The 492,500-nt window shown below is 42.9% G+C and overlaps 18 protein-coding genes, 2 long non-coding RNA genes and 3 pseudogenes across 24 annotated transcripts in view; 11 read left to right on the top strand and 12 right to left on the bottom strand.

The window, feature by feature from the left end:
* The window catches only part of LOC310987601 (cytosolic 5'-nucleotidase 1A-like), a 44,525-nt gene extending 41,442 nt beyond the window's left edge, over positions 1 to 3,083 (top strand). The window contains exons 4-6 of the mRNA XM_083973930.1: positions 99 to 221; positions 1,262 to 1,392; positions 2,390 to 3,083. Coding sequence (XP_083830056.1) covers positions 99 to 221; positions 1,262 to 1,392; positions 2,390 to 2,629 — 494 coding nt within the window. The 3' untranslated portion in view covers positions 2,630 to 3,083. The remainder of the gene's footprint in view (positions 1 to 98; positions 222 to 1,261; positions 1,393 to 2,389) is intronic.
* LOC310987928 overlaps positions 1 to 19,690 on the bottom strand; it is a 198,261-nt pseudogene extending 178,571 nt beyond the window's left edge. Inside the window, exons 1-4 of the transcript in view lie at positions 19,636 to 19,690; positions 17,399 to 19,483; positions 17,136 to 17,309; positions 16,877 to 17,050 (exon numbers count right to left, since the gene is read on the bottom strand). The product of the transcript in view is annotated as an uncharacterized misc_RNA (transcript). The remainder of the gene's footprint in view (positions 1 to 16,876; positions 17,051 to 17,135; positions 17,310 to 17,398; positions 19,484 to 19,635) is intronic.
* Positions 19,691 to 40,508: 20,818 nt separating this feature from the next.
* LOC310987927 (protein NLRC3-like) lies at positions 40,509 to 354,336 on the top strand (the record flags this gene model as incomplete). Its single annotated transcript, XM_083974396.1, has 12 exons — positions 40,509 to 40,546; positions 40,859 to 40,937; positions 41,072 to 41,297; positions 41,451 to 43,257; positions 43,365 to 43,538; positions 43,630 to 43,803; positions 106,436 to 106,609; positions 106,701 to 106,874; positions 331,514 to 331,687; positions 353,802 to 353,975; positions 354,067 to 354,240; positions 354,333 to 354,336. 12 exons carry the CDS (start codon positions 40,509 to 40,511, stop codon positions 354,334 to 354,336), a joined length of 3,372 nt encoding a protein of 1,123 aa, XP_083830522.1.
* LOC310987597 (cytosolic 5'-nucleotidase 1A-like) lies at positions 55,266 to 64,111 on the top strand. Its single transcript, XM_083973926.1, has 6 exons — positions 55,266 to 55,392; positions 56,517 to 56,627; positions 60,918 to 61,056; positions 61,169 to 61,291; positions 62,332 to 62,462; positions 63,144 to 64,111. The coding sequence occupies exons 1-6, from the start codon at positions 55,357 to 55,359 to the stop codon at positions 63,381 to 63,383; spliced, it is 780 nt and encodes a 259-aa protein (XP_083830052.1). The 5' UTR covers positions 55,266 to 55,356; the 3' UTR covers positions 63,384 to 64,111.
* On the bottom strand, positions 73,480 to 83,240 carry LOC310987215 (NACHT, LRR and PYD domains-containing protein 4C-like; annotated as a pseudogene). Its single transcript has 5 exons — positions 82,985 to 83,240; positions 80,685 to 82,831; positions 80,420 to 80,593; positions 74,808 to 74,860; positions 73,480 to 74,097 (listed from the first exon to the last, which is right to left on the bottom strand). The product of its transcript is annotated as an NACHT, LRR and PYD domains-containing protein 4C-like (transcript).
* LOC310987214 (cytosolic 5'-nucleotidase 1A-like) lies at positions 118,467 to 130,369 on the top strand (the record flags this gene model as incomplete). Its single annotated transcript, XM_083973405.1, has 6 exons — positions 118,467 to 118,502; positions 119,642 to 119,752; positions 127,082 to 127,217; positions 127,333 to 127,455; positions 128,944 to 129,074; positions 130,361 to 130,369. The coding sequence occupies 6 exons, from the start codon at positions 118,467 to 118,469 to the stop codon at positions 130,367 to 130,369; spliced, it is 546 nt and encodes a 181-aa protein (XP_083829531.1).
* LOC310987213 (NLR family CARD domain-containing protein 3-like) lies at positions 131,407 to 150,320 on the bottom strand (the record flags this gene model as incomplete). Its single annotated transcript, XM_083973404.1, is given in 11 exon segments — positions 131,407 to 131,604; positions 131,641 to 132,002; positions 132,714 to 132,760; positions 145,618 to 145,791; positions 145,883 to 146,056; positions 146,167 to 146,637; positions 146,639 to 147,956; positions 148,110 to 148,335; positions 148,470 to 148,541; positions 148,739 to 148,847; positions 150,173 to 150,320. Coding segments are annotated over 11 exon segments (3,240 nt in total). The 5' UTR covers positions 150,262 to 150,320.
* On the top strand, positions 167,103 to 170,148 carry LOC310987212 (protein NLRC3-like; the record flags this gene model as incomplete). Its single annotated transcript, XM_083973403.1, has 3 exons — positions 167,103 to 167,121; positions 168,058 to 169,864; positions 169,971 to 170,148. The coding sequence occupies 3 exons, from the start codon at positions 167,103 to 167,105 to the stop codon at positions 170,146 to 170,148; spliced, it is 2,004 nt and encodes a 667-aa protein (XP_083829529.1).
* On the top strand, positions 179,413 to 183,233 carry LOC310987621 (uncharacterized protein). Its single transcript, XM_083973957.1, has 5 exons — positions 179,413 to 179,502; positions 179,759 to 179,839; positions 179,952 to 180,067; positions 181,064 to 181,146; positions 182,983 to 183,233. The coding sequence occupies exons 2-5, from the start codon at positions 179,778 to 179,780 to the stop codon at positions 183,103 to 183,105; spliced, it is 384 nt and encodes a 127-aa protein (XP_083830083.1). The 5' UTR covers positions 179,413 to 179,502; positions 179,759 to 179,777; the 3' UTR covers positions 183,106 to 183,233.
* LOC310987637 lies at positions 190,689 to 191,344 on the bottom strand. The gene is made up of 3 exons (XR_014595457.1): positions 191,255 to 191,344; positions 190,918 to 190,998; positions 190,689 to 190,805 (listed from the first exon to the last, which is right to left on the bottom strand). It is a non-coding gene; the product is annotated as an uncharacterized lncRNA (long non-coding RNA).
* On the bottom strand, positions 235,802 to 256,850 carry LOC310987211 (protein NLRC3-like; the record flags this gene model as incomplete). Its single annotated transcript, XM_083973402.1, has 8 exons — positions 235,802 to 236,451; positions 236,590 to 236,642; positions 246,459 to 246,632; positions 246,721 to 246,894; positions 247,008 to 248,796; positions 248,950 to 248,998; positions 250,245 to 250,434; positions 256,702 to 256,850. 8 exons carry the CDS (start codon positions 256,848 to 256,850, stop codon positions 235,853 to 235,855), a joined length of 3,177 nt encoding a protein of 1,058 aa, XP_083829528.1. The 3' UTR covers positions 235,802 to 235,852.
* On the top strand, positions 284,272 to 310,477 carry LOC310987210 (protein NLRC3-like; the record flags this gene model as incomplete). The annotated part of the gene is made up of 7 exons (XM_083973401.1): positions 284,272 to 284,279; positions 284,619 to 284,701; positions 286,289 to 288,080; positions 288,195 to 288,368; positions 288,460 to 288,633; positions 309,748 to 309,794; positions 309,933 to 310,477. The coding sequence occupies 7 exons, from the start codon at positions 284,272 to 284,274 to the stop codon at positions 310,466 to 310,468; spliced, it is 2,814 nt and encodes a 937-aa protein (XP_083829527.1). The 3' UTR covers positions 310,469 to 310,477.
* Positions 335,762 to 336,655, bottom strand: LOC310987209 (uncharacterized protein; the record flags this gene model as incomplete). Its single annotated transcript, XM_083973400.1, has 1 exon — positions 335,762 to 336,655. One exon carries the CDS (start codon positions 336,653 to 336,655, stop codon positions 335,762 to 335,764), a length of 894 nt encoding a protein of 297 aa, XP_083829526.1.
* Positions 354,337 to 363,977: 9,641 nt separating the features above from the next.
* LOC310987926 (cytosolic 5'-nucleotidase 1A-like) lies at positions 363,978 to 371,490 on the top strand (the record flags this gene model as incomplete). The annotated part of the gene is made up of 6 exons (XM_083974395.1): positions 363,978 to 364,120; positions 365,754 to 365,864; positions 368,618 to 368,753; positions 368,863 to 368,985; positions 370,029 to 370,159; positions 371,251 to 371,490. Exons 1-6 carry the CDS (start codon positions 364,085 to 364,087, stop codon positions 371,488 to 371,490), a joined length of 777 nt encoding a protein of 258 aa, XP_083830521.1. The 5' UTR covers positions 363,978 to 364,084.
* Positions 371,491 to 373,323: 1,833 nt separating this feature from the next.
* Positions 373,324 to 389,991, bottom strand: LOC310987558 (protein NLRC3-like; the record flags this gene model as incomplete). The annotated part of the gene is made up of 8 exons (XM_083973874.1): positions 373,324 to 373,934; positions 374,646 to 374,692; positions 383,370 to 383,543; positions 386,844 to 387,017; positions 387,131 to 388,928; positions 389,081 to 389,306; positions 389,441 to 389,519; positions 389,903 to 389,991. The coding sequence occupies 8 exons, from the start codon at positions 389,989 to 389,991 to the stop codon at positions 373,396 to 373,398; spliced, it is 3,126 nt and encodes a 1,041-aa protein (XP_083830000.1). The 3' UTR covers positions 373,324 to 373,395.
* Positions 389,992 to 395,455: 5,464 nt separating this feature from the next.
* Positions 395,456 to 398,655, top strand: LOC310987925 (cytosolic 5'-nucleotidase 1A-like; the record flags this gene model as incomplete). The annotated part of the gene is made up of 3 exons (XM_083974394.1): positions 395,456 to 395,465; positions 397,064 to 397,194; positions 398,358 to 398,655. The coding sequence occupies 3 exons, from the start codon at positions 395,456 to 395,458 to the stop codon at positions 398,595 to 398,597; spliced, it is 381 nt and encodes a 126-aa protein (XP_083830520.1). The 3' UTR covers positions 398,598 to 398,655.
* A 22,504-nt stretch (positions 398,656 to 421,159) lies between these two features.
* Positions 421,160 to 433,871, bottom strand: LOC310987924 (protein NLRC3-like; the record flags this gene model as incomplete). Its single annotated transcript, XM_083974393.1, has 5 exons — positions 421,160 to 421,193; positions 423,787 to 423,960; positions 424,052 to 424,194; positions 426,870 to 428,644; positions 433,817 to 433,871. 5 exons carry the CDS (start codon positions 433,869 to 433,871, stop codon positions 421,160 to 421,162), a joined length of 2,181 nt encoding a protein of 726 aa, XP_083830519.1.
* Positions 433,872 to 441,979: 8,108 nt separating this feature from the next.
* Positions 441,980 to 492,500, bottom strand: part of LOC310987545 (uncharacterized protein) — a gene marked incomplete at both ends in the record, with an annotated part of 181,470 nt that continues 130,949 nt past the window's right edge. The window contains 3 exons of the mRNA XM_083973855.1: positions 441,980 to 442,536; positions 443,137 to 443,183; positions 450,724 to 450,897. Of these exons, the coding sequence (XP_083829981.1) occupies positions 441,980 to 442,536; positions 443,137 to 443,183; positions 450,724 to 450,897 (778 nt within the window). The remainder of the gene's footprint in view (positions 442,537 to 443,136; positions 443,184 to 450,723; positions 450,898 to 492,500) is intronic.
* LOC310987208 (protein NLRC3-like) lies at positions 456,265 to 460,653 on the bottom strand (annotated as a pseudogene). The gene is made up of 7 exons: positions 460,607 to 460,653; positions 459,827 to 459,905; positions 459,467 to 459,692; positions 457,516 to 459,314; positions 457,228 to 457,401; positions 456,984 to 457,136; positions 456,265 to 456,343 (listed from the first exon to the last, which is right to left on the bottom strand). The product of its transcript is annotated as a protein NLRC3-like (transcript).
* Positions 460,978 to 462,444, bottom strand: LOC310987634. The gene is made up of 3 exons (XR_014595454.1): positions 462,357 to 462,444; positions 461,188 to 461,325; positions 460,978 to 461,075 (listed from the first exon to the last, which is right to left on the bottom strand). It is a non-coding gene; the product is annotated as an uncharacterized lncRNA (long non-coding RNA).
* LOC310987618 (GRAM domain-containing protein 4-like) overlaps positions 465,022 to 492,500 on the bottom strand; it is a 54,668-nt gene continuing 27,189 nt past the window's right edge. Inside the window, exons 3-4 of one of the 2 annotated variants that reach the window (XM_083973953.1) lie at positions 466,024 to 466,145; positions 465,022 to 465,224 (exon numbers count right to left, since the gene is read on the bottom strand). In XM_083973953.1, the coding sequence (XP_083830079.1) occupies positions 465,137 to 465,224; positions 466,024 to 466,145 (210 nt within the window). In that variant the 3' untranslated portion in view covers positions 465,022 to 465,136. The remainder of the gene's footprint in view (positions 465,225 to 466,023; positions 466,146 to 492,500) is intronic. The other variant, XM_083973954.1, reaches the window with a different exon arrangement.
* LOC310987207 (protein NLRC3-like) lies at positions 473,513 to 488,632 on the top strand. The gene is made up of 10 exons (XM_083973399.1): positions 473,513 to 473,569; positions 476,081 to 476,218; positions 478,170 to 478,179; positions 478,320 to 478,391; positions 478,526 to 478,751; positions 478,904 to 480,701; positions 480,816 to 480,989; positions 481,081 to 481,254; positions 486,875 to 486,927; positions 487,641 to 488,632. The coding sequence occupies exons 2-10, from the start codon at positions 476,130 to 476,132 to the stop codon at positions 488,222 to 488,224; spliced, it is 3,180 nt and encodes a 1,059-aa protein (XP_083829525.1). The 5' UTR covers positions 473,513 to 473,569; positions 476,081 to 476,129; the 3' UTR covers positions 488,225 to 488,632.
* Positions 490,403 to 492,500, top strand: part of LOC310987206 (cytosolic 5'-nucleotidase 1A-like) — a gene marked incomplete at its 3' end in the record, with an annotated part of 11,256 nt that continues 9,158 nt past the window's right edge. The window contains exons 1-2 of the mRNA XM_083973398.1: positions 490,403 to 490,541; positions 491,666 to 491,776. Of these exons, the coding sequence (XP_083829524.1) occupies positions 490,506 to 490,541; positions 491,666 to 491,776 (147 nt within the window). The 5' untranslated portion in view covers positions 490,403 to 490,505. The remainder of the gene's footprint in view (positions 490,542 to 491,665; positions 491,777 to 492,500) is intronic.

Below are 492,500 nucleotides of genomic sequence, written 5' to 3'. Positions count from 1 at the left end.
ACTTTTTAAGAGTTTATCCGATCAGTGACGGGTCAGTGTTCACTTCCTGTTGTGACATCATCGTCATCATCGTCATGGTCACCGTCGCTCTGCTGCAGGTCTGGACGTCGGCAGCTTCTGTTTCTCGGCTGAGGAGGATTTCACCGACTGTTTGCTGGACAACAACGTGCAGCTGTTCCTGACGACGGACAGAGACGAGGCGTCGCAGGCGTCGCAGAAAGGTGAGGAGGCTTCGTCTCTTCTTCACCACCACCACCACGTCACCACGACGACGCCACGTTTTCACAGCAGGATGATTAAAACTTAAAATATGATGAAGTTCCCCTCCATTGCTAACATATTGGTAATGGATTGATCGTGTATAGGGCTGCAACTCATGATTATTTTTGTCATCGATTAATCTGTTGATTATTTAAACGATTAATCGATTAGTTGTTTGGTCAATAAAATGTTAAAAAATGCCAAATCAGTGTTTCCCAAACCACAAGACGACGTCCTCAAATGTCTTGTTTTCTTCACAAACCAAAGAGAGACTCAGTTTATTGTTTGTTATTGTCATAAAGGAACAAATACACCAGAAATATTCACATTTAAGAAGCTGAAATCAAAGAATTTGGACTTTTTTTTCTCTTAAAGGGACAGTTCAACATTTTGGCAAATTGGCCCATTGCCATAATCCCTTATTAGCAGTAGGTTTGTTACCTTTAATTGTCAGTGCAGAGTTGTTTTCGAGGCAAATGCAAAACCGCGGATGCACGTTGCCTTCAGGGACAGTTTTTCATCAAGCAGTCTCTGAATTTCCCTCTAAAACAACTCTGTCTGGTAACGTTCTGTTATTATCTCATAGCGTGGTGAATGTGCAGGTCACAACTTGTCCACCAGAGCGTTTTGGAGTTGTTGGATTGTGTATTTGATGAGTTTGATGAGGGAAACCAAGAAATCCCATGAGCCTCCGTAGCGTAGCTCTGAGCAGCTCACGGCTCTGCTCCGCTGTTCTAAAAATACCTTGCACCGACAATTAAAGGTAACGAACCTACTGCTATGACTATAGGGATTATGGCAATGGGCCAATTTGCCAAAATGTTTAACTATCCCTTTAAAAAAACTACCCATCTGATTATTCGATTATCAAAATAGTTGATTAATTGAATAATCAATTATTGTTTGATTAGTTGATTCATTGTTGCAGCTCTAATCATGTATTGATGGTGTATTGGTGAGTGTGGTGTCAGAAGGTGAATCCTCCTTGTCCTCGGTCCAGGCGTCCTCTCGGCGCTGTTGGACCAGCAGACGGCTTCCTGTTCGTCTGAGCAGCTCAGAGTTTTATTCTGTGGCGACGCGGTCGTCCAGCCCGACGTCAGCCCGGCGTCGGCGTGTCAACGGGCCGCTCAGGTAGCTACTAGCCGCCGCCGCCGCCAGCTGCCTCTTTCATCAGCTCTTGTTAACCTTTCTCATATTCCATGTTATAAACTGTTTGTATACAGTATAAACTTGTCTGTATACGACATCTACTGCCTGTCCTGGGGGAGGGATCCCTCCTCTGTTGCTCACTCTGAGGTTTCTCCAGTTTTTCACTTTTAAAGGACAATTCCAGGTGAATTTGGTGAAGATTTGCAGTTTAATTGCTCCTGTTTTGTGGTAGTTAGTTAGTTTTGACTTGCTTCAAAGTCGGTTCAGGTGCAGTCGTTTTGTGTCATAAACACAGGAATATCAACTCTAAAAAAAACTTATCAGCACATGTTTGAGTCGCCACCTGATGCTGTCTGTGGAAAAAAATGTACACTTGAAGCAAGTCAAGAGTTGATATTCCTGTGTTTATGACACAAACGGTAGCTTTCCCACTGCACCTGAACACACCGAGCGGCAACTGGGTCTCGCGCGAGACTCCCAGAGACTTTGAATTAGATCTAGTTTTACAAACATGTCGGCTTGCTTGAAGTAAATAAACTTCTCGGTGCATGTTTGAGTCGCCATCTGACGCTGTCTGTGGAAAAAAAATTGCGGCTTTGAGGGATGTAAACAGCCTAAACAGCGGAACTTGCATCCGCTCCCATTCATTGCTGCCGTGGCGATGCGGGGACAGACACAACTACCGCAAAACAGGAACAATTAAACTGCAAATCTTCAGATTCCTTCTTTTGGACCTAAAATGTTAGGAACATACACCCCCGAGTTGAATTCACCTGGAATTGTCCTTTAAAAGGGTTTTCCATGGAGTTTTTCCTCAGTGGATGTGAGGGTCAAAGGGCAGAGGATGTTGTTATGATGGGATGTGAAGCCCTTTGAGACAAACTGTTTGTAAAAACGGGCGATACAAATAAAACGGCCTTGTCTGGTCGTCCTCTGCTCTGACCTGGAGGTTGCGTTCACTGTCTCTCTCCTTTTGCAGAGTTTGTCGACTCGGCTCGGTGAGATGCGGCGGAGGTTCGGCATGGTCGACAGCCCGCTCAGCTTCGTCATGGTGACGGCGCGCGGCGGCAGAGAGAGCTGCTGCGCCGCGCTGAGGACGCTGCGGTCTCGGGGCGTCGGGCCGGACGAGGCGTACTGTCTGGCCGGGGCCCCGAGGGGCCCCATGCTGTCGCTGGTCAGACCTCATTTCCTGCTCAGCGACGGCAGCCTGGAGGAGTGATGACATCACAACGTCGCATGACCTCACAAAGAAACGTTCACTGTGTCTTTAAGAGAAAGTTCAGATCGTCAGTCTGACTGAAGGTCAAAGGTTCAACCTCAGAGTTTCTGTTTATTGTTCATGATGAGGTCACTGATCGATGACCTCACGTCTGAACTCAATGCTGTTTGACTCTGATTCACTTTCACTGTTCGTCTATTGATTGGTGATTGGGCTATTGATGAGTTCAGGTCTGATCAGGTTATGATCGGTGTTTGGTTTAAGAGAGAATTAACTCTGAACTCAGAAGATTTTAGGTTAAAGGGATAGTATCATTTTTTAAAGTGTGGTTGTATGATCTACAAATAGCCCCTAAGTACTTTAATTGCAGTAGAAGACTCTCTGCACTCCTCCCGTTAGCAACGCCAGCCCATAGCCCTGCCCAGAGATTTACAACATACAAGAAACGGCCTATTTTCGCGGCCTAAAAGAGGTTTTACCTGGAAAAAAAATACACAGTTCCATTGTTCACTATAATATAATTTTTTCCAGCCCCTCAAAGTTCAGGAAAAACACAGTTTTTATTTGGACCTAACCAACTGCTGATCGGTGGACGCTAACCCTGGGCGGAGGGATACGTGAGTTGGTTAGGTCCAAATAAAAACTGTGTTTTTCCTGCATTTTGAAGGGCTGGAAAAAATTATATTATAGCTAACGATGTAACTGTGTATTTTTTTTTTCAGGTAAAACCTCTTTTAGGCCGTGAAAATAGGCCGTTTCTTTGGGTCTGTTCACAACACTGTATGTTGTAAATCTCTGGGCAGGGCTATTATGGGCTGGCGTTGCTAACGGGAGGAGTGCAGAGAGTCTGCTACTGCAATTTAAGTACTTAGGGGCTATTTGTAGATCATACAACCCCACTTTTAAAAAATGCTACCATCCCTTTAAAACTTTAGGAAAATAAAATAATTGATTATTATTTTCGATGTTTTAGTGTGAAGGTCGTCACACACAGATGGTTAAACCCAACCTGTTACATTCGTTTCTGTCGTTTGTTGCAGAGAGATTAGAGATTATGTATTTTATACATGAATAAAATATTAAAAACAGCTTTTGTGTCTGTTGGTGTGGTGTCTTGTTTTGACCAGCGGGGGGCATCATAGGCAAGGATGTTACAGTAAACATTGGGGGGGTTAAGATCCACATGAGGATTTTTTTTTACATGTCACTTTGTATCAATGACAAGGGGTGGAATGATATGTTCATGCAGCCTATGTGGGAATGCCAAAATAAAGAGGTAGATGAACCTTTTCCTTTTATCAATGTAAAGACCAAATGTGCCTGAGATCAGTTTTCAGATCAGATAAATCCTACCAGCACATTTATTTTGTGGCGTCCTCCTCTAGTTTTACCTCCTACCAGCAAACTAGCAACCAGCCACAAAGAATCAGATTATTAAAAATAGAGGAGGAAAAGACGACATGCAGAGCTAACTTGGAGCTAACGTCCTGAGAGATGGGGCTATTTTTTTCACAGTGGGGCTGTTTGATTAGATAATATTTCTGGTTGAATAAAAACTACATGAAATTGATTACGTATTCCTCTTTCATATTGTCTTTATTGGTAACCGTTTTATAAAAGCAAGATATAAGCAATATAGCAATATATATTTCTTAATTGTTTCACATCAAATTATTTACAGGACAGAGATTAATACAGTTTAATAATGAACTCAGCGGCATACAGAAAAATCATTAGCTGGTAGGATTAGCTGATGGTTTTACATCAGCAGGAAATGCAGTAATGATTCAGTAAAACCACAAAGAAAAAGAAATCACATGTAATTCATTATATTCAGCGTCTCTACAACATTATGTTTGTTTCCAGTTGTGTTTATTGTTGTGTCTGTTTACCTGTGACCAGCTCACAAACAGCCTGTAAAGTTGATCATGAATCAACCATCTTTAAAGGAAGAGGAAGAAGTTTACAAGAATCATTGAGAAAATATTTTTAAAAAATCAACTGATTTAATCCATGAATGTGAAAACGTGAGTGAGAGACAGAGACAGACATGTAGAGACTGAACTGTCTGTTCAACAGTGAGAAGGTTTCTGTGACAGGAGGAGACTCTGATTCACTCAACACAGAGACACTGAGGAACCAGACCAGAGTGTAAACCCAGGATACAGAGGTTGAGTGAAGGTGGTGTTGAAGGTGTAGAGGTGGATCAGTGAGTCAGAGGAGACTCTGTAGAAGGACAGAGAGCCAGCAGGACAGTCCACATACACTGCTACTCTGCTAGAGACAGAGGAGGAGGTGACAGGTGTCTCTCTGTCATTGTGCCAGACGGAGTAACGACCATCAGAGCAGTCAAGACTCCAGGACTGATCGTTCCATCCAAACCTACAGTCTACACTGACTCCTTTCCTGCTGATTCCTCTGTAACTCAGTGATATTTCAACCTTTCCTCTCCACTCGACCTCCCAGTAGCAGCGACCAGTCAGACCAGTTGAACACAGCAGCTGATGATACTGGTCAAATCTGTCTGGATGTTTAGGATATGACTGATGCTCCTTCACATGTGTCGCCTTCCTGTTGTTGTCAGACAGTTTGATGTTTGTGTTCACTGTGTTTGTGTCGATTGTGAGTCGACAGGAATCTGATGGAGAGAACAAGACACAGCTGCAGTTATTGATCATGTGATCAGTTATTGACAGTTTGATGAAGACTCATGACGTCAGTGATGTGACAGTGTGAAGATGGTTGAATGTGCTGCTCAAAATAAAAACACACTTACACTTGCACTTCCTCAGACCTGGTGTCAAGAATCGGCCTCCAGCAGGCTGCACCCTGAAAGGAGGAGGGGGGTCAGAGCAGCACGTTCTCTGTCAGCATGCACACATGGACATTACATGGCTCTCACACACACACACACTGTTTTATCACTGTGTTCACATGGAGGCTGGTATGTATGGATGAACACTGAGCACAGAGAAGAAGGAGCTGGAGTCTTTATCTAGTGATGATACAGAGCAGGAGGAGACGAGGAGGAAACACTTCATCATGTGTTTTCTCCATGTGATGTCACTTCAGTGTGAGACACACACTTTCACTCTCTGACTCTCAAGCTGCAAAACACACGTCACAGCAAATAAGATGAAGACACAACAGGAGGAGGAAGAAGAAGAGTGGTGGTTTCAGTGTTTGATGAGGAAGGAAACACACTCAACACGTTTGTTAGAGCTCAGTGAAACAGTGAGTTTAGTGAGAAACACTGAGTGTGAACACAACTTGTGTTAGTTTGAAGAAAACTCCACAGGAAGCTGAAGAATGAGGCTGTGAGCAGGTTTCCACAGGAGCCACAGCAGCAGTGAGTGGATGAAGGAGCTCTAATAGAAACCATCTGATCACAGTGACAGGACGGATCAGGATCTCATGATCAATGACTCTGTTCTTCTCTGCTCTTCACACAGATCAGCTGCAACACACTGACTCACTGAGATCAGTCACATCATGTGGAACAAAGCAGCCGTCCTCAGGACCAGTCCTGAGCTCCATCAAACCTGTCCACACATTTTTACTGGACTTGAAGTCAGAGTCCAGAGGAAGCAGAGAAACTGTAGAGCCGAGAGAACCAGGCTCAGCTCAGAGCACATGGACTCAGACAGGAAGTGAAGCTCCAGCTGCTGGAGACTTTCATTAAGGAGCCACTTTGTGTCTTCATCTGATCTGGAGTCAGACGTGTTTGAGCAGCACACACAGTCTGAAAACAGCTGTTTGATCACACACACATTCAGCCACAAACACTGATTATTACACTGTTCACTACACTCTCTCTCTTCTGATTGACAGCTCCAGGCCTCTGGACAGTGATGACATCTGGATGTCACACTTGTGATTTACTGTCTCCTCAACACAACAACAGATCTCATCAGGACAAGATCAGGATCTCAGAGAGACTGAGCTGATTATTGATCATCAATATCTGACCAGACAGAGACCTGATGGTTCCACCTGATTTCTGTCTCTTATTTCCTCCTTGGTTGGAGACGCTGGGAGACGAATGTCTCTGAGTAGTGGACATGGTTTGATTGTTGTTGTTGTGTTGTTATTAGTGTGTCCACACTCAGGTGTCTACAGTCTCTGGGACTGTTCAGGTCAAACACTCTGTTGGTTCAGGAGCAGTTAGAGTTAGTGTTGGAGATTTTGGAAAAATCGTTCTATCAGGCCACATTTTGAAAATACACAAGTCAAAGGTCCCAGCCCCTTTCCTCAGACTTCTCTCTGAAACCAAGCCTCCACCTTTACGCAGATGTGGGTGAAGACTCTGATCGCACATGTGAGAGGAGGGAGAGAGATGGCAGCTTGATTGGGCGTAGGCAGAACTAGACATGAAGGAATCTGATTGGATTTTCCTTTTCGGAGCAAAAAACATGGATTGGTCAGAGTTTTGTCAGTCCTCCAGCTGCCATAGAGTCTGATTATGTTTGTTCCTTTTTCTGAATACATAATGTATTGACTACTCTCGGGATAGAAGGACGATTTCACCCTGTATAACAAAAAGTGTTTCTGAACATGATTACCAACCATACCTTTAAACCAGCTGCAGCTGAAATGTGTCCTGAATACACTCACACAAATAAAGTCTGATCAAAATATCTGGAGAGACTCAGAGCTCTTCTCCTGAATATGACACAGTGGCTGTGTCGCAATTCAGGGGCTGCAGCCTTCGGAGGCTGCATTTGAAGGCCGATTATTACGTCACAGCGCTGCGCTGCATTTCAATTTAAACCAGCTGTAGCTGTTTCAGTTGTAAACATAGCCTACACAGCATTTGTCAAGTTTTCAGAATTTGTCTATTTTTGTCTATGTGCATGTTTTCTGAGGGGCCACTGAAACAACTAAACTGGGTAGGTTTAGTAAAAAAGATCTCTTTGGTGTTTTTTATTGTTACTTTTCCTTTACTTAAATCGGTAACCACTTTGTTAAAGCTTTCATTTTGTTAAGTCTTTGCACTATTACGGACCTTTTATTTTGAAGTTTTCCGGTAGACGTCTCTTTGTCGGCAGTTTGATTTTCCCGGGCTTCATACAAAGGACAGTGATCAGATCTGACTCCACAGTAAAGATACCATAACCATAACTTTAAACCAGCTGCAGCTGAAATGTTTCCGGAATACACTCACACAAATAAAGTCTGATCAAATATCTGGAGAGACTTATTGTTGTCTCACGTGTTTTTTATTCAGAACAGGAAAACACTTACAAAAGCCGTCAGTAGGGGGCAGTATAACATCTCAACACTGTGTCAAATTATTTTTTTCTACAACACTCCCACTTAATTTTACACTGGCATTTAAGCACTTAAGCAATTTCCATAACTAAGATCAGTGCTCACAAATAATGTCAAAATAATAAATAATTTCAAACTTACATAAGTTTATTTTTCTTATTATTTTTTCCTCTTATTCTCTGTTACCTTGTGTACTGTTTTCACAACATATAACATATTGAACAATGACAGTACAGTAAGCATATTACACAGATTTAAACAGGGTAAAGCCCGATCTCTTTTCTAAGGTACTCAAACCTTTGTCTTGTAAGTGGCTTGGTCAAGGTATCTGCCTTCATATCAACTGTTGGACAATACTGTACTTGTATTTGCCCATTCTGCACACATTCACGAATGTAATGGTAGCGAATGTCTATGTGTTTAGTTCTTGAATGATTGACTGGATTCTTTGCGATTGCGATGGCTCCTTGATTGTCCTCCAGGATCACTGTAGGCGAATCACTCATTCCAAGTTCAGTCAGTAATCGCTTCAGCCAGGTACCTTCTTGAGCTCCTTGGCTGAGTGCAATATACTCGGCTTCTGCTGTTGACAGTGCAACTGTTGCTTGTTTCTTGCTGAACCAACACACTGCTCCTCCACTCAGGAAAAACATATTTCCAGTTGTTGAGCGACGGTCATCCTGATCTCCGGCCCAATCAGCATCTGAGAAACCAATCAAAGTTCCTGACTCTGACTGCTCATACTTGAGGGAAAGATTCACTGTTCCCTTCAAGTATCGAAGAATTCTTTTCACAGCCGTCAGATGTGCAGTGTTTGGATTTGCATTGAACTTTGACACAACACTCACTGCTTGTGCTATGTCTGGTCGTGTGGCCATTGCTGCATACAACAAACTACCTACCATGGACTGATAAGTACTTGGGTTCACTGGTTTACTGACACCATCATCTTTTCTTAACTTTACATTTGCATCTGCAGGGGTTGCAATGGGATTAGCATTGTTCATTCCATACTTCAGGAGAATGGTTTCAATGTAATGCTTCTGATGCAGAAATACACACTTCTTTGCTCTGTCTTGAACAACAGATATGCCCAGGATATACTGTAAGACAGTTCCCCCACGTCCTTCATCTTGTAGCGTCTTTTGAGAGCTTGTTTCAGCTCATCCATGCTTTCTGTTGATTCTGTAATCAAAATCAGATCATCAACATACACAGCCAGAATCTCTAGCTCCTGTTGAGCTCTCACAAACACACATGGGTCTGATGTGCTCTGTTTAAAGTCAATGTCTTTCATGAACTCTGTGAAAGCCTTTACTCCAACAGCGAGGAGACTGTTTCAGTCCATATATTGACTTCTTCAGTTTGCACACAAGATATTCCTGTCCTGGTTTGATGTATCCCTCTGGTTGCTCCATGTAGATTTCTCCCTCTAGATGTCCATTTAGGAATGCAGTTACTACGTCCATCTGGTGTACATGTAGATTGTTCTGGACAGCAAAAGACAGTAATGTACGAATCGAGCTCAATCGTACCACAGGTGAAAATGTTTCATCATAGTCAGCACCATACATCTGTGAGTAGCCTTTAGCAACGAGTCTGCACTTGTGTCTCTCCACTCGTCCGTCACTGTGATGCTTGACTTTGAACACCCACCTCGATCCTATTGCCTTGCGATCCTTTGGTAAATCCACTAAGTCCCATGTCTCATTTTCTAGCAGTGACTCATATTCCAGGTCAGCCGCTTCCTGCCATTCCTTTGCATTAGGACTCATCAATGCCTCTTTTAGTGTGCTTGGCTCTGTAACACAACACACATTAGCAATATGATCAACAGTTACTTTGTCAGCAAACTCATCATATCCATATCTCTTTGGAGGCTTCCTGATTCTGCTGCTTTCTCTAGCAGATTCACTGACAGTGGTCTCGTCAGATGGTGTTTCCCGTTCATCAGTATTGATGGATATTTCCTTCTCTGAACTGGATACTTCCACTTCTTGTTTCCAACCGAAGTCAGATTCATTGAAGATGACGTCTCGACGAATGAGAATCCTCCTTTTTTCTTAATCTAAGAGACGGTAGCCTTTTGCATTGTTCATGTATCCCATGAATCGAGGTTTCACAGCTTTCTTGTCCAGTTTTCTTCTTTCTGTGTCTGGAACATGTGCATAAGCAACACAACCAAAAACTCTCATGTGACTCATGTCCGGCTTTTTGCCACTCCATCTCTGGTATGGTGTCACTTTCTTCAGAATAGATGTGGGCAACCTGTTCTGTATATATGCTGCAGTTGCTACAGCCTCTTCCCAGTACATTTTTTGCAACTTAGCATGAGACAGCATACTTCTGGCTGCTTCAATCAGTGTTCTGTTTTTCCTTTCAGCAACACCATTTTGCTGAGGTGTATGAGGTACAGTCATCTCATGGTGGATACCTTGAGCTTTCAAGTATTCTTGAAATTCACTGGATGTGTATTCTCCACCATTGTCTGTTCTCAGCCTTGTGACTTTCTGTCCACACTCATTTGAATTTGCTAAGAACTTCACTTTTTTGTTTCAGGAAGTAGACTTTGCAACATCTGGAATAGTCATCAATAAAAGTCACAAAGTACTTTGCTCCACCTATTGACTCAGTCTGCATGGGACCGTCACCACAGACATCACTATGAATCAACTGCAACTTACGTTTGGAGCGAATCTCTCCCACTGGCTTGTGTGGTTTTCTAGACAGCTTGCCCTCCACACAGGCTTCACAGAAGGTAGCTTCTTTCTCTGCAGTAAAATCCACTCCATTTACCAGATGTTTGAGTTCCTTTAATTTGCTGGTGTGACCCAGGCGCTGATGCCACAGGCCGGCTGTTACTGATGCACTTGATGCACCATGACACACAGGCAAACGTCCCTCAACGTCCAGCTGATATAGTCCATCAGATCTTTGTGTTCCCATCCCATGGAGAGTTCCATCTTTCCCATGTATGTAGCAGCGAGACTTCTTGAACTGCACTGTATTTCCTTTTCTTGTAGCAGCTCCCACTGAGAAAAGATTTCCGGATAACTTGGGAACATACAGCACATCATACATTGTGACATTTTTTACATCACTGACTTTGAATGTCATTCTGAGTTTGATGTTACCAAGTCTGAGTGCATCCACCACTCTACCATCACCAAGTTTTACAGACTGTGGTTCTGAAAACTGTTGGTAGTCTTGAAGACATTCTTTATAGCAAGTCATGTGCTTTGATGCTCCAGAGTCAATCAACCACTGAGCCTGTTGTGACATCTCATCCTGATTAGTCTCTTTAACTACAAAAGCACTCTTAGATGACTCTTCCTCACACATCATGCTTTTGGCCTTGTGGAATTTCTTTTTCTTTATTCCCTTTGGACGCTTTATATGACCTTCTTTTCCACATTTATAACATCTCCATGAGCTGGATCTGTCAGGTCCGACTGCCTTAGAATTAGGCTGCATATCTCCACGAACTTGCGTTGACATGGTTGATGCACCACCCGATGCAGCTCCATTATCATCTGCTTGCACTTTCTTTTGTTCTTCATTTATTAATGCTTGCTGAACAAACTGCAGTGTCAAATTGTCCATCTTTGTTTCTAATGCAGTGACAATTGTAGTGTGGCAAGGTGAAGAGGGCCCCCACACCTCCCGGGTAAGAGTCATGCGCGCTTGCCACTTGGCCAAAGGGACATCCCCTTGGCCAAGTAGCTAGGGCACATGATCAATTGGGGGCATAGTGACAGGAACCTCAACTGTCACAGTAGCATAGCTTGATGGCAAACTACAATTATAGCACCTATTGCTCCAAGCTTGTCAGTCAGTTCGGTCCGTGTACGTTTCGTTAGTTTGATTTTTCCTTTAAACCGAACTGTCAGAAAACGAAAGTAAGCTGGTAATTTGGTTTTCCGTTTCAAACCAAAATCCAAAAAACCACAATTCAGGCTGGTTTTTTCGTTTTTTGATTTTTGGTTTTAAAACGAAAAAACGAGGAAACCAAAATCAAATTACGGTAAAATTTTGATTGTCTTTTTGTTTTTGATCTTAAACAACACATTAACGCCGATGACAGACCGGAAGTGTCGGAACTTCAAAATAAAAGCCCAGTGAATTGCGTGATAGCCACAGACTGTAGATGAATGGCCTATAAAATCTTTTTTTTTCTTTGTAAATGTTGTGTTTTGAGCACATGGATACATTTTCACAGCTGTGCTTATTTTTACACATAGCGAAGCTGATCGTTAACTCATCTTCCTCATGTACTGTTCCCCTCGCTGCGCTGGGTCTCTGTCTCCATTGCGCATGCTGTAGCGCTTCGCTTCCACTCAGTCAGATCATTTTCACAGCGGACTTCTGTGACGGCTCCACCATGTCATGAGACAAACATGCAAGAAGTAGCGCAGTTTATTGTGTTTCACCGGCAAGGAGCTGTCATTACGCGCGACCATTACGCACGGCGATTCCCCTCATCTAAGCTGCCAATAGTGCCCCGTGCCGGGAAGGGAGCCTGTAATATAGCTATATTCCTCAAATAACAAAACAATCAGCCGGTATTCAATTAATAGCCGGGTCTCATATAATGGCGTTCAAGCCATGAAAAAAAAAAAAAAAAGTAAAACTATCTGCCGCCGCCTGGGACAAACTGAGGAGGAAATGTTCAGAAACTCTTAGTGGACTGTCTGTGAAGACTGACTGGAGTGGCACGATGAGCTTGGCCGCTAATGTGTAAAAAATAAACACAGTTGTGAAAATGTTTCCATATGCTCAAAACACAACATTTACAAAGAAAAAAAAAAGATTTCATAGGCTATTTATAGGTTACAGTACAGTCTATGGCTATAACTCAATTCACTGGGCTTTTATTTTGAAGTTCAGACACTTCCAGGCTGTCATCGGCGTTAATGCAGGACTGAAGCTAACCTCACCCTCTGCTATAGAGAGGGACAGCCTGTCCCGAGCCGGGTTGGGACCGGAGACGGGCCCAGCCCAGAACACGTTGTGAAAATGATCTGACTGAATGGAAGCAAAGCGAAGCGCTACAGCGCAGCGGAGACAGAGACCCAGCGCAGCGAGGAGAACAGTAGCTAAGGAAGATGAACTATTTAACGATCAGCTTGTCGCTCATGTGTAAAAATAAGTACAGCTGTGAAAATGTATCCATGTGCTCAAAACACAACATTTACAAAGAAAAAAAAAGATTTTATAGGCCATTCATCTACAGTCTGTGGCTATAACGCAATTCACTGGGCTTTTATTTTGAAGTTCTGACACTTCCGGTCTGTCATCGGCGTTAATGTGTTGTTTAAGATCAAAAACAAAAAGACAATCAAAATTTTACCGTAATTTGATTTTGGTTTCCTCGTTTTTTCGTTTTAAAAACAAAAAAACAAAAAACAAAAAACCAGCCTGAATTGTGGTTTTTTGGTTTTTGGTTTGAAACGGAAAACCAAATTACCAGCTTACTTTCGTTTTCTGACAGTTCGGTTTAAAGGAAAAATCAAACTAACGAAACGTACACGGACCCAGTTCCTTCATTCGTTTTAAATGTTCAGTTAAAGCAGCACTAAGTAACTTTTCAACCTTCATAAAATATTTTCATAACTTTTGTGATGATACATCGACTTACAACAAGTTGAATGACACCTCTGTCGTGGCCTAAGGGGGTCTGTATCTCTTTCTCTGACACTAAGCAGCTTTGAGAAGCATGGTAGGAACCCGGCTCTCACTTTACTTTCACTTTCACTTTTGCGAGTCACAACAAGGAGGGAACAGGCAAAACGGCACTTTAGCAATGGATTATGTTTGTGTTTTCACTTTGAAATGATCCACTGGAAACAGAAACTTAGTTTTGATGTCTACTGTTAATTTTAATGCAGGATATTTACAGGGCTTCACGCTAGTGTTAATGGGAAATGGAGTCTTCCTTCAGGCAAAACACTACCGCTTTGGTCCACAGGCGCCGCCAAACTCAACCAAAACTGAAAGTTCTTTAGTACTGCTTTAAACTTTCTCCTTCCTTCATTTCACATCTGAAGTATTTTTTCTTTAAGAACAGTTTATTTGCAAGAGTGTCTCTCTCAAAATGTCCTCTGAGCGTATCCCACGCTTCTTTTGGGTCCATGGCACTGGTCCGACCTCCCATTAGTCCGACCTCCCATTAGTTCGACCTCCCATTGGTTCGAACTCCCATTGGTCCGACAATCGGAGTAATGAGAGTTCGAACTAATGGGAGGTCCTCATTAGTTCGAACTGGACTAGTTATTAGTCAAACTCTCCATTTTCACTATGCATTTATATCATTATTCATATAGGCTCCACCTGTCAATAAGACACACGTGGAAGAAGAGGTGCAGTTTATTGTGTTTCACCAAGGAGGAGCTGTCATTACGCACGACTTTTACGCACTGTGAGTGTTTGGACTGAAACACGGGTCTCTCAGTCCCTCTGCTCTGCTCTGAGCCGAAGAGAAAACATTTATCGTATCCTACAGTTTTTATCCAATGAGGAGAGAGAACGGCATGCAGGGCTGTGTGTGCAGCCAAGGAACGCCGTGAATGTGGTGACGTAGCGACGAGGACTGTTATGGTGCGTTCAAGGAAACTCGTATTTTTCCGACCGTGAAGTGGTACCAGTTCGATCTGGTACGAGTTCACCGGTCGGAAGTTACGAGTGGCCGTTATAGTGACTTTCACCGGTAAAACAGGTCGGAAAAACACGAGTGGGTTGCCTGGAACGCTACAAAGTCGTAAGTTGTGACTTGAAGCTGTAATTTACGATTTCAAAAACCTGCCTGGAACGCAGCATTAGCGAAAACGACCGGATCACTCACTTCTGCTTTAAACCTTGACACTCATCAAATCAAACTTACATTACAGACAGGTATACAGACAGGTGGATTGGGTTCTCTGTCTCTCTCTCCCACTCCGAACAGACAGACGGACGCAATCAGAAAGGAAACAGAGGCTGCGCATTGATCCTTTTTTCCTTTCTGGGATCAAACGGATCATGTGCATAATTAACTGCAAAACAAGCACTTCATATTAATAACATATAACGCTCATTATGCTTCCAGCCTGTCTAGCCTCTACCTGGTGTTTTTACTAAACTTAACCAACTCCTTTCTTCATTGCCTGAACCTAACCAAAGCGAAATTTACTTTTTTTTCTCTCTCTCTGTCTGCTGTCAGCAGCAGCAGCGGCTGCAGCAGGCTCGCGCCCGTGAAGTGAGCTCAAGCCGGCCAAGTTCAGCCACGCTCGAGCGGAAGGGGGGAGAGAAAAAAAAGTGTATTTCTTTTACTCTGTTCTCCGGGAGCGGGGCTTTGATTATCAGTTTACACATCTTGATCAGCATTTATGATGGTTGTGCGCGATCTGACATGATCTGGCTCTCTGACTGAATATGGTGATATTCTGGGCCGCGCGTGTATGTGTATGATGTGCGTAGAGAGAGAGAGAGAGAGAGAGAGAGAGAGAGAGCTGCATGCTCCTATCAATGGAGGAGCTTGTCACAAAGTAGCGATGACAGTTCGAACTAACGGGACCACCCATTGGTTCGACCTCCTATTGGTCCGACTTGTGGTTGATTTTGTCGGAGTAACGGGAGGTCGAACCAATGGGAGGTCGGACCAGTGGGTATTTTTTCGGATTAACGGGAGGTCGAACCAATGGGAGGTCGGACCAATGGGCAGTTCCCCTTCTTTTGGAGTCTGACAGCTTGTTATCAGGTACAGCTGGGGTGTACTTACATTTAGCACCAAAACGGAGAATGCCTTTTCTTTCCATCATTGAAACTCAGCTTGTGTAGTAGCATTAGCTCCTGCTGCTAGCACATCTGTTTCCATTACCATGCCCCACAGTCCTTTTGCCTTCAGCAAGTGCTCCATCTGAAATTTCCATGTTGCAACCTATTGTTGTCTCACGTGTTTTTTATTCAGAACAGGAAAACACTTACAAAAGCCGTCAGTAGGGGGCAGTATAACATCTCAACACTGTGTCAAATTACTTTTTTCTACAACAAGACTCTTCTCCTGAATATGACACAGTGGCTGTGTCGCAATTCAGGGGCTGCAGCCTTCGGAGGCTGCATTTGAAGGCCGATTACATACAGCGCTGCACGAAGGCTGTCCCATTTCAATTTAATTCGAAGGGTCATCCAAATGCGGCCGACGAATGCAGCCTTCCTTTGCCTGTTCTAGGAGGACGCACTGCACCTATCCTTCGTGGCCTCCCATATCCCAAGATTCTTTGCGCACTGTTGTTATTAGCAACGTAGCATTCTATCGAACGTTAGCGGCTCTCCGCCATATCCCCGCTCTGCGGCCGGCTTGGAGGTGTGTCGCCTGCTGAGCCGGGCTCTGCTGGCCGCACAGGTTAGGAGCGGAGGAATGGAAGAGCCGTTGCAAGCGCCACTTTCAAATGTTTGATGTTAGGATATTTTTAGGATGTTGTTTACATTTGGACGCAATCAGGAAAGACCGTTTCATTTACCGACACTTGACCGACCGTTGACGCAGCCTCCGGAGGAGCCTCCGAAACCGTTGCCTCCGGAGACCGTGTAGGCTGGGTCCTCCGAAGGCTGCAGCCGCTGAATTGAGACACAGCTATTGAGTCATGAAGAGACACTGAAGTCATGAGGAGAAACTCCTGATCCCAGTAGTTCATCACTGTGACTGATGGAAGCTGCACAGCTCATGTTTGAAACACTCAAAGATTTTCGCTTCAGTATAAACTGTGTTGGGATGAGTCAGATTGTGACAGAGGACGTCAGTGGAGTGGGCGGAGCTTCACCGTGGCCTACACCACCTCTGGATATGGTCTCAGTGATCAGATCTGATATCATCAATGCATCAATCACCTGAGACAGATGTTAATACCAGGTGTGATCAGGTGTGAACGGGGCCATAGAAAATGTTCCAGCTCCTCCTCCTCTATTAGACAGTGTGTGTGGCTACAGCAGCCTCGATACCTGAGAGAGTCCAGCCTCCAGTCTGGATCCTCCAGTCCAGCAGACAGCATCTTCACTCCTGAGGCTCCTGGATGATTGTAGCTCAGGTCCAGCTCTCTCAGATGGGAGGGGTTGGAGCTCAGAGCTGAGGCCAGAAAAGCACAGCCTTCCTCTGTGACCAGACATCCTGACAGACTGAACACACACAACAACCCGTTCACTGTCAACACCTACTGCTGTGTTCAAGTGTCATCAGATAAACAGCTTTATGGATCCTCACCTGAGAGTCTCCAGTCTACAGTGTGGACTCTCCAGTCCACCAGACAGCAGCTTCACTCCTGAGTCCTGTAGGTCATTGTTACTCAGGTCCAACTCTCTCAGATGGGAGGGGTTGGAGCTCAGAGCTGAGACCAGAGAAGCACAGCCTCCCTCTGTGACCAGACATCCTGAAAGACTGAACACACACAACAACACAGGAAACCACTGTCAACACCTGCTGCTGTGTTCAAGTGTCATCAGATAAACAGCTTGATGTATCCTCACCTGAGAGTCTCCAGTCTACAGTGTGGACTCTCCAGTCCACCAGACAGGAGCTTCACTCCTGAGTCCTTCAGGTTGTTGTTACTCAGGTCCAGGTGTCTCAGACTAGAGGACTGGGAGCTGAGGACTGAGGACAGAGCTTCACAGCTTCTCTCTGAGAGGTTACAGCCGGTCAGTCTGAGGAGATAATCAGATGAATTAAAGAAGAAAGGAATTTATTTTCTGTCCTGTTGAAAACACAAACCTGTCATTATATAATGATGAATAAATCCAACTATCTCTACACTTACAGAGCTTTGTTAGAGGCTTTGACCACTGGCAGCAGCCTCAGAAGAGCCTTCTCTGAAGCAGAGTATTTCTTCAGATCAAACTCGTCCAGATCTTCTCCTGATGACAGTAAGATGAAGACCAGAGCCGACCACTGAGCAGGAGACAGTGTATCTGTGGAGAGACGTCCTGATCTCAGGGACTGTTGGATCTCCTCCACTAGAGAACGATCATTCAGTTCATTCAGACAGTGGAACAGGTTGATGCTCTTCTCAGCAGAGGGAGTCTCTTCAATCTTCTTCTTGATGTACTGAACTGTTTCCTGATTGGACCGTGAGTTACTTCCTGTCTTTGTCATCAGACCTCGTAGGAGAGTCTGATTGGTCTTCAGTGAAAGACCCAGGAGGAAGCGGAGGAACAAGTCCAGGTGTCCATTTGGACTCTGTAAGGCCTCGTCCACAGCGCTCTGGTAGAAAGGTGTAAAGGTGTCTCTAAACACTTGAGACCACAGAGATGTCATTTGTTGTTGTGACATCAGGTTGAGTCCAGAGTTGATGAAGGTCAGATGGACATGAAGAGCAGCCAGAAACTCCTGAACACTCAGATGGACGAAGCAGAACACCTTGTCCTGGTACAGGCCGCTCTCCTCTTTAAAGATCTGTGTGAACACTCCTGAGTACACTGAGGCTGCTCTGATATCGATGCCACACTCTGTCAGGTCTGATTCATAGAAGATCAGGTTTCCTTTCTGTAGCTGCTCAAAAGCCAGTTTTCCCAGAGACTTAATCATCTCCCTGCTCTCTGGACTCCAGTGTGGATCTGTCTCAGCTCCTCCATCATACTTGACCTTCTTCAGTTTTAGATAAACCACCAGGAAGTGGATGTACATCTCAGTCAGGGTCTTGGGCAGCTCTCCTCCCTCTCTGGTCTTCAACAGCTTCTCCAGAACTGTAGCAGTGATCCAGCAGAAGACTGGGATGTGGCACATGATGTGGAGGCTTCGTGATGTCTTGATGTGGGAGATGATCTCTCTTGCCTGCTCCTCATCTCTGAACCTCTTCCTGAAGTACTCCTCCTTCTGTGGGTCAGTGAACCCTCTGACCTCTGTCACCATGTCAACGCACTGAGGAGGGATCTGATTGGCTGCTGCAGGTCGTGTGGTTATCCAGAGGCGAGCAGAGGGAAGCAGTTTCCCCCTGATGAGGTTGGTCAGCAGCACGTTGACTGAGGTGGACTCTGTCACATCAGTCAGGATCTCAGTGTTGTGGAAGTCCAGAGGAAGTCGACACTCGTCCAGACCGTCAAAGATGAAGACGACCTGGAACTGATCAAACCTGCAGATTCCTGCTTCTTTGGTTTCAAAGAAGAAGTGATGAACAAGTTCCACCAAGCTGAACCTTTTCTCTTTCAGCACATTCAGCTCTCTGAAGGTGAAGGGAAATGTGAAGTGTATGTCCTGGTTGGTTATGTCTTCAGCCCAGTCCAGAGTGAACTTCTGTGTTAAGACTGTTTTCCCAATGCCAGCCACTCCCTTTGTCATCACTGTTCTGATTGGTCGGTCTCTTCCAGGTGGGGCTTTAAAGATGTCTTCTTGCCTGATGGTTGTTTCTGGTCTGTCTGGTTTCCTTGAAGCTGTTTCAATCTGTCTGACCTCATGTTCATCATTGACCTCTCCAGCCCCTCCCTCTGTGATGTAGAGCTCTGTGTATATCTGGTTCAGAAGGATTTGGTTTCCTGCTTTAGAGATCCCCTCAAACACACACTGGAACTTCTTCTTCAAGTCAGATTTGAGTTTGCATCGACAAACTGGAGCAAAATGTTCTGAATAAAAACACAGGATATCAGACCAATTATAGATTTAACATGATAATTGCTCTATATAACAACTATATGAACATGCTTCCCTCCATATGTTGATGTCAGTGAACATCTTATTTGTCCATCATGTTGAATCTTTACAGAAATCCTCTTACTGCCTTGCAGACGTTCAGCCAGCTCCTCCTGCTTCCTGCTCCTCAGGAGCTTCATTGTGATCTTCACTAATGCATCTCTGATGCTCCTCTGCTCTTCATCCTCACCATCCATCACCTCCTCATCCTCCCTCTGACTCCCTGAGCATTCTTGGTAATCTGGACTCACAAACTTGTGGATCTTCTTCAGCTCGTTCACCACAAAAGTCACCATGTTGTCCTCCAGCAGCTGGAACAGAAACTCTGAGTGACAGCATCAAACTAAAACCTGACAGACTGACAATCCACTGGTGTCAAAGTGCAGCATGGAGATGATTGTGAACACAACAGATGTAACAGCAGCTGTTGGACATGTACCCACCATAAACATGGAGTCCAGGTGTGTTTGATGCTGCTGGGCAGACTGACCACTGGGAACCTCTGAGCTCTCCTGCTCCACTCTGTGGAGGAATCAGTGTCAAGTGAACATCAGTACAGAGAGATAATACAAGATAGACTTTATATGTCCCTTGAGAACGTTCACAACAGACAGAGACACTTTGATTTCAGACCTGGTCCAACAACACGTCGTACAGACTGGTTCATTTCTACAATAACCTGAATCTGACTGTCAGTTACAGCTTACATCTGATCAGCTGATCCACGTCCTCCTTTAAAGTTAATGTACCGGCCCTTTGACCGGTCGCTCTTTAAAGACAGACAGCTGGGTTCAGGAGAGTCTGGTCTCTGCTGCTGGATCCTGAAACAACAACACAACTGATAAATGTGCATGTTGGAGAGAAACTGATGAAAAATATCTTCAATCTTTTAATAAACTCAACAACTGACTTTTAAAGAGAAAAGTCTGACAGTTTTTTAGGGGTGTGACTTTGTACACGTGTAAACGTTTACACGGAATGAAACTGTAAACGTTTAGTAAAATATCCCTAAACGATACACGCAATGTTTTTTTATTTGTTTATTTATTTATTTTACATAGCGTACATTTTGGGGGGCTGGGTGAAAAATAGTCCCTCACACTGTCTTAATTTAGAGAAAACTATGATTTAATAAAAAATGATGCTGTGACGCGCTTCCCTCCTTCAGACAAAATGTGCGTGAGTGCGTTTTTTTTTCCTTTTTTCCTTGTCTTTTTTTTTTTTTTTTTTGCGAGCGAGTGTGATGGCGCCGCCACCGAGTAAACGCCCATCCGAAATAAACGCCGGGTCAAACATTGCTTTTCTGGTTGCCAAAAAATATTCTATGCAAATATAGTCTCCCTAAACACAAACAAATAACCTTAAACGGATTGAAAGGGGTGTCTAGAGACACTGAAGACGGCCGAGGACTGACGAGACGTCTCTGGGCTGGTTGCTCCTGCCCGGTCTGTCCACTCCTCTCATCCGCACTTCAGCACCTGTCCTGGGCTGCACAGTGTCGGCTCGGCTCGGCTCGGCTCGCGCCTCGTTTTAAATGACTTTACTCCTTATAAAAGTAGCGTAAACAATTTACTGTTCTGATCACTCATATGCGTGTATAGTTAGGCAATACGTTGCATTATTATTAGTTATACTTCAAAAATAAAGGACGGTGGAGCGAGCCAAGCTGTAGCCGCGGACAGGTGCTGAAGTGTGGGAGAGGAGGGAGAGACTGGGCTCCGTGGGGCTCTTGCAACTTGCGGCGGATCAGGAAGGGTGGAGGACCGGAAGGTCAGCGAGACCGGGGGTGGTACGGTGGTCGACTCTGAACGCTCACTGGGCGGATCTTAGATTAGATTAGATTATATATTTATTTCAAACCAAAAAAAAATCATATCTCACATACAACACAAAAACATCCACAGCCACGGGACACCATATAACCAAATATCGAACAGGACAAACAACAACAACAATAACAACAACAACAACAACAACAGACACTAACAACAACTAACACTGTTTGAAATGGGGATGGAAGAAGCAGAGCTTATCAGTTTCCATCCCCAGACAACACACATACAACACAACCAAAACACAAAGTCACTCTCCAAAGTCCCTCCCCCCCACAGTCATCACATTAGTTTACATCATTTATCACTTTTATCTCTCCTCCTCTCTGCTATACATTTCAAACACTCCTTTTCTAAACTTACTTTTGAATTGATGAACACTTTTGCTGAGTTTAATCTCTACATCCAAGCTATTCCATAGAATAACTCCTCAGACAGAAATACACATACTTTTAAGAGTCGATCTTACACTTTGCTGTTGCAGTTTGAGTTCTCCTCTTAAATCATATCTTTTACAACCTTCCCTCTCATGAAATTATTTTTGGATTATACAAGGAAGAAGATTATTTTTTGCTTTATACATGATTAATGCAGTTTTAAATTTTACCAAGTCAAAAAATGTTAATGCAGATGCCTTCAAAAAAAGTGGCCGGCACGGTGGCTGCAGTGTCAGTGCTTCCACCGGTTGCGCATATCAGACTAAACAAAAATAAGGCTATAGCAACCTATAGCGGTCCTGAAGCGTGTACATGTGTACACGAAAAAAAATACACAGTGTACATGTGTACATATTTTCGTACACATTCACACCCCTAGTTTTAATTCTGACCTTTGACCTCTGGTCTGGCCCTGATGTTCCCCACACAGAGTGGTTTTAGAGGGAGGGGCTCCCTCCTCTCTGTCCTCACACTGATCCATGCTGCTGAGGTCACATCCACATCAGCTCACACACACTTTGTAGCTTCACCTGCAGAGGAAACACACATCATTCATGTGCACAGCAGCTCACATGTCCATCATGTCTCCAGCTGCTCCTCCACTGATTGGCTCTTCTTCTCTGCTTCATATCAGTGTCAGCTGAATGCAGTCACACAGCAGTGAGGAAGAGGAAGCTGCCATCAGCTGCTGTACTTCTACTATCAGTCCACTAGATGGCGTCATGAAGCTGCAGTGAAGTGAAGAGCAGCCCAGCAACATGATCCATGGACGACTGTTTCCATCCACTGACACACACAAGGACTGAGATCCACTGAGTTGATGTGACACAGTCTCTGTGTGGACAGCGTCCCTGTAGAAAACCACTGGATCAAACAAGCTACAGCTGATTGTTACACACACAACAACTGGGCCTCAACCTATTTCACCTCACAGCTCCACTATCACAACATTCAGTCAATTCACTCACACTGGAAATTCAAGGAGAGAAAAACACTCTATAGCTGCCACTGACACTTATTATCTCTGTCAATCCATTTATCGTCTTCTCCATCAAATGGCAGAAAATACAGACAAATGATGCGTTCAAGTTCCTCTCAGTCTGAGGCCACGTCTTCAAATGTCTTGTTTTGTCACAGCAACAATCAAAGAGACAAAAATATTCAGTTTACAGTCAAATAAAAGAAAACAAGGAAAGTGTTTGAGCCTGAAAAATGAAGATTTCTGCTTTAAAAATGTAAAACTGTTGCAGCTCTAAAAGATTCTTACAATATTGATGATTTGTGTCCAATAATCAATAACCCAGAGTGTTTGCTGTGTGTAATCACAGACATGAATGGTGGGGACACAGAGACAGTGTCAGTGGTACTGATGATAGGCAGTAACAGTATTGATCAATAGACTGTAGTAGCTGTTGAAGCAGGAGCCTCTGTGGTGTTCACTGTCTTTCTGAACATCATATTAAAAACCCTGTGAGCCGCTCAGCCCGCTACACTGAGTCCACATCAGTCCTGTAGTGTAAATCTATGACAGACCACTCACCACAGACAAAGTCACAGATGTACACAAAGTCTCCAGCTGCACACAAACAACCTATATTATGCTCTGTGCTTCTGCTCTTACCGACAACATCCACTCAACATGGCGGATGTCACGGTTCTGTCGGTCCAGACTTTACAGTTACAGCTCTGACTCAGCTACAGTAACATAATCACAACAATGAGAAGTTTAAAAGCAGAGAACTCAGGTAACAACAGGTGTTAACGAGGAAAACATTCAAACCGTTCACCTTACCTTCACACGAGAAAATAAACTGCGACATAAACGTTGGTCAAAAGTGAAACTATGAAAGTTGCCTCACCTGTTTGACGTGACGGCGTGCTCTTACCTGTACTAACCTGCTCTACTGCTCTTTGCTCCATTTCTGTCAGTTGATAAACAAGTGTGTAACTGCTCTATGAGCGTGTTGTGGGTAAAAAAAAAAAAAAAGACACTGATGCAACAGTGAGACCGTTAATTCACAGCAAAACGTACATGCAGGGAAGACCTTTACCCGTAACACAAGGGCAGGCGGGACCAAAGTCATCCAGTAAAGACACAAAAGTTATCCAAACATTTCAAGGAGTGCACCAAAACATCCATACAAATAAAATACTGCAAATGATTATATTAGGCTACAAACTAAGTTAAATTCATAACTGTAACAAAATCGCACAAAATACAAAAGCAGTATTAGCACTATAAAATAATATAGCCTCATACAATCAATTGTATGGTAACAACAATAAAATGCGATGCGCATGTTTTCTAAGGAGCCACTGAAACAACTAAACTGGAGTAGGCTACGTTTAGTAAAAAGATCTCTTTGGTGTTTTTCATTGTTACTTTTCCTTTACTTAAATCGGTAACCACTTCGTTAAAGCTTTTATTTTGTTAAGTCTTTGCACTATTACGGACCTTTTATTTTGAAGTTTTCCGGTAGTTTGTCGGCAGTTTGAGTTTCCCGGGCTTCAGACAAAGGACAGTGATCAGATCTGACTCCACAGTATAAAGATCTTCGTCATAATTAAGCTCCTCACTGACAGGAACAAGGTATTGTGTGATTTGAGTTTTAAGTAGTAAAATGTGATTTGGTCGATTTGATATTAACAAAGTGTTTTAATCTGTTGGTTGGCAATGGTGCTAATGTTAGCCTGCTAGCTAAATGTACTGATATTCCTCATGTCTCAATGACTCTCTAGCTGCTCATGCTCCTCTTAAATGTCACACATCAGTGTATTTTAATGTGTCTGGTTAATGTGGAATACAGTTTATATTTGGCTGTTTGTTAGAACTCATTCATTTTTGTCACAATTACAGTATTGGTTAGCGTTTACAGTGTTTTAAAAAAAAGTTCATTTTAAAATCAGGAGGTTAGCTTCTGGAAACATCAGTGTGCTTCACCGTGGTCTGACTGGAGTTTTCTTCAGTAACAGCTTCTCCTTAATCGATGCTGGCGATAACCATAAACAGAGAGTCATCACAGCTGCTGCTGCTTCATCACATGCTGTCCACGTGGATTCATCACCCAGCACATCTTCCCACGTGTCACAGCTGATCTACAGTGATTCAGGCAGTGTTCACACTCAACACAAAGGTCAGAGACAGTCACATCCACCAGCACTGAAACACAACTGTGAGTATTGATCTATTAATATTAAGTGTATTAAGTTTATTAACTTATAAGATGGTAGACTACACAGTTGATGGGTTTCTGAAACTGAAATGGTCTGGGCATCATCAGATAATCAATAATAAGTACACACTGTGGGGCGTCAGTGGCTCGCTTGTCCAATAACCAAAGGGTTGGAGGTTGAAATCTTGTGCTTATGGTATCGGGTAACAATAGAAATGCGCTAAATATAATCCATTATTATTATTATCACACTATTAAGCATTAGTTAAAGGTTGAATATGGAGAATCTCTATTAAAAGCCAAAATTTTTCAAAAATAATACACACATGGGGCATTTAGAGGGGTAAAGAATAAAGGTATTGTTTTTCCATTTAAAAAAAAAATTGTTTGAATTAATTACTTTGAAAATTGTGACAGGTTCGACAATTACTTCCTGTTTAAATCGTACTAGCCAGTAGCCGCCATTGTGGCTCTCTTCTCCACAAAATGAAAATGGTAAAAACCTTTTGGCATCAGAATATAAAACAAAATCTTTCAAAATAGTGCATCTTTTGTGTTTGACAGTTTCTTTTATTTGGCCTTTATTTAGATTTTTTTACTCTTGATATCCTCTTCCTGTCTGTGCCCTGAGCTACTGTCTCTGTCAAATGAGAATGCAAAGGAGACACCATGTCTCAGTGAGAGTATCTGTTTAAATAACGGTTAAATTGGAAAAAAAAAAAATGAAAGGGGAAAAATTTGAAAAACGCTGAATTTGAACGTTTAAAAAAAAAAAAAAAAATTATTTCTTTCTGTTAAGAAACAAAAACCAAATTGACCAAATCATTTTGTTTCTAGTCTTTGGTTTAGAATTAAAAATCAGATATGGTTTTTGGTTTTAAGATAAATAATGTTAAAAACAAAAATAAAACAAAACAAAACAAAACAAAGAGGGCCCATTTTCAATTGAATTGCACTTCTTGATTGTGACACCAAAAACCTAGCCAGGCTAGCGCCGCCTACTGGTTCCGGCAAATTTAATTTGCCTCAACCATGTAGTCAGGAAACTAGCAATGCGTTTCGGTTTGCTCCGTCCGCCAGAGCGGACGGACCAATCAGCGAACAGACGGGTAAGTGAAGGCGATGACGTTGAACTCAAGCGCTCAAGATTAACCTATGAGCTTAACCGGTGTATAGCACACGTGACCACCAAGCAGCAGCGATTAGTTGAAGCAAATGTAAGCAACCGCCTCCCGGAAGCAAACGAATCCCTATGGCTCGTGTTCAGACGCTATATGAAATGTAATGAAATAAGCGGCTGATGCATCAGGCTACCAAAAACCTCCTATTCTCTTTTGATTTAAAATAAATCACAGACTGATGTTTTTAAATAATGATAAATGATTGATTATCTGATGAGACTCAGACCTGAAAGAGTGAACATTTAACACTCAGCTGTTCATATTACATCATTAACAATGTAACGTAGTGCCACCTAACAACCACAAGGGGTCAGGGCATGAACATGAATGAACACTCATATGAAAGATGTGTTCAGGTAGAAGGTCACATGACCAGGCTGGACTGCAGGCTCACGTCACTGTGTTTCAGAGTTCAGTGATTTCTGGCTCTAGTCTGAGCAACACGACTGGGAACACAGTCAGTCCACTGTTAATAACCATAATAACTGTAACCTACAAACTACATGAGTATAGTAGTTAGAGGAGAACCTTATGTGTCAATGTAGGAGTCAGCCAATCATCTTCAATCAAAAACTTCATATGACAGCTAGTATCATATATCGCCGTTTGAGTGAGATTGTAAGTGAGATTGTCACACGGATGCAACAAAGGATGTAAGGAGCCAACAGAGCAGCAGAGAGAGGTGAGTTCACTATTCACTACTATTAATGATGCACAGTAGAGTCTGTTGAAGAGCAGCAACCCTGTCAGAGATTATAAGAGTTTTTATTATAACAACTATCAGAGCTGCTCGCCTGTTGCATAAACTGACAAAGCTGCTGACTTTCGGGGTGACCTCCGTGTTATGTGGCCCACTGAATATATATCAGTAGTGTAACTCCCATCATGCCACTGGGCTGAGCGAATGGCATTCTGGATTTGATGCTACGTTTTAATGAATGCTATGCTAGTGGATTAAATGGATGAGTAATAAGACTTTAACGGGAACCACATGGGGCTTTGGACCATGGATTTTCATAAATTACAACACTGACAAACAACAAAGATAATGTTCAGTAAAGTAAGACGTGTTAAAATACAGTCACTGATATTGTGTTTTGTTTGTTTTAATCAGGAATCAGTGTTTAGTTGAAACTGTTTCCTTTTTTTCTAACACGTGAATATTGTATGTAACGGACTACAACTCGTCAGATGAAATTAGTACGAGAGCCTTACTTTCTGACCTTTTTATGTGGATGCATATAGACACACAGTATGTCTGCTTGCAGTTCTATATTTCCTGTAACATTGTGTAGACTTCAGTCTATTTTTCACTGTTCTCCACAGTTATATGCTACAGTCAGGATTGGTGGTAAGTATTATAAACTCTTTCATATTTATTCAGTCATTGTCATTGTATATCGTTAAAGTAGAATTAGTGTAATAAAAAAAAAGCCAGATTTCTGCTAAACTCAGCCACATGTCGTCTGTAACAGCCAAACTAATGAGCTGCTCCTGTAACATGTATTTAAAGTGTATGTGGACTAGGGGCTCACTCTCTCTTTTGACTATCCTATCAATAAAAGGCAATAAAAGCCCCAAATATATACTTAAAAAAGTGTATGTGGACTGAAGGACACTTGAATTTTTCCACAGAGACAGTTTAAGACATTAAATAATGTGTAATGTAATGTGTTTGTTGTGGACTGATGAACAGGTGGTGAACTTCAGTCAGGATGAGAAACTACAGTATCACATACAAGTACAAAATGCTGACATGTGTCCGAACTGAAGTATCAAAGAATTTCTGTTTATCACACACACAATATACAATATACAGGCATATAGTCAAAGTAACATAAGGAGGGTAAGCTACAGTAACAACAATCAACATGTTCCCAGGTGAACTGAACCATATACTATGACAATCATCTATCACTGACATAAAACACTCAGTGGATAACTTAAAAGGAATCAGTTGATAATTATTATTATAAACAGTTATTGGTAGTCTAACAGCTATGATAGTGCTGTGATGTCACTTATTGTCCAGCAGGGGGTTTAATACAAGTAGATACATCAGGAGAAGACCACTGGAGTGAAATAACCAAGTCTAACTGATCTCCAAGTTTCAGAGAGATGTGCTCTGGTCACCATGGAGACGATGTGTGTACTCAAAGGGTGAAAAGGTCGAGATGAAGGAGAATGTGTGAGCAATGGAAACTCCACATACACACAGCAAGAGATGAAGTGAAGACATAAACCACAGAGTCAGATCTGAGCTCTCATAGAAGAACCTCAGAGAGGTAAGGAAGAATTAATCCACATTTATTTTGAAATGTGAAACTTCCTGTCACCTTCCAGTGACACAAGAAGACGAGTCGACGTGTGAATCAGTGAGCACAGAAATCATCAGTGTTGCCCACAGCAGAGCGATCAATGACCAATGAGAGACAGGGAGGGCACCACCTCCATCAGCTGCTCCACCACCACTGGGTAAAGTCCATCTATGGATCTGCTGCCTCCCTGATGAGCTACAGCCAGTCCACCGACTCCATGACTCCATCTGCAGCAGCCAAACCAACAGTGAAGGAAGCTCATTATGAGACGCTGCTGGAGGAGGAAAGGCTAAATAAATCCCAATGAGAGTGAGTGACGCTGAGAACACACTTCCTGTGTTGTGTGTGTGTGTGCATGGTGGCTGCTTCACTGACCTGCAGCACTTCTGTCTCTACACAGTTTACAGGTGAGTGCAGTGTTTGGTCTCTTTTCAGGACAAATTCATTTCTGATTTATTGTGGACAGAAAACGTCACTCAACGACTCCACATTCAGCAGCTAAAACAAATATTTATATTCTGTTCATTATGAGACATTTTCACATTCAGCTGAGACACTAACAACTAATGAAAGGTGTCAGTTTAATGTTGGTGTGATGTCACTGTGACATCACAAGGTGTTTTCCTATTAGTTTGTAGTTTTGTAATTCATGCAAAACTGCTGATACACAGGGACAGTTTTTCATCAAGCAGTCTCTGCATTTCCCTCTAAAACAACTCTGTCTGGTAACGTTCTGTTATTATCTCATAGCGTGGTGAATGTGCAGGTCACAACTTGTCCACCAGAGCGTTGTGGAGTTGTTGGATTGTGTATTTGATGAGTTTGATGAGGGAAACCAAGAAATCCCACTAGCCTCCGTAGCGTAGCTCTGAGCAGCTCACGGCTCTGCTCCACCGTTCTAAAAATAGCTTGCACCGACAATTAAAGGTAACAAACCTACTGCTATGACTATAGGGATTATGGCAATGGGCCAATTTGCCAAAATGTTGAACTGTCCCTTTAAAAAAAACTACCCATCCGATTATTCAATTATCAAAATAGTTGATGATTAATTTAATAATCAATTATTGTTTGATTAGTTGATTCATTGTTGCAGCTCTAATCATGTATTGACGGTGTATTGGTGAGTGTGGTGTCAGAAGGTGAATCCTCCTTGTCCTCGGTCCAGGCGTCCTCTCGGCGCTGTTGGACCAGCAGACGGCTTCCTGTTCGTCTGAGCAGCTCAGAGTTTTATTCTGTGGCGACGCCGTCGTCCAGCCCGACGTCAGCCCGGCGTCGGCGTGTCAACGGGCCGCTCAGGTAGCTACTCGCCGCCGCCGCCGCCAGCTGCCTCTTTCATCAGCTCTTGTTAACCTTTCCCATATTCCATGTTATAAACTGTTTGTATACAGTATAAACTTGTCTGTATACGACATCTACTGCCTGTCCTGGGGGAGGGATCCCTCCTCTGTTGCTCACTCGGAGGTTTCTCCAGTTTTTCCCTTTTAAAGGACAATTCCAGGTGAATTCAACTCGGGGGTGTATGTTCCTATCATTTTAGGTCTAAAAGAAAGAATGTGAAGATTTGCAGTTTAATTGCTCCTGTTTTGTGGTAGTTGTGTCTGTCCCCGCATCGCCACGGCAGCGATGAATGGGAGCAGATGCAAGTTCCGCTGCTTAGACTGTTTACAGCCCTCAAAGCCACAATTTTTTTCCACAGAAAGTCAGATGGCGACTCAAACATGCACCGAGAAGTTTATTTACTTCAAGCAAGCCGACATGTTTGTAAAACTAGACCTAATTCAAAGTCTCCCGGAGTCTCGCGCCAGACCCAAGTTGCCGTGCTCGGTGTGTTCAGGTGCAGTGGGAAAGCTCCCGTTTGTGTCATAAACACAGGAATATCAACTCTTGACTTGCTTCAAGTAAAAAAAAATTGGCAGCGCATGTTTGAGTCGCCACCTGACGCTGTCTGTGGAAAAAAATATACACTTGAAGCAAGTCAAGAGTTGATATTCCTGTGTTTATGACACAAACGGGAGCTTTCCCACTGCACCTGAACACACCGAGTGCATCAACTTGGGTCTCGCGCGAGTTTTACAAACATGTCGGCTTGCTTGAAGTAAATAAACTTCTCGTGCATGTTTGAGTCGCCATCTGACGCTGTCTGTGGAAAAAAATTGCGGCTTTGAGGGATGTAAACAGCCTAAACAGCGGAACTTACATCCGCTCCCATTCATCGTTGCCGTGGCGATGCGGGGACAGACACAACTACCACAAAACAGGAGCAACTAAACTGAAAATCTTCAGATTCCTTCTTTTAGACCTAAAATGTTAGGAAAATACACCCCCGAGTTGAATTCACCTGGAATTGTCCTTTAAAAGTGTTTTCCATGGAGTTTTTCCTCAGTGGATGTGAGGGTCAAAGGGCAGAGGATGTTGTTATGATGGGATGTGAAGCCCTTTGAGACAAACTGTTTGTAAAAACGGGCGATACAAATAAAACGGCCTTGTCTGGTCGTCCTCTGCTCTGACCTGGAGGTTGCGTTCACTGTCTCTCTCCTTTTGCAGAGTTTGTCGGCTCGGCTCGGTGAGATGCGGCGGAGGTTCGGCATGGTCGACAGCCCGCTCAGCTTCGTCATGGTGACGGCGCGCGGCGGCAGAGAGAGCTGCTGCGCCGCGCTGAGGACGCTGCGGTCTCGGGGCGTCGGGCCGGACGAGGCGTACTGTCTGGCCGGGGCCCCGAGGGGCCCCATGCTGTCGCTGGTCAGACCTCATTTCCTGCTCAGCGACGGCAGCCTGGAGGAGTGATGACATCACAACGTCGCATGACCTCACAAAGAAACGTTCACTGTGTCTTTAAGAGAAAGTTCAGATCGTCAGTCTGACTGAAGGTCAAAGGTTCAACCTCAGAGTTTCTGTTTATTGTTCATGATGAGGTCACTGATCGATGACCTCACGTCTGAACTCAATGCTGTTTGACTCTGATTCACTTTCACTGTTCGTCTATTGATTGCTGATTGGGCTATTGATGAGTTCAGGTCTGATCAGGTTATGATCGGTGTTTGGTTTAAGAGAGAATTAACTCTGAACTCAGAAGATTTTAGGTTAAAGCTTTAGGAAAATCAAATAATTGATTATTATTATTATTATTATTATTATCTACGTTTGGTCACGCACAAATGGTTAAACCCAAACTGTTACATTTGTTTCTGTCATTTGTGTTGTAGCGTTATAACTATCGTCAAGACGAAGGAGGCAGGAGCACATCAGAGACACACCAGCTGTTAGGTCCAGGAAACGTTGGTCTCCTTTATTGTCACCATGACAACTATAACATTCTAAAGTCACTAGCAGGACTTATCTCTACATCTCCCTTTTCCAGTTAGTTTCCAAGAGAGACCTTATTTTAAAGCGTCTGACTAGACATGAGGAAACTATCCAATAAACACAACTTTTCTAGTTGTAACAATTAACCAATAGTCATATATACATTCATAACTTAAAGTTCATATTTAAATTCAAGCAAACTCTAAAATCTTTTCATTTAGGTTATTCAAACAATTCTTCTCTAATATTAAACAATTATTATTATTATCACTATTTTACACATTATACGATCACAGTCACTTTTTTCTTTTCTTTCTTTCTTTTTTTTTTTTTTTTTTTTTAAACACACAATATATACATTTCTGTCTCAAGAGCCCAGGCTCTTCCACTGAGTGAGGGAATTATTGTTACCCAGCATTCACTCAGGGTAGGTGTTCACATCTTCTCATAGTTCAAGCGAACTGGAGCTGTCCTGATTCTGGCTGGATAGCGTCTCTCGTTCACTGAAGTGTGTCTGTGACTTAAGTCACACCTCTCAGGGGTGACGGATGTGTCAGTAGATCTAGCAGGATCTGTCGCTGGAGTGTTGTTTTCCGATGACAGGTCAGGGATCTCGGTGGGTGTGGCAGGCGCCACTGGAGTCTGCGAGAGATGGAATCTGTTCCTCCGCAGGCTGCCTCTTGAAGTCTCCACGATGTAGGATCTGGGTGTTCCTGCAGTGGACACCACGGTGCCTCTCTGTTGCGTGTCCTTGACCCACACATGGTCGCCGGGTTGCAGGTCTGGCATGTCACGTGCTGCGTGGCGACGGTTGTAGTTCTGCTGCTGTTTTTGTCTGTAGCTTTGCTCCTTTCTTTTCAAGTCCTCCATATCTGTACGTGAGGGGTTGAGCTGGGAGGGAAGGACAGGAACTGTTGTGCGGATCTTCCTCCCCATGAGTAGCTCTGTGGGACTGTATCCATTGGCCAGAGGAGCAGAACGATAGGCCATCAGGGCCAGATAGGGGTCACTGGATTTCTTGAGGAGATTTTTAATCGTCCTCACAGCCCGCTCTGCCTCTCCATTGCTTTGTGGGAAGTGTGGACTGGAGGTGACGTGGCTGAAGCTCCAATCCTGTGCAAACTTCTGAAAAGTCTCTGATGCAAACTGTGGGCCATTGTCTGTGCGCACCACTTCTGGTATGCCATGACGAGCAAAGATAGACTTGACATGTTCAATCACAGCCTCTGATGTTGTGAAAGTTAACTTTGCTACTTCAAAGAAGCGAGAATAATAATCCACAATGATTAAATACTGTTTGTTTTTCATTTGAAACAGGTCTGCTCCTACTGTAGACCACGGCCTTTGCGGGAACTCAGTGGGCAACATTGTTTCTCTCAGGGTTGTTCTCTCTCTGGCGCATGTATCACAACTCTCTATCAGTTTTGTCAGTTCTTTGTTGAGTCCAGGCCACCACACCGAACTCTTGGCTCTCTCCCTGCATTTGGTTATGCCGAGATGACCCTCGTGCAGCTTGGCTAGAATATCTGCTCTGAGCGATGGTGGGATGACGAGTCTGCTGCCGTAGAGAAGCAAGCCACTTTGAACTGTCATTTCTCCTTGAAATGGCAGATATGGCTGGAGCACCTGGCCTATTGAAAACTTGTCTGGCCATCCTTCTGCACAATACTGTTTTATCTGTCTCAGTATGTCGTCATTGTCCTGTTGTGTCTGTATTTCTTTTAGCCTTTTCTCTGTTGCTGGTAGGCTAGCAATGATGGAGTCGGCGTACAAGTCGGTCTCCTCTTCTGACAGCCCTGCAGGTGTGCTGTTTTCAGGTGCTCTAGACAGCACGTCTGCAGTCGCTATCTCTTTTCCTGGCACATGAGATATTGTGTAGGAAAATCTCATGAGCCGCATGCGTAGACGCTGGATGCGTGGTGGCAACTCATCAAGGCTTTTTGAGCCCAGCAGTGGGACAAGAGGTTTGTGGTCTGTCTCTATGTGAAAGGTTTTCCCGATGAGGAACTCTGCAAACCTCTCACAGGCCCATGTGGAAGCAAGAGCCTCCTTCTCAATCTGAGCATACCTCTGTTCAGTGCTGCTGAGTGCCCTTGATGCATATGCCACTGGTTTCCACTTTGCTGTGCTGTCTTGCCGCTGGAGGAGAACAGCACCCATGCCATATGATGAGGCATCTGCTGAGACAAGCGTGTCAATGTTTGGGTTATACAGAGCTAGACCTGGAGGAGTAGTCAGGTCCTCTTTTATGCTGTCAAAAGCCTGCTGCTGTTGCGGCCCCCAAATCCACATATTTGATTTTTTGATCAGTTCTCTGAGTGGGTGAGTTTTCTCAGCTAGGTGAGGCATGAATTTACCAAGGTGATTAGTCATCCCCAGGAAGCGTCTCACCTCACTGACATTTCTGGGCTCCTTCATGGATTTTACAGCGCTCACCTTGTCTGGGTCTGGACTGACCCCTGCTGACTCGATGATCTGCCCCAGAAACTTTATCTTGCTTTTTGAAAACTCACATTTGTCGTTCAGTGTCACTCCTGCACTCTGCAGCCGTGAGAGTGTCTTCCGCAGCCTCTCATCGTGTTCTGCCTGACTGGCTCCCCAGATGAGCACGTCATCCATGTGGCACACAGTACCATCTATGCCCTCTAGGATCTGCTGCATGCGTTTCTGAAAATGTTCTGGTGCTGATGAGATGCCAAAACATAGACGATTGTAGCAGTACCGTCCGAACGGAGTGATGAACGTGGTCAGCAGAGAAGATTCCTTGGAAAGTGGAATTTGCCAGAATCCTGAGTTGGCATCCAGCTTTGAGAAGACTTTGGCCCCGGTGAGCTGTCCAAGAGTGTTCTCCACCGAGGGAAGTTGATGTCTCTCTCTCTCTACTGACTTATTCAGCTGTGTGAGGTCAGTGCAGATCCTCACAGCTTCTCGTGCGCGTTTAGGAACGACCACCATGGGCGCACACCATGCTGTGGGCTGCTCCACTTTTGTGATGACACCTTGCTGCTCCATGCGATTTAGCTCAATTTTGACTTTGGGAAGGAGGGGAAGTGAGACTCGTCTAGGTGTTGAGACTGCAAAAGGCTTTGCATCTTCCTTGAGAACGATGGTGTACTCACCCCCCATTTTTCCGAGTCCAGAGAAGAGCTTTGGGAATTCTTGCTTCACCACCTCGCTTGTATCCAGGCTGACGTTGTCCAGCCTGACGACCAGCTGCAGCTCTGTGGCGGCTGCTCGGCTTAGCAGCGGTGTCCTCAGCCCATCCACAACATATACAGTCTCTTTCTTTGTTTTATTTCTCTTTTTGAGAGTGGCTTTGAACTTGCCTGTTACTTTCAGAGGGTTTCCTCCTGGCCCTTTCAGAACCATTGTAGCTTTTGATAGCTGACCGTACTGGCCCTCGTCGTACAGTTTTTTGGGTATGGCTGTCACATCTGCGCCAGTGTCAATTTTAAACACTGCTTTGTGGTCATCCATTTTTACCTCAGTCATCCAGGGACCAGCACTGTCCTCTGTCTCTGTTGACATTGAGCCCAGGAAAGAAACTCCATATTCTTCATCACTATCTGTGTGTGACATTGTGGCCATATTCACCTCATGTAACTTTTTTGACCTGCAGACTCGAGCATAATGTCCTTTTTTTCTGCACTGGTTGCATGTTGCATCTTTTGCTGGACATTGGTCTTGGCTGTGTCCTCTTGTGTCCCCACACCTTTTGCATGGTCTGTTCTGGGATTTACTGAACACTGGTTTGGACCGTGGCTGAGCCTGTTTTGTTTTTGCACCACCGCGCTGCTGTGCGTGCATGCTGTCCAGCTGTGTGTTCATCATGTCTCCTTTGCAGTTAGCTTTTAGCAGTTCGTTTTGCTTTTTCACCTGTTCACTCTGTTTAACTAGAGTGACAGCTTTCTGTAGTGTCAGTTCAGGATCCAGCTGTAATCTCTCTGATAGACGTTTGTCTCTCAGACCCACGACCAGTCTGTCTCTCACCATCTCGTCATGTAACGCGCCGTATCCGCAGTGCTCCGCCAGGCAATGTAACGCAGTGATGAACGAGTCAGCTGACTCGCCCGACTCTTGCTGCCGTTGATTAAACATCGCCCGTTCATATATGACGTTCCTGCGAGCGACGAAGTGAGCGTCCAACTTCTCTTTGACTGTGTGGTACTCACTCGCTTCATCAGCCGTTAGGTGCAAGGACGTTAGAATGTCTTCCGCCTCCTCGCCCATTGTGTAGATCAAAGCATTGACTTGATTTTCCTCCGCTTGGGTTTCCAAACCAGAAGCGATACGAAATCGGTCGAATCGTTTGATCCACTTCGGCCATTCCTCTGTTTTGAACGAGAATTTCTCCGGTGGAGCAACTTGAAACTGGTTCATGATCCGCTGTCAATCCGTTGCCTGGTAACGATGCTGTTCAGCTACAAAGTTACTAACGGTTTCCTTCCGCGCAGCGGTTGGCAACACTAACACTAAAAAGACACTTTTTTTTACGAAAAAATAACAAACCGCCAGCTGACGTTTCACTTGGCTACTAAATAACTTCTGAATAATTAACTTCTGACACCATGTTGTAGCGTTATAACTATCGTCAAGACGAAGGAGGCAGGAGCACATCAGAGACACACCAGCTGTTAGGTCCAGGAAACGTTGGTCTCCTTTATTGTCACCATGACAACTATAACATTCTAAAGTCACTAGCAGGACTTATCTCTACAATTTGTTGCACAGAGATTAAAGATGATGTATTAAACGTTATTTATGGAGACTTACGATGAATATAAGGACTGTACAAGAAGAAAAGGAAACACTGCTCTAGATGGATTGTCTGTTAAAACAATGATTAAACTATTAAAATGACTCTGTATAGTAAAAGCTGTAGCTACTGACACCCTGAGGGAGGTCATGATTGCAGTAACGCATGGGGTAATGTTACACAGCTGCTTGTTAGTCGTGCCCCCAGTATCCCTATCTTGGGGTACCTACTACTATACAAAAGAAAAATCAGAGAAATGTCCAACTCTCTTGCATCACAGAGGAGGTCTAGAACAATACGACTGACAGGATCAATGCACAAGTGGCACAAAGTTCCTTCTATTTCAGCCTCATATGAATCCTTACTCTAGGTGTGTCTTATAGCTCAGTGGGTAAAACAAATAGTTTAAAACATTTTACTCCACGCTGCAGCGAGTCTGGGAACGTTGATGGAACTGAACTCTCACTAAAATAAGCGAGACTCGGCCGTTGAAGTCAGACTTTGAGCTAAGCGAGCTTGATGGAGGAACCCCCCCCAGGTGTTTGTCACTGTGAACTGTTTATTGTCACAGTTACACAACAAACAAACACATGACTCAAGTGTCACATTAAGGTTGTATTAAATTACTGTGTGTGTGTGGTGTGTTTCTCAGATACTTCAGGTGACGTCTGCAACAACTTCTCACTCACCTGTGACCTCACCTGCGAACTCATGTGGTCATTCATTGTGACATAATTTTTAGGAATATTAACAAAGGAAAGCACTCGGGTCTGACATACAACTTAGGGTTTAGGCAGACACAGAGGTTCAAATTACGACAATTACTCATCAAAATGTTAAAATCTGCTAAAAACAGGGCAAAGGGAAACCAGTCAGGGCTGAGGTGAAGCTCTCTCCAAGGCCAAACAGCAGTGATTGGGACAGTGCAGCCACCACAGCCCTGCTATTGACCAATACAACAGTGCTGTGCTGCATTGTTATAGAGGTAGACCAGGAGACTGTATGTATTATTTTCATGTGTTTTCACGACCTCTGTAGTGAATAAACCCAGGAAAACAATCACATCTGAGTCATCTTTGTTCCTGAGCTGCACTTATTACACCTACTATAAGTTATCAGGAATCTTATCAGCAGATGGACTTTGGCCTTGTGGTGGTGGAGCAGTGGATGAAGCTGGTGCCTTTCCTGTTACTCATTAATTGTTTATTGCTTTATAATTCCCATAGTACATTGTTTAGTTCACCTGGGTACATGTCATTTTCTGTTACTGTAGCTTAATGAAGCTTAGCAAAAGTTCGGTCAGGGAGACTATCTCTCCAAGCATGCTCACTGAGTCTATTTCATCTCTCCCGCTTCCCTCTTATTTGTCTTCTAAGCTGATCTGCTCCCTGGGGCCTAAGCACCAAAATATTATTTGTTCACAATAATTGTCTTTCTGCTTCACATCCCGTCTATTCCATTCTTAATAGTCTGTCCTGATTGAACTTCCCTCATGTAACTTTGGTCTGTAATATTATGTGTGATAAAGGTTCTTTGTACACTGGGTATTTTATTTCATGGAGCAAAGTGCAGCGGAGCAGATTCATTTATCCAGATAAGATTACAGTATCATATCCAACAGGTGAGTCACAGTTCATAGTTTAACACCAACAGTTGTGTTGCAGTTTATTGTCTCCTGTGGCAGTTACGTGAAGAGAGTGGTTATTTGTGTGCAGCTGGAGGCAGCTTTACCGCCTGAATCAGCCTGTGGAGGAGGCGGAGATGAGCCGCTGCTCTCCCGCTGTCTGAGACACTGATCGTGGCCTGAGCTCGTCTGGACAGCCGCTGGAGAACAGCTGTGACTTTGTCTGTGGTGAGTGGTCTGTCATTAGATTTACACTACAGGACTGATGTGGACTCAGTGTGGCGGGCTGAGCGGCTCACAGGGTTTTTAATATGATGTTCAGAAAGACAGTGAACACCACAGAGACTCCTGCTTCAACAGCTACTACAGTCTATTGATCAGTACTGTTACTGCCTATCATCAGTACAGTTGTCAGGTACTTGTACTTTCCTTGAGTATTTCCTTGTTGTGCTACTTCCTGCTTGTACTGCAGCTGAGTTGAGGCCCAGTTGTTGTGTGTGTAACAATCAGCTGTAGCTTGTTTGATCCAGTGGTTTTCTACAGGGACGCTGTCCACACAGAGACTGTGTCACATCAACTCAGTGGATCTCAGTCCTTGTGTGTGTCAGTGGATGGAAACAGTCGTCCATGGATCATGTTGCTGGGCTGCTCTTCACTTCACTGCAGCTTCATGACGCCATCTAGTGGACTGATAGTAGAAGTACAGCAGCTGATGGCAGCTTCCTCTTCCTCACTGCTGTGTGACTGCATTCAGCTGACACTGATATGAAGCAGAGAAGAAGAGCCAATCAGTGGAGGAGCAGCTGGAGACATGATGGACATGTGAGCTGCTGTGCACATGAATGATGTGTGTTTCCTCTGCAGGTGAAGCTACAAAGTGTGTGTGAGCTGATGTGGATGTGACCTCAGCAGCATGGATCAGTGTGAGGACAGAGAGGAGGGAGCCCCTCCCTCTAAAACCACTCTGTGTGGGGGACATCAGGGCCAGACCAGAGGTCAAAGGTCAGAATTAAAACTGTCTAAAAGTCAGTTGTTGTGTTTATTAAAAGATTGAAGATGATTTTCATCAGTTTTTCTCCAACATGCAGATTTATCAGTGTGTTGTTTCAGGATCCAGCAGCAGAGACCAGACTCTCCTGAACCCAGCTGTCTGTCTTTAAAGAGTGACCGGTCAATAGGAAAGCTCGTTGAATTTAAAGGAGGATGTGGATCAGCTGATCAGATGTAAGACTAAACTAAATTTCAAAGCTTTTGAGTCTCTGTTGAACGTTATTCCTGTGGAGTCAAATTTCAATGATTGTAATTCTGAGTTAAAACTCAGACATTGTCCAGCTGCAGTAAAGAGTCCCTGTCTGAACATCCACATGTTAAAGGACACGTGCCATTTTTAACAACCTGGACCTTATTTCTGGCATAAAATAAGGTTGTTTGCTCACCCATGTGACTTTGGTGTCATTAGGAGTCCTTTGGACAATATTTAGGTTTATTCGAGAGTTGCTTATAGCCATATAGTGGGAGTGATCGGGGCACAGAAAATACAGACTCTAAATTACACATTATCTGTCGCGAAACTCGTTCTGTTATCGTCATCCAGGGTCTGTAGAAATCTGACAAATATTCAGCCAGGTTGCATAAAACTGCAAAACTTTTCTGTATTCATGTTCCATCTACCTAAAATATTTAACATCAGTTGTGTTGTTGTTTCAGGATCCAGCAGCAGAGACCCAGCTGTCTGTCTTTAAGGAGTGACTCGTCAAATCACCGGCTCATTAACTTTAAAGGAGGACGTGGATCAGCTGATCAGATGTAAGCTGTAACTGACAGATTCAGGTTATTGTAGAAATGATAAGAACTTTAAAAAATCCTACAGGAACACTGCATACAGTATTTTGTTTGACATAGTGTAGAGTGATGGAGAGGGGAGTTGAGGGGTCATGTGTTGTGTAAGTGTAAACAGTGAGTTACTTTTATCTAGGAGCACACGTCTTAATTGTGAAGAGTTTTTCAATTGAGCTTCACTGACTGCAGTGTGCAGATTTGTTTCATTTTTATTTTATTTGGCAGGGACACAGTATATTTTGTACCAGATAATGGCTAGAGAGGTGTAGTTATTTTCATACGTAGTCCCTGGGTGTGCCATTCACAATAACACACCACCTGTACAGTGAGAAACAATTGTTGCCTGATGTGCGATTAAAAAAGATGATTAATTGGGACTATGAGCATGATTTGTGACACCACAGTTTAGAAGCCCATCCTGGTCCAAAATTGAATGTTCAGAAGTGTGATGTGTATACCTGAAGTGTACAATACAAATGCCTACGATTGACTATGGTGAAGTACACTAGGATACATCTTGTGTCCGGCAGGTAAACTTAAGTGAATTATTCAAACAATAACATTGATGAAATGGATTCAAGATAAATTATCGTGTGGTTATTAGCTTTGCAGTGAATCATGCAATAGAAATACTTTTTACATTTCATAATACTTTTGAGTACATTTCAGAGCCTGTACTTTTTACTTTTACTTGAGTATAGATAATTGGATCAGTACTTTCACTTTTACTCAAGTCATTTTTTACACAGGTACTTTTACTTCTACTCAAGTAAAGAATCTAGGTGCTTTTGCCATCTCTGTCTCTCTGTACTGATGTTCACTTGACACTGATTCCTCCACAGAGTGGACCAGGAGAGCTCAGAGGTTCCCAGTGGTCAGTCTGCCCAGCAGCATCAAACACACCTGGACTCCATGTTTATGGTGGGTACATGTCCAACAGCTGCTGTTACATCTGTTGTGTTCACAATCATCTCCATGCTGCACTTTGACACCAGTGGATTGTCAGTCTGTCAGGTTTTAGTTTGATGCTGTCACTCATAGAGTTTCTGTTCCAGCTGCTGGAGGAGAACATGGTCACTTTTGTGAAGAACGAGCTGAAGAAGATCCACAAGCTTCTGAGTCCAGATTACCCAGAATGCTCAGAGAGTCAGAGGAAGGATGAGGAGGTGGTGGACGGTGAGGATGAAGAGCAGAGGAGCATCAGAGAGGCGTTAGTGAAGATCACAGTGAAGCTCCTGAGGAGCAGGAAGCAGGAGGAGCTGGCTGAGCGTCTGCAGAGCAGTAAGAGGATTTCTGTAAAGATTCAACATGATGGACAAATGAGACGTTCACTGACATCAACACATGGAGGGAAACATGTTCATATAGTTGTTATTTAGAAGAATTATCATGTTATATTTTCTTATCGGCCTGATTTCTTGTGTTTTCATTCAGAACATGTTGCTGCAGTTTGTCGATGTAAACTCAAATCTGACCTGAAGAAGAAGTTCCAGTGTGTGTTTGAGGGGATCTCTAAAGCAGGAAACCAAACCCTTCTGAACCAGATCTACACAGAGCTCTACATCACAGAGGGAGGGGCTGGAGAGGTCAATGATGAACATGAGGTCAGACAGATTGAAACAGCTTCAAGGAAACCAGACAGACCAGAAACAACCATCAGACAAGAAGACATCTTTAAAGCCCCACCTGGAAGAGACCGACCAATCAGAACAGTGATGACAAAGGGAGTGGCTGGCATTGGGAAAACAGTCTTAACACAGAAGTTCACTCTGGACTGGGCTGAAGACAAAGACAACCAGGACATACACTTCACATTTCCCTTCACCTTCAGAGAGCTGAATGTGCTGAAGGAGAAAAAGTTCAGCTTGGTGGAACTTGTTCATCACTTCTTCTCTGAAACCAAAGAAGCAGGAATCTGCAGGTTTGATCAGTTCCAGGTCGTCTTCATCTTTGACGGTCTGGACGAGTGTCGACTTCCTCTGGACTTCCACAACACTGAGATCCTGACTGATGTGACAGAGTCCACCTCAGTCAACGTGCTGCTGACCAACCTCATCAGGGGGAAACTGCTTCCCTCTGCTCGCCTCTGGATAACCACACGACCTGCAGCAGCCAATCAGATCCCTCCTGAGTGTGTTGACATGGTGACAGAGGTCAGAGGGTTCACTGACCCACAGAAGGAGGAGTACTTCAGGAAGAGGTTCAGAGATGAGGAGCAGGCCAGAAAGATCATCTCCCACATCAAGACATCACGAAGCCTCCACATCATGTGCCACATCCCAGTCTTCTGCTGGATCATTGCTACAGTTCTGGAGGAGCTGTTGAAGACCAGAAGGAGAGGAGAGCTGCCCAAGACCCTGACTGAGATGTACATCCACTTCCTGGTGGTTTATCTAAAACTGAAGAAGGTCAAGTATGATGGAGGAGCTGAGACAGATCCACACTGGAGTAAAAAGAACAGGAAGATGATTAAGTCTCTGGTAAAACTGGCTTTTGAGCAGCTGCAGAAAGGAAACCTGATCTTCTATGAATCAGACCTGACAGAGTGTGGCATCGATATCAGAGCAGCCTCAGTGTACTCAGGAGTGTTCACACAGATCTTTAAAGAGGAGAGTGGCCTGTACCAGGACAAGGTGTTCTGCTTCGTCCATCTGAGTGTTCAGGAGTTTCTGGCTGCTCTTCATGTCCATCTGACCTTCATCAACTCTGGACTCAACCTGATGTCACAACAACAACAAACAACATCTCTGTGGTCTCAAGTGTTTAGAGAAAAACCTGAACTAAATTCTTTCTACCAGAGCGCTGTGGACGAGGCCTTACAGAGTCCAAATGGACACCTGGACTTGTTCCTCCGCTTCCTCCTGGGTCTGTCACTGGAGACCAATCAGACTCTCCTACGAGGTCTGATGACTCAGACAGGAAGTGACTCACGGTCCAATCAGAAAACAGTCCAGTACATCAAGAAGAAGATTGAAGAGACAACCTCTGCAGAGAAAAGCATCAACCTGTTCCACTGTCTGAATGAACTGAACGATCGTTCTCTAGTGGAGGAGATCCAACAATCCCTGAGATCAGGACGTCTCTACACAGATAAACTGTCTCCTGCTCAATGGTCGGCTCTGGTCTTCATCTTACTGTCATCAGGAGAAGATCTGGATGAGTTTGACCTGAGGAAATACTCTGCTTCAGAGGAGGCTCTTCTGAGGCTGCTGCCAGTGGTCAAAGCATCTAACAAAGCTCTGTAAGTGTAGAGATAGTTTGATTTATTCATCAAAAACACTTCTGTCTTTTCAACAGGACAGAAAATAAATTCCTTTCTTCTTTAATTCCTCATGATCATCTCTTCAGACTGAGCAGCTGTACCCTCTCAGAGAGAAGCTGTGAAGCTCTGTCCTCAGTCCTCAGCTCCCAGTCCTCTAGTCTGAGACAACTGGACCTGAGTACCAACGACCTGCAGGACTCAGGAGTGAAGCTGCTGTCTGGTGGACTGGATAGTCCACACTGTAGACTGGAGACTCTCAGGTGAGGATCCATCAAGCTGTTTATCTGATTACACTTGAACACACCTCCAGGTGTTGACAGTGGTTTCCTGTGTGTTGTTGTGTGTGTTCAGTCTGTCAGGATGTCTGGTCACAAAGGAAGGCTGTGCTTCTCTGGCCTCAGCTCTGAGCTCCAACCCCTCCCATCTGAGAGAGCTGGACCTGAGTAACAACGACCTGCATGACTCAGGAGTGAAGTTGCTGTCTGGTGGACTGGAGAGTCCACACTGTGGACTGGAGACTCTCAGGTGAGGATCCATCCAGCTGTTTATCTGATGACACTTGAACACACCTCCAGGTGTTGACAGTGGTTTCCTGTGTGTTGTTGTGTGTGTTCAGTCTGTCAGGATGTCTGGTCACAGAGGAAGGCTGTGCTTCTCTGGCCTCAGCTCTGAGCTCCAACCCCTCCCATCTGAGAGAGCTGGACCTGAGCTACAATCATCCAGGAGCCTCAGGAGTGAAGCTGCTGTCTGCTGGACTGGAGGATCCAGACTGGAGACTGGACTCTCTCAGGTATGGAGAGGCTGCTGCAGCCACACACACTGTCTGATAGAGGAGGAAGAGCTGGAATATTTTCTATGGCCCCGTTCACACCTGGTCACACCTGGGCTGTATTCGAAACCGCATACTATACTGCTAGTACGTACTGATTTGGCCAAAATGTAGTATGTAGTATGCAGTATGCGAACAAAAGCAAAATCTGCAGTATGCGAAAAGTTCCCGGATGTCGTACTGATTCGGAAAATATCTCCAGTATGCATCTGACCAGTCTACATCGCGTACTGTATCCCACAATGCAATGCTCCCCTGACGTCCTAACCTATGGTCCTAACCGTAACCAGAGCGTAACCAAAGACGGTAGTGTAGCCGTGTACCGTAACTATAGTTTAATAAAATAAAACTTAATGCAGACTGATCGGTTCATTGTAAAATATTTATTTATTTTTTGTAAATGTGGTGATTTCTGTACGTAACGTTAGGCTCCAGAGCCCCGAGGCAGCGCTGCTTACACACAAGAAGCTTCACTTTACATTCAAACAAACTAATGCTACTGCCACAATTGAGATTTCATCAATGAGACCAACATTTATCTCCTTAAAATAATTTAACCAGCCGGTGGTAAACCTTTAAAAACCTGCGGGTAAGTTAATTAGCGACCCTTTTTCTCCTCCGGAATGACGTCGTAGTGCTGGCCGGCCGAGCACGTCAGGAGCCGGGCTGCTGCCTCTGTGATGTCCCGGTCGCTGCGGAGCTTCACTTCTCCGAAAAACATCTGAGCAAACTTTTAAACAGCCGTCATTTGGATAAACTGGCCGTATATTTGGGGTCTTAACAGTTACTTTCTCGCATGAAAAAATATTAAAACTTAATAAAGTTACATAATTACAGCGCTAGAGCGAGAAATAAAACAGCTTTTAGCCTGTTTTACAGCTACTGCTACCGGTTGCCGTGAAATGCATTCTGGGAAACTCGTATACTGCATACTGCGATGATAACGGCGTCGGTCTGCTCAAGTAGCATACTGAATCCCACATTCAGTATTCAGTATACAGTACATATAACGCAGTATGTAGTAGGCAGTACGGTAGTATGCGGTTTCGAAAACAGCCCTGGTATTAACATCTGTCTCAGGTGATTGATGCATTGATAACATCAGATCTGATCACTGAGACCATATACAGAGGTGGTGTAGGCCACAGTGAAGCTCCGCCCACTCCACTGACGTCCTCTGTCACAGTCTGACTCGTCCCAACACAGTTTATACTGAAGCCAAAATCTCTGAGTGTTTCAAACATGAGCTGTGCAGCTTTCATCGGTCACAGTGACAAACTACTGGGATCAGGAGTTTCTCCTCATGACTTCAGTGTCTCATCATAGCTCACTGTTTCATATTCAGTAGAAGAGATCTCAATTACGAAACCAGATGTTGGCAGCTGTGCTCTGAATCTCTCAAGATTTTATTTCAGAGTTGATGAGGAAACATTTCAGCTGCTGCTGGTTTAAAGTTATGGTTGGTAATCATGTTCAGAAACACTTTTTGTTATACTGGGTGAAATGGTCCTTCTATCCTGAGAGTAGTCAATACATTATCTATTCAGAAAAAGGAACTGACTGAAGTTGGTTTTCATCAAAAAGCAAAATTTTCAGACATGAATAGGAATCTTAACACAATCAAAAACTACATGCTTTAACAATATTCTGAATTTAAATTGGCAACAAAAGTAATGAGAGCAAAGTGCTCCGCGTTATTTCAGCACCACGACCACGGACAAGCAAAGGACGAGACATGCGGACAGACAGACGTCTACAGGTGCTGATCCTGCCGGTGCTGCGGTGCTGGAGCAGCAGACAGACAGCTGTCTCCTCCATTATTAAAATCTGTAAATAAGCTGCGAATAATATCACATTTTAGTTGTGCTCTCTCTGTGTTTTACTTCTCTGTTAAGTTAGGACGTACTCATAGATCGCCTGTTTGGAGGCATTTTAACCCGAGAAAAAAAAGAAAAGAGGAGGGAAGTGATTGACAGACATCAATCATCAGGTTACGCAACTGGGCGCACGTCAGGAGGAAAGCAGGAAAAACAAAAGGACATTAGAAACGCTAAGAGAAAAGGAATAATACTGGGAGAAGGAAAACGAGGGTCTATTGATAGTTTGCGGGCCGTTTTCAAAGGTAAGCCTACGTTGTTATTGATATTTCCTGCCGTATTATTAACTCATTGAGTGCCAACCACGTAATTTCTCATTTTTTGTTCCCATGCGTTGAGTGCCAAAAGCAAGATTTTACGATTTTTGCTTTTTTTTAAATTATGAAAATAGACACTTTAACACACCTGATATGTAAATTTGGGGACTCTACGACGAGCAGAACTGAAATAGATGACGATCAAAAACTCATGACAGCTCATGATCTGGAAGTTTTTATCATAACTCAGCTTTTGCAAACGGAGTTCTGCATGTGGATGCAGCGCTGCTCCAGCTGCTCCAGCTGCTCGGAGCAGAAACAGGAAGCTCTCAGCCGACAGTCCCGGTCTTCATCTGGAGCAACACCGTGTCCTCCCCAAGGTCCTCCCGCGGTAAAATCTGATGGTCTCTGGGCCAAAGCAGACCGGCATCACCGACCCGGACCACAGAAGGACCGCGACCACCGGTGGGACCGGTGTTCCCGACCTGCTGTGGCCGAGAGACCATCACATTCCGCGGCGAGAGGCTGTGACACGGCACGGTGCGTCTACACGAGCCCTTTGATCCAGAAATGCAAGTGTCAGAACAAGAGTGACAGACAAAAACAGAGCACCTTTCATAAAAGACGCTGTATCTCCTTTCCTAGAAAAAAAAGCAGGGATTTTGGTGAAACCCAGCCATGTTTAGCTTGACTTTTCTCAGGAACGGAGGCACGTAGAAACAAACGGTTTGTGGCCATTTGAAGCATAAAGTTTCACCTTTCAAATGGGCCACAGTATGTGTTGGTGGCAATAATATAGAATACACTATGGCTCTACAAAAATCGTCAAAAATGGTCTAAATTGTCGGTACACTTGACTAAAACTTTGGAAAGGAGCGCGGCACTCAATGAGTTAATTAGGAGCGATTAGTACCGTCGCGGTGTGGCATGATGCAGTGGTTGTAGAGCAGATCAGGGGTCGAGTGTGTGACCGCACGGTGGACAGAGCTGTTTGAGTGTGTGGTGGATGTAGGCCTGTGTGTGTGTGTATGTTAAGGTGAAACCGATCAGAGTCTTCACCCAGGTCTGCGTAAAGGTGAAGGCGTGGCTTCAGAGAGAAGTCTGAGGAAAGGGGCTGGGACTTTTGACTTTGTATTTTCAAAATGTGGCCAGATAGAACTGTTTTTCCAGAGTCTCCAACCCTCTCTGTCTGGTCAGATATTGATGATCAATAATCAGCTCAGTCTCTCTGAGATCCTGATCTTGTCCTGATGAGATCTGTTGGTGTGTTGAGGAGACAGTAAATCACAAGTGTGACATCCAGATGTCATCACTGTCCAGAGGCCTGGAGCTGTCAATCAGAAGAGAGTGAGTGTAGTGAACAGTGTAATAATCAGTGTTTGTGGCTGAATGTGTGTGTGTGTGATCAAACAGCTGTTTTCAGACTGTGTGTGCTGCTCAAACACGTCTGACTCCAGATCAGATGAAGCCACAAAGTGGCTCCTTAATGAAAGTCTCCAGCAGCTGGAGCTTCACTTCCTGTCTGAGTCCATGTGCTCTGAGCTGAGCCTGGTTCTCTCTGCTCTACAGTTTCTCTGCTTCCTCTGGACTCTGACTTCAAGTCCAGTAAAAATGTGTGGACAGGTTTGATGGAGCTCAGGACTGGTCCTGAGGACGGCTGCTTTGTTCCACATGATGTGACTGATCTCAGTGAGTCAGTGTGTTGCAGCTGATCTGTGTGAAGAGCAGAGAAGAACAGAGTCATTGATCCTGAGATCCTGATCCGTCCTGTCACTGTGATCAGATGGTTTCTATTAGAGCTCCTTCATCCCCTCACTGCTGCTGTGGCTCCTGTGGAAACCTGCTCACAGCCTCATTCTTCAGCTTCCTGGGGAGTTTTCTTCAAACAAACACAAGTTGTGTTCACACTCAGTGTTTCTCACTAAACTCACTGTTTCACTGAGCTCTAACAGACATGTCTTCTCCTGTGCCTTTCTTGGTGCATTGTGGGATATCTGGGCTGGTGAGCTCCACCTGTTGTGTCTTCATCTTATTTACTGTGACGTGTGTTTGTGCAGCTTGAGAGTCAGAGAGTGAAAGTGTGTGTCTGACACTGAAGTGACATCACATGGAGAAAACACATGATGAAGTGTTTCCTCCTCGTCTCCTCCTGCTCTGTATCATCACTAGATAAAGACTCCAGCTCCTTCTTCTCTGTGCTCAGTGTTCATCCATACATACCAGCCTCCATGTGAACACAGTGATGAAACAGTGTGTGTGTGAGAGCCATGTAATGTCCATGTGTGCATGCTGACAGAGAACGTGCTGCTCTGACCCCCCTCCTCCTTTCAGGGTGCAGCCTGCTGGAGCCCAATTCGGTCCGGGGAAGTGTAAGTGTGTTTTTACTTTGAGCAGCACATTCAACCATCTTCACACTGTCACATCACTGACGTCATGAGTCTTCATCAAACTGTCAATAACTGATCACATGATCAATAACTGCAGCTGTGTCTTGTTCTCTCCATCAGATTCCTGTCGACTCACAATCGACACAAACACAGTGAACACACTGATCAAACTGTCTGACAACAACAGGAAGGCGACACATGTGTGGGAGCTTCAGTCATATCCTTATCATCCAGACAGATTTGACCTTCATCCTCAGCTGCTGTGTTCAACTGGTCTGACTGGTCGCTGCTACTGGGAGGTCGAGTGGAGAGGAGTGGTTTATATATCAGTGAGTTACAGAGGAATCAGCAGGAAAGGAGACAGTGGAGACTCTTTGTTTGGATGTAACGATCAGTCCTGGAGTCTGAGCTGCTCTGATGGTCGTTACCACGTCTGGCACAATGGCAGACGGACAGACATCACCTCCTCCTCCTCCTCCTCCTCCTCCTCCTCCTCCTCCTCCTCTGTCTCTAACAGAGTAGCAGTGTATGTGGACTGTCCTGCTGGCTCTCTGTCCTTCTACAGAGTCTCCTCTGACTCACTGATCCACCTCTACACCTTCAACACCACCTTCGCTCAACCTCTGTATCCTGGGTTTAGTCTCTGGTTGCCTGGTTGCTCAGTGTCTCTGTGTTGAGTGAATCAGAGTCTCCTCCTGTCACAGAAACCTTCTCACTGTTGAACAGACAGTTCAGTCTCTACATGTCTGTCTCTGTCTCTCACTCACGTTTTCACATTCATGGATTAAATCAGTTGATTTTTTAAACTCTTCTCAATGATTCTTGTAAACTTCTTCCTCTTCCTTTAAAGATGGAAGCGTCGATTATTACAGGACAAAAACCACGGTGACTTTTACTCAGCTGCTGATGAAGGACGAGGCCTAATATCACCAAGCTAAAAGTCTCTGAGCCGCCAGCGTCACTGAGGAGAAAAACACATTTTAAACAAATTCACTGTTCATGTTCAACTTTACAGGCTGTTTGTGAGCTGGTCACAGGTAAACAGACACAACAATAAACACAACTGGAAACAAACATAATGTTGTAGAGACGCTGAATATAATGAATTACATGTGATTTATTTGTCTTTGTGGTTTTACTGAATCAACTAAAACAATTTGAATCAGTTTTATATGTAATGTGCATTTCCTGCTGATGTGGAGCAGCACAAAAACCATCAGCTACTAATCCAACCAGCTAATGATTTTTTCTGTTAACATGACGCTGAATTCATGACGTTTGTAGATTAAAATTTATCTTGACTTTGAGACTGATTGTTTTTTATTATATATTTCTATAATTAATACCTAACTGCTGTTTCTTGGAAACTGGAGCCAATTAACACTCATGACTTCATTTTCGTTTATTAGTGATCATTGATTGGTTCATGGATTGTTTGGGATTTGATTGGCCGTGCACATTCCTGTTTGACGACACAACACGGTTGTATGGTTTCAAGCTGACACAATAAAATATAAAATAAACATGAACTCATGTTGAAGACCATGTTTTTTATTTGGCACGTCTGACTGTAGCAGGTGACAGCGGGTACGAGTTGTTTTGGCTGCTGGGCGGAGTGATTTCAAAAGCACAAGTAGTTCCAAGTATTTGCTTCATGTGTCGTAATGTTACATAATTATCAGTCAGGATCAACAGACAAGGAGGCCAACGAGGGCTGGCCTACACAGGCACCTTATCCCCCAAGGATTCTAGGATGAGTTTACCACAAGTAGTGTGTCTACTTGTTCTGTTATTGGTCAGTGTAGCCTAAACATTAACTTTATATTTTCAATATTTAAACTGTTTCACAATAAAATGTGAATTTAAAACATTATAGTTTCTGCATTCATGCAGTATTTATTAGTGAAAATTAGAGGAAATGTGAAAATTTACTTTGCAAGTCGATTTCGGTGTGCACCCCTAAATTTTCTGTTGCGCTCCTAAAATTTTAAGTTAGGGGCCACTGTGCTCCTAGTCAAAAAAGTTAGTCTGGAGCCCTGTTCAGTGTGTACAATAGTCTATAAACAGTATAAACTTTGTGTTTTTGCATGTAGCCACTCACCTCAGATAGCCTAACTGTGGAACATCCTGGAAAGACATTACAATCCAATCGCAGAGCGCCTAGCTCTCCCCGCCACACAAACAAACACTTTTTTTCTTGTTGTGATGATTCTCTAATGTCCAAAATATCTCCAACTGTTTATTTTTGTAAAGAAGACAACTGATTCTCGGAGAAAACGGGCTAGATTTTTTTTTTCCCTCCGACTTTTCCCGAGTGGATGGATGAAGCTCCGACATGAGGTGGCGTGGTGGCGTTCAATTTCACGTTTTCAAGTAGGAGGTCGGGGAAGAGTTCCCAGTTCTAGTGCAGCAGATTAGTGAGACAATCGTTCATTTTGGTATAAAAGCATGAAATTTGGCACAGATACTCTCTAAGGGTCACTTTTTGGGAAAAAGATGTTGGCCACGCAAAAATTCAAAATGGCGGCCATTTTTTCAAGATGTTCTGTATTTAGTCTAGTAGGAAGAGGGGGGTATCATGTATCCCCTGGAAATATATTCTAAACAGTGTTTCTAGATTGGAAAAAATGTGTAGAAAATGATGAGCTATGTTAAAAAGTTGTCAGAATGTCCCATGTATCATTTTTATGCAAATTAGTGCCGCCATTATCGAAAAAACCTAATTTCACTATATCTCAGCCAATATTGCAGATATCTGAACAAATAAGGTGTCTACACCCTTGTTTTGAGGGTCAGAGATCATAATAAAACTATTCATAAAGTGATCACATGTTGGTGCCATGCTAGTAAGCAAACCTAACCCTTTTACCTTTTACGAGAGGCCAATATTGGAGATACCAAATAAGGTGTCTAGACAGAGGTTGTTTTGTGTTTAACCAAGGTTTATTTGGATCAAACATCACAATAGAACTCTTGTTGATGTGACCACTCTTCTCTTTCCCATGCCAGATAAACAGTCAAGTAAATGGTTCTCCACTATGTGTGACCGGGTGAGTCATCTCCCTCCTGGTCACTGCATGGTGCTGTTGTCAGTCTGGCGCAGGTTAATGGGGGGACGGCACTGTTAGGTGATTAAAACAGCTGTGTTGGTCGACATTTTCCCTCTCTGCTTCTGCTGTGCGGTGCGTCCGGTGAACTGGCCGGCGTGCTTGTTTGTGTCCTCCCGTCGTATGATTAAGGTAGGAATTCTGCATATTTGCTGGTTTGTGTTTGCTGTTATTGAGCCTGAGGCCTCATCCTTTCGCTCCGTTGCAGTGTTGGAGCAACGGCGAGCTGGTGGAGCGACGCTGTGTGTGTGATTGGGACAGGTGTGTTTGGTCGCTGTTCTCCCTCTCTGCCTCTGCTGTGCGGCGCGTTCGGTGAGCGGGCTGGCGTGCATGCCCGAGTCTCCCCGTCATATCACTAAGGTAAGCATGCCGTGTTAGTTATTGTTTGGTGTTTTACTTTTATTGGCCCTGGGGCTTCATCCTCCCGCTCCGTTGCAGTGCTCGGAGCGGCGGTGAGCCGGAGGGAGCGAGCGGTTCTGGTGGGCGCGTGTTGGGTGCAGTAGAGCTCAGAGGTAGGCTGCTCTAATTGTCTGCTGTTGCAGTTTTACATCATTGCGCTAGTTGTGACACTGTCTCTCTCTTGCTTTACAGCGGGGCGCTGTAACCAGCGGCCCCCACTCTCCTAGTTCTGCACACTATCCTGCGTCCTGGTGTGTTCCGGTCATCGGCCACCACGATGTTTGCTGCTGTTTTGTTTGGCTCAATTACATGGTTTTGATTAAATGATTGTTGTTGCCGACGATAGTGACCTCGGAGACATTTAACAATTTATTTATTTTCTTTCTTGTTTTCCTTTTTCTTTTGTGGGGGGGCGGGTTTGATAATTGTTTAATTGTTCTCTAATTTGTATTTGAATATTTTAAGAAGACTTCATTATGTTGGTTTTGTATTATAAATAATATCTAATTGTTCTTGGTGTGTGTGAGGAGGTCAGCTAGACTGCGGCCATCTTAATTTTTCCCTCTCTCCTTGTGGACAGGTGCTGTAGTCCAGCGCGGCGGCCCAATCCCTGGTGGTGGCTTCTTCACTTCTCCATTGCGTGTGTATGCAGTGTCACGGGTGATATTATTTTTCTTGGTTTGTTTCTCCTTCCCCTTGGTTTGGTTTAAGGTCGCCGTGGCTGGCCCAGCCCTGTCCATTCCCCTTTCTTTGGCCCAGTCTTTTGTGAATTTGAAATATTTTGGCAACTATTGAAGTTTTATAGAAACAATATTGTGACAATAAATTATTATTCTTTTTATACCTGAACTCTCCCCTGTGGTGATTCGAGCCTGCGTGACCTTTTTCATTTTTATAAAAAAAAAACAGTAACTATTTCCTGGGGCGAAACTCCCCAGGTGGCGTTGTTGGCAATCACTCATCACCACTACTCACCACTCCACCTCGCCACATATGCATCACTCATCATCGTTTTCACTGAAATCTTCAAAGTTAAACTCTTCCTCTCCTTCCTCTTTCTCCTCCTCTTCCTGTTCATGCTCCCCAGTGTCATGGGGATCAACCAGTGAAGTTGGTAGGATAGGACCACAGGACCACACCGGTTTCAACACTCCTTCATCAGTCTTCATCCATCCCTGCCCCTCATAATAGGGTTTTGATTTTTCCAGAATAGGTTCATCAGCTCGCTAGTACAAGGCGACACGGTAGTTCACACGTCGGACATGTGGCTTCAGAGCAGAGTGGCATGGAGGAAGGCGAGCCAGGTCAGCCTTAGACTTGGAAGTGAGTTTCTTGTCCTCCCCCACCATGTTGCGTAGCAACTTGGCACGGACAACATCCACTGAAGACTCAGAACTCTGTCCAGACATCAGACAGGTGAATTGCTCCAACTGCCTCAGCATCTCAGGCTTGACACTCCAGCAGTCACTGAGTTGACTGAATACGTGAAACCTGGGATTCTTCTTCAAGGGCCCCACCTTCCTTCTCCCTTTGATGGCACTGGTACAGTCTTCTCCACTAAACCCAAGAAGAGTGGTGCGGTGGTCTTCTCCCAGGGATTCTGCAATACTACTACTGCCCGGCTTCTGGTGCATCTGTCCCCACTGATGTTGAGATGGACGTGTTACAGTACGAGCAGAAGCTGTGGGCAAGGCTGCTAAAGCTGACTTCATCAGACCCCTACAGTGTGAAGATCCAGGAAGCTTCTTTAACCCAACACCAACAACTTCTCAACATCTCTGAGCTTGCAGAATCCCTGGGAGTATACCGCACCACTCTTCTTGGGTTCTTTGTGTTCAGTGGAGAAGACTGTACCAGTGCCATCAAAGGGAGAAGGAAGGTGGGGCCCTTGAAGAAGAATCCCAGGTTTCACGTATTCAGTCAACTCAGTGACTGCTAGAGTGTCAAGCCTGAGGTGCTGAGGCAGTTGGAGCAATTCACCTGTCTGACGCCTGGACAGAGTTGTGAGTCTTCAGTGGATGTTGTCCGTGCCAAGTTGCTACGCAACATGGTGGGGGAGGACAAGAAACTCACTTCCAAGTCTAAGGTTGACCTGGCTCGCCTTCCTCCACGCCACTCTGCTCTGAAGCCACATGTCCGACGTGTGAACTACTGTGCCTTGTACAAGCGAGCTGATGAACCTATTCTGGAAAAACCAAAACCCTATGATGATGGTCCTGTGGTCCTATCCTACCAACTTCACTGGTTGATCCCCATGACACTGGGGAGCATGAACAGGAAGAGGAGGAGAAAGAGGAAGAGGAAGGAGAGGATGAGTTTAACTCTGATGATTTCAGTGAAAACGATGATGAGTGATGCATAGTGGAGAACCATTTACTTGACTGTTTATCTGGCATGGGAAAGAGAAGAGTGGTCACATCAAGAAGAGTTCTATTGTGATGTTTGATCCAAATAAACCTTGGTTAAACACAAAACAACCTCTGTCTAGACACCTTATTTGGTATCTCCAATATTGGCCTCTCGTAAAAGGTAAAAGGGTTAGGTTTGCTTACTAGCATGGCACCAACATGTGATCACTTTATGAATAGTTTTATTATGATCTCTGACCCTCAAAACAAGGGTGTAGACACCTTATTTGTTCAGATATCTGCAATATTGGCTGAGATATAGTGAAATTAGGTTTTTTCGATAATGGCGGCACTAATTTGCATAAAAATGATACATGGGACATTCTGACAACTTTTTAACATAGCTCATCATTTTCTACACATTTTTTCCAATCTAGAAACACTGTTTAGAATATATTTCCAGGGGATACATGATACCCCCCTCTTCCTACTAGACTAAATACAGAACATCTTGAAAAATTTTTGAATTTTTGCGTGGCCAACATCTTTTTCCCAAAAAGTGACCCTTAGAGAGTATCTGTGCCAAATTTCATGCTTTTATACCAAAGTGAACGATTCTCTTGAAATATGCAATTAATCTGCTGCACTATTCCGAGTTGTCCTGAACGCAGCATTAAAGCGGTAGGCTACGTCACACACACGTCAGAAAAGCGGAAGTGAACTAAAGAGTTGAGTGTTTCTGGGGGAACTTTGACAGACAGTTGCTGCTGCTGTTGTTGTTGTTGTTGCTGTGGTGACGGGGTCGTTGTGTCCGTGAACAGGTAAAGATAAAGAAACTTTAACCTGTCGAGGCCGTGAAGGCGCCGCAGCTGACATGGTTTCCACGGTGCAGAACACGGACGTGAAGCAGGTAAGTTAAGAGAGACTCACCTGGGGCCGAGGCAGGTTATTATGGGCTGTCTCACACACCCACAAACACAACTAGAGATCTGAATTTCACACATCTGCAGAAGAACTCCGACAGAAACCAGAGGAGTGAGGCTGTTTATCAGAGTTGTGCACCAGACTCCGTTTAAATAATCATTATTTTAAGTATAATAATGTTTCTTTTTGAAGCAAACATCAATTAAAGCTCATAGTTTGAGACGTGAGTGACTTATGTTCAATTCGGCACAGAAATAAAATCCATGCAGCCACACGTTGCACTAAAATCCAAACTGATTCATCTTGCACACGTTCCATCAGAGCGGGAGAGATTAGAAAGTGATTAAAATATTAAAATATAAATGCATAGATTATATAATGTACGCCGATTTGACGAGCGGGACCTAATTATTTCTAAACACCCATAATCATTTATTTACCTGTGATACTTCTGTCGCAGATTAGTGACGTAAATGTGAACTTGCACGTTTTCTAGTGGAGATCCGGATCGATGAATAAGAGGCTGAAATTCAGGTCAGTTTCTGCAAAGACTGAGAGAAAACGAAGCAGAATTATATTTTAAGATCTTTATGATTTAGAAAACAGAAGTTAAAATGTTTTATAATGATGTCTAAAAGGTCCGTTTGCTTTTCTGCCCCCTTTCATTCAGAAGTTGCATTATTTTTTTTGTGTCAAACCAAATAGAAGGTCTCTGGTTAAACTCTTTATTTTATTTCTTCAATGAATGAAACAAATAAATAAACAAAAAAATCCATGTCCATGCTAGTTCTGTATTTCCAATTTCTGGTACTTTATACTCTACTACAATTAAACCTAAAAGTCTTGACTTCACCACATTTATCTGATAATATAAAACAAAAATATTATCAGCACATAAGAAACTTGTTTTTATCGACACACAATAATAAAAAAAAACATATAAACATATTTGATGTGTTTTTGTAGGTCAAGACAAGATGAAACTGTACTGATGCTCATTTCACCTTCACTGTCACATTATGGAATGACTCAATAATCAATATCCAATAATATGATTCACATTTCCTATCACTATACGTATATAACTCATGTCCTGTGTTTCTTCTGCAGAAAGATGCTGATCGTGCGGTGGTCGTTGCCGTGACGTCTCGGTCGGTGTTGGAAGGTGGAGCCGATGGTGAAGAGGCGTACGAAGAGGGCGTGGCCTTCCCGCTGCTGCAGGTGTGTGGAGGAGTTAATGTGTTTATTTCATCATCGATCTCACTGCTGTTCAACTATTTAATACAACAGCATCTATGAACTGTCAGATTTTCACTCAGCTGTAGTGAAACTGAACTCGTTGCACAATGAAAACTGTCTCTTTTTTCAGCAATATGATTAGGCGGGTACATATATGAAAAAAAACCACCTAACCCTAAAAAAATTCTAACAAAAGGTTTCTCAGCTGTTTTTTATAGTATTAGATGTCCTTAATAACATACTAAAAGTTTACCAAAATTTGACCACTAGAAAGGTGTTATTTTCAAGATGGCGTCCAAGATGGATAGGAAGCCTGAGGAGACACCACAGGTGAATAGGGTAAAATTTTTAACTAACAGATATCACCATGAAACTTCCCAAGTTTATCACTTACATTAAGACAAATATTTTTTGTATTACAAGTTTTGTCAAATCGTATGTTTAAATATGTAAATTAGGCAATATCTCATTAAATATGTGCTAATTTGCATATCCGAAATCTGAACAATGGATAAAAGCCACTTTCAAAATTCTTGTTTTATTTTGTTGACATACTAGAGTCAGAAGTTTTTACAGAGGGGATTTTGGATATCTCTCTTTATCACTCTGTAAATGAGAAAATACTATAGCCCTAAAATCTATCCCTCTAGCCCTCTATCTATCTATCTATCTATCTATCTATCTATCTATCTATCTATCTATCTATCTATCTATCTATCTATCTATCTATCTATCGTTCTATCTATCGTTCTATCTATCGTTCTATCTATCTATCTATCTATCGTTCTATCTATCTATCTATCTATCTATCTATCTATCTATCTATCTATCTATCTATCTATCGTTCTATCTATCTATTGTTCTATCTATCTATCTATCTATCTATCTATCTATCTATCTATCTATCTATCTATCGTTCTATCTATCTATCTATCTATCTATCTATCTATCGTTCTATCTATCTATCTATCTATTGTTCTATCTATCTATCGTTCTGTCTATCTATCTATCTATCGTTCTATCTATCTATCTATCTATCTATCTATCTATCTATCTATCTATCTATCTATCGTTCTATCAATCATTCTATCTATCTATCTGTCTATCTATCTATCTATCGTTCTATCGTTCTATCGTCCTATCGTTCTATCTATCTGTCTATCTATCTATCTATCTGTCTATCTATCTATCTATCTATCTATCTATCTATCTATCTATCTATCTATCTATCTATCTATCGTTCTATCGTTCTATCTGTGTGTGTGTGTGTGTGTGTGTGTGTGTGTGTGTGTGTGTGTGTGTGTGTGTGTGTGTGTGTGTGTGTGTGTGTGTGTGTGTGTGTGTGTGTGTGTGTTCACATGAAGCTGGCTCTAGAATCTGTGTGTGTGTGTGTGACTGACTTGTCACATAGGTAGTTAGTAGCTGCATCCTGTGTCAGTCTGATTTAGCTGTGTCTGTGTTTATAAACATTTAAACGAGCGCCAGGTGGATTGTTTATGAAGTTAACGAGCTCTGGCCTGAGGATCAAAGAGGTTACCACGGCGATAGGGGCCCCCGCAGGCTGAGACAGACAGAAACGTGGAGAAAAAGAGCCATTTTCTGCATCTAAACTGGTCTCACAATTAGGCTTAGCATGACAAAACGGTAACTCCTATCAGAGCAAAACACAGATCAACGTTGCTCTAAGGACTTACTGAAAATTTGCCCGGGCACTGGTCCCAATAACCAAGTAGCCTCCACTTCTCTTTCTATACAGATAAGAGAGAGTTTTCACTAGAGACGGAGAAACTGCAGCGTCATACAGACCGTGTACTGGTGACGCCTCAGTTTGTCCATAATGATGAATATTATTATTGGTTTGTGAGCTGTGGTATCAAGATATGAACTTTGTTGACAAGAATAGATGATCAATTTTATCTCCAGAATATTTGTATCCACTAATTTTATTCTAGAAATGTTACAACTATAAATATTACAATTTTTTTTCCCCTAAAAAAAGTATTTCAATAAAAGAAAAAAACTCTTTAAAATACACAGTACAACACCTTATTCCTGAAACACTACGACTTTGTCCTTGAATTACAGCCGCGTTATTTCTGTAATTCTGTGATTTTATTCATTCATTTCTTTTGTTTATCCTTTAATTATGAATTTATTCTTGTGACTTTATTCAGGAAATGTTACGAGTCCAGAAATACAACTTTATTCCTCAGATATTTTAACTTCCTCCTTTTAAATTGTATTTTTTCAGCATAAAATGCTACGACTTTATTCTCAAAGTACAACTACATTATCTCAAAATATTAAAGTTATTCTGGGAATGTTACAGTTTTATTAATGAAATACCACAGTATTTATTACACATGATGTATTTTAACCCTCCTGTTGTCTTTCTGCTTTCAAACTGAACCAATCTGTTCCCTCCCTCCATCTTTCTTTCCTTCCTTCTTTCCACAATCCTTTTTCCTTTCCTTTTTTCCGTCCTTCCTTCCTTCCTTCCTTCTTTCCCTTCATCCATCCATCTCCTCCCTTCTTTGACCTAATCTGTTCCCTCCCTCCATCTTTCTTTCCTTCCTTTTCCCCTTCCCTTTTCCTTCCCTCCTTCCTTCTTTCCCTTCGTCCTCATTTCTTCCTTCCTTTTTGACCCAATCTGTTCCCTCCCTCCATCTTTTTTACCTTCCCTTTTCCTTCCCTCCTTCCTTCCTTCCTTCCTTCCTTCCCTTCGTCCTTACTTCTTCCTTCCTTTTTGACCCAATTGACCCAATCTGTTCCCTTCCTCCATCTATCTTTCTTTAATTTTTCCATCCTTCCTTCCTCCCTTCTTTCCCTTCATCCATCCATCTCCTCCCTTCTTTGACCTAATCTGTTCCCTCCCTCCATCTTTTTTTCCTTCCTTCCTTTTTCCCTTCCCTTTTCCTTCCTTCCTTCCTTCCTTCCTTCCTTCCTTCCTTCCTTCCTTCCTTCCTTCCTTCCTTCCTTCCTTCCTTCCTTCCTTCCTTCTTTCCCTTCGTCCTCATTTCTTCCTTCCTTTTTGACCCAATTGACCTAATCTGTTCCCTTCCTCCATCTATCTTTCTTTCATTTTTCCGTCCTTCCTTCCTCCCTTCTTTCCCTTCATCCATCCATCTCCTCCCTTCTTTGACCTAATCTGTTCCCTCCCTCCATCTTTTTTCCTTCCTTCCCTTTTCCTTCCCTCCTTCCTTCCTTCTTTCCCTTCGTCCTCATTTCTTCCTTCCTTTTTGACCCAATTGACCCAATCTGTTCCCGTCCTCCATCTATCTTTCTTTCATTTTTCCTTTCCTTTTTTCCATCCTTCCTTCCTCCCTTCTTTCCCTTCACCCATCTATCTCCTCCCTTCTTTGACCTAATCTGTTCCCTCCCTCCATCTTTTTTCCTTCGTTCCTTTTTCCCTTCCCTTTTCCTTCCCTCCTTCCTTCCTTCCTTCTTTCCCTTCGTCCTCATTTCTTCCTTTCTTTTTGACCCAATTGACCCAATCTGTTCCCTTCTTCCATCTATCTTTCTTTCATTTTTCCCTTCCTTCTTTCCTCCCTTCTTTCCCTTCATCCATCCATCTCCTCCCTTCTTTGATCTAATCTGTTCCCTCCCTCCATCTTTTTTTCCTTCCTTCCTTTTTCCTTCCTTCCTTCCTTCCTTCCTTCCTTCCTTCCTTCCTTCCCTTCGTCCTCATTTCTTCTTTCCTTTTTGACCCAATTGACCCAATCTGTTCCCTCCCTCCATCTTTTTTTCCTTCCTTCCTTTTCCCTTCCTCCTCATTTCTTCCTTCCTTTTTCCCTTCCCTTTTCCTTCCTTCCTTCCTTCCTTCCTTCCTTCCTTCCTTCCTTCCTTCCTTCCTTCCTTCCTTCCTTCCTTCCTTCCCTTCGTCCTTACTTCTTCTTTCCTTTTTGACCCAATTGACCTAATCTGTTCCCTCCCTCCATCTTTCTTTCCTTCCTTTTCCCCTTCCTTCTCTCTTCCCTTCCTTCTTTCCTCCCATCTTTCCCTTCGTCCTTCCTTCCTTGACCCAGTAGGACAACAGGAGGTTATAAGCACCACCACATTGTAACAATCACAGTTGAATAAATAACGAGTCAATAAATAGATAAATAACCAAAATTCCTCAGTATCTGAAGTTGATCTCACCGAATCTCACCTAAATTTCACCAAATGTGAATTAATCCGCCACAGAAAATAGTCCCCGACAACAGAGGGAACAATGTGTGAGCTGTTGTTTTGAAGACGACACATGAAGGGCTGGACTTTGTTTCCCATCAGGCTCTGCAGAGAGTGAATCAGCGTCTGCTGGAGGCGAATCCCACGGAGACGCTGCTGTTTGACGTCGTCATGGTGACCACTGATGCGCAGCAGCAGCAGCAGCAGAGCTCCCGCATCATCAGCAGCACCAGACGCTACGGTAATTTATCTTTTTAAGAGTTTATCCGATCAGTGACGGGTCAGTGTTCACTTCCTGTTGTGACATCATCATCGTCGTCGTCATCGTCATGGTCACCGTCGCTCTGCTGCAGGTCTGGACGTCGGCAGCTTCTGTTTCTCGGCTGAGGAGGATTTCACCGACTGTTTGCTGGACAACAACGTGCAGCTGTTCCTGACGACGGACAGAGACGAGGCGTCGCAGGCGTCGCAGAAAGGTGAGGAGGCTTCGTCTCTTCTTCACCACCACCACGACGTCACCACGACGACGCCACGTTTTCACAGCAGGATGATTAAAACTTAAAATATGATGAAGTTCCCCTCCATTGCTAACATATTGGTAATGGATTGATCGTGTATAGGGCTGCAACTCATGATTATTTTTGTCATTGATTAATCTGTTGATTCTTTTAAACGATTAATCGATTAGTTGTTTGGTCAATAAAATGTTAAAAAATGCCAAATCAGTGTTTCCCAAACCACAAGACGACGTCCTCAAATGTCTTGTTTTCTTCACAAACCGAAGAGAGACTCAGTTTATTGTTTGTTATTGTCATAAAGGAACAAATGAACCAGAAATATTCAATTTAAGAAGCTGAAATCAAAGAATTTGGACTTTTTTTTCTCTTAAAGGAACAGTTCAACATTTTGGCAAATTGGCCCATTGCCATAATCCCCTATTAGCAGTAGGTTTTTTTTTACCTTTAATTGTCAGTGCGGAGTTGTTTTCGAGGCAAATGCAAAACCGTGGATGCACGTTGCCTTCAGGGACAGTTTTTCATCAAGCAGTCTCTGCATTTACCTCTAACAACTCTGTCTCATAACGTCTGTTATTATCTCATAGCGTGGTGAATGTGCAGGTCACAACTTGTCCACCAGAGCGTTGTGGAGTTGTTGGATTGTGTATTTGATGAGTTTGATGAGGGAAACCAAGAAATCCCATGAGCCTCCGTAGCGTAGCTCTGAGCAGCTCGCGGCTCTGCTCCGCTGTTCTAAAAAATAGCTTGCACCGATAATTAAAGGTAACGAACCTACTATGACTATAGGGATTATGGCAATAGGCCAATTTGCCAAAATGTTTAACTATCCCTTTAAAAAAATTACCCATCCGATTATTCGACATCAAAATAGTTGATGATTAATTTAATAATAAATTATTGTTTAATTAGTTGATTCATTGTTGCAGCTCTAATCATGTATTGATGGTGTATTGGTGAGTGTGGTGTCAGAAGGTGAATCCTCCTTGTCCTCGGTCCAGGCGTCCTCTCGGCGCTGTTGGACCAGCAGACGGCTTCCTGTTCGTCTGAGCAGCTCAGAGTTTTATTCTGTGGCGACGCCGTCGTCCAGCCCGACGTCAGCCCGGCGTCGGCGTGTCAACGGGCCGCTCAGGTAGCTACTCGCCGCCGCCGCCACCAGCTGCCTCTTTCATCAGCACCGACATGTTTGTAAAACTCAAGTAAATATAAATTCTCAGCGCATGTTTGAGTAGCCACCTGATGCTGTCTGTGGAAAGAAATGTACACTTGAAGCAAGTCAAGAGTTGATATTCCTGTGTTTATGACACAAACGGTAGCTTTCCCACTGCACCTGAACACACCGAGCGCATCAACTTGGGTCTCGCGCGAGACTCCGGGAGACTTTGAATTAGATCTAGTTTTACAAACATGTCGGCTTGCTTGAAGTAAATAAACTTCTCGGTGCATGTTTGAGTCGCCATCTGACGCTGTCTGTGGAAAAAAAATTGCGGCTTTGAGGGATGTAAACAGCCTAAACAGCAGAACTTGCATCCGCAAAACTGCAAATCTTCACATTCCTTCTTTTAGACCTAAAACGTTAGGAACATACACCCCCGAGTTGAATTCACCTGGAATTGTCCTTTAAAAGGGTTTTCCATGGAGTTTTTCCTCAGTGGATGTGAGGGTCAAAGGGCAGAGGATGTTGTTATGATGGGATGTGAAGCCCTTTGAGACAAATTGTTTGTAAAAACGGGCGATACAAATAAAACGGCCTTGTCTGGTCGTCCTCTGCTCTGACCTGGAGGTTGCGTTCACTGTCTCTCTCCTTTTGCAGAGTTTGTCGGCTCGGCTCGGTGAGATGCGGCGGAGGTTCGGCATGGTCGACAGCCCGCTCAGCTTCGTCATGGTGACGGCGCGCGGCGGCAGAGAGAGCTGCTGCGCCGCGCTGAGGACGCTGCGGTCTCGGGGCGTCGGGCCGGACGAGGCGTACTGTCTGGCCGGGGCCCCGAGGGGCCCCATGCTGTCGCTGGTCAGACCTCATTTCCTGCTCAGCGACGGCAGCCTGGAGGAGTGATGACATCACAACGTCGCATGACCTCACAAAGAAACGTTCACTGTGTCTTTAAGAGAAAGTTCAGATCGTCAGTCTGACTGAAGGTCAAAGGTTCAACCTCAGAGTTTCTGTTTATTGTTCATGATGAGGTCACTGATCGATGACCTCACGTCTGAACTCAATGCTGTTTGACTCTGATTCACTTTCACTGTTCGTCTATTGATTGGTGATTGGGCTATTGATGAGTTCAGGTCTGATCAGGTTATGATCGGTGTTTGGTTTAAGAGAGAATTAACTCTGAACTCAGAAGATTTTAGGTTAAAGGAATAGTATCATTTTTTAAAGTGGGGTTGTATGATCTACAAATAGCCCCTAAGTACTTTAATTGCAGTAGAAGACTCTCTGCACTCCTCCCGTTAGCAACGCCAGCCCATAGCCCTGCCCAGAGATTTACAACATACAAGAAACGGCATATTTTCGCGGCCTAAAAGAGGTTTTACCTGAAAAAAAAATACACAGTTGCGTTGTTCGCTATAATATTTTTTTCCAGCCCCTCAAAGTGCAGGAAAAACACAGTTTTTATTTGGACCTAACCAACTGCTGATCGGCGGGCTCTAACCCTGGGCGGAGAGGGATATGTGAGTTGGTTAGGTCCAAATAAGAACTGTGTTTTTCCTGCATTTTGAAGGGCTGGAAAAAATTATATTATAGCTAACGATGAAACTGTGTATTTTTTTTCAGGGAAAACCTCTTTTAGGCCGCGAAAATAGGCCGTTTCTTTGTGTCTGTTCACAACACTGTATGTTGTAAATCTCTGGGCAGGGCTATTATGGGCTGGCGTTGCTAACGGGAGGAGTGTAGAGAGTCTTCTACTACAATTAAAGTACTTAGGGGCTATTTGTAGATCATACAACCCCACTTTTAAAAAATACTACTATCCCTTTAAAACTTTAGGAAAATAAAACAATTGATTATTATCATCAACGTTTTAGTGTGAAGGTCCTCACACACAGTTGGTTAAACCCAAACTGTTTCATTTGTTTCTGTTGTTTGTTGCAGAGAGATTAGAGATTATGTATTTTATACATGAATAAAATATTAAAAACAGCATTTATGTCTGTTGGTGTGGTGTCTTGTTTTGACCAGCGGGGGGCATCATAGGCGTAATTTTGGATTAAACATTGAGGGGGTTAAGATCTCTGCCTATTCCATGATGAGAAAAACTGTACCGTTCAAAGTTATTAATTTTCTCACTTTGTTTTACAGTGATGCATTTTATGTGATGAAGTTGATGATACAATATATAATTATGTTTCTACACAGGTGAGGTTTTTGAGATGCCATGAAAATGGTACCTGACGAGGGAGATGGCACGCCACCCATGACCCTGATCTCTGCTTTGGCCCAAGGAGCTGGATCAAGATCAAGATCACCTTTTATGGAAGAGCCCATCCATTCTCCATTACTGAGTGTCACACTCCGGTGTGATGGTAGTATCACAACGATCTTTTCAACTTGACTCTTCTAACTTAGAAAGTACATTTTGTCAGATGAAACTGACTTGACTGACTATTTTAGACTTAGAAGGACCAGACAGATGGATCAAAACTAAATTAAACAGTTTATAACAGAAGGAACAAAACTGAACTTTAATGTAAATAACAAAAGCCAGTAGAAATCTGTTATTTTATGATGTCAGGGTCGGGGACACTTCAGTTAGTTTTGTCTTTGTATTACTGTACTTTCAGATGATGTTATCTCGTGAAACAAACTGTGTTCTTACTTACTGGTTCTACTTAGACAGTAGTTACAGCTGTAGTAGAAGGTACTGGGTACCTCCAGGACAACTAGAGTGTAGTTGCAGGACAATTACAGTGTATTTGCACACTAAGGAGGGAATAACAAAGAACACTTTATAATACAGCCCGCTATCTTGTAGTTACTGGGTAACTACGGGACAACTAGAGTGTATTTGTACACTAAGGAGGGAATAACAAAGAATACTTTATAATACAGCCCGCTATCTTGTAGTTACTGGGTAACTACGGGACAACTAGAGTGTATTTGTACACTAAGGAGGGAATAACAAAGAATACTTTATAATACAGCCCGCTATCTTGTAGTTACTGGGTAACTCCAGGACAACTAGAGTGTAGTTGCAGGACAATTACAGTGTATTTGCACACTAAGGAGGGAATAACAAAGAATACTTTATAATACAGCCCGCTATCTTTAGTTACTGGGTAACTACGGGACAACTAGAGTGTAGTTGCAGGACAATTACAGTGTATTTGCACACTAAGGAGGGAATAACAGTGCTCATTTACAGGGAAATTAAGATCTACTTGCATTAAAGTTTATGAATGATCATGGATGTGGATGTGTCATGTGTTTTCTGTTTAATAAATAATAAAAACATTTTCTATCTCTGAATGATTCATTATTGTGGATGTATTACTGTAGGCTATAGTTTGTGTTTTGCCCTTGGATGACAGAACTAGACTTTCATAGATGTGCATTTTAGAGAGGTAAGTTTGCTACCAGCGAGCCTGTTATTGACCAATTTCCATGCTCTATACCAATTTCTCAGTATTCCAAACCATACAATTAATTAATAATAAATCTCTGGAATAGAGGTGACATTTTCCTGCTGACAATAAAAAAAATGGATTGTAACAATTGTGCTCATTGTAGTAGACTTTTTAATTTCTAATATTGGTTAAAATCATTGGTGGGAAATGACCAGGAGTTACACTGTAAGTCCGGGCAAAGTAGCACGTAATTGTACGGGAGTTACGCTCTAAGACACAGCCTAGTTATACTGTAAAATGCAGGGAAATAGTGGCGGGGTGAGCGAGAGTTACTGTGTAATTTGGTGTAAAGTAGGACAGGAGTTACGTGCTAAGACGCAGCCTAGTTATACTGTAAAACCGTGAGGGAAGTGAGCGAGAGTTACTCTTTACTTGTGTGGAAGTTGGTGTAAAGCAGAATGTAAGTTAACCGGAGTTACGCGCTAAGACGCAGCCTAGTTACACTGTAAATGCACGGGGGAAACAAGGGGGGAAGTAAGCCACAGTTACTCAGTACTTGTGTGAAATAAGGGGCAACCTATGCGGAAAGAGAGCGGTAGGTACGCTCTAAGTCGCGGGCTGTATTATGTAGTGTTACCAAAAAAACTTATCAGTGCATGTTTGAGTCGCCACCTGATGCTGTCTGTGGAAAAAAATTGAGTTGATATTCCTGTGTTTATGACACAAACGGTAGCTTTCCCACTGCACCTGAACACACCGAGCGCGGCAACTCGGGTCTCGCGCGAGACTCCGGGAGACTTTGAATTAGATCTAGTTTTACAAACATGTCGGCTTGCTTGAAGTAATAAACTTCCCGGTGCATGTTTGAGTAGCCATCTGACGCTGTCTGTGGAAAAAAATTGCGGCTTTGAGGGATGTAAACAGCCTAAGCAGCAGAACTTGCATCCGCTCCCATTCATCGCTGCCGTGGCGATGCGGGCACAGACACAACTACCACAAAACAGGAGCAATTAAACTGCAAATCTTCACATTCCTTCTTTTAGACCTAAAATGATAGGAACATACACCCACGAGTTGAATTTACCTGGAATTGTCCTTTAAAAGGGGTTTCCATGGAGTTTTTCCTCAGTGGATGTGAGCAGGGCTTAATTTGTGCCGGATCCTGCCGGAACAAGATCCGGCACCTCGCCGAGTGGATCCGGGACCTCCTCTGTCAATCAAATAGGCCTACGTGCAGTGGCGGCCTTAGACATCTGGGGGCCCGTTTCAATATTTCATATGAGGCCCTACCCTGTTAAACAAAATTATTTGCCAGCTATGTGCCCATGTGTCGCTGATGCTTTAAACCCTGAAAGGACGCAGTAACGCACTATCCATGCATCCCAGGTACGCACAACACATTAAGTGTTAAAATCACTATCAGGGCAAGAAACCAGGACTTCGCAGAAAAAACGAGGACTGAAGTTGGTTTTCATCAAAAAGCAAAATCATTATGTAGCCTACATTTTCAGACAAACTACAGGCTTTAACAATATTCTGAATTTAAATTGGCAACAAAAGTAATGAGAGCAAAGTGCTCCGCGTTATTTCAGCACCACGGACAAGGAAAGGACGAGACATGCGGACAGACAGACGTCTACAGGTGCTGATCCTGCCGGTGCTGGAGCAGCAGACAGACAGCTGTCTCCTCCATTAGTAAAATCTGTAAATAAGCTGCCAATAATATCACATTTTAGTTGTGCTCTCGCTGTGTTTTATTTCTCTGTTAAGTTAGGACGTACTCATAGATCGCCTGTTTGGAGGCATTTTAACCCGAGGAAAAAAAGGAAAGAGGAGGAAAGTGATTGACAGACGTCAATCATCAGGTTACGCAACTGGGCGCACGTCAGGAGAAAAGCAGGAAAAACAAACACTAAGAGAAAAGGAATAATACTGGGAGAAGGAAAACGAGGGTCTATTGATAGTTTGCGGGCCGTTTTCAAAGGTAAGCCTACGTTGTTATTGATATTTCCTGCCGTATTATTAATTAGGAGCGATTAGTGTGCAAAGAGAGAGGCCACTTTGGCATTTCTTATTACAAGTGTAACAAGGACCTGTCAGACTTAACTTCTGCAATTACTTCTTCCAAGTCAGCCACATGTCTGCTGGATCCAGTCCCGACAAGACTACTTAAGGATGTCTTTCCCTTAATTAACATTTCTTTTCTGAACCAAATCAATCTTTCCTTAGCCACAGGCTACGTGCCACAGGCCTTCAAGGTGGCTGTCATTAACCCTTTACTTAAAAAACCTTCTCTTGACCCAGATGTCCTCGCCAACTATCGGCCTATATCCAACCTTCCTTACATCTCTAAGATCCTTGAGAAGATCGTCCTGGAGCAGCTACATGAACATCTGCACAGCAACGAGCTCTTTGAAGCTTTCCAATCTGGATTCAGAGAACACCATAGCACTGAAACAGCACTTGTCAAAGTCTCTAATGATCTTCTTATAGCTTCAGACAGAGGTCTCGTCTCTGTTCTTGTACTTTTGGACCTCAGTGCTGCATTCGACACCATCGACCACAGCATCCTGCTGCAGAGACTAGATCATGAAATAGGGATTAAAGGGCCCGCCCTGAAATGGTTTAAGTCATACTTATCTGACAGGTTTCAATTTGTTAATGTTAATAACGACCATTCAGAGTATAGCAGAGTTACGCATGGTGTACCGCAGGGTTCAGTCTTAGGGCCAATCCTCTTCATTCTTTACATGCTCCCATTAGGTGGCATCATCCGGAAGCATTCAATCAATTTTCACTGTTATGCGGATGATACGCAACTCTACTTGTCCATGGAGCCAGATGACAGAAGCCGGCTCATCAATCTGCAAGACTGTCTGAAAGACATTAGATCCTGGATGTCCTCTAACTTCTTGCTACTGAATTCAGATAAAACTGAGGTCATTGTGTTTGGACCTAAACATCTCAGGGACACTTTCTCTGATCAGATCGCTACTCTAGATGGCATCACCCTGACCCCGAGTACAACCGCGCGGAACCTTGGAGTCATTTTTGACCAGGACCTTTCCTTCAGCTCCCACATAAAACATGTGACTAGGACCGCCTTCTTCCATCTGCGCAGTATCACTAAGATTAGGAATATTCTCTCCCAGAGTGATGCTGAGAAACTAGTGCATGCATTTATCACTTCTAGGCTAGACTACTGCAACTCTCTCCTGTCAGGATGTCCGAAAAACTCTCTAAAGAGTCTCCAGCTAGTCCAGAATGCCGCAGCGAGAGTTTTGACAGGAGTTAGGAAGAGAGAGCACATCTCTCCCACCTTAGCTTCTCTCCACTGGCTTCCTGTAGGATTTAGAATAGACTTCAAAATCCTTCTGCTGACTTATAAGGCTCTTAATGATAAAGCTCCAACCTATCTGAAAGAACTAATCATTCCTTACTGTCCTACCAGAGCACTCCGCTCCCAGAACGCAGGTCTGTTAGTGACTCCCAGTATCTCTAAAAACAGACTGGGAGGTAGAGCCTTCAGTTACCGGGCTCCTTTACTGTGGAACCAGCTCTCTCCATGGGTCAAAGAGGCAGACACTCTAACTACATTTAAGTCTAGACTTAAGACCTTCCTCTATGACAGGGCTTTTAGTTAGGGCTGGTTCAGGTAGCTCTGAACCATTTTATAGCTACGCTGCTATAGGCTTAGACTGCTGGGGACACATCTGGTTACACAGAGCCCTCTCCTTTCCTCTCCTCTCCCCTCCTCTCCTCTCCTCTCCTCAGTATATTTTTAAACTGTCATTTTCTGTTGTCATTTTCTGTTGCACTTTGTAGTTTGGCCTTGGTGTCTCGCACTCTCTCTCTGTGTTTCCGCAGATCCACCGGAGCTCCATCTCTCTGCACCAGCCGCCGCCTACATCGCCCCCCTCCCACCCCTTCCCCTGCCGTTAGACCGGCCTCCCCTCCCTTCCCATGGACCAGTCTGCCACCCAGTCCTCCCATCGAGCTGACCGGCTCTCCCTGCCCCCCCCCCTCCCCTCACTAGAGACTGCTCTCATCAACCCCTGCTAACATTTCCATATTCCGCACATTCTGTGACAAACTGTAAACTGTTTTCTTGTCTGTAACAACATCTATTGCACGTCTGTCCGTCCTGGGTGAGGGATCCCTCCTCTGTTGCTCACCCTGAGGTTTCTCCTGTTTTTCCCTGTTAAAAGGGTTTCCATGGAGTTTTTCCTCAGTCGATGTGAGGGTCTAAGGACAGAGGATGTTGTTACGATGCCATGTAAAGCCCTTTGAGACAAACTGTTTGTAAAAACGGGCTATACAAATAAAATTGCCTTGCCTTGCCTTGCCTTGCCTAAGTACACCAAAATAAACTATGTATTTACAATGTAAGTACATGTTATTACATAGCCTACGGTTACATAGGTAATAATTAATTAGGTAGATACACAGGAACAAGGACCCCTTAAAATAAAGTGTTACCTTGCATTTTTATAATCTTTGTTCAAGTCTTTATTTTATATACCAAAGGTTTATTGCATTTTTATAATCTTTGTTCACGTCTTTATTCTATATAAGCAACAGTTTATTGCATTTTTATAATCTTTGTTCAATGTAGGTCAGAAGGAGGGTCTATTGCCTTTTGTCTTTATATAAGCACAGTATTGCCTTTTTAGTCTATTGTCTTTTTGTTTTATTCAATAGTTCACACTGAAGATTAAATGCATTTTAACAAAAACATGGTTGCTCATTTCAACTTCTTCAAAAAATAAGTTATTTTTCCTTAAATAGCCTAATAGCCGGTATTCAGTTATCTATACGAACAATTAAAAGCCGGCCGGGTCAAAACAAACAAACAAACAAACAAACAAAACTCTTCCAACTTTGTGGACTGTCTGTGAAGACTGACGGGAGTGAAGCCGACCTCATCTTCTGCCTGCCGGTGGGACAAATTGCACTGTCGGATCTGGGTCTCCGTGTCCGGAACCCGTTCGGGATGACTTGAATGGTGCTGAAGCGCTATGGCGCAACGGACACAGAGACCCAGGTCGGACAGCGCAGCCAGGGGAACAGCACATGAGGAAGATGATGAACTCCGATAAAAGCCATAGCGACGTGAGCTCTTATACCTCTGAATTTCACCGCATCGGGGTCATTTTTCAGGTGTGTTAAAAGTAATTTAAGCGCCGTTACGCACGCCGCACGTGTCGCCTCCTGTGCGCTCCTCCCCTCTGTCCCCCCCCCCCCCCCCCCCCCCTCCGGAACAGCACCCTCTCAGTGTTCCGGGACCTACACATGGACAAATTAAGCACTGGATGTGAGGGTCAAAGGGCAGAGGATGTTGTTATGATGGGATGTGAAGCCCTTTGAGACAAACTGTTTGTAAAAACGGGCGATACAAATAAAACGGCCTTGTCTGGTCGTCCTCTGCTCTGACCTGGAGGTTGCGTTCACTGTCTCTCTCCTTTTGCAGAGTTTGTCGGCTCGGCTCGGTGAGATGCGGCGGAGGTTCGGCATGGTCGACAGCCCGCTCAGCTTCGTCATGGTGACGGCGCGCGGCGGCAGAGAGAGCTGCTGCGCCGCGCTGAGGACGCTGCGGTCTCGGGGCGTCGGGCCGGACGAGGCGTACTGTCTGGCCGGGGCCCCGAGGGGCCCCATGCTGTCGCTGGTCAGACCTCATTTCCTGCTCAGCGACGGCAGCCTGGAGGAGTGATGACATCACAACGTCGCATGACCTCACAAAGAAACGTTCACTGTGTCTTTAAGAGAAAGTTCAGATCGTCAGTCTGACTGAAGGTCAAAGGTTCAACCTCAGAGTTTCTGTTTATTGTTCATGATGAGGTCACTGATCGATGACCTCACGTCTGAACTCAATGCTGTTTGACTCTGATTCACTTTCACTGTTCGTCTATTGATTGGTGATTGGGCTATTGATGAGTTCAGGTCTGATCAGGTTATAAATCGGTGTTTGGTTTAAGAGAGAATTAACTCTGAACTCAGAAGATTTAAGGTTAAAGGGATAGTATCATTTTTTAAAGTGGGGTTGTATGATCTACAAATAGCCCCTAAGTACTTTAACTGCAATAGAAGACTCTCTGCACTCCTCCCGTTAGCAACGCCAGCCCATATAATAGCCCTGCCCAGAGATTTACAACATACAAGAAACGGCCTATTTTCGCGGCCTAAAAGAGGTTTTACCTGAAGAAAAAAAAATACACAGTTCCATTGTACGCTATAATATTTTTCTCCAGCCCTTCAAACTGCAGGAAAAACACAGTTTTTATTTGGACCTTACCAACTGCTGATCGGCGGGCGCTAACCCTGGGCGGAGGGATACGTGAGTTGGTTAGGTCCAAATAAGAACTGTGTTTTTCCTGCATTTTGAAGGGCTGGAAAAAATTATATAATAGCTAACGATGAAACTGTGTATTTTTTTTCAGGGAAAACCTCTTTTAGGCCGTGAAAATAGGCCGTTTCTTTGGGTCTGTTCACAACACTGTATGTTGTAAATCTCTGGGCAGGGCTATGGGCTGGCGTTGCTAACGGGAGGAGTGCAGAGAGTCTTCTACTGCAATTAAAGTACTTAGGGGCTATTTGTAGATCATACAACCCCACTTTAAAAAAAAAGCTACTGTCCCTTTAAAACTTTAGGTAAATAAAACAATTGATTATTATTATCGATGTTTTAGTGTGAAGGTCGTCACACACAGATGGTTAAACCCAAACTGTTACATTTGTTTCTGTCATTTGTTGCAGAGAGATTAGAGATTATGTATTTTATACATAAATAAAATATTAAAAACAGCGTTTGTGTCTGTTGGTGTGGTGTCTCATAGGCGTAACTTTGGGTTAAACATTGAGGGGGTTAAGATCTCTGCCCACATGACCCACCAAATGTGCTTGATATCAGTTTTCAGATCAGATAAATCCTACTAGCACAGTGGCGTCCTCCTCTAGCTTTACCTCCTACCAGCAAACTAGCCACACATCGTCAGATTATTAAAAATAGAGGAGGAAAAGACGACATGCAGCACTAACTTGGAGCTAACGTCCGGAGAGATGGGGCTATTTTTTTCACAGTGGGGCTGTTTGATTAGATAATATTTCTGGTTGAATAAAAACTACATGAAATTGATTGCGTATTCCTCTTTCATATTGTCTTTATTGGTAACCGTTTTATAAAAGCAATACAGTATATCAATATATATTGCTTAATTATTTCACATCAGATTATTTACAGGACAGAGATGAATACAGTTTAATAATGATCTCAGTGGCATGTTAACAGAAAAATAATTAGCTGGTAGGATTAGTAGTTCATCAGCAGGAAATGCAGTAATTATTCAGTAAAACCACAAAGAAAAAGAAATCACATGTAATTCATTATATTCAGCATCTCTACAACATTATGTTTGTTTCCAGTTGTGTTTATTGTTGTGTCTGTTTACCTGTGACCAGCTCACAAACAGCCTGTAAAGTTGATCATGAATCATCCATCTTTAAAGGAAGAGGAAGAAGTTTAGAAAATCAACTGATTTAATCCATGAATGTGAAAACGTGAGTGAGAGACAGAGACAGACATGTAGAGACTGAACTGTCTGTTCAACAGTGAGAAGGTTTCTGTGACAGGAGGAGACTCTGATTCACTCAACACAGAGACACTGAGGAACCAGAACAAAGTCCAAACCCAGGATACAGAGGTTGAGTGAAGGTGGTGTTGAAGGTGTAGAGGTGGATCAGTGAGTCAGAGGAGACTCTGTAGAAGGACAGAGAGCCAGCAGGACAGTCCACATACACTGCTACTCTGTTAGAGACAGAGGAGGAGGAGGAGGAGGAGGAGGAGGAGGAGGAGGAGGAGGAGGAGTTGATGTCTGTCTCTCTGCCATTGTGCCAGACGTAGTAACGACCATCAGAGCAGACCAGACTCCAGGACTGATCGTTCCATCCAAACCTACAGTCTAAACTGTCTCCTTTCCTGCTGATTCCTCTGTAACTCACTGATATTTCAACGTTTCCTCTCCTCTCGACCTCCCAGTAGCAGCGACCAGTCAGACCAGTTGAACACAGCAGCTGAGGCCACGGGTCAAATCTGTCTGGATGATCAGGATATGACTGATGCTCCTCCACACGTGTCGCCTTCCTGTTGTTGTCAGACAGTTTGATCTCTGTGTGCACTGTGTTTGTGTCGATTGTGAGTCGACAGGAATCTGATGGAGAGAACAAGACACAGCTGCAGTTATTGATCATGTGATCAGTTATTGACAGTTTGATGAAGACTCATGACGTCAGTGATGTGACAGTGTGAAGATGGTTGAATGTGCTGCTCAAAGTTTAGTTAGTTTAGTTTAGTTTATTTATTTATTTCATTCATTTATCGAGCATAAAAACAAAAAATAAAATAAACAATGACAATACTGTAACTCTTGAATGAAAGGGGGCAGAAAGAAGCAAACTTATATTGTCTAGCCCTTGTTACAAAGAATTAATTCACAAATTAGATAGTACCTACATCCAAGCAAAGAAGAAATGGAAGAAGAAGAAGAAAAACATCAACAAACAACATTTACAACAAAAGTGACATAAAATAAATTGAGCGGCTGCAGCCCAGCTACTCATCATCTTAATACATTTCTATTAAGTGTTGACATGCTACATGCAGTATAGACACATATATACATTTACTATCACATGCGCACATTTACACATAAATACATAAACACCAATATCTGTATATAAATCCATACAAACAAAAATGTTCACACATACATGTACACACGCAGACACCTATGCACATGTGTGTGTATACACCTTTACGTGTGGTTTTATTACATTTACACCAGGTCATATTTCTGAATCATGTTATTTTTAACAGTTTTTTTTAAATAAGTAAGTAAAAATAAAGTAAAAACACACTTACACTTGCTCTTCCTCAGACCTGGTGACAAACACTGGACTCCAGCAGGCTGCACCCTGAAAGGAGGAGGGGGGTCAGAGCAGCACGTTCTCTGTCAGCATGCACACATGGACATTACATGGCTCTCACACACACACTGTTTTATCACTGTGTTCACATGGAGGCTGGTATGTATGGATGAACACTGAGCACAGAGAAGAAGGAGCTGGAGTCTTTATCTAGTGATGATACAGAGCAGGAGGAGACGAGGAGGAAACACTTCATCATGTGTTTTCTCCATGTGATGTCACTTCAGAGTGAGACACACACTTTCACTCTCTGACTCTCAAACTGCACAAACACACGTCACAGCAAATAAGATGAAGACACAACAGGTGAAGAAGAAGAAGAAGAAGAGGAGTGCAGCTGTGAACAGTGGATGGTTTCAGTGTTTGATGAGGAAGGAAACACACTCAACACGTTTGTTAGAGCTCAGTGAAACAGTGAGTTTAGTGAGAAACACTGAGTGTGAACACAACTTGTGTTAGTTTGAAGAAAACTCCCCAGGAAGCTGAAGAATGAGGCTGTGAGCAGGTTTCCACAGGAGCCACAGCAGCAGTGAGTGGATGAAGGAGCTCTAATAGAAACCATCTGATCACAGTGACAGGACGGATCAGGATCTCATGATCAATAACTCTGTTCTTCTCTGCTCTTCACACAGATCAGCTGCAACACACTGACTCACTGAGATCAGTCACATCATGTGGAACAAAGCAGCCGTCCTCAGGACCAGTCCTGAGCTCCATCAAACCTGTCCACACATTTTTACTGGACTTGAAGTCAGAGTCCAGAGGAAGCAGAGAAACTGTAGAGCAGAGAGAACCAGGCTCAGCTCAGAGCACATGGACTCAGACAGGAAGTGAAGCTCCAGCTGCTGCAGACTTTCATTAAGGAGCCACTTTGTGGCTTCATCTGATCTGGAGTCAGACGTGTTTGAGCAGCACACACACAGTCTGAAAACAGCTGTTTGATCACACACACATTCAGCCACAAACACTGATTATTACTAGAGATGGTGCCAATCGATTGGCAACTGATCGGATCGGGCCGATATGATAAAGAAACAAAAAACGATTTTTATTTGAAGTATCGTGATCCGATCGCATTATACATACAGCAGGGTTTCCCTGCTGCATCCACGCATGCAGACAGTAAAATAAGGCTGCCTGTATCACAATTGTGTATAATAGCCTAATTGATCATGTAGCATAAACGAGAGGGAGCGAGTGTCTCTCTCCCTCTTTCTCTCTCTCTGCGTGTGTGTGACTGGCAGCATACACAGCTGCATCACGATGAAGCCCAATAGCGGCATTTGCTGGGATTAAAGTTCCGTCGCAACAACGGATTCCGACTAGTATGTGTGTGTGTGTGTGTGTGTGTGTGTGTGTGAGACTCTCCCGGATAGACCACGGACCAAATCCCACGGCTGGATTCCAAAATTAAACAAAATAAGCTACTCCTTACGTTGTCAAAACAGGCTCGTTAGGCTACTTGTTTCAACCAACCAAGCGATAGAAAACTATTTTTTTCCCCCATAGGTGTGTGACTCAGTGTCACTCCCAGTAAGATGCTGTACTTAGTGTCTGCTCATCAAAATCCTCTACTGAAGGAAAGTCCAACAATGTGCACACAGAGCAGGAATATGAAGACTCCTGACTGTAAAAAACGTTATGGGTAGCAGGGCTGGTCCTAGAGTCTGGGGGGGGGGCAGAGCAAAGAAGCCCCCTTTTACATTTAAGTTCATTTCAGAGCCTGTACCTTCTTAGGGGAGAGTGGGGTAAGGTGAGACACCCCCTGTATCTAGAAAACGGAACACATTTATGGTCATCTGACCATTATGTTTTCAAGCCCCTTCCTTTTCCCCATGGCCATGAAGGAGAGGACCTCATGATGTTGTGGAAAGCATGTTTTTTTCACAAAAATGTTATTTTTGCATGTAAAAGTAAATTTTATTGCTGTCAACTTAATCAACTGTTGTGCCAAAGCAAATTGATTCAGGTAGAAAAACGTATATGATACATGATGATGAACTACCAACACATAAAACCATGTGATGATGCTGGCTGAAAATTAGCCTGAATTTCTAAGAGAGGTCGTTTTTTTAAAATGGGGGTGTTGGGGTAAAGTGAGACAAATGCTGCGGGGTAAAGTGAGACCATGGATGTATTATAATAAATCCAAGAGTGAGACACTGTGAGCACACCACACAAAGATTTACACTAGAATCTCGTCCCCCAACCCAGAAATCTCGCGTGATCAAACATGATCTGTAGCCACACTGCTTTGTTATGCTATGTGCTCTCAGTCAGCTCACTTCTTTGGTTGGTTGGTTAATAAACTCAATTTTAGTCACATTCAGCAACAGCAACAGTGACTCCGGCCATGTTGGGTCCGAGATTCAACAACAAGCCGGTCGGGTTTCACCGTTATTACCGGCAGAATGCCCGTTTATCACCAATAAACACAGTAGATGAGGAGGGTAACTGAGCTCAGGCTGTGTGACGGGGGTGCGGGGGTGGGGGTCCGCGGCGTGGAGCGGTGCGGGCATAGACACATGTCTATGGGTGCGGGTCTCTGACTGCAGCGGGGACCATCATGCCATGGATCCGCTCCGTGACACTGAGACTGGCCGCCGGTGAGCGCTGTGAGACGGGACCGGGGCTCAGACAGCACCCGCTAATGGTGACAGCGGTGATACGAGAGAGACTGCCGTGCTACCAGTGCTTGGTCGACTATTTGGGGGCAGCCCTACTGCGCAGTATCACTAAGATTAGGAATATCCTCTCCCAGAGTGATGCTGAGAAACTAGTGCATGCATTTATCACTTCTAGGCTAGACTACTGCAACTCTCTCCTGTCAGGATGTCCGAAAAACTCTCTAAAGAGTCTCCAGCTAGTCCAGAATGCCGCAGCGAGAGTTTTGACAGGAGTTAGGAAGAGAGAGCACATCTCTCCCACCTTAGCTTCTCTCCACTGGCTTCCTGTAGGATCTAGAATTGACTTCAAAATCCTTCTGCTGACTTATAAGGCTCTTAATGATAAAGCTCCAACCTATCTGAAAGAACTAATCATTCCTTACTGTCCTACCAGAGCACTCCGCTCCCAGAACGCAGGTCTGTTAGGGACTCCCAGTATCTCTAAAAACAGACTGGGAGGTAGAGCCTTCAGTTACCGGGCTCCTTTACTGTGGAACCAGCTCTCTCCATGGGTCAAAGAGGCAGACACTCTAACTACATTTAAGTCTAGACTTAAGACCTTCCTTTATGACAGGGCTTTTAGTTAGGGCTGGTTCAGGTAGCTCTGAACCATTTTATAGCTACGCTGCTATAGGCTTAGACTGCTGGGGACACATCTGGTCACACAGAGCCCTCTCCTCTCCTCTCCTCTCCTCTCCTCTCCTCTCCTCTCCTCTCCTCTCCTCTCCTCTCCTCTCCTCTCCTTTCCTCTCCTCTCCTCTCCTCCCCTCCTCTCCCCTCCCCTCCCCTCCCCTCTCCTCTCCTCTCCTCTCCTCTCCTCTCCTCAGTATATTTTTGAACTGTCATTTTCTGTTGTACCCTGTAGTTTGGCCTTGGTGTCTCGCACTCTCTCTGTGTTTCCACAGATCCACCGGAGCTCCATCTCTCTGCACCAGCCGCCGCCTCCATCGCCCCCCCCCTTCCCACCCTTTCCCCTGCTGTTAGACCGGCCTCCCCTCCCTCCCCATGGACCAGTCTACCACCCAGTCCTCCCATTGAGCTGACCGGCTCTCCCTGTTATTTAGGTAGGCAGGTAACAGGTTCCGCTCTCTCTGTTCCTCTGCCGGGTCATTGCTACTGAACACACTAACGCGGCAAACGTGAGGGGACGCCAGGCTTTGCTCAGTAGCCGCTGAATTTAAAAAATCAGGTATACAAACTTATATTGACAAATGTAGTTAATAATTAATCACTGTTTATGCGCATGCCGTACGGCAGGGTAATTGTCTGTTTACTGTGTTGATTCCTTCAGAATCTGGACAATTGTGGCTCAAACCCAGGGACACGGGTCCTCAAAAGTACAGAGTTGTATGTGAGTCTTATACAATGTTGTATGAGGGTTTATGCAAATTCATTCATGAACGTAGAGTGTAATATGTTTTTTCTTGTAATTAGTTTCGGCCAGTCGGCGGACGTGCTGCTCATTGGGCATCGTCTCACTGATTTAAAGGTACAGAATATATACATGTATAAATAATTTTAGGAGCGTGCCTTTTGTTTATGAGTGTAAATAAGAAATGTGTTTTATGCTTACAGGAATTGTTCATTAGACAGGACTGTCGCTGTTTTTCTCCCCACATGAGTTTGTTAGGGCGGGCCTTTGTTTCTGTGATTTATTGATTTCCTAGTGGGTTTATGTTTCTTTATTTGTTTTCTATTTTTTGCTTTATTTAAGAAACAAGGGCATATTCCACCCTTTTATTGGGTGCTGAGTAACCTATTCCTCAGTAAGCAGCTGCTTCAGACCAGACACATAGGCCTGTTTGGGGCACCTTTTTGCTGTGATTCTAAGTGTCTAAGCACCTTATTCTTGTGTAATTTGAGCATGTGTGTGATGTGCATTTGGTACCATATTTTAGTAACCTTATAGAAGTGTGGTGTTTTGGTCCCTAAATACCTTGTCCTGTAATCTGGTCTGGTTGCTTGAAGTTACTGGGTCCACCATTACCAGCCCCAAATGAAATCATTCTATATTGCCCTGATACTCTTTTTACTCTGTGTCTTAGATCATTGTTAATAAAAATTGTAACTTATTTATCGACACATCTCTCTGTCGTCCTGTTTATTCCGGACACTTACCTGAGTAAAGTAAATTAGGAGAGTTGAACATATTAGTATACTTTTCCATACTACATCTGTAACAACATCTACTGTTGCTCACCCTGAGGTTCTCCAATTTTTCCCTGTTACTGTAAAAGGGGATCTATGGAGTTTATCCTCAGTCAGTGTGAGGGTCTAAGGGCAGAGGATGTTGTTATGATGCCATGTAAAGCCCTTTGAGAAAAACTGTTTTTTAAATTTTTAATTTCAATTTATTTATTTGCTATGGAGGACAATGTACAACATTCAGCACTCCCTCCAAGGGGGTGCGGCTGTACCCAATTGCAGCCTTAGGCTGATTTACATTGCTAGTCCCCCTGCCGGATGTTATTAGGCACGGTCCTTAAGGGAAGATCAAACAATAATAACAATAATACATTCAAGTAAATGAAAATCAAAACAATAATAATAATAGTACATTCAAGTAAGTGCAAGTGTGTGGACAGCAATCTGTCATAGAGAACTAAGTAATACAGCATGATACAATTATAACATTATACAGTGTAGTGCAAATCAGACAAGTATAAAAAATAGAGTTTAAAAGGGGCTATAAATAAAACGGTACAGTAGTGCTCGACATTAGTGTTTTTAAATATGTGATAATGATGTCATCAATGCATTAATCACCTGAGACAGATGTTAATACCAGGTGTGATCAGGTGTGAATGGGGTCATAGAAAATGTTCCAGCTCCTCCTCCTCTATCAGACAGTGTGTGTGTGGCTGCAGCAGCCTCTCCATACCTGAGAGTCTCCAGTCTCCAGTCTGGATCCTCCAGTCCAGCAGACAGCAGCTTCACTCCTGAGGCTCCTGGATGATTGTAGCTCAGGTCCAGCTCTCTCAGATGGGAGGGGTTGGAGCTCAGAGCTGAGACCAGAGAAGCACAGCCTTCCTCTGTGACCAGACATCCTGACAGACTGAACACACACAACAACACACAGGAAACCACTGTCAACACCTGGTGATGTGTTCAAGTGTCATCACATAAACAGCTGGATGGATCCTCACCTGAGAGTCTCCAGTCTACAGTGTGGACTCTCCAGTCCACCAGACAGCAGCTTCACTCCTGAGTCCTGCAGGTTGTTGTTACTCAGGTCCAGGTGTCTCAGACTAGAGGACTGGGAGCTGAGGACTGAGGACAGAGCTCCACAGCTTCTCTCTGAGAGGTTACAGCTGCTCAGTCTGAGGAGATGATCATGATGAATTAAAGAAGAAAGGGATTTATTTTCTGTCCTGTTATTATGATGAATACATGTATTATTTTTATTTTACCAGGCAAATTGCTTGAGATAAAAAAAATCTCTTTTACAAGCATTGCCTGGCCAAGAAAGTAAATAAATCCAACTATCTCTACACTTACAGAGCTTTGTTGGAGGCTTTGACCACTGGCAGCAGCCTCAGAAGAGCCTCCTCTGAAGCAGAGTATTTATTCAGGTAAAACACGTCCAGATCTTTTCCTGATGACAGTAAGATGAAGACCAGAGCCGACCACTGAGCAGGAGACAGTTTATCTGTGGAGAGACGTCCTGATCTCAGGGACTGTTGGATCTCCTCCACTAGAGAACGATCATTTAGTTCATTCAGACAGTGGAACAGGTTGATGCTTTTCTCTGCAGAGGGAGTCTCTTTAATCTTCTTCTTGATGTACTGAACTGCTTTCTTACAGGGCCGTGAGTCACTTCCTGTCTGAGTCATCAGACCTCCTAGGAGAGTCTGATTGGTCTTCAGTGAAAGACCCAGGAGGAAGCGGAGGAACAAGTCCAGATGTCCATTTGGACTCTGTAAGGCCTCGTCCACAGCGCTCTGGTAGAAAGATGTAGATGTGTCTCTAAACACTTCAGACCACCGAGATGTTGTTTGTTGTTGTGACATCAGGTTGAGTCCAGAGTTGATGAAGGTCAGATGGACATGAAGAGCAGCCAGAAACTCCTGAACACTCAGATGGACGAAGCAGAACACCTTGTCCTGGTACAGGCCTCTCTCCTCTTTAAAGATCTGTGTGAACACTCCTGAGTACACTGAGGCTGCTCTGATATCGATGCCACACTCTGTCACGTCTGATTCATAGAAGATCAGGTTTCCCTTCTGCAGCTGCTCAAAAGCCAGTTTTCCCAGAGACTCAATCATCTTCCTGCTCTCTGGACTCCAATGTGGATCTGTCTCAGCTCCTCCATCATACTTGACCTTCTTCAGTTTTAGATAAACCACCAGGAAGTGAATGTACATCTCAGTCAGGGTCTTTGGCAGCTCTCCTCCCTCTCTGGTCTTCAACAGCTCCTCCAGAACTGTAGCAGTGATCCAGCAGAAGACTGGGATGTGGCACATGATGTGGAGGCTTCGTGAGGTCTTGATGTGGGAGATGATCTCTCCGGCCTGCTTCTTACCTCTGAACCTCTTCCTGAAGTACTCCTCCTTCTGTGGGTCAGTGAACCCTCTGACCTCTGTCACCATGTCAACACAATCATCAGGGATCTGATTGGCTGCTGCAGGTCGTGTGGTTATCCAGAGGCGAGCAGAGGGAAGCAGTTTCCCCCTGATGAGGTTGGTCAGCAGCACGTCCACTGAGGTGGACTCTGTCACATCAGTCAGGATCTCAGTGTTGTAGAAGTCCAGAGGAAGTCGACACTCGTCCAGACCGTCAAAGATGAAGACGACCTGGAACTGATCAAAGCTGCAGATTCCTTGTTTGGTTTCAGAGAAGAAGTGATGGACAAGTTCCACCAAGCTGAACTTTTTCTCTTTCAGCACATTCAGCTCTCTGAAGGTGAAGGGAAATGTGAAGTGTATGTCCTGGTTGGTTTTGTCTTCAGCCCAGTCCAGAGTGAACTTCTGTGTTAAGACTGTTTTCCCAATGCCAGCCACTCCCTTTGTCATCACTGTTCTGATTGGTCGGTCTCTTCCGGGTGGGGCTTTAAAGATGTCTTCTTGTCTGATGGTTGTTTCTGGTCTGTCTGGTTTCCTTGAAGCTGTTTCAATCTGTCTGACCTCATGTTCATCATTGACCCCTCCAGCCCCTCCCTCAGTGATGTAGAGCTCTGTGTAGATCTGGTTCAGAAGGGTTTGGTTTCCTGCTTTAGAGATCCCCTCAAACACACACTGGAACTTCTTCTTCAGGGCAGATTTGAGTTTACGTCGACAAACTGGAGCAAAATGTTCTGAATAAAAACACAAGAAATCAGACCAATAAGAAAATATAACATGTTAAATCTTCTAAATAACGACTATATTAACATGTTTCCCTCCATATGTTGATATCAGTGAACGTCTCATTTGTTCATCATGTTGAATCTTTACAGAAATCCTCTTACTGCTCTGCAGACGCTCAGCCAGCTCCTCCTGCTTCCTGCTCCTCAGGAGCTTCACTGTGATCTTCACTAACGCCTCTCTGATGCTCATCTGCTCTTCATCCTCACCATCCACCACCTCCTCATCCTCCCTCTGACTCCCTGAGCATTCTGGGTAATCTGGACTCAGAAGCTTGTGGATCTTCTTCAGCTCGTTCTTCACAAAAGTGACCATGTTCTCCTCCAGCAGCTGGAACAGAAACTCTATGAGTGACAGCATCAAACTAAAACCTGACAGACTGACAATCCACTGGTGTCAAAGTGCAGCATGGAGAAGATTGTGAACACAACAGATGTAACAGCAGCTGTTGGACATGTACCCACCATAAACATGGAGTCCAGGTGTGTTTGATGCTGCTGGGCAGACTGACCACTGGGAACCTCTGAGCTCTCCTGGTCCACTCTGTGGAGGAATCAGTGTCAAGTGAACATCAGTACAGAGAGATAATACAAGATGGACTTCATATGTCCCCTGAGGACGTTCACAACAGAGACACTTTGATTTCAGACCTGGTCCAACAACACGTCGTACAAACTGGTTCATTTCTACAATAACCTGAATGACTGTTAGTTACAGCTTACATCTGATCAGCTGATCCACGTCCTCCTTTAAAGTTAATGTACCGGTCATGTGACGTGTCGCTCTTTAGAGACAGACAGCTGGGTTCAGGAGAGTCTGGTCTCTGCTGCTGGATCCTGAAACAACAACACAACTGATGTTAAATAGTTTTAGATTTTCAAAAACAAAAAAGAACACAACAAAAACATGAACCCTAAAAAACACGTAAACAACGATCATGATTTATTCACCTCAGAAAATGTCATTTATCTCTTTGTTTTGTTCTGTAGATCAATGTTTCTCAAAGTGTGGTTATTGAGTGGGTCGCCAGCTTTTCCTTAAAATGTTTTCTTTTTTCTAGAATTTGCAATCTTGTTTTCTGAGAAATTAGAGAAACTAATTTGAGAAAATGTATTTTTTTAAGAAGTTTTTTTTAAACTATGTATTTCTCTATTCTTTTTTAATCTCAAGCCATTTGCCCCAATTTTAACATACATTGAATAAAAACCTAAGGTTCTTCAGTCTCAGAACAAACATTTGTGTATTTCTGGTGTTTGCTTCATAATTTTGTCCATTGGAGGACCGTGGTCTAATTTGTGTTAGGGGTTTAGAGAACCACTGTTGTAGATGAGTTGAAGTTTCTATCTTTACCTGAGTTTTGCTCGTTCTCTCTCTCAGTATTTATGGACGTTTGTTCGTCTGCTCCTGTAAAAAGCAGCTGCTGAGATTCTGCGTCAGCTCCTGTAACTGATCTGATCCTCTGTCTCTGCTCTCTGTGTCTGACGTCACTCTGAACTCACTAGAAACCACTGATCGGCCCCTCGCCCTGTTGCACACCTCAAAGCTGCCACCAGGAGGCGACTTCATGCAGCCAACATCACCATGTTCCTTCTACCAGGTGGAAACAAGACCATCAACATTTAGAGCAAATGAAAAGATGATTTTAACCCAGTGGTTACTTCCTGTTTTAAGTCGAAGGTGCTGACACATTTCCTGTTGCTACTGGGCTGCACTGTGAGAATCACTGAATATTAACATGTGGATGTTCAGGCAGGGACTCTTTACTGCAGCTGGACAATGTGTGTCTGAGTCTTTTTGACTCCACCGGAAGAACATTCAACAGAAACTCAAAAGCTTTGAAATTTAGTTTTGTCTTACATCTGATGAGCTGATCCACGTCCTCCTTTGAAGTTAATGAACTTTCCCATTGACCGGTCGCTCTTTAAAGACAGACAGCTGGGTTCATGAGAGTCTGGTCTCTGCTGCTGGATCCTGAAACAACAACACAAATGATAAATCAATCAATCAATCAATCAATCAATCAACTTTATTTATATAGCACATTTAAAAAACCACAGGGGAAGCCAAAGTGCTTTACATTAGGACATAAAAGATTAAGATAAAAGACATAAGCACATAAACACAGAATCACTTTAAAAAACAAACAAATGGACCAGCTCACTGCAGGTGCTTTTATAGGGAGTGACAAGTAAAAATTAAAATTAAGATGAGTTAAAAGCACGGGAGTAAAAGTGTGTTTTTAAAAGAGATTTAAAAACAGGAAGCGAGGAGGCCTGTCTAACATTCAGGGGTAGCTCATTCCAGAGCTTGGGTGCAGCAGCGGCAAATGCTCTGTCACCTCTGAGCTTCAGCCTTGTTTTGGGGACTGTCAGCAACAGCTGGTCGGCTGATCTTAGTGATCGGGGTGGGCGGTAAGGCTGAAGCAAATTGGTTAGATAGGGTGGAGCAAGGTTGTTTATGCTTTTAAAAACAAATAACAAAAGCTTAAAATTGATTCTGTAATACACAGGGAGCCAGTGTAGGGACGCCAGGATGGGAGTGATGTGCTCACGCCTGCGCGTCTGGGTTAGCAGGCGTGCAGCAGAGCAGGGGCGGAGTGGCCATCGGGAGGACCGGGAGATTTCCCGGTCGGCCGGCGGCCAATAAACTCAAGTGAGCCGGCCCGCAAGCTGCCCTGCGTGGCCGTGTGGTGCTCACGAGTTCAAAGTAACATTTATTGCACGCTCCCATGATCAGCTCCAAACTCTACCTCTATGTGTAATAGGCAAGTCCACCCATTATTTGTACCCCTTCATGTCTCTCTCCATCTCACTCATGGTTGCGATAGTCAATCAGACTCTCATCAATCCAGCCTACTAAATGATTTTTGTTTAGCCTCCTATCTTTATCTAATTATTTCTGTTCGATGTTACAGAACTTTCATGACCACAAAATATAAAATAACCAGCAATTTAATGTGTTTGTTTGTTCTTAAACTAATGTAGAATGGTGCAAAGCCTCATGGGAAACGGTAAGCGTTACAGCCTATCACTGTGAAAGTTATCATTAAACTAGCGGCTACGGCTAAAAACAGATCGACTCACGGAAGCCAACCAGCAAACCTTATCAGTCCTGCCCGTGTGTTACGTTTTCTACAAGTTATATGTAGTCTGTCAGTAAAATCAATTTGCAGAGTAGAGTAGTTGAGAGGGGGAAATAAAGGAGTAAACATGACTGGATGTAATGTTATGGTCAGCAGTGTTAAGTAGGCTAAATCTGCTTGGGAGGCACTAATTGCAGCTCTTTCACTCTTTTTTTTTTTTAGCTATAGATAAAAGTAACAATGTGTTAAAATGCACCAGAATATGGGAAATTGTGTAGCCTTTATAAAAAAAATGATGGGGGAAGACCCCCAGACCCCCAATTAAGTTGTGTCACCCGCATTTTTTTTTTTCTTTTGCTTCTGGCACTCATATATTTTGCCAAATGGAATGACACATAGCTCTGTTGAGCAGTGAGCGGTACATAAATATGTAAATGGTGTGTGTGTGTGGGGGGGGGGGGGGGGGGGGGGGGGGTTGGTCCGATGGTGGGCCGGTGCGGTCAGAATTTTCCCGGTAGATTTTGGTGTCCCACTCCGCCCCTGCAGCAGAGTTCTGCACAAGCTGCAGACGGGCGAGAGACGCCTGGCTGATCCCTATGTACAGAGAGTTGCAGTAGTCAAGACGAGTTGTAATAAAAGCATGGATTAATTTTTCCAAGTCAGGTCTTGATAAAATAGGTTTCACCTTCGCTATTTGACGTAATTGATAAAAACTTTTCTGTACTACACCACTGATCTGTTTCTCAAATTTAAAATCAGAGTCAAACTTGACCCCCAGATTAGTGACGCAGTCTTTGAAATACAGTGACAGAGGGCCGAGGTCAACTTTGGGGGGGGAATAACAGCTTGGTCCAAACATCATTATTTCAGTTTTATTCTCATTGAGACTCAAAAATTTAAGTGAGCGCCAGGCTTTGATGTCGTTAAGGCAGTCAATGAGTGGTTGGACAGTGTGAGCATCGCTTTGTGCCAGTGGAACATAGATCTGGCAATCGTCAGCATAAAAATGGAATAAAATACTATGTTTTCTAAAAACAGAACCAAGGGGGAGTAAATAAAGAGCAAATAAAAGAGGGCCGAGGATTGAGCCCTGGGGGACCCCATGTGGAAGAGGAGCTGTTGAAGACACAAAGTTGTCAATTTTTACACAAAAGCTTCTGTCCGTTAAGTAAGACCGGAACCAGTCAAGAGCGACACCCTTAATGCCCACGCAATGCTCGAGGCGAGAGATTAAAATGCTGTGGTCAACAGTGTCAAATGCAGCAGACAAATCTAAAAGCACTAGGACAACAGACTTTCCTGAGTCTGTTGACAAAAGTATATCATTTGACACCTTCAAAAGTGCTGACTCTGTACTATGGAGGGCTTTGAATCCTGACTGGAATAGCTCAGTGATGCCATTATCTTCTAAGAATGGTAATAACTGGTTGTAGACAACCTTCTCTAAAATTTTGGAAACGTATGAAAGATTGGAGATAGGCCTGAAGTTGGAGCTGAGGGAGGGGTCAAGGCCTGTTTTTTTAAGTAGAGGGCGTACTACTGCATGTTTAAAAACCCCAGGTACTGTACCAGAGGAGAGACTTTCATTAATAATCTCAAGAATGCTTGGTCCTATTGTCGTAAGTACCTCTTTAAACAGACGAGGGGGGATGGCATCTGCAGGGGAACCAGAGGGCTTCATATGACTAACTGTGTCCTTTAAAATGGAGAGGGACACCGGCTCAAACTGAGAAAATACAGATGAGCAGAGCAAAGGAATCGAAGGATCATAGGGGGGCTGAGAGATACAAGCTCTTGTAGACACAATTTTATCAGTGAAGAAGTGGAGGAATCTTTCACAGATTTCAGTGGAGGCATCAAAACCAATAAACTTGGGAGTATCTAAGACAGTATTTATGGTTTTGAACAGAGCACTGGGATTGTTACAATTAGAAGCAATTATTTCTGAGAGATATTTATTTTTCTCAGCTTTTACGGTCCTTTGATAGCACAGCAGGCTCTCTTTAAAAATACCATAGAAAACATGCAGCATGTCCTTTTTCCACCTGCGCTCCGCTCTCCTGCACTCTTGTCTGGCAGCGCGAGTGACGTCATTCAGCCAGGGCTCGGGCGCAGATTTGATGCGCCGGCTCTTCAAAGGAGCAATCATGTCCAGTGTTTGTAAACAAGTAGAATGAAAACTCGTTGCCAGCTCCTCAGTGTTCGAGCACACGGAGGCTTTGGAGTTATCCTCTAGCTCACGGAGACCAGTGAATGTTGAGGAGAACAGCGCTGGAGTGGAGGAGTTGAACATGCGACAGCGTCGGGGGGGGAGCGATGGTTTAACCGGACACTGAAAGGGGATGTCAAATAAAATCGGCATGTGATCCGAGAAAACAGCGTCACAAATGTCCAAGTTGGAAACACCCAGGCCGTGCGAGAGCACTAAGTCAAGTGTGTGCCCGAGTTCATGGGTAGGACCACACACAGACTGCACTAAATTAAAAGAGTCAATGACATTTAAAAAGTTCCTGGAGATCGGCTCATCTGGGCAGCAGGTGTGAATATTAAAATCACCAATGATAAGAACGCGATCATATTTAGGTAGGATGTCAGCCAGGAATTCAGAAAAGTCACTTATAAAGTCCTTGTTGTACTTGGGCGGTCGATAAATGACAGCACACAATACGACATGAGAGCGGCCCAGTTCAAATAGGCAAAGTTCAAAACTTTTGAAGGAGGACTGCAGGCAGATGTGCCGGCATTTAAAGTCACTTTTAAAAACAACTGCTATTCCTCCTCCTTTCCGACCCGACGACCGCGGGGAATTAAAATAACAGCAATCCGGTGGTGAGAGTTCAACAAGAGAGGTAGACTCACCAGGACTCAGCCATGTCTCCGTTACACAGAGTAAATCCAATCCACGGGACATAAAGAAATCCCTTAGAATAAAAGTTTTATTTGCCGCGGACAGTCGCATCCGAGGCATCGGCTGTTGGTGGGGCTCGACACAGGGTCCGTAGGTGGCGGGGATTCACTCCACGCCAGCGGGGGTGAGGAGCACAGGGGCCGCGGGGGCGGATTTCCTCATCCGAACCGACGACCGGTACCAGCCAGGTGCCGACAGGATCCAGCGATCGCGTGTGGAAAAAGAGACCAGGTACCGCTCCGTTTCTCCTCCGGGAAGCCACGGAAATTTGTGCCGAGAGAGCCTTCAGCTTTACCAGCTGGCCGCTGCGTTTCCCCCGGCGGCGTCGGCGTTTGCGCCGAGGGAGTGGAGCGAGGGAGTGCCTCAGGGGAGTGGTAGGCATCCTGCTGGGGAAGTGAGCCGGCGGAAACGTCATATGACCATCGTGGTCAACTTTCACCAAGTCCTTGGCAGAGGGGCGAAGTTCCAACAGTGTTTGGCGGTCGTACACAAGCAGTGAGCTGACATTAGAGATAACGATCGACACAAACAGCACACACACAAACAGCGTTGCCAGCGAGAGACGGCAGGCCACACACACCGGCGCCATCTTGCTCTGTCTTAAATAAATGTGCATGTTGGAGAAAAACTGATAAAGAACATCTTCATTTTTTTTAAATAAACACAGCAACTGACTTTTAGAGAGAAAAGTCTGACAGTTTTAATTCTGACCTTTGACCTCTGGTCTGGCCCTGATGTCCCCCACACAGAGTGGTTTTAGAGGGAGGGGCTCCCTCCTCTCTGTCCTCACACTGATCCATGCTGCTGAGGTCACATCCACATCAGCTCACACACACTTTGTAGCTTCACCTGCAGAGGAAACACACATCATTCATGTGCACAGCAGCTCACATGTCCATCATGTCTCCAGCTGCTCCTCCACTGATTGGCTCTTCTTCTCTGCTTCATATCAGTGTCAGCTGAATGCAGTCACACAGCAGTGAGGAAGAGGAAGCTGCCATCAGCTGCTGTACTTCTACTATCAGTCCACTAGATGGCGTCAGGAAGCTGCAGTGAAGTGAAGAGCAGCCCAGCAACATGATCCATGGACGACTGTTTCCATCCACTGACACACACAAGGACTGAGATCCACTGAGTTGATGTGACACAGTCTCTGTGTGGACAGCGTCCCTGTAGAAAACCACTGGATCAAACAAGCTACAGCTGATTGTTACACACACAACAACTGGGCCTCAACTCAGCTGCAGTACAAGCAGGAAGTAGCACAACAAGGAAATACTCAAGGAAAGTACAAGTACCTGACAACTGTACTGATGATAGGCAGTAACAGTACTGATCAATAGACTGTAGTAGCTGTTGAAGCAGGAGTCTCTGTGGTGTTCACTGTCTTTCTGAACATCATATTAAAAACCCTGTGAGCCGCTCAGCCCGCCACACTGAGTCCACATCAGTCCTGTAGTGTAAATCTAATGACAGACCACTCACCACAGACAAAGTCACAGCTGTTCTCCAGCGGCTGTCCGGACGAGCTCAGGCCGCGATTAGTGGCTCAGACAGCGGGAGAGCAGCGGCTCATCTCCGCCTCCTCCACAGGCTGATTCAGGTGGTAAAGCTGCCTCCAGCTGCACACAAATAACCACTCTCTTCATGTAACTGCCACAGGAGACAATAAACTGCAACACAACTGTTGGTGTTAAACTATGAACTGTGACTCAGCTGTTGGATGATACTGTAATCTTATCTGGATAAATGAATCTGCTCCGCTGCACTTTGCTCCATGAAATAAAATACCCAGTGAACAAAGAACGTTTATCACACACAATATTACAGACCAAAGTTACATGAGGAAAGTTCAATCAGGACAGACTATTAAGAATGGAATAGACGGCATGTGAAGCAGAAAGACAATTATTGTGAACAAATAATATTTTGGTGCTTAGGCCCCAGGGAGCAGATCAGCTCAGAAGACAGATTGATGAATGTGAAGCTTCTATCTGAAGAGGACTTCCCCCGGGCCCAGACACTGGTGGTGGTAGGGATGATGCCTGCTGAGTTTTTTGCGGGCTGGTTGAAACATGACAGATGAAAGTTGATTGGAGGAGGAGAGAAGGTGGCGGATTGTGATTGGATGAGGACACGTGCTGAGGGGTGGATTTAAGAGGGAAGTGGGAGAGATGAAATAGACTCAGTGAGCATGCTTGGAGAGATTGTCTCCCTGACCGAACTTTTGCTAATAGCTACAGTAACAGAAAACGACATGTACCCAGGTGAACTAAACAATGTACTATGGAAATTATAAAGCAATAAACAATTAATGAGTAACAGGAAAGGCACCAGCTTCATCAACTGCTCCACCACCACAAGGCCAAAGTCCATCTGCTGATAAGATTCCTGATAACTTATAGTAGGTGTAATAAGTGCGGCTCAGGAACAAAGATGACTCAGATATGATTGTGTTCCTGGGTTTATTCACTACAGAGGTGGTGAAAACACATGAAAATAATACATACAGTCTCCTTGGTCTACCTCTATAACAATGCAGCACAGCACTGTTGCATTGGTCAGTAGCAGGGCTGTGGTGGCTGCACTGTCCCAATCACTGCTGTTTGGCCTTGGAGAGAGCTTCACCTCAGCCCTGACTGGTTTCCCTTTGCCCTGTTTTTAGCAGATTTTAACATTTTGATGAGTAATTGTTGTAATTTGAACCTCTGTCTCTGCCTACCAGCTGTATGTCAGACCCGAGTGCTTTCCTTTGTTAATATTCCTAAAAATTCTGTCACAATGAATGACCACATGAGTTTGCAGGTGAGTGAACAGGTGAGTGAGAAGTTGTTGCAGACGTCACCTGAAGTATCTGAGAAACACACCACACACAGTAATTTAATACAACCTTAATGTGACACTTGAGTCATGTGTTTGTGTTTGTTTGTTGTGTAATTGTGACAATAAACAGTTCACAGTGACAAACACCTGGGGGGTTCCTCCATCAAGCTCGCTCAGCTCAAAATCTGACTTCAACGGCTGAGTCTCGCTTATTTTAGTGAGAGTTCAGTTCCATCAACGTTCCCAGACTCGCTGCAGCGTGGAGTAAAATGTTTAAAACTATTTGTTTTACCCACTGAGCTATAAGACACACCTAGAGTAAGGATTCATATGAGGCTGAAATAGAAGGAACTTTGTGCCACTTGTGCATTGATCCTGTCAGTCGTATTGTTCTAGACCTCCTCTGTGATGCAAGAGAGTTGGACATTTCTCTGATTTTTCTTTTGTATAGTAGTAGGTACCCCAAGATAGAGATACTGGGGGCACGACTAACAAGCAGCTGTGTAACGTTACCCCATGCGTTACCCACACCATTCATGACCTCACTCAGGGTGTCAGTAGCTACAGCTTTTACTATACAGAGTCATTTTAATAGTTTAATCATTGTTTTAACAGACAATCCATCTAGAGCAGTGTTTCCTTTTCTTCTTGTACAGTCCTTATATTCATCGTAAGTCTCCATAAATAACGTTTAGTCGGCTGTGGAGAAGCTTCGGTGCATTCGGTCCCTTTGCTTTAGGCCATTTTATGATATTTTAGGCACTCGACCGGTGTGGGCTTGGACCAGGTGAGGCTTGAATTAGCGTGACGTCACTCTGCTGCTCTCCATCGTCCCTCAGCTCCTCCGACGGCTCTCTGATGGACATACGATGTTTCACCGTGGCCGCCGCCGCCGCCGCCGCCGCCACCGCCCCCTCGTCGGCGCCCTCGGTGTCCGACGTGTTGGGCGACTCGGCCAGATCCAGGAACTCGTCCCGCCTCTGGCCCCGGAACCGGATCTTGTCCAGACGCTTCAGCATCGTAGTGGTGGTGGGCGTCGCCGAGAGACCGGGCTCTACCGGGACATGGCCGCCGACCAATCAGCTGCAGAGACTGAGCAGAGGGGGCGGAGCCACAGGAAGCACTGATCAATGAAGGAGCCACAAATATCACTAAATAATCAATTAAGACCTGCAGCTTTATTCAAACGTAACTTTATTCTATGTGAACAAAAAAAGAATCAACTCCAATAAAAACATGTTCAGAAACTGTTCAATCAATCAATCAATCAATCAATCAATCAATCAATCAATCAATCAATCAATCAATCAATCAATCAATCAATCAATCAATCAATCAATCAATCAATCAATCAAAGCCGAAATGAATCAGCTCAAACAGATACAAGTGTCCAAGATTCAAATGAATCCAGATGTTGAGACTAAACAGCTGCAGAGGATTCCTGCAGCTGCAACATGTTTTAACCTCTGAACGTCTCCAGGGCTTTTATTTTGAAACTCACTGAACTTTATTGTGAATTCTAGTGGAGGATTGATTCACAGAAAGGTCAGATAATTGATCACAAGTATTTGCAAATTAATTAATTAAATACAATATTATTAAATACTGAACATATTCGCTTTATCAAATGAAACAACAGATATTTTCCTGAAATCCTCAAAAAACAATGACAGATTTTCAGAAACCCTCTGAAGGCCTTTTAATCGAACTGAACCTGAACTAACCATGAGTCCAACCTGAGATAATTGAGCAGTTTAACATGGAGGGTTTTGTTTGTTCAGGAGTCGACCAGGTGTCGTCTCTGTTTGTTCAGGGAGGAAAAACACATTTCATCTGAGTGACGTCTAAACCTGGACTAAAGCTGGACCTTTCTTTGTATTAAAAAACTAACTTATAATTGTCTGATGTGATCATAAACTGTGTTTTAGGGTTATTAAGGTTATTAATAAGTGTCACTTTTCAATATTTTAGGGAAAACAATTAATAAACAAACAGATTTCTCCAGATTAATTAACAAATAATGAGTTGCACCAGATGACGATGATACAGCTTTTGTTTTTCCTTGTTATTTATCGTTATTTAGTCATTTAATTGATTAGTCAGGATCAATATGCTGGAATCTGCCTCCATGATGTGTGTTACATTTGTGTTAAATCCTGACGAAGAGTTAAAAATAAAAAATCAGCACAATACGTGATATAAATGTCTGGATTAACAAACTTTTACATTTCACTGTACATGTGGAAAGTGGCGGTGTGGTGGTGCAGTGGATCAGTGGGTAGTGAGCTGTCACCTCGCAGGTTTGATCTCCGCCTTCCTCCTCCCACAGTCCAAACACTTTATGTTGACAAAACATATTATAGGTGTGAACTTGTGTGTGTGTGTGTGTGTGTGTGTGTGTGTGTGTGTGTGTGTGTGTGTGTGTGTGTGTGTGTGTGTGTGTGTGTCTTACAATCAAATCTGGAGCTGCACAATGACTGAAGTCATAATAAATCAAAGTGCAATATGTGAATCACACTCGTCAGCATCATTAATGTTGTGTTGCTATGGAGACGCCCTGGACAACAAACCATCAAGGGTCAAAGTTTGTTCAGGTCCAAGACTCAACAAACATCATCATCATCATCATCATCATCATCATCATCATCATCATCATCATCATCATCATCATCATCATCATCATCATCATCATCATTCCTGAGTGGGAATTAAACTCAAAGTCCAGAGGATTGGACCTCTGACCGACTCTCAGATGTCACCGGTCGTTTCCACGGTCGTCAGCGGCGACAGCGTGACAGCTGAAGGTGTGTTCAGGTGTTCAGACAGAGCGTCGGTCACCGAGTCGTCTGACTGGTCCGACCGCTTCACATGGAAACTGACTCTGTATCTAATCGTTAACACTGTCTGTCTGGAAAACAACCATACAACAACAACAAGACTGTGACTGTGTAGTTATCTGGTTCTGCAAATATGCAAGAAGAAGGGGAACAAATCATAATTCAATTATATATATATCATAATTAGGGATGTCACGATTACTTGTTTTCACAATTAACTGCAGTATTAAACACCATAATTAATTAATCGTTATGATTCCTAAAAACCGTCACTTTACAAAAAAGATTATGTCGGAACTATATTGGCAAATAAGCGCCAAAATAAAGGTAAATGCACAGATACTGGTTTAAATTAAATTAATTTTCCTAATGTAACATTGAATTGGTATATGTTAGCGTGTCATTTGTAATAAAAAAAATTAAAATAAACTTTTTGGTATAGATGACAATTATTAACTATATTATTTTGTGGAAATAATTAGTAATGCAACCTATAGTTTGACTATATTTGATTTTACACTTTCATAGTGTTGTGAAATTAACTAATGTACAATAATCGTGATAATCATAATACCGTGATTATTTCTCCGACAATAATCGTACCAACAAAATGTATAATCGTGACATCCCTAATCATAATAATGATATTTATAGATGCCTTTAAAAACAGCCAGGGTCACTTTACAAGTCAGAGCTTGAGCGAATTCCACTTCCTATCTTAACCTGCAATCTCAAAAATGTGCGCTCCAGTTTAAGAGCTGAATCGCCTCAATACTGAGATTCTCCGACCGACACCCTTGGGAGCAAGGGCTACCCAGAATGCAGTATTTTCTTTGTTATATCTATAAATATCACGAAAAACATTGTATTATCTTAGTTTAGGCCCATTTTATGGATTGTTGTGGATCATTGTTGCATAACATTAAGCCTTATCTTTTATGGTACAATCTTTTATCAGTAGCCGGCTGGTGCGGACAAGCCGTGTTGCTGTGGTTTAGTTACAAAATGGTCATTTTTCTCAGTGGTAATTAAGTTGTTAAGTTGTTTAATCAAGATACAGCCTATGACAGGGCTGATGTCATCTCCCGTAGCCGCAGAGTTATCTAGAGATAGTTACAGCTGGTGTTTACCTTTCAATAAGCCGTGGTATGCAGTGACTTTCAGCTGAATATGTCCGTGGTTTATTATGGTATTTATACAGATTATTTGTTTGAATATCAACTTATAACTAACTCAACTAACTAACAAAAAACTAATACCCAAAGTAATAACTGACAGATAGTCCACAGTCTGAATATGTATCTGCATTTAAGGGGTGTCCCATTACTAAGTCACAAAACAGCCCTTAACACTTGATTTTGAGGGTTAAGATAGGAAATCAATATGACATATAAGAGCAGATATTGTGGACATAATATATTATAATATAATATCAACATTAATAAATAATTCATTTATTTTATACATAGCTTTTCAGGGGCCCAAATAATAACAACACTAAAGCTGTTAAATGGTATTTTTTAGGAGCAGACTGAACTCCAGTTGTGTACAGACAGAGATCTGTCCATGTTTTATTAAAGTTAGTGAGTGAATAATTTACAGTCTCATCTTATTTAAAAAAAATATTCATAATGAAAAATTAAATAATCACCTCAGTACGTTTGATTTATATCTAATCAATACTTTAAGTGTACGAGCTGATGATGATGATGTTCTGTATCTATATGTGTCTATTTTTACATTGTTGTATTATTGTTATGAGTGTGACGACAGACTGGTCCGACCGCCTCTAATGGTTATTGTTATTCTTTACCTGCACAGGTGAGACAGGTGACTGTTACCATGACTACCAGGTGACAGGTGGCAGGTGGCAGACTGACTGAGTGACTGAGTGAGTATAAAGTCATCAGCACCTGCACCTGTAGAGTCCTGACGTCACCATGATGAGGTCGGTGTCGGACCGACATTAAGACATAAGAGGAATTCTCTACCGACCGAAATAAAACTAACCCGAGACATCAGAACTTTTAATACAAAGGTTAAAATCTGGATGAAACAAAATCAGAATTGTATGTATTTTTAACGTGTCATGACTTGGTATGATTTTAGAAGTATTGTAGGCTACAATTTATAATGTTGTTATGTATCTTTGATGTCTTTCTTCTTACCTTTTACATTTTTTTTCTACTAAAAGCCTAACTAGGGACGGGAGTTGGAAACTAGCTTTAGCTATAATCTCTGTATGCAGAACATCAGTCACATTGACTTGTTTGTAATGAGTGGAAGGCCCAATTCCGATTCTATTTTTCATCCCTACCCCTACCCCTAGCCCTACCCCTAGCCCTTACCCTTGCCCTTGAAACGGAGCTACAAGGAGTAGGGTTGAAAGTCAGCCCCTACGAATTGGGACACCACTTCAACAATCACATGCGTCATCAGTCGTCTCTGCTGGCTTTCACATAAGCAGACGTGACGAGCTTTTGCCACAAATCCTCTATTCAGAACCACGTTAACTTAATAAAATAAAATAAAATTTAATGAAGAATGATCGGTTCATTGTAAAACATTTATTTATTGATGTAAATGTGGTGATTTCTGTATAGGCTACAGAGCCCCCAGGCAGTGCTGCTTCTGTGTCAAAAACACATGAAGCTTCACTTTTAATTCAAACTAATTAATGCGACAATTGTTACATTTCATCAATGAGACCAGCATTTATCTCCTACAAAGAATGTAACTACGCGGCGGTAAACATTTAAAACCCTGCGGGTAAGTTAATTAGCGGTCGTCTTTTCTACCGGGACGAGGTCGGGAGGTTGGCCGGCTGACGAGCTCTCCGGACGGGGTGGTGTCTCCGTGACGAGCCGCTGATCTGCTCCACAGGTGGAGGCTCCACCGTGGAGCTTCACTTCTCCGAAAAACATCGGAGCAAACGTCTAAACAGCCTCATGTGGATAAACCGACCCAACATTGGGGATCTAAACAGCTACTTTCTCGCATGAAAAAATATTAAAACTTAACAAAATGACGTAATAACAGCGCTACAGTGAGAAATAAATCAGCTGCCGGTTGCCGCAAGATGCATTCTGGGAAACTTGCCATAGCCCTCGGTCCGTAGTGTGCCCCTGAAAAATCTCCGTTTCGAGGGCGAGATAGCCCTACCCCTTCCCCCTAACCCTCGTCTGAACCAGAATTGGGACACCCCTACCACTTCACGTGAACGCGCAAAACGAAGGGTTAGGGCCAAGGGCTAGGGCTAAGGGGAGAATCGGAATTCGGCCGAAGTGTCACTATGTTAAGCTGCATTGTCCCTATCCCTTGGCTGCACACACAGCCCTTCATGCCGTTCTCTCTCCTCATTGGATAACACTTGTAGGATACAAGGAAGTATACAAGACGTTTTCTCCTCAGCTTACAGCAGAGCAGAGTGACTGACAGACCCGTGTTTCGGACCAAACACTCTATGTAAGTGATTGCCGTCGGAAGATATAACTATTTAAAGGGACAACGAGGAGTTTTGGAAAAGCGAAGCGTTTTCACACTACATTTATGAGCCTTCGCACCGTGAAATTCTTTGACCGGCGCAAGACAGACTCATGTTTTCATTCACCAAGAATTAAAGTCAGAGGTTGGAAGACGATCACATACCGTCGTAATTCCGACCATAAACGGTGATTCGACGGCGTTATTCTCATGACTCGCCACTAAACCGAAAGTAAAGAAACGCTGGTCAGCTCGATCAGCATTTCCGCCACCACTAATAATAACAAAATAACGATAGAGACAAAACGGTATATTATTTATTGAGAATGGGCCCAATAACAAGTGTAGGTAGCGTAGATTCATCCACATTAACGTGAGACTTTTTTATAACCAAATAGAAACTCCTCGTTGTCCCTTTAAGACTAATTATATTAACACAAATATTCCGCTTACTTCTGCTAATTAAATTAAACCTGTCAATCACCTGGAGGACTGTGGACAGGTGGAGCTACAGGGCTGCTGCCCGGGATAATAATAATAACAACAACAACAATAATAATAATAATAATAATAATAATAATAATAATAATAATAATAATAATAATAATAACTAGAAAATTTCCTCTCGGGAAATTTTGAATGGGCCACGGGAGCTACTGCGGGTTTTGCCATCTCTGTCAACATGGGAATCAAACCCACGATCTTAAGGTCAAGACAGAGCTGATCAGACAGACACATGATCATCTTTCTATAAGCACTGATATGGAGGAGCTGTAACCACATTAGGTTACCTGTGTGTGTGTGTGTGTGTGTGTGTGTGTGTGTGTGTGTGTGTGTGTGTGTGTGTGTGTGTGACTGTAATCACATGAAGCTGGCTCTAGAGTCTGTGTGTGTGTGTGTGTGTGACTGACTTGACACATAGTTAGTTAGTAGCTGCATCCTGTGTCAGTCTGATTTAGCTGTGTCTCTGTTTATAAACATTTAAACGAGCGCCAGGTGGATTGTTTATGAAGTTAACGAGCTCTGGCCTGAGGATCAAAGAGGTTACCACGGCGATAGGGGCCCCCGCAGGCTGAGACAGACAGAAACGTGGAGAAAAAGAGCCATTTTCTGCCTCTGTACCGGTCTCACAATTAGGCTTAGCATGACAAAACGGTAACTCCTATCAGAACAAAACACAGATCAACGTTGCTCTAAGGACTTACTGAAAATGTTGGTACGATTTGGTGTTTCTACAGTAAATATTTTGGCGACGCTGGCAGTTTTAAAACATCAGGCCGTTCTGCTTCTCTCAGAAAATATTTGTATTGGACTCAATGAGGAGCAGAGACAGACGTGGCCGCACTTAGAGGCTTCGAGTTTAAATTCTGTAAGTCTCTCTGATATTTTGAGCAGATGATAAGAGAGATAACAAGTTTGTCTTACAAATTCTGAAATAATATGTGTGTAGAGTGTAAATTGTGGCCGGGCCGAGTTTGGAAAGAGAAAAAATCTGGAGTTTTTCTGGCATCTCTCCCACTCTAACCGATGATGTCACGCACTCTGACACGAACATTCCGTCCAATACACACCCATTATAATCTCATAATTTCTCCAAAAATGATCATGGTCATTGAACAGGGATTGATCAAAAACTATATGACCTATCAAAACGTGGAGTAATACGCCAATACACAAGACTTGTGTCTACTGTTTAAAGTTTAAATGGAGTCTCTAGGTGAAAGTATGCCTGAGCAGTAGACGTTTGTTAAACTCCAATGATTGGTCTTTTTTGCTCTTTTTTTTTCGCCCGTCCCATTGACTTCAAGGCAAAATTTTGCGCAGTTTTTCGCGACTTACGTCGCGAAAAATTCGTAAACTGTTGAGAAAAGTAATAGCACACCGATCCCGATCAAGACGCACGTTTTGATATATAATTTGGCCTGCAACTCTTCGAGTTGCAGGACTAGTAGCGAATCGAAATCTGGCCGGAAGAGGACGAATAATAAGAAAAAATCCACACAATAACAGTAGTTCGCCCGGGCACTGGTCCCTGCAGCTATTTCATAGCTGTTGGGACCAGTGCCCGGTGCGATTGCCCGTGGCCCTAATAATACATGTAGCCACGTCATCATGGAGCTAATTAATAAACAACAACACTTCCTTCAGTGTGCTGCAGCTGATCTCAGGCCTGTAGAGCCGCTGCCACCTGGACCGGTCACCTGCCGGTTAACTGCGGGGCTCGTGGGGGGGTCGAACCGGGACCTGTCTGGCCCGGTTGGACCCCCCCTCCTCCCCCCTAGAGGAGGCCGAGGTCCCGAGGGAAGGAAGCGAGGAAGCGAGGGGACAGAGTAGGTGTGTCTCGTCTCACCGTGAACCGACGCCGCCGCCGGACCAAACTTTGCTGCTTCCCGTCTCTCTCTCTCCGAGCCGAACCCGCTCCAAACCGGTTCAAACCCGCCCCGAACCGGTCCGGGTTCCTCCCAGACCCGCTCCGCTGCGACCTCCCGCCTCCTCCCCGGTGATTAGTCCGGGTTTTCGGGGCCGTTTCTGGGGCGAAACAACAGAGAGAGACCGTGTTTCACTACCTGACACCACACACACACAATAATCACCCGCGGTGGGCGGGGACAGCGACGCACGGCACGTAGCCCCGAACGAGGATGTGACGCAATGACGTCGCGTTCTCATGCTGCGTTCGAGACGACTCGGAATTCAGAAAGTCCCGGTTGAAAACTCCGATTTCCGACTTCAAAGCGTTCAAAGAGACGCACCACGCCAGAATAACAAAAATAAAAAGACGTTAAAGTAGGCTACATTAAATAAAAATAAATAATTATAATAATAAAAGAATAAATAACCAAAAACATTTACTACCTACACCGGGACAAACTTTCAAATTCATATTCAAATTGCTTCACGCAGCTAAGATGCCTCACCTGTGAACACCTGCAGTCCCTCCTCTCCACTCTTTTTCGTGTTTTCCCCGTGGATGGTTTAATAGGAACTTTTTTTAATGCAATGAAAATGATTTTATTTTGCCCACAACATGCTTTCAGACAAAAACAGTGCACAAAAAACAGCAATGACCTTGTACAGTATCCTATATGAGGCAGCTCATTAGTGGGTTAGGGTTAGGGTACTCGCCTGTATACAATGCAGCTGTCTGGTACAACGTAGAACATTGAGTCTGTACTTCACAGTTCTTCTACTGTGTAATATTTTAAAGTGGGAGAAATAAACAGCGGTAAAAACACCAGTCTCTCCACTCAGATCACGTGACCCCCTCCCCTCCCCCACGTCCTGTTTAAAGTTTACTTTCACTTTTGAACCAGCGTTTTTCGTTGCGGTTCTTTTTCACCTGTTAAGGTAAGGTAAAAGTTAAAATGTTTGATCGCTGATCAATATGGGCTGTTTTCTCGAGAACTTCCAGTGTTTTAAAATTCTTGTGTGAATGCGTGGGTATGTGAATGTAGTGCGTGTCTCCCAATATGTGTCCCCTGTGTTCCTTGTTTTTATCATGTAAAGCACTTTGAGCTGTCGTGGGCATGAAAAGTGCTATACAAATAAAGCCTGATTGATTGATTGATTTCATTTCATTTTCATTTATTTAGATCAGGTTCTTCACAGTAACTGAGTACATTTAGTGCAGTGCAGTTGTGAGGTACTTGTACTTTCCTTGAGTATTTCCTTGTTGAGCTACTTCCTGCAGTACTGCAGCTCATGTACCTGACAGGTGAAGCTACTGGTCACTTTCCAGCTGCAGGTTGTAGATTAAAAACACTGTCTCTGTGTCCCCACCATTCATGTCTGTGGTTACACACAGCAAACACTCTGGGGTATTGATTATTGGACACAAATCATTAATATTGTTCTGAATAACCTTTTAGAGCTGCAACAGTTCAACATTTTTCAAGCAGAAATATTCAGTTTTCAGCCTCAAACACTGAAGATTTCCTTGTTTTCTTTTGTAAACTGAATATTTTTGTCTCTTTGATTATTGCCATAAATAAAACGAGACATTTGAAGACGTGGCCTCAGACTGACACGAACTTGGAGGCATCTGTGTTTTCTGACATTTGATGGAACAGACGATGAAGAGTCTTTTTCTCTCTTTGATTTTCCAGTGAGTGAAATGACTGAATGTTGTGATAATGAAGCTATAAGTTTACTACCTACACCGGGACAAACTTTGCATTCAAAGTGCTTCACGTAGCTTAAGGTGCCTAACGTGTGAACACCTGCAGCCCCTCACTCTTTTTCATGTTTCCCCCGTGGATGGTTTAATAGGAACTCTTTTTTAAAAATGCAATGAAAAGGATTTTATTTTGCCCACAACATGCTGTCAGACAAAAACAGGGCACAAAAAAACAGCAGTGACCTTGTACAATATAATCATACCAAAAACACGAGGCAGGTGCTGCTTATCCTAATGCAGCCGTCTGGTACAACATAGAAACATGAGTCACAGTTCTTCTACTGTGTAATATTTTAAACCTTTATGGTTCAGTGGGAGAAATAAACTGCAGTAAAAACACCAGTCTCTCCACTCAGATCTGCAGCTTCATGACGCCATCTAGTGGACTGATAGTAGAAGTACAGCAGCTGATGGCAGCTTCCTCTTCCTCACTGCTGTGTGACTGCATTCAGCTGACACTGATATGAAGCAGAGAAGAAGAGCCAATCAGTGGAGGAGCAGCTGGAGACATGATGGACATGTGAGCTGCTGTGCACATGAATGATGTGTGTTTCCTCTGCAGGTGAAGCTACAAAGTGTGTGTGAGCTGATGTGGATGTGACCTCAGCAGCATGGATCAGTGTGAGGACAGAGAGGAGGGAGCCCCTCCCTCTAAAACCACTCTGTGTGGGGAACATCAGGGCCAGACCAGAGGTCAAAGGTCAGAACTAAAACTGTCAGACTTTTCTCTCTAAAAGTCAGTTGTTGTGTTTATTAAAAAATTGAAGATATTTTTCATCAGTTTTTCTCCAACCTGCACATTTATCAGTTGTGTTGTTGTTTCAGGATCCAGCAGCAGAAACCAGACTCTCCTGAACCCAGCTGTCTGTCTTTAAAGAGCAACATGTCTAAGGACGGGTTAATTGACTTTAAAGGAGGACGTGGATCAGCTGATCAGATGTAAGACAAAACTAAATTTCAAAGCTATCGAGTCTCTGTTGAGCGTTCTTCCTGTGGAGTCAAATTTCAATGATTCTCCATAAAATCAGAGTTATAACTCAGATACACATTGTCCCTACCTGAACATCCACATGTTAAAGGACAAGTGATGTCTTTTACAACCTGGACCTTATTTCTGGCATAAAATAAGGTCATTTACTCACCCATGTAACTTTGGTGTCACTTTGGACAATATTTAGGTCCATTCAAGAGTTGCTTATAGCCATATATTGGGAGTGATTGGGGCACTGAAATGCAAATAATAATAATAATAATAATGCCGCAAAACTCATACTGTTATCGTCATCCAGGATCTGTAAAAAGCTGACAAATATTCAGCCAGGTTGCATAAAACTGCAAAACCTTTCTGTATTCATGTTCCATGTATGTATTTATTTATTTATATATAAACAAATAAATACATAAATCTAAACTATTTAACATCAGTTGTGTTGTTGTTTCAGGATCCAGCAGCAGAGACCAGACTCTCCTGAACCCAGCTGTCTGTCTTTAAAGAGTGACAACTCAAAGTACTTGCCCATTAACTTTAAAGGAGGACGAGGATCAGCTGATCAGATGTAAGCTGTAACTGACAGTCAGATTCAGGTTATTGTAGAAATTAACCAGTTTGTACGACATGTTGTTGGACCAGGTCTGAAATCAAAGTGTCTCTGTTGTGAACGTCCTCAGGGGACATATAAAGTCCATCTTGTCTTATCTCTCTGTACTGATGTTCACTTGACACTGATTCCTCCACAGAGTGGACCAGGAGAGCTCAGAGGTTCCCAGTGGTCAGTCTGCCCAGCAGCATCAAACACACCTGGACTCCATGTTTATGGTGGGTACATGTCCAACAGCTGCTGTTACATCTGTTGTGTTCACCATCATCTCCATGCTGCACTTTGACACCAGTGGATTGTCAGTCTGTCAGGTTTTAGTTTGATGCTGTCACTCATAGAGTTTCTGTTCCAGCTGCTGGAGGAGAACATGGTCACTTTTGTGAAGAACGAGCTGAAGAAGATCCACAAGCTTCTGAGTCCAGATTACCCAGAATGCTCAGGGAGTCACAGGGAGGATGAGGAGGTGATGGACGGTGAGGATGAAGAGCAGAGGAGCATCAGAGAGGCGTTAGTGAAGATCACAGTGAAGCTCCTGAGGAGCAGGAAGCAGGAGGAGCTGGCTGAGCGTCTGCAGAGCAGTAAGAGGATTTCTGTAAAGATTCAACATGATGGACAAATGGGACGTTCACTGATATCAACATATGGAGGGAAACATGTTCATATTGTCGTTATTTAGAGGAATTAACATGTTAAATTTATTATTGATCTGATTTCTTGTGTTTTCATTCAGATCATGTTGCTGCAGTTTGTCGTCGTAAACTCAAATCTGCCCTGAAGAAGAAGTTCCGGTGTGTGTTTGAGGGGATCTCTAAAGCAGGAAACCAAACCCTTCTGAACCAGATCTACACAGAGCTCTACATCACAGAGGGAGGGGCTGGAGGGGTCAATGATGAACATGAGGTCAGACAGATTGAAACAGCTTCAAGGAAACCAGACAGACCAGAAACAACCATCAGACAAGTAGACATCTTTAAAGCCCCAGCTGGAAGAGACCGACCAATCAGAACAGTGATGACAAAGGGAGTGGCTGGCATTGGGAAAACAGTCTTAACACAGAAGTTCACTCTGGACTGGGCTGAAGACAAAACCAACCAGGACATACACTTCACATTTCCCTTCACCTTTAGAGAGCTGAATGTGCTGAAAGAGAAAAAGTTCAGCTTGGTGGAACTTGTTCATCACTTCTTCTCTGAAACCAAAGAAGCAGGAATCTGCAGCTTTGATCAGTTCCAGGTCGTCTTCATCTTTGACGGTCTGGACGAGTGTCGACTTCCTCTGGACTTCCACAACACTGAGATCCTGACTGATGTGACAGAGTCTACCTCAGTGGATGCGCTGCTGACCAACCTCATCAGGGGGAAACTGCTTCCCTCTGCTCGCCTCTGGATAACCACACGGCCTGCAGCAGCCAATCAGATCCCTCCTGAGTGTGTTGACATGGTGACAGAGGTCAGAGGGTTCACTGACCCACAGAAGGAGGAGTACTTCAGGAAGAGATTCAAAGATGAGGAGCAGGCCAGAGAGATCATCTCCCACATCAAGACATCACGAAGCCTCCACATCATGTGCCACATCCCAGTCTTCTGCTGGATCACTGCTACAGTTCTGGAGGAGCTGTTGAAGACCAGAGAGGGAGGAGAGCTGCCCAAGACCCTGACTGAGATGTACATCCACTTCCTGGTGGTTTATCTAAAACTGAAGAAAGTCAAGTATGATGGAGGAGCTGAGACAGATCCACACTGGAGTCGAAAGAGCAGGACGATGATTGAGTCTCTGGGTAAACTGGCTTTTGAGCAGCTGCAGAAAGGAAACCTGATCTTCTATAAATCAGACCTGACAGAGTGTGGCATCGATATCAGAGCAGCCTCAGTGTACTCAGGAGTGTTCACACAGATCTTTAAAGAGGAGAGAGGCCTGTACCAGGACACGGTGTTCTGCTTCGTCCATCTGAGTGTTCAGGAGTTTCTGGCTGCTCTTCATGTCCATCTGACCTTCATCAACTCTGGACTCAACCTGATGACACAACAACAAACAACATCTTGGTGGTCTCAAGTGTTTAGAGAAAAACCTGAACCAAATTTTCTCTACCAGAGCGCTGTGGACGAGGCCTTACAGAGTCCAAATGGACACCTGGACTTGTTCCTCCGCTTCCTCCTGGGTCTTTCACTGAAGACCAATCAGACTCTCCTACGAGGTCTGATGACTCAGACAGGAAGTGACTCACGGTCCTGTAAGAAAGCAGTTCAGTACATCAAGAAGAAGATTGAAGAGACTCCCTCTGCAGAGAAAAGCATCAACCTGTTCCACTGTCTGAATGAACTGAACGATCGTTCTCTAGTGGAGGAGATCCAACAGTCCCTGAGATCAGGACGTCTCTCCACAGATAAACTGTCTCCTGCTCAATGGTCGGCTCTGGTCTTCATCTTATTGTCATCAGGAGAATATCTGGATGAGTTTGATCTGAAGAAATACTCTGCTTCAGAGGAGGCTCTTCTGAGGCTGCTGCCAGTGGTCAAAGCCTCTAACAAAGCTCTGTAAGTGTAGAGATAGTTGGATTTATTCATCATTATATAAAACACTTCTGTCTTTTCAACAGGACAGAAAATAAATCCCTTTCTTCTTTGATTCCTCATGTTCATCTCTTCAGACTGAGCAGCTGTAACCTCTCAGAGAGAAGCTGTGAAGCTCTGTCCTCAGTCCTCAGCTCCCAGTCCTCTAGTCTGAGACACCTGGACCTGAGTAACAACGACCTGCAGGACTCAGGAGTGAAGCTGCTGTCTGGTGGACTGGAGAGTCCACACTGTGGACTGGAGACTCTCAGGTGAGGATCCATCCAGCTGTTTATCTGATGCCACTTGAACACAGCAGCAGGTGTTGACAGAGGGTTCCTGTGTGTTGTTGTGTGTGTTCAGTCTGTCAGGATGTCTGGTCACAGAGGAAGGCTGTGCTTCTCTGGTCTCAGCTCTGAGCTCCAACCCCTCCCATCTGAGAGAGCTGGACCTGAGCTCCAACCATCCAGGAGCCTCAGGAGTGAAGCTGCTGTCTGCTGGACTGGAGGATCCAGACTGGAGACTGGAGACTCTCAGGTATGGAGAGGCTGCTGCAGCCACACACACTGTCTGATAGAGGAGGAGGAGCTGGAACATTTTCTATGGCCCTGCTCACACCTGGTATTAACATTTGTCTCAGGTGATTGATGCATTGATAACATCAGATCTGATCACTCAGAGGTGTAGGCCACAGTGAAGCTCCGCCCACTCCACTGACGTCCTCTGTCTCAGTCTGACTCGTCCCAACACAGTTTATACTGAAGCCAAAATCTTTGATTGTTTCAAACATGAGCTGTGCAGCTTCCATCAGTCACAGTGATGAACTACTGGGATCAGGAGTTTCTCCTCATGACTTCTGTGTCTCATCATGACTCACTGTGTCATATTCAGTAGAAGAGATCTCAATGATGAAACCAGATGTTGGCAGCTGTTTTGATCAGACTTTATTTCAGAATTGATGAGGAAACATTTCAGCTGCTGCTGGTTTAAAGTTATGGTTGGTAATCATGTTCAGAAACACTTTTTGTTATACTGGGTGAAATGGTCCTTCTATCCTGAGAGTAGTCAATACATAATCTATTCAGAAAAAGTAACAAAAATAATTAGACCTCTGTGGCAGCTGCAGGATTGACAAAACTCTGACCAATCCATGTTTTTTGCTCCGAAAAGGAATATCCGATCAGATGCCTTCATGTGTAGTTCTGCCTACGCCCAATCAAACTGCCATCTCTCTCACTCAGTGGCGGCCTTAGACATCTGGGGGCCTGTTTCAATATTTCATATGAGGCCCTACCCTGTTAAACATAAAATTATTTGTCATATGTGCCCATGTGTCGCTGATGCTTTAAACCCTGAAAGGACGCAGTAAACGCATTATCCATACATCCCAGGTACGCACAGTGTTAAAATCACTATCAGGGAAAGAAACCAGGAGTTAGCAGAAAAACTGAGGACTGAAGTTGGTTTTCATCAAAAAGCAAAATTTTCAGACATGAATAGGAATCTTAACACAATCAAAAACTACATGCTTTAACAATATTCTGAATTTAAATTGGCAACAAAAGTAATGAGAGCAAATAGTGCTCCGCGTTATTTCAGCACCACGACCACGGACAATCAAAGGACGAGACATGCGGACAGACAGACGTCTACAGGTGCTGATCCTGCCGGTGCTGCGGTGCTGGAGCAGCAGACAGACAGCTGTCTCCTCCTTTATTAAAATCTGTAAATAAGCTGCAAATAATAACACATTTTAGTTGTGCTCTCTCTGTGTTTTACTTCTCTGTTAAGTTAGGACGTACTCATAGATCGCCTGTTTGGAGGCATTTTAACCCGAGGAAAAAAAGAAAAGAGGAGGGAAGTGATTGAAAGACATCAATCATCACGTTACGCAACTGGGCGCACGTCAGGAGGAAAGCAGGAAAAACAAAAGGACATTAGAAACGCTAAGAGAAAAGGAATAATACTGGGAGAAGGAAAACGAGGGTCTATTGATAGTTTGCGGGCCGTTTTCAAAGATAAGCCTACGTTGTTATTGATATTTCCTGCCGTATCATTGAGTGCCAACCACGTAATTTCTCATTTTTCGTTCCCATGCGTTGAGTGCCAAAAACGAGATTTTACGTTTTTTTGCTTCTTTTTTTTATTATGAAAATAGACACTTTAACACACCTGATGTGTAAATTTGGGGACTCTACGACGAGCAGAACTGAAATAGATGACGATCAAAGTCTCATGACAGCTCATGATCTGGAAGTTTTTATCATAACTCAGCTTTTGCAAACGGAGTTCTGCATGTGGATGCAGCAGCTGCTCTGCTCTCACCCGCGAGGCTGCAGCAGCTCGGAGCACCTTTCATAAAAGACGCTCTATCTCCTTTTCGGTTACACCCCGCCTTTCCGACAATAGACTTCCCCCTTGGACGCACTGCACGCGGAAGCTGGGCGCGCGCACTGCGCGCGGCTTCTCGGGCGCTTGGGTGGTCGCACTAGGAGCGTACTTCTCCTCCTCTCTCCGCGCCGGTCAGACATCGACTGCAGTCGTTCATACTCGTATTCACTCGGTTTTCCACACACACGTCATTTTAAACATGTGTCTGTGTGTCTCATGTGCAGACGCAACGGTCAAATATGTATAGATGGACAAGCAACAACTTAATTAATCATCATTTAATTATTTTATTTTGAAAATTGACCGGATTCTCTCGCCTTTTCTGTGCCCAACTTCCTGTCTGGTACGACCACGTCTGTCCAGCTTGACAGACGGCGCTCTCGGCGCGCGCGGCTCGCGCGAAAAATAGAAATGAACCGAACTGAAGCGCTCCAGGCGCGCGCACTGCGCTCCACAGCGCGAGATGTGCGGCCAGGCAGACCTGTTAACATGTGCGCCGAACTGAAACTCCCTCCGCTCCAGGGCGCTGCGCTTCGGTTCCGCGTCTAGTGCGTCCAAGCTGTTCCATTCATCGTAATAGCGGGGTTTTCTATTTTTTAATAAGACCCCGCTACTCCGAAAAGGCTATTGGGGGAAACCCCCAGTGCACAGTGCGCATTGATCCTTTTTGGGGTCAAACGGATCATGTGCATAATTAACTGCAAAACAGGCAAATACTTAATATTAATGACATATAATGTTCATTATGCTTCTAGCCTGTCTGGCCTCTACCTGGTCTTTTTACTAAACTTAACCAACTCCTTTCTTCATTGCCTAAACCCAACCAAAGCATCTTCCTCAGTCAGCTGTCAGCACGAGCGGCGGCTGCAGCAGCCTCGCGCCCGTGTGGGCTCAAGCCGGTTTCAGCCGCGCTCGAGCGGAGCAGGGGGGAGAAAAAAAGTATATTTCTACCGTGTGGGAGATCTCCAACAACGAAGTCGGGGAGAAAGCAAGTGGGACAGATCTGCCCAGTCCCTGAGCAGCGCACGTTTCACAGACAAGCCGCAAAGCAGAATGTAAACAACGTCACGCAGTTCAGCACCTTGGACAGCTGCAGGGGGGAGGGTGTCGGAGTAGCGGTGTTTCGAAGTGGGGGTATTTCGGAACAGCGGGGTGTCGAAGTGGAGGTGTGTCGGAATGGAGAGCTGTCCCCCTCCTTTTCTAGAAAAAAAAGCATGGATTTTGGTGAAACCCAGCCATGTTTAGCTTGACTTTTCTCAGGAATGGAGGCACGTAGAAACAAACGATTTGTGGCCATTTGAACCTTTCAAATGAGCCACAGTATGTGTTCGTGGCAATAATATAGAATACACTGTGGCTCTACAAAAATCGTCAGAAATGGTCTACACTTGACTAAAACTTTGGAAAGGAGCGTGGCACTCAATGAGTTAATTAGGAGCGATTAGTACCGTCGCGGTGTGGCCAAGCCCGGATCCTGCACCGGGCCGTCTGGGCCGTGGCCCGGGGGCCTCGAGCTCCCAGGGGCCTCGTCACTTTGTGTTTTTTTTTTTTTTTTTTAGTTTTGCACTTGTGGTTTTTGATACAAGTGGTGGCACAACTGAACTTTTATTTAATCTATTTTGTACTCACTATTGGATGCTATTGATTTTGTTACTTGAAAAAAAAGATAGCCTATTAATTTGCGATAAAAACGATCTCCAGTCGGGATTGCGATGGGAGGGAGGGAGGAAATGTGGTGAAATGGAGCCGATGGTAAATAAAGTGATCAGCTCGCCTGTCTCCGGTCGCCATGTGTTTGAAGCCTCGCACAGAGACGTTTTTTTTTTTTATTAGTGTCGGAGGCGGAGGATTCAGTGTCCAGTAGAGCGACAGGTCAGTGTAGAGACAGAGGAGGCACCAGCAGCATCATGTCTGCTGCTGTGAGGAGCAGAGTGGAGTCAGAGCGACCTGATAACAGACGGTCAGTAAGTGGACGAGAAAACTCCGACCCTGAAAACACTGAGCTGCTCGTGTCGTTTATTCTGCGGTAACACGTCTCATATGTTGGTTCATCATCTACGCCGTGAAGAACATGCGCTAACGCTCCTGTAGATGTGTGCGTCTGTCAGCGCTGCGCGCACGCACACACACACAGCATCAGAACGGTGAAGTGAAACAATAACCTGCAGATGACGTGAGTTGACGTGAACTGTGACCCAGAGCAATAAGACTTTAAAGGACAATTCCAGTCAAATTCAACCTGGGGCTCTATAGTTTCCTAGTATTTCAGCTCTAACAGAATGAATGTTTAGATTTTATTTTTAATGTCTCCTGGTCTGCAGTAGTTCTGTTTGTCACTACATCACCACAGCAGCGTAGAATGGGAGAACCAACATGTGGTGAAGGTCTTGTGATTAATTTATCTATATGACAATATGTGATCTTTTCCTATAATATGCTGTAGCCAGTCAGTGTGATTACTGTACAGGAGTTTCAAACAACTACTAGGCCCACACATGGTGCACTAGTAAACTAGTCTGTTGTATTGGTGCACGTACAAATATGTGTGCTCCATGGATGATCATGTGCGTGTGCACGTGTGTGCACGCGTGCGCGCGCATGCGTGAGGGCCTCCTAGAGTCTAGCCCATGGGCCTCTGAATTCTTAATCCAGCCTTGGGTGTGGCATGATGCAGTGGTTGTAGAGCGGATCAGGGGTCGAGTGTGTAACCGCACGGTGGACAGAGCTGTTTGAGTGTGTGGTGGATGTAGGCCTGTGTGTGTGTGTATGTTAAGGTGAAACCTAGGTGATGAATTATTGTACTGGTGGCTGGCAGCTGGGGGCCCCCCTGGTGGCTGGGGCCCATTTCAATTGAAACGGTTGAAACACAGGTAAGGCTGCCTATGCTCTCACTCTCTCGCGTGCGCGATCAGAGTCTTCACCCACGTCTGCGTAAAGGTGACTTTGTATTTTCAAAATGTGGCCCACTAGAACTGTTTTTCCAGAGTCTCCAACCCTCTCTGTCTGGTCAGATATTGATGATCAATAATCAGCTCAGTCTCTCTGAGATCCTGATCTTGTCCTGATGAGATCTGTTGTTGTGTTGAGGAGACAGTAAATCACAAGTGTGACATCCAGATGTCCTCACTGTCCAGAGGCCTGGAGCTGTCGATCAGAAGAGAGTGAGTGTAGTGAACAGTGTAATAATCAGTGTTTGTGGCTGAATGTGTGTGTGATCAAACAGCTGTTTTCAGACTGTGTGTGTGCTGCTCAAACACGTCTGACTCCAGATCAGATGAAGACACAAAGTTTTGATGGAGCTCAGGACTGGTCCTGAGGACGGCTGCTTTGTTCCACATGATGTGACTGATCTCAGTGAGTCAGTGTGTTGCAGCTGATCTGTGTGAAGAGCAGAGAAGAACAGAGTCATTGATCATGAGATCCTGATCCGTCCTGTCACTGTGATCAGATGGTTTCTATTAGAGCTCCTTCATCCACTCACTGCTGCTGTGGCTCCTGTGGAAACCTGCTCACAGCCTCATTCTTCAGCTTCCTGGGGAGTTTTCTTCAAACTAACACAAGTTGTGTTCACACTCAGTGTTTCTCACTAAACTCACTGTTTCACTGAGCTCTAACAAACATGTTGAGTGTGTTTCCTTCCTCATCAAACACTGAAACCATCCACTGTTCACAGCTGCACTCCTCCTCCTCTTCTTCTTCTGTGTCTCTTCATCACTATGCAGTTTGAGAGTCAGCTGAGAGGAGCTGTTCAGACTGAAACACATCTGGATTTCATGTGATTTGTGACTGTTCAGACTTCAAAAGAGCCATCCGGTTCCAATCTGGATGGGCTAAAAATCGGATTTTGAACACAGCCAGAGAGTGAAAGTGTGTGTCTCACACTGAAGTGACATCACATGGAGAAAACACATGATGAAGTGTTTCCTCCTCGTCTCCTCCTGCTCTGTATCATCACTAGATAAAGACTCCAGCTCCTTCTTCTCTGTGCTCAGTGTTCATCCATACATACCAGCCTCCATGTGAACACAGTGATAAAACGGTGTGTGTTTGAGAGCCATGTAATGTCCATGTGTGCATGCTGACAGAGAACGTGCTGCTCTGACCCCCCTCCTCCTTTCAGGGTGCAGCCTGCTGGAGTCCGATGGTTGACACCAGGTCCGAGGAAGTGTAAGTGTGTTTTTACTTTGAGCAGCACATTCAACCATCTTCACAGTGTCACATCACTGACGTCATGAGTCTTCATCAAACTGTCAATAACTGATCACATGATCAATAACTGCAGCTGTGTCTTGTTCTCTCCATCAGATTCCTGTCGACTCACAATCGACACAAACACAGTGAACACAAAGATCAAACTGTCTGACAACAACAGGAAGGCGACACGTGTGAAGGAGCATCAGTCATATCCTGATCATCCAGACAGATTTGACCTTCGACCTCAGCTGCTGTGTTCAACTGGTCTGACTGGTCGCTGCTACTGGGAGGTCGAGTGGAGAGGAAAGGTTCAAATATCAGTGAGTTACAGAGGAATCAGCAGGAAAGGAGACGGTGAAGACTGTGTGTTTGGAAGGAACGATCAGTCCTGGAGTCTGGTCTGCTCTGATGGTCGTTACTACGTCAGGCACAATGACAGACAGACAGACATCACCTCCTCCTCCTCCTCCTCCTCCTCCTCCTCTTCTGTCTCTGACAGAGTAGCAGTGTATGTGGACTGTCCTGCTGGCTCTCTGTCCTTCTACAGAGTCTCCTCTGACTCACTGATCCACCTCTACACCTTCAACACCACCTTCACTCAACCTCTGTATCCTGGGTTTAGACTCTGGTCGTTTGGTTCCTCAGTGTCTCTGTGTTGAGTGAATCAGAGTCTCCTCCTGTCACAGAAACCTTCTCACTGTTGAACAGACAGTTCAGTATCTACATGTCTGTCTCTGTCTCTCACTCACGTTTTCACATTCATGGATTAAATCAGTTGATTTTCTAAACTCTTCTCAATGATTCTTGTAAACTTCTTCCTCTTCCTTTAAAGATGGAAGTGTCGATTATTACAGGACAAAAACCACGGTGACTTTTACTCAGCTGCTGATGAAGGACGAGGCCTAATATCACCAAGCTAAAAGTCTCTGAGCCGCCAGCGTCACTGAGGAGAAAAACACATTTTAAACAAATTCACTGTTCATGTTCAACTTTACAGGCTGTTTGTGAGCTGGTCACAGGTAAACAGACACAACAATAAACACAACTGGAAACAAACATAATGTTGTAGAGACGCTGAATATAATGAATTACATGTGATTTATTTTTCTTTGTGGTTTTACTGAATCAAATAAAACGAATGAATCAGTTTTATATGTAATGTGCATTTCCTGCTGATGTAGAGCAGCACAAAAACCATCAGCTACTAATACTACCAGCTAATGATTTTTCTGTTACCATGACGCTGAGTTCATGACGTTTGTAGATTAAAATGTATCTTCACTTTGAGACTGATTGTTTTTTATTATATATTTCTATAATTATTACTGTCAACTGCTGTTTATTGGAAACTGGAGCCAAGTAACACTCAGGACTTCATTTTCGTTTATTAGTGACCATTGATTGGTTCATGGATTGTTTGGGATTTGATTGGCCGTGCACATTCCTGTTCTACTACACTACATGGTTGTATGGTTTCAAGCTGACACAATAAAATATAAAATAAACATGAACTCATGTTGAAGACCATGTTTCTTATTTGGCAAGTCTGACTGTAGCAGGTGACAGCAGGTACGAGTCGTTTTGGCTGCTGGGTGGAGGGATTTCAAAAGCACAAGTAGTTCCAAGTATTTGCTTCATGTGTCGTAATGTTACATAATTATACATGATTGTTTTAGAGCGTGGTGAATGTGCAGGTCACAACAAGTCCACCTCCATTGTGTTCACTGAGCAGCTCACGTCTCTGCCCCGCTGATCTCAAAACAACATGCACGGATAATTAAAAGTGATGAACCTACTGCTATGACTATAGGGAATACGGCAATAGGAGAATTTGCCAAGATGTTGAACTATCCCTTTAACACATCATCACCCAGTACTGCTAACATGAAACTGTGGTCATTAGATGTTAAACCGTATTTATCCCAGTAAATGTCTGAGACAAGCTACGGATAGCATGGCTAACACGGAGCTAACCGTGTTAGCAAAGTGAATCGGTTTTTCACATTAACTTTATATTAACTTGGACGTTGACAGTCTCGTGTTCTTCGATCAAAACACACAGGTGGGCACAAGGGGGGGTAATCAGTGCTCTTGTGGAATATAGGCTACAACAAATTAAATAAGATTTAGACATATTCAGAAAAAAAAAAACTTACCGAATCGTGATATCAGCTCCCTCTGGTCTGTTAGCACCGTCGGACGAGTCATAGACAAGGTGAAATGAAAACTGACTGAAATTAATTAACTGCCAACTGTACCTGGGCTATCTATCATCCACATGTATTAAAGGTGTACAGAAATGGCCGTTTGTCCTGTTTGTCGCGCCGAGTTGTCACGAGCTGCAACACGAGTTTACCCGAGTGAGGAAAACAAATTTGATTGGTCGTTATCGAGCGGGCGGGATATTCAAAGCTTGGGGCGAGACCGAGCTCCGTGTGTGTGTGCGTGTCTGAGACGTTTGAATGACATCCGTGCGCCTGCATTATCCAATGCGGAAAAAAAAAACACACTTTCATCCCGGATTTACTCAAAAATAGAATTTAGCACAAAGTTTGACCTCCATCGTCTGATAGATGAGTTATTATCACATTAATTTTATGATCCAGAGTGGGCTCAAATTCAGTTTTCTTTTCTGTACACCTTTAACAAAACTGACTTAAAGGTGAATGCCAGCCATTTTTGACCCCTAAATCGTTTTCCTGTTGGTCACGCAGTGTTGGGGGGAGCAAAAAACGCGACTACAATTGATGCAGGCAGGGCTCCAGCGTGCGACCTATTAGGTCGCATATGCGACTTAATTTCTTACGGTGCGAGTTAAAATTTAATGTGGTCGCTCCGGTGCTACTACTTGCAGGAGGACGAGTGAAAAAAAATGTTAGTTTTTAATTTATTTTAAATAGCTTCCGTTACAAAGTAAAAAAAATAAATAGATGAACTTGCACTGCGTCTGCATGGGTTGTCAGTCAAAAATACGCCGCCGCCGCCGCCTCTCTCTCTCACTCTCCCTCTCCCTTCACACACGCACACAGCAGCAGGCAGGTACACACCCCTCTCCCCCTCACCGCTACGTGTGCACAGGGCTAGTCGCTACAATGTTGTAGTCTTATTATTATTAACCATTATCCGCAGCTAGCTGACGTTAACTTTATCAGGCATGTCCATCTATTAGGCTACGTTTACGGTGACCAAACGTCCTGTTTGCCCAGACATGTCCACATTTCACGTCCTGTCCGAGGCGTCCGGGTTTTTTTTTTTTTTCCTAAATGAAATCATCGGCGGTGTTCATTGTTTTTAACGGGACCGCGGACCAGCGCGGCCCGACTTCATTCTCGGTACCGGCCCGTTGAGTTAAATGTAGGAGCCCATTGTTGATCCATGGTCATCTAGGACAGTGGTTCCCAACCTGGGGGGCGGGACCCCCCAAGGGGGGCGCCAAAGATCCAGGGGGGGTCGCGAAGCCCTCTTGATTTTAAGGGGTTCAATAATTTTAATGTAATTAAAATGTTAAATAAATGAGTAGGCTAAGCACTTAATTCATATATGTGACAAAATCAACTAAATTCAAGGGCCACTTTAACATTTATTTGTGTATTTAAACAAATAAATTATAGGCCTATCAATAGATGATTGAATATCAACAGTTTTAAAACATTAAATACAGCAGGGCAATATCAGTCACAATGAATTTGAAAAACAGCATGGAACAATGAGAAAAAACCTGTGTAAAATTACAACATATTCTTCAGAACTTGTACTTTTAAAAACACAATTATGTTTTTAAAAGTACAAGTTCTGAAGAAATATGTTGTAATCATACACAGGTTCTCCTGATTGTTTGTTCCATGCTGTTATTAAATTACTGAATTATAATAAAGTATTTCCTATAAAAGAAGTTATGATGATCCTTATTTTATTTTACATCCAAAGTTTTCAATAGTAAAAATATGGGTCCCTTAAGAAAAAGGTTGGGAACCACTGATCTAGGAGCTCAGAGGAACAGACAAGAGCGCACTGCTTCAGAGCAGTTACAGTAAAGACGCAGGTGTGTGTGTGTGTGTGTGTGTGTGTGTGTGTGTGTGAGAGAGAGAGAGAGAAAGAGAGAGAGAGAGAGAGAGAGAGAGAGAGAGAGAGAGACTACAGTAAAATACCCCCCCCTCCTTGAGAGCAGACAGGAAAGACGGTGTGTGTGAGTGAGGGAGGGAGAGAGATTTTTATTATTATTATATTTTTTTTTATCCCTGTGGTATCGAAAATGGTATTGAATATTTTCCCGAATATCGATATTGAGTTGAAATCCTGACCATGATCGTGAAAACCTTAGTGCCAGTAACTGTCCATCTGATTATCTGGACAACTGCAGTGTCAGAAGGTCAGAATAGAGAAGTTGGTGCCACGAGCTAAAAGATGATGGAGATGAGTGTATCGATAGAGAAGGGACGGATTTGGAACACAGAGACATGCACGCAGAATGTGAGGCCAATCCCTGGCCACTATACCCCCTCACCCAAAAGAAGTAACTAAGTAACTTTTACTCTGAGTACATTTTAAATGAGTTTACTTTTACTTGAGTAGATTTTTATACCAGTAGGCCTACTTTTACTTGTACTTGAGTACAATTTCATCAAGGTAACAGTACTTTTACTTGAGTAGATCTTTTACTCTTTCCATCACTGTGGTCTATAGTTGATTATTTTAGCATTCTTACCTCATCAACAGCCCACTCTATTGCAGCCTCTTTAAACATGCCACTCTGTGTATTAGGTCACGTATTAATAACACGCTATACAAAGAAAAATATGGTGCTACCTAATTTGTTTTGGTGCTACTAAATGAAAAGCTAGGTGGCACCAGTGCTACCTGTGAAAAAGTTAGTCTGGAGCCCTGGATGCAGGCAAACTGGAATTACACCATGGCTACCTGGCGCTAGGGATAACGTTAGCAACAATGCTAACCCATGGGGGCAATTCTTTCAACCACAACAAACACTCAAAAAACAATCCAATCTCTATGGCACATGACTGGAATCCTTAAAAGACACCACTGAACTCATATTCAGTGTGTACAATAGGCTATAAACAGTATAAACTTTGTGTTTTTGCATGTAGTCACTCACCTCAGACAGCCTAACTGTGGAACATCCTGGAAAGACATGTCAAAATATCTCCAACTGTTTATTTTTGTCAGGAAGATAACTGATTCTCAGAGAAAACGGACTAGATTTTTTTCCCCGAGTGGATGGATGAAGCTCCGACATGAGGTGGCGTCCAATTTCACGTTTTCAAGTAGGAGGTCAGGAAAGAGTTCCCAGTTCCGAGTTGTCTTGAACGCAGCATTAAAGCGGTAGGCTACGTCACACACGTCAGAAGCGGAAGTGAACTAAAGAGTTGAGTGTTTCTGGGGGAACTTTGACAGACAGTTGCTGCTGCTGCTGCTGCTGCTGCTATTGTTGTTGTTGTTGCTGTGGTGACGGTGTCGTTGTGTCCGTGAACAGGTAAAGATAAAGAAACTTTAACCTGTCGAGGCCGTGAAGGCGCCGCAGCTGACATGGTTTCCACGGTGCAGAACACGGAGGTGAAGCAGGTAAGTTAAGAGAGACTCACCTGGGGCTGAGGCAGGTTATTATGGGCTGTCTCACACCCACAAACACAACGAGAGATCTGAATTTCACACATCTGCAGAAGAACTCCGACAGAAACCAGAGGAGTGAGGCTGTTTATCAGAGTTGTGCACCAGACTCCGTTTAAATAATCATTATTTTAAGTATAATAATGTTCCTTTTTGAAGCAAACATCAATTAAATCTCATAGTTTGAGACGTGAGTGACTTATGTTCAATTCGGCACGGAAATAAAATCCATGCAGCCACACGTTGCACTAAAATCCAAACTGATTCATCTTGCACAAGTTCCATCAGACCGGGAGAGATTAGAAAGTGATTAAAATATTAAAATATAAATGCATAGATTATATAATGTACGCCGATTTGAGGAGCGGGACCTAATTATTTCTAAACAACCATAATCATTTATTTACCTGTGACACTTCTGTCGCAGATTAGTGACGTAAATGTGAACTTGCCAGTCTATGGAACTTGCACGTTTTCTAGTGGAGATCCGGATCGATGAATAAGAGGCTGAAATTCAGGTCAGTTTCTGCAAAGACTGAGAGAAAACGAGGCAGAATTATATTTTAAGATCTTTATGATTTAGAAAACATAAGTTAAAATGTTTTATAATGATGTCTAAAAGGTCAGTTTGCTTTTCTGCCCCCTTTCATTCAGAAGTTGCATTATTTTTTTGTGTGAAACCAAATAGAAGGTCTCTGGTTAAACTCTTTTTATTTTCTTTTTTCAATGAATGAATTAAATAAATAAATACAAAATTCATGTCCATCTTAGTTCTGTATTTCCAATTCCTGGTACTTTATACTCTACTACAGTTAAACCTAAAAGTCTTGACTTCACCACATTTATCTGATAATATAAAACAAAAATATTATCAGCACATAAGAAACTTGTTTTTATTACACACAATAATAATAAAAAAACATATCAACATATTTGATGTGTTTTTGTAGGTCAAGACAAGATGAAACTGTACTGATGCTCATTTCACCTTCACTGTCACATTATGGAATGACTCACTAATCAATATCCAATAATATGATTTACATTTCCTATCACTATACGTATATAACTCATGTCCTGTGTTTCTTCTGCAGAAAGATGCTGATCGTGCGGTGGTCGTTGCCGTGACGTCTCGGTCGGTGTTCGAAGGTGGAGCCGATGGTGAAGAGGCGTACGAAGAGGGCGTGGCCTTCCCGCTGCTGCAGGTGTGTGGAGGAGTTAATGTGTTTATTTCATCATCGATCTGATGATTCGGCCATTCTAGTCTCTCATAAAGAGAAATCAGAGGTGGAAAGGCTGCTTAGTATTGAACTTTCCAAACTCAGTGAATGGCTGGTGGATAATAAGCTGTCTCTTCATCTTGGCAAAACAGAATCAATTATTTTCGGGTCCAGTTACAAATTAAGAAAGTCACAAGATTTTAGGGTCACACTAGGTAATTTTATAATCACAGCCAGGGAAATGGTCACCTACCTAGGCTGTATCTTAGACAACAAATTAACAGGGGAGTTTATGGCCCGAAGAGTCATCTCAAAGGTGAGCCAAAGGACTAAGTTCCTGGCAAGAATTTCTAGCCTATTGGATAGCTACACCCTAAAAACCTTAGCTGATGCCCTTGTACAATGCCACTTTGACTATGCCTGTACATCTTGGTACACTGGCACCTCTAAAGGCCTCAAAGTAAAGCTACAGACATGCCAAAACAAATTGATTAGAGTAGTACATAAACTTCATCCCAGAACACACCTCCATCCCAGATAGCAAAAACCTTTTGGCATCCTTTTGGCCCAAATCTGGCTGGTCATTTTGGCAAGATTATGGCCAGGCTTCCGGGCCCTAAATGGCCCAAAATAGGCAAGCCAAAAACAACCAAAAGGAGGCCAAAACTCACCCAAAACTAATTGTGGCCTTCCAAAATACAGCCATAGCTGCCCCAAAAGAGCCCCAAATCCCCAAAATCCAACCAAAATCCAGCCAAAAAGTAGCCAAAGCCGACCCAAAGAGAGCCCAAAAAGTAGCCAAAAGTGACCCAAAGAGAGGCCAAAACTCACCCAAAACTAATTGTGGCCTTCCAAAATATAGCCATAACTGCCCCAAAAGACCCCCAAATCCAGCCAAAAAGTAGCCAAAACTGACCCAACGAGAGGCCAAAACTCACCCAAAACTAATTGTGGCCTTCCAAAATATAGCCATAACTGTCCCAAAAGTCCCAAATCCTGCCACCCAAAGCTGATCCAAAATGAAGCCATAATGCCAAATGATTGCTCCCCTTAATACACTTTAAATGTACCTTGCTATGTGTCTATGTGTATTGGAAAAAAACAACAACAATAGGAAGATTAATATTATTTCATCATCTTTTTATTTTTGAATTTACTGTTGACTGACTCCAGGCTGACAGGTTGCAGGTCCCCAGCCCAGTAAAACCATCACTGGTCTGTGCTATGCTTGCATCTGTGGTGGTAGAGCAGATGGGGTTTCTTCGTGTGGCATCTAAAGTGATACAGACAAAGAGAAAACAAACTTAACTTATTACTTCTACTGTAGCCTAAGAATGCTTTATTAAAGGCTTTATTACAGTTATAAAACTCACCCACTTTAAGTTGTAACTTTTCCATTCATCCCTCGTCAGGTGTCCTTTTCTGTCTGGTCCTTTGGCTTTAAAATGCCCCATACCGTAACCTTCAAAGTGGCAGGCCCAGAAGGTCCAAGAGAGATGACCTGAAAATATTGAGATCATTACCTACATTGATTTTCAAATCAACTAGCCAACCATTACATTACCCTACTCTAATAAAATCAAAGGCAGCTCACCAAATCCTTTTTATATTTAAGGAAGAGGCTGGGTCTTCTTCCAGGGCCATCATTTGCTCAGTGATCTGCAGAGGAAAATAGGATATGTAAAATATTATAAGTATGCATATGATATTTTGCTTATAACTGAAAAGCAACGAAGCAATTAAATCACAGATAAATAGATTTCTCCCTAGAAGCACATATGGCAGAGAATAAAGTGGGTTTAATATAACAAAAGGTTTCACAGCAGTAGGCCTTTTCAGTCCAAATTGGTGGCAGCACTATCACAACACCACCTAGTGGCAGTTAGAGCTTCTTGCTATACTCTTTGGCTTAAGTTTGGAGTTTTCTTTGTGTTTTCCTGCCTGGCAGCTAAAATTATTTATTAATTATTGCTAAAAACACATGAGCAATGCCTTTTTTGGTGGATATACTTTCAACGCTAAATGGTAGGCTATGCTGCTTTCAGCAGATATTCACTGTAGGCTGAAGGAATGACTGATTGTTGCTAGCTAAGTTAGCTACTATCTGTGCAAAGGTAAGTCAGCTACCAATTATATTAATTACATTAAACTATCTCATATACTCACTGCCAGTGTATATACTGTATCTATTAAGTTATCTGTGCATATCATTGATGTAATTAAATTGAATGAGCTGGCTGTGCCTATTTGCTACGAGTTAGCTCATAGCTCACAGCAGTTTTGTTCCCATCGAAATAGGAAAAATTAACATAACTGTGCAGAAAACGTAAACCTTATTGGGTATTTAAACAAGGCAATGATAGAAAATCTGATTTTACTCAATTTAAATGTCTATAATATCATGTACATACCTCCGTGTTGATCAGCTTGAGAAAATGAAGTAGGAGGGCTGTCGTCGGTTGAAACTGTGTAGAAATTCCCGCCGTTTGCTTGGTCTTTTGGCTATCCTTTGGCTATACAAACACATGCCAAAACAAACCATCGGACGTTGCCGCCCTTTGTCCAATCTTCTGGCTTGCCATAAACATGCCATACCACCCCCTCTACTTGATCCCGCCTTTTGCCTCATCTTCTGGCTTGCCATAAACATGCCATACCACCCCCTCTACTTGATCCCGCCTTTTGCCTCATCTTTTGGCTTGCCATAAACGTGCCATACCACCCTTCTATTTTATCCCGCTCTTTGCCCAATGTCTTGGTTAACCAGATATATGCCATAACTCAGCCATATATTGCTGGCACCAATTTTGTCTATTATGGCTAACCAAAACCATACCACATTTGAGCCAAAGGGCTTTCACAAAGCCAAAAGAAAGCCAAAAATGCCAAAAGGATGCCAGAATACAGCCAAAACATTTGCTATCTGGGATTCTGACCACTTCTCCAGCCTCAGGTGGCTCAAAGTGGAGGAGAGAGTTTCTCAACTCAAGCTGTGTTTGGTGTATAAAATAAAAAACGACCTGGCACCAAAGTATTTAGTAAACTACTTCTCCAAAGTCAGTGACACCCACAATTACTCCACCAGGGGGAGCTCCACTGACTACAGGCTCTGCCGTTTTAAGAGCTGTATGGGAAAGTTTTCCTTTCTTTACTCAGCAGCTGTCTTGTGGAATGGCCTTCCTTTAAATCTTAAAACTGTTACCTCCTCCTACTCTCTTTTTAAGTCCTCAATAAAAAAATGGTTAGCCAATCGATAAATTAAATCAAAAGAGCAGTGAAGCACTAGATTATGTAGGCTATTGTTTGTTTGTATGTCTGTCAAATGTTTTGTTGTTTTTGTTTGTGACCTAATTCCCTTGTCTTATCTATTTCGTCTTGTTCTTTTTCTTCAATGTGGTAGTCTATGTGTCCTAGTGTCATTCCATGTGCTGTGTGTTGTCTTCCTTGTTTTAATTCTATGTTGTCTACCATCTCACAGGACCACAATGGAAACAAGCCTTTCGGCTTTATTGTGTTTTAATCCTTTTGAACACTTTTTAACGTTGTTCAATAAAGTTTTCAATTCAATTCAATTCAAAATCTCACTGCTGTTCAACTATTTAATACAACAGCATCTATGAACTGTCAGATTTTCACTCAGCTGTAGTGAAACTGAACTCGTTGCACAATGAAAACTGTCTCTTTTTTCAGCAACATGATGATTAAACACTTTGCATTCATAGAAAAACATAAAATAAATACAACTCTCCAACTCTAAACTCACACTCTGAGTCAAGCAGCTTCTCAGACAGAACTAAATCCAGATGATCGAGAAGAAATAAGATTTTAAGAGACGTTCCCAGATGTTTCCTCACTCCTCTTCCTACTTCCTGTCTGTTTTAAACTTTAGACGTTTCACAAGAGCCTCAACACTATCTATCTATCTATCTATCTATCTATCTATCTATCTATCTATCTATCTATCTATCTATCTATCTATCTATCTATCTATCTATCGTTCTATCTATCGTTCTATCTATCTATCTATCTATCTATCTATCTATCGTTCTATCTATCTATCTATCTATCTATCTATCTATCTATCTATCTATCTATCTATCTATCTGTTGTTCTATCTATCTATCTATCTATCTATCTATCTATCTATCTATCTATCTATCTATCTATCTATCGTTCTATCTATCTATCTATCTATCTGTTGTTCTATCTATCTATCTATCTATCTATCTATCTATCTATCTATCTATCTATCTATCTATCTACCTACCTACCTACCTATCTATCTATCTATCTATCTATCTATCTATCTATCTATCTATCTATCTATCTATCTATCTATCTATCTATCTATCTATCTATCTATCTATCGTTCTATCTATCGTTCTATCTATCGTTCTATCTATCTATCTATCTATCTATCTATCTATCTATCTATCTATCTATCTATCTATCTATCTATCTATCTACCTACCTACCTACCTATCTATCTATCTATCTATCTATCTATCTATCTATCTATCTATCTATCTATCTATCTATCTATCTATCTATCTATCTATCTATCTATCTATCTATCTATCGTTCTATCTATCGTTCTATCTATCGTTCTATCTATCGTTCTATCTATCTATCTATCTATCTATCTATCTATCTATCTATCTATCTATCTATCTATCTATCTATCTATCTATCTATCTATCTATCTATCTATCTATCTATCTATCTATCTATCTATCTCTACCTTCTTCACCTCCTCCTTCAGGTTGAACTATGATATAAACTCAGTGACACGTCGATGTGAACGTGAGGCGTCAGCTGCTTCTCCGAGGAGCAGGAGGTGAACGATTTAAACCTTCACTGAGTCGTCTGAGGTTTCTCATTACAGACGACAAGCGCAGAAAAATAGACAAGACCTGGAAAACACTGAGCAGCACATGTAATAACCAAGTAGCCTCCACTTCTCTTTATATACAGATAAGAGAGAGTTTTCACTAGAGACGGAGAAACTGCAGCGTCATACAGACCGTGTACTGGTGACGCCTCAGTTTGTCCATAAATGATGAATATTATTATTGGTTTGTGAGCTGTGGTATCAAGATATGAACTTTGTTGACAAGAATAAATAATCGATTTTATCTCCAGAATATTTGTATCCACTAATTTTATTCTAGAAATGTTACAACTATGAATATTACAATTTTTTTCACTAAAAAATATATTTTAATTAAAAGAAAAACTCTTTAAAATACAAAGTACAACTACATTATTCCTGAAACACTACGACTTTGTCCTTGAATTACAGCCACATTATTTCTGAAATTCTGGGATTTTATTCCTTCATTTCTTTTGTTTATCCTTTAATTATGAATTTATTCTTGTGACTTTGTTCAGGAAATGTTACGACACCAGAAATACAACTTTATTCCTCAGATATTTTAACTTCCTCCTTTTAAATTGTATTTTTTTCAGCATAAAATGCTACGACTTTATTCTCAAAGTACAACTACATAATCTCAAAATATTAAAGTTATTCTGGGATGTTACAGTTTTATTATTGAAATACCACAGTATTTATTATACATGATGTATTTTAACCCTCCTGTTGTCTTTCTGGTTTCAAATTGAACCAATCTGTTCCCTCCCTCCATCTTTCTTTCCTTCCTTCTTTCCACAATCCTTTTTCCTTTCCTTTTTTCCGTCCTTCCTTCCTCCCTTCTTTCCCTTCATCCATCCATCTCCTCCCTTCTTTGACCTAATCTGTTCCCTCTCTCCATCTTTTTTTCCTTCCTTCCTTTTTCCCTTCCCTCCTTCCTTCCCTCCTTCCTTCCTTCCTTCCTTCCTTCTTTCCCTTCATCCTCATTTCTTCCTTCCTTTTTGACCCAATTGAATCTGTTCCCTTCCTCCATCTATCTTTCTTTCATTTTTCTGTCCTTCCTTCCTCCCTTCTTTCCCTTCATCCATCCATCTCCTCCCTTCTTTGACCTAATCTGTTCCCTCTCTCCATCTTTTTTTCCTTCCTTCCTTTTTCCCTTCCCTCCTTCCTTCCTTCCTTCTTTCCCTTCATCCTCATTTCTTCCTTCCTTTTTGACCCAATTGACCCAATCTGTTCCCTTCCTCCATCTATCTTTCTTTCATTTTTCCTTTCCTTTTTTCCGTCCTTCCTTCCTCCCTTCTTTCCCTTCATCCATCCATCTCCTCTCTTCTTTGACCTAATCTGTTCCCTCCCTATCTTTTTTCCTTCCTTCCTTTTCCCATCCTTTTTCCTTCCTTCCCTCCTTCCTTCCTTCCTTCCTTCCTTCCTTCCTTCCTTCCTTCCTTCCTTCCTTCCTTCCTTCCTTCCTTCCTTCCTTCCTTCCTTCCTTCCTTCCCTTCGTCCTTACTTCTTCTTTCCTTTTTGACCCAATTGACCCAATCTGTTCCCTCCCTCCATCTATCTTTCTTTCATTTCTCCGTCCTTCCTTCCTCCCTTCTTTCCCTTCATCCATCCATCTCCTCCCATCTTTGACCTAATCTGTTCCCTCCCTCCATCTTTTTTTCCTTCCTTCCTTCTTTCTCTTCGTCCTCATTTCTTCCTTCCTTTTTGACCCAATTGACCCAATCTGTTCCCTCCCTCCATCTATCTTTCTTTCATTTCTCCGTCCTTCCTTCCTCCCTTCTTTCCCTTCATCCATCCATCTCCTCCCTTCTTTGACCTAATCTGTTCCCTCCCTCCATCTTTTTTTCCTTCCTTCCTTTTTCCCTTCCTTCCTTCCTTCCTTCCTTCCTTCCTTCCTTCCTTCCTTCCTTCCTTCCTTCCTTCCTTCCTTCCTTCCTTCCTTCCCTTCGTCCTTACTTCTTCTTTCCTTTTTGACCCAATTGACCTAATCTGTTCCCTCCCTCCATCTTTCTTTCCTTCCTTTTCCTTCCTTCCTTCCTTCTTCCCTTCCTTCTTTCCCTTCGTCCTCATTTCTTCCTTCCTTTTTGACCCAATTGACCCAATCTGTTCCCTTCCTCCATCTATCTTTCTTTCATTTTTCCCTTCCTTCTTTCCTCCCATCTTTCCCTTCGTCCTTCCTTCCTTGACCCAGTAGGACAACAGGAGGGTTATAAGCACCACCACATTGTAACAATCACAGTCGAATAAATAACGAGTCAATAAATAGATAAACAACCAAAATTCCTCAGTTTCTGAAGTTGATCTCACCGAATCTCACCTAAATTTCACCAAAGTGAATTCATCCGCCACAGAAAATAGTCCCCGACAACAGAGGGAACAATGTGTGAGCTGTTGTTTTGAAGACGACACATGAAGGGCTGGACTTTGTTTTCCATCAGGCTCTGCAGAGAGTGAATCAGCGTCTGCTGGAGGCGAATCCCACGGAGACGCTGCTGTTGGACGTCGTCATGGTGACCACTGATGCGCAGCAGCAGCAGCAGAGCTCCCGCATCATCAGCAGCACCAGACGCTACGGTAATTTAACTTTTTAAGAGTTTATCCGGTCAGTGACGGGTCAGTGTTCACTTCCTGTTGTGACATCATCGTCATCATCATCGTCATCGTCATGGTCACCGTCGCTCTGCTGCAGGTCTGGACGTCGGCAGCTTCTGTTTCTCGGCTGAGGAGGATTTCACCGACTGTTTGCTGGACAACAACGTGCAGCTGTTCCTGACGACGGACAGAGACGAGGCGTCGCAGGCGTCGCAGAAAGGTGAGGAGGCTTCGTCTCTTCTTCACCACCACCACGTCACCACCACGACGCCACGTTTTCACAGCAGGATGATTAAAACTTAAAATATGATGAAGTTCCCCTCCATTGCTAACATATTGGTAATGGATTGATCGTGTATAGGGCTGCAACTGATGATTATTTTTGTCATCGATTAATCTGTTGATTATTTAAACGATTAATCGATTAGTTGTTTGGTCAATAAAATGTTAAAAAATGCCAAATCAGTGTTTCCCAAACCACAAGACGACGTCCTCAAATGTCTTGTTTTCTTCACAAACCAAAGAGAGACTCAGTTTATTGTTTGTTATTGTCATAAAGGAACAAATAAACCAGAAATATTCACATTTAAGAAGCTGAAATCAAAGAATTTGGACTTTTTTTTCTCTTAAAGGGACAGTTCAACATTTTGGCAAATTGGCCCATTGCCATAATCCCTTATTAGCAGTAGGTTTGTTACCTTTAATTGTCAGTGCAGAGTTGTTTTCGAGGCAAATGCAAAACCGCGGATGCACGTTGCCTTCAGGGACAGTTTTTCATCAAGCAGTCTCTGAATTTACCTCTAAAACAACTCTGTCTGGTAACGTTGTGTTATTATCTCATAGCGTGGTGAATGTGCAGCTCACAACTTGTCCACCAGAGCGTTTGGAGTTGTTGGATTGTGTATTTGATGAGTTTGATGAGGGAAACCAAGAAATCCCATGAGCCTCCGTAGCGTAGCTCTGAGCAGCTCACCGCTCTGCACCGACAATTAAAGGTAACGAACCTACTGCTATGACTATAGGGATTATGGCGATGGGCCAGTTTGCCAAAATGTTTAACTCCGCGTCAGGCACGTATGACTGGTATGAATGGAAGTTGTTTTGGAACGGACTGTTGCCGTCCGTAGCAAAAGACAGCTGATGTTTTTACGATGTTAAAAAATGGACTAAAGTAGTTGAATTCACATGTTTAAGGTGAACTTTCACCTCCGGGGTGGAGAGTTAACAACGGTAGAGGGGACTGAGCAGTGACTTTCACCTGAAAAAAAGCGGAGGAAAAGACGAGCTGCAGAGCTACTTGGAGCTAACGTCTGGAGAGAGACTATTTTTTCACAGTGAGGCTATTTTATTGGATAATATGTATTTCTGGTTGAATAAAACTACACGAAATTGATTGCGTATCCCTCTTTTATATTGCCTTTATTCGTAACCGTTTCGCGTCGGGCCGAACAACGCCCCTTAGCCGTGGTATAATGAGCATATACCACGGCCTGTCGGATTATGGCAATGGGCCAATTTGCCAAAATGTTGAACTATCCATTTAAAAAAACTACCCATCTGATTATTCAATTATCAAAATAGTTGATGATTAATTTAATAATCAATTATTGTTTGATTAGTTGATTAATTGTTGCAGCTCTAATCATGTATTGACGGTGTATTGGTGAGTGTGGTGTCAGAAGGTGAATCCTCCTTGTCCTCGGTCCAGGCGTCCTCTCGGCGCTGTTGGACCAGCAGACGGCTTCCTGTTCGTCTGAGCAGCTCAGAGTTTTATTCTGTGGCGACGCCGTCGTCCAGCCCGACGTCAGCCCGGCGTCGGCGTGTCAACGGGCCGCTCAGGTAGCTACTCGCCGCCGCCGCCAGCTGCCTCTTTCATCAGCTCTTGTTAACCTTTCCCATATTCCATGTTATAAACTGTTTGTATACAGTATAAACTTGTCTGTATACGACATCTACTGCCTGTCCTGGGGGAGGGATCCCTCCTCTGTTGCTCACTCTGAGGTTTCTCCAGTTTTTCCCTTTTAAAGGACAATTCCAGGTGAATTCAACTCGGGGGTGTATGTTCCTATCATTTTAGGTCTAAAAGAAGGAATCTGAAGATTTGCAGTTTAATTGCTCCTGTTTTGCGGTAGTTGTGTCTGTCCCCGCATCGCCACGGCAGCAATGAATGGGGGCAGATGCAAGTTCCGCTGCTCAGGCTGTTTACATCCCTCAAAGCTGTAATGTTTTTCCACGGACAGCGTCAGATGGCGACTCAAACATGCACCGAGAAGTTTATTTACTTCAAGCAAGCCGACATGTTTGTAAAACTCGATCTAATTCAAAGTCTCCCGGAGTCTCGCGCGAGACCCAAGTTGATGCGCTCGGTGTGTTCAGGTGCAGTGGGAAAGCTACCGTTTGTGTCATAAACACAGGAATATCAACTCTTGACTTGCTTCAAGTAAAAAAAACTTATCGGCGCATGTTTGAGTAGCCACCTGACGCTGTCTGTGGAAATAAATGTACACTTGAAGCAAGTCAAGAGTTGATATTCCTTTGTTTATCACACAAACAATAGCTCCAACTGCACCTGAACACACCGAGCGCATTAACTTGGGTCTCGCACGAGATCTAGTTTTACAAACATGTCGACAGCCCCGAGGGGCCCCATGCTGTCGCTGGTCAGACCTCATTTCCTGCTCAGCGACGGCAGCCTGGAGGAGTGATGACATCACAACGTCGCATGACCTCACAAAGAAACGTTCACTGTGTCTTTAAGAGAAAGTTCAGATCGTCAGTCTGACTGAAGGTCAAAGGTTCAACCTCAGAGTTTCTGTTTATTGTTCATGATGAGGTCACTGATCGATGACCTCACGTCTGAACTCAATGCTGTTTGACTCTGATTCACTTTCACTGTTCGTCTATTGATTGGTGATTGGGCTATTGATGAGTTCAGGTCTGATCAGGTTATGATCGGTGTTTGGTTTAAGAGAGAATTAACTCTGAACTCAGAAGATTTTAGGTTAAAGCTTTAGGAAAATCAAATAGCCTAATTGATTATTATTTTCGATGTTTTAGTGTGAAGGTCGTCACACACAGATGGTTAAACCCAAAACTGTTACATTTGTTTCTGTCGTTTGTTGCAGAGAGATTAGAGATTATGTATTTTATACATGAATAAAATATTAAAAACAGCGTTTGTGTCTGTTGCTGTGGTGTCTCGTTTTGACCAGTGGGGGGCATCATAGGCGTAACTTTAAAAAGGATTTTTTTACATGTCACTTTGTATTAATGACAAGAGGTGGTGTGATATGTTCATACAGCCTATGTGGGAATGCCAAAATAAAGAGGTAGATTAACCTTTTCCTATTATCAATGTAAAGACCAAATGTGCCTGAGATCAGTTTTCAGATCAGATAAATCCTACCAGCACATTTATTTTGTGGCGTCCTCCTCTAGCTTTACCTCCTACCAGCAAACTAGCAACCAGCCACACATCGTCAGATTATTAAAAATAGAGGAGGAAAAGACGACATGCAGAGCTAACTTGGAGCTAACGTCCGGAGAGATGGGACTGTTTTTTTTCACAGTGGGGCTGTTTGATTAGATGATATTTCTGGTTGAATAAAAACTACATGAAATTGATTGCGTATTCCTCTTTCATATTGTCTTTATTGGTAACCGTTTTATAAAACCAACATATAAGCAATATATCAATATACTGTATATTGCTTAATTATTTCACATCAGATTATTTACAGGACAGATGAATACAGTTTAATAATTATCTCAGTAACATGTTAACAGAAAAATCATTAGCTGGTAGGATTAGTAGCTCATCAACAGGAAATGCAGTAATGACTCAGTAAAACCACAAAGAAAAAGAAATCACAGGTAATTCATTATATTCAGCGTCTCTACAACATTGTGTTTGTTTCCAGTTGTGTTTATTGTTGTGTCTGTTTACCTGTGACCAGCTCACAAACAGCCTGTAAAGTTCAACATGAATCATCCATCTTTAAAGGAAGAGGAAGAAGTTTACAAGAATCATTGAGAAATTTCTTTTTTTTAATCAACTGATTTAATCCATGAATGTGAAAACGTGAGTGAGAGAGAGAGACAGACATGTAGAGACTGAACTGTCTGTTCAACAGTGAGAAGGTTTCTGTGACAGGAGGAGACTCTGGTTCACTCAACACAGAGACACTGAGGAACCAGGGAAACAGAGTCCAAACCCAGGATACAGAGGTTGAGTGGAGGTGGTGTTGAAGGTGTAGATGTGGATCAGTGAGTCAGAGGAGACTCTGTAGAAGGACAGAGAGCCAGCAGGACAGTCCACATACACTGCTACTCTGTTAGAGACGGAGGAGGAGGAGGAGGAGGAGGAGGAGGAGGAGGAGGAGGAGGAGGAGGAGGAGGAGGAGGAGGAGGAGGAGGAGGAGGAGGTGATGTCTGTCCGTCTGCTATTGTGCCTGACGTAGTAACGACCATCAGAGCAGTTCAGACTCCAGGACTGATCGTTCCCTCCAAACCAACAGTCTCTACTGACTCCTTTCCTTCTGATTCCTCTGTAACTCACTGATATTTCAACGTCTCCTCTCCACTCGACCTCCCAGTAGCAGCGACCAGTCAGACCAGTTGAACACAGCAGCTGATCCCACCGGTCAAATCTGTCTGGATGATCAGGATATGACTGATCCTCCTTCACCCATGTCGCCTTCCTGTTGTTGTCAGACAGTTTGATGTTTGTGTTCACTGTGTTTGTGTCGATTGTGAGTCGACAGGAATCTGATGGAGAGAACAAGACACAGCTGCAGTTATTGATCATGTGATCAGTTATTGACAGTTTGATGAAGACTCATGACGTCAGTGATGTGACAGTGTGAAGATGGTTGAATGTGCTGCTCAAAGTTTAGTTAGTTTAGTTTAGTTTATTTATTTATTTCATTCATTTATCGAGCATAAAAACAAAAAATTAAATAAACAATGACAATACTGTAACTCTTGAATGAAAGGGGGCAGAAAGAAGCAAACTTATATTGTCTACCCCTTGTTACAAAGAATTAATTCACAAATTAGATAGTACCTACATCCAAGCAAAGAAGAAATGGAAGAAGAAGAAGAAAAACATCAACAAACAATGTTTACAACAAAAGTGACATAAAATAAATTGAGCGGCTGCAGCCCAGCTACTCATCATCTTAATACATTTCTATTAAGTGTTGACATGCTACATGCAGTATAGACACATATATAAATTTACTATCACATGCGCACATATACACATAAATACATAAACACCACCACATCTGTATATAAATCCATACAAACAAAAATGTTCACACATACATGTACACACGCAGACACTTATGCACATGTGTGTGTATACACCTTTACGTGTGGTTTTATTGCATTTACACCAGGTCATATTTCTGAATCATGTTATTTTTAACAGTTTTTTTAAATAAGTAAGTAAAAATAAAGTAAAAACACACTTACACTTCCTCGGACCTGGTGTCAAACACTGGACTCCAGCAGGCTGCACCCTAAAAGGAGGAGGGGGGTCAGAGCAGCACGTTCTCTGTCAGCATGCACACATGGACATTACATGGCTCTCACACACACACTGTTTTATCACTGTGTTCACATGGAGGCTGGTATGTATGGATGAACACTGAGCACAGAGAAGAAGGAGCTGGAGTCTTTATCTAGTGATGATACAGAGCAGGAGGAGACGAGGAGGAAACACTTCATCATGTGTTTTCTCCATGTGATGTCACTTCAGTGTCAGACACACACTTTCACTCTCTGACTCTCAAGCTGCAAAACACACGTCACAGCAAATAAGATGAAGACACAACAGGTGAAGAAGAAGAAGAGTGCAGCTGTGAACAGTGGATGGTTTCAGTGTTTGATGAGGAAGGAAACACACTCAACATGTTTGTTAGAGCTCAGTGAAACAGTGAGTTTAGTGAGAAACACTGAGTGTGAACACAACTTGTGTTTGTTTGAAGAAAACTCCCCAGGAAGCTGAAGAATGAGGCTGTGAGCAGGTTTCCACAGGAGCCACAGCAGCAGTGAGTGGATGAAGGAGCTCTAATAGAAACCATCTGATCACAGTGACAGGACGGATCAGGATCTCATGATCAATGACTCTGTTCTTCTCTGCTCTTCACACAGATCAGCTGCAACACACTGACTCACTGAGATCAGTCACATCATGTGGAACAAAGCAGCCGTCCTCAGGACCAGTCCTGAGCTCCATCAAACCTGTCCACACATTTTTACTGGACTTGAAGTCAGAGTCCAGAGGAAGCAGAGAAACTGTAGAGCAGAGAGAACCAGGCTCAGCTCAGAGCACATGGACTCAGACAGGAAGTGAAGCTCCAGCAGCTGGAGACTTTCATTAAGGAGCCACTTTGTGGCTTCATCTGATCTGGAGTCAGACGTGTTTGAGCAGCACACACACAGTCTGAAAACAGCTGTTTGATCACACACACATTCAGCCACAAACATTGATTATTACTAGAGATGGTGCCAATCGATTGGCAACTGATCGGATCGGGCCGATATGATAAAAAAAACAAAAAACTATTTTTATTTGAACTATCGTGACCCGATCGCATTATACATACAGCAGGGTTTCCCTGCTGCATCCACGCATGCAGACAGTAAAATAAGGCTGCCTGTATCACAATTGTGTATAATAGCCTAATTGATCATGTAAAGCATAAACGAGAGGGAGCGAGCGTCTCTCTCCCTCTTTCTCTCTCTCTGCGTGTGTGTGACTGGCAGCATAGACAGCTGCATCACGATGAAGCCCAATAGCGGCATCTGCTGGGATTAAAGTTCCGTCGCAACAACGGATTTCGACTAGTGTGTGTGTGTGTGTGTGTGTGTGTGTGTGTGTGTGTGTGTGTGTGTGTGTGTGTGTGTGTGTGTGTGTGTGTGTGTGTGTGTGTGTGTGTGTGTGTGTGTGTGTGTGTGTGTGTGTGTGTGAGACTCTCCCGGATAGACCACAGGCCGAATCCCACGGCTGGATTCCAAAATTAAACAAAATAAGCTACTCCTTACGTTGTCAAAACAGGCTCGTTAGGCTACTTGTTTCAACCAACCAAGCGATAGAAAACGATATATTTCCCCCTTAGGTGTGTGACTCAGTGTCACTCCCAGTAAGATGCTGTAGTGTCTGCTCATCAAAATCCTCTACTGAAGGAAAGTCCAACAAAGTGCAGACAGAGCAGGAATATGAAGACTCCTGACTGAAAAAAAACCATTATGGGTAGCAGGGCTGGTCCTAGAGTCTGGGGGGGCCAGAGCAAAGAAGCCCCCTTTTACATTTAAGTTCATTTCAGAGCCTGTACCTTCTTAGGGGAGAGTGGGGTAATGTGAGACACCTCCTGTATCTAGAAAACAGAACACATTTATGGTCATCTGACCATTATGTTTTCAAGCCCCTTCCTTTTCCCCATGGTCATGAAGGAGAGGACCTCATGATGTTGTGGAAAGCATGTTTTTTTCACAAAAATGTTATTTTTGCATGTAAAAGTAAATTTTCTTGCTGTCAACTTAATGAACTGTTGTGCCAAAGCAAATTGATTCAGGTAGAAAAACATATATGATACATGATGATGAACTACCAACACATAAAACCATGTGATGATGCTGGCTGAAAATTAGCCTGAATTTCTAATACCCCTTTCCCACTGGCCAAAAAACCCGTTTAAACCCGCTAACAATCGGCTTTTGGTGGCAGTGGGAAAGGCGCACCGAGCCGCGTCGACGTCAAACGACTCGGCAAGCGACGCGGGTTAAAATCGCCTTTAATCGGCTCGGCTCTGCTCGGCTTGCAGTGGGAACGCCAGACCCGCGTCAACCCGCTAATTTACGTGATGACACTGAACGTTACGTGACGCTACGTCATCGCGCCGGTCGCGTCTCATATCACGTACCAAAACAAAGCTCTGCTCCGCTCTGCTCTCATCCGAGACTGGGATCAAAACATCAGAGAACACTGACCAAAAACGATAGAAAAAAAGAAAAGAAAAGAAGCGACAGTCTGTTTAACTGACGTGTTGTGCCGCGGACGTCCGTCATCCGGCCGCAGCAGACTCTCTGTCCTCCACGGTCCTGGTGCTCCAGGTCAGCCAGCCAGAGAGTCTGCCTCGGCGGACGGACACTCCGCGGCGGGCGGCTGTGGCATGACTGTGTGTGTCTCTTGCACCGCGGATAAGAGCGGGGCGACTGGTTTATGCTCTGTCTGATCCCCCAGCGGGGGGCAGACTGGGCTCATTTTGGTCAATGGGAAAGGGGCCAAATGCCGATTGTTAGCGGGTCGACCCGCGTTTAAAAAACCCGCGTCGACCCGCTAATTTTAGTGGGAAAACGGCTTAAGAGAGGTCGTTTTTTCTAAAATGGGGGTGTTGGGGTAAAGTGAGACAAATGCTGCGGGGTAAAGTGAGACCATGGATGTAGGCTATTATAATAAATCCAAGAGTGAGACACTGTGAGCACACCACACACAAAGATTTACACTAGAATCTCGTCCCCCAAACCAGAAATCTCACATGATCAAACATGATCTGTAGCCACACTGCTTTGTTATGCTATGTGTTCTCAGTCAGCTCACTTCTTTGGTTGGTTGGTTAATAAACTCAATTTTAGTCACATTCCACTTTGTTGGCTCCCCCCCACACACAAGAGGACTTTTGATCAAAATGGTCACGATTGTCAGGGCCTACAACCTGACCCCCAGACTGCATTCTAATCTAACTGGTTCTATCTGTCATTTGAATGTTAATTAAAACATTTTGTGTTGTATTTGATTTTGTTCTTGAGTCACTTTGTGTTTAGAAAAAAAAGTGCTTAATTGACCAATCCCCATGATTCTGTTACTAGTCCGACATTAGTTCTGGAAAGTATGGTTGTCAAGCTAGCTGTCAGGACTCTAACTGTGACAACATGTGTTGTTATGGTAGTAGAGTGGAAAAAGTAAGTTGACCCCCTTGATTTCTCTAGTCTGTCTCAGTTTACCCCTGAGCTGGGGTAAAGTGAGACACAAGACCACTTTTTTAAAAAAACAATCATATTTTCACTGCCTTTCATTCTAAATACATTCTGATAATTTCCATTGCTAGGAAACATCCTGAATTAATGGGAAATGTGTACATTTTTACTGATAAATCATTTTAGGAGCAAATGTAAAAAATGTCTCACTTTACCCCACTCTCCCCTACTACTTGAGTAAAGGAGTTGAATCAGTACTTCTACTTTTACCAGAGTATTTTTTACACAGGTATATCCATTTAAGTCATATTCATCAGCCAGTGTTGAATATGACAGACCCACAATCGAGGCAAAATATCTCTATTACTGGTGGTTGACTGTGGAAAAGGTGACAGGAGCTTTCACTTTTTAATAAAATTAAAATATCTAAACAATAAACATCAAACAATAATGTTTTAGGCCAAAATGTGATTTTTTTATTGAATTTTATTTGAATCCCCCCACCCTCAACAGTGGACAGTATGCAGCAACACCGCCTCCCCCCACCACCACCATCTTGACTAACTGATTTTCTGCGGGAAACTCTGCAAAGTTAACATAAAAAAAACTAGGCCTATGCATGAGTGGGTGAATTAATGGGGAAAAAAAGAGTAAAAAAAAAAAAAGAAGAAGAATATCGTCCCACGTGATCGATCGGTTCTGATCGGTAATCGGATCGGTGAGGCTTTAGGTGATCTGTGATCGGTATCGGTCCCAAAAAACCTGATCGGACCATCTCTAATTATTACACTGTTCACTACACTCACTCTCTTCTGATTGACAGCTCCAGGCCTCTGGACAGTGATGACATCTGGATGTCACACTTGTGATTTACTGTCTCCTCAACACAACAACAGATCTCATCAGGACAAGATCAGGATCTCAGAGAGACTGAGCTGATTATTGATCATCAATATCTGACCAGACAGAGACCTGATGGTGCCGCCTGGTTTCTGTCTCTAATTTCTTTCTTGGTTGGAGACGCTGGGAGACAAATTATGTCTCTGAGCAGTGGACATGGTTTGATTCTTGTTGTTGTGTTGTTATTAGTGTGTCCACACTCAACGGTGAGGGGACGCCAGGCTTTGCTCAGTAGCCGCTGAATTTAAAAAATCAGGTATACAAACTTTTATTGACAAATGTAGTTAATAATTAATCACTGTTTATGCGCATGCCATACGGCAGGGTAATTGTCTGTTTACTGTGTTGATTCCTTCAGAATCCGGACAATTGTGGCTCAAACCCAGGGACACGAGTCCTCAAAAGTACAGAGTTATATGTGAGTCTTATACAATGTTGTATGAGGGTTTATGCAAATTCATTCATGAACGTAGAGTGTAATATGTTTTTTCTTGTAATTAGTTTCGGCCAGTCGGCGGACGGGGACGCGCTGCTCATTGGGCACGTCTCACTGATTTAAAGGTACAGAATATATACATGTATAAAAGTGCCTTTTGTTTATGAGTGTAAATAAGAAATGTGTTTTATGCTTACAGGAATTGTTCATTAGACAGGACTGTGGCTGTTTTTCTCCCCACATGAGTTTGTTAGGGCGGGCCTTTGTTTCTGTGATTTATTGATTTCCTAGTGGGTTTATGTTTCTTTATTTGTTTTCTATTTTTTGCTTTATTTAAGAAACAAGGGCATATTCCACCCTTTTATTGGGTGCTGAGTAACCTATTCCTCAGTAAGCAGCTGCTTCAGACCAGACACATAGGCCTTTTTGGGGCACCTTATGATTCTAAGTGTCTAGTTAGTTAGTTAGTTAGTTAGTTTTATTTGTCCACGATGTGGAAATTAAGCACCTTATTCTTGTGTAATTTGAGCATGTGTGTGATGTGTATTTGGTACCATATTTTAGTAACCTTATAGAAGTGTGGTGTTTTGGTCCCTAAATACCTTGTCCTGTAATCTGGTCTGGTTGCTTGAAGTTACTGGGTCCACCATTACCAGCCCCAAATGAAATCATTCTATATTGCCCTGATACTCTTTTTACTCTGTGTCTCATCATCATTTATCATTGTTAATAAAAATTGTAACTTATTTATCGACACATCTCTCTGTCGTCCTGTTTATTCCGGTCACTTACCTGAGTAAAGTAAATTAGGAGAGTTGAACATATTAGTATACTTTTCCATACTACATCTGTAACAACATCTACTGCACGTCTGCCTGTCCTGAGGGATCCCTCCTCTGTTGCTCACCCTGAGGTTTCTCCAATTTTTCCCTGTTGGGGGGGATCTATGGAGTTTATCCTCAGTCAGTGTGAGGGTCTAAGGGCAGAGGATGTTGTTGTGATGCCATGTAAAGCCCTTTGAAAAAAACAGTTTTTTTAAATTTTAATTTCAATTTATTTATTTGCTATGGAGGACAATGTACAACATTCAGCACTCTCTCCAAGGGGGTGCGGCTGTACCCAATTGCAGCCTTAGGCTGATTTACATTGATTAGTCCCCCTGCCGGATGTTATTAGGCACGGTCCTTAAGGGAAGATCAAACAATAATAACAACTAGAAAATTTCCTCTCGGGAAATTTTGAATGGGCCACGGCTACTGCCGATTTTGCCATCTCTGTCAACATGGGAATCAAACCCACGATCTTAAGGTCAAGACAGAGCTGATCAGACAGACACATGATCATCTTTCTATAAGCACTGATATGAAGGAGCTGTAATCACATTAGGTTAACTGTGTGTGTGTGTGTGTGTGTGTGTGTGTCTTGTGTAATAGGGCCAGGACTCAATTAAAACAATTAATCTAATTAATTAGAGGCTTTGTAATTAATTAATCGTAATTAATTGCATTTTAATCGCATATAAATATTTGACCTGAGAACAGTGAGAAGCATTTTTTTCACATGGATTTTAGTATACCATTGAATGACTGAATAGCTTAAGCAACAAAACATTGTTTTTTTTTTCAAGGTGGTACTTAAAGCAGAAGTAAGTGGTCCGGTCGTTTTCGCTGAAGCTGCGTTCCAGGCAGGCTTTTGAAATCATAAATTACAGCTTCAAGTCACAACTTACGACTTTGTAGCGTTCCAGGCAACCCACTCGTGTTTTTCCGACCTGTTTTACCTGTCAAAGTCACTATAACGGCCACTCGTAACTTCCGACCAGTGAACTCGTACCAGATCGAACTGGTACGAGTTCACCGGTCGGAAAAATACGAGTTTCCTTGAATGCACCATAACAGTCCTCGTCCCTACGTCGCCACATTCACGGCGTCCCTTGGCTGCACACACAGCCCTGCATGCCGTTCTCTCTCCTCATTGGATAAAAACTGTAGGATACGATAAATGTTTTCTCCTCGGCTCAGAGCAGAGCAGAGTGACTGACAGACCCGTGTTTCAGTCCAAACACTCTATGTAAGTGATTGCTGTCGGAAGATATAACTATTTAAGACTTATATTAACACAAATATATCACTTACTTCTGCTTTAACCAAGACCAACATGCAAATTATCGATCAATTCATTAATCGATATTTGATACATACAGATTTAAATGGTCTTTCCTGCCAATACACTATGATGATTACTGTAGTATTTAACTAGGCTACATAAATCACAGTAGCATAAACTGATTTGTTGAACGGACCAGGTGATGGGCTGACTGGTCCTGTCTAACTTCTGTGTACTGGGTGCCATTGTGCAGGGTGTTAAGGCAGCCTTCCTCCACTGCAGTCCCTATGGTCCTGGACCCTCTGGCTGGTGGGGTGGGCTGCTTTCAGCTGGGGGGGACTCTATCAGCTGCTCCCACGAGAGGCATTTGACGCATTTGACACCAACAAGGTTTAACTTTAAAACCAGATTAAATCATGGTTTAAGTTTAAATTCTGTTGCACGTTAACTGTGTTTTAATCACATGAAGGTGTGTGTGTGTTTGTGTGTGTGTGTGTGACTGTAATCACATGAAGCTGGCTCTAGAGTCTGTGCAGGGCCGGTTCTAGAAAATGATGACTAGGGGTGCATCTCAGATCAGAGGGGGTGCACATGCCTGGCATGTTATACAACACTAAATTATGCATTGTCCCATCATTTCAAGCGGAATGATACTAGCAAAACAAGGATGTTTAAAGTGTCTTTCAAATGCTTTATTGCAGCAATATTGTAGCAGAACAACGAAAATGCTACATTTAGTCTTGGCTACCTCACCCATCAGATGATCGAGCAACAGATATTTCTTATCTTGGAAATAAAACATAGAAATTCTAACTAATTTTATCCATACAGTTCAAAACCACCACTAAATATAACAGTTTTTTTAAGTGGAATGATACCAGTCAAACATTTAAAGTGCATTTTTGCAGCAATATTCCTGCAGAACAAAGAAAATGCTTTAGTCTGGGCTACCTCGCCCATCAGACAATATTTCTTAGCCTGAAAATGAAACATAGAAAAATAAATAACAAAAATAAATATAACCTGTGATGTCCATTTAATCTGGCAGAAACCGCCATACCACAGCATAAGGTGCAGGTTTTATGGGAGTGGAGACAGTCTTCTGTGTAGGCACTTCCAGAATAGTTGCACACTGACACCACCAGGGGGCACATGACCTTTATTGGACAAAGAGAGATGACAAAGGTTAAACTAAGCTCATAAAAATAACATAGGACACAGTAAAACAGAATTCTATTTAAAATATAGTCCCACCTAGAGGAACAGCATACCTTTACTTAGTAGAGCTGCAGCCTCCTTGAAGATGTGTTGAATCTTCTCAGCAGTTTCTCTCTCCATTCTCCAGTGAACTTTTGGGTAAGGTCCTTCTCAACAGCAATCTGAATCAGATGAGCTTTTCTTTTGTGCAACATGCTCCTTCTGTGTTCACTGAACACATTCTTCAACATTGAGAATGAATTTTCACATGTTGCAGTTGATGCGCCAAAGGTTAAGCTGAGCTTCAGTGTTTCTATGACAGTTGGCATAGCTGCCAGAGACATGCTGTATGTTTTCAAAATGTCCTGCGCTGTCCAGCTTTTGTGTTTGTCAGATTTGGCCATTTCATCTTTCAGAAAGCGTTTTGCCACAGTAAACTCAGCTTCTTTAGCATCTATCCCTGTCAAGTCCAACAGAGGCTTAACTTTGTTGACATCCATGAAATGTTCACTCTCTGGGTGTACGGCACACAGCGCCTGTACTAGTTGGCTATTTCTTTCATTAAATCTAGCAGTCATTTCTCCCACTACTGCATCCAGAGTACTGAAATACAATCTTTTGCACTCTGTCTTCTCTCCCACTCCTTTGTGACGGTGACCAAGTGGTGTTTCCACCACAAAGTCTTTCAAGTGACTGGTCATCTTTTCTCTTCGTCGTTTGGATTGTGAGGGCGTGGCAGTGGAAGGTTCTGTCATCTCTCTCTCTTTTGTGCATTTCTCCCAAAGTGCATCAAACTGACTGTCACTCCTAAGTTCTTCCACACATTCAAGTGCACTTTGGACAAGACGGACACCAGTGTAGAGGTCAGTGGATTTTGCTTGGAGTGCAGTATTGGGGGGATCCAGCAAAGCCAATATCTGATGTGTCATACAGGCAATGAATGGAAAACTGGGTTCGGTAATGGCCTTCAAAAGCCCCGTGGCTTCAATTCGCACATCTGCTCCAATGGTCAGGATGCCTTCAATTTCCTGTAGAAGGTGGACAATGTCGTCAGAGCTGTTCATGATCACTTTCACTGTGGCCAGATGGCCAGTCCACCGTTGCTCAAGCAGCCGCTTCAACTTCTCTCCTGTGTTGACTGCAGCTACTGTAGGTTTCCTTAAGAACTTGTAGAGAGAGTTACATACACCAAAGAAGTTCTCCAATGCATTATCAGATGACATGGCATTCACTACCACTAGGTGAAGCTGGTGATTAAAACAGTGCACATAAGGCACCTCCCTCTGTAGTTCTTCTTGTATGAGTTTCTGCATTCCTCCATGTACACCTGACATGACGCTTGCCCCATCATAGCACTGGCTTAGCATCTTCCCTGTATTTAATCCAATATCTTCCAACTGTGACAAAACGAGTTGAGTTAGAGACTTAGCATCACAGTGTTTACTGGTTGGCATTGAAATAAGTCTCTCTTTCACACTGTTGTCAGTTTTATCCACAAAGCGAAGCACTATTGAGATATTTTCACATCCCGTGGGGTCTTTGGTGCCGTCCACTTTTAATGTGTACCACACATCTCCAATGTCATTCACAATTTCCTCAGTTATGATTTTGCTCATTAGTTCAATTATTTCATTTTGTATATGATTTGATGTGTATGTAGCATTGGCAGGGATGGTATCAAAAATCTTCTTAAAGTCCTTGTCCTTTTTTAGTGTGTAATCCATCATGGCTAAAAAAAGACCACCACTTGTCTCACCTCTTGTATCCAAAGCCTCAACAGAGCCACGGAAAGGGAGCTGGTTTATAGCCAGGAATTGAATGATGTCCACAATCGATGTCACATAAATGCGGTTTCTCTCAAGCTGGTCTTCATTCACAAGCGTAGACACCTCAGTTTTAGTCCCTTCTCTTCTGATCCTCTCCTGCCACAACGCCACTGATGTCATGTGTTCTCTGCTTGCTTCATGCCTTGCCAGTCCCTTATCGCGCACAAGAGCATGGCGCCAGTTGTTGTAGCCACTAGTGGTAAAGGCATCTCTTTTACTATGGCCAAATCCAAACTTCCTACACGCGTAGCAAAATACCGCATCATTTTTGCAGGAATATTCTAGCCATTCTCTGTTATCAAACCATGAGCTGCAAAAGGAGCGCTTTACCCCTCCAAAAAATGATGACGGATATTTCTGTAAACGCACTTGAAGTGGTTCCTCCATACCTAGGTCGTCGGGTGGGCCGGGCACCTGCTCATGGGGTGAAGGGAGGGGGGACGGCGGCGGCAGCGGCTCGGGCAGGAGTGAGCAGCCCGACGAAGCTGCAGCAGCAGCTTCATGAATTTCAAGTTGAGATCGAGTCTCTGTCTCATCATGACCACCGTTGTCCGACCTGCTGGCGTGGTTCTGCTTGAACCACTTCCGAATATCCATTGTTTACGTTATGTTAACGGTGCTGCAGAGAGCAGCGTTTTGCTGGTGCAGGTAACTGCGCGCTGGACGCAGATGAGTGACGTGCACTGACGCGCGTGCACTTTTTTCCCCTCTTTTCAACGGAGCATGCAAACACATAAACTGAGGGTGCAATGCATGCTTATGCACCCTCGTAGAACCGGGCCTGAGTCTGTGTGTGTGTGTGTGACTGACTTGACACATAGTTAGTTAGTAGCTGCATCCTGTGTCAGTCTGATTTAGCTGTGTCGGTGTTTATAAACATTTAAACGAGCGCCAGGTGGATTGTTTATGAAGTTAACGAGCTCTGGCCTGAGGATCAAAGAGGTTACCACGGCGATAGGGGCCCCCGCAGGCTGAGACAGACAGAAACGTGGAGAAAAAGAGCCATTTTCTGCCTCTGCACCGGTCTCACATTTAGGCTTAGGGTGAGAAAACGGTAACTCCTATCAGAACAAAACACAGATCACATTGCTCTAAGGACTTACTGAAAATTTTGGTACGATTTGGTGTTTCTGCAGTAAATATTTTGGCGACGCTGGCAGTTTTAAAACATCAGGCCGTTCTGCTTCTCTCAGAAAATATTTGTATTGGACTCAATGAGGAGCAGAGACAGACGTGGCCGCACTTAGAGGCTCAGAGTTTAAATTCTGTAAGTCTCTCTGATATTTTGAGCAGATTAAGAGATCAAGGATGAGCTCGTCTACAACCGTGGCCGAAATTATGTGTGTAGAGTGAAAATTGTGGCCGTTTGGAGTTTGGATAGAGAAAAAATCTGGAGTTTTTCTGGCATCTCTCCCACTCTAACTGATGATGTCACGTGCTCTGACACGAACATTCCGTGCAATACACACCCATTATAATCTCATAATTTCTCCAAAAATGATCATGGTCATTGATCAGGGATTGATCAAAAACTATATGACCTATCAAAACGTGGAGTAATACGCCAATACACAAGACTTGTGTCTACTGTTTAAAGTTTAAATGGAGTCTCTAGGTGAAAGTATGCCTGAGCAGTAGACGTTTGTTAAACTCCAATGATTGGTCTTTTTCGGTCTTTTTTTCCCGCCCGTCTCATTGACTTACATGCAAAAATTTTGCGCAGTTTTTCGCGACTTATGTCACGAAAAATTCGTAAACTGTTGAGAAAAGTAATAGCACACCGATCCCGATCAAGCCGCACATTTTGATATATAATAGTAGCGAATCGAAAAAGCGTCCGGAAGAGGACGGAGAATAATAATGAGAAAAAATCCACACAATAACAGTAGTGCTGGTCCCTGCAGCTATTTCATAGCTGTTGGGACCAGTGCCCGGTGCGATTGCCCGTGGCCCTAATAATACATTCAAGATAATGAAAATCAAAACAATAATAATAATAGTACATTCAAGTAAATGCAAGTGTGTGGACAGCAATCTGTCATAGAAAACTAAATAATACAGCATGATACAATTATAACATTATACAGTGTAGTGCAAATCAGACAAGTATAAAAAATAGTTTAAAAGGGGCTATAAATAAAACGGTACAGTAGTGCTCGACATTAGTGTTTTTTAATATGTGATAATAATAGTAACAATACTGGTCATAATAATTTTGGGAGAAATTGCACATGCCGACTGGCCTCAAGTTTATAATAAATAAGTTGGTAAATGGGGGGGGGGGGGGTGGGGCTGTGTGGGGTGTGTGGATGATATGGAGGCCTGTAGCAATACAGAATCCAGTGCATAGTTCTTGTAGTCGGTGCGTTTAAAAACCAGCTATACAAATAAAATTGCCTTGCCTTGCCCACAGTCTCTGGGACTGTTCAGGTCAAACACTCTTTTGGTTCAGGAGCAGTTAAACCAGCTGCAGCTGAATTTTTTCCTGATCAATTCTGAAATAATGTCTGATCAAAACATCAGGAGAGACTCAGAGCACAGCTACCAACAACTGGTTTCATCAATGACATCTCTTCTCCTGAATATGACACAGTGAGTCATGATGAGACACAAACTCCTGATCCCAGTAGTTCATCACTGTGACTGATGGAAGCTGCACAGCTCATGTTTGAAACACTCAAGAGATTTTGGCTTCAGTATAAACTGTGTTACGACGAGTCAGACTGTGACAGAGGACGTCAGTGGAGTGGGCGGAGCTTCACTGTGGCCTACACCACCTCTGGATATGGTCTGAGTGATCAGATCTGATGTCATCAATGCATTAATCACCTGAGACAGACGTTAATTCCAGGTGTGAACGAGGCCATAGAAAATGTTCCAGCTCCTCCTCCTCTATCAGACAGTGTGTGTGGCTGCAGCAGCCTCTCCTTACCTGAGAGAGTCCAGTCTCCAGTCTGGATCCTCCAGTCCAGCAGACAGCAGCTTCACTCCTGAGGCTCCTGGATGATTGTAGCTCAGGTCCAGCTCTCTCAGATGGGAGGGGTTGGAGCTCAGAGCTGAGGCCAGAGAAGCACAGCCTTCCTCTGTGACCAGACATCCTGACAGACTGAACACACACAACAACACACAGGAAACCACTGTCAACACCTGGAGGTGTGTTCAAGTGTCATCAGATAAACAGCTTGATGGATCCTCACCTGAGAGTCTCCAGTCTACAGTGTGGACTCTCCAGTCCACCAGACAGCAGCTTCACTCCTGAGTCCTTCAGTTCGTTGTTACTCAGGTCCAGGTGTCTCAGACTAGAGGACTGGGAGCTGAGGACTGAGGACAGAGCTTCACAGCTTCTCTCTGAGAGGTTACAGCTGCTCAGTCTGCAGAGATGATCATGATGAATACAAGAAAGGAATTTATTTTCTATCCTGTTGAAATGACATAAATGTTTTATATAATGATGAATAAATCCAACTATCTCTGCACTTACAGAGCTTTGTTGGAGGCTTTGACCACTGGCAGCAGCCTCAGAAGAGCCTCCTCTGAAGCAGAGTATTTCCTCAGATCAAACTTATGCAAATCTTCTTCTGATGACAGTAAGATGAAGCCCAGAGCCGACCACTGAGCAGGAGACAGTTTATCTGTGGAGAGACGTCCTGATCTCAGGGACTGTTGGATCTCCTCCACTAGAGAACGATCATTCAGTTCATTCAGACAGTGGAACAGGTTGATGCTTTTCTCTGCAGAGGGAGTCTCTTTAACCTTCTTCTTGATGTACTGAACTGTTTTCTGATTGGACCGTGAGTCACTTCCTGTCTGAGTCATCAGACCTCGTAGGAGAGTCTGATTGGTCTTCAGTGAAAGACCCAGGAGGAAGCGGAGGAACAAGTCCAGGTGTCCATTTGGACTCTGTAAGGCCTCGTCCACAGCGCTCTGGTAGAAGTTTGTCAGATGTGTCTCTAAACCAACGAGCTGTTGTTTGTTGTTGTGACATCAGGTTGAGTCCAGAGTTGATGAAGGTCAGATGGACATGAAGAGCAGCCAGAAACTCCTGAACACTCAGATGGACGAAGCAGAACACCTTGTCCTGGTACAGGCCTCTCTCCTCTTTAAAGATCTGTGTGAACACTCCTGAGTACACTGAGGCTGCTCTGATATCGATGCCACACTCTGTCAGGTCTGATTCATAGAAGATCAGGTTTCCTTTCTGCAGCTGCTCAAAAGCCAGTTTTCCCAGAGACTCAATCATCTTCCTGCTCTCTGGACTCCAGTGTGGATCTGTCTCAGCTCCTCCATCATACTTGACCTTCTTCAGTTTTAGATAAACCACCAGGAAGTGGATGTACATCTCAGTCAGGGTCTTGGGCAGCTCTCCTCCCTCTCTGGTCTTCAACAGCTCCTCCAGAACTGTAGCAGTGATCCAGCAGAAGACTGGGATGTGGCACATGATGTGGAGGCTTCGTGATGTCTTGATGTGGGAGATGATCTCTCTGGCCTGCTCCTCATCTCTGAACCTCTTCCTGAAGTACTCCTCCTTCTGTTGGTCGGTGAACCCTCTGACCTCTGTCACCATGTCAAAACACTCAGGAGGGATCTGATTGGCTGCTGCAGGCCGTGTGGTAATCCAGAGGCGAGCAGAGGGAAGCAGTTTCCCCCTGATGAGGTTGGTCAGCAGCACGTCCACTGAGGTGGACTCTGTCACATCAGTCAGGATCTCAGTGTTGTGGAAGTCCAGAGGAAGTCGACACTCGTCCAGACCGTCAAAGATGAAGACGACCTGGAACTGATCAAACCCACAGATTCCTGGTTCTTTGGTTTCAGAGAAGAAGTGATAAACAAGTTCCACCAAGCTGAACTTTTTCTCTTTCAGTACATTCAGCTCTCTGAAGGTGAAGGGAAATGTGAAGTGTATGTCCTGGTTGGTTTTGTCTTCAGCCCAGTCCAGAGTGAACTTCTGTGTTAAGACTGTTTTCCCAATGCCAGCCACTCCCTTTGTCATCACTGTTCTGATTGGTCGGTCTCTTCCAGGTGGGGCTTTAAAGATGTCTTCTTGTCTGATGGTTGTTTCTGGTCTGTCTGGTTTCCTTGAAGCTGTTTCAATCTGTCTGATCTCATGTTCATCATTGACCTCTCCAGCCCCTCCCTCAGTGATGTAAAGCTCTGTGTAGATCTGGTTCAGAAGGGTTTGGTTTCCTGCTTTAGAGATCCCCTCAAACACACACTGGAACTTCTTCTTCAGGGCAGATTTGAGTTTACGTCGACAAACTGGAGCAAAATGTTCTGAATAAAAACACAAGAAATCAGACCAATAAGAAAATATAACATGTTAATTCCTCTAAATAACGACTATATGAACATGTTTCCCTCCATATGTTGATACCAGTGAACGTCTCATTTGTCCATCATGTTGAATCTTTACAGAAATCCTCTTACTGCTCTGCAGACGCTCAGCCAGCTCCTCCTGCTTCCTGCTCCTCAGGAGCTTCACTGTGATCTTCTCTAACGCCTCTCTGATGCTCCTCTGCTCTTCATCCTCACCGTCCACCACCTCCTCATCCTCCCTCTGACTCCCTGAGCATTCTGGGTAATCTGGACTCAGAAGCTTGTGGATCTTCTTCAGCTCGTTCTTCACAAAAGTGACCATGTTCTCCTCCAGCAGCTGGAACAGAAACTCTATGAGTGACAGCATCAAACTAAAACCTGAGAGACTGACAATTCACTGGTGTCAAAGTGCAGCATGGAGATGATTGTGAACACAACAGATGTAACAGCAGCTGTTGGACATGTACCCACCATAAACATGGAGTCCAGATGTGTTTGATGCTGCTGGGCAGACTGACCACTGGGAACCTCTGAGCTCTCCTGGTCCACTCTGTGGAGGAATCAGTGTCAAGTGAACATCAGTACAGAGAGATAATACAAGATGGACTTTATATGTCCCCTGAGGACGTTCACAACAGACAGAGACACTTTGATTTCAGACCTGGTCCAACAACACGTCGTACAAACTGGTTCATTTCTACAATAACCTGAATCTGACTGTCAGTTACAGCTTACATCTGATCAGCTGATCCTCGTCCTCCTTTAAAGTCAGCACCTATGCCCTTTGATATGTTGCTCTTTAAAGACAGACAGCTGGGTTCAGGAGAGTCTGGTCTCTGCTGCTGGATCCTGAAACAACAACACAACTGATGTTAAATAGTTTTAGATTAAAAAAGAAAAAAGAACACAAGTCCTAAAAACACAAAGTTTGATTTGTTTCCTTATTCCTGTAAATAAAAGCTGTAAACAATGTTGATGAGGGATTTTTTCACCTCAGAAAATGTCATTTGTCTCTTTGTTTTGTTCTGTAGAGCAATGTTTCTCAAAGTGGAGTCCCCCACCCCCAGGAGTCCTTGAGTGGGTCTCCAAATTTTACCACTTTTTCTAGAATTTGCAACCTTTTTTTAAAAGATAAATTAAATTATTTTACCAACTTTTTTTGAGAAAATTTATTTTTTCAAGACGTTTTTTCTTTACTTTTTATTTCTCTATAATCTCATGTCATTGGCCCTAATTTGAACATATATTGACTAAAAAAGTAAGGTTCTTTAGTCTCAGAACAAATATTTGTGTATTTCTGGTGTTTGCTTCAAAATTTTGTCCAATGGGGGTCCGTGGTCTAATTTGTGTCAATTTAGGGGTCCTTGATGTAATAAAGTTTGAGAACCAGTGCTGTAGATGAGTTGACGTTTCTATCTTTACCTGAGTTTTGCTCATTCTCTCTCTCAGTATTTATGGACATTTGTTCGTCTGTCCTGTAAAAAACAGCTGCTGAGATTCTGCTTCAGCTCCTGTAACTGATCTGATCCTCTGTCTCTGCTCTCTGTGTCTGACGTCACTCTGAACTCACTAGAAATCACTGATCGGCCCCTTGCCCTGTTGCACACCTCAAAGCTGCCACCAGGAGGCGACTTGATGCAGCCAACATCACCATGTTCCTTCTACCAGGTGGAAACAAGACCATCAACATTTAGAGCAAATGAAAAGATGATTTTAACCCAGTGGTTACTTCCTGTTTTAAGTAGAAGGTGCTGACACATTCCCTGTTGCTACTGGGCTGCACTGTGAGAATTACTGAATATTAACATGTGGATGTTCAGGCAGGGACTCTTTACTGCAGCTGGACAATGTGTGTCTGAGTTGTAACTCTTTTTGACTCCACAGGAAGAACGTTCAACACAAAGTCAAAGGCTTTGAAATTTAGTTTTGTCTTACATCTGATCAGCTGATCCACGTCCTCCTTTGAAGTCAGCACCTATGCCCTTTGACCGGTCGCTCCTTAAAGACAGACAGCTGGGTTCAGGAGAGTCTGGTCTCTGCTGCTGGATCCTGAAACAACAACACAACTGATAAATGTGCAGGTTGGAGAAAAACTGATGAAAAATATCTTCAATTTTTTAATAAACACAGCAACTGACTTTTAGAGAGAAAAGTCTGACAGTATTAATTCTGACCTTTGACCTCTGGTCTGGCCCTGATGTCCCCCACACAGAGTGGTTTTAGAGGGAGGGGCTCCCTCCTCTCTGTCCTCACACTGATCCATGCTGCTGAGGTCACATCCACATCAGCTCACACACACTTTGTAGCTTCACCTGCAGAGGAAACACACATCATTCATGTGCACAGCAGCTCACATGTCCATCATGTCTCCAGCTGCTCCTCCACTGATTGGCTCTTCTTCTCTGCTTCATATCAGTGTCAGCTGAATGCAGTCACACAGCAGTGAGGAAGAGGAAGCTGCCATCAGCTGCTGTACTTCTACTATCAGTCCACTAGATGGCGTCATGAAGCTGCAGTGAAGTGAAGAGCAGCCCAGCAACATGATCCATGGACGACTGTTTCCATCCACTGACACACACAAGGACTGAGGTCGCTTTCACACTAGCCTCGTTTGGTCCGGACTTTAGGACTTTTCAGTTTGGTCCGAACCAAAATTTCAGGTGTGAACACTCCCCCGGACCACAGTCCGGACTTTTCTCGGACCAAACAAGCGGACCATGGTCCCCCAAAAAAGTCAGGACTCGGTCCGGTTTGAAGTGAAACATGGTTCGGTTCGCTTCAGGTGAGAACGTAATCGGACTTTTAATAGGACCAAATACAGGAAGCAAACCAAAACAGCAGTGTCTCCCATAATAAATGGGAGACACTGCTGAGAGAGAGCGAGAGAGAGAGAGAGAGAGAGAGAGAGAGAGAGAGAGAGAGAGAGAGAGAGAGAGAGAGAGAGAGAGCGTGCATGCAGGACAGCAGGGCGCGGTGAAAGCCTGCCACAGTTTCCTTGCAAAGCAGAATTGTCAAAGCTGCTGCTCCCTGCTGTTGATGAATAGGAAAAAAATTACAGAAAGTGATTTTCCCTCACAAATTTGCTGACCAATAGCTGAACGACCTGTAGACCACGTGTCATTTGTTTACAAAAAAGGTGCGTTTTGACAAGGGACAGTGTGAACACAGACCGGACCAAAACTTAATTGCAACAATGTATCATTTCTTCCCTCTGGTCCGGACCGTGGGCCGCACTTTCAGGTGTGAAAGCAACCTGAGATCCACTGAGTTGATGTGACACAGTCTCTGTGTGGACAGCATCCCTGTAGAAAACCACTGGATCAAACAAGCTACAGCTGATTGTTACACACACAACAACTGGGCCTCAACTCATTTCACCTCACAGCTCCACTATCACAACATTCAGTCATTTCACTCACACTGGAAATTCAAGGAGAGAAAAACACTCTCCAGATGCCACTGACACTTAAAATCTCTGTCAATCCATTCATCGTCTGCTCCATCATACAAATATAATACAGACAAATGATGCGTTCAAGTTCGTCTCAGTCTGAGGCCACGTCTTCAAATGTCTCGCTTTGTCACAGCAACAATCAAAGAGACAAAAATATTCAGTCTACCGTCAAATCAAACAGAGAAAACAAAGAAATATTATATATATATATATATATGTTTGAGCCTGAAAAATGAAGATTTCTGCTTGATAAATGTAAAACTGTTGCAGCTCTAAAAGAGTCTTTACAGCCATATTGATGATTTCTGTCCAATAATCAATAACCCAGAGTGTTTGCTGTGTGTAATCACAGACTGGTGGGGACACAGAGACAGTGTCAGTGGTACTGATGATAGGCACTAACAGTGCTGATCAATAGACTCAGTGGCGTGCACAGGGGGGGGGGGCAGGGGGGGCGGTCGCCCCCCCTCGTGGCCCAATTGTTGAAAAACGCGTGCTAAAGTGCCCCCTGGGAGCCAAAACGCGCGTTAAAGTGCCCTCTTGGGAGCCAAAACGTGTGCTAAAGTGTCCTCATGGGGGCCAAAACGTGTGCTAAAGTGCCCTCTAGGAGCTAAAACGTGTGCTCAAGTGCCCTCATGGGGGCCAAAACGTGTGCTAAAGTGCCCTCATGGGGGCCAAAACGTGTGCTAAAGTGCCCTCTAGGAGCCAAAACGTGTGCTTAAGTGCCCTCATGGGGGCCAAAACGTGTGCTAAAGTGCCCTCTAGGAGCCAAAACGTGTGCTAAAGTGCCCTCTAGGAGCCACAACATGTGCTAAAGTGCCCTCTAGGAGCTGAAACGCGTGCTTAAGTGCCCTCTTGGGAGCCAAAACGCGTGCTTAAGTGCCCTCTAGGAGCCAAAACGTGTGCTAAAGTGCCCTCATGGTAGCCAAAACGTGTACTAAAGTGCCCTCTAGGAGCCAAAACACATGTTAAAGTGCCCTCTTGGAAGCCAAAACACATGTTAAAGTGCCCTCTTGGAAGCCAAAACACATGTTAAAGTGCCCTCTTGGGAGCCAAAACACGTGTTAAAACAGGCCACATCGACGTTTTTTAGTCTTAAGGTATTCATATCATAAAACAGGCCAAATCAACGCTAAAAAAGGCCGCTACAGTCTCACTCTTGTCATTTTCTGAAACTTGGCAGCCCTGAAAGTGCCCTCTAGGAGCCACATCTAGGAGCCAAAACATGTGCTAAAGTGGCCTCTTAGGAGCTAAAACACGTGTTAAAGTGCCCTCAGGGAAGCCAAGACGCGTGCTAAAGTGCCCTCTTCAGTGGCGAGGACGCGCTATTATGTGCCCTTTTTTTTCCTTTTCGCCCCTGCCCTTCAAAAAGTCTGTGCACGCCACTGAATAGACTGTAGTAATTGTTGAAGCAGGAGCGTCTGCAGTGTTCACTGTCTTTCTGAACATCATATTAAAAACCCTGTGAGCCGCTCAGCCCGCCACACTGAGTCCACATCAGTCCTGTAGTGTAAATCTATGACAGACCACTCACCACAGACAAAGTCACAGCTGTACACAAAGTCACAGCTGCACACAAACAACCACTATTATGCTCTGTGCTTCTGCTCTTAACGACAACATCCACTCAACATGGCGGAGACGGCTGTCGGTCCAGACTTTACATTTACAGCTCTGACTCAGCTACAGTAACATTATAGTAACACAACGAGAAGTCAAAGTGCAGAGAACTCAGGTAACAACAGGTGTTAACGAGGAAAACATTCAAAATGTTCACCTTACCTTCACACGAGAAAATAAACTGCGACACAAACGTTGGTCAAAAGAAACAATGAAAGTTGCCTCGCCTGTTTGACGTGAGGGCGTGCTCTTACCTGTAGACTAACCTGCTCTACTGCTGTTTGCTCCATTTCTGTCAGTTGATAAACAAGTGTGTAACTCTGCTCTATGAGCATGTTGGGGGTTAAAAAAAAAAGACACTGATGCAACAGTGAGACCGTTAATTCACAGCAAAATGTAGGCCTATGCTGGGAAGACCTTTACCTGTCCCCCGTAACACAAGGGCAGGCGGAACCAAAGTCATCCAGTAAAGGAACAAAAGTTATAACCAAACATTTCAAAGAGTGCACCAAAACATCCGTACAAATAAAATACTGCAAATTATTACATTAGACTACAAACTAAGTTAAATTCATAACTGTAACAATATCGCACAAAATACAAAAGGCCTACAACTATAAAATAATATAATACAATCAATTGTATGGTAACAACATACAACCCCTGATCAAAAATAAAATAAGCATGAACACAGGGTTACACATTCCATCCAGCAAATCCAGCTGCAACCTTGAAATTACAGTTGTAAACACAGCGTCGTTGAAATTTTCAGCATTTGTCTATTTTTGTCTATGTGCATGTTTTCTGAGGGGCCACTGAAACAACTTAACTGGATAGGTTTAGTAAAAAAAAAAAAGATCTCTTCGGTGTTTTTCATTGTTACTTTTCCTTTACTTAAATCGGTAACCACTTTGTTAAAGCTTTTATTTTGTTAAGTCTTTGCACTATTACAGACCTTTTATTTTGAAGTTTTCCGGTAGACGTCTCTTTGTCGGCAGTTTGAGTTTCCCGGGCTTCAGACAAAGGACAGTGATCAGATCTGACTCCACAGTATAAAGATCTTCGTCATAATTAAGCTCCTTGCTGTGACAGGAACAAGGTATTGTGTGATTTGAGTTTTAAGTAGTAAAATGTGATTTGGTCGATTTGATATTAACAAAGTGTTTTAATCTATGTTGGTTGGCAATGATGCTAATGTTAGCCTGCTAGCTAAATGTTGATATTCCTCATGTCCCAATGACTCTTTAGCTGCTCATGCTCCTCTTAAATGTCACACAAAAGTGTATTTTAATGTGTCTGGTTAACGTGGAATACATATTATATTTGACTGTTTGTTAGAACTCTTCTTTTTTTTAATCTCAATTACAATATTGGTTAGCTTTTACAGTGTTTTAAAAAAGTTTATTTTAAAATCAGGAGGTCAGCTTCTGGAAACATCAGTGTGCTTCACCGTGGTCTGACTGGAGTTTTCTTCAGTAACAGCTTCTCCTTCATCGATGCTGGTGATAACCTCCATGAAGGGTCGTGATGACAGAGATTCATCACAGCTGCTGCTGCTTCATCACATGCTGTCCCCGTGGATTCATCACCCAGCACATCTTCCCACGTGTCACAGCTGATCTACAGTGATTCAGGCAGTGTTCACACTCAACACAAAGGTCAGAGACAGTCACATCCACCAACACTGAAACACAACTGTGAGTATTGATCTATTAATATTTATTGAGTTTATTAACTTATCAAGACGGTAGACTACACAGTTGATGTGTTTCTGAAACTGAAATGGTCTGGGCATAATCAGATAATCAATAATTCAACAGGTAACGATGGAAATGCGCTACATGTAATCCATTATTATTATTATCACATTATTAAGCATTAGTTAAAGGTTGAATATGGAGAATCTCTATTAAAAGCCATCATTTTTCAAAACATAATACCCCCATGGGGCATTTAGAGGAATAAAGAATAAAAGTATTGCTTTTGGCATCAGAATATAAAACAAAATCTTTCAAAATAGTGCATCTTTTGTGTTTGACAGTTTCTTTTATTTGGCTTTTATTTAGATTTTTTTACTCTTGATATCCTCTTCCTGTCTGTGCCCTGAGCTACTGTCTCTGTCAAATGAGAATGCAAAGGAGACACCATGTCTCAGTGAGAGTACCTGTATAAATAACGGTTAAATTGGAAAAAAAAAAAAAAATGAAAGGGGAAAAATTAGAAAAACGCTGAATTTGAATGTTAAATTTTTTTTTTTCTTTTCTTTCTTTCTGTTAAGAAACAAAAACCAAATTGACCAAATCATTTTGTTTCTAGTCTTTGGTTTAGAATTAAAAATCAGATATCCACATGAATTTTTTTTTTTTTTTTAATAAATAATGTTAAAAACAAAAATAAAACAAAACAAAGAGGGCCCATTTTCAGTTGAATTGCATTTCTTGATTGTGACACCAAAAAACTCCTATTCTCTTTTGATTTAAAATAAATCACAGACTGATGTTTTTAAATGATGATAAATGATTGATTATCTGATGAGACTCAGACCTGAAACAGTCAACATTTAACACTCACCTGTTCATATTACATCATTATCAATGTAACGTAGTGCCATCTAACAACCACAAGGGGTCAGGGCATGAACATGAATGAACACTCATATGAAAGTGCTGTGTTCAGGTAGAAGGTCACATGACCAGGCTGGACTGCAGGCTCACGTCACTGTGTTTCAGAGTTCAGTGATTTCTGGCTTCTCTATTTTCATAAATGACAACACTGACAAACAACAAAGATAATGTTCAGTAAAGTAAGACGTGTTAAATCTACAGTCACTGATATTGTGGTTCGTTTGTTTTCAGGGCTCTCAAGTTTTGAAGTGAGTTCAGAGTGAGATTTTACCAGCGGCAGCGGGGATTTGGTTGAAGTGGGGATGGATGTCTGACAAATGACGCATAAATTCATTCAAACAAAAATATTTATGATTTATGACTGGAATAAGTTAACCACGGGCGTCATGCAACCCAAAAATTGGAGGGGGCACAGTGAATGCAAATGTGCTATTGCGCACAGAGCGCGCACAAAATTTTGGGGAGGATGCCCTCAAGTCACTTATTTTGGGCACTTATACAGGACTCTACACTAGTATTTGTTAGTTTATTTTTAGAGCACAGCACAATGAAAAATGTTTAAAGGGACAGTATGTGAGATTTACCCCCATCTAGCGGTGCGGTTGCATGTCGGCACGTATTCTTGCTGTTGCGTTTACGTAAACTCGGGCAGAAGTCAGAAAAACAACACACGCTGCATGTATCAGGATAAACAAGCCTCTATGTAAACAAACGGTCCGCCAGCACGAGGCAAAACAATACAGGCGTGACAATATGTTGTCATGGTGATGTCGTATTGTTTACCTGACCCACGTTTTACCGGCTTTCTCTCGTCGAGTAAAATAACATCCAGTTGGTTTGCCGACGGCGTCACTCACGGCGTCATTCAGGTGTCTGACTGCACCTGAAGGCAACACCAGTGCCTCCGTCCTTCCTCACACTAGCTACACGGTGGTGACAGTTTTAACAGGCGCTGTCTGGAAAACTTTCTCCCCGAGCCGAGAAGCTCCGGCGGCCCGAGTTGGAGGTTACTTACAGCCACGGTGACACTGAACGTAAAACATGGCGATTCAACATGGCAGAGAAGGTTCGGTGAACCCCCCCCTGTATGTTTGTAACAACTTGTAACATCTCATTCTAAGGTACGAGAAAGCGCTCGTTTGTATGCGGGCGCGATTCCACTTCAGTGAAATACGTATTTATGAAAGCGATATTAGATTTTTGTCAATAAAAAGCCAATAAAGTCCCATACTGTCCCTTTAAGTAACACATTATTTAACCTTAAAATAATGTTGAGGGTCCAATGTGACCCATTTTTACATTTAGGAACAGTGAAAACACCCTAAACATTTTTCCTCAAGTTGAACTTGTTCAACACAATATTTGATACAGATGCAATGGTCTTTCCTGCCACTAGCCTATATGATTACTGTATAAATCACAGTAGCATTGACTGATTAGTTGAACGCAGCCTGATTTTAACATTAAAACTCAGTAACCAATCACACAGGCAGCTCCATGTTGTCCCTGTGTGATGTTCAGGGACGGTCAGGACAGTCTGAGGTTGAAGTCTATAATAATGAGATGAGATGAGAGACACCTGTGACTGTGACAGCTTCGTCTTGACCACATGTCAGCTGATCAGCTGCAGCAGAGGAAACTCCGCTGTTGTCCGCTCCACCGCGATGAGCCCTTTTTTTTTTTTTAAATTAAGCTCCTACTGTAAACTGGCGCGGATCCGGTGTGTTTATCAAAGCTTGGTCGCCGTGCTGAGGCACCAGTGGTCGGTTTGAGCTGCGTCCATGAAGTTAAGAGGCTGCTTTCAAACTCCTCAGGCAGTGATCAGTGTCGGCGGCTTTTTGACTCGTTACTCACTGGTCGTGGGTGTTTTAGCGATGGTACAGGCTGAGGCCAGTAGGCTACAACAGGTAACAGTGTTGTTGTCTCTTCACCTCTCTCGTGTGATCAGTGCGCCCTCAAATCTGTTCCACTGTTAAAGCGACTGGTGGACGTCACCGTGGTAATTTAAATGCGTGAGAAATACAATGTGTGGCGTGTGAGCGTGTGAACGGGTGGGAATGCGTGTGACACACGCCAAATGCGTGAGACTTGAGAGCCCTGTGTTTTAATCAGGAATCAGTATTTAGTTGAAACTGTTTCCTTTTTTTCTAACACATATTGTATGTAACGGACTACAACTCGTCAGATGAAATTAGTGCGAGAGCCTTACTTTCTGACCTTTTTATGCTGACACATTCACATAGCACATCTGCTTGCAGTTCTATATATTTCCTGTAACATCGTGTAGACTTCAGTCTATTTTTCACTGTTCTCCACATTTATCTGCTACAGTCAGGATTGGTGGTAAGTATCATAAACTCTTTCATATTTATTCAGTCATTGTCATTGTATATCGTTAAAGTAGAATTAGTGTTAAAAAGAAAAAGTCTGATTTCTGTTAAACTCAGCCACATGTAGTCTGTAACAGCCAAACGAGCTGCTCCTGTAACATGTATTTAAAGTGTATGTGGACTAGAGGTGGCGTTTAGCTCACTCTCTCTCTCTCTCGACTATCCTATCAATTAAAGGCAATAAAAGCCCAAAATATATACTTAAAAAAAGTGTATGTGGACTGAAGGAAACTTGAATTTTACCACGGAGACAGTTTAAGACATTAAATAATGTGTAATGTAATGTGTTTGTTGTGGACTGATGAACAGGTGGTTAACTTCAGTCAGGATGAGAAACTATGACATACAAGTACAAAATACTGACATGTGTCCGAACTGAAGTATCAAAGAATTTCCTGTTCATCACACACAATATTACAGGCATATGGTCAAAGTAACATAAGGAAGGTAAGCTACAGTAACAACAACCAACATGTTCCCAGGTGAACTGAACCATATACTACAGTATGACAATCATCTATCACTGACATAAAACACTCAGTGCATAACTTTGAATGAATCAGATTATAATTATTATTATTATAAACAGTTATTGGTTGTCTAACAGCTATAATAGTGCTGTGATGTCACTTATTGTCCAGCAGGGGGTTTAATACAAGTAGATACTGTACATCAGGAGGAAACCACTGGAGTGATATAACCAAGTCTAACTGATCTCCAAGTTTCAGAGAGATGCACTCTGGTCACCATGGAGACGATGTGTGCACTCAAAAGGTGAAAAGGTCAAGATGAAGGAGAATGTGTGAGCAATGGAAACTCCACATACACAAAGCAAGAGATGAAGTGAAGACATAAACCACAGACTCAGATCTGAGCTCTCATAGAAGAAGCTCAGAGAGGTAAGGAAGAAATAATCCACATTTATTTTTGAAATGTGAAACTTCCTGTGACCTTCCAGTGACACAAGAAGACGAGTCGACGTGTGAATCAGTGAGCACAGAAATCATCAGTGTTGCCCACAGCAGAGCGATCACTGACCAATGAGAGACAGGGAGGGCACCACCTTCATCAGCTGCTCCACCACCACCACCACCACCACCAGGTAAAGTCCATCTATGGATCTGCTGCCTCCCTGATGAGTTACAGCCAGTCCACCGACTCCATGACTCCATCTGCAGCAGCCAAACCAACAGTGAAGGAAGCTCATTATGAGACGCTGCTGGAGGAGGAAAGACTAAATAAATCCCAATGAGAGTGACACTGAGAACGCACTTCCTGTGTTGTGTGTGTGTGTGTGTGTGTGCGTGGTGTCTGCTTCACTGACCTGCAGCACTTCTGTCTCTACACACAGTTTACAGGTGAGTGCAGTGTTTGGTCTCTTTTCAGGACAAATTAATTTCGACTCCACATTCAGCAGCAAAAACAAATAATTTATATTCTCTCCATTTTGTGACATTTTCACATTCAGCTGAGACACTAACAACTAATGAAAGGTGTCAGTTTAAGGTGTTTTCCTATTTGTTTGTAGTTTTGTGATTCATGCAAAACTGCTGATGCACAGGGACAGTTTTTCATCAACAGTCTCTGCATTTCCCTCTAAAACAACTCTGTCTGGTAACGTTCTGTTATTATCTCATAGCGTGGTGAATGTGCAGGTCACAACTTGTCCACCAGAGCGTTGTGGAGTTGTTGGATTGTGTATTTGATGAGTTTGATGAGGGAAACCAAGAAATCCCATGAGCCTCCGTAGCGTAGCTCTGAGCAGCTCGCGGCTCTGCTCCGCCGTTCTAAAAATAGCTTGCACCGACAATTAAAGGTAACAAACCTACTGCTATGACTATAGGGGTTATGGCAATGGGCCAATTTGCCAAAATGTTGAACTATCCCTTTAAAAAAACTACCCATCCGATTATTCGATTATCAAAATAGTTGATGATTAATTTAATAATCAATTATTGTTTGATTAGTTGATTCATTGTTGCAGCTCTAATCATGTATTGACGGTGTATTGGTGAGTGTGGTGTCAGAAGGTGAATCCTCCTTGTCCTCGGTCCAGGCGTCCTCTCGGCGCTGTTGGACCAGCACACGGCTTCCTGTTCGTCTGAGCAGCTCAGAGTTTTATTCTGAGGCGACGCGGTCGTCCAGCCCGACGTCAGCCCGGCGTCGGCGTGTCAACGGGCCGCTCAGGTAGCTACTCGCCGCCGCCGCCGCCAGCTGCCTCTTTCATCAGCTCTTGTTAACCTTTCCCATATTCCATGTTATAAACTGTTTGTATACAGTATAAACTTGTCTGTATACGACATCTACTGCCTGTCCTGGGGGAGGGATCCCTCCTCTGTTGCTCACTCTGAGGTTTCTCCAGTTTTTCCCTCTTAAAGGACAATTCCAGGTGAATTCAACTCGGGGGTGTATGTTCCTATCATTTTAGGTCTAAAAGAAAGAATGTGAAGATTTGCAGTTTAATTGCTCCTGTTTTGTGGTAGTTGTGTCTGTCCCCGCATCGCCACGGCAGCAATGAATGGGAGCGGATGTAAGTTCCGCTGTTTAGGCTGTTTACATCCCTCAAAGCCGCAATTTTCTTCCACAGACAGCGTCAGATGGCGACTCAAACATGCACCGAGAAGTTTATTTACATCAAGCAAGCCGACATGTTTGTAAAACTCAAGTAAAAATAACTTATCAGCGCAGCCACCTGACGCTGTCTGTGGAAAGAAATTTACACTTGAAGCAAGTCAAGAGTTGATATTCCTGTGTTTATGACACAAACGGGAGCTTTCCAACTGCACCTGAACACACCGAGCGGCAACTTGGGTCTCGCGCGAGACTCCGGGAGACTTTGAATTAGATCTAGTTTTACAAAGATGTCGGCTTGCTTGAAGTAAATAAACTTCTCGGTGCATGTTTCAGTCGCCATCTAACGCTGTCTGTGGAAAAAAATTGCGGCTTTGAGGGATGTAAACAGCCTAAGCAGCAGAACTTGCATCTGCTCCCATTCATTGCTGCCGTGGCGATGCGGGGACAGACACAACTACCGCAAAACAGGAGCAACTAAACTGAAAATCTTCACATTCCTTCTTTTAGACCTAAAATGATAGGAACATACACCCCCGAGTTGAATTTGCCTGGAATTGTCCTTTAAAAGGGTTTTCCATGGAGTTTTTCCTCAGTGGATGTGAGGGTCAAAGGGCAGAGGATGTTGTAATGATGGGATGTGAAGCCCTTTGAGACAAACTGTTTGTAAAAACGGGCGATATAAATAAAACGGCCTTGTCTGGTCGTCCTCTGCTCTGACCTGGAGGTTGCGTTCACTGTCTCTCTCCTTTTGCAGAGTTTGTCGGCTCGGCTCGGTGAGATGCGGCGGAGGTTCGGCATGGTCGACAGCCCGCTCAGCTTCGTCATGGTGACGGCGCGCGGCGGCAGAGAGAGCTGCTGCGCCGCGCTGAGGACGCTGCGGTCTCGGGGCGTCGGGCCGGACGAGGCGTACTGTCTGGCCGGGGCCCCGAGGGGCCCCATGCTGTCGCTGGTCAGACCTCATTTCCTGCTCAGCGACGGCAGCCTGGAGGAGTGATGACATCACAACGTCGCATGACCTCACAAAGAAACGTTCACTGTGTCTTTAAGAGAAAGTTCAGATCGTCAGTCTGACTGAAGGTCAAAGGTTCAACCTCAGAGTTTCTGTTTATTGTTCATGATGAGGTCACTGATCGATGACCTCACGTCTGAACTCAATGCTGTTTGACTCTGATTCACTTTCACTGTTCGGCTATTGATTGGTGATTGGGCTATTGATGAGTTCAGGTCTGATCAGGTTATGATCGGTGTTTGGTTTAAGAGAGAATTAACTCTGAACTCAGAAGATTTTAGGTTAAAGCTTTAGGAAAATCAAATTATTGATTATTATTATTATTATTATTATTATTATTATTGACGTTTGCTCACGCACAAATGGTTAAACCCAAACTGTTACATTTGTTTCTGTCATTTGTTGCACAGAGATTAAAGATTATGTATTGAACGTTATTTATGGAGACTTACGATGAATATAAGGACTGTACAAGAAGAAAAGGAAACACTGCTCTAGGTGGATTGTCTGTTAAAACAATGATTAAACTATTAAAATGACTCTGTATAGTAAAAGCTGTAGCTACTGACACCCTGAGTGAGGTCATGAATGGTGTGGGTAACGCATGGGGTAACGTTACACAGCTGCTTGTTAGTCGTGCCCCCAGTATCCCTATCTTGGGGTACTTACTACTATACAAAAGAAAAATCAGAGAAATGTCCAACTCTCTTGCATCACAGAGGAGGTCTAGAACAATACGACTGACACGATCAATGCACAAGTGGCACAAAGTTCCTTCTATTTCAGCCTCATATGAATCCTTATTCTAGGTGTGTCTTATAGCTCAGTGGGTAAAACAAATAGTTTTAAACATTTTAGTCCTCGCTGCAGCGAGTCTGGGAACGTTGATGGAACTGAACTCTCACTAAAATAAGCGAGACTCGGCCATTGAAGCCAGACTTTGAGCTAAGCGAGCTTGATGGAGGAGCCCCCCAGGTGTTTGTCACTGTGAACTGTTTATTGTCACAGTTACACAACAAACAAACACGGACACATGACTCAAGTGTCACATTAAGGTTGTATTAAATTACTGTGTGTGGTGTGTTTCTCAGATACTTCAACAACTTCTCACTCACCTGTTCACTCACCTGCGAACTCACGTGGTCATTCATTGTGACAGAATTTTTAGGAATATTAACAAAGGAAAGCACTCAGGTCTGACATACAGCTTAGGGTTTAGGCAGAGACAGAGGTTCAAATTACGACAATTACTCATCAAAATGTTAAAATCTGCTAAAAACGGGGCAAAGGGAAACCAGTCAGGGCTGAGGTGAAGCTCTCTCCAAGGCCAAACAGCAGTGATTGGGACAGTGCAGCCACCACAGCCCTGCTATTGACCAATGCAACAGTGATGTGCTGCATTGTTATAGAGGTAGACCAAGGAGACTGTATGTATTATTTTCATGTGTTTTCACCACCTCTGTAGTGAATAAAACCAGGAAAACAATCACATCTGAGTCATCTTTGTTCCTGAGCTGCACTTATTACACCTACTATAAGTTATCAGGAATCTTATCAGCAGATGGACTTTGGCCTTGTGGTGGTGGAGCAGTTGATGAAGCTGGTGCCTTTCCTGTTACTCATTAATTGTTTATTGCTTTATAATTTCCATAATACATTGTTTAGTTCACCTGGGTACATGTCATTTTCTGTCACTGTAGCTTAATGAAGCTTAGCGAAAGTTCAGTCAGGAAGACTATCTCTCCAAGCATGCTCACTGAGTCTATTTCATCTCTCCCGCTTCCCTCTTAAATCCACCCTCAGCACTTGTCCTCATCCAATCACAATCCGCCACCTTCTCTCCTCCTCCAATTAACTTTCATCTGTCATGTTTAAAAGTGTCTCTCTCTACTCTCATTCAGCTGTCAAACAGCCCGCAAAAAACTCAGCAGGCATCATCCCTACCACCACCAGTGTCTGGGCCCGGGGGAAGTCCTCTTCAGAAAGAAGCTTCACATTCATCAATCTGTCTTCTAAGCTGATCTGCTCCCTGGGGCCTAAGCACCAAAATATTATTTGTTCACAATAATTGTCTTTCTGCTTCACATCCCGTCTATTCCATTCTTAATAGTCTGTCCTGACTGAACTTCCCTCATGTAACTTTGGTCTGTAATATTGTGTGTGATATTCGTTCTTTGTACACTGGGTATTTTATTTCATGGAGCAAAGTGCAGCGGAGCAGATTCATTTATCCAGATAAGATTACAGTATCATATCCAACAGGTGAGTCACAGTTCATAGTTTAACACCAACAGTTGTGTCGCAGTTTATTGTCTCCTGTGGCAGTTACATGAAGAGAGTGGTTATTTGTGTGCAGCTGGAGGCAGCTTTACCGCCTGAATCAGCCTGTGGAGGAGGCGGAGATGAGTCGCTGCTCTCCCGCTGTCTGAGCCACTGATCGCGGCCTGAGCTCGTCCGGACAGCCGCTGGAGAACAGCTGTGACTTTGTCTGTGGTGAGTGGTCTGTCATTAGATTTACACTACAGGACTGATGTGGACTCAGTGTGGCGGGCTGAGCGGCTCACAGGGTTTTTAATATGATGTTCAGAAAGACAGTGAACACCACAGAGGCTCCTGCTTCAACAGCTACTACAGTCTATTGATCAGTACTGTTACTGCCTATCATCAGTACAGTGTCAGGTACTTGTACTTTCCTTGAGTATTTCCTTGTTGTGCTACTTCCTGCTTGTACTGCAGCTGAGTTGAGGCCCAGTTGTTGTGTGTGTAACAATCAGCTGTAGCTTGTTTGATCCAGTGGTTTTCTACAGGGACGCTGTCCACACAGAGACTGTGTCTCATCAACTCAGTGGATCTCAGTCCTTGTGTGTGTCAGTGGATGGAAACAGTCGTCCATGGATCATGTTGCTGGGCTGCTCTTCACTTCACTGCAGCTTCATGACGCCATCTAGTGGACTGATAGTAGAAGTACAGCAGCTGATGGCAGCTTCCTCTTCCTCACTGCTGTGTGACTGCATTCAGCTGACACTGATATGAAGCAGAGAAGAAGAGCCAATCAGTGGAGGAGCAGCTGGAGACATGATGGACATGTGAGCTGCTGTGCACATGAATGATGTGTGTTTCCTCTGCAGGTGAAGCTACAAAGTGTGTGTGAGCTGATGTGGATGTGACCTCAGCAGCATGGATCAGTGTGAGGACAGAGAGGAGGGAGCCCCTCCCTCTAAAACCACTCTGTGTGGGGGACATCAGGTCCAGACCAGAGGTCAAAGGTCAGAATTAAAACTGTCAGACTTTTCTCTCTAAAAGTCAGTTGTTGTGTTTATTAAAAAATTGAAGATGATTGAAGATTTTCATCAGCTTTTCTCCAACATGCAGACATGTCTGTCTTTAAAGAGCAACATGTCTAACACACTGTTCATTAACTTTAAAGGAGGACGTGGATCAGCTGATCAGATGTAAGACAAAACTAAATTTGAAAGCTTTTGAGTCTCTGTTAAATGTTCTTCCTGTGGAGTCAAAAAGAGTTAAAACTCAGACACACATTGACATTGTCCAGCTGCAGTAAAGAGTCCCTGCCGGAACATCCACTTGTTAAAGGACAAGTGCCATTTTTTACAGCCTGGACCTTATTTCTGGCATAAAATAAGGTCATTTACTCACCCATGTAACTTTGGTGTCACTTTGGACAATATTTAGGTCCATTCAAGAGTTGCTTATAGCCATATAGTGGGAGTGATTGGGGCACTGAAATGCAAATAACACATTATCTGCCATGAAACTCATTCTGTTATCGTCATCCAGGGTCTGTAGAAATCTGACAAATATTCAACCAGGTTGCATAAAACTGCAAAACTTTTCTGTATTCATGTTCCATGTATGTATTTATTTATTTATTTATATATAAACAAATAAATGAATAAATCTAAACTATTTAACATCAGTTGTGTTGTTGTTTCAGGATCCAGCAGCAGAGACCAGACTCTCCTGAACCCAGCTGTCTGTCTTTCAAGAGTGACCGGTCAAAGGGAAGGCCCATTGACTTTAAAGGAGGATGTGGATCAGAGATGTAAGACAAAACAAAATTTCAAAGCTTCTCTCTGTTGAACGTTCTTCCTGTGGAGTAAAATCAGTCGAATCATTGAAATTTGAACAATTTCAATGATTCTCCATAAAATCAGAGTTGTAACTCAGACACACATTGTCTCTACCTGAACAACCACGTGTTAAAGGACAAGTACCATTTTTTACAACCTGGACCTTATTTCTGGCATAAAATAAGGTAATTTACTCACCCATGTAACTTTGGTGTCATGAGGAGTCCTTTGGACAATATTTAGGTTCATTCGAGAGTTGCTTATAGCCATATAGTGGGAGTGATCGGGGCACAGAAAATGCAGACTCTAAATTACACATTATCTGCCGCGAAACTCATTCTGTTATCGTCATCCGGGGTCTGTAGAAATCTGACAAATATTCAGCCAGGTTGCATAAAACTGCAAAACTTTTCTGTATTCATGTTCCATCGACCTAAAATATTTAACATCAGTTGTGTTGTTGTTTCAGGATCCAGCAGCAGAGACCAGACTCTCCTGAACCCAGCTGTCTGTCTTTCAAGAGTGACCGGTCAAAGGGAAGGCCCATTGACTTTAAAGGAGGATGTGGATCAGCTGATCAGATGTAAGACAAAACTAAATTTCAAAGCGTTTGAGTCTCTGTTGAACGTTCTTCCTGTGGGGTCAAATTTCAAGGATTCTCCATAAAATCAGAGTTATAACTGAGACACACATTGTCTCTACCGGAACAACCACGTGTTAAAGAACAAGTACCATTTTTTACAACCTGGACCTTATTTCTGGCATAAAATAAGGTTGTTTGCTCACCCATGTAACTTTGGTGTCATGAGGAGTCCTTTGGACAATATTTAGGTTCATTCGAGAGTCGCTTATATCCATATAGTGTGAGTGATCACAGAAAATGCAGACTCTAAATTACACATTATCTGACGCGAAACTCGTTCTGTTTTCGTCATCAAAACTTTTCTGTATTCATGTTCCATCTACCTAAAAAAGTGTAAACAGTGAGTTACTTTTATCTAGGAGCACACGTCTTAATTGTGAAGGGTTTTTCAATTGAGCTTCACTGACTGCAGTGTGCAGATTTGTTTCATTTTTATTTTATTTGGCAGGGACACAGTATATTTTGTACCAGATAATGGCTAGAGAAGTGTAGTTATTTTCATACGTAGTCCCTGGGTGTGCCATTCACAATAACACACCACCTGTACAGTGAGAAACAATTGTTGCCTGATGTGCGATTAAAAAAGATGATTAATTGGGACTATGAGCATGATTTGTGACACCACAGTTTAGAAGCCAATCCTGGTCCAAAATTGAATGTTCAGAAGTGTGATGTGTATACCTGAAGTGTACAATACAAATGCCTACGATTGACTATGGTGAAGTACACTAGGATACATCTTGTGTTCGGCAGGCAAACTTAAGTGAATTATTCAAACAATAACATTGATGAAATGGATTCAAGATAAATTATCGTGTGGTTATTAGCTTTGCAGTGAATCGTGCAATAGAAATACTTTTTACTTTTCATAATACTTTTGAGTACATTTCAGAGCCTGTACTTTTTACTTTTACTTGAGTATAGATAATTGGATCAGTACTTTCACTTTTACTCAAGTCATTTTTTACACAGGTACTTTTACTTCTACTCAAGTAAAGAATCTAGGTACTTTTGCCATCTCTGTCTCTCTGTACTGATGTTCACTTATCGATTCCTCCACAGAGTGGACCAGGAGAGCTCAGAGGTTCCCAGTGGTCAGTCTGCCCAGCAGCATCAAACACACCTGGACTCCATGTTTATGGTGGGTACATGTCCAACAGCTGCTGTTACATCTGTTGTGTTCGCAATCATCTCCATGCTGCACTTTGACACCAGTGGATTGTCAGTCTGTCAGGTTTTAGTTTGATGCTGTCACTCATAGAGTTTCTGTTCCAGCTGCTGGAGGAGAACATGGTCACTTTTGTGAAGAACGAGCTGAAGAAGATCCACAAGCTTCTGAGTCCAGATTATCCAGAATGCTCAGGGAGTCAGAGGGAGGATGAGAAGGTGGTGGACGGTGAGGATGAAGAGCAGAGGAGCATCAGAGAGGCGTTAGTGAAGATCACAGTGAAGCTCCTGAGGAGCAGGAAGCAGGAGGAGCTGGCTGAGCGTCTGCAGAGCAGTAAGAGGATTTCTGTAAAGATTCAACATGATGGACAAATGAGACGTTCACTGACCTCAACACATGGAGGGAAACATGTTCATATAGTCGTTATTTAGAAGAATTATCATGTTATATTTTCTTATCGGCCTGATTTCTTGTGTTTTCATTCAGAACATGTTGCTGCAGTTTGTCGATGTAAACTCAAATCTGACCTGAAGAAGAAGTTCCAGTGTGTGTTTGAGGGGATCTCTAAAGCAGGAAACCAAACCCTTCTGAACCAGATCTACACAGAGCTCTACATCACAGAGGGAGGGGCTGGAGGGGTCAATGATGAACATGAGGTCAGACAGATTGAAACAGCTTCAAGGAAACCAGACAGACCAGAAACAACCATCAGACAAGAAGACATCTTTAAAGCCCCACCTGGAAGAGACCGACCAATCAGAACAGTGATGACAAAGGGAGTGGCTGGCATTGGGAAAACAGTCTTAACACAGAAGTTCACTCTGGACTGGGCTGAAGACAAAGACAACCAGGACATACACTTCACATTTCCCTTCACCTTCAGAGAGCTGAATGTGCTGAAAGAGAAAAAGTTCAGCTTGGTGGAACTTGTTCATCACTTCTTCTCTGAAACCAAAGAAGCAGGAATCTGCAGGTTTGATCAGTTCCAGGTCGTCTTCATCTTTGACGGTCTGGACGAGTGTCGACTTCCTCTGGACTTCCACAACACTGAGATCCTGACTGATGTGACAGAGTCCACCTCAGTGGACGTGCTGCTGACCAACCTCATCAGGGGGAAACTGCTTCCCTCTGCTCGCCTCTGGATAACCACACGACCTGCAGCAGCCAATCAGATCCCTCCTGATAGTGTTGACATGGTGACAGAGGTCAGAGGGTTCACTGACCCACAGAAGGAGGAGTACTTCAGGAAGAGGTTCAGAGATGAGGAGCAGGCCAGAAAGATCATCTCCCACATCAAGACATCACGAAGCCTCCACATCATGTGCCACATCCCAGTCTTCTGCTGGATTACTGCTACAGTTCTGGAGGAGCTGTTGAAGACCAGAAGGAGAGGAGAGCTGCCCAAGACCCTGACTGAGATGTACATCCACTTCCTGGTGGTTTATCTAAAACTGAAGAAGGTCAAGTATGATGGAGGAGCTGAGACAGATCCACACTGGAGTAAAAAGAACAGGAAGATGATTAAGTATCTGGTAAAACTGGCTTTTGAGCAGCTGCAGAAAGGAAACCTGATCTTCTATAAATCAGACCTGACAGAGTGTGGCATCGATATCAGAGCAGCCTCATTGTACTCAGGAGTGTTCACACAGATCTTTAAAGAGGAGAGAGGTCTGTACCAGGACAAGGTGTTCTGCTTCGTCCATCTGAGTGTTCAGGAGTTTCTGGCTGCTCTTCATGTCCATCTGACCTTCATCAACTCTGGACACAACCTGATGTCACAACAACAACAAACAACATCTCTGTGGTCTCAAGTGTTTAGAGAAAAACCTGAACTAAATTCTTTCTACCAGAGCGCTGTGGACGAGGCCTTAAGGAGTCCAAATGGACACCTGGACTTGTTCCTCCGCTTCCTCCTGGGTCTTTCACTGGAGACCAATCAGACTCTCCTACGAGGTCTGATGACTCAGACAGGAAGTGACTCACGGTCCAATCAGAAAACAGTCCAGTACATCAAGAAGAAGATTGAAGAGACTCCCTCTGCAGAGAAAAGCATCAACCTGTTCCACTGTCTGAATGAACTGAATGATCGTTCTCTAGTGGAGGAGATCCAACAGTCCCTGAGAACAGGAAGTCTCTCCACAGATAAACTGTCTCCTGCTCAGTGGTCGGCTCTGGTCTTCATCTTACTGTCAGCAGGAGAAGATCTGGATGAGTTTGACCTGAAGAAATACTCTACTTCAGAGGAGGCTCTTCTGAGGCTGCTGCCAGTGGTCAAAGCATCTAACAAAGCTCTGTAAGTGTAGAGATAGTTTGATTTATTCATCAAAAACACTTCTGTCTTTTCAACAGGACAGAAAATAAATTCCTTTCTTCTTAATTCCTCATGATCATCTCTTCAGACTGAGCAGCTGTAACCTCTCAGAGAGAAGCTGTGAAGCTCTGTCCTCAGTCCTCAGCTCCCAGTCCTCTAGTCTGAGACACCTGGACCTGAGTACCAACGACCTGCAGGACTCAGGAGTGAAGCTGCTGTCTGGTGGACTGGAGAGTCCACACTGTAGACTGGAGACTCTCAGGTGAGAATCCATCAAGCTGTTTATCTGATGACACTTGAACACACCTCCAGGTGTTGACAGTGGTTTCCTGTGTGTTGTTGTGTGTGTTCAGTCTGTCAGGATGTCTGGTCACAAAGAAAGGCTGTGCTTCTCTGGCCTCAGCTCTGAGCTCCAACCCCTCCCATCTGAGAGGGCTGGACCTGAGTAACAACGACCTGCATGACTCAGGAGTGAAGTTGCTGTCTGGTGGACTGGAGAGTCCACACTGTGGACTGGAGACTCTCAGGTAAGGATCCATCCAGCTGTTCATCTGATGACACTTGAACACACCTCCGGTGTTGACAGTTGTTTCCTGTGTGTTGTTGTGTGTGTTCAGTCTGTCAGGATGTCTGGTCACAGAGGAAGGCTGTGCTTCTCTGGCCTCAGCTCTGAGCTCCAACCCCTCCCATCTGAGAGAGCTGGACCTAAGCTCCAATCATCCAGGAGCCTCAGGAGTGAAGCTGCTGTCTGCTGGACTGGAGGATCCAGACTGGAGACTGGAGACTCTCAGGTATGGAGAGGCTGCTGCAGCCACACACACTGTCTGATAGAGGAGGAGGAGCTGGAACATTTTCTATGGCCCCGTTCACACCTGATCACACCTGGTATTAACATCTGTCTCAGGTGATTAATGCATTGATGACATCAGATCTGATCACTGAGACCATATACAGAGGTGGTGTGGGCCACAGTGAAGCTCCGCCCACTCCACTGACGTCCTCTATCACAGTCTGACTCGTCCCAACACAGTTTATACTGAAGCCAAAATCTCTGAGTGTTTCAAACATGAGCTGTGCAGCTTTCATCGGTCACAGTGACAAACTACTGGGATCAGGAGTTTCTCCTCATGACTTCAGTGTCTCATCATAACTCACTGTGTCATATTCAGTAGAAGAGATCTCAATGACGAAACCAGATGTTGGCAGCTGTGCTCTGAATCTCTCAAGATGTTTTGATCAGACTTTATTTCAGAGTCGATGAGGAAACATTTCAGCTGCTGCTGGTTTAAAGTTATGGTTGGTAATCATGTTCAGAAACACTTTTTGTTATACTGGGTGAAATGGTCCTTCTATCCTGAGAGTAGTCAACACATTATCTATTCAGAAAAAGGAACTGACTGAAGTTGGTTTTCATCAAAAAGCATCAAAAAGCAAGACATGAATAGGAATCTTAACACAATCAAAAACTACATGCTTTAACAATATTCTGAATTTAAATTGGCAACAAAAGTAATGAGAGCAAAGTGCTCCGCGTTATTTCAGCACCACGACCACGGACAAGCAAAGGACGAGACATGCGGACAGACAGACGTCTACAGGTGCTGATCCTGCCGGTGCTGCGGTGCTGGAGCAGCAGACAGACAGCTGTCTCCTCCATTATTAAAATCTGTAAATAAGCTGCGAATAATATCACATTTTAGTTGTGCTCTCTCTCTGGCATTTTAACCCGAGGAAAAAAAGAAAAGAGTAGGGAAGTGATTGACAGACATCAATCATCAGGTTACGCAACTGGGCGCACGTCAGGAGGAAAGCAGGAAAAACAAAAGGACATTAGAAACGCTAAGAGAAAAGGAATAATACTGGGAGAAGGAAAACGAGGGTCTATTGATAGTTTGCGGGCCGTTTTCAAAGGTAAGCCTACGTTGTTATTGATATTTCCTGCCGTATTATTAACTCATTGAGTGCCAACCACGTAATTTCTCATTTTTTGTTCCCATGCGTTGAGTGCCAAAAGCAAGATTTTACGTTTTTTGCTTTTTTTAAAATTATGAAAATAGACACTTTAACACACCTGATATGTAAATTTGCGGACTCTACGACGAGCAGAACTGAAATAGATGACGATCAAAAACTCATGACAGCTCATGATCTGGAAGTTTTTATCATAACTCAGCTTTTGCAAACGGAGTTCTGCATGTGGATGCAGCAGCTGCTCTGCTCTCACCTGCGAGGCTCCAGCAGCTCGGAGCTGAACAGGAAGCTCTCAGCCGACAGTCCCGCCCGGTCTTCATCTCGAGCAACACCGTGTCCTCCCCAAGGTCCTCCCGCGGTAAAATCTGATGGTCTCTGGGCCAAAGCAGACCGGCATCATCGACCCGTACCACAGAAGGACCGCGACCGGTGTTCCCGACCTGCTGTGGCCGAGAGACCATCACATTCCGCGGCGAGAGGCTGTGACACAGCACGGTGCGTCTACACGAGCCCTTTGATCCAGAAATGCAAGTGTCAGAAGTAGGGATGGGTATCGAAAACCGGTTCCTCTTCGGAACCGGTTCCAACTTGGATCAATTCTTGGAATCGTGTGCGTGTCTGCTTTAACGATTCCCTTATCTATTCCGTATGGTTCAGAAAGTCGCGCATGAATTGATTAATTACGTGACGTTACGTTAAAACCAATCATCATTATAAATGGGGGTGCTTAGTGTTTATATCCACATGTCACCGTTTGTTCTCACAAAATAAAGTTAGTGGCGTGTCTGCGTGGAGCAGCTGCTGACAGATGCAGCTGACAGTGACGTTTCCTCATCACTAAACCTGTGAGCCACCCTCCGGTCCTCCCTCCCTCACGTCGTGAGGACAGGACAACGTCTCCTGAACAGGCTACATGTCTATTCTTTGTGTTTTTCTCTCTTTATTATAACCACATCCTTTCAGGTTTCGTCGTAGCCACGTGAAACGCTGCGCCCTGTGTCTTTTCTCTGGCGCGCTCTCTCTCTCTTTCGCTCGCTCACTCCGCATAAAAACGAACGTTATGAAAACAATAACTAGTGAGAAGAATACAGATGCATAAAAACCATGTAATGGAAACATTGTTAAATTCCTCCTGTGAGCACAGCTGGCCCACAGCCACAGTGGTCTATAGTGTTAACCTGTCCAGGCAGGTCGGTCCTGTCAACTTTTTTAATGTTAGAGCCATTAATGTAGTGTTTTCAACCTTGGGGTTGGGAGCCCATGTGGGGTCGCCTGGAATTCAAATGGGATTGCCTTAAATGTCTAGTAATTGATGAAAAAATTTTTTTTAAATAAACTAATTATTTTTCACAATCTTAAACAACTATATTCTTTATACATTCCACTTTCTTGAATATAAATCAAGATCAAATAAAATGCAGCATATACAAATATCTGAGCTTGCTCATCTTGAATGAGGGTCACCAGAAATTTGTGATGTCAAAAGGGGTCATGAGCCAAAAAAGGTTGGGAACCACTGCATTAATGCAAACAAACCCATCCATCCATCCATCCATTTTCATCCGCTTGATCCGGAGTCGGGTCGCGGGGGCAGCAGTCGGAGCAGGGATCCCCAGACTTCCCTCTCCCCGGACACTTCCTCCAGCTCTTCCGGGGGGACCCCAAGGCGTTCCCAGGCCAGCCGAGTGACGTAGTCACTCCAGCGTGTCCTGGGTCTTCCGCGGGGCCTCCTCCCGGTGGGACATGCCCGGAACACCTCACGAGGGAGGCGTCCAGGGGGCATCCTATACTGGTGCCCGAGCCACCTCAGCTGGCTCCTCTCGATGTGGAGGAGCAGCGGCTCTACTCCGAGCTCCTCCCGGGTGACAGAGCTCCTCACCCTATCTCTAAGGGAGCGCCCCGCCACCCTGCGGAGGAAACTCATTTCGGCCGCTTGTATCCGGGATCCCGTTCTTTCGGTCATGACCCAGAGTTCATGACCATAGGTGAGGGTGGGAACGTAGATCGACCGGTAAATCGAGAGCTTTGCCCTTCGGATCAGCTCCTTCTTCACCACGACGGACCGATACAATGACCGCATTACTGCGGCCGCCGCACCGATCCGCCTGTCGATCTCGCGCTCCGTTCTCCCCTCACTCGTGAACAGGACCCCAAGATACTTAAACTCCTCCACCTGAGGCAGGAACTCTCCCCCGACCTGGAGGGTGCAAGCCACCTTTTTCCGGTCGAGAACCATGGCCTTGGACTTAGAAGTGCTGATTCTCATCCCAGCTGCTTCACACTCGGCTGCAAACCGCCCCAGTGCATGCTGAAGGTCCTGGCTCGAGGGAGCCAACAAGACCACATCATCTGCAAAAAGCAGAGATGAAATCAAGTGGCTCCCGAACCGTACCCCCTCCGGCACTTGGCTGCGCCTAGAAATTCTGTCCATATAAATAATGAACAGAACCGGTGACAAAGGGCAGCCCTGCCGGAGTCCAACACGCACCGGGAACAGGTCTGACTTACTGCCGGCAATGCGAACCAGGCTCCTGCTCCGGTCATACAGGGACCGTACAGCCCTCAGCAGAGGGCCTCCGACCCCATACTCTCGGAGCACCTCCCACAGGATGCCACGTGGGACACGGTCGAAAGCCTTCTCCAAGTCCACAAAACACATGTGGACTGGTTGGGCAAACTCCCATGCACCCTCGAGCACCCTGCGGAGGGTGTAGAGCTGGTCCAGCGTTCCACGGCCAGGACGAAAACCGCATTGTTCCTCCTGAATCCGAGGTTCGACTATCGGCCGAATTCTCCTCTCCAGCACCCTGGAATAGACTTTCCCCGGGAGGCTGAGGAGTGTGATCCCCCGGTAGCTGGGACACACCCTCCGGTCCCCCTTTTTGAAGAGAGGGACCACCACCCCGGTCTGCCAGTCCAGAGGCACTGTCCCCGACTGCCACGCGATGCTGCAGAGGCGTGTCAGCCACGACAGCCCCGCAACATCCAGAGACTTGAGGTACTCAGGGCGGATCTCATCCACCCCCGGTGCCTTGCCACTGAGGAGCTTCCGGACTACCTCAGTGACTTCAGCTTGGGTGATGAATGCATCAGCCTCTGAATCCTCAGCCTCTGCTTCCTCGACGGAAGGCGTGTCAGTGGGATTGAGGAGATCCTCGAAGTATTCCTTCCACCGTCCGACGATATCCCCAGTCGAGGTCAACAGCTCCCCTCCTCCACTGTAAACAGTGTTGGCGGAGCACTGCTTCCCCCTCCTGAGGTGTCGGATGGTTTGCCAGAATTTCCTCGAGGCCGACCGGTAGTCCTCCTCCATGGCCTCCCCGAACTTTTCCCAGACCCGAGTTTTTGCTTCCGTGACCGCCCGGGCTGCCGTCCGCTTGGCCTGCCGGTACCCGTCAGCTGCCTCGGGAGTCCCCCGAGCTAGCCAGGCTCGGTAGGACTCCTTCTTCAGCTTGACGGCATCCCTTACTTCTGGTGTCCACCACCGGGTTCGGGGATTACCGCCGCGACAAGCACCGGAGACCTTACGGCCACAGCTCCGGATGGCCGCGTCAACAATGGAAGTGGAGAACATGGTCCATTCAGACTCAATGTCTCCGGCCTCCCTCGGAATCCGGTCAAAGCTCTCCCGGAGGTGGGAGTTGAAGACCTCCCTGACAGGGGATTCTGCCAGACGTTCCCAGCAGACCCTCACGATACGCTTGGGTCTGCCAAGTCTGACCAGCTTCCTCCCCTGCCAGCGGATCCAACTCACCACCAGGTGGTGATCAGCTGACAGCTCAGCCCCTCTCTTCACCCGAGTGTCCAAGACATACGGCCGGAGATCAGATGACACGACTACAAAGTCGATCATTGACCTCCGGCCTAGAGTGTCCTGGTGCCACGTGCACTGATGGACACCCTTATGCCTGAACATGGTGTTCGTTATGGACAAACTGTGGCTAGCACAGAAGTCCAATAACAAAACACCGCTCGGGTTCAGATCGGGGAGGCCGTTCCTCCCAATCACACCTCTCCAGGTAACACTGTCGCTGCCCACGTGGGCATTGAAGTCCCCCAGCAGAACGATGGAGTCCCCAGTTGGAGCGCTTTCCAGCACCCCTCCCAGGGCCTCCAGGAAGGCCGGGTACTCTGCACTGCCGTTCGGCCCGTAGGCCGAGACAACAGTGAGAGACCTATCCCCGACCCGAAGGCGCAGGGAAACGACCCACTCGTTCAGTGGGGAGAACTCCAACACATGGCGGCTGAGCTGGGGGGCTATGAGCAAGCCCACACCAGCTCGCCGCCTCTCACCATGGGCAACTCCAGAGTGGAAGAGAGTCCAGCCTCTCTCAAGGAGTTGGGTTCCAGAGCCCAGGCTGTGCGTGGAGGTGAGCCCGACTATCTCTAGTCGATACCTCTCAGCCTCCCGCACGAGCTCAGGCTCTTTCCCCCCCAGCGAGGTGACATTCCATGTCCCTAAAGCCAGAGTCGTTGTCCGGGGATTGGGTCGCCGGGGCCCCCGCCCACGGCTGCCACCCAAAACACACGGCACCGGCCCCTCATGGTCCTTCCTGCGGGTGGTGGGCCTACTGGAAGGCGGGCCCACGTCGCTCCTTCGGGCTGGGCCCGGCCGGGTCCCGTGGGCGGAGACCCGGCCACCAGGCGCTCGCCTGCGAGCCCCAACCCCAGGCCTGGCTCCAGGGTGGGGCCCCGGTGACGCCGATCCGGGCGACGTGAACGTCCTCGATATTGTTCCACTCATGAGGGGTTTACAAACCCATTTCTCTTTTATTCCCCCAATGAGAATCGATAAGAGAATTGATAAGGAATCGAATCGATAAGCAATATCGATAATGGAATCGGAATTGCTAAATTCTTATCAATACCCATCCCTAGTCAGAAGAGTGACAGACACAAACAGAGCACCTTTCATAAAAGACGCTGTATCTCCTTTCCTAGAAAAAAAAGCAGGGATTTTGGTGAAACCCAGCCATGTTTAGCTTGAGTTTTCTCAGGAACGGAGGCACGTAGAAACAAACGGTTTGTGGCCATTTGAAGCATAAAGTTAAACCTTTCAATTGGGCCACAGTATGTGTTGGTGGCAATAATATAGAATACACTATGGCCAGTGGCGGCTGGTGGTCAAATTAGTTGGGTGGGCTAATAAATAAATTATACCCATTAAATGGTTAACACAGCTTAAAGTTAGGGTTATCCCATCTCACAAAAGCAGGCCTATAGCAACTAACTAGGCCTACATACTGCATTAAGTAGAAGGGTCTAGTCCAAAAAAAAAAAAAAAAAAAAAGCTTCACCTGGTTATCTCACACATACACACACAGTCTCTCTCTCTCTCTATCTCTCTCTCACGCACGCACGCACACGCACACAAACACCTACACACACACACTCACACGTACGCACGCACGCACGCACGCACACACACACAAACACCTACACACACACACACACACACACACGTACGCACGCACACACACCCGACGATACTGCTCAATTAAAAAGACGATATATGCAGCTCATATCGACGGCCTTTCTGGTCTGTTATCGCCATGTCATGGTGCTCCTGGTGAGTTTAGAAACTAGATTCTCCACTTCGTTCATGTTAGCAAAGACAGTTTAGAGCAGTAAAGTATTGCTAATGCTACCTGTGATGCCAGCGCCTAGCGCCGCTGTTTCTGTCTTCTCCCTCCCACAACAACACAACTTTTCCTCCAGTCATTGGTCTGAAAACAGCAGTGTTGGGCTAAATGAAATTAGCCCCAATGACAAGTGAATCAAAGGGGCGGGACATGACGCCTGTCAATCACTGACCCTGCGTCAGCCTGCTGCTGATTGGTCAGAACCGCTCGGCCGGTGGGCTGAATGAAATTAGCCCCAACAGTCGGTCAATGGCGAGGGCGGGACATGGCACCTGTCAATCATCCACAGTCGGAAAATGAATGAGAGCAGACTCGGTGAGCTGGGGCTGATTAAAATTAGCCCATTTAGAGATATCCTGTGTTTTTCTCGAAACTATTTAATATTGTTGCCAGTTCCGATTTTACTAAGACTTAGAATAATCTTTTGTATGTTATTTAGAGAATATAATATAGGATAATATTTTTTCCTCATCTTTTGTTGTGTAATGCAGGGAGGGCTTAGCCCCACTAGCCCACTGATACCAGCCGTCACTGACTATGGCTCTACAAAAATCGTCAAAAATGGTCTAAATTGCCGGTACACTTGACTAAAACTTTGGAAAGGAGCGCGGCACTCAATGAGTTAATTAGGAGCGATTAGTACCGTCGCGGTGTGGCATGATGCAGTGGTTGTAGAGCGGATCAGGGGTCGAGTGTGTGACCGCACGGTGGACAGAGCTGTTTGAGTGTGTGGTGGATGTAGGCCTGTGTGTGTGTGTATGTTAAGGTGAAACCGATCAGAGTCTTCACCCAGGTCTGCGTAAAGGTGAAGGCGTGGCTTCAGAGAGAAGTCTGAGGAAAGGGGCTGGGACTTTTGACTTTGTATTTTCAAAATGTGGCCAGATACAACCGTTTTTCCAGAGTCTCCAACCCTCTCTGTCTGGTCAGATATTGATGATCAATAATCAGCTCAGTCTCTCTGAGATCCTGATCTTGTCCTGATGAGATCTGTTGTTGTGTTGAGGAGACAGTAAATCACAGTGTGACATCCAGATGTCATCACTGTCCAGAGGCCTGGAGCTGTCAATCAGAAGAGAGTGAGTGTAGTGAACAGTGTAATAATCAGTGTTTGTGGCTGAATGTGTGTGTGATCAAACCAACCCAGTCGCCAGAAAGAAACGTTCACTATGGACTATTCTGCAAACTCCAGAAAAGTCCAGGATCAACGTTTCCGAGCGAAAATACGTTATACGCCAACATTACGTTGCCCATTCATTTAACGTGAGCCAATTGCTGCGTTCATTATCAACGTTTTACATGTGGCTGTACAACGTTATTTTTTCGCTGGAAAAACAACATTTTAGGATATATTTGGCATGGTTTTGATTACTTTTTTAGCGAGAAATGTGTGTTTTAGTTTCCAAATGTATGTTGAATTAATGCAAATAAGCTTGTGTTTGTAACATATTCTGCGAATTTGAAAATTGAAAACGTATATATTCAACATTAGGCTATTCATTAAGCTTTCTGGCGGATAAAATGTGATTATTTGGCACTATTTGAGGACATTTCTAGCGAGAAATGTGTCTTTTACTTTACAAATATGTTGAATGAATGAAAATTAAGTTTTATTTGTAGCCTACTCCAGCGATATTTTATCCGACTGATTGGACTCTCCCACTATGCTGTGGGCACTGAATTATGATTATGACAACCTGATACTTTTTTCGTTTTGACAAAGATTTTTTCAGCTTGTAGTTGCTGTCGTGGTTGTTTTAAACGCTATTTTATGAATGTAATTTTTTTTTTTCATTATTGTGGTAGGCCAACGTTTGGTGCATTATTTTAATCATAAACGTTATATTTATTCAGTTATGTGTATTTCGTTTGTTAGTTATTACGAAGATTGCTCAGATTTCCATCGTTGCTATGGTTACAGTGAACGATCAGCTGATTTCATTGTGACTGACGTAGCTTCCGGCAAGTCCGTCATCGTCTCACCGACAGGCAGCCCCAGCCCCCGTTCAGGTAACGTAAACAAACAATATGGAAAATTGTGATAAAATAATTAACAGTTAAAGCTATTTTACCTCCAAAAACCAGCCAGTGTCGTCAACCACAAACAAAGTTTGACAGATGTGGTTGATCAAAGTTGTTAAACTGGCTGACTTTACTAGCTGCACTGTTTGATGTAGATTTTAATGATTAGGCTAACGTTAACATAGCTAGGCTAACATTAATGCTACATGCCAGCCCTCACTGTACTTTTCTCACTGTTTTACAGGTAACAGATAATACCTACAATGGCTACAGCTGAAGCTGAGTTCAATGAGATGCTCAGTAAAACGAAGAGCCTGACACAAAGGTAATTTAAATATCTTATTCCATGCATGGGGATCAGATATTATGATGCATTTGTGCAGGAAGTCTGTGTGGTTAACTGCATTACTTTGATTATATTGTGTTGTTTTTTTTAGGTCAAAAAAGAGGACAAAGGCATCAGACCTGCCACGATGGAGAAAACGTGATGATCATCTCTGTGTCCTTGAGGAGACCGGTGTGGAGATGCTTGATGAACAAGAGCCAGGATTTGGTATGTGATCGTGATAATTTGTGCATCATTATTCTTATTTTGGGAGAAAAACATCATGTTAGGATTTCTATGCGGATGTACCAGTCCAAGAAGCTTTCTGAAGTCTGTAGTAGTTGTAGTCGTAGGCCTGCACACCTCAACATCACCATAATACTTCATTTAGAATGTGATTTTCACAGGGCCTGATTTAAGCCACAGTACCACCTTAAATTAGCTCAGTGCAGCATCACACCGGTGCTCTTACCAATCATATTTCCAACACACGCAACATAACACCACCTGAGAACTCTCTCCTAAACTTCATATGGATGCTGGCAGAAAATGGAGTATGCCAGGGTGGGCTGGCTTATGCAATATTTACAGTTGCCACCTTTTAATTCTACATATAAGTGTATTTTCAATTATTCTGTCAACAGACTGGCAAAGTGTGTTTGAACACCGTTTTACCAGAGTTTTATGGAGTGGGTGATAAGCTCTTTCAAGGTGGACAAGCTGTGCGCAGAAAGAGGATGACACTTGTTGGAAATTCCCACGGGTCACGTGATTCCCGCGGGATGGGAGTCAAAGTTTTATTAATCCTGTGATTGGGACGGGACGGGAATAAAAATCAACGGGAGCGGGCAGGAGCGGAAACTCCATTAATAGATGATGATTTTCAGCCGTGTTAAACTACCAAAAGGACAGGCGCAGGAGACACACAATAACAACAAAATGCAACATTTTTGCAACATGTTTGGGTTCATTCAACTGAGATGGACATAAATGGATATGGTGTGACCAATGTACTGTTTTTATTTTTTATTTTCTCCAGCTCTGAGGAAGGGGGCTACTTTGACGGGTGCTTCTCTGCAATGATGATGACATCCAAATGAGGGCCAAGCATGTACAGTAAGTGTTTTTGTGTATTTTCCACATAGATTCTCATTGAACTTCTTGTACTACTTGAAAGTATTTTTTAAAATAACATTAGAAACTTTTTGTCTTTGTATGCACCAGGAAAGGGCATCTGTGGTCGGTCTCAGCTGAATGCAGCAAAGGCGAGGACAACGAGGAGGAGTAGCTCCAGCCTTGATGAGCAGGTGTGTATCATATAAGAGTTATGCCATCATGGCATTATTCTTTGTGCTCTAAATATGTATGTATATCCACACATCAGCTGACCCACACTATAGGCCCAGTTCCAATCCGCCCCATAAGACTCAGGCCCTGAACCCTCACTGACTAAAGTGACGTCAGATCTAAGACAGAGTGTGAGAGACTGTGAGGGTCCAGATGCTGTAAACATGACTGGAACAGCACTTACCCACTCTCACGATACGTTACCTTGACAACAAAATGTTGTTGACTCCGGTCATGAAATGATAATTTACTGTAATTTCAACACGCACAAAGTGTGTGAGGGGGACGGACTCAAAACAAAATGTTCCTGGATCAGATCTGATCAAATCATCATCAATACTCTGCAGTACTACTACCGTCAGTATTAACGTGTGCAAACTGCACATGTTAATACTGACGGTAAACTTCTTTTTTTATTTTTTTGTTGCCCCTGTCCATTAACAATAAAGAGAGCGGCAGAGCTCTCTCTGACTACGTTTGTTTATTTGCTTTTTGCTTTTTTTTTGAACACTTGCGTTCCAACGGCATCACCATGCATCAGTGCTAACTTACGGTAAGGGGGCAGTAAGGGCTCATTCACTGACTCACTGACTTGATGATCTGACAACGGAACAGCCCTCACACACTCACGGAATTCCCGTGAATGCGCCTCTAAGGACACACTCACACTAGGGCCAGTTGATCCGTACCGTGCTGAAGCCCGAATGCCCCCCCTCCCCTGTCCCCCGCTGGCCCGCACTCACACTACCTCGAACCCAAGCGTGCTGAAGCACGGTTGCCTCCGACACATACGTCATCGCGTTGATATACCAATACATCCATGATGCGCTCTGACTGCAGAAAGAACAGCGCTTTTTAATTGTTTGACCGGTTGTCATGGTAACATCTTGAAGTTTAATCAAAGCGATGTCAACTAGCTATGTTTATGGCGCGACGCAATCGTGACTGTTGTTTACACGCGGTTGCAGACACGAGGTGGAGAACGAGCCCGCGACGCATTACTGTACGCATTCCTGGCCAAGCGTACCGTGCACACCTCACCAACCGTGCCGGGCCAGGGAAGTGTACCGTGCTCAGGCACGGTACACTTGCACTCACACTGGCAATAGAATCAGGACTTTAGTCTAGTGTGCCTAGTGTGAGTGCACCCTAAGTCAGTGTGTCCGTAAGGGCTCGGATTGGAATTGGGCCATACTCTTCTCTCCAAGTTATTTTGCACTTCATCTATTCACAACTGTACTACACTTGAATGAAAATCTGTCTAACTTTCAGAGACTAACACAAACCCAGTTGAATGAATTTATCTATTGGGCTCTTTTTTTGAAATTACAATATTAGCTTCATCTTTTTTGTGTGACTGTTAATATGTTTGCCATCAGTACAACAACAATTACTGCTATTAAGGGTGTACGCAACTATAATAAGTGAAGCCTGCCCAGAATGCAGCCACCTGACTGCCATGAAGTCCTTGTTGCCTGTGCTTTATCCCAAGGCATATGGCATCAAGTGCAATATCATTTTATTTATTATTCGTTTCATATCCAATTACAGTGATATTTAACAGTTCTTATTAGCTATAATTTGATGATGTTTACATAATTGTATTGAATTCTACAACCCATAAGACACAAGGTAATACATGGTTTATCATTATTAAAGGTGAAACTCAGCATGATAATGCTGACAGTCATTGGAAAGTTTCAAATCCAGTGAGCGTGCTGGATTACAACGCTCAAGCAAACTGATGAATGTTCCACAGACTCAGACTAATGATGTGCACTGTTCTTTAATTACAGATAAAGTGGGGAGCAGACAACCAGGATGGAGCTGGATCTACGTTGGTGGAGGAAATGGGCAACTCTTTCCTCTCCAGGACTGCCATTATCACTAAGCTCATGAGTAAGGGAGGTTTGTTTTAGGCTGTTACACATTGTTATAGAGTTATGATTTACATTTCACTACATTTTAGCATTACATGACTATTGTATTTCAGGTATTTTAGTGGAATAGTCCGACTACATTGTTGTTAGTTACAGTAAGTGAGCACAACATGATACTAAAACAGTTAAAACCCAACTCAAAAAGTGACCAACAGGGGCTCATGAAAGTCTTTAGCTTCTCTTTGCACCAGACACACCAGCATCTCCACAGGCAAAGGCAAAGCCCAGAGACCCACAAGGAGGAGATAAATTAATACATTCTTGTGAAACAGATCAGGCCAGGTGTATAGGGCTTTGTTTATTTCGTGACCATTTTTCATCACCACAGTACTGTGGGTTGTAGTCAACGACAAAGTAGATTAAACGTTTTTCCTCAAAACTGTAAAGGTTAGTACTTCCTATTGCTTGTTGTGAACTGTTTTCTTCTCTGTATACTATATGTCCTGTATACTCTATGTCCAACATCTATGTCCCGTCTGGCCGTCCTGGGTGTGGGATCCCTCTGCTGCTCATCCTGAAGTTTCTCCTGTTTTTTTCTCTCTGAAGTTTTTCCCCAGTGGATGTGAGGGTCTAAGGGCAGAGGATGTTGTTGCTATGTAATGACCTTGGAGACAAAGTGTTTGTAAAAACAGGCTATACAGATAAACTTGCAATGCCGTAAGTGGTTAGATTTTCCACCACTAAATGTGTATGTGTGTATAAATATGTGTAGATGGTCTTACTTAACCATGTTTTATTCTAGTTGTAATGATCTGTGTATGTATTCTTTATCTGTAGTATGAAAATGACTCTTTAAGTTTTGTTTTTACCACCCTGTGTTATAAAATGACAATTAAATGAATTCAAATCAAATGACCTTGATTCCTTCACTTCTTGACCCTGCAAATGTACAGAAACGTTAGTATTTAAAACACAATTTTCTTTCTATCACCATATTCCAATATATATAATAATTTCATTTCAATAGGCTACACTGAAATCTGCAATCTTTTGAGTTTTTCACCATATTGCATTGGATAGATGTAGCCATCTTTTATTGATAAAATTGATATAGTAAAACTCCTCTCTCACAACTTCTTGTAACCTCTCTGTTGTGAGCCTTGGACACCTTGGGCTGCGTTCAATAGCTCAATGCTCTAATGTAAGCTAAACTGGCTATTAACCCATCTGGTTGCATATTTTTTAAGCCACATTTTATGAACACAGTCTTCAAACAACACTCTCACTTTATAGCAACAAAAATGTGTCGAGGAATGATGCTTGGGTGTTCCGTTTTGAAACGTTGCCTAATCCTATTGCCTTTGAACGCATCCCGTTCAGACCGCGAAACAGCGTGGCAGAAATCACGTCTAAACTAGCACTAATACATTACTATTTTTATATTTTATAACATACAATCTCTTACGATATAAACATATATGTCATGGTTATGCGTTTTTTGTTAAAGAATGAGCGAATAGACGCTTTTTGAACCCTAGTGTGACAACCCCAACCCCAACCCAGGAGAACGACACAAGAACTACATGTTGCCATAGTGACACGTTGACTGTATGTGCGCTCCGCCATGTTGGTTGTAGTTCTAATGTGTTTTCCCTATTATGTTTGTCTAAGACCAGGAACATTGTAATCTTTTTATAGGTTTTCTGGGGTGCCGAGCACATGTGTTTGGTCAGATTTGATGTGTGTTCCTGTTAAAAGGGAGAAAATGTGTTTTGTGCCATATTTGACCCTATTCTTGACCCCTTCCTGCTGGTTTGTCATTGGACCTGATAGTAGAGGTCAAGAGCTTTCCAAAAATGTGTATAACTTGTCTGTAGCACATTTTGTTGCTGCTCTAGAAGCCTTTAAAAGTGTGTCAGGATCAAGGTTCAAAGGTCACTTGTGGGGAGCAAGAGCTGACCTCAGTTTTCATACTGACACATGTTACTCCCTAGGTCAAGACCTTTCCAACGATGTCTTCATTGTTGTCCTACGACAAAGTTTAATTTTCATCTTGCTTGAAAACTATGGCCCTTTGAGATATACGTTCCTAGCCCTATCTATGAGCCTAACTGGATGAAATCAGTCAAACATGTTTTCAGGGGTAGTGAGTGGCCAAAAATTGTTCAAGATGTTGGTGTCTGACTTATACACTGTTAGACTTTAAAATTTTGACCAGTTTAGACTAATTTTCCTCATAATCTACATCTACACAAAGGTCAGACAAGGAAGACCAGCTGTCCTCTCTCTAATTAGGATGCCCTGACTCTGAGAAAGGAGGTCAGCAGCAGAGAACAAAACTTTAAATAGCCTAACCAATCATTCTATACAATTTTCCCACTTGCCCTGATAAAAATCTATCTATAAATCTAAATTTCTCTTATAAATCTACACCAAATTGATACTGCAGTTTTGATTTGTGTTAGCCCCTCCCCCAAATTTAGGATATGTTACAGTCTTACAATCACAAGTGCACTGTATGTTGGATGGGATACCCCTCCTCCCCAAGTATATAAAAAATTATTACATAACTCTGTTATAAATCTGTTATAACACCTTATTCTATAATGGCTGAAAGCCATATGGTCTCCTCACCTTCCTTTTCTCCAAGGCATTAGTGAAAGGTATTAGTGATTGCTGTTTCATTTGTACAAAACACACACACACACACACACACACACACACACACACACACACACACACACACACACACACACACACACACACACACACACACACACACAGAAACCATTGTTTTTGTCTATAGTTATTGTCAGTATTGCAGTGGCTGTGTTTGGGAAGTTGGATCACTGTTGAAATATCCTCTAGCCATGAAGCAGTCAATCGTGTTGGTTGAGTGAGATCAGCCCTTTCTTCTTGGTCTTCTCTTCTTCCACTGATGGACTTGTCAAGATGGGCTTATATGCAAATGCTCATAAAAACGAAATCTGAAAGATGACAGTCTAAGGCAACCTTTATTTAACACATACTACAAGGTAAACTGTACTCTGGAGAACATAGTGTTTCAAATGTACTACATTTCTTCAATTAACAGGCATGCATATTTTCCATTCGGGTTGATGAATGCAGATACTTTTATTTTGTTATCTGTGGGAAGAGATTTTCAAACATGAATACAGTATACAACTGATGAACTCATGGACTACCGTTTAAAAAATGATTAAAAGGACAAAAACACACAAAAACTGTACAATTGGATAAGCATAACTAACCAATCTATCAACTGATCCACCACTCAATCATTCATAACAATGTAACTATAATCATTAACCACATAATTGTACATTGTTTTAAGCTGTTTGTGTGGCACCCAGGAATCTCTCCATCATGTTGCTACGAGAAAGAAGAAATGGAAAAAAGAGAAATTCTTTTTAGTAACAGTTGCTTTAGTATCAATGAATCATGAATTAAACATGATGTTGAACATGACGTACACACTTCTTTTAGAAATACTGTATGGTGTTACTTGCATTCAATGTTGATTGGTAACTACAGTGTTCTGAACTATATCTGTTACTCCAGCATGAATGTTCACCCTGTAACCCAGAAGCCTCTCATACAGCTACGCTTCATGGCAAAGTTGTGCACAGAATTTGAGATGTTGCATTTGTGGTAATGCATCTATGATGACACAACATACATACTGTACCTCTTTGAGCAGGGCAGCCATTTCACCTTCACCTCCCTTAAACCCCTGAAAAACAAGCAATAACCAAAATGACTGAAAATTAATACAAAAAATAAGCAGAAATAATAATCTATAATAATATCTATTATAACATTAGCCTAGAAATCTAGACGCACCCTAGCGGCAGCAAAAATATTGTGTTGACCAATCACAGCGCTCTATCTGTTTAGAGAGTCGTTGGGCGGCTTAACGCCATGACGACATACATTTTAATTGGCTTGTCAGGCTAACGTCATCCTGCTCTTTGCTCTGATTAGTCGTAGCGCTCAAGCACTACCCCATTACGTGCAGAGGCAGTTTGAAAGACAGCCTTCATCCCGCCCCCTGGATTGAGCCGAGGTCTACCGGTCGTTGCCAGACTAGACATTTTAATGATATAGTCTGGCTTGTCAGGCTATTATAACATAAGATCTTAACTTTAAACTGTGTGTGGTGAAATGGTGATTATAGAAAGTTTGCAGTAAATCTGTAGGGGAGACTGTGGTACGCAGCATAGGGCAAGCTGAGCCACCCCTTGTTGCTAGGGAACCATTAAGAAAAATAGAGCATGTGACCAAATATTTAGGAGGACCGAGGAAGGCATCATTTCATGGAATTTGTGACGTAAGAACCACATGGGTTAAACGGTTAGACATCTATGTCCGAAAAAACATTTTAACTCTCGAAAATGAATTTTTGTCAATCACAAGTTTCATGAGAATTGTGTTTAGACCAAAAGAGATTATTATAAATGTGTAGTATGCATCAGTTGAAACTTTTTAGCTGTGGGAAGTATTAAAGTCAATATGGTAACTGTGGGGTACGTTGTGCCACCTGCCACATACACTACATGAATGTATTTTTATATTTTTCCTTTTTTTTAGTTCAGTTGAGAGAGACAGGAAATGGGGAGAGAGAGAGAGAGAGAGAGAGAGAGAGAGAGAGAGAGAGAGAGAGAGAGAGGGGGAATGACATGCAGGAAAGGACTGCCCGATGCGGGATTCGAACCGGGGCCGCCTGCAGTGAGGACTGTCATCTGGTCACTTGACGCTCCTAAATGAATGTATTTTGTCTTTACTTGTCCCGATTACTAAATCAGGATTCTGGATGTTTATGATTACAGTAAGTACGCTGCTGAAAACAAGCTGCTGTTCATGGTGAGCCATGTATTACTTTAAAAGAGAAAGATGAAGGATTCTTCCCAAGATGCAATGTAATCACAAAACTCCCCAAAGCTCAGTGAGTTGGTGGCTCAGCAGCAGGTCACTGCAGTTTGTGTTCACCTGCCACCTGGACAGGTGGAATATGAAGTAAAGGGGGAGGTGGGAGCTGGTGGGGGTCGGGGGGGGGACTCAACTTAGATGCTCCTATGCTCAACTTGCCCAATTCTCCTCTGCATGGTGAATGTGTATATTAAATGGTTCATGTAGCCTACATAAAACCCTGAAAAGATGAGAAGTGTTGGTAGAAGCCCTTGTAATATCTGCACACTAGTAAACAGTATTCAACTAAAAACAACAGAAACAACAACCACCACAAGGACAACTTACTTTGGTAATCCTTTGCCCCACAATCTTGGAATAAGGGAAGCTCTACAGGTTTATGTGGACGTCACAGTCTGGAAATGAGTGAAAGTTTGTAAGTTTAGCATAAAAGCACAAAAAACTAAATTACTGAAATGACTAAAACACTTGTTTTGATAGAGACATCCATGAATGACATGAATACAAATATTAATACTTAGAAAATAATTTGAGCAATTCTTAATGTTAGTGATGCTATCTACATAATGGATGTGTGTGAATGCATATACACCTGCCTGTACATGTGCATCCCTGTATACAAGATCTTGACCCTTGATCAACACTGATTTTCATTCAAGTGTAGTACAGTTGTTAACAGATAAAGTACTAAATAACTTGGAGAGAAGAGTATAGTGTCAGTCAGCTGTGCTGAAACAGTTACAGTTACCTCTCACTTGATGCCATATGCCTTGGCATAAAGCACAGACAACAAGGACGTCATGGTGGTCAGGTGGCTGTATTCAGGCTGTATTAGGACCAGTACTTGCCAACTACGTCCATACAGAAGACTGGAGGACTTGAGAACATGGGATATGCGAAGATCTCTCCCCTGTAGGATTGCATACAGCATTAATAGCAGTAATTGTTGTACTGATGGTGAAAATATATTAACAGTCACACAAAAAGTAGTAAGTAAAATTGCAATTAAACTCTTATTGTCTTCTTTCAAAAAACAAACAAACAAAACAAAACCAAAAGAGCCCAATAGATAGATTCATTCAACTGCTGGGTTTTTGTTAGTCTGTGAAAGTGAGTTAGTGAAACCTTAATCAATTATTCAAGTGTAGTACGGTTGTGAATAGATGAAGTGCAAAATGACTTGTAGAGAAGAGTATAGTGTGTCAGCTTAAACAGTGAAACATGTTGGTTGCATAGATTTAGGAGAATATAGTTGAGGACTATATCAACAAGAATAAGAATGTTATTATACGGTACTTGCCTGTACATATTTAGAGCACAAAGAATAATGCCATGATGGCATAACTCTTGTATGATACACACCTGCTCATCAAGGCAAATTGAATTATCATTTCATGACCGGAGTCAACAACATTTTGTTGTCAAGGTAACGTGTCGTGAGAGTGGGTAAGTGCTGTTCCAGTCATGTTTACAGCATCTGGACCCTCACAGTCTCTCACACTCTGTCTTAGATCTGACGTCACTTTAGTCAGTGAGGGTTCAGGGCCTGAGTCTTATGGGGCGGATTGGAACTGGGCCTATAGTGTGGGTCAGCTGATGTGTGGATATACATACATATTTAGAGCACAAAGAATAATGCCATGATGGCATAACTCTTATATGATACACACCTGCTCATCAAGGCTGGAGCTACTCCTCCTCGTTGTCCTCGCCTTTGCTGCATTCAGCTGAGACCGACCACAGATGCCCTTTCCTGGTGCATACAAAGACAAAAAGTTTCTAATGTTATTTTAAAAATAAACTTTCAAGTAGTACAAGAAGTTCAATGAGAATCTATGTGGAAAATACACAAATGAACCCCAAACATGTTGCAAAAATGTTGCATTTTGTTGTTATTGTGTGTCTCCTGCGCCCACTCCCCATTTAACTAACTAACGCAAGCCAAAATAGTTTTGGCTCACTGAAAGATGACGGCAAAAATGGACGCATCTGTCCTTTTGGTAGTTTAACACGGCTGAAAATCATCATCTATTAATGGAGTTTCCGCTCCTGCCCGCTCCCGTTGATTTTTATTCCCGTCCCGTCCCAATCACAGGATTAATAAAACTTTGACTCCCATCCCGCGGGAATCACGTGACCCGTGGGAATTTCCAACAAGTGTCATCCTCTTTCTGCGCACAGCTTGTCCACCTTGAAAGAGCTTATCACCCACTCCATAAAACTCTGGTAAAACGGTGTTCAAACACACTTTGCCAGTCTGTTGACAGAATAATTGAAAATACACTTATATGTAGAATTAAAAGGTGGCAACTGTAAATATTGCATAAGCCAGCCCACCCTGGCATACTCCATTTTCTGCCAGCATCCATATGAAGTTTAGGAGAGAGTTCTCAGGTGGTGTTATGTTGCGTGTGTTGGAAATATGATTGGTAAGAGCACCGGTGTGATGCTGCACTGAGCTAATTTAAGGTGGTACTGTGGCTTAAATCAGGCCCTGTGAAAATCACATTCTAAATGAAGTATTATGGTGATGTTGAGGTGTGCAGGCCTACGACTACAACTACTACAGACTTCAGAAAGCTTCTTGGACTGGTACATCCGCATAGAAATCCTAACATGATGTTTTTCTCCCAAAATAAGAATAATGATGCACAAATTATCACGATCACATACCAAATCCTGGCTCTTGTTCATCAAGCATCTCCACACCGGTCTCCTCAAGGACACAGAGATGATCATCACGTTTTCTCCATCGTGGCAGGTCTGATGCCTTTGTCCTCTTTTTTGACCTAAAAAAAACAACACAATATAATCAAAGTAATGCAGTTAACCACACAGACTTCCTGCACAAATGCATCATAATATCTGATCCCCATGCATGGAATAAGATATTTAAATTACCTTTGTGTCAGGCTCTTCGTTTTACTGAGCATCTCATTGAACTCAGCTTCAGCTGTAGCCATTGTAGGTATTATCTGTTACCTGTAAAACAGTGAGAAAAGTACAGTGAGGGCTGGCATGTAGCATTAATGTTAGCCTAGCTATGTTAACGTTAGCCTAATCATTAAAATCTACATCAAACAGTGCAGCTAGTAAAGTCAGCCAGTTTAACAACTTTGATCAACCACATCTGTCAAACTTTGTTTGTGGTTGACGACACTGGCTGGTTTTTGGAGGTAAAATAGCTTTAACTGTTAATTATTTTATCACAATTTTCCATATTGTTTGTTTACGTTACCTGAACGGGGGCTGGGGCTGCCTGTCGGTGAGACGATGACGGACTTGCCGGAAGCTACGTCAGTCACAATGAAATCAGCTGATCGTTCACTGTAACCATAGCAACGATGGAAATCTGAGCAATCTTCGTAATAACTAACAAACGAAATACACATAACTGAATAAATATAACGTTTATGATTAAAATAATGCACCAAACGTTGGCCTACCACAATAATGAAAAAAAAAAATTACATTCATAAAATAGCGTTTAAAACAACCACGACAGCAACTACAAGCTGAAAAAATCTTTGTCAAAACGAAAAAAGTATCAGGTTGTCATAATCATAATTCAGTGCCCACAGCATAGTGGGAGAGTCCAATCAGTCGGATAAAATATCGCTGGAGTAGGCTACAAATAAAACTTAATTTTCATTCATTCAACATATTTGTAAAGTAAAAGACACATTTCTCGCTAGAAATGTCCTCAAATAGTGCCAAATAATCACATTTTATCCGCCAGAAAGCTTAATGAATAGCCTAATGTTGAATATATACGTTTTCAATTTTCAAATTCGCAGAATATGTTACAAACACAAGCTTATTTGCATTAATTCAACATACATTTGGAAACTAAAACACACATTTCTCGCTAAAAAAGTAATCAAAACCATGCCAAATATATCCTAAAATGTTGTTTTTCCAGCGAAAAAATAACGTTGTACAGCCACATGTAAAACGTTGATAATGAACGCAGCAATTGGCTCACGTTAAATGAATGGGCAACGTAATGTTGGCGTATAACGTATTTTCGCTCGGAAACGTTGATCCTGGACTTTTCTGGAGTTTGCAGAATAGTCCATAGTGAACGTTTCTTTCTGGCGACTGGGTTGATCAAACAGCTGTTTTCAGACTGTGTGTGTGCTGCTCAAACACGTCTGACTCCAGATCAGCTGAAGCCACAAAGTGGCTCCTTGATGAAAGTCTCCAGCAGCTGGAGCTTCACTTCCTGTCTGAGTCCATGTGCTCTGAGCTGAGCCTGGTTCTCTCTGCTCTTCAGTTTCTCTGCTTCCTCTGGACTCTGACTTCAAGTCCAGTAAAAATGTGTGGACAGGTTTGATGGAGCTCAGGACTGGTCCTGAGGACGGCTGCTTTGTTCCACATGATGTGACTGATCTCAGTGAGTCAGTGTGTTGCAGCTGATCTGTGTGAAGAGCAGAGAAGAACAGAGTCATCGATCATGAGATCCTGATCCGTCCTGTCACTGTGATCAGATGGTTTCTATTAGAGCTCCTTCATCCACTCACTGCTGCTGTGGCTCCTGTGGAAACCTGCTCACAGCCTCATTCTTCAGCTTCCTGGGGAGTTTTCTTCAAACAAACATAAGTTGTGTTCACACTCAGTGTTTCTCACTAAACTCACTGTTTCACTGAGCTCTAACAAACGTGTCTTCTCCTGTGCCTTTCTTGGTATATTGTGGGATATCTGGGCTGGTGAGCTCCACCTGTTGTGTCTTCATCTTATTTGCTGTGACGTGTGTTTGTGCAGCTTGAGAGTCAGAGAGTGAAAGTGTGTGTCTCACACTGAAGTGACATCACATGGAGAAAACACATGATGAAGTGTTTCCTCCTCGTCTCCTCCTGCTCTGTATCATCACTAGATAAAGACTCCAGCTCCTTCTTCTCTGTGCTCAGTGTTCATCCATACATACCAGCCTCCATGTGAACACAGTGATAAAACAGTGTGTGTGTGAGAGCCATGTAATGTCCATGTGTGCATGCTGACAGAGAACGTGCTGCTCTGACCCCCCTCCTCCTTTCAGGGTGCAGCCTGCTGGAGTCAGATGGTTGACACCAGGTCCATGGAGATGTAAGTGTGTGTGTTTTACTTTGAGCAGCACATTCAACCATCTTCACACTGTCACATCACTGACGTCATGAGTCTTCATCAAACTGTCAATAACTGATCACATGATCAATAACTGCAGCTGTGTCTTGTTCTCTCCATCAGATTCCTGTCGACTCACAATCGACACAAACACAGTGAACACAAAGATAAAACTGTCTGACAACAACAGGAAGGCGACATGGGTGAAGGAGCATCAGTCATATCCTGATCATCCAGACAGATTTGACCTGTGTCCTCAGCTGCTGTGTTCAACTGGTCTGACTGGTCGCTGCTACTGGGAGGTCGAGAGGAGAGGAGATGTTTATATATCAGTGAGTTACAGAGGAATCAGCAGGAAAGGAGTCAGTGATGACTGTGTGTTTGGAAGGAACGATCAGTCCTGGAGTCTGAGCTGCTCTGATGGTCGTTACTACGTCAGGCACAATGGCAAAAGGACAGACATCACCACCTCCTCCTCCTCCTCCTCCTGCTCCTCCTCCTCCTCCTCCTCTGCCTCTAACAGAGTAGCAGTGTATGTGGACTGTCCTGCTGGCTCTCTGTCCTTCTACAGAGTCTCCTCTGACTCACTGATCCACCTCTACACCTTCAACACCACCTTCACTCAACCTCTGTATCCTGGGTTTAGACTCTGGCCCAGTTCTGGTTCCTCAGTGTCTCTGTGTTGAGTGAATCAGAGTCTCCTCCTGTCACAGAAACCTTCTCACTGTTGAACAGACAGTTCAGTCTCTACATGTCTGTCTCTGTCTCTCACTCACGTTGTCACATTCATGGATTAACTCAGTTGATTTTTTAAACTCTTCTCAATGATCCTTGTAAACTTCTTCCTCTTCCTTTAAAGATGGACGTGTTGATTATTACAGGACAAAAACCACGGTGACTTTTACTCAGCTGCTGATGAAGGACGAGGCCTAATATCACCAAGCTAAAAGTCTCTGAGCCGCCAGCGTCACTGAGGAGAAAAACACATTTTAAACAAATTCACTGTTCATGTTCAACTTTACAGGCTGTTTGTGAGCTGGTCACAGGTAAACAGACACAACAATAAACACAACTGGAAACAAACATAATGTTGTAGAGACGCTGAATATAATGAATTACATGTGATTTCTTTTTCTTTGTGGTTTTACTGAATCAAATAAAACAATTTGAATCAGTTTTATATGTAATGGACATTTCCAGCAGCACAAAAACCATCAGCTACTCATCCTACCAGCTAATGATTTTTTCTGTTAACATGACGCTGAGTTCATGAAGTTTGTAGATTTAAATTCATCTTGACTTTGAGTCTGATTGTTTTTTATTATATATTTCTATAATTATTACTCAACTATTATTATTAGTCAACTGCTGTTTCTTGGAAACTGGAGCCAATTAACACTCAGGACTTCATTTTCGTTTATTAGTGATCATTGATTGGTTCATAGATTGTTTGGGATTTTATTGGCCGTGCACATTCCTGTTCGACTACACTTCATGGTTGTATGGTTTCAATCTGACACAATAAAATATAAAATAAACATGAACTCATGTTGAAGACCATGTTTTTTATTTGGCAAGTCCGACTGTAGCAGGTGACAGCAGGTACGAGACAGACTTGTTTTGGCTGCTGGGCGGGGTGATTTCAAAAGCACAAGTAGTTCCAAGTATTTGCTTCATGTGTCGTAATGTTATGTAACCCAGGCCGTGCGAGCTCACGCCACTCCACACCCGGACTCTGCGTTGTGTTTGTGTTGGTGTTGGGGGGGGTGCGGAAGGAGGGACGAGTCGGACACACGGATGGCTTTCTTGATTTATGGCTCGGACCACGCCGCCGTTTATTTCTCTCATTCACAGCTCTGTTCAACCTTACGGTGGGGAAACAAACATTTTTCATAAGTAAAAAAAAGAAAGAAGAGAAGGATTCACCTACGGCTAGCATTCTAACACAAAACATACGGATAAAACATAAGTATTTTACATTTACACAGAGCACCGTTTATGCAGCTTACCTTACGGTGGGGAAACAAACATTTGATCAAAATGGCGTTCGTGCGGGCGAATCCCTGCAAAAAACGGTGGCCTGTAAGGCCAAAAGGCCACAATTGCCAAACCGCTGAGGGCCAAAAACAACACAACAGCGCCATCCATGGTCGCGGAAAGGCAACTACCCTACATCCACCCCTTCTTTAATTGATGGCGTCTCAGTCATCATAACAAAATAAGCAAAATAAGGACCACCTATTAAACATAAACAAAGAGAACTGCCAAAATAAACATGTGAAGAATGAATAAGTGTGGTGTGCAGTGATTTATGATGAAAATGTGTGCATGTACCCCCCCCATTAAGGTGGGTGCTTTTGCTGTGTTAAGCTACATGTGTCCTGCTGCTCTTCTTGCTTTAGCTCTCTGCCACAACTTCCATCCTCTCTCTATCTTCTGCCGATCCTCCTCTGACTCCACGGCTCGTAGCTCACAGGACAGCTTTTTGGGGGGACGTCGATTTCTCGGCGCGTTCCTCCTTGGAACATTGGGCCTGGGAGGCAGGCTGGTGCCCCTGGCTGTTACATGTCCCTCCTCTCCTTCACTCACTCGTCCCGTCTCTGTATCCACCTCCTCCAGTTCTGTGTGTTCAAACTGTCCATTTATTGTCCCAGGTACACACTTCTCCACATTGTCCTCCGGGTTATCCACTTCCAAGTCCTCCACTCTGTCTGACTCCTCTCCCTGTATTGTCACCTCGCTGGCTTGCTCTCCCATGTCCTCTGTATTCTCCATCTCCATGTTCTCTGTATCCTCCATGTTCTCCTCTGTGTCCGGTTCTACCTCTCCTCTTGTCATCCCACCAGCCCGATCGACTGGAAGAAACATACACTGTGTGAGGAGATTGCGGTGGACCACTCTCTCTGTGTTGCCATTTTCTGAGCGCACCACATACACAGGAATGCTGGGCTGCTTCTTCACCACAATGTATGGCCGGGGCTCCCACTTGTCTCCCAGTTTCTGCCGCCCCTCCACATGACACACTTTCACCAGAACTCTGTCACCTGGGTTGAAGACTTGACTCTTTGCTCTCTGGTCGTAATATTTTTTCTGTTGTCCCTTGGCTTGGTGAGAGGTCTGATTGGCCTGGGCATAAGCTTGTGACAGACAGTCATGCAGAGTCTGGACATACTCACTATACTCACATGGCTCATTAGTGGTCTGCAGCCCGAAGATCAGGTCGACAGGGAGCCGGGGATGCCTGCCAAACATTAGGTAATACGGCGTGTAACCAGTAGAGTCATGGCGTGTGCAGTTGTAGGCGTGTGTCATTGCATCCACATATTCATGCCACCGCGGCTTCAGGTGGGGCTCCAGTGTCCCAAGCATGTTCATGAGGGTGCGGTTAAACCTTTCAGTGGTTCCGTTGCCCTGGGGGTGATAGGGGGTTGTGTGGGTCTTGGTGATGCCAGTACACTTACACATACGAGAAGCGAGAAGCTTCCGCTACAAACAAGCTTAAAATATAGACTTATTTAATTTTTTTCGGGACAATTACGCAATTTGGGGCTTCAGCACAAGACGGACATTACATACGAGCATCATGGAGGTATTTGGATGTTTTTTTGTGTGTGTTTTTTTACGAAGAGCTCTGGTGTCCCTTTGCTACCGTTGCATTGAAATGCACTGCTACGCCGAGACCCCCTGTAACTCAGAGAAGGGACGGTGGACTCTGAAAATTCTTCCAGCCCTTAGTCAACATGAGGGTGAGTAGATAATGAGCGAAATATCATTCTAGGGTGAACTATCCCTTTAAGCGTTTGGCCAACTGTATATTTTGTATATAACTCTCACCTGTGTACAATACACTTTACTTCAAGCAACTTCCTTTGTCTTCTGGTTTTCATTCACATTCTGTACATCAGAGCAATTTAATCCTCCCGCCTTATCTTCTGATTAGCCTACTACCTACTCTATTCAACTTAGCACTTGCTACAATTGACTTCCACCTCCCCCTCATTCCTGGGGCCCACTAAAGGGGTATCCTCTTCTCCATCACCAGTCTTGCTCACCTGCAGTGGGGGGTCTTGCTGCTTGCCCATAGTCGCCCCGGTGACCATGGGCTCTAGCCGTTTAAAGGCCGAGCAGGGTGAGGTGTGGTCCCTTCTGCAGGGGTCATCAGCTGAGGTTGGTGAGCCCATGTCTGATTGGGATCTGGGAACACTGCTCTGCAAACCCGGGCTATATGTCCTTGCTTCCCACAACGGTAGCATGTGACAGCTGAAGTCTGGGTTGGGGGTCCGGGGGGCGGCCGGACTCTTGGTGGGGGGGCAGGGGCAGAGAAGGGAGCAGCAATCCTTGATTCAAGGTGAGTTAACTTCGCCATCTGTTCCTCTTGACAAAGGGCTAATTTCTTGACGAGATCTGTTAGCTCTGACCACTCTGATGTATGTTTAGCTTTGTCTGTCTTCACATTTAAAGTACACTCTGATGCAACCTGGACCTGTGCATAGCTTTTCTTTAACTTGTTTAATGACTGGAACTTTTTTGTCTCTTTTGCCAGATTTCTGAGCTCATCTTGCAGCTCCCGGAAGCTCAGAAGCCGAGGTTTCATTGGAGCAATCCTCATGTACACCTCCTCCTCATTTAGTCCTCTTAGAAACTGCCGAGTGAGTTTACTGTCACGGTCAGGGAAAAGCTTAGCCTGATGCATCAGCCGCTTACTTCATTACATTTCATATAGCGTCTGAACACGAGCCATAGGGATTCGTTTGCTTCCGGGAGGCGGTTGCTTACATTTGCTTCAACTAATCGCTGCTGCTTGGTGGTCACGTGTGCTATACACCGGTTAAGCTCATAGGTTAATCTTGAGCGCTTGAGTTCAACGTCATCGCCTTCACTTACCCGTCTGTTCGCTGATTGGTCCGTCCGCTCTGGCGGACGGAGCAAACCGAAACGCATTGCTAGTGTCCTGACTACATTGTTGAGGCAAATGAAATTTGCCGGAACCAGTAGGCGGCGCTAGCCTGGCTAGGAAAAGCTTGCCCCCTCTTTGGGTTTCTTCTACAGCTCGCAGTGTTGCCTTTAGTGCTATAGCATAAGAGCAGGCAGACTCACCTGGCCGCTGGCCACGTTCATAGAAGTCGGCTAGTGGGTCCAGGGAGCCCTGTGTGTCACCGTACTCTGCCCTCAGTTCTTCAAATGCCTTCTCAGGGGTTTGGTTATGGGGGGGTAGATTCAGGATCAGCTTCCTGGCCTCACCACTCAGGTGACGTACCACAGTGGAGAAGCGGAGGTGGGGCGGGAGCTCTATTGCTTCCAGGAGATATTGCATGTCACGAACCCAGACCTCTATAAGCATCTTGCTGTCAGCGTTACCAGTGAAGACTTGGACATTCTTCACCTGATGAGTCTGCAGGAAACCGCCATAGGCTGCTGGTGGGGGGCTTGGGGTGGCTGTGGCTCTGACAGGGGCGTTTAGAGGTGCATGCATGTGCTGGATGGAAGATGGAGGCAGGAGGGCGTGTTGGGGGACTGCATCAGGATACATGCTGACTTGAGGGACTGAAGCAGGGGGCTGTTGATATACTGGGGCTTGGGTGTGGGGAGAAGGTGTGAAGTTAAAAGCAGCATGGGCAACATTCAAAGAGGTGGGCGCAGCTGAAGTGGGGCCCCATGCACTGGTGGCAGATGAGTGCAGGGGAATCTGAGAGTGGTGTGCAGCGGCTTGTGACATGTGCAACTGGGGGATTTGTCCATAGTCTGTGCCTTGGGAGGTCTGCTCAGCTGTAGAGGGGTTATTCATAATGTTCATTGTGTGTGGTGTTGGGAAACTTGACATGGGGGCTTGGGGTGCAGGTAAGAAAACAGTATCACTGGCGGGTACCTGGGGGCTTGGCTGATAAACTTGCATTGGATAAGGGGAGACAGCTGGCTGGTTCATGGTGGGCTGCTGTACGACTTGTGTCTCTGGGAAGTTGGGATGTGGGGGACTTTGAGGTGGCAGGGTGACTGTGGGGGGCATTTGCACGCTGGTCTGGGGCAGGAGGGCAGGGGGCATGGTAATCTGCACAGCTGGCTGGAACACTGGGGGAGTTGCACTTGGGGTTACAGGGGCTGGAAATGTGGACACTTGAGCTGGAGCTGCACGGGGATCAGTATAGGGGGACAGAATTGGGGGTGATGGGGTGAACTGTGCGCCCAGTCCAAAGCCTGTGGGCTGCCGGGCTGGAGTGTGGTACTGCAGCTGCTGAGTAGGGGACCTGGGGAACTGGGTGGTTAGCTTTGACCTCACAGATGGCTGTTGGTGGCTGGTGGAAGCTCCTTCACTGGAGAAGTGAGTATGCGTTCTGCTTGGGGAGTCATAGCTGTGTGTTGTTACGGGCACAGGGGTGGGTGGGCCTGTTGTTGCTGCAGTGAGACCCTGCTTCAGTGGAGAGTCTGCATGGTCACTCATCATCTTCAATGTTCTCTATCTCAGATTTAAGCAGCAGAATAAAATGTATATACAGTATGTGTGTGTGTGTGTGTGTGTGTGTGAATTACTTGTTATGTTTAACTGTGAATGAGTGTAGCTGTGCTTGAATGTAATAAACAAAATAAAATGTGTGGCAGGCACAATTATCACTTAAAGCAGAAGTGAGTGATATATTTGTGTTAATATAAGTCTTAAATAGTTATATCTTCCGACAGCAATCACTTACATAGAGTGTTTGGTCTGAAACACGGGTCTCTCAGTCCCTCTGCTCTGCTCTGAGCCGAAGAGAAAACATTTATCGTATCCTACAGTTTTTATCCAATGAGGAGAGAGAACGGCATGCAGGGCTGTGTGTGCAGCCAAGGGACGCCGTGAATGTGGTGACGTAGGGACGAGGACTGTTATGGTGCGTTCAAGGAAACTCGTATTTTTCCGACCGTGAAGTTGTACCAGTTCGATCTGGTACGAGTTCACCGGTCGGAAGTTACGAGTGGCCGTTATAGTGACTTTCACCGGTAAAACAGGTCGGAAAAACACGAGTGGGTTGCCTGGAACGCTACAAAGTCGTAAGTTGTGACTTGAAGCTGTAATTTCCGATTTCAAAAGCCGGCCTGGAACGCAGCATTAGCGAAAACGACCGGATCACTCACTTCTGCTTTAATAACCCAAATGCTCACACAAAATTTCAATTCAACTCAAAACGTCATTACACTACTCTATGTTCAGCACAGAGAATATGAATGAAAATGTAGTGTATTTTGTACCTCCTAATTTGTAAGTAATTTACCCTGAGAGTTACTATTGTGTTTAGTATATAATCCACTTCAAATTCTTTACTTTTATCTTTAGTATTGTTTTTTATCTCCAGGTGTGTCCTTTACCTGCCTGAAGGTAAATGACTGTTATAATATAAAACAAGGTTTTGTTTAGACTGTACACTATATGTTTACGCTAGGTCACTTTTTCTGGACACCTGTATTTGGTTTGTTTCACCCATGTTTAAGTTAGCCTAAAGGTTAACTGTTTGGTAAGGATGTCAAATACCAGAGGGTAATTTGGACAGGTTAGTTATTGTTTTAGTCTATGACCATCTTGGTCACCTACATCCTTCTGTTTAGAGAAGGTGGAGTTTTAGAGTATATAAGGTCTGGACTTTTGGCCAAGACCCAGAGGTCTCGTAATTGGCTATAGAGGCTTCTCGAAGATTCGGCTTTTTGACACTGTATCTTTTTTGTAATAAACCATTTTTACCATCTACAAAGAAGACGTGTCAGAGTGGTCATCTTTTCATCAGCATCGACATCAAAATATACCACAAATTGGCGTCACGAACTTCGGACGTGCTGTGACCTTCCGGCTTCAGCTCCTGCTTCGATTACACACAAGTTAAGGGTGAGTTTTTTACTAATCCTTGTGCTAGTTTGCTTTTTGGAGCTGCTGTCTGTTAACTAGGTTGCACCGTTAAAGAACCTTTGTGGGTTTAATTTGTTTTGCTGATGATTTGGCCATCTCCTAAATTTCTAAATGTCTTTTAGGTATTTTTTGTTATCTTTTTAAGTAGATATGTCTGTATGTATAGTTTAACTATAATATGAGTTGTGGAGAAGTAAGGACTTCTTCCTGTTTAAGACGGACGTATTTTGAATAGTTCCATTCAAAAAGGGGGGACGTAGTGAAACTATATGAGGAATGTCTAAGGTTGAACCAAGTATAATTTAATTATAATGTGATTAGGTGAAGAGTAAAGTCTCTGAAAGTCCTGTGTAAGATAGACATTAGATTGACGTAGTCAAAGTTTTCTTTAGGCCTAGATTAAAAAAGAGAGATACCGGTAAATACTACTTGTAAGGTAGTAGAGAACAAAGTTGAAAGAATAGTAGTAAAACTATTTCAGAGTAATGAGCGACGTCGAGGAAATGGTGAAACTATTTTTGTGCACTTAGAAGGAAGTGTGAATGTTCTGTATTGGGATCCTTGTGTGTGTGTGTGTAGAAGTGTATGAAAAGTTATTTGTCTATTTATGCATTAAGTTTATATGTGAAAATTTTGAATATTTTGAGAATAAGAAGGTTATAATAATAATAATAATAATAATAATAATAATAATAATAATAATAATAACAATAATAATAATAATAGTAGTAGTAGTAATAATAGTAATGATGAAAATACATTAATATGAATTTATAAGATGAGATATCTTGTTTAAATGAGCCAGAAAAGGACTTTTAATAATATATAGAATTTATGAGTTTTTAGGGGACTTTTGGAAAATAAATCTGTAAAGAAATTTATGAGCCCTGGAAGAAGGACTTTTTTATGTGGTGGAGAATTTTTGATAAAGCCTGATTAATTTTGGGAAAACACTTTAAGTGAGAAAGTTTTTATGAAATTATAACGTTCTGAAGTTATAATACACAATTTTTGAAGGAAAGACTTGCAGTAGGAATGTGTTTTGTGCATCTAGTGACTTTATAAAACACTGAACAATTTGTCTGTCTTCCCTTCACGGAGCGAGAGTTCAAGGAGGAGACCAGAGTTCAAGAAGTGCGTCTAGAGGTGGACAGAGGACAGCTGGTTTGCATCACATGGATTGAGGCTTGCAGACGACAACGAATGCATCTGGATCCAGTGATTAAGGCCAGTGTGATTTTATCCACAAACTCTTTGTAATAGAATACCTGCATTTAAATGAATGTGTATACATTTGGTTGCACATCTAGTTTGATTGGTAGTTTGGATTAATAGAGTGCATTTATTTGCTCGCATACATAAAACCCTAAATTGTAAGTTGTAATTATTTAGAAGGAAGACTTGGCAATGGACTGATCAATAAATAAAAATAAGCTAAATAATATTTAATTAGTTAAGTTAAAATCCCAGTATAAAATAGATTAAAAAAATAAATAAATAAATAAATAAAAATCCAGAAGTACATACTCCTGTTGAACTAGAAGAATAATCCTAAATTATTAATCAAAATAATACAGTTGTTGGTGTCCACATTAAGTGATCGGAAAAATAAAAAGGTGAAAAATATAAAGAGAAGAGATAAACAGAGCTTGATATTCTCCAGTTGCTTGAAAAGAGCTAGGGTCAAAAATGGATGAAGGTTATGGGAAAGTTGTAGAGAAAGTTGTAGAGAAAGTAGAAAAGAATGTTAAGAAAGTAGAAAGTTGATGGCAGAGATTGATATACTCCTCTCACATGTGGTCCCAGTAAAGAGACCCCCACCTTATGAGAAGGAGGAGGAGTTTAGGGAAATATATCCTCAGGTGCCAGTAATTAGTCAGGAGGAGGAAGATCAGAGTGATGAGGAAAAAGCTGTGGGAGGATATGATCCAGTAGTTAGAAGGTTATTGGCTAGAGCAGAAAGAAGAAGAGGTGGAACAGAATGGAAGAGCGATTTAAGAGAAGAAAGTGAAAGGGAAAGCAAAGATGAAAATGAGAATAGTGATAGTAATGGAGATTTGGTGAGTGAGAGTTCTTCATTTTCAAGAGGGTTTGCCAAGAAAAAACCTGTTTCCAGGGAAGAAGAAGATAGACAACAAACTTTAAGTAGGATTGATAAAAGCATAGATCAATGCCTTAAATATTTGGATCAATACACCACACCAAAAGGCCGGAGATTACTACAGGAACAATTACAGGACTTGCAAATGCAAAAGAACAAGTTATCGAAAGAAGCCTCCCAAGAATCACCAAGGAAGGAGGACAAATCTGATAAAATCTGTCTAGTGGTTACACATAGTCAATCTGAGCTGAATCAACCTCAAACACAATTTTCCCCTGGTCAGTTTCAGTTTCAGGAGTTTCGTCCAATGCCTCCACCTGCTCAACCACAGTTCTGGAGAGGACGTGGTAGAGGCAATTTAGGAAGAAGAAGAAGAAACTTTAATCAAAATTTTCAGCGGATGCAAGCTGTGTGTTATAACTGTGGATTGGTTGGTCATTTGGCTTATGCATGTAACAGAAGAGGAGGACATTTGAGAGGGAATTTCAGAGGAAATTCAAGAGGATGCTATACACCTCCCTATGTCTGGTAAATTTATTTGGACAGTCAGGTTTGAGGGAATAAGACAACTGGTTCCCCTGACCAAACCAATTGAGCTTGCTATAAAAATCAGTAAACCAAAATACCTATGTTTGTATCAGAACATACTGTACACCTATTGCACTTATGGGAAGAAATATTTTGTGTTCTATAATCATACTAGTGTTTAAACCAGATAATCGGTTCTACTTTTACATTTCAACTGTCTATTGTTTTGGTGTGCATCTCTTGAGTCCGAGCACCCATTAATCAGGGGATAGCGTGAGGTGTGTGCAGTATAGACGATCTCTGCAGACACTAGAAAGCATTGCCACTCAAACGAAATATAGCTGAAATTCCAAATAATTATATGGGCATGTAACAAGAGTGTGAAAACGGTTTCTCACACTCAGTAAGTTGCGTTTGTTTATGTTTGCTTGACCAACATTTACAAAATAATGACAAGTGGAAAAGAACAGGGAAAGATTTTCAGCAGAAGAGGGTTTTAGTTATCATAATTCTATAGCAGTTTTTAAATGACGTCTTTCTTTTATGTTTTGGAATACACATATTCCTATGTTTTAGTAGAATATTTGTTTCAGTTGGAACCAAACTTCATTGCTGTTGTATGGTCTTAGGTTATTTGAGTTCTTAGTATGAGGTCTGGGTGAATTTTCAAAAGAAGTCAAAAACAGTTGTGTTTGGATGGAATTAATAATTATAGTTCACCATTAGTGAAATATGAGTATTTTCTGTTTGAATATGAAATATTTTCTGAAATGTCAATTCTGTGAATGAACAGACACAATTCATATTATTAAAATAAGATGTCCACTATTTAGAAAGGGTAGAGTAAAAATTTAACATCTCCTTAGGAATGTACGAGTTACATTTAGTATTTTCTGATTAAACTACAGTAGATGGAACTGTACTTAGGTTGGCACATGGGTTAGCCCATGTGCAAGGGGGGAGAATATGAAGGAGTATGGATTTGTATGGATATAGACTTGGATTTGAATGCTCAGTCACTTGCCAAGTTAGTCAAATTAGCCAAATTTTTGTTAACTTTTTGCAAGGTTTTTGCTAAGTTTTTGTCTAGAGAAGTCATATGCAGGTGAGGACTTCCAGATTGAATATTCTTAGACAATGGATGAGAGTTTGTGGACAAAATTGCAAGGATGAAATTGGAAGGATAAAATTGCAAAATTGATTTAAACTGAATGTGTTTTTGATGTTTTAATTTGTATTTGTTTGGCACAAAAAGATACTGGTGTGTGTTTTCCATCTTTCCACTTAGAATGATATTGGAAGAAGACTACTGTAAGAGCGGTTCTACAGGGATCCTGAGGTGCTGAAGGGATTCAGACACCTGATTAAGGACAATGAGAAAGGACTGAAGGACCCTGAACATGGACACTGATAAGATGTCTACAGTAGGAGTTGACGCTGCGAAGGAGCTGCAGACAGTGGGACAGTGTGATTTCATGTATTCATGTATTCAAGTTGTCAAATTTGTCACTGTCTATGATATGTTTTTGATGATTTGTGGATATGTTGGAACCTCAGATGTTTTCTTTTCTTTTCGATGTAGGGATATTAAGGCTAGGCAGGGAAAGATCCAATGGAGGGTCCAATGGGTTGACCAGCCTGAAATTGGATATTGCTTTGATTTTATTTTTCTGAGGTATCTATATGTATCTGCTTGAGTTATTTTATGTAAAAGTTTTATGAATTATTCTTTGATTTGTTTGGAGTGCTGTAAAGTGGTCGCCATGAGCAGTTGGGGCCGTAGGAGAATTTCCTGTCTTGGTTTGAGTTAACTGCCTGACAGGTTTTCGCTCCTACACTCCATCATTAGTCATTTTGTTATCTTTATATTTTTTAAGTTATTAGTTGCTTTTTATTGTCGAGACTTTGTAGCCTCGAAGGGGGGAATATGTAGTGTATTTTGTACCTCCTAATTTGTAAGTAATTTACCCTGAGAGTTACTATTGTGTTTAGTATATAATCCACTTCAAATTCTTTACTTTTATCTTTAGTATTGTTTTTTATCTCCAGGTGTGTCCTTTACCTGCCTGAAGGTAAATGACTGTTATAATATAAAACAAGGTTTTGTTTAGACTGTACACTATATGTTTACGCTAGGTCACTTTTTCTGGACACCTGTATTTGGTTTGTTTCACCCATGTTTAAGTTAGCCTAAAGGTTAACTGTTTGGTAAGGATGTCAAATACCAGAGGGTAATTTGGACAGGTTAGTTATTGTTTTAGTCTATGACCATCTTGGTCACCTACATCCTTCTGTTTAGAGAAGGTGGAGTTTTAGAGTATATAAGGTCTGGACTTTTGGCCAAGACCCAGAGGTCTCGTAATTGGCTATAGAGGCTTCTCGAAGATTCGGCTTTTTGACACTGTATCTTTTTTGTAATAAACCATTTTTACCATCTACAAAGAAGACGTGTCAGAGTGGTCATCTTTTCATCAGCATCGACATCAAAATATACCACAAAAAGAAGCAAAACTTGCTTAATATCAATCACAAATTATCCTTATAGAAATGTTTCACACAGAATATTCATTTAGGTACTGTAGCTTTAAGACTTTTTTTTTTTTTCATCTCTTTTTTTTTCCGTCTCTTTAAAATATCATGGAAATGTCTTTAATGGAAAACACAACAAAATAAGATGCCCTTCAACTTTCAAAGGATATGCTGGGTAGGATGAAGATCCTGGCAACGCATCTTCACAGGAATAACTCAGTTCGTCACACAGTTCAATACAGCGGCGGCGCTGAGGGGCTGCGGCCAGCCTCGCTTCCTCTTCGGTCTCAAAGCGCCACAAATCCGGGTCACGGCACCAAAGATGTAACCCAGGCCGTGCGAGCTCACGCCACTCCACACCCGGACTCTGCGTTGTGTTTGTGTTGGTGTTGGGGGGGGTGCGGAAGGAGGGACGAGTCGGACACACGGATGGCTTTCTTGATTTATGGCTCGGACCACGCCGCCGTTTATTTCTCTCATTCACAGCTCTGTTCAACCTTACGGTGGGGAAACAAACATTTTTCATAAGTAAAAAAAAGAAAGAAGAGAAGGATTCACCTACGGCTAGCATTCTAACACAAAACATACGGATAAAACATAAGTATTTTACATTTACACAGAGCACCGTTTATGCAGCTTACCTTACGGTGGGGAAACAAACATTTGATCAAAATGGCGTTCGTGCGGGCGAATCCCATGGATGTATTATATTAACTGGATACCGGACCGGAAAATGGCCGCCGTTCATTTCAATGGAAGTTGCTCGCCTGGCGCATACGCCGAAAAAGTTTCTGACTTCCGGGTTTACTTCCGCGTTATGCGGCCCATAGAGCATGCGCAGTTGAGTCGCCCCCCATAATGCTTTGCGGTCTCCCATCATGCCCTGGGGCAATGAGAACGAGCAATCGCCGTTCTAGTTTTGGCGCTGCGCGTTCATGTATGTGTTACTTGTGGATGTAAGGAATGAGTATTAGGGGAGAGTGGGGTAAAGTGAGACACTTTTTACATTTGCTCCCCTCTAAGCGAGCTAAAATGATTTATCAGTAAAAATTTACACATTTCCCATTAATTCAGGATGTTTCCTAGCAATGGAAATTATCAGAATGTATTCAGGACGAAGGCCAGTGAAAATATGATTGTTTTAAAAAAAGTGGTCTCGTGTCTCACTTTACCCCAGCTCAGGGGTAAACTGAGACAAACCAGAGAAATCAATGGGGTAAACTGATCCACTTACTTTTTCCACTCTGAAACTACCATAACAACACATGTTGTAACAGCTAGAGTCCTGACAGCTAGCTTGTCAACCACACTTCCCAAAACTAATGTCGGACTATAGTAACAGAATCATGGGGATTGGTCAATTTTTCTAAACACAAAGTGACTCAAGAACAAAATCAAATACAACACAGAATGTTTTAATTAACATTCAAATGACAGATAGAACCATTTAGATAGTCTGGGGGTCAGATTGTAGGCCCCGACAATCGTGACCATTTTGATCAAAAGTCCTCTTGTGTGTGGGGGAGCCGACAAAGTGGAATGTGACTAAAATTGAATGTAACCAATAAAGAAGTGAGCTGACTGAGAGCACATAGCATAACAAAGCAGTGTGGCTACAGATCATGTTTGATCACGCGAGATTTCTGGCTTGGGGGACGAGATTCTAGTGTAAATCCTTGTGTGTGGTGTGCTCACTCATGGATTTATTATAATACATCCATGGTCTCACTTTACCCCGCAGCATTTGTCTCACTTTACCCCAACACCCCCATTTTAGAAAAAACGACCTCTCTTAGAAATTCAGGCTAATTTTCAGCCAGCATCATCACATGGTTTTATGTGTTGGTAGTTCATCATCATGTATCATAGAAGTTTTTTTTACGTGAATCAATTTGCTTTGGCACAACAGTTGATTAAGTTGACAGCAAGAAAATTTACTTTTACATGCAAAAATCATATTTTTGTGAAAAAAACATGCTTTCCACAGCATCATGAGGTCCTCTCCTTCATGACCATGGGGAAATGGAAGGGGCTTGAAAACATAATGGTCAGATGACCATAAATGTGTTCCGTTTTTTAGATATAGGGGGTGTCTCACATTACCCGGTGTCTCACATTACCCCACTCTCCCCTAAGACTTTTACAGGACTCACACGGACTTTAAAACAAAGATAATGATTTAAAATGTAAGACGGCCGGTCGTAGGTTTACTACGGTCGTTTATATGATCGTTAAATCGTTTTGACAGTTAATTAATATGTTACACTGAAAACGAGTTAGTCCGAACCTGTAAGCTTAAATCACAATGGAAAATAAAACTGTATTTTTGTTTAACATGACAGAGATGACCCCAGAACACCTCAAATAATGTAATGAGGCTTTACTCTTACCTTTTTGAATAGTATATTTAACTTGCTGCACAGTTCACCAGTTGTTACAGGACGTTGGTGGAGGTATTATAAACTTAGTCACACGTGTTTTGTTTTTATCAACCACAGCTGTGATTAAATAAAGTTAGAGCTCTTTGGCAAATGCATCTTCCTTTTAATAATTGTCTGTACTGGCTGTGTTCATAGTTTCATCATCATCATTAAGCCTTCAGGTGGATGAGACTCTTTGTAATTCAACAGTTTAACCTTACAATATTTCCACAGTTTAACCTTACAATATTTCCACAACACGCAGAATATCAGTGTCCACTAAATACAGCTGTTACAGAACCAGAACCAGACATTTTAATTAAACACGATGCCCCAGACACAGTTGCAGATGTTGGATTTGGTAGAAGAAGAAAAAAGTCACAAGCATGTTTGTTTTTTTCCGAACAATTTAATAATATGATTACGAGTTTAAGTGATCATTTAGCATACTGACACTGAACAAACACACTGACGACGGTGAGGAGGAGGAGGAGGACGTCCACGGTTCTTCCTCCGGCCCCGGTGGAAGACGGGGAGCAGCTGCACCGTCAGGCCACACACACGACACACACCGACCATGGAGGAGTCTGGAGAAGTCTCGGTTTACATTTTACCAGCGTGGCATTAATTAAACCGTAAAATAAATTAACGTTGACGTTGTGAACGGAGCAACAGGTGTTGGACATCAGCCGCGACGAGACACTGTTGACACACACAAACACATTCAGCATAAATGATGTATCAAGCTAGCCTAGAAATCTAGACGCACCCTAGCGGCAGCAAATATATTTGCTCCGTAGGTCGGTCTAGAAACGAGTCATAGGAACTTTTTGAGTCTCGAACACCGATTGTGTTCACCAATCACAGCGCTCTATCTGTTTAGAGAGTCGTTGGGCGAGCTTAACGCGATGACGACATACATTTTAATTGGCTTGTCAGGCTAACGTCATCCTGCTCTTTGCTCTGATTGGTCGTAGCGCTACCCTATTGCGTGCAGAGGCAGTTTGAAAGACAGCCTTCATCCCGCCCCCTGGATTGAGCCGAGGTCTACCGGTCGTTGCCAGACTATACATTTTAATGATATAGTCTGGCTTGTCAGGCTAGTATCAAGCTAAAATTACTGAAAAATATGAGTTTTACAGGGAAATATGTAAAACAGTCCGGTTTCACGTCAGTAAATGCAGTCATTACGAGGCGATCTCATCAATTAAAACGTTACGTTTAGAATATGAGTTGACAAGAGACTAATAACAGACATTAACTATCATAAAGTTAAATTAACTCGATTTGACCAAACGAAAACTCACCTTTGAGCTGTGTTTTCCACTTTTCTGAGTGATTTTAGCGCCGGTGTCGTGCCAGAAGTTGATTTTTGCCAGAAACTGATTTCCGGTCCGCGGGAGCGCGCACGGTCTGTTAAAGTTGTGAAGCGCTGATTCTGTGGCGCTATGGCTGCTTTCATTAGGCTCAAACAGCGCCAGTATGCCACAGTTTATATCGATGATAAGTATTTGTGAGACAATAAAACATATTTTAACACATTTGGCGGTGATGAACGTTGGCTGTTCAGAATGTAGGCCAATCAAGCGTTTATGAAGCGATCATTGAATGATCCGATAATGACGATAGTATGAGAAAGATCATCAAATGTTGTTTTTATTTTTTTATTTTTTTTATTTTTTTTTATCTCTGTTTATGTGTTTGATAGCCTCCTGTGTGTCCAGTAGCCTAATAGGCCTATTGTTGTTGGGTAGATGGTGATTTATATCTGGCTTGTATTTAGGCAAATAAAGATATTTTGAATCGAGATTGTTTATTTGTTTCTGCCTCAAAATGGCTTGATATCACTCAGCAAAGTAATACTGACAAGATTTGATGTCAACCAGTGCTTGAATAATGTGTAAAGGGCCATTACAATGTAAAAATCAGCATATTTCACCTGCCAGAAATTGATTTACGCCTCTGGCACTGTACAGAGATGAATATTTTTGCTCAAAATGACTTGATATCACTCAGCAGAGCAACATTTACAAGATTTGACCTCAACCAGTGCTTTTTACCACTTGAAAAACGCATAAAGGGCCATTACAATGTAAAAATCAGGGTATTTCACCTGCCAGAATTTGATTTACGCCTCTGTTACTGCACAGAGATGAATAATTTTGCTCAAAATTACTTGATATCACTCAGCAGAGTAACATTTACAAGATTTGACCCCAACCACTGCTTTTTACCACTTGAAAAAGGCATAAAGGGCCATTACAATGTAAAAATCAGGGTATTTCACCTGCCAGAATTTGATTTACGCCTCTGGTACTGCACAGAGATGAATACTTTTGCTCAAAATTACTTGATATCACTCAGCAGAGCAACATTTACAAGATTTGACCTCAACCAGTGCTTTTTACCACTTGAAAAAGGCATAAAGGGCCATTACAATGTAAAAATCAGCCTATTTCACCTGCCAAGTGGTAAAAGGCAGTGGTTGGGGTCAAATCTTGTAAATGTTACTCTGCTGAGTGATATCAAGTAATTTTGAGCAAAATTATTCATCTCTGTGCAGTAACAGAGGCGTAAATCAAATTCTGGCAGGTGAAATACCCTGATTTTTACATTGTAATGGCCCTTTATGCCTTTTTCAAGTGGTAAAAAGCACTGGTTGAGGTCAAATCTTGTAAATGTTGCTCTGCTGAGTGATATCAAGTAATTTTGAGCAAAAGTATTCATCTCTGTGCAGTAACAGAGGCGTAAATCAAATTCTGGCAGGTGAAATACCCTGATTTTTACATTGTAATGGCCCTTTATGCGTTTTTCAAGTGGTAAAAAGCACTGGTTGAGGTCAAATCTTGTAAATGTTGCTCTGCTGAGTGATATCAAGTAATTTTGAGCAAAAGTATTCATCTCTGTGCAGTAACAGAGGCGTAAATCAAATTCTGGCAGGTGAAATACCCTGATTTTTACATTGTAATGGCCCTTTATGCGTTTTTCAAGTGGTAAAAAGCACTGGTTGAGGTCAAATCTTGTAAATGTTGCTCTGCTGAGTGATATCAAGTAATTTTGAGCAAAAGTATTCATCTCTGTGCAGTAACAGAGGCGTAAATCAAATTCTGGCAGGTGAAATACCCTGATTTTTACATTGTAATGGCCCTTTATGCCTTTTTCAAGTGGTAAAAAGCACTGGTTGAGGTCAAATCTTGTAAATGTTGCTCTGCTGAGTGATATCAAGTAATTTTGAGCAAAAGTATTCATCTCTGTGCAGTAACAGAGGCGTAAATCAAATTCTGGCAGGTGAAATACCCTGATTTTTACATTGTAATGGCCCTTTATGCCTTTTTCAAGTGGTAAAAAGCACTGGTTGAGGTCAAATCTTGTAAATGTTGCTCTGCTGAGTGATATCAAGTAATTTTGAGCAAAAGTATTCATCTCTGTGCAGTACCAGAGGCGTAAATCAAATTCTGGCAGGTGAAATACCCTGATTTTTACATTGTAATGGCCCTTTATGCCTTTTTCAAGTGGTAAAAAGCAGTGGTTGGGGTCAAATCTTGTAAATGTTACTCTGCTGAGTGATATCAAGTAATTTTGAGCAAAAGTATTCATCTCTGTGCAGTAACAGAGGCGTAAATCAAATTCTGGCAGGTGAAATACCCTGATTTTTACATTGTAATGGCCCTTTATGCGTTTTTCAAGTGGTAAAAAGCACTGGTTGAGGTCAAATCTTGTAAATGTTGCTCTGCTGAGTGATATCAAGTCATTTTGAGCAAAAATATTCATCTCTGTACAGTGCCAGAGGCGTAAATCAATTTCTGGCAGGTGAAATATGCTGATTTTTACATTGTAATGGCCCTTTACACATTATTCAAGCACTGGTTGACATCAAATCTTGTCAGTATTACTTTGCTGAGTGATATCAAGCCATTTTGAGGCAGAAACAAATAAACAATCTCGATTCAAAATATCTTTATTTGCCTAAATACAAGCCAGATATAAATCACCATCTAAAATTGATGCAGGCAAACCGGAGTTACACCATGGCTACCTGGCGCTAGGGACAACGTTAGCAACAATGCTAACCCATGGGGGCAATTCTTTCAACCACAACAAACACTCAAAAAACAATCAAATCTCTATGGCACATGACTGGAATCCTTAAAAGACACCACTGAACTCATATTCAGTGTGTACAATAGGCTATAAACAGTATAAACTTTGTGTTTTTGCATGTAGTCACTCACCTCAGATAGCCTAACTGTGGAACATCCTGGAAAGACATTACAATCTGATCGAAACAAACACTTTTTTTCTTGTTGTGATGATTCTCTAATGTCCAAAATATCTCCAACTGTTTATTTTTGTAAAGAAGACAACTGATTCTCAGAGAAAACGGGCTAGATTTTTTTTCCCTCTGACTTTTCCCGAGTGGATGGATGAAGCTCCGACATGAGGTGGCGTGGTGGCGTTCAATTTCACGTTTTCAAGTAGGAGGTCGGGAAAGAGTTCCCAGTTCCGAGTTGTCCTGAACGCAGCATTAAAGCGGTAGGCTACGTCACACACGTCAGAAAGGCGGAAGTGAACTAAAGAGTTGAGTGTTTCTGGGGGAACTTTGACAGACAGTTGCTGCTGCTGCTGCTGCTGCTGTTGTTGCTGTGGTGACGGGGTCGTTGTGTCCGTGAACAGGTAAAGATAAAGAAACTTTAACCTGTCGAGGCCGTGAAGGCGCCGCAGCTGACATGGTTTCCACGGTGCAGAACACGGACGTGAAGCAGGTAAGTTAAGAGAGACTCACCTGGGGCTGAGGCAGGTTATTATGGGCTGTCTCACACCCACAAACACAACTAGAGATCTGAATTTCACACATCTGCAGAAGAACTCCGACAGAAACCAGAGGAGTGAGGCTGTTTATCAGAGTTTCACACCAGACTCCGTTTAAATAATCATTGTTTTAAGTATAATAATGTTCTTTTTTGAAGCAAACATCAATTAAAGCTCATAGTTTGAGACGTGAGTGACTTATGTTCAATTCGGCACAGAAATAAAATCCATGCAGCCACACGTTGCACTAAAATCCAAACTGATTTATCTTGCACAAGTTCCATCAGACCGGGAGAGATTAGAAAGTGATTAAATATTAAAATATAAATGCATAGATTATATAATGTACGCCGATTTGACGAGCGGGACCTAATTATTTCTAAACACCCATAATCATTTATTTACCTGTGACACTTCTGTCGCAGATTAGTGACGTAAATGTGAACTTGCACGTTTTCTAGTGGAGATCCGGATCGATGAATAAGAGGCTGAAATTCAGGTCAGTTTCTGCAAAGACTGAGAGAAAACGAAGCAGAATTATATTTTAAGATCTTTATGATTTAGAAAACAGAAGTTAAAATGTTTTATAATGATGTCTAAAAGGCCAGTTTGCTTTTCTGCCCCCTTTCATTCAGAAGTTGCATTATTTTTTTGTGTCAAACCAAATAGAAGGTCTAAACTCTTTTTATTTTCTTTTTTCAATGAATGAAACAAATAAATAAATAAAAAAATCATGTCCATGCTAGTTTTGTATTTCCAATTTCTGGTACTTTATCCTACTACAATTAAACCTAAAAGTCTTGACTTCACCACATTTATCTGATAATATAAAACAAAAATATTATCAGCACATAAGAAACTTATTTTTATCGACACACAATAATTAAAAAAAAGCATATAAACATATTTGATGTGTTTTTGTAGGTCAAGACAAGATGAAACTGTACTGATGCTCATTTCACCTTCACTGTCACATTATGGAATGACTCAATAATCAATATCCAATAACATGATTTACATTACGTTGCCGTGACGTCTCGGTCGGTGTTCGAAGGTGGAGCCGATGGTGAAGAGGCGTACGAAGAGGGCGTGGCCTTCCCGCTGCTGCAGGTGTGTGGAGGAGTTAATGTGTTTATTTCATCATCGATCTCACTGCTGTTCAACTATTTAATACAACAGCATCTATGAACTGTCAGATTTTCACTCAGCTGTAGTGAAACTGAACTCGTTGCACAATGAAAACTGTCTCTTTTTTCAGCAATATGATGATTAAACACTTTACATTCATAGAAAAACATAAAATAAATACAACTCTCCAACTCTAAACTCACACTCTGAGTCAAGCAGCTTCTCAGACAGAACTAAATCCAGATGATCGAGAAGAAATAAGATTTGAAGAGACGTTCCCAGATGTTTCTTCACTCCTCTTCCTACTTCCTGTCTGTTTTAAATTTTAGACGTTTCACAAGAGCCTCAACACTATCTATCTATCTATCTATCTATCTATCTATCTATCTATCTATCTATCTATCTATCTATCTATCTATCTATCTATCTATCTATCTATCTATCTATCTATCTATCTATCGTTCTATCGTTCTATCGTTCTATCGTTCTATCTATCGTTCTATCGTTCTATCTATCTATCTATCTATCTATCTATCTATCTATCTATCTATCTATCGTTCTATCTATCTATCTATCTATCTATCTATCTATCTATCTATCTATCTATTGTTCTATCTATCTATCTATCTATCTATCTATCTATCTATCTATCTATCTATCTATCTATCTATCTATCTATCTGTCGTTCTATCTATCTATCTATCTATCTATCTATCTATCTATCTATCTATCTATCTATCTATATATCTATCGTTCTACCTACCTACCTATCTATCTATCTGTCGTTCTATCTATCTATCTATCTATCTACAGTATCTATCTATCTATCTATCTATCTATCTATCTATCTATCTATCTATCTATCTATCTATCTATCTATATATCTATCTATCTATCTATCTATCTATCTATCTATCTATCTATCTATCTATCTATCTATCTATCTATCTATCATTCTATCTATCGTTCTATCTATCTATCTATCTATCTATCTATCTATCTATCTATCTATCTATCTATCTATCTATCTATCTATCTATCTATATATCTATCTATCGTTCTATCTATCGTTCTATCTATGTATCTATCTGTCTGTCTGTCTATCTATCTATCTATCTATCTATCTATCTATCTATCTATCTATCTATCTATCTATCTATCTATCTATCTATCTATCTATCTATCTATCTATCTATCTATTTATCTATCTATCTATCTATCTATCTACCGTTCTATCTATCTATCTATCTATCTATCTATCTATCTATCTATCTATCTATCTATCTATCTATCTATCTATCTATCTATCTATCTATCTATCTATCTATCTATCTATCTATCTCTACCTTCTTCACCTCCTCCTTCAGGTTGAACTATGATATAAACTCAGTGACACGTCGATGTGAACGTGAGGCGTCAGCTGCTTCTCCGAGGAGCAGGAGGTGAACGATTTAAACCTTCACTGAGTCGTCTGAGGTTTCTCATTACAGACGACAAGCGCATAAAAATAGACAAGACCTGGAAAACACTGAGCAGCACATGTAATAACCAAGTAGCCTCCACTTCTCTTTCTATACAGATAAGAGAGAGTTTTCACTAGAGACGGAGAAACTGCAGCGTCATACAGACCGTGTACTGGTGACGCCTCAGTTTGTCCATAAATGATGAATATTATTATTGGTTTGTGAGCTGTGGTATCAAGATATGAACTTTGTTGACAAGAATAGATAATCAATTTTATCTCCAGAATATTCATATCCACTAATTTTATTCTAGAAATGTTACAACTATAAATATTACAATTTTTCCCCTAAAAAAAGTATTTTAATAAAAAAGAAAAACTCTTTAAAATACAAAGTACAACTACATTATTCCTGAAACACTACGACTTTGTCCTTGAATTACAGCCACATTATTTCTGAAATTCTGGGATTTTATTCCTTCATTTATTTTGTTTATCCTTTAATTATGAATTTATTCTTGTGACTTTATTCAGGAAATGTTACGAATCCAGAAATACAACTTTATTCCTCAGATATTTTAACTTCCTCCTTTTAAATTGTATTTTTTCAGCATAAAATGCTACGACTTTATTCTCAAAATACAACTACATTATCTCAAAATATTAAAGTTATTCTGGGAATGTTACAGTTTTATTATTGAAATACCACAGTATTTATTATACATGATGTATTTTAACCCTCCTGTTGTCTTTCTGGTTTCAAATTGAACCAATCTGTTCCCTCCCTCCATCTTTCTTTCCTTCCTTCTTTCCACAATCCTTTTTCCTTTCCTTTTTTCCGTCCTTCCTTCCTCCCTTCTTTCCCTTCGTCCTCATTTCTTCCTTCCTTTTTGACCCAATTGACCCAATCTGTTCCCTTCCTCCATCTATCTTTCTTTCATTTTTTCCGTCCTTCCTTCCTCCCTTCTTTCCCTTCATCCATCCATCTCCTCCCGTCTTTGACCTAATCTGTTCCCTCCCTCCATCTTTTTTTCCTTCCTTCCTTTTTACCTTCCCTCCTTCCTTCCTTCTTTCCCTTCGTCCTCATTTCTTCCTCCCTTTTTGACCCAATTGACCCAATCTGTTCCCTTCCTCCATCTATCTTTCTTTCTTTCATTTTTCCTTTCCTTTTTTCCGTCCTTCCTTCCTCCCTTCTTTCCCTTCATCCATCAATCTCCTCCCGTCTTTGTGACCTAATCTATTCCCTCCCTCCATCTTTTTTTCCTTCCTTCCTTTTTCCCTTCCCTTTTCCTTCCCTCCCTCCTTCCTTCCTTCCTTCCTTCCTTCCTTCCTTCCTTCCTTCCTTCCTTCCTTCCTTCCTTCCTTCCTTCCTTCCTTCTTTCCCTTCGTCCTCATTTCTTCCTTCCTTTTTGACCCAATTGACCCAATCTGTTCCCTTCCTCCATCTATCTTTCTTTCATTTTTCCCTTCCTTCTTTCCTCCCATCTTTCCCTTCGTCCTTCCTTCCTTGACCCAGTAGGACAACAGGAGGGTTATAAGCACCACCACATTGTAACAATCACAGTCGAATAAATAACGCGTCAATAAATAGATAAATAACCAAAATTCCTCAGTTTCTGAAGTTGATCTCACCGAATCTCACCTAAATTTCACCAAATGTGAATTAATCCGCCACAGAAAATAGTCCCCGACAACAGAGGGAACAATGTGTGAGCTGTTGTTTTGAAGACGACACATGAAGGGCTGGACTTTGTTTTCCATCAGGCTCTGCAGAGAGTGAATCAGCGTCTGCTGGAGGCGAATCCCACGGAGACGCTGCTGTTTGACGTCGTCATGGTGACCACTGATGCGCAGCAGCAGCAGCAGAGCTCCCGCATCATCAGCAGCACCAGACGCTACGGTAGTGTTGTCACGATACCAACATTTTGGTACCGGTATCGGTACCAACATGTTTTTCGATACTTTTCGATACTTTTCGGTACTTTTCCACATAAAAAGAGAACACAAAAAATGTCATTATTGGCTTTATTTTAATAGAAAAATTTTGGACCATAAAACAGGAAATCAGTAAACAGTCACTGCTGCTGCAGGATTAACATTCCATCTATATTAATCTGAACTCTTCCTAAATTCAAAAATGTCTGTTTAAAAATGAACATCAACTTGTTTTCTTTGCATTATTTGAGGTCTGAAAACACTGCATCTTTTTTTGTTATTTTGACCAGTTGTAATTTTTGGGAGAAATTGTTATCAGTAGTTTATAGAATGAAACACAAATGTTCATGTTACTCAAACATACACATATTGTTTCCCATATGTAGACCAAATTGATTCTGTTCCCCCCACCCCCATCAACGCAATATCGTTCCGTTAATTCATCTCTGCGTAGCGCTGCTTCGCCGTGCTCACTCACTCACAGAGAGAGAGAGAGAGACAGAGAGAGAGAGAGAGAGAGAGAGAGAGAGAGAGAGAGAGAGAGAGAGAGAGAGAGAGAGAGAGAGAGACACAGACAGACAGACAGACAGACAGACAGAGCATGCAGCCAGTGGTGATCCGCGGTAAAAACAAAACTTATTAACGAGGCTGTGGCGGCCCGTCTCTCTCTCGCACACACACGCACACACACACACACACACACACACACACACACACACACACACACACACACACACACACACACACACACACACACACACAGGCACATGGACAGGTGGCGCTGTAACGGTAATGATAAAAAGCACCTTGCTTCGTTTGTGACTCGCTCACTCGCTCCTCGCGGCTCAAATTACAATGCGGCGACGTCACCGCTGCCGGCGGCGCAGAATGAAAGTACCGGTCCCATCTAAGCGCAGTATGGTACCGTTTTAAATGCGTTAGTACCCCGGTACCAATCTAGTACCGGTATACCGTGCAACCCTACGCTACGGTAATTTAACTTTTTAAGAGTTTATCCGGTCAGTGACGGGTCAGTGTTCACTTCCTGTTGTGACATCATCATCATCATCGTCATCGTCATGGTCACCGTCGCTCTGCTGCAGGTCTGGACGTCGGCAGCTTCTGTTTCTCGGCTGAGGAGGATTTCACCGACTGTTTGCTGGACAACAACGTGCAGCTGTTCCTGACGACGGACAGAGACGAGGCGTCGCAGGCGTCGCAGAAAGGTGAGGAGGCTTTGTCTCTTCTTCATCACCACGACGACGTCACCACGACGACGCCACGTTTTCACAGCAGGATGATTAAAACTTAAAATATGATGAAGTTCCCCTCCATTGCTAACATATTGGTAATGGATTGATCGTGTATAGGGCTGCAACTACTGATTATTTTCGTCATCGATTAATCTGTTGATTATTTAAACGATTAATCAATTAGTTGTTTGGTCAATAAAATGTTAAAAAATGCCAAATCAGTGTTTCCCAAACCACAAGACGACGTCCTCAAATGTCTTGTTTTCTTCACAAACCAAAGAGAGACTCAGTTTATTGTTTGTTATTGTCATAAAGGAACAAATAAACCAGAAATATTCACATTTAAGAAGCTGAAATCAAAGGATTTGGACTTTTTTTTTTCTTAAAGGGACAGTTCAACATTTTGGCAAATTGGCCCATTGCCATAATCCCTTATTAGCAGTAGGTTTGTTACCTTTAATTGTCAGTGCAGGGTTGTTTTCGAGGCAAATGCAAAAGCGCGGATGCACGTTGCCTTCAGGGACAGTTTTTCATCAAGCAGTCTCTGCATTTACCTCTAAAACAACTCTGTCTCATAACGTCTGTTATTATCTCATAGCGTGGTGAATGTGCAGGTCACAACTTGTCCACCAGAGCGTTGTGGAGTTGTTGGATTGTGTATTTGATGAGTTTGATGAGGGAAACCAAGAAATCCCACTAGCCTCCGTAGCGTAGCTCTGAGCAGCTCACGGCTCTGCTCTGCCGTTCTAAAAATAGCTTGCACCGACAATTAAAAGTAACGAACCTACTGCTATGACTATAGGGATTATGGCAATGGGGGCCAATTTGCCAAAATGTTGAACTACCCCTTTAAAAAAACTACCCATCCGATCAATCGATTATCAAAATAGTTGATGATTAATTTAATAATCAATTATTGTTTGATTAGTTGATTCATTGTTGCAGCTCTAATCATGTATTGACGGTGTATTGGTGAGTGTGGTGTCAGAAGGTGAATCCTCCTTGTCCTCGGTCCAGGCGTCCTCTCGGCGCTGTTGGACCAGCAGACGGCTTCCTGTTCGTCTGAGCAGCTCAGAGTTTTATTATATATTATTTATATTCCAGGTGAATTCAACTCGGGGGTGTATGTTCCTATCATTTTAGGTCTAAAAGAAAGAATGTGAAGATTTTCAGTTTAGTTGCTCCTGTTTTGTGGTAGTTGTGTCTGTCCCTGCATCGCCACGGCAGCGATGAATGGGAGTGGATGTAAGTTCCGCTGTTTAGGCTGTTTATGTAGCACCCTGTTAGATTGTAGCCAGTAGGTGGCAGTATGAGTGTGTTAGTAGCAGAATACTGCCAGGTTAGGGCAAAGAGGAAGTGTGTTTTTGTGTGTTGCATTCGGGGAAAGAGAAAGAAAAGAGAGAGCGCGCACGGTGACTTCCCGACATGTTGATGTGTGTATTTGCCAGTTCCGCCGTGAAAATAAAAGTAACGTTTCCCACACCACGTCGTTGTGTTGTAGTGGTGTAACAATTTGGAGGTCCCACCGAGATTTTTGAAAGACTATTGTTTTGCGGCGGACGACTTTTTCAACTGCGGAAGAAAACTGAAAACGTCGGACATGTGTGAGAGCAGCAAGTCAACTGAGGAAGCGGTAGCTTAAGGTAACAGTTGAAGTCTAGCTAGGTCGACACGTCCCGTTTTGTTGTTTTTCCATAGTGTTGACAGTAAATAAAACGCTACGCAATATGTCGGAATGCAGAGAAGAGCTCCTGTTGGAGATAGAAGCTAAGCTACTCGGACTGACTGTGAAAGAACTGCACCGAGTCTGTGATCTCTGTAAAATAGCGGAAGACATTAAAAATAAGACTCGTCGTGCTTTGGTTAAGCACATCACAAAGTTTTGTGAACGTGAGGACTTTCTGGAGAGGGAGGACGAAGGCATGTCGGTGCTTTTGGAGCTGAACGACGCACTCGACGCTCTGCGCGAGAGCCCGGTGGAGACCGACGACGGGGGAGCACCGCCATTCGTCCTGGCACCGGCGGCTGCGGAGGAGAGAGAGGTAGAGGCGGCTCGTCCAGCTCAGCCCACGTCGGAAGGACAGCGGGGAGACCGCACACTGCCTGTGCCGACGCTGGAGACCCACATCGCTCCGCAGACAGCGCGGGAGGAGGTGACTCCAGGCAGAGGTAGAAACTCCATCGGTAACAGCTGCTGTGCTTCCAGCGGCTTCAGAAAGGACTTTCGGATAAATGGACATGTTGGTGAGTCCAGATCAAGGGACACCTTAAGCTTTAGCAGTCTTGAACACCAGATTGAAGGGGGTTTAAAGAAGGGCTACACGGAAATGGAGATAATGGAGGCTGTGATTCGTGCTGTAAATCCTGGCTTGAAATTGAGAAGTTACCTAGAAGGAAAAAGAGATCTCACGTTAGCCACACTCAGACAAATCTTAAGAACACATTATGCTGAAAAGGATGCAACTGTACTGTACCAACAACTGACAAAAGCTGTACAGGGCCCTGGCGAAACTGCACTTGACTTTCTGGTCAGAGTACTTGATCTGCGGCAAAAAGTTCTATTTGCATCTGAGCGAGCCCAGTCTGGCCTGAAATATAACAGAGAACTTGTACAAAGCCAGTGTTTCCAGTCCATCATGACAGGCTTATCAAACGACAACATAAGAGCAGAAATGAGAATGTATCTGCAGGATGAGCTCAGTAGTGATGAGTTGCTGCTACAAAAAATGCAAATCGCCCAGCATAATGAAAGTGAGAGGATCCAAAAGATTAAAATCACAAATAAAGCCACTCATAGAGCAAGTCTGAGTACAGTAGAGCAAAGTGGTGATGACAATGACTCTTTCACAACAACAACAGCAACAGCTAAACCGAACAAACCAATTCGAGAAAATTCTTTATTTGCAAAAATAGAAGAGAGCAACACAGCAATAAGAGAACTCACAGGCCAAGTAGCATCCCGTGTGCAAACTGTCCAATGTGGGAGGCAAAACAGTGATGTCAGTCAGACCAAAGCTCCAGCCAATGCTTTTAAGAGACCTAAGAGACAATGTGTAGCATGTCAGCAGGACAAAAAGGACTGCAACCATTGTTTTAGGTGTGGTAGTGACACACATTGGGCTAAAGGGTGCAGAGTTGGGGGCAGACAGAAGCCGTCGGAAAACTCGCAGAGGTTGTGGCAGCGGGACATGGCATGACCTCAGAGTTAAAGTCCCAGCATGACCCAAAACTGAACCCTCAAGCAGAACCTGTGAATTTGGGCACCATGAAGGGGTTAAGAAAGACATTGCCCACTCACCACCCCGCAGCACCTTCAAAGTCACATGTGGAGCTTAAAGGAGAGAAACCCTCCGGCCCATACAATCTCATTACAAAACGCAAACGAGTTGCACAGCTTATAGGCAAAAAATGTCTCGTTTGGTGCAGAATGAACACTGTGAAGACTCAAGCCTTGTGGGACACAGGAGCACAAGTGTCCATCATGAGTGAGGCATGGAAGTCCCAAAACTTACCTGATGCAGAAATCCGTCCCATCAGTGAACTGTTAAGTGATGATGAACTACTGGATGTAAGAGCTGCAAATGGCTCAGAAATCCCTTTTCAGGGCTGGGTACCAGTTAGTTTCAGTCTGTGTGATCCAAAACTTAAAGGAGCAGTGTCCGACAATATACTAGTTCCAGTGCTAGTGAGTAGGGACATAGTTCAGAGACCCATCATAGGATTTAATGCCATTGTTGAGATGTTATCAAGCAAAAATGATCAGGTTCAGCTTTGTGACAACATTGCAGTGCTAAGGAACTCACTGAGGTTAGGATCAGGCAAGGTAGAAGCACTACTAAATGTCATTCAGGGAGCTACAAATGAGAATGTTCCTTACCTTGTCAGTACAGGGCGCACAGCTACTGTAGTTCCAGCAGGACAAATGAGGTGTATCACCTGTCCTTGCAAAACAGATCTGAAAGTGAAAGCTGAAATGCTATTTGAACCTGAGGTAAATCTGTCAGTAGACGAGGGACTCACAATTAACTGTCAGCTGTTAAATGTTTCCTGTTCCACACGTAAAGTCAACATTTTTGTGAGAAATGCCACACAACATGACATCATAATGCCAGGCAAAACTGTGATAGGGAACATACAGAGAATAACAGACAGTTACCTTGTGCAGCCAGAGGAACAGCAGGTTAATTCAGTAGCTGTTGAAACTCCCCAGGCTCCATCATGCTCCACCACAGACCTACCTCAGGAAGATCCCCATGAAAAACTGTTTGATCCACCTGTCAGTCTGGACCACCTGACCAGTGAGCAGCAAGCAGTGGTCAAGCAAATGCTCAGGGAGGAATCAGGAACATTTGCTAGGAACAAGGATGATATTGGATACATTGAAAACCTGAAAATGGACATTAATTTAACTGATGAGGTCCCAGTAGCCAAAACATACAATGCCATACCTCGTCCATTGTATGATGAGGTCAAGAATCACATCCAGGACTTGCTGAATAAAGGTTTCATCCGCAAATCTACTTCCCCATATGCAGCTGCAGTAGTTTGCGTGAGAAAGAGAGATGGGAGTCTAAGACTTTGTATTGACTATAGGGGGCTTAATAAAAAGACAATCCCAGACAGACATCCCATACCACGGATCCAGGAGATACTTGATGGTCTGGGCGGGAATGCTTGGTTCAGTGTGTTGGACCAAGGTAAAGCTTACCATCAAGGTAATGTCAGTGAGAGTTCAAAGAAATTCACAGCCTTCACCACCCCGTGGGGACTGTACGAATGGAACAGGATCCCTTTTGGTCTCACAAATGCACCCTCGGCTTTTCAGCGCAGTATGGAAGAGAGCCTGGAAGGTATCAGAGACAAAATATGTATTCCATACTTAGATGATGTGCTGGTCTATAGCAAAACTTTCACGCAGCATGTAGAAGATGTGAGGTCTGTCCTCAAACAACAGCGAGCTTGTGGAATAAAATTGAGGCCAGACAAGTGTGACCTGTTCAAAAACGAAGTTCGTTATGTTGGTAAAGTGATCTCGGCTGAAGGCTATAAAATGGACAATAAATAAATAGAAGCTGTACAAGCACTATAAAGACAAAACCCCCAACAAACATCAAAGAGCTGCGCAAACTTCTTGGTTTCCTTGGTTATTATAGGAGTTATGTGCAGGATTTCTCTCGTCATGCTAAATGCTTGTACGACCTTCTCTCAGGAGGCGGAGCCCAAACTACTGAGTCAAAACCCACCTTTCGGTCAGCAGGGGCAGGACAGCTCCCCCCACATCACAAAATAGTATGGACTGACACTCATCAAACAGCCTTGAACTATTTAATCGATGTTTTAACTAACCCACCTGTTATGGCTTATCCAAGGTTTGAAGATCCCTTCATTCTTCACATCGATGCATCGGAACAGGGACTGGGGGCGGTCTTGTATCAGAGGCAGGAAGGCAGGCTCAGAGTTATTGGGTACGGTTCACGGACATTGACACCAGCAGAAAAAAACTATCGCTTACATTCAGGTAAGCTTGAGTTTTTAGTGCTCAAATGGGCTGTTACAGATAGATTTAGAGACTATTTGTTTTACGCTCCTTCTGTAACAATATACAGTGACAACAATCCAGTTACATATGTTTTGAGTACAGCTAAATTAAATGCCACCGGACATCGCTGGGTGTCCGAGCTTGCTGACTTTAACATAACACTAAAGTATCGCCCAGGGAAAGCAAACGTGGACGCAGATTTCCTATCTCGCGCACCTGTGAATATGGACTCTTATATGAGCGAGTGCACAGAGCAGTGCTCCCCTGAAGCTTTGAGTGTAATATTCAGCACAAGTGAAACAGTAAAACAACAGGAAGTGGACTGGATTTCAGTCATTACCTGCAGTCCACATGTTCAAGAGTTAACTGCTGTACATCAGCCAGATGTGAAGGTAACACAGCAAGAGTTACTGCAAGCATAGTTACGAGACTCTGTCATATCCCGTGTACTTCAGTGGAAGGCATCTGGTCAAAAACCAGACAAAAGTGTCATGAACAGAGAAACAATGAAAACTAAACAGTTGCTTCATGAATGGAGGAGACTGCATGTTTCCCAAGAGGGTCTGTTACAACGTAAAACGACGTCTTTCACTCAAATCGTGCTTCCAGAAGAGTACAAAGACTTTGTTTACAAATACCTTCACTGTGAGATGGGACACTTAGGGGTAGATCGGGTGGTGAACCTTGCTAGACAAAGGTTTTATTGGCCTGGGATGCAAAAAGACATTGAGTTTTTCATAACAAAAGTCTGTAAATGCAATATCCAGAAAAAAAGTGTATAGCAGAGCCCCCATGTGTCACGTACCTGCAACAGCTCCTTTTGAAATGATTTCCATTGACTATCTTCACCTTGAAAAAAGCAGGGGAGGGTATGAATATATTTTAGTGATCATTGACAACTTCACTAAATTTGCTCAGGCTTATCCAACCCGTAACAAGTCAGGCAAGACAGCAGCAGAAAAGATCTTCAATGATTTTTCTCTCAAATTTGGTTTTCCTGCAAAAATACATCATGACCAAGGTAAAGAATTTGAGAACCACTTGTTCAGACAGCTGCAAAAATACACGGACATGACAAACTCAAAGACAACTCCCTATCATCCACAAGGGAACCCAGCTGAAAGATTTAATCGCACGTTGTTGTCGATGCTGCGGACCCTGGACGAGGAAAAAAAGGGAAATTGGAGTGACTATGTTGGTAAAGTTGTGCACCCCTACAACTGTACCACAAGCGAGGCAACTGGATATTCTCCTTTTTACCTGCTCTTCGGTAGAAATCCCCGTTTGCCCATTGATTTGATATTTGGAATAAATGAAGAGGAAGGATTTGTTTCACATCAGGAATATGCTCAAAAATGGCAACAGCAGATGAAAGAAGCATACGACATAGCATCCAAAACCATCAAAAAGACTAATATGAGAGGAAAAACATATTATGATAAAAAAAGACTGAGTTCAGTGCTTTCCCCAGGTGACAGAGTCCTCGTTAGGAACATGTCAGAGCGAGGAGGACCAGGAAAATTGCGTTCATACTGGGAGGGTCAAATACACATAGTTGTCTCTCGTAAGGGGGAAGACAGCCCAGTCTATGAGGTAAAACCTGAACGTGGCACAGGGAGGGGCAGAGTCCTCCATCGTAACATGCTGATGCCATGCAATGCTTTGCCACTTCAGGAATCAGCTCAAAGCACTGTGAAAAGACAAAATCCTCAGATTCAAAAAGAGAAGAAACACAAGCACAGTAAACCAAAGGAAACATCAGAGGACACAGAGAGTTCAGATGAGGAGGCTTGTTACTGGGCTCACAAACTGAGGCACCATCATCACCATGAGGAGCATAGGAAGCAAAGTGTTGCACCTCCTATCACTCCTGAACCAGAACCTCAGCCTGAACTTAATGCTGAAGAAGAGGAGTTCAGTATGGAAATGCTTGTGGACAATGACGTGACTGAAAATGTCACAACTGGACATGACACTCTTGAGATCACACAAACTGTTCCTTCTGTAGACCTGCCCAGCACACAGGAGCCAGAGTCCCCTGACACTCTACCACGCAGGTCACAGAGAGAGAGAAGACCTAGAGAGACACTTACATATGACTCATTAGGCCGACCCACTCATCGTGTGGTGGGGCCTCACACTAACTCCATGTATGTTGATACACTGGCACCCATGTATGGACAATGTAGTGTGCCCTGGCTCCTCCCACAGATGTTTGGAACACACCTGGTTTGTCCTACTTTTGTTCCTACAGGATACTACTGAAAAAAAGAGGGTTTTTTTGTTTATTATGGACTGTGGTCAATATTTGAAAAATGGACACATGAGAACGTGAGTTTGTGAACTGAGTTCTGACTGTCAATATGTGTGCCACAGGACAAAACAGACTGAAATAAGGTGAACATACAAAAGGTTTTTTTTCAAAATGTAAGTAACACAGTATTATCGAAGTGTTATTACTACATTGTTGATGTTAATGAACAGAAGTTCTATTCATAACCCATACAGTAAAAATTAGTTATGGCATTGAAAAGATGTAATGGAATAGTTTCAGTAGACAAGTTTAAGTCAAAAGTCTCCATGGAGTAAATAGTAAGAAGAGGGAAATTATTTTTGTCTCAAAGCATAAATATGGTACTGTACTTTTGTTACAATTACTCAGAAGTAGACTATCATCTAGTCTAGACACTGTCGTGTTTTCGTAAGAGTAAAGTGTGAAGACATCACATAGTATATGATTGTACTGTACACTTATGGTAAAACCATTTAAATGCACTATAATCCATTTATTTCTTTCGAACTTTCAATAGAAAGGTATTGTCATTGTGTAACATGTTGAATTGAAAATCTTATCTTCAGATGTAGTTATCAGTTTCCACTGTAAATGCTAATGTTGAGGACAACATTTATTTAGCAGGGGAGGATTGTAGCACCCTGTTAGATTGTAGCCAGTAGGTGGCAGTATGAGTGTGTTAGTAGCAGAATACTGCCAGGTTAGGGCAAAGAGGAAGTGTGTTTTTGTGTGTTGCATTCGGGGAAAGAGAAAGAAAAGAGAGAGCGCGCACGGTGACTTCCCGACATGTTGATGTGTGTATTTGCCAGTTCCGCCGTGAAAATAAAAGTAACGTTTCCCACACCACGTCGTTGTGTTGTAGTGGTGTAACATTTACATCCCTCAAAGCCGCAATGTTTTTCCACAGACAGCGTCAGATGGCTACTCAAACATGCACCGAGAAGTTTATTTACTTCAAGCAAGCCGACATGTTTGTAAAACTGGATCTAATTCAAAGTCTCCCAGAGTCTCGCGCGAGACCCAAGTTGATGCTCGGTGTGTTCAGGTGCAGTAGGAAAGCTACCGTTTGTGTCATAAACACAGGAATATCAACTCTTGACTTGCTTCAAGTAAAAAAAACTTATCAGTGCATGTTTGAGTAGCCACCTGACGCTGTCTGTGGAAAAAAATGTACACTTGAAGCATCCGCTCCCATTCATCGCTGCCGTGGCGATGCAGGGACAGACACAACTACCACAAAACAGGAGCAACTAAACTGCAAATCTTCACATTCCTTCTTTTAGACCTAAAATGTTAGGAACATACACCCCTGAGTTGAATTCACCTGGAATTGTCCTTTAAAAGGGTTTTCCATGGAGTTTTTCCTCAGTGGATGTGAGGGTCAAAGGGCAGAGGATGTTGTTATGATGGGATGTGAAGCCCTTTGAGACAAACTGTTTGTAAAAACGGGCGATACAAATAAAACGGCCTTGTCTGGTCGTCCTCTGCTCTGACCTGGAGGTTGCGTTCACTGTCTCTCTCCTTTTGCAGAGTTTGTCGGCTCGGCTCGGTGAGATGCGGCGGAGGTTCGGCATGGTCGACAGCCCGCTCAGCTTCGTCATGGTGACGGCGCGCGGCGGCAGAGAGAGCTGCTGCGCCGCGCTGAGGACGCTGCGGTCTCGGGGCGTTGGGCCGGACGAGGCGTACTGTCTGGCCGGGGCCCCGAGGGGCCCCATGCTGTCGCTGGTCAGACCTCATTTCCTGCTCAGCGACGGCAGCCTGGAGGAGTGATGACATCACAACGTCGCATGACCTCACAAAGAAACGTTCACTGTGTCTTTAAGAGAAAGTTCAGATCGTCAGTCTGACTGAAGGTCAAAGGTTCAACCTCAAAGTTTCTGTTTATTGTTCATGATGAGGTCACTGATCGATGACCTCACGTCTGAACTCAATGCTGTTTGACTCTGATTCACTTTCACTGTTCGTCTATTGATTGGTGATTGGGCTATTGATGAGTTCAGGTCTGATCAGGTTATGATCCGTGTTTGGTTTAAGAGAGAATTAACTCTGAACTCAGAAGATTTTAGGTTACAGGGATAGTATCATTTTTTAAAGTGGGGTTGTATGACCTACAAATAGCCCCTAAGTACTTTAATTGCAGTAGAAGACTCTCTGCACTCCTCCCGTTAGCAACGCCAGCCCATAATAGCCCTGCCCAGAGATTTACAACATACAAGAAACGGCCTATTTTCGCGGCCTAAAAGAGGTTTTACCTGAAAAAAAAAATACACAGTTCCATTGTTCGCTATAATATTTTTCTCCAGCCCCTCAAAGTGCAGGAAAAACACTGTTTTTATTTGGACCTAACCAACTGCTGATCGGCGGGCGCTAACCCTGGGCGGATATGTGAGTTGGTTAGGTCCAAATAAAAACTGCGTTTTTCCTGCATTTTGAAGGGCTGGAAAAAATTATATTATAGCTAACGATGAAACTGTGTATTTTTTTTCAGGGAAAACCTCTTTTAGGCCGCGAAAATAGGCCGTTTCTTTGGGTCTGTTCACAACACTGTATGTTGTAAATCTCTGGGCAGGGCTATTATGGGCTGGCGTTGCTAACGGGAGGAGTGCAGAGAGTCTTCTACTGCAATTAAAGTACTTAGGGGCTATCTGTAGATCATACAACCCCACTTTTAAAAAATGCTACTATCCCTTTAAAACTTTAGGAAAATAAAACAATTGATTATTATTATCAATGTTTTAGTGTGAAGGTCGTCACACACAGATGGTTAAACCCAAACTGTTACATTTGTTTCTGTCGTTTGTTGCAGAGAGATTAGAGATTATGTATTTTATACATGAATAAAATATTAAAAACAGCTTTTGTGTCTGTTGGTGTGGTGTCTTGTTTTGACCAGCAGGGGGCATCATAGGCGTAATTTTGGATTAAACATTGGGGGGTTAAGATTTCTGCCCACATGAGGATTTTTTTACATGTCACTTTGTCTTAATGACAAGAGGTGGTGTGATATGTTCATACAGCCTATGTGGGAATGCCAAAATAAAGAGGTAGATTAACCTTTTCCTTTTATCAATGTAAAGACCAAATGTGCCTGAAATCAGTTTTCAGATCAGATAAATCCTACCAGCACATTTATTTTGTGGTGTCCTCCTCTAGTTTTACCTCCTACCAGCAAACTAGCAACCAGCCACACATCGTCAGATTATTAAAAATAGAGGAGGAAAAGACGACATGCAGAGCTAACTTGGAGCTAACGTCCTGAGAGATGGGACTATTTTTTTTCACAGTGGGGCTGTTTGATTAGATGATATTTCTGGTTAAATAAAAACTACATGAAATTGATTGCGTATTCCTCTTTCATATTGTCTTTATTGGTAACCGTTTTATAAAAGCAAGATATAAGCAATATATCAATATTGCTTCATTATTTCACATCAGATTATTTACAGGACAGAGATGAATACAGTTTAACCCTCATGCCCTGTTTGGTACTTCTAGTGCTATTTTAGGTGGATTTATTGTGATAACTTTGGCTGTGATTGTTCTATTTCAATGAAAATTGGTAATAAAGTGTATTTTTCCATAAACTTTGAATTTCTAGAATTTCATTCATCTCACTTTAATTTTAAGTGAAGTGACGAATCAAAAAAAGTTACGTTATTACTGTTCGTGTACAAAATGTACGCATTGACTTCCATTAAAACCACATTTTTTGACCCCCACCCTAAAAAAAATGAAAAAATGATTTTGCCTTCAATTTTACATTTCTCTGCAGCAAACTTCATCAAGTTTTGTAAAAATTATGTCAATCAAAAAAATTTCAAGTTTTAGCCCCTCCCCCACTGACCTCTATGGTGACGCTTTATTATAAATTACCATCCTTATTTAGTTTATTACTGAAAACCAGTTCAATCCAGTTTTTTCTCCAAAAAATGGTTTTGATGTGTTGCTAGGTTTAACCTCTTACAGTCAGAATGGTTGAAGTGAAAAAATATTTTCCAGGAGTCTGTCTGTGTGTAATCAAACACAAACGCTGAAATTGTTATGTAAATAACATGCTATTTGTAAACACATAAAAATCCATAAAACCAGTATTTTTTATTCCTTGGTTATGGCAAGATAAAATCAAGATTTTCATCATGTCTGGCATTTATTTTGAAGGAGAAACCTCAAATTTTATAATTTTACCAATATTTTGTTGATTCATGCATTTCACATTGTTTCCCGTTGAGGAACGCACAGCCGTCACAAAAAAAACAAGAAAAAAAATGAATTTTCATATTTTCTGTCAAATTTTTGTATTGTAGGCCACTGTGAAAAAAATTCAAAATGAAAATGGCAAATTCGTTCTGAAATTGAAAGATAGGGTTGTTGCCTGCATGTTCATGTCAAATCAAGATTGTGTGTGTGTGTGTGTGTGTGTGTGTGTGTGTGCCTATTTGTACTGTATGTGTCATCAGATAATTGGGCTGTAAATCTCCTCTCATACACATGTGCACTCATTTTCTTTCTCTCTCTCTCTCTCTCTCATACACACATGCACACACACATGCACACACACATGCACACACACACACACACACACACACACACACACTCATATTCACGCATGCACACACACACACACACACGCTGGAAATTTCAACAAGTGACTGAAGGTTCTATCACCTCAATTTCGCAAAAGATTTCAACATGACCCCAATGCCCCTGAACAAAGCTTTTGAAGTTTTAGTGCAACCAATTGCATGTTGCGTGAATGTAAACAATCTGCAGTAGGCACCAGTTTTGTTTACCCAGGTGCGGCAGCTCTGAGGACTCAGACACACGCAATATCACTAATCAGTGCATTTGTCATCTGGCTGCCATGGACAAGACACGCTTTTATGGAAAATCCTGCTCTCAACTGAGCGCCGACAACCGTGCCCATGGGCCCAACTTGGGACGTCAGCGTTTGGTGGCATCTGCTTCCCAACAGTCGCCAGTGGCTTCTTCCTCCGGAGCACCACCACCTACTTTCGACGACTCCAGGTCAGACTATTCCACCTCAGAGGATGATACGGAGCCTGCTGTGTCTGAACCTGAAGGTTCCGATGAAGTCTGGGTGCCGCCACCAACTTCAGACAGTTCTGAATCTGATGAAGAAGATGATGCTGAAGAGGAGAATGGTGATGAAGAAGATGATGCTGAAGAGGAGAATGGTGATGAAGAAGATGATGCTGAAGAGGAGAATGGTGATGAAGAAGATGATGCTGAAGAGGAGAATGTTTTTTTGTCAAAGGATGGGAAGATCAGATGGTCCAGAAGCGATGAGCACACACACCGTTACATCCCTCCTGCAATCCCTCGGCCAGGGCCAACACTGTATGCCATCGCCCGGATTCAGGACATCGAGTCCACATGGAATTTATTTCTGACAGAAAAAATGATACAGGAAATCTTGCATAACACAAACCTGTTCATGCAGCGGACCCCGAGGACACAGCCCTGGAAACCTCTGGAGGAGAAAGAGCTGAAAGCTTTTTTGGGGCTTCTGCTGCTCGCTGGTGTTTATCGCTCCAGAGGGGAGAGTGTGCGGGCCTTGTGGCACAAAGACACAGGTAGGCCAGTCTTTCGTGCCACAATGTCCCAGACGAGATTTGAAGAACTGACACAGACAATCCGATTTGATGATAAGCTCACCCGCCCTAGGCGTTTGAAATACACCAAGTTAGCTGCCATTGAGCCTCTCTGGGGGATGTGGATGCATCGGTTGCAGATGCTTTTCAATCCGGGGGTTAACATCACAATTGATGAACAACTGCTGGCATTCAGAGGCAGATGCGGCTTCCGTCAGTATATGCCGCAAAAGCCAGCCAGGTATGGCCTGAAGATCTGGGCAGCGTGCGATGCAGACACCTCCTACGCCTGGAAAATGGATCCCTACACGGGAAAGCAGGGGAATGAGAGAGAAAAAGGGCAGGGCCAGAGGGTGGTCCTGCAGCTGATGGAGGGATTGCAAGGATACACAGTCACCTGTGATAATTTCTTCACAAGTTACCAGCTGGGTGTGGATCTGCTGAAACAAAAGAATGCCATGGTTGGAACCATAAGAAAAAACAAGAGGGAGCTTCCCCCTCAGCTCCTGAAGGTGGTCCAGAGGCAGCCCGAGTCCTCTCTTTTTGCACACACGGAGACCCACACCATTGTCTCGTATGTGCCCAAGAAAAAAAAAAATGTCCTCCTGTTGTCAACCAAGCACAGAGAGGCTGAAGTAAGTGACGGGGCTGGCCAGAAGCCCATCATCATTGTGGACTACAATAAGAATAAAGGGGGAGTCGACAACCTGGATAAGGTATGTGAAATTATACATTCATTTACACTTTTTAAAAAATATTTCTGCATGTAGTTCACACACACACACACACACACACACACACACACACACACACACACACACACACACACACACACACACACACACACACACACACACACACACAAAATAGGGTTTGAAACTACAATTTATTCATACTTTCTCTCATCCTTTTATATTTATCCTATAGGTTTTGGGGACCTACAAATGTGGCCGAAAAACAAGGAGGTGGCCCCTCTGCCTGTTTTTCAACATACTGGACGTGAGTGCATACAATGCATACGTCCTGTGGAAATGGGTGAATCCACAGTGGAATGCCGGCCAGACATGGCGCCGCAGGATCTTCATCCAAGAGCTGGGGATGGCCCTGATCACTCCACACATTGCACAGCGGCAGCACCATCCACGGACCCCCGCTGCAGCAGCCTTGGTCATGGAGGTACAGGGAGCTGGAGCTGGAGCTGGAGCTGGAGCTGGAGCTGGAGCTGGAGCTGGAGCTGGAGAGGGAGGAACCGCGGTGGAGAAGCAAAGCACTGCCAAAGCTTGCACATTTTGTGCCAAGAGAGTGAGAGTCCGCTGTGCCAAGTGTAGGCGCCACGTTTGCAAAGAGCACTGGTCCCATGTGTGCTTACACTGCATTGATGATTAAACACACACACACACACACACACACACACACACACACACACACACACACACGAGTTTCCCTCATGTTTCTCACTGTTCCTGTGTTTGATGTTTTGGGGAAAATTAATTGAACACACGAGTTTCCCTCATGTTTCTCACTGTTCCTGTGTTTGATGTTTTGGGGAAAATTAATTGAGTGGTTTCATCATTAAAAAACTTGTGATAAAATGTTGTTGTTTTTTGATTGGCATTGTTTTTACAATACTTCAAGAGGTTTGCTGCAGAGAAATTGAAGAATTAAGGCAAAATATTTTTTTTACTTTTTTATAAAGGGGGGTTAAAAAAATGCATTTATAATGGAAGTCTATGGGACAAAATGTACACGAACAGTAATAACGTAACTTTTTTATTCAATCTGACATAACTCAAAAAGTAATAATGCCACAAAATCAATTTTCTCAGTGATGATTCAGAGGGGTCAGCCGGTGATACTGGTAATAATCAAAGTAAAAATTTATTTTTTAGTTTTGAATTTTATTGCATTTTTCAAATAAGCGGTTAGTGGTACATGATTAAAACCGGCATTTAAAGGGTTAAATTTATTTGCAAATCATGATTTCATGATATGAATTAAACAAGCAGTCTTTAATGAAAAAAATAAAAAAAGAATTTTGAAAAAATATTAATCTTTCATAATTTTATTGCAGTTTAAAGTTCAATGTACAAAATGTACACGAACAGTAGTAACGTAACTTTTTTATTCAATCTGACATTACTCAAAAAGTAATAATGCCACAAAATCAATTTTCTCAGTGATGATTCAGAGGGGTCAGCCGGTGATACTGGTAATAATCAAAGTCAAAATTTATTTTTGAATATTGAATTTTATTGCATTTTTCAAATAAGCGGTTAGTGGTACATGATTGAAACCGGCATTTAAAGGGTTAATTTTATTTGCAAATCATGATTTTAAGATATGAATTAAACGAGCAGTCTTTCATGAAAAAAATAAAAAAAGAATTTTGAAAAAATATTAATCTTTCATAAATTTATTGCAGTTTAAAGATCAATGTACAAAATGTACACGAACAGTAGTAACGTAACTTTTTTATTCAATCTGACATTACTCAAAAAGTAATAATGCCACAAAATCAATTTTCTCAGTGATGATTCAGAGGGGTCAGCCGGTGATACTGGTAATAATCAAAGTCAAAATTTATTTTTGAATATTGAATTTTATTGCATTTTTCAAATAAGCGGTTAGTGGTACATGATTGAAACCGGCATTTAAAGGGTTAAATTTATTTGCAAATCATGATTTCAAGATATGAATTAAACAAGCAGTCTTTAATGAAAAAAATAAAAAAAGAATTTTGAAAAAATATTAATCTTTCATAATTTTATTGCAGTTTAAAGTTCAATGTACTAAATGTACACGAACAGTAGTAACGTAACTTTTTTTAAACAGGGCATGAGGGTTAATAATGAACTCAGCGGCATGTTAACAGAAAAATCATTAGCTGGTAGGATTAGTAGCTCATCAGCAGGAAATGCAGTAATGATTCAGTAAAACCACAAAGAAAAAGAAATCACATGTAATTCATTATATTCAGCATCTATACAACATTATGTTTGTTTCCAGTTGTGTTTATTGTTGTGTCTGTTTACCTGTGACCAGCTCACAAACAGCCTGTAAAGCTGATCATGAATCATCCATCTTTAAAGGAAGAGGAAGAAGTTTACAAGAATCATTGAGAAGAGTTTAAAAAATCAACTGATTTAATCCATGAATGTGAAAACGTGAGTGAGAGACAGAGACAGACATGTAGAGACTGAACTGTCTGTTCAACAGTGAGAAGGTTTCTGTGACAGGAGGAGACTCTGATTCACTCAACACAGAGACACTGAGGAACCAGGCCACCGGAGTCTAAACCCAGGATACAGAGGTTGAGTGAAGGTGGTGTTGAAGGTGTAGATGTGGATCAGTGAGTCAGAGGAGACTCTGTAGAAGGACAGAGAGCCAGCAGGACAGTCCACATACACTGCTACTCTGTTAGAGACAGAGGAGGAGGAGGAGGAGGAGGAGGAGGAGGAGGAGGAGGAGGAGGAGGAGGAGGAGGAGGAGGAGGAGGAGGAGGAGGAGGAGGTGATGTCTGTCCGACTGCCATTGTGCCTGACGTAGTAACGACCATCAGAGCACTCCAGACGCCAGGACTGATCGTTCCATCCAAACAAACAGTCTTCACTGTCTCCTTTCCTGCTGATTCCTCTGTAACTCACTGATATAGAAACTCCTCCTCTCCACTCGACCTCCCAGTAGCAGCGACCAGTCAGACCAGTTGAACACAGCAGCTGAGACCACGGGTCAAATCTGTCTGGATGATCAGGATATGACTGATGCTCCTCCACACGTGTCGCCTTCCTGTTGTCGTCAGACAGTTTGATCCTTGTGTTCACTGTGTTTGTGTCGATTGTGAGTCGACAGGAATCTGATGGAGAGAACAAGACACAGCTGCAGTTATTGATCATGTGATCAGTTATTGACAGTTTGATGAAGACTCATGACGTCAGTGATGTGACAGTGTGAAGATGGTTGAATGTGCTGCTCAAAGTAAAAACACACTTACACTTGCTCCTCATCAGACCTGGTGTCAAGAATTGGGCTCCAGCAGGCTGCACCCTGAAAGGAGGAGGGGGGTCAGAGCAGCACGTTCTCTGTCAGCATGCACACATGGACATTACATGGCTCTCACACACACACACTGTTTTATCACTGTGTTCACATGGAGGCTGGTATGTATGGATGAACACTGAGCACAGAGAAGAAGGAGCTGGAGTCTTTATCTAGTGATGATACAGAGCAGGAGGAGACGAGGAGGAAACACTTCATCATGTGTTTTCTCCATGTGATGTCACTTCAGTGTCAGACACACACTTTCACTCTCTGACTCTCAAGCTGCACAAACACACGTCACAGCAAAGAAGATGAAGACACAACAGGTGGAGGAAGAAGAAGAAGAAGAAGAAGAAGAAGAAGAAGAAGAAGAAGAAGAAGAAGAAGAAGAAGAAGAAGAAGAAGAAGAAGAAGAAGAAGAAGAAGAGGAGTGCAGCTGTGAACAGTGGATGGTTTCAGTGTTTGATGAGGAAGGAAACACACTCAACATGTTTGTTAGAGCTCAGTGAAACAGTGAGTTTAGTGAGAAACACTGAGTGTGAACACAACTTGTGTTTGTTTGAAGAAAACTCCCCAGGAAGCTGAAGAATGAGGCTGTGAGCAGGTTTCCACAGGAGCCACAGCAGCAGTGAGTGGATGAAGGAGCTCTAATAGAAACCATCTGATCACAGTGACAGGACGGATCAGGATCTCATGATCAATGACTCTGTTCTTCTCTGCTCTTCACACAGATCAGCTGCAACACACTGACTCACTGAGATCAGTCACATCATGTGGAACAAAGCAGCCGTCCTCAGGACCAGTCCTGAGCTCCATCAAACCTGTCCACACATTTTTACTGGACTTGAAGTCAGAGTCCAGAGGAAGCAGAGAAACTGTAGAGCAGAGAGAAGCAGGCTCAGCTCAGAGCACATGGACTCAGACAGGAAGTGAAGCTCCAGCTGCTGGAGACTTTCATTAAGGAGCCACTTTGTGGCTTCATCTGATCTGGAGTCAGACGTGTTTGAGCAACACACACACAGTCTGAAAACAGCTGTTTGATCACACACACATTCAGCCACAAATATTGATTATTACTAGAGATGGTGCCAATCGATTGGCAACTGATCGGATCGGGCCGATATGATAAAAAAACAAAAAACGATTTTTATTTGAAGTATCGTGATCCCATCGCATTATACATACAGCAGGGTTTCCCTGCTGCATCCACGCATGCAGACAGTAAAATAAGACTGCCTGTATCACAATTGTGTATAATAGCCTAATTGATCATGTAAAGCATAAACGAGAGGGAGCGAGCGTCTCTCTCCCTCTTTCTCTCTCTCTGCGTGTGTGTGACTGGCAGCATAGACATCTGCATCACGATGAAGCCCAATAGCGGCATTTGCTGGGATTAAAGTTCCGTCGCAACAACGGATTTCGACTAGTATGTGTATGTGTGTGTGTGTGAGACTCTCCCAGATAGACCACGGACCGAATCCCACGGCTGGATTCCAAAATTAAACAAAATAAGCTACTCCTTACGTTGTCAAAACAGGCTCGTTAGGCTACTTGTTTCAACCAACCAAGCGATAGAAAACGATATATTTCCCCCTTAGGTGTGTGACTCAGTGTCACTCCCAGTAAGATGCTGTACTTAATGTCTGCTCATCAAAATCATCTACTGAAGGAAAGTCCAACAAAGTGCAGACAGAGCAGGAATATGAAGACTCCTGACTGAAAAAAACATTATGGGTAGCAGGGCTGGTCCTAGAGTCTGGGGGGGCCAGAGCAAAGAAGCCCCCTTTTACATTTAAGTTCATTTCAGAGCCTGTACCTTCTTAGGGGAGAGTGGGGTAATGTGAGACACCCCCTGTATCTAGAAAACGGAACACATTTATGGTCATCTGACCATTATGTTTTCAAGCCCCTTCCTTTTCCCCATGGCCATGAAGGAGAGGACCTCATGATGCTGTGGAAAGCATGTTTTTTTTTCACAAAAATGTTATTTTTGCATGTAAAAGTAAATTTTCTTGCTGTCAACTTAATCAACTGTTGTGCCAAAGCAAATTGATTCAGGTAGAAAAACGTATATGATACATGATGATGAACTACCAACACATAAAACCATGTGATGATGCTGGCTGAAAATTAGCCTGAATTTCTAAGAGAGGTCGTTTTTTCTAAAATGGGGGTGTTGGGGTAAAGTGAGACAAATGCTGCGGGGTAAAGTGAGACCATGGATGTATCATAATAAATCCAAGAGTGAGACACTGTGAGCACCACACACAAAGATTTACACTAGAATCTCGTCCCCCAAGCCAGAAATCTCACGTGATCAAACATGATCTGTAGCCACACTGCTTTGTTATGCTATGTGCTCTCAGTCAGCTCACTTCTTTGGTTGGTTGGTTAATAAACTCAATTTTAGTCACATTCCACTTTGTCCGCTCCCTCCACATAAAAGAGGACTTTTGATCAAAATGGTCACGATTGTCGGGGCCTACAATCTGACCCCCAGACTGCATTCTACTCTAACTGGGTCTATCTGTCATTTGAATGTTAATTAAAACATTTTGTGTTGTATTTGATTTTGTTCTTGAGTCACTTTGTGTTTAGAAAAAAAAGTGCTTAAAGCAGAAGTAAGTGATATATTTGTGTTAATATAAGTCTTAAATAGTTATATCTTCCGACAGCAATCACTTTCATAGAGTGTTTGGACCGAAACACGGGTCTGTCAGTCACTCTGCTCTGCTCTGAGCCGAGGAGAAAACATTTATCGTATCCTACAGTTTTTATCCAATGAGGAGAGAGAACGGCATGCAGGGCTGTGTGTGCAGCCAAGGGACGCCGTGAATGTGGTGACGTAGGGACGAGGACTGTTATGGTGCGTTCAAGGAAACTCGTAACTCGTGTTTTTCCGACCTGTCAAGTCATACCAGTTCGATCTGGTACGAGTTCACCGGTCGGAAGTTACGAGTGGCCGTTATAGTGACTTTCACAGGTAAAACAGGTCGGAAAAACACGAGTGGGTTGCCTGAAACGCTACAAAGTCGTAAATTGTGACTTGAAGCTGTAATTTACGGTTTCAAAAGCCTACCTGGAACGCAGCATTAGCCAAAACGACCGGATTGCTTACTTCTGCTTTAATTGACCAATCCCCATGATTCTGCTACTATAGTCCGACATTAGTTCTGGGATGTGTGGTTGTCAAGCTAGCTGTCAGGATTCTAACTGTTACAACATGTGTTGTTATGGTAGTTTCAGAGTGGAAAAGTGGATCAGTTTACCCCCTTGATTTCTCTAGTCTGTCTCAGTTTACCCCTGAGCTGGGGTAAACTGAGACACAAGACCACTTTTTTTTTAAAAACAATCATATTTTCACTGCCTTTCATTCTAAATACATTCTGATAATTTCCATTGCTAGGAAACATCCTGAATTAATGGGAAATGTGTAAATTTGTACTGATAAATCATTTTAGGAGCAAATGTAAAAAATGTCTCACTTTACCCCACTGTCCCCTACTACTTGAGTAAAGGAGTTGAATCAGTACTTCTACTTTTACCAGAGTATTTTTTTTACACAGGTATGTCCATTTAAGTCATATTCATCAGCCAGTGTTGAATATGACAGACCCACAATCGAGGCAAAATATCTCTATTACTGGTGGTTGACTGTGGAAAAGGTGACAGGAGCTTTCACTTTTTAATAAAATTGAAATATCTAAACAATAAACATCAAACAATAATGTTTTAGGCCAAAATGTGAACAGTGGACAGTATGCAGCAACACCGCCTCCCCCCACCACCACCACCTTGACTAACTGATTTTCTGCAGGAAACCCTGCAAAGTTAACATAAAGAAAACTAGGCCTATGCATGAGTGGGTGAATTAATGGGGGAAAAAATAGTAAAAAAAGAAGAATATCGTCTCACGTGATCGATCGGTTCTGATCGGTAATCGGATCAGTGAAGCTTTAGGTGATCTGTGATCGGGATCGGTCCCATCTCTAATTATTACACTGTTCACTACACTCACTCTCTTCTGATCGACAGCTCCAGGCCTCTGGACAGTGATGACATCTGGATGTCACACTTGTGATTTACTGTCTCCTCAACACAACAACAGATCTCATCAGGACAAGATCAGGATCTCAGAGAGACTGAGCTGATTATTGATCATCAATATCTGACCAGACAGAGACCTGATGGTGCCGCCTGGTTTCTGTCTCTAATTTCTTTCTTGGTTGGAGACGCTGGGAGACAAATTATGTCTCAGAGCAGTGGACATGGTTTGATTCTTGTTGTTGTGTTGTTATTAGTGTGTCCACACTCAACGGTGTCTACAGTCGCCCCCCCCCCCCCCTCCTCCCCATGCAGTCTGCCATCCAGTCCTCCCATCAAGCTAGCCTGCTCTCCCTGCCTCCCTTGCCTACCAGAAGCTGCCTCCATCAGCTCTTGTTAACATTTCCATGTTTCCCACTATCTGTGTTATAAACTGTTTTCTTGTCTGTGTAATGGGGTCCTCGCCAGCGGGCGGCGCCGTGTCCTCACCTGGGGAGGTTATTTAGGTAGGCAGGTAACAGGTTCCGCTCTCTCTGTTCCTCTGCCGGGTCATTACTGAACACACTAACGCGGCCAGCGTGAGGGGACGCCAGGCTTTGCTCAGTAGCCGCTGAATTTAAAAAATCAGGTATACAAACTTTTATTGACAAATGTAGTTAATAATTAATCACTGTTTATGCGCATGCCGTACGGCAGGGTAATTGTCTGTTTACTGTGTTGATTCCTTCAGAATCCGGACAATTGTGGCTCAAACCCAGGGACACGGGTCCTCAAAAGTACAGAGTAATATGTGAGTCTTATACAATGTTGTATGAGGGTTTATGCAAATTCATTCATGAACGTAGAGTGTAATGTGTTTTTTCTTGTAATTCGTTTCGGCCAGTCAGCGGACGGGGACGCGCTGCTCATTGGGCATCGTCTCACTGATTTAAAGGTACAGAATATATACATGTATAAATAATTTTAGGAGCGTGCCTTTTGTTTATGAGTGTAAATAAGAAATGTGTTTTATGCTTACAGGAATTGTTCATTGGACAGGACTGTCGCTGTTTTTCTCCCCTCATGAGTTTGTTAGGGCGGGCTTTTGTTTCTGTGATTTATTGATTTCCTAGTGGGTTTATGTTTCTTTATTTGTTTTCTAATTTTTGCTTTATTTAAGAAACAAGGGCATATTCCACCCTTTTATTGGGTGCTGAACCTATTCCTCAGTAAGCAGCTGCTGCAGACCAGACACATAGGCCTTTTTGGGGCACCTTTTTGCTGTGATTCTAAGTGTCTAAGCACCCTATTCTTGTGTAATTTGAGCATGTGTGTGATGTGTATTTGGTACCATATTTTAGTAACCTTATAGAAGTGTGGTGTTTTGGTCCCTAACTACCTTGTCCTGTAATCTGGTCTGGTTGCTTGAAGTTACTGTGTCCACCATTACCAGCCCCAAATGAAATCATTCTATATTGCCCTGATACTCTTTTTACTCTGTGTCTTAGATCATTGTTAATAAAAATTGTAACTTATTTATCGACACATCTCTTTGTCGTCCTGTTTATTCCAGACACTTACCTGAGTAAAGTAAATTAGGAGAGTTGAACATATTAGTATACTTTTCCATACTACATCTGTAATAACATCTACTGCACGTCTGCCTGTCCTGAGGGATCCCTCCTCTGTTGCTCACCCTGAGGTTTCTCCAATTTTTCCCTGTTGGGGGGGATCTATGGAGTTTATCCTCAGTCAGTGTGAGGGTCTAAAGGCAGAGGATGTTGTTATGATGCCATGTAAAGCCCTTTGAAAAAAACTGTTTTTTAAAATTTTAATTTCAATTTATTTATTTGCTATGGAGGACAATGTACAACATTCAGCACTCCCTCCAAGGGGGTGCGGCTGTACCCAATTGCAGCCTTAGGCTGATTTACATTGCTAGTCCCCCTGCCGGATGTTATTAGGCACGGTCCTTAAGGGAAGATCAAACAATAATAACAATAATACATTCAAGTAAATGAAAATAAAAACAATATTAATAATAGTACATTCAAGTAAATGCAAATGTGTGGACAACAATCTGTCATAGAAAACTAAATAATACAGCATAATACAATTATAACATTATACAGTGTTGTGCAAATCGGACAAGTATAAAAAATAGAGTTTAAAAGGGGCTATAAATAAAACTGTACAGTAGTGCTCGACATTAGTGTTTTTAAATATGTGATAATAATAGTAACAATACTGGTCATAATAATTTTGGGAGAAATTGCACATGCCGACTGGCCTCAAGTTTATAATAAATAAGTTGGTAAATGGGGGGGGGGGGGGGGGGGGGCTGTGTGGGGTGTGTGGATGGTATGGAGGCCTGTAGCAATACAGAATCCAGTGCATAGTTCTTGTAGTTGGTGCGTTTAAAAAACAGCTATACAAATAAAATTGCCTTGCCTTGCCCACAGTCTCTGGGACTGTTCAGGTCAAACACTCTGTTGGTTCAGGAGCAGTTAAACCAGCTGCCGCTGAATTTTTTCCTGATTAACTCTGAAATATTAGTCTGATCAAAACATCTTGAGAGACTCAGAGCACAGCTGCCAACAACTGGTTTCATCACTGACATCTCTTCTCCTGAATATGACACAGTGAGTCATGATGAGACACTGAAGTCATGAGGAGAAACTCCTGATCCCAGTAGTTCATCACTGTGACTGATGGAAGCTGCACAGCTCATGTTTGAAATAGGGCTGCAACAACAAATCGATAAAATCGATAAAAATCGATTATTAAATTCGTTGGCAACGAATTTGATTATCGATTCGTTGGGTAGCGATTAACTTGGCCCAGAGCCAGGGAAAAAAAGGAAATATTTCTTATCTTTACCCGTGTCCAAAACAGTCAGCAGCAGCAGCAGCAGTCAACCAGCTCCAATAATCCACTAATTTATATTATTTCCGTTTGCATCGCTTCCTGGCGGCCAGCCTGTTTCATTCATTTGCGTCATGTAAAAAAAAAGAGGTATTTTTAGCGGTGGCAACAGCAGCAGACGTGTTTCTGATCAACCGGACCTGTGTTGTCCGGTTCCACCGCGTTTCTCCCGGTGCAACGTTACTCCCACACGGACACGGTCCACGCGGCTCGGACGCGGTGTGTCACGGACATGGTCACGGACTGTCTGGACCGGTGGTGTGGACTCGGTAACAGCAGCAGAGAGGCTTCACCGTCTCCTCTGTCAGCCTCTCCTGTCAGAAGCTAAAGCTAACGCTAACGTTAGCTAAAACTTTTTTCTTTTTTTCACACAATGCAAATGAATGAACGCTGGCCGCGAGGAACGCGATGCAAACGGGAATAATATGGATTATTAAACTGTTGGAGTTTGATGCTGCTGCTGCTGCTGACTGATTTGGACACCTGGAGTAGGCTAAAGAAGAAGAAGAAATATCTCTTTGAGGTTTGATCAGCTGTTCCTCTGCTCAGAGCTCGGTGTGTGGAGGACTCACATTAGAGATCTGATCATCATTTACCCGTTTTATTTTATGGTGATGGGCGCTATTACAGTTATGTTTACATCAGTTCGCTGCTGTGTGTGTGTGTGTGTAACGTTGTGTGTGTGTGAGTGGAGGGTCCAGCCTGTCTCCCCGCGGTGACTGATGTTTATCACGGTGTGATTACGTAGCCCGGTCGGGGAAGCTGTAACTGTCAGTGGAGTAACGTCAGGTTGTTGTCGGTTGATCCGGTGAATGATGAACTTTCAGGGTTGATTAGAATTTTCTTCTGGATGTAAACATGCTGCAGACTTCCACTTGTAAGTAAATCAGACAGTGCCCTAATTAATTTTGTCTATTATTATTTTTTATGTAGGCTATTATTATTAGTTTAACAGCTCTGGGGCCTCATTTATCATTGTGGATACACGTTTTTTTACACGCTCTTTCCCCCGTTTTGTGCGTACGCACTTTTCTCCGCCTAATTTGGGATCTATCAAACCAAAACCTGTCGGGAGAAAGTGCCGAAATTTACAACCAGTCCGACCATGGCGTACCGCCATTTACACGCTTTTTGAAGAACAGGAGGAATTGGCGACGCAGCTGCAGAGTCAGAGAACTGCAGTATGCGAGGGAGAGAGGAGCGCGGACACTGTTTGAAGTAGCAAGTGGTGGTGGTGATGACCCCCCCCAGCACCACCACCACCACCACCACCGCACACGTGTTGACGTCGGCACTTTACATGAAAAGCACAGCGACTCAGATTTTTCCCCTGTGCATTTACACTAGTTTGCTCCTAAATACTGGCTTTATAAAACGAATTTCGTTTTCTTTTGATATCATATTGATATTTTCCCCCTGCATGTAGGCTACAACTCTTCCACTACCAGTCTGTCCAGTCTGGAAAATAATTTCTGCGACGTGCGTGTGTTACGTAGCCAGACTGGACACACACAAGCAAGCAGCAAGCCCAATAATGTCGGCGCAAATCAAAGCAAATGAGAAAACATGATCGATATTTTTTGTGTGAATAATATTTATTGTATTTAACAAAAATGGGTGCTGCCCAACATCATTTTAGGAAAAGTCACAGACTGGTGGACTTCAATGTTTTTTTTTTTTTTTTTTTTTTAATATATAGCTATGCACAAATGAAAATCAAAGTCTTCCAGTGAACGGAAGTTGGGGGTTAGTGGAAAGGGGTGCAAAGTAGTAGCTGACTGGCAGTGGAAACCCTGCTTTAAATTATTATGACATAATCTAAAATAAGGGGCAGAATAAATATGATTCTTCTTCTTTCTGTTCTGTTTCATTTAGATTTGGAAGTTTTTTGTATTTATTGTAGCCTTTCAATGCAAGATGATGTTTCTGACTGATATTGCCGTGTTACCGTGTATCTCGCTTTCAGAGAAATTCCGCTTCTTTCTCCGCTCTCCGTCCGTCTATTGTCTTCAACGTCTTCCACTGACGTCATTCCACACGTTTCCAGAGTGCACATGGCTACTTAATATGCACGTAACTGATTTGCATTGACCATATATGGTTGTGTGGGGCTGTTTAGGGGGCTGGGTATGAGGCGTGTTCTCATCCACGCTTTTCTCAGGTCCGGTGTGATTTATCAAGGGAAATACCGTGCAGCCGTGTGTACGCGGAGTTTGATAGATCTGAAAAGAGTGTATAATTTTTGGTCGTACGCACATTTTGCCTTTCCGTCGTACTGAAAATTTAAGAGGACTTTTACACGCTCTTTGATAAATGAGGCCCCTGGGCCGTTCAACTAACTTAAAAAAAAACGTATTTGTGCAATTTTTTTTGCACTAATATTGTCCATTTGGAATAACATTCTGTTTTTGAATAAAGTTAGGGAGAAATACATAAATGATACCAGTGACATGCTGGATCAAACTGAGAAACAACTCCTCCTCTCATTCTTCTCTTCCGTACAATGTAAATCAAATTTGTGCCTTTTTTTTATCCGATTAATCGATTAATCGAAGAAATAATCGACAGATTAATCGATTATCAAAATAATCGTTAGTTGCAGCCCTAGTTTGAAACACTTAAGAGATTTTGGCTTCTGTGTTAGGACGAGTCAGACTGTGACAGAGGACGTCAGTGGAGTTGGCAGAGCTTCACTGTGGCCTACAGCACCTCTGGATATGGTCTGAGTGATCAGATCTGATGTCATCAATGCATCAATCACCTGAGACAGATGTTAATACCAGGTGTGATCAGGTGTGAACTGGGCCATAGAAAATGTTCCAGCTCCTCCTCCTCTATCAGACAGTGTGTGTGGCTGCAGCAGCCTCTCCATACCTGAGAGAGTCCAGTCTCCAGTCTGGATCCTCCAGTCCAGCAGACAGCAGCTTCACTCCTGAGGCTCCTGGATGATTGTAGCTCAGGTCCAGCTCTCTCAGATGGGAGGGGTTGGAGCTCAGAGCTGAGGCCAGAGAAGCACAGCCTTCCTCTGTGACCAGACATCCTGACAGACTGAACACACACAACACACAGGAAACCACTGTCAACACCTGGAGGTGTGTTCAAGTGTCATCAGATAAACAACTTGATGGATCCTCACCTGAGAGTCTCCAGTCCACAGTGTGGACTCTCCAGTCCACCAGACAGCAGCTTCACTCCTGAGTCCTGCAGGTTGTTGTTACTCAGGTCCAGGTGTCTCAGACTAGAGGACTGGGAGCTGAGGACTGAGGACAGAGCTTCACAGCTTCTCTCTGAGAGGTTACAGCTGCTCAGTCTGCAGAGATGATCATGAGGAATTAAAGAAGAAAGAAATTTATTTTCTATCCTGTTGAAATGACACAAGTGTTTTATATAATGATGAATAAATCCAACTATCTCTGCACTTACAGAGCTTTGTTGGAGGCTTTGACCACTGGCAGCAGCCTCAGAAGAGCCTCCTCTGAAGCAGAGTATTTCCTCAGATCAAACTTATGCAGATCTTCTCCTGATGACAGTAAGATGAAGCCCAGAGCCGACCATTGAGCAGGAGACAGTTTATCTGTGGAGAGACGTCCTGATCTCAGGGATTGTTGGATCTGCTCCACTAGAGAACGATCATTCAGTTCATTCAGACAGTGGAACAGGTTGATGCTTTTCTCTGCAGAGGGAGTCTCTTTAACCTTCTTCTTGATGTACTGAACTGTTTTCTGATTGGACCGTGAGTCACTTCCTGTCTGAGTCATCAGACCAAGTAGGAGAGTCTGATTGGTCTTCAGTGAAAGACCCAGGAGGAAGCGGAGGAACAAGTCCAGGTGTCCATTTGGACTCTGTAAGGCCTCGTCCACAGCGCTCTGGTAGAAAGGTGTAGATGTGTCTCTAAACCAACGAGATGTTGTTTGTTGTTGTGACATCAGGTTGAGTCCAGAGTTGATGAAGGTCAGATGGACATGAAGAGCAGCCAGAAACTCCTGAACACTCAGATGGACGAAGCAGAACACCTTGTCCTGGTACAGGCCTCTCTCCTCTTTAAAGATCTGTGTGAACACTCCTGAGTACAATGAGGCTGCTCTGATATCGATGCCACACTCTGTCAGGTCTGATTCATAGAAGATCAGGTTTCCTTTCTGCAGCTGCTCAAAAGCCAGTTTTCCCAGAGACTCAATCATCTTCCTGCTCTCTGGACTCCAGTGTGGATCTGTCTCAGCTCCTCCATCATACTTGACCTTCTTCAGTTTTAGATAAACCACCAGGAAGTGGATGTACATCTCAGTCAGGGTCTTGGGCAGCTCTCCTCTTCTTCTGGTCTTCAACAGCTCCTCCAGAACTGTAGCAGTGATCCAGCAGAAGACTGGGATGTGGCACATGATGTGGAGGCTTCGTGATGTCTTGATGTGGGAGCTGATCTCTCTGGCCTGCTCCTCAGCTCTGAACCTCTTCCTGAAGTACTCCTCCTTCTGTGGGTCAGTGAACCCTCTGACCTCTGTCACCATGTCAACACACTCAGGAGGGATCTGATTGGCTGCTGCAGGTCGTGTGGTTATCCAGAGGCAAGCAGAGGGAAGCAGTTTCCCCCTGACGAGGTTGGTCAGCAGCACGTCCACTGAGGTGGACTCTGTCACATCAGTCAGGATCTCAGTGTTGTGGAAGTCCAGAGGAAGTCGACACTCGTCCAGACCGTCAAAGATGAAGACGACCTGGAACTGATCAAACCTGCAGATTCCTGCTTGTTTGGTTTCAGAGAAGAAGTGATGGACAAGTTCCACCAAGCTGAACTTTTTCTCTTTCAGTACATTCAGCTCTCTGAAGGTGAAGGGAAATGTGAAGTGTATGTCCTGGTTGGCTTTGTCTTCAGCCCAGTCCAGAGTGAACTTCTGTGTTAAGACTGTTTTCCCAATGCCAGCGACTCCCTTTGTCATCACTGTTCTGATTGGTCGGTCTCTTCCAGGTGGAGCTTTAAAGATGTCTTCTTGTCTAATGGTTGTTTCTGGTCTGTCTGGTTTCCTTGAAGCTGTTTCAATCTGTCTGACCTCATGTTCATCATTGACCCCTCCAGCCCCTCCCTCAGTGATGTAGAGCTCTGTGTAGATCTGGTTCAGAAGGGTTTGGTTTCCTGCTTTAGAGATCCCCTCAAACACACGCTGGAACTTCTTCTTCAGGGCAGATTTGAGTTTACGTCGACAAACTGGAGCAAAATGTCCTGAATGAAAACACAGGAAATCAGACCAATAAGAAAATATAACATGTTAATTCCTCTAAATATCTACTTTATGAACATGTTTCCCTCCATATGTTGATGTCAGTGAACGTCTCATTTGTTCATTATGTTGAATCTTTACAGAAATCCTCTTACTGCTCTGCAGACGCTCAGCCAGCTCCTCCTGCTTCATCCTTTTCAGGAGCTTCACTGTGATCTTCACCAGGGGCGGAGTGGGGCACCAAAATCTACCGGGAAAATTCTGACCGCACCGGCCCACCATCGGCCCAACCCCCCCACCACCACCACACACACACACACACACACACACACACACACACACACACACACACCATTTACATATTTCTGTACCGCTCACCGCTCAAACAGAGCTGTGTCATTCCATATGGCAAAATATATGAGTGCCAGAAGCAAAAGAAAAAAAAATGTGGGTGACACAACTTAATTGGGGGTCTGGGGTCTTGGATTTTTTTTTTTATAAAGGCTACACCATTTCCCATATTCTGGTGCATTTTAACACATTGTTATCTAGCTAAAAAAAAAAAAAAAAAAAAAGAATGAAAGAGCTGCAATTAGTGCCTCCCAAGCAGATTTAGCCTACTTAACACTGCTGACCATAACATTACATCCAGTCATGTTTACTCCTTTATTTCCCCCTCTCAACTACTCAACTCTGCAAATTGATTTTACTGACAGCGCGCTGCAAACGCCACGGTTTCGTTTCGGGTCTTGTCCTACTCACCAACATGCTTCGGTGCCTATGGAGAAGACAGAGCAGCTGCTGCTGTGATGTGAGAGGCTCCGGCTCGTAACGGTACCGCGGTCCGCGTACCGCCGCCCCCTGGCCCACTTACAGTAAAGCACGGACTGTGTTGTCTTGTTAAATTAATATAAGTTATAGATTACGTAACACACGGGCAGGACTGATAAGGTTTGCTGGGTAGCTTCCGTGAGTCGATCTGTTTTTAGCCGTAGCCGCTAGTTTAATGATAACTTTCACAGTGATAGGATTTCCCATTTCCCATGAGGCTTTGCACCATTCTACATTAGTTTAAGAACAAACAAACAAATTAAATTGCTGGTTATTTTTATATTTTGTGGTCATGAAAGTTCTTTAACATTGAACAGAAATAATTAGATAAAGATAGGAGGCTAAACAAAAATCATTTAGTAGGCTGGATTGATGAGAGTCTGATTCACTATCGCAACCATGAGTGAGAGGTAGAGAGACATGAAGGGGTATAAATAATGGATGGACTTGCTTAATAGGTGTAGAGGTAGAGTTTGGAGATTATCATGGGGGCTTGCAGTAAATGTTACGTTTAACTCGTGAGCACCACACGGCCACGCAGGGCAGCTTGCAGGCCGGCTCTCTTGAGTTTATTGGCCGCCGGCCGACCGGGAAATCTCCCGGTCCTCCCGATGGCCACTCCGCCCCTGATCTTCACTAATGCCTCTCTGATGCTCCTCTGCTCTTCATCCTCACCATCCACCACCTTCTCATCCTCCCTCTGACTCCCTGAGCATTCTGGGTAATCTGGGCTCAGAAACTTGTGGATCTTCTTCAGCTCGTTCTTCACAAAAGTGACCATGTTCTCCTCCAGCAGCTGGAACAAAACTCTATGAGTGACAGCATCAAACTAAAACCTGACAGACTGACAATCCACTGGTGTCAAAATGCAGCATGGAGATGATTGTGAACACAACAGATGTAACAGCAGCTGTTGGACATGTACCCACCATAAACATGGTGTCCAGGGGCCGTATTCACAAAGCCTTTTATCTTACCACTAGGAGTGCTCCTAACTCGCACTAAAAGTTTTTACGTAGGAGTTTTTTCTTAAAAGCTATTCACAAAGCCGCTGAGACCTACTCTTACTAAGGATAAATCACTAAGAGCAAAGTAAGAGTGACGCCCCTGGTGACGCCCCGTTGCTATGGATTACGTCAATTCTCGTGCACGAATTTGAGGCGCTCAACACGGTGATTGGTTGTTGAGTGCCCCCCCCCCCTTCCTCCTCCTCGCCGCCGACGCCGCTCCACTCCACTTTTTTTCTTGCCGTCAGGTGCGACGGGGCTTTTTAGACTGCTTCGAGTCCAAACCACTCTCTCTGCTGCCAAGTTGGGCTCTGAACTTTCTGTCTTTCTCCTGCCATCTGCATCTTTCTGCTACAGTTTTTGTCGCGTCTCACTTTCTGCAGTGTGACGCTGTGCAACTCCTATGAGGGTCAGTGCGTCCACTCGCAAAGCAGCCGCTGGGTTTTTTTTCTTCCCACATTTTAATATTAATTTTCACATTCGTTGAGAGCCCTAATATTAGGCTATATGGTGATCATAATAATGATGAGAAAAGAAAATGCATTACCCACATCTGTGGCCTATAGCAGGATTTGAACCCAGACTGACAATAAGTTTAGTTTACTGGGGGAGCAGCCTTATCACATGAGCTATTACTACTAACAGATATGTGTCTAGCGCACCCAGCAACTTTAAAAAAAATATTTTTGGCTCACATCAGCATGACTGCATCGCAGCGGTCGCAGTTACGTCGGTCCGACCGTTGTGACGCCTATATTGGACAGTCCGTCACCGTCACTACTCCCGTTTTATAGCGAAAATGTTGTAGATGACCAAAAAAAAAAAAAAAAAAAAAACACAGACAAAAAGGCACTTTGGGCATCAAAGGGCAAAGGGGCAGGTGCTCCAGCACCCCCCTCTGCAGCAATTCGCAGTCCTCCATACATTTGCCTGGCTGCAGCCATTTGCGATTCTTTGTGAATAGGTCTTACTGAGTTAGGAGTCCTCACGAGGACTTTTAAGCTCTCCCAGACTTAGGAGCTACTTTTAGGCATAAAATACTTTGTGAATTACTCTTATTTTAAAAAACTAGGAGTCCTAAATTTAAGACTGACACGCCCACTTTTTTTAGGAGTTGCTCCTAAATTCGGCCCTTAGGAGCTACTTTTAACCTTAAGATTCTTTGTGAATACGGCCCCTGGTGTGTTTGATGCTGCTGGGCAGACTGACCACTGGGAACCTCTGAGCTCTCCTGATCCACTCTGTGGAGGAATCAGTGTCAAGTGAACATCAGAACAGAGAGATAATACAAGATGGACTTTATATGTCCCCTGAGGACGTTCACAACAGACAGAGACACTTTGATTTCAGACCTGGTCCAACAACACGTCGTACAAACTGGTTAATTTCTACAATAACCTGAATCTCACTGTCAGTTACAGCTTACATCTGATCAGCTGATCCACGTCCTCCTTTGAAGTTAATGAGCCAGTCCTTTGACATGTTGCTCTTTAAAGACAGACAGCTGGGTTCAGGAGAGTCTGGTCTCTGCTGCTGAATCCTGAAACGACAACACAACTGATGTTAAATAGTTTTAGATTTTCAAAAACAAAAAAGAACACAACAAAAACATGAACCCTAAAAAACACGTTTGATTTGTTTCCTTATTCCTGTAAATAAACGTAAACAACGATCATGAAAGATTTATTCACCCCAGAAAATGTAATTTATCTCTTTGTTTTGTTCTGTAGATCAATGTTTCTCAAAGTGTGGTTATTGAGTGGGTCGCCAGCTTTTCCTTAAAATGTTACCACTTTTTTCTAGAATTTGCAATCTTTTTTTTAAAGAAATTAGAGAAACTATTTTGAGAAAATGTATTTTTTTTAAGAAGTCTTTTTTTTAAATATGTATTTCTCTAATTTTTTTTAAAATCTCAAGCCATTGGCCCTAATTTGAACATACATTGACTAAAAACGTAAGGTTCTTCAGTCTCAGAACAAACTGGTGTTTGCTTCATAATTTTGTCCATTGGAGGACCGTGGTCTAATTTGTGTCTATTTAGGGGTTTAGAGAACCACTGTTGTAGATGAGTTGAAGTTTCTATCTTTACCTGAGTTTTGCTCATTCTCTCTCTCAGTATTTATCTACGTTTGTTCGTCTGCTCCTGTAAAAAGCAGCTGCTGAGATTCTGCTTCAGCTCTTGTAACTGATCTGGGGCCGTATTCACAAAGAATCTTAAGGTTAAAAGTAGTTCCTAAGGGCCGAATTTAGGAGCAACTCCTAAAAAAAGTGGGCGTGTCAGTCTTAAATTTAGGACTCCTAGTTTTTTAAAATAAGAGTAATTCACAAAGTATTTTATGCCTAAAAGTTGCTCCTAAGTCTGGGAGAGCTTAAAAGTCCTTGTGAGGACTCCTAACTCACTAAGACCTATTCACAAAGAATCGGAAATGGCTGCAGCCAGGCGGATTGTTTTGTAGGAAATGCAGGACTGTGAATTGCTGAAAAGATATCGGCTGAATCGTGAGGGTATAGGTATTGTAGTTGAATTAGTGCGGGATGCAATAACGTCCCCAACTAATAGAAATAACCCGATCAGTGCAGAAATTAAATGTTTAGCAACACTCAGATATTTAGCAACAGGGAAAATGCAACTTTGCAACGCGGACAATTTAGGAATATCACAACCATCAGTCAGCCGTGCCATAAATCAAACCATCAACGCGCTCTGTAGACCACATATCATCCGACAGTTTATCCGGTTTCCTTTGGACATTCAGCAACTTCACAGGATCAAAGCCAACTTCATGGCAATCGCAGGTATGCCCGGTGTGGTCGGTGCTGTTGACGGGACACACATCAAAATCATTGCACCATCAATAGATGAGGATATTTTCGTCAATCGAAAAAAAGCCCACTCCATCAACACACAGATTGTTTTTGATCCAAATTACATAATACTGGACATTGTTGCGAAGTGGCCTGGATCTACCCATGATTCGCGCATATTAATGGAGAGTGGTCTGAGGCAGCTTTTTGAGAGGCACCATGTACCAGCTGGATGTCACTTGCTGGGTGACAGTGGCTATCCCTGCAAGACGTGGCTCTTGACACCCTATCTCAATCCACGACCGGGAGCAGAGTTAACATGTAAGTGATTACGCATATGAGTAAAAAATTGTATTGGCTCTTGTCGCTTTTTTATTGTGGAATCCATATTTATTATTTTGTTTATGTTTATGTATGTTAGAGCGCACAAAAAAACACGAAATGTTGTGGAGAGAGGAATTGGGCAGATGAAACGCAGATTTCATGTCCTGCACGGCGAAATACGCCTTAGCCCAGAGAGGGTGAGCAGAGTTATTACGGCATGTGCAATTCTCCACAACCTCTGCAAACGGAGGAACATCCCACAACCAGAAGATGACGATGACCACGATGATGATGATGATGATGATGATGATGATGATGATGATGATGATGGCGATGGTGATGACGAGGACCCTGGCCGTGTGGCACAGAGTGGACTGGCATTTAGGGATCACTTTGTGTTTACACACTTTAGGTAAGCACTTTGGCACAAATCAGTCAACACACAGTTCTGTAATTCATAACATGTATTATTTATTGTTTTCTGTGATTTCCTTTATCTTCAGACTGTAATATTCAGCCTTTAAATCCAGGAGCCTCTTTTTTGCTTTTAAAACCTGAATTTCCATTCTCATTTTCCTCCTCAATAGTGGAGCACAGGCAGCAGGAAGGAGAGGAGAGGCAGGCGGCAGGGGCGGGCTGGGGTTGAAATTCAGCCCGGGAGTTTGGCTTGGAGAGGCCTTTTATCCGATCGCACGGACGGACGCAAAGTGGAACCGTAATTTTAACACAAATACTTTATTTGCAGTATAATCTAAACACAACACACACAGATTACTATAGTGTTGAAGTATGCTCACACTTGCCATGCAACTCAAACACTATGTTCCTCCTCACTCCTATGACTGGCATTATCTTGTTCCTCTGCATCAACTCCATGACTGACACCGGCCTTGTCAGCTAATAATAACAAACAGCAACAATAATAAACTTCATAGCACTTTTGCAAATAATTCAATGTTAGAACACAAATACAATATAAAAATCAACAACATGATGTGGTAAAAATGGCTATATATTAATGTAGAAACAGAACAGGAAAACAGGATGTAGGCCTACAGCCTATAATACTATCTTTTTAACTTTGAACACAGACTGTCTCCTGAATTGTTTTCTTTTTTAAAGAAATTTGTTCGTTTTTCCTGATCAGCCAGTAGCTATGGATTTTATTTTTAATTGATAAAGCAGATTAATGAGTTATGCACGTACTGTACGGTGTAACATTGTTGATAGGCTACCTTTAATATTCTGTGTGCCCTGAACACATCCAAAAACACAAACACACTTGAGGACACGTCTGGGACGATAGGACCATGTAGGCAGTGCTCGTTAACCTGCTGTGGCCGCTGCTCGGTCCCGTGTCGTCACTGGCCTGGCTGTCTGTAGCCACGCTGACCTTAACCCCTCCACCATGGAAAAGCAGTCAGTTTAACGCATTTAAGTTGCGTCCTGCACTAACCTTTTTCTCTTGTTTTTCAATTTCGCACAGCTCCTTTTCCGGCTTCTATTTGGCATGTTTCCAAATTCATCCCGCTCCTCTTTCATTCTTTTTTTTTTTTTTGACAGACTGAGCAGCTCAGCCAATCACATTTCAATAGAAACAAGGATCAGCTCAAATTGGTAGGGGCCTCTCGTATCCCACATTAATATGCGAAATATTAGATTGACCCAGTCTTACGTTCCACTCTGTGTTACCTGCGGCCGCGAGGGCAGGCTGCTGCGATCAACCGTGGCTGCGTTTATGGGTAAAAAAAAAAAAAAACGTTCCGACCACCGGCCGTGGAACAGACCGGCCGTTCGGGAATCCTCCCGAATCTCCCTATGGCCACCCCGCCCCTGGCAGGCGGTGAACAAAGAGGGCCGGTTGGAAGAGGAAGAGCTGGGAGAGGAGGAAGAGCTGGAAGAGGAGGTGCAGCTGGAAGAGGAGGCGCAGAAAGAGGAAGAGCTGGACGAGGAGGGAGAGGGAGAGCTGGGAGAGGAGGAAGAGCTGGAAGAGGAGGCGCAGAAAGAGGAAGAGCTGGACGAGGAGGGAGAGGGAGAGCTGGGAGAGGAGGAAGGGCTGGGAGAAGAGGCGCAGCTGGGGCGGGGGGGGGCTGTCTGATGTGATGCCGGACTTGCTTGTTGTTGATTTGACCTGTGGGGAAGATATGTATAATTTCAAGCACATTTTTGGGAAGTGGGTTGTACACTTGCACATTGTAATTCAGTAAAGATTACACAAAAAGGTTTTCCACGTCTATTGCAATTATTGCATGCATACCCCTCAAGCTCATGTAGTAGCTGGACTGCAGGATCAGCTGCACCCTCAAGGCCGGTTATGCTGGTGTCTGAGCCAAGGACAGCATACACCACTGATGCAACTGGGGACAGTGGCTTTGGTGCAGATCCTCCCCCAACACATGAAATGTTTCAGTTAATTCACAACGTTTCATATCACTGTAGGCTTTGTTTATTGTTTCTTAAATTTAATATATTGTTAAATAAATTTAATTGCAATATTGTTAAATTTAATTTAATTGCTGAAAATGACTGTATCCGAGTGTGAAATACGTTTGCATGACTTAAATTTAAGTAGTTTACCAAAACAGTTTATTTACCACCGGAAAAGCAAAAGCAACAAAGACGCAGGCACACAGAAAAAACTGACACATTGTAACGTTTCTCTCCAAGGGCCCCCCTCTGTTTTAAACAGCCGGCTCGTGTTGGATTTTCCTTGATACAGCACATATTTTACGTTCACAGGAAAGTCATATTAGCTCTAGCTTTTCAAGTCCTATACAAGCAAGGTTAATAGACTTACCTGTTGCCGCGACGGCTCTTTTAAAGTCTGCGATCTCAAATCTACACTGTGATTGCAGCGCATACCACCTCCTCTCACATTCCTCAGTTGTGCGACACACAGCAGGGAACGAAGCATTGATGTTAAGGCATATTTCTTCCCACGTCTCCCGCTTCCTCTTGCTCGTCACCCCCGAGCCAAATTTCCCCTTTATAATCTCCCTCCTCTCCAGCACAAACTGGGCCAACAGCAATAACTGGTCCTGTGACCAGTTGGGCTTGCGTTTCCGTTTATTATCTCCGTTTTCAGTCATCATGTCAGGAGGATTTGAATGGCGGTATGGGCTGATATTTAAAGTGTTTAGGTAAAGTATAGGGAATGCTGATTGGACTAGGCCTAATAGCAGGGCGATTGCAATTACCTCCATGATTATGATAATATTCACGTGGTTTTTGTTTACTTTCTCTCTCTTATGTGCACAGCGTCATTCTCGTGGTCTGCAAGCGAGCAAAACACACCCAAACATTTTTTTTAAAGATAAGCCTAAATCTTATAGAGGTGCACCACGACAGCAGCAGACTTAAAGGGGAGAAAAAAGCCAACACACTCCTCAATATTCCTTTGACGATTCTTGTTGTGATTGCTTGTCCTCCTGCACAAACGTGTCATCATCATGGATCTATAATATAATACATCCGTGGTCATCATGCGTGTATTCTGCCGACTGCACCCACTGTTAATACCTATTTTATCGGACTAGGTTGTAGCCTTTGCCACTTCCTTACTTTTCGACCGCTGGCACTCAACAACCAATCACCGTGTTGAGCGCCTCTAATTCGTGCACGAGAATTGACGTAATCCATAGCAACGGGGCGTCACCAGGGGCGTCACTCTTAGTGTGCTCTTAGTGATTTATCCTTAGTAAGAGTAGGTCTCAGCGGCTTTGTGAATAGCTTTTAAGAAAAAACTCCTACGTAAAAACTTTTAGTGCGAGTTAGGAGCACTCCTAGCGGTAAGATAAAAAGCTTTGTGAATACGGCCCCTGATCCTCTGTCTCTGCTCTCTGTGTCTGACGTCACTCTGAACTCACTAGAAATCACTGATCGGCCCCTCGCCCTGTTGCACACCTCAAAGCTGCCACCAGGAGGAGACTTGATGCAGCCAACATCACCATGTTCCTTCTACCAGGTGGAAACAAGACCATGAACATTTAGAGCAAATGAAAGGATGATTCTAACCCAGTGGTTACTTCCTGTTTTAAGTAGAAGGTGCTGACACATTTCCTGTTGCTACTGGGCTGCACTGTGAGCATTACTGAATATTAACATGTGCATGTTCAGGCAAGGACTCTTTACTGCAGCTGGACAATGTGTGTCTGAGTTGTAACTCTTTTTGACCCCACCGGAAGAATGTTTAACAGAGACTCAAACGCTTTGAAATTTAGTGTTGTCTTACATCTGATCAGCTGATCCACGTCCTCCTTTGAAATCCATGTACCGGCCCTTTGACATGTTGCTCTTTAAAGACAGACAGCTGGGTTCAGGAGAGTCTGGTCTCTGCTGCTGGATCCTGAAACAACAACACAACTGATAAATGTGCATGTTGGAGAAAAACTGATGAAAAATATCTTAAATCTTTTAATAAACACAACAACTGACTTTTAGAGAGAAAAGTCTGACAGTTTTAATTCTGACCTTTGACCTCTGGTCTGGCCCTGATGTTCCCCACACAGAGTGGTTTTAGAGGGAGGGGCTCCCTCCTCTCTGTCCTCACACTGATCCATGCTGCTGAGGTCACATCCACATCAGCTCACACACACTTTGTAGCTTCACCTGCAGAGGAAACACACATCATTCATGTGCACAGCAGCTCACATGTCCATCATGTCTCCAGCTGCTCCTCCACTGATTGGCTCTTCTTCTCTGCTTCATATCAGTGTCAGCTGAATGCAGTCACACAGCAGTGAGGAAGAGGAAGCTGCCATCAGCTGCTGTACTTCTACTATTAGTCCACTAGATGGCGTCATGAAGCTGCAGTGAAGTGAAGAGCAGCCCAGCAACATGATCCATGGACGACTGTTTCCATCCACTGACACACACAAGGACTGAGATCCACTGAGTTGATGTGACACAGTCTCAGTAAAGTATACTAATATAAAGAAATATAAAGCAATAGGAAAGGCACCAGCTTCATCAACTGCTCCACCACCAAAAGGCCAAAGTCCATCTGCTGATAAGATTCCTGCTAACTTATAGTAGGTGTAATAAGTGCGGCTCAGGAACAAAGATGACTCGGATGCGATTGTTTTCCTGGGTTTATTCACTACAGAGGTGGTGAAAACACGTGAAAATAATACATACAGTCTCCTGATCTTTCCTGTACCGCTATAACAATGCAACGCAGCACTGTTGGATTGGTCAATAGCAGGGCTGTGGTGGCTGCACCGTCCCCTAGAATCACTGCTGTTTGACCTTGGAGAGAGCGTCACCTCAGCCCTGACTGGTTTCCCTTTGCCCCATGTGGGTGCTGTTTTTTTGTTTGTTTGTTTGTTTTTAGCACATTTTAACATTTTGATATGAGTGACTGTCGTAATTTGAACCTCTGTCTCTGCCTCAACTGTATGTCAGACCAAGGACTGAGATCCACTGAGTCCCTGTAGAAAACCACTGGATCAAACAAGCTACAGCTGATTGTTCCACACACAACAACTGGGCCTGAACTTATTTCACCTCACCGGTAATAAGGGCAGCAACACATTCTGTGCTTCTGTACTGTTCTTCTCTGAATCCTAGTGGGGCTTTTTTTCGGCAGACCGACCGAGGGTGGGGGGCAACAGGCGCTGAATTGGTGGGTTCATGTGTCTGTGGCGGAGCAGCTCAGAGCGGTTACAACTACTTGTAGTTTCTAAGCGGAAGGGGGTGGGGACGAGGCGGGTCGAGGAGGAGCAGGGAGACAAGGGGATTGGATGGAGGATACGAGCCAGTGGGAGCCGGACAGGGCGCGCCGTGCCCATTGGTCAATTTCTATGCAGGCCCACGGCTGATAGACTGAATGGATTTTTTTGGTTCTTTTTGCTATTTATATTGTGTATATCGGACCACAGGACCATAATCGCTGTATAAAGATGTTAATAATAACTAGATAAAGTAGCATTTCCTGATGGAAATACGTGTGAATGCTGAAAGCAGCTGAACGCTGTTGCAGAATTAGCAAATAGTGCAAGCAGCACCATTCAAATGGTTGACCAAGGTAGGTATCGAACCCACAACCTCATAGTCAGCAGACTTTCACTCTGCCTCTAGGCCACAGTGTACACACAGTTGCAGAGACTGTTGTCTGTTGATGAACTGCACTCTTTCTCACTCTGAAGTTAACGAGCCCAAAGCTGTAGTTCCAGTGCAAATCAATCTTAGTGCAGTGGTATAAACAAGAAACATGTTAACATAAACCAAGATTGAAAGAGGTAAAGAGAATAGGTGGGGGCGCATATGCATTATCAAGTTTGATCATGTGACCAGACCAAGTGGTATTGGTTAAAGTTCAAAGTGGCTGACACACTAACAAGACTGCTCAGGTGGGATTAGAACCTGTGACCTTGTGGTTGGATGGCAGGAACCTTATCCACTAGGCCATTCCAACACTTCTGATGAAGTAGAGGTTGAGACTTTGATGAATGTGAGATTTTTCAATGATGCTTAAAGTCCCACTCCCGCGACCCTTTTCGGCCATTTTAAAACAAGCTCATTAGTAGGGGTGTGACGATACACTCATCTCACGAGACGAGACGAGACACGAGATTGGGTTCACGAGATCGAGACGAGACGAGATTTTAAGAAAGCTACAATGACAAAATATGACTGGACCAACAGACTTTTATTTAACCGAGTTGCACGCATTTTGAAATGTTTTATTCTAACTATTTACATGCATGATGTAAGCATGAGCTTTAAATACATTTCTTCTTCCACAAATTGAAACTAAAACTAAAATTTATAAAAGTTAATATAAATTAAATAAAATTAAATATTTATGTCTTTTTTTCAAGTGCAAACAATATTATGTGCAGTGTTTCCTCTAGGATTTTTTTAAGTAGTGGCAACAACCCCCCCCCCCCCCCCCCCCCCCCAGTGCTATTTCACTACTCGGATACTCGGATCCCCCCGCCCCCCTCCCTCCCTCCCTCCCTCCCTCCCACGTCGGACGGTCTAGCGCATTTGTTTATTACCGTCACAGCGCGACCTGTCCATGTGCCCGTGTGTGTGTGTGTGTGTGTGTGTGTGTGTGTGTGTGTGTGTGTGTGCGCGTGTGTGTGTGTAAGTGAGTGTGTGCGTGTGCGCCAGAGAGAGAGAGAGAGAGAGAGAGAGTCGCGGCCGCCACAGAGTCGTTAATTAGCGCTGGATGCGCTTGGTTGATAAGTTTAGTTTTTACTGAGGAGGAATGAAGAACTCAGCTGTGACTGAAAAGCACCTAAACCAAGTCGAGTAGAGTTATAACTGTGTGGAAAGGGGTGCAAAGTAATGGTAACTGGTAGTGCAAACCCTGCTTTACATTTTTTAACATAAAAAAAAAGATAAAAAATCTCGCGAGACAGATTTTTAACACGACGAGAAATATCGTCGAGTTTAATCTCGCGCCACGAGATCTCGTCACACCCCTACTCATTAGCCATGCACATTAGCAATTCACCATTAGCAAGCTGCTCTACCAGGTGAGCTATACCTGTTATACCTTGACAGCTACACCGAGCTGCCAAGCCTTTCACCTCTGAGCCAGATGAAGAAGGGGGTGGGAGCTTGTAGCATTAGTGCCCTCCCCTGGAGCTGTGACACATCAGCTCCAGTCTCCCTGAAACTGCCAGTTTGCGTCTGCCATTGGTTCACAGCAATTTGAAGGCAGAAAAACTCAGAAATGCAATTTTGCACTTCCTTTTCTGCTGATATGTGCTCTAACACAAGAAAAATGCCACAGGAACTTGTGAAAAGCACGAAAAACATGATTTTCATGGGAGCGGGTCTTTAAAGTTCAAAGTTGCTGACACACTAACAAGACTGCTCAGGTGTTTGGATTTGGATCCAAAGACTGTTGTCTTACTCTGCGACGTCGCCACAGAGAGCACAGACATAAGCATGTTGCCATTGTAATGTGATGATGTGCTGCAAACGGTGGCAGAAGCAATTAATGCGTCTCTCAACGGACACCTGTAACCAATTGAGGGTGGGGGAGGGGGGCAGAATTCAACATCAAATAACAAGATTGCTCAGCCTGGATTCGAACTAGTGACCTTGGGGTTGGCAAGCGGCCACCTTACCAACTGGACTACAGACAGAGTTGTGGAGAAGAGAGGTTGAAGAAGATTTGAAGAGTTTCAAGACTGTTCCAATGCATTCTCTATGGGGAAAGAGAAATAGTTGAATATTGCAAAAAGTATGAATAGTTGAAAAGAGAAAAGTAATAGCACACCTGTCCCGAAAAGGCTGAACATTTTGATGTGAGAATTGTTGAAATAGCACAAAGTATGAAGGACTAGTTAAGTGCCAAAAGTATAAAGAAAATGGCCGAACAGAAGAACAATAGGCGGTGTGGAGTGGTGAGTAGTGGTGAGTGGTTGCCAACAACGCCACCTGGGGAGTTTCGCCCCAGGAAATAGTTACTGTTTGTTTATAAAAATGAAAAAGGTCACGCAGGCTCGAATCACCACAGGGGAGAGTTCAGGTATAAAAAGAATAATAATTTATTGTCACAATATTGTTTCTATAAAACTTCAATAGTTGCCAAAATATTTCACATTCACGAAAGACTGGGCCAAAGAAAGGGGAATGGACAGGGCTGGGCCAGCCACGGCGACCTTAAACCAAACCAAGGGGAAGGAGAAACAAACCAAGAAAAATAATATCACCCGTGACACTGCATACACACGCAATGGAGAAGTGAAGAAGCCACCACCAGGGATTGGGCCGCCGCGCTGGACTACAGCACCTGTCCACAGGGAGAGAGGGAAAAATTAAGATGGCCGCAGTCTAGCTGACCTCCTCACACACACACACCAAGAACAATTAGATATTATTTATAATACAAAACCAACATAATGAAGTCTTCTTAAAATATTCAAATACAAATTAGAGGAGAACAATTAAACAACTAGATGAAGTAGCATTTCCTAACGGAACATGCGTGTGAATGCTGAAAGCAGCTGTAGTTCCAGTGCAAATCAATCTTAGTGCAGTGGTATAAACAAGAAACATGTTAACACAAACCAAGATTGAAAGAGGTAAAGAGAATAGGTGGGGGCGCATATGCATTATCAAGTTTGATCATGTGACCAGACCAAGTGGTATTGCTTAAAGTTCAAAGTGGCTGACACACTAACAAGACTGCTCAGGTGGGATTTGAACCTGTGACCTTGTGGTTGAATGGCAGGAACCTTATCCACTAGGCCATTCCAACACTTCTGATGAAGTGGAGGTTGAGACTTTGATGAATGTTAGATTTTTCAATGATGCTTAAAAAAGCATTATAAATGAGCCATTAGAAGTTTGTCTACAAATCAGAATTTGAATGAAGTCTCTAGCAGAAAGTACGACATGAATGAGGCAGGAATCGAACCCATGACCTCATGATCAATAAACCTTTACTCTGCCACTTCGCCACAGAGAGCACACACATAAGCATGTTGCCATTGTAATGTGATGATGTGCTGCAAACGGTGGCAGAAGCAATTAATGCGTCTCTTAACGAACACCTGTAACCAATTGAGGGTGTGGGAGGGGAGCAGAATTCAACATAACATAAAAAGAGTGCTTCCCTTGGATTTGAACCAGTGACCTTGGGGTTGGCAAGCAGCCACCTTACCCACTGGACTACAGACAGAGTTGTGGAGAAGAGAGGTTGAGACTTTGATGAATGTGAGATTTTTCAATGATGCTTAAAAGAAGCAGAAAATAGTATAAATGAGCCACAACAAGTAAGTAGAGGACTTTTTTGTGACCTGTGACTATTTTTGGGTGAATTAAAATGAATTAAAAAGCACTTAACAGCAAGTTACAAAGTTGAGCTCCTTCTCCTGCTGCTGTGAAAAAAATGCATTGTGCTGAATGGGAGCAGAGAGCTCCATGGCTGCATTTAAAAAATATTTTAAATTATTCTCTGAGTCTCTGTGCATTTTTGACGGCATTGTGAGACCTAAGACAAGCGTGGCTACAAACTGTTTCCAAAATCATGAGTGTAGAGTGTCATTTGTAGCTTTGCTGGCAATTTCAGAAGAAAAGTTCCAGTCGCTTTTTTGGATCTGCTGCACTCTACGATGACGTCACCCACTCTGACCCAACCCCATACACACTCATTGAAAAGTGTGAAATTTGTCAGAAATCCTCATGTGCTTTTAAAGGATTTATCTCAAAAACGGTACAAGCTATTAAAAAGTTGTAAATACAGGATGAATACATTAGAAGTTTGTCTACAACTCAGAATTTGAATGAAGTCTCTAGCTGAAAGTATGTGGACGCTTTAAAGGCTGAAAGAAGTAAGAAGATTTGAAGAGTTTCAAGACTGTTCCAATGCATTCTCTATGGGGAAAAAAAAAATCTGAAATAGTTGAATATTGCAAAAAGTATGAATAGTTGAAAAGAGAAAAGTAATAGCACACCTGTCCCGAAAAGGCTGAACATTTTGATGTGAGAATTGTTGAAATAGCACAAAGTATGAAGGACTAGTTAAGTGCCAAAGAAAATGGCCGAACAGAAGAACAATAGTGTGAATGCTTTCAGCATTCACACTAATTATCAAACCCGCCCCCCCACAAAAGAAAAAAAGGAAACCAGGAAAGAAAATAAATAAATTGTTCAATGTCTCCGAGGTCACTATCATCAGCAACAACAATCATTTAATCAAAACCATGTAATCGAGCCAAACAAAACAGCAGCAAACATCGTGGTGGCCGATGACCGGAACACACCAGGACGCAGGATAGTGTGCAGAACTAGGAGAGTGGGGGCCGCTGGTTACAGCGCCCCGCTGTAAAGCAAGAGAGAGACAGTGTCACAACTAGCGCAATGATGTAAAACTGCAACAGCAGACAATTAGAGCAGCCTACCTCTGAGCTCTACTGCACCCAACACGCGCCCACCAGAACCGCTCGCTCCCTCCGGCTCACCGCCGCTCCGAGCACTGCAACGGAGCGGGAGGATGAAGCCCCAGGGCCAATAAAAGTAAAACACCAAACAATAACTAACACGGCATGCTTACCTTAGTGATATGACGGGGAGACTCGGGCATGCACGCCAGCCCGCTCACCGAACGCGCCGCACAGCAGAGGCAGAGAGGGAGAACAGCGACCAAACACACCTGTCCCAATCACACACACAGCGTCACTCCACCAGCTCGCCGTTGCTCCAACACTGCAACGGAGCAAAGGGATGAGGCCTCAGGCCCAATAACAGCAAACACAAACCAGCAAATACGCAGAATTCCTACCTTAATGGTATGACGGGAGGACACAAACAAGCACGCCGGCCAGCTCACCGGACGCACCGCACAGCAGAAGCAGAGAGGGAAAATGTCGACCAACACAGCTGTTTTAATCACCTAACAGTGCCGTCCCCCCATTAACCTGCGCCAGGCTGACAACAGCGCCATGCAGTGACCAGGAGGGAGATGACTCACCCGGTCACATCATCAAGATGGTAGACTACACAGTTGATGGGTTTCTGAAACTGAAATGGTCTGGGCACCATCAGATAATCAATAACAAGTACACACTGTGGGGCGTCAGTGGCTCGGTTGTCCAATAACCAAAGGGTTGGAGGTTTAAATCTTGTGTTTTTGGTATCGGGTAGGTAATGATGGAAATGCGCTGAAGAATCTCCATAAATTTTCAAAAATAATACACCCATGGGGCATTTAGAGGGGTACAGAATAAAACTAGATAAAGTAGCATTTCCTGATGGAAATGCGTGTGACTGCTGAAAGCAGCTGAACGCTGTTGCAGAATTAGCAAATAGTGCAAGCAGTGATCACCATACAAATGGTTGGCCAAGGTAGGTATCGAACCCACAACCTCATGGTCAGCAGACTTCCACTCTGCCTCTAGGCCACAGTGTACACACAGTTGCAGAGACTGTTGTCTGTTGATGAGCTGCACTCTGTCTCACTCTGAAGTTAACGAGCCCAAAGCTGTAGTTCCAGTGCAAATCAATCTTAGTGCAGTGGTATAAACAAGAAACATGTTAACACAAACCAAGATTGAAAGAGGTAAAGAGAATAGGTGGGGGCGCATATGCATTATCAAGTTCGATCATGTGACCAGACCAAGTGGTATTGGTTAAAGGTCAAAGTGGCTGACACACTAACAAGAGTGCTCAGGTGGGATTTGAACCTGTGACCTTGTGATTGGATGGCAGGGACCTTATCGACTAGGCCATTCGAACACTTTCAATAAAGTAGAGGTTGAGAATTTGATGAATGTGAGATTTTTCAATGATGCTTAAAGTCCCACTCCCGCAACCCTTTTCGGCCATTTTAAAACCAGCTCATTAGCCATGCACATTAGCAATTCACCTCTGGGGGGTGGGCGGAGACTGCGCTGTTTTGCACCCGCCCAGCCACCTCCTCGCACCCCACCCCCCGGTTGCTGACAGCTGGACATTGTATAATTACAGATTCAGCGCATTTAGTGTAAAACTCTGCACTTCCTTTTCTGCTGATATGTGCTCTAACACAAGAAAAATGCCACAGGAACATGTGAAAAGCTCAAAAAACACGATTTTCACGGGAGTGGGTCTTTAAAAAAGCATAATAAATGAGCCATTAGAAGTTTGTCTACAAATCAGAATTTGAATGAAGTCTCTAGCAGAAAGTACGACATGAATGAGGCAGGAATCGAACCCATGACCTCATGATCAGTAAACCTTTACTCTGCCACTTCGCCACAGAGAGCACAGACATAAGCATGTTGCCATTGTAATGTGATGATGTGCTGCAAACGGTGGCACTAGCAATTAATGCGTCTCTTAACGACCACCTGTAACCAATTGAGGGTGATGGAGGGGAGCAGAATTCAACATAACATAACAAGAGTGCTCAACCTGGATTTGAACCAGTGACCTTGGGGTTGACAAGCGGCCACCCTAACCACTACACTAGAGTAGAATTCTGGAGAAGAGAGGTTGAGACTTTGATGAATGTGAGATCTTTCAATGATGCTTAAAATAAAAAGAAATGAGTATAAACCGCCACCTTACCGTGGTGGAGGGGTTTGAGCACCCGACTATCCTAGGAGCTATGTTGTCCGGGGCTTAATGCCCCTGGTAGGGTCTCCCAAGGCAAACAGGTCCTAGGTGACGGGTCAGACAAAGAGCGGTTCAAAGCCCCTTATGAAGAAGAAAACAGCAAGGAAGTGTACGTCGCCCGGACTGGCGTTACCGGGGCCCCACCCTGGAGCCAGGCCTGGGGTCGGGGCTCGCAGGCAAGCGTCTGGTGGCCGGGTCTTGGCCCACGGGACCCGGCCGAGCGCAGCCCGAACGAGCGACGTGGGCCCGCCCTCCTGTAGGCCCACCACCCGCGGGAGGGTTCATAAGGGGCAGGTGCCGTGTGTTTTGGGTGGCAGCCGTGGGCGGGGGCCCCGGCGACCCAATCCCCGGACGACGACTATGCGGCCGTCCGGAGCTGCGGCCGTAAGGTCTCCGGCGCCTGTCGCGGCGGCAATCCCCGAACCCGGTGGTGGACACCGGAAGTAAGGGATGCCGTCAAGCTGAAGAAGGAGTCCTACCGAGCCTGGCTAGCTCGGGGGACCCCCGAGGCAGCTGACGGGTACCGGCAGGCCAAGCGGACGGCAGCCCGGGCGGTCACGGAAGCAAAAACTCGGGTCTGGGAAAAGTTCGGGGAGGCCATGGAGGAGGACTACCGGTCGGCCTCGAGGAAATTCTGGCAAACCATCCGGCGCCTCAGGAGGGGGAAGCAGTGCTCCGCCAACACTGTTTACAGTGGAGGAGGGGAGCTGTTGACCTCGACTGGGGATATCGTCGGGCGGTGGAAGGAATACTTCGAGGATCTCCTCAATCCCACTGACATGCCTTCCGTCGAGGAAGCAGAGGCTGAGGATTCAGAGGTTGATTCATTCATCACCCAAGCTGAAGTCACTGAGGTAGTCCGGAAGCTCCTCAGTGGCAAGGCACCGGGGGTGGATGAGATCCGCCCTGAGTACCTCAAGTCTCTGGATGTTGCGGGGCTGTCGTGGCTGACACGCCTCTGCAGCATCGCGTGGCAGTCGGGGACAGTGCCTCTGGAGTGGCAGACCGGGGTGGTGGTCCCTCTCTTCAAAAAGGGGGACCGGAGGGTGTGTTCCAACTACCGGGGGATCACACTCCTCAGCCTCCCGGGGAAAGTCTATTCCAGGGTGCTGGAGAGGAGAATTCGGCCGATAGTCGAACCTCGGATTCAGGAGGAACAATGCGGTTTTCGTCATGACCGAAAGAACTGGATCCCGGATACAAGCGGCCGAAATGAGTTTCCTCCGCAGGGTGGCGGGGCGCTCCCTTAGAGATAGGGTGAGGAGCTCTGTCACCCGGGAGGAGCTCGGAGTAGAGCCGCTGCTCCTCCACATAGAGAGGAGCCAGCTGAGGTGGCTCGGGCACCTGTATAGGATGCCCCCTGGACGCCTCCCTTGTGAGGTGTTCCGGGCATGTCCCACCGGGAGGAGGCCCCGAGGAAGACCCAGGACACGCTGGAGTGACTACGTCACTCGGCTGGCCTGGGAACGCCTTGGGGTCCCCCTGGAAGAGCTGGAGGAAGTGTCCGGGGAGAGGGAAGTCTGGGGATCCCTGCTCCGACTGCTGCCCCCGCGACCCGGACTCGGATAAGCGGCGGACAATGGATGGATGGATGGATGGATGAATGAGAGCAGAGAGCTCCCTGGCTGCATTTAAAAAATATTTTAAATTATTATCTAAGTCTCTTTGCATTTTTGACCAGAATTTTAGCCAGAAGACAAGTGTGGCTACAAAACTGGAGAAAATAATTTGCCTAGAGTTTAATTTGTGGCCGTGCTGACAGTTTAGCCAGAAAAACTCTAGAATGTTTTTTTGCCTCTCCCCACTCTGGCACCACTCTAGCTCTGCTCGTTAGACGCAATACACACACATTATAAAGCTGAAAAAAATCAGAAAAAGTTAAATATTTGAAAAAGTATAAATAGTTAAAAAGAGAAAAGTAATGCCGATAAAGTTCAAAAAAAGCTGCACGTTTTGATATATGAATTGTTGAAATAGCACAAAGTATGAAGGACTAGAAGAAGACCGTAAAAAGGCGGAAGAAAATGGCCGAACAGAAGAACAATAGTGCTTCCAGCAGTCACACTAAATATTGCTTTTCCATAAAAAAATTATATTGAGTTTGAATTAATTACTTTGAAAATTGTGACGGGTTCGACATTGACTTCCTGTTTAAAAGGTACCAGCCAGTAGCCGCCATTGTGGCTCTCTTCTCCGCAAAATGAAAATGGCATCAGAATAAAAAACAAAATCTTTCAACATGGTGCATTTTTGGTGTTTGACAGTTTCTTTTATTTGGCTTTATTTAGACCACTAGAGCAGCAGCGGCGGCGGCGGCCAAGCACTGGGGTCTGTGAAGCGGATTCATGAAGCCTGGTTGTCCCGACATGATTCACTCACAACACTGCGGCTGTAACGTTATGTTGTGTGTGTTGTAGCCTACTTTTCACGGTTAAATTATCACCGCGACACACACACAGAGCGGCGAGTCAGTTAATACGTAGTAGCCCCCTGCTACGAACATACAGCAGCTAACCAGCTGCTACTTCCCCGTAAGCAGAAGCGATTGCACTGGGGAAACATGTTGCTAGGCAACCATGTCAACCACACATTCTATGATTATTTCATTATCACGAGAAAACGGTCTTTGTTATTTCGAGATAACGAAATAAATTAATTCGTTATCACGAGAAAACAGACTTTGTTATCTCGAGATAACGAAATAATAAAACGATCACGATAATAAAAAAAATTATACGGACTTGGCCCTTTAGGGCTTCCGTAGATATGAATATGGTTTTTGGTTTTAAAATAAATAATGTTAAAAAATAAATAAATAAAACGAAACACAGAGGGCCCATTTTCTCTTGAATTGCATTTCTTGATTGTGACACCAAAAACCTCCTATTCTCTTTTGATTTAAAATAAATCACAGACTGATGTTTTTAAATTATGATAAATGATTGATTATCTGATGAGACTCAGACCTGAAACAGTGAACATTTAACACTCACCTGTTCATATTACATCATTATCAATGTAACGTAGTGCAACCTAACAACCACAAGGGGTCAGGGCATGCACATGAATGAACACTCATATGAAAGTGCTGTGTTCAGGTAGAAGGTCACATGACCAGGCTGGACTGCAGGCTCACGTCACTGTGTTTCAGAGTTCAGTGATTTCTGGCTCTAGTCTGAGCTACACGACTGGGAACACAGTCAGTCCACTGCTGAATAACCATAATAACTGTAAGTAACCTACAAACTACTATGAGTATAGTAGTTAGAGGAGAACCTTATGTGTCAAGGTAGGAGCCAGGCAATCATTTTCAATCAAAAACTACATATGACCGCTATTATCATATATCGCCGTGACGACAGGATGTTCAGTCTGATGTAAGAGAAGTGAGACTGTCAGCGACCCACACGGCTGCAACAAAAGGATGTAAGGAGCAAACAGAGCAGCAGAGAGAGGTGAGTTCACTATTCACTACTATTAATGATGCACAGTAGAGTCTGTTGAAGAGCAGCGACCATGTCAGAGATGATAAGAGTTTTTATTATAACAACTATCAGAGCTGCTCGCCTGTTGCATAAACTGACAAAGCTGCTGACTTTCGGGGTGACCTCCGTGTTATGTGGCCCACTGAATATATCAGTAGTGTAACTCCCATCATGCCACTGGGCTGAGCGAACGGCATTCTGGATTTGATGGTATGTTTTAATGAATGCTATGCTAGTGGATTAAATGGATGAGTAATAAGACTTTTACAGGAACCACATGGGGCTTTGAATCATGGATTTTCATAAATGACAACACTGACAAACAACTAAGATAATGTTCAGTAAAGTAAGACGTGTTAAATCTACAGTCACTGATATTGTGGTTTGTTTGTTTTAATCAGGAATCAGTGTTTAGTTGAAACTGTTTCCTTTTTTTCTAACACGTGAATATTGTATGTAACGGACTACATCTCGTCAGATGAAATTAGTGCGAGAGCCTTACTTTCTGACCTTTTTATGCTGACACATTCACATAGCACATCTGCTTGCAGTTCTATATATTTCCTGTAACATTGTGTAGACTTCAGTCTATTTTTCACTGTTCTCCACATTTATCTGCTACAGTCAGTATTGGTGGTAAGTATCATAAACTCTTTCATATTTATTCAGTCATTGTCATTGTATATTGTTAAAGTAGAATTAGTGTTAAAAAAAAAGCCTGATTTCTGTTAAACTCAGCCACATGTAGTCTGTAACAGCCAAACGAGTTGCTCTTGTAACATGTATTTAAAGTGTATGTGGACTAGGGGTGGCGTTTAGCTCACTCTCTCTCTCTCTCTCTCTCTCGACTATCCTATCAATAAAAGGCAAGAAAAGCCCAAAATATATACTTAAAAACAGTTTAAGACATTAAATAATGTGTAATGTAATGTGTTTGTTGTGGACTGATGAACAGGTGGTTAACAGTCAGGAAGAGAAACTATCACATACAAGTACAAAATACTGACATGTGTCCGAACTGAAGTATCAAAGAATTTCCTGTTTATCACACACACAATATTACAGGCATATGGTCAAAGTAACACAAGGAAGGTAAGCTACAGTAACAACAATCAACATGTTCCCAGGTGAACTGAATGACAATCGTCTATCACTGACATAAAACACTCAGTGGATAACTTTGAATGAAACAGATGATAATTAATATTATTATAAACAGTTATTGGTAGTCTAACAGATATAATAGTGCTGTGATGTCACTTATTGTCCAGCAGGGGGTTTAATACAAGTAGATACATCAGGAGGAAACCACTGGAGTGAAATAACCAAGTCTAACTGATCTCCAAGTTTCAGAGAGATGTGCTCTGGTCACCATGGAGACGATGTGTGCACTCAAAAGGTGAAAAGGTCAAGATGAAGGAGAACGTGTGAGCAATGGAAACTCCACATACACACAGCAAGAGATGAAGTGAAGACATAAACCACAGAGTCAGATCTGAGCTCTCATAGAAGAAGCTCAGAGAGGTAAGGAAGAATTAATCCACATTTATTTTGAAATGTGAAACTTCCTGTCACCTTCCAGTGAGTCGACGTGTGAATCAGTGAGCACAGAAATCATCAGTGTTGCCCACAGCAGAGCGATAACTGACCAATGAGAGACAGGGAGGGCACCACCTTCATCAGCTGCTCCACCACCACCACCACCAGGTAAAGTCCATCTATGGATCTGCTGCCTCCCTGATGAGTTACAGCCAGTCCACCGACTCCATGACTCCATCTGCAGCAGCCAAACCAACAGTGAAGGAAGCTCATTATGAGACGCTGCTGGAGGAGGAAAGACTAAATAAATCCCAATGAGAGTGACGCTGAGAACGCACTTCCTGTGTTGTGTGTGTGTATGTGCATGGTGGCTGATTCACTGACCTGCAGCACTTCTGTCTCTACACACAGTTTACAGGTGAGTGCAGTGTTTGGTCTCTTTTCAGGACAAATTCATTTCTGATTTATTGTGGACAGAAAACGTCACTCAACGACTCCACATTCAGTAGTTAAAACAAATATTTATATTCTGTTCATTATGAGACATTTTCACATTCAGCTGAGACACTAACAACTAATGAAAGGTGTCCGTTTAATGTTGGTGTGATGTCAGTGTGACATCACAAGGTGTTTTCCTATTAGTTTGTAGATAGATAGATAGATAGATAGATAGATAGATAGATAGTACTTTATTGATCCCTTTGGAGGTTACCCTCAGGGAAATTGAAGTTCCAGCAGCAGCACAGCACCGATCATACATTAAAAAGGCACAGATAGATATAGAATATAAAAGTAAATATAAAAAATATAAAATATAAAGTGCAGTCAGGGCTAGAACAACAGTAATAAATACATATATATAAATACATCAATCTTAATCTAAATCACTCTAAAATTTTCCTAAATGTTTTCCCCACCACCCCTCCCTCTTCCCCCCAGTGCAGAGTTATAGAGCTTGATTGCTCGGGGGACAAAAGAGTCCTTTAGTCTGTTTGTTTTGGTTCTGGGGAGAAGCAGCCTTCCACTGAACCGGCTTCTCTGTTGTAGTTTTGTGATTCATGCAAAACTGCTGATGCACAGGGACAGTTTTTCATCAAGCAGTCTCTGTATTTCCCTCTAAAACAACTCTGTCTGGTAACGTTGTGTTATTATCTCATAGCGTGGTGAATGTGCAGGTCACAACTTGTCCACCAGAGCGTTGTGGAGTTGTTGGATTGTGTATTTGATGAGTTTGATGAGGGAAACCAAGAAATCCCATGAGCCTCCGTAGCGTAGCTCTGAGCAGATCACGGCTCTGCTCCACCGTTCTAAAAATAGCTTGCACCAACGATTAAAGGTAACAAACCTACTGCTATGACTATAGGGATTATGGCAATGGGCCAATTTGCCAAGATGTTGAACTATCCCTTTAAAAAACTACCCATCCAATCATTCGATTATCAAAAAAGTTGATGATTAATTTAATAATCAATTATTGTTTGATTAGTTGATTCGTTGTTGCAGCTCTAATCATGTATTGACGGTGTATTGGTGAGTGTGGTGTCAGAAGGTGAATCCTCCTTGTCCTCGGTCCAGGCGTCCTCTCGGCGCTGTTGGACCAGCAGACGGCTTCCTGTTCATCTGAGCAGCTCAGAGTTTTATTCTGTGGCGACGCCGTCGTCCGGCCCGACGTCAGCCCGGCGTCGGCGTGTCAACGGGCCGCTCAGGTAGCTACTCGCCGCCGCCGCCGCCAGCTGCCTCTTTCATCAGCTCTTGTTAACCTTTCCCATATTCCATGTTATAAACTGTTTGTATACAGTATAAACTTGTCTGTATACGACATCTACTGCCTGTCCTGGGGGAGGGATCCCTCCTCTGTTGCTCACTCTGAGGTTTCTCCAGTTTTTCCCTTTTAAAGGACAATTCCAGGTGAATTCAACTCGGGGGTGTATGTTCCTATCATTTTAGGTCTAAAAGAAGGAATGTGAAGATTTGCAGTTTAGTTGCTCCTGTTTTGTGGTAGTTGTGTCTGTCCCCGCATCGCCACGGCAGCGATGAATGGGAGCGGATGCAAGTTCTGCTGCTTAGGCTGTTTACATCATAGACATATAAAGAGTAGACGCCGCATCGAACGCTGCGCCGTGAGAAATGCGGCCGCCATCTTGAACCGGTCTTTCTACTCAGTCCAGCAGCAGAAGTAACAGGATGCAGAGCACTGTGCAGCATATTATTTCTGTTCTAACCAGCAGAAAACCATCGAAAACAGCTGGCTCTGGTGATTACTTTTCACAAATAAGATTAAACATTACTATTGGTTATATTTTGTGAATCGAATATTTATTTATTTATTCTCTCTCCTCCCTCTCTCTCTCTGACCTGATATGAATTGATTCTCTGGTTTATATATTTTTTTATTTTCTCTAACATATAGCTTTTATCTCTATATATTTATTCATTACAGGAATGCTGCTCTCTGATCAGTTGCTGCTCTCTACGGGCTGTTATTTCCATAGACATATATACATGGTTATTTCTGTATAATGAATGGTCGTCAAGTGTAACACACCGTTGCTAGGGACGCCGCTCTGATCAGCGCAGCACAGAACAGAGTAGACTATGCAGGATATTTACCTTATGTTTCGTTTTTACCTTCAGTAAAAAGCTTCGGACTAATAGTGATGTTAGATAAATGACTTGTAACCTGTTACAGAGAGAGTGGAGGCTCCTTCCACATCCTGGCTGAAAACTAAACCTGCTGATCAGATCAGAGCCTCTGTAGTCCGCGACACAAACACGCCCCATAAACCTATAATATCTTGTTTATGACAGATAAGACTACACACATTGTAACATATATGTGATAATCCATCGATCCAGTTATTGATTATAAAAGGCTTTGTTGAAAACAAATGGGAGGAGGCTCAGCAACACAGCGGAGAGGAGACCAGACATGCAGATGTGCTAAATTATAACATTTATAAATCGATAAAAGTAGTATTTTGATCAAAATTATGTTTCGATTGAATTATTTCACTCGTACGGCGTGTAATAGGCGGGATAATGTTCAGTAAGTTATTGATTAATGCACTGACAGTAGTGAAACTATCAATTGCACCTACCAAACAGATACACTGAGTGGAGACCGGTCCAAGATGGCGGCCCCACCGCTCGTCAGCGCCAATAGGCCCAGCGTTCGATGCGGCGTCTACTCTTTATATGTCTATGTTCCACGGTGCAGAACACGGACGTGAAGCAGGTAAGTTAAAGTCCCCCTCCCGCGATCCTTTTTGGTTATTTTAAAACATTCTCTGTGGTCTTTAAATTGTGATTATGAAGTTTTTAGCCAAAATCACAAAACCTGTTGTTTGTAGCCTATCATTTCCCTATTTTATTTGTATGGGTGTTTTGTGGTTCACTGTTTGAAATGTTTGGTTATAACTTTTGTTTCTTTACTGGATTACTTTGGTTCCTCCTGCTGCCTTACGGGGGACAACTTCTTCCCGGCATGTACGTTTTGCTTTGAATTAACGGTCTCATCTGTTGAATCAGTGTCTTTTTTTCAGGGTTATACACTTGTTTATCAACTGACAGAAATGGAGCAAAGAGCAGTAGAGCAGGTTAGTACAGGTAAGAGCACGCCCTCACGCTAAACAGGTTAGGCAACTTTCATTCCACTTTTGATCAACGTTTGTGTCGCAGTTTATTTTCTCGTGTGAAGGTAAGGTGAACAGTTTGAATGTTTTCCTCGTTAACACCTATTGTTACCTGAGTTCTCTGCTTTTAAACTTCTCGTTGTGTTTCTACAGTCTATTGATCAATACTGTTACTGCCTATCATCAGTACCACTGACACTGTCTCTGTGTCCCCACCATTCATGTCTGTGGTTACACACAGCAAACACAAAAGAATTTTTTTTTAGAGAACAGTTTTACATTTTCAAGCAGAAATCTTCAGTTTTTAGCCTCAAACACTGGAGATTTCCTTGTTTTCTTTGACTGTAAACTGAATGTTTTTGTCTCTTTGATTGTTGCTGTGACAAAACGAGACGTGGCCTCAGACTGAGACGAACTTTGTTTCCTGAAATTTGATGGAGCAGACGATGAATTAAGATGATTAAGATTAAGATGCTTTTATTGTCATTGTATATCATACAACGAAATTTCCATTTGAGGCATTCCCAGATAATAGCAGCATTTAAAATAATGTTAATAATAATAATAATTCATCCTAAAAGCCTAAGCAATAAATAATAACAACAATAAAAACAAGAAAACATATATAATATAAAGTGCAGTGTGTCGGTGTGTTGCCACAGTCCATCTCAGGCTTCCAGCAGGGCTTTCACTGCCCTGGGGAAGAAGCTGTTTCTCAGGCGATCAGTTCGTGCCCTCATGATCCTGAGTCTGCCAGAGGGGAGGGTGTCAAATACCCCTTTCCCACTGGCCAAAAAACCCGTTTAAACCCGCTAACAATCGGCTTTTGGTGGCAGTGGGAAAGGCGCACTGAGCCGCGTCAACCCGCGTCGACGCGGGTCAAACGACTCGGCAAGCGACGCGGGTTAAAATCGCCTTTAATCGGCTCGGCTCCGAACGGCTTGCAGTGGGAACGCCAGACCCACGTCAACCCGCTAATTTACGTGATGACACTGAACGTTACGTGACGCTACGTCATCGCGCCGGTCGCGTCTCATATCACGTACCAAAACATAGCTCTGCTCCGCTCTGCTCTCATCCGACACTGGGATCAAAACATCAGAGAACACTGACCAAAAACGATAGAAAAAAAGAAAAGAAAAGAAGCGACAGTCTGTTTAACTGACGTGTTGTGCCGCGGAGGTCCGTCATCCGGCCGCAGCAGACTCTCTGTCCTCCGCGGTCCTGGTGCTCCAGGTCAGCCAGCCAGAGAGTCTGCCTCGGCGGACGGACACTCCGCGGCGGGCGTCTGTGGCATGACTGTGTGTGTCTCTTGCACCGCGGATGAGAGCGGGGCGACTGGTTTATGCTCTGTCTGATCCCTCAGCGGGGGGTCAGACTCGGCTCATTTTGGTCAATGGGAAAGGGGCCAAATGCCGATTGTTAGCGGGTCGACCCGCGTTTAAAAAACCCGCGTCGACCCGCTAATTTTAGTGGGAAAACGGCTAAAGAGACATTGTCCTGGGTGTGTCATGTCAGACCTGATTTTTTCGGCTCGGTTCCTCAGCCGGGCCGAGTAGATCTGTTCCAGGGGTGGAAGGGGGGCGCCGATGACCTTTTGAGCTGTTCTGGATATACGCTGCAGATCTCTCCTTTCCTCCATGGTGCAGCTGGAGAACCACACTGTGCAACCATAACTTAACACACTCTGTATGGTGCACTGATAGAAGTTGGTGAGGAGTTTCTGTGGTAGTCCAGTTTTCTTGAGGGTGCGCAGATAGAAAAGTCTCTGCTGGGCCTTTTTCACCAGCTCTTTGGTGTTTACTTTCCATGTCAGGTCCCTTGAGAGATGAACACCCAGATACTTGAAGCTCCCCACCTGTTCAACTTCTTCTCCATTAATCACCAGACTGGCATGTGTTACTGTTCTGTTGTTTTTCCTGCAGTCCACAACCAGCTCCTTCGTTTTTGCAGTGTTGAGGAGCAGATCGTTGTTCTGACACCAGGATGTGAGGGCCTGGACCTCTTCTCTATAGGCTGACTACTAGAGAGCGAGCGTTAACGAGGAGTAGACTCGGAACTGCCGGCCGATGTGGAGCCTTCCGTAGTCTGGCTCTGCAGCCGGCGCGCTTACCCCGTTTCTGGCGTCTGTATCTCCGTGGTCTCGGACCGTTTGCCGCTCGGAGTAGTTCCCGGCGCTTCTGTGGGCGAACAATCCGCTTAGGGAAGGATTTTAAGTCCCCCGGGATGAGGTCCGAGCAGCATCCTCTCACTTTCATAAGTGGCGAGCGTGTATATTTTAAAAAACTGCCGTGGATGGGAGAGCCTCGGGCTGCTGCAACTACTCACGCCGCCATCTTGACTACCAATGGATTGACAGAGACAATAAGTGAAGAGTCTTGTTCTCTCTCTGAATTTCCAGTGAGTGAAATGACTGGATGTTGTGATAATGAAGCTATAAGTTTACTACCTACACCAGGATAAACTTTGCATTCAAAGTGCTTCACGTAGCTAAGGTGCCTAACGTGTGAGCACCTACAGCCCCTCACTCTTTTTCGTGTTTTCCCCGTGGATGGTTTAATAGGAACTCTTTTTTTAAAATGCAATGAAATGTATTTTATTTTGGCCGCAACATGCTTTCAGACAAAAACAGGGCACAAAAAACAGCAGTGACCTTGTATAGTATCCTCTATGAGGCAGCTCATTACTGCTACTTAACCGATACATCTGGTACAACATAGAAACATGAGTCCCAGTTCTTCTACTGTGTCATATTTTAAACCTTTATGGTTCAGTGGGAGAAATAAACTGCAGTAAACACACCAGTCTCTCCACTCAGATCTGCAGCTTCATGACGCCATCTAGTGGACTGATAGTAGAAGTACAGCAGCTGATGGCAGCTTCCTCTTCCTCACTGCTGTGTGACTGCATTCAGCTGACACTGATATGAAGCAGAGAAATCCATATTCAAAGTGCTTCACGCAGCTTACGTGCCCTGTGAACAAAAAAAAAACACGTTAAAGTAGGCTACATAAAATAATAAATAAATACTAATAATAATAATAATAATAATAATAATAAAAGAATAAATAATCAAAATCATTTACTACCTACACTGGGACAAACTTTCAAATTCATATTCAAAGTGTTTCATGCAGCTAAGTTGCCTTGTATGTGAACACCTGCAGTCCCTCCTCTCCACTCTTTTTCGTGTTTTCCCCGTGGATGGTTTAATAGGAACTTTTTTTATGCAATAAAAAGGATTTTACTTTACTCACAACATGCTTTCAGACAAAAACAGTGCACAAAAAACAGCAGTGAACAATGAGTCTGTAGCCTACTACAGTTCTTCACAGTTCTTCTACTGTGTAATATTTTAAAGTTGGAGAAATAAACAGCAGTAAAAACACCAGCCTCTCCACTCAGATCACGTGACCCCCTCCCCTCCCCCCACGTCCTGTTTAAAGTTTACTTTCACTTTGAGCCAGCGTTTTTCGTCGCAGTTCTTTTTCACCTGTTAGGGTAAGGTAAAAGTTAAAATGTTTGATCGCTGATCAATATTGGCTGTAACTGCCTTTCACTAATCAGTACAGACTGTTACTGCCTATCATCTGTTAGATAGCGTTTTCTCGATAACTTCCAGTGTTTTAAAATTCTTGTGTGAATGTGTAGGCTATAATGTAGTGTGCGTGTGTCCTATGTGTCCCCTGTGTTCCTTGTTTTATGTCTATTACAAATCAATACTGAACACCTCATGTTGTTATCAGGGTTTTCCTGAGATCTTACTGATTATTGATTTTCCAGTGTTGATCAATGAGCAACAGGTTCTTCACAGTAACTGAGTACATTTAGTGCAGTGCAGTTGTGAGGTATTTGTACTTCCCTTGAGTATTTCCTTGTTGAGCTACTTCCTGCTTGTACTGCAGCTCATGTACCTGACAGGTGAAGCTACTGGTCACTTTCCAGCTGCAGGTTGTAGATTAAAAACACTGTCTCTGTGTCCCCACCATTCATGTCTGTGGTTACACACAGCAAACACTCTGGGTTATTGATTATTGGACACAAATCATTAATATTGTTCTGAATAACCTTTTAGAGCTGCAACAGTTCAACATTTTTCAAGCAGAAATCTTCAGTTTTTAGCCTCAAACACTGAAGATTTCCTTGTTTTCTTTTGTAAACTGAATATTTTTGTCTCTTTGATTATTGCCATAATAAAACGAGACATTTGAAGACGTGGCCTCAGACTGAGATGAACTTGAACGCATCATTTGTCTGTGTTTTCTGACATTTGATGGAGAAGACGATGAAGAGTCTTTTTCTCTCTTTGATTTTCCAGTGAGTGAAATGACTGAATGTTGTGATAATGAAGCTATAAGTTTACTACCTACACCGCGACAAACTTTCATTCAAAGTGCTTCACGTAGCTAAGGTGACTAACGTGTGAACACCTGCAGTCCCTCCACTCTTTTTCGTGGTTTCCCCGTGGATGGTTTAATAGGAACTCTTTTTTTTAATGCAATAAAAAGGATTTTACTTTACTCACAACATGCTGTCAGACAAAAACAGGGCACAAAAAACAGCAGTGACCTTGTAGCTCATTACTGCTGCTTACCCTAATGCAGCCGTCTGGTACAACATAGAAACATGAGTCACAGTTCTTCGACTGTGTAATATTTTAAACATTTATGGTTCAGTGGGAGAAATAAACTGCAGTAAAAACACCAGTCTCTCCACTCAGATCTGCAGCTTCATGACGCCATCTAGTGGACTGATAGTAGAAGTACAGCAGCTGATGGCAGCTTCCTCTTCCTCACTGCTGTGTGCATAGATATATATAAGAACTAGATGACTCACCCGCAGCTGTTTCCCAATGACAAAGCGTAGCCAGTACGGCGGCCATCTTGGGACGGGCAACTCTCTCCCTCAGAGCATTGAGCCTATGCTGCATGTTCTGCTATAATGACCACAACTTGCTCAGTTTTTGTCCAATTTCAAAACGGTTTGATTTTTATGAACGTTTATGCAGTTATGATGCAGCATACTTAGAATCACGGATAATTTTAATAATGTATTTTTTTTTGTAAAAGTAACATTATAGTGACATTATGCAAATTGTTAATGTAATAGCTACATACTGATTTATTTTTCACAGAGTTATGAATCGTTTTTTTAGTGCAGATGACTGGATCACCTATCTACTGCACTGTAACTGCAGCCAGAGTCAGAGCAAGTTGCCCGTCCTCATATGGCCGACTGTGAGCTACGCCTGCGTGTAGTCAGATCCACCCCCTTGGCTGTGTGACTGCATTCAGCTGACACTGATATGAAGCAGAGAAGAAGAGCCAATCAGTGGAGGAGCAGCTGGAGACATGATGGACATGTGAGCTGCTGTGCACATGAATGATGTGTGTTTCCTCTGCAGGTGAAGCTACAAAGTGTGTGTGAGCTGATGTGGATGTGACCTCAGCAGCATGGATCAGTGTGAGGACAGAGAGGAGGGAGCCCCTCCCTCTAAAACCACTCTGTGTGGGGGACATCAGGGCCAGACCAGAGGTCAAAGGTCAGAATTAAAACTGTCAGACATTTCTCTCTAAAAGTCAGTTGTTGTGTTTATTAAAAGATTTAAGATATTTTTCATCAGTTTTTCTCCAACCTGCACATTTACCAGTTGTGTTGTTGTTTCAGGATCCAGCAGCAGAGACCAGACTCTCCTGAACCCAGCTGTCTGTCTTTAAAGAGTGACTCGTCAAATCACCGGCCCATTGACTTTAAAGGAGGAGGTGGATCAGCTGATCAGACGTAAGACAAAACTAAATTTCAAAGGTTTGGAGTCTCTGTTGAACGTTCTTCCTGTGGAGTCAAATTTCAATGATTCTACATAAAATCAGAGTTATGACTCTGTTATTAACTCAGTTATAACGCTACAACCTGGACCTTATTTCTGGCATAAAATAAGGTTGTTTGCTCACCCATGTAACTTTGGTGTCGTGAGGAGTCCTTTGGACAATATTTAGGTTCATTCGAGAGTTGCTTATTTCCATATAGTGGGAATGATCGGGGCACCAAGAATGCAGACTCTAAATCAGTGATTCTTAACCATAGGGCCGCGGCCCAGGTGCACCCCAGAGGGCCGCGAAAAACTTTCAGTTTTGCACCTGTGGGAGGGCTGCGGGACTGCGTAGATCATGTCCAAAGTCCGGCCCGCGTCTCTGGCCTCCAAACAGGCTGAATGACAAGAGGCTTCACTCTGTGACTCGGTCTCAGCACTTGGGCGCGTTTGTTCCATAGCGGAATGAAATGAAGGGAGTGAAGCCTCTTGTCAGTCATCCAGGATCTTTGTCTCTGTGGGGGGAGGCGGGGCCGCTACCACACACACAGTGCAGCGTGTGAGTCTGTGAGGAGCAACGCTAGGTAACGTCAGTATTGCCAACTTAAAGCAGAAGTAAGTGGTCCGGTCGTTTTCGCTAATGCTGCGTTCCAGGCAGGCTTTTGAAATCGTAAATTACAGCTTCAAGTCACAACTTACGACTTTGTAGCGTTTCAGGCAACCCACTCGTGTTTTTCCGACCTGTTTTACCGGTGAAAGTCACTATAACGGCCACTCGTAACTTCCGACCGGTGAACTCGAACCAGATCGAACTGGTACGACTTCACGGTCGGAAAAATACGAGTTTCCTTGAACGCACCATAACAGTCCTCGTCGCTACGTCACCACATTCACGGCGTTCCTTGGCTGCACACACAGCCCTGCATGCCGTTCTCTCTCCTCATTGGATAAAAACTGTAGGATACGATAAATGTTTTCTCCTCGGCTCAGAGCAGAGCAGAGTGACTGACAGACCCGTGTTTCAGTCCAAACACTCTATGTAAGTGATTGCTGTCGGAAGATATAACTATTTAAGACTTATATTAACACAAATATATCACTCACTTCTGCTTTAACGACTTTCCAAACCCTCTTAAAGACTTTCTTATAGTCAAAGGCGAATAGCGACAAATCCGGTGCTGTTACTGTTACAACGTTTCTGGTTTGGAGACTCGGACGTGAAAGCACGTCATCACTGCTGTTTTTACCGAGCAGCGGTGCTGCCGTGAGCCCCCGCCCCCCGTCCCTACAGCACTTACCGGCGGTGTCACGGAGCTGTCCCCGCTACAGAGACCCGCTCCACGCCGCTGACACCCCCACCACACCGTCTTAGAGCGACATACACAGCCTCAGTCACTACTCACCTCATCTACTGTGATGACACGGTCAATATCTTGAAGTGCAGTTTTGTTGAGACTTGATAAGCCATTTTATTTATTGTTTTGGTTGTGCGTGGTTTTATATTTGAGTGCATCTTTTCTTAACAGAGACAGGGTCTATTCTTGTTTTTGGTTGTGATTTTTATTCAAGTGCAATTTTTGATTTTTGAAAAAAAAAAGAAAAGAAAATCCAGACGAATTTTTCTTCATTTTATGTGGTCTTCAAATATGAAAAGTGATTTTGGTAAGAACTTGTTTAGATTTATTTATGTATTTGAAGAAAGGAAAAGAATGCCATTTGCAATAAAAAAGTATTAAATAGTTAATTTGCACACACACACACACATATACAGTATATATATATACACTATATTACCAAAAGTATTCGCTCACCTGCCTTTACTCATTCTATGAACTGAAGTGCCATCCCATTCCTAACTCATAGAATTCAATATGATGTCGGTCCACCTTTTGCAGCTATTACAGCTTCAACTCTTCTGGGAAGACTGTCCACAAGGTTGAGGAGAGTGTTTATAGGAATTTTTGACCATTCTTCCAAAAGCGCATGCCTGAGTGCTTGAATTTATACACCTGGGGCCAGGCCAAGTGATTAGGACACCTGATTCTGATCATTTGAATGGGTGAGCGAATACTTTTGGTAATATAGTGTATATATACACAGTATATACGTATTTAATGGGCCCCGGGCCACTTTGTACTATAAAAATTGGGCCTCGAGGTCAAAAAGGTTAAGAACCCCTGCTCTAAATAACACATTATCTGTCGCGAAACTCGTTCTGTTATCGTCATCCGGGGTCTGTAGAAATCTGACAAATATTCAGCCAGGTTGCATAAAACTGCAAAACTTTTCTGTATTCATGTTCCATCTACCTAAAATATTTAACATCAGTTGTGTTGTTGTTTCAGGATCCAGCAGCAGAGACCAGACTCTCCTGAACCCAGCTGTCTGTCTTTAAGGAGTGACTCATCAAATCACCGGCTCATTGACTTTAAAGGAGGACGTGGATCAGCTGATCAGATGTAAGCTGTAACTGACAGTCAGACTCAGGTTATTGTAGAAATGATAAGAACTTTAAAAAATCCTACAGGAACACTGCATACAGTTTTTTGTTTGACGTAGTGTAGAGTGATGGAGAGGGGAGTTGAGGGGTCATGTGTTGTGTAACTGTACAGTGAGTTACTTTTATCTAGGAGCACACATCTTAATTGTGAATGGTTTTTCAATTGAGCTTCACTGACTGCAGTGTGCAGATTTGTTTCATTTTTATTTTATTTGGCAGGGACACAGTATATTTTGTACCAGATAATGGCTAGAGAAGTGTAGTTATTTTCATACGTAGTCCCTGGGTGTGCCATTCACAATAACACACCACCTGTACAGTGAGAAACAATTGTTGTCTGATGTGCGATTAAAAAAGATGATTAATTGGGACTATGAGCATGATTTGTGACACCACAGTTTAGAAGCCAATCCTGGTCCAAAATTGAATGTTCAGAAGTGTGATGTGTATACCTGAAGTGTACAATACAAATGCCTACGACTGACTATGGTGAGGTACACTAGGATACATCTTGTGTCCGGCAGGTAAACTTAAGTGAATTATTCAAACAATAACATTGATGAAATGGATTCAAGGTAAATTATCGTGTGGTTATTAGCTTTGCAGTGAATCGTGCAATAGAAATACTTTATACTTTTCATAATACTTTTGAGTACATTTCAGAGCCTGTACTTTTTACTTTTACTTGAGTATAGATAATTGGATCAGTACTTTCACTTTTACTCAAGTCATTTTTTACACAGGTACTTTTACTTCTACTCAAGTAAAGAATCTAGGTACTTTTGCCATCTCTGTCTCTCTGTACTGATGTTCACTTCACGATTCCTCCACAGAGTGGACCAGGAGAGCTCAGAGGTTCCCAGTGGTCAGTCTGCCCAGCAGCATCAAACACACCTGGACTCCATGTTTATGGTGGGTACATGTCCAACAGCTGCTGTTACATCTGTTGTGTTCACAATCATCTCCATGCTGCACTTTGACACCAGTGGATTGTCAGTCTGTCAGGTTTTAGTTTGATGCTGTCACTCATAGAGTTTCTGTTCCAGCTGCTGGAGGAGAACATGGTCACTTTTGTGAAGAACGAGCTGAAGAAGATCCACATGCTTCTGAGTCCAGATTACCCAGAATGCTCAGGGCGTCAGAGGGAGGATGAGGAGGTGGTGAACAGTGAGGATGAAGAGCAGAGGAGCATCAGAGAGGCGTTAGTGAAGATCACAGTGAAGCTCCTGAGGAGCAGGAAGCAGGAGGAGCTGGCTGAGCGTCTGCAGAGCAGTAAGAGGATTTCTGTAAAGATTCAACATGATGGACAAATGAGACGTTCACTGACATCAACACATGGAGGGAAACATGTTCATAAAGTGGTTATTTAGAACAGTGGTTCTCAAACTTTTTACACCAAGTACCACCCCAGAAAATACTTGCCTCTCCAAGTACCACCAAGTCGACGGGGGGGGGGGGCAGTGGTGTGTATCCTAACATTAGAAAGCTGTCTTATAGATCATATTCATATATTCATATGTAAGAAATGACTTATATTTCACCCAAAAACCTGCTCTTTCATCTTATACAAGTTACTTAATTTAAACTTAAATGGTATCAATACTAGTCAAAATTTAGGCTTGAAAAAAAAATATTAGTTTCTGACCTAAAAAAAATGTTTTTGGGCTGTAAAACCTACACACTGACACAGCCATGTAAATTCACATGCAATGTCAGGGAGGGAGTGGGTAGGCTACACATGATATTGAGCACATTTACACACTGTTATCCCTTATTGGTGAAAGTGATGCTGTTACAACCATCCCCAGTCTTCCCTAATAATAATAATTAGCCTACTAATTATAATGGCGGTATACAATGATACGTTGTTTCATTTTTCAGCTCATACACGTTTGTTTTCTCTCGGGTCTAAAAGCCACAGCACTGACGTCATGTTTCCATGACGACTGGCCGGAAAAGATTAGCAGTACGTCATGTTTATATGACCCCCGATCGTAAAAATAAAACTCTGAGAAGTAACACTAAACTTTAACATCAAAGACACACGTACGCAGTACACAAGTACGCAGGTTATTTGAAGCGCTGCTCAACGAGCCGCTCCAGTTGGACTGTAGCCGAGCTAACGGAGCTAACGGAGCTAACAGGTAAACAGATACACGTGTGGTCGGAGCGGTGCCTGGACTCGTTTGCTGATAATGATGTCGGCATTTTCGGCAGGTTTTTGCTTGTATTTATACAGTCTCTATTCTATGGTATCATCACAACATCCTGCAAATGCATTTTTGGTCATTTTCGGCCGAAAATATGCGGTTGCCTGATTTTTTGATGCATCTGAAATTTATTTTATTTTATTTATGTTTAATTCGGTGAGTCTTTTGCGTACCACCTAGAGGGAGCCCACGTACCACTAGTGGTACGCGTACCACAGTTTGAGAATCACTGATTTAGAAGAATTATCATGTTATATTTTCTTATCGGCCTGATTTCTTGTGTTTTCATTCAGAACATGTTGCTGCAGTTTGTCGACGTAAACTCAAATCTGACCTGAAGAAGAAGTTCCAGTGTGTGTTTGAGGGGATCTCTAAAGCAGGAAACCAAACCCTTCTGAACCAGATCTACACAGAGCTCTACATCACTGAGGGAGGGGCTGGAGAGGTCAATGCTGAACATGAGGTCAGACAGATTGAAACAGCTTCAAGGAAACCAGACAGACCAGAAACAACCATCAGACAAGAAGACATCTTTAAAGCCCCACCTGGAAGAGACCGACCAATCAGAACAGTGATGACAAAGGGAGTGGCTGGCATTGGGAAAACAGTCTTAACACAGAAGTTCACACTGGACTGGGCTGAAGACAAAACCAACCAGGACATACACTTCACATTTCCCTTCACCTTCAGAGAGCTGAATGTGCTGAAAGAGAAAAAGTTCAGCTTGGTGGAACTTGTTCATCACTTCTTCTCTGAAACCAAAGAAGCAGGAATCTGCAGCTTTGATCAGTTCCAGGTCGTCTTCATCTTTGACGGTCTGGACGAGTGTCGACTTCCTCTGGACTTCCACAACACTGAGATCCTGACTGATGTGACAGAGTCCACCTCAGTCAACGTGCTGCTGACCAACCTCATCAGGGGGAAACTGCTTCCCTCTGCTCGCCTCTGGATAACCACACGACCTGCAGCAGCCAATCAGATCCCTCCTCAGTGTGTTGACATGGTGACAGAGGTCAGAGGGTTCACTGACCCACAGAAGGAAGAGTACTTCAGGAAGAGGTTCAGAGCTGAGGAGCAGGCCAGAGAGATCATCTCCCACATCAAGACATCACGAAGCCTCCACATCATGTGCCACATCCCAGTCTTCTGCTGGATCACTGCTACAGTTCTGGAGGTGTTGAAGACCAGAGAGGGAGGAGAGCTGCCCAAGACCCTGACTGAGATGTACATCCACTTCCTGGTGGTTTATCTAAAACTGAAGAAGGTCAAGTATGATGGAGGAGCTGAGACAGATCCACACTGGAGTCCAGAGAGCAGGAAGATGATTGAGTCTCTGGTAAAACTGGCGTTTGAGCAGCTGCAGAAAGGAAACCTGATCTTCTATGAATCAGACCTGACAGAGTGTGGCATCGATATCAGAGCAGCCTCAGTGTACTCAGGAGTGTTCACACAGATCTTTAAAGAGGAGAGAGGCCTGTACCAGGACAAGGTGTTCTGCTTCGTCCATCTGAGTGTTCAGGAGTTTCTGGCTGCTCTTCATGTCCATCTGACCTTCATCAACTCTGGACTCAACCTGATGTCACAACAACAAACATCTTGGTGGTCTCATGTGTCTGGAGACACATCTACAACTTTCTACCAGAGTGCTGTGGACGAGGCCTTAGAGAGTCCAAATGGACACCTGGACTTGTTCCTCCGCTTCCTCTTGGGTCTTTCACTGAAGACCAATCAGACTCTCCTACGAGGTCTGATGACTCAGACAGGAAGTGACTCACGGTCCAATCAGAAAACAGTCCAGTACATCAGGGAGAAGATTGAAGAGACTCCCTCTGCAGAGAAAAGCATCAACCTGTTCCACTGTCTGAATGAACTGAACGATCGTTCTCTAGTGGAGGAGATCCAACAGTCCCTGAGATCAGGACGTCTCTCCACAGATAAACTGTCTCCTGCTCAATGGTCGGCTTTGGGCTTCATCTTACTGTCATCAGAAGAAGATCTGGATGAGTTTGATCTGAAGAAATACTCTGCTTCAGAAGAGGCTCTTCTGAGGCTGCTGCCAGTGGTCAAAGCCTCTAACAAAGCTCTGTAAGTGTAGAGATAGTTGGATTTATTCATCATTATATAAAGATACTTCTGTCTTTTCAACGGGACAGAAAAAAAATTGCTGTTTTCTTTAATTCCTCATGATCATCTCTTCAGACTGAGCAGCTGTAACCTCTCAGGGAGAAGTTGTGAAGCTCTGTCCTCAGTCCTCAGCTCCCAGTCCTCTAGTCTGAGACACCTGGACCTGAGTAACAACAACCTGCAGGACTCAGGAGTGAAGCTGCTGTCTGGTGGACTGGAGAGTCCACACTGTAGACTGGAGACTCTCAGGTGAGGATCCATCCAGATGTTTATCTGATGACACTTGAACACACCTCCAGGTGTTGACAGTGGTTTCCTGTGTGTTGTTGTGTGTGTTCAGTCTGTCAGGATGCCTGGTCACAGAGGAAGGCTGTGCTTCTCTGGTCTCAGCTCTGAGCTCCAACCCCTCCCATCTAAGAGAGCTGGACCTGAGCTACAATCATCCAGGAGCCTCAGGAGTGAAGCTGCTGTCTGCTGGACTGGAGGATCCAGACTGGAGACTGGACTCTCTCAGGTATGGAGAGGCTGCTGCAGCCACACACACTGTCTGATAGAGGAGGAGGAGCTGGAACATTTTCTATGGCCTCGTTCACACCTGGTCACACCTGGTATTAACATCTGTCTCAGGTGATTAATGCATTGATGACATCAGATCTGATCACTCAGATCATATCCAGGCCACAGTGAAGCTCCGCCCACTCCACTGACGTTCTCTGTCACAGTCTGACTCGTCCTTACACAGTTTATATTGAAGCCAAAATCTCTGAGTGTTTCAAACATGAGCTGTGCAGCTTTCATCAGTCACAGTGATGAACTACTGGGATCAGGAGTTTCTCCTCATGACTTCAGTGTCTCATCATGACTTACTGTGTCATATTCAGGAGAAGAGATGTCAGTGATGAAACCAGTTGTTGGCAGCTGTGCTCTGAGTCTCTCCAGATGTTTTGATCAGACTTTATTTCAGAGTTGATCAGGAAAAAATTCAGCTGCAGCTGGTTTAACTGCTCCTGAACCAACAGAGTGTTTGACCTGAACAGTCCCAGAGACTGCAGGCAAGGCAAGGCAATTTTATTTGTATAGCCGGTTTTTTAAACGCACCAACTACAAGAACTATGCACTGGATTCTGTATTGCTACAGGCCTCCATACCATCCACACACCCCACACAGCCCCCCCCCCCCCCCATTTACCAACTTATTTATTATAAACTTGAGGCCAGTCGGCATGTGCAATTTCTCCCAAAATTATTATGACCAGTATTGTTACTATTATTATCACATATTTAAAAACACTAATGTCGAGCACTACTGTACCGTTTTATTTATAGCCCCTTTTAAACTCTATTTTTTATACTTGTCCGATTTGCACTACACTGTATAATGTTATAATTGTATCATGCTGTATTATTTAGTTTTCTATGACAGATTGCTGTCCACACACTTGCATTTACTTGAATGTACTATTATTATTATTGTTTTGATTTTCATTTACTTGAATGTATTATTGTTTTTATTGTTTGATCTTCCCTTAACTCTTTCGCGACCACACTAATTCCTCAGCACATCCGCTCAGGACCACATGTTTTTCGCTATTTGTTTACCTTTTTCTCACGTCGAACTGAACTCTGTACATCACCTAGAAACAAACGGTCTTCACGTGGTTGAAGAGTGACTTTACAACGTGCTCCTCGAAAAAACGGCGAGTTTTTCCGCCGTTTCGTTCGTGAGTACGAAGGAGGAGAAGAGAGCTGGGTTTCTCCAAAAACGGAGCTCCCGCTCTAGTTTCAGAGAAAAACGCACTTTTGTGTCAAGTGGCAATCGGCTCATTTTACCGGTACTCTGCAGTGTGGCATGCAGTGTTGGGTAGTAACGAGTTAATAGTAACGCCGTTACGTTAACGCCGTTACTTTTTTCAGTAACTAATAACGTAACGCGTTGTTTTTTAAAAATCAGTAACTCCGTTTCCGTTACCAAACACTGCGTTACTCCGTTCCTTTCCGTTCCTTCTGGTGAGGTTTTACAGCGGCACACACTTCCCATAACATTTTAGCGATCAATAAAGTTTCATTGAATTGAAAGAAAGACAGAGCACTGTGTGACACTGAAAAACAAAGCGCTTGGTGGCCGCCCTCTAGCGTCCCACACGTAATCAAACACGCTACATAAAGAGGACTGGACCGGTCAGGGCAGGACCAGAGCGATTCTCTGGGCACGGCATGACGGCGAGCTAAGGTAACTTTGCTAACGCAGCATCCGAGAACGAAGCTGTGTGTCAGTTCAGGCTGCAGCCCCTGAACTGGGACACAGCTCGAGAGTCACAGCGAGACACACACGCACCCACTCCACCCGAGTAGCAGCGGTTAGAGTCCGACAGACGGACTCGAATTATGACGCCTGAAACGGTAAGCACAGCTGATCGCTCGATAAAAATTACCGCTGGAGTGAATTTACTTCCGTCATGAAAACAGCTTCTTGATTGTAGCCTAACTCGGTAAAGACGTATCCTCAAGATTTTTTTGCAGTTATGTTAGGTCAAGCTGCTGCTGACATCATGCAGCATGATGATGGTAAAATTTTACAGATAAAAACACGTGTTTTTTCATCAGAACTGAATTGAGGTTAGAGGGGAATTCAATCAACCTTTATTTATTGGGAGCATTGGGGGAAAAAAACGTTTTAAAGTAACGAAAAAGTTACTTTCTCAGTAACGCATTACTTTTTGGTTTAAGTAACTGAGTTACTAACTGAGTTACTTTTTTAATGAAGTAACTAGTAACTGTAACTAGTTACTATTTTTCAGTAACTAGCACAACACTGGTGGCATGTCTCCCAAATCATTTCTACGGCTAAATAAATATATTTCTAGGCAAATCTGGGGGGTGTGGCAGCCTGGAGAGCAGCGGTGCAGCGGTGCGGGTCTCTGGCTGCAGCGCAGCAGCTCCGTGACACTGCTGTGTGACTGGCCGGCGGTGGGTGCTCTGGGGCGGGGGCGGCTGGCTCACAGCCCCCGCTGCACAGCACCCGCTCCGCTGCACCGTGAAAACAGCCGTGATAAGGGGCTTTCAGATCCGAGTCTCCAAACCAGAAACGTTTGTAACAGCACCGGGAAAAGTCGCCAGATTTGTCGTCGGTCGCTTTTGTCAAAAGAGGGTTTGGAAAGTCGGCAGATTCAGCGAGAAAGTCGCAACACTGTAGCCGACAGCCGCACAGCGCTGCACGATGTCCCCAGAGCAGCATTCAAGGAGACAGATTACTCAAACAAAACCAAAATCACACAGTTTATAAAAAACATTATGTTTTTATTTTAGTTTAAAACAGTTTTACATATCAGAGGACTACCATATTCACACACAGGGTACCTCAGAGTGTCTATTATCGTAATCTGTAAAAAAAAAAAACGGTTTTGACAAGTTTACTCGTCAATGGTCGTGAACGTTCGGCAGGCTGTGACGAGTTTACTCGTCAATGGTCGCGAAAGAGTTAAGGACCATGCCTAATAACATCCGGCAGGGGGACTAGCAATGTAAATCAGCCTAAGGCTGCAATTGGGTACAGCCGCACCCCCTTGGAGGGAGTGCTGAATGTTGTACATTGTCCTCCATAGCAAATAAATAAATTGAAATTAAAATTTTAAAAAACATTTTTTCTCAAAGGGCTTTACATGGCATCATAACAACATCCTCTGCCCTTTACGGAAGCCCTAATAAAGTGGGGCGGATTAGCTAAACAATCGTTCACTTTGTGATAAAAGCATGAAATTTGGTGGATGTGTTGGTGAATATGTTTCAAACAAATCTGGATATTGGGCCACCTCAAAAGCGCCCCCTAGTGGCCGTGGCAGCCATTTGTTATGCAAATAAATGAATGATTAATATAAACTGCCCTTTTAATAATACCAACTAGTGATGTATTGTATATTGTTGGAAAGCCTGATTAGTCACCTTTACAACGAGGTACAGCTTGTAAGGATCGTGCATTAATGGAATGAGCAACGGGGCTAAATGTGTGGGTAGCGCACCCCAAAAATGTGCATCCCCTGTGGGGCAGATTAGCTCATAAATCACAAGAATTGTTTATTTTGTGGTAGAAGCACAACATTTGGTGGATGTGTTTGTGGATATGTTTCAAACATTTTTGGTTTTTAAGGACCTTTAAGATGTCTACTTAAGATTTTTGCTTGTTGCCCGGGTCAACTAGTGTTCCATGGGGTTTTTTTGCCGGTCATTTTGAATTTATGTCCGCACGAATGACGAAAACGCCAATTTTCAGAACTCCTAAACCAGACATCATACAAAGACAAATGAACACACTTTTTCATATAATTATTACACCAGGAATCAAATGGAAAGGTCACTGAGATGGTAAAACCACTCTTTATCAGAGAAAAATGAACTCTCGTGTAGTATTTTAGTATAAATTACTCCAAAAAAAGTTCAGAAATGTTTTTTCAGTCCATAATTTCTCCCTTTTAATAATTCCGGTTGGTGCTGTCTTTTAGACCGATGGAAAGCCTGATTAGTCACCTTTCCAACGAGGTACAACTTGTAAGGGTTGTGCATTCATGGAATGAGCAACACAACTACAGATGTTACTGGTTCAAATTTGCGGGGTTTGTCCTGCACTGCAGGATCGCGTGATCGCGTGACTTTTCACCACAACTGTTTTCCTCTAGGTGGCAGCACCGTACTAAATACTGCTCAGACGTTTTGGGGACAATGCTGACAGCCTGATAGCCGCGATTAGGAGTGGCGCTGTTCATGATACAGAATACAAGAGGATGAAAGGAGAACTAGCTGCAGACAGTAAATAATATAGTAGCCTCGTTTTTCAATGACAAAATGTAACGACGGCAGCTACAGTAGACTATAGCCCACGTCTCACTCTCTTTTTTCGGTCATCTGTCTCGTCATCTCCAAAATGTGTTTTTAAAATGAGCCAACTACAGTACTGTGCAGTAGTGCCGCAGATTTCTCACTCCGCACCTTGTTTGAGAGTGCAGCTGGATGATTTCTTGTGAATGAACGGGTCTGTGTCACTTTGGGGCTGGGCGATAAAACATAGGATAAATAACTTTCCCTCGATAGAAGACGCGGCCGATACAAAGTGACACCGTCAGCCATGCAGCCGGCCTGGACTTTTTATTTTTAATTATGAAGGATCATCTGCGCAAGGCAAAGATGATAGCATCAACAAAACACGGCGTAACACACGCGGCTGTATGGGACAGGCTTTTATTTAATTCAGAACAAACCGCTTAGCAAAAATGGAAAATATAGTCTATAATAATTAATTGATCTGTTGTTTGGCCACTGTTTGAAAATAACCCGAATTATGAGCAAATAATCTGATCCAGAACAGCAGTCATAATCAGACTTCTTCTAAATAAACCTAAACATTAAATAACTGGGTCAGGTCGGACCATGGGGTTATTTTTTCTCTTCTTCTTCACAGGAGAAGAGGAGGCTATGTGCAAAGTACCACATTAACATCTCTATTCATATAACGCCCATCGAAACAGCTGATTTACATGTCGGCCGTTAAGGCAAGGCAAGGCAAGGCAATTTTATTTGTATAGCCCGTTTTTACAAACAGTTTGTCTCAAAGGGCTTCACATGGCATCGTAGCAACATCCTCTGTCCTTAGACCCTCACATCGACTGAGGAAAAACTCCATGGAAAACCCTTTTAACAGGGAAAAACAGGAGAAACCTCAGGGTGAGCAACAGAGGAGGGATCCCTCACCCAGGACGGACAGACGTGCAATAGATGTTGTTACAGACAAGAAAACAGTTTACAGTTTGTCACAGAATGTGCGGAATATGGAAATGTTAACACATGGCGATTGGCCATTCACGCGGCTTTGTTCTTGGTTTCGGCCAATCAGCTTATAAGCACATGGCTAATTATCAGCTTTCAACCAATCGCACTGTTTTAATGTGTGTGTGTGAAAGTTATTTTCTTTAGTTCATTTTCGTTTCTTTTGGATTTTTTTTTACAACAATGTATCAATATAATATTGTTTTCGTTTCATTTCGTTATAAAAATCAATCCCTTTTCTTTGAAACAATGAGATTGAGCAGCTAAAACTCAATAAACTCAACCATGGCTTGTCTTATTGTTAATCTGAACGCACATGTATAAAGGGCAGAGTCAAGGCAGCAGATAAATCACAAAACATCAACGCGTCCGTGAGCGCAGCGCACCTCCTCTTCTCCTGTGAAGAAGAAGAGAAAAAATAACCCCATGGTCCGACCTGACCCAGTTATTTAATGTTTAGGTTTATTTAGAAGAAGTCTGATTATGACTGCTGTTCTGGATCAGATTATTTGCTCATAATTCGGGTTATTTTCAAACAGTGGCCAAACAACAGATCAATTAATTATTATAGACTATATTTTCCATTTTTGCTAAGCGGTTTGTTCTGAATTAAATAAAAGCCTGTCCCATACAGCCGCGTGTGTTACGCCGTGTTTTGTTGATGCTATCATCTTTGCCTTGCGTAGATAATCCTTCATAATTAAAAATAAAAAGTCCAGGCCGGCTGCATGGCTGACGGTGTCACTTTGTATCGGCCGCGTCTTCTATCGAGGGAAAGTTATTTATCCTATGTTTTATCGCCCAGCCCCAAAGTGACACAGACCCGTTCATTCACAAGAAATCATCCAGCTGCACTCTCAAACAAGGTGCGGAGTGAGAAATCTGCGGCACTACTGCACAGTACTGTAGTTGGCTCATTTTAAAAACACATTTTGGAGATGACGAGACAGATGACCGAAAAAAGAGAGTGAGACGTGGGCTATAGTCTACTGTAGCTGCCGTCGTTACATTTTGTCATTGAAAAACTAGGCTACTATATTATTTACTGTCTGCAGCTAGTTCTCCTTTCATCCTCTTGTATTCTGTATCATGAACAGCGCCACTCCTAATCGCGGCGATATGTGATACATAATCATCAAGTCATAAAGCAAGACAGGCTTTATCATATTACAATAGTTTCTGTGATTTAGGCAGTGTATACAGTAGTTAGTTCTAGTTTAATAGCCTAGAGTTTAAGCTGTGGATTACTGCACAGATCACTGAGTCATCCGCCTGTCGTCCTCCGTTCTCACAGATGCCACCTGGCGGTTGTTTTGGCACATTGAGGCTTTTCATTAAAACCTCTTGTCTCGCCAAAGAAAAAAAATGCATGAGTCTTGTGCCGTCTCGCGTGGACCACGCGTGAAGTCCGCAAATTTGAACCAGTAACATCTGTATATGGGTCATTCCATGAAATTTTTGGTAATAATATATATTAATTATTATAAATATTTACCAATTTATCGGTGTCCCCTGATTTTATGTCAAACCTGTTACCCTAACCAAAAAACCCTTGAAAAACAATGGTAGGCTACATCCCAGATTTGACATGATTGACAGGAGTTTGCATCATCTCTTACCCAGGATGCTAACAGCTCAGTAATAAGTAGCTTTCTCTCATCTCTTATGTGCTATTTTTGATGTTTTTTCAAGGTTGGACCGGGGGGGACAAGCATATAACGTCAACCCTGTTACCACTTTTTAACATATAAGTCTAAACAATTTTCTATTTCTCATAATATAATCGATATCTACAGGTAATTACCTTTCAAAGTACACAGTTTGCCCTTTAGCTAGCATTTATTTCAGCTAGCAATGGGCAAATTAGCTTGAAATAGTCAACCCTGTTACTGTCAACCCTGTTACCTTTGCAGTGTAGACAATAGAATGTGTGTCCTGTCATCTATTACTCTTGTCAACCCTGTTACCATAACTTCAACCCTGTTGTTGTCATTAATTTGATAAAAATGGTTAAAAAAATTTGAATTTCAACTGTTACCATTATAATTAAGACTATATAGACTATATATAGAAAATATTCTCAATAATCTCTAATTAGAAATACTGTATATTGTAAAGTTGATGTCGGTAACAGGGTTGACAAGATTAGGAAAACATTAAAACTATAATAAAATATTAAATTCCACAGCCTGAGATGGCACAACATAATTTCTTGTCATTTTAAACTTTCTTTGATTCCTGGCTACTTAAAAAATAGCAATTGAATATAGTTTAAATTTTAACTTTTCAAAGTTGAAAAGTTACCAATTTCATGGAATGACCCATATGTGTTGGAGCGACCAATTTATCTATACTAAAATACTACACGAGAGTTCATTTTTCTCTGATAAAGAGTGGTTTTACCATCTCAGTGACCTTTCCATTTGATTCCTGGTGTCATAATTATATGAAAAAGTGTGTTCATTTGTCTTTGTATGATGTCTGGTTTAGGAGTTATGAAAATTGGCGTTTTCGCCATTCGTGCGGACATAAATTCAAAATGACCGGCAAAAAACCCCCATGGAACATTAGTTGCCCCGGGCAACAAGCAAAAATCTTAAGTAGACATCTTAAGGGTCCTTAAAAACCAAAAATGTTTGAAACATATCCACAAACACATCCACCAAATGTTGTGCTTCTACCACAAAATAAACAATTCTTGTGATTTATGAGCTAATCTGCCCCACAGGGGATGCACATTTTTGGGGTGCGCTACCCACACATTTAGCCCCGTTGCTCATTCCATGAATGCACGATCCTTACAAGCTGTACCTCGTTGTAAAGGTGACTAATCAGGCTTTCCAACAATATACAATACATCACTAGTTGGTATTATTAAAAGGGCATTTTATATTAATCATTCATTTATTCGCATAACAAATGGCTGCCACGGCCACTAGGGGGCGCTTTTGAGGTGGCCCAATATCCAGATTTGTTTGAAACATATTCACCAACACATCCACCAAATTTCATGCTTTTATCACAAAGTGAACGATCGGTGTAAAATATTGAGCTAATCCGCCCCACTACTAAAGGGCCAAGTCCGTATACATTTTTTTATTATCGTTTTCTCGTGATAACGACTTATTATTTCGTTATCTCGAGATAACAAAGTCTGTTTTCTCGTGATAACGAATTAATTTATTTCGTTATCTCGAGATAACAAAGACCGTTTTCTCGTGATAATGAAATAATCATAGAATGTGTGGTTGACATGGTTGCCTAGTTTCCCCGGTGCAATCGCTTCTGCTTACGGGGAAGTAGCAGCTGGTTAGCCGCTGTATGTTCGTAGCAGGGGGCTACTACGTATTAACTGACTCGCCGCTCTGTGTGTGTGTCGCGGTGATAATTTAACCGTGAAAAGTAGGCTACAACACACACAACATAACGTTACAGCCGCAGTGTTGTGAGTGAATCATGTCGGAACAACCAGGCTTCATGAACCCGCTTCACAGACCCCGGTGCTTGGCCGCCACTAGAGCAGCGGCGGCGGCTAACCAGCTGCTACTTCCCTGTAAGCAGAAGCGATTGCACCGGGGAAACATGTTGCTAGGCAACCATGTCAACCACACATTCTATGATTATTTCATTATCACGAGAAAACGGTCTTTGTTATCTCGAGATAACGAAATAAATTAATTCGTTATCACGAGAAAACAGACTTTGTTATCTCGAGATAACGAAATAATAAGTCGTTATCACTAGAAAACGATAATGAAAAAATGTATACGGACTTGGCCCTTTAGGGCTTCCGTAGCCCTTAGACCCTCACACTGACTGAGAATAAACTCCATAGATAGGCGCCAAAGTCGCATTATTGCGACAGGCAGCATGCTTGGATACAGCCCATATCTTTAAATCTACTGCCCTATATTGTGACTGCTTGGTACCACTAGATGGCGAACACCTTCAGCTTCAATCCTCAGGTCATTTGTGGGTGTGTTTTTCTACAAAATATCTGAGAAAAAAAGTTTGATTGGCGCACAGGCGCTCCGCTTTTTCTCGCGGAGCCCACGCAGCTCACGCAGCTCGGAGCGACCAGGAAGTGATCTTCAGGTTTTAAAGGGACAACGAGGAGTTTTGGAAAAGCTAAGTGTTTTCACACTACATTTATGAGCCTCCGCGCACACCGTAAAATTCTTTTGACCGGCGCAAGACGGACTCATGTTTTCATTCATCAATAATTAAAGTCAGAGGTTCAAAGAGGTTCACATACCGTCGCAGTTCCGACCATAAACGGCAATTCAGCTACGTTATTCTCATGACTCGTTGCGAAACTGAAAGTAAAGAAACGCTGGTCGGCTCGACCAGCATCCCCGCCACCACTAATAGTAACAAAATAACGATAGAGACAGAATGATATATTTATCGAAAATGGGCCCATTAACAAGTGTGGGTAGCGGAGATTCATCCACATTAACGTGAGACTTTTTTATAACCGATTAGAAACTCCTCGTTGTCCCTTTAAGAAACACCGTGCGCCCCCCCCCACACACCACACACACACACACACTCGTCAACCCCCCCCCCTTTCTCCCAGCCCCGTCGATCCGTGTCGCGGTAGTACCGCGGACGAGTAGCGGTGCCGGCGGGACTCCTCGCTCGTTTCGGCCGCTGTATGACAGTCATACGGCGGCCGAAGCGGCCGAGGAGTCCCGCCGGCACCGCTGCTCGTCCGTGTGTGTGTGTGTGTGTGTGTGTGTGTGATTACAATTAACAGGGCCTAATGAATTTTAAACAGGAAAAAGGCCTTATACTCCATTTGTACTGTACAATAACGACACTTTGGTCCATAAGTTCAGGCAATGGTTGGTACAGTTGACTTCAGGACCACCCTGACTACTCCCTCACTCACTCAATATCAAACGTTTTTACTGTATCATTTTGGAGAAATTAAGCCTCAAAGTTGCATTTTTTGCTTTTTTTAAACATGACAAAAAGGTCTAATACTCCATATTTACTGTACAATAACAGCACTTTGGTCCATAAGTTCAGGCAAAGGTTGGTACAGTTGACTTCAGGACCACCCTGACTACTCCCTCACTCACTCAATATCAAACGTTTTTACTGTATCATTTTGGAGAAATTAAGCCTCAAAGTTGCATTTTTTGCTTTTTTTAAACATGACAAAAAGGTCTAATACTCCATTTGTACTGTACAATAACGACACTTTGGTCCATAAGTTCAGGCAATGGTTGGTACAGTTGACTTCAGGACCACCCTGACTACTCCCTCACTCACTCAATATCAAACATTTTTACTGTATCATTTTGGAGAAATTAAGCCTCAAAGTTGCATCTTCAGCTTCTTTTAAACAGGAAAAAATGCCCTATACTCAATTTTTACTGTACAATAACGACACTTTGGCCCATAAGTTCAGGGAATGGTTGGTACAGTTGGCTTCAGGACCACCCTGACTACTCCCTCACTCAATATCAAACGTTTTTACTGTATAATTTTGGAGAAATTAAGCCTCAAATTTGAATTTTCTTTGTTTATTTTGCACTGGAAAAGCTCAAATACTCAATTTTTACTGTACAATAACGACACATTGGCCCATAAGTTCAGGGAATGGTTGGTACAGTTGACTTCAAGACCACCCTGACTACTACCTCACTCAATATCAAACATTTTTACTGTATCATTTTGGAGAAATTAAGCCTCAAAGTTGCATTTTTTGATTTTTTTGTGAAGGAAAAAAGGCCTTATACTCTTTATTTACTGTACTATAACATCACTTTGGTCCATAAGTTCATGGAATGGTTAGTACAGTTGACGTTAGGACCACCCTGACTACTCCCTCACTCAATATCAAACATTTTTACTGTATCATTTTGGAGAAATTAAGCCTCAAATTTTAATTTGTTTTGTTCATTTTGCACTGGAAAAACTAAAATACTCAATTTTTACTGTACAATGACAACGCTTTGGCCCATAAGTTCAGGGATTGGTTGGTACAGTTGACTTCAGGACCACCCTGACTACTCCCTCACTCAATATCAAACATTTTTACTGTATCATTTTGGAGAAATGAAGCGTCAAAGTTGCATTTTTAGCTTTTTTTTAAACAGGAAAAAGGCCTAATACTCAATATTTACTGTACAATAACAGCACTTTGGTCCATAAGTTCAGGCAAAGGTTTGTACAGTTGACTTCAGGGTCATCCTGGCTACTCCCTCACTCAATATCAAACATTTTTACTGTATCATTTTGGAGAAATTAAGCCTCAAAGTTGCATCTTCAGCTTCTTTTAAACTGGAAAAAATGCCCTATACTCTTTTGCACTGGAAAAACTAAAATACTCAATTTTTACTGTACAATGACAACGCTTTGGCCCATAAGTTCAGGGATTGGTTGGTACAGTTGACTTCAGGACCACCCTGACTACTCCCTCACTCAATATCAAACATTTTTACTGTATCATTTTGGAGAAATGAAGCATCAAAGTTGCATTTTTAGCTTTTTTTTAAACAGGAAAAAGGCCTAATACTCTAATTTTTACTGTACAATAACGACACTTTGGCCCATAAGTTCAGGGAATGGTTGGTACAGTTGACTTCAGGACCACCCTGACTACTACCTCACTCAATATCAAACATTTTTACTGTATCATTTTGGAGAAATTAAGCATCAAAGTTGCATTCTTAGCTTTTTTTTAAACATGACAAAAAGGTCTAATACTCCATATTGACTGTACAGTAACATCACTTTGGTGCATAAGTTCAGACAAAGGTCTGTACAGTTGACGTTAGGACCACCCTGACTACTCCCTCACTCAATATCAAACATTTTTACTGTATCGTTTTGGAGAAATTAAGCCTAAAATTTTAATTTATTTTGTTCATTTTGCACTGGAAAAACTAAAATACTCAATCAGGAAAATGGCCTAATACTCCACATTTACTGTACTGTTCCATCACATTGGCCTATAAGTTCTGACAATGGTTGGTACAGTTGACTTCAGGAGTATCCTGGCTACACCCTCGGTCATTTTCAAACATTTTTACTGTATTATTTTGGAGAAATTAAAGCAGATAACAGCGGCACGGCCGTTTCGGCTAATGCTGCGTTCAAGGCAGGCTTTTGAAACCGTAAGTTACAGCTTCAAGTCACAACTACGACTTGGTAGCGTTCCAGGTAACCCGTAGCTCGTGTTTTTACCGTCCTGTTGTCTGTGAAAGTTCCCTATAACGGCCACTCGTTACTTCCGACCCGTGAACTCGTACCAGATCGAACTGGTATGACTTCACAGGAAGGAAAAACACAAAGTACGAGTTTCCGTGAACGCACCATGAGTTAGCAGCCCCCGCCCTTGTCAGGCATCAATTGGTCCTCGTGCTACGTCACCACATTCACGCGCATCCCTTGGCTGCACACACAGCCCTTCATGCCGTTCTCTCTCCTCATTGGATAACACTTGTATCCCACAAGGAAAATTTTCTCCTCGGGTTACAGCAGAGCAGAGTGACGGAGAGACTCGTGTTTAGGCTGAAATACTTCATGTAAGTGATTGCTGACGGAAAATAGGACTATTTAGGACTTATATTAACAAAAACATTCCACTGATATCTGCTTTAAGCCTAGAAGTTGTCTTTCCTTCGTTTGTTTTGCACTGGAAAAGCTCTCTCATTTTAGAGAAATTAAGCATCTAAATTAGAATAAATACTGAGCATAAGGCCTCTTTCTATGTAAAAATGGAACTGTATAGCTGAATTTCTCTAAAATGATGCAGGAAAAATGCTTAATAGTGGATCAGTGGGTAGTAACAATGGTCCTGGAAACAACTTTATCAACTTTTGTCAAAAATTATGTATCATAGGGATTTTACATTTGCGTGAATATTGAGCAAAATTAATGGATTAATTTCTCAAAAATTATACAGTCCAAATACTTGATACTGCATGGGTGAGTAGTCAGGGTATTCCCGAGGTCAACTACACTAACCACTGTCAGAACTTTAGGCCAAAGTGATATTACTGTACAGTAAAGATGGAACATTAGGCTTTTCAGTGCAAAACTAATTTTTTTTTTCAAAACTATTTTTTTTACTAATTTTTTACAAATTTGAGGCTTCATTTCTCCAAAATGATACAGTAAAAATGTTTTATATTGAGTGAGGGAATAGTCAAGATGGTCCTGAAGTCAACTGTACCAACCATTGTCCGAACTTATGCACCAAAGTGATGTTATTGTACAGTAAATATGGAGTATTAGACCTTTTTGTCATGTTTAAAAAAAGCAAGAAATGCAACTTGGAGGCTTAATTTTTCCAAAATTACACAGTAAAAATGTTTGATAATGACTGTGGAAGTAGCCAGGGTGGTCCTGAAGCCAACTGTACTAAGTATTGACCGAACTTATGGACCAAAGTGATGTTACTGTACGGTAAAAATTGAGTATAGGGCATTTTTTCCTGTTTAAAAGAAGCTAAAGATGCAATTTTGAGGCTTAATTTCTCCAAAATGATACAGTAAAGATATTTGACATTGAGTGAGGGAGTAGCCAGGGTGGTCCTGAAGTCAACTGTACCAACCATTGCCTGAACTTATGGACCAAAGTGATGTTATTGTGCAGTAAATATGGAGTATAAGGCATTTTTTCCTTTAAAAAAAAAACAGAAAATGCAACTTTGAGGCTTAATTTTTCCAAAATGATACAGTAAAATCGTTTGATATTGAGTGAGGGAGTAGTCAGGGTGGTCCTGAAGTCAACTGTATAGACCTTTGTCTGAACTTATGCACCAAAGTGATGTTACTGTACAGTAGTCGAGTTGTAAAAAAAATTCAGGGGGGATGGTCAATTTTTTTTCACCTTATTAAAAAAAAAAGGGGTGGGGGGTAGTGTAATTCATGTAAATTATATTATATAATTTATTAATATAAAATTATAAATTATATATAAATATATATATTTTATTATTATTATGGAGCTTCTCCACTAGTACCAACTCAGCTGGGCTTTAATTGATTTGACATCTTTCTAAAGCACTGTAGGTAGGGGGGTCTGGGGGCACGCCCCCAGAAAAAAATTGTGATTTTTAACAGATAAATAAGGCATTCTGGTGTACTCTGAGGAGAAAATAAAGGGAAAAGACAACATTGCTTCAGATAAAACATTTAAAAAAGCCCATTTAGTAGGCCTACTCAGAACTGGTCTAGTGTGGAGCTGTGGCTGGAGAGCAAAAACAAAACTCTGACCGAGAATAGTCACTCCTCACGCTCATAGATGTTAGAAAAATGTAAACACACTAACGTCAGCGGGTCACTTGCAGCAGCACCACGCCGGACTGGTCCGGTCCACTGACCCACCGGCGGTCTGCCCCTGCTGGCGCGAGTCACCACGATTGCAGAAACTTCTCCCCTTTTCCGTGATTCGGAGCCGCTCGGAACGCTATCTATCGCTAGAGTTCAGATTGTCACCTTGGTTACCTGACTGTTAACCAATAAAACACGGAGGAGGATTCTCGCTTCTACAACACTTCTCTCTGATCGTGGCGTCGTGCCTGTGTTGCATTCACTGTGACCGGGAAATTACAAAACTACCTTCTCAGTTAACGTGCGCTTCTGTCTGAGAAAACATCCTGGACCTGGGCTATATAAGAAATGTTCGGGGCTAGAGCTGGGAATGCCCAGGCCAGGCGACAGCCTTAATATAATTATAGTTATGTCCAACATTTAATGTAAAAAGGGGATGGAGAGGGGGGATGGCATTTTTACAGGGGGGATGATTTTGATCGTTTTTATTTCAGGGGGGATGCCATCCCCCCCCATCCCCCCTCAACTCGACTACTGTTACTGTACAGTCAATATGGAGTATTAGACCTTTTTGTCGTGTTTAAAAAAAGCTAAGAATGCAACTTTGAGGCTTAATTTCTCCAAAATGATACAGTAAAAATGTTTGATATTGAGTGAGGGAGTAGTCAGGGTGGTCCTGAAGTCAACTGTACCAACCATGGCCTGAATTTATGGACCAAAGTGATGTTATTGTGCAGTAAATAAAGAGTATAAGGCATTTTTTCCTTTAAAAAAAAAAAGCAAAAAATGCAACTTTGAGGCTTAATTTTTCCAAAATGATACAGTAAAAATATTTGATAATGACTGAGGAAGTAGCCAGGGTGGTCCTGAAGTCAACTGTACCAACCATTGCCTGAACTTATGGACCAAAGTGATGTTATAGTACAGTAAATAAAGAGTATAAGGCCTTTTTTCCTTCACGAAAAAAATCAAAAAATACAACCTTGAGGCTTAATTTCTCCAAAATGATACAGTAAAAATGTTTGATAATGACTGAGGGAGTAGTCAAGGTGGTCCTGAAGTCAACTGTACAGACCTTTGTCTGAACTTATGCACCAAAGTGATGTTACTGTACAGTCAATATTGAGTATTAGACCTATTTGTGGTCTTTAAAAAAAGCTAAGAATGCAACTTTGAGGCTTAATTTCTCCAAAATGATACAGTGAAAATGTTTGATATTGAGTGAGGTAGTAGTCAGGGTGGTCCTGAAATCAACTGTACCAACCTTTGTCTGAACTTATGGGCCAAAGTGTCGTTATTGTACAGTAAAAATTGAGTATTTGAGCTTTTCCAGTGCAAAATAAACAAAGAAAATTCAAATTTGAGGCTTAATTTCTCCAAAATGATACAGTAAAAACGTTTGATATTGAGTGAGGGAGTAGTCAGGGTGCTCGTAAAGTCAACTGTACCAAAGCCCTATAGGCAAGTCAGGCCACTCGGCGGCCATATTGGCGACGCTTCGAAAAGCCCAAGAAGACCAGACGCCTATCTAATTGAATGGAGGGGTGGTCAAATCCACCCTTTAACGTGATAGCAGGACGGAAAAAACATACAGACGTGCTAGCCAGTGAAATAAGATACAAATAAAAACCAAAAAAACATAAACTTTACAGCAGAATGACGTTTAAATCGCTATTTTTCCACAGGGAGTACTCAACTGCGGATGCGCGTGGATTTACGACACTGCCGTCACTGTACGGCTGTAACGGCTGAGTCCGTGATCTAGCAGCAGCCCGAGCCGAGCATACCTACACCGGTCTGCCCTGCTCTACCTGGAGACATATCGGCATGAGTCTGGAGATTTTTGCCCAAAAATAAACGCTAGACTTTCATGAAATCCGTCTTAATCATCACCTATGGGCTCCTAGTTCTGTGTGTGGTGACTGTGTCTGCTCCCCCCTCCCACGATCCCCACTAACGTTAGCTGTCTCGGATGCTATCGAGTGCTAGCATGTCGTCTCAGCAGCAGCAGTCAGTTAAAATAAATAAATACAGTCCGAGTGAACCGCTGGAGCCACGGACTGATTACCGACCATCACTGACAACTAAAGCCTCGACCGGTAACAAGTATGAGGGGCGTTCGTTGTGCTGAGCTAGCTCGATGCTAACTTCAACTAGCGGTTAGCATCCGCCGCTAGCTTCGGTTAGCATCCGTCGCTAACAGCAGCTTCTCAGCTCACAACAAGCCTCTCGTACTCGGTACAATAAAACAATAGAGGCTCTCGTTATTAATGGTGACGGTGTCTATCGGTCCACGGCTCCAGTGCTTCATCCGGACTGTGTTTTTTATTTTTTTGGAGTGGACTGCTGCTGCTGCTGCTGCTATCATGGACAGGAGGCTAATGCTTAGCCCCAAGGGAGGGGGCCCAGTTTGAATGTTTAGGTTAAAAAATGAAACGAACAAAAGTATACATTCAAAAATTTAATTAAAGAAACGGTGGACTAATCGGTTCATTGTAAAACACTTATTGATGTGAATGAGGTGAATTCTGTATACGTAGCCCCGAGGTAGCGCTTTCGTTCAGCAGCACACACCTGAAGCTTCACTTTTCATTAAGACCAACCAATGTGGCTGCCAAATTAACAAGCCGGCAGTAAACCTCTAAAACTCCGCGGGTAAATGTAACAGCTTTCCTCCAGGATGAGGAGCCGCTCCCGGTCGCCGGTGGCTCTGCACTTTTCCGAAAACCTTAGAGTAAATGTTCAACCTGACCACATACAGTACACACGGTGCTAAAGCCGTGTTGTTGTTGCCACCAGGTAGGTTTGTCTGTCGTAAATCTACTTGTGCGCATGCGCTGGTGCAACAACATGATTGGCCTAGTTCAGCTCTGGCAACGCAGGTGATTGGCTGCTGGTGAAAAGGGGCGGGACATGCGCCATCTTTGGCGTCGCAGCTTTCCCCATTCAAAACGGGCAGAGTGGTCTGTCTCCTCATATTAAAACGTCTCTGACTGTACCAACCATGGCCTGAACTTATGGACCAAAGTGATCTTATTGTGCAGTAAATAAAGAGTATAAGGCCTTTTTTCCTTCAAAAACAAAAATCAAAAAATGCAACTTTGAGGCTTAATTTCTCCAAAATGATACAGTAAAAATGTTTGATAATGACTGAGGGAGTAGCCAGGGTGGTCCTGAAGCCAACTGTACTAAGTACTGACCGAACTTATGGACCAAAGTGATGTTATTGTGCAGTAAATAAAGAGTATAAGGCCTTTTTTCCTTCAAAAAAAAAATCAAAAAATGCTACTTTGAGGCTTCATTTCTCCAAAATTATACAGTAAAAATGTTTGATAATGACCAAGGAAGTAGCCAGGATGGTCCTGAACTCAACTGTACCAACCTTTGTCTGAACTTATGGACCAAAGTGTTGTTATTGTACAGTAAATATGGAGTATTAGACCTTTTTGTCATGTTTTTAAAAAAAAAGCAAAAAATGCAACTTTGAGGCTTAATTTCTCCAAAATGATACAGTAAAAACGTTTGATATTGAGTGAGGGAGTAGTCAGGGTGGTCCTGAAGTCAACTGTACCAACCATTGCCTGAACTTATGGACCAAGGTGATGTTATTGTGCAGTAAATATAGAGTATAAGGCATTTTTCCCTTTAAAAAAAAAGCAAAAAATGCAAATTTTAGGCTTAATTTCTCCAAAATGATACAGTAAAAATGTTTGACATTGAGTGAGGGAGTAGCCAGGGTGGTCCTGAAATCAACTGTACCAACCATTGCCTGAACTTATGGACCAAAGTGATGTTATAGTACAGTAAATAAAGAGTATAAGGCCTTTTTCCTTCAAAAAAAATATATATATATCAAAAAATGCAACTTTGAGGCTTAATTTCTCCAAAATGATACAGTAAAAACGTTTGATATTGAGTGAGGGAGTAGCCAGGGTGGTCCTGAAGCCAACTGTACCAACCATTCCCTGAACTTATGGGCCAAAGTGTCGTTATTGTACAGTAAAAATTGAGTATAGGGCATTTTTTCCTGTTTAAAAGAAGCTGAAGATGCAACTTTGAGGCTTAATTTCTCCAAAATGATACAGTAAAAATGTTTGATAATGACTGAGGAAGTAGCAAGGATGATCCTGAAGTCAACTGTACCAACCTTTGTCTGAACTTATGGACCAAAGTGTTGTTACAGTAAATATGGAGTATTAGACCTTTTAATCTGGATGCTAATTGAAGTGTATTCATGCAATGCTACTGTAAGTACTGTAAGGAAATTGTGTTTGATAATTTCAGTTTTACAGAGGAGAAATAGAGGACTCCATTAAAGGACAGGATCACGCCTTGTGGTTTTTTGGGGTTAATAAAAATACAGGACAATAAAGGAACACTGAAATGCATTTTTTTGAGTGTGTGGTTTACGCATACAGATTGCTGATGATGTTTTCAGTTCCATATGAATTGAGTTATCCAGCATTGTCTCATTTTCTGCAATTCTAGTTATTGGTTTATGTAAAAATACTTGAGTACCAAGGTCAACAGCAATTTAGAGTTTCTGCATGATGTAACATGTAAGTATGTAGCAGGTACACTTTATTTTAATGTGCTTATTCCACTGTATCAAAGAGTGAGTGTGTACTAACACAATCGTTACATATACTAAGTTGTGTAACAGCACAAGTGGTACAAGACTGAAGACACTGCTATCGCAGTTAATTTATAAGAGTTGAGGTATCCCGACCCAGGTACACTTTATTTTAATGTGCTTATTGCACTGTATCAAAGAGTAACACGTGTGTACCAACACAACTGTTACATAGACTATGTTGTGTAACAGCACATGTGGTACACTATCGAAGACACTGATTATTGCAGTTAATGTGTAAGAACTGTGGTATCCCAGCAGGTACACTTTATTTTAATGTGCTCATTCCACTGTATCAAAGAGTAACAAAGGTGTACTGACACAACTGTTACATATACTAAGTTGTTAAACAGCACACGTGGTACACTATCGAAGACACTGATTATTGCAGTTAATGTGTAAGAACTGTGGTATCCCAGCAGGTACACTTTATTTTAATGTGCTCATTCCACTGTATCAAAGTGTAACAACGGTGTATTAACACAACTGTTACATATACTAAGTTGTGTAACAGCATACATGTTCCAAGACTCAAGAGGCAGGAGGAAGATTGATGGAAAAGTTTGCCCAGGCAACATGGGTTGTGGTTTCACCCATTTTTCTTGCAGGTGTACCCCTTCCCCAAAGAGAGAGGCCACTTTGACAAAGTATTGTAACAAGCATTTCTTATTACAAGTGTAACAAGGACCTGTAAGTACACCAAAAATACACTATGTATTTACAATGTAAGTACATGTTATTACATACGGTTACATAGGTAATTACACTGTAATTAATTAGGTAGATACACAGGAACAAGGACCCCTTAAAATAAAGTGTTACCCAATTTTTTATTAACAATCTAAGACACAGAGTAAAAAGAGTATCAGGGCAGTATAGAATGATTTCATTTGGGGCTGGTAATGGTGGACCCAGTAACTTCAAGCAACCAGACCAGATTACAGGACAAGGTATTTAGGGACCAAAACACCACACTTCTATAAGGTTACTAAAATATGGTACCAAATACACATCACACACATGCTCAAATTACACAAGAATAAGGTGCTTAGAAACATAAACCCACTAGGAAATCAATAAATCACAGAAACAAAGGCTCTACAGTTTCTCTGCTTCCTCTGGACTCTGACTTCAAGTCCAGTAAAAATATGTGGACAGGTTTGATGGAGCTCAGGACTGGTCCTGAGGACGGCTGCTTTGTTCCACATGATGTGACTGATCTCAGTGAGTCAGTGTGTTGCAGCTGATCTGTGTGAAGAGCAGAGAAGAACAGAGTCATTGATTATGAGATCCTGATCCGTCCTGTCACTGTGATCAGATGGTTTCTATTAGAGCTCCTTCATCCACTCACTGCTGCTGTGGCTCCTGTGGAAACCTGCTCACAGCCTCATTCTTCAGCTTCCTGGGGAGTTTTCTTCAAACAAACACAAGTTGTGTTCACACTCAGTGTTTCTCACTAAACTCACTGTTTCACTGAGCTCTAACAAACATGTTGAGTGTGTTTCCTTCCTCATCAAACACTGAAACCATCCACTGTTCACAGCTGCACTCTTCTTCTTCTTCTTCCTCCACCTGTTGTCTTCATCTTATTTGTTGTGACGTGTGTTTGTGCAGCTTGAGAGTCAGAGAGTGAAAGTGTGTGTCTCACACTGAAGTGACATCACATGGAGAAAACACATGATGAAGTGTTTCCTCCTCGTCTCCTCCTGCTCTGTATCATCACTAGATAAAGACTCCAGCTCCTTCTTCTCTGTGCTCAGTGTTCATCCATACATACCAGCCTCCATGTGAACACAGTGATAAAACAGTGTGTGTGTGAGAGCCATGTAATGTCCATGTGTGCGTGCTGACAGAGAACGTGCTGCTCTGACCCCCCTCCTCCTTTCAGGGTGCAGCCTGCTGGAGTCCAGTGTTTGACACCAGGTCCATGGAGATGTAAGTGTGTTTTTACTTTGAGCAGCACATTCAACCATCTTCACACTGTCACATCACTGACGTCATGAGTCTTCATCAAACTGTCAATAACTGATCACATGATCAATAACTGCAGCTGTGTCTTGTTCTCTCCATCAGATTCCTGTCGACTCACAATCGACACAAACACAGTGAACAGAAACATCAAACTGTCTGACAACAACAGGAAGGCGACACTTGTGATGGAGCGTCAGTCATATCCTGATCATCCAGACAGATTTGACCCGTTGCCTCAGCTGCTGTGTTCAACTGGTCTGACTGGTCGCTGCTACTGGGAGGTCGAGTGGAGAGGATGTGTTGATATATCAGTGAGTTACAGAGGAATCAGCAGGAAAGGAGGCAGTGGAGACTGTTTGTTTGGAGAGAACGATCAGTCCTGGAGTCTGGAGTGCTCTGATGATGGTTACTACGTCAGGCACAATAACAGACTGACACCTATCACCTCCTCCTCCTCCTCCTCCTCCTCTGTCTCTAACAGAGTAGCAGTGTATGTGGACTGTCCTGCTGGCTCTCTGTCCTTCTACAGAGTCTCCTCTGACTCACTGATCCACCTCTACACCTTCAACATCACCTTCACTCAACCTCTGTATCCTGGGTTTAGACTCTGTTCTGGTTCCTCAGTGTCTCTGTGTTGAGTGAATCAGAGTCTCCTCCTGTCACAGAAACCTTCTCACTGTTGAACAGACAGTTCAGTCTCTACATGTCTGTCTCTGTCTCTCACTCACGTTTTCACATTCATGGATTAATTCAGTTGATTTTCTAAACTCTTCTCAATGATTCTTGTAAACTTCTTCCTCTTCCTTTAAAGATGGAAGCGTCGATTATTACAGGACAAAAACCACGGTGACTTTTACTCAGCTGCTGATGAAGGACGAGGCCTAATATCACCAAGCTAAAAGTCTCTGAGCCGCCAGCGTCACCGAGGAGAAAAACACATTTTAAACAAATTCACTGTTCATGTTCAACTTTACAGGCTGTTTGTGAGCTGGTCACAGGTAAACAGACACAACAAGAAACACAACTGGAAACAAACATAATGTTGTAGAGACACTGAATATAATGAATTACGTGTGATTTATTTTTCTTTGTGGTTTTACTGAATCAAATAAAACAATTTGAATCAGTTTTATATGTAATGTGCATTTCCTGCTGATGTAGAGCAGCACAAAAACCATCAACTACTAACCCTACCAGCTAGTGATTTTTTCTGTTAACATGACGCTCAGTTCATGACGTTTGTAGAATAAAATTTATCTTCACTTTGAGACTGATTATTTTTATTAGTATATATTTCTATAATTATTACCTAAATGCTGTTTCTTGGAAACTGGAGCCAATTAACACTCAGGACTTCATTTTCGTTTATTAGTGATCATTGATTGGTTCATGGATTGTTTGGGATTTGATTGGCCGTGCACATTCCTGTTCGACTACACTACATGGTTGTATGGTTTCAAGCTGACACAATAAAATATAAAATAAACATGAACTCATGTTGAAGACCATGTTTCTTATTTGGCAAGTCTGACTGTAGCAGATGACAGCAGGTACGAGACAGAGTTGTTTTAGAGGCAAATGCAGCCGGAACTATTTGCTTCATGTGTCGTGATGTTACATAAACGCTATGATTATTTCATAGTGTGGTGAATGTGCAGGTCACAACTTGTCCCCCAGAGCGTCGTGGAGTTGTTGGATTGTGTATTTGATGAGTTTGATGAGGGACAGGGGACATGTACCGTTCACTAGGGGTGTGCATTGGCACTGCCCTCACGATTCGATTCGATTACGATTCAGCAGGTAACGATTCGATTCGATTCGATTCTCCGATGCATTGCGATGCATTGCAATGCATCAAAATTCTACTGCACACAACATGGCAAATTTTTCATCAGTCATGAAATATTGAACAACAGATTTTATCGGCTGCTATGTATTATCACTCTCCTGTATCTTTGACATAAATGTCATAAAATAAAATAAAATTGAATGGTACAGGTATTGGATATGGGATTTTCAAACCTGAAAAAGAAAACATAAATCACTTCTAGGGCTGCCCCCAAAAATTAGCCGACCACCCTGGTGAAAAATTAATGTACTAAGTGTACTAAAATTTAGCATACTTTTGTGTACTTCAAGCCGCACTAATCATCATTATATTTCAAGTGTGTTTAAGATTAGTTAACTTGAAGAGTGCTAAATTGGAACAACTAATTTTGTGTTAAGTATATTTAAATTGTAATTAAGTTGTAGAAAAGCTCAACTTAAAGTGTATTTAGTGTACTTTTGTGTACTAAAGTGGAACAACTTAAAGTATATTTAGTGCACTTTAAGTACATGACATTTCATGTACTAATATATGCCTAATTACTTAAATTAAAGTGTACTTTGTTTGTATTATAAGTACATTAAAAATTAGATGTTAGTGTATTAAAATATATACTTAATTATACTTTTGGTATACTACTTTCTACCTTCATGCAAATGTGTTACAAGTATACTAAAGGCTGAAAGACTTGTGGGACTACTTCCAGGTAAAAAAACATACTTTAATGTATTTAAACCACATCCAAATTATAATAATACATTGCAAATAATACAGAAACTTGTACTATCTCTAAATGTATAAACATTTACATATGGCTTTTAAACATTTTCAAAGGAAAACTTTAATAACACATTTTCAAATATTGCTTCTTTCGTACATAGGAAATAGAAAATAGAAATAGGTTTATTTCAGGCAGCAGACCTAAACATTACAAATAAACCTTTAAGGACAATTCCAGGTGAATTCAACTTGGGGGTGTATGTTCCTATCATTTTGGGTCTAAAAGAAGGAATGTGAAGATTTTCAGTTTAATCGCTCCTGTTTTGCGGTAGCTTGGTCTGTCCCCGCATCGCTACGGCAGCAATGAATGGGAGTGGATGCAAGTTCCGCTGGTTAGCCTGTTTACATCCCTCAAAGCCACATTTTTTTCCACAGACAGCGTCAGATGGCGACTCAAACATGTACCGAGAAGTTTATTTACTTCAAGCAAGCCGACATGCTTGTAAAACTAGATCTAATTCAAAGTCTTGTGCGAGACCCTGCTGCCGTGCTCGGTGCATTCAGGTGCAGTAGGAGCTACCTTTTGTGTCATAAACACAGGAATATCGACTCTTTACTTGCTTCAAGTGTACATTTTTTTCAACAGACAGCGTCAGGTGGCGACTCAAACATGCGCCGATACGTTTTTTTTACTTGAAGCAAGTCAAGAGTTGATATTCCTGTGTTTATGACACAAACGGTAGCTTTCTGACTACCCCTGAATGCACCGAGCACGGCAACAGGGTCTCGCGTGAGACTTTGAATTTAGATCTAGTTTTACAAGCATGTCGGCTTGCTTGAAGTAAAGAAACTTCTCAGTGCATGTTTGAGTAACCATCTGACGCTGTCTGTGGAAAAAAATTGCGGCTTTGAGGGATGTAAACAGCCTAACCAGCGGAACTTGCATCCACTCCCATTCATTGCTGCCGTGGCGATGCGGGGACAGACGCAGCTACCGCAAAACAGGAGACGTTAAACTGAAAATCTTCACATTCCTTCTTTTAGACTTAAAATGATAAGAACATACACCCTCAAGTTGAATTTGCCTGGAATTGTCCTTTAAAGAAGGATAAGCAAAACACATGTACATACACAGTGTAACACAATTCTTACCCAGGTAAGTAGGAACATAAAAAAAAAAAAAAATTGCAGCTATGTTTGAAAGTTCAAGTCACCTCTTTTTTCAGTCATTCCCAGTATGAAATGTTCAGTCCACTGAGGAAGTGAAGAGGATCTATCCTACCGCATGGTTGAATGTGTTGGATATGTGTATGTGTGTGTGTGTGTAATGAAGTGATGAAAGGATCCAGGTTTTTGATTCTTTGCGGGCACCATATCTCTAGTTGTCCTCCAGGCTGTGGTTCGCCATCAAACGTCTCGATCCAGGCTCCAACATCCGGGTAGGTCCAAGGTTCAAAGGATCCAACAGGAAAACCTGACCTATGATGAGTAATGTCAGAACATTCTCTTAATTCTCTCAACTCTCACTCATGAAATACAATATATAAATCATGTTAAATCCACTCAATTCACAGAGAATATTTCTAACTGAATAAACATTGTAATATGACACCACACCCAATAATATCATAGCAACATTCTCAAAATATCAGAGATTAAGTTATTAAAATAACTTCTCCACATCAATAATATAAAAATAACGTCTTCACATAGTAATAAGCATGCAAATATAACATTAATACCAGTAAGAAGACGTACAGTGTGCACCTTCTGCCATGTCTTAGCATAAAATAGTGACTCGGCGTGCTAAAAACGCAGATACTGTGCTAAATCATCAGATTTTACAGTTCAGTGTGCAACAAATTCTCAAAACGTCTCATATTGCACCTTCAAAATGAAGCTAGTGCTAGCTTTAACGCTAGTGATTCACACGAGTGGGTAAGGTCTCTGGTATTAGCACTGATTAGCACTGGCGGTTAGCATTTAGCATGGAAAAAACGATTTCTCACCGATGCGTTTTAGTCCAGTCATTTTATGAGAAAAGGTTAAACAAATTGCAACAGAAGCAAACTCAACTGATTTTGTATCCTCAGCATGTCCTGATTGAGGGAAAAAAAGCCCCGAAGAATCCCATTAGGGGAAAGTTTTGAAAAACACCCAAACATATCCCATTTATACGCATATAAAAAAATGTTTTCACATGAGTAGGGTAAAATTTTTAACCTTTAGATATCTCCATGAAAATTACTGAGTTGATTACTTACATTAAGACAAACAAAAAATGTATTACAAGTTTTTTTTAATTCTTTGTTAACATGAGCAAATTTGCATACATTTGCATAAATTTGCATAAATAGCATCGTTTTAACGGCACATGTATATATGAAGTTGCTGTGGTGGTACCGGCATGAAAATTGGAGTGAGTTGACTCCATCGGTCAACCAACAAGTTGACCACTTTAAATTTCAAGATGACTGTAAAATCCCCTGATTCGCACAAACTGAAATACGCTGCTATGGCCGGGTTTTGGTTGATTTTTCAAGACAGCCACATCCTTAGTAGAGCAGGTATGACATGAGCCAACAGTGCATAATCCAATTACGTATGGCTAATTTGCATACATACAGCACCTGATCTAAACATTGGGTAGAGCAGGTGAAAATGTCTTGTTCAATCTTGTTAATATTACAGTTAAAAAGCTTAAGGAATGGAACCAATTTAGGCTCATGAGCATTAATAGAGACGGAGCATGTCATACCTGCTCTACTAAGGATGTGGCTGTCTTGAAAAATTGCAGTCATCTTGAAATTTAAAGTGGTCAACTTGTCGGTTGACCGATGGAGTCAACTCATTCCAATTTTCATGCTGGTACCACCACAGCAACTTCATATATACATGTGCCGTCAAAACGGTGCAATTTATGCAAATGTGTGCAGATTTATGCAAATTTGCTCATGTTAACAAAGAATTTCAAAAAACTTGTAATACATTTTTTGTTTGTCTTAATGTAAGTAATCAACTCAGTAATTTTTATGGAGATATCTAAAGGTTAAAAATTTTACCCTATTCATGTGAAAAAAATGTTTTATATGCGTATAAATGGGATATGTTTGGGTGTTTTTCAAAACTTTCCCCTAATGGGATTCTTCGGGGCTTTTTTTCCCTCACTCAGGACATGTTGAGGATACAAAATCAGTTGAGTTTGCTTCTGTTGCAATTTGTTTAACGTTGACCCCTTTTTTGGCCTAAAATTACTGGACTATTTTCTTCTTGGTGGAGATGTCGGGTCCCTCTAGCTTCACTCTCACAGGTCCAGGGCGTCACCGGAGTTATCCCGTAGTTTTTAATCACTTTTATCAACTTTTACTAGTGTCTCCTCTTCACAAGCTAAGTGTCGTGCTCGATGCGGGGCTGCTCGCTCTCCTGACAACGGCTCCGGAGGAAGTGAACCTTGTTCTGAGCAGGTCAAGGGGCGGGAGCTTCTTCCCGATTGGCTGACAGCTCATCTCCAGCCAATCTCTTTCAAAATAAACGTATAAAAAAATATTTTATCACTGTTCAATTTCTTTTTATAGGTAAGTATCTGTTTTTAATTATTAACATAACTTAGTATTTATTAATTAACTTTTTAAATATGAATTCAGCTGTTTTAATATGCAATCAACACATTTTTAATACAGACTTTTAACCTTGGTTACAACAGACATTATAACATTAAAACAATGTGCTTAAAGGGATATTTCAACATTTTGGCAGATTTGCCCGTTAATCCCTAGTCTTAGGGATAGGGTTCGTTACTTTTACTGTAATTGACGGTAACCTACAAGCTGTTTTTAGATCGGCGGGGCAGAGACATGAGCTGCTCAGCTACCGCTACGGAGACTATCAAACACACAATCTAACAACTCTACAACGCTCTTGTGGATGATTGTTAAGTGTTAATTAAGTGTATTGTTTCATGTGATTTCATGCGTGTAAGGTTGTAGCCTATCTTTTTTTTTTTTTTGCCAAACACACAGCACAAAATTTAATAAACGGGTTTAGGTGCATAGGCTAATACCACTTTCCAAAATGTCCTGAAGTAGGCTACAAGCATAAATAACTTCACTTTATAATTAAACTCAAATGTAACTTAAAATACACTCAAACTTAATATTACAGTGTTGATATTAAAATGTATACTTTCAAAATATGTTATCATTGTATTTTACAATGACAATTTTAGCATACATTTTAAAATATATCAAAAGTATGTGTGAAAACAAATTTCAAATAAGTACACTTTAGAAATTACACATAAATTTCACTTTAAGTATATTTTAGTTTAATATATTTCTATAAAGTGTAATATAGTATAATTATTTTCAAGTGTGTTAAAAGTGTTAGCGTGAAAGTGTGATGTTAGTGTAATTTTTATATATTTATATAAAGTACAATTTGTATAATTACATTTTCAATATACTATTCAAAATACGAATATACTTGAAATACAATAAAGTACACTTTTTTTTCACCAGGGCAAAATTTCATTGGTCGATTGGTCGCAGGAAAAAACAAACAAACCTTTGGAGCCGTGTCTTGTCAATATTAACTCAAAATCAATATGACTTAACTATATGAAAGACTACGGGGCTTTTATTTTGAAGGGCCCGATACAGGAAGTCGTGACACTTTCTACACGGCACGGCAGGTCTCTCTCTCTCTGCATCAGAGACCCCCCAGCCTGAGCTCAGTCACTCACCCTGCTCTACTGTGTTTATTGGTGATAAACGGGCGTACTGCCTGTAGTAACGGTAAAACCCGACCGGCTTGTTGAGTCTCGGACCCAACACGGCCGGACTCATGAGCGTTAATTAATTAATTCTCGACCCGACCGCGGGTGAAAAAAAAAAGGAAAAAGAAAGCCAGCGGCAACACTGCTACTGCTGGTGCTGCTGCTTAGCCTGTAGCTACAGGCTGCGCATGTCGTTGCTCCGGAAACGCCCCCGGAGGTAATTGAAACTTCACAACTTTATTTGAGGCCAGAAAATAAACAGTGACATAATCGATTATGGCACGTTGCCGCATCGATGCTGAATCGTGCATGTCCCGCATTGCAATGCATCGCCGAATCGATTATTGTTGACACCCCTACCGTTCACCTCCATTGTGTTCACTGAGCAGCTCACGTCTCTGCCCCGCCGATCTCAAAACAGCATGCACTGATAATTAAAGATGATGAACCCATATGACTATATAGGATTATGGTGATAGGAGAATTTCCCAGAATGTTGAACTATCCCTTTAACACATTGTCACCCAGTCCACAAACCAGTGGCTGAGCTGCTGGCAGGAGGATCTGTCAGGCTGGATCAGGCTCCATTAAACCACTGGATCATGTTTCACACTTCACACGCTGCTTCACTTCCTGTCTGAGTCCTGACGTGACCTCTGCCAGCTTCTGTAGCTACTGATGCTGTCATCAGCTACACACATACTGTCATTTATGGGCGTAATGAAATCCAGCTATAATATAACCCCTTAAATAATCATAAAATTGCAATGAATAAAAATATCTACAAGCAGCTGTGAAGAAGTTGTTGTTTTCATTGATTTATTTATTTTTGCAAGCAACCAAAAGTGATATTTCTAATAATCTGAGGATGTGTGGCTGGTTGCTAGTTTGCTGGTAGGAGGTAAAGCTAGAGGAGGACGCCACAAAATAAATGTGCTGGTAGCAGGATTTATCTGATCTGAAAACTGATCTCAAGCACATTTGGTCTTTACATTGATAAAAGGAAAAGGTTAATCTACCTCTTTATTTTGGCATTCCCACATAGGCTGTATGAACATATCACACCACCCCTTGTCATTAATACAAAGTTAATGATTTTGTTCTCTCCCCCTGACAGAGGCTTTTACAGGGGATTTTAAGATAAAGGTGTGTGAACACCTGCAGTCACTCCACTCTTCTCTTCTTCATGTTTTCCCCTGAGATGGTTTTATAGGAACTTTTTTTTTAACGCAATTAAGGATTTTATTTTTCCCACAACATGCTTTCAGACTAAAACAAGGCACACAAAAACAGCAGTGACCTTGTACATTGTACAATATAATCATACCAAAAACATGAGGCCTCAAGGACTCATTAGCTTCCCCCATATCAAAAAATATCAATCTGTCCATCTCACAAAGGGTATTTCCAAGAGCATGGCAAACAGCAATTGTGACACCTATCTACAAATCAGGTGACCCTCAGGATATTTCTAACTACAGGCCAATCAGTATTCTACCTGTAATATCTAAAGTAGCAGAAAAGCGGATAGCTGAACAGCTTACATCTCATCTAAATAACAGCCCCTTTTCATTGCATCCAATGCAATTTGGGTTTAGAACTCACTACTCCACTGACTCTGCGAACTGCTTTCTTCTTGAAAAAAAAAGATCTATGATGGACAAGGGAGGTGTTGTTGGGGCTGTTTTCCTCGACTTGAGGAAAGCATTTGATACTGTAAATCATAAAGTGCTCATTTCCAAACTCTCCACATTTAACTTCTCAGACGAAGCCCTTGAGTTAATAAAGTCATATTTGTACAATAGAATTCAACATGTGAAGGTTCACAACCACTTATCCGATGCTCTAAATTGTCCAACTGGTGTTCCGCAAGGATCCATTTTAGGACCACTTTTGTTCAGTTTGTATATAAATGATTTGCCCTCTATGCCCTGAAGTTGAGACCCAGCTTTATGCTGATGACACGGTGATATATGCACATGGCAGCTCAAAACAACAGGCCGCAGAAAAACTTACCAAGGCTTTGGATGGTGTCACAGCATGGCTAAATAAGTCTTGCCTCAAATTAAATACGAGTAAAACAGTCGGACTGTTCTTTTCAAAAAAGTCAACTTCGAGTCCAGATCCAAACATAACTCTACTGGGTGAAAAACTTCAAATTGTAAATAAGCACAAATGTCTTGGCATACTGATTGACCAACAGCTGTCCTTTAAATCCCATGTGAAGACAGTCTGTCATAAGATTAAATTTAGTGTATCCAATTTAAGATTTACTAGAAACTTCATGACCATGGATGCAGCAAAGCTTTATGTAAATGCAATGATTGTTTCACGTTTAACATACTGTTTGACGAGTGTTGCACAAGCAAATAAGACCACTCTCAAACCGCTTGAAACATTATACAAACAAAGCCTTAAGATCCTAGATCGAAAACCTAACTCCCACCATCACTGCCTCATTTTAAAAAAGCATGATCTTCTGAGTTGGGATAATTTAATAAAGTATGCAAATCTCTGCCTGGTCTTTAAAATACTGCACAATATTGCTCCTCCTCCTCTCCAAACATTCATAACCCAAAGATCAATCAATGACAGGGCAACCAGAGGATCAGCTCGAGGAGACTGTGTTGTTCCCATGAGAAAAAGTGTCTTTGGCCAAGCTGCCTTCTCAGTAAAAGCAGTGCAGGACTGGAACTCAACACCAGGGTCTATTAGAGAAGCAAACACTCACTATTCTTTTAAAAGACAGTTAAAGCAGTGGTTAATCAATAATCAATCATGTAATCACTAATCATGTAATCACTAATCATGTAAATCACTAATCATGTAAATCACTAATCAATCATGAGGCTATTTGTGCTGTTTCTCAATGCTTGTAATCATATGTCCTGTTTTTGTTTTGTTTTGTTCCTGTTTGTTTGCTTGTTTGTTAGCTTTGGTTCTCTTGCCTAATGCAATCCCTGTAATGTCTGATATTGTTTGTGCTTATGTTTTAGCTCTGTGTGTTACTTGCATGTGTTTCTAGCCATGCTTTCTACTCTTGCTTTCTCTCGCTCTTCTTCTCTCTGTCTGCATGTTATGTCTGCATGCCATGAGCTTTTGTCATGCTGTATGTCAGACTTCTTACCTGTTTTACTTGTTATTATTATGAGCTTTTACTACTAGATAGATTACTAGATTGTTATGTAAGTTGTGTCTTGAAAGTACTTAATTGTTGCCCTTTTTTTTGGCTTTTAGGTTGCCTTTAACATCTGGCCAGGGACAACGGACGAAAACTAGCCTTGTTGGCTAACTCTGGCCCACTTACAGTTTTTCTTTTAACTCTGTTGATTAGTGGTGCACTGTCCCTATGAAATAAACTAATAAATGAAATAAATGAAATGAAATGAGGCAGCTCATTACTATTATTATACAATGCAGCCGTCTGATACAACATAGAAACATGAGTCTGTACTTCACAGTTCCCTGCCCCCTGCTGACGGTCCTGACAACATAAGAACAACACTATCCTTGTTATTAACTTTTATGTCTTGTTTTTGCTGAATGTTTGTATAGTTGTGCATATTTGCTATTGTCTTTTAACCTATCTACCTCCCCCTCCCCTCAAGAAGTATATGCCTCTTGTCAGGCCATCATTGTAAATAAGAACTTGTTCTTAATTGATTCTGCCTGGTTAAATAAAGGTTAAATTAAAAAAAACACACAGGAGAAATACACACATGTTCTTCTGACAAGCGGCAGACTGGAGATCTGTAATTCATATTTAACCTTTATGGTTCAGTGGTTGAAATAAACAGCAATAAAAACACCAGTCTCTCCACTCAGATCATGTGCTTCCCCTCCCCTCCCCCATCCTGTTTAAAGATATTTTTCACCTTTGAACCAGCAGTTGTGTCGCAGTTTATTTTCTCATGTGAAGGTAAGGTGAACACTTTGAATATTTTCTTCGTTAATACCTGTCGTTACCTGAGTTCTCTGACCTTCAACTTCTCGTTGTGTTGTTGTTCTATTATTATGATGTGTTATTATAACTAATGTTACTGTAGCTGAGTCAGAGCTGTAACTGTCTGGACCGACAGAACCTGTTGTTGGTAGAAGAGCAGAAACAGAGTTAGTCGATGGTCAGTAGTGGCACAGAGTGGTTATTTGTGTGCAGCTCCACTCAGAGCCAGCCAAAGACTAGGGCCTCACTTGGGCCCCAGAAAAGCAATAAACTTTTTTAAATCTATAGTGCATACCTTCTATCAATCCCTAGAAAATGCCTGTGTAATTACAAAAACTCCTAATATATATATATATAATTGTCTCTCTTAAAGTCAGTTGCTGACTGTCGTTGCACAACAACAGATGACGTGTTTACAGCAAATACATTGTCTGGTGCTTTATTTTGTCACTTTGAGTCGGCCCATATGACATTCAGTATCTCAAAGAGTACTGTCCTGAAATGAATTTGGTTCCATTTCAGATTGAAAACCACTGATGGGTAACATACAATGGTAGGATGATGATTCGTAATGACAGATTAGAAAAATGAAATACATTTGTAGTAGGTGCGTAAATTATGGCAGTAATGGATGGACCCAATATAAAAGTTTGCTTGTGGCCCCATGGAGGCTTGGGGCTGGCTCTGGTTATTGATGACTGGAGGCAGTTTTACCACTTGAATCAGCCTATGGAGGAGGCGGAGATGAGCCGCTGTTCATGACGCCATCTAGTGGACTGATAGTAGAAGTACAGCAGCTGATGGCAGCTTCCTCTTCCTCACTGCTGTGTGACTGCATTCAGCTGACACTGATATGAAGCAGAGAAGAAGAGCCAATTTCATTTCATTTCATTTCTTTATTTATTGAATTGGGACAGTGCACATTCATCAACACTGACGCATTAAGTACCAGTGTAAATGTGCCGGACTTAGCACAACTGCTAAATTTCAGCCGCAGTCCCAAGGCAGGTTTCTAAAAAACATAACACAGAATTTTAAAACCTTGTGATGACAAGTCATACAGTGGACAATTACAAGACAGAGCACAGACAGACAATATCAAGGCAGAACAGACGCAGACAAACAAAATAAGAACAGACAAATTTGACCCACAGTTAAAGAACAATATACCATACATGCCCGGGAACAGACATCAGTTTTAAACAGTATTTAAACTATATGAGTGCATGTCTGATTTGTTTTTAACCAATGTTTGAGATGTTTTTTAAAGACTAAATAGTTGTCACAGTTTCTGATGTGTGGTGGTAACTTATTCCAAGACTGTGTACCTCTTACAGAACTGACCATTTGACAAAATTTTGTTCTGCGCCTTGGTACATTACAGTCACCTCTTGTTAGAGCTCTGGTTCTTCGTCCTTCATTATTTTTTCTCTGAATAAATTTATTCAGTGGAGGTGGGGCAAATGCGTTTAAAACTTTGAAGATGAGACAGACATCCATAAAAATCTGATAGCTGTCTAAATCAAGAATGTTAAACTTTTTTAAAACATTACAATAATGAAAATGAAGAGGTTTCCTGTCCAAAATCTTAACTGTCTTTTTGAAGAGAGACTTGATGGGTTTCAGTATACTTTCTGTTGTGTGTGTCCATGTTGTAAAACAATAATTTATGTGTGAGAATATCATGGCATGCATATAGACTTTAGCCGTCTTGGAGGTGAGAAATGGTCTTATGTGGTAGAAATTCGACAGGTTGAATTTAATGATATTTGTGATTTTTTTAACATGTGCTTTAAATGATAGTTTTGTGTCGAAGACCACTCCAAGATATTTAAACTCCTCCACTACATCAAGGCTCTCTCCATTGACCACCACAGATGGTTGATCGCCCTCTGCTGACTGACGAGAGAAAAACATACATACAGTCTTTTTAAGATTGAGGTGCAAACAAGATTCACTAAGCCAGTGAGATACAGGTGCCAGAGCTGCTGATAATTTTACAGCGGCTTCTTGTTTTGTTTTTGCATGTGCATACAGCACTGTATCATCAGCATATAATTGCAGATTAACATTTGGGCAAACCTCAGGGAGGTCATTTACATAAAGACTGAACAGAATTGGCCCCAAGATAGAACCTTGGGGTACCCCAGTTGAACAGCTGAGGTAGGATGACATTGAGTTTCCAATCTGAACAGCCTGCTTTCTGTTTGACAGATACGATCTCATCCAGCAGAGTGCACCATCAGAAAAGTTAAAAAGGGACAGTTTCGAAATAAGTACATTGTGATTTAGTGAGTCAAAAGCTCTTTTCAAGTCCAAAAAGACAGCTCCTACATAACCACCCTGATCCAATAAACCTTTTATGTTCTCATGAAAATAACAGATTGCTGTTTCAGTCGAATGGTGTTTACGGAATCCGTACTGCATTGGATGAAGTGGGTTATGCCCACTATCAAGATGGTCTGTTAACTGCAGTGCAATCCATTTCTCAGCTACTTTTGAGATAACCGGCAAGATACTTATCGGCCGGTAATTCTCCAGTTTGGTCTTGTCACCAGCTTTTAGGATTGGAGTAACCTTGGCAATCTTCCAGGCGGATGGCACTCTACCCTGTTTTATGGACAGTTTTATTAAGTGTGCAATTGGGTGCGCGAGGGCCATTTTATTTTGTTTAATGAAATTACTATCAAGACCAAAGACATCTCTAGCCTTAGAGCTTTTCAGAGATGAGATGATTTTCAGGACCTCTGGAACAGATATTTCTCTCAGACTAAAGACTGGCTTGCTATCATCCACAGAGTTATGTGGGGTGCTTGGACATTTAAAGTTCATTGTTAACTCCTCAATTGATTGTATAAAAAAATGGTTGAAGCTACTAACAATGACTTCCAAGTCATTTGTCAGAGTGCCATTCACCTGGAGTTGCATGTCATTGGGTGCTATGTCCTCCTTGTTTCTTCCCGTTAACTTATTTAATTGTTCCCATATCAATTTTCCATTGCCCTTTGCCCCATCTATCATTTCAATAAAAAAATTTGCTTTAGCTTTACGAATTTGTTTTATTACTTTATTTCTAAGTGATGTAAAGATCTGTCGGTCACAAATAAGCCCTGTTTTTAGAGATTTTTTTAGTGCATTATCTCTTTCCTTCATTAGTTTCCGTACATCATCCTTCACCCAAGGTAATGCTTTTTTACATCTTTTAAATTCAACTTTCTTTGTGAAGCTATCCAAAACTTCCATAACACATTTGGAGAAAGTGCTAGAGCTGTCCTCAACTTCATTGTTAGTTAATACATTGGACCAATCATACTCTTGCAGAGCATTCTTCAGGTTTTGTTCTTCATTTTTAGGTATTATATGATGGCTTCTGGCTCTAATAGGGCTAGAACGACGTTTCCAGTTGATTTTCCTTGAACATAGGATGAGGTTATGATCGGAGAGCCCAGACAGTAGATTAAAAGTTTTACTGATCCTATCAGGCTTATTTGTGAATATTAGATCAATTGTTGTTTTAGATGTGTTAGTTATTCTTGTTGGATCTTGAATAACTTGAGTAAGACTATGATTATCTGTTAGTTGCTTCAGTTTTTTTCTATCAGTTTTATTGTCCCAGTTGATATTAAAATCCCCTAGAAGAATAGTTTCCCTTTTAAAATCACTACATTTTAAGATGGTTTTAAGTTGATCGTAGAATATATTTTTAGAGGAAGGAGGTCGGTACAAACATATCACAGTGAAAGACATTTCAGGAGAAATAGTTATATTGAGGCAAATACATTCAATATCTATTTCTGCTGGCCATTCAATTAATTTACACTTTAGACAGTCCTTCACATAAACCAGTAACCCACCCCCTCGTCCTGTTCCCCTGTCTCTTCTAAACACATTATATCCTGATATATTGATGGCAGCTGTTGGTGATGAATGAGTTAACCAACTTTCAGTTATGCCCAATATGTCAATATTTGAATCATTTAATAAGTGTTCAATTTGTTCGATTTTGCCTATTATGCTACGAATGTTGATATGGCCAAGTAAGAGTCCTTTTGGCTTAGATCTTGAATCCCAGATGATCTCAGCGTTATTAAGAGTGTGAAAGAAGTGCATTTTGCGTTGTTTCTTTATCGCCGGATTCAGTGATTTCAGTCTAGTAGTTGAGGTGGAACGTTTGTCCCCGACTAACGTTGTGATAGGTGAAGGTGAGACTGGGTTACACTCACGGATAGTTGGCACCAGTTCTGTCGGTGAAACCGCCACGATGGATTGTGGCTCGCGTGGTGGCCCATTGTCAGAGACACGCATGGAGAGTGGACTCCATAGAGGATAATTCCGTATCGCTCCACGAAGCGGCCATGCATCACGGTGCAGCGCAACGCCAGGGGATGATCCAGGTGGGACTGTGGAAGCGCACAGCGCGCCCAGCTGCCCCACAGCCAGACAGGCCGGGAGCGCAGTCGGCACCAGCGCAGGCAGCAGCAGCAAAGGTAGCAAAGGCGCAGGGAGCAATCCAGGTGGAGCTGCGACGGTATGCGACAAGCCACGCGTGGACACCGCCGGACAGGCGGGGGGCGCAGTCGGTACCAGCGCAGGCAGTAGCAGCAGAGGCGCAGGGAGCAATCCAGGTGGAGCTGCGACGGCACGCGACAAGCCACGCTGCGTAGGGAGCGATCCAGGTGGAGCTGCGGAAGCACACAGCGCGCCCAGCGGCCCCACAGCTGGACAGGCCGGGGGCGCAGTCGGCACCAGCGCAGGCAGCGGCAGCAGAGGCGCAGGGAGCAATCCAGGTGGAGCTGCGACGGCACACGACAAGCCACGTGTGGGCACAACCGGGCAGGCGGGGGGCGCAGTTGGCACCAGCGCAGGCAACAGTGGAGCAACCACGGAGGCAGTCCCGGCCAGGCCAGAGAGCAGGACACCACGAGGCACCACCGGCACCGGAGACGCGGCATGGAGAGGCACGCCGAGCGGAGACGCCAACTCCCCACCCAGCAGGCCAGGTCCTGGGTTTGCCTCTATGTCCCCGGCCAACAGTAAGATTGTTAATAGCCACAGAATGTCTCTCGACTGAGTGCTTGATGTTATACGCTGTTGCTTCTGTGGTTTGGCGTGGCCATTGTCCAGCAGTGTGTTGTAGATACAAAGTTGGCTCACCGTTTTGACAAGGTGTTCTTTGCCGTCGTACCAGGTAGCATAGCAGCAGCGAACAGAGAGCAGGAACACAGCCACGGAGAAACAGACAGAGAGTGTGATTGTTGTTTGCTTAATGTGATCCCGTTGCACCAGGTTCAAGTTGTTCTTTTTGCTACCTGGGTCAGGTAGAGGATTGACAAGATTGACGGGATGTTTTGTGCGTAAAGGTTTAGCAGGACCTGCCGACCTGCAACCACGCGCCGCCATCTTCTTCCTCCGTCAGTGGAGGAGCAGCTGGAGACATGATGGACATGTGAGCTGGTGTGCACATGAATGATGTGTGTTTCCTCTGCAGGTGAAGCTACAAAGTGTGTGTGAGCTGATGTGGATGTGACCTCAGCAGCATGGATCAGTGTGAGGACAGAGAGGAGGGAGCCCCTCCCTCTAAAACCACTCTGTGTGGGGGACATCAGGGCCAGACCAGAGGTCAAAGGTCAGAATTAAAACTGTCAGACTTTTCTCTCTGAAAGTCAGTTGTTGTGTTTATTAAAGGATTGAAGATATTTTTCATCAATTTTTATCCAACCTGCACATTTATCAGTTGTGTTGTTGTTTCAGGATCCAGCAGCAGAGACCAGACTCTCCTGAACCCAGCTGTCTGTCTTTAAAGAGCGACCGGTCAAATGACAGGTTCATTGACTTTAAAGGAGGACGTGGATCAGCTGATCAGATGTAAGATAAAACTAAATTTCAAAGCTTTTAAGTTTCTGTTGAACGTTCTTCCTGTGGAGTCAAATTTCAATGATTCTCCATAAAATCAGAGTTATGACTCTGTTATTAACTCAGTTATAACGCTACAACATGGACCTTATTTCTGGCATAAAATAAGGTTGTTTGCTCACCCATGTAACTTTGGTGTCATGAGGAGTCCTTTGGACGATAGTTCGGTCCATTCAGGAGTTGCTTATATCCATATTGTGGGCATGATCGGGGCACAGAAAATACAGACTCTAAATAACACATTATCTGTCGCGAAACTCGTTCTGTTATCGTCATCCGGGGTCTGTAGAAATCTGACAAATATTTAGCCAGGGTGCATAAAACTGCAAAACTTTTCTGTATTCATGTTCCATCTACCTAAAATATTTAACATCAGTTGTGTTGTTGTTTCAGGATCCAGCAGCAGAGACCAGACTCTCCTGAACCCAGCTGTCTGTCTTTAAAGAGCAACAACTCAAAGGATGAGGTCATTAACTTTAAAGGAGGACGAGGTTCAGCTGATCAGATGTAAGACTAAACTAAATTTCAAAGCTTTTGAGTCTCCGTTGAACGTTCTTCCTGTGGAGTCAAATTTCAATGATTCTAATTCTGAGTTATAACTCAGATACACATTGTCCAGCTGCAGTAAAGAGTCCCTGTCTGAACATCTACATGTTAAAGGACAAGTGCCATTTTTTACAACCTGGACCTTATTTCTGGCATAAAATAAGGTTGTTTTCTCACCCATGTAACTTTGGTATTCATAAGGAGTCCTTTGGACAATATTTAGGTTCATTCGAGAGTTGCTTATAGCCATATAGTGGGAGTGATCGGGGCACAGAAAATGCAGACTCTAAATTACACATTATCTGCCGCGAAACTCGTTCTGTTATCGTCATCCGGGGTCTGTAGAAATCTGACAAATATTTAGCCAGGTTGCATAAAACTGCAAAACTTTTCTGTATTCATGTTCCATCTACCTAAAATATTTAACATCAGTTGTGTTGTGTTGTTGTTGTTTCAGGATCCAGCAGCAGAGCCCAGACTCTCCTGAACCCAGCTGTCTGTCTTTAAAGAGCGACTCGTCACATTACCGCTTCATTGACTTTAAAGGAGGAGGTGGATCAGCTGATCAGATGTAAGCTGTAACTGACAGTCAGATTCAGGTTATCATAGAAATGATAAGAACTTTAACAAATCCTACAGGAACACTGCATACAGTATTTTTTTTTTTGATGTAGTGTAGAGTGATGGAGAGGGGAGTTGAGGGGTCATGTGTTGTGTAACTGTACAGTGAGTTACTTTTATCTAGGAGCACACGTCTTAATTGTGAAGGGTTTTTCAATTGAGCTTCACTGACTGCAGTGTGCAGATTTGTTTCATTTTTATTTTATTTGGCAGGGACACAGTATATTTTGTACCAGATAATGGCTAGAGAAGTGTAGTTATTTTCATACGTAGTCCCTGGGTGTGCCATTCACAATAACACACCACCTGTACAGTGAGAAACAATTGTTGCCTGATGTGCGATTAAAAAAGATGATTAATTGGGACTATGAGCATGATTTGTGACACCACAGTTTAGAAGCCAATCCTGGTCCAAAATTAAATGTTCAGAAGTGTGATGTGTATACCTGAAGTGTACAATACAAATGCCTACGACTGACTATGGTGAAGTACACTAGGATACATCTTGTGTCCGGCAGGTAGACTTAAGTGAATTATTCAAACAATAACATTGATGAAATGGATTCAAGATAAATTATCGTGTGGTTATTAGCTTTGCAGTGAATCGTGCAATAGAAATACTTTATACTTTTCATAATACTTTTGAGTACATTTCAGAGCCTGTACTTTTTACTATTACTTGAGTATAGATAATTGGATCAGTATTTTCACTTTTACTCAAGTCATTTTTTACACAGGTACTTTTACTTCTACTCAAGTAAAGAATCTAGGTACTTTTACCATCTCTGTCTCTCTGTACTGATGTTCACTTGACACTGATTCCTCCACAGAGTGGACCAGGAGAGCTCAGAGGTTCCCAGTGGTCAGTCTGCCCAGCAGCATCAAACACACCTGGACTCCATGTTTATGGTGGGTAGGGTACATGTCCAACAGCTGCTGTTACATCTGTTGTGTTCACCATCATCTCCATGCTGCACTTTGACACCAGTGGATTGTCAGTCTGTCAGGTTTTAGTTTGATGCTGTCACTCATAGAGTTTCTGTTCCAGCTGCTGGAGGAGAACATGGTCACTTTTGTGAAGAACGAGCTGAAGAAGATCCACAAGCTTCTGAGTCCAGATTACCCAGAATGCTCAGGGAGTCAGAGGGAGGATGAGGAGGTGGTGGATGGTGAGGATGAAGAGCAGAGGAGCATCAGAGAGGCGTTAGTGAAGATCACAGTGAAGCTCCTGAGGAGCAGGAAGCAGGAGGAGCTGGCTGAGCGTCTGCAGAGCAGTAAGAGGATTTCTGTAAAGATTCAACATGATGGACACATGAGTCGTTCATTGATATCAACATATGGAGGGAAACATGTTCATATAGTCGTTATTTAGAAGAATTATCATGTTGTATTTTCTTATCGGCCTGATTTCTTGTGTTTTCATTCAGAACATGTTGCTGCAGTTTGTCGATGTAAACTCAAATCTGCCCTGAAGAAGAAGTTCCAGTGTGTGTTTGAGGGGATCACTAAAGCAGGAAACCAAACCCTTCTGAACCAGATCTACACAGAGCTCTACATCACTGAGGGAGGGGCTGGAGAGGTCAATGCTGAACATGAGGTCAGACAGATTGAAACAGCTTCAAGGAAACCAGACAGACCAGAAACAACCATCAGACAAGAAGACATCTTTAAAGCCCCACCTGGAAGAGACCGACCAATCAGAACAGTGATGACAAAGGGAGTGGCTGGCATTGGGAAAACAGTCTTAACACAGAAGTTCACTCTGGACTGGGCTGAAGACAAAACCAACCAGGACATAGACTTCACATTTCCCTTCACCTTGAGAGAGCTGAATGTGCTGAAAGAGAAAAAGTTCAGCTTGGTGGAACTTGTTCATCACTTCTTATCTGAAACCAAAGAAGCAGGAATCTGCAGCTTTGATCAGTTCCAGGTCGTCTTCATCTTTGACGGTCTGGACGAGTGTCGACTTCCTCTGGACTTCCACAACACTGAGATCCTGACTGATGTGACAGAGTCCACCTCAGTGGACGTGCTGCTGACCAACCTCATCAGGGGGAAACTGCTTCCCTCTGCTCGCCTCTGGATAACCACACGACCTGCAGCAGCCAATCAGATCCCTCCTGAGTGTGTTGACATGGTGACAGAGGTCAGAGGGTTCACTGACCCACAGAAGGATGAGTACTTCAGGAAGAGGTTCAGAGATGAGGAGCAGGCCAGAGAGATCATCTCCCACATCAAGACATCACAAAGCCTCCACATCATGTGCCACATCCCAGTCTTCTGCTGGATCACTGCTACAGTTCTGGAGGAGCTGTTGAAGACCAGAAGGAGAGGAGAGCTGCCCAAGACCCTGACTGAGATGTACATCCACTTCCTGGTGGTTTATCTAAAACTGAAGAAGGTCAAGTATGATGGAGGAGCTGAGACAGATCCACACTGGAGTAAAAAGAACAGGAAGATGATTAAGTCTCTGGTAAAACTGGCTTTTGAGCAGCTGCAGAAAGGAAACCTGATCTTCTATGAACCAGACCTGACAGAGTGTGGCATCGATATCAGAGCAGCCTCAGTGTACTCAGGAGTGTTCACACAGATCTTTAAAGAGGAGAGTGGCCTGTACCAGGACAAGGTGTTCTGCTTCGTCCATCTGAGTGTTCAGGAGTTTCTGGCTGCTCTTCATGTCCATCTGACCTTCATCAACTCTGGACTCAACCTGATGTCACAACAACAAACAACATCTCTGTGGTCTCAAGTGTTTGGAGACACACCTACACCTTTCTACCAGAGTGCTGTGGACAAGGCCTTACAGAGTCCAAATGGACACCTGGACTTGTTCCTCCGCTTCCTCCTGGGTCTGTCACTGGAGACCAATCAGACTCTCCTACGAGGTCTGATGACTCAGACAAGAAGTGACTCACGGTCCAATCAGAAAACAGTTCAGTACATCAAGAAGAAGATTGAAGAGACTCCCTCTGCAGAGAAAAGCATCAACCTGTTCCACTGTCTGAATGAACTGAATGATCGTTCTTTAGTGGAGGAGATCCAACAGTCCCTGAGATCAGGACGTCTCTCCACAGATAAACTGTCTCCTGCTCAATGGTCGGCTCTGGTCTTCATCTTACTGTCATCAGAAGAAGATCTGGATGAGTTTGACCTGAGGAAATACTCTGCTTCAGAGGAGGCTCTTCTGAGGCTGCTGCCAGTGGTCAAAGCCTCCAACAAAGCTCTGTAAGTGCAGAGATAGTTGGATTTATTCATCATTATATAAAACACTTCTGTCTTTTCAACAGGACAGAAAATAAATTCCTTTCTTCTTTAATTCCTCATGATCATCTCTGCAGACTGAGCAGCTGTAACCTCTCAGAGAGAAGCTGTGAAGCTCTGTCCTCAGTCCTCAGCTCCCAGTCCTCTAGTCTGAGACACCTGGACCTGAGTAACAACAACCTGCAGGACTCAGGAGTGAAGCTGCTGTCTGGTGGACTGGAGAGTCCACACTGTAGACTGGAGACTCTCAGGTGAGGATCCATCCACCTGTTTATCTGATGACACTTGAACACACCTCCAGGTGTTGACAGTGGTTTCCTGTGTGTTGTTGTGTGTGTTCAGTCTGTCAGGATGTCTGGTCACAGAGGAAGGCTGTGCTTCTCTGGCCTCAGCTCTGAGCTCCAACCCCTCCCATCTGAGAGAGCTGGACCTGAGCTCCAACCATCCAGGAGCCTCAGGAGTGAAGCTGCTGTCTGCTGGACTGGAGGATCCAGACTGGAGACTGGAGACTCTCAGGTATGGAGAGGCTGCTGCAGCCACACACACTGTCTGATAGAGGAGGAGGAGCTGGAACATTTTCTATGGCCCTGCACACACCTGGTATTAACATCTGTCTCAGGTGATTGATGCGTTGATAACATCAGATCTGATCACTCAGAGGTGTAGGCCACAGTGAAGCTCCGCCCACTCCACTGACGTCCTCTGTCACAGTCTGACTCGTCCCAACACAGTTTATACTGAAGCCAAAATCTCTGAGTGTTTCAAACATGAGCTGTGCAGCTTCCATCCGTCACACTGATGAACTACTGGGATCAGGAGTTTCTCCTCATGACTTCTGTGTCTCATCATGACTCACTGTGTCATATTCAGTAGAAGAGATCTCAATGATGAAACCAGATGTTGGCAGCTGTTTTGATCAGACTTTATTTCAGAATTGATGAGGAAACATTTCAGCTGCTGCTGGTTTAAAGTTATGGTTGGTAATCATGTTCAGAAACACTTTTTGTTATACTGGGTGAAATGGTCCTTCTATCCTGAGAGTTGTCAATACATTATGTATTCAGAAAAAGGAATGAAAACAATCAGACCTCTGTGGCAGCTGCAGGACTGACAAAACTCTGACCAATCCATGCTTTTCGCCCCGAAAAGGAAAAACCAATCAGATGCCTTCATGTCTGGTTCTGCCTACGCCCAATCAAGCTGCCGTCTCTCTCACTCAGTGGCGGCCTTAGACATCTGGGGGCCTGTTTCAATATTTCATATGAGGCCCTACCCTGTTAAACATAAAATTATTTGTCAGCTATGTGCCCATGTGTCGCTGATGCTTTAAACCCTGAAAGGACGCAGTAAACGCATTATCCATGCATCCCAGGTACGCACAGTGTTAAAATCACTATCAGGGAAAGAAACCAGGAGTTAGCAGAAAAACTGAGGACTAAAGTTGGTTTTCATCAAAAAGCAAAATTTCCAGACATGAATAGGAATCTTAACACAATCAAAAACTACATGCTTTAACAATATTTTGAATTTAAATTGGCAACAAAAGTAATGAGAGCAAAGTGCTCTGCGTTATTTCAGCACCACGACATCGGACAAGCAAAGGACGAGACATGCGGACAGACAGACGTCTACAGGTGCTGATCCTGCCGGTGCTGCGGTGCTGGAGCAGCAGACAGACAGCTGTCTCCTCCATTATTAAAATCTGTAAATAAGCTGCAAATAATAACACATTTTAGTTGTGCTCTCTCTGTGTTTTATTTCTCTGTTAAGTTAGGACGTACTCATAGATCGCCTGTTTGGAGGCATTTTAACCCGAGGAAAAAAAGAAAAGAGGAGGGAAGTGATTGAAAGACATCAATCATCACGTTACGCAACTGGGCGCACGTCAGGAGGAAAGCAGGAAAAACAAAAGGACATTATGCTGCGTTCGATTGCACTCGGAACTCGGAAAGATCCGATCTCCGACTCGGAAAAATACAATAGAACGGCCTTTGAAGTCGGACCTCCGACTCGGGAACTCGGGAAGGATCCAAGCAGCCCGAGTCGGTCGGTAATACGTGCAAAATCGTCAGAGCAAAATGGCGCCGCACACGGTGAGAGGTAAATAATCACTTTCTCCTCAACTTTTTGTCTGTTATGTGTTGTTTAATTTAGTATTTGTGTTACTAAAAGTGTAGGATTACTTTGCCGTGGTATTTGCAGTCCCACTCTGTTAATCAAAGAGTTTGTGTGAGTGTAGTAGGGACGAAAAAGCACACAGTGCTGAAAATATACAAATTTTCCCATATTTAAGCTAATATTTAGGTGTAATGCATTTATTTTTATTATTTGCAGGAATTTTATTAGATTTAATGATATTTTTTTGTCTCTTAAGTATTTGCAGACAAGAACTCCGACCTCTATCTGGATGCAGAGAGGACACAGCCTTTCAACTGTGTTATGTATCAGTCAGCATCCGACCCTACATCATATTTTCTTGACCAGCACCTCACCATCAAAATTGAAGTTATTACACTTGGTGAGTGAGATTTTGAAAAAAAAAAAAAAAAAAGTTTCACTGTAGAATGTGATTCATTCTTTCATGCATTTAGAGCTGCAGCTAAGAATCATTGTCATAAATGATTAATCTGTCTATTATTTTTTTTACTAATCAGGTTGTAATGATCGATTAGTCTTTGATTAAGCAATTAATTGTTGCTGCTCTATTATAGCATTAGGCCTATTAGGCTATGTGTCATCAACACCAAAGGTAAATTAACAAAGAAGTTTAACTGAGCTCAATTATTTTCATTATTTAAACGATTAATTATTAGTCCCTGGGTCAATAAAATGTTGAAAAATATCATTCACTGTTTCCCAAACTACAAGTTGACGTCCTTAAATGTCTTGTTTTGTCCACGAACCAAAGAGATATTCAGTTTATTGTCATAAAGGAACAAAGAAACTAGAAATATTCACATTTAAGAGGCTGAAATCAGATAATTTGATTTTTATAAGCGATTATTCAGTTATCAAAATAGTCGATGATTAATTTTATAATCGATCAGTGTTTGTGTAATCAATTAATAGTTGCAGCTCTAATTGAGCTATATCAATTTCTCAGCTATATCACTTTCATCTAACCAGATGTTACATGTTTTAGGGCTGGAAACTGATGACAAAGAGTCACCTGAACCAATGGACAACGAAGAGGAGATGCCTGCCACAGATCCCCAACCACACAACGAGTGCTTCACCAGAGATCAGACTTTGTTCCTCATTGATTTGATGAGGAGCAAGCTGGAAGAGGATGGCAGTGAGCTGCCCAAAACCCTTAGAGAATTAAATGCCAGGGTGAAGGCGGGGAAGGGCTCAAAAAAAGCCATGTGGAAGGAGATGGCTGTGAAGCTGTCAGACCACTTTAAAGTGGTTTTTGACCCGGACAGAGTGGCCCGCAAATGGGGAACGCTTGAAGAAGCATACAAGAAAATTAAAGATAACAACCGTACTACAGGAAAGGGGGCACTGCGCTTTCAGTTCTATGAGGAGATGGAGCAACTCCTTGGAGGGCACCATGATATAGAGTTCCCAGTGGTGGGAACTTCGGATGGCTTGGAAATTAGGAGACCTGATGCACTTCTGACTGACCGCCAGCAACCTTCTGCCAGTCCTTCTTCTGGGTCAGCCAGTCTTTCCTCGGGCCCATCTCCATGCCGCCCTCGTCGCCCAGAGGATAATTCCCTCTTGGAATTTCTTCGTGAATCCGAGTCCGCCTCCCAGCGCAGACACGAAGAGATGCTGAGTCACATGAAAACTTCTCAGCAGTCATTCGAAGCCATGATGAAGAGTTACTTGGAGAAAAACTAGTTAACCAAAGAAGAACTTTAAAATGAGAATGTTAAATTGTTTGCACTGCATGTTATTGATGTTTTAATGTGGTGTTGTGCTTACTGTAACTTCTGTTATTGTTCATGTGAGGTGTTATGAATTTGTTTCGAGAATGTGAGAAACACAATATGTCATATTTTTATAACGTTTATTTTTATACTTTTGTATGCACTTAAGCGCTTTTCCAAAGCCAGGTTTAAAGTTAAGCACTGTATATGTGCTTTTACATTTACTACGTTTAGTAAATAAAACTGTCAAACTGAAACAGCAATTGAACTTCCACTGGTCATTAATGCGGTGAATGCATGAACATTTAATATGCACAACATGTTGAATGTTTTTCCATATAAAGTTGATGGCTTATTGTGAGATAAAAAGGAGAACATATCAGTAAAACTATTCATTGACAGACAGATTCCAAGCAAAAGCAAAGTTGCCATCATCATCCTAGTTGCAGTCTATTCATTCTCATCACCCCGTCTCGGGCAGCCCAGTGGATGCTGCTCACACACATCTGTGGGGTCTGCACACAGATTGTGTAGGATGCAAGCTGACGCAATTATCATGACAACAATGTCCAGCCGTGTATTTTGAAGGTCTCGCACTCTTCTCCACCGACACTTCATCCTGCCAAAGGTCTGCTCCACAATTACTCTGCCCCGGCTTATCTGTAGGTTTCTTGCCTCTTCCTCTGCTGACAAGGCTCCGTTGTCGCGTTTTGGTGTCATCACAAAAGGGTAGGCATTCCCACAGTATGCACTATCCCCTAACAGCTGGTATTCTCCCATCTTCTCCTCCCAAGTGCTGTAAAATGTGGAAGAGCGCAACATCCGTGCATCGTGCACCCTCCCTGGTGGTCCCACAAAAATGTCCTCAAACTTTCCTTTCTCATTTACTATCCCCTGAAGGAGAACAGAGTAAAAACCTTTCCGGTTCAGGTAGTCGCCGCCTCTGATGATGGGCCTCTGGATTTTAATATGGCACCCATCAATGGCACCTATGATGTCATTGATGCCACAGACCCTGGCAAACGCTGCCGCAGATGTTGCTTTCTCAAACTCTTTTGGCCAGGAGATGAAGGAGGAAGTTTGGGAACAGAGTATGTGGAGAATCTCCAGAATTACATGGTGAGCTGTTGATTGTGACACATTGAATTTATCAGATAGCTCTCGAAAAGAGTTTTGGTTGCCGATATACCAGAGAAACATGGCAAGCTTCTGGTGAAGAGGAACCTCTGGTCGGCCTCCAACATGAACCTTCTGGATGTGTTGTTTTAGCTTCTGCAGCAGGAAATCAAATTGTGCCCAGGTCACTCGAAGATGCCGGCGAAATGTGTGCTCATCCATCTGCATGAGTATATCCCATTCTGTACCCGTCTTTAAGATTGACTTTCTGGTGAATGGTTTTAACAGCAGCAAAGCATACCTGTGAGCCAATATAAAATAGGGGATATTAGATTGACAGACAGATATCAACTGCTCTCACAGAACCAGTCACACACAACACAACAATAAAAACACATGTCTGTTTTTTATTAATCTGTTTTTATTGTTGTGTGACATGTTTTGTATATATAGGCTACACACACACACACACACACACACTGAAACTGAAAATATTGTAGCGACCCCGCAGTGATGTTGTTGTTATGATGTTTACGTTGTGATTTCTGACTGACTGTGAATGTGTTACGGGCAGACAGGGTAGGGTTGAATGAGAAACTGAGGGCCGGGCTGAGTGTGAGGAAGACAGCTGTGTGTGTGTCTGCATGTAGGTGAGTGAGTGAGGAGGAGCAGATGAAGAAATTGAGAGCTGTCAGATAAGTTTGTGTTATGTTGTTGTTACGTCGGGTCGGACGCTACAATATCAATAGAAACGTGTGCTTAACATAGACGACGGACGCGAAATAGCCGCGGAGCAGAGCCAGTTTCCTTTCGGTGCCATTAACCGATTGTGCCAGATGTGCCAGAGCGCGTACCTCTGTGCCAGGCTGAGGGGCCGATCTTGCCGACCGGAGAAATGCGCATCTGGAGTGGAATACACACACACGCGCATGCACGCACACACAAGGGGGAAATGACAGCTGCGCGGCTTGCATACGTACAGCATCCGACGTTTCTCTTTCTCTCTCTCCCTTAAGTAGGCTAGCTGATGTACTTCCCCTGAATGATTTTTAAATACTCAAAAGACATCCAAACAAACATCAGCTTGCTGTGGCCGGCCATGTTTTCCGAGGTTGTGCAATGAAACGCATTTACCTCGGAAGTCGGAATTTCCAACTCGGATCTTTCCGAGTTCCGAGTGCAATCGAACGCAGCATTAGAAACGCTAAGAGAAAAGGAATAATACTGGGAGAAGGAAAACGAGGGTCTATTGATAGTTTGCGGGCCGTTTTCAAAGATAAGCCTACGTTGTTATTGATATTTCCTGCCGTATCATAGAGTGCCAACCACGTAATTTCTCATTTTTCGTTCCCATGCGTTGAGTGCCAAAAACGAGATTTTACGTTTTTTGCTTTTTTTTAATTATGAAAATAGACACTTTAACACACCTGATGTGTAAATTTGGGGACTCTACGACGAGCAGAACTGAAATAGATGACGATCAAAGTCTCATGACAGCTCATGATCTGTAAGTTTTTATCATAACTCAGCTTTTGCAAACGGAGTTCTGCATGTGGATGCAGCAGCTGCTCTGCTCTCACCCGCGAGGCTGCAGCAGCTCGGAGCACCTTTCATAAAAGACGCTCTATCTCCTTTTCAGTTACACCCCGCCTTTCCGAAGCACCGCCTTTCCGACAATAGACTTCCATTCATCGTAATAGCGGGGTTTTCTATTTTTTCTAAAGACCCCGCTACTCCGAAAAGGCTATTGGGGGAAACCCCCAGTGCACAGTGCGCATTGATCCTTTTTGGGGTCAAACGGATCATGTGCATAATTAACTGCAAAACAGGCAAATACTTAATATTAATGACATATAATGTTCATTATGCTTCTAGCCTGTCTAGCCTCTACCTGGTCTTTTTACTAAACTTAACCAACTCCTTTCTTCATTGCCTAAGCCCAACCAAAGCATCTCCCTCAGTCAGCTGTCAGCACGAGCGGCGGCTGCAGCAGCCTCGCGCCCGTGTGGGCTCAAGCCGGTTTCAGCCGCGCTCGAGCGGAGCAGGGGGGAGAAAAAAAGTATATTTCTACCGTGTGGGAGATCTCCAACAACGAAGTCGGGGAGAAAGCAAGTGGGACAGATCTGCCCAGTCCCTGAGCAGCGCACGTTTCACAGACAAGCCGCAAAGCAGAATGTAAACAACGTCACGCGGTTCAGCACCTTGGACAGCTGCAGGGGGGAGGATGTCGGAGTAGCGGTGTTTCGAAGTGGGGGTATTTCGGAACAGCGGGGTGTCGAAGTGGAGGTGTGTCGGAATGGAGAGCTGTCCCCCTCCTTTTCTAGAAAAAAAAGCATGGATTTTGGTGAAACCCAGCCATGTTTAGCTTTTCTCAGGAATGGAGGCACGTAGAAACAAACCGTTTGTGGCCATTTGAAGCATAAAGTTTCACCTTTCAAATGAGCCACAGTATGTGTTGGTGGCAATAATATAGAATACACTATGGCTCTACAAAAATCGTCAGAAATGGTCTACACTTGACTAAAACTTTGGAAAGGAGCGCGGCACTCAATGAGTTAATTAGGAGCGATTAGTACCGTCGCGGTGTGGCATGATGCAGTGGTTGTAGAGCGGATCAGGGGTCGAGTGTGTGACCGCACGGTGGACAGAGCTGTTTGAGTGTGTGGTGGATGTAGGCCTGTGTGTGTGTGTATGTTGGCAGCTGGGGCCCCTCTGGTGGCTGGGGCCCGTTTCAGTTGAAATGGTTGAAACATAGGTAAGGCCGCCTATGCTCTCACTCTCTCGCGTGCGCGATCAGAGTCTTCCCCCACGTCTGCGTAAAGGTGACTTTGTATTTTCAAAATGTGGCCAGATAGAACTGTTTTTCCAGAGTCTCCAACCCTCTCTGTCTGGACAGATATTGATGATCAATAATCAGCTCAGTCTCTCTGAGATCCTGATCTTGTCCTGATGAGATCTGTTGTTGTGTTGAGGAGACAGTAAATCACAAGTGTGACATCCAGATGTCATCACTGTCCAGAGGCCTGGAGCTGTCAATCAGAAGAGAGTGAGTGTAGTGAACAGTGTAATAATCAGTGTTTGTGGCTGAATGTGTGTGTGATCAAACAGCTGTTTTCAGACTGTGTGTGAGCTGCTCAAACACGTCTGACTCCAGATCAGATGAAGCCACAAAGTTTTGATGGAGCTCAGGACTGGTCCTGAGGACGGCTGCTTTGTTCCACATGATGTGACTGATCTCAGTGAGTCAGTGTGTTGCAGCTGATCTGTGTGAAGAGCAGAGAAGAACAGAGTCATTGATCATGAGATCCTGATCCGTCCTGTCACTGTGATCAGATGGTTTCTATTAGAGCTCCTTCATCCACTCACTGCTGCTGTGGCTCCTGTGGAAACCTGCTCACAGCCTCATTCTTCAGCTTCCTGGGGGGTTTTCTTCAAACAAACACAAGTTGTGTTCATACTCAGTGTTTCTCACTAAACTCTCCGTTTCACTGAGCTCTAACAAATGTGTCTTCTCCTGTGCCTTTCTTGGTATATTGTGGGATATCTGGGCTGGTGAGATCCACCTGTTCTGTCTTCATCTTATTTGTTGTGACGTGTGTTTGTGCAGCTTGAGAGTCAGAGAGTGAAAGTGTGTGTCTCACACTGAAGTGACATCACATGGAGAAAACACATGATGAAGTGTTTCCTCCTCGTCTCCTCCTGCTCTGTATCATCACTAGATAAAGACTCCAGCTCCTTCTTCTCTGTGCTCAGTGTTCATCCATACATACCAGCCTCCATGTGAACACAGTGATAAAACAGTGTGTGTGTGAGAGCCATGTAATGTCCATGTGTGCATGCTGACAGAGAACGTGCTGCTCTGACCCCCCTCCTCCTTTCAGGGTGGAGCCTGCTGGAGTCCAGTGTTTGACCCCAGGTCTGAGGAAGAGCAAGTGTAAGTGTGTTTTTACTTTGAGCAGCACATTCAACCATCTTCACACTGTCACATCACTGACGTCATGAGTCTTCATCAAACTGTCAATAACTGATCACATGATCAATAACTGCAGCTGTGTCTTGTTCTCTCCATCAGATTCCTGTCGACTCACAATCGACACAAACACAGTGAACACAAACATCAAACTGTCTGACAACAACAGGAAGGCGACATGGGTGATGGAGCATCAGTCATATCCTGATCATCCAGACAGATTTGACCTTTATCCTCAGCTGCTGTGTTCAACTGGTCTGACTGGTCGCTGCTACTGGGAGGTCGAGAGGAGAGGAGTGGTTCGTATATCAGTGAGTTACAGAGGAATCAGCAGGAAAGGAGACAGGAGAGACAGTTTGTTTGGAGTGAACGATCAGTCCTGGAGTCTGGAGTGCTATGATGGTCGTTACTACGTCTGGCACAATAACAGACGGACAGACATCACCTCCTCCTCCTCCTCCTCCTCCTCCTCCTCCTCCTCCTCCTCCTCCTCCTCCTCCTCCTCCTCCTCCTCCTCCTCTGTCTCTCACAGAGTAGCAGTGTATGTGGACTGTCCTGCTGGCTCTCTGTCCTTCTACAGAGTCTCCTCTGACTCACTGATCCACCTCTACACCTTCAACACCACCTTCACTCAACCTCTGTATCCTGGGTTTGGACTCTATCCTGGTTCCTCAGTGTCTCTGCGTTGAGTGAATCAGAGTCTCCTCCTGTCACAGAAACCTTCTCACTGTTGAACAGACAGTTCAGTCTCTACATGTCTGTCTCTGTCTCTCACTCACGTTTTCACATTCATGGATTAATTCAGTTGATTTTCTAAACTCTTCTCAATGATTCTTGTAAACTTCTTCCTCTTCCTTTAAAAATGGAAGCGTCGATTATTACAGGGACAAAAACCACGGTGACTTTTACTCAGCTGCTGATGAAGGACGAGGCCTAATATCACCAAGCTAAAAGTCTCTGAGCCGCCAGCGTCACTGAGGAGAAAAACACATTTTAAACAAATTCACTGTTCATGTTCAACTTTACAGGCTGTTTGTGAGCTGGTCACAGGTAAACAGTCACAACAAGAAACACAACTGGAAACAAACATAATGTTGTAGAGACACTGAATATAATGAATTACATGTGATTTATTTTTCTTTGTGGTTTTACTGAATCAACTAAAACAATTTGAATCAGTTTTATATGTAATGTGCATTTCCTGCAGCACAAAAACCATCAGCTACTAATACTACCAGCTAATGATTTTTCTGTTACCATGACGCTGAGTTCATGACGTTTGTAGATTTAAATTTATCTTGACTTTGAGACTGATTATTTTTATTAGTATATATTTCTATAATTATTACCTAACTGCTGTTTCTTGGAAACTGGAGCCAATTAACACTCATGACTTAATTTTCGTTTATTAGTGACCATTGATTGTTTCATGGATTGTTTGGGATTTGATTGGCCGTGCACATTCCTGTTTGACTACACTACATGGTTGTATGGTTTCAAGCTGACACAATAAAATATAAAATAAACATGAACTCATGTTGAAGACCATGTTTCTTATTTGGCACGTCTGACTGTAGCAGGTGACAGCAGGTACGAGACAGTTGTTTTAGACTGAGGCAAAAGCAGCCGGAACTACTTTCCAGACACGGCTGCTGGGCGGAGGGATTTCAAAAGCACAAGTAGTTCAGAGTATTTGCTTCATGTGTCGTAATGTTACATAATTATACATGATTATCTCATAGTGTGGTGAATGTGCAGGTCCCAACTTGTCCACCAGAGCGTTGTGGAGTTGTTGGATTGTGTCACTGAGCAACTCACGTCTCTGCCCCGCTGATCTCAAAACAACATGCACCGATAATTAAAGGTGATGATGAACCTACTGCTATGACTATTGGGATTATGGTGATAGAATTTGCCAAAATGTTGAACTATCCCTTTAACACATCATCACCCAGTTCACAAACCAGTGGCTGAGCTGCTGAGTCCTGACGTGACCTCTGCCAGCTTCTGTAGCTACTGATGCTGTCATCAGCTACACACATACTGTCATTTATGGGCGTAATGAAATCCAGCTAATATAACTGATATAACCCCTAAATAATCATACAATTGCAGTGAATAAAAATATCTACAAGCAGCTGTGAAGAAGTTGTTGTTTTCATTGATTTGATTTTTTTTGCAAGCAACCAAAGTAATATTTCTAATAATCTGACGATGTGTGGCTGGTTGCTAGTTTGCTGGTAGGAGGTAAAGCTAGAGGAGGACGCCACAAAATAAATGTGCTGGTAGGATTTATCTGATCTGAAAACTGATTTCAAGCACATTTAGTCTTTACATTGATAAGAGGAAAAGGTTAATCTACCTCTTTATTTTGGCATTCCCACATAGGCTGTATGAACATATCACACCACCTCTTGTCATTAATACAAAGTTAATGATTTTGTTCTCGGCTTTTACAGGTGATTTTAAGATAAAGGTGTGTGAACACCTGCAGTCCCTCCACTCTTCTCTTCTTCATGTTTTCCCCTCAGATGGTTTCATAGGAACTTTTTTTAATGCAATGAAAATGATTTTATTTTGCCCACAACATGCTTTTAGACTAAAACCAGGCACAAAAAACAGCAGTGACCTTGTACAATATAATCATACCAAAAACATGAGGCAGCTCATTACTGCTGCTTACCCTAATGCAGCCGTCTGATACAACATAGAAACATGAGTCTGTCCTTCACAGTTCTTCTACTGTGGGTGTTGTCCCTGCTGACGGTCCTGACAACATAACAACAACACACAGGAGAAATACACATGTTCTTCTGACAAGCGGCGGACTGAAGATCGATCATTTAAGTTATATTTTAAACATTTATGATTCAGTGGTAGAAATAAAAAACAAACAATGTCCGCACACTGCTATGATCGAGCTCCCAAAAATGTATTAGGACAACGTTTCGACTACTTGGGTCTTCATCAGGTCATCTGATGTGTGGGGTGGGGCACATAAATAGTAGCCTGGCTCTCGCCAGACCCTTGTAGTTCCGCAAAGCTCCACCAGAGGCGCTACGCTCAGCTTCACACAAGGGTCTGGACTCGAGGCCAATGCAAACTTCTTCCCCGGAGCAAAAAATAATGAACCAATCAGGATCGCCGGGCGGGACTTTCTGAGGTGTGACGTAGCGCTGAAGCAACTGTTTGAGTCAAACAACAATGGCGGCTCGCAGTGAGTGGCTGAAGTAGCACGTCATTCAAGATAACGGACAAGTGGTTTATCCAATCACATACAAGATTTTTTTTACAAGGCCCCGCCTTCTGAAATGAATCGCCTATGGAGCAGTCCCAGACCCTTGTGTGGAGCTCAGCGTAGCTTTGCGGAACTACAAGGGTCTGGCGAGAGTCAGGCTACATAAATAGGGGGAGGTTGCCAATAATTAATGTCACCTGTTGCTCTCCCAACCTAATCACAGTCGTTACATCAACACATGTTTGCACATCCATAACAATCCATACTCACAGGTCAAAGTTTAAAGTAGCAGGCCTGGAACAATTAAAACATCCAAAAACATCTCATGGATTGTGTACATCAAAAATCTAAGCGATTACAAAGCACATAACATGATGGGACCCACATATACACATAGCCCAAAATATTATCAGATACTAAACAAGAGGCAATCAGTAACAAGAGATACAAAAAATGTACGCTAATATAGAGAAGAATAAATAGAAAAATATGTAGAAAGAAATGTTTTATATTAAATATTTTTTTTAAACTATTTCCACATTATTTGAAAAACAGTTACAGATATCGAAATGTTACCAGAGAATAACTATCAAAACACCCTTAGAGAAATGGTTTAATGTCAAACTCTTCGTTTAAACCATTAGGCGACAGAGTATTTAAAGCATAGATGTGATAAGCCTCTCGTTGCAGAAGCAAACGATCGTGGTTGCCACCTCTACGTGGTCTGTCCACTCGTTCGATGCCCACATAACGAAGATAACTAATGTTGTGGCCAGCTTTTTTGAAATGAGCTGCCACAGGGTTGCGCTCATCTCCACATCTGATATTACTTCTATGCTCACTAATGTGGGTATGTAGGGGTCTGTTGGATTTGCCCACATATGATAACCCGCAGGGACATTTGATTAAATAAACAATAAATGGCGTGTTGCATGTTATAACCCCACGGATTTTTATTTGTTTACCCGTGTGGGGATGCGTATAAGTTCTAACTATACTAACTCATATAACTTATACACATCTCTCTGTCGCCTAATGGTTTAAACGAAGAGTTTGACATTAAACCATTTCTCTAAGGGTGTTTTGATAGTTATTCTCTGGTAACATTTCGATTGCTGTAACTGTTTTTCAAATAATGTGGAAATAGTTTTAAAAATATATTTTTTCTATATCTTTCTACATATTTTTCTATTTATTCTTCTCTATATTAGCGTACATTTTTTGTATCTCTTGTTACTGATTGCCTCTTGTTTAGTATCTGATAATATTTTGGGCTATGTGTATATGTGGGTCCCATCATATTATGTGCTTTGTAATCGCTTAGATTTTTGATGTAGCCTACACAATCCATGAGATGTTTTTGGATGTTTTAATTGTTCCAGGCCTGCTACTTTAAACTTTGACCTGTGAGTATGGATTGTTATGGATGTGCAAACATGTGTTGATGTAACGACTGTGATTAGGTTGGGAGGGCAACAGGTGACATTAATTATTGGCAACATCAGATGACCTGATGAAGACCCAAGTGGTCGAAACGTTGTCCTAATAAAGTTTTGGGAGCTCGATCATACCAGTGTTCGGACATTGTTTGTTTTTTCCTTTTTGTTGTTTTTTTGTCCTGCACCTGCCCACTGTCTTGGATGTGCGCCCTAACCCTTGCTCAGTGGTAGAAATAAACAGAAGTAAAAACACCAGTCTCATCACATCATTATGAGAGTCAGCAGTTTCAGCAGTTTAACTGTAACTGAAATGGGAAACAAAACTGCCATAAAACACAAAAGAAGGAGAAGAACCAGCTGTTGTGTCGCAGTTTATTTTCTCATGTGAAGGTAAGGTGAACAGTTTGAATGTTTTCCTCGTTAACACCTGTTGTTACCTGAGTTCTCTGCCACTTCTTGTTGTTTTGTTGTGTTATTATAATGTTACTGAGTCAGAGCTGTAACTGTAAAGTCTGGACCGACAGAACCTGTTGTTGGTAGAAGAGCAGAAGCAGAGTTGTTTGATGGTCAGAAGTTGAACAGTGGTTATTTGTGTGCAGCTGGAGGCAGCTTTACCGCCTGAATCAGCCTGTGGAGGAGGCGGAGATGAGCCGCTGCTCTCCCGCTGTCTGAGCCACTGATCGCGGCCTGAGCTCGTCCGGACAGCCGCTGGAGAACAGCTGTGACTTTGTCTGTGGTGAGTGGTCTGTCATTAGATTTACACTACAGGACTGATGTGGACTCAGTGTGGCGGGCTGAGCGGCTCACAGGGTTTTTAATATGATGTTCAGAAAGACAGTGAACACCACAGAGGCTCCTGCTTCAACAACTACTACAGTCTATTGATCAGTACTGTTACTGCCTATCAATGATCAATTCTGAACACATCATGTTGTTATCAGGGTTTTCCTAAGACTTGACTGATTATTGATTTTCCAGTGTTGATCAATGTTCAGCATCAGGTTCTTCACTGTCTACAGTGCAGTACAGTTGTGAGGTAGGCTACTTGTACTTTCCTTGAGTATTTCCTCTCTTGTGCTACTTCCTGTTACTGCAGATCAACGAAGAAACCACAGCATGTTTGTCCTGTGACTCTGTAGGTTACATCAGGTCACTGACTTTTAGAACTGCAAGAGTTTTAAATTTTTCAAGCAGAAATTTTCAGTTTTCAGCCTCAAACACTTAAGATTTGCTTGTTTTCTTTGACTGTAAACTGAATATTTTTGTCTCTTTGATTGTTGCTGTGACAAAATGCGACATTTGAAGACGTGGCCTCAGACTGAGAGGAACTTGAACACATCATTTGTCTGTGTTTTCTGACATTTGATGGAGTAGACGAATGGATTGATAGAGACAATAAGTGAAAAGTCTTTTTCTCTCTTTGAATTTCCATTGAGTGAAATGACTGAATGTTGTGATAGTGGAGCTGTGAGGTGAAATAAGTTGAGGCCCAGTTGTTGTGTGTGTAACAATCAGCTGTAGCTTGTTTGATCCAGTGGTTTTCTACAGGGACGCTGTCCACACAGAGACTGTGTCACATCAACTCAGTGGATCTCAGTCCTTGTGTGTGTCAGTGGATGGAAACAGTCGTCCATGGATCATGTTGCTGGGCTGCTCTTCACTTCACTGCAGCTTCATGACGCCATCTAGTGGACTGATAGTAGAAGTACAGCAGCTGATGGCAGCTTCCTCTTCCTCACTGCTGTGTGACTGCATTCAGCTGACACTGATATGAAGCAGAGAAGAAGAGCCAATCAGTGGAGGAGCAGCTGGAGACATGATGAACATGTGAGCTGCTGTGCACATGGATGATGTGTGTTTCCTCTGCAGGTGAAGCTACAAAGTGTGTGTGAGCTGATGTGGATGTGACCTCAGCAGCATGGATCAGTGTGAGGACGGAGAGGAGGGAGCCCCTCCCTCTAAAACCACTCTGTGTGGGGGACATCAGGGCCAGACCAGAGGTCAAAGGTCAGAATTAAAACTGTCAGACTTTTCTCTCTAAAAGTCAGTTGTTGTGTTTATTAAAAGATTGAAGATATTTTTTTCATCAGTTTTTCTCCAACCTGCACATTTATCAGTTGTGTTGTTGTTTCAGGATCCAGCAGCAGAGACCAGAGTCTCCTGAACCCAGCTGTCTGTCTTTAAAGAGCGACCGGTCAATAGGACGGTTCATTGAATTTAAAGGAGGGCGAGGATCAGCTGATCAGATGTAAGCTGTAACTGACAGTCAGATTCAGGTTATTGTAGAAATGAACCAGTTTGTACGACGTGTTGTTGGACCAGGTCTGAAACCAAAGTGTCTCTGTTGTGAACGTCCTCAGGGGATATATAAAGTCCATCTTGTATTATCTCTCTGTACTGATGTTCACTTGACACTGATTCCTCCACAGAGTGGACCAGGAGAGCTCAGAGGTTCCCAGTGGTCAGTCTGCCCAGCAGCATCAAACACACCTGGACTCCATGTTTATGGTGAGTACATGTCCAACAGCTGCTGTTACATCTGTTGTGTTCACCATCATCTCCATGCTGCACTTTGACACCAGTGGATTGTCAGTCTGTCATGTTTTAGTTTGATGCCGTCACTCATAGAGTTTCTGTTCCAGCTGCTGGAGGAGAACATGGTGACTTTTGTGAAGAACGAGCTGAAGAAGATCCACAAGCTTCTGAGTCCAGATTACCCAGAATGCTCAGGGAGTCAGAGGGAGGATGAGGAGGTGGTGGATGGTGAGGATGAAGAGCAGAGGAGCATCAGAGAGGCGTTAGTGAAGATCACAGTGAAGCTCCTGAGGAGCAGGAAGCAGGAGGAGCTGGCTGAGCGTCTGCAGAGCAGTAAGAGGATTTCTGTAAAGATTCAACATGATGGACAAATGAGGCGTTCACTGACCTCAACACATGGAGGGAAACATGTTCATATAGTCGTTATTTAGAGGAATTATCATGTTATATTTTCTTATTGGTCTGATTTCTTGTGTTTTCATTCAGAACATTTTGCTGCAGTTTGTCGTCGTAAACTCAAATCTGACTTGAAGAAGAAGTTCCAGTGTGTGTTTGAGGGGATCTCTAAAGCAGGAAACCAAACCCTTCTGAACCAGATCTACACAGAGCTCTACATCACTGAGGGAGGGGCTGGAGGGGTCAATGATGAACATGAGGTCAGACAGATTGAAACAGGTTCAAGAAAACCAGACAGACCAGAAACAACCATCAGACAAGTAGACATCTTTAAAGCCCCACCTGGAAGAGACCGACCAATCAGAACAGTGATGACAAAGGGAGTGGCTGGCATTGGGAAAACAGTCTTAACACAGAAGTTCACTCTGGACTGGGCTGAAGACAAAACCAACCAGGACATACACTTCACATTTCCCTTCACCTTCAGAGAGCTGAATGTGCTGAAAGAGAAAAAGTTCAGCTTGGTGGAACTTGTTCATCACTTCTTCTCTGAAGCCAAAGAAGCAGGAATCTGCAGCTTTGATCAGTTCCAGGTCGTCTTCATCTTTGACGGTCTGGACGAGTGTCGACTTCCTCTGGACTTCCACAACACTGAGATCCTGACTGATGTGACAGAGTCCACCTCAGTCAACGTGCTGCTGACCAACCTCATCACGGGGAAACTGCTTCCCTCTGCTCGTCTCTGGATAACCACACGACCTGCAGCAGCCAATCAGATCCCTCCTGAGTGTGTTGACATGGTGACAGAGGTCAGAGGGTTCACTGACCCACAGAAGGAGGAGTACTTCAGGAAGAGGTTCAGAGATGAGGAGCAGTCCAGAGAGATCATCTCCCACATCAAGACATCACGAAGCCTCCACATCATGTGCCACATCCCAGTCTTCTGCTGGATCACTGCTACAGTTCTGGAGGAGCTGTTGAAGACCAGAAGGAGAGGAGAGCTGCCCAAGACCCTGACTGAGATGTACATCCACTTCCTGGTGGTTTATCTAAAACTGAAGAAGGTCAAGTATGATGGAGGAGCTGAGACAGATCCACACTGGAGTCCAGAGAGCAGGAAGATGATTGAGTCTCTGGTAAAACTGGCTTTTGAGCAGCTGCAGAAAGGAAACCAGGGGCCGGATTCACCAATATGTTCTTAAGAAAGATCTTAAGAAATTTCTTAAGAAGAAAATTAAGAAGTTCCTAAGAAAGTTCTTAAGTGCAATTCCTCAATATTTTCTTAAGAACTGTCTTAAGAACAGCCATATCTTACGAATTTCTTATTTTTCCTACTTAAGAACTTCTTAAAGTAGGTCACTGCGTTGCATTGCACGCGCCAACAAACAACATATATATATAGTTTTTGTCTTTAACCGTCAGTCACTCACTACGTTCACAATGGAGAAGGACAAAAAGAGATGCAGAAACTTTTCAAGGCAGGAGCTGGAGGTCATGGTGGATGAAATATATTCGCGAAAAAAACTACTGCTGGGGAAAATGAATAATATGGGGATAACAGCTGAAAATAAGACGAGAGGGTGGGCCAAAGTGGCTGAAGTTGTGTCAGCGGTCGGTGGGACCCGGAGAGACGGCCCTAGCGTTAAGAAGAAGTGGGCAGACTTTAAGTCTGAGGTGAAGAAGAAGGGAGCGGAGCGGAGACGCCTACTAAACAAGACCGGCGGCGTGGACAGCATTAATCTCGACAGCCTGGAGGAGAAAGTACTTGACATAATTGGCGAGACAGCAGTCGAGGGAGTCCACGGAGGCGTCGACACCGGAGAGTCACCGCCACCGGCAGCGACAGCAGGTAGGCTAACCGTTAACCGTTAACCGTTATCTAGCTTAATGCTACATTAGCGTAATATCCCGATCAATAACGAGCTGATGGCTCTGCTTTAAAATATGTAGCTTTATTTTGTCAAACGTTACACTGTTTAGCGCATCAGGGGAACACAGTTATAGCTACCTGTTGGTTAATGTGCCACTTAACAGTTACGTTAACAAGCCTAGAGGCTGACGGCTCTTTTACAAAATACTGTACGTTATGTAGCGCTGCGAGTTTATTCAATGTTACATTGTTTCAAGCGTAGCATTCTCCATTCATTGCAGGCCCTGTCATCTCTGTGTACACCGTACCAGCGGACTCCACCCCCAACACAAGCACCGACTCCGATGTAGTATTTACTGTGGCTGACGGTGGAGGAGGAGACAGTGCTGAAGGATCACAGGTAGGCTATGTTCGCTTGAAAACAACACACTGAACAGTAACGTTAGCCTACAGTTGGCATTAAGCTGTGAACAGGGTTCCTATGCAAGTATGGAAAAATATTAGTTTCACAAGTTACTCTCTCTCTCTCTCTGTGTGTGTGTGTGTGTGTGTGTGTGTGTGTGTGTGTGTGTGTAAAGGATGAAATGTGTAGGAACCCTGACTGTATGGAAATAACATATCTTATAATATTAACTTAATTATCTTTGTTGTTTGTGCTTGTTTTTAAAGACTACAGAGGATCCTACAGAGGATAACTTCCTGTCGCAGATACTGCCTGATGCCCTATTTTTCCAGCCACCTCCAGCAAGGACCAAGAATGACACAGCCGAGATGGTCATGCTGCAGCGAAAATTACTTACAGAGGTTACAGCTATGAGGAGGATCCAGGAGGAGATTCTACATATAAAAAAGTTAAAATTAAAAATAGCTCAAGAGAAAATGGAAATGAAAAAGAAAGACAGAAATGAAGCAAATTGAATAAGTATTTTTCCTGTAGTTGCTGTTTTATTGAATAAATATGTATTTGATCATTTAATAATGTCTGAATTTATATTCTTAGAAACATTACTAGCTACTCAGTAACTGCACCTTTTTTTAAGTGCAAATGAATCAAAGGAGGTATTTACATAAATTGTGATTTTGCTTTAATTTGCTTGGGTGAACCTCCTTCTAATGAGGTCATTCCTAGCTTGGATGCCAGTCTCGCATGGGACAGGGTGGTCATGTCCATCTTCCTCAGGGTGGTCGTCAGGGATGTTGGGTACTGGCAGGCGATACATCTGGCAGATGTTGTGTAGTATGAAGACTGAGGTGATGATCTTGCAGGCTTTTTCAGGTGTGTACTGCAGCACTCCTCCAGAACGGTCAATGCACCTGAAGCGGGACTTCACTACACCAATGCATCGTTCCACAATATTGCGGGTCTTTGTTTGTGCACTTGTGTAGCGCCTCTCTGCCGGTGTTCCTGGGTGAAGGAGTGGTGTCATCAGCCAGGGTCGAAGGGCATAGCCACTGTCACCTGTGTCAGAGACCATCATTACTTTATTAGGAAGCTTATGTAGATGTGGCAATATAAATATGTGTTTAATATTCTTATGGCTTGCTTACCTAACAACCATCCATCTGGCATTTCTCCATCACTGAATTTTATGCCTATTCCCGAATTCATCAGGATGAAGGAATCATGGGTTTGTCCTGGCCACCTAGCTACAAGGTCAGTGACACGCAGTGTTGCATCACAGATGACTTGCACATTAATGGAATGAAAGTTTTTTCTGTTGACATAGATGTCCTCCTCATCCTTAGGTGCCTATTTCAAAAATATATTTTAAAAAACTTTGAACGGTTTGTTATTGAAAAAAATACAGAAGGGAGCTTTAAAGGTGTTTTCAGTTATATTGTTTGTTCATATGAGTGCTTAATAGCTCTCTATTTCAACAACAGTTACTAATATAGAGTGATTGAGCAGTATCTTTAATTTTTCCAAATTCTCCATTATTTAATACAGTTGTAAATTGTAAGAGAAATGCCCATGCGGGTGACTGGTGACAAATGCAAAACAATCTCTCTTGCAATGTACCCAAACACCTGAAAACATCTTTAAAATAAGGTACTGTAAACTTACTTTGATAGCAATATGGGTCCCGTCAACTAGTCCTAACACATTAGGAAATCCTGCAATCTCAAAGAGCTGCTGCTTGGTTTGGATACATTCTGCTGCTGTTGCCGGAAACTTAATGAACTGTCTTGCTCTTGTACTTAGTGCATTTGACACATCCCTCACTATACGGCTGACAGAGGATTGACTCACTCCTACAGTGCCCCCTAACACCATCTGAAAAGTTCCAGATGCAAAAAATCTCAAGGCAACCATTACTTGAAGTACTACAGGAAGTGGTGATGATCTCCTTGTACTCCTTTGCAGCTCATCTTTTAAAATAGTTGCAAGCTGCAAGATTGCCCTTCTAGGAAGCCTATACTGCCTCAGTAAAACATGATCTGGCAGTCTGAGAGGATCCATTCTGTCCCTTATCAGTCTTGGTGGGTTTTCTTCCCTAACTGCTACCCAAAGTGCTTCCATCTATAAAACAAATGTGGGAAAACTGAGGGCAATAACAACTTATGTAAAGGAAATAAGATGACTCATTAAAAGTATACAGTAGCACTTAACAATAGTGTACACAACTTTCAGTAATTCAACATGCTAACTAACTGACAAAACAGTTAACTAACATGCTAACTAACTGACAAAACAGTTAACTAACAGTTAACTAACATGCTAACTAACAGTTAACAGGCTCTTTGTGTAATTAATTACAAATTACATTTACTTAAACTATGACCTACTAGTCTAAACTTTGTTGAAAAGGTGATATTAGAGGCTTACCTATTCACCGTAGGAATTTTAAGACAGGTCAAGGTTGTCTTAAAGTTAAGAAAAAAGTAAAGAACAAATTTGAGAACTTTGATTTCAAGAATACCATTTGTTCTTAAGTTTTTTCTTAAGAAGAAACTTAAGAACAAAGTTGAGAAAATACTTAAGAACTTTTTTGGAGAATATGACTTCTTCTCTTTTTTCTTCTTAAGACAGAAGTTAAGAAAAGAATGACACTTAAGAAGATTTTTTTTCTTAAGAACGTTTTGTGAATCCGGCCCCTGATCTTCTATGAATCAGACCTGACAGAGTGTGGCATCGATATCAGAGCAGCCTCAGTGTACTCAGGAGTGTTCACACAGATCTTTAAAGAGGAGAGAGGCCTGTACCAGGACAAGGTGTTCTGCTTCGTCCATCTGAGTGTTCAGGAGTTTCTGGCTGCTCTTCATGTCCATCTGACCTTCATCAACTCTGGACTCAACCTGATGTCACAGCAACAAACAACATCTCAGTGGTTTCAAATATTTAGAGACACATCTACACCTTTCTACCAGAGCGCTGTGGACGAGGCCTTACAGAGTCCAAATGGACACCTGGACTTGTTCCTCCGCTTCCTCCTGGGTCTTTCACTGGAGACCAATCAGACTCTCCTACAAGGTCTGATGACTCAGACAGGAAATGACTCACGGTCCAATCAGAAAACAGTCCAGTACATCAAGAAGAAGATCGAAGAGACTCCCTCTGCAGAGAAAAGCATCAACCTGTTCCACTGTCTGAATGAACTGAATGATCGTTCTCTAGTGGAGGAGATCCAACAGTCCCTGAGATCAGGACGTCTCTCTGCAGATAAACTGTCTCCTGCTCAATGGTCGGCTCTGGGCTTCATCTTACTGTCATCAGAAGAAGATCTGGATGAGTTTGACCTGAAGAAATACTCTGCTTCAGAGAAGGCTCTTCTGAGGCTGCTGCCAGTGGTCAAAGCCTCCAACAAAGCTCTGTAAGTGTAGAGATAGTTGGATTTATTCATCATTATATAATGACAGGTCTGTGTTTTCAACAGGACATAAAATAAATTCCTTTCTTCTTTAATTCCTCATGATCATCTCTTCAGACTGAGCGGCTGTAACCTCTCAGAGAGAAGCTGTGAAGCTCTGTCTTCAGTCCTCAGCTCCCAGTCCTCTAGTCTGAGACACCTGGACCTGAGTAACAACAACCTGCAGGACTCAGGAGTGAAGCTGCTGTCTGGTGGACTGGAGAGTCCACACTGTAGACTGGAGACTCTCAGGTGAGGATCCATCCAGCTGTTTATCTGATGACACTTGAACACACCTCCAGGTGTTGACAGTGGTTTCCTGTGTGTTGTTGTGTGTGTTCAGTCTGTCAGGATGTCTGGTCACAGAGGAAGGCTGTGCTTCTCTGGCCTCAGCTCTGAGCTCCAACCCCTCACATCTGAGAGAGCTGGACCTGAGCTCCAATCATCCAGGAGCCTCAGGAGTGAAGCTGTTGTCTGCTGGACTGGAGGATCCAGACTGGAGACTGGACTCTCTCAGGTATGGAGAGGCTGCTGCAGCCACACACACTGTCTGATAGAGGAGGAGGAGCTGGAACATTTGATCACACCTGGTATTAACATCTGTCTCAGGTGATTGATGCATTGATAACATAGTCGGGGAGCCACAGCCTCAAAAGCTCAAGGAAATGGGTTGAACCTGACATCGTCCGTTATACTTTTTATTTGTATTTTTTCTGTTAACTTTGACACTAAGGAACAATAATTGAGGGGTCTGCTCTGCCGGAAATATCGCGAAAAAAAATTGTGGCCATTTCACTGTATGCACCCTTTATTTTTCGACAGGAAATTGTAAAAAATGATTTTTTTCTTCAAATCCTCAGTGGGCTGGGTAGGCTGTCAATGAATGCATTTCAGATACACAGAACACATGTGGTGACAACATCCACTGAAAAAATAACTCTTAAAACACATTTCTACATGATTTTGTATCAATTTTATGGAAAAAAATTAGGCGTTTTCTCACTTTTTCCCAATATTTTCATCTTTACTTCATTGGCAATCAACTATGGGTCCAGGTTATGACATCAGTCAATGTGTCACCATTTTCAGCAAACAGTATACTCATTCCAGTGAAAAAATTATAAAAATCGAACCAAAATCATTGGTTCTATGATAATTTCACTACTAGCTGGCGATCAACAGGCTCAGAGCCTCAATAGAATTTTAGGCTAGGCCTACTCTCGAAATTCCAAAAGACATACTGGATGTTTAGCATCATGGTACACTCACAAACATGAGCTTAGTATTTGAATGAGTTTGAAACAACCAACAGTTACCAGTGTTTCTAGTTTAGCTGTTAGTTGAAATTCAACTCCCGTGGGAAACCCCCTAAAAAAAGTAGTTGGGGTACCTGTAACCAGACTTTCAAAAATTCCGAAATTTTTAATTTGGCCTTAAAGCAGAAGTAAGTGGTCCGGTCGTTTTCGCTAATGCTGCGTTCCAGGCAGGCTTTTGAAATCGTAAATTACAGCTTCAAGTCAAAACTTACGACTTTGTAGCGTTTCAGGCAACCCACTCGTGTTTTTCCGACCTGTTTTACCGGTGAAAGTCACTATAACGGCCACTCGTAACTTCCGACCGGTGAACTCGTACCAGATCGAACTGGTACCACTTCACGGTCGGTAAAATACGAGTTTCCTTGAATGCACCATAACAGTCCTCGTCGCTATGTCACCACATTCACGGCGTTCCTTGGCTGCACACACAGCCCTGCATGCTGTTCTCTCTCCTCATTGGATAAAAACTGTAGGATACGATAAATGTCTCGGCTCAGAGCAGAGCAGAGGGACTGAGAGACCCGTGTTTCAGACCAAACACTCTATGTAAGTGATTGCTGTCGGAAGATATAACTATTTAAGACTTATATTAACACAAATATATCACTTACTTCTGCTTTAAGTAACTTGTGAGGGGTCAAACTAGGGGTTTTTCACGATTCTGAGTTGATTGCAAGCATTAGCTTTTCATCCAAAACACTCCTTGGTGTAAAAAAAAAAACAGCCACACCCACTTTTCCTGTTCATCGGAAAGGAACAACCCCCTCCCCCCACCAATAGAATGTATTAGAAGTTATTCCTTAGCATAACACAGGTTGTCTTTAATGTCACATATACTCAATATAATATAACTTACATTCTACCCCTTTTTCTTGGTAGGACCCTCCAGGATTTTACAATGTTTTAATTGCAACTTGCTCCCGATCCATTTAATAAATTACATTTAGCCTTTGTAATTTTTTAAGAAATTTTACGACATTGCAAAATCCTGGAGGGTCTGTATAATGTTCTACAAAGAAAAAAGGGTAGAATATAAATATTATATTGAGTATTTAGTAGTGATATGTGACAGACAACCTGTGTCATGCTAAGGAATAACTTTTAATATCAATCGGAATCGTGAAAAACTCCTAATACTAAGCTCATGTTTGCGAGTGTACCATGATGCTAACACATGTGTTCTGTGTATCTGAAATGCATTCATTGACAGCCTACCCAGCCCACTGAGGATTTGAAGAAAAAAATAATTTTTTACAATTTCCTATCGAAAAATAAAGGGTGCATACAGTGAAATGGCCACAATTTTTTTTCGCGCTATTTCCGGCAGAGCAGACCCCTCAATTATTGTTCCTTAGTGTCAAAGTTAACAGAAAAAACACAAATAAAAGGTATAACGGATGATGTCAGGTTCAACCCATTTTTGAGCCTGTGGCTCCCCGACTAACATCAGATCTGATCACTCAGACCATATCCAGAGGTGGTGTAGGCCACAGTGAAGCTCCGCCCACTCCACTGACGTCCTCTGTCTCAGTCTGACTCGTCCCAACACAGTTTATACTGAAGCCAAAATCTCTGAGTGTTTCAAACATGAGCTGTGCAGTTTCCATCAGTCATAGTGATGAACTACTGGGATCAGGAGTTTCTCCTCATGACTTCAGTGTCTCGTCATCATGACTCACTTTGTCATATTCAGGAGAAGAGATCTCAATGATGAAACCAGATGTTGGCAGCTGTGCTCTGAGTCTCTCAAGATGTTTTGATCAGACTTTATTTCAGAGTTGATGAGGAAACATTTCAGCTGCTGCTGGTTTAAAGTTATGGTTGGTAATCATGTTCAGAAACACTTTGGGCCCTAGTTTGCTGGCTCAGCGCAGGTGGCGCAAGGTAACGCAGCTGGTCTAATGCAAGTTTCGACCAGCGCAGCCTAGTGCAAAGTCAGATTGGCAGATTGGCAGATCGCACTGTGCTGAGATAGGCGTGGCCGCGCAGCAGAGGGAGGCGTCACAGATTCAGCTTGGTGCAGTGGAAGTTTTGTGCGAAAATGTCCCGCCGAGGTTGCGCTGAAAGCTCGCCACCTCCAACCAGGTCTACTCTCAGCGCAGGGCGGAGCGCAGCAGGTGCAGTGGAAGTTTGGCTGACTGACCTGCAGTGCACACACGTCACCAAGACCTCACAGGCAGATCTCCACAGTTCCAGGCACATTTCAATGCAATAAATATCCACAATAACCACTATTTAATGCAACTAACGGAATCAACACGTGAATTTATATCTATATAGATTGTCCCGTCACATCTGACGTCAGATCAAAGCAGAGATCAAAGGCTGTCGGCGCGTAAAGGAAACTCCACCTGAATTAACACAGCAGGGACGAACTGGCACTGAAAAGCAGCTGCAGATGTCCCAAGCAGGACTGAGGGTGGATGACTGCATGTCGCTGCCGTGTTGAGATACGCACTGTGCTGTTGTGATGATCGCTTTATTTATTTATTTACTTATTAATTCATTAGCGCGAGCGACCGCATCACGCAGCCGTAATGAAAAACAAAACACAAATCATCATCTCTCTTAGTCCACCACAACAGCCTCGGTATCAGACAGTCAGTATATAGCCTACTACAGTATACTCAGCATCTCTATCACAGAAAAAAAAGAAAAAAAGAGACGGGCAGACAGAGAGAGAGAGAGAGCGTCCTTTATGCTGATTTCATCCCGCATGGTGTTTGTTTATGTTGTGATTAGTGTAGCCTACACCTCTCATCTTGCTTACACAGGGTTTGAATAAATATGAGTTTCTTTATTAGTTGTTGTTTTTTACTCTAAACAGCCGTTCTCAGTGTATCAGATCAAACCTGATTAAGGATATTAGTAAACTCATTATTGGTCACTCTGAGCTCGGACCTCCGGACCAAAACAGCTGTTTCCTCCTGGGAGAGGTTCGGCCTCTTGCGTCACTGTCTCCTCCGTCCATGTCAAAGTATAAAATGACAAACTTGCAGTGTGCATCACCCGCGGCACAGTTAAAGGTGAGGAGAGGAGCTCATTTGATTGGTGAAGATCCGAATCGGCTGTGTTAATCCCACTTCTCCTCCTCCTGTCTCCCTCCCGCCCTCTCTCCTCCCCCTTTGCCGTTTGCGCCGGTAGGAGGGACGAGGGGCGTGTTTGCGCTGGCGTAAGTCTGACTGCGCGGCCCAGCAAACTTGCAAAATGGACCTGGACACGCCTAGTTGGCGTGGCGAAGCTGAGCTTAGACTTCGCCCGGTCTAGGAAACTAGGGCCCTTTTTGTTATACTGGGTGAAATGGTCCTTCCATCCTGAGAGTAGTCGATACATTGTATGTACATACATGTAGGGATGGGCATTTTGAATAATTTTCTAACCGAGTAACCTAACCTGGTGTTACTCGGGTAACCGATTACTGTAATAAAAAATAAAATGACGTCTGACGGACAGAGCGCAGCCGGTGCATAAATGCGCTCTGTCCGTCAGACAGTCCACATCACTGACACACAGCGTCGTCAGACTAAATATCAGGTGGATAATAAGAGTAGAGACTGGAGTTCAAGATGCACATATGCCCCATATGTGCATCTTAAACTCCAGTCTCTACTCTTATTATCCACCTGATATTTAGTCTGACGACGCTGTGTCAGTCGGGGAATAAATGTGTTGCATGCGCGCTGAGCGGCTGCCTCGGAGGAGAAAACCTTTTTTTCTTTCTTTTTTTTTTTATCATTAGCGGTGCTTATTTATTAGTCCAGACTGCATTTTGGTGCCTTCGGTCCTCTCTGCCTCGCATCGTCTCAGGAAATAACTGGGAAGGTTTCAGAATGTTTGTAAACTGAAAGCAGCATATTTTCTAACAGACTTGATGTTCCTGTCGTCTACCTCCCGACGGTTTACGCCGAGGGAACCACCACAGATTATTGTAAAAGGTTTGAAAGTCCGAGGCTCTATCCAAAAACACTTTAACACAGCAGAAAATCACGTTGCTTGATCCGAAACTGTTTAACACTACAAAAAGCTGAACCATGGCATGATAATGTAGTTTTATCTGACACTAGACTGCGCTCTAACGTGCCGTTTTTTTAATCCTAGGTTAACCGGATAATAAATTCATAACCGAGTAGCAGATTGCCTACTCGGGTACCCGGGTACTCGGGTAACTGTGCACATCCCTACATACATGTATTCAGAAAAGGGAACAAAAACAATCAGACCTCTGTGGCAGCTGCAGGATAGACAAAACTCTGACCAATCCATGCTTTTCGCTCCGAAAAGGAAAACCGATCAGATGCCTTCATGTCTGGTTCTGCCTACGCCCAATCAAGCTGCCGTTTCTCCCTCTCTCCCTCCTCTCGCATGTGCGATCACAGTCTTCACCCAGGTCTGCAGAAAGGTGAAGGCGTGGCTTCAGAGAGAAGTCTGAGGAAAGGGGCTGGGACTTTTGACTTTGTATTTTCAAAATGTGGCCCACTAGAACTGTTTTTCCAGAATCTCCAACCCTCTCTGTCTGTTCAGATATTGATGATCAATAATCAGCTCAGTCTCTCTGAGATCCTGATCTTGTTCTGATGAGATCTGTTGTTGTGTTGAGGAGACAGTAAATCACAAATGTGACATCCAGATGTCATCACTGTCCAGAGGCCTGGAGCTGTCAATCAGAAGAGAGTGAGTGTAGTGAACAGTGTAATAATCAGTGTTTGTGGCTGAATGTGTGTGTGATCAAACAACTGTTTTCAGACTGTGTGTGTGCTGCTCAAACACGTCTGACTCCAGATCAGATGAAGACACAAAGTGGCTCCTTAATGAAAGTCTCCAGCAGCTGGAGCTTCACTTCCTGTCTGAGTCCATGTGCTCTGAGCTGAGCCTGGTTCTCTCTGCTCTACAGTTTCTCTGCTTCCTCTGGACTCTGACTTCAAGTCCAGTAAAAATGTGTGGACAGGTTTGATGGAGCTCAGGACTGGTCCTGAGGACGGCTGCTTTGTTCCACATGATGTGACTGATCTCAGTGAGTCAGTGTGTTGCAGCTGATCTGTGTGAAGAGCAGAGAAGAACAGAGTCATTGATCATGAGATCCTGATCCGTCCTGTCACTGTGATCAGATGGTTTCTATTAGAGCTCCTTCATCCACTCACTGCTGCTGTGGCTCCTGTGGAAACCTGCTCACAGCCTCATTCTTCAGCTTCCTGGGGAGTTTTCTTCAAACAAACACAAGTTGTGTTCACACTCAGTGTTTCTCACTAAACTCACTGTTTCACTGAGCTCTAACATACATAACATCACTAGATCAAGACTCCAGCTCCTTCTTCTCTGTGCTCAGTGTTCATCCATACATACCAGCCTCCATGTGAACACAGTGATAAAACAGTGTGTGTGTGAGAGCCATGTAATGTCCATGTGTGCATGCTGACAGAGAACGTGCTGCTCTGACCCCCCTCCTCCTTTCAGGGTGGAGCCTGCTGGAGTCACATTCGTTCTGAGGAAGTGTTAGTGTGTTTTTACTCTGAGCAGCACATTCAACCATCTTCACACTGTCACATCACTGACGTCATGAGTCTTCATCAAACAGTCAATAACTGATCACATGATCAATAACTGCAGCTGTGTCTTGTTCTCTCCATCAGATTCCTGTCGACTCACAATCGACACAAACACAGTGCACACAAAGATCAAACTGTCTGACAGCAACAGGAAGGCGACACGTGTGGAGGAGGATCAGTCATATCCTGATCATCCAGACAGATTTGACCACTGGCCTCAGCTGCTGTGTTCAACTGGTCTGACTGGTATGTTGATATATCAGTGAGTTACAGAGGAATCAGCAGGAAAGGACACAGTAGAGACTGTTGGTTTGGATGGAACGATCAGTCCTGGAGTCTGGACTGCTTTAATGGTCGTTACTTCGTCTGGCACAATGGCAGACAGACAGACATCACCTCCTCCTCCTCCTCCTCCTCCTCCTCCTCCTCCTCCTCCTCCTCCTCCTCCTCCTCCTCTGTCTCTAACAGAGTAGCAGTGTATGTGGACTGTCCTGCTGGCTCTCTGTCCTTCTACAGAGTCTCCTGTGACTCACTGATCCACCTCTACACCTTCAACACCACCTTCACTCAACCTCTGTATCCTGGGTTTACACTCTGGTCGTCTGGTTCCTCAGTGTCTCTGTGTTGAGTGAATCAGAGTCTCCTCCTGTCACAGAAACCTTCTCACTGTTGAACAGACAGTTCAGTCTCTACATGTCTGTCTCTGTCTCTCACTTACGTTGTCACATTCATGGATTAAATCAGTGGATTTTTTAAACTCTTCTCAATGATTCTTGTAAACTTCTTCCTCTTCCTTTAAAGATGGAAGCGTCGATTATTACAGGACAAAAACCACGGTGACTTTTACTCAGCTGCTGATGAAGGACGAGGTCTAATATCACCAAGCTAAAAGTCTCTGAGCCGCCAGCGTCACTGAGGAGAAAAACACATTTTAAACAAATTCACTGTTCATGTTCAACTTTACAGGCTGTTTGTGAGCTGGTCACAGGTAAACAGACACAACAAGAAACACAACTGGAAACAAACATAATGTTGTAGAGACGCTGAATATAATGAATTACATGTGATTTATTTTTCTTTGTGGTTTTACTGAATTAAATGAAACAATTTGAATCAGTTTTATGTGTAATGGACATTTCCTGCTGATGTAGAGCAGCACAAAAACCATCAGCTACTAATCCTACCAGCTAATGATTTTTTCTGTTACCATGACGCTGAGTTCATGACGTTTGTAGATTTAAATTTATCTTCACTTTGAGACTGATTGTTTTTTATTATATATTTCTATAATTATTACCTAACTGCTGTTTCTTGGAAAATGGAGCCAATTAACACTCAGGACTTCATTTTCGTTTATTAGTGATCATTGATTGGTTCATGGATTGTTTGGGATTTGATTGGCCGTGCACATTCCTGTTCGACTACACTACATGGTTGTATGGTTTCAAGCTGACACAATAAAATATAAAATAAACTTGAACTCATGTTGAAGACCATGTTTTTTATTTGGCAAGTCTGACTGTAGCAGGTGACAGCAGGTACGAGTTGTTTTGGCTGCTGGGCGGAGTGATTTCAAAAGCACAAGTAGTTCCAAGTATTTGCTTCATGTGTCGTAATGTTACATAATTATCAGTCAGGATCAACAGACAAGGAGGCCAACGAGGGCCGGCCTACACAGGCACCTTATCCCCCAAGGTGGGGGGGGGGATTCTAGGATGAGTTTAATTACCACAAGTAGTGTGTCTACTTGTTCTGTTATTGGTCAGTGTAGCCTAAACATTAACTTTATATTTTCAATATTTAAACTGTTTCACAATAAAATGTGAATTTAAAACATTATAGTTTCTGCATTTATGCAGTATTTATCAGTAATACAGTGAAAATTAAAGGAAATGTGAAAATTTACTTTGCAAGTTGATTTCGGTGTGCACCCCTAAATTTTCTGCTTGCGCTCCTAAGATTTTAAGTTAGGGGCCACTGTGCTCCTAGTCAAAAAAGTTATTCCTGAGCCCTGTTCAGTGTGTACAATAGTCTATAAACAGTATAAACTTTGTGTTTAAAGCACTAATACATGTGTGAACTGTTTTCAAAGTGATCTATAATTGTTCAAACACGGCAATCAAAAAACCTTGATCATAGAAATTTTACTTTGGAGGGCAAAAACTTGTTTTTTGAACATAAATGTGCTTTCTTCTCAAGCCATGTGTCTCCCTTCTTGATAGGATGAGTGAAATGGATGCCCTTCAAAAATATGTGGTCACATGACCAGCTTCTTCTATGGTTTTCTAGATAACAGGGGTGGAACTACTTGCCCCATGGCACAAATCACCCCACTCTCCCCTACTATCCGATCGCAGAGCGCCTAGCTCTCCCCGCCACAGAAACAAACACTTTTTTTTCTTGTTGTGATGATTCTCTAATGTCCAAAACATCTCCAACTGTTTATTTTTGTAAAGAAGACAACTGATTCTCAGAGAAAACGTGCTAGATTTTTTTTTCCTTCTGACTTTTCCCGAGTGGATGGATGAAGCTCCGACATGAGGTGGCGTGGTGGCGTTCAATTTCACGTTTTCAAGTAGGAGGTCGGGAAAGAGTTCCCAGTTCCGAGTTGTCTTGAACGCAGCATTAAAGCGGTCGGCTACGTCACACACGTCAGAAAAGCGGAAGTGAACTAAAGAGTTGAGTGTTTCTGGGGGAACTTTGACCCCCAATTCCAATCCGTTCCCTAAAGACTCAAGCCCTGAACCCTCACTGACTGAAGTGACGTCAGCTCTAAGTGACAGAGTGTGAGAGTGTGTGAGGGTCCAGATGCTGTAAACATGAATGGAACAGCACTTACCCACTCTCACGACACGTTACCTTGACAACAAAATGTTTTTAACTCCGCCCTTGGACCGATAATTTACTGTACTTTCAATACGCACAAGGTGTGCGAGGGAGGCGGACTCAAAACAAAATATTCCTGGATCAGATCTGATCAAATCATCATCAATAATCACAAACTGCACGTTAACACTGACAGTAAACTTCTTCTTTTCTTTTTATTTATTCCTTTTTTTTGGCTCCTGTCCATTAACAATAAAGAGACTGGCGGAGCTCTCTCTGACTACTTGTGTTAATTTCTTTCTTTTTTTAACACTTGCGTTCCGACGGCATCCCATGTGTTATGGTTTGACTTCACAACGCTATGAACTGTGGGTAATTCCCCTACCCAAAGTCAGCATCGGTGCTGACTTACGGTAAGGGGGCAGTAAGGGCTCATTCACTGACTCACTGACTTGATGATCTGACAATGGAACAGCCCTCACACACTCACGGACTTCCTCCCGTGAACGCGCCTCTAAGTCAGTGAGTCCGTGAGGGGTCGGATTGGAATTGGGCCTGACAGACAGTTGCTGCTGCTGCTGCTGTTGTTGCTGTGGTGACGGGGTCGTTGTGTCCGTGAACAGGTAAAGATAAAGAAACTTTAACCTGTCGAGGCCGTGAAGGCGCCGCAGCTGACATGGTTTCCACGGTGCAGAACACGGACGTGAAGCAGGTAAGTTAAAGCAGAAGTGAGTGATATATTTGTGTTAATATAAGTCTTAAATAGTTATATCTCCCGACAGCAATCACTTACATAGAGTGTTTGGTCTGAAACACGGGTCTCTCAGTCACTCTGCTCTGCTCTGAGCCGAGGAGAAAACATTTATCGTATCCTACAGTTTTTATCCAATGAGGAGAGAGAACGGCATGCAGGGCTGTGTGTGCAGCCAAGGGACGCCGTGAATGTGGCGACATAGGGACGAGGACTGTTATGGTGCGTTCAAGGAAACTCGTATTTTTCCGACCGTGAAGTGGTACCAGTTCGATCTGGTACGAGTTCACCGGTCGGAAGTTACGAGTGGCCGTTATAGTGACTTTCACCGGTAAAACAGGTCGGAAAAACACGAGTGGGTTGCCTGGAACGCTACAAAGTCGTAAGTTGTGACTTGAAGCTGTAATTTACGATTTCAAAAGCCTGCCTGGAACGCAGCATTAGCGAAAACGACCGGATCACTCACTTCTGCTTTAAGAGAGACTCACCTGGGGCTGAGGCAGGTTATTATGGGCTGTCTCACACCCACAAACCCACAAATCTGAATTTCACACATCTGCAGAAGAACTCCGACAGAAACCAGAGGAGTGAGGCTGTTTATCAGAGTTGTGCACCAGACTCCGTTTAAATAATCATTATTTTAAGTATAATAATGTTCCTTTTTGAAGCAAACATCAATTAAAGCTCATAGTTTGAGACGTGAGTGACTTATGTTCAATTCGGCACAGAAATAAAATCCATGCAGCCACACGTTGCACTAAAATCCAAACTGATTCATCTTGCACAAGTTCCATCAGACCGGGAGAGATTAGAAAGTGATTAAAATATTAAAATATAAATGCATAGATTATATAATGTAGCCTACGCCGATTTGAGGAGCGGGACCTAATTATTTCTAAACACCCATAATCATTTATTTACCTGTGACACTTCTGTCGCAGATTAGTGACGTAAATGTGAACTTGCACGTTTTCTAGTGGAGATCCGGATCGATGAATAAGAGGCTGAAATTCAGGTCAGTTTCTGCAAAGACTGAGAGAAAACGAAGCAGAATTATATATTTTTTTTATATTTTTATGATTTAGAAAACAGAAGTTAAAATGTTTTATAATGATGTCTAAAAGGTCCGTTTGCTTTTCTGCCCCCTTTCATTCAGAAGTTGCATTATTTTTTTGTGTCAAACAAATAGAAGGTCTCTGGTTAAACTCTTTATTTTATTTCTTCAATGAATGAATGAAACAAATTAATAAATAAAAAAATCATGTCCATGTTAGTTCTGTATTTCCAATTTCTGGTACTTTATACTCTATTACAATTAAACCTAAAAGTCTTGACTTCACAATTTATCTGATAATATAAATATAAAATATTATCAGCACATAAGAAACTTGTTTTTATCGACACACAATAATAAAAACAACATATCAACATATTTGATGTGTTTTTGTAGGTCAAGACAAGATGAAACTGTACTGATGCTCATTTCACCTTCACTGTCACATTATGGAACGGATCAATAATCAATATCCAATAATATGATTTACATTTCCTATCACTATACGTATATAACTCGTGTCCTGTGTTTCTTCTGCAGAAAGATGCTGATCGTGCGGTGGTCGTTGCCGTGACGTCTCGGTCGGTGTTCGAAGGTGGAGCCGATGGTGAAGAGGCGTACGAAGAGGGCGTGGCCTTCCCGCTGCTGCAGGTGTGTGGAGGAGTTAATGTGTTTATTTCATCATCGATCTCACTGCTGTTCAACTATTTAATACAACAGCATCTATGAACTGTCAGATTTTCACTCAGCTGTAGTGAAACTGAACTCGTTGCACAATGAAAACTGTCTCTTTTTTCAGCAATATGATGATTAAACACTTTACATTCATAGAAAAACATAAAATAAATACAACTCTCCAACTCTAAACTCACACTCTGAGTCAAGCAGCTTCTCAGACAGAACTAAATCCAGATGATCGAGAAGAAATAAGATTTGAAGAGACGTTCCCAGATGTTTCCTCACTCCTCTTCCTACTTCCTGTCTGTTTTAAATTTTAGACGTTTCACAAGAGCCTCAACACTATCTATCTATCTATCTATCTATCTATCTATCTATCTATCTATCTATCTATCTATCTATCTATCTATCTATCTATCTATCTATCTATCTATCTATCGTTCTATCTATCGTTCTATCTATCGTTCTATCTATCGTTCTATCTATCTATCGTTTCTATCTATCTATCTATCTATCTATATATCTATCTAACTATCTATCTATCTATCTATCTATCTATCTATCTATCTATCTATCTATCGTTCTATCGTTCTATCTATCGTTCTATCTATCTATCTATCTATCTATCTATCTATCTATCTATCTATCTATCTATCTATCTATCTATCGTTCTATCGTTCTATCGTTCTATCGTTCTATCTATCGTTCTATCTATCGTTCTATCTATCTAACTATCTATCTATCTATCTATCTATCTATCTATCTATCTATCTATCTATCTATCTATCTATCTATCTATCTATCTATCTATCTCTCTCTCTCTACCTTCTTCACCTCCTCCTTCAGGTTGAACTATGATATAAACTCAGTGACACGTCGATGTGAACGTGAGGCGTCAGCTGCTTCTCCGAGGAGCAGGAGGTGAACGATTTAAACCTTCACTGAGTCGTCTGAGGTTTCTCATTACAGACGACAAGCGCATAAAAATAGACAAGACCTGGAAAACACTGAGCAGCTCATGTAATAACCAAGTAGCCTCCACTTCTCTTTCTATACAGATAAGAGAGAGTTTTCACTAGAGACGGAGAAACTGCAGCGTCATACAGACCGTGTACTGGTGACGCCTCAGTTTGTCCATAAATGATGAATATTATTATTGGTTTGTGAGCTGTGGTATCAAGATATGAACTTTGTTGACAAGAATAGATAATCAATTTTATCTCCAGAATATTCGTATCCGCTAATTTTATTCTAGAAATGTTACAACTATAAATATTATAATTTTTCCCCTAAAAAAAGTATTTTAATAAAAGAAAAAAACTCTTTAAAATACAAAGTACAACTACATTATTCCTGAAACACTACGACTTTGTCCTTGAATTACAGCCGCATTATTTCTGAAATTCTCGGATTTTATTCCTTCATTTCTTTTGTTTATCCTTTAATTATGAATTTATTCTTGTGACTTTGTTCAGGAAATGTTACGAGTCCAGAAATACAACTTTATTCCTCAGATATTTTAACTTCCTCCTTTTAAATTATATTTTTTCAGCATAAAATGCTACAACTTTATTCTCAAAGTACAACTACATTATCTCAAAATATTAAAGTTATTCTGGGAATGTTACAGTTTTATTATTGAAATACCACAGTATTTATTACACATTATGTATTTTAACCCTCCTGTTGTCTTTCTGGTTTCAAATTGAACCAATCTGTTCCCTCCCTCCATCTTTCTTTCCTTCCTTCTTTCCACAATCCTTTTTCCTTTCCTTTTTTCCGTCCTTCCTTCCTCCCTTCTTTCCCTTCATCCATCCATCTCCTCCCATTTTTGACCTAATCTGTTCCCTCCCTCCATCTTTTTTCCTTCCTTCCTTTTTCCCTTCCCTTTTCCTTCCTTCCTTCCTTCCTTCCTTCCTTCCCTTCGTCCTCATTTCTTTCTTCCTTTTTGACCCAATTGACCCAATCTGTTCCCTTCCTCCATCTATCTTTCTTTCATTTTTCCGTCCTTCCTTCCTCCCTTCTTTCCCTTCATCCATCTCCTCCCTTCTTTGACCTAATCTGTTCCCTCCCTCCATCTTTTTTTCCTTCCTTCTTTTTTCCCTTTCCTTTTCCTTCCTTCCTTCCTTCCTTCCCTTCGTCCTTACTTATTCCTTCCTTTTTGTCCCAATTGACCCAATCTGTTCCCTTCCTCCATCTATCTTTCTTTCATTTCTCCTTTCCTTTTTTCCGTCCTTCCTTCCTCCCTTCTTTCCCTTCATCCATCCATCTCCTCCCTTCTTTGACCTGATCTGTTCCCTCCCTCTATCTTTTTTTCCTTCCTTCCTTCCTTCCTTCCTTCTTTCCCTTCGTCCTTACTTCTTTCTTCCTTTTTGACCCAATTGACCCAATCTGTTCCCTTCCTCCATCTATCTTTCTTTCATTTTTCCCTTCCTTCTTTCCTCCCATCTTTCCCTTCGTCCTTCCTTCCTTGACCCAGTAGGACAACAGGAGGTTATAAGCACCACCACATTGTAACAATCACAGTCGAATAAATAACGAGTCAATAAATAGATAAATAACCAAAATTCCTCAGTTTCTGAAGTTGATCTCACCGAATCTCACCTAAATTTCACCAAATGTGAATTAATCCGCCACAGAAAATAGTCCCCGACAACAGAGGGAACAATGTGTGAGCTGTTGTTTTGAAGACGACACATGAAGGGCTGGACTTTGTTTCCCATCAGGCTCTGCAGAGAGTGAATCAGCGTCTGCTGGAGGCGAATCCCACGGAGACGCTGCTGTTTGACGTCGTCATGGTGACCACTGATGCGCAGCAGCAGCAGCAGAGCTCCCGCATCATCAGCAGCACCAGACGCTACGGTAATTTAACTTTTTAAGAGTTTATCCGATCAGTGACGGGTCAGTGTTCACTTCCTGTTGTGACATCATCATCATCATCATCGTCATGGTCACCGTCGCTCTGCTGCAGGTCTGGACGTCGGCAGCTTCTGTTTCTCGGCTGAGGAGGATTTCACCGACTGTTTGCTGGACAACAACGTGCAGCTGTTCCTGACGACGGACAGAGACGAGGCGTCGCAGGCGTCGCAGAAAGGTGAGGAGGCTTCGTCTCTTCTTCATCACCACGACGACGTCACCACGACGACGCCACGTTTTCACAGCAGGATGATTAAAACTTAAAATATGATGAAGTTCCCCTCCATTGCTAACATATTGCTAATGGATTGATCGTGTATAGGGCTGCAACTAATGATTATTTTCGTCATCGATTAATCTGTTGATTATTTTAAACGATTAATCGATTAGTTGTTTGGTCAATAAAATGTTAAAAAATGCCAAATCAGTGTTTCCCAAACCACAAGACGACGTCCTCAAATGTCTTGTTTTCTTCACAAACCAAAGAGAGACTCAGTTTATTGTTTGCTATTGTCATAAAGGAACAAATAAACCAGAAATATTCACATTTAAGAAGCTGAAATCAAAGAACTTGGACTTTTTTTCTCTTAAAGGGACAGTTCAACATTTTGGCAAATTGGCCCATTGCCATAATCCCTTATTAGCAGTAGGTTTGTTACCTTTAATTGTCAGTGCGGAGTTGTTTTCGAGGCAAATGCAAAACCGCGGATGCACGTTGCCTTCAGGGACAGTTTTTCATCAAGCAGTCTCTGAATTTCCCTCTAAAACAACTCTGTCTCATAACGTTCTGTTATTATCTCATAGCGTGGTGAATGTGCAGGTCACAACTTGTCCACCAGAGCGTTGTGGAGTTGTTGGATTGTGTATTTGATGAGTTTGATGAGGGAAACCAAGAAATCCCATGAGCCTCCGTAGCGTAGCTCTGAGCAGCTCACGGCTCTGCTCCGCCGTTCTAAAAATAGCTTGCACCAACAATTAAAGGTAACAAACCTACTGCTATGACTATAGGGGTTATGGCAATGGGCGAATTTGCCAAATGTTGAACTATCCCTTTAAAAAAAACTACCCATCCGATTATTCGATTATCAAAAAAGTTGATGATTAATTTAATGATCAATTATTGTTCGATTAGTTGATTCATTGTTGCAGCTCTAATCATGTATTGACGGTGTATTGGTGAGTGTGGTGTCAGAAGGTGAATCCTCCTTGTCCTCGGTCCAGGCGTCCTCTCGGCGCTGTTGGACCAGCAGACGGCTTCCTGTTCGTCTGAGCAGCTCAGAGTTTTATTCTGTGGCGACGCGGTCGTCCAGCCCGACGTCAGCCCGGCGTCGGCGTGTCAACGGGCCGCTCAGGTAGCTACTCGCCGCCGCCGCCGCCAGCTGCCTCTTTCATCAGCTCTTGTTAACCTTTCCCATATTCCATGTTATAAACTGTTTGTATACAGTATAAACTTGTCTGTATACGACATCTACTGCCTGTCCTGGGGGAGGGATCCCTCCTCTGTTGCTCACTCTGAGGTTTCTCCAGTTTTTCCCTTTTAAAGGACAATTCCAGGTGAATTCAACTCGGGGGTGTATGTTCCTATCATTTTAGGTCTAAAAGAAGGAATGTGAAGATTTGCAGTTTAATTGCTCCTGTTTTGTGGTAGTTGTGTCTGTCCCCGCATCGCCACGGCAGCAATGAATGGGAGCAGATGCAAGTTCTGCTGCTTAGGCTGTTTACAGCCCTCAAAGCTGTAATTTTTTTTCCAGGTGAGGAATATCAACTCTTGACTTGCTTCAAGTAAAAAAAACTTATCAGTGCATGTTTGAGTCGCCACCTGATGCTGTCTGTGGAAAAAAATGTACACTTGAAGCAAGTCAAGAGTTTGTATTCCTGTGTTTATGACACAAACAGTAGCTCCTACTGCACCTGAACACACCACACGCATCAACTCGAGACTCCGGGAGACTTTGAATTAGATCTAGTTTTACAAACATTTTGCTTGCTTGAAGTAAATAAACTTCTCGGTGCATGTTTGAGTCGCCATCTGACGCTGTCTGTGGAAAAACATTGCGGCTTTGAGGGATGTAAACAGCCTAAACAGCGGAACTTACATCCGCTCCCATTCATTGCTGCCGTGGCGATGCGGGGACAGACACAACTACCGCAAAACCGGAGCAACTAAACTGAAAATATTCACATTCCTTCTTTTAGACCTAAAATGATAGGAACATACACCCCCGAGTTGAATTCGCCTGGAATTGTCCTTTAAAAGGGTTTTCCATGGAGTTTTTCCTCAGTGGATGTGAGGGTCAAAGGGCAGAGGATGTTGTTATGATGGGATGTGAAGCCCTTTGAGACAAACTGTTTGTAAAAACGGGCGATACAAATAAAACGGCCTTGTCTGGTCGTCCTCTGCTCTGACCTGGAGGTTGCGTTCACTGTCTCTCTCCTTTTGCAGAGTTTGTCGGCTCGGCTCGGTGAGATGCGGCGGAGGTTCGGCATGGTCGACAGCCCGCTCAGCTTCGTCATGGTGACGGCGCGCGGCGGCAGAGAGAGCTGCTGCGCCGCGCTGAGGACGCTGCGGTCTCGGGGCGTCGGGCCGGACGAGGCGTACTGTCTGGCCGGGGCCCCGAGGGGCCCCATGCTGTCGCTGGTCAGACCTCATTTCCTGCTCAGCGACGGCAGCCTGGAGGAGTGATGACATCACACCGTCGCATGACCTCACAAAGAAACGTTCACTGTGTCTTTAAGAGAAAGTTCAGATCGTCAGTCTGACTGAAGGTCAAAGGTTCAACCTCAGAGTTTCTGTTTATTGTTCATGATGAGGTCACTGATCGATGACCTCACGTCTGAACTCAATGCTGTTTCACTCTGATTCACTTTCACTGTTCGTCTATTGATTGGTGATTGGGCTATTGATGAGTTCAGGTCTGATCAGGTTATGATCGGTGTTTGGTTTAAGAGAGAATTAACTCTGAACTCAGAAGATTTTAGGTTAAATGGATAGTATCATTTTTTAAAGTGGGGTTGTATGATCTACAAATAGCCCCTAAGTACTTTAACTGCAGTAGAAGACTCTCTGCACTCCTCCCGTTAGCAACGCCAGCCCATAGCCCTGCCCAGAGATTTACAACATACAGTGTTGTGAACAGACCCAAAGAAACGGCCTATTTTCGCGGCCTAAAAGAGGTTTTCCCTGAAAAAGAATACACAGTTCCATTGTTCGCTATAATATAATTTTTTCCAGCCCCTCAAAGTGCAGGAAAAACACAGTTTTTATTTGGACCAAACCACATATCCCTCTCAGCGTTTTTCCTGCACTTTGAGGGCCTGGAAAAAATTATATTATAGCGAACGATGGAACTGTGTATTTTTTTCCAGGTAAAACCTCTTTTAGGCCGTGAAAATCGGCCGTTTCTTTGGGTCTGTTCACAACACTGTATGTTGTAAATCTCTGGGCAGGGCTATGGGCTGGCGTTGCTAACGGGAGGAGTGCAGAGAGTCTGCTACTGCAATTATAGTACTTAGGGGCTATTTGTAGATCATACAACCCCACTTTTAAAAAATGCTACTATCCCTTTAAAACTTTAGGAAAATAAAACAATTGATTATTATTATCGACGTTTTAGTGTGAAGGTCGTCACACACAGATGGTTAAACCCAAACTGTTACATTTGTTTCGATTTGAGGATTTTTTTTACATGTCACTTTGTATCAATGACAAGAGGTGGTGTGATATGTTCATACAGCCTATGTGGGAATGCCAAAATAAAGAGGTAGATTAACCTTTTCCTTTAATCAATGTAAAGACCAAATGTGCCTGAGATCAGTTTTCAGATCAGATAAATCCTACTAGCACAAATATTTTGTGGCGTCTTCCTCTAGTTTTACCTCCTACCAGCAAACTAGCAACCAGCAACACATCGTCAGATTATTAAAAATAGAGGAGGAAAAGACGACATGCAGAGATAACGTCCGGAGAGATGGGACTATTTTTTTCACAGTGGGGCTGTTTGATTAGATGATATTTCTGGTTGAATAAAAACTACATGAAATTGATTGCGTATTCCTCTTTCATATTGTCTTTATTGGTAACCGTTTTATAAAAGCAATATATAAGCAATATATCAATATATATTTCTTAATTATTTCACATCAGATTATTTACAGGACAGAGATGAATACAGTTTAATAATGATCTCAGTGGCATGTTAACAGAAAAATCATTAGCTGGTAGGATTAGTAGCTCATCAGCAGGAAATGCAGTAATGAATCAGTAAAACCACAAAGAAAAATAAATCACATGTAATTCATTATATTCAGCGTCTCTACAACATTATGTTTGTTTCCAGTTGTGTTTATTGTTGTGTCTGTTTACCTGTGACCAGCTCACAAACAGCCTGTGAAGTTGAACATGAATCATCCATCTTTAAAGGAAGAGGAAGAAGTTTACAAGAATCATTGAGAAAATATTTTAAAAAATCAACAGATTTTAATCCATGAATGTGAAAACGTGAGTGAGAGACAGAGACAGACATGTAGAGACTGAACTGTCTGTTCAACAGTGAGAAGGTTTCTGTGACAGGAGGAGACTCTGATTCACTCAACACAGAGACACTGAGGAACCAGAACAGAGACTAAACCCAGGATACAGAGGTTGAGTGAAGGTGGTGTTGAAGGTGTAGAGGTGGATCAGTGAGTCAGAGGAGACTCTGTAGAAGGACAGAGAGCCAGCAGGACAGTCCACATACACTGCTACTCTGTCAGAGACAGAGGAGGAGGAGGAGGAGGAGGAGGAGGAGGAGGAGGTGATGTCTGTCTCTCTGCCATTGTGCCAAACGGAGTAACGACCATCAGAGCAGCTCAGACTCCAGGACTGACCGTTCCCTCCAAACTCACCTCCTCCTTTCCTTCTGATTCCTCTGTAACTCACTGATATTTCAACCTTTCCTCTCCACTCGACCTCCCAGTAGCAGCGACCAGTCAGACCAGTTGAACACAGCAGCTGAGGCCAGTAGTCAAATCTGTCTGGATGATCAGGATATGACTGATGCTCCTCCACACCTGTCGCCTTCCTGTTGTTGTCAGACAGTTTGATGTTTGTGTTCACTGTGTTTGTGTCGATTGTGAGTCGACAGGAATCTGATGGAGAGAACAAGACACAGCTGCAGTTATTGATCATGTGATCAGTTATTGACAGTTTGATGAAGACTCATGACGTCAGTGATGTGACAGTGTGAAGATGGTTGAATGTGCTGCTCTAAGTTTAGTCAGTTTAGTTTAGTTTATTTATTTATTTCATTCATTTATCGAGCATAAAAACAAAAAATAAAATAAACAATGACAATACTGTAACTCTTGAATGAAAGGGGGCAGAAAGAAGCAAACTTATATTGTCTACCCCTTGTTACAAAGAATTAATTCACAAATTAGATAGTACCTACATCCAAGCAAAGAAGAAATGGAAGAAGAAGAAGAAAAACATCAACAAACAACGTTTACAACAAAAGTGACATAAAATAAATTGAGCGGCTGCAGCCCAGCTACTCATCATCTTAATACATTTCTATTAAGTGTTGACATGCTACATGCAGTATAGACACATATATAAATTTACTATCACATACGCACATATACACATAAATACATAAACACCAATATCTGTATATACATACAATACAAACAAAAATTTTCACACATACATGTACACACGCAGACACTTATGCACATGTATGTGTATACACCTTTACGTGTGGTTTTATTACATTTACACCAGGTCATATTTCTGAATCATGTTATTTTTAACAGTTTTTTTTTAATAAATAAGTAAAAATAAAGTAAAAACACACTTACACTTCCTCGGACCTGGTGACAAACACTGGACTCCAGCAGGCTGCACCCTGAAAGGAGGAGGGGGGTCAGAGCAGCACGTTCTCTGTCAGCATGCACACATGGACATTACATGGCTCTCACACACACACACTGTTTTATCACTGTGTTCACATGGAGGCTGGTATGTATGGATGAACACTGAGCACAGAGAAGAAGGAGCTGGAGTCTTTATCTAGTGATGATACAGAGCAGGAGGAGACGAGGAGGAAACACTTCATCATGTGTTTTCTCCATGTGATGTCACTTCAGTGTCAGACACACACTTTCACTCTCTGACTCTCAAGCTGCAAAACACACGTCACAGCAAAGAAGATGAAGACACAACAGGTGGAGAAGAAGAAGAAGAAGAGTGCAGCTGTGAACAGTGGATGGTTTCAGTGTTTGATGAGGAAGGAAACACACTCAACATGTTTGTTAGAGCTCAGTGAAACAGTGAGTTTAGTGAGAAACACTGAGTGTGAACACAACTTGTGTTTGTTTGAAGAAAACTCCCCAGGAAGCTGAAGAATGAGGCTGTGAGCAGGTTTCCACAGGAGCCACAGCAGCAGTGAGTGGATGAAGGAGCTCTAATAGAAACCATCTGATCACAGTGACAGGACGGATCAGGATCTCATGATCAATGACTCTGTTCTTCTCTGCTCTTCACACAGATCAGCTGCAACACACTGACTCACTGAGATCAGTCACATCATGTGGAACAAAGCAGCCGTCCTCAGGACCAGTCCTGAGCTCCATCAAACCTGTCCACACATTTTTACTGGACTTGAAGTCAGAGTCCAGAGGAAGCAGAGAAACTGTAGAGCAGAGAGAACCAGGCTCAGCTCAGAGCACATGGACTCAGACAGGAAGTGAAGCTCCAGCTGCTGGAGACTTTCATTAAGGAGCCACTTTGGCTGTCTTTACACAGCACGGTTCAAGTGGCCCAGATCGGATCTGTAACATGAATTTGTAAACGGGACAAAAGCGCATTGAATCGGATATTGTCGAATCAGATTCAGGCCCCTGTTTATGTGGAAATAAATCAGATACAAATCGGATATTTGCTATGGGTCACTTCTGATAGAACATAAATAGCAGGGGTGCAAACTTCTCAAAAGGTGCCAAGTTACCGGCCCCCTAGGGGTTCCGGGGGCATGCTCCCCCGGAACATTTAAAAAAAACAACAACTTTAAAGGTGATTTTACAGTCAATTTTAGCATGAGTCTAGGGTCCAGATTTACTCAGGTTTGCACAGCTTTTGCTCGTGTTAAACCTGCACAATCTGTCTCTCCCCAGCCTGTGGTCAGTTTATCCAGATATCGCCTGTTAGGAAATTTGCTCCAACGTTTGTTTTAGGAGAAATACAGAGGTAGTCTGGACCAGAGAGTTGTAGCACACCCTAAAGAGGCCCATCACCTCTACAGAATATGTTATCCACAATAACTCGAAATGTTTTCAGATACAGAAGAAGAATCTTTATTACACTTTAACCAACTCATTATAACAGGCGTGACATATTTACTAGGGGTGAAACAGTTCACAAAATCCACTTTTCGGTTTGGTTCACGGTTTTGTGCTCACGGTTTTCGGTTCGGTTTGGTATACTTTGATTGTTGGGAAAATCAATCATGTCTTGTATATTCAGGTTAAAACTGAAAGAATGTGGCAGTCTGACATCTGATCCATCATTGTGACAGGCTGATGTTAAAAATAGGTGAGATTCTGGCGGCAAGAAAGTTGATAGTTCCAACATGTTTTAATTTATTGGGCAAAGAAAATTATCTAACAAATGCTAAGAACAATTAGATATTGAAATATATAACCTATATTAATTGTGGTTCTTACAAAAATTATATCTTATAAAATATAAAAACTAAAATGTTTCTTAAAACTCTGCCCCTTTCATTAGTGCATACAAAATAATTTAACTTTAGCCTACTACTTTTACAACCACATTACCAGCAACATAAAGTGAAACAGAGGCAGAGGTGTCCTGCCACAGTCTCGTTTGGGCTCTCACCGAAATAAAACCCACTATTATTATTGTGGTGTTCAACAGCATTTCAGCACTGTCACTGTCACTGTCAGTCAGCCGCTTCTAATAAATGCTAAACGCGCTTATCTTATCTTTTTAATTATTATCAATGACTTCCAGTAACTTATTCCCTACAAACCTTGGGGTGATCACCCCCACTGACTCTAAAACATTGCCATTTAATCTTTTTGAATGCACAACGGACAACGATGGAATTTACGAGACTTTTTTTAATCCTGATGCAAACTATATTGTCTCCAACTCTGCAAAACTGTCATGCAAATATTTTTCTGAAAGTCAGTTTAACAATTTATGTCATCAGGGAGACCCCATTGTTTTTTCCACTTTTCATTTGAATATCCGCAGTTTGTCTAAAATGTATGATTGTCTGAAAACTTATTTATCAACTCTGACTCACTCCTTTTCAGTCTTAGCGTTTTCTGAAACATGGTTAACTGACAACCTTCTCAGTCTCTTTCCTTTATCAAATTATAACTCATCTCACTCCTGCAGAAATAATAGAACAGGAGGAGGAGTGTCACTGTATGTGTCGAATGCCTATAATTTCATTAGTAGAAAAGATCTGAGTGCTGACTTTGCTACGACGCATGTGGAATCTGTATTTATAGATCTTGCACTTGGTAGAAAAAACGTTATAGTCGGATGTATCTATAGACCTCCCGACTCAGATATAATTACATTTAATGACGCACTATATTCTACCTTAGAAAATATAAATAAGGAAAATAAATTGTGTGTCTTACTGGGGGATTTTAACATCAATCTGCTTAAAGATGATCAGAGATCCACAACTGACTTTTTAAATACACTTTACTATGAAATTGTTTTCCCCCTAATAACAAAGCCAACCAGAATTACTAAATCTTCAGCCTCATTATCGATAATATTCTTTTCAACTCTCTGGACTATGAAGTCAACTCTGGTCTACTATTGTGTGATATATCTGATCATCTTCCGATTTTCCAGATTGTATATGCGATTGATCCTCCTAACCTTATAAATTCTACATGTGTACTAAATAACTGTAACTAAATTCCGCAAATTCACTAGAAATAACTTGGAATCTTTCAAAACAGCCATCAGTCACCTTCCCTGGGATGAGATCCTCAGGTTGAATGATGTTGATGCAGCCTATAATTTTTAGTATTTATTAATTCTGCTTTAGAAGCATCTTTTCCCTTGTTCAACCCTAAGTCTAAAACTAATTCTTCTAAAGGGAAACCATAGATTACTGAAGATCTAAAGAAACGCTCCCGTAAAAAAAAAAAAACTTTATAGGAAAACCATTACTAATCCCACCTCTTTGAATATTGAAACTTACAAGAAATATAAAAATAAATTTACAGCTGTTCTAAGAAAAACTAAAAAAAAGTATTATGCAGAAAAATTCATCCAGGCCTCTAACGACATCAAGTCAACCTGGAACCTTATTAATCATCTGCTCAACCGTAAAAAATGATCATCTGCATCACCAACATTAATGTATGGGAATGTGGGGACGTTTTCAAACCCCGATGAAATAGCAAATGGCTTTAACAATTTTTTTGTTAATGTTGGCTCTGTCCTGGCATCAAGTTTCTCGGATGCTGGTGAGAACCCCTGTTGTTTTATTAAGGGGCAATATCCTCCTTTTAACACCTTCGATCCTCCAACTATACAAGAGGTCCATAATATCATCTTGGAATTAAAGAACTCAGCCCCAGGCCACGATGGCATAAAGAGCATTTTGATTAAAGAAACCATTGATCATTTAGTTTCTCCTTTAACCCATATTCTCTCCTTATCACTGCAATCTGGTAATATCCCACATGATTTAAAAATAGCTAAAGTCACCCCTATTTTTAAAACGGGCGATACTGACAATTTTGGAAATTATCGACCTATATCCATCCGGCCCTGTATCTCTAAATTACTGGAGAAATTAGTTTACTCTAGAATATTGAGGCACCTACAAGAACATAATATTTTTCATGATCACCAGTATGGATTTCGTAAAAAACATTCTACAGAGCATGCATTACTTCAGTTAACTAATATTATTTCATCTGCTATGGACCAGAAAAAATTTGCCCTTGGGGTCTTTCTAGACTTAACTAAGGCATTCGATACTGTCAACCACAGTATTTTGATTGCCAAATTAAATAGATACGGTGTGGAGGATATTGCCCTGAATTGGTTCAAAAATTATTTATTGAACAGGCAACAATATGTGACATTTAATGGCCACTCCAGTATTCTACACAGGGTGCCTCAAGGCTCTATTTTGGGCCCTTTATTATTTTTGATTTATATAAACGATTTAGCTTTATCTTGTACACATTTTCTTCCTGTGTTATTTGCTGATGACACTACTCTTATAGCAACTCATAATAACTTTAATTATCTGATTGATTCTGTGAACGATGATTTATCTTCAATTTCAAAATGGTTTCAACTGAATAAATTAACACTCAATGTGAAGAAATGTAACTTTGTAATCTTTTGCAATATTAACAAGTCTTACCCTAAAGATCAAGCTAAATTATACATTAATGGAATAGAAATGACCCAAGTCAAAACTACCAAATTCCTCGGAATATTAGTTGATGAAAGACTTGATTGGACAAATCACATAGACCTTGTTTGCAAGAGATTAACAAAGATGATGGGCATCCTAAGAAAAGTGTGCCCATTTATACATCCTTCTGCTCATTTAACGTTATATTATAGTTTTTTATTTCCTTATTTGAACTACTGTAACATGGTCTGGGCAGCTACATCTCCTACACATCTCAAGAAATTATGTACTATTCAGAAGAGATTCATAAGCTCCGTCAGCACCACTATTCACAAAGTATTCTCTTCTACCAATCACAAATTGAATAACTATCAGATTTGTTTGTTTATTCACAAGTTTATTTACAGGAACCAAGATCTCCCTGTCACTTTTCAAAATTTCTTTACCTTCACTCATAATGTACATTCCCACCGCACTAGACACAGTAATAATCTTACTCCCCTTTACCCGCACATCACACCATCAGTTTAACTCATTGGCTGCCATTGACGTCTATAGACGTCAATCTAATTACAACCGTTCACTGCCATTGACGTCGATAGACGTCAATTCCGTTTTTCAACGGGAAGGGCTGGGGGACGGTCTGGCGGAGCTTGTCCATCAATATCAGGCTTGTAAACTAGTGTAATGACGTGTAGGTGCCCTGTAGGCCCTGTAGGGGGCAGCAGTGCCCTCTTTGGATGAGAGATCAGCATTGATTATGAGAAGAAGAAGCGAGATGACAAGAGATATGCTAAAGAAACTTATGCACGGAGCCTATGTGTTCCGCACGTCGGCACATTATGTACCGTGTGTGTCGCGGTAGTTCGGAGAGGAAGAGGGTCGCGATCGTGAGAAAATGACGGAGATCATTGAAAAAGACACCGACGCTGGACACCGGCGATCAAGCCGGGCCGAGTGGTAAGAATCAGCAGCTGACGGTGCGTCACCACAGACCAGAGCCCAGCTCAACTGACGGCTCGGTGGACGTGACCCGAGCGATTCCGTCCGGATCAACCAGGAGCAGCAGAGACTCGTCCCCACGCTCCAGAAAGACATGAAGGTAATAATATAATACATCAATGGTAAAAATAATAAAATAAACTAACTTGCTAGCGAGCTAACTTTTACTGCTTATAGAAGGGCGGATCGCTTTGATCGGAAAGGTTAAAAAAAAAAACTCCACATCACACTTGACTACATCTAAGAGATGTATTTTTATGGTAATTCTATATATTTCTATAATTTACAGGTGGTGGATCGAGCAGTGGTCGACCATGGGGCAGAGGTCATGTGACAGCTACAAACGAACAAAAAAGTTAATGCATTTTTACTGATATTTGTAAATACATTATTATTTTGCCATCAAAAGTCCTTTCTCAGTGTTGTTTTTGTTGTTTTATAGAAGGAGAACACTGTTCAGATGTGTGAGGTGTCACTAAAGCAAAAAATATCAACGTCAAAGTCACTGTTCTGCTTGACATGTTTCTTTCCACAAAAAGCTTGTTTTCTCAGTGTTTTGGTCAAAAACGGCTGTTTTTGGCGAAACCAGCCTACGTTCTACTGCTGTTTACAAAAGAACGGAAAAAGGTAGAAACAAACTTTTTTTTCCTATTGAACGAAGAGAGTCTACTCTTTCTCTTGGTAGTTTCGGTGTTTATATAGTCATAGAACACAATATTCTGTGGGTCTTATAAGATCGTTCAAAATGCTCTAAAACGGCTGGCAGTATGGGGCTCTCTGCTCTGAAAATGGCTGGCAGCCAATGAGTTAATATGACTTACAGAGGTCCTATGTTTTGGAATGGACTATACCTCCTTCATTAAGATCCATTTCTTCTTATTCACTTTTTAAAAAGCAGTTAAAAATACATCTCAACTTCTCTTGAATTTCCCGCTCTTTCCTCTCTCTCTTTCGCTCTCTCCATATCCCACATCCTTACTCTGTCTTTTTATGAGTTTAATTAATTAATTTTTTGTATATTATCTCTATTGTCTTTATTTGTTACCGAATCACTTTGCACTTTATTTCTTTATTTTTTTCTCATTTCTGTTTTCTTTTGCTCATATAACATTGATTATGTATGCACTTTATCTCTTTTTTTATGTTTATTTGTTAGCCATTGAAATTTGTCTTGTTGTAATTTGTTATAGGGGTGGAACCTATGTACAAGCCAACCGGCTTCGTTCCCTCCTTGCACCATTGAAATTTGTGTGCTAAATAAATAAACTCTAAACTCTATCGCTAATTGGTCGCGATCGCGATCATCACACACACGCGGTCCCATTCAGCAGACCTATAAAATGCTAATGTTGGTCTCATTGATTAAATCTAACAACTGTGGCAGTCGCGTTAGTTAGTTTGTATGAAAAGTGAAGCTTCAGGTGTGTATTGCTGGACAGAAGAGGAGTGCTGCCACCACTTGTTTTCATCCAGATAAGGTGCATGCGCCTTAAAGAGACAGGTGCATTGCCTCGCCACATACCCCCCTACATACATAATTTTTTTATTTATTGCGGATTTACACAAATCACACAAATGACCCATTTGGGATCCAAAACGGCGAATTTCGCTGAAAGGTGACAAGTTTGCACCGTCAAAAAAAAAGAAAGGAAATAGACCAATATAGGCAACAAATCGGACATAGGCAACAAATCGTAATTGGTCAAAAGTGTTTGAGCAGCACAAACAGAGTCTGAAAACAGCTGTTTGATCACACACACATTCAGCCACAAACACTGATTATTACACTGTTCACTACACTCACTCTCTTCTGATTGACAGCTCCAGGCCTCTGGACAGTGATGACATCTGGATGTCACACTTGTGATTTACTGTCTCCTCAACACAACAACAGATCTCATCAGGACAAGATCAGGATCTCAGAGAGACTGAGCTGATTATTGATCATCAATATCTGACCAGACAGAGACCTGATGGTGCTGCCTGATTTCTGTCTCTTATTCCCTCCTTGGTTGGAGACGCTTGGAGACGAATGTCTCTGAGCAGTGGACATGGTTTGATTCTTGTTGCTGTGTTGTTATTAGTGTGTCCACACTCAACAGGTGTCTACAGTCTCAGGGACTGTTCAGGTCAAACACTCTGTTGGTTCAGCAGCAGTTAGAGGTAGGGTTGGAGATTCTGGAAAAACGGTTCTAGCAGGCCACATTTTGAAAATACACAAGTCAAAAGTCCCAGCCCCTTTCCTCAGACTTCTCTCTGAAGCCAAGCCTTCACCTTTACGTAGATGTGGGTGAGGACACCTAAGGCGCATTGCCAGAGCTACATTGCCACTCATCAGACTGGAGTGTGGCTTTCTGCAGACCTGGGTGAAGACTGTGATCGCACATGCGAGAGGAGGGAGAGAGAGGGAGAGACGGCAGCTTGATTGGGCGTAGGCAGAACCAGACATGAAGGCATCTGATTGGTTTTTCCTTTTCAGACTGAAAAGCATGGATTGGTCAGAGTTTTGTCAGTCCTGCAGCTGCCACAGAGGTCTGATTGTTTTCGTTCCTTTTTCTGAAAACATAATGAATTGACTACTCTCAGGATAGAAGGACCATTTCACCCAGTATAACAAAAACGGTTTCTGAACATGATTACCAACCAACTTACAACCTAACTTTAAAGCAGCTGCAGCTGAAATGTTGTTGTTGATACACTCTGAAATAAAGTCTGATCAAAACATCTGGAGAGACTCAGAGCACAACTGCCAACAGCTGGTTTCATCACTGACATCTCTTCTCCTGAATATGACACAGTGAGTCATGATGAGACACAGAAGTCATGAGGAGAAACTCCTGATCCCAGTAGTTCATCACTGTGACGGATGGAAGCTGCACAGCTCATGTTTGAAACACTCAGAGATTTTGGCTTCAGTATAAACTGTGTTGGGACGAGTCAGACTGTGACAGAGGACGTCAGTGGAGTGGGCGGAGCTTCCATGTGGCCTACACCACCTCTGGATATGGTCTGAGTGATCAGATCTGATGTCATCAATGCATTAATCACCTGAGACAGATGTCAATACCAGGTGTGAACGGGGCCATAGAAAATGTTACAGCTCCTCCTCCTCTATCAGACAGTGTGTGTGGCTGCAGCAGCCTCTCCATACCTGAGAGAGTCCAGTCTCCAGTCTGGATCCTCCAGTCCAGCTGACAGCAGCTTCACTCCTGAGGCTCCTGGATGATTGTAGCTCAGGTCCAGCTCTCTCAGATGGGAGGGGTTGGAGCTCAGAGCTGAGGCCAGAGAAGCACAGCCTTCCTCTGTGACCAGACATCCTGACAAACTGAACACACACAACAACAAACAGGAAACCACTGTCAACACCTGGAGGTGTGTTCAAGTGTCATCAGATAAACAGCTTAATGGATCCTCACCTGAGAGTCTCCAGTGTACAGTGTGAACTCTCCAGTCCACCAGACAGCAGCTTCACTCCCAAGTCCTGCAGGTTGTTGTTACTCAGGTCCAGGTGTCTCAGATGGGAGGGGTTGGAACTCAGAGCTGAGGCCAGAGAAGCACAGCCTTCCTCTGTGACCAGACATCCTGACAGACTGAACACACACAACAACACACAGGAAACCACTGTCAACACCTTCCGTCTGTTTCAGAAAGCGGGATTAGTGGAAACTCTGAGTATGCTGAGCCTGAGATGAGGGAAACTCTGAGTTTTCCGTTTCAGAGAGCCGGATCAGCGTAATGCTGAGTCAGTCACTATGGCAACATGTGCTGTGAAGCAAACCTGCTCCCTGGCAGGTTTGATCCATCTAAACCTAAGGTTGATGCTGAGCGTGGAGCAGGAAGGAGAGACATCGTGTCATTTAGTGAATGAAGTCATGGACGTGGATGTGAAACTTATTTAAAGGCTGTAGTAGAGCGGATCATTACAGTAGATTCTGTTGGAAGATTTATTACCTCTATAAAAGATAGCTACTGTTTAACCACACATTGTGGATAGGCGATAATTCATTATCATCAGAGCAGATTTTATATTTATTTTTCGTCATTACATTCTTAACAGCTTTTTAAAAGTAGTTATTTTATTCTTTTTTTCTTTTCTTTTCTTTTTTACATCAGAGACAGTGAAGGCAGCAGCATGACAACGGCTCGACGGGCTGCATATCGCTCTGTTAGCCTATAAGACAAGACCTTGGGACAGTGTGAACAGAAATTGTTATACATGATATTGAAGATACAGTGAACCTCTGTCGGCTCATCTGTGTCCATAGCAACTATTCAGCAATTAAATAAACCGAAGCCAAATATTGCAACATTAAAGTAAAAGCTAAATGTCTTACTGTTTGATTTGAAGTGGATACAGCTGAACAGATCAATAGAGCTATCAAATTTAAATGGGCATTTTTGAGAGGCCACAGATTACACACAACCACATAGGCTACTATTTTATATAATCATGAGAAAATGCATTGCCGACCAAAATGTATGATAAACCCTTGGTTTCGAACCCGGGCTGACTGCATAAAAGGCACATGAGCTACCAAGTGAGCTATATGACAACATACAGTATTTGTATTTTAATGAGCTTTTGTTCCATTGTCAGAGTTTTTTAGAGAACACACTGCACTCTTTTTCCCATGTCAGCTCATGCAGTTTCGGCTCAATTTGATGTTTTTAATGTGTTCATACTCCACATAAGCCTCCATTAAACTCTCAAGTTGGGTTGGAGTGAAATTCACGGCTCTATTTGTTTCTTTCTGTCATTGTGAATCGTGTCATCTGTGCTCCACTGATGATGGCTTCTTGTGCTCATGGTGAACGCATCTTCCCCAGGCTCAACATACTCTGGGTTGATTGATCTATTTTTTTTTTTTTTTTTTTTAAGTATATTTTGGGCATTTATGCCTTTATAGATAGTACAGTTGAGACAGACAGGAAACGGGGAGGCAGAGAGAGGGGGAATGACATGCAGTAATTGGCGCCCGACGCGGGACTCGAACCAGGGCCGACTGCAGCGAGGACTGTGCCTCTATACATGGGGCGCCCGCTCTCACCACTACACCACGCAACGCCCCGATTGAACTAATTTGACAGAGATGTCATTCAACTTGTTGTAAGTCGATGTATCATCACAAAAGTTATGAAAATATTACATGAAGGTTGAAAAGTTACTTAGTGCTGGTTTAACCACACATTATGGATAGGCGATAATTCATTATCATTAGAGCAGATTTTATATTTATTTTTCGTCATTACATTCTTAACAGCTTTTTAAAAGTATTTATTTTATTCTTTTTTTCTTTTCTTTTCTTTTTTACATCAGAGACAGTGAACGCAGCAGCATAACAACGGCTCAACGGGCTGCATATCGCTCTGTTAGCCTATAAGACAAGACCTTGCAGGTTTTCATGTGGGACAGTGTGAACAGAAATTGTTATACATGATATTGAAGATACAGTGAACCTTTGTCGGATCCTCTGTATCCATAGCAACTATTCAGCAATTAAATAAACCGAAGCCAAATATTGCAACATTAAAGTAAAAGCTAAATGTCTTACTGTTTGATTTGAAGTGGATACAGCTGAACAGGTCAATAGAGCTATCAAATTTAAATGGGCATTTTTGAGAGGCCACAGATTATACACAACCACATAGGCTACTCTTTTATATAATCATGAGAAAATGCATTGCCGACCAAAATGTATGATAAACCCTTGGTTTCGAACCCGGGCTGACTGCATAAAAGGCACATGAGCTACCAAGTGAGCTATATGACAACATACAGTATTTGTATTTTAATGAGCTTTTGTTCCATTGTCAGAGTTTTTTAGAGAACACACTGCACTCTTTTTCCCATGTCAGCTCATGCGGTTTCGGCTCAATTTGATGTTTTTAATGTGTTCATACTCCACATAAGCCTCCATTAAACTCTCAAGTTGGGTTGGAGTGAAATTCACGGCTCTATTTCTTTCTTTCTGTCATTGCGAATCGTGTCATCTGTGCTCCACTGATGATGGCTTCTTGTACTCATGGTGAACGCACCTTCCCCAGGCTAGATAGTACAGTTGAGACAGACAGGAAACGGGGAGGTAGAGAGAGGGGGAATGACATGCAGTAAATGGCGCCCGACGAGGGACTCGTACCAGGGCCAACTGCAGCGAGGACTGTGCCTCTATACATGGGGCGCCCGCTCTCACCACTACACCACGCGACGCCCCGATTGAACTAATTCTGATCACCTGTTCTGAAACCAAAAACTCAAGAGTTTTCCAGTTAAGGCTCAATCTAGCTAGGGATTTGACTCTGAGTTGGTTGAGCCTGCTTCCTGAAACGAACCACTGCTGTGTCATCAGTGTCAACAGATAAACAGCTTGATGGATCCTCACCTGAGAGTCTCCAGTCCACCAGACAGCAGCTTCACTCCTGAGTCCTGAAGTTTGTTGTTACTCAGGTTCAGGTGTCTCAGATGGGAGGGGTTGGAGTTCAGAGCTGAGGCCAGAGAAGCACAGCCTTCCACTGTGACCAGACATCCTGACAGACTGAACACACACAACAACACACAGGAAGCCACTGTCAACACCTGCTGCTGTGTTGAAGTGTCATCAGAAAAAACAACTTGATGGATCCTCACCTGAGAGTCTCCAGTCTACAGTGTGGACTCTCCAGTCCACCAGACAGCAGCTTCACTCCTGAGTCCTGCAGGTTGTTGTTACTCAGGTCCAGCTCTCTCAGACTAGAGGACTGGGAGCTGAGGACTGAGGACAGAGCTTCACAGCTTCTCTTTGAGAGGTTACAGCTGCTCATTCTGAAGAGATAAACAGGCGAATTAAAGAAGAAAGGAATTTATTTTCTGTCCTGTTGAAAACACAGACCGGTCATTATATAATGATGAATAAATCCAACTATCTCTACACTTACAGAGCTTTGTTAGAGGCTTTGACCACTGGCAGCAGCCTCAGAAGAGCCTCCTCTGAAGCAGAGTATTTCCTCAAGTCAAACTCATCTAGATCTTCTCCTGATGACAGTAAGATGAAGACCAGAGCCGACCATTGACCAGGAGACAGTTTATCTGTGGAGAGACGTCCTGATCTCAGGGACTGTTGGATCTCCTCCACTAGAGAACGATCGTTCAGTTCATTCAGACAGTGGAACAGGTTGATGCTTTTTTCTGCAGAGGGAGTCTCTTCGATCTTCTTCTTGATGTACTGGACTGTTTCCTGATTGGACCGTGACTTACTTCCTGTCTTTGTCATCAGACCTCGTAGGTGATTCTGATTAATCTTCAGTGAAAGACCCAGGAGGAAGCGGAGGAACAAGTCCAGGTGTCCATTTGGACTCTCTAAGGCCTCGTCCACAGCACTCTGGTAGAAAGGTGTAAATGTGTCTTTAAACACTTGAGACCACAGAGATGTTGTTTGTTGTTGTGACATCAGGTTGAGTCCAGAGTTGATGAAGGTCAGATGGACATGAAGAGCAGCCAGAAACTCCTGAACACTCAGATGGACGAAGCAGAACACCTTGTCCTGGTACAGGCCTCTCTCCTCTTTAAAGATCTGTGTGAACACTCCTGAGTACACTGAGGCTGCTGTGATATCGATGCCACACTCTGTCAGGTCTGATTCATAGAAGATCAGGTTTCCTTTCTGCAGCTGCTCAAAAGCCAGTTTTCCCAGAGACTCAATCATCTTCCTGCTCTCTGGACTCCAGTGTGGATCTGTCTCAGCTCCTCCATCATACTTGACCTTCTTCAGTTTTAGATAAACCACCAGGAAGTGGATGTACATCTCAGTCAGGGTCTTGGGCAGCTCTCCTCCCTCTCTGGTCTTCAATACCTCCTCCAGAACTGTAGCAGTGATCCAGCAGAAGACTGGGATGTGGCACATGATGTGGAGGCTTCGTGATGTCTTGATGTGGGAGATGATCTCTCCGGCCTGCTCCTCATCACTGAACCTCTTCCTGAAGTAATCCTCCTTCTGTGGGTCAGTGAACCCTCTGACCTCTGTCACCATGTCAACACACTGAGGAGGGATCTGATTGGCTGCTGCAGGTCTTGTGGTTATCCAGAGGCGAGCAGAGGGAAGCAGTTTCCCCCTGATGAGGTTGGTCAGCAGCACGTTGACTGAGGTGGACTCTGTCACATCAGTCAGGATCTCAGTGTTGTGGAAGTCCAGAGGAAGTCGACACTCGTCCAGACCGTCAAAGATGAAGACGACCTGGAACTGATCAAACCTGCAGACTCCTGCTTCTTTGGTTTCAGAGAAGAAGTGATGAACAAGTTCCACCAAGCTGAACTTTTTCTCTTTCAGCACATTCAGCTCTCTGAAGGTGAAGGGAAATGTGAAGTGTATGTCCTGGTTGGTTTTGTCTTCAGCCCAGTCCAGAGTGAACTTCTGTGTTAAGACTGTTTTCCCAATGCCAGCCACTCCCTTGGTCATCACTGTTCTGATTGGTCGGTCTCTTCCTGGTGAGGCTTTAACGATGTCTTCTTGTCTGATGGTTGTTTCTGGTCTGCCTGGTCTCCTTGAAGCTGTTTCAATCTGTCTGACCTCATGTTCATCATTGACCCCTCCAGCCCCTCCCTCAGTGATGTAGAGCTCTGTGTAGATCTGGTTCAGAAGGGTTTGGTGTCCTGCTTTAGAGATCCCCTCAAACACACACTGGAACTTCTTCTTCAGGTCAGATTTGAGTTTACGACGACAAACTGCAGCAAGATGTTCTGAATGAAAACACAAGAAATCAGACCAATAATAAATATAACATGTTAATTCCTCTAAATAACGACTATATGAACATGTTTCCCTCCATATGTTGATGTCAGTGAACGTCTCATTTGTCCATCATGTTGAATCTTTACAGAAATCCTCTTACTGCTCTGCAGACGCTCAGCCAGCTCCTCCTGCTTCCTGCTCCTCAGGAGCTTCACTGTGATCTTCTCTAACGCCTCTCTGATGCTCCTCTGCTCTTCATCCTCACCGTCCACCACCTCCTCATCCTCCCTCTGACTCCCTGAGCATTCTGGGTAATCTGGACTCAGAAGCTTGTGGATCTTCTTCAGCTCGTTCTTCACAAAAGTGACCATGTTCTCCTCCAGCAGCTGGAACAGAAACTCTATGAGTGACAGCATCAAACCAAAACCTGACAGACTGACAATCCAATGGTGTCAAAGTGCAGCATGGAGATGATGGTGAACACAACAGATGTAACAGCAGCTGTTGGACATGTACCCACCAAAAACATGGAGTCCAGGTGTGTTTGATGCTGCTGGGCAGACTGATCACTGGGAACCTCTGAGCTCTCCTGGTCCACTCTGTGGAAGAATCAGTGTCAGGTCAACATCAGTACAGAGAGATAATACAAGATGGACTTTATATCAGAGACACTTTGATTTCAGACCTGGTCCAACAACACGTCATACAAACTGGTTCATTTCTACAATAACCTGAATCTCACTGTCAGTTACAGCTTACATCTGATCAGCTGATCCACGTCCTCCTTTAAAGTCAATGAACCGATCATTTGACTGGTCGCTCTTTAAAGACAGACAGCTGGGTTCAGGAGAGTCTGGTCTCTGCTGCTGGATCCTGAAACAACAACACAACTGATAAATGTGCATGTTGGAGAAAAACTGATGAAAAATATCTTAAATCTTTTTATAAACACAACTGACTTTTAGACCGTTTTAATTCTGACCTTTGACCTCTGGTCTGGCCCTGATGTCCCCCACACAGAGTGGTTTTAGAGGGAGGGACTCCCTCCTCTCTGTCCTCACACTGATCCATGCTGCTGAGGTCACATCCACATCAGCTCACACACACTTTGTAGCTTCACCTGCAGAGGAAACACACATCATTCATGTGCACAGCAGCTCACATGTCCATCATGTCTCCAGCTGCTCCTCCACTGATTGGCTCTTCTTCTCTGCTTCATATCAGTGTCAGCTGAATGCAGTCACACAGCAGTGAGGAAGAGGAAGCTGCCATCAGCTGCTGTACTTCTACTATCAGTCCACTAGATGGCGTCATGAAGCTGCAGTGAAGTGAAGAGCAGCCCAGCAACATGATCCATGGACGACTGTTTCCATCCACTGACACACACAAGGACTGAGATCCACTGACTGATGTGACACAGTCTGTCCACACAGGGAAGTAAAGTATACTAATATAAAGTAATATAAAGCAATAAACAATTAATGAGTAACAGGAAAGGCACTGGCCTCATCAACTACTCCACCACCACAAGGCCAAAGTCCATCTGCTGATAAGATCACTGATAAGTTACTAGTGATTGTCGTCATTTGAACCTCTGTCATTGCCTCAGCTGTATGTCAGACCAGGACTGAGATCCACTGAGTCCCTGTAGAAAACCACTGGATCAAACAAACTACAGCTGATTATTACACACACAACAACTGGGCCTCAACTTATTTCACCTCACAGCTCCACTATCACAACATTCAGTCATTTCACTCACACTGGGAGTTCAAAGAGAGAGAAAAAACTCTCCAGCTGCCACAAAATACAGACAAATGATGCGTTCAAGTTCCTCTAGGCCACGTCTTCAAATGTCTCGTTTTGTCACAGCAACAATCAAAGAGACAAAAATATTCAGTTTACAGTCAAACCAAACAGAGAAAACAAGGAAACCTTCATAGTGTTTAAGCCTGAAAATGAAGATTTCTGCTTGAAAAATGTAAAACTGTTGCAGCTCTAAAAGATTCTTTACAACAATAACCCAGAGAGTTTGCTGTGTGTAATCACAGACATGAATGGTGGGGACACAGAGACAGTGTCAGTGGTACTGATGATAGGCAGTAACAGTACTGATCAATAGACTGTAGTAGCTGTTGAAGCAGGAGCGTCTGTGGTGTTCACTGTCTTTCTGAACATCATATTAAAAACCCTGTGAGCCGCTCAGTCCACCACACTGAGTCCACATCAGTCCTGTAGTGTAAATCTAATGACAGACCACTCACCACAGACAAAGTCCCAGAAAGTCACAGCTTTACACAAACAAACATTATTCTCTGTGCTTCTGCTCTTACCGACAACATCCACTCAACATGGCGGAGACGGCTGTCGGTCCAGACTTTACATTTACAGCTCTGACTCTGGCTACAGTAACATTATCACAACAATGAGAAGTTGAAAAGCAGAGAACTCAGGTAACAACAGGTGTTAACGAGGAAAACATTCAAACTGTTCACCTTACCTTCACACAAGAAAATAAACTGCGACATAAACGTTGGTCAAAAGTGAAACTATGAAAGTTGCCTCACCTGTTTGACGTGACGGCGTGCTCTTACCTGTACTAACCTGCTCTACTGCTCTTTGCTCCATTTCTGTCAGTTGATAAACAAGTGTGTAACTCTGCTCTATGAGCGTGTTGGGGGTTTAAAAAAAAGACACTGATGCAGTGAGAGCGTTAATTCACAGCAAAACGTGCAGGGAAGACCTCTACCTTTACCTAAAAAAATAAGCATGAACACAAGGTTACACATTCCATCCAGCAAATCCAGCTGCAACCTTGAAATTACAGTTGTAAACACAGCGTCATTGAAATTTTAAGCATTTGTCGATTTTTGTCTAGATGTGCATGTTTTCTGAGGGGCCACTGAAACAACTTAACTGGGTAGGTTTAGTAAAAAAATAAAATAAAATAAAAAGATCTCTTTGGTGTTTTTCATTGTTACTTTTCCTTTACTTAAATCGGTAACCACTTTGTTAAAGCTTTTATTTTGTTAAGTCTTTGCACTATTACGGACCTTTTATTTTGAAGTTTTCCGGTAGACGTCTCTGTCGGCAGTTTGAGTTTCCCGGGCTTCAGACAAAGCAGGTCAGATCTGGCTCCACAGTATAAAGATCTTCGTCATAATTAAGCTCCTTGCTGTGACAGGAACAAGGTATTGTGTGATTTGAGTTTTAAGTAGTAAAATGTGATTTGGTCGATTTGATATTAACAAAGTGTTTTAATCTAGGTTGATTGGCAATGACGCTAATGTTAGCCTGCTAGCTAAATGTACTGATGTTCCTCATGTCCCAGTGATGTTAACTCTCTAGCTGCTCCTCTTAAATGTCACACAAAAGTGTATTATGTTTCTGGTTAATGTGGAATACAGATTATATTCGACTGTTTGTTAGAACTCTTTTTTTTTTTAAATCTCAATTACAGTATTGGTTAGCGTTTACAGTGTTTAAAAAAAGTTTATTTTAAAATCAGGAGGCTAGCTTCTGGAAACATCAGTGTGCTTCACCAAGGTCTGACTGGAGTTTTCTTCAGTAACAGCTTCTGCTTCATCGATGCTGACGATAACCTCCATGAAGGGTCATGATGACAGAGAGTCATCACAGCTGCTGCTGCTGCTTCATCACATGCTGTCCACGTGGATTCATCACCCAGCACATCTTCCCACGTGTCACAGCTGATCGACAGTGATTCAGGCAGCGTTCACACTCAACACAGAGGTCAGAGACAGTCACATCCACCAACACTGAAACACAACTGTGAGTATTGATCTATTAATATTAAATTTATTAATTTTATGAACTTATCAAGACGGTAGACTACACAGTTGATGGGTTTCTGAAACTGAAATGGTCTGGGCACACTGTAGGGCGTCAGTGGCTCGGTTGTCCAATAACCAAAGGGTTGGAGGTTTAAATCTTGTGTTTTTGGTATCGGGTAACGATAGAAATGCGCTAAATGTAATCCATTATTATTATCATCATCAAACTATTAAGCATTAGTTAAAGGTTGAATATGGAGAATCTCTATTAAAAGCCACACTTTTTCAAAAAACGAGTACACAGATGGGGCATTTAGAGGGGTACAGAATAAAAGTATTGCTTTTTAATTATATTTAGTTTGAATTAATTAATTTGAAATTTGTGACAGGTTCGACAATGACTTCCTGTTTAAATCATACCATCCAATAGCCGCCATTGTGGCTCTCTTCTCCACAAAATGAAAATGGTAAAAACCTTTTGGCATCAGAATAAAAAACTAAAACTTTCAAAATGGTGCATCTTTGGTGTTTGACAGTTTCTTTTATTTGGCTTTTATTTAGATTTTTCACTCTTGATATCCTCTTCTCTGTCTGTGCCCTGAGCTACTGTCTCTGTCAAATGAGAATGCAAAGGAGACACCATGTCTCAGTGAGAGTACCTGTATGAATAACGGTTAATTAAAAAAAAAAAAAATGAAAGGGGAAAGATTTGGAAACGCCACATTTGAACATGTTTTCTTTTCTTCCTTTCTTTTATAGAACAAATACCAAATTGACCAAATCATTTTGTTTCTAGTCTTTGGTTTAAAATTAAAAATCAGATATCCATTTGAATATGGTTTTAAAATAAATCATGTTAAAAAAATAATAAAACAAAACAAAGAGGGCCCATTTTCTATTGAATTGCATTTCTTGATTGTGACACCAATAACCTCCTCTTCTCTTTTGATTTAAAATAAATCACAGACTGATGTTTTTAAATTATGATAAATGATTGATTATCTGATGAGACTCAGACCTGAAACAGTGAACATTTAACACTCACCTGTTCATATTACATCATTATCAATGTAACGTAGTGCCACCTAACAACCACAAGGGGTCAGGGCACGAACATGAATGAACACTCATATGAAAGTGGTGTGTTCAGGTAGAAGGTCACATGACCAGGCTGGATTGCAGGCTCACGTCACTGTGTTTCAGAGTTCAGTGATTTCTGGCTCTAGTCTGAGCAACATGACGGGGAACACAGTCAGTCCACTGTTGAATAACCATAATAACTCTAACCTACAAACTACATGAGTATAGTAGTTAGAGGAGAACCTTATGTGTCAATGTAGGAGTCAGCTAATCATTTTCAATCAAAAACTACATATGACCGCTATTATCATATATCGCCGTGACGACAGGACGTTCGATCTGATGTAAGAGAGGTGAGATTGTCCCTGATGCACACGGATGCAACAAAGGATGTAAGGAGCCAACAGAGCAGCAGAGAGAGGTGAGTTCACTGTTCACTACTATTAATGATGCACAGTAGAGTCTGTTGAAGAGCAGCGTCCATGTCGGAGATTATAAGAGTTTTTATTATAACAACTATCAGAGCTGCTCGCCTGTTGCATAACCTGAAAAAGCTTCTGACTTTCGGGGTGACCTCCGTGTTATGTGGCCCACTGAATATATCAGTAGTGTAACTCCCATCATGCCACTGGGCTGAGTGAACGGCATTCTGGATTTGATGCTACGTTTTAATGAATGCTAATATGCTAGTGGATTAAATGGATGAGTAATAAGACTTTTATAGGAACCACATGGGGCTTTGAATCATGGATTTTCATAAATGACAACACTGACAAACAACAAAGATAATGTTCAGTAAAGTAAGACGTGTTAAATCTACAGTCACTGATATTGTGGTTTATTTGTTTTAATCAGGAATCAGTATTTAGTTGAAACTGTTTCCTTTTTTTACTAACACGTGAATATTGTATGTAACGGACTACAACTCGTCAGATGAAATTAGTACGAGAGCCTTACTTTCTGGTCTTTTTATGCTGACACATATTCACATAGCATATCTGCTTGCAGTTCTATATATTTCCTGTAACATTGTGTAGACTTCAGTCTATTTTTCACTGTTCTCCACATTTATCTGCTACAGTCAAGATTGGTGGTAAGTATCATAAACTCTTTCATATTTATTCAGTCATTGTCATTGTATATCGTTAAAATAGAATTAGTGTAAAAGAAAAAAAAAGCCTAATTTCTGTTAAACTCAGCCATATGTAGTCTGTAACAGCCAAACGAGCTGCTCCTGTAACATGTATTTAAAGTGTATGTGGACTAGGGGCGGGGTTTAGCTCACTCTCTCTCTCTCTCTCTCTCTCTCTCTCTCTCTCTCTCTCTCTCTCTCTCTCTCTCTCTCTCTCTCTCGACTATCCTATCAATAATAGCCCAAAATATATACTTAAAAAAAAGTGTATGTGGACTGAAGGACACTTGAATTTTACCACGGAGACAGTTTAAGACATTAAATAATGTGTAATGTAATGTGTTTGTTGTGGACTGATGAACAGGTGGTTAACTTCAGTCAGGATGAGAAAGTATCACATACAAATACAAAATGCTGACATGTGTCCGAACTGAAGTATCAAAGAATTTCCTGTTTATCACACACACAATATTACAGACATATAGTCAAAGTAACATAAGGAAGGTAAGCTACAGTAACAACAATCAACATGTTCCCAGGTGAACTGAACCATATACTATGACAATCATCTATCACTGACATAAAACACTCAGTGGATAACTTTGAATGAATCAGATGATAATTATTATGATAAACAGTTATTGGTAGTCTAACAGCTATAATAGTGCTGTGATGTCACTTATTGTCCAGCAGGGGGTTTAATACAAGTAGATACTGTACATCAGGAGGAAACCACTGGAGTGAAATAACCAAGTCTAACTGATCTCCAAGTTTCAGAGAGATGTGCTCTGGTCACCATGGAGACGATTTGTGCACTCAAAAGGTGCAAAGATCAAGATGAAGGAGAATGTGTGAGCAATGGAAACTCCACATACACACAGCAAGAGATGAAGTGAAGACATAAACCACCGAGTCAGATCTGAGCTCTCATAGAAGAAGCTCAGAGAGGTAAGGAAGAATTAATCCTCATTTATTTTCTAAATGTGAAACTTCCTGTCACCTTCCAGTGACACAAGAAGACGAGTCGACGTGTGAATCAGTGAGCACAGAAATCATCAGTGTTGCCCACAGCAGAGCGATCACTGACCAATGAGAGACAGGGAGGGCACCACCTTCATCAGCTGCTCCACCACCACCACCACCACCAGGTAAAGTCCATCTATGGATCTGCTGCCTCCCTGATGAGTTACAGCCAGTCCACCGACTCCATGACTCCATCTGCAGCAGCCAAACCAACAGTGAAGGAAGCTCATTATGAGACGCTGCTGGAGGAGGAAAGACTAAATAAATCCCAATGAGAGTGACGCTGAGAACGCACTTCCTGTGTTGTGTGTGTGTATGTGCATGGTGGCTGATTCACTGACCTGCAGCAGTGTGTTTGTGTGTTTGGTCTCTTTTCAGGACAAATTAATTTCTGATTTATTGTGGACAGAAAACGTCACTCAACGACTCCACATTCAGTAGCTAAAACAAATATTTATATTCTGTTCATTATGAGACATTTTCACATTCAGCTGAGACACTAACAACTAATGAAAGGTGTCAGTTTAATGTTGGTGTGATGTCAGTGTGACATCACAAGGTGTTTTCGTATTAGTTTGTAGTTTTGTGATTCATGCAAAACTGCTGATGCACAGGGACAGTTTTTCATCAAGCAGTCTCTGCATTTCCCTCTACAACAACTCTGTCTCATAACGTCTGTTATTATCTCATAGCGTGGTGAATGTGCAGGTCACAACTTGTCCACCAGAGCGTTGTGGAGTTGTTGGATTGTGTATTTGATGAGTTTGATGAGGGAAACCAAGAAATCCCATGAGCCTCCTCTGTAGCGTAGCTCTGAGCAGCTCGCGGCTCTGCTCCGCCGTTCTAAAAATAGCTTGCACCGACAATTAAAGGTAACAAACCTACTGCTATGACTATAGGGATTATGGCAATGGGGGCCAATTTGCCAAAATGTTGAACCATCCCTTTAAAAAAACTACCCATCCGATTATTCAATTATCAAAATAGTTGATGATTAATTTAATAATCAATTATTGTTTGATTAGTTGATTAATTGTTGCAGCTCTAATCATGTATTGACGGTGTATTGGTGAGTGTGGTGTCAGAAGGTGAATCCTCCTTGTCCTCGGTCCAGGCGTCCTCTCGGCGCTGTTGGACCAGCAGACGGCTTCCTGTTCGTCTGAGCAGCTCAGAGTTTTATTCTGTGGCGACGCGGTCGTCCAGCCCGACGTCAGCCCGGCGTCGGCGTGTCAACGGGCCGCTCAGGTAGCTACTCGCCGCCGCCGCCGCCAGCTGCCTCTTTCATCAGCTCTTGTTAACCTTTCCCATATTCCATGTTATGAACTGTTTGTATACAGTATAAACTTGTCTGTATACGACATCTACTGCCTGTCCTGGGGGAGGGATCCCTCCTCTGTTGCTCACTCTGAGGTTTCTCCAGATTTTCCCTTTTAAAGGACAATTTCAGGTGAATTCAACTCGGGCCTGTATGTTCCTATCATTTTAGGTCTAAAAGAAGGAATGTGAAGATTTGCAGTTTAATTGCTCCTGTTTTGTGGTAGATGTGTCTGTCCCCGCATCGCCACGGCAGCGATGAATGGGAGCGGATGCAAGTTCCGCTGTTTAGGCTGTTTACATCCCTCAAAGCCGCAATTTTTTCCACAGACAGCGTCAGATGGCGACTCAAACATGCACCGAGAAGTTTATTTACTTCAAGCAAGCCGACATGTTTGTAAAACTAGATCTAATTCAAAGTCATTTCATTTCATTTTCATTTTATTGTTTATTTGTGACGGGACTTTGCATATTAATGAACATTATAAAAAATGTAAATACACCAGATTTAGCTCAGGGCTAAGTCTCCCGGAGTCTCGTGCACGGTGTGTTCAGGTGCAGTGGGAAAGCTATTGTTTGTGTCATAAACACAGGAATATCAACTCTTGACTTGCTTCAAGTAAAAAAAACGTATCAGTGCATGTTTGAGTAACCACCTGACGCTGTCTGTGGAAAAAAATGTACACTTGAAGTAAGTCAAGAGTTGATATTCCTGTGTTTATGACACAAACGGTAGCTTTTCCACTGCACCTGAACACACCGAGCGGCAACTTGGGTCTCGCGTGAGACAGACACAACTACCGCAAAACAGGAGCAATTAAACTGCAAATCTTCAGATTCCTTCTTTTAGACCTAAATTAGGAAAATACACCCCCGAGTTGAATTCACCTGGAATTGTCCTTTAAAAGGGTTTTCCATGGAGGTTTTCCTCAGTGGATGTGAGGGTCTAAGGGCAGAGGATGTTGTTATGATGGGATTTGAAGCCCTTTGAGACAAACTGTTTAAAAAAACGGGCGATACAAATAAAACGGCCTTGTCTGGTCGTCCTCTGCTCTGACCTGGAGGTTGCGTTCACTGTCTCTCTCCTTTTGCAGAGTTTGTCGGCTCGGCTCGGTGAGATGCGGCGGAGGTTCGGCATGGTCGACAGCCCGCTCAGCTTCGTCATGGTGACGGCGCGCGGCGGCAGAGAGAGCTGCTGCGCCGCGCTGAGGACGCTGCGGTCTCGGGGCGTCGGGCCGGACGAGGCGTACTGTCTGGCCGGGGCCCCGAGGGGCCCCATGCTGTCGCTGGTCAGACCTCATTTCCTGCTCAGCGACGGCAGCCTGGAGGAGTGATGACATCACAACGTCGCATGACCTCACAAAGAAACGTTCACTGTGTCTTTAAGAGAAAGTTCAGATCGTCGGTCTGACTGAAGGTCAAAGGTTCAACCTCAGAGTTTCTGTTTATTGTTCATGATGAGGTCACTGATCGATGACCTCACGTCTGAACTCAATGCTGTTTGACTCTGATTCACTTTCACTGTTCGTCTATTGATTGGTGATTGGGCTATTGATGAGTTCAGGTCTGATGAGGATATGATCGGTGTTTGGTTTAAGAGAGAATTAACTCTGAACTCAGAAGATTTTAGGTTAAAACTTTAGTAAAATAAAACAATTGATTATTATTATTGATGTTTTAGTGTGAAGGTCGTCACACACAGATGGTTAAACCCAAACTGTTACATTTGTTTCTGTCATTTGTTGCACAGAGATTAGAGATTATGTATTTTATACATGAATATAATATTAAAAACAGCGTTTGTGTCTGTTGGTGTGGTGTCTTGTTTTGACCAGTGGGGGGCATCATAGGCTTAACTCTGGGTTAAACTTTGAGGGGGTTAAGATCTCTGCCCACATGAGGATTTTTTTACATGTCACTTTGTATTAATGACAAGAGGTGGTGTGATATGTTCATACAGCCTATGTGGGAATGCCAAAATAAAGAGGTCGATGAACCTTTTCCTTTTATCAATGTAAAGACCAAATGTGCCTGAGATCAGTTTTCAGATCAGATAAATCCCACCAGCACATTCACTTTGTGGTGTCCTCCTCTAGCTTTACCTCCTACCAGCAAACTAGCAACCAGCCACATAGAATCCGATTATTAAAGATAGAGGAGGAAAAGACGACATGCAGAGCTAACTTGGATCTAACGTCCAGAGAGATGGGACTGTTTTTTTCACAGTGGGGCTATTTGATTAGATAATATTTCTGGTTGAATAAAAACTACATGAAATTGATTACGTATTCCTCTTTCATATTGTCTTTATTGGTAACCGTTTTATAAAAGCAATAATTAAGCAATATATCAATATATTTTTGCTTAATTATTTCACATCAGATTATTTACAGGACAGAGATGAATACAGTTTAATAATTATCTCAGTGGCATGTTAACAGAAAAATCATTAGCTGGTGGGACTAGTAGCTCATCAGCAGGAAATGCAGTAATGATTCAGTAAATCATTTACAAGAGTCATTGAGAAAACATTTTTAAAAATCGACTGATTTTAATCCATGAATGTGAAAACGTGAGTGAGAGACAGATGGCGCATTTCCACTAGCACGGCTCGGCTCGGTTTGGTTGTGTTTCCATTACAACTGAGTATCACTAGTGCCGCCGTGACGTCACACGGCGCCGGGCAACGCTCTAAACTCTGTAAATATATAACTTTAGCAACATTTGAAACATTTTCAGGCGAGAAAGTAGTCGTTTAGATCCCCAACGTGTTGAAAATCTGACAAAATACCAGCTGTTTACAATTTTGTTTCGACGAAGTCGGCGTTACTAAAGCTAGCCGTAGTGAGCAACGCACTTCCGGTTATTTTCACAAAATAAAATACCCGTTGCCTTTTATCATAAGGAAAGCCATTACGATAGAATTGGTGCTTTTACTTTGTAAACAGGAAGTGACCCTACCCTCGCTGTAGCTAGCTTTAAACCGCCGTTTTGGCTGCTCCTGTCCCGTTAACGGCATTTAACCGTTCAATATGCCTTACCGGAGAGTCTTGCCAGCTCTGAGATCGGCCTGGTTCATTGTAAAACATTTATTTATTGACGTTAATGTGGTGTTTTCTGTGCGTACAGACCCCAAGGCAGTGCTGCTCTTCTGTCTAACCACAAACAAACTTCTGCTACAGCCACGTTAGACCTCGGGGTGACGATGGTAGGCTGGCCGGCGGAGCACGTCAGGAGCCGGGCTGCTGCCTCTGTGATGTCGCGGTCGCTGCTCGGACCTGGAGCTTCACTTCTCCGAAAAACATCGGGGCAAACTTCTAAACAGCCGTCGTTTGGATAAACTAACCGCACATGGGGATCTAAACAGTTACTTTCTCGCATGAAAAAATATTAAAACTTAATAAAGTCACATAATAACAGGCTTCTGCAGGAACATTTCTGTTGTCGATCGTCGCTTCCAGTGACGACACTCATCGGCCAATCAGTGGAAGGCAGTCGGCTGACGTCACGTTTTAGTAACGCTTCGGCTCTTCATCGCTGAGGTGATACCAAAAGTGTACCTGGTTGCAGGTACTGCGTGCTAGTGGAAACATGCAAATAGCGCGCCGAGCCGAGCCGAAGCGCGGTAGTGGAAATGCGCCAAGAGACAGACATGTAGAGACTGAACTGTCTGTTCAACAGTGAGAAGGTTTCTGTGACAGGAGGAGACTCTGATTCACTCAACACAGAGACACTGAGGAACCAGACCATGAGAATCCAAACCCAGGATACAGAGGTTGATTGAAGGTGGTGTTGAAGGTGTAGAGGTGGATCAGTGAGTCAGAGGAGACTCTGTAGAAGGACAGAGAGCCAGCAGGACAGTCCACATACACTGCTACTCTGTTAGAGACAGAGGAGGAGGAGGAGGAGGAGGTGATCTCTGTCCGTTTGCCATTGTGCCTGACATAATAACCATCATCAGAGCACTCCAGACGCCAGGACTGATCGTTCCAACCAAACCCACTGTCTTCACTGTCTCCTTTCCTGCTGATTCCTCTGTAACTCACTGATATATAAACCAGTCCTCTCCTCTCGACCTCCCAGTAGCAGCGACCAGTCAGACCAGTTGAACACAGCAGCTGAAACCACAGGTCAAATCTGTCTGGATGATCAGGATATGACTGATGCTCCACAAGTGTCGCCTTCCTGTTGTTGTCAGACAGTTTGATGTTTGTGTGCACTGTGTTTGTGTCGATTGTGAGTCGACAGGAATCTGATGGAGAGAACAAGACACAGCTGCAGTTATTGATCATGTGATCAGTTATTGACAGTTTGATGAAGACTCATGACGTCAGTGATGTGACAGTGTGAAGATGGTTGAATGTGCTGCTCAAAGTTTAGTTAGTTGAGTTTAGTTTATTTATTTATTTATTTCATTCATTTATCGAGCATAAAAACAAAAAATAAAATAAACAATGACAATACTGTAACTCTTGAATGAAAGGGGGCAGAAAGAAGCAAACTTATATTGTCTAGCCCTTGTTACAAAGAATTAATTCACAAATTAGATAGTACCTACATCCAAGCAAAGAAGAAATGGAAGAAGAAGAAGAAAAACATCAACAAACAACGTTTACAACAAAAGTGACATAAAATAAATTGAGCGGCTGCAGCCCAGCTACTCATCATCTTAATACATTTCTATTAAGTGTTGACATGCTACATGCAGTATAGACACATATAAATTTACTATCACATGCGCACATATACACATAAATACATAAACACCAATATCTGTATACAGGGTTCAAAATTAGCGGTCGCCAGTCGCCAGTGGCGACTAACTTTGATGCTTTGGCGAGTAAAGGAAGCCTGCTGACTGGCCACTCTGGCGAGTGAAAAAAAAAAACTACTTCGTTGTTGTTACTGTTCCTCCCGACCCAGCTGTGACGCTTGGGTTGTGAGCCGGTGTTATGCAGATCTTAAAGCTCACAACATGACAACATGCCGTATAGCAATGATTTATGACCGATTACAAAGCTCGCGGCGCATGTGTGTATTCCTCTCTCTTCAGTCTGGTGTTTGGCTGCACTTTCAATAAGAAAAGTTCCATATGAGCGCGATCAGCTGAGACAGAGCACAATGGATGTGGCATTGATCAGATATCGCAGTGCACATGTTTATTTAACGGAAAAAAAAAACATCGCTCCAATTTATTTATTTATTTTTTTTGCCGTTAAATAAACATGTGCGCTGCGATATCTGATCAATGCCACATCCATTGTGCTCTGTCTCAGCTGATCGCGCTCATATGGACATGCTCTTATTGAAAGTGCAGCCAAACACCAGACTGAAGAGAGAGAAACAGCAGAGCTCCTCTGACAGCTCCTCTGTGGAGCTGCAGGAGAGCTGCAACGTCTTTTTTTTTTTCAGCGCCGTTGTTACAGGTGATTCACATCTATGTCCGTGTAGCTACATTTATTGTCTGATCTTCCTTCATGGTGCACAGTGTCAGTCCTCCTGTGAAACTTTTAGCTACTAAATAATATGACTGAAGGCAGTGGAAGTTTGCACATGTCGACACGCCCCCATGAGTTGACGACATAAGGAGCTAATAAATAAATATATATAAATAACTGATAGTATTATTCGGTCAAGTTCTTGTTATAGGTTAATGGTTAAACGGTTAGTGCATCCCTAAAATAAACCTTTTAGGTAAAAAAGGCAAACTTGACTCCTTTATTCCACACAAAAATATGCTAATAGCTATGATATGTGTTAAAAATGCTTATGAGTGTATTATAACAGTTCAACACAATGAAAAATATACAAAACAGCTATACATAATTTTTGGCCAGTAAAAAAACTTTCTGGCCAGTAGATTTTTAAAGCTCACTAGCCAGTTGGCCAGTGAGCAAAAAAGTTAAGTTTGAACCCTGTCTGTATATAAATCCATACAAACAAACATTTTCACACATACATGTACACACGCTGACACTTATGCACATGTGTGTGTATACACCTTTACGTGTGGTTTTATTACATTTATACCAGGTCATATTTCTGAATCATGTTATTTTTAACTTTTTTTTTTAAAATAAGTAAGTAAAAATAAAGTAAAAACACACTTACACTTCCTCGGACCTGGGGTCAAACACTGGACTCCAGCAGGCTGCACCCTGAAAGGAGGAGGGGGGTCAGAGCAGCACGTTCTCTGTCAGCATGCACACATGGACATTACATGGCTCTCACACACACACTGTTTTATCACTGTGTTCACATGGAGGCTGGTATGTATGGATGAACACTGAGCACAGAGAAGAAGGAGCTGGAGTCTTTATCTAGTGATGATACAGAGCAGGAGGAGACGAGGAGGAAACACTTCATCATGTGTTTTCTCCATGTGATGTCACTTCAGTGTCAGACACACACTTTCACTCTCTGACTCTCAAACTGCACAAACACACGTCACAGCAAAGAAGATGAAGACACAACAGGTGGAGGAAGAAGAAGAGTGCAGCTGTGAACAGTGGATGGTTTCAGTGTTTGATGAGGAAGGAAACACACTCAACATGTTTGTTAGAGCTCAGTGAAACAGTGAGTTTAGTGAGAAACACTGAGTGTGAACACAACTTGTGTTTGTTTGAAGAAAACTCCCCAGGAAGCTGAAGAATGAGGCTGTGAGCAGGTTTCCACAGGAGCCACAGCAGCAGTGAGTGGATGAAGGAGCTCTAATAGAAACCATCTGATCACAGTGACAGGACGGATCAGGATCTCAGGATCAATGACTCTGTTCTTCTCTGCTCTTCACACAGATCAGCTGCAACACACTGACTCACTGAGATCAGTCACATCATGTGGAACAAAGCAGCCGTCCTCAGGACCAGTCCTGAGCTCCATCAAACCTGTCCACACATTTTTACTGGACTTGAAGTCAGAGTCCAGAGGAAGCAGAGAAACTGTAGAGCAGAGAGAACCAGGCTCAGCTCAGAGCACATGGACTCAGACAGGAAGTGAAGCTCCAGCTGCAGGTGACTTTCAATAACGAGCCACTTTGCTGTCTTTACACTGCACGGTTCAAGTGGCCCAATTCTGATTTTTTTTCCTCTCAAGTGGCTCAGATCGGATCTGTAACATGAATGTGTAAACGGGACAAAAGCGCATTGAATCGGATATTGTCAAATCAGATTCAGGCCCCTGTTTATGTGGAAATAAATCAGATACAAATCGGATATCTGCCAATGCGTCTGCAGTCTAAACAGACAGATCGGATCTTTCCTGGCAATGCGAGTCATACGTCATCAATGATAATATTAATTCACGTGCTCACGCGTCTTGCTGAACCTCTGTAGTCCGTGATCGACACGTGGGGCTGACCTGGACTACCGTGGCCACTGGCCAGCTAGTCACTGTCACAGGTGTTACAGTGTTTTTTGTGGTGTCCGCGCATCTGCCCCCCCCCCCCCCCCCCCCTCACTAGTTGTTGTTTTTAGCTGTTGTTTTCATATAGGCCTACAGTAACATTCATTTCTATGCGGATCGATACGAGGGCAAGCGAGGGAGTGTGAAAAAAGAGAGTGCGCAAGATAAACACCAGATTTCACGTTTTCCTACTGGCAAAAACTACAGATTATCAGATATGGGTCACTTCTGATAGAACATAAATAGCAGGGGTGCAAACGTATCAAAAGGTGCCAAGATACCAACCCCCTAGGGGGGTCCGGGGGCATGCTCCCCCGGAACATTTTTTTTTAAACCAACTTTAAAGGTGAATTTACAGTCAATTTTAGCATGAGACTAGGGTCCAGATTTACTCAGGTTTGCACAGCTTTTGCTCATGTTAAACCTGCACAATCTGTCTCTCCCCAGCCTGTGGTCAGTTTATCCAGATATCGCCTGTTAGGAAATTTGCTCCAACGTTTGTTTTAGGAGAAATACAGAGGTAGTCTGAGGCTAGTAGGCTACATCCATGCTACCGGCACGTCTCAGGCAGTAGCCCTAGGCCGACTCCGTCGTCTTCACGCTGGCGATAACGAGCCGAGTAACTTTATCTGAAAGTTTTTAGAGGTTTCAGGGCTGTACGTTAACTTTTTCAGCAGCACTAGTGCTACAGAGGCTGACAGTTTTTTAGTACAGGACCAGAGAGTTGTAGCACACCCTAAAAAGGCCCATCACCTCTACAGAATATGTTATCCACAATAACTCGAAATGTTTTCACATACAGAAGAAGAATCTTTATTACACTTTAACCAACCAATTTTTATATAACAGGCGTGACATATTTACTAGGGGTGAAACGGTTCACAAAATCCACTTTTCGGTTTGGTTCACGGTTTTGTGCTCACGGTTTTCGGTTCGGTTTGGTAAACATTGATTGTTGGGAAAATCAATCATGCCTTGTATATTCAGGTTAAAACTGAAAGAATGAGACAGTCTGACATCTGATACATCATTGTGACAGTCTGAGGTTAAAAATAGGTGAGATTCTGGCGGCAAGAGAGTAGACATTGATAGTTCCAACATGTTTTAACTTATTGGGCAAATAAAGTTATCTAACAAATGCTAAGAACAATTAGATATTCACTGAAATATATAACCTATATTAATTGTGGTTCTTACAAAAATGATATCTTGTAAAACATAAAAGCTAAAATGTTTCTTAAAACTCTGCCCCTTTAATTAGTGCATACAAAATAATTTAACTTTAGCCTACTACTTTTACAACCACATTACCAGCAACATAAAGTGAAACAGAGGCAGAGGTGTCCTGCCACAGTCTCGTTTGGGCTCTCACCGAAATAAAACCCACTATTATTATTGTGGTGTTCAACAGCATTTCAGCACTGTCACTGTCACTGTCAGTCAGCCGCTTCTCCTGCTGCTGCTGCACAGGTCGCGCTGCAGCGCTAATAAATGCTAAACGCGCTTATCGCTAATTGGTCGCGATCGCGATCATCACACACACGCGGTCCCATTCAGCAGACCTATAAAATGCTGCTGGCGCATCTTCTAGCTCCGACTCTTTCACTCCATGCTCACAAACGTTTCCACGAGAGACCAGCTGATACACTGCTCTGCTTCTTCTTGTTGTTTACCCATAGCTAGGGTTGCCAACCGTCCCGGATTGTGCGGGACGTCCCGGGATATAGCCGGTTTTGATTTGTCCCGGACGGGACAGCCAACGTCCCGCACTCCAATCACAGCCGTCCCTTTACACGCGTGGCGTGGTGTGCAAGCCAGTTTGTTGGTGCATGCAGAAGCGCCAACTCCTCAAAAAAAAAAAAAAAGATCAGCGGATATGTGCTCTGTATGTGCGGCTCTGCGACGCGCTCATACATTCTAAATACCTACTAGAGCCTGTTTATCTGTGATCAGGGCCAGCCCAAGCCTTCATGGGGCCCTAAGGGGCCCTCTATTAATGTCAGGCTACTGATTTTTGATCATTTACACACCTAGCTACTACAAACTAATTAAAAATGTTCTAATCTGTTGTTACGGATCATCATCCTAGCCTGGAATTTTTTTAGCCATCTATGGCTTTTAATCTGAAATTATGTCAAATTCAGCCAAGTGCAGCCTGGGGTTGATTTACACTTAATATTCGAAGTGATAGGCCTAGCACAAGATATCATATGGGCCTACTAAAAGTAACAAAATAAACCAATAGCCAATGCATTTGCTGTAAACATGTCATAATTTGTCTTTGGTTTTAAACCCCCCCCCCCCCTCCCCCACTGCCGCCGCCGCGAAAAAATGTCCCTCATTGGAGAGTCAGATTGTTGGCAACCCTACCCATAGCAGCCATGCTACAGGGTAGGGCTGGGCGATATGAGAAAAAATCCTATCACGATATTTTTTTTCATATCAGTCGATATCGATATATATCACGATAGGACTCAAGTCACTGTTTTTGTCAAGCCTAAATGTTCCATCATACTCACAAGTGAGATTTGAAGATATCAGAAGGTTATTTCTGATTTAAATATTTACTTTTCGTCAAAAATTGAACATTTCAGATGTAATGATTAACATATAAAAGCAATGAGTAGCCTAATAACAGTTACAGATAAATAAAACTGGTATTATATACAGTTAGTTTCAACCAAATAATTTGATTGGACAAGAGACATACATGAGTGCTGATATACAGTAGCCTATAACAGCACTGGGTCTTTTTACAGACATTATCACTCCGCTGTTCAGGCGTTCTTTAACATTACATCAGACAGGAGTTAGGTCAGACTAGAGCCAGGCTCCCCATACAGGAGCTGCCCCATCTCTCTGCTGCTGCTACAGTTATAAACGGACGTGAAAATTAAAACCCGGACCTGACGTGGCCCGTCTAATTAGCGATTATTCTCAGCTTAAACCTGACTGAAAAAGAAAAAGGAAGATAAATCACCGCGGTTAGCGCTTGCTTCGCAAGTGGCCAGTGTATAGGTCGGCACAGCTGAACAGTGTCGCTCTGGTGTGAGGAGCAGCAGCAGCAGCAGCAGCAGCAGCAACGCCGTGACTGCGCTCCCTTTGATGTGTGACGGCGAGCCGCTCCGACTGCCTGCTGTCTCCGTGGTTAAAGTTTAGGGTTGTTTACACCTACTGTATTAGAGTTCAATCAATCTGGGTTAATGTAAACATGACGTATCACGTCTTTTCGCGGTCACTCGTCCTAGTTCTCCTCCATTTTTTCTTTCGAGGCAACACTCATTCTCTCTCTCTTTTTTAGGCCTACTGGCGATGTCCCGCTGCTGACGCCAGGCTGCAGCAGCCCAAACATTACCACGTGTTGTTGTGCTGTGTACAGTCTTCCTGTGCTGTGTCAATCTAACCTGGTTGGCTCAGCCAGTGGTTCAGCGTGGCGCAACTCTCGTTTTCATTGGCTGTTTCAAAACATGAATGAATGAAACCTTTCGACTTTCTATCGACCACGTTTCATATTGCAACTGAGTAAAGTTATATCGCGATATATATCGTTATCGTTTTATCGCCCAGCCCTACTACAGGGCAGATTATTTCTTAGCACAGGCATGTTTTGATGTATCTGGGCTGTACAGTACAGCCCTGGCTGGTTAAACTCTTTATAGGAGATTAATGTTGGTCTCATTGATTAAATCTAACAAATGTGGCAGTCGCGTTAGTTAGTTTGTATGAAAAGTGAAGCTTCAGGTGTGTATTGCTGGACAGAAGAGCAGTGCTGCCACCACTTGTTTTCATCCAGATAAGGTGCATGCGCCTTAAAGAGACAGGTGCATCGCCTCGCCATACCCCCCCCCCCACCTCAATTTTTTTTTATTGCGGATTTACACATGTGACGGTGTGAGCCCACACTGTCACTTTAAGGACCTATGACTCCTGACAAGGGTGCACACTTGTCAGGAGAACACGATGGTGTCCTTAATTGCTTCTCAGTCACCACACCTGAGACTGGTTGTGTTGTGATTGACTGGGTGCCACCATCTCAACATCTGTTGGCACTTCCTTAGCAAAAGTAGAAGTAAAGCAATATATTGTATGCTGTATTTAGAGCCATGTTGTTGTGTTATTGTGTTTGTGTGTGTTAGGGTGTTTGCATGACAATTGTTTAAAGGCAGGGATTGTTTGCAAATTATTTTTCCCCCCTGTCAGTGAACTGGCCCACTTATAGTGGGAGGGGCCAAGTGGTTAAAAGGGGGAGAGCTGAGGCTCGGTTCTCTCTATGCTGCCAGTCTGTTGAGGTGCTCAGGAGTAGGCCCACAACTGTCTCTGAGGAGGTAAAGTTTATTTGTTTGATTATTAAGTCATGACTGTAACTTTAATTTGCTTTAATTTGCCATAGTTAATTGATTTGAGTTTCTTAATTCTAATTCCTTATTTCAATCAATATATTCAATGTGTTTAATTGTGATTACTTATAGTTTTCTCTCTTTTTACAGACTATGTTGGTCTCCTCTGTTATTGTTCAGTAAACCACTTGGGTGAATAAATCTTGTAAATCTGATAAACCTGCGTGTCTTGCCATCCTTCTTATGTTAACCCGGGTCAGAGGCCATCCACTACCCATACCTGAGGCAGAGGTGTGACAACACAAATCACACAAATGACCCATTTGGGATCCAAAACGGCGAATTTCGCTGAAAGGTGACAAGTTTGCACCCCTGAAATAGACAGTCCAAAAAAATATAGGAAATAGACCAATATAGGCAACAAATTGGAATTGGGCATCAAGGCCTGCAGTGTAAAGACAGCCTTTGCGGCTTCATCTGATCTGGAGTCAAAAGTGTTTGAGCAGCTCACACACAGTCTGAAAACAGCTGTTTGATCACACACACACATTCAGCCACAAACACTGATTATTACACTGTTCAATACACTCACTCTCTTCTGATTGACAGCTCCAGGCCTCTGGACAGTGATGACATCTGGATGTCACACTTGTGATTTACTGTCTCCTCAACACAACAACAGATCTCATCAGGACAAGATCAGGATCTCAGAGAGACTGAGCTGATTATTGATCATCAATATCTGACCCGACAGAGACCTGATGGTGCTGCCTGATTTCTGTCTCTTATTTCCTCCTTGGTTGGAGACGCTGGGAGACAAATGTCTCTGAGCAGTGGACATGGTTTTATTGTTGTTGTTTCTGTGTTGTTATTAGTGTTGCACCACCTCTCACTAAGTGTTTACTAACCTTAGTAAATGTGTAAGTGTTTACTAAATCAAGATTTAGTCATTACTAAATTAAAATGGGTTGCACCAGTTTTACTAGGAATCACGTAGAGCTAGTAATTACTAAGTGTTTACTATATATTTACACCTACCCTAGGGGTTGTGTAACTGTTTACTAGTTACAGTTTGTCGACACAGGATCAAAACCAACTGAAAAAACAACAACAACGACTAGCTAACGGCTCGTTTAGAGAGGTTTGCTTTACAAAACAGAGAACCTGCCGTTAGGAAAAGGGTTTTGAGAGACTAGCCCACAATTTAGATGTATCCACACCACTTTCCGGAGAACGACGCTGGGTGTCGCCATGACACTCTATTCATTACATTTTAGATTAACGTTAGCTGGGCTAACCGTTAGCTATTAGCCGTTAGCAGTGTCTTTAATTTTTTTCATTTCGATTCTTTATTGAACATGTCATAGGCTAATAAAAACAAAAACAAACCAAATAACAAAAATAAAAAAAATCAGATAAGTGCATATTGGCAATCATCATCTCTAAAAGAAAATTGCCTGCCATGTTCAAAAGGGGTAAGAAGAAGTTAAAAACTTTTCTGGTCCTACCCCCTCTATTTATATACTGTTATAAATACAACAATAATAAGTTGTACATATACATATAAATACATATACACACTCACATGCACACATACACATACACACATATATATACACATACACATACATATACATACGCACACATACATAAACACATATACATGCATAAAACAATCATAGTAATATATGTATTCAGGATAATTAGTCCCATCCCTAAAATAGAAAAACAATAAAATAAAACAAAACGTTAGTCCACCGCATAGGAACTCAGGGTTTTGTTTCTAAATAATCTCTTTAGTTCATTTAAGTTGTTACACATTTTCAGGTCGTTGCTGCAGTTATTCCACAAATTAACTCCTTTTGTTGTGACACAGTGGCATTTCATGTTGGTCCTTACTGGTGGTTTTTTAAATATACATTTTCCTCTCAGGTTATGCATACTTTCCCTCAACTGGAACAACCCTTGGATACTGCTAGGTAGTTGTTGTTTTATTACTTTATACATGATTTGGATAGTTTTAAGATCAACCAGATCGTGGAATTTTAAGGTTTTAAGTTTGATGAAAAGTGGATTTGTAGATTCCCTAAAGGAGGTTTTATTAACAATTCTTATTGCTCTTTTTTGGAGCAAAAAGATTGGTTCTATATTGGTTTTATAAGTGTTCCCCCACACTTCCACACAGGTGATGTATGGAAGAATAAAGGAACAGTACAATGTATATAAGGAGGCTTGATTTAATAGATCTTTGGCTTTATTTAGTATTGCAATTGATTTGGATACTTTGGCTTTAATATAATTTATGTGTGGTTTCCAACTTAGTTTGTTATCTATTAGTACACCTAAGAATTTAATTTCGGATACTCTTTCGATTTCTACATCATGTATCATAATTTTCTTCTCTGTGTTGATGGTTCGGTTCCCAAAGATTATAAATTTCGTTTTACTTAAAGCAGATATCAGCTTCACGGCCGTTTCGGCTAATGCTGCGTTCAAGGCAGGCTTTTGAAACCGTAAGTTACAGCTTCAAGTCACAACTACGACTTGGTAGCGTTCCAGGTAACCCGTAGCTCGTGTTTTTACCATCCTGTTGTCTGTGAAAGTTCCCTATAACGGCCACTCGTAACTTCCGACCCGTGAACTCGTACCAGATCGAACTGGTATGACTTCACAGGAAGGAAAAACACAAAGTACGAGTTTCTTTGAACGCACCATGAGTTAGCAGCCCCCGCCCTTGTCAGGCATCAATTGGTCCTCGTGCTACGTCACCACATTCACGCGCATCCCTTGGCTGCACACACAGCCCTTCATGCCGTTCTCTCTCCTCATTGGATAACACTTGTATCCCACAAGGAAAATTTTCTCCTCGGGTTGCAGCAGAGCAGAGTGACGGAGAGACTCGTGTTTAGGCTGAAATACTTCATGTAAGTGATTGCTGACGGAAAATAGGACTATTTAGGACTTATATTAACCTCTTCATGCAGAGGCCATTTTTGGCAATTTCCGCCTGTTTTTGTATCACTGCAATTAAAGCTTAATAGCCACAGAAGTACTAATCCCACAACTATGGTTAATGGCTTAAATGAAAGACAACCTTTGTCCCTTTACATCTATATGTATAAAATATTGAATTGAGTCATTCCATAAAAAAATGGGCTTCTGGAATTGCTATTTTTTTTTGAAAAAAAAAAAAAACGAGTTTGAAATTTTTGGTGAAAAGGTGATATATCAAAATCCTAATTATAAAACAGGTTGAATTTTACATATATGGTTCACACACTCCCTGTCCACATGTGTACCAAATTTTAGGTTGATATGTAAAACTACTGAGGCACTATAGAGTTTTTCCAAACAGTGTCCCTTGGCGATGTACAGTGTGCAAAACCTGTCCAAAATTGTCCAATTTGGCTAAAATGCACACTGCAAGATTTTAGTGAGATTTTTTTTTTTTTCCAACAGATAACTTACTGGGGCCAATCACATACTTGATGGGTTTTAGGAACACCAGTTACATAAGTAAAATGCCATTTGAAAATTTTATTTCTGGGGATGAATATTTAGTGTCCAAAACCCATCCAAACATGAATTTACCTATTTTCGCCTGTATTATATTGTTATTTTCCTTTAAAACTCCAGAAGTAAACATCCCACAACCATCAGTGATGGCTTAAATTAACAAGGACATTTGAAATAGTTCATTTTGTCTTTTATTATTATTTTTAATTAAACTTGGGGCAGTAAAAACACACTTTTTGTGTCGACTTGTATTGCTTACATGTTGACACTAGGGGGAGAGGGAACCACATGAACCAGCTGGGTGCAGGCTTAAGCTTTGCCCAATCAGGGATCATTATATATCAGGTCACACCTTAGAGTCTCTGCTATTGGACCAAAAAGTTTTCACCCCCGTGACTTTGATTGACAGGCGACGAGAGATGCGCAAAGCGGGTGCGCAGTCTGCCGGAGAATGCGAGTAGTATTAGAACTGCGGAGTTACGTAAAACGCCGTGGAATATCTGGTCACGATGGATAAAATCAATCAATGGATTATTTTCGAGCACATGTTCAGCTTTTAAAAAAGGGTAAGCTTGTAATTTTATTCAGTGTTTTAGTGGGTCTATTATTGATTATTGTCCGTCTTTTTCGGCACTCGAAAATGACTTCCGGGTTTGTTTTTGTTGAGTGAGCAGGCTTGTTTAAACCTTTGATGGGGTAAAAACTGCATTTTTGTGCTTTGCTTTTGTTTATATGACAGAAAACGATTTTTTGGTGGTGAAAGAAGAGGTGTACAGATGGTACATATATGTTAAAATCACCTTCGTTGTTGACGTGACGTCACTTGCGGGCTGCCGTAGTCTGATATTGTTTGAGACATTTTCAGTGACTGTGAAAAAACCGTAGCACCTAGAAACTTCATTTTTTTTTCTACCTGTTGCTGAAAGTGTCCTTAAAAGGTCTGTGGTGGAGTTTTCATTACAGCATGCCTACTTTTCGTTATATTAAGGACGCCGTTCGTGTGTTATTGATTTGGGACGCCGGCGTCCCAACCACTAGGGGGCCTGCGTGAACAGGTTAACAAAAACATTCCACTGATATCTGCTTTAAATTCAATGTTAATTTGTTTTCATCAAACCAAATTTTCATCCCACTCAATTCCTTTTCCACTGTATCCAAGAGTTGTTCTAAGTTGTCTCCACAGCACAGCACATTCGTATCGTCTGCAAATAGAATAGTTTTCAGGATTTTTGATACTTCACATATATTGTTAATGTATAGTATGAACAGCAATGGTCCCAACACTGAGCCCTGGGGTACTCCACAGGTAACCCTCAACATTTGTGATTTAGAGTTATGTACTTCAACATACTGATACCTGTTTGTTAGATAGCTGGATAGCCAAGATAGTGCTATCCCTCTGACACCGTATCTTTGTAGTTTTTTTATTAATAACTCATGGTCCACGGTATCAAATGCTTTTTTCAAGTCCAGGAATACCCCTACTGCATAGTTTTTATTTTCTATTGCCTCCGTGATTTTTTCTACAAATTCTATCAGTGCCAGTGAAGTTGTCCTGTTTGTTCTAAAGCCATATTGTTGTTCATACAACACTTTGTGTTTTGTTATAAATGCATCTAGTCTTGTATGAAAATTTTTTTCTAATATTTTCGAAAACTGAGACAGCAGTGAAACAGGTCTATAGTTAGAGAGTACATGCTTGTCTCCGGCTTTATATATTGGTATGACTTTAGCCATCTTCATTTTTGTTGGAAAGATACCAGTTTGTAGAGATTGGTTAAAGATATGTTTCAAAGGTGTTGCTATGCATTCAATTATGTTCTTTACTGTGGACATATCGATACCATGCCAGTCCGCAGACTTCTTATTCTGGAGTATTTTTACAGTGTCAATAATTTCTTTTTCATCAGTACCTTTTATAAATATTGTTTCCTTGACATATATATCTTTACTTTCTACACCATTTGTACTGCCAGTATTTGAAATCTCCCCCGCCAAACCAGGACCGATACTGACAAAGAATTTGTTAAATTCATCTGCTATTGAGGCCATATCGGTAGTAGTGTCATTTTTGTCCAGGAAATAACTAGGGTATCTTACCTTCCCCGTTCCTGTCTTTATGATGTCATTTAATATTTTCCATGTGTTTTTAATATTATTCTTATTGTCCTCTAATAGCTTACTGTAATAATCCTTTTTACTGCTTCTCATGATTTGTGTTAATTTGTTTTTGTATTTCTTATAGGTGTTTTCGGCCTCTGCTGTTCTTTTCTTTAAATACTCTTTATATAACAGATTTTTCTTCTTGCAAGCGGTTAATATTCCTTTGTTTAGCCATGGTTTCTCAGCATATTTTTGTTCCACCACTTTCTTTACTAGTGGACAGTTTTTTTCATAGAGGGCAATTATTGTGGACAGAAATGCATCATAAGCTTCATCTACGTCTTCCACATAGACCTTGTTCCAATTTTGCTTCACCAGGTCTTGTTTAAAAGAATTGATGGCTTTCTGTGATTTGTATCTGGTTGTTTTGACTATTTTAAAGTCTTTCTTGGTCCTGGTACAGCTGTTTATGACTGCAAAGACTGGCAGGTGATCGCTTGTGTCATTTAAAGCAGATATCAGTGGAATGTTTTTGTTAATATAAGTCCTAAATAGTCCTATTTTCCGTCAGCAATCACTTACATGAAGTATTTCAGCCTAAACACGAGTCTCTCCGTCACTCTGCTCTGCTGTAACCCGAGGAGAAAATTTTCCTTGTGGGATACAAGTGTTATCCAATGAGGAGAGAGAACGGCATGAAGGGCTGTGTGTGCAGCCAAGGGATGCGCGTGAATGTGGTGATGTAGCACGAGGACCAATTGATGCCTGACAAGGGCGGGGGCTGCTAACTCATGGTGCGTTCAAAGAAACTCGTACTTTGTGTTTTTCCTTCCTGTGAAGTCATACCAGTTCGATCTGGTACGAGTTCACGGGTCGGAAGTTACGAGTGGCCGTTATAGGGAACTTTCACAGACAACAGGATGGTAAAAACACGAGCTACGGGTTACCTGGAACGCTACCAAGTCGTAGTTGTGACTTGAAGCTGTAACTTACGGTTTCAAAAGCCTGCCTTGAACGCAGCATTAGCCGAAACGGCCGTGAAGCTGATATCTGCTTTAATAATAGTCCACTTGTAAGATCTTCATTCATAGCATTAGTGAATATATTATCAATTAGTGTTGCGGTGTATCTTGTTATTCTAGTTGGGCATGTGATTAAGGGATATAAATTGCTACTGTACATTGAGTTAATGAATTCTATAGTTGAATTATGCTCCTGTGGATTTAGCAAGTCAATATTGAAATCCCCACAGACAAAAAAACATTTTCTTGTTATTTATATTGCTGTATAATTCTACTAACTTTTCTTTAAATGCATCAATACAAGATCCAGGTTTTCTGTAGACACAGCTTATTAAGATATTTTTTGATTTTTCCATCACAATTTCCACCGTTATACATTCCATTACATTGTTCAATACAAAAGTCATATTCTTAACAGGTTTGCATAAATAGTTTTCATCAATGTATAATGCAACTCCCCCGCCTTTTGTCTGCACCCTGTTAATGAAGAACATTTCATATCCCTCAATCCTGGCCATGTCTACCTGATCATCACTAAGCCAAGTCTCAGATATTGCAATAGCTGTAAATTTCTTGTCCAGTTTTTTCAAACAGTCAATTATCTTTGAAAGATTTGAGTTCAAACTCCTACTATTAAAATGAATAATTGACAATGATCCATCCATTTTTATATTACTTTTAAGTTGTTCCTCTGTATAATATTCGCAGTGATTGCGTATATTATTGTAGAAGTTATTTTCAGGGTCGATATCGGTCTCTATATCTTGAGATTTGTGCTCGGTGTATTTGAATGTTTCCAAGTCCAGTTTTTCATATTCTGTAATTGATTGACTCATGTCCAAATTTGTCATGGATGTGTGTGGCGTTTTACCTTGTTATGTTGTTCTCCCTCTTTATCCCTCGTATTTGTCCAGCTCACTGGTGTCTCTGGTGATGATCACTTTGGCTGCCTCCGGTGTTGATCTGTTCAGTTTAATGAATACCTTACAGTTTGAGGTCCAAGTTGCCATGATCTTGTTTTGTTTCTTGAGTATACGCGCTCTCCTTGCGATATCTGCATTCTTTTTTGTTAGATGGTCGTTGATGTACACATCTGATCCCTTTAATTTCCTTCCTTGTCTGAGAAGCGCGTTCTTTTTCTTTCTGTTGGTGAAACGGATTATTATGGCTGGTGTTGCACTTTTGTTCTTACTTGGCAGTGTGTGACAAGCTTCGATGTCATTGCTGTCAACAGACATTCCCTTACTGACCAGGAAGCCGACCACCTGTTGCTCTAGTGACTCTCTGTCAGCCTCGGAGGCATTTGATCCGCTTCTAGCGGTGGCATCCTCTGTGGAAGTTGCAGCCGCACCAGCGTACGTCCTGTGTCTTGTCTTCAGACCACTGATGATCAAATCATTCATCCTGGAGTACTGCTCGAGATCAGCCACTCGATTCTCCAGAAATGCAATCTTTTTATCCTTCTCAATGCTTTGTTTTTTTAGCAACTGAACTTCTCCCATCAATTCCATAATTTTTTCCTGTTGGGCAACTACAGTTGCAATCTCTGCCGACAAGAAGTCAAGAGATGTCTTGATCTCCTCCACCTCATCGGGGAGGTTTGGTACTTTCCTGGGCGGCATTTCGGCTCAGTGGCTGCTGCTGGAGCCTGGGCCTGGTGGAGAGCTGGCTGCTGCTGGAGCCTGGGCCTGGTGGAGAGCTGGCTGCTGCTGGAGCCTGGGCCTGGTGGAGAGCTGGCTGCTCCTGGAGCCTGGGCCTGGTGGAGAGCTGGCTGCTGCTAGAGCCTGGGCCTGGTGGAGAGCTGGCTGCTGCTGGAGCCTGAGCCTGGGCCTAAGCCTGGCCTGGTGGAAAGCTGGCTGCTGCTGGAGCCTGGGCCTGGTGGAGAGCTGGCTGCTGCTGGAGCCTGGGCCTGGTGGAGAGCTGGCTGCCGCTGGAGCCTGGGCCTGGTGGAGAGCTGGCTGCCGCTGGAGCCTGGGCCTGGTGGAGAGCTGGCTGCCGCTGGAGCCTGGGCCTAAGCCTGGCCTGGTGGAGAGCTGGCTGCTGCTGGAGCCTGGGCCTGGTGGAGAGCTGGCTGCTGCTGGAGCCTGGGCCTGGTGGAGAGCTGGCTGCTGCTGGAGCCTGAGCCTGGGCCTAAGCCTGGCCTGGTGGAGAGCTGGCTGCTGCTGGAGCCTGGGCCTGGTGGAGAGCTGGCTGCCGCTGGAGCCTGGGCCTAAGCCTGGCCTGGTGGAGAGCTGGCTGCTGCTGGAGCCTGAGCCTAGGCCTAAGCCTGGCCTGGTGGAGAGCTGGCTGCTGCTGGAGCCTGGGCCTAAGCCTGGCCTGGTGGAGAGCTGGCTGCTACTGGAGCCTGGGCCTGGTGGAGAGCTGGCTGCTGCTGGAGCCCACGCTTAGCCTGGTGGTAGCCTGCCTATTTCAGTTGCAATATTCACCTGTTCCACTTCTTGGTCAAAATTCCGATTTTGTGTGGCGCAGCTGACACTTAAAGCCAAAATAATCAAACTATTGGAGAGAAAATACTTCTGATTGTTGGGATTTCTGACGGATTGGCTGCTGCGGCTGCTGCTGCTGCTGCTGCCCTGCTGCTGATTGATTGATTGGGTCTTAAAGCAGATATCAGCTTCACGGCCGTTTCGGCTAATGCTGCGTTCAAGGCAGGCTTTTGAAACCGTAAGTTACAGCTTCAAGTCACAACTACGACTTGGTAGCGTTCCAGGTAACCCGTAGCTCGTGTTTTTACCGTCCTGTTGTCTGTGAAAGTTCCCTATAACGGCCACTCGTTACTTCCGACCCGTGAACTCGTACCAGATCGAACTGGTATGACTTCACAGGAAGGAAAAACACAAAGTACGAGTTTCTTTGAACGCACCATGAGTTAGCAGCCCCCGCCCTTGTCAGGCATCAATTGGTCCTCGTGCTACGTCACCACATTCACGCGCATCCCTTGGCTGCACACACAGCCCTTCATGCCGTTCTCTCTCCTCATTGGATAACACTTGTATCCCACAAGGAAAATTTTCTCCTCGGGTTACAGCAGAGCAGAGTGACGGAGAGACTCGTGTTTAGGCTGAAATACTTCATGTAAGTGATTGCTGACGGAAAATAGGACTATTTAGGACTTATATTAACAAAAACATTCCACTGATATCTGCTTTAAATAACTCATGACAGCCCATGAAAAAAATATTTTTCCCAGCGGATATCCTAGTTACAACATGACTGAGCTAACTGGAGTAGTTTCATGTCGTGTCCGACAACGGGAGGGTTTTAACAGCTGACGTGTTGGTTTGCTGCTGCTGTTAGCTGTCAGCAGCAGCAAAGCTAACGGCTACGATAGCCATGACTAGTTGCAGAGGCGTGCACACAGAAGTGGTGGTGTTTGTTCAGTAATTCGTTTTGTAGACTTGACAAACATCAGGGCGGTTTTGGCAGCCCGGAGCCCCCACATTTGGTGCCTACACCGGTGGCTAACGCTTACGCTACCAGTTAGCCGCTCACTAGAATGCTACTACGGGGTGAAACGGAAGTTGAAAACCGACTTCCGTTGTGGTGTGATGAAAAAGTGGTGGATATGATGACTTGATATTTACTGTCGGTACCGTTTAAATATGCGACCACATAATGCGGATCACGGACATGCTAACGTTAGCTGCGGCAATTTAGCATGGGGCCGAACGGGGCTCTACCTCCGTTGTTACGCTGCGATACTTCACTACGGGGTCGATGCAGAATGTGGTTGGGGACACAATTCAAGTCTACAACGGTACTGTGTGTCGGGTGGCAGTGTGAGTACCTCAACGAGTACATGCAGCTGCCCGTGCAGGCAGAAATACCACAACATTGCTGGCTTCCCGGATGTGTCGCACACTTCAAAATAAAAGCGCCCAGCTGTTCCTGTGTACATTCTGCACGCTGATTGGGTAGTCAAGTTGTTGTTGTCACTTAATGCGACTAGTAACCTGCTAGTAACCACTTAAGCATTTACTAGATACGGGATTGCATACACTGTTCTGGTGCAACCGAAATTAGTAACTAGTTGCAAACTAGCTAGTAATTACTAAGGGTTTAGTAGTGGTTTAGTAATTACTAAATCCTGAATTTAGTAAAGAGATACGCCAAACTGGTGCGGTGTCTACAGTCTCAGGGACTGTTCAGGTCAAACACTCTGTTGGTTCAGCAGCAGTTAGAGGTAGGGTTGGAGATTCTGGAAAAACGGTTCTAGCAGGCCACATTTTGAAAATACACAAGTCAAAAGTCCCAGCCCCTTTCCTCAGACTTCTCTCTGAAGCCACACCTTCACCTTTATGTAGATGTGGGTGAGGACACCTAAGGCGCATTGCCAGAGCTACATTGCCACTCATCAGACTAGGGTGGCCATTCCCACAACACCAAAAAGGAGGACACTTTGCGGCATTTAGTGAGGAAATAAAAATCGCAACATACAACTAGTGTACTCCCCACGACAATACAATTTTGTACATGATAACGATGGTATCATAGTGATTCTGAGATACTCTGTTCAACACAAGACAATTTATCTATGATATCATGTATGTGTAACAGAAGAGGAAAAAATATTCCTGAGAAGGCGAAAAGTATTTGTTCACAGTATTTGTATTTATTCAATAGCCTACAGCTGTCTTGCAAAGTGCAGTGCCACAAAGCAGAACATTTATGGCCTTAAACCTTTATGTCTGACATGGACACTTTTGTCCAATGTGGTACATGTGCCGGAAAAAAAATGGCCACAGATAAACATTCCACTTCTTAATAACCATATATAACTTTTTAATGTAAACAACAAAAGACAGTAAGAAAAAAAACACCATGTAATGGGTGAATATTGAACTGAAAAGTCCACGGTGTATTCCACAGTGATTCAGTCCTTTGGGGACATGTCTGCAGTGTATTTGTGTTTATGTATGTGTGTGTGTGCAGCTGCAGTCCACCTGTATTTTAACTGATTCAAGTCCCTGTCCTCAGTATCCTGTTCTTCAATACGGCCTCAGCCCTCAGCAAAATCCACCTTCACCTGCTGCCGCAGCTCAGGGAAAAAAAAAAAAAAAACACCGGCGTGCTTCATGGCTTCCAATGGCCGCCTTTCATTGTGTGCTAACACAACAAAGTGTGCAATACGCATGCAAATCGTCTTTGCTACTTTTGCTCACAAGCGTGCGCTCTTTTGACCATTCGGCATTGCATGAGGTCCGTCTTTTCGGCTTGTTAACATTCAGTTAATGAGATGAGTGACACACAGCTCGCACACGGGAACAGGGGGCGGCATGTTTACATTTTCAACCAATGGGAAATCGAGTGACACTGCTTTTAGCCAATCATTTTTAACCAATCTTTTTTTTTTAAACCGAAAGTCTTACACCATTGGACGATATGCAGCGTTGCGTTCAGGTGCAACTCCAAAAAGGAGGACAAATAAGCGTCCGGCTTGAGGCTGCGCCGGACGCCGGACAGGGCATTGAAAATCCGGACTGTCCGGCCTAAATCCGGACACCTGGTCACCCTACATCAGACTGTGGCTTTCTGCAGACCTGGGTGAAGACTGTGATCACGCACGCGACAGAGTGAGAGAGAGATGGCAGCTTGATTGGGCGTAGGCAGAACCAGACATGAAGGCATCTGATTGGTTTTTCCTTTTCGGAGCGAAAAGCATGGATTGGTCAGAGTTTTGTCAGTCCTGCAGCTGCCACAGAGGTCTGATTGTTTTCGTTCCTTTTTCTGAATAGATAATGTATTGACTACTCTCAGGATAGAAGGACCACTTCACCCAGTATAACAAAAAGTGTTTCTGAACATTACCAACCAACTTACAACCTAACTTTAAACCAGCTGCAGCTGAAATGTTTCCTGATACACTCTGAAATAAAGTCTGATCAAAACATCTGGAGAGTCTGGCCTCATCCTCATCCCCGCTCTAAGCGTCTGGGGTGGGCGGGAGCGGGGCGGGAGTACTAGCGTCAGGGGCGGAGTGGGGCACCAAAATCTACCGGGAAAATTCTGACCGCACTGGCCCACCATCGGCCCAACCCCCCCCCCCCCCCCCCCCCACACACACACACACACCATTTACATATTTCTGTACCGCTCACCGCTCAATGAGCTATGTGTCATTCCATATGGCAAAATATATGAGTGCCAGAAGCAAAAAGAAAAAAAAGTGGGTGAGACAACTTAATAGAGGGTCTGGGGGTCCTCCCCCAGAATTTTTTTTGTAAAGGCTACACCATTTCCCATATTCTGGTGCATTTTAACCAATACATCCATGATTTTAACACATTGTTACTTTTTCTAGCTAAAAAAAAAGAAGAAAGAAATTACAGAAATACAGAATGTGAAAGAGCTGCAATTAGTGCCTCCCAAGCAGATTTAGCCTACTTAACACTGCTGACCATAAAATTACATCCAGTCATGTTTACTCCTTTATTTCCCCTTCTCAACTAGTCTGCAAATTGATTTTACTGACAGCGCGCTGCAAACGCCACGGTTTCGTTTCGGGTCTTTTCCTACTCACCAACATGCTTCGGTGCCCATGGAGAAGACAGAGCAGGCTGCTGCTGTGATGTGAGAGGTTCCGGCTCGTAACGGTACCGCGGTCCGCGTACCGACGCCCCCTGGCCCACTTACAGTAAAGCACGGACTGTGTTGTCTTGTTAAATTAATATAACTTATAGATAACGTAACACACGGGCAGGACTGATAAGGTTTGCTGGGTAGCTTCCGTGAGTCGATCTGTTTTTAGCCGTAGCCGCTAGTTTAATGATAACTTTAACAGTGATGCTAACGCATTTCCCATTTCCCATGAGGCTTTGCACCATTCTACATTACTTTAAGAACAAACAAACAAATTAAATTGCTGGTTGTTTTATATTTTGTGGTCATGAAAGTTCTGTAACATTGAAGTAAAATAATTAGATAAAGATAGGAGGCCAAGCAAAAATCATTTAGTAGGCTGGATTGATGAGAGTCTGATTCACTATCGCAACCATGAGTGAGAGGTAGAGAGACATGAAGGGGTACAAATAATGGGTGGACTTTTATTAAAGTGTAGAGCTTGGAGATTATCATTGGGACTTGTAATTATAGTTACTTTTAACTCATGAGCACCACATGGCCACGCAGGGCAGCTTGCGGGCCGGCTCACTTGGGTTTATTGGCCGCCGGCCGACCGGGAAATCTCCCGGTCCTCCCGATGGCCACTCCGCCCCTGAGTAGCGTTGACAGACAACCCCATTCAGCCAATCAGCAAGTTGGTGTAGTGACGGGGCTTTGCACCAGTCGGTCCCTGATTGGCCAACGTGCTGTGTCAATCACAGCGGGCGACGCTGATTGGCTCGGCCTTCTGAGGGTTTCAGTCCAAACGCTTAGAATGGGGATGAGGCCAGACTCTCCCTCAGAATGAAATGAAATGTAGTTCCGGGAGAGGCGGGTTTACGAGGCTGTACAGAAATGGCTGTTTGTCCTGTTTGTCGCGCCGAGTTGTCACGAGCTGCAACACGAGTTTACCCGAGTGAGGAAAACGAATTTGATTGGTCGTTATCGAGCGGGCGGGATATTCAAAGCTTGGGGCGAGCCCAAGCTCTGTGTGTGTGTGCGTGTCTCAGACGTTTGAATGACAGACGACGGATCCAATATCAGTGGCTGGTGAATCGTGTACAGGCTGACGTATAATCCGTGCGCCTGCATTATCCAATGCGAGAAAAAAAAATACACACTTTCATCCCGGATTTACTCAAAAATAGAATTTTGCACAAAGTTTGGCCTACAACGTCTGAAAGATGAGTTATCACATTAATTGTATGATCCAGAGTGGGCTCAAATTCAGTTTTCTTTTCTGTACACCTTTAACAAAATTATCAAATTATGTGGGTTTCATTAACAGCAAAAATTCATTTTTACTTTTTACTTTTACTTTGAAAGTACATTTCAGAGCCTGTACTTTCTTACTTTTACTTGAGTAAAGGAGTTGAATCAGTACTTCTACTTTTACCAGAGTATTTTTTTACACATGTATCTGTACTTCTACTTAAGTACAGAATATGAGTACTTTTGCCACCTCTGGAACGGGGCCATAGAAAATGTTACAGCTCCTCCTCCTCTATCAGACAGTGTGTGTGGCTGCAGCAACCCCTCCATACCTGAGAGACTCCAGTCTCCAGTCTGGATCCTCCAGTCCAACAGACAGCAGCTTCACTCCTGAGGCTCCTGGATGATTGTAGCTCAGGTCCAGCTCTCTCAGATGGGAGGGGTTGGAGCTCAGAGCTGAGGCAAGAGAAGCACAGCCTTCCTCTGTGACCAGACATCCTGACAGACTGAACACACACAACAACACACAGGAAACCACTGTCAACACCTGGAGGTGTGTTCAAGTGTAATCAGATAAACAGCTTAATGGATCCTCACCTGAGAGTCTCCAGTCCACAGTGTGAACTCTCCAGTCCACCAGACAGCAGCTTCACTCCCGAGTCCTGCAGGTTGTTGTTACTCAGGTCCAGGTGTCTCAGATGGGAGGGGTTGGAGCTCAGAGCTGAGGCCAGAGAAGCACAGCCTTCCTCTGTGACCAGACATCCTGACAGACTGAACACACACAACAACACACAGGAAACCTCTGTCAACACCTTCCGTCTATTTCAGAAAGCGGGATTAGTGGAAACTCTGAGTGTGCTGAGCCTGAGATGAGGAAACTCAGAGTTTTCCGTTTCAGAGAGCCGGATCAGCGTACTGCTGAGTCAGTCACTATGGCAACATGTGCTGTGAAGCAAACCTGCTCCCTGGCAGGTTTGATCCATCTAAACCTAAGGTTGATGCTGAGCGTGGAGCAGGAAGGAGAGACATTGTGTCATTTAGTGAATGAAGTCATGGATGTGGAAGTGAAACTTATTTAAAGGCTGTAGCAGAGCGGATCATTACAGTAGAGTCTGTTGGAAGATTTATTACCTCTATAAAAGATAGCTACTGTTTAACCACACATTGTGGATAGGCGATAATTCATTATCATCAGAGCAGATTTTATATTTATATTAGGGTCCGACCGATACGGATTTTTTGGGGTCGATGCCGATTACGATAATTAGGGGGAAAAAAATCTGATAACCGATTAATCCGCCGATTATTATTAGCCTATTTTTTAATTAAGTTTTAAAATTGTATTACTATAATAATATATCTATATATTATATAATATATAAATTAGGGCTTCCTGGTCGACCAAAAAATCATTAGCTGACCAAAATTTCATTGGTCGATTGGTCGCAGGAAAAAAAACATTTGGAGCCCTGTCTTGTCAAAATTAAGTCAAAATCAATATGGGCTTTTATTTTGAAGGGCCAAATACAGGAAGTCATGACACGTGATACTTTTTTGTTGTTGTTTTTTTTTACACGGCACGGCGAGTCTCTCTCTCTCTCTCACCGGCGGTCAGTCTCACAGCAGTGTCACGGAGCAGAGACAGGATAGTCCCCGCTCCAGTCAGAGTCCCGCAATGCTCCACACCGCGGACACCCCCACCCGTCACACAGCCTCAGCACAGTCACTCACCCTCATCTAGTGTGTTTATTGGTGATAAATGATCATACTGCCGTGCCGGTATATAACGGTAAAACCCGACCCCGACCGGCTTGTTGAATCTCGGACCCAACACGGCCGGAGACGAGCATTAATGAATTAATTCACAACCCGACCGCGGTAAAAAAAAAAAAAAAAAAAGGGAAACAGAAAGCCAGTGGCAACACTGGTTTTGAGACAGATCAGTCACTCTGCTTTGTGCTGTGACTGAGGTGGTAGTGGATGGAGTTTGTCATGAGGTCGGCGCCGGTGCGGGGGAATCTTTTCAAAGTAAAACCAAGTTTTATTCCCTGCATTTTATTCCTGAAAATATCGGCGACAATCAGCGAGTTTTGGCCGATTACCGATTAGTCTCAAACGGGCTATAATTGGCCGATTTAATCGGCTCTCCGATAAATCGGTCGGGCCCTAATTTATATTTCGTCATTACATTCTTAACAGCTTTTTAAAAGTATTCATTTTATTCATTTTTTTCTTTTCTTTTCTTTTTTACATCAGAGACAGTGAACGCAGCAGCATGACAACGGCTCAACGGGCTGCATATCGCTCTGTTAGCCGAAAAGACAAGACTTTGCAGGTTTTCATGTGGGACAGTGTGAACAGAAATTGTTATACATGATATTGAAGATACAGTGAACCTCTGTCGGCTGCTCTGTGTCCATAGCAACTATAACACAGTCCCCCCCCCCATTTTACATACTGGACCTTTAATATATTTGTGTTATACTTTTTTTTTTTTTTAAGTATATTTTGGGCATTTATGCCTTTATAGATAGTACAGTTGAGACAGACAGGAAACAGGGAGGCAGAGAGAGGGGGAATGACATGCAGTAAATGGCGCGCGACGCGGGACTCGAACCAGGGCCGACTGCAGCGAGGACTGTGCCTCTATACATGGGGCGCCCGCTCTCACCACTACACCACGTGACGCCCCGATTGAACTAATTCTGATCACCTGTTCTGAAACCAAAAACTCAAGAGTTTTCCAGTTAAGGCTCAATCAACCCTGAGCTAGGGATTTGACTCTGAGTTGGTTGAGCCTGCTTCCTGAAATGGACCACTGCTGTGTCATCAGTGTCAACAGATAAACAGCTTGATGGATCCTCACCTGAGAGTCTCCAGTCCACCAGACAGCAGCTTCACTCCTGAGTCCTGAAGTTTGTTGTTACTCAGGTTCAGGTGTCTCAGATGGGAGGGGTTGGAGTTCAGAGCTGAGGCCAGAGAAGCACAGCCTTCCTCTGTGACCAGACATCCTGACAGACTGAACACACACAACAACACACAGGAAGCCACTGTCAACACCTGCTGCTGTATTCAAGTGTCATCAGAAAAAACAACTCGATGGATCCTCACCTGAGAGTATCCAGTCTACAGTGTGGACTCTCCAGTCCACCAGACAGCATCTTCACTCCTGAGTCCTGCAGGTTGTTGTTACTCAGGTCCAGGTGTCTCAGACTAGAGGACTGGGAGCTGAGGACAGAGGACAGAGCTTCACAGCTTCTCTCTGAGAGGTTACAGCTGCTCAGTCTGAAGAGATGATCATGAGGAATTAAAGAAGAAAATAATTTATTTTCTGTCCTGTTTAAAAGACAGAAGTGTTTTTGATGAATATCCAACTATCTCTCTACACTTACAGAGCTTTGTTAGAGGCTTTGACCACTGGCAGCAGCCTCAGAAGAGCCTCCTCTGAAGCAGAGTATTTCTTCAGATCAAACTCATCCAGATCTTCTCCTGATGACAGTAAGATGAAGACCAGAGCCGACCATTGACCAGGAGACAGTGTATCTGTGGAGAGATGTCCTGATCTCAGGGACTGTTGGATCTCCTCCACTAGAGAACGATTGTTCAGTTCATTCAGACAGTGGAACAGGTTGATGCTTTTCTCTGCAGAGGGAGTCTCTTCAATCTTCTTCTTGATGTACTGAACTGTTTTCTTATTGGACCTTGAGTCACTTCCTGTCTGAGTCATCAGACCTTGTAGGAGATTCTGATTGGTCTTCAGTGAAAGACCCAAGAGGAAGCGGAGGAACAAGTCCAGGTGTCCATTTGGACTCTGTAAGGCCTCGTCCACAGCACTCTGGTAGAAAGGTGTAGATGTGTCCTTAAACACTTGAGACCAACGAGATGTTGTTTGTTGTTGTGACATCAGGTTGAGTCCAGAGTTGATGAAGGTCAGATGGACATGAAGAGCAGCCAGAAACTCTTGAACACTCAGATGGACGAAGCAGAACACCTTGTCCTGGTACAGGCCTCTCTCCTCTTTAAAGATCTGTGTGAACACTCCTGAGTACACTGAGGCTGCTCTGATATCGATGCCACACTCTGTCAGGTCTGATTCATAGAAGATCAGGTTTCCTTTCTGCAGCTGCTCAAAAGCCAGTTTTCCCAGAGACTCAATCATCTCCCTGCTCTCTGGACTCCAGTGTGGATCTGTCTCAGCTCCTCTATCATACTTGACCATCTTCAGTTTTAGATAAACCACCAGGAAGTGGATGTACATCTCAGTCAGGGTCTTGGGCAGCTCTCCTCTCCTTCTGGTCTTCAACAGCTCCTCCAGAACTGTAGCAGTGATCCAGCAGAAGACTGGGATGTGGCACATGATGTGGAGGCTTCGTGATGTCTTGATGTGGGAGATGATCTCTCCGGCCTGCTCCTCATCTCTGAACCTCTTCCTGAAGTACTCCTCCTTCTGTGGGTCAGTGAACCCTCTGACCTCTGTCACCATGTCAACGCACTCAGGAGGGATCTGATTGGCTGCTGCAGGTCGTGTGGTTATCCAGAGGCGAGCAGAAGGAAGCAGTTTCCCCCTGATGAGGTTGGTCAGCAGCACGTCCACTGAGGTAGACTCTGTCACATCAGTCAGGATCTCAGTGTTGTGGAAGTCCAGAGGAAGTCGACACTCGTCCAGACCATCAAAGATTAAGACGACCTGGAACTGATCAAAGCTGCAGATTCCTGTTTCTTTGGTTTCAGAGAAGAAGTGATAAACAAGTTCCACCAAGCTGAACTTTTTCTCTTTCAGCACATTCAGCTCTCTGAAGGTGAAGGGAAACGTGAAGTGTATGTCCTGGTTGTCTCTGTCTTCAGCCCAGTCCAGAGTGAACTTCTGTGTTAAGACTGTTTTCCCAATGCCAGCCACTCCCTTTGTCATCACTGTTCTGATTGGTCGGTCTCTTCCTGGTGGGACTTTAAAGATGTCTTCTTGTCTGATGGTTGTTTCTGGTCTGTCTGGTTTCCTTGAAGCTGTTTCAATCTGTCTGACCTCATGTTCATCATTGACCCCTCCAGCCCCTCCCTCTGTGATGTAGAGCTCTGTGTAGATCTGGTTCAGAAGGGTTTGGTTTCCTGCTTTAGAGATCCCCTCAATCACACACTGGAACTTCTTCTTCAGGGCAGATTTGAGTCTACGTCGACAAACTGGAGCAAAATGTTCTGAATGAAAACACAAGAAATCAGACCAATAAGAAAATATAACATGATAATAAATAACGACTATATGAACATGTTTCCCTCCATGTGTTGATGTCAGTGAATGTCTCATTTGTCCATCATGTTGAATCTTTACAGAAATCCTCTTACTGCTCTGCAGACGCTCAGCCAGCTCCTCCTGCTTCCTGCTCCTCAGGAGCTTCACTGTGATCTTCTCTATCGCCTCTCTGATGCTCCTCTGTTCCTCATCCTCACCGTCCACCACCTCCTCATCCTCCCTCTGACTCCCTGAGCATTCTGGGTAATCTGGACTCAGAAACTTGTGGATCTTCTTCAGCTCGTTCTTCACAAAAGTGACCATGTTCTCCTCCAGCAGCTGGAACAGAAACTCTATGAGTGACAGCATCAAACTAAAACCTGACAGACTGACAATCCACTGGTGTCAAAGTGCAGCATGGAGATGATTGTGAACACAACAGATGTAACAGCAGCTGTTGGACATGTACCCACCATAAACATGGAGTCCAGGTGTGTTTGATGCTGCTGGGCAGACTGACCACTGGGAACCTCTGAGCTCTCCTGGTCCACTCTGTGGAAGAATCAGTGTGAAGTGAACATCAGTACAGAGAGATAATACAAGATGGACTTTATATGTCCCCTGAGGACGTTCACAACAGACAGAGACACTTTGATTTCAGACCTGGCCCAACAACACGTCGTACAAACTGGTTCATTTCTACAATAACCTGAGTCTGACTGTCAGTTACAGCTTACATCTGATCAGCTGATCCACGTCCTCCTTTAAAGTTAATGAGCCGATCATTTGACCGGTCGCTCTTTAAAGACAGACAGCTGGGTTCAGGACAGTCTGGTCTCTGCTGATGAATCCTGAAACAGCAACACAAATGTTAAATAGTTTTAGATTTTCAAAAACAAAAAAGAACACAACAAAAACATGAACCCTAAAAAACACGTTTGATTTGTTTCCTTATTCCTGTAAATAAACCTAAACAACGATCATGAAAGATTTATTCACCTCAGAAAATGTCATTTATCTCTTTGTTTTGTTCTGTCGATCAATGTTTCTCAAAGTGTGGTTATTGAGTGGGTCGCCAGAAAATGTATTTTTTTTTAAGAAGTTTTTTTTTTAACTATGTATTTCTCTAATTTTTTTTAATCTCAAGCCATTTGCCCCAATTTTAACATACATTGAATAAAAACCTAAGGTTCTTCAGTCTCAGAACAAACATTTGTGTATTTCTGGTGTTTGCTTCATAATTTTGTCCATTGGAGGACCGTGGTCTAATTTGTGTCTATTTAGGGGTTTAGAGAACCACTGTTGTAGATGAGTTGAAGTTTCTATCTTTACCTGAGTTTTGCTCATTCTCTCTCTCAGTATTTATGGACGTTTGTTCGTCTGCTCCTGTAAAAAGCAGCTGCTGAGGTTCTGCTTCAGCTCCTGTAACTGATCTGATCCTCTGTCTCTTCTCTCTGTGTCTGACGTCACTCTGAACTCACTAGAAATCACTGATCGGCCCCTCGCCCTGTTGCACACCTCAAAGCTGCCACCAGGAGGCGACTTGATGCAGCCAACATCACCATGTTCCTTCTACCAGGTGGAAACAAGACCATCAACATTTAGAGTAAATGAAAAGATGATTTTAACCCAGTGGTTACTTCCTGTTTTAAGTAGAAGGTGCTGACACATTTCCTGTGGCTACTGGGCTGCACTGTGAGAATTACTGAATATTAACATGTGGATGTTCAGGCAGGGACTCTTTACTGCAGCTGGACAATGTCAATGTGTGTCTGAGTCTTTTTGACTCCACAGGAAGAACATTCAACAGAAACTCAAAAGCTTTGAAATTTAGTTTTATCTTACATCTGATGAGCTGATCCACGTCCTCCTTTGAAATCCATGTACCGGCCCTTTGACATGTTGCTCTTTAAAGACAGACAGCTGGGTTCATGAGAGTCTGGTCTCTGCTGCTGGATCCTGAAACAACAACACAACTGATAAATGTGCATGTTGGAGAAAAACTGATGAAAAATATCTTAAAGGGACAACGAGGAGTTTTGGAAAAGCGAAGCGTTTTCACACTACATTTATGAGCCTCCGCGCGCACCGTACATTTCTTTGACCGGGCGCAAGGCGGACTCATGTTTTCATTCATCAATAATTAAAGTCAGAGGTTCAAAGAGGTTCACATACCACCGTAGTTCCGACCATAAACGGCGATGCGGCTGCGTTATTCTCATGATTCGCAACGAAGGAAATGCTGGTCGGCTCGACCAGCACTTCCGCCACCACTAATAATAACAAAATAACCATAGAGACAGAGCGATATATTTATCGAAAATGGGCCCATTAACAAGTGTGGGTAGCGGAGATTCATCCACATTAACGTGAGACTTTTTTATAACCGAATAGAAACTCCTCGTTGTCCCTTTAAATCTTTTTATAAACACAACTGACTTTTAGACCGTTTTAATTCTGACCTTTGACCTCTGGTCTGGCCCTGATGTCCCCCACACAGAGTGGTTTTAGAGGGAGGGGCTCCCTCCTCTCTGTCCTCACACTGATCCATGCTGCTGAGGTCACATCCACATCAGCTCACACACACTTTGTAGCTTCACCTGCAGAGGAAACACACATCATTCATGTGCACAGCAGCTCACATGTCCATCATGTCTCCAGCTGCTCCTCCACTGATTGGCTCTTCTTCTCTGCTTCATATCAGTGTCAGCTGAATGCAGTCACACAGCAGTGAGGAAGAGGAAGCTGCCATCAGCTGCTCTACTTCTACTATCAGTCCACTAGATGGCGTCATGAAGCTGCAGTGAAGTGAAGAGCAGCCCAGCAACATGATCCATGGACGACTGTTTCCATCCACTGACACACACAAGGACTGAGATCCACTGAGTTGATGTGACACAGTCTCTGTGTGGACAGCGTCCCTGTAGAAAACCACTGGATCAAACAAGCTACAGCTGATTGTTACACACACAACAACTGGGCCTCAACTTATTTGACCTCACAGCTCCACTATCACAACAGTCAGTCATTTCACTCACACTGGAAATTCAAGGAGAGAAAAACACTCTCCAGATGCCACTGACACTTATCTCTGTCAATCCATTTATCTTCTGCTCCATCAAATGTCAGAAAATACAGATGATGCATTCAAGTTCCTCTCAGTCTGAGGCCACGTCTTCAAATGTCTTGTTTTGTCACAGCAACAATCAAATAGACAAAAATATTCAGTTTACAGTCAAATCAAACAGAGAAAACAAGGACATTTCAGTTTGAGCCTGAAAAATGAAGATTTCTGCTTGAAAAATGTAAAACTGTTGCAGCTCTAAAAGATTCTTCAGAACAATATATGATTTGTGTCCAATAATCAATAACTCAGAGTGTTTGCTGTGTGTAATCACAGACTGGTGGGGACACAGAGACAGTGTCAGTACTGATGATAGGCAGTAACTGTAATGATCAATAGACTGTAGCTGCTGAAGCAGGAGCCTCTGTGGTGTTCACTGTCTTTCTGAACATCATCTTAAAAACCCTGTGAGCCGCTCAGCCGCCACACTGAGTCCACATCAGTCCTGTAGTGTAAATCTAATGACAGACCACTCACCACAGACAAAGTCACAGCTGTACACAAAGTCTCCAGCTGCACACAAACATCCACTATTATGCTCTGTGCTTCTGCTCTTACCGACAACATCCACTCAACATGGCGGATGTCACGGTTCTGTCGGTCCAGACTTTACAGTTACAGCTCTGACTCAGCTACAGTAACATTATAGTAACACAACGAGAAGTCAAAGTGCAGAGAACTCAGGTAACAACAGGTGTTAACGAGGAAAACATTGAAACTGTTCACCTTACCTTCACACAAGAAAATAAACTGCGACACAAACGTTGGTCAAAAGTGAAACTATGAAAGTTGCCTCACCTGTTTGACGTGACGGCGTGCTCTTACCTGTAGACTAACCTGCTCTACTGCTCTTTGCTCCATTTCTGTCAGTTGATAAACAAGTGTGTAACTCTGCTATATGAGCACGTTGGGGGTTAAAAAAAAAAGACACTGATGCAACAGTGAGACCGTTAATTCACAGCAAAACGTAGGCCTATGCAGGGAAGACCTCCTACCTGTCCCCCGTAACACAAGGGCAGGCAGAACCGAAGTCATAAAGTAAACCAAACATTTCAAACAGTGCACCACAAAACATCCATACAAAAAAATACTACAAATGATTCTATTAGGCTACAAACTAAGTTAGATTCATAACTGTAACAATAGGCTATCGCACAAAATACAAAAGCAGTAGGCCTAGCACTATAAAATAATATAATACAATCAATTGTATGGTAACAACATAACACCCCTGATCAAAAATAAAATAAGCATGAACACAAGGTTACACAAGTGAGAAATCCAGCTGCAACCTTGAAATTACAGTTGAAAACACAGCGTCGTTGAAATGTTCAGCATTTGTCTATTTTTGTCTATGTGCATGTTTTCTGAGGGGCCACTGAACTTAACTGGGTAGGTTTAGTAAAAAAAAAAAAAAGATCTCTTTGGTGTTTTTCATTGTTACTTTTCCTTTACTTAAATCGGTAACCACTTTGTTAAAGCTTTTATTTTGTTAAGTCTTTGCTCTATTACAGACCTTTTATTTTGAAGTTTTCCGGTAGACGTCTCTTTTGTCGGCAGTTTGAGTTTCCCGGGCTTCAGACAAAGGACAGTGATCAGATCTGACTCCACAGTAAAGATCTTCGTCATAATTAAGCTCCTTGCTGTGACAGGAACAAGGTATTGTGTGAGTTGAGTTTAAGTGGTAAAATGTGATTTGGTCGATTTGATATTAACAAAGTGTTTTAATCTATGTTGGTTGGCAATGGTGCTAATGTTAGCCTGCTAGCTAAATGTACTGATATTCCTCATGTCCCAGTGATGTAAACTCTCTAGCTGCTCATGCTCCTCTTATGTCACACATTAGTGTATTTTAATGTGTCTGGTTAATGTGGAATACAGATTATATTTGACTGTCTTTTTTAAAAAATCTCAATTACAGTATTGGTTAGCTTTTACAGTGTTTTAAAAGAGTTTATTTTAAAATCAGGAGGTCAGCTTCTGGAAACATCAGTGTGCTTCACCATGGTCTGACTGGAGTTTTCTTCAGTAACAGCTTCTCCTTCATCGATGTTGGCGATAACCTCCATGAAGGGTCATGATGACAGAGAGTCAACACAGCTGCTGCTGCTGCTTCATCACATGCTGTCCACGTGGATTCATCACCCAGCACATCTTCCCACGTGTCACAGCTGATCTACAGTGATTCAGGCAGCGTTCACACTCAACACAAAGGTCAGAGACAGTCACATCCACCAACACTGAAACACAACTGTGAGTATTGACCTATTAATATTTATTGAGTTTATCAACTTATCAAGACGGTAGACTACACAGTTGATGGGTTTCTGAAACTGAAATGGTCTGGGCATCATCAGATAATCAATAATTCAACAGGTAATGATAGAAATGCGCTACATGTAATCCATTATTATTATTATTATCACATTATTAAGCATTAGTTAAAGGTTGAATATGGAGAATCTCTATTAAAAGCCATAATTTTTCAAAAAAGAATACCCCCATGGGGCATTTAGAGGAATAAAGAATAAAAGTATTGCTTTTGGCATCAGAATAAAAAACAAAAACGTTCAAAATGGTGCATCTTTGGTGTTTGACAGTATCTTTTATATGGCTTTTATTTAGATTTTTTCACTCTTGATATCCTTTTCTTGTCTGTGCCCTGAGCTACTGTCTCTGTCAAATGAGAATGCAAATGAGACACCATGTCTCAGTGAGAGTACCTGTATAAATAACGGTTAAATGAAAAATAAAAATAAAAATTGAAAGGGAAAGGGAAAAGGGGAAAAATTAGAAAACGCCGAATTTGAACATTTATTCTTTTTTTTTTCTTTTCTTTCTTTCTGTTAAAAACAAATTGACCAAATCATTTTGTTTCTAGTCTTTGGTTTAGAATTAAAAACCAGATATCCATATGAATATGGTTTTTGGTTTTAAAATAAATAATGGTAAAAAAAAAAAAATGAATAAAACAAAACAAAGAGGGCCCAATTTCTATTGAATTGCATTTCTTGATTGTGACACCAAAAACCTCCTATTCTCTTTGATTTAAAATTAATCACAGACTGATGTTTTTAAATAATGATAAATGATTGATTATCTGATGAGACTCAGACCTGAAACAGTGAACATTTAACACTCACCTGTTCATATTACATCATTATCAATGTAACGTAGTGCCACCTAACAACCACAAGGGGTCAGGGCATGAACATGAATGAACACTCATATGAAAGTGCTGTGTTCAGGTAGAAGGTCACATGACCAGGCTGGACTGCAGGCTCACGTCACTGTGTTTCAGAGTTCAGTGATTTCTGGCTCTAGTCTGAGCAACATGACTGGGAACACAGTCAGTCCACTGTTGAATAACCATAATAACTGTAACCTACAAACTACATGAGTGTAGTAGTTAGAGGAGAACCTTATGGGTCAAGGTAGGAGCCAGCCAATCATCTTTAGTCAAAAACTACATATGACAGCTAGTATCATATATCGCCGTGACGACAGGACGTTCGATCTGATGTAAGAGAGGTGAGATTGTCCCTGATACACACGGATGCAACAAAGGATGTAAGGAGCCAACAGAGCAGCAGAGAGAGGTGAGTTCACTATTCACTACTATTAATGATGCACAGTAGAGTCTGTTGAAGAGCAGCGACCATGTCAGAGATTATAAGAGTTTTTATTATAACGACTATCAGAACTGCTCGCCTGTTGCATATACTGAAAAAGCTGCTGACTTTCGGGGTGACCTCCGTGTTATGTGGCCCACTGAATATATCAGTAGTGTAACTCCCATCATGCCACTGGGCTGAGCGAACGGCGTTCTGGATTTGATGCTACGTTTTAATGAATGCTATGCTAGTGGATTAAATGGATGAGTAATAAGACTTTTACAGGAACCACATGGGGCTTTGGACCATGGATTTTCATAAATGACAACACTGACAAACAACAAAGATAATGTTCAGTAAAGTAAGACGTGTTAAATCTACAGTCACTGATATTGTGGTTCGTTTGTTTTAATCAGGAATCAGTGTTTAGTTGAAACTGTTTCCTTTTTTTCTAACACGTGAATATTGTATGTAACGGACTACAACTCGTCAGATGAAATTAGTGCGAGAGCCTTACTTTCTGACCTTTTTATGTTGACGCATATATTCACACAGTACATCTGCTTGCAGTTCTATATATCTCCTGTAACATTGTGTAGACTTCAGTCTATTTTTCACTGTTCTCCACATTTATCTGCTACAGTCAGGATTGGTGGTAAGTATCATAAACTCTTTCATATTTATTCAGTCATTGTCATTGTATATCGTTAAAGTAGAATTAGTGTAAAAAAAAAAAAAAGTCTGATTTCTGTTAAACTCAGCCACATGTAGTCTGTAACAGCCAAACTAATGAGCTGCTCCTGTAACATGTATTTAAAGTGTATGTGGACTAGGGGTGGCGTTTAGCTCACTCTCTCTCTCTCTCTCGATTATCCTATCAATAAAAGGCAATAAAAGCCCAAAATATATACTTAAAAAAAAGTGTATGTGGACTGAAGGACACTTGAATTTTACCACGGAGACAGTTTAAGACATTAAATAATGTGTAATGTAATGTGCTTGTTGTGGACTGATGAACAGGTGGTTAACTTCAGTCAGGATGAGAAACTATCACATACAAGTACAAAATACTGACATGTGTCCGCACTGAAGTATCAAAGAATTTCCTGTTCATCACACACACAATATTACAGACACATGGACAAAGTAACATAAGGAAGGTAAGCTACAGTAACAACAATCAACATGTTCCCAGGTGAACTGAACCATATACTATGACAATCATCTATCACTGACATAAAACACTCAGTGGATAACTTTGAATGAATCAGATGATAATTATTATTATAAACAGTTATTGGTAACAGCTATAATAGTGCTGTGATGTCACTTATTGTCCAGCAGGGGGTTTAATACAAGTAGATACATCAGGAGGAAACCACTGGAGTGAAATAACCAAGTCTAACTGATCTCCAAGTTTCAGAGAGATGTGCTCTGGTCACCATGGAGACGATTTGTGCACTCAAAAGGTGAAAAGGTCAAGATGAAGGAGAATGTGTGAGCAATGGAAACTCCACATACACACAGCAAGAGATGAAGTGAAGACATAAACCACAGAGTCAGATCTGAGCTCTCATAGAAGAACCTCAGAGGTAAGGAAGAATTAAAGCAATACTTACCTTTCTGGAACTTTTGCACATTTCTTTGTCTAAGTTAAAATGCTATTAATAATCTGATGATACATTAAAATGTAAGAGAAACCCAACAGGGTTAAAAACTCATCATTTTTTCATTCTCATATAATTCTGAGAAAAGTCTGACCAATAATATTATTCGGTCCGATTAATAAGATTTGACGAGCGACCGAACCTACTTAATATGTAATCACTTTGTGCACCCCTCTCCTCCTCTCCCCCCTCCCGACCAGGAAGAACGCTTATTGACAGAGCAGTAGCAGGACACAGAGAGCAGAGGAGACTAGAGTCACAACACACAAGAAAGAAGGTTTTTGGAAATAAATAGTTTTTTAAAAGACCAATAACTGCAGCCGCAGCTGGTCGCGGAGTTTCATGACTGATATTGTAACGTTGATAGTGATCAGCCCCGAGTGATACGTAAACACAGGAAGTCAAAAGCATCCAGTGCTAACGGCTAGGCTACTGTTAGCTCCCTTAGCTCTGTGAGTTCTCAGCGGTCCGGGCCCGGTTGAACTCCGGACCGGCGCGGCTCGACTCGGCTCGGTCTGGATTTATTTCGGCCTGAACCAGCGCATCAGGTGGCGCTGGTCCGGCCGCCAGCCCGGCTCGTTGAGAACTGTAATCTGTAACAATCACTTCCCCTGCGTCTCCAGTAGCAGTAGGCTAACAACAGTTTATTATAAAACTCATCAGTCATCATCACTGAGTCCGTTTATACGGTTTAAAACTCCGGTGTTGTGTTTGTTTGTGTTGTTCCCGTTTCACTCGCGTTCCTGTTCTGTTTACCGTTGCCATGCCAACGCATGCAGCAGGGAGGGAGGGGGCTCGTGGAGATGCAGGAGGAGGGAGAGGTGGGTGGGACTTGTGAGGGAGGTGGAGCTGTTGATTTTCAAATGTTTGTGCTGTGCTGAGTGAAATGCCAGATCGGTAAGTATTGCTTTAATCCACATTTATTTTGAAATGTGAAACTTCCTGTCACCTTCCAGTGACACAAGAAGAAAAGTAAATGTGTGAATCAGTGAGCACAGAAATCATCAGTGTTGCCCACAGCAGAGCGATCACTGACCAATGAGAGTCATCTATGGAGTCCATATATGGATCTCCTGATGAGTTACAGCCAGTCCACCGACTCCATGGCTCCATCTGCAGCAGCCAAACCAACAGTGAAGGAAGCTCATTATGAGACGCTGCTGGAGGAGGAAAGACTCAATACATCCCAATGAGAGTGACGCTGAGAACACACTTCCTGTGTTGTGTGTGTGTGTGTGTGCATGGTGGCTGCTTCACTGACCTGCAGCACTTCTGTCTCTACACACAGTTTACAGGTGAGTGCAGTGTTTGGTCTCTTTTCAGGACAAATTCATTTCGACTCCACATTCAGCAGCTAAAACAAATAATTTATATTCTCTCCATTTTGTGACATTTTCACATTCAGCTGAGACACTAACAACTAATGAAAGGTGTCAGTTTAATGTTGGTGTGATGTCAGTGTGACATCACAAGGTGTTTTCCTATTAGTTTGTAGTTTTGTGATTCATGCAAAACTGCTGATGCACAGGGACAGTTTTTCATCAGCAGTCTCTGCATTTACCTCTAAAACAACTCTGTCTGGTAACGTTGTGTTATTATCTCATAGCGTGGTGAATGTGCAGGTCACAACTTGTCCACCAGAGCGTTTTGGAGTTGTTGGATTGTGTATTTGATGAGTTTGATGAGGGAAACCAAGAAATCCCACTAGCCTCCGTAGCGTAGCTCTGAGCAGCTCACGGCTCTGCTCCGCTGTTCTAAAAATAGCTTGCACCGACAATTAAAGGTAACGAACCTACTGCTATGACTATAGGGATTACGGCAATGGGCCAATTTGCCAAAATTTTGAACTATCCCTTTAACTACCCATCCGATTATTCGATTATCAAAATAGTTGATTAATTCAATAATCAACTGTTCGATTAGTTGATTCATTGTTGCAGCTCTAATCATGTATTGACGGTGTATTGGTGAGTGTGGTGTCAGAAGGTGAATCCTCCTTGTCCTCGGTCCAGGCGTCCTCTCGGCGCTGTTGGACCAGCAGACGGCTTCCTGTTCGTCTGAGCAGCTCAGAGTTTTATTCTGTGGCGACGCGGTCGTCCAGCCCGACGTCAGCCCGGCGTCGGCGTGTCAACGGGCCGCTCAGGTAGCTACTCGCCGCCGCCGCCGCCGCCAGCTGCCTCTTTCATCAGCTCTTGTTAACCTTTCCCATATTCCATGTTATAAACTGTTTGTATACAGTATAAACTTGTCTGTATACGACATCTACTGCCTGTCCTGGGGGAGGGATCCCTCCTCTGTTGCTCACTCTGAGGTTTCTCCAGTTTTTCCCTTTTAAAGGACAATTCCAGGTGAATTCAACTCGGGGGTGTATGTTCCTATCATTTTAGGTCTAAAAGAAGGAATGTGAAGATTTGCAGTTTAATTGCTCCTGTTTTGTGGTAGTTGTGTCTGTCCCCGCATCGCCACGGCAGCAATGAATGGGAGTGGATGTAAGTTCTGCTGCTTAGGCTGTTTACATCCCTCAAAGCTGCAATTTTTTTCCACGGACAGCGTCAGATGGCTCCTCAAACATGCACTGAGAAGTTTATTTACTTAAAGCAAGCCGACATGTTTGTAAAACTCGATCTAATTCAAAGTCTCCCAGAGTCTCGCGCGAGACCCAAGTTGATGCGCTCGGTGTGTTCAGGTGCAGTGGGAAAGCTACCGTTTGTGTCATAAACACAGGAATATCAACTCTTGACTTGCTTCAAGTAAAAAAAAACTTATCAGCGCATGTTTGAGTCGCCACCTGACGCTGTCTGTGGAAAAAAATTGCGGCTTTGAGGGATTTAAACAGCCTAAGCAGCGGAACTTGCATCCGCTCCCATTCATTGCTGCCGTGGCGATGCGGGGACAGACGCAACTACCGCAAAACAGGAGCAACTAAACTGAAAATCTTCAGATTCCTTCTTTTAGACCTAAAATGTTAGGAACATACACCCCCGAGTTGAATTCGCCTGGAATTGTCCTTTAAAAGGGTTTTCCATGGAGTTTTTCCTCAGTGGATGTGAGGGTCAAAGGGCAGAGGATGTTGTTATGATGGGATGTGAAGCCCTTTGAGACAAACTGTTTGTAAAAACGGGCGATACAAATAAAACGGCCTTGTCTGGTCGTCCTCTGCTCTGACCTGGAGGTTGCGTTCACTGTCTCTCTCCTTTTGCAGAGTTTGTCGGCTCGGCTCGGTGAGATGCGGCGGAGGTTCGGCATGGTCGACAGCCCGCTCAGCTTCGTCATGGTGACGGCGCGCGGCGGCAGAGAGAGCTGCTGCGCCGCGCTGAGGACGCTGCGGTCTCGGGGCGTCGGGCCGGACGAGGCGTACTGTCTGGCCGGGGCCCCGAGGGGCCCCATGCTGTCGCTGGTCAGACCTCATTTCCTGCTCAGCGACGGCAGCCTGGAGGAGTGATGACATCACAACGTCGCATGACCTCACAAAGAAACGTTCACTGTGTCTTTAAGAGAAAGTTCAGATCGTCAGTCTGACTGAAGGTCAAAGGTTCAACCTCAGAGTTTCTGTTTATTGTTCATGATGAGGTCACTGATCGATGACCTCACGTCTGAACTCAATGCTGTTTCACTCTGATTCACTTTCACTGTTCCTCTATTGATTGGTGATTGGGCTATTGATGAGTTCAGGTCTGATCAGGTTATGATCTGTGTTTGGTTTAAGAGAGAATTAACTCTGAACTCAGAAGATTTTAGGTTAAAGCTTTAGGAAAATCAAATTATTGATTATTATGATTATTATCGATGTTTTAGTGTGAAGGTCGTCACACACAGATGGTTAAACCCAAACTGTTACATTTGTTTCTGTCGTTTGTTGCAGAGAGATTAGAGATTATGTATTTTATACATGAATAAAATATTAAAAACAGCTTTTGTGTCTGTTGGTGTGGTGTCTTGTTTTGACCAGCGGGGGGCATCATAGCCGTAACTTTGGGTTAAACATTGAGGGGGTTAAGATCTACACAAGCCCACATGAGGATTTTTTTACATGTCACTTTGTATTAATGACAAGAGGTGGTGTGATATGTGAGATGAACCTTTTCCTTTTATCAATGTAAAGGCCAAATGTGCCTGAAATCAGTTTTCAGATCAGATAAATCCTACCAGCACAGTGGTGTCCTCCTCTAGCTTTACCTCCTACCAGCAAACTAGCAACCAGCCACACATCGTCAGATTATTAAAAATAGAGCAGGAAAACACGACATGCAGAGCTAACTTGGAGCTAACGTCCTGAGAGATGGGACTGTTTTTTCACAGTGGGGCTATTTGATTAGATTATATTTCTGGTTGAATAAAAACTACATGAAATTGATTACGTATTCCTCTTTCATATTGTCTTTATTGGTAACCGTTTTATAAAAGCAACATATAAGCAATATAGCAATACATATTTCTTAATTGTTTCACATCAAATTATTTACAGGACAAAGATGAATACAGTTTAATAATTATCTCAGTGGCATGTTAACAGAAAAATCATTAGCTGGTAGGATTAGTAGCTCATCAGCAGGAAATGCAGTAATGATTCAGTAAAACCACAAAGAAAAAGAAATCACATGTAATTCATTATATTCAGCGTCTATACAACATTATGTTTGTTTCCAGTTGTGTTTATTGTTCTGTCTGTTTACCTGTGACCAGCTCACAAACAGCCTGTAAAGCTGATCATGAATCATCCATCTTTAAAGGAAGAGGAAGAAGTTTACAAGAATCATTGAGAAGAGTTTAAAAAATCAACAGATTTTAATCCATGAATGTGAAAACGTGAGTGAGAGACAGAGACAGACATGTAGAGACTGAACTGTCTGTTCAACAGTGAGAAGGTTTCTGTGACAGGAGGAGACTCTGATTCACTCAACACAGAGACACTGAGGAACCAGAACCGAGCGCAAACCCAGGATACAGAGGTTGAGTGAAGGTGGTGTTGAAGGTGTAGAGGTGGATCAGTGAGCCAGAGGAGACTCTGTAGAAGGACAGAGAGCCAGCAGGACAGTCCACATACACTGCTACTCTGTTAGAGACAGAGGAGGAGGAGGAGGAGGAGGAGGAGGAGGAGGAGGAGGAGGTGATAATGTCCATCGCTCTGTCATTGTGCCAGACGGAGTAACCACTTTTAGAGCACTCCAGACTCCAGGACTGATCGTTCACTCCAAACTCACAGTCATCACTGTTTCCTTTCCTGCTGATTCCTCTGTAACTCACTGATATATTAACGTCTCCTCTCCCCTCGACCTCCCAGTAGCAGCGACCAGTCAGACCAGTTGAAAACAGCAGCTGAGGCCACGGGTTAAATCTGTCTGGATGATCAGGATATGACTGATGCTCCTCCACACGTGTCGCCTTCCTGTTGTTGTCAGACAGTTTGATGTTTGTGTTCACTGTGTTTGTGTCGATTGTGAGTCGACAGGAATCTGATGGAGAGAACAAGACACAGCTGCAGTTATTGATCATGTGATCAGTTATTGACAGTTTGATGAAGACTCATGACGTCAGTGATGTGACAGTGTGAAGATGGTTGAATGTGCTGCTCAAAGTTTAGTTACTTTAGTTTAGTTTATTTATTTATTTCATTCATTTATCGAGCATAAAAACAAAAAATAAAATAAACAATGACAATACTGTAACTCTTGAATGAAAGGGGGCAGAAAGAAGCAAACTTATATTGTCTACCCCTTGTTACAAAGAATTAATTCACAAATTAGATAGTACCTACATCCAAGCAAAGAAGAAATGGAAGAAGAAGAAGAAAAACATCAACAAACAACGTTTACAACAAAAGTGACATAAAATAAATTGAGCGGCTGCAGCCCAGCTACTCATCATCTTAATACATTTCTATTAAGTGTTGACATGCTACATGCAGTATAGACACATATATAAATTTACTATCACATGCGCACATATACACATAAATACATCAACACCAATATCTGTATAAAAATCCATACAAACAAAAAATTTCACACATTTTTTTAAATAAGTAAGTAAAAATAAAGTAAAAACACACTTACACTTCCTCAGACCTGGTGTCAACCATCGGACTCCAGCAGGCTGCACCCTGAAAGGAGGAGGGGGGTCAGAGCAGCACGTTCTCTGTCAGCATGCACACATGGACATTACATGGCTCTCACACACACACTGTTTTATCACTGTGTTCACATGGAGGCTGGTATGTATGGATGAACACTGAGCACAGAGAAGAAGGAGCTGGAGTCTTTATCTAGTGATGTTATGTATGTTAGAGCTCAGTGAATCAGTGAGTTTAGTGAGAAACACTGAGTGTGAACACAACTTGTGTTTGTTTGAAGAAAACTCCCCAGGAAGCTGAAGAATGAGGCTGTGAGCAGGTTTCCACAGGAGCCACAGCAGCAGTGAGTGGATGAAGGAACTCTAATAGAAACCATCTGATCACAGTGACAGGACGGATCAGGATCTCAGGATCAATGACTCTGTTCTTCTCTGCTCTTCACACAGATCAGCTGCAACACACTGACTCACTGAGATCAGTCACATCATGTGGAACAAAGCAGCCGTCCTCAGGACCAGTCCTGAGCTCCATCAAACCTGTCCACACATTTTTACTGGACTTGAAGTCAGAGTCCAGAGGAAGCAGAGAAACTGTAGAGCAGAGAGAACCAGGCTCAGCTCAGAGCACATGGACTCAGACAGGAAGTGAAGCTCCAGCTGCTGGAGACTTTCATTAAGGAGCCACTTTGTGTCTTCATCTGATCTGGAGTCAGACGTGTTTGAGCAGCACACACAGTGTGAAAACAGCTGTTTGATCACACACACATTCAGCCACAAACACTGATTATTACTGTTCACTACACTCACTCTCTTCTGATTGACAGCTCCAGGCCTCTGGACAGTGATGACATCTGGATGTCTCACTTGTGATTTACTGTCTCCTCAACACAACAACAGATCTCATCAGGACAAGATCAGGATCTCAGAGAGACTGAGCTGACTATTGATCATCAATATCTGACCAGACAGAGACCTGATGGTGCCGCCTGATTTCTGTCTCTTATTTCCTCCTTGGTTGGAGACGCTGGGAGACGAATGTCTCTGAGCAGTGGACATGGTTTGATTGTTGTTGTTGTTGTTGTGTTGTTATTAGTGTGTCCACACTCAACAGGTGTCTACAGTCTCTGAGACTGTTCAGGTCAAACACTCTGTTGGTTCAGGAGCAGTTAAAGGGATAGTTCGGGTCTTTTGATATGAATCTACATGGCATCCCCATCACCAGTTACCTGCTGTTTTCCCCGGACTGCGTCCCGTGAGTGGAGTTCCGGCTGTGCGCGTTTCTCTCTCTCTGTCTGCTCGTTTTAACTCCATCTGACGAAGTTCAGCATCACATCAGGTTCATAAAGGTCTCCCTTTAGCTCTGTGCTAAAACAAGGGATGGCTTCATCACTTGTGTCATAATCAGATATGTTTATGTGAACTATCCGAGCAGTAAACTCAGTGAAACAGCTGATGGAAACGCACACAGCCGTCTACAGGCGGCAGCGCGCAGTGATACGGAGGGAGAGAAAATAGCGCCAAGCGATTGCGAGGTCAGACTTTTTCGTGGACAACGGTTTTGTGATGCAAATGTATCACTCTTTTGAACGCATATTGTTTTGAGAAGAAAAACGCTTTATTTTCGTGACCCCAGCCAACTAACCGGACTACATTCGTCAGCACCGAAACCAGACCGGAACTCCACTCACGGGACGCAGTCCGGGGAAAGTCACCGTCACAGCACGTAACTGATGATGGGGATGCCATATAGATTCATATCAAAAGACCCGAACTATCCCTTTAAGGTGCGTTCACACCGGACCTTTTATTTTTGTCGCTGTCGTTCGTGTCGCTCACAAAAAATTGCTCTGTCACTCAGCTGCAGTCATTCGTCAGTTTGGCACAATTCAACAGATCGCTCTGATGACGTCATTCAAGCGATTCAGGTGAATTTCACCTCGTTCTGAGTCCCTCTTTTGTTCCCGTTACCGCCGTTTACCTGTTGTGGAAGTCCCACAAGCGCCGTACAACGTCAAGCCGGCTTTGCCCTGCGGAACGGCATTGTCGTATTACATTTCATACGTTTCCATGACTTCAGTAGTTGTCATAGTTACGCATAGATTACGGGCAGACGGCCGGAGAGTTGGGATTTCTAATCTCGAGCGACAGAGTGATTTTTCACTCCGTCGCTCGGAGCCCCAGTGATTTTTCACCTGAGCAGTTAATCGCTCAGTTGCTTGTTTGCATTGACTTAATATGGAAACTTGTCGCCAGCGACAAAAATAAAACGTCCAGTGTGAACGCACCTTTAGAGGTTGGGTTGGAGATTCTGGAAAAACGGTCAGGCCACAGTCCCAGCCCCTTTTCTCAGACTTCTCTCTGAAGCCACGCCTTCACCTTTACACGAACATGGGTGAAGACACTGACCGTGCACGTGCGAGGAGGGAGAGAGATGGCAGCTTCATCGGGCATAGATAGAACCAGACATGAAGGCATCTGATTGGTTTTTCCTTTACGGAAAAACATGGATTGGTCAGAGATTGGTCAGTCCTGCAGCTGCCACAGAGGTCTGATTACTTTAATTTATTTTTCTGAATACATAATGTATTGACTGCTCTCAGTGTAAGCGCCATTTATTATTGTTTTGATGTTTGCGCTGATATACGTATATTGACTAGGAATGCGTTTTGAGTGTGCTTTGAGTTTTGACCCATCTGTGTTGCGGTGTGGTATATTGATGTGTTGATGAATAGAAGTGATCACCGCCGACACGTCTTTTCTTGCATTCAAAAAGGGTTTATTACAAGAAGAAGAACAGTGTACAAAAATGCCTAATCGTGGAGCATCTCTGGCCCAATATGAGATCTCTCTCTCTTGGCCCAAAGCTCTAACCTTATATACGTTTTCTAAAACTCCACCTTCTCCCACAGAAGGATATAACTGACCAGGATGGTCAGTCAAAGACAGGATCTAAAAACAGAATATAGCGTATGCCTTCTGACATTTAACCTCTTGACCAAGCTAACTTAAGAATAGATAGTGTCCAGTATCCCCAGAAACTATGACCCACAGAGATGGGTAGATGAGAAGAAACACATTTCTCAGGGTACATTCCACACTACTACTAGACACCTAATCTAAACATCTTGCTGTAAATGTATGCATGTGCCTTTTCTCTTGTAACATCTGAATTTATTTATATTTATTCCATTTAACTATAGACTGTTACTTGTTACAAATGAAGTTCCTATCCAAATGGTGACTTACTTCTGACATTTCCCTTAACTTTTAGGCTAAAAAAACACCATAAAAAACATAAGATAATTCAAGATATTAAAGCAAAAATGTTCAGGTGGAAAATACACTACAGCGGTTTGGGCTTAAGCGACTTCCGTAGAGAGAGAAGGAAGTGAAGTGTTGTTGTAAAGAACGTGTTGAATGTGTTGAATAAATGAGAGTAACAGCGGAGCGACAAAGTCGTTTTACTGTCTGCGTCAGCACCCAGCCAGCTCAACGAGTAAGCAGTCTCCTGTAATTTCTCATGAGTGGTTAAAAGAATAAGACATGAAGAACAAAGAAAACAATGTGCAACTCAGTGTGAGATGTGTTCTTGTTTTTCCTGAAGTCAATGATTATTTCTTGGGTTTTCTTTGTGTTAAGTTTGAGGTTGTTTTTCTTACACCAGGCAGACAGGGGCCGGGCCTCATCCCTGGACATTGATTTCGTCTCGTCTTGTTTTTGTCATGAAAAAAAACATTGCCGACGAACATATTTCGTCTAGTCTCGTCTGACGAAATTACCACTGATGATTACTAACCATTACTTTAAACCAGCTGCAGCTGAAATGTTTCCTGATACACTATGAAATAAGTCTGATCAAAACATCTGGAGAGACTCAGAGCACAGCTGCCAACTTAATTATGTAAGGGATAATGTATAGTTCGGAGGTTGTTATGGAGAAATAAACCCCGACAGGTTGTATGGAACCCCGACGCGAAGCGGAGGGGTTTCATACAACATGAAGGGGTTTATTTCTCCATAACAACCGACCAACTATACATTATCCCGCTTAGAACACGGCCTACAACTAAATCATTCAATAATGTAACACAAAATAATGATTAAAATATATTTTATTCGTGTAAAATTATGCCGTTGCTCGGGACGTCGGCCGCTCTGATCAGCGCAGCACAGAAAAGAGAAACTATGCAGGGTATTTACCTTATGTTTCATTTTTTTACCGTCATTAACCAGCTTCGGACTAATTGTGATGTTAGATAAACGACTTGTAACCTGTTACAGGGAGAGTGGAGGCCGGAGTCTCCTTATTTCCACATCGTGGCTGAAAAGCAAACTTTCATCAAAGCCTCTGACCCGTGTCACAGCTCCTCTCCTCTCCTGTCCTGTCCTGTCCTCTCCTCTGCGACACAAACGCACCGCATAATCTCTTGTTTATGACAGATACGACTACACAAAATACATGGTATACGTGTATGGTGCATCGATCCACTGATTGATTATCAAAGGCTTCAAATGCACGAACGGGAGGAGGCTCAGCAAAACAGCGGCCGTGACCGGACATGCAGAGTCGGCCGTTGCTATGGAGTCCCTAGCAACGGTCAGCTCAGCGGTGGTCTATCGAGAAATAAACACTGCAGAATATTGGTGATTGACCAATCAGAACCGAGTATTCAAGAGAGCCGTGTTCTAAGATATAATAATATTAATAATATAATAATAATGATTAATAAAGTTGATCAAATCAAATCAACAGCTGGTTTCATCACTGAGATCTCTTCACCTGAACATGACACAGTGAGTCATGAAGAGACACTGAAGTCATGAGGAGAAACTCCTGATCCCAGTAGTTCATCACTGTGACGGATGAAAGCTGCACAGCTCATGTTTGAAACACTTAGAGATTTTGGCTTCAGTATAAACTGTGTTAGGACGAGTCAGACTGTGACAGAGGACGTCAGTGGAGTGGGTGGAGCTTCACTGTGGCCTACACTAGGGCTGTTCGATTTTGCCCAAAAGTAAAATCTCGATTTTCTTCTCTCAAAAATCGATTTCCGATTACGATTACGATTTTTTTGTTAAATGACAAACTATTTTGTGTGCTGTTTGTGTCTTTTTAAATGGACCTAGAGTCTAATTTAAAAAAAAAAACATCTATCTATCTATCTATCTATCTATCTATCTATCTATCTATCTATCTATCTATCTATCTATCTATCTATCTATCTATCTATCTATCTATCTATCTATCTATCTATCTATTCTTTTTATTCAAAACTTTGTTTCACAATACAAAACAGTTTTTCAAAATAATATGCAATATATAAAGCACGTCTGTCTGTCTGTCTATCTATCTATCTATCTATCTATCTATCTATCTATCAACGTGACGTCAACTGACTGCCTTCCACTGATTGGCCAGAGCGTTGTCACCGGAAGAGTCGCAAGCGCGACGTCCGACCATACATCCGTCACGAGAATCAATACCGCTCATTTTACAGTAAAAACACACCGACAAACTGTTGTTATTCTGTCACCTGAGTTAAGTGTCTGCTGTGTGGAAAACCACGCGGTCCGTAATCGAGACGACACGGCTGTAGCCGCTGTTATATGACGACCCCGCCCCCGCTGACGAACTCAGCTGTAATTTAGAAGACCTAATCCTTGTCATATCACAGTACCGCTGTGATATGACGGCCGAGTCGAGCCGAGCCGAGCCGAGCAGAGCTATAACTGTGTAGTGGAAAAGGGCTGTTGGTCTTTTCGGCAATGAAATCCTCGCTGGTCATAGCAGAATGCCGACATGCTTGTTTACAGTGTGTGGGGAGAGCAGTGGGAGAGCGTGATGAGAGGAAGGAGGCGGCAGTCATTACGGTAATTCAGCGCAGCGCAGATTCATGAACGGGGGCTTACCGTAATTACCCTAGTTAGAGTAAAAAATCGATTTTTCGGATTTCACGTTTTTAACATCGTCCTAGGCAAATAATCGCGATTACGATTTTAAATCGATTAATCGAACAGCCCTAGCCTACACCACCTCTGGATATGGTCTGAGTGATCAGATCTGATGTCATCAATGCATTAATCACCTGAGACAGATGTTAACACCAGGGGCCTCATTTATCATTGTGGATACACGTTTTTTTACACACTATTTCCCCCGTTTTGTGCGTACGCACTTTTCTCCGCCTAATTTGGGATCTATCAAACCAAAACCTTTCTTTAGAAAGTGCTGAAATTTACGACCAGTCTGACCATGGCGTACCGTGATTTACACGCTTTTTGAAGAACAGGAGGAATTGGCGAGTCAGAGAACTGCAGTGAGGGAGAGAAGAGCGCGGAGTACACCCTCTGGGATTTTTTGAAGTAGTGGTGGTGATGATGACCCCTCTCACCCACCCCTACCACCGTCGACGCTCTATGAGCCGTATGTAATGTAATGTGTAATGTGTAATGTTTATTGATCAACAAAACGGCAAAACGGGTTGAGACACTTTTTCTTTTTTTTTCTTTTTTTTGGGGGGGGGGGCATACCGTAGGGGCATAAAGCCGGGTTTCCACCGCTTGACATCGGCACTTTACATGCAAAGCAAACGACGACTCTGTTTTTTCCCCTGTGCATTTACACTAGTTTGCTCTTAAATACTGGCTTTATAAAACGAATTTTGTTTTCTTTTGATATCATATTTATATTTTTCCCCTGCATGTGCATGTGAAGTTGCCAGACTGGACACACACACACACACAGCGCATCAAGCCCAATAATGTTGGCGCAAATTGGTGAATTCTCTGGTCATCCAATGCACGAACGTGGTGGTTACAGGTAAAAATGAGAAAACATGATCATAATTTTTGTGTGGATAATATTTATTGTATTTAACAAAAGGGGGTGCGATCATTTTAGGAAAAGTCACAGACTGGTGGACTTCAATGTTTTAGAATGTTTCAAAGTAATAGTAACTAGTGGAAACCCTGCTTTAAATTATTTGTGACATCTAAAATAAAGGGGCAGGTTATATACGATTATTCTTCTTTCTGCTCTGTTTCATTTAGATTAAGGAGTTTTTTGTTTTTATTGTAGCCTTTCAATGCAAGATGATTTTTCTGACTGATATTGCCATGTATCTCGCTTTCAGAGAAATTCCGCTTCTTCTCCGCTCTCCGTTCGTCCGTTGTCTTCACCGTCTTCCACTGACATCACTCCACACATTTCCAGAGTGCACATGGCTAATTAATATGCACATAGTGATTTGCATTGACCATATATGGTTGTGTTGGGCTGTTCAGAAGGCGGAATGAGAGGTGTGTTCACATTTGCACTTTTCTTGGGTCCGGTGTGATTTATCAATGGAAATTGCAGAGAGTTGTGCGTACGCACAGTTTGATAGATCTGAAAAAGGTGTCAATATTTTGGGGTACGCCATTTTTGGCTTTTCGTCGTACGTCAAGATGTAGTAGCATTTTTACACGCTGTTTGATAAATGAGGCCCCAGGTGTGAACGGGGCCATAGAAAATGTTCCAGCTCCTCCTCCTCTATCAGACAGTGTGTGTGGCGGCAGCAGCCTCTCCATACCTGAGAGTCTCCAGTCTCCAGTCTGGATCCTCCAGTCCAGCAGACAGCAGCTTCACTCCTGAGGCTCCTGGATGATTGTAGCTCAGGTCCAGCTCTCTTAGATGGGAGGGGTTCGAGCTCAGAGCTGAGGCCAGAGAAGCACAGCCTTCCTCTGTGACCAGACATCCTGACAGACTGAACACACACACAACACACAGGAAACCACTGTCAACACCTTCAGTATGTTGAGCCTGAAATGAGGGAAACTCAGAGTTTTCCGTTTCAAACAAGTGGATCAGTGTAATGCTGAGTCAGTCGCTATGGCAACACGTGCTGTGAAGCAAACCTGCTCCCTGGCAGACATTGTGTCCTTTAGTGAATGAAGTCGTGGACGTGGAAGTAAAACTAATTTAAAGGTTGTTGAAGAGTGGATCATTACAGTAGAGCCTGTTGGAGGATTTATTACCTCTATGAAAGATAGATAGTTTCACCACACATTGTGGATAGGTGATAATTCATAATTAATGGAGCACATTACATCGCAGACATTGAACGCAGCAGCAAGACAACGGATCACCAAGCCGCATATTGCTCTGTTAGCCTATAAGACAAGACCTTGCAGGTTTTCATGTGGGACAGTGTGAGCAGAAAATGTTATACATGATATTGAAGATACAGTAAAACTCTGCCGGCCCCTCGGTGTCCATAGCCTAACTATTCAGCAATTAAATGAACCGAAGCCAAACGTTGCAACAATAAAGTAAAATGTCTTTACTGTTTGATTTGAAGTGGATACAACTTTTTTATAATCATGAGAAAATGCATTGCAGACCAAAATGTATGATAAACCCTTGGTTTCGAACCCTGGCTGACTGAATAAAAGGCACATGAGCTAACAAGTGAGCTATATGACAACATACAGCAGGGGTAGGCAACTATATTGCCAATTGTTATAACTATATAGGCAACTATATTGTCTGTAACAACATCTATTGCACGTCTGTCTGTCCTGGGTGAGGGATCCCTCCTCTGTTGCTCACCCTGAGGTTTCTCCGATTTTTCCCTGTTAAAGGGGTTTTCCATGGAGTTTTTCCTCAGTCGATGTGAGGGTCTAAGGACAGAGGATGTTGCTACGATGCCATGTAAAGCCCTTTGAGACAAATTGTTTGTAAAAACGGGCTATACAAATAAAATTGCCTTGCCTATTGTAGGAGCCATGTTTTATTCAAACCTTGCACCATCAGGCCACTAGGTGGCAGTATTTTCTTTGTGCCTGACCTGAACCGGATGTTGGTGGGGGGTCAGGCAGGTTACTTGAGATTGCAAACAGTTTTTGACGGTGCTCAGCGGTGATTTAAGTTTGATCGTTTTCTGTTTATGTTATAATACGTGGCTTCACCCAGAAATAAAAGGAACATGATTGTTTCAAACGCAAATAAGTTTCCGTTGGTTCATGCTCGAGTACCAGTCTAAACAATACTATCAGCAACCAGTAGTGGCTACAGGACAAGCCCCTACACCTATATTTGTCGAAGGGCCAGAATTTTTCTCAACAGACACCCCGAGGGCCGGACGGCCTAGATTGAAATTAAATTCACCTTTTTGCTTAATAATTTGGCTGTTTATATATATATTTTTTTTTTCTCTCTTGTGCACATCATTTTTATTTATACACATCTTTGGTGTTTTGTATGATATAAAATAAAAAATCTTGACATAGCCCATCATATCATCATTTACATATCATACTTACACTGCTGGCTTGTATCCTGAGACATGCCCTGTGATTTTCAGCCTAAATATGAAAGGAGGCTGAACATTACAGGACAGGTCCGTTCTCAAGTCATTGGTCCTGACACGTGTGTTTCTCTTCTATAACACATTCTACATCTCAGAGGCGACGTCTTTCACAGGCTTCATTCACCTTTCAAACGAGGCAGAGCTCAGTGGGAAACTTTAGGAGAGACATAGGCCGAAGGCACCGGGACACAACACCGGGGGAGAAGCAGGTCCTTGCAACCGCGTGCAACTGTGCGCCGCGGATTTGCACGGAAAAACAACCGCATTGCATCAAATATGTGCCGCTACGGCTTTTGAGTTGGGAGCGCACCTGACGCACGTCTACATTGAATGGGTTTGAGTGCGCGCCAAAGACGAACGGCCCCCTGATGCACACACGGACAGGGAAAACCCTGCAGTCCAGCCGCTCCCCAAACATTTGTGCATGTTACCTGGGCTTTCCTTATCCCAGTGCAGCGTCTCACAGGCACACACAACAATGCGCTGGGACACGTGTTTCCGTGTCCCTGCGCATTGACTTACAGGCGTCTGTAGGCACAGAGACCGAGAAATACAGTACGTAAACTATTAGAACTCAGTCGCGGGCCACATTGGAAGGTTCGGCGGGCCACATTCGGCCCGCGGGCCGCCTGTTGCCGACCCCTGACATACAGTATATGTATTTTAATGAGTTTTTGTCTGATTGTCAGAGTTTTTAGAGAACACACTGCACTCTTTTTCCCGAGTCAGCTCATGCGGTTTCGGCTGAATTTGATGTATTTAATGTGTTCACACTAAAAGGCACCATTAAACTCTCCAGTTGGGTTGGAGTGAAATTCATGGCTCTATTTCTTTCTTTCTGACATTGTGAATCGTGTCATCTGTGCTCCATTGATGATGCGCCTTCCCCAGACTCAACATACTCAGGGTTAATTGAACTAATTCTGATCACCTGTTCTGAAACTGAAAAATCAAGAGTTTTCCAGCTCAGGCTCAATAAACCCTGAGCTAGGGATTTGACTTAAGAGTTTGTTGAACCTGCTTCCAGAAACGGACCCCTGCTACAGATGTTACTGGTTCAAATTTGCGGACTTCACGCGTGGTTCACGCAAGACGGCACAAGAGTCAGGCATTTTTTTTCTTTGGCGAGACAAGAGGTTTTAATGAAAAGCCTCAATGTGCCAAAACAACCACCAGGTGGCATCTGTGAGAACGGAGGACGACAGGCGGATGACTCAGTGATCTGTGCAGTAATCCACAGCTTAAACTCTAGGCTATTAAACTAGAACTAACTACTGTATACCCTGCCTAAATCACAGAAACTATTGTAATATGATAAAGCCTGTCTTGCTTTATGACTTGATGATTATGTATCACAAATTATGAAGGATCATCTGCGCAAGGCAAAGATGATAGCATCAACAAACCACGGCGTAACACACGCGGCTGTATGGGACAGGCTTTTATTTAATTCAGAACAAACCGCTTAGCAAAAATGGAAAATATAGTCTATAATAATTAATTGATCTGTTGTTTGGCCACTGTTTGAAAATAACCCGAATTATGAGCAAATAATCTGATCCAGAGCAGCAGTCATAATCAGACTTCTTCTAAATAAACCTAAACATTCAATAACTGGGTCAGGTCGGACCATGGGATTCTTTTTTCTCTTCTTCTTCACAGGAGAAAATGAGGTGGGCTGCGCTCACGGACGCGTTGATGTTTTGTGATTTATCTGCTGCCTTGACTCTGCCCTTTATACACGTGCGTTCAGATTAACAATAAGACAAGCCATGGTTGAGTTTATTGAGTTAATAATCAGCATCTTAGTACCTCTGATCCGGAGCGATAGTGTTATGAAAATCGCTACAGTTGAACTGGTCTGGTTTTTAGCTGCTCAATCTCATTGTTTTAAAGAAAAGGGATTGATTTTTTTTAACGAAATGAAACGAAAACAATATTATATTGATACATTGTTGTAAAAAAAAATCCAAAAGAAACGAAAATGAACTAAAGAAAATAACTTTCACACACACATTAAAACAGTGCGATTGGTTGAAAGCTGATAATTAGCCATGTGCTTGCTGATTGGCCGAAACCAAGAACAAAGCCGCGTGAATGGCCAATCGCCATGTGTTAACGGCCGACATGTAAATCAGCTGTTTCGATGGGCGTTATATGAATAGAGATGTTAATGTGTCTCATAAGGTACTTTGCACATAGGCTACTTTCTGTAACTGGAAGAAAAACAGCCAGCTGGAAGAATGTGTTGCCTAAATCTTTTACTGTGTGGGAGATCTCCACCAACGTAGCCAGGGAGAAAGCAAGTGGGACCGTTCTGCCCAGTCTCTGAGCAGCGCACGTTTCACAGATAAGCTTCATAACGGGAGTAGCCTAATGTCAGTAGTTTCTGTTTAAAACATGCTGTTTCAACCGCCCCTCCTCTGTGTCTCAAACGACCCGCATAGGTGGGACGTTTGAGACAAATAACAACATACGTTTAAAGTTATAAAACACACACACACACACACACACACACACACACACACAGGAATGAGTTTTGAAGCGGGCCGACATATAGGCTAGTGAGTGTAGATTCATTGATAAAACTGTAAGGCACACACAATGCCATAGCCTACAGTACACTATTTTCAACATATGTAATGTTGTGTGTCGTTTTTTTAATGATTATTATTATAACTCTCAGTTAATGTTGGCTTAATTTCCACTAATTTATCCATAAACGGACGATGGACGATGTATTTCACCGGCGAGGAGCTGTCATTACGCGCGCGCGACTATTACGCACAGCGGAGGTGATTCGTAGTGGGAGGAGTAGGGGCCGGGGTGGGGGAGGGGGTCTTTCCCATATACATTTGCAGAAGTGACAGAACAACTTATAAAAGAAGCCGCACCAAATGCACAATAATTCAGAGTCCAGCACTCGTGAAAATAGGAATGGGGGCCCGCTTCAAAACTCATTCCTGTGTGTGTGTGTGTGTGTGTGTGTGTGTGTGTGTGTGTGTGTGTGTGTGTGTGTGTGTGTGTGTGTGTGTGTGTGCGCACGTGAGAGAGAGCGACAGAGAGAGAAAGAGAGTGAGAGACGGTGCGCCGTGTTTGCCTGACACCAATATAATAGGAAAACAAAGGACTTGCATGTAAAAATCCGATGTTCAGCAGCAGGGAACAATATAGCCAACAGCATTTTGCCAATATTTTAGACCCCCCCCCCCCGCCCCCCGGCCTCCCCGTAGTTCGCACTCTGCATACACACACACAGACCCACTCTTCCTCACACTCGCGCCAGCTCAGTTTCTCATCGAGTGCTGGATTCTGATTTATTTTGCATTTGATGCGGCCTCTTTTAAGTTGCATGTTCTGTCACTGCTGCAAATTTCTATTAAGCTGTGCGTAATAGTCGCGCGTAATCCTCGCCGGTGAAACACTTCGTCCATTTATGGATAAATTAGTGGAAATTAGTTAGTAGCCAACATTAACTGAGAGTTATAATAATAATCATTAAAAAAACGACACACAACATTACATATGTTGAAAATAGTGTACTGTAGGCTATGGCATTTCGGTGCCTTACAGTTTTATCAATGAATCTACACTCACTAGCCTATATGTCGGCCCGCTTCAAAACTCATTCCTGTGTGTGTGTGTGTGTGTGTGTGTGTGTGTGTGTGTGTGTGTGTGTGTGTGTGTGTGTGTTGGAAGCGAACTTCAGCGTCGTTGCTGGCGGATCAGCTGTTGTCCTGATACACACTGTGACATATTTTTTCATGATGATTCTGAGAGCTTATAGATGACGGCGTAACGTGTGAGGCCGTTCAGTCTAACTCTGAAGGCTGATGAAGACCTGATGAAGTTTGGTGCGAGTATGACAGAGGTTTTCCTCAGACCATATACCTTTTCATCTGAGGTCTGACACTGAAGTCTGATCCTGAGGATGTCCTAAAATGTACACCGTACCTATGTTTTATCGCCCAGCCCCAAAGTGACACAGACCCGTTCATTCACAAGAAATCATCCAGCTGCACTCTCAAACAAGGTGCGGAGTGAGAAATCTGCGGCACTACTGCACAGTCTGTAGTTGGCTCATTTTAAAAACACATTTTGGAGATGACGAGACAGATGACCGAAAAAAGAGAGTGAGACGTGGGCTATAGTCTACTGTAGCTGCCGTCGTTACATTTTGTCATTGAAAAACTAGGCTACTATATTATTTACTGTCTGCAGCTAATTCTCCTTTCATCCTCTTGTATTCTGTATCATGAACAGCGCCACTCCTAATCGCGGCTACATTGTGTGACGTGTCAGCATTGGCCCCAAAACGTCTGAGCAGTATTTAGTACGGTGCTGCCACCTAGAGGAAAACAGTTGTGGTGAAAAGTCACGCGATCACGCGATCCTGCAGTGCAGGAAAAACCCCGCAATTTTGAACCAGTAACATCTGTATGTCAAAGTGTCATCAGATAAACAGCTTGATGGATCCTCACCTGAGAGTCTCCAGTCTACCAGACAGCAGCTTCACTCCCGAGTCCTGCAGGTTGTTGTTACTCAGGTTCAGGTGTCTCAGATGAGAGGGGTTGGAGTTCAGAGCTGAGGCCAGAGAAGCACAGCCTTCCTCTGTGATCAGACATCCTGACAGACTGAACACACACAACAACACACAGGAAACCACTGTCAACACCTGGAGGTGTGTTCAAGTGTCATCAGATAAAAAGCTTGATGGATCCTCACCTGAGAGTCTCCAGTCTACAGTGTGGACTCTCCAGTCCACCAGACAGCAGCTTCACTCCTGAGTCCTGCAGGTTGTTGTTACTCAGGTCCAGGTGTCTCAGACTAGAGGACTGGGAGCTGAGGACTGAGGACAGAGCTTCACAGCTTCTCTCCGAGAGGTTACAGCTGCTCAGTCTGAGGAGATAATCATGAGGAATTAAAGAAGAAAGGGATTTATTTTCTGTCCTGTTAAAAACACAGACTTGTTTTTATATAACAATGAATAAATCCAACTATCTCTACACTTACAGAGCTTTGTTAGAGGCTTTGACCACTGGCAGCAGCCTCAGAAGAGCCTCCTCTGAAGCAGAGTATTTCTTCAGGTCAAACTCGTCCAGATCTTCTCCTGATGACAGTAAGATGAAGACCAGAGCCGACCACTGACCAGGAGACAATTCATCTGTGGAGAGACGTCCTGATCTCAGGGACTGTTGGATCTCCCCCACTAGAGAACGATCATTCAGTTCATTCAGACAGTGGAACAGGTTGATGCTTTTCTCTGCAGAGGGAGTCTCTTCAATCTTCTTCTTGATGTACTGGACTGTTTCCTGATTGGACCGTGAGTCACTTCCTGTCTGAGTCATCAGACCTCGTAGGAGAGTCTGATTGGTCTTCAGTGAAAGACCCAGGAGGAAGCGGAGGAACAAGTCCAGGTGTCCATTTGGACTCTGTAAGGCCTCGTCCACAGCACTCTGGTAGAAAGAATTTAGTTCAAGTTTTTCTCTAAACACTTGAGACCACCGAGATGTTTGTTGTTGTGACATCAGGTTGAGTCCAGAGTTGATGAAGGTCAGATGGACATGAAGAGCAGCCAGAAACTCCTGAACACTCAGATGGACGAAGCAGAACACCTTGTCCTGGTACAGGCCTCTCTCCTCTTTAAAGATCTGTGTGAACACTCCTGAGTACACTGAGGCTGCTCTGATATCGATGCCACACTCTGTCAGGTCTGATTCATAGAAGATCAGGTTTCCTTTCTGCAGCTGCTCAAAAGCCAGTTTTCCCAGAGACTCAATCATCTCCTGCTCTCTGGACTCCAGTGTGGATCTGTCTCAGCTCCTCCATCATACTTGACCTTCTTCAGTTTTAGATAAACCACCAGGAAGTGGATGTACATCTCAGTCAGGGTCTTGGGCAGCTCTCCTCCCTCTCTGGTCTTCAACAGCTCCTCCAGAACTGTAGCAGTGATCCAGCAGAAGACTGGGATGTGGCACATGATGTGAGGCTTCGTGATGTCTTGATGTGGGAGATGATCTCTCTGGCCTGCTCCTCATCTCTGAACCTCTTCCTGAAGTACTCCTCCTTCTGTGGGTCAGTGAACCCTCTGACCTCTGTCACCATGTCAACACACTCAGGAGGGATCTGATTGGCTGCTGCAGGTCGTGTGGTTATCCAGAGGCGAGCAGAGGGAAGCAGTTTCCCCCTGATGAGGTTGGTCAGCAGCACGTCCACTGAGGTGGACTCTGTCACATCAGTCAGGATCTCAGTGTTGTGGAAGTCCAGAGGAAGTCGACACTCGTCCAGACCGTCAAAGATGAAGACGACCTGGAACTGATCAAAGCTGCAGATTCCTGCTTCTTTGGTTTCAGAGAAGAAGTGATGAACAAGTTCCACCAAGCTGAACTTTTTCTCTTTCAGCACATTCAGCTCTCTGAAGGTGAAGGGAAATGTGAAGTGTATGTCCTGGTTGGTTTTGTCTTCAGCCCAGTCCAGAGTGAACTTCTGTGTTAAGACTGTTTTCCCAATGCCAGCCACTCCCTTTGTCATCACTGTTCTGATTGGTCGGTCTCTTCCAGGTGGGGCTTTAAAGATGTCTTCTTGTCTGATGGTTGTTTCTGGTCTGTCTGGTTTCCTTGAAGCTGTTTCAATCTGTCTGACCTCATGTTCATCATTGACCCCTCCAGCCCCTCCCTCAGTGATGTAGAGCTCTGTGTAGATCTGGTTCAGAAGGGTTTGGTTTCCTGCTTTAGAGATCCCCTCAAACACACACTGGAACTTCTTCTTCAGGTCAGATTTGAGTTTACGTCGACAAACTGCAGCAAAATGTTCTGAATGAAAACACAAGAAATCAGACCAATAATAAATATAACATGTTAATTCCTCTAAATAACGACTATATGAACATGTTTCCCTCCATATGTTGATGTCAGTGAATGTCTCATTTGTCCATCATGTTGAATCTTTACAGAAATCCTCTTACTGCTCTGCAGACGCTCAGCCAGCTCCTCCTGCTTCCTGCTCCTCAGGAGCTTCACTGTGATCTTCACTAACGCCTCTCTGATGCTCCTCTGCTCTTCATCCTCACCGCCCACCACTTCCTCATCCTCCCTCTGACTCCCTGAGCCTTCTGGGTAATCTGGACTCAGAAACTTGTGGATCTTCTTCAGCTCGTTCTTCACAAAAGTGACCATGTTCTCCTCCAGCAGCTGGAACAGAAACTCTATGAGTGACAGCATCAAACTAAAACCTGACAGACTGACAATCCACTGGTGTCAAAGTGCAGCATGGAGATGATTGTGAACACAACAGATGTAACAGCAGCTGTTGGACATGTACGCACCATAAACATGGAGTCCAGGTGTGTTTGATGCTGCTGGGCAGACTGACCACTGGGAACCTCTGAGCTCTCCTGGTCCACTCTGTGGAGGAATCAGTGTCAAGTGAACATCAGTACAGAGAGATAATACAAGATGGACTTTATATGTCCCCTGAGGACGTTCACAACAGACAGAGACACTTTGATTTCAGACCTGGTCCAACAACACGTCGTACAAACTGGTTCATTTCTACAATAACCTGAGCCTGACTGTCAGTTAAGCTTACATCTGATCAGCTGATCCACGTCCTCCTTTAAAGTCCAATATCTCGTCCTTTGACCAGTCGCTCTTTAACGACAGACAGCTGGGTTCGGGTTCAGGAGAGTCTGGTCTCTGCTGCTGGATCCTGAAACAACATCACAACTGATGTTAAATAGTTTTAGGTTTTCAAAAATAAAAAAAATGAACACAATAAAGATGGACCTTAATAAAAAAATCCTTATTCCTGTAGATAAAATCTGTAAACAATGATGATGAAGGATTTTGTTTTTTACGTCAGAAAATGTCATTTATCTCTTTGTTTTGTTCTGAAGATGAGTTGACGTTTCTATCTTTACCTGAGTTTTGCTCGTTCTCTCCCTCAGTATTTATGGACATTTGTTCGTCTGCTCCTGTAAAAAGCAGCTGCTGAGATTCTGCTTCAGCTCCTGTAACTGATCTGATCCTCTGTCTCTGCTCTCTGTGTCTGACGTCACTCTGAACTCACTAGAAATCACTGATCGGCCCCTCGCCCTGTTGCACACCTCAAAGCTGCCACCAGGAGGCGACTTGATGCAGCCAACATCACCATGTTCCTTCTACCGGGTGGAAACAAGACCATCAACATTTAGAGCAAATGAAAAGATGATTCTAACCCAGTGGTTACTTCCTGTTTTAAGTAGAAGGTGCTGACACATTTCCTGTTGCTACTGGGCTGCACTGTGAGAATTACTGAATATTAACATGTGGATGTTCAGGCACAGACTCTTTACTGCAGCTGGACAATGTCAATGTGTGTCTGAGTTATAACTCTGATTTATGTAGAATAATTGAAATTTGACCCCACAGGAAGAATGTTCAACAGAAAGTCAAAGGCTTTGAAATTAAGTTTTGTCTTACATCTGATCAGCTGATCCACGTTCTCCTTTAAAGTTCAATATCTCGTCCATTGACACGTTGCTCTTTAAAGACAGACAGCTGGGTTCAGGAGAGTCTGGTCTCTGCTGCTGGATCCTTAAACAACAACACAACTGATAAATGTGCATGTTGGAGAAAAACTGATGAAAAATATCTTCAATCTTTTAATAAACACAACAACTGACTTTTAGACAGTTTTAATTCTGACCTTTGACCTCTGGTCTGGCCCTGATGTCCCCCACACAGAGTGGTTTTAGAGGGAGGGGCTCCCTCCTCTCTGTCCTCACACTGATCCATGCTGCTGAGGTCACATCCACATCAGCTCACACACACTTTGTAGCTTCACCTGCAGAGGAAACACACATCATTCATGTGCACAGCAGCTCACATGTCCATCATGTCTCCAGCTGCTCCTCCACTGATTGGCTCTTCTTCTCTGCTTCATATCAGTGTCAGCTGAATGCAGTCACACAGCAGTGAGGAAGAGGAAGCTGCCATCAGCTGCTGTACTTCTACTATCAGTCCACTAGATGGCGTCATGAAGCTGCAGTGAAGTGAAGAGCAGCCCAGCAACATGATCCATGGACGACTGTTTCCATCCACTGACACACACAAGGACTGAGATCCACTGAGTTGATGTGACACAGTCTCTGTGTGGACAGCGTCCCTGTAGAAAACCACTGGATCAAACAAGCTACAGCTGATTGTTACACACACAACAACTGGGCCTCAACTCAGCTGCAGTACAAGCAGGAAGTAGCACAACAAGGAAATACTCAAGGAAAAGTACAAGTACCTGACGACTGTACTGATGATAGGCAGTAACAGTACTGATCATCACAATCATCAACATCATATTAAAAACCCTGTGAGCCGCTCAGCCCACAACACTGAGTCCACATCAGTCCTGAGCCTGTAGTGTAGCCTAAATCTTTTTTTAAATGAACTACAACAGCAATGTGCAACAACAACTTGAAGTGCAACGACAACAATTAGGGTTTTTTGTAATTATGCAGGAATTCTCTAGGGATTGACAGAAGTTACACAATAGATTTTTAAAAGTTTGTTGCTTTTTGGGGCCCAGAGTGGTTATGAGGCCCTAAGCAGGTGCTTAGTTCGCGTATATCTCTGGCCTGGCTCCGAGTGGAGCTGCACACAAATAACCACTCGTTTTAACTACTGATCATTGACCAACTCTGCTTCTGCTCTTCTACCGACAACAGGTTCTGTTGGTCCAGACTTTACAGTTACAGCTCTGACTCAGCTACAGTAACATTATAATAACACAACAACAACAACACAATGAGAAATTGAAGGGCAGAGAACTCAGGAAACAACAGGTGTTAATGAGGAAAACATTCAAAGTGTTCACCTTACCTTCACACGAGAAAATAAACTGCGACACAACTGCTGGTTCTTCTTCTTCTTTTGTGTTTTATGGAAGTTTTGTTTCCCATTTCAGTTACAGTTAAACTGCTGAAACTGCTGACTCTCATAATGATGTGATGAGACTGGTGTTTTTACTTCTGTTTATTTCTACCACTGAACCATAAATGTTTAAATGAAATGATCGATCTCCAGTCCGCCGCTTGTCAGAAGAACATGTGTGTATTTCCCCTGTGTGTTGTTGTTATGTTGTCAGGACCGTCAGCAGGGGGCGACACTGATCCACTGCAGCAGGGACAACACCCACACTAGAAAAACTGTGAAGTACAGACTCATGTTTCTATGTTGTACCAGACGGCTGAATTGTATAGGGTAAGCAGCAGTAATGAGCTGCCTCATGTTTTTGGTATGATTATATTGTACAAGGTCACTGCTGTTTTTTGTGCCCTGTTTTAGTCTGAAAGCATGTTGTGGGCAAAATAAAATCATTTTCATTGCAATTAAAAAACATCCAATAAAACCATCCACGGGGTAAACACGAAGACGAGACGAGTGGAGTGACTGCAGGTGTTCACATACCTTTATCTTAAAATCACCTGTAAAAGCCTCTGTCGGGGGGAGAGAAGAAAATCATTAACTTTGTATCAATGACAAGAGGTGGTGTGATATGTTCATACAGCCAGTTCAGTTTTGTTTCCCATTTCGGGGAACAACCGCTGGTTCAAAAGTGGAAGTGGGGGAGGGGTTGTCACATGATGATGAGAGACTGGTGTTTTTACTGCTGTTTATTTCTACTACTGAACCATAAATGTTTAAAATGAAATGATCGATCTTCAGTCCGCCGCTTGTCAGAAGAACATGTGTATTTCCCCTGTGTGTTGTTGTTATGTTGTCAGGACCGTCAGCAGGGACAACACCCACACTAGAAAAACTGTGAAGTACAGACTCATGTTTCTATGTTGTACCAGACGGCTGCATTGTATAGGGTAAGCAGCAATAATGAGCTGACTCATGTTTTTGGTATGATTATATTGTACAAGGTCACTGCTGTTTTTTGTGCCCTGTTTTAGTTTGAAAGCCTGTTGTGGTCAAAATAAAATAATTTTCATTGTAAATTTTCATTGTATCAAAAAAAAGTTCCTATACCATCTCAGGGGAAAACACAAAGAAGAGAAGAGTGGAGGGACTGCAGGTGTTCACACACCTTTATCTTAAAATCACCTGTAAAAGCCTCTGTCAGGGGGAGAAAACAAAATCATTAACTTTGTATTAATGACAAGAGGTGGTGTGATATGTTCATACAGCCTCTGTGGGAATGACAAAATAAAGAGGTAGATTAACCTTTTCCTTTTATCAATGTAAAGACCAAATGTGCCTGAGATCAGTTTTCAGATCAGATAAATCCTACCAGCACATTTATTTTGTGGCGTCCTCCTCTAGCTTTACCTCCTACCAGCAAACTAGCAACCAGCCACACATCCTCAGATTATTAAAAATATTACTTTTGTTCACTTGGAAAAACAAATAAGTCAATGAAAACAACTTCTTCACAGCTGCTTGTAGATATTTTATTCACTGCAATTGTATGATTATTTAAGGGGTTATATCAGTTATATTAGCTGGATTTCATTACACCCATGAATGACAGTATGTGTGTAGCTGACGACAGCATCAGTAGCTACAGAAGCTGGCAGAGGTCACGTCAGGACTCAGACAGGAAGTGAAGCAGCGTGTGAAGTGTGAAACATGATCCAGTGGTTTAATGGAGCCTGATCCAGCCTGACAGATCCTCCTGCCAGCAGCTCAGCCACTGGTTTGTGGACTGGGTGATGTGTTAAAGGGACAGTTCAACATTTTGGCAAATTCCCCTTATCCTATCACCAGTAAGTTCATTACCTTTAATTATCTGTGCATGTTGTTTTGAAATCGGCGGGGCAGAGACGTGAGCTGCTCAGTGACACAATCCAACAACTCCACAACGCTCTGGTGGACAAGTTGTGACCTGCACATTCACCACGCTATGAAATAATCATGTATAATTATGTAACATTACGACACATGAAGCAAATACTCTGAACTATTTGTGCTTTTGAAATCCCTCCGCCCAGCAGCCGTGTCTGGAAAGTAGTTCCGGCTGCATTTGCCTCTAAAACAACTCTGTCTCGTACCTGCTGTCACCTGCTACAGTCAGACGTGCCAAATAAGAAACATGGTCTTCAACATGAGTTCATGTTTATTTCATATTTTATTGTGTCAGCTTGAAACCATACAACCATGAAGTGTAGTCGAACAGGAATGTGCACGGCCAATCAAATCCCAAACAATCCATGAAACAATCAATGGTCACTAACGAAAATGAATTAATGAGTGTTAATTGGCTCCAGTTTCCAAGAAACAGCAGTTAGGTAATAATTATAGAAATATGTAATAAAAATAATCAGTCTCAAAGTGAAGATAAATTTAAATCTACAAACGTTATGAACTCAGCGTCATGGTAACAGAAAAATCATTGTGCTTCTCTACATCAGCAGGAAATGCTCATCACATATTCAAATTGTTTTATTTGATTCAGTAAAACCACAAAGAAAATAAATCACATGTAATTCATTATATTCAGCGTCTCTACAACATTATGTTTGTTTCCAGTTGTGTTTCTTGTTGTGTCTGTTTACCTGTGACCAGCTCACAAACAGCCTGTAAAGTTGAACATGAACAGTGAATTTGTTTAAAATGTGTTTTTCTCCTCAGTGACGCTGGCGGCTCAGAGACTTTTAGCTTGGTGATATTAGGCCTCGTCCTTCATCAGCAGCTGAGTAAAAGTCACCATGGTTTTTGTCCTGTAATAATCGACGCTTCCATCTTTAAAGGAAGAGGAAGAAGTTTACAAGAATCATTGAGAAGAGTTTAAAAAATCAACTGATTTAATCCATGAATGTGAAAACGTGAGTGAGAGACAGAGACAGACATGTAGAGACTGAACTGTCTGTTCAACAGTGAGAAGGTTTCTGTGACAGGAGGAGACTCTGATTCACTCAACACAGAGACACTGAGGAACCGGGACTGGGCCAGAAACCAGGATACAGAGGTTGAGTGAAGGTGGTGTTGAAGGTGTAGAGGTGGATCAGTGAATCAGAGGAGACTCTGTAGAAGGACAGAGAGCCAGCAGGACAGTCCACATACACTGCTACTCTGTCAGAGACAGAGAAGGAGGAGGAGGAGGAGGAGGAGGAGGAGGAGGAGGAGGAGGAGGAGGAGGAGGAGGAGGAGGTGGTGATGTCTGTCCATTTGTCATTGTGACAGGACTGATCGTTCCCTCCAAACCTACAGTCTCCACTGTCTCCTTTCCTGCTGATTCCTCTGTAACTCACTGATATATGAACCTCTCCTCTCCACTCGACCTCCCAGTAGCAGCGACCAGTCAGGCCACATTCGAATATTAATTTTCACATTCGTTGACGGCCCTAATATTATATATGGTGATCATAATAATGATGAGAAAAGAAAATGCATTACCCAAATTTGTGGCCTAGAGCAGGATTCAAACCCAGACTGACAACAAGTTTGGTTTACTGGGGGAGCTGCCCTATCACATCAGCTATTACTACTAACTGATGTGTCTAACGCACCCACCAACTTTAAAAAAATATTTTTGGCTCACATCAGCACGACTGCATCGCAGCGGTCGCAGTCACCTCGGTCCGACCGACCGTTGTGACGCCTATATTGGACCGTCACCGTCACTGCTCCCGTTTTATAGCGTAAATGTTGTAGATATTGTTGCTGTAACAAAAAATAAAAATAAAAACACAGACAAAAAGGCACTGGGCAAAGGGGCAGGTTCGGTTAAATTCGGCCCTTAGGAGCTACTTTTAAGCCTCAGATTCTTTGTGAATACGGCCCCAGATATTTTTCTCATGACACAATTCAATCGGATCACGAAATAAAATTTTGACTCCCGTTCACTTACACGGAGACTTTTTCCGAATTGAGGTCCCATGGCGAGTTTCTCTTCCGCTTCGGCTCTCTATAACCGTGAAGGATTTTTTTGTCATATCGTCTCATGTTGTGTGTGTGTGTGTGTGTGTGTGTGTGTGTGTGTGTGTGTGTCCTCACCTGGGCGTCGCTCTGCTGCTCTCCGTCGTCCCTCAGCTCCTCCGACGGCTCTCTGATGGACATACGATGTTTCACCCTCGTCGGCGCCCTCGGTGTCCGACGTGTTGGGCGACTCGGCCAGATCCAGGAACTCGTCCCGCCTCTGGCCCCGGAACCGGATCTTGTCCAGACGCTTCAGCATCGTAGTGGTGGTGGGCGTCGCCGAGAGACCGGGCTCTACCGGGACATGGCCGCCGACCAATCAGCTGCAGAGACTGAGCAGAGGGGGCGGAGCCACAGGAAGCACTGATCAATGAAGGAGCCACAAATATAATATCATTAAATAATCAATTAAGATCAGCAGCTTTATTCAAACGTAACTTTATTCTACGTGAACAAAAAAGAATCAGCTCCAATAAAAACATGTTCAGAAACTGTTCAATCAATCAATCAATCAATCAATCAATCAATCAATCAATCAATCAATCAATCAATCAATCAATCAATCAATCAATCAATCAATCAATCAAATCTGAAATGAATCAGCTCAAACAGATACAAGTGTCCAAGATTAAAATGAATCCAGATGTTGAGACTTAACAGCTGCAGAGGATTCCTGCAGCTGCAACACGTTTGAACGTCTCCAGGGCTTTTATTTTGAAACTCACTGAACTTTATTGTGACTTCTAGTGGAGGATTGATTCACAGAAACGTCGGATAATTGATCACCATTATTTGCAAATTAATTAATTAAATACAATATTATTAAATACTGGACTTATTCGCTGCTTTGTCAAATGAAGATAACAGATATTTTCCTGAAATCCTCAAAAAACAATGACAGATTTTCATAAACCTTCTGAAGGCCTTTTAATCGAACTGAACCTGAACTAACCATGAGTCCAACCTGAGATAATTGAGCAGTTTAACATGGAGGGTTTAGTTTGTTCAGGAGTCGACCAGGTGTCGTCTCTGTTTGTTCAGGGAGGAAAAACACATTTCACCTGAGTGACGTCTAAACCTGGACTAAAGCTGGATCTTTCTTTGTATTAAAAAACTAACTTGTCTTTGTCTGATGTGATTATAAACTGTGTTTTAGGGTCTGGTCTTATTAATAAGTGTCACTTTTCAATATTTTAGGGAAAACAAATTAATAAACGAACAGATTTCTCCAGATTAATTAAGAAATAATGAGTTGCACCAGATGACAATGATACAGCTTTTGTTTTTCCTTGTTATTTATCGTTATTTAGTCATTTCATTGATTAGTGTGTGTGTGTGTGTGTGTGTGTGTGTGTGTGTGTGTGTGTGTGTGTGTGTGTGTGTGTGTGTGTGTGTGTGTGTGTGTGTGTGTGTGTCTTACAATCAAATCTGGAGCTGCACAATGACTGAAGTCATAATAAATCAAAGTGCAATATGTGAATCACACTCGTCAGCATCATTAATGTTGTGTTGCTATGGAGACGCCCTGGACAACAAACCATCAAGGGTCAAAGTTTGTTCCGGTCCAAGACTCAACAAACATCATCATCATCATCATCATCATCATCATCATCATCATCATCATCATCATCATCATCATCATCATTCCTGAGTGGGGATTAAACTCAAAGTCCAGAGGATTGGACCTCTGACCGACTCTCAGATGTCACCGGTCGTTTCCACGGTCGTCAGCGGCGACAGCGTGACAGCTGAAGGTGTGTTCAGGTGTTCAGACAGAGCGTCGGTCACCGAGTCGTCTGACTGGTCCGACCGCTTCACATGGAAACTGACTCTGTATCTAATCGTTAACACGGTCTGTCTGGAAAACAACCACACAACAACAACAAGACTGTGACTGTGTAGTTATCTGGTTCTGCAAATATGCAAGAAGAAGGGAAAAAATCATAATTCAATTATCATAATAATGATATTTACATGTGCCTTTTAAAACAGCCAGGGTCACTTTACAAGTCAGAGCTTGAGTGAATTCCACTTCCTATCTTAACCTGCAATCTCAAAAATGCACGCTCCAGTTTAAGGGCTGAATCGCCTCAATACTGAGATTCTCCGACCGACACCCTTGGGACCAAGGGCTACCCAGAATGCAGTGTTTTCTAGATATAAATATCAAGAAAACCATTGTATTATCTTAGTTTAGGCCCATTTTATGGATGATTTACCTCATTCTTGCATAACATTTAGCCTATCTTTTATGTTACAAACTTTTGTCAGTAGCCGGCTGGTGCGGAGAAGCCGTGTTGCTGTGATTTAGTTACAAAATGGTCATTTTTCTCAGTGGTAATGTAGTTTAATCAAGATACAGCCTATGACAGGGCTGATGTCATCTCCCGTAGCCGCAGAGTTATCTAGAGATAGTTACAGCTGGTGTTTCCCTTTCAATAAGCCGTGGTATGCAGTGACTTTCAGCTGAATATGTCCGTGGTTTATGGTATTTATACAGATTATTTGTTTGAATATCAACTTATAACTAACTCAACTAACTAACAAAAAACTAATACCCAAAGTAATAACTGACAGATAGTCCACAGTCTGAAGACGTAGCTGCATTTAAGGGGTGTCCCATTACTAAGTCACAAAACAGCCCTTAACACTTGGTTTTGAGGGTTAAGATAGGAAATCAATATGACGTATAAGAGCAGATATTGTGATTGTGATATTGTGGACATAATATAATATCAACATTAATAAATAATTCATTTATTTTATACACAGCTTTTCAGGGACCTAAAAAATAACAACATTAAGGGGCTGTGTCCACCAGACGCGTTTTCAGCGCTCTGGGCGTCTATTTTACATTCAAACCCTATTGAGTTGGGCGCTCACAGCTCTCAGCGCCCTCGGCGGTAAAACGCCCTGGGCGCTTGCTTCTTTTTGTCGCGACGCTCAGAGCGCTTCGAGTTGAAATCTGTTCAACTTTTAGAACAGCGCTACGCTCGTCAATGTCACTTTTCCCCGCACTGACCAATCAGAATCAAGAAGGGGCGGGACATACGTTACCGACAGCAACACAACCGGAGACGTGGCTCGGTTTATATCATGACCCACACTTGTATTGAAGGTAGGCCGACCTCAGGGTCCATGTCAAAAGCTGCCGCTAATGCTATTGTGTATTTCTGACACTTGTTGTACATTAACAAGGCAGGAACACGGAAGTGTCAGAGGACTCGTTTTGTAACCTAGCAACAGCGGCATTCTGACGAGGGAGAGAGAGAGCGCTAAGCGCTGGGAAAGCAGCGCTGAGAGCGCTGTCAGAGCTGAAAGCGCGTCTGGTGGACACGGCCCCTAAAGCTGTTAAATTGTATTTTTAGGAGCAGACTGAACTCCAGTCGTTCAGCAGGTACAGACAGAGATCTGTCTATGTTTTATTAAAGTTAGTGAGTGAATAATTTACAGTCTCATCTTATTTAAAAAAAATATTCATAATGAAAAATTAAATAATCACCTCAGTACGTCGGATTTATATCTAATCAATACTTGAAGTGTATGAGCTGATGATGATGATGATGATGATGATGTTCTATACGTACATGTGTCTGTTTTTACATTGTTGTATTATTGTTATGAGTGTGACGACAGACTGGTCCGACCGCCTCTAATGGTTATTGTTATTCTTTACCTGCACAGGTGAGACAGGTGACTGTTACCATGACTACCAGGTGACAGGTGGCAGGTGGCAGACTGACTGAGTGACTGAGTGAGTATAAAGTCATCAGCACCTGCAGCTGTAGAGTCCTGACGTCACCATGATGAGGTCGGTGTCGGACCGACATTAAGACATAAGAGGAATTCTCTACCGACCGAAATAAAACTAACCCGAGACATTAGAACTTTTAATACAAAGGTTAAAATCTGGATGAAACAAAATCAGAATTGTATGCATTTTTAACGTGTCATGACTTGGTATGATTTTAGAAGTATTGTAGGCTACAATTTATAAATAATGTTGTTATGTAACTTTGATGTCTTTCTTCTTACCTTCTTTTTTTTTCTACTAAAAGCCTAACTAGGGACGGGAGTTGGAAACTAGCTTTAGCTATAATCTCTGTATGCAGAACATCAGTCACATTGACTTGTTTGTAATGAGTGGAAGTGTCACTATGTTAAGCTGCATTGTCCCTATCAAATAAACTGAATTAAATTAAATTAAAGCAGCAGTAAGCGATCCGGTCGTTTTGGCTAACTTCCTGTCAGCCGATGGAGTTAGCAGCCCCCGCCCTCGTCATGGATCTATTGGTCCTCGTCCCTACGTCACCACATTCACGCGCATCCCTTGGCTGCACACACAGAGAGGACCGCCCCTTCATGCCGTTCTCTCTCCTCATTGGATAAAGGTTGTAGGATACAAGGAAGTATACAAGACGTTTTCTCCTCGGCTTACAGCAGAGCAGAGTGACTGACAGACCCGCGTGTTTCGGACCAAACACTCTATGTAAGTGATTGCCGTCGGAAGGTATAACTATTTAAAGGGACAATGAGGAGTTTTGGAAAAGCGAAGTGTTTTCACACTACATTTATGAGCCTCCGCGCACCGTGAAATTCTTTGACCGGCGCAAGACAGACTCATGTTTTCATTCATCAAGAATTAAAGTCAGAGGTTGGAAGACGATCACATACCGTTGTAGTTCCGACCATAAAGGGCGATTTGGCGGCGTTATTCTCATGACTCGCCACGAAACCGAAAGTAAAGAAACGCTGGTCGGCTCGACCAGCATTTCCACCACCACTAATAATAACAAAATAACGATAGAGACAAAACGATATATTTATCGAAAATGGGCCCAATAACAAGTGTAGGTAGCGTAGATTCATCCACATTAACGTGAGACTTTTTTATAACCAAATAGAAACTCCTCGTTGTCCCTTTAAAGGCCTTGATATACTTGCTGTTAAGTACGCGTACGCGAGCTGCCGCGCGTATCCTGCGTCCGTTTGATGCGTATCCTGCGACCGAACGCACATATCGACGCGAGGTGACGCGACGCAGGATACGCGCGGCAGCTCGCGTACGCGTACTTAACAGCAAGTATATCACGGGCTTAAGACTTATATTAACACAAATATTCCGCTTACTTCTGCTTTAAATTAAATTAAACCTGTCAATCGCCTAGAGGACTGTGGGCAGGTGGAGCTACAGGGCTGCTGCCCGGGATGATAATAATAATAATAATAATAATAATAATAATAATAATAATAATAATAATAATAATAAATGTAGCCACGTCATCATGGAGCTAATTAATAAACAACAACACTTCCTTCAGTGTGCTGCAGCTGATCTCAGGCCTGTAGAGCCGCTGCCACCTGGACCGGTCACCTGCCGGTTACCTGAGCTCGTGGGGGGGTCGAACCGGGACCTGTCTGGCCCGGTTGGACCCGGGTGGACCCCCCCTCCTCCCCCCTAGAGGAGGCCGAGGTCCCGAGGGAAGGAAGCGAGGAAGCGAGGGGACAGAGTAGGTGTGTCTCGTCTCACCGTGAACCGACGCCGCCGCCGGACCAAACTTTGCTGCTTCCCGTCTCTCTCTCTCCGAGCCGAACCCGCTCCAAACCGGTTCAAATCCGCTCCGAACCGGTCCGGGTTCCTCCCAGACCCGCTCCGCTGCGACCTCCCGCCTCCTCCCCGGTGATTAGTCCGGGTTTTCGGGGCCGTTTCTGGGGCGAAACAACAGAGAGAGACCGTGTTTCACTACCTGACACCAAAGATATTCAATAAATGGAAAGATACTTCATGAGCGGCTGCTCCAATGATATGAAATGGTATACACTTCCTGTCTCTCTAAGTGGGCGTGGCCAACCGTCACCCCACCTCGTCTGTGATCGTGTGTGTGGATTTATACAATTTGTAGGTAGATGAAAGTGAGATATTTATATTTTCTTATGATAACATTAAATATTTACACTACTAACAGTAATATTTAGCATGACAAAAATAATTTAAATCATTTTCACGGGAGTTCGCGGCCGTTTGTTTGACGTTGCCATGGAGATCGGTGCCAAATCTCGCGAGAGTGTGTCGTAGAGACAGAGGCAGGTCTGGAACAAAGTGGATTTTCTCCGGATCTCTCCGTCTGAAAATTACCATTTTGGTGTCAAACTGTTCAGAAGAGATGTGGCTTGTGAAAAATGAGTTCAAAATTTGGTTCAGTGACCGTGGGGAGAAAGGCCCGACCATAATCGGTGTTCACATTAAATTGTCCCATAGGAATCAATACACTCCAAGCTGCCTCTGGTCTCTCTAAAGGGGCGTGGCCGTGCAGAAGCCCACGTGACATGCATACAGGAAGCTGACTCTCATGAAAGGTCTTGGTTTATAAACCGTCTTTGCTGACACCACACACACACAATAATCACCCGCGGTGGGCGGGGACAGCGACGCACGGCACGTAGCCCCGAACGAGGATGTGACGCAATGACGTCGCGTTCTCATGCTGCGTTCGAGACGACTCGGAATTCAGACAGTCCCGGTTGAAAACTCCGATTTCCGACTTCAAAGCGTTCAAAGAGACGCACCACGCCAGAATAACAAAAAAAAAAGACGTTAAAGTAGGCTACATGAAATAAAAATAAATAATTATAATAATAAAAGAATAAATAACCAAAACATTTACTACCTACACCGAGACAAACTTTCAAATTCATATTCAAATTGCTTCACGCAGCTTAGGTGCCTCACCTGTAAACACCTGCAGTCCCTCCTCTCCACTCTTTTTCGTGTTTTCCCCGTGGATGGTTTAATGGGATTTTTTTTTTAATGCAATGAAAATGATTTGATTTTGCCCACAACATGCTTTCAGACAAAAGCAGGGCACAAAAAACAGCAGTGACCTTGCACAGTATCCTATATGAGGCAGCTCATTAGTGGGTTATACTACTCTGCATTGTATACTCTACTGTATACAATGCAGCTGTCTGGTACAACGTAGAACATTGAGTCTGTACTTCACAGTTCTTCTACTGTGTAATATTTTAAAGTGGGAGAAATAAACAGCAGTAAAAACACCAGTCTCTCCACTCAGATCATGTGACCTCCTCCCCTCCCCCACTGCCTGTTTAAAGTTTACTTTCACTTTTGAGCCAGCGTTTTTCGTCGCAGTTCTTTTTCACCTGTTAAGGTAAGGTAAAAGTTAAAATGTTTGATCGCTGATCAACATGGGCTGTACCGGCCTATCACTAATTAATTCAGACTGTTAGATGGCGTTTTCTCGATAACTTCCAGTGTTTTAAAATTCTTCTGTGAATGCGTGCAGTATGTGAATGTAGTGCCCTGCCCTACAAAGCAAAAAGGCAGTAAGTGAGTTATTATCATTTTCATGACATTCAAGGCATCCTTTGTTATGTGACAAAATATCTTATCTCAAATGTTTGTCGTTTTGGAGAAAAATGGTAGTCGTTTTTACAGTAACTGCAAAAAGCCCTAGTGAAACAAAGCAAGAAGGCAGTAACTACCATTACTCTGTCAGTTACTGTACTTTTGCTTTGTTTTACTTAACATAAAAACAACCGTGTTGCCGCAGAGTGAAGTTACTGTTTCCATGTTTCCCATACCCCGGTTTCCTCTTCTGAATATAAAAATAAATATATTTATGATTTCCAATATTTCCTCATTATCATTACTCAATCAAAGTTATTTAGTTCTGCCCTGTTGAATTGGAGTTAGCCTAACTTGCCTATATTGCTTCAAAGTGAAGTTGACAGTGCTTTAAAGTTAATGTGATTTGTTGTAGATATAGGCGATACATTAGATAAACATAAACACACCCAGATACACATTAATCTAATATTCACACATAAGAATGTGGTAGCCTACTATTCAAAATAAATTGTCCTAATTTGGGCCTTGATACAGCTTAGGAATGTGAGACACTTTAAGCAGCAATTTCAGCACCAGAATTTCCGGGTGGAAAATATTGGCCTAAAATGGTCAGACTACTTTGGGTTTGGTATAACCATGTTCAGGGAAACAAACGTTTCCGATTAGTCCAAATACATTGTATGTAACACACCTAGAGCACAAGTTGTGACAGAATAGTTTTTGAAGAATCTGCAGTTACTGCCTTTTTGCTTGGTATGGTGCCACAGTTTTGGCAAGTAATACAAAGCAAGAATACAGTAACTGCAAAACAGGGGTAAAACATCAAATCAAATATGAGAATTAATATGTACAAAGAATAAGCTAATACAAAGTAACAAAACTGCCTCATGTCCAATAATCTACCTACAACTACTTAGGCTGGACAACAGGATAACTTTAAAGTCATTTTTCTCAGTTCAGAACTCTGCGTAGTTACTGCCTTTTTGCTTTGTAGGGCAGTGCGTGTCTCCCAATATGTGTCCCCCGTGTTCCTTGTTTTTATCATGTAAAGCACTTTGAGCTGTCGTGGGCATGAAAAGGTGCTATACAAATAAAGCCTGATTGATTGATTGATCATCGACCAATACTGCGTATCACTAATGATACTAATACTGCCTATCACAGATCAATACTGAACACCTCATGTTGTTATCAGGAGACTTTACTGATTATTGATTTTCTGGTATTGATCAATGTTCAGCATCAGGTTCTTCACAGTAACTGAGTACATTTAGTGCAGTGCAGTTGTGAGGTATTTGTACTTCCCTTGAGTATTTCCTTGTTGAGCTACTTCCTGCTTGTACTGCAGCTCATGTACCTGACAGGTGAAGCTACTGGTCACTTTCCAGCTATTCAACTATTCATATCTGTGGTTACACACAGCAAACACTCTGGGTTATTGATTATTGGACACAAATCATTAATATTGTTCTGAATAACCTTTTAGAGCTGCAACAGTTCAACATTTTTCAAGCAGAAATCTTCAGTTTTCAGCCTCAAACACTGAAGATTTCCTGGTTTTCTTTTGTAAACTGAATATTTTTGTCTCTTTGATTATTGCCATAATAAAACGAAACATTTGAAGACGTGGCCTCAGACTGACACGAACTTGAACATATTATTTGTCTGTGTTTTCTGACATTTGATGGAGAAGACGATGAAGAGTCTTTTTCTCTCTCTGAATTTCGAGTGAGTGAAATGACTGAATGTTGTGATAATGAAGCTATAAGTTTACTACCTACACCGGGACAAACTTTGCATTCAAAGTTCTTCACGTAGCTAAGGTGCCTAACGTGTGAACACCTGCAGTCCCTCCACTCTTCTTCGGGTTTTCCCCGTGGATGGTTTAATAGAAACTCTTTTTTATGCAATGAAAATGATTTTATTTTGCCCACAACATGCTTTCAGACAAAAACAGTGCACAAAAAGGCAGTAGTGACCTAGGCCATACAGCTGGTGCAACATAGAAACATGAGTCACAAGTTCTTCTACTGTGTCAAATTTTAAACCTTTATAGTTCAGTGGGAGAAATAAACTGCAGTAAACACACCAGTCTCTCCACTCAGATCTGCAGCTTCATGACGCCATCTAGTGGACTGATAGTAGAAGTACAGCAGCTGATGGCAGCTTCCTCTTCCTCACTGCTGTGTGACTGCATTCAGCTGACACTGATATGAAGCAGAGAAGAAGAGCCAATCAGTGGAGGAGCAGCTGGAGACATGATGGACATGTGAGCTGCTGTGCACATGAATGATGTGTGTTTCCTCTGCAGGTGAAGCTACAAAGTGTGTGTGAGCTGATGTGGATGTGACCTCAGCAGCATGGATCAGTGTGAGGACAGAGAGGAGGGAGCCCCTCCCTCTAAAACCACTCTGTGTGGGGGACATCAGGGCCAGACCAGAGGTCAAAGGTCAGAATTAAAACTGTCAGACTTTTCTCTCTAAAAGTCAGTTGTTGTGTTTATTAAAAGATAGAAGATAATTTTCATCAGATTTTCTCCAACATGCACATTTGTGTTGTTTCAGGTCACCTGAACGGTACATTAACTTTAAAGGAGGACATGGATCAGCTGATCAGATGTAAGACAAAACTACATTTCAAAGCTTTTGAGTCTCTGTTAAACGTTCTTCCTGTGGAGTCAAATTTTAAGGATTCTCCATAAAATCAGAGTTATAACTCAGACACACACCAGTCTCTACCTGAACATCCACATGTTAAAGGACAAGTGCCATTTTTTACAGCCTGGACCTTATTTCTGGCATAAAATAAGGTCATTCACTCACCCATGTAACTGGTGTTACTTTGGACGATATTTAGGTCCATTCAAGAGTTGCTTATAGCCATATAGTGTGAGTGATCGGGGCACCAAGAATGCAGACTCTAAATAACACATTATCTGCCGTGAAACTCGTTCTGTTATCGTCATCCGGGGTCTGTAGAAAACTGACAAATATTCAGCCAGGTTGCATGAAATTGCAAAACTTTTCTGTATTCATGTTCCATGTATGTATTTATTTATTTATTTATTTATTTATATATAAACAAATAAATAAATAAATAAATCTAAACTATTTCACATCAGTTGTGTTGTTGTTTCAGGATCCAGCAGCAGAGACCAGACTCTCCTGAACCCAGCTGTCTGTCTTTGGATGAGGTCATTAACTTTAAAGGAGGACGTGGATCAGCTGATCAGATGTAAGCTGTACTGACAGTCAGACTCAGGTTATTGTAGAAATGAACCAGTTTTTACGACGTGTTGTTGGACCAGGTCTGAAATCAAAGTGTCTCCATCTGTTGTGAACGTCCTCAGGGGACATATAAAGTCCCTCTTGTATTATCTCTCTGTACTGATGTTGACTTGACACTGATTCCTCCACAGAGTGGACCAGGAGAGCTCAGAGGTTCCCAGTGCTCAGTATCAACCTGCTGGACCTGGACCTGGATCCAGCTGTGTGTCCATGAGCGACGGTGGTCATCAACTCAACCTGAAGGGATCTGTTGAAAGGTTAGAATTTAAAACAGTCAGAAAGACTCAGTTGATGTGTTTATAAAAAGACTGAAGATATTTTTCATCAGTTTTTCTCCAACCTGCACATTTATCAGTTGTGTTGTTGTTTCAGGATCCAGCAGCAGAGACCAGACTCTCCTGAACCCAGCTGTCTGTCTTTCAAGAGCAACATGTCTAAGGACGGGTTCATTAACTTTGAAGAAGGACGTGGATCAGCTGATCAGATGTAAGACAAAACTAAATTTCAAAGCTTTTGAGTCTCTGTTGAACGTTCTTGCTGTGGAGTCAAAAAGAGTTACAACTTAGACACACATTGACATTGTCCAGCTGCAGTAAAGAGTCCCTGTCTGAACATCCACATGTTAAAGGACAAGTGCCATTTTTTACAACCTGGACCTTATTTCTGGCATAAAATAAGGTCATTTACTCACCCATGTAACTTTGGTGTCATGAGGACTCCTTTGGACAATAGTTAGGTCCATTCAGGAGTTGCTTATAGCCATATTGTGGGATGATCGGGGCCCAGAAAGTGCTGCCTCTAAATAACACATTATCTGCCGCGAAACTCGTTCTGTTATCGTCATCCGGGGTCTGTAGAAATCTGACAAATATTCAGCCAGGTTGCATAAAACTGCAAAACTTTTCTGTATTCATGTTCCATGTACCTAAAATATTTAACATCAGTTGTGTTGTTGTTTCAGGATCCAGCAGCAGAGACCAGACTCTCCTGAACCCAGCTGTCTGTCTTTAAAGAGCGACTGGTCAATGGACGGGTTCATTAACTTTAAAGGAGGACGTGGATCAGCTGATCAGATGTAAGCTGTAACTGACACTCAGATTCAGGTTATTGTAGAAATGAACCAGTTTGTATGACGTGTTGTTGGACCAGGTCTGAAATCAAAGTGTCTCTGTTGTGAACGTCCTCAGGGGACATATAAAGTCCATCTTGTATTATCTCTCTGTACTGTTGTTCACTTGACACTGATTCCTCCACAGAGTGGACCAGGAGAGCTCAGAGGTTCCCAGTGGTCAGTCTGCCCAGCAGCATCAAACACACCTGGACTCCATGTTTATGGTGGGTACATGTCCAACAGCTGCTGTTACATCTGTTGTGTTCACAATCATCTCCATGCTGCACTTTGACACCAGTGGATTGTCAGTCTGTCAGGTTTTAGTTTGATGCTGTCACTCATAGAGTTTCTGTTCCAGCTGCTGGAGGAGAACATGGTCACTTTTGTGAAGAACGAGCTGAAGAAGATCCACAAGCTTCTGAGTCCAGATTACCCAGAATGCTCAGGGAGTCAGAGGGAGGATGAGGAGGTGGTGGATGGTGAGGATGAAGAGCAGAGGAGCATCAGAGAGGCATTAGTGAAGATCACAGTGAAGCTCCTGAGGAGCAGGAAGCAGGAGGAGCTAGCTGAGCGTCTGCAGAGCAGTAAGAGGATTTCTGTAAAGATTAAACATGATGGACAAATGAGACGTTCACTGACATCAACATATGGAGGGAAACATATTCATATAGTCATTATTAGAGGAATTATCATGTTATATTTTCTTATTGGTCTGATTTCTTGTGTTTTCATTCAGAACATTTTGCTCCAGTTTGTCGACGTAAACTCAAATCTGACCTGAAGAAGAAGTTCCAGTGTGTGTTTGAGGGGATCTCTAAAGCAGGAAACCAAACCCTTCTGAACCAGATCTACACAGAGCTCTACATCACTGAGGGAGGGGCTGGAGGGGTCAATGATGAACATGAGGTCAGACAGATTGAAACAGCTTCAAGGAAACCAGACAGACCAGAAACAACCATCAGACAAGAAGACATCTTTAAAGCTCCACCAGGAAGAGACCGACCAATCAGAACAGTGATGACAAAGGGAGTGGCTGGCATTGGGAAAACACTCTTAACACAGAAGTTCACTCTGGACTGGGCTGAAGACAAAACCAACCAGGACATACACTTCACATTTCCCTTCACCTTCAGAGAGCTGAATGTGCTGAAAGAGAAAAAGTTCAGCTTGGTGGAACTTGTTCATCACTTCTTCTCTGAAACCAAAGAAGCAGGAATCTGCAGGTTTGGTCAGTTCCAGGTCGTCTTCATCTTTGACGGTCTGGACGAGTGTCGACTTCCTCTGGACTTCCACAACACTGAGATCCTGACTGATGTGACAGAGTCCACCTCAGTGGACGTGCTGCTGATCAACCTCATCAGGGGGAAACTGCTTCCCTCTGCTCGCCTCTGGATAACCACACGACCTGCAGCAGCCAATCAGATCCCTCCTGAGTGTGTTGACATGGTGACAGAGGTCAGAGGGTTCACTGACCCACAGAAGGAGGAGTACTTCAGGAAGAGGTTCAGAGATGAGGAGCAGGCCAGAGAGATCATCTCCCACATCAAGACATCACGAAGCCTCCACATCATGTGCCACATCCCAGTCTTCTGCTGGATCACTGCTACAGTTCTGGAGGAGCTGTTGAAGACCAGAGAGGGAGGAGAGCTGCCCAAGACCCTGACTGAGATGTACATCCACTTCCTGGTGGTTAATCTAAAAGTGAAGAAGGTCAAGTATGATGGAGGAGCTGAGACAGATCCACACTGGAGTCCAGAGAGCAGGAAGATGATTGAGTCTCTGGGAAAACTGGCTTTTGAGCAGCTGCAGAAAGGAAACCTGATCTTCTATGAATCAGACCTGACAGAGTGTGGCATCGATATCAGAGCAGCCTCAGTGTACTCAGGAGTGTTCACACAGATCTTTAAAGAGGAGAGTGGCCTGTACCAGGACAAGGTGTTCTGCTTCGTCCATCTGAGTGTTCAGGAGTTTCTGGCTGCTCTTCATGTCCACCTGACCTTCATCAACTCTGGACTCAACCTGATGTCACAACAACAAATAACATCTCAGTGGTTTCAAGTGTTTGAAGACACATCTACACCTTTCTACCAGAGCGCTGTGGACGAGGCCTTACAGAGTCCAAATGGACACCTGGACTTGTTCCTCCGCTTCCTCTTGGGTCTTTCACTGAAGACCAATCAGACTCTCCTACGAGGTCTGATGACTCAGACAGGAAGTAACACACGGTCCTGTAAGAAAGCAGTTCAGTACATCAAGAAGAAGATTGAAGAGACTCCCTCTGCAGAGAAAAGCATCAACCTGTTCCACTGTCTGAATGAACTGAATGATCATTCTCTAGTGGGGGAGATCCAAGAGTCCCTGAGATCAGGACGTCTCTCCACAGATAAACTGTCTCCTGCTCAGTGGTCGGCTCTGGGCTTCATCTTACTGTCATCAGAAGAAGATCTGGACGAGTTTGACTTGAGGAAATACTCTGCTTCAGAGAAGGCTCTTCTGAGGCTGCTGCCAGTGGTCAAAGCCTCCAACAAAGCTCTGTAAGTGTACAGATAGTTGGATTTATTCATCATTGTATAAAAACACTTCTGTCTTTTCAACAGGACAGAAAATAAATCCCTTTCTTCTTTAATTCCTCATGATCATCTCTTCAGACTGAGCAGCTGTAACCTCTCAGAGAGAAGCTGTGAAGCTCTGTCCTCAGTCCTCAGCTCCCAGTCCTCTAGTCTGAGACACCTGGACCTGAGTAACAACAACCTGCAGGACTCAGGAGTGAAGCTGCTGTCTGATGGACTGGAGAGTCCACACTGTAGACTGGAGACTCTCAGGTGAGGATCCATCCAGCTGTTTATCTGATGACACTTGAACACACCTCCAGGTGTTGACAGTGGTTTCCTGTGTGTTGTTGTGTGTGTTCAGTCTGTCAGGATGTCTGGTCACAGAGGAAGGCTGTGCTTCTCTGGCCTCAGCTCTGAGCTCCAACCCCTCCCATCTGAGAGAGCTGGACCTGAGCTCCAACCATCCAGGAGCCTCAGGAGTGAAGCTGCTGTCTGCTGGACTGGAGGATCCAGACTGGAAACTGGACTCTCTCAGGTAAGGAGAGGCTGCTGCAGCCACACACGCTGTCTGATAGAGGAGGAGGAGCTGGAACATTTTCTATGGCCCCGTTCACCTGGTCACACCTGGTATTAACATCTGTCTCAGGTGATTGATGCATTGACAACATCAGATCTGATCACTCAGACCATATCCAGAGGTGGTGTAGGCCACAGTGAAGCTCCGCCCACTCCACTGACGTCCTCTGTCACAGTCTGACTCGTCCCAACACAGTTTATACTGAAGCCAAAATCTCTGGGTGTTTCAAACATGAGCTGTGCAGCTTCCATCAGTCACAGTGATGAACTACTGGGATCAGGAGTTTCTCCTCATGACTTCAGTGTCTCATCATGACTCACTGTGTCATATTCAGTAGAAGAGATCTCAATGATGAAACCAGATGTTGGCAGCTGTGCTCTGAGTCTCTCAAGATGTTTTGATCAGACTTTATTAAAGAGTTGATGAGGAAACATTTCAGCTGCTGCTGGTTTAAAGTTATGGTTGGTAATCATGTTCAGAAACACTTTTTGTTATACTGGGTGAAATGGTCCTTCTATCCTGAGAGTAGTCAATACATTATCTATTCAGAAAAAGGAACCAAAATCAGACCTCTGTGGCAGCTGCAGGACTGACAAAACTCTGACCAATCCATGCTTTTCGCCCCGAAAAGGAAAAACCGATCAGATGCCTTCATGTCTGGTTCTGCCTACGCCCAATCAAGCTGCCGTCTCTCTCACTCAGTGGCGGCCTTAGACATCTGGGGGCCCGTTTCAATATTTCATATGAGGCCCTACCCTGTTAAACATAAAATTATTTGCCAGCTACGTGCCCACGTGTCTCTGATGCTTTAAACCCTGAAAGGACGCAGTAAACGCATTATCCATACATCCCAGGTACGCACAGTGTTAAAATCACTATCAGGGAAAGAAACCAGGACTTAGCAGAAAAATTGAGGACTGAAGTTGGTTTTCATCAAAAAGCAAAAAAAAATTTTCAGACATGAATAGGAATCTTAACACAATCAAAAACTACATGCTTTAACAATATTCAGAATTTAAATTGGCAACAAAAGTAATGAGAGCAAATAGTGCTCCGCGTTATTTCAGCACCACGACCACGGACAAGCAAAGGACGAGACATGCGGACAGACAGACGTCTACAGGTGCTGCGGTGCTGGAGCAGCAGACAGACAGCTGTCTCCTCCATTATTAAAATAAGCTGCGAATAATATCACATTTTAGTTGTGCTCTCTCTGTGTTTTACTTCTCTGTTAAGTTAGGACGTACTCATAGATCGCCTGTTTGGAGGCATTTTAACCCGAGAAAAAAAAAAAGAAAAGAGGAGGGAAGTGATTGAAAGACATCAATCATCAGGTTACGCAACTGGGCGCACGTCAGGAGGAAAGCAGGAAAAACAAAAGGACATTAGAAACGCTAAGAGAAAAGGAATAATACTGGGAGAAGGAAAACGAGGGTCTATTGATAGTTTGCGGGCCGTTTTCAAAGGTAAGCCTACGTTGTTATTGATATTTCCTGCCGTATTATTAACTCGTTGAGTGCCAACCACAATTTCTCATTTTTCGTTCCCATGCGTTGAGTGCCAAAAACAAGATTTTAAGTTTTTTGTTTTTTTTTTAAATTATGAAAATAGACACTTTAACACACCTGATGTGTAAATTTGGGGACTCTACGACGAGCAGAACTGAAATAGATGACGATCAAAATTCATGACAGCTCATGATCTGGAAGTTTTCATCATAACTCGGCTTCTGCAAACGGAGTTCTGCATGTGGATGCAGCAGCTACTCTGCTCTCACCCGCGAGGCTGCAGCAGCTCAGAGCCGAACAGGAAGCTCTCAGCCGACAGGACTTTTTCAATTCGCCTGGGAGATTACTCATCTGGACATGCCCAGCTCGTATGTGGTGTCCCCCAGGGTTCGGTTCTGGGCCCCACCCTATTTTCATTATATATGTTGCCCCTAGGTTCTATATTTAAAAAGCATAATGTCTCGTTCCATTGCTTTGCTGATGATGTTCAGATATACATGCCCGTTAAAATTAAAAGCAAAGGTGCATTGCAACCTCTGCTTGATTGTCTGAATGAAGTCAAGTTGTGGCTGTCATCAAACTTTTTAAAATTAAATGAGAGCAAGACTGAATTTATTGTGTTTGGCTCCCCGCTGTCATTGGGGGATGAACCCATCCTCGGGCCAATCTCCTCAAATATGCCTAACTCTGTGAAAAGTCTGGGAGTGCACCTCGATAACTCTTTTAAATTTAGAAAACAAATTTCATCTGTGGTCAGCTCAAGCTTCTTTCAATTGAGATTAATAAGCAAAATAAAAGCCTACATTCCCCCGGGCGACTTAGAGAAAGTGGTGCATGCCTTTATTACCAACCGGCTGGACTACTGCAATGCCCTGTATGTGGGCCTAGACCAGTCCTCTATCCAGCGTCTCCAGCTAGTCCAAAATGCGGCCGCTCGCCTTTTAACAAGTACTAGGAGAACTGAGCATATAACCCCAGTGTTGAGGTCTCTCCACTGGCTTCCTGTATGCCAGAGGATACATTTTAAAATTTTATTGTTGACTTTCAAAGCCATGAATGGCTTGGCTCCCCTTTATTTAAGTGACCTGCTTGTTCCCCACACTCTATGTAGAACATCACGGTCAGCTGACCAATTCCTCCTCAGCATACCAAAGTCAAGATTAAAAACAAGAGGCGATCGAGCTTTTGCGGTCGCCGCTCCTAAACTCTGGAATAGCCTGCCATTCCCAATCAGAACAGCTCCAAACTTAGTACATTTTAAATCTCTATTGAAAACCCACCTCTTCTCCCTGGCTTTTAACCCTTGACCGATTGTTTTATCATTACAGTTTTATTGTATGTTGTGCTTTTATCCAATGTTTTATCCGATGTTTATTTTATTTATTGTGCTTTTATTATTGTGTTTTTATCTGATGTTTAAACTGTAATTGAAATAGTTTTAACTGTAAAGCACTTTGGCTCAAGGTGCTATATAAATAAACTTGACCTTGACCTTGACCTTGACAGTCCCACCCGGTCTTCATCTGGAGCAACACCGTGTCCTCCCCAAAGTCCTCCCGCGGTAAAATCTGATGGTCTCTGGGCCAAAGTAGACCGGCATCACTGACCCGTACCACAGAAGGACCGCGACCACCGGCGGGACCGGTGTTCCCGACCTGCTGTGGCTGACAGACCCTTCACGCCGGGTTCACACCGGACGCCGAAGCGCCGCGAATAGCCGCGGAACGGAGACCGCGTCCCTTCGGCGGCCAAGTTAACAGGTTCTGTAGTTCAGACCAGACGCGACGCGATTGCTCGCGCCGTGCATTTATTGTTTCGGCGTCTGTTCTATTTTGTGCGCGAGCCGCGAGCAATCGCATCAATCTTGGCAGGAAGTCACACATGAAACAACGAGAGAATCCGGTCAATTTTCAAAATAAAATACAGCGATTGACAAATGCGACCGTATTTATATTTGTCAGACTCTCAACAGAGAACAAGAGAGATGAAAACACACACACAGACACACACAGGATAGGGAGACACGGAGTGGGCTGGCTGCAGGGGGGCGGGGGGTCAAAACACACAAACAAACAGGGAAAGAGAGAGGAGGCAGAGACGAGTTGTTGTAAAGTGAAGGACGACGTGAAATTAATCTTGGAAGTGAAGTAGAGGGAGTTGTTTGACCCACAGCACATGGTGTTATAATTATATGAGGTTATTTACTTATCCATGATGTAAAAAACACAGCTCTGAATGTGAGTAAACAACAGCTGAGGAGCAGAGGCGCTCGCGACCGCCGCGGAGAAATCAGCGTCTGGTGTGAACTGGAGGGATTTCCGCGGCCGCTCCGCGTCACGGCGCTTTCGCGTCCAGTGTGAACCAGGCGTCACGTTCCGCAGCGAGAGGCTGTGACACGGCACGGTGCGTCTGTGTTATTGTTGTTTAGTGGCGCCCCCCCCGCCCCCGATGGTGGTTTTGTGAATAGAACAACCATTGTTGTATATATTTATCTTATACGAGCCCTTTGATCCAGAAATGCGAGTGTCAGAAGAGCGACAGACACAAACAGAGCAGCTTTCATAAAAGACGCTCTATCTCCTTTTCTAGAAAAAAAGGAGGGATTTTGGTGAAACCCAGCCATGTTTAGCTTGACTTTTCTCAGGAATGGACGCACGTAGAAGTTTGTGGCCAGTATGTCTTGGTGGCAATAATATAGAATACACTATGGCTCTACAAAAATCGTCAAAAATTGTCTAAATTGCCGGTACAACTTTGGAAAGGAGCGCAGCACTCAATGAGTTAATTAGGAGCGATTAGTACCGTTGCGGTGTGGCATGATGCAGTGGTTGTAGAGCGGATCAGGGGTCGAGTGTGTGACCGCACGGTGGACAGAGCTGTTTGAGTGTGTGGTGGATGTAGGCCTGTGTGTGTATGTTAAAGCAGAAGTAAGTGATATATTTGTGTTAATATAGGCTAAGTCTTAAATAGTTATATCTTCCGACAGCAATCACTTACATAGAGTGTTTGGACTGAAACACGGGTCTGTCAGTCCCTCTGCTCTGCTCTGAGCCGAGGAGAAAACATTTATCGTATCCTACAGTTTTTATCCAATGAGGAGAGAGAACAGCATGCAGGGCTGTGTGTGCAGCCAAGGAACGCCGTGAATGTGGTGACGTAGGGACGAGGACTGTTATGGTGCGTTCAAGGAAACTCGTATTTTTCCGACCGAGAAGTCGTACCAGTTCGATCTGGTACGAGTTCACGGGTCGGAAGTTACGAGTGGCCGTTATAGTGACTTTCACCGGTAAAACAGGTCGGAAAAACACGAGTGGGTTGCCTGGAACGCTACAAAGTCGTAAGTTCTGACTTGAAGCTGTAATTTACGATTTCAAAAGCCTGCCTGGAACGCAGCATTAGCGAAAACGACCGGACCACTTACTTCTGCTTTAAGGTGAAACCTTAGTGATGAATTATTGTACTGTCTTTTACTTGGTGGCTGGCAGCTGGGGGCCCCCCTGGTGGCTGGGGCCCATTTCAATTGAAACGGTTGAAACATAGGTAAGGCCGCCTATGCTCTCACTCTCTCGCGTGCGCGATCAGAGTCTTCACCCACGTCTGCGTAAAGGTGAAGGCGTGGCTTCAGAGAGAAGTCTGAGGAAAGGAGCTGGGACTTTTGACTTTGTTTCTCACTAAACTCACTCGTTCACTGAGCTCTAACAAACGTGTTGAGTGTGTTTCCCTCTTCATCAAACACTGAAACCATCCACTGTTCACAGCTGCACTCGCTGGTTAGTGCCACCCGTTGAGTCTTCATCATTGTGCAGTTAGAGTGAAAGTGTGTGTCTCACACTGCAGTGACATCACATGGAGAAAACACATGATGAAGTGTTTCCTCCTCGTCTCCTCCTGCTCTGTATCATCACTAGATAAAGACTCCAGCTGCTTCTTCTCTGTACTCAGTGTTCATCCATACATACCAGCCTCCATGTGAACACAGTGATAAAACAGTGTGTGTGTGAGAGCCATGTAATGTCCATGTGTGCATGCTGACAGAGAACGTGCTGCTCTGACCCCCCTCCTCCTTTCAGGGTGCAGCCTGCTGGAGCCCAATTCTTGACCCCAGGACTGATGAGGTGCAAGTGTAAGTGTGTTTTTTACTTTATTTTTACTTAGGTTATTTAAAAAAAAACTGTTAAAAATAACATGATTCAGAAATATGACCTGGTGTAAATGTAATAAAACCACACGTAAAGGTGTATACACACACATGTGCATAAGTGTCTGCGTGTGTACATGTATGTGTGAACATTTTTGTTTGTATGGATTTCTATACAGATATTGGTGTTTATGTATTTATGTGTATATGTGCGCATGTGATAGTAAATTTATATATGTGTCTATACTGCATGTAGCATGTCAACACTTAATAGAAATGTATTAAGATGATGAGTAGCTGGGCTGCAGCCGCTCAATTTATTTTATGTCCCTTTTGTTGTAAACGTTGTTTGTTGATGTTTTTCTTCTTCTTCTTCCATTTCTTCTTTGCTTGGATGTAGGTACTATCTAATTTGTGTATTAATTCTTTGTAACAAGGGGTAGACAATATAAATTTGCTTCTTTCTGCCCCCTTTCATTCAAGAGTTACAGTATTGTCATTGTTTATTTTATTTTTTGTTTTTATGCTCGATAAATGAATGAAATAAATAAATAAACTAAACTAAACTAACTAAACTTTGAGCAGCACATTGAACCATCTTCACACTGTCACATCACTGACGTCATGAGTCTTCATCAAACTGTCAATAACTGATCACATGATCAATAACTGCAGCTGTGTCTTGTTCTCTCCATCAGATTCCTGTCGACTCACAATCGACACAAACACAGTGAACACAAAGATCAAACTGTCTGACAACGACAGGAAGGCGACACGTGTGTGGGAGGATCAGTCATATCCTGATCATCCAGACAGATTTGACCAGTGGCCTCAGCTGCTGTGTTCAACTGGTCTGACTGGTCGCTGCTACTGGGAGGTCGAGTGGAGAGGAGACGTTGATATATCAGTGAGTTACAGAGGAATCAGCAGGAAAGGAGACAGTGATGACTGTTTGTTTGGATGGAACGATCAGTCCTGGAGTCTGGAGTGCTCTGATGGTCGTTACTACGTCTGGCACAATGGCAGTCAGACAGACATCTCCTCCTCCTCCTCCTCCTCCTCCTCCTCCTCCTCCTCCTCCTCCTCCTCCTCCTCCTCCTCCTCCTCCTCTGTCTCTGACAGAGTAGCAGTGTATGTGGACTGTCCTGCTGGCTCTCTGTCCTTCTACAGAGTCTCCTCTGACTCACTGATCCACCTCTACACCTTCAACACCACCTTCACTCAACCTCTGTATCCTGGGTTTGGACTCTGGTCGTCTGGTTCCTCAGTGTCTCTGTGTTGAGTGAATCAGAGTCTCCTCCTGTCACAGAAACCTTCTCACTGTTGAACAGACAGTTCAGTCTCTACATGTCTGTCTCTGTCTCTCACTCACGTTTTCACATTCATGGATTAAATCAGTTGATTTTTTAAACTCTTCTCAATGATTCTTGTAAACTTCTTCCTCTTCCTTTAAAGATGGAAGCGTCGATTATTACAGGACAAAAACCATGGTGACTTTTACTCAGCTGCTGATGAAGGACGAGGCCTAATATCACCAAGCTAAAAGTCTCTGAGCCGCCAGCGTCACTGAGGAGAAAAACACATTTTAAACAAATTCACTGTTCATGTTCAACTTTACAGGCTGTTTGTGAGCTGGTCACAGGTAAACAGACACAACAATAAACACAACTGGAAACAAACATAATGTTGTAGAGACGCTGAATATAATGAATTACATGTGATTTATTTTTCTTTGTGGTTTTACTGAATTAAAGCAGAAGTAAGTGATATATTTGTGTTAATATAAGTCTTAAATAGTTCTATCTTCCGACAGCAATCACTTACATAGAGTGTTTGGACTGAAACACGGGTCTGTCAGTCCCTCTGCTCTGCTCTGAGCCGAGGAGAAAACATTTATCGTATCCTACAGTTTTTATCCAATGAGGAGAGAGAACGGCTGTGTGTGCAGCGGTGTGCAGCCAAGGGACGCCGTGAATGTGGTGACGTAGGGACGAGGACTGTTATGGTGCGTTCAAGGAAACTCGTAACTCGTGTTTTTCCAACCTGTGAAGTTGTACCAGTTCGATCTGGTACGAGTTCACGGGTCAGAAGTTACGAGTGGCCGTTATAGTGACTTTCACAGGTAAAACAGGTCGGAAAAACACGAGTGGGTTGCCTGGGACGCTACAAAGTCGTAAGTTGTGACTTGAAGCTGTAATTTACGGTTTCAAAAGCCTGCCTGGAACGCAGCATTAGCCAAAACGACCGGATCACTTACTTCTGCTTTAAATGAAACAATTTGAATCAGTTTTATATGTAATGTGCATTTCCTGCTGATGTAGAGCAGCGCAAAAACCATCAGCGACTAATCCTACCAGCTAATGATTTTTTCTGTTACTATGACGCTGAGTTCATAACGTTTGTAGATTTAAATTTATCTTCACTTTGAGACTGATTGTTTTTTATTATGTATTTCTATAATTATTACCTAACTGCTGTTTCTTGGAAACTGGAGCCAATTAACACTCAGGACTTCATTTTCGTTTATTAGTGATCATTGATTGGTTCATGGATGGTTTGGGATTTGATTGGCCGTGCACATTCCTGTTTGACGACACATGGTTGTATGGTTTCAAGCTGATACAATAAAATATAAAACAAACATGAACTCATGTTGAAGACCTTTTTTTTTTTAGGACTGGCCTACACAGGCACCTTATCCCCCAAGGTGGGGGGTGGGGGTGGGGGGGTTCTAGGATGAGTTTACCACAAGTAGTGTGTCTACTTGTTCTGTTATTGGTCAGTGTAGCCTAAACATTAACTTTATAATTTCAATATTTAAACTATTTCACAATAAAATGTGAATTTAAAACATTATAGTTTCTGCATTTATGCAGTATTTATCAGTAATGCAGTGAAAATTAGAGGAAATGTGAAAATTTACTTTGCAAGTCGATTTCGGTGTGCACCCCTAAATTTTCTGCTTGCGCTCCTAAAATTTTAAGTTAGGGGCCACTGTGCTCTTAGTCGAAAAAAATAAACAGTATAAACTTTGTGTTTTTGCATGTAGTCACTCACCTCAGATAGCCTAACTGTGGAACATCCTGGAAAGACATTACAATCCGATCGCAGAGCGCCTAGCTCTCCCCGCCACACAAACAAACACTTTTTCCCTTGTTGTGATGATTCTCTACTGTCCAAAATATCTCCAACTGTTTATTTTTGTGAAGAAGACAACTGATTCTCGGAGAAAACGGACTAGATTTTTTCCCCCGAGTGGATGGATGAAGCTCCGACATGAGGTGGTGAGGTGGCGTTCAATTTCACGTTTTCAAGTAGGAGGTCGGGGAAGAGTTCCCAGTTCCGAGTTGTCTTGAACGCAGCATTAAAGCGGTCGGCTACGTCACACACGTCAGAAAAGCGGAAGTGAACTAAAGAGTTGAGTGTTTCTGGGGGAACTTTGACAGACAGTTGCTGCTGCTGCTGCTGTTGTTGTTGCTGTGGTGACGGGGTCGTTGTGTCCGTGAACAGGTAAAGATAAAGAAACTTTAACCTGTCGAGGCCGTGAAGGCGCCGCAGCTGACATGGTTTCCACGGTGCAGAACACGGACGTGAAGCAGGTAAGTTAAGAGAGACTCACCTGGGGCTGAGGCAGGTTATTATGGGCTGTCTCACACCCACAAACACAACGAGAGATCTGAATTTCACACATCTGCAGAAGAACTCCGACAGAAACCAGAGGAGTGAGGCTGTTTATCAGAGTTGTGCACCAGACTCCGTTTAAATAATCATGATTTTAAGTATAATAATGTTCTTTTTTGAAGCAAACATCAATTAAAGCTCATAGTTTGAGACGTGAGTGACTTATGTTCAATTCGGCACAGAAATAAAATCCATGCAGCCACACGTTGCACTAAAATCCAAACTGATTCATCTTGCACAAGTTCCATCAGACCGGGAGAGATTAGAAAGTGATTAAAATATTAAAATATAAATGCATAGATTATATAATGTACGCCGATTTGAGGAGCGGGACCTAATTATTTCTAAACACCCATAATCATTTATTTACCTGTGACACTTCTGTCGCAGATTAGTGACGTAAATGTGAACTTGCACGTTTTCTAGTGGAGATCCGGATCGATGAATAAGAGGCTGAAATTCAGGTCAGTTTCTGCAAAGACTGAGAGAAAACGAAGCAGAATTATATTTTAATATCTTTATGAGTTAGAAAACAGAAGTTAAAATGTTTTATAATGATGTCTAAAAGGTCAGTTTGCTTTTCTGCCCCCTTTCATTCAGAAGTTGCATTATTTTTTTTTGTGTCAAACCAAATAGAAGGTCTCTGGTTAAACTCTTTATTTTATTTCTTCAATGAATGAAACACATAAATAAACAAAAAAATCCATGTCCATGCTAGTTCTGTATTTCCAATTTCTGGTACTTTATACTCTACTACAATTAAACCTAAAAGTCTTGACTTCACCACATTTATCTGATAATATAAAACAAAAATATTATCAGCACATAAGAAACTTGTTTTTATCGACACACAATAACTAAAAAAAAACATATAAACATATTTGATGTGTTTTTGTAGGTCAAGACAAGATGAAACTGTACTGATGCTCATTTCACCTTCACTGTCACATTATGGAATGACTCAATAATCAATATCCAATAATATGATTTACATTTCCTATCACTATACGTATATAACTCATGTCCTGTGTTTCTTCTGCAGAAAGATGCTGATCGTGCGGTGGTCGTTGCCGTGACGTCTCGGTCGGTGTTCGAAGGTGGAGCCGATGGTGAAGAGGCGTACGAAGAGGGCGTGGCCTTCCCGCTGCTGCAGGTGTGTGGAGGAGTTAATGTGTTTATTTCATCATCGATCTCACTGCTGTTCAACTATTTAATACAACAGCATCTATGAACTGTCAGATTTTCACTCAGCTGTAGTGAAACTGAACTCGTTGCACAATGAAAACTGTCTCTTTTTTCAGCAATATGATGATTAAACACTTTACATTCATAGAAAAACATAAAATAAATACAACTCTCCAACTCTAAACTCACACTCTGAGTCAAGCAGCTTCTCAGACAGAACTAAATCCAGATGATCGAGAAGAAATAAGATTTGAAGAGACGTTCCCAGATGTTTCTTCACTCCTCTTCCTACTTCCTGTCTGTTTTAAATTTTAGACGTTTCACAAGAGCAGTAAATGACCCACAAACTGTCACTTTTTATAAAGGAGAAGTGCCTCAACACTATCTATCTATCTATCTATCTATCTATCTATCTATCTATCTATCTATCTATCTATCTATCTATCTATCTATCGTTCTATCTATCTATCGTTCTATCTATCGTTCTATCTATCTATCGTTCTATCTATCTATCGTTCTATCTATCGTTCTATCTATCTATCTATATCTATCTATCTATCTATCGTTCTATCTATCTGTCTGTCTATCTATCTATCTATCTATCTATCTATCTATCTATCTATCTATCTATCTATCGTTCTATCTATCTATCTATCTATCTGTCTGTCTATCTATCTATCTATCTATCTATC

This window comes from Trachurus trachurus (genome assembly GCF_905171665.1).
Source record: "Trachurus trachurus genome assembly, chromosome: 6".
In the NCBI taxonomy this organism is placed as follows: domain Eukaryota; kingdom Metazoa; phylum Chordata; class Actinopteri; order Carangiformes; family Carangidae; genus Trachurus; species Trachurus trachurus.
Note: the sequence above shows the minus strand (reverse complement) of the source record. Positions and strands in the feature narration are given on the sequence as shown.

Excerpts from the sequence above, each read along its gene's own strand:
- LOC310987207 (XM_083973399.1), top strand. The coding sequence starts at position 476,130 with ATGGATCAGTGTGAGGACAGAGAGGAGGGAGCCCCTCCCTCTAAAACC. Across the intron at positions 478,752-478,903 it reads AGCTGAGCGTCTGCAGAGCA|AACATTTTGCTCCAGTTTGT; the intron begins GTAAGAGGATTT and ends GTTTTCATTCAG. Across the intron at positions 486,928-487,640 it reads AGGACTGATGAGGTGCAAGT|ATTCCTGTCGACTCACAATC; the intron begins GTAAGTGTGTTT and ends TCTCTCCATCAG.
- LOC310987621 (XM_083973957.1), top strand. The coding sequence starts at position 179,778 with ATGGCTACAGCTGAAGCTGAGTTCAATGAGATGCTCAGTAAAACGAAG. Across the intron at positions 179,840-179,951 it reads ACGAAGAGCCTGACACAAAG|GTCAAAAAAGAGGACAAAGG; the intron begins GTAATTTAAATA and ends TGTTTTTTTTAG. Across the intron at positions 180,068-181,063 it reads TGAACAAGAGCCAGGATTTG|GAAAGGGCATCTGTGGTCGG; the intron begins GTATGTGATCGT and ends TGTATGCACCAG.
- LOC310987597 (XM_083973926.1), top strand. The coding sequence starts at position 55,357 with ATGGTTTCCACGGTGCAGAACACGGACGTGAAGCAG. Across the intron at positions 55,393-56,516 it reads AGAACACGGACGTGAAGCAG|AAAGATGCTGATCGTGCGGT; the intron begins GTAAGTTAAGAG and ends TTTCTTCTGCAG. Across the intron at positions 56,628-60,917 it reads TGGCCTTCCCGCTGCTGCAG|GCTCTGCAGAGAGTGAATCA; the intron begins GTGTGTGGAGGA and ends GTTTCCCATCAG.